At 40.4% G+C, this 521,974-nt stretch overlaps 2 protein-coding genes across 3 annotated transcripts; both read left to right on the plus strand.

Moving 5' to 3' along the window:
* Window positions 1-67,280: 67,280 nt before the first annotated feature.
* synpra (synaptoporin a) lies at window positions 67,281-447,432 on the plus strand. 2 transcript variants are annotated; one of them, XM_043708256.2, is made up of 6 exons: window positions 67,281-67,370; window positions 67,489-67,554; window positions 330,918-331,042; window positions 384,601-384,799; window positions 436,380-436,571; window positions 441,529-447,432. In XM_043708256.2, the coding sequence occupies exons 1-6, from the start codon at window positions 67,353-67,355 to the stop codon at window positions 441,841-441,843; spliced, it is 915 nt and encodes a 304-aa protein (XP_043564191.1). In that variant the 5' UTR covers window positions 67,281-67,352; the 3' UTR covers window positions 441,844-447,432. The 2 variants fall into 2 exon arrangements, with proteins under 2 accessions (XP_043564191.1, XP_087850530.1); XM_087994404.1 differs by lacking the exons at window positions 67,281-67,370; window positions 67,489-67,554 and adding an exon at window positions 287,824-288,002.
* A 44,709-nt stretch (window positions 447,433-492,141) lies between these two features.
* Window positions 492,142-500,933, plus strand: LOC122559205 (sentan-like). Its single transcript, XM_043708585.2, has 3 exons — window positions 492,142-492,792; window positions 495,580-495,719; window positions 500,504-500,933. The coding sequence occupies exons 1-3, from the start codon at window positions 492,777-492,779 to the stop codon at window positions 500,660-500,662; spliced, it is 315 nt and encodes a 104-aa protein (XP_043564520.1). The 5' UTR covers window positions 492,142-492,776; the 3' UTR covers window positions 500,663-500,933.
* The last annotated feature ends 21,041 nt before the right edge of the window (window positions 500,934-521,974 follow it).

Here is a 521,974-nt window from a genome sequence, read left to right on the forward strand (position 1 = left end):
TGTTATGATGTGGAGCACAAAGTTGGCTCATTATCCAATCAAGTCTGCTCTCCCATTCAATGAGATCATGGCTGGTAATCCTCAACTCACTTTCCTATCTTATCCCATAAGCCTTGATTCCCTTACTGATTCAAAATCTGTCCACCTCAATACTGAATGACCCAAACTCAACAATCCTCCGTAGTAAAGAATTACAAAGATGCACAGCCCTCTGAGAGATGAAATTCAACCTGATCTCTATCTTAACTGGGCAATCCCTTACCCTGAGATTATGCTGTCTGGTCTAAGACTTACCCACAAGGGGGAGCAACCTTTCAGGATTGATTGACCCTGTTAAGTACCATAAGGATCTTGTATGTTTCAATAAGGTCACCTGTCATTTTCTTCAACTTCAATGAATACAGATCCAACCTATCTTCAAAAGAAAATCCCTCCATTCCAGAACTCTCTGAAGTGCTTCCCTTGGAATAAGCCAACCAAAACTGTTTACAGTTAGAGGTATGTTCTGACAAGTTTCTTGTGTGCTTTTAGCAAAACGCTCCTATTTTTATATTCCATTCCCTTTGAAATAAAGGCCAACCTTCCATTTGTTGTCCCTATGACCTGCTGGACCTGTATAGTATTTGTGATGTATGCATATGGACTCTAAATCCTTCTGTGCTGCAGACTCTTTGTGGAGTCTTTCTCCATTTAAATAATATTTAAGTTTTTTTTATTCTTCTTGTTGGCAGCGTTTTGATAATGTTACTGGACTAATAATCCCAGTTTGAAGTATTCCAGTCACAAGTCTGGAATAAAGGCTAACCTAATAGTAATCGGAGGAAAGCATATGTCAGGTATAGACAGGAGAGATTGAGTGAATCCTTAGAAGAACTTGTGTTGCAGACGTTTCGTCCCCTGTCTAAGTGACATCTTCAGTGCTTGGGAGCCGCCTGTGAAGTGCTTCTGTGTTGTTTCCTCCGGCATTTATAGTGGTTTGTCTCTGCTGCTTCCGGTTGTCAGTTCCAGCTGTCTGCTGCAGTGTCCGGTATATTGGGTCCAGGTCGATGTGTTTGTTGATAGAATCTGTGGATGAGTGCCATGCCTCTAGGAATTCCTTGGCTGATCTCTGTTTGGCTTGTCCTATAATAGTAGTGTTGTCCCAGTCAAACTCATATTGCCCGCGTGTGCGGCTACTAAGGATAGCTGGTCGTGTCGTTTCGTGGCTAGTTGGTGTTCATGGATACGGATCGTTAGCTGTCTTCCTGTTTGTCCTATGTAGTGTTTTGTGCAGTCCTTGCATGGCATTATGTACACTACGTTGGTTTTGCTCATGCTGAGTATCGGGGTCCTTTGTCCTGGTGAGTTGTTGTCTGAGATTGGCTGTTGGTTTGTGTGCTGTTATGAGTCCTAGTGGTCATAGTAGTCTGGCTGTCAGTTCAGAAATGTTCTTGATGTATGGTAATGTGGCTAGTCTTTTGGGTTGTGGCCTGTCCTCATTCCATTGTCTTTCCCTTAGGCATCTGTTGATGAAATTGCGGGGGTATCTGTTTTTGGTGAATACATTGTACAGGTGTTCTTCTTCCTCTTTTTGCAGTTCTCGTGTACTGCAGTATGTTGTGGCCGTTTTGAACAGTGTCTTGATGCAACTTCTTTTGTGTGTGTTGGGGTGGTTGCTTTTGTAGTTCACAGATTTCCAGCTCAGCGAACAGAACCACAACAACGAGCACCCGAGCGACAAATCTTCTCACAAACTTTGAATCCTTAAAAGAGTATAAATGCAGTAGGAGTATACTTAAGAAGGAAATCAGGGCCATGAGATAGCTTTGGCAAATAGGGTTAAGGATAATCCAAAAGGATTTTATAAATACAGTAAGGACAAAAAGGTAACTAGAGAGAGAAAAGGGCCCTTCAAAGATCAGCAAGTCGGCCTAACTGTGGAGTCTCATGAGATGGGGAGATACTAAATGAGTATTTTGCATCATTGTTTACTTTGGAGAAGGACATGGAAGATATAGAATGTGGGGAAATAGGTGGTGACATCTTGAAATGTGTCCATATTACAGAGGATGAGGTGCTGGACATCTTGAAATGCATAAAAGTGGATAAACCCCCAGGATCTGATTAGATGTACCTTAGAACTCTGTGGCAAGTGAGGGAAGTCATTGCTGGCCCCCTTGCTGAGATATTTGTATCATCGATAGTCACAGGTGAGGTGCAGGAAGACTGGAGGTTGGCTAACATGGTGCTACTATTTAAAAAAGGTAGTAAGGAAAAGCCAGGGAACTGTACACTGGCGAGCCTGACATTGTGGTGGGCAAGTTGTTGGAGGGAATCCTGAGGGACAGGATTTACATCTATTTGGAAAGGCAAGGACTGATTAGGGATAGTCAGCTTTGTGTGTGGGAAATCATGTCTCACAAAATTGAGTTTTTGAAGAAGTAACAAAGAGGATTGATGAGGACAGAGTGGTGGTCATGACCTATAGGGACTTCAGTAGGAGGTTTACAAGAATGATCCTGGGGATGAAGGGCTTGTCATATGAGGTGTGGTTGAGGACTCGAGATGAGGAGGAATTTCTTCAGCCAGAGGGTGGTGAATCTGTGGAACTCATTGCCACAGAAGGCTATGGAAGTGAAGTTGCTGAGTGGATTTAAGACAGAATTAGATGGGTTCTTGATTAAGGTATCCCAAACAGAAATGAGTTTGGTTTCTTATTTGGTGTTTTTTCAAAGGAAACCAAGTACTTGTTCCTGAAGTTTTCCACCAGAACATCTTGTTGTAATTACACCAAGAACATATGGCCGTGGTGCATATGAAACAACAAGTATGTGATATGCTTTGTTGATCAGGGATTAATGGTGACAATAATGCTGAAAAGTCAAGTGAGGATGTGTCAGCACGTCAGAGCCACTAAATATAGCAACATCGAGAATCTCCACATCCACATGAAATTCTGTCAGTCCTTTCATGCAAAATCACTAACAATCTGTCTGTTGTAAATGGAAGTAACTGTATTTTAGTCACTGATTATTTCTCGATGTTTCCAGTTGTCAGACAGGGTAACGGATGTTTTATCCTATCTGCAGCAGACATATTAAGTGTCATATTCAGTCTCTTTGTAGCACCTGAAGCAGTCACTTCTGACAATGTGTTATAGAATATCGGCAGACCCTTCAGGCTCATGTGTGCCAAATGGAGTGTGAACCATGTGACCATCCTCGCCACATTGCCCTGATCAAACGATCTCGCTGAGAGAATGGTTCACACCATTAAGTCATACTTTCTGAAGTGAAGGACTTTGTTACACCTCAGAGCCACACCTCTGGGCTTCCCATCATGTTTAGGAAGTAGGTGAGAATGATCTTGCCAAACCACCACCTATTCAAACTCTGGAAGATGCAGGACACAACTCCTGACAAACAAGGGACAATGAGATGGTGTATGGCTGTTGTGCATGTGCAGAACTACTTCACCTATATGTAGGACAAAATGTCAGTTTCATACAAAGTGGATGTTTTAAATTTTTCTTGAAGTCAGTTGTCACTAATTCTTAACTCGTTCACATCTGGATTGTTCTTAATTAACTCTGCTTGTGCAGAAGGAATCTTCTTGCAAAATTCTTAGCAGAGATTGTGATTATTTTGTGAACCAAGTTGGTTCAGATTAGTTCTTTTCTTTCAAGAGATCAGAAATTTGACAACCATAACAATTAAGAACCTGAGTCCTAACTTCAACAAGGAGCAATTTGGAAATCTATCCGAGAATCTGGGAACACTGACAACTGCTGACTGTTCCTTGTAAAAGATGCTGTTGCATCACACATCGTTGCTGTTCTTCTTGTTGTTCAGTGTTATTTCTCTTTTGAATACTACAACACAACTGAATTTCCATTTCCTACTGACAGTAAACCTTTCGCAGGCACAATTAGAGCACCAAATTCGCCTTGTATATTAAATGAGCACTCTGAGAGCAATGTATTTTACTCCCACCTTCCCAAATTCCTACCTCATCAAATTAGTGGTCATGCCTCTTGACTGCCTGGGCTCCCTGCCTTGAAATACCTTTCCTAAATCTCTCAGCCCACTTTTTTTCCATAAGAACCTACTTAATACCAAATCTTTGGTATTTTCTATCTTAAGTTTTTTGAAAAGTTCATACCCAGGACGCTGGAGTCCTTGGCTAGATCAGCATTTATTACTGTCTCTAGTTGCCCTGGAAAAGGTGGTAGTGAGCTTTAGTTACAATTCATGTGGTATAGGTACAGTATTATTAGGGAGGAGTTCTGAATTTTGACCCAGCAACAGTAAAGTAAGGGCTATATAGTTCTAAGACTAGCAAGGCACTTTGTTGTATCTAACTTATACAAAGTTTGATCACTATGTTTATTTGCCCTTTTATCTAATTCACTCTGGATTACAGCTCTTTGGAACCAACTGGGTTTTTAAAAAATATGTTCCTGTCTCTATAAGAAATACAAGTTCCTGGTCTTAGGTTTTCTGAAAGTTCATAGAAAAGCTTTCGCATGTATACCATTATTTGTTTTGAATTATTTCTATTTTATATTATCATTGTCTGGTATTTAACATACTAAGAGTTACATCTGTGCCAAAGAAACCTGTGACTTTGTAGTTTTACTGGACCCTCTAAAGCTTCAAAGAGAAACCTTCTTTAAGAAAAACACAATTTTTGACAAGTACCAAAAAGATGTAATAATTATATATAACACATGTGTAAGGACTGAAACAGTAACACTTTAGGAGAATGTTATCCCACCCTGCCCACTGAAAATGGGCTTCAATAACTGTGCAAAGACATAGCTATTGGCTTTGCTTTACACACTACCTTCTATTAAATCATACAGTTGCAACAGTCTCTTAACTTCCATGTTCCCACCACAAAATGCTTCAGTTCTCCCAAGCACAATCTGCTAGTTGGTGCTCACATCTTTGTTCTACGCATGAAATGTATAAACAAAGTGATTATTTTAAATTTATTAGTTAATCATGAATATAAACAATTATTCTCCCATACTACTTAAAAATTACATAGAATTTACAGCACAAAGAGGGGTGCATTGACCTACCTGACCTGTTGAAGAACACGCCTGCAGATGTGTTTAAAGTTTATTTCAAGTTGTTCTAATTTTCATTTTTGACAGTATTGACTTGGTTCATGATGAAGTTTAAAGATCTCCCTGTAGGATGCAGCAAAGCTCTTCTGGGTCTTTAAGGTTGATTTAAAACCTCTTTATGCTTTACTGCAGTGATATATTCAAGGGAGATCTTCTGATTTTGAACACCCCGGAGCAAGGTATGTGTGTTCGGTCTAGACCTTCTACAGTGCTGTAAGAGCTTGACCTGTCAGCTCCTCTATTATAGCTTCTCCAGCGCGTATGCTATAAAAATGGAAAATCAATCAGGAAAAATACTGTACATTTCTCTTTCACGTTAGGCAAATTCCCCAAACAGGGAACAATTTGCCATAAGAAAAATAATTAAAACTCAGGAGTAAAGAAAAAAATCACTTTGACTATCTATCAGCATACTGAAACATAAATCCTTCTTTAATATTAGTCTTCTTCAGTCGCTGTTCTAAGCTATCTGTTTTATAGTCAAATGAGTGGTTCTTAGGGCAATAATTACAGAATGTAGGACAAATTATATCATTCTAGCCTAAAAACATCATGTGCATGACTGCACTCTTGCTGGAGAGAGCACATCTATACTCTCTCACCACATCTCTGACCAAATGTAAAGCAGAAGTTAAATGGGGCACAAAAAAGGCAGTTTCTCTCTCCCCCAAATATTCTACCAGCCACTCCTCAGAAAGAAACAACGGTTTCATGCCGTGGTAATACATTAGAGTTTCAGGATTCACATTTTTAGTCAGTCAGATGCCAAAACACTAGATCTGGTTGTAATGTAGGTAATCTGTTTATATGACTGGTCTATCTTGAAATATCAGAGATTCATACCCACAAGCCAAACTATCTTATCTAGAGAAGCAGTGAGTTAACACAGAATGAAATATAAACAGTGGAATAGGGAAGAATAAACTAAACTCCTGTTTATTTATAGATTTATTTTGTTCACCAAAAAACAAATGGCAATCTTCAGGTATTATTGAAGAATATTTTGAGCACATTTTAATGAAAAAGATTTCAAGTGAATTTTACAGAATTGGCTTTATTTAAGTTATGGGGATTTCACAAGATACCACAGTTCAGCTGCTAAGGCTGGGAGAAATACTGGGCTCAAACTATCTCCAGGCCTGCTTGACAAATAGGAGAAGGTTTCAAAGGTGAGGGTTTGAGTGGGAGTGAGGGTTTGGGTGGGGTGGGGGTGGGACTGGGGGTTGGGGGGAGGGCGGAATTGGCTGGTTGTGATGGTGGTTATGTGGTGATTCATCCTAAATAAAGCTAAGCATGATCCTAATCCCTTTGCGGGCAACCTGGACTGTCCAAGAAGGACAATTTATTAACATACTTTAGCCACACTCCCATTGTGCATTTTTGAGCCTGATTTTAAATTTAACAGCTTCTGAACAGGCTCATAGAGCTTGAAAATCCTGGTACCAAATGGTAGTGGAGGCTTGTCAATTGCAGAAGGCAAATGCTTTTAATAACATGGATCAGAAAGAACTGCAGTGCTCCTCACTTGGCCCTCAAGAATACTTTTATAGTCTCTTATGCCAATCACTGCCTTTCTTTAGCCCTTGGGTTAACCTTCCCAAGCTCCAAACTGCAGGTTGCTCCTCACCCAGAATTAAGGCTGTTCTGTCACCACCATAAGCAAATCTCCCTACTAGAGTGAACCATTTTAACTATTCATGGATGTGACCTCTTGCTGATAGTTTCCTGAACTAGCCTGTCACACTGGGCAATTGCCAGGCAGTAAGGAGATGGAACTAATTAGAAAGTGGTCCTGCTATTAAAATTGGCTAAGAAATAACATGCCCAGAATTGACAGGTTCATCAACTGCTTTTGGCTTTCCCTTCCCACCTTCCTGTAACTGTCAAGTCTAAAGAATTCTGTAATCAAGTCAATAAAATCAATTCATGGAATCTGAGTCCACATAAATCTGGGATAATTAAGAGGAGGGCCATTGTTCAATCTCAGCTCCCTCCAATTACCTGCACCATTAATTGTTTGGGTGATCCTACTTATATGAACTCAACAGAGGTTACCTGATGATAATCTGCATTTTGGAGAGGGAGATGGTTCAATTCTGCTTTCAGGTTGCTGGGCCGAATGGTCGCTTGGACTGAGGAAACCTGGAAAAATCTCTCATTCCATCTCTGTTCATAGCCATTAGGAGTTTTGTTAGAGCTATGCTGCCAGGTAATTTATAACTTTAGTGTTGTAACTTGTCAGAAGGTATTTTAAATGCTTTGATTCTTAGTATAACAACTTAATTAATTAAATTGGATAACCCCCAAATCAAGCACAGGGACTATGATACAGTATTACATAGTCTCTTGGCAGCCATAAGCATTGCTGACTTTGCCCAACACTGAAACATAGAAGGAGGTCATTCAATCCATTAACTCTGAGCTGGCTATCTATCAGAGTATTTCAGCTATATCCATTCCCTTGGTCCTTGTAGCCCTGCAGACATATTATCTTAAGGTGCTTATCTGTTCACTTTTGAATTCTATAATTGTATTTGTCTCCACCAAATTCTCAGGTACTGCAATTCAGATCCTAACCACTTGCTGCATTGAACAAGCTTTTCTCAATGCAATTTGTTTGGAAGCCATCTTAAATTGCTGTTCTCTTGTTCTTAACCCTTTGATAAATGGGAACAGTTCAGATTGTACTTGTGGCCAAAGTAGTCAACAGATTACAGTCACAATCTTTTTTGTGAAGCAAAGATGCCACATATATTTGTTTTTACTGATGCTGAGATAAGAAATTTTCTTCTTGAAAATATCTGCTGGATACACTTGCTACTGAAAGCCCTCCCATCACTTTTCTAGCCTATTGTCAAGCTGTATGTGGCTTCTTTTTATTCTCCCAAGTCCCCTCAGAAGCCTCACCAGACTAGCTATGTCTACAAGCAGCTTATTTCAGCATGGGATTTTAAATAATTAAAGAAGCACTTCACTAAGCAGACTATTTTCTGTAAACTATTCACACACAAGACAAGGATGGGAAGCACCAAAAGCACTTACAATTGCATCAGCTGCCAGAACAAATAATTAAGAAACTAGTTCACAGTTTCTTTGGATAGTAGTGGGAGTTCTATCACTGAGAAAGGAGGAGTGCACAGGAGTTTGAGTCCTGCAGATCAGAATACAAAATAAAAATAACATGCCTGAGTCCTGAAATATCCAACTGAATGCTTTCTGTGCAATAGATTTTTTATTGTCGTTAAGAAACACACAATATAGAACTCAACCCATTGGATGAAGGCGCCAAATTAGTTAACAATTATAATTTGCAATTCAAAAATTTAATGTTAACTCCCAAATATAATCCAAAACATGCACACAAATGCGTCCACTTCTGGTAAAGGGGAAAAATGATTTCTCTCTTTGCAGAGTTTTACTTTTAAAAAAAAGTAAATATACTTTCTGGCCAATGATTTCTTGAAGGTGAAAACGATATGGTGCAGAATGTCTGGATAATATTTGGAGTCTGTCAGTCTGGTGTTGTTGCATGTGTTCTTGCACATTTTTTTTGGCACATGCAGTTTGCTCAGGTAGTAAAATATTAAGACGTTCTTTCAGTCACTCTTCCAGAAGAGCAGTAGAGTTTCACACTGAAGTCACCACAAAGTTTGTTTCAGAAACAGGACACTTTGACTGAACCACATTTTCTGCAGCAGATTTTCCTGTGTTGCAGTCATTCTATTTTATACTATATTTCAACATCATGAGAAATTCTTCAGTTTTGTTGCTCATAGTCATTCTCATGGTTATTCACTTTATTGCTCCCCCAATGCTTAAAAGGCAAGTTGGAGTAATGAAGACAATGTTAAAAATAGGTGTTGATCTTAAGGTAAAGAGGTAAAAAAGATACCTTTGATTTCTAAAGGTATCAGGAAAAAAAAAAGAGAATTTTATCATTTATAACTGCCATTCCTAAGATGGCAGAAGTTTTCCTGACACACTCTAAGATTCTTGAACAAATTACACCTCCAACCATTCAACATTGCATGGGAGTCTTAACAAGTATCTGGAGTTGGACTTCGAATTCAGAAGTAGAAAATACTGTAACCAAGCCCAGACTTGCATTGACAACTATTAAAAATGAACATCGTGGCCAATAAGTGTCTTAGAATAGCATGAAGTTGTGAAGAGACTTTAGAAATATTCAGGCTAAATTCTTTATATTACCTTCTGTACATAAGCAGTGCCAAGGATTTGTATTTTATGAGTAAATTTAACATTTCCTCTGCTTCTGCTTGGTCTACAAGTATTTGCCTTGATGAATGAACAAAATTTCTACCCTTTTTTTACCTTATACATGTGGGGAGGCGGTGGCCTACTGATATTATCACCAGACTGTTAATCCAGAGATTCAGGTCATGTTCTGGGGACCTGGGTTTGAAACCTGCCACAGCAGATGGTGGAATTTGAATTCAACAAAAATCTGGAATTAAGAGTCTAATGATGAGCATGAATCCATTGTCGATTGTTAGAAAAAACTATCTGGTTCAGTAATGTCCTTCAGGGAAAGGAAACAGCCATTCTTACATAGTCTGGCCTACGTGTGACTCCAGACCCACAGTAATGTGGTTGACTCTTAACTACCCTCCGGGCAATTCAGGATAGGCAATAAATACTGGCCTAGCCAGTGATGTCCTCATCCCACGAATGAATAAAACAAAACCTTTTTGCCAACTTTTGTTTTAAGCCTTCTGGGATAAGCAATTAATATTTAAGGGGTTTGATTTGACAAAGATCATGAATATTTTATTTGTTATTCATTTGGAATCAGAACTCCATTTTCCCCAATCAAAATAATATTTTTCCCGAAGTCTTCTGCGCACCACACTTCATATTCAAATGTAGCTCCTGGAAATCATTCACCTGACTCAAAGGGCAGTTTTTAGTGTATGTTAATGGCCCAGACATGAATACTGGAGATTTGATTAGTGAGCTTGCAGGAGGGAGCTTTGAGGGGAGCATGGGGCAGAATCCTCTTCACAAGCAGTGCCTTGCATCCTATGAGACATCGAGAGACCCATGCTTTTTCTTGGCAGAAAGTTTTTCTGTATCTTCGACCAACAACAAATGGACAACAGTGTGCTTCTTCCTGACTGTGGACCCTATGATAGGACACTCTGTCCTCACTAACTTGCATGAGAAAGCATGAATTCTGTGAACACACTCTAGATGGGCAAGCAGTTCTGAGGGGCAACCTGGTCCAATCTGAGCTGGGTTCCTATCCATGCATGCAAAGTGTCCCTGCTGTATCTTCTCAATGGCTAGTTTGTGGTATGTCCTGCAATGCAAGTCTGTACTTCCAGAGCATCTTGCTTGTCTATTGGAGAAGTACCATGATGGCTGTGAGGGGTTGGCAAATGTCAAAATCCTTTGGCGCAAAAGCAAGTTAAATCGACTAAGTACCTGTGTTGGTTTCTGTGTTGAGATTGACATCCAGCTTATTTGGTGGATTTGGCAAGATAGGAAGCTAAATATTAACGTGGTGAATTGGGCAATCAACAAAGCATTTCAAACAGTAATTGCCCTTAATTGGTAACTCTTCACTGTCTCGCAAGAAGCTTGCCATATGGCTTTGGTTTGTATTTCTGCCAGGTTGAGAAAGCTATCACTTGTCTTTCTCAGATTTGAATTACTTGAGCTTTGTTTCAAAACCAACAGAACAATAACATTTCCTGTCTGGAGGCTCTGTTAGAAACAGCACTTGTCAGTAATAGAAAACAGGATGGTGATCAGAACAGCAGCGAGATCTACAGAATCTACATTGTAGAATTAATCTACAGCAGCTGGTGAAGTTGTTTTATTCTTGTCTAAAGCTTTATTCCTAAAGCATATTTTTTAGCTAACTGTTAGTTATAAAATGAATATTCATGAAAAGCAATAAAAAATTCTCAAACTCTACTTACTTATTCTTATTAATTATATTTGACCCTCAATAATGCTAATCAATATCATTTTGAGAAGAATACAGATAACCCTGTCACTGGAAAGAGAAGCAGACATCCAGGATATAAAGGGCAACATCTATCAAATACATTGATACCCTCCAGAACCAATACCAGCAAAACGTTTCTGGGGAAATTAATAGATGATTGGATTATCATTGGAGAGGATGGGAGTTATACTTCAAGAGTACTTCATTGCTACATGTTTTGTGGTATCCAGACATTTTCAAGGTACTACAGACAAGTCTTTCTTTTTTCTATATAACTCATCAATTAATTATTCTCTCTACCATCTGCAATTGCAATGTGTAAAAGCTTCCATAATTTCGGTGTGTGTGACGGTGTATGTTTCAGTCCTTGGCAGGTACATGAATGATTGTGTTCACTGCTCATAGCTAAAAAGAACTTGCTTTTTGGGAAACATACAAAATATGTACCTCATGTTCAGTTCCCAACCCTAGGAATAATCAATTATCTCAAGATTCATAACACACAGACTGGCATGCTGTACTACTCCAACATGCAGCACAACAGTATGGGGTGTCATTGATTTGCCACTCCGCAAGATTTGTTAATTTCAAATATGTTGCTATACAAATAATTATCAGTCAATTCCCTTAAGTGAATGAAACTAGATAGTAAATCATTTCCATGCAACTGTCACAGAATTTCCAATAGGCTTCAAGAAACGTTGACAGTGGTCTAGAAAAAAAGATGACCCTATGTACTCACAGGCAGTGTGACTTCATGGTCTGGAAAACATAAATATTAGATGGAAATTTAAGTTATGAAAATTTGGATGCATCATTACCAAAATGATCTAAGCTTAATCAAAATTTGTAGGCAAATGCTAACAAAGTAGCTTGACTTCCACATAAATCTCACATTCACTGAAACCAGCATAAGTGTAAACAAAGATAATAAACAATGTAAAACCAACCAATAGCAAAATCCTGATGTTTAGATGTAATGTAATTGTAATAGAAAGCTTAAATGGAAGGTTGTAGGCCTTGAGTCATTAGTACTATTGTATTTGAGTTAAGCTGACACTTCAGTAAGGAATTGTTGAATGTACTGCCTTTCAAATTACACTGAAATCAAAGTCATGTTTGCCTTTTCATGTTCACATAAAAAGATTCTGGTTGAGCAGTTCAGTTCCTTAGGGCTTGGTTTCTTGGTGTCTTTTGCATTTTGACACCAGAATGACATTTGTACCAACATGGACATTTCTGTATGAGTCACATTGGATGCCATTTTGGTAAGGCCATTAACACTTGTGCAAAGAATGTCTACACATAAATTGATCATTTTTAGCATATTTATTATAGTTCTTTGGATCTATAGATCTAACAATCAGTGTAAATAAATAGAAACCAGTAGATCTAATTTATTTGGATTTCCAAAAGGCATTCAATAAGATGCCACATAAAAGATTACTGCAAATGATAAAATCTTATGTGTTGGGGTGTAGATACGACTCTAATATGGCGGTGCAGTAGGACACTTCAGGGCGAGCTTGTCCGCTCTGTCCATTCCTTTTTTTTCTCTTTGCATTTGTTTTCTTCTTTCAGCATCTTCTTTCATTCTCTCAGCTTGGAGTGGGTGTCTTTTAGCGCTCCATGATGGTGCCTCTCGGCTTGGCATTCAAGGCGGTTGGTGGTGAGAGCAGGGCCTAACACATACCCAGTGAATGGAGGCTGCGAGCAGGTCCTGTGATTGGACATGTTCCAGGAGCAACAGGAGGGAAGCAGAGGTGGCAGCTTCACTGACAGCAGCAGTGGTGATGGCACCATGGCGCACTGCAAGAAGAGGAAGCAATGAGGGAGGTCCCCAGTATCTGCAGTGGCAGCATGAGAACAGCGAGCTGAGATTTTCTGGAGAGTGAGCTAAGAAGAGGAGATTGGGTCCCAGCATTTAAGAAAGACTGTTGAACTCTTACCTTCATTCCTTTATTTTTCTAGTTTATATTAAGAAGGACTTTAATGTTAACTGTTACCTCACTTCTTTATTTTTCTGCATATTCTATGAACATCTGTAATGCTGAACATTTTAACTTTATTTCTCTTCCTTTACTACTTTGTACCTTAGGTTTTGTACCTAGGTTCCTTAGTACCAAGAATGGCATCATGTATGGCTACATTATTCACTTTTCACTGTACTCCCGTACTTTTGTATTTGAGTACGCATGAGAATAAAATCGAAAGTTAAATCTAAATCTATATTAGCATTAGCTGACAGGAAACTAAGAGTTGGGATAAATGGCTCGTTTTCAGATTGGTTATCTAATGAGTGCTACCAGGAGCAGTACTGGGGCCTCAACTATTTATGATGTATATTCATGACTTGGATAAAGGGATTGAGTGTATTGTAGTCACATTTGCTAATGATACAATATAGGTAGGAAGACAAGTTGTGAGGAGGATGTAAAGAACTTGCAAAGAGTTATAGATAGGTTAAGTGAGTGGGAAAAATTTACCAGATGGGTTATAAGGCAAGAAATATGAAGTTGTCCACTTTGGCAGGATGCAAAGAAAACCAGAATATATTTCAATACAGAGATATTCCAAAATGCTCTAATATAGAGGGATCCATGTGTTCTTATACATAGAGTCATAGAGATATGCAACATGGAAACAGACCCTTCACTCCAACTTGTCCATACCAACCAGCTATTCTAACCAAATTTAGTCCCATTTGCCAGCACTTGGCCCATATCCATCTAAACCTTTATTATTTATAAACTCATCCAGATGCCTTTTAAATGCTGTAATTGTACCAGCCTCCAACACTTCTACTGGCAGCTCATTCCATACATGTACCACCCTCTGTGTGAAAATGTTGTCCCTTAGATCTCTTTTATATTTTTCCCCTCTCACCTTAAACTTATGTCCTCTAGTTCTGGACTCCCCCACCCCAGGGAAAATACTTTGTCTATTTACCCTATCCATGCCCCTCATGATTTTATAAACCTCTATAAGCTCACTGCGCAGCCTCCGACGCTCCAGAGAAAACAGCCCCACCTTGTTCAGCTTCTTCCCATAGCTCAAATCCTCCAACCCTCGCAATGCCCTTGTAAATCTTTTCTGATCCTTTCAAGTTTCACAACATCTTTCCTACTGGAAGGAGACCAGAATTGCATGCAATATTCCAAAAGTGGCCTAACCAATGTCCTGTACAGCGCAACATGACCTCCCAGCTTCTACACTATTGCTCTGACCAATAAAAGAAAAGCATACCAAATGCCTTCTTCACTATCCTATCTACCTATGACTCTACTTTCAAGGAACTATGAACTTGCACTCCAAGGTCTCTTTGTTCTGCAACACTCCCCTGTCTGTACTTGACAATGCTTCTTTCTTTTTCTTAACCAAAACCTCAATTTCTCTTGCCATCCAGCATTCCCTACACCTTCTAGTATTTCCTTTCACCCTAACAGAAACATACTGTCTCTGGACTCTCGTTATCTGATTTTTGAAGGCTTCCCATTTTCCAGCCGTCCCTTTACCTGTGAACATCTGCCCCCAGTCAGCTTTTGAAAGGTCTTGCCTAATACCATCAAAATTGACCTTCCTCCAAATTAGAACTTCAACTTTTAGATCTGGTCTATCCTTTTCCATCGCTATTTTAAAACTAATAGAATTATCGTCGCTGGCCCCAAAGTGCTCCCCCACTGACACCACAGTCACCTGCCCTTCCTTATTTTCCATGAATCAAAAGAAGTTAACATACACATACAGCATGCAATTAGAAACACCAATGGAATGTTGACTCTTCTGGCAAGGGAGATGGAGTATTAAATAAGGAGGGATTTACTTGCTTTGCAAGCAGATCAAAGAAGATTTTCTAAGCTCATTCCTAAGATGAAGGAGATGAAGAAGAAATAATGAATGAGTTCTGCTGTCTAATTGGAATTTAGAAGAATGTGAAATGATCTTATTGAAATACATGCAGTTTTGAGGAGGCTTGACAGGTTAGAGGCTGAAGGGATATTTTACTCTTGTGGGAAATCTCAAACCAGGGGACACAGCTTAAGTTATGGGGGCTCCCATTTCACACAGAAATTATGAGGTTTATTTTTCTCCCATTCCTGATGAAAGGGCTTATGCCCGAAACATCGATTCTCCTGCTCCTTGAATGTTGCCTGACCTGCTATGCTTTTCCAGCAACATACTCTCGACTCTGATCTCCAGCATCTGCAGTCCTCACTTTCTCCTTATTTTTCTCTCAGTTATTATTGTTTGAAATCTTTACCATAGAGAGAAGTGAAAACTGTCATCAAAAATATTCAAAGCTGATTTAAATAGATTATGGATCTATAAGAGAGCTAATTGTTATGGGGGATAGGCTTGAAGTAGAGTTAATGTCACAATCAGATCACCCATGATCTTATTGATAGCGGATCAAGTTTGATGGATTGAATGGACCACTCCTGTTCCAGTTTCATATGGCATTATTGACCAAAGCCATCTTCGTCTGCTCCATCAATGACCCTCCCTCCACGATAACGTCAGAACTGGAAAGATTTGGTTGTACAGTATTCAGTAGCATTTTCAACTGCTTAGTCAATTATATCCCTGTTCTGATTTTGGCAAATGCCTGCAGATATTAGAAAAAAGGTATTTGGAAGATTAACTTCATTTCTATACTAAAGTTAGTGCAGAATGGTACCTCTAGTTTTATTCCTTTCTGTAGTTAAAAAATACACTAAGAGTCTTGAAGTTCAGTTGAAGACAATGGTAAGCTTTCTTTATTGTGTGAGAACATTTTGCATTTAAATAAGTGAGCTTTCTGCATTGGTAGTACTGGCTCTTAAGTTGCATATTACAGCGTCCTTTCAGACTCTTGGTGAACAGTTCTTTCAGCTGAGATCTGCTTTCATTTTTGCTGGGGGTTCCCTTTTGTCACTTTCTTATTGATCCTTGACAAAATGATCCTTTGATTGTCAGGATTTTATAAAACAAAGCCAACTACAATAATAAGTTGTACATGAGAATTTCTCTGATAGTATTGAGCCAGCTAAACTTTTGTCTTAACATTTAATGGTCTGGTGTAGCAAGATTCTGATGGTGTGTGTGTTTTATTGCTTTCTGAATTTCTTCTTGTATCTTGGTCTGCCAGAGTAGTCATAAAACAAGGGTTTTGTGGACAGTTTTTGTTCCTTAGAACTCAATCATGGTCAATGAAAGAAATCACTGACCAACCAAACAATGTACCTGTACTTGCCAGGTGCATAACGCAGGTGCACACTGCAGCTTTGGAGTTTTAGCATATATCTTCTGCCGATACTAGGAATATTTGGCATAAAATGAAATGCACAATCCGAGCTGCAAATCTTTTCAAAAACTCTCATCATCCTGATCGTACCTGCTGTCAATATAATTCCAAATTCTAAGTACATTAATTGTATCGTTCTGTCACAACATCCACAATAAATCATAACTTCCACATACAAATCTCCTCAGATGTGGAGGTACAAATGCTTTCCATGCATTACCACCTTGTATGATCCTCTCGATCCCATGATGTGGCTTGATAATGTTGTGCCAAAATAGAATTACATCAATTGCTGTTTTTTTTTTCTCTTTCAACTAATAGCTTTAAGAAAATTATTACACTCAAATAGAAGTTGTATGTTAAATAAAGGTCAACCTACTGGCTTAGATACAAGAACATTGATTTATTATGCAGTTATGCAGATTCAAAATAGACATCAAGGGATTGTAAATGTGGGCAAATGGGTCATCGGCACGTTTTGCATCTAATTTCTTTAGTCTACAGTTGTCTAAACAGCTTAGGCAGCTGCATTTGTTTGCCAAGTATTATCATATATTTTATACCAAAGACTCACTATGGTCTCAAATTCATCCAAAACAATTCAAATGCATAACCTTTTGCAGTTTTCTGGTTTTTACACAGATTTGCACCGTTTGCTTTCAAATTTAATTTAGAATGGGATCATTAGGCGCTCTACGTAGAACAGAACTCTTAAAGGCCAATACAATTGATTTTGATCCAATTTGCTTTTTTGCAACAGATTATTTTATTCCAACATTTTGAATCCTTTTATAACTATTAAAAAATATTTGTGTAATTTGTTACAGCAACAATATTTACATGCTCATAATAATTAATATTATTATTATGTATTATTTGCCCACAAGAAATACAGAAATAAGTGAATCATGTACTGGATTTCAGAGCATGAGAATCAAAGAAGATGGGATTTAGGAAAATGCATTAGTCCAGTCTGCATTTTCACATAAACTCCAGGTCTACAAGACAGCTGATTGTTCCATGATAGTTGACAAGTCAACATGTAGGTAATGAAGGCCAAATTTAGGTGTGCCTCTGATAATTTGTTACTGTTCATTTGTGTACACTCAGTCTCACCCACTGTTGCATTTTTAAAATCATTAACTTTACCTTTGTGAAATGTGTAGCTCTGGTATTATTTATTAACTTTGGTAAAGATGATGTAGAATGCTGTATTCTTCAGGCATTACTGGTCACCTCTCGGCCTGCAAGGAAAGAAAATGAACAGATACTAGTATCCTGGCTCCAAACTACATCTACAAATAGAGCTTGCACTACTGTACACTAAATATACATTACACCATAAGACCATATCATGTAGGCCATTCAGCCCATGAAGTCGATCATGGATAATAAGGATCTCAAACCTATTCTCCTGCCTTCTCCCTGTTACCCCTGCTCCCCTTATTAATCAAGAACCTATCTCTCTCTGTCTTAAATACACTTAAAGATTTAGCCTTCACAGCCTTTTGCATCAATGCATATCACTAACTACCCACCCTCCTTATCTCAATTCTAAAGGGTCATTCCTTCACTCTGAAGCTACCCCTCAAGTCCTAGTTTCTCCTCCTAGTGGAAATATTTTCTCCACATCCACTGTATCCAGGCCTCTCAGCATTCTGTACATTTCAATCAGATCCCCACCTCATCCTCCTAAACTCCACTGAATACAAATCCCAGAGTCTTCAACTACATCTCATGGGGCAAGCCCCACATCCCCAGGATCATTCTTTCAAACTCCCCTGCACCCTTTCAACGATAGCACATACTTTGTTCCATACAAGGCCCAACACTGCTCACAATATTCCAAGTGCATTCTGACCAGAGCCTTATACAGCCGTAGCAGCACATCTCAGCTCTTTTATCCTAGCCTTCTTGAAGTGAATTGCATTTCCCTTCCTATCAACTGAACCCACATAGTAACCTGAAGAGAATCCTGAACTAGAACTCCTAAGTCCATTTGTGCTTCAGATTTCTGAAGGCTTTCTCCATTTAGAAAATAATGTACATTTCAATTTTTCCGATCAAGTACACAACCTCATACTTTCCCACAATGTATTCCATCTGCCACTGTTTTGCCTGCTCTGCTAGTCTGTCCAAGTCCTTCTGTGACCTCCCCACTTCCTCAATACTACCGGTCCTTCCACTTATCTTAGAGTCATCTGCAAACTTAGCAACAATGCCCTCAGTTCCTTTGTTTCTGTAATTGTGTGTATATCTGTGTGGGAGTCACTGAGAAGGGCAACATATGAGTAGAATGATATTATTTAAGCTTATAAAAGACTGCTGGTTCAAATGTACCCACCTTTTCCTAGACCTTGCTTGTTGCCTTCAGGAAAATCAACTGTTTAAATTCTATTTTCTGCTCGAGTTAACATCTATATTGTGTAAAAAATTGTTGTGCAGAGGTTAAGTGCATTAGTCAAGGGTAAATATGGGGTAAGGGAATGGGGTCTGGGTGGGCTGCTCTTCGGAGGGTCGGTGTGAACTTGTTGGGCCAAAGGGCCTGTTTCCATACTGTAGGGAATCTAATATAAACTAATCTAATCTAATCTATTCTTTGCATATTGTAACGAGAAGGAACATATAAAAATATAATTCTTATAGAGATGGATAATTTTTATAAAACGTAATCCCAGCAAAGCCTAACTGACGGACAAAATGTAATCATTGAACTCACTTATTGTAACAAACGAGCTAAACTCAGTTTGCAAGAAAAGTCACATTGAACTTGAAACGTTAACTGTTTCTCTCTTCACAGATATGACCAGACTTGCTGAGTTTTTCCAGCACTTTCTGTTTCTATTTCAGATTTCCAGCATCTGAAATATTTTCTTTAACTAAAATCAATAAAGATCAAATATTGATTAATAAGCAACAGATACATCAAATAAAGAAAAAGCAAACTTTTTTTGCAACTAACACAAATAAAAGTTGCCTTATCATGCTTTTGGCAAATATGCAGTTGTAAAGGGACTTTTTCAAAGACATTTCTCTCTCTCCAGCAAAGTTTCACCTCTTCCTGCTCTGTTAGGTAAAAGCTTTCAGTCTCTTTGTTCTGCAGTATCTAAATTTAAAAGATGATCATTTACAAGGTGCAACTCAATGAAGCTTCCCCCACTGTCAGTTTATGACAATGTTAATCATCCATATTTCCAGGGGTTGCTATATCTGACCCTTTCAAATAACTTAGTTAGCATTTCCTACAGAGAGTTTTATTTCTGCTCCTATCATATTTTACACAACAGAGAGGACTTATTCCTGAAAGAGTTCCAAATTCCTATTCTTTGCTTTTCAACAGCCACTTTGGACTATGACCTGCGATGAGAGGTGCTAAAAATTACAGTTGAATACCTCAGTGGATCTCTATTTGACTTTCTGTCACTTCTTAACTCTCCTCCCCATGGCATCCTGATGTAGTGATATGTTTGTGAGGAAATCCAATTACACCTTTTCACAAATTCTCTTTTACTTTTAATTTAAGTGGACTCAACTGCCTTGCCAAGTCCCTTGTCATAACAAACGAAACCTTTGAGTTTCAGTCGCTGACCATACATTAGGCAGCATGATTGCATTGCCATGATTGGCATGTGATGCCTTTAAAAGGTGTGAGCCTGCCAAGTTTCTTTGCTGGACATGGACCAGAGCATGGAATCTTATAGGGACTTGAGTGAGGTAGGATACGATGAAATTTGTGGCAGAATTACATGAGAAGTCTCACGAGTCCTGTCATGAAGTCAGGAGGAACTTGCAGCATCTTTTATGTATTTGCCAAACGGTGAGGCAAGTTCTTGCTAGGCAGCAGTGAGTTGGTAATTAAGGGGGACTATAGCTTGTTAAATGCCTTATTAGTGGCACAACTTTCCCCATTAATTTTCAGTTACATATCTTAACAACTGCATCAGATAAGCTCGACACTGAGAATACTTGACATGGAAGTCAGAGCAGATCTGGTAACTTCATCTCACTGCTGGTTGTGAAGAGACTTGATTGAGTTCAACACCAAACAGCAGCTAAGGGCCTGCTCCATAGGCACCAGCTGGATGCAGATCTTTTCCATAGAATTTGACATTTGATATTTACCAACCCCTCATGATCATCATGGCATTTCTCTGAACCACCTACAGAAATCTTTGAAAGCACGGACTGCATTGTGGGATGGACCAGTAAGTAACATTGAAAGGCTGCTGTAAGGACATCTTGTGCACTGGGGCAGGCCCTCAGCTCACTGATTAGACAAAGCTGCATCTCAATGCTGTTTGCTAGTACTCTAAGTATTCACTTACATAACACTAATCTGGATGCTCACAGCCTTGCCTTTACTTTCTTTACCATGATGTGTGATGCCTGTTGTCGCTTCAGTCAGAGCAAATGACTATTAGTTTTGCTGTATTGAGGTTCACTTTTGTGCAGATACACAGACAGGTTGCTTCTAACACTTGTCAGCAGGAATCTCTCTGGGGTGTGGGATGGCATCTTACTAGTACAGTAGATTAAAATGTCAACGGAACGCCTACAGCACATACCAGATGCCTTCATGGCAAACACATTTCACTGTTATTCAACTAAGGGGTCATGTTGGAAAATGGGTGGGAGCTTGTCTTCAATCCAGTCAGGACCAGGGATCCTAGTACTGTCAGTAACAAACATAATCCATAAAGTTAGTCATCCACTCAGGTCAGGCACAGTCTGGGGATATGTCTGACTACAGTCCAGGAAGTGGACAATGGTCAGTCTTGTGGGACCATCACAATCAGTGAGGAGAATCAGATATCATCAAACAGGAAGCTGCAAACTTTGGCTTTGCTGGAGCACTGCTAAAGTGTCTGATAGTTTTGTTAGCTTATAAGCATAATTCAGTAACCCAAGCTAATGTTCTGGGGGCATATGTTTGAATCCCACAAGAGCAGATATTTGAATTCAATAAAAATCTGGAATAAAAATTGGCCTAATGGCAACCATGTAACATTTGGTATACTAATGTCCTTAAAGGAAGGAAATTTGCCATCATTTCATAGTTTGCCTTATATGTGACTCCAAACTCATGACAGTGTATGACTCTTAAGTACCTCTGAGGAGTTAGAGATGGGCAATAAATGCTGGACGAGTCATGACACCCTCATCCCATGAACGTATAAACAAAGAAGTATGGTTGAGGTAAGTGAGTAGGTTGGCACCCGGGTGGGGTGACAGGGACAAAGGTGGCTAAGTGGGTTCTGAGTTAGTCTGGTTAGTTGAAGTTGGTGGATCAGGGGCTAGTCAAGTTGGGTGGGATGAAATCATTGAGGAGAAAGTGAGGTCTGCAGATGCTGGAGATCAGAGCTGGAAATGTGTTGCTGGAAAAGCGCAGCAGGTCAGGCAGCATCCAGGGAACAGGAGAATCGACGTTTCGGGCATAAGCCCTTCTTCAGGATGAAATCAGGTGATCATGAAGGGCATCAAGGAAGATTTAGTCAACTGGTAAATTGGGAATGTCATGGGGGTCAAGGAGAGAGTCAAAATGATCATTTGTACAGTTACTGAGGTATTTTAATCCATCTTACATTTCATGGTCACTATCCAAGTAAGTGACTGGAAGTAATTGAGAGTGTTACCTTTGCCAGTTGTCTGTAGTCTCTGACTCTAACTTAGTTGGTGATTTTTTCAAAGCATACCATGCAGCAGGGGAATTTCCAATCAGAACTTCCTGGGTAATTCACATGGAATGGATGCATTGGGACTTCCAAATGATGGGTCCCTATGTGCATCATTTGTCTTCCGTTGAAGGCCAGGAGATCTGGGCCAGTAATGTAGTGGTAAACCAACAAGAACTGTATAGTTTGCCACGCAACACAATTTCTTCAGAAACTGAATGCTTGAGTTACTATTTATAGGGTGGATTAACTCAGTTCTATAAGCTTTTAGTGGTGACATGAGAAAAATGTTCAGAGCAAATTCAAGTTGTAATTGTAGGCCTTTAATAGGGCAGCAATGTTTTCCCTTGGCTACTAATCTGACTGTATCTGAAAGTCAAACAAGTAATGCACCCTGATAAAGAGCCAAGCATATGACTTGTATCCTGTAATGAAAAAGAAAAGGCTGTGGTTGAAATTACAATGATTGATCTACATGCAAACCTTATTGATTTGCAAAAATTCTAGGAGACTTGCCAATGTTTGATGTTGAATGTCTGCGTTGGTGTGAATCACTGTTGCAGAACGTTCCATCACCAAAGGTGAGAATGTTTGTGTTAAACACATTTTAATAATTAAAAGCCTCATAAAATATATGATGAATTGACAGTGATTCAAACACTGAAATCATTTATAGAAAAACTTAGAGAATGGTGTGAAAGACATGACTGGACAATAAGAAGATCACTGTCTTTGGCAATGAGAATAGTACTTCTGCCAATTGTATTGCTTCATGACTAGTTGGAGAGCACCAAACCCAGGGAATGACAGATGATGCTATCAGCCTACATCACAGGGGAAAACTGCAAACAGATGGGGATAATTGTGTAAGGCACCTAACTTGCCTGATATGGGGAAGGAGACGCCATGTTATGAATACCAGTGTGTGAATGTTCACAAAAGCATCAAGGTTATATAATTAACAGTTTGACTGAACGAACGTCAGAGGATTTGGTGGTGCTCTTAATTCTGAGAAAAGACTGCACAATTCATTCAATAAAAAATGGTGTATATGACCATATTGAGGGTGTTGATCTGAAGTGCTTTTGATTTGAGGAATTTATGTTACCTTTGTGATAGTAAATGCCAATATTTGTTTTTATTGTTTTGTCATTAAAAATACAAAAATTACCTGCATGCTCTTGCTACTTTCCCTTGAACTTCAAGATTAATATCAGATCTTCACAGTACAGCTGTAGCCATCTTTAAGCTGGTGTGCCTAGCAGCCATAATGTACAGACAGAAATAGCTCAGTTGTCAGCATTGCTTCTGCTAATTTGCATTCACAGTGTCATCACTTTGGCAGGCACAGGAAGCTGTTCTTATTTGCAATTTTTGTCTTTTGCCTGAAGAGAAATTTACAGTCCAGCTCACTTCTTTGTGCTTCATCAGGCAAATTGCTCGGTTAATCAGCAGAAAAGGGATTGCAGACAAGAACCGAAGAAAGATTGGGCGTAGCTGTTTGAAATACATTAAAATAATGGAACTGAATTAATTATATTGTTGTGCTCAGTATTTAAAAAATAAAGTTATGAAAGCATATTTTGAATGCAACAAAACTCGGAAGAACAAAATCATTCATGTGAATGTTGTAGCCGGTCTGAAAATAGATTCCTCTCAACACAGCTGAAGACACATTATGGAATGATAACGGTGTCCACAGGGACCAGTATTGCTCTCTATATTAGCAGGACATTGGCAAGAAAACACAAGATCAAATTGCACTTTGAATTTGAATAACACATTTAAAAATTATTGTTTACCACACACAGATATTGAGCACTTGAACTTAAGTTCTAATCAAACTTTCATTTGCTGGGTCATTTTAAATATAAAATAGATGTTATTTTGTAGGCTTAGTGCTGAAGATTTATTTTTGTCCAGTGCCTGGAAATGTTGTGCAAGCTTCCATGAATGATGCAGCCCCTTTTGTCAGTGAAAAGCCTGTGGCACCACCTTCTGGAGGAGGTTTTCAAATAAATGCAATTTGACACAAACCTGCGACAAAACAGCAAAGCGAATGGAACATCTTAGATCTGATTTAAACTTAGGACAGTTGTCATGTGGGTGGAAACAGACACTTTTGTGTTTGAACTCCTCAGCAACATCTGAAAAGGTCCTGTCGGTGTCCCACCAGGAATTGCCATCTGCTTGCTGACAGGATTGGGAGGTCAGAAAGCTAAACACTAAGAGACCATTTCTGGGACAGTGGCGGTGTTTGATGGAGACCAAAGATGCCCTTGTAAGATCTCCTGATCCTCCTGGCCCCATAAAGAAAACCATTCAATCAGATTTGGCAGCTCAGCAACACAATCATGAGTGATGGTCACTCTCATAACTGAGTAAGTGGAACCGTGGGATGGTGGCATTACATCCAATTAGTGAATCTCAGTGAGGGATAAGAGGGTGCTAATAAGGGTAGACAGCATCATTGCCATGTCATAGAGTCATAGTCATAGAGTCATAGAGATGTACAGTATAGAAACAGACCCTTTGATCCAACCCGTCCATGCCGACCAGATATCCCAACCCAATCTAGTCCCACTTGCCAGCACCCGGCCCATATCCCTCCAAACCCTTCCTATTCATATACCTATCCAGATGCCTTTTAAATGTTGCAATTGTACCAGCCTCCACCACTTCCTCTGGCAACTTATTCAATACATATACCACCCTCTGTGTGAAAAAGTTGCCCCTTAGGTCTTTTTTATATCTTCCCCCTCTCACCCTATACCTATGCCCTCTAGTTCTGGACTCCCTGACCCCAGGGAAAAGACTTTGTCTATTTATCCTATCCATGCCCCTCATGATTTTGTAAACCTCTATAAGGTCACCTTTCAGCCTCCGACGCTCCAGGGAAAACAGCCCCAGGCTGTTCAGCCTCTCCCTATAGCTCAAATCTTTAATCCTGGCAACATCGTTGCAAATCTTTTCTGAACCCTTTCAAGTTTCAAAACATCTTTCCGATAGGAAGGAGACCAGAATTGGACACAGTATTCCAACAGTGACCTAACCAATGTCCTGTACAGACGCAACATGACCTCCCAACTACCGTACTCAATACTCTGACCAATAAAGGAAAGCATACCAAACGCCTTCTTCACTATCCTATCTACCTGCGACTTCAAGGAGCTATGGACCTGCACTCCAAGATCTCTTTATTCAGCAACACTCCCTAGGACCTTACCATTAAGTGTATAAGTCCTGCTAAGATTTGCTTTCCCAAAATGCAGCACCTCGCATTTATCTGAATTTAACTCCATCTGCCACTTTTCAGCCCACTGGCCCATCTGGTCAAGATCCTGTTGTAATCTGAGGTAACCCTCTTCACTGTCCACTACACCTCCAATTTTGGTGTCATCTGCAAACTTACTAACTGTACCTCTTATGCTCGCATCCAAATCATTTATGTAAATGACAAAAAGTAGAGAACGCAGCACCAATCCTTGTGGCACTCCAGTGGTTACAGGCCTCCAGTCTGAAAAACAACCCTCCACCATCACCCTCTGTCTTCTACCTTTGGGCCAGTTCTGTATCCAAATGGCTAGTTCTCCTTGTATTCCATGAGATCTAACCTTGTTAACAAGTCTCCCATGGGGAACCTTGTCGAACACCTTACTGAAGTCCATATAGATCACATCTACCGCTCTGCCCTCATCAATCCTCTTTGTTACTTCTTCAAAAAACTCAATCAAGTTTGTGAGACATGATTACTCATGCACAAAGCCATGTTGACTATCCGAATCAGTCCTTGCCTTTCCAAATACATGTACATCCTGTCCCTCAGGATTCCCTCCAACAACTTGCCCACCACTGACATCAGGCTCATTGCTCTACAGTTCCCTGGCTTGTCCTTACACCCTTCTTAAACAGTGGCCCAAGTTAGCCAACCTCCAGTCTTCTGGCACCTCACCTGTGACTATCGATGATACAAATATCGCCTCAGGCGACTGACTGTGTGGAGTTTGCACGTTCTCCCCGTGTCTGCGTGGGTTTCCTCCGGGTGCTCCGGTTTCCTCCCACAGTCCAAAGATGTGCAGGGTCAGGTGAATTGGCCATACTAAATTGCCCGTAGTGTTAGATAAGGGGTAAATGTAGGGGTAAGGGTGGGTTTCGCTTCGGCGGGTCGGTGTGGACTTGTTGGGCCGAAGGGCCTGTTTCCACACTGTAATGTAATCTAATCTAATCTAAAATATCTCTGCAAGAGGCCCAGCAATCACTTCCCTAGCTTCCCACAGAGTTCTAGGGTACACCTGATCAGGTCCTGGGGACTTATCCACCTTTACCCATTTCAAGACATCCAGCACTTTCTCCTCTGTAATATGGACATTTTGCAAGATGTCACCATCTATTTCCCTATAGTCTATATCTTCTATATCCTTTTCCACAGTAAATACTGAAGCAAAATACTCGATTAGTATCTCCCCAATTTTCTGTGGCTCCACACAAAGGCTGCCTTGTTGATCTTGGAGGGGCCCTATTCTCTCCCTAGTTGCCCTTTTGTCTTTAATGTAATTGTAAAAACCCTTTGGATTCTCCTTAATTCTATTTGCCAAAGCTATCTCATGTCCCCTTTTTGCCCTCCTGATTTCCCTCTTAAGTATACTCCTACTGTCTTTATACTCTTCTAAGGATTCACTCGATCTATCCTGTCTATACCTTACATATGTTTCCTTCTTTTTCTTAACCAAACCCTCAAATTCTTCAGTCATCCAGCATTCCCTTTACCTACCAGCCTTTCCTTTCATTCTAACAGGAATATACTTTCTCTGGATTCTTGTTATCTCATTTCTGAAGGCTTCCCGTTTTCCAGCCGTCCCTTTACTTGCGAACATCTGACCCCAGTCAGGTTTTGAAAGTTCTTGCCTAATACCGTCAAAATTAGCCTTTCTCCAATTTCCAACTTCAACTTTTATATCTGGTCTATCCTTTTCCATCACTATTTTAAATCTAATAGAATTATGGTCACTGGCCCTAAAGTCCTCCCCCACTGACACCTCAGTCACCTGCCCTGCCTTATTTCCCAAGAGTAGGTCAGGTTTTGCACCTTCTCTAGTAGATACATCCACATACAGAATCAGAAAATTTTCTTGTACACACTTAAGAAATTCCTCTCCATCTAAACCCTTAATACTATGACAGTCCCAGTCTATATTTGGAAAGTTAAAATTCCCAACCATAACCACCCTATTATTATTACAGATAGCTGAGATCTCCTTACAAGTTTGTTTCTCAATTTCTCTCTATTAGGGGGTCTATAATACAACCCCAATCAGGTGATCATCCCTTTCTTATTTCTTAGCTCCATCCAAATGACTTCCCTGGATGTATTTCCAGGAATATCCTCCCTCAGCACAATTATAATGCTATCCCTTATCAAAAACGCCGCACCCCCATCTCTCATGCCTCCCTTTCTATCCTTCCTGTAGCATTTGTATCCTGGAACATTAAGCTGCCAGTCCTGCCCATCCCTGAGCCATGTTTCTGTAATTGCTATGATATCCCAGTCCCATGATCCTAACCATGCCCTGAGTTCATCTGCCTTCCCTGTTAGGCCCCTTGCATTGAAATAAATGCAGTTTAATTTATTAGTCCTACTTTGTCCTTGCCTGCCCTGACTGTTTGACTCACTTCTGTTCTCAACTGTACCAGTCTCAGATTGATCTCTTTCCTCACTATCTCCCTGGCATCCCCCACCACCATTGCTCACTCCCCCCTCCACCCCCACCTTACTAGTTTAAATCTTCCTAAGCAGCTGTAGCAAATCTCCCTGCCAGTATATTAGTCCCCTTCCAATTTAGGTGCAAACTGTCCTTCTAGTACAGGTCACTTCTACCCCAAAAGAAATTCCAATGATCCAAAAATATGAATCCTTCTCCCATACACCGGCTCCTCAGCCATGCATTCATCTGCTCTATCCTCCTAATCCTGCCCTCACTAGCTCGTAGCATTGGGAGTAATCCAGATATTACTACTCTCAAGGACCTCCTTTTTAAATTCCTGCCTAACTCTCTGTAACCTGCCTTCAGAATCTACATCTTTTCCCTTCCTATGTCGCTGGTTTCAATGTGTACCATGATCTCTTGCTGGCCCCTCCCCCCCTTGTGAACATTCTGCACCCTCTCTGAGACATCCTTGCAGCACAAGCCCTTCCATGGATCCATGTACCTGAACTGGAGAGTATCATCCCTCGTAAGTTGCTGTGAGATCACTAGGGTTTACCTGAGGAGTTCCTAACATGACCAAGGGGACCCAACCCCACCACCTCACCCTCACTTACATCCAAGGCCCCAAATGATCCTTCCACATCTGGTAGAGATTTTCCCGCACATCCAAACACTTTATCTACTATGTCCGTTGCTCTAGATTTGGTCTCCTCTACATTGGGGAGACAAGACGCCAACTCACAGAACGTTGTAGAGAACATTTCTGGGACACACGGACCAAACAACCCCAACGCCCTGAGGCTGACCACTTCAACTCCCCCTCCCACTCCGCCAAGAACATCCAAGTCCCGAGCCTCCACCACTGCCAAATCCTAGCCACCTGATGCCTGGAGGAAGAACACCTCATCTTCCACCTCAGGACCCTGCAACCCCATGGTATCAATGTCAATTTCACCAGTTTTCTCATCTCCCCTTCCCCCACCTCATCCTACTGCCCTCTTGAATTGTCCCATCTGCATATCTTCCTTCCCACCTATCCACTCCATCCTCCACTCTCACCTATCACCATCACCCCCACCTGCATCTACCTATTGCCTTCCAAGCTACCTTGCCCAATCCCACACCCTCCTATTTATCTCTCAGCCCCCCTGATACACACACACACATACACACACACACACATCCCCCTGATGAAGGGAACATCGACTCTCCTGCTCCTCGAATGCTTCCTCACCTACCGTGCTATTCCAGCGTCACGCTTTTCGACACATAACAACAACCCACTAATTAGTCACTTAGGTAGCTCATATCCTTTAACAGATATGTTTCGGTAAGAAATATGCCACTTCCAGTTCAATCAATATAGCCTTCCAAACGGGGAATTGGTAGGAGTCTGCCTTTGTCACTAAATAAACATTTCTATAGTTTCTGCAGAATCTGATTGAATCATTAGGTTGAGGCATAACATGACTGGGCAACTCTGACTACTCTTACCGGTTTGAACTTGACAATTTCCAGATGTATTTGATTTCTGTCTTCATTTGGCCCGGTTTCTGTGGACGTAAGCAAAAAGGAGTACCTTCTCCTACAACGACATCATTCATGGATAAAGTTGTAAATCCTGCTTTGTCTCAATAGATACCTTTAATATATTTCAGTAACCTTGTTGGATCTGCTCATTGTTCGACATCTAAATCAAAACATGGTGTGTTGTTTCCCTTATATCTCAGTGTTTGATAACCTGTAGTCAGAGGTTCAATTTGGGAATTGTCTCGGCTTCCTTCTACCTCATTTTCACCCACAATTTATTCAATCCTTCATTGCCCTTACTACCTAACACATCTCTTCTTGCCTATCCACCCATTGTCGTGGCACATTTTTAAAGTGGTGGTGGGGGGTACTGGGTCTGCTTTATTTTAATTTTCTATTCAGCTTCTTCACAGATGTTCTTAACACCTTCTGGAGCAGGTGGGACTTGAAACCAGGCCTGTTGATCCAGGGCTAGGGACAATATCACTATGCCACAAGAGGGTGCAATTATAGTGGTACTGCTTCAACATATGACACCGCTGATTCTTTCTTCAGTGATATTGGTTCTCAATCAAATAAATTGCTTTACTAAAACTTTTGACTATCCTCCATGGATCACTTAACTGTACTTTCAAGCTTAAAAGGTAGTAATATTGTACAGTATCCTCCAGTTCAAATGGCAAGCTTGCCTGTCCATTTTTTCAGTTATTTGTGAAGTGCAAGGTGCTTATGAGCTACTGTACAGGCTCTGTTGAGTTGCTTTTAGATAATAGATACATATTCTGGCATAGAAGATTCATCCCTCTGTTGTAAAGACATTTCTTTGATTAGTTTCAGAAATCCCCTTATCACATGACATCAAGCAATTCAAAAAGATTAACCCAGTTTGATTAATCCTCTGTGGCAAACAAAAAAAAATTCCCAGCCTTTTATCTCATTTGTAAGGATATTCATGGCAGTGTGTCCTGGTCATTGTTTTGAGGGTTTGCTGTTCCTGTTCTGAAGCTCCATGTTTTTGGGGGTGGTTCCTGAAGATTTTAATTTTGTTATACCAACCAACTTATAAAACCCTGATAAAGTTTAGACATAAAATTGGAATCTTGATCCAAATGGATCTCCAACAGCAACCCACATTGAGTAAAGAACTGGGTTAACTTCTTTATCACTACCTCAGCAGTACCTATTTCAAGGGGATGGGAACTGAGTTACTGAGAAGTTATATCCATGATAGTAGGGATATATTTCAGTTCCTCTTTTTTTTAGCAAATATCCCACATAATCTACAAACACTTTACTAATTGGTTCCTCAGAAAATGGAATGGGAATTCGAGATGACATTTTCATTTTAGCTTGTGCCTTTCCCACAATCTAATACATATGGCACATTTAACAAAACTGCATCACTTCCCTATGAAGACCTGGCCAGCAAAAATGTTAACTTGTACATGCTTGAGTCTTTTGGATTCTCACACGTCCTGCATAGAAATTTCATGGGCTATCCATAATATTTCCTTGGGCTGTATCTGCTGATCACTGTCCAATCTTCACCTGCAGGTTTGTGAAGAGTTCTCTATTTCGTCACCAGAATCCCATTTCATGTAAACTAACATGCCAGTACTCTTGGATTCAGCTTCGACTTGAGTTGATTGAGTACTTTGCTTAACTTTAGATCAGCGTTTCTGAACCTAGATCAGCAAAGGCTCCTTGAACATTTTCTTTGGATTATCCAAATGTCCAAAAAAGTTTCAGATAACCAAATATCTGTGCATGACACCAATTTGACCTCTGGTGATAGACTTTGTTTAGACATTGATTGGGTCATTAAAAATTAAAGGAAATGTTCTGAAATATGTACTGAACTTGCTCTGTCTCCTTGACCTTGATTTGGCTTTTCCTGGATTACTAGAGAAATTACTTTTTTCGCTCGAGCCAAATCATCCTTTTGGAGTAGGTCAATTCTGTTTGCAGGCAAACTATGGATAATCAGTCTGCCATCCCAGACATTAGATGACATTGCAATGGTACCCAACAGAAGTACAGGTGTATCTTTCCTGCTAATATTATTTACTGAAATGTTGGCATTCACTGTGCTCTCTGTTGGAAAAGCGTTTGAGTAGCTCCTGTGTTCCTTATAGGAGTACAGGCTTCTCTGCATTAAAAGAGGAATAAACAGTTAATTTTCTCTTGACAAGGATTCCCTGTAACTCTCTGGTATCTTGTTCACCTTCCATGCACTCACAATTATGACTTGGTCTGTTGTACTTACAGTTCGGGCACCTTTCTTTGCATCAACCTTTTATACTCCATTATGTCCCTTGCACTTATTTCACAATTTCTACCTATCTGCATAGAGGTGTCCCACCAATGACTTCACACTTTTGTTCTTCACTACCACCCTCAAACATTTCCTTGCTGGTCTGAGGAGAAGATCCTTGAATATTCCTAACTGGCCATCATCATCCCTGGCTACTTGCCTTCTGGACCTGGAGACCAGCTTATAATCAGCCAGCTCAGTTGGCCGGCAGGTTTTCTTTTATTATTCATTGGATGTGGGCCAGACCAGCATTAATGCCCATCTCTAATTGCCCAGAGGGCAGTTAAGTGTCAACCACATTGCTTTGGGCCTGGAGTTGTACGTAGACCAGACCAAGTAAGGTCAGCAATTTCCTTCCCTAAAGGATATTATTGAACGAGGCACATTTTTCCAAAAACAGACAACAGTTTCATGGCCATCGATATACTCTGAAATCCTGATTTTTATTGCATCAAGTAGCCAGCTTGATTGGCACTACATCCACAAGCATATGTCCCCTCCACCACCATTCCACAATCTGCTGTGGCGGAATGTAAACCCTGGTCTCCTGCATATCAGTTGGATTCATCATCTAGCAATAATCCCATTAGTTCATCAGTCTCTATCTTTTAGTTCTCTATGCATTTTCGTACTACTGGAGGGATTTTGGTTTCCTCCAGAAGAATTATTTCCCTAAGTATATCATATACTCCACTCGCAATGCCTACAATTAATGGTGAAAAATATTTTATTAAATGTCAACTTTTTTATTTCTCGCCTTTGAGGCTGGTATTCCCTTTCTCACTCTCTTTCTCTCGTGCCTGATTCTGGTTCCAAACTCACAAACTCCCTTTCTTTTTCTCTTTCCTCTCTCTAAAATGCTTTTCTTTCAAATTCTAGGCATCTATTTCATCTGCTATTTCTAATTCAAGATGCTTCATCTGCAACTGAATTCTAGTTAATTCAATTGACACACCAGCTGAATTGCCTTATCTCTCTTTCAATATCAAGTGTTGTGTTACTACCTTGATTATGTCTGCTTGCCTCATCCCTGCTCTTCATTCTAACTTCAACTTCTTTTCCAATTTTGATAGTTGTCCTTGGTTACTTTAAAAGGAATAAATATCCCATCTTCTGAAAAGTCTCAGCCAAAGCTATTTTGGTTTAATAATACCTGACATCTTTCTATTTATCTGTTTTCAATTATTATTACCCCGTCATCACTTACACATTGACAGCATTGGGTACCCACTGCAAGTCCACAATTTGATGTTATTATTTAGATGGGAAGAAGAGTACTGTCTTTCTGCAATACTTCATGAGTTATAACATAACTTTAAATGTTTGCCCATTTCCCAGTATGGGCAATTCATTGCTTTCTCGATGTTAAATTCAAAATAAAAAGATCCGTCAATCAGATTTCTTTAATAAAGACAAAAATATTAATTTATAATAAAAAAAACTGATACGATAGGTTCCCCATGGTAGGTTCATTCAGAAGGTCAGGAGGAACGGGATACAGGGGAACTTAGCTCTCTGGATACAGAATTGGCTGGCTAACAGAAGACAGCGAGTGGTAGTAGAAGGAAAATATTCTGCCTGGAAGTCTGTGGTGAGTGGTGTTCCACAGGGCTCTGTCCTTGGGCCTCTACTGTGTGTAATTTTTATTAATGACTTGGATAAGGGGATTGAAGGATGGGTCAGCAAGTTTGCAGACAACACAAAGGTTGGAGGTGTCGTTGACAGTATAGAGGGCTGATGTAGGCTGCAGCGGGACATTGACAGGATGCAGAGATGGGCTGAAAGGTGGCAGATGGAGTTCAACCTGGATAAATGTGAGGTGATGCATTTTGGAAAGTCGAATTTGAAAGCTGAGTACAGGATTAAGGATAGGATTCTTGGCAGTATGGAGGAACAGAGGGATCTTGGTGTGCAGGTACATAGATCCCTTAAAATGGCCACCCAAGCGGACAGGGTTGTTAAGAAAGCATATGATGTTTTGGCTTTCATTAACAGGGGGAGTGAGTTTAAGAGTCGTGAGATCTTGTTGCAGCTCTATAAAACTTTGGTTAGACCGCACTTGGAATACTGCGTCCAGTTCTGGTCGCCCTATTATAGGAAAGATGTGGATGCTTTGGAGAGGGTTCAGAGGAGGTTTACCAGGATGCTGCCTGGACTGGAGGGCTTATCTTATGAAGAGAGGTTGACTGAGCTTGGACTTTTTCCATTGGAGAAAAGGAGGAGGAGAGGGGTCCTAATTGAGGTATACAAGATAATGAACGGCATGGAAAGAGTCGATAGCCAGAGACTATTTCCCAGGGCAGGAATGACCAACACGAGGGATCATAGTTTTAAGCTGGTTGGAGGAAAGTATAGAGGGGATGTCAGAGGCGGGTTCTTTACACAGAGAGTTGTGAGAGCATGGATTGCGTTGCCAGCAGCAGTTGTGGAAGCAAGGTCATTGGGGACATTTAAGAGACTACTGGACATGCATATGGTCACATAAATTTGAGGGTGCATACATGAGGATCAGTGGTTGGCACAACATCGTGGGCTGAAGGGCCTGTTCTGTGCTGTACTGTTCTATGATAGTGATTCAGAACAGATTAACACAGTTTGCAATATGAAAATGTAAATGTTTAAATAACATAAAATACAATAAAAACACATGCCAAATAAAGGGGAAACAATGGATCTCTCCCTGTCATGATTATGTTTGGAAAAAATGCTTTTCGCCAATAATTATTATTTATTAAAGGAAAAAGAAGCTTAAGTTATTGGTTGTTCAGATGGTTATCAATCCGGTCCACTGACGGATCTTTAGCTATGCTCAATTGTTTCTGGGATCTTGGCAAACCAAGCTTGCTCAGGAAACACAGCATTGATAAGACGATAATCATTCAGAGTCCAGAGTGAAACTTGAGGCTAACACTCATCACTCATCTATCAGACATCTTAACTTCTCACCTTACATACTTACCAGATGTTATCATAACTACTCACCCACTTGGCACGCTACATCTTCATCCACTTTCCTGCCATGCTATGTGCTCACTCACCCATCCTACACAATCAACTTTTGTCTATAGCTTCTCAAATTACTTTTGGGACCTTTAAAGCCTAGAATATAACAATTACTACTGTAAAATGGAGACATGGTGTGGCCTCCGACAGTGATTCTGTGTTGTCCAGGTAGATGTACTGAACATGTACATTCTGCTTTTCTGAAGAGACTGAATTGGGGAACAGAATTGCAAAGGTCTGGGACATGTTAAGGGAAAGGAGAGGAATGGCAATCTGATTGTGTTTGCCATTCTGGATAAATTTGGCATACGATGTCTTAAGTAAAATGAAATTAACTGAATACTGAACCCATATAGTGTTTAATTTTGTTTAATAGTTTTCAAACATAAAATTGGACATCTAACTATTCATAGAATACTCAAATAATTTTTTATGTTGGTGCTTATATTGCTAGTTACTGTATGGTGTGGTGGATATGTTCTTTTACAGAGTATTATATGTTCAACAAAGGAGTATTATATGTGGACTTGGGTAAGGATGTAAAATGTGTAAGTCAGCTGAAGTAAGTCAGCAAGAGAATAAATAGAAAATTAATTGGTTGGAAAAAGAGGTATTTCAATGAGCAGACCAGCTTGTGGAAGATATTCAAATAGAGAATCATTAAGATAATGGTTGCATTAAAATAATGTGTCAAAGGTTGAGGTTCCATGGATAATTAAGAGAAATTAGAGTAAAATAGATATTCTAAAAAGAGACATGATAATCATGGGGAAAATCAAATAGAAGAAAACTATGGGAAATATAAAAGATATAGAAGGGAAACAAAAATGGACATTCAGAAAGTGAACAAAGAGTATGAAACAGGTCATCAATGTAAAAGAAAGAACGAAGGCATTTTGCAAGCACATAAGAACTAAACAGATTTCCCAAAGGAAATAGGAACATTTAAAATGTTAAGAAATATTTTGCCTTATTTCTTACAGAAGACAGTAAAATTAAGTCTCTAGGAATTCTGCTGAGGATGTGGAATTTGCATTAACAAATATTTTGTGAGTGCATCTTGCAATAAACAGCTATTAAACTGTTGTAGAACGTAGAACATAGAACAGTACAGCACAGAACAGGCCCTTCAGCCCACGATGTTGTGCCGACCACTGATCCTAATGTATGCACCCTCACATTTCTGTGACCATATGCATGTCCAGTAGTCTCTTAAATGTCCCCAATGACCTTGCTTCCACAACTGCTGCTGGCAAAGCATTCCATGCTCTCACAACTCTCTGTGTAAAGAACCCGCCTCTGATATCCCCTCTATACTTTCCTCCAACCAGCTTAAAACTATGATCCCTCGTGCTAATCATTTCTGCCCTGGGAAATAGTCTCTGGCTATCGACTCTATCTATGCCTCTCATTATCTTGTATACCTCAATTAGGTCCCCTCTCCTCCTCCTTTTCTCCAATGAAAAAAGTCCAAGCTCAGTCAACCTCTCTTCATAAGATAAGCCCTCCAGTCCAGGCAGCATCCTGGTAAACCTCCTCTGAACCCTCTCCAAAGCATCCACATCTTTCCTATAATAGGGTGACCAGAATTGGACGCAGTATTCCAAATGCGGTCTAACCAAAGTTTTATAGAGCTGCAACATGTTATTAAGAAATCTCAGGCAACCAAATACTGAAAAAAAATTTAAACTTTGTTGCACATAGCAACCAAAATAATTCCTCTCAAGAAAGTCACCCTCATAATTCAACTTAGTTATTATCCAATTAAAGATGGAATTTAGCTATGATACCAATCAACAGCATCTGTCTCTGGAGATCCATGTTCGATCCTTGTGCATTGTTGTTCTTTGAAGTACTGCTACTAAAAAATCCTAAGGTTGAATTATTAAAGGAAATTCTGTCTTGTGAAGTTTCTTATGTGACATTATTGATGATGCTTTAGATCCATTCATTCCCAATACTATTCACACTTCTGGAGTCATCAAGTCTGTAGGTCGCCTTCTTAGCTGAAGTAGCTTCCCTGTTCCTTGTTAAATTCAACATTAATTGTCTATTCAAGAGTTCTGAAATTTAATATTAGATTTCAGATGAATAAACAATATTCTAAAACCTCTTGTGATACTGCAAACTTCAAACATTAATAACTGTTTAGGATTTGGAAGAATCAGCAATAACTCTTTCTTGAATAAACCACTTCCTGAGATGGCAGGGACAAGAAGTAACTGTTATCAAGGAATTATAAGAGTTTTGAAATTTAAATGCAAATGAGTCCTGACATCTAGCTTAAATTTTATTAACCCTTTGGATTGGGTTGGGAAATGGGTAGGCTAGCAAAATAGCATGGAAAGGTTTTGGAGGCAGTGTCATTTTGCTACTAGTGGGAAAGGTAGGACCGTACAGCTTTGGTCTCTTTACTTAAGGGAGGATGTAAATGCAATCCAGGTAGTTCAGAAGAGGCTTATGAGACAGATACCTGTAAAGGCTGGGCTTGTTTTCACAGGAGTTTAGAAGGGCAGGGATAATTCAATTTAAGTGTTTAAGATCCTGAATGGTCTTGACATTGTACACTTGGACAGGTGGATATTTAGTTTTGTGATTGAGTTCAGAACCAGAGGATACTGTTTTAAAATTAGGTTTCCTAATGACAAAAATCAGGAGAATTCCTTTCTCTTGAAGGGCTGGTAACTTTGGAACTGTTTGCCTCATCAGGCAGTGGAAGTGAAAGTCACTGAATATTTTTAAGGTGGAGCTAGATAGACTCTTGTCAAGCAGGGATATCAAATGGTATGGGGATAAATGGGAATATGGAATTTATAAAGTAAGGAGATCAGTTATGATATTTTTGAATGGTGGAGCAGGGCTGAAAGGTCTATTTCTGCTCCTAGTAAGTATATTTGTTGGAGAGAAGCCACCAGTTGCTTTGGGCCAGGTTCCAGGAGTAGCTGGGGGGTAAGCCTTCCTTTTGGTGAACTCCATGGACCATCCAAGAGATTTTGGTGGCAATGCTGTGGCTTATTTCCAGCGACACCCTGTCTGGGGGTCCTGCTTGACTGCTCATAGTGAACCAGAAATCCAATGACCTGACTTTGAGGGTGCACAATCATTCAGCAATGCCACCCTGAATACTGGTTCTGCTGACTACTGGCCTTTGATTGGACCAGTAGCCTTTAGGATAGGCAGCTGTCATTAATAAGACAGAGGCCCGGTGGCTGTCACTTAGTGGGTTCCTGCCAAATACAGTGCTGCATCCCACTGCCTGCTGAAGAGTGGTTACCCTTTCTGGCTTTTATCCCTGCCTATAACTGCATATGCCCTATATTTCCCTCTGGTGGAGTTGGAAATTCATCAGCTAATCATTCCAAACATTACTTATTGTCAGATAACGGTCACTAGTTGTCTTTTGCTTCAAATGAATGGAGTTAGGTCAATTAACTGATGTAGCTTTTATATTTTGTGAAATTCAAAGTAATTACCAAACAGACATTTGACATTGTTATCATTGCCTGTTCAGATATTTTTGACTGTTAAATTCTGTTTCTGTGACAGCATTTATGTTTGGCCTCTCAGAATCTTGAGAAACATGGACATGTAATAGGAACAACGTAATAATTTCCTTATCATAGCTGAGCAGCAGAATGGAGCCAAAAGGATAAATCCCCTTTCAAAATCAAGTTAAAACAGGTAAATAGTATAAGTCAAACCATGAGAGGAAATACAATTTAATTCTGTATTGATGGGAAATGAAGGAGCATAACATTTTGTCCAAACTGTGTTATTAAAAATAATTCTAATAAATGTACATTCAAGATTGTTTCTGTTGAGTTGCTGGAGCCACATGACAAAGTTTGGAGTTATCAAAAATGATGAGCGAACTGCTTCTGGTGCCTTCTAGTGCAGCATACATGGAACACCATGCTGTTAAGGATGTGAGCATGGGTATACTGTACATGTGCTAGAAAATTCCACAGTGGAAGCATTGTGGCATCAGACTTTCAGGCCGATTTAACACGCATTCTCCAAAGTTGGGCTGCACAAGTCCTGTTAAGGTCATATCCTAACTACTTTCAGCAGAACATACATTCGTTTGCAGAAGAGAACTCTCAGGAGTTGTTTTTAAAAGGTCAGTCAATCAATTTGAACTTAAATATTTTTGACTTAATTTTGCTTTCTCACAACATATGGAAGTACTGTGGTGTGTTCTTGAAAGGTGTTGATAACTGTTTTTAGATTTTGACGGGTGAGCCAGAGATATGTGGTTCGTTCTGTTAATTTAATGGACATTTCAATGCAGGGAGCCATCAACTGCATACATTTGGATCTGTGGGTTGCACACACAAATAGGGAAAGGGCTTCCAAGGGCGACAACTCCATCAATTTTATGGTACAGTTGGCGTACTATGCCTAAAATATCATGTCAGTGAATATCCCCCTATCCTGAAACACCACAGTACCTTCATCTGAATCATTCACTGGGCTATTAAGTCACCACAATGAATCAGAGGCTGATTGTTTAGAGACAGGGAATAGGCTCTGTACACATGCTTCATAAATCCCCTCTACCACCTGACCACAGAAGAACAATACACTTCATTCAAGAGCCAATCATCTCAGAGCAGATCATGAATTTCCTGAAACAATATTCCACCATTTGAACCACTCAAGGAGAGCATTCCAGCATTCACCAGTGTGTGGACAGTCTCCACAGCCTCGTCATCAGGAAGGCACAGCCCATGCCAGAAGGCATCAGAAGCTACAATGGAAAGAGGGGAAAGAGGAAGAGAAGAGGAAGTGGAAGAGGAAGCACAAACAAATCATCCAGCACCCCCTTCTCTGTGAACTCTCACTGTTTATGAGCAGCTACAGAGAAACTGTTTTCCAAAACTATTCCAATCACGATTACCCAATACTTTCCCACTTTTCAATTCATTTGTCAAATCACTTCACAGTGTTCTCTTGGCCAAGATTCTGAAATAAAAACCTTCCATAACATTTTCATCCAACAACACATGCAATAAGTCTGACAAATTAAACTATTCACCTTATCCTTCTGCTTTGTGCCTGTCTTGCAAACACTTTTGACTGTTCTTATGTCTGCATGAAGGTGACCCAAATGAAAACAGTCTGTGCCTGCAATGTTACCAAGCATAGATCACAGGATATATAAGGAAAGGTACATTCAAAGCATTATTTGTTACGTGAAAACCACGTGGGAATGAGTGATACTTGCTAATTGCAGTGTTACTGTTGAATTGAATATTAGAGTAGTTAATAGGACCAACTTTGAAGCCAGATATTCACAGTGGTACAGGTAGAAGTCCTTCATATGAATTACCCTTTGGAAGACAACTTGGAAATACTCTAAAATCCAATAGCTAATCATGCACTCAACTATTAAATTCACATCCAAAAGAGAGTTGGACAGGAGCTTTTCCAAAATCTCTATTCTGGGTGTGTAAAGTCTTGAACGTTCCACATGGTACTACTGAAGAAGGAATTTAGAAGATAAGTATCATTGGGAAAATGAACCAAGGAAGAATATTTCAGTCAAAGATCAATTCAGATCTATGATGGCTCTTCACACCCTGTCACAGGTAGCTAAGTGATATTTGAAGAGGCAGACGGGTGGGATGCTCAAATTTCTCATGCTCCTTCAACCTGGACCATTAAGAAGGAAAATAAAATATAGGTATCATAGGGAAGAGCATGCTGAACCAAGGAAGAATATCTCAGTTAAAGATCAATTTTCAATTACCTACAGTCATTTCACGTTGCTACTCTCTTCTTTTAAGCAATCCCTCAACACTAAGGATGACATTCTTCCACACTGGCATTGTGGACTCTGAGGTGACCAAACAGTCTAATGCTGGTTCTGCACAACATGCCACAGTTGGCCAAGTGATTTTTGAAGAAGCAGATGGGTGGGGTGCTCAGATTTCCACAGGCTCTTTCAACCTGGACCTATCCCAGATGCTCAAGGTGGTTGGTACTTGATGGATGTTTCTTTTCCAGGTTGGGTTGTCTTGGGCAAAAGGTTCCCATGAGTTAGTGGGGATATTGCATTTTCTCAGGGAGGCTTTGAGGAAGTCCTCCTGGTAACATTGCCATGACGGATTTTAAAATAAGAGTTTGCTTTTGAAGTCAAGTGTCAGTCTTGCATTTGGACTATAGCATTTTCCCTACTACTAATGTCAAGTTAACCAGTCAATAATTCCTTTTTGTCTATCAACCTCCTTTTTAAAATAGTATGGTTACATTAGCTAGCCTCCAAACCTTCAGAACTGTTCCAGAGTCTATAGCATTCTCAAAAATAACTGCCAATGTATGTCTAAGGCTAGTTCCTTGAGTACCCTTGGATGTGGATTATTAGGCCCCAGGGAGTTATTGATCTTTAATCCCATAAATTTCCACAATTCCATTTTCCAACTAATAATAACATTAGGTTATAGTCCAACAGGTTTATTTGGGAGCATTAGCTTTTGGATTACTGCTCCTTCATCAGGTGGTTGTCAGGCGTTATGTGATTTTTAAGTTTGTATGTTGTCTGCAAGCTTATGTTCATACTCTGTTTTCACCTTTTCATCAATCCCTTTGTCTTCTTTTTCTGAAATTTAAACTGCTCCTAATCTTCAGGACATAATGCTTTCTGGCCATTATGTATGCCTATTTTTTGGGTCTAATACTATTGCTGATTTCACTTGTTAGTCATGGTTGAGCAACCTTTTCTGTTTTAGTTTTGTTCCAGACAGGAATAAATTCGTTTCAGTTCCTCCATGCACTCTTTAAATGTTTATCATTGCCTACCCAACTTTTAAGTAACATTTGCCAAGTTAACATAGCCAGCTTTCACCTTATACTTAGATTCAGGACCCTAGTCTCAGAATCAATTAAATTACTCTCCACCTAATGAAGAATTCTCTCATATTATGGTTGCATTTCCCCAAGGGACCTCACACAGCTCGATTGCCAATTATTCTTTTCACATTTCACAATACCAAGACTAGAATGGCCTATCCTCTTTGAGTTGCTTGCTCAAAATAATGATCCAGAAAACCATATGTACACACTCAGGAATTCCTTCTGTATGGTATTAATCCTGATTTGCCCAATCTACATGCAGATTAAAGTCACCCATAATTATAGACGCATCTTTATTGCTTGTGTCTCTAATTTCTTGTTTAATGCCTCCCCTCATGTCATCACTACAATTTTGAGGTCTGTATATAAACTCCACTATCGTTTCTGCCTCTGGCTGTTTCTTGGCTCAACATATACAGCTTCTACTTTACCAGAGATAATATCCTTCCGCTTTGTTGCATAAATATCATCTTTAGTCAACAATAGTGGTGGCTGACCTCACTGGGATATCTGAGACAGAGATGATTGCATCTAACATTACTAAAGGTAGTTTAGGTTGCCTTTTGCCCTTTTACAAATCCCATCACCCTTATCCTGCTTTCTGGCATGAAGTGAAAGCTGAAAGTGATGTTACCATGAATAACTTACTTTCTACCTAACAGCCTCCTTTTCTACAATTATGCTTTCACATAACCCAACCTCCATTTCTTCTTTGTCCTTCCTAAAAATTGAATGTCCCTGCAATGTTCAGTTCCCATCCCCAGTCACCCTGCAGTCACACTTAAACTATGTCATATCCATTCATCCAATTTATTGCAAATGTACCACAAATTAAGACACAAGGTCTTAAGTTTTGTCTTTTTAACAGTCTTAATCCTGTTTGATTCTTGCCCTTGAATTCTCTGTCACTTGCTCATATTTCCCATTCCATCTTTTGTTTATTTACCTTGTTTGCCTCTCTTCTGTTTCCCCTATAGGTTCCCATCCCCTTGCCATTTTAATTTAAACCTTCCCAATCATACTAGTAAATACTCCCCTGGGACGTCAGTTCCAGTCTTGCCCAGATGCATTTTGTTCAGTTTGTGCTGGTCCCACCTCCTCACAACTAATCCCAATGCCCTCTACCTTCAGCCACTTCTCCCGCCAAGTGAGCATCTGACATATCCTACTATTTCTACTCTGACCAGCGTGTGGCACTGGTGGCAACCATGAGATCCATACCTTTGGTATCCTACTTGTTAAACTTGTTTCCTAACTCTCTATATTCTGCTTTTAGGACTTCATCTCCTTTCTTAGCAATGTCGTTTATGCTGATGTGAATCAGAACTACTAGCTGTTCACCCTCACACACTCAAATGTCCTGTTGCTGCACCGAGATATCCTTGACTCTAGCACCCAGGAGGTAACATACTACCTTGGAGTCCGAATTGTGGCCACAGAAATGTCTATCAAATCTTACAATTAACTACTCTATTCTATAGGAGAAAGTGAGGTCTGCAGATGCTGGAGATCAGAGCTGAAAATGTGTTGCTGGAACAAATGTGTTCCCTGGATGCTGGCTGACCTGCTGCGCTACTCTATTCTATAGCCTTCCACCTACTTCCCGGAAGAATCTTCACATTGTGACAGACTAAGAGTAGTTGTACTTTATACCAATTCAAGCCATTCCTTGTCATTGTTCAAATAACTTATTTTGTATACTGATAGGAAATCAGTGCTGCTTCTAAAATAGTTAACTGTTACAGAGACACAACGTGTTTTACCAATATTTTATCAAAGAACAGTTTTGTTAAAGTTCTCAGGTCAGCAAAGTACTTAAGCTTCAAATGATGTTAGCAATTCCAATGCACACCACATTGTATGGGAGTTGGCCGCACTTAGAATTACAACATTAGTTCGAGTCCCTAATCATAAGTCACGAACACTTAGAAAACAATTATTAGGAGCCAAATTGGTAGGGACAAATGACTAGGGCTACATTAGTTAAAGGTTTTTTGTGAAATAATGTTTTGTGGAAGCTACAATGGAGGCAAAGGGAAATTTTAAAAAAGGACCCCTTTCAGGATTAGATATTTCAGTTTCATTTAGGTACAACTAAAAAGGCTTTTCCTCTTCAGATCAAAAGGCTACCCTCCATTTAAAGCAGAGGTACTGACTGAAAGAATAATGGTAAGATACAAAGCAAATTCTGTGGTTGATAGGATATAGATTCAAATGAAGAGAAAGTTTATTGGAATGAGGGGGTTGTTGAAGTTAGTGTATACACATATTGCATACTTTGTTAACATTGCTAATAATGAAAAATATAGAATCTTCACAGATGTACCTTGCAAAGTAATCAAATGAATCATTCCTTGTTCTATACAACTGAAGAAAGACTGCATGCTCAATCTTTGCACAGCATTAGTTCACATAGTGACAACTAAAAGCTGAAATTACTACTTTTACTCCATTATCATGCATGCTGCAATGGAATAGACTCACACAAGAAGACATATATTCACTAGCCATAGGGTAGTACCATAGGATTGGCTGGCTGTGTGCTCTAATAACGTTATACCATGTGAATGCCTTCTATATGGCCCTAGGAAAAGGCAGCTCAACTGTAAAAAATGAATGTGAACATGCAGGAAATTACTACAGCTGGAGCTAACCCAATGTGAAGAAATGGCTTTTGGCCAATGTTCACCTCTTGACTGACATTAGAACCAAATAAATCAAATTATTTGCAAAATATATTTCCTACACTACAATAGTGATTACTTCATTGGCTGTAAGATACATTGGGATGTCCTGAGACCAGTTAGAAATATAAATTCTCTGTTTACAGTATTTCTTGGTGCATTTAACTCAAAGTGATAAGATTTTTCAGGAGTTGTCTCTGCCTAACATGCCTGCTTGTTCTCTCTGTCACCCTTTCTCACTCTCTTATTCAGTAATATGGAGGCAAACATTGCACAATAGAAATAAAGAGCATCCACTTCTTGAATCTTTTCTTCTATAAGAAGTTGCATCCTGGAACTGTAGCGGAATATCTTTTGTCCTCTCCATAAGGGCATTCTAAATGTTACGTGCAGCAAGATAAGGCTAATTAAAGACATAACGTTTCACATAAATAAAGTCACATAACTTATTGACCATAAGCACCATTAAAGAACCAAGTTCTCGTTTGGATATTGAATTTGAGAGAGAGAGAGCACAGAGGAATAACAGACCATAAGTAAGGAAAACCTAAGCGTAAATGCTAGTTAAAAAGATAGAAAAGCACATTGATACATTTCTTCATTACATAAGTAAGAGACCTCACTGGGTCACACTTTACAAGAGAATTAATAAAGACAAAAATCATTCATTTCAGCCCACGATCAACAGGCTAAACAACACAAAAGGCTTAGCAATAGGTTTCACATAATAGCTGATTGATTGGAACCTTTAAATAATTTCCAATATGCATTTGTCATCCAGAACAGTTATGAAATATCGATGCATAGTGTAACAACCATCAAAAGTCAGTTTCATCATAGTAAGTGAAAAGCTTTTAAGTTAGATGATGTATCACTGTTCATAGTTTATTTGTGGTTTCGCATATTATAGTAAGCATAGTAAAAACGACGGTTAGATGTTCTTTTTGGTGTTTCTTCTTCTCCGTATACCTTCCTTGATTATCTGAGGTTTGTACAACCTCAGTTTATGACATGATTTAATGAGACTGAACCCAACTCTACCTTCATTGGAACAGGGCTTGAACCCCATGCTGTGTGGAGTTATTCTGTACTATGCTGTAGTCATTAGTCAATGAGAAAACCAGCCCCTTCAGTCATGCTAAAGGGTTTATTATATATATTTATGTGCCCATTTGTAATCTGACATTCTCTGAACATTACAATTCAGCATGTTAAAAGTACAAAGAGATAAAAAAACTGCAGTTATTTCCAACTGTCCAAATATGGGGAATTACTAACTACAGCACCAATGTCCTCGAATTGGTCTCAGGATATATACACCTGATTTACCAAAATTAAACCGACGACTGCATCGCAGACATCTCTAACTCCGCCTTGTAAACTAGATGTTCAAACACTTTTAGAGTGTACAGTTTACAAGCATAGATTAATTTCTACCAAGTTTAAACCAGTGATCATTGGATCTTTTCAAACACATAAAATTGAGACTCCCAGAATTAACAGAAATCGCAATAAATGAACTAAAAATGTCATTCGCGCCGGGGCAATGTAAAAGGTGTTCAAATAATTGGCAGCAGAATTTTAAATAAATGTACTGAGCTTGTATTCTTTATATAATAAAGAATAAACTGGACACTCAGAATCATATTTATTTGTAAGCATGTGACTTGTTTAGTCTGCAATTAAATAGAGAAAAGTGCTCTATATTAATTTACAAATCTGAAGAAAATTAATCAAAAATGGCATGACAAAAAGTCAACGTACCCACTGATTAATACATATTTCTGTTTATAAATATAAAATGGTCATTAGAAAAACCTTTGTGAATGTGACATGAATTAACATGATATATACAACCTTCAGAAAATTTGTGATCCTACTTGAGTTGCCAGATTCTCTCAGATATTCTTATAATAATTATTATAACTAACAATTCTTAAATTAAGATTTTCAGATATTAGGATATGCATCATATTGATATTGCCAGATCGTGGCCTTAGGAGCTGTGACAAATGGATTAGAATTATTGATGCTGCTGTGAAAGTAGTGCAGTGTGTCTTCATTGCAATGGGGTGAGTAAGCCCTCTAGTGTTTCTTCATATTTATCTCCATTTATATGCATGCTTTCCTAATTCATTTATTGGGTGAAACATGAATAAGAAAGTTTGAAAACTTCATCTACAATTATTTTTTGTAATGCAAGGTTTCATCAACGTATAGTTTTCTAATGTTTTGGATGTAGAAAATGCAGACAAGAAAATAATATAAACAGGATTAAAAATTTTCATACTTCAGAGATTGTATGTGAATTTCCTTTGGACAAGGTATAAAGTCAAACATTTCCAAACAGGAGCCGTCTTTAGGGCTTACTTAAAGCATAGAGTATGGTTAATATATCTTCTATTAAATAAACATGATTACTAATCACTTACAGATTTAATTTACATATGTTTATGTAAATTTACTCTGAATGTAACATTATTAAGATTATGTATTACAAATGAAGCACCATCGATTGTAATTAATTCTTTCAAAACCAGGTTTCACTCCATGTATACTAATATGATGACCTCATGATGAATATTAACAAAGGATGCACTGCAAGATTACTCCTAATTATGTTTTGATCTCAGCTGATGGTAATACTGGACAAGTCAGATGCGCAAGTGAAATGTGGCTTGATGGGTCATACATTTTATTTTTGCAGTTTGGTTACTGTGAGATTAACCTATTCACATGACGCAGCCTATATTATTTTAACAAAAAGCATAAATTTATTGCACAAAAAAACAATCTATATATGACAATTTAAATAAGATCAAACATAAATAATTATTTTTCTATAAATAATCTTTCTTTGCAGTAATTCAATCTCAGTGAAATATCACTTCCATCTTAACACTTCCATTTCTTACTCAAATTACTCATCTCCAGGATTGTTGAAAGAACTTAAGATTTCATTCCTGCTGTGTTAGCCTGAACATGTCTTTCTAATTCTGACAGCCTGCTGATATTTCCAAACTAAGTTCTCACAACCTGAACGCTTCCACAAACTAACAAATTGCCGTTCTGCTTTGATAACTTATCTTCTTCTGAACTCAACTTATTGATGACACCTGACCATCTGTTCCTGTATAATAAAACTCAATGTTGTAAACACATAGCAATTAAAACTCCAGGTAGCTGGTCAAGTCATTTCACATAAGTGAAAGCTGTCAGTGGGTCACTGTTCAACATTACTTTCTGACCTTGGTTTAAAAAAAAACAAGCAGCATCCAAGGAACAGGAGAATTGACGTTTCGGGCATAAGCCCTTCTTCAGGAATGAGGAAAGTGTGTCCAGCAGGGTAAGATAAAAGGTAGGGAGGAGGGACTTGGGGGAGGGGTGTTGGAAATGCGATAGGTGGAAGGAGGTCAAGGTGAAGGTGATAGGCCGGAGTGGGGTGGGGGCGGAGAGGTCAGAAAGAAGATTGCAGGTTAGGAAGGCGGTGCTGAGTTCGAGGGATTTGACTGAGACAAGGTGGGGGGAGGGGAAATGAGGAAACTGGAGAAATCTGAGTTCATCCCTTGTGGTTGGAGGGTTCGTAGGCGGAAGATGAGGCGCTCTTCCTCCAACCGTCGTGTTGCTATGATCTGGCGATGGAGGAGTCCAAGGACCTGCATGTCCTTGGTGGAGTGGGAGGGGGAGTTGAAGTGTTGAGCCACGGGGTGGTTGATTGGTTGGTTCTGGGTGTCCCAGAGGTGTTCTCTGAAACGTTCCGCAAGTAGGCGGCCTGTCTCCCCAATATAGAGGAGGCCACATCGGGTGCAGCGGATGCAATAGATGATGTGTGTGGAGGTGCAGGTGAATTTGTGGCGGATATGGAAGTATCCCTTGGGGCCTTGGAGGGAGGTAAGGAGGGAGGTGTGGGCACAAGTTTTGCATTTCTTGCGGTTGCAGGGGAAGGTGCCGGGAGTGGAGGTTGGGTTGGTGGGGGGGTGTGGACCTGACGAGGGAGTCACGGAGGGAGTGGTCTTTTCGGAACGCTGATAGGGGAGGGGAGGGAAATATATCCCTGGTGGTGGGGTCCGTTTGGAAGTGGCGGAAATGACGGCGGATGATACGCTGTACATGGAGGTTGGTGTAGTGGTAGGTGAGGACCAGTGGGGTTCTGTCCTGGTGGCAGTTGGAGGGGCGGGGCTCAAGTGCGGAGGAGCGGGAAGTGGAAGAGATGCGGTGGAGGGCATCGTCGACCACGTCTGGGGGGAAATTGCGGTCCTTGAAGAAGGAGGCCATCTGGGTCATACAATTTTGGAACTGGTCCTCCTGGGAGCAGATGCGGCGGAGACGAAGGAATTGGGAATATGGGATGGTGTTTTTACAGGGGGCAGGGTGGGAGGAGGTGTAGTCTAGGTAGCTGCGGGAGTCGGTTGGTTTATAGTAAATGTCCATGTTGATTCGTTCGCCCGAGATAGAAATGGAAAGGTCTAGGAAGGGGAGGGAGGAGTCTGAGACGGTCCAGATGAATTTGAGGTCGGGGTGGAAGGTGTTGGTAAAGTGGATGAACTGTTCAACCTCCTCGTGGGAGCACGAGGCAGCGCCGATACAGTCATCGATGTAGCGGAGGAAAAGGTGGGGGGGGTTGGTGCCAGTGTAGCTGCGGAAGATGGACTGTTCCACATATCCTACGAACAGTCCATCTTCAACAGTCCACAAACCACATCATAATTGTAACTGGTAAAATGCTTGCTTATAAATTTTAATAGACAATTTTAATAGAATGACTGTAAAACTTTGTTACAATAACAATCAACAACCACTGACTTGCATAAAGAATGAACTCTTATTTAAGTTTTTCACTGAACTATTAAATACCATATTTCCCTCCATGTTTATGATATCCTTGTGGGATAAATTAAAATCCTTTCATTGTGATCATAAATTAGGATTCAATATCACCAAATAAATAATTGAAGAATGTTCTCAAATCAAATTCCATCATTTGAAAGTTTTCCATTACGATTACGATGTGAAACTAATTTTATTTGTGATTGCAGATAGTATCTTAGGATTTTAAAGACAACCAATGAAAATTAAGTTTATTAAAATTTCTCTAAATATCGACATTACCATAATGTGAATGAAAAATCGTACAGTGATGATCTGGATTCTGAATTACACGTCATTAATTCAAATTAGCCAATTTTGAAAACTGAAGCTGCAACATTGATCTGGCAATCAGCAGCACAGATGCTAGATTACAGGCTCAAAGTTAAATTACAGACCATTATTCTAAGTACAGGAAATACATGCAGGAAATGGAAGAATGAGCAAGTGCTTAAGAATAAATGAAGATGTATCTGTAATACTTTACCTTTTGCTTTTAAACTTGCAACAAATTAGTATAGATCTCACAATATCACTCAGAAGCAAATTAATCATTTGGAATCGTAACACAATGCTGACTTTCAAAACCAAATAATTCACACTTAGTATGCTTAATGAGTCACGCATGAAATCTGCAAACCTTAGCTCATTATATTGCATGGGTGGTTTTTCAGGCACTGCAATTATTTGACAACTACTTTACAAATTTACAGACTGGACCCAATACTTTAATTTCAACTGGGTTTGACTCGGGCAACTGGATGATTCATATAAACAACATGGCTACAAGATCACGGTAGAGATTGTGGATTATAATAATGAATGCTTTACATCATGACACCTCAAATTTCTCCACCATGAACAAGGTTCAAGACATAAATATGATAATCTTAATTAGCAGGCTGGATATGGAGCTACAGCAGCAAGGAAGAAACTCAATACAATTCAAGACTCTTGATTGGAACCTATTCACGAGGGTCAGAATCTATTTCTCTACATTTAGCGCGCAGTGTCATTGGATAAGAGTCTTCAGCCTCTCTTTGTCACACGTCTTTTCTTCATTACTCCCCTCCAATCTTTGGGTCTACATGTGCTTTAAAATTGCTATCTTTAACATCTCCTCATTCTGATCAAAGGTCATTGACGTGAAACATTAATCCTGTTTCTCTTTCCAGAAAAACTGCCTAACATGCTGAACATTAGTGAGTATTTCTGGTTTAATTTATCTCCAATATACGCAATAGTTTGTTTAACGTATAAAAAAAATTGAAGAAGGAATTTTCATTCTATATGCGGCACAATATTCCAAGTACTTCAAGGAACTGATGTCAAAAAAATCCTAGTTAGGTGATGGGTAGGTTTTGAGGAAAGTTTTAAGAAACAGAACAAATTAGAGAGTGATAAACAAAAACAGAAATTGTCAGAAGAACTCAACAGGTCTGACAGCATCTGTAGAGAGATAAACAGAGTTCAAATCTTGCATCCAGAGACCCTTCATCACAAATAAAAATAGCTGGGAAAGGGTGGTAAAAATTTAGAGCATTTCAAACAGTTAAAAGACACAGCTGCGATGATGCAGTAGTGAATGATATGCAAAAGGCCAGACAGTTGTAAAACTGAAGCAGATTAGTGACAGGTGAGGGAAAGAGGGATTTGAAAGCAAAGATAAGAATTTTAACATCAAAGGATCGATTGAGCAAGGGTCAATGTCACACAAAAAAATTTTGACATTCGTGTTCACCAGTGTTCACATGCATTCATTTACAATTATCTGTGTTAAAAGTGATCATTTATTCATCATTTAACATAATTTGTTATCAAATGACAACATTGGTGATCAGCTGACATGAAATGACATCCTACAAAGCTTTTGTGATCATCAATCATCAATTATACAGGCAGGTGGTATTCAATATATATCAAAAGCAATCAAAGTACTTGTTTTGGAAGAAAACTCAAATTCTAGTAATCATGGTAAAACTGATTAATTTTCAGACATCAGATTTTTCTAAGTTCCAGCAGCATGTAGATTGTTTAAAATGGGGTCAGTACACAAACCACTATAATAATTATTGTAGAGAGGGATATAAGGATCTGAATGAACAGTGCATTAAACAAATTTGGGCAGTTTTCCCAAATACAGTTTCAAGTGGTTACTTCTAATATGCATGGAAGTATTCTTGATTTTTTTTATAAATCTCAGTATTGCCAGCCTATTTCATCTCCAGTCTCCACATTCCCTGCACCTTTACTTTATATTGTGTTTTCTTTTACTGATTGTGTTGTCGTAATGACAATGTATTTGAATGCATGTTTATTATTTCATTTTTGTGCAGAAAATTATAATAATTATGTAATTGATTATTTTAATGGCAATTTGGATATGTTGAAATGTATATCTAACCTTAATTAGCTTTTGAGATTGACTCTGTTTTTGTGATTAATAGATTTGCAATATTCCAGACCGCAGATCCAATAATAAGTATATTTAATCATCTCAGTCATGCACTTTATTATTTATTCCATTGTTCTTTACCTTTGCATTCACTAAGCCTTTGCAAACTTTTGTGCGCTGGCCAGTCTGGCCAACTGAGTGCCTGACTGCAAGAAAGGGAGGTTCAGTGGAAACTATGTCAGCCCGAGTTTAAGAGATGGGTCAAGTAGTGGAGCCCATGACTGGTGAGGCCATACTGGTCTGAAATGGCGGTCGGGGGGGGGGGGGGGCGGGTGGATCAGGCTCACTGGCTCATGCATATACATGTATGACAGTCTTGTCAGGGATGACGTGATTCTAAGCAAACGGATGAGTGGTTAGGTGAGAATTCGAAATCAGTGGGGTGGTGGTGGTGAACCACAGACTACTCTGCTGGACTCATCAGCATTCTCTTCTTCCTCCAGCATAGCACAACTTACTTTTCCCCACAGTTTGTCATGCTGGGTGTCAACAGCAGCCAGGGTAGTAGCAACAGAGGGGAGGCAGTGGTGCAAAAGGTTGCAATAGCAGCACTAGTGAAGGCAGAAAGGGAATCAGCCTTGGAGGTGGTTAATGGTGCAGTGGTGGAAGTGGAGGAGGAGATGGCAACAGCAGAACAGGTGGTAAGTGGTAGAGAAGAGATGTAATTAACAATTGAAGCACTTGTGGAGTTGGCAACAGTGGTGGAGATGGAGGCAGCAACAGTGTAGGAGGTGGAGGCAGTGGTGGTGGATGAAGAGGTACTGGGGAAGCAACAACTGCATTGGAAATAATTGAAAGAAGGGTAGAATTAGCAACAGTGGAAGAAGTGACAAGGACACAGCAGGGCCGTGGAAAAAGCAAAAATGCTGGCTTAGCTTTGAGACTCAGGGCAAGCGACAGTATACCCAATGTCTTTCCTGGAACCTCCTGTCTGGCTCTGAATCAGAAAGGTACCAAGCCACGCAGCTCCTGCCCAATAAGTGCTGCAATCAGTGGAAGTCCACTCTGGCTCCAGTCACAAGTCCATGCCCATTCAACTGACATTAAATGCTAATGATTGCTTTTGAAATCTAATGGTAGCTCCCACAATTTCCAGAATCTACAATTGCTTTTGAGTGCTTTGATAATTCCTGAGTTAGGAACCATGTTTTTATGAAACCAATCCTAAATCACACCTTTATATCTCAAAAATACTGATTTTGTGATCAATTTCCCTCAAAACATTGTTAACATTTTCTGTCGGGGTAAGTCAGGGAACATGGGGCAATAGGTGACGAACTGGTGAGAGTAGGAAGACAGTGGTTTGGATGGGGTCAAGCTTATGAATGTGTGGTCAATCAGGAGGGTTTCAATTAGTCAAGAGTCAACAAAGAAATGTCTTCAGCATTAGATGCGCCTAAGAAAGGGCAGACGTAGGAAATATGCAAAAGTAAAAGCAGACATTCGTCCTGATGGAATGGACAGAAATCATCTTGGTGTCAGACATAGTCAGCCTGCAAGAAATCTTATGTAGCGTCAGAAAGTGGCGAGGGGAAGATTGGGGTTGGTGGCAAGGAAACAGAGAATACCCTTAGCAAAGGAAGAATGCATTCTTCCTAGGGGCAATAGAACAATATATCACTGGACTGGATTCTGGAATAAAGGTATGAGGCTGTGCCCACCAATCCCAAACTCCACAAAGTTTAGAAGAATGGGAAGCGTTGATATACTAATCTTAAGTGAATGATAGAGTAAAAGACAAATTATTCTCTGCTCCTTTACAGAACAACAGTTAAAATATTTAACCTTGCAAATGGATTATACTTTTATATAACATATAAAAATTTTCACTCAACATTTCCTGGTTACCATTTCCTGGTAATATTTGAAATATTTCTACAGAGGCTGATATCCTGTCACCAAGACACCCTTTATTACACATAGAGAGTCCTTGACACTGAGCCAGCTCTCAGAGTGAACTGAACCTCTGGCATTCCTGTATATATCTGTTAGTCAGGGTCGCTGATTCTACCCCAGTCAAGGAGCTCACATTCTATGAGGTCCACCTGGCTGACCACATTTCAATCAGTACAATATTTAACAGAACTTGTTTTAAAGACACTCTCATAAATTGAATTATACAAAATATTTAAGGGACTTGACAACATAGATGCTAAGAAATGAATTCCCCTGGCTGAGGAATCTAGAACATGGATCAATATCAGAATAAGAAGTTAGTCATTTCAGGCTAAGGTGGGGAAAAATTCCAATTGTATTGTGAATCTTAGGAACTCTTTACCCCAGATAACTCTGAATGCTTAGTTGTTGAGTGTCTAATAGATTTTTGGGTACATAGAGAATTAAATAATATCGGTACAGAGTTGGAAAGTGAGTTGAGATGGAAAATCAGCAATAATCTTGTTGAACTTGATGGGCCAAATGGCTTATTCCAGCTCATATTTCTTATCTTCTTATGTAATATGATGGACCAAGGTTGTGGTATTCCAGTATATAAATGAAGGAAATTTCTGCTCATCCAATACTGGATATTAAACAATGAGTGTGGCAAATCAGAGGGAATGGAGTTTTGAAAGAGGTGATGTTGAGATAGAGTTGGGTGTCATCAGCAAACATACAAAACCTGATGTGTCTATAGACAATGTCATGCAGGACCATCGTTATGGATGAAAAACTGGAGGGGGATAAAGACACATTCTTGGGGGACTTCAGAATTAAAGGTGTAGGAGAAGCCATTATAACAAATTTTCTTGTGCTCTGTTAGAATCCTAGACCTTTTTGGACTATTCTGGATCAGGTGTATTTTTAAGATGTTCACCCTCAACTTAAGGTTAAGGAAGCCAAATCCTAAAAGTACTGACTGGGTCTGTATCTGGTCGTACTTAACCCAAAGGAAAGGAACAAACCAAGAACATTATCATCCTCTAGATAACTTAGTAAAATACTGTTTCTTGTTCTAATATCTTGAATATTGTGAGCATCTAGTGATTGCTCCTGAGATTGCCCTTCACCAAGGAATATTTAGAGATAGTGTTATGTGTTAGTGATACAGAAGATTATAAGTCACTATAATTTCTAACAATATTGAAGTTTATTAAAAAAAATTCAATGTGTCATTCATAGTTGAAGAGGTTGTCAATTGCAATGTTAACAGTTCTAAGAGGTAAAAGTTTTAATCTTCGTCCTGGTAGGGAATATGATTAATAAATCCAAATATTGTTACAGTAAAACATTTAAGTTAGATATCCATGAATTATTGAAATCCCTGAGTTAATAGAAGATTATAGAGTTAGCCTCAGACTCAGTTAAGGGGAGGTTAATCATCACTCTATTCTAATTACCATGATCTTTACGAAGAAATCTCAAGATAATCCAGAAAATAAAAAGCCCTTGAGAACTTTCATTGTTTTTACTGCTGCTTTATCTTTTTCCAAGAATATCTATTGTATCACAATCTAAGCAAGGGTGTTCTTATTTTAATTTAAATAAGGTCGGTTCTACTTTTAATTTCCAATTATGCTGTAAATTTGCCAGCTGTAAGCCTTATGGTGGTTACATTTTTCACAATACTGCTGACTGTAATTTCAAGATCTGTGATTTGGTCACAATTCACCTCGTTTTGGACTACCAAAAGAAAGCCATCCTATCAACAGTTACCTTTCAGAAATTTGAATATAGAGTATTTTGCCTATGTGCCAATTTTGTTGCCTAGTGAGATTTCTCACCAAATTGTCTCAAACTTGCCCCATTAATTTATACTCTGCCTCTATGGTGGCCCCCTCATCTGATCTTAGCCCAAGTGTACCAATTGTCAAAGCGAGAAGAATTCACCACTCACAGAAAACCCTGGAATAGACCAACATCTCCATAGCCCTTGACATCTTTAAAACTCAGCTAAACACTAAATGAGCATTGAAATTCCAGAGTTGCCCTTCACAGTTGGAAATTGGGGTGGCTTAAAACAGAACTTTCCTACAATTTGTAGCTCATGTCACAGAATCACAGAATTATTACGATGCAGCAGGAGGCAAATCATGTCTGCACTGGTTCGATTCTGCATGGTCAATCTTCTGCCTTTTCTCCATATACCTGCAGCCATTTCTATCCAAATAATCATCCAATGTGTTAATTGAATTTGTTCCACCACATTTCGAGGCTGTACATTTCATACCCTAACAACTTGATGTGTGAAAAGCATTTTTTTTTCTCACATTACATTTGCTTTGTTTTGCCCATAACTTTAAATCTATCCCCTCTTGTTCTTTATTATTTTATGATCAGGCACAGCTTCTTCCTATCTTTAGAAGTAATGCTTTAGAAATAATACACAACACAAAAAGAAAGAGAGGAGTGTAATACTGATCAGACAGAGAGAATTAGATTTGTCACAATTCCTTGTAATTGTTACAAAAAGCTTCAATCCATAATGTATGGACTGCATTGGTTAAAATGTTACCTACATTTTAAATAGAAGGACCAAGTAAAGTTAAGGAATTTGAGATATGTAGCAATGAACATAAAGGTGTGTAACAATAAAAAATATATTTCATTTTGCACTTCATAGACATGAGATGGAATTTTCTCAACCCCCGAATAATGTGGGCTATGGTGGAAAATTTGGGTACATAGAGGGAACTGTCCAGTGATGTCATTCTTGACGCCGAGACCAGAAAGTCCCATTTTCCAACCCAGTGTTGGATGCCGAGATGAGATTCGCAATCTATCCTCCCGTTGACTCTTTGTGCCCTATTGTGAGTTGTGAGACAAAGAGGGGGTTTGAATGAGTTGAAAATGAATGGCAGAGCTTTTATCCTTGATGCAGGTAGGTAAAAGGTGGTAACATGCTTCAAGGTTATGAGGAGGCAGCATAGAGTCTGTGCATGGTCATGGTATGGGGGGATTGGGTGGATGATAATGAAGTGAGGAGTGATGTTGCATGCAATATTAAAAGTGGTAATGCACTAGTCTTAGTGGGAGACGGCTGCAGTTTCTAAGGTAGAGTAAATGTTAGGCAGTGGAGGGAAGATGGTCGCACTTACCCTGTCAGAATAGAGGTCATTGACCTTTTTATTAAATAGCTTGGCTTTTCTCCAAACAGTTTAGACCACATTGATCATGGTGGCAACCTTGGATCAGGCTGCCAGATTATGGCTTCCTCTACTGCCCCTAGGGTAGCAGAAGGCTGTCCTGTGCATCACCCTGCCAACTCAGGCCTACAGTTCTCTGATTGAAAATCCGGCCTTCAATTCCCCTATATCTGCCATATCTAGGGTAAATGTCATGAACCATGCAGGACAACTCTGGACTGAAAACGTCTACTGAGGGTCCAAAAGACTTGTAAATTTGCACATGCATCAGTAACCCTGGCATATTCTGGAAGTGACGAGTACGTCTGCCTATGGTGAATGGGAGAATTGGGAATAGCATCAGGTGAAAGGGCTACATAGGAGTGTTGTTGCTAGTTAAAGAGGCAAGTTGGGATGATAGCATAAGAAAATTTGCTGGAACTCCCAGAGAGAAACATTCCATGCATGATTTCTGTGAAGATTGAGCCCATTGCAACTAGACTTAGCTAGTTTACAATCATATACTTAAATAAAATGAAAATGTGTTTGTGAATATCATGATAGAGAAATGGATAAGGATTAAAAAGGGAGCATCAGCTAAATTCCTAACTGTGAATAATGGGAGGCTGTTGAACTTTTCTTGGATGGATTTATAAATGTTTGTGAAAATATAAACATTTTAGTAATGAACATCACAACAGAATGTGCCATTACTAATAGAGTTTGTGAAATAGATCATGCAATAACAAATGAAATGTTTCATAATATTTTAGCCAACTAACCAATTTGCAATGTAGAAAGAAAGGGTTTACTAAGGCTGACATTTCAGAGAAAATTTTGCTACCTTTACAGGGTTGGGTAGGATCATCAACTATACATTTTATACCTGGGAACATAGTGTTCTACAGAAGAGAAGGACAGAAAGAGTAGTGAAGTCTGGAAAAGATGAAAGACAGTTATAGAAAAACTATAATTTTACAAAACGGCAATCAAACTGTTCGAGTGCATTCCTTGAGGTTAATCACACTAATTATGTATTTACAGAGTCTGAACAAATAATAAAGTACACTTCACATACGCATATGTTCTACCATTATGAAGAGCAGATTGTACTAGATAAAAGGGTGACTGAATATGGACACAATAATACTAAAGAACAGGATAAAAATATTTGTCCTGGAGATCAACTATCAAGATACACATATCATTGAAGAGGCCAGTGAATAGAGTTCTGCCAACATTACATGGGAGAGTAAGGACAGCCACCTGTGAATACAAATGTTGGCTAAATTTGTGAATTGAGGCGTAGAAGGTAAGATGCATTGATCGGCAGAATGAGTTAAGGATCGGGAAGGCCGGAAAATGGAGAATGAGTTCAGAAAGTGGAACTTGAAATGAACATGGACCTAGGAATATATCACAGACTGGCAAAAGATAGGGGGTGAACACTAAAACATATTTTAAAAATGCAGGTTCTGGAAATCTGAAAACAAAATGGAAATTGACAGAGAAACTCCACAGGTCTGGCAGCATCTGTGGAGGGAAAACAGAGTTAACATTTCGAGTCCAATGACCCTTCTTCAGAATAGGGAGCGAGTAGAATTGATAATTTTTAAAATTAACTTGAAGATTTGGCTTTGCTGGCTGAGCCAGTATTTATTGCCCATTCCTAATTGCCCAGAAGGCAATTAAAAGACAACTACAACACTGTCTGGCTGGCATCATATTTGGGCCAGATCAGGTAAAGATGATTGACTTCCTTCCCTAAAGCGTATTCACAACAAGATAGGTCATTATGGCAATTGACAGTTGTTGCATTTAGACTAGTTTTTTTAAAATCAAATTTTACTATCTGTTCTGATGAGTTTCTAATCAAAGGGCCAAATGGCCAACTGCTGCAACTATAATCCATGGATTTAGCCTGGGGTTCTGAATAATTAGTTCAATGATATTATTACTACGCCATCATCTCCCCACATGAGAACAAAGGCCATGGAACAAGCCAGAGATACAAAAGAAGTAAAACTCCTTATGATTGAAATGTGTTAGTGGAAAATAACAATTTAGAAAATTAGTTGATAAAGCTTGCCATGTAAAATGAGTCAGAGAGCCAGGTGTGTAGTTTGATGTGTACACTGAAGTATCAGAAAGCGGGCAACCAACCCTATCATACAAAAGATCATATATTTTTTTGATGGTGTGTGTTAGGTTAAAGCCAGGTTAGTAGTTCAGATTTTTGAAGAGAGACTTAGAAATCAAAATATTAGAGTTGATTCCCCTCCAGCAGGAACAGTGATCCTGGAGATTTTCTTAGCTCTTTTAACAGTATATTTCTGGGAATGTAAATCAATTGATATAAAAGTTACATTTTATAAGTGGAAAAAATTGTAAGATGAATTCTGTTTGAAGCCATCTAAAGATATATAGCAAAATTGTGAAAATTAAATGTGTGTTTATGGGTTGAATGAACCAAAAGAATGTACTATTTCTTAGTTAGCTCCATTCTGTGGATTGAATTTAATTAAAAGTAAATCCAGAGATGTTTTATTGGCATCACAAGAAGAAACTAACAGTCATCACTGTCAAGCACCTTTATGATTTTAGATGAAGAGTTTCTGTAGCATTTGAATAATCTGTGATAGATAACACTAAAAGGAGTTGAAATTGGTCACCATATTTCAGTGGCTTTTAAATATTTTAGGATTAAATTTCAAGCAGAACAAGTTGGGAGTGCCTTTCAATCAATAATCTTATTGAAAACACTTAAATTATATCCCAATAAATAGGCCTGTGACTAGCGGTGTGCCGCAAGGATCAGTGATGTGTCCACTGCTTTTTGTCATTTATGTAAGTGATTTGGATGTGAATATAGGAGGCATGGTTAGCAAATTTTCAGATGGCACCAAAATAGGTGGTGTAGTGGATAGTGAAGAAGATTATCTCAGAGTACAACAGGATCTTGATCAGATGGGACAATGTGTTGAGGAGTGGCAGATGAAGTTTAATTTAGATAAACATGTTGCATTTTGGTAAGGTAAGACAGGATACGACTTATACACTTAATGGTAGAGATGCCGAACAAAGAGACTTAGGGGTTCTTTGAAAGTGGAGTCTTTGCTAGGCAGGGTGGTGTAGAAGGCATTTGACAAGCGTCTCTTCATCGGTCCCACCATTGAGTTGGGACGGCACATTGTGGCTATACAGGACATTGGTGAGGCCACTTTTTATACTGCGTACAATTCTAGTCACCCTTCTATAGGAAGGATTTGTTAAACATGAAAGGGTGCAGAAAAGATTTACAAGCGTGTTGCCAGGACTAGAGGTTTTGAGTTATGGGGAGTGGCTGAATAAGCTGTGGCTTTTTAGCCTGGAGCATCGGAGACTGAACAATGCCCTTATAGAGGTTTAAAAAACCATGAGAGATATGGATAGGGCGAATCACCAAGTCCTTTTTCCTACGGTGATATAGTGCAAAACCAGAGGGCATAGGTTTAAGGTGAGAGAGGTATGGTTTAAAAAGAACCCAAGAGGTAACTTTTTCAAGCAGAGGATGGTGTGTGTATGGAATGAGCTGCCAGAGCAAGTGGTGGAGGTGGGTACAATTACAACATTTAAAAGGCATCTGGATAGGTATATGAATAATAAGGCTTATGGGCCAAATGCTGGTAAATGGGACTAGGTCAGATTGGGATGTCTGGTCGCCACAGACAAGTTGGACCGAAGGAACTGTTTTCATGTTGTATACCTCTTTGACTCTAAATAGTGCCAAGTCCTCACAGAATGAGGATCCTCCATTTCAGGTAGATACAGTCCAATTAAGAAGTTTGATTGGTCAATTGAACTGGTTATGCACTCAGACTAGACCCAACGCCAGTTAAGATCAATTGGGACTGAGTACCAAATTAAAACACATTGTGGTTGAGCAGGCTCTGACAGTAAATAAAACATAAGGAAACTAAATTGAGAGAAGTATGCAGTCAAGTTGCCAGTTTTGGGTGATTCAGAAAAATGAATGTTAGCCATTCTTTGTAATGCTTCACACATCAATCTTCCAAATGACAGGATTTATCATATTCTTGATGGTTGAGAATAATAAATGTTGACCTTTGGCCTGGGAAGTTAAAAGAACCTTAGCAACTAAAACATTGGCACTGGTAGATTTAATAGATAAAGGGTGCACTTAACTAGTATTCTGAAAGAAATCTTATACAAGAGGTAGACTAAGCAAACAAATTGTCCATAAAATGTTATGGATAACCATTCTCTTTTGGATAATGTTCATTTGATACAGGGTGTTACAGCAAGATGGTTGAGGATTGACCTTACTAGTGTGAAAGGAATACTGGAAAGAAAGATTCCAAAAATAAAATGATTGACACAAATGACCAATTGTCAGATTCTTTTCTTATGACAAGCATTTATTTTTATAATTTATTAAATGTCCTCAAAAGAGGGATATCTAATGTTATGGTGAGAACTTAGAATATTGTGTTATAATAATATGGATAACATTTGTTTACTTTCATTGTTTAGTAATTATTTCTATAAAGTGTAAAAATATGCTTCTTTAAATATAGTTAATATAGGATCTGCTAGTGGTTGACTGGAATCTAACGTGAGGCACAAAGAAAAAACTTTGTACAGTGTCATACAGCATGGAAACAGACCTCTCAGTCCAACTCATCCATGCTGACCAGATTTCCCAAACTAAACTAGTCCCAATTGCCTGCATTTGGCCCATATCCCTTTAAGTTGAAACTTTATTGCTGGAACAGCACAGCAGGTCAGGCAGCATCCAGGGAACAGGAGATTCGACGTTTCGGGCACAGGCCCTTCTTCAGGAATGCCATATTTTTACACTTTATAGAAATAATTACTAAACAATGAAACTTTCCTGAAGAAGGGCCTGTGCCCGAAACGTCGAATCTCCTGTTCCCTGGATGCTGCCTGACCTGCTGTGCTGTTCCAGCAATAAAGTTTCAACTTTGATCTCCAGCATCTGCAGACCTTACTTTCTCCTCCATATCCCTTTAAACCTTTCTTATTCATGTAACTATCCAAATATCATTTAAATGTTGAAACTTTACCTGCATCTACCACTTCCTCTGGCAGTTCGTTCCATATACGCACCTCCCACTGTGTGAAAAAGGTTGCCTCTCAGGTCCCTTTTAAATCTTTGTCCTCTCACCTTACAACTATGTCCTCTAGTTTTGAACTTGCCCACCCTCGGGAAAAGACCTTTATTATTCACCGTATCTATGCCTTTCATGATTTTAAGCTTCTCTAACGTCACTCTTCAACCGCCTATGCTCCAGGGAAAAAGGTCCCAGCCTATCCAGCCTCTCCTTATAACTCAAACTCTCTAATTCTGGTAATATCCTCTGAATCTCTTCTATCCTCCTTTCCAATTTCATAAAATCTTTCCAATAATTTGATTTGGGAAGATCATGACAAAAAGTTTGAGTGGGAGCAAAGAGGGGAATCTGTTAATATGGTTAATCACATTTGTTAAGGTTTGTTAATGTTAAGGTCATTTCTCATTTACGAGAAATAAGTAGTGATGCTTCGCTGTCTGAGCACATACAAATCAGGAGCAGATGTGACACTTGGTGTGCGTTGACAGAAGTAAGACTGAGGAAGACAATGAATTCTCACCACAAGGAACAGAAGGTTACCTCAGAGTACAACATGATCTTGATCAGATGGGCCAACGGGCTGAGGAGTGGCAGATGGAGTATAAATTAGATAAATGTGAGCTGCTGCATTTTGGAAAGATAAATCAGAGCAGGACCCATCTACTTAATGATAAGGTTCTGGGGAGCATTGCTGAACAAAGAGACCTTGGAGTGCAGATTCATAGGTACTTAAAAGTGGAGTTGCAGATAAATAGGATAGTGTTTGATATGCTTTCTTTTATTGGACACAGCATTGAGTATAGGGGTTGGGAGATCATGTTGCGGCAGTACATGACATTGATTAGGCCACTTTTGGAAGGTTGCGTGCAATTCTGGTCACCTTCCTACCAGAAGAATGTTGTGAAACTTGAAAGAGTTCAGAAAAGATTAACAAGGATGTTGCCAGGGTTAGAGGATTTGAGCGATAGGCAGAGGCTGAACAGGCTAGGGCTGTTTTCCTGGAGCATCAGAGGCTAAGGCGTGACCTTACAGAGGTTTATAAAATCATGAGGGGCATGAATAGGGTGAGGGTCTTTTTCCTCGGGTTGGGGAGTCCAGACTGAGAGGCCATAGGTTTAGGGTGAGAGGGGAAAGATTTAAGAGGGACCTAAGCGGCAACATTTTCACACATTGGGTGGTGCGTATATGGAATAAGCTGTCAGTGGAATTGGTGGAGGCTGGTACAATGACAACATTTAAAAGGCATCTGGATGGGTTTACAGGGATATGGGCTAAGTGCTGGCAACTGGGCCAAGATTAGGTTAGGATATCTGGTCGGCATGGACGAGTTAGACCAAAGGGTCAGTTTCTGTGCTGTACATTGCTATGACTCCATATATATAATTTTGGTTTCAATTTCAGAAACTGGCATGTATTCTATTAACAAGATTTGCCCCCCAACCTTGCTCCATGATCTCCCTGCTGAGACTTGACCTAAATTTTTTTCTTTTCCAACCTCTCCTATTCCACATGCCCAATAAAGTGAAAGCTATCCTGTGTGAAGGACAGCTTTTGAAGCCAAAGAAATTATGCAAGTGCATAGAGACACTGTGAATCACCTTAAGGCATTTGATTATATTTTCTAGTACATAGTAATTAACTTTGTTCAGTGAGTTTGGGACACAACTATTTAACCTTGTTTTAGCATGACAGGCCTGTCACCAAACAACATCAACTCTTCCTCCTTTGTTTGTTATTTCACTTTGTGCTGTATGAAATTTTTTAATTTTTTCATGTCACATTTGCTTTTAGTAAATGACCTACAACCATTAAAAATACTGATTGGGAGTTTATTAGCAATGCACAAATTATGTGCTAATACAGGATTTAGTGTTTCTCTTCTACGAGGCCTTCAACTTGTTCTCAGTCCCCAGTTACTATCCTACTCCATGGCTTACAAAGCTATGCAATATATAGTAACAATGCTAGAATCTTTTTCTGGGCATCAAATGGATCCAGACACCTCAAGTGCTGCTTTAGCGTGCAAATGTCAATTTCAATTATTCTGATGAAAGCATGCATATTGCCTTATCCACATTAAAATGGAATCCAGAGTTTCCACAGAGATGTCATAAGCTCTGGTTGCATAAGACAACCCCCAAGCTGCTTTCTTGAGACTTATTTTTCATGATTAGTACTCATGAAACCATAGAATTAAAACGAAAGGCAATTTGACAGCTGTTTAGAAAGTGAGCATTTACTTTTAGATTTTGGTGCTGAGGGTTCTAAAAATGACAAAGATTGTAAAATAGAATTTTTGTGAACCATACTTTCCTGCCCATCTATAAATCTGGTTGGTCTGCAATATTGCAGTATTCTTATGTTACTGTTGATTTTCCATGGAGGGAATGAGATGTGATGCTCAAGCGAACAATTCAGCTGTGACCTGCTTCACACATAAGTACGCAGCTGATTGGTTAACATTCATAACATCTCCACTGGTATGCATAAATACTTGGTTCAGACATGATTTTCACAGCCATGTCATGCCTGTCAGGCTCAGTGCAAAGCATACTCTTGTATTGCTTTACTTTATAACTGAACCCAACACAGGTACAATTTCTCGTACAAATGGATGTATGTACACTGGTGTCTCCATTTTCAATGCAGAGATGTAGGCTGATCCACCTGGCATTTCTATTTGTTACCTGTCTTTTAAAAAAAACACAAATGAAGGTGAATTTCAATTGGCACAGCTGGGGTAGAAGAATCAAACAATTGCAACTTGTCTGCCACAAAAACCTTCTAAAATGTAAATAGCAGCAAAAAAACTTCATAATACTCTGGCAATTTTGCAAACTCTTTGTGAAAAAAAACATATTTTTATTCAGAGCATCAGGCCATATAACTGGTTCACTACAATTCTTTAAGGAAGAAAAGCTATTGTCCTTATCTGGTATGATCTCTATGTGAATCTAGTCTTGCAACAACATCATTCACACTTAATTGTTCTCCGAACTTGTTGACAAAATCTCACAACTGTGAACCTCTAGAAATGAACAAATGACAATAGATTCTACTTTGTTGTGAATCAGGCTTGACAAGACCATGCCCAGGTCAGGTGACAACACTAACACAGAAGGACTAGTGTCAAGGTTGGGAGAGTTATCTCACAAACTAACAAAGCAACAATTTTGACATAGTCATATGCACTCAGAACATATCTATTGACCAACCTTCCAAATTCTTCTAACAACCACCCCTGCGCATGATGTCCTATCATACTGGTAACAGAAACTCTGCAGAGGTGGGAGTAGTACATAGTTTTAGGTGTAGGGGACTGGTTTTCCATACATAATCCCATGAAGCTCAGCATGTGAATGCAAAGACAAGGCTGAAGTCTAGACTACTATGTTCAGCCAAAAGTTTTGTTAGGATGAGGTTTCTTGCCAATCTCTTGAGAGTCTACATCACAGACATCAGACTTCAGCAAATTCCATTCACTTCATGTGGCATCAAGAAATGGCTACGTGCGAAGATTACATGCTGGACAATGTCCCAGGATTACAGAATGGCTGCAACACAAAAAAAAACCTTTTGGCCTGTTGAGTCTGTACTGGCTTGCAGGAGATCTTTTTCAGATAACAATCCAATTCCTTCTTCACTGTCTCAATTGAACTGACATTCACTACTTTCTCAGGCAGTGCATTCCAGATCCTAATCACTTTCTGTGTGAAAGCATTTTCCTCATGTTCTCATTGATTCTCTGCTGATTACCCTAAATGAGTGCATTCTTGTTCTAAATTCTTCCAATGGGAACAGTTTTTCCCTATTTACTCTTGCCAAATATCTCATGATTTTGAATCAAATCAAATCCAATCAACGTACTCTGCTCAAGGAAATAACAGCACACAAACCAACAGCCATTCTCAGACAACTCACCAGGACAAAGGACCCGATACCCAGCATGAGCAAAACCGACGTAGTATACAAAAGCCCATGCAAGGACTGCACAAAACACTACATAGGACAAACAGGAAGACAGCTAACGATCTGTACCATGAACACCAACTAGCCACGAAACGACATGACCAGCTATCCTTAGTAGCCGCACACGCGGGCAACATGAGTTTGACTGGGACAACACTACTATTATAGGACAAGCCAAACAGAGAACAGCCAGGGAATCCCTAGAGGCATGACACTCATCCACAGATTCTATCAACAAACACATCGACCTGGACCCAATATACCGGCCACTGCAGCGGACAGCTGGAACTGACAACCGGAAGCGGCAGAGACAAACCACTATAAATGCTGGAGGAAACATCACAGAAGCACTTCACAGGAGGCTCCCAAGCACTGAGGATGTCACCTAGACAGGGGACGAAATGTCTGCAACACAAATTCCCAGCTCGGCGAACAGAACCACAACAAGGAAAATACTCCTAACCTTTCCAGTCTCTGTAATTGAAATTCATCATCCTGAAACCATTATCTTTAATCTTATCTGCACTCTCTCTAAGGCCTTTACATCCTTTTTAAAATGTGTTGGTGCTCAGAATTAAATGCAATACCCCTATTAAGGCTGGAGCAGTGTTCTATAGATGTTTAGTACTATGTTTAGTCTGTATTGTTTTGTACTGCTATAGCCTACTATACTTTTCTAACTGCCCTTCTTAATCTCTTCTTCCGCTTTTCATGAATAATGTGGATAACATTCACCCAAGTACCCTGGACTGAAGGTCTGTATTCAAGTCCCACCTATACCCTATGTATTATAACATATTCGAATAGCTTGATTAAATTTTACTTTACATTTAGGTCCCTCTTTCCAGCACCGACTCTAGAATTGTATCCTTTAGTTTGTATTATCTCTCAGGAGAAAGTGAGGTCTGCAGATGCTGGAGATCAAAGTTGAAACTTTATTGCTGGAACAGCACAGCAGGTCAGGCAGCATCCAGGGAACAGGAGATTCGACGTTAGAAGGGCCTGTGCCCGAAACGTCGAATCTCCTGTTCCCTGGATGCTGCCTGACCTGCTGTGCTGTTCCAGCAATAAAGTTTCAACTTTGTATTATCTCTCTGCAATCTTCCAAATAAAGTAAACCACATCAAACCTTTCGGTGTTAAATTCCACTATCAGTTGTCAGCTCAGTCCACCAACTTGTCTTTGAAGTTCTAACCTATTCTTGTCATGATACTTCCAAGTTTGGTATCTTCTACACATGTTGAACTTGGACCTTGCAAACCCAGGACATCAGGGAGAGCCAGGGGACCTGAAACTGGTCCTTGTGGACATCCATTTTAAAGGTCTTCCAACATGAGATATTTGTAGTGCTGGTGCAATTGAGGAGGCTCTGTTTGACTAACTGGTGAAATGTCATCGCGGCCTGTCGTATTGGATCATCTTCAGCATTCCTCCCTGGCTCCGATTCACGTGCACCTGCCGTCTCCATGGCAACGAAGGCGCCGGCGCGCACTGTCCAATAGAAATAATCCAGGCAAGGACGGTTCTACCAACCTATCGGAGTGAGCCTTTCTCCCGGCTCGGCCGCCTGGACGTAGCTCAGCTTGTCCAATGGGAAAGGCCATTGTATCCAGCTCCGTCAAACTTCGGCAATTTCCGGCAGCAGTCGAGTTTCTGGAGAATCAGACTGGGAGCCGTCAACAAGCAGCTCCTCATCCACACACCAAGCGGTACAGTCACAGGCTGCAGAGATGGACATTCTCAATCAGGTCAGAGATACATTTATTCTTCCGTCTCAAGTTGCATTAGGTGATATAGTATTATAGAAATATTGTTTCAAGGTGTTTTCTTTAAAATAATTTCTTTTTAAATACTTTAATTCTCTAGCTTGTAGCATCTGGAACATTTCGCATCGTCAAGGAGCCGCTGGGGTTTGTGCGCCTCCTCGAATGGGTAAGTTTTACAGAAAATCCATTTGTGACATTTAAGAAAGGACGTGACAGATAGTAAATTAATGATATTGCTTTGCAATGCTTTTTGACTCGTTTGACTTATTTATCGTTGGTTTGCCTATGAAGCGGAATGCAATACTTTTTTTAATATCAAGACAATATACAGATGAAGTAGATGACTATGCATACTGCTGGTCCGAACTCATCTATTTGGTTCCCGACAAAAATGTGATACAAAGGTTTTCTGTAGAGAACGTGATTCCGCCCCTTTGCCTTACCAGTTGTTTATACCACCAGGCAAGGGCTTTTACGTACGAATTGCTGCGCAAACTAGTGCCTTTGAAATGTTATTCCAGACATTTATGCATTAAATAAAGGATAAGATTTTATTATATATTTGGCAGGCAGTAATTGATGGCAAGAAATGTTTGACGTTCGAATTCGATGATGGGAGGATGGCGTTAGATTGGTTGTGTCAACCCTATGGAAAATGTTAAACCTGAAAATTTGCCAATCGATCGATATACTTGAGGTTCCCCATTTTATAACTGATTTGACTTATTTTTTTTACATTGAATACACTGACTGAAGAATCAAATGAGGCTTGAGGGGTTTACTCTGCCTCGATTTTCTTTCCTTCACATTTCTGATATACAAACATTCATATTGAAATGAACTTGGAATCTTAATTTTGCTGCTTCTAAAATCATGCTACCAGAGTGGATTATTTCTTTGTTTTTAAAAGCTGGTATTTTAATTTATGACGGATAAGTTAAAGAATATAATTTGTCGCAAATTAAGTTTCCTGTCCAGATGGTAAATATAATTGGCTTAGAAGAACCCCGGAGGCAATGATATTTGTTTAGAAGACAGTGAGCAATGGTGTGTGTACAGTATGCTTAGAAAACATTGGAGTTCGTTCATAGAATTATAGAATCCCTACAGTGTGGAAGTAGGCCATTCAGCCCATCGAACCAACACGGACTCTCTGGAGAGCATTCCAACCACTCCCACCTCATCTGCATTTCCCATGGCTAATCCACCTAACCTGCACATCTCAGGACACTATGGACAAATTAGTATGGCCAATTCACCTTGCCTGCACATCTTTGGACTGTGGGATGAAACCGGAGCACCCGGAGGAAACCCACACAGACTTGGGGAGAATGTGCAAACTCTGCACAGACAGTTGCCCAAGGCTGCAATCAAACCCAGGTCCCTGGCACTGTGAGGCAGTAGTGCTAATCATGGTGCTACCCATTGATTTGTACTAAAATGTATTAATTTAATATACATATTAAAGAATGATGGCAAACTCAAGATTTTTTTAGAGAAGTATTTTGAATTGAATATCTGGACTTCAACATTTAGTGGAATAATTACCACTTCCAGATATCTGTCCAAATTTTAAAAAATGCTTATTCTAACAAAACTGAATTACTTTACTTTTCTTTAAAGAAGCCTTTACTTTATTCTACTGTATAGAAATGCAATATTTGTTTATTGTTATGTAGCTGTAGCTTCTGATCACGTGGTGATGCACTGTCAGTGCCAATAACTGGAGTAGGATCTGCAATTCAGACATTTGATACCTGAATGTATTGCTTGATCCCTAAATCAAATTTATTTATTACAAGAATTAAAATATAATTTTATAGATTAAGATTGTTTTCTATGATTAACTAGTGCCATTTCAGAATGGGTGGTAAAAGTACATACATGCCCTGTTATGGGGATTTACTTAAACCATCTATGTAGAAAACAATGTTGCTCTTCATCAGAACAGATACACATCAGTCTGTAAAATAACAATTTTCAGAGTATCATTTTCTAAACAAAAAAATAAACAAAATTGACACTGACTGTACTCTTTTAAATTTTTTTATGGGATGTGTGTGTCACTGAGTGATTTTATTTAGAACTTAGGTTCCTTGAACCATAAATGTCAGCAAATTGACTTATTACCATGATTAAGTGTGAAATATTTGTCCATAATCCTGTGAACTAAGTATACTGTACCAGATGATTGAATTCTATATTGTGAGATGACCAGTTTTGCTATTCTGAAGTATTCTGCTAATTTGATATGTTTATACACAAAAGAAATACAATTCTGTGATCAATAAAGACATGAAATATTTCATTACAGATTACATACACACCACAGTATATACTTTTTAATTGTGACAATCAAAAAGCTGCATCACCAGCTGACTAATATGGACAATGAAATTTTATGATTTGATTATTCCAGAAGTTGAATTTGAGGTAACAATAATTATTTAAAGGTACACAAGGTAAATAGGAAGTATGTTCCCTGGTAGGCAAATGAATTATCTTTCCAGAAACTAAAGTTGCATAAGTTTGAACTTCACATCTGTTGGCAGCTCAAAAGCAAAATACTACTGTTGCTAAAAATCTGATAGTGAAACATTAAACATTAGAAATACTCAGCAGGTCAAGCAACATCTGTGGAGGGAGAAAAAAGTTAGGATTTCTGGTCATTGACTGTTCAATAGATAATATTTGTGAATGAAGGTTAATGGCCTGAAATGTTAACTTTGTTGTCTCTATCTGATGAAATCAATTTCCAGCATCCTGTGAGAATTTAACCTCTCAAGGTTTCAAAGTGTTAGTCACTTTCAGTTTTTGGCCAGAAATCGGGGAAGGACTTTTTGAAAATTTTCAAATCGTTCACTCAGGACGATTTGTTGAAGGGGATGGCATTGCTGAAGAGATGTCCAAAGGTTAAGGCAGTCTTAAAAGGACAACCTAAGTAAAATGTAGACTCCATGTTACGGTTAGCTATATTTCCTGTCAGGAAGGCAAATGACCTAAATAGATTCTGTATAGGGGACAAATCTGAAACAAAAAAACAGAAATTGCTGGAAAATGTCAGTAGGTCTAGCAGCATCTGTGGAGGGAAAGTAGAGTTAATGTTTCAGGTCAAGTGACCCTTCTTTAGAACTTCTCTGTTCTGAAGAGGGTCACTGGACCTGAAATGTTATTTCTGCTTTCTCTCCACAAATGCTGCAAAACATCTTGCTGAGAGTTTCCAGCAATTTTTTTTTGTTTCAGATTTCCAGCATCCAGTTCTTTCAATTTTCTGTGTAGGGATTGTTGGAGTCAAGACCCTGGGAAGATGAGAAATTGGAATGGTCACTGACTTTTTTGGGGGGGAAACTTGAGGAGTTTGGAAAAAGCCTACAGATATTAATATTTATTTGCAGCTGAGAATGGGGGTTGAAAAGTTCACAAAACAGTTTTATTTTGGGGAGATGTAACTGATTTATATTAAGTCAAAAATCACACAACACCTGGTTATAGTCCAGCAGGTTTATTTGGAAGCACTAGCTTTCGGAATGCTACTCCTTTATCAGGTAGCAGGACTATAAGACACAGAATTTATCGCAAAAGATTACTGAAATGATATATTGAATAAACTTAGATTGCTGTTAAGTCTTTCATCTTTCAGAATGGTTGCAGGTTCCGATCATTAATCTGTAAATTCCAGAACTTCTTTTAAGTCATTCTTGAGATAACTTAAGGTTTTAAAACAAAAGGTGACATCTCAGTTCAGACAGTGCATTAAAGGTGTGAGGTTAGAGTCTGTCACTATCCCAATCTTGAGTCAGATTGGTTCTATTTCCAAAGTAGTAATTTATAAAATGTTACATAGATTGACTGCCTGCATGGACTGCCTGCAGATTAATTGTTTTTTGAGCAAATAGAATATATCTGCAAATACAATTCTGCAAATGCAAATTCACCCCATAGACTTATGTGTGTGCATGCATGCATGAGAGAGAAATACATTGTGAGTGTCTGCGTGTGAGTGTGAGTGCACATGACAGAGTGTGTGTTTGCATGTGTGCATGCTTGGTACAGTGTGTGATTATGATGGAGTATAAGTCTGTGAGATGGTGGGTGTGAGTGTGAAGGGTATATGCATGTGTATATGAGAGGGAGTGTGTGTATGAGAGAGGGTCTGCATGAGTATGTCTGAGTGTGTGTAAGAGAGAGTGTACTGTGTAGTGGGGTCACCTTGTATTGTGACATGAACCGAAGGTCCTGGTTGAGGCCACCCTCATGGGTACCGAACTTGGCTTTCAGCCTCTGCTCGGCTACTCTGTGTACTTCCATATCCCAAAGTCTGCCTAAGAGGATGGTCACATGAAGATCAAAGGCCGAATGTCCCTGACCACTGAAGTGTTCCCTGACTGGGTCAGCTGTCAGGGACATTTGGCCTTGGACCTTCGGGTGACCATTCTCCAAGGTGAACTTTGGGATACACAACAATACAGAGTGGCTGAACAGAGACTGATAGCCAAGTTCGGTACCCATGAGGATGGCCTCAACCGGGATCTTTGGTTCATGTTGCACTACTTTACATTCTCTCTCTCTCTCTCACACACACACAAGCACAGTTACATATTCACACACTCACGCAGGCCCTCTCTCATACACACAGTCTCTTTCATGCACACACACATACACCTCTGCAGTCACACCCACATGCACACACTCTCATAGGCTTATACTCCGTCACACTCACATACATACTTTAAAAACCATGCACACGTACGAACACACACTTTCTCACATGCACTCACAGCACTCAGGGAAAAAAAAACCCAGCGGCAGTTTAACCTTGCCAAATCCAGCTGTTGGTGAGGAGCTGGAGTTAAACTTGTGAGTCAGTATTGGAGTGTAGTTTCCAAGTCGGGGGAGCATAGATCCAGGATAGTAGGATGATCAACCACAGCAGGAGTGCTCATTGCAGTAGTCTATGATGGAGCAGCTCTTGCAAGGGAAGATCAGCAAAGGTGAGGAATTATGATTCCTTGTGAAGTTTAATGAAATTGGTCAATCTTCTGTAGCACTAATATCTGAGTGGAATTAATTTCTTAGTTGCATATGCTACTTGATATGCACCACGGAGTGTTTGATCTGTGTACACATATGTTAATTCTGAATATAAGAATACATACATTTTAGATTGCATTACTATTCTAGCATTCTAATAGTTATTGTAGTTTGATCAAAACCGTGGAATCAGGTGGCTTTATTCTAGTAGTAAGCCCCCTGAATGTCATACTTTATCTAAGTGAAAGCTAAAAGTTACCAGTCCTTAGCAGATTTTAACTGGTCCAGGATTGTAACAGCCCACTAATGCTGCCTGACCTCCTGAATATTCCCAGTCTTTTTCTGTTTTTATGTCTGGATCTCAAGTTATGTTTGCTTTTGTTGGCTGACTCGGCAATGTTTTCACTCACACTGCTAGCTGTTCTGTCTTACAGGCATGAAAAAAATAAAAATGTCCACACCACTCTGCTTGAATATTTGTGGCTGACAGTTATGCACAAAACAAGATTAGTCCAGACCTTGTTCATTCAGCTAGAGGAGGTTATGACAAAATAAAACAGATAGAGAGAGAAAAAAGATTTAAGGATGAAGCAAATTAAAATGGCCAAAACAGTACCTTTTTCAGATATCATTATCACAGCAACATTTTCAGCAATAACACCTATGAGAAAATCACCCAGTGTTATTCTTTATGAGTGAATATTCAAAGATTAAAATGAGTCATCAGCATGGCAGAACCTCACATTGATTAATAAACTGAACAGCAGTCGATCTGGAGTGAAAGCGATCCATAATAATTGGCAAGGTTTTAGTTCACATGGGAAATGCATATTTAGTTATAGTTAACAAGTTGTGTACTATATTGGATCATATACTTCTTGTACTTGTTACAAATGAACAATTTTCGCATATCTACTCACCTTGCAAACTTGCCACGGTGTCCTTACCTTCAAATGAAATCTTCTAAGTACATTTTGTTGTAAGTAATGAATAATGAATAATATTCCTGAGTTTTGTTGCTTTTCCCCAAGAAAATTATATGGAGATTTGGAGGTGGTTATTCACAATTTTCTTCAACAGTTTTGATTTTAACTTATTGCTATTTAGTTGCTGCTTATATTATTTAATAACGTATAACATCATACAATATTTATGTTAATATTCAAATATTTCAGGAATGAAAGAATCGAACATAAATGGATTAATGGAACTAGACTCTAAAGGAACTGTGGAATAAACAAATGAAAAACAATTATTTATATGGGCTAAGTTCACGAATTGTGGATTAAATATAAAAGATAGGAATATCCCAGCATATACAAATCCATTGCGATTACTTGATTAGGAATTTTTTTGGGTAACTTGTAGTTTTAAACCATAATGGATCGAGCCTCAAAATAACTGCTGTTCATATTAGAAAATGATTGCTTACTATGCACGTAATTCCCTCCCTTCACCAAATGAGCAAAGTAAACTGAGCCTATATTCTCTGAAATTATAAAAATGAGAAATAATTTTATTGAAATATTCTGAAGGGATTGGTACTGAGAGATTGTTTCCGCTGTATGGCAACTTAGAAGATGGGGGTCACAGTCTCAGAATAAATGGTCAATCATTTAGGACTGAGAAGAGGAGACATTTCTTAATTCAAACAATCATTAATCTTTTGGAATTGGATTGTAGATGTTCTTAACTATTTTTTAGAGTGGAACAGAGATACTCTGGTTTCTCCAGGAATCAAGGGATAGAGAGGGTAGTTGTGAAAGTAGAGTTGAAGCTCAAAATCAGTTATGATCTTATGTTAAGACAGAAAATAAGTGATTCATTTTCTCATAGATGGTGTTAGAATGTGGAATTCCCTTATATAGAAAGTAGTGGAGGATATGTCTTTACATTTATGCAAGGTTGAATTAGATTTTTGATGGATAAGAGAGTCAAAGATTATGGGTTTTAGACATGAAACTGGAGCTGAGACTACAACCAAATTAGCCATGATCTTAATAGATGGTGGAGTAGACTCAAACGGGTGAATAGCCTATCCTTACTCCCGAGGCCGTTTCCATGTTCTATGTTTCTGTGAATGTTGGAGCAGGGTTGACAGGCAATATCATCTATTTGGAATTCCTGTGTCCTTGTGAGCAGAGGTATTAATCTATTTAAAATACAAAATGTGGACAGAAAAAGGATCATTTAGATGTAATCATTAATTTATATTATTAACAACAATTTCTGGTTTCATTTGTCATAATGTTTTATTTACTAATGACTTTGAGCTATTCCAACAGTTATGATATGTAAGAACAAATAATTGATTTGTCAAAGAACAAAATGTTTTTTTTAATGACTAGATGTGACTCATGCTTTTTGAGTTGTTCAGTTGGGTCACTGCCTGTGAAAAAGATCACTCTTATAGGAATGGATTCAGGAAGTACCAACAGAAATGCAGCATAACAATAATTTTGGTCAGTGTAAAGATGTACTCAAAATCTATTTAGATTTGCAAGTTAAACATTATTTAAATATCTTGTGACATATCTTGTCAGAGTGTAGAATAAGTGACAGTCTCTGAGCAGCCAAAGAAAAATAGAATTTAAAAATAAATCCCAATCCCAGGACTGGGGAACGTAATAGATTGACCTTGATCAATTTGACCTTTTCCAAAAGTATTAAAATTAAAATGTTCAATCATTACTGCTAGGAATCTTTGCATTGAGGTAACTAATGCATATTAGCAATTTGGGCAGGCTATAGTTTAATGGAGATATATGATTGTGCTTTAGGAGGAAAAGCAAGTAATAGGCATATACATATTGAATGATATGAAGTTGAAACATCGAGTGACCGAGAAGCTAATGTTCATAATTTACTGAAAATCTATGTACCAGGGTTCTAAAGCCACCAAAAAGGTTTAACAGCACTCTGATTTTATATATAGGTCAAATAAATCAAAAGTGAAAATATATTGATGAATTTATGCAAAGCATTAGCACTGCTGTCTCACAGTGCCAGGGACCCTGGTTTGATTTCAGCCTTGGGAACTGTCTGTCTGGAGTTTGCACATTCCCCCCTTGTCTGTGTGGGTTTCCTCTGGGTGCTCTGGTTTCCATCCACAGTCCAAAAATGTGCACATTAGATGGATTGGTAGTGTACAGGGATGTGCAGGTTAGATGGATTAACCATGGTAAATGAGGAGTCATAGTGGGTGGAGAGGGGGTTAGATCTGAATGGTATGCTGTTTGGAAGATTGGTGCCAACATGTTGGGACAAATGGACTCTTTCCACACTGTAGGGTTTCTATGATTGTATGAATCATAGTTTGGATAATATGTGCGGTTTTGGTTGCTTCATTAAAGAAAAGGCACAAAATGATTGTGAGCTTACACCAGAGAATCAATAAGGTGATGCTGAGGATGAGAAGGTATATTATCAGGATAGACCCAAAGCAAGTAAGTGAGGCTCTGACTCACCTCAAAGTATTGTTTGTTGGGGAGTTAGTATTGCCAAGGCAGTTCCTAGTAGATTGCGCAATCTTCAACCAATAGCAGTTTTTTCTAGTTAGAGCCAATTACCCATCTGTTCCAAATCCCTTCTTCCCCTTTCTTTCCAGATGTTGTTGTCACCTCTCCCTTTTTCCAGTTGCTGTTGTTATCTCTTGTGAATACCCAACCAACAGAATTGAGTGTGTGAGTGGTGATTGTTAATGAATCTCAAACAACGATGAAATATTAGTCACACATGAAGTTAGTCTGGTGATTTTGTGTATTAATAAGAGTTTCACGTTCCGTCTTTCCTAATAGAATTTCTAACTCCAATATCACCTCACTACCAGAATTTAGGAAAATAACCTGCATTAGTTTGGGTCTAAAGATATGAAATTTTAATTTAACACATGCCACCAGAGCTCCAGGATGAAGCTTCTTGATGTGAGTAAAAATTATAATGGCATGATACTATACTCATTTCCAGAAATTTCAGAAAAAAGTATTGATTTATAATCTCTGTTGAACTTTAGAGAATTTAAAGCAAGGTTTTGCAATATGCTGGTCATTTTACAAAAAAGTTTTAGCTTATTTTTATATCCAATTGTGGATGCAAATGTTAAAAGTAAACAATGCTGAGTAACACAATAATGAATAACAGGCGATGCAGTGCAGGTTATAAAGTTGATGGTGGAATTCCACAGGAAGTGCACATTGTCATAGTAACTTACTGGTTTCTGGTTTCATTAGGCATTGAAAGCTTTGCTGCTCAGCTGTCAAAGATGCCACCAGGAGAAACTTGAGCTACTGGGACTATTACTTTTGGCAAAGAGAGAAATTAAGTGAAAATTTAGTAGGGGCTTTTAAGATCATCAATTGAATAGGTAGAGACTTGCCTTTGGTTAGAAGTTGTTGGTGAGAGGTCATAAATTTAAAAAAAAACTGTCACTTCACGCAAGGTAAGGAGTTACAAGACATTTCTCTGTGCAAAGTGTTGTTGCGGAATAGAATCCTTCCTCAATGGAAATCATTGAAGCAAAGATCATTGCATTTATTCAGCAAAATGAGATAATATTTAAAACAGAGAAGATGTCAGGCTAAGGAGTTAAATTAGGATAGGTAAAATAATTTGGATGACTGTGAAATTGGCACAAGCGTGATGGATGAAATTGTTTCCTTTTGGACAGTGAACATTTATGGTTTGCGGCAAATGACTGGAGTTGAGAGTGTGGCACCGGAAAAGCACAGCAGGTCAGGCAGCATTCAAGGAGCAGGAGAATCAGTGTTTCGGGCAAAAGCCCTTCATCTGGAATGAGGCTTTCTACATTCCAGTTATTCACCTCATTTCTAATATGTCAACCTAGATCTGTGCTCTCTATTACACACCCAGTGTTACATACCATGTAAAATTATGGACTAATAATGGGTAGCCAGCAGAATGTTTCCAAACAGCATCTTGATCTAGTCCACTGAAGATTGCTGGAGAACCTTAGGAACATTTAAGCAATCATTTCTAAAGATGTTAGTTGATCCACTTTCTGAACATCAAACATTGAACTTCATCTGTTTGCAATGTATAATGGTGGCCAGCCTATCCCCAGAAATGGAAACAGAGATGCTGAGGAAGTGAAGGGAGGAGTCAGAGATGAACTGTCCAGTTTTGCCGTTTCCATCACATCTGTTCAGACAATACCACCTTCCACAAGGGGGCCTCAGAAATGACCACCTTTGTCCTCAACTGAGGATTCCCTACTACTGTTGTTGACAGGGACTTTAGCTATGTTCCTGCACTTTTGCCCTCTGCCTTTCTCTTCTCTCCCACACCAACAATAGGATCCTCTGATTCTCCAAGGACCTTCCAAGTCAAGCTGCGATTTACGTGTACTTCATTGAATGTAGTTTACTGTGTTTGCCGTTCATAATACAATCTCCTGTACACTGGGGAGACGAAACACTGGGGAGGCTGGGTGTTCGCTTTGTGGAATATCCATGCTCTGTCCACAAAAATCACCCCAAGTTTCCAGTTGCTTACCACTTCAACACACCACCATGTTCTGACATCAACATTTCTGTTGCAGGCCTGCTGCAGTGTTCCAGTGAGCCTCAGCACAAGCTTGAACGACACCTCAGCTTTCGTTTGGAGACCCGATAGCCTCTAACACTCAATATCAAGTTTAATAACTTTAGACAAAACTTGCTGGGAAAGCTGAGCGCATCTGGTAGCTAACTCTAGAGAGAACTCAGAGTTAGTTCTGAAGAGGGGTTACCAGACCTGCTGAGTTCCTTCAGCAACTTCAATATTTGTTTCATCTGTTAAGATATTTTTGGCTGTTTGTATAGTGATATCAATGAAACATGTTGATTTGCATCAGTTGTTCATGGGTCCTTTAGCACTGTCATCAGTGTGATCCGATATGTGGATAAAGATTTGCATAGCCTCCTAGACCTTCATTCTATTTCCTCCTGTCAACCGATACATCCTTTTGATTCAGAAAACAATAAATACATTTACAGCATACAACTGAGTAACGTTTAAAGTAAGGTAAATATTATTTACAATTTAGACTAGATTAGATCCCCTACCAGTTGGCCCAACAAGTCCACACCTACCCTCCGAAGAATCACCCATCCAGACCCATTTCCCTACCCTATATTTACCCCTGACTAATGCACCTAACACTATGGGTAATTTAGCATGGCTAATTCACCTGACCTGCACACCTTTGGATTTTGGGAGGAAACCGGAGCACCCGGAAGAAACCCACACAGACACAGGGAGAATGTGCGAACACCACACAGACAGTCGCCGGAGGCAGGAATCAAACCCAGTACCCTGGTGCTGTGAGGCAGCAATGCTAGCCATTGAGCCACCAAATTATGCTTGACTGATGCATAAAAATCTGAGCATGCATCCTGTCAATTGGCTGTGTGGCTGGTTTAGAAAGCAAAGTAACATCAAAACGTATGTGTACAAATCTTGCACTGGCTGAGGTTTCTGTGAAGATCCCACATTCTCAACTTCTTCCCTTGCCTGAGGTGTGGTAACCAGTTGTTATCTCTCTGATGAGAAAGCACCCCTATGGTCCAGGAGGACTATAGTAACTTTACCTTCCAAGTAGACCACACATTTGATATTGAGAAAGATTTGTTTCTAATTAATGTTTGTGTTTAGCTCAGTTAAATCCTTACACACCATAAAAGTAAAATCTACAATACAAGTTGCTGTTAACTTCTTTGTTGCTGTTAAAAGTATTTGTGTATATTTTGGATGTTTATGTATTACTGAGTTCAGATGTAAATAAGTAGCAGTTTCTGGTAACCATTAAACAATGCAACATTTCTACTTACTGAAGGTAATAAAATGACAAATTGTCTTTTCAAAGATTGTCAATGAAAATGTTTGCTTTATCAGTAAAACGTTAATTAAGATGACAACATGACATTACATGTCTTTGCTTAATTGGTTGCAAAGGTCATCATACATCTTTCAGTGTTGAGCAATGGCTTTGTGACATAATTTAGCTCGTTAAAGTCATATAGCAGAATACTTTTAGATATATGATGTAATAACTTTAAGGTTGCTATATGTTGTGAGTCCAGTGGTTTAAAACTGACTTTATATTAATAATAGTATATTTGATCTTATTTAAGCATACAGTACACATGGGGTGGGCGTCAGTTAGCTGGATGGCTAGTTTGTGATGCAGAGTGATGCCAACAGTGTGGGTTCAATTCCTGCACCAGCTGAGACTCTCCTTGAGGTGTGGTGAACCTCAGGTTCAGCACCACCACCACCCATATAGTCAAGTAAGAAGATGGCAACTTATACAAACATCCAAACACTTGGCTGTTTGAACATGCTTCACCAGGTGATCTGATTTTAGCCTCAACTGTACACTCCTGCATACCCCTGATAATTGCACATTATATTATTCAAGCAATGTTTTTACAAAGGGAATTGACAAAAAGATAGATAGGAGACAAGATAATGTGGTTAAGTGAGTAGGTAAATATTAGAACTAGAATCCCTCCAGTTAGAAACAGGCCCTTCAGCCCAACACAGATCCTCCAAAGAGTAACCCACCCAGACCCATTACATTTACCCTGAGTAATACACCTAACCTATACATCCCTGAACACTATGGGCAATTTAGCATTGCCAGTTCATCTAACCTGCATATCTTTGGACCATGGGAGGAAACTGGAGCACCCAGAGGGAACACACACGCACACACAACAGGGAGAATGTGCAGACTCCACACAGGCACTCGCCTGAGGCTGAAATTGAATCCAGGTCCCTAGTAATGTGAGGCAGCAGTGCTAACCACTGAGCCACTATGCCACCCATAGCTAACATGGATATGTAATAAGTGGAATTGAAAACAAAAGTAGAAAAGCTATGCTTCAGTTATACAGACCGCCATTGAGACTATATCTGAAGTACTATGTGTTACATTGGTCACTTTATTTAAGGAAGGATGTAAACTTGTTGGAATCAGTTCTAAGAAGGTTTACTAAATAATACCTGGAATGTAATGTTGTCTTATGAGGAAAGGTTGGACAAGCTAAACTTGCCTCTTCTGGAGTTTTGAAGAGTAAGTGGTGACTTGATTCAAACATATAAGATCCTGAGGTATTTGACAAGGTGAGATATGGAGGAAATGTTTCACCTTACAGAGGTCTAGAGAACTACAGGTCCCTGTTTAAAAGTCAGGTGTCAACCAATTAAAACAGAGATTAGGTGAAATCTTTTCCTTCAGAGAGTCATGAGTCTTTGAAGTTTCTTAGAGTATGCAAATATTTTTATGGCAGAGATAAATTCATGCTAAACAGGTTGGTGAAATTATATAGTTGGAAATGTGGATTTGAGGATATAATCATATCAGCTATGGTCTTATTGAATGAAACTACAGGTTTGAATGGCCCAGTCCTGCTTCTGATTCATATTTTCCTATGTATATTTGTAAATGAACAATTATTGGATAAAAGGTATGGTCTGTTTTACATTTCTTCTGCTTGTATATGTGACTACACCCGTCTAGTACTCTTCCAGGCTCTGAATATAAACTGAACTTTCGACAAAAGTAGAACTGCCTAATTATAGGCAAAGCAAATTCTGTGGTCAGACACAATCCTTGGATCTGACTCGTCTGCTTTCACATTTCAGCACCAACATTTCTGTTTTTTTGGTTTCATGATTTATGATCCAACTTAAGATCATGAAGACAACAAGTGTTCTCATTGTAAATGAACTCTGGTTTTTGACATTCTTTTCACTAGTTCTAACAAATGTGAAGTAAAGTAATTAAACCTATGGACCATTAACTTGGTGGTAACTAGTAAAAGGAAATTGTAGTTGATTGTATTCCAACACACATCAGCAGTTCTCAGAGCATTCCCACATACTAGAGAGATAGGAGATTATGCTTGTAAGCATTGTTTCCTCTTCTCTTTTAGCATAGGTAATTAGATTTGGATATATAATTGTGCAGTATTCCAGGAGTCTGAATGTTTTACATTTTGCAGAATTTCTATTCCAATGATAAACTTAGGGTCATGTAATTCTTCAATGTCTAATTCCTTAAAATACACTAGCACTAACAATGAACATGCTGTGTTTTGAAATTGACTTTTAATCTTTTTTATTTGTGGAGAACTTGGCAAATTCACAAGTATTTGTAGTCACACGTAATTCACATTAAGTTTGGTTGTGGGGAAGTGACAAATTTATTTAAGTGGCTTGATAATTTATGTTTATCATTATAATCCCCATTCAGGTTACTCTGTTTTAGAAGAATTAATAGATTAAATCATGGTGCAAATATGGATCTTGAGACAGCCTTATCTTTCCTCATATTAAGGATTAAATATAATTGACTAAATGTTGTCAAAACAAATTCAGTCATGCAGTAGTTGCAGTCTCTCATCAGCATATTCCATGATTTCCTTTGGTGTCATGCTGAGATTTTAGTTATACTTTGATGGATTCATGACAGCAGACTTGGAATACTTATTTGCCGACAAGACTTTTCTGAACATCTTCCAGAGTTCAATGTCCACTAATTCAGAATTATGCAGACCATTTATGATTGTAAATTTAAATAATTTGCATTTTAAAGATCAAGTCTATCTAGTCTAAATTTCATTTCTTTAAGCTCCAATGGCATTAATGATAACTTTCTTTCACTGCCCAATTGATATTTACATTCACCTTCAACATTGAGATCAATTATGAATTGGTAGCCAGAAGTACAGTCCTGGTTTACAAACTTTTCTAAAAGAAGTCATGGGAATTGTTGTCAGAGGACAGCGTTTGCTTTCTTTTAGTGTTTTTTAACAATGGTTTAGGTTTCCTAATAAAGACCTGCAAAACCCAAACATAAATGGCAGGACTATACCACGAGGTAGGGCTAAAGCAGCCATCCAAAGCATGCACTTTCGGTAGTAGGATCAATTCAACCATTTTCCCAGAAGATGCAAATATTGTTGATCCTTTTCAGAAGATCTGTAGTTTTAGGAATTCAGCACATGTACCAAGAGAGTGTAAGGATGAAGGAGAAGTTAAAAATGGAAAAAAAGAATGTCACTTTGGTAGCCTTTCCCACTTCTCTGTTGTTCTGCATGGAACTTGCAACTCCGATGTCCTCATCAAGCTGTCACAGGAAGCTTCGTCCATGAAACTGGTGGCCTCTTTATTCTGTCAGAGGCTGTACTTCTGTCAGCAAAATACCTCAAGGGCGGACTCTAAATAGACAGTTGAATAATTAAATTGGCTGAACCCCTCTATTGGTCAGGCAGTTGCCTCGCATTTGGTCCTCTCACTAGGGGACATTTCACTAGGGAAGGAATGGCCTAGTTGGCCAGCGCGAGATAGGACCACTGTGTTGGACACTGACTTCCAGGATATGCCCAGGATACGGCGGATATTCCTCAAGTGAAAGGTGTTCAGTCTTCTCTCCTGTCTGGCATATGTAGTCCATGTCTCACTGCCATACAGCAGTGTGCTTATGACGCAGGCATAGTAGACTGACATTTCTGTCTTCACAGTTAGCTTGGGATTTGTCCATACTCGAGTCGTGAGGCGAGCAAGAGTTGAGGCTGCTTTCCCAATCCTCTTTTGATCTCCTGTGTCCAAGGAAAGGTTGTCAGTATGAGCCAAGGGACGTAAACAGATGGATGACATTGAGTTCGTAGTCATCGATAGTGATGACTGGTGGTGCCTCTGTGTCCTATCCTACTTACCACGAGACAATTAATCCCAAGATCAAAGCAATGTTCTGGTGACCTGGGTTGAAATCTTGCCTTGGCAGATGATAGCATTTGAGAGTTTAATGATGATAGCGAAACTGTTGTCGATTGTTAAAAAAATGTAACTGTATCACTAATGTCCTTACCTGGTCTGGCTTACTGTGACTCCCTCTGGACAATTAGAGATGGGCAATAAATGCTGGCCCAGCCACTAATGCTCACATCCTGTGAATGTTTTTAAAAAATGGTAAGTGGGATATGTACAGATCGGCCATGATCTATTTGAATGTCAGAAAAGGGTTAAGGAGCTGAATTATCATTTCTGTTCCTAAGTAGGACCCAAACCCAGCTTGAACAAATCTCCTGATTTTATGTTATTCAACTCACTCTCCTGGTTCACTTGGTTCATCACTTCCAAGATATCTCTACAATCAGGCACAAATGAGGCCCCTTTTGGTCACGGCTGACCATGGGTTGCATCCTCGTTGTTCTGGATTTCTGCTTTCCTGAAGCAACATCGCTCGTGACTGAAGAGACCAGTGCTGGAGTGACAGTCCTGATCTCAGAGGTCACATCTGTATGTGGTTGTTGATCTGCTAGAACTGCTACACTCCTTCCTTCGTACCTGCTTGTCTAGTGCAGCACTCAATTTTCCCTGTTTCGTGGTGTTGGTTCAGAGTGCTTCTCCATCTCATGCAGTGTACTGTAAGACTCTCCTAGCGCCTTCTTGTCCCTCATGCAGACATCCTTGTAGCGCAGCTGGGGGAACCCAGTGGGTTTGTTCCCAGTGGACGCTCCTCCATGCAGTGGACATGGCCCAGCCAGCGCAGTCTTCGCTGCCTCAGCAGAGTATACACGCTGGGAAAGCCAGCGCGAGATAGGACTGCTGTGTTGGACACTTTATCTTCCAGGATATGCCCAGGATATGGCAGGTACTCCTCAAGTGGAATGTGTTCAGTCTTCTCTCCTGTCTGGCGTATGTAGTCCATGTCTCACTGCCATACAGCAGTGTGCTTATTACTCAGGTGTTGTAGACTGACATTTTTGTCTTCACTGTCAGCTTGGGAGTTGTCCATACTCGAGTTGTGAGTCAAGCAAGAGTTGAGACTGCTTTCCTGATCCTCTTGTCGATCTCTGTGATCAAGGAGAGGTTGTCAGCATGAGCCAAGGGACGTAAACTGATGGATGACATTGAGTTCGTAGTCATCGATGGTGATGACCGGTGGTGCCTCTGTGTCCTGTCCTAGGCACAAATGGATAGCAATAGTCATGGCATGTTTCTGGACAAATCACAATGTGGTAAGAAACTGGAGATGTGGAACAGGCTATCTGCTATCTTGCAAAGCAACTACAAGAAAATGCTAAGTCAAATTTAAACTATTTACAGTCGAGACTAAGAACACAAATGCTTTTTGAGCAAGGAAGACTGAATATTAAATGATAATGAGTTGGTGAAAAGCCGTGAAATGTGTTTCAGAATGAGAGATGATCCAAACATAATTTGTCCCATAGTTTAACTCAAGGAAATTGTGAGAATGAGTTTGTGTCAATTTCTTTGAAGCAGGAGAAAATTGTACCCTATTTTGATAGCTGTTGCAAATGGATAAATGTTGAATCTATTCCCAATACTTCAAAATTATGAAGTTTGAGAATCAGGTTGTAATTTATGAGATCGCATAGTGTTGGCATCAGGTAATAGTTCACAATTTACATCAGAAGAGTTTGGAATATATCTGAGTAAGAGTACAATCAAACACACTTTAATACCACCATATCACCCTGCATCTGCTGTGGATAGCAGTGTAAAGATTCATTGGAGATCTTTGCTGAAGCATTTACTGGATGACAAGCTTAGCAGTACTTTCATATTTCTCTTCAACACAAGCTAAATCTTTTCCTGTTCTGTAACAGAGCAACTGCACAGTCTAGAACAGTTCGTTCAATGCACATAATGGTGTTTAAACATTCCCTAAGGACAAGGTCTTGTTTGTTTAAGCCTGACCTCATTTGCAAAGTAAGACAAAATCAAAGCAAAGTGAAGATGAATCATAATACACAAGGCTTGAAACTTAGAAAGTTTAATACTAGTCAGGAATTGTTAGTGAGAAATCACCGAAATAATGACTGAGAGACTAGTTACATTCACTTAACTCATGAAGATTAGAGACGGATTCTAGCAGTGTCATGTTGATTATATCCTGGAGGAGGAAATCTGGCAAAGAGAGATCAGGGGGAGCTTCCTAGAATCCAAATTTTTCATCAAGTGCAAGTTAGAAAGAAAATGAAAGTCAGAAAGAAATGGAATGTTTGCAAGAATTAGAGAATCCAAAGCAAGTCAGGATCTTTAATTAAAATAAATCTATCACTATCCCAGTTTCAATCATTAACTAGAGTTGGAGGTCAAGTCAAAGTTGAGGTTTGACACAGCAGGAGATATTGGGAGAATGGAATGAAACTAAGGAAAATATCCAGATATACCAAGAAAAAATCCAAAGTGGTTAATTGAAAGTATGTGGAAAGACAGAAATAAATTGTTCTTTTCATTATCCATGTCAAATGATATTTTGTTAAACATGTAATGGGATTAAGGAAAGTATTTTTTCTTTACATGTGAGTTATTCAGGCTACATTAGTTGTGAATGTCTCTGTTGTTTTTACTATGATCCCAACGTGCAACACAAGCTATTAAGTTTTCGGGTATTGTTGATATTGATTTAGTCACAATGTGTCTGCAAAATTATATATACCAAGTTACTTTTTAATTTATAGGTTTTTTTAAGGTGAGAGGAAATGCAATGAACAGGTAATGTAGTAGTTTGTCTCTGAAATATGTTCACACCAGGCTGTAGGACCTAAGTTTAATACACAATCAAAGACAACAAAATGAGCAATATGGATATAGGAGACAATTTTAAAAATTCTTAACACCATCAACCAAACGAAGGTTGAGCCTTTTTCAGAACAATATTCAGTATAAGGACTCAATTCCAGAGATTATCCTTCTTTCTCAACTCTTTAAGTTTCTGCATAACTTTTTCATGGACTGTGGAGGCTGTAAGCATGAATCTTTCACAATTCCATGGGCCCAAACCTCCTCAATTCTAACAATTTGAAGACTTCTTCAGAAGCTGTCCTTGCTTGGAAACTCCACAGATTAGGAAACACTTTTGCTAAGGTGACTGGTTCCTCTGAACTGAACTGAAACTGTTGATCCATTGCAAAGCAATCCAAAGCAAAACCAGCAGCCTTGTTCAACTTAATCTGTCTGTCTTGAACTCACCATTATAAATGTCTTAATCTTTTACATAATATGGGTTCTCCCAGGCTCTTGATTGTAGTCACATGCTTTCTTAGGTATGATACATTTAGGTCACTGTGCCAGAATGAATTTCTAACGTTCAAAAAATCCCTCACACAACTGACCAAGATCCCTCTGCTGCTATATTAAAATCCAACTTCCAAAAATGATAATATGTATTACTTTCATTACATTGCTAATGAAACTCTCTAATTTCTTCAGGTTAGAACCTTCCAACCTCCACCTGTTTCAGCTAATCCTGGCATCAGCTGCACTGCATAATACTCAATCGCAGTCTAAGTAACTGGACATAATTTTTGTCTTGGACAACAGTGCTAAATGTGTGATATCAATTCATCCATCTGTTATGCATCTCACCTGATTTTCATTTCTTACAACTTGAATAGAGATGGAAGGGGAGATATAATGAGAAGACTTATCATAATGATAAGAATCTTAAATATGACATTTTGTGGGATTTGAAGGAAATGCAAGTCAGCATGAATAGGGTAATAGGGCCAGCTGCATTTCTGGATAGAATGTGTCCAGCAAGGTTTTCAATGAGTTTAAATATTAAATTGCTTCAGAGCGCAGGCAAAGCTGTTTCACAAAATATTTAAAGTAACTTGTTTGTTTTACCTACAGGTTTGGCTACATTATTTGGATCCAATTGTCTCAGTCAGAATGGAGTTGAATGGATAATTTTTCTTGTTGTGACTGGAATTGAGTTTACACAGAAGTCTGGAATATGAAACTACCCTCCACTCGCTGCATTGTGCTGGAGAAATAATTTCATTTTATTGGAGATTTTGTTGTAATTTCGGTAATGAGTTCTGTTTACTTTGATGGGGTGAGAGAGAAGCTGGCAGGATGGCAATGCTCAATATACACAGGGAGGCAGTAGATAAATCTGCCCGTGAAGGTCCCTAGTCACCAAGAAATATCCATTTGCAGGGGTGTTCAATCAGATAAGTGTCAGTCCCATCAATAGAATGGAAGGAAATAATGAGGTAAAAACAATCACTGCAGATGCTGGAAACCAGAGTCCAGATTAGAATGGTGCTGGAAAAGCACAGCAGTTCAGGCAGCATCCGAGGAGCAGTAAAATCGACATTTCGGACAAAAGTCCTTCATCAGGAATACAGCGATGGAGTTGAAATACTGTTTGTTGAGAGTATGAATTCTTCTGAGAATATAGTACAGAAGGGGTCCTTCGCCGTTCTGAGAGAGTGTGGCCCTCAGCTGAGGCAGGGCTGACTGTAGAGAGGTTAGGTGCCGGCGCATTGCTGCGAGCGTGGAGCGGAGGATCTTGAAGGAGAACCGTTGCTGGTGTTTTTGAATCTGTAGTCTGTACTGTTTGTCCTGTTCGGTTCTGAACTCTGCTGGTTTAAAGGTGGTCCGGAGTCCATGTGGGATGAGTTGGTTACGGAGGCAGGCACTGAGGAAGCAAATGTGGCTGTAGTAGTGAGTTTGTTTCAGGACATGGTTGAAGAGCTTCAGGGCAGAGAAAATCACCTGGGAGTTGCAGTGGGAGAGGGAATCCCTGAGAGTCTTGTAGAGAGAGGAGGAAAACTTCTTCAAGGCAAGGCAGGCTTGCAAGAGGATTCGCAGTAGGGATAAAATCACCTAGGTAAAAACAATGACTGCAGATGCTGGAAACCAGAGTCTAGATTAGAATGGTGGTGGAAAACCACAGCAGTTCAGGCAGTATCCGAGGAGCAGTAAAATCGACGTTTCAGGCAAAAGCCTTTCCTGAAACGTTGATTTTACTGCTGCAAGGAAATAATGAGGTAATGGGGAGGAGAGAGATGAACAGGCAACAAGATAGGTGTGGGAAGAAGGAGGCGACAAGATGGGTGTTAGGGAGAGAGGGGCTTAAAGTTGAGTACAGGAGAAAATAGAATCATATGATGGTTGTCATGTAAAGGAGATTGCGCGATGATGTTATGGTTATAAATGTTAATAACAAAAAGTCATCTCCCAGACTGAAATCTGTTCTTTATTTTTATTTAACAAGATGGTTTTTCCACTGAAACACAAACACAGGCTGCTTCAGATCTGGTTTTAACAGAAAACCAGAGCTTTATTACAATGAGGAGAAGATAAAATAGATTAAATCAGCTATTTACATAGAATACAATTTGAAAGATTTCAAAACATCCAGCAAAAATATGCTATTCCATCTATCCCAATAGCACCCCTTTCTCAGTACTGAAACACCACAGAGAATTCCTTTCTCTATCACTTGAAAGCAAGTCTGATAGCCTCTTCCTTGGATATTCATACAACTAAATTTAGACATTACTCAAAATTTAGAAATTTTGAGTTATCCCTTCAGTGTTCAAACCAAACACAGGTGGATAGAATGGTCAAGAAGGCATACTTTCCTTCATCGGTGAATTATTCTAGTTCTGTTCCTGTGCCTTATATAGAACAGAAATACTAAAGTCACTGTTACCACAATGGCTGCATCATCCAATAAGTCAGTGGGTGGGAGAATGAAAAAAATAACTTGTGAAAACCAAAATGTAGCCCTTGAGAAAACCTCAGGAGTCCTCAAAGACAAAATATGTTGACCCCTGCTGGCTGGTTGGGTGGCTGTTTAGGTTGGCAAGTGAGTTAATGGCTGACTGGGTGAGTGGCTTTGTGGGTGTGTGAGTAGCTTGCTGGATGTGTGAATGATTGGTCGGGTGAGTGAGTGAGTGAGATTTAGCTGAAAAATTATTTACCCTTTCTCACTCCACAAAAACCTACCCAAAAAGCAGGCTGCGAGAGGAGAAAAACACAGGCTAAAGTTCAGCCACTTTCCAATTCTTGCTTTCATGTGAATTCCACTGAGGCCAGGTTGGAATGTATCCCACCAGAGGGAAACCAAGGTTAGTATTAATTAAACCCAACTGTTTAACTTGTCTTTGATTCCCATCACTACCCTGGACTAATATGTAGCTCTACTGCTCTGTTTCTTTAAAAAAATGGGAAAAATCATTTTATTGCTTAGTCATTGGTCAGCATTTTAAATTCCAAATTTATTAAATTCAAAGTTTATCATTAGCTCTGATGGGATTCAAATAAATGTCCCCAGAGTGTCAGCCTGGATTTTATGCTTGCTTGCTATATCACCATAACACCTCGAGTTTGTCACTTGTCACTTTCTAGTGGTTGTTTATGTTAATTACCCTTTTAAATAACCATAAATTATCATTATTACGTAGTGGTAATGTCACTCTGTGGTCATGCATTCTAATCTCACCAAGGCAGATGGTGAAATTTGAATTCAACAAACATCTGGAATTAAAAGCTAATGGTGACCATGGGAGGCATTTTCACAGGCACTGAATGACATGAGGTTCTGTGAATAAAAAGTTGGGAAAATCATATAGTATATTTGACGAGTGGCTTCTTGATGTTGAGAGCAAAACTTCACATTTTCCAATGATTGTCAGACATTGAGATGAAATTCTCACTAGTAAGCAACAAAATGCCTATTTGCATGTATTATTGTGTATCAACATTTGATTTTTATCCAATCTCACCTCGTTGTTATGCAGTTTTCCATTCTCCCAACTACTGGATAGAAACTAGATGATGACAATTCCTGACGTAAAAATTAGGGCAGTTACCTGGTGACTCCAGTTCATTGTTTAGTCCTCTGGACCTCTCTCATGGACACCAATCACCAACATCTCGGAACATACTTCATGAGCAAAGAGGTTGAGCGGGAGAACTATTACAAAAGAAATGTGTACTTTTCAGGGTTCACCAAGGGTAAGAGGCTGAGCCTGACACTCAGTAACCATTGCCTTCTATCATTGTTATGAAAAAATTAAGTGCACAATGGGACTCAAAATGGCTGCCACCACACCTGGTGTGGGTGGATTAAGTGTTTTGATCTCTGATAGAGGGGGCTTCACTTTTGAATGATGTGAGGCCCTTCAAAGGGTAATAGCATTACAAAGTCATCCACACAATGCAGATGAAAGGCAGCTATGAGCTGTGTGTGAAACCAAGGCATTAACCTGAAGAAGGGCTAATGCCCGAAACGTCGATTCTCCTGTTCCCTAGATGCTGCCTGACCTGCTGCGCTTTTCCAGCAACACATTTCCATCATTAACCTGCTATACAAATCTGAGCCCCAAACAGTTTTGATTGCATTATGTACTGTCAGGAATCAATACCACTAATGGCTGGGATATACAAGTAATATCTTTTAGCCTGGAAAGATTCACTCCAGTTCAAAATAGCAAGCATCCTCCAATTGTCCAAAGCCTGCACATGGTGCAGGAGATGTTTACTTCGCTTTAATCCTTATGTAATGCAAAGGATGTCTAGACCCTGTACATACAATCTTGCAATTGCTACTGGCCAGACATTTGCATACGCAGTGTTGATGCAAACATGAGAATGTAATTACAATGAAGTGATATCCATTCAACCTGTGTGCCCTCAGAAGGTCTTTTACCTTCTTCTTCATCCACTGCATCTTGGAGTAATCCCAGGACCTGCAGCAAAAGTGGAGGAAACCTACTGTATAGTGGAACAAGTTGGTCCTGGACTCTTGGTTGGGTAACCACAAGGATTTTTGTGGCCAAGACATGCAGAGTGTACCCTCCTCAAAAACAGGAATTTCAACAAGATAGGATGGATGTGGAAGGCCAACCAACTGTGTAGTATCCAGGGAGACTTCCATGAGGCCCGTGTGTGGTTTCTCCTCTAGTTGGGTGTCTCCTGCCAATGCCCTGTCTCCTTGTGAGGAAGGGCCATGGATCGAGGTCGAGGTTCCTCATCCCCCGTCATCTTGCTGGAGTAGCTGGCGGGTTGGAGTGCAGATCTGTGTGTGTATATCCAGCAGACAGTGAGTGTGCTGGGCCTGGCTATTCTTCACAGCTGCCAACCTGTCCATGGAAGACAAGCAGGAGGCTGGAAGAACACAGCAAGCCAGGCAGGCATCAAGAGATGGAGAAGTGAAGGAGGGTTACATCCAAAACGTTGATTTCTCCACCTCTTGATGCTGCCTGGTTTGTTGTGTTCTTTCAGCCTCCTGTTTGTCTATCTTGGATTCCAGCACCTGCAGTTTTTTTGGCTCTAACCTGTCCATAGAGGCAGTTAAATAATCACATCCAGAGACTACATAATGCAAACACCACCAGTGCAGTCCTGCAATCTTTATGTCATGTCCCACATGCTTCCAACAAGCCTGCCTGTTGCTCTTGTGCATTTCTATGAAGGTCTAAATTTCTAACACCATGGAGTCTGTCCTCCATGGGGCTGAGTAGGTCCTCTGAATGCCAGTGACTTCAGTTGTTTCTTTCTTGACCAGTTGCAGAGATTAGCACTGATGTGCTCACCAGATGGCTCCTATTCTAATCTCATTGACACATCCACCAAAGTTTCAGTATCCATGTAGCACTGTAATGGTTTTTGGAATATGTATGTTCTGGCATCCACGAATGGTCTCAGGTCTCAATGTGGGGAATTTTCTCCTGCAGTGATATAATTGGGGAACTGAATGAGATGAAAGTGAATGTCACCATTGTGAGTGCCGATGCAGGTGGGAGAAACATGATGAGATGCCCCCGTGACTGAATAGGCAGTGCAGAGGTCATGCACAGTTAATGGTCTGGGAGTTTATGGTGGTTAAGAGAGAAAGAGGAGAGATGTTACATGCAATAGTGAGAACGGTAGACCATGAACCTTGGTAGCAGATAGAAGGTGGTGGCACTTACCCTTGGAAAGTGGTGATATTATTGACCTACTTGCTGCATTGTAAGTTATTTATGCATACTATGGGCATCAATTGAACCAGCTGGCAACTTTGGACCATAGTTGTTGGTGTTGTGGTCTCCTTTGCCTGTCCTGGGGCAAGAGGGAAGCAATCCAATACACCAGCTCACCCATCAGGACTTCTGGTTCTCTGTCTGCAAAGCGGGGCACCAATTTTCCCTTGACTGTCATGTCCAGGGCAAATTACATGAACCATGCAGCTCCAGACTGCTAATACTTGACTTGGTGGACAACTGCCTTTTCAAATGGTGCCAGCGCCAAAGATCCCAGTATATTTCAGCAGTGGTGAGTACTTCCACTGAATGTGAGTAGGAGAATATGATGAGTGGGGCCCAGTTGGGGTGTGGTGCATAGGAAATGAGGTGGGTTTGTGAAGATAGTGTGAAAAACTCGCTAGGATTATGTGATTAGTCCAGTTCAAATTCTATCAATGATCAGCCCAGAATGTTGATATTTGGGGATTCAGCTCAGTGAATTAATTGCATGTCAAGGGGTAATGTTTGAACTTCCTCTTGTTGGAGATGGTCATTGCCTAGTACTTTCATCTTGGAAATATTACTTGCCACATAAACCCTGGATGTCATTGAACTCTTGCTACATTTGGACTTGAATGTCTTCAGTATATGAAAATTGGTGAATGGTGTTGAAAATGGTGTCTCTACTTCTGACCTTTATGATGGAGGGAAGGTCATTGATGAAGTAACTGAGGATGGGCCTGGGATATTATCCTGATGAACACTTACAGTCCTGTCCTGTGGCTGAGATTGCTGACCCCTACCAATCACAACCAACTCTTTTGTTCCAGTAAATGATTACAACCAGGACAGCTTCTCCCTGACTCCATTTATTGTCAGATCTCCTTGGTCAAATGCTGCCTTCATGTCAAGGGCAGTGACCCTCATTTCTTGTCTTGAGCTCAGCACTTTTCTTGAAATTTGGACCAAGGCATGATGAGATCAAGTGCTGAATGGCCTTGGCAGACCTAAACTGAGCATCAGTGAACAAGTTATTGTACCCCCAATCCCATTGTGAAGACCAGACATTGTTTCCACAAGTCCATTTGGTCACTCTTACTCATACTATCACAGACAAATACATGTACTATAGATAGGTTCATGAGGACAAGGTTTAACTATGTTTTTTTCCTCTCGTCGGTTTCCTCACCATTCTCACAGACACAATCCAGTAGCTATATCCTTTAGAACTCAGTCAACATAGTCAGTGGTGGTGCTGCTGAACCACTTCTGGTGATGGACCTTGAAGTCCTCTGTCCAAAGTGCATTGCCACCCTCTGTAAGTATTTCATGTAGTTTTCAACATAGACGAGAACTGATTTTTTTTTTTACTGAGGAAGGACTCTAGGTGGTAATCAGTAGGAGATTTTCTTGTTTGACCAGATGCTGGGAAGCTTTTGGGGATTGAATTCTGGAGTCATTATTGTGGACTCCCAGGGCAACTCCATCTTAACTATATAGCACCCGTGCCACTACCTCTGGTGGTCTCTCTGCAGTGGCACAGAAGATACGCAAGGACAGTTTCTGAGACATTTTCTGTAAAGTATGATTCTGTGAGAGTGATTGTGCGTCAGGCTGTTTCTTGATTTGGTAAATTTCTGTGGTGGTAGGTCTACTTCATTCCTTTTATCAGGTTTTATAACAGTTGAGAAGAACTGAATGACTTGCTAAGCCATTTCAGAAGTCATTTAAGAGTCAACCATATTGCTGTGGATCTGGTGTCACATGTAGGCCAGACCAGGTGAGGATGGTAGATTTTCCTTCCCCGAAGGACTGAACCAGATGAGATTAGATGCTGCAAGATTATTTCTATTTGTGGGGCAGTATAGAATCAGAGGGCATAGTTTCAGAAAAAGGGGCCAAGTAATTAAGACAGAGATGAGGAGAAATTTATTCTCTCAGAGAGTAGTGTATCTATGGAATTCTGTACTGCGGAGGGATGTTGAGGCTGTTTTCAGTATATTCAAGGTTGGGTTAAACAGATATTTAATTAGTAAGATTATGAGAAAAAAGCAAACAAAATGGAGTTGAGTAAAGTCAGATCAGCCATGATCTCATTGAATGATATGATTGGCTGAATGGCCTGCTTCTGCTCTTATATCTTATCAGTTTTTAGCTATGCAGACAAAGCCTGATGACCATGTGAATTGCCATCAAGCAAGCAGCCAGAATGCTGAAGATATGCTTTGGCAACCTGGACAGATCTGGGGCCATTTAGTATGCACCAACCGAGATCTCTTGAACGATGATAGTATTCTGTGCAATATTTCATGGTAGCTGCAAACAGAAGAAGGTCCTGAGCACAGAATTTCTTACACAGAGGAGCAACATAGCAAAGTGGAAAAATGTGATGGGGCCTGAACTAGCAGCAGTGTACATTGTCTGCTGTGCAGCCTGGTCTGGCCGAATTCTGGCAGATTTCAATTAATTTCAACCAGTGCATCCATCTGGTGGCCATATGCTGTATCCAATTAGACCTCAACATGCCCAACACAAAGCTGTCTTACAATCAACAAAGCATCACGGTCACAGACACCCATTTTCTCCCTTAATGCTTGTCTTACCATTCGTCACAAGAAAGAAATTTACTTGCCAGGCCTCAGTCAAAAAAGGACAAGCAAATAATTTTTATGTAACTGAAATATTGAACAGAAACTCAACAATCCAACATTGCATAAAACACCCATGGGCACACCAATGCACAATTACAGAATCCTTATTTGTTCTTTTCTCTTCCTGGGTGCAACCTTTGTGACCTCAGCAGAGGTAGAGGCAGTTTCTCGCGTCTCTCGTCCCAGACCACTGAGAATCACTTGACTGGTGTCCTTGGGGCTTTAGGATCTGTGAGAGCCTCTCCAAGGACTGTCCACCTGCTCCTGAGCATATTTAACTCATTTAGTGGCACAAGAGGCACCATGTGAATGCTGACTGAGGGCATGAGACATGGAAAAGCTTTGAGCACACTCCCCAATTTCATTTTCCTTTTTTCTATTTTCCCTGACATGTTCCACACATACTTCCCAGTTGAAATAAACGGAAGAATTATTTGATGCTTATGAAGGGCTCAGGCTAAGTTTTTGTCAATCTTGTTTAAGGTTCCGTTCAGAATGTGCAATTCACTGTAAAACCAATTCACTGCTCCATACAAGTGGACCATTCTTTCCATGAACAAAGGCATAATTGAAAAGTCTTGTCACATTACGGCAGCAAAGCTTGAGAAAGACAGCTTCGATCACTCTCTCTGAACAGTGTGATTAGAAAGACTGCCAGCATCTCACACACGTTGCAGAGCAGCAGCAGAGCTCCAACGTTCCCTGAGGCTCAGCATCTGCTTCCACCTGAGCAGAGCTTTCAGCACCTCACGCTGTCGAAGGGGAGCTCTCTACTGATGTCCCTGTCTCCACCATTTGCCCTTGTTCACATGACGTGTGAAATGTGCAGGAGTAGGCTCAGGAAAACAGGATGAGGAGCAGTCGAAGTCAGGGCACATCAGGATGTACTTGCAACTGATTAGATTGTAAAGCCTTTTCCAGCTTTGCATCCTTGGTATGGTGTCAGACTCCAGTTGGTAATATCCTCCACAATCTCCAACAATGCCTGCTTGTTCCTTTTTCTCCTGTTAGTATGGAAGAGAGTCTCCCTGTGGGCTCTGACATAACACAGTAGCATCTTTATAAACGCAACTGTGAAGTGAGGTGTAGTCTTTTCACATGGGAATTTATTGGTACAGATGTTTCCTTTGTTTAACAATCTGGATAATCCTTCAACAGCTTTGTAGTGGGCTTTTAAATAGTTCAGTTAGAAGAAAGTGAGAATTGCAGATGCTGGAGGTCAGAGTCGAGTGTGTGGCACTGGAACAGCACAATGGGTCTGAGGAATTGGAGAATCAATGTTTCAGGCATAATACCTTCATCAAAAATGAGGCTTGTGGGCCAGGGGGCTGAGAGATAAATAGGAGGGTGTTGGGCCAGGGGGAAGGTAGCTGAAAATGCACTAGGTAGATGAAGGTGGGGAGAAGGTGATAGGTCAGTTAGGAGGATGGAGCGGATGGATGGGAAAGATGATGGACAGATCAAGAGGGTGGTGCCGAGTTGGAAGCATGGGACTGGGATAAGGTGGGGGGAAGGGGAAATGAGGAAACTGCTGAAATTCACATTAATCCAAGGGGTTGCAAGGTCTTAAGGCAGAAGATGAGGCTTAAAATTCTTCCTGCAGGGGTCGGGTGGTTGGGGTTTGGCGGTGGCGGAGGCCCAGGACCTGCATGTCCTTGATGGAGTGGGATGGGGCGTTGAAGTGTTCAGCCATGGGGTGGTGGGGTAGGTTGGTGCCGGTCATCCAGAGATGTTCTCTGAAACGATCTGTAAGTTAGCGTCCTGTCTCCCTGATGTACAGGAGACCACATCGGGTGCAGCGGATACAGTAGATGACATTTGTGGAAGTACAGGTAAATTTCTGCTGGATGTAGAAGGATCCTTTGGGGCCTTGAATGGAGGTGAGGGGGGAGGAAGTGCAAAACCTGTGCCCGTACCTCCCCCCTCACCTCCATCCAAGGCCCCAAAGGATCCTTACATATCCAATAGAAATTCACCTGTACCTCCACCAGTGTCATCTACTGTATCTGTTGCACCCGATGTGGTCTCCTGTACATCAGGGAGACAGGACACCAACATGGATTGTTTCAGAGAACATCTCTGGGTCACCCGCACCAACCAACCCCACCATTCTATGGCTGAACACTTCAATTCCCCCTCCCACTCCACCAAGGACATGCAGGTCCTGGCCTCCTCCATTGCCAAACCCTTACCACCCAATGCTTGGAGGAAGAACGCCTTATCTTCCCCCTTGGGATACTGCAACCCATGGGATTAATGTGGATTTCACCAGTTTCCTCATTTCCCCTCCCCCCACCATATCCCAGTCACGAGCCTCCAATTCAGCACCGCCCTCTTGATCTGTCCACTGTCTTTCCCATCCATCCGCTCCACCCTCCTCTCCAACCCATCAAGTTCTACCTCACCTTCATCTATCTATCGCATTCTCAGCTACCTTGTTGCTGGCCCCACCCCCTCCCATTTATCTCTCAGCACCCGCCGGCCTGCAAACCTCATGCCTGATGAAGGGCTTATGCCTGATATGTTGATTTTCCTGCTACTCGGATGCCGACTGGCCTGCTGTGCTTTTCCAGCACCACAGTCTTGACGCTTATGTAGTTCAGCTGAACTGGACACATCTGAGTTGTCATCATGCTCGCTCATTCCTAGTTATAATGTAATGGAGTCACACAGCACAGATACAGACCCCATGGTCCAACCAGTCCATGTCCACCGTAGTCCCAAACTAAATTAGTCCCACCTGCCTGCCCCTGGCCCATATCCCTCCAAATCTTTTCTATACATGTACTTACCCAAATGTCTTTTAAACATTGTAATTGAACCCACATCCACCACTTCCTCAGGAAGTTCATTCCACAAGCGAACCACCCTCTGTTTAAAAAAAATTGCTCCTCAAGTTTTTAAAACTCTCCTCTCACCGTAAAAATGCACCCCTAGTTTTGAAATACCCCACTATAGGGGTATTTAACTCTATCTATGCCCCTCATTATTTTATAAATCTCTATGAGGTCATTTCTCAACCTCCTGCATTGCAGTGAAAAAAGCCCCAGCCTGTTCAGCTTTTCTTTGTAACTCAAACCTTCCATACCTGGCAACATCCTGGTAAATCTCTTCTGAATCCTCTCCAGCTTAATAATATCCTTCCTATAACTGGGCGACCAGAACTAGACACAGTATCCCAGAAGAGGCCTCACCAGTGTCCTGTACAAGCTCAATATGACTTCCCAACTCCTGTCCTCAAAGGACTGTGCAATGAAGGCAAGCATGCCAGATATCTTTTTATCCACCTTGTCCAGATGTGACGCTAACATCAAAGAATTATGTACCTGAACCCCTAGGTCCCTCTGCTCTACAAGACTACCCAAGGCCCTACCATTAATTGTATAAGCCCTATCCTTGTTTGTTTTACCAAAATTCAATACCTTGCATTTATCCAGATTGAACTCCATCTGCCATTTTTCAGCCCATTGACTGATTTGATCAAGATTCCTTAGTAATCTTCGAAAACCTTCTTCACTGTCTGCTATGGCAGAGAAATCCTGAAGACAGGTGGCAATCCAGCATCATGGGTAAAATGGCACTTACAAACACATTGCAGAAATCTCTAGGATCCTTGTATGCCATTGGACTTGTAAGACTTGTAAAGTCATAAGAAATAGCTTTGCTGTTTCCTATACATTTCCTAGCTAAAGTTCCATACAATGTATCAGCACATCAGATGGAATACTCAACTGTGAAATTTCTGTGAGTTAAAATGATTCTGACCTATTTCTGGTGCAGCTGGTGAGTTTCAAAATCACCTTGCCACCCACTGATTCAAAATCTGTTTGGTGTTAAAGTCACTGTCTATATATTTCAGCATCTTTACCAAATTCCTTATTGTATATGAGAAATAGAGGGTTTTTTAAAATAACATCTGGTGCTGATTCTGCTTAAAAACAATTTTCAACAGATTTATGTCTTAGTTGTTTGTAAATGTCAACCAACAGGTGGGAGAGGTTATGTTTTGCCTGCAAATGAATTTACCCTTGGACAAATCACAATCTTTCTCCATATGGCAGAAAGGAGAATAATTCTGGCAGTTCCATCCTATATTTGAGCAGATAGAGAAGCATACTGCATTTTGACAGAATTGCTTTGAGAGGATGAGCGAGGACACTGTCCAATTGAAAAAGCTTCATTGGGAGCAAAATAGTATGACAAAAACAGTTTCGGAAAAATATTACATCAACACCAACATTATTTTACTGAAATTCAATATTGGCAAAAGGAGACTAGAAGTCTTGCACTTCTCAGTTTTAGGATTTTTTTTAATAAAAGAGATCATGGAGACAGCCAAAACACTGCTGCATCCCCAGAAATCTGCCCTGACTAATCAGAATCTACTGGCCTGGTCTGTCAGGTAATATTGACAATGACTGTTTATGCTGCATTTTCATGCCAAATATGGCCTAACCAATCAGCACCCTTTTTCATTCTGTATAAAATGATACCTGTGCCCCTACCCTCCCCTTCACTGTTTTGATCACACAGCATTGCCCTTTGATGTGAAGGGCAGTGTTTGTCACTGGCCACCCGGGTGTTTTCCTATCTTCCTGGTGGTGGAAATTGAATAAAGATTGGTGCACTTTGTGTCTTCCACTGTGTCTCACACCTGCACAAAAAAAAATAAAAAAAAAATAAAAAAAAAAATAAAATGATACCTGTGCCCCTACCCTCCCCTTCACTGTTTTGATCACACAGCATTGCCCTTTGATGTGAAAGGCAGCGCTTGTCACTGGCCACCCGGGTGTTTTCCTATCTTCCTGGTGGTGGAAATTGAATAAAGATTCATGCATCTTGTGTCTTTCACTGTGTCTCACACCTGCACACACACAACATGGGTGCTGGGAAAAAATAAGCACTATCACGGTTAGGCGGTAGTGTGGGGGTTAAAAAAAGAAAAAAAGAAAATAAACAGGGAATTATCACAAAAAAAAGATAACTGTTTTTACCAAGTCTGTGTTTTTATGTCCTAGTTCTGATGAATGCAAGATGGAAAGTTTCAACTTCTAGTCTCCATGTAGCAACTACTTTACTGGTAGAAAATATACTCCCCAGCATCCCAAGTATTTGTTCTAAACTGTGACTTACCTGGCATGAAAATGAGATGAGTAAGCCATAGCTAAAATAGTCAGATCTCTCATCCAGCTCTTCTCATCCCATGGTAATACTGACATTAACACAATAGGGAATATTATGAACATTCTGGAGATAAAAAGAGTTTCATCAGCTTTTTCTCACTTTATGTCAGATTTCCAGGGTCTGCAGTATTTTGCTTTTACACTAGAAGGAATATTGACATTATATGATAGAATAAAATAAGTGATAACAAACTCGTGCCCATTTTATCTCTCTTCTGATTTTGTTTGCACTGAAATTATCACTTGTTTTTTTTAAAGGTATTATTCTCGCAATGGATATTTTGAAAATTTTAGCAATAGTTCCTAAATTTTGGATGCGTTGGAATTCTAGCTTCTACGAAAATAGCTCAATGTAAAGAACATGTTGATTGCCTTAGTTCATACTTATGCACCATCAGAAATGTATGGCAGTATAGGTATATACAATTTACTCTTGAGGTGGCTGGACTTTTAGCTGGATCACTGAATAAAGGAAATTATGTGTATCACCATTCTGAGTTAATTACCTCTGCATTTCCAAATGAAATTCATAGATTTTATATTGTATGTTCATTAGTTATAATGGACAGCGATGTTAATTGAGATGTAGAATCATAGAATCATGGAATTCCTATCGTGTGGAAGCATACTATTTGGCCCAACAAATCCACACCCACCCCACAGTTCCATGTTTTTCTCCCCATATCAGAGCTTGCATCTGCTAATGCTATTCATTGTCGAGAGTGTGGTGCTGCAAAAGCACAGCAGGTCAGGCAGCATCCGAGGAGCAGGAGAATCGACGTTTCGGGCATAAGTCCTTCATCTCATTCTTGATGAAGGGCTTATGCCCAAAACATCGATTCTCCTGCTCCTTGGATGCGGCCTGACCTGCTGTATTTTTCTAGCACCACACTCTTGACTCTGATCTCCGCCATCTGCAGTACTCACTTTCTCTGAATGCTAATCATTGTTGACTTTCTTATAAATATGCTTCAGTAACAGTTTCATTTTCTGAAACTTTAGATAGTAGTGCTTTAGATGCTTTCAAAATCAGGAATAGACACTTTAAAAGTCTATAATGGTTGGATATTGCAGCAGCCACCTTGGGAAGCTTAGAGTGGAGAGGAGAATGTTTGACTCAGTGATTTGTCTGATGTATAGCTGTGATATGTAATTCATATGTAAAATGTAGTACTTTTAAAGCATTTTTTTAAACTGGAGGTTATGACCTTCATGACATTGGAAGATGAGATCTAGCGAAGGGGTCATCAGTAGTGGACTGAGTCCAGTGATACTTCCTCCTTCGCCATGGAAATGTGTGTTATATCTCTTGTGGCAGTATATGACAGATTAGACACACTCTGCATTCCAGCCTTCAGGACCTGGCAGCCTGGAGACAGGCTGCTAAGTCTCAGGGCTTTCAGAATTTGATAGCTGTCATAAGATCAATCAGCCTGCACATCAGTGTTCACAGAAAACCCATGGAATGGTCATTTCTGAGAAAAGTAGCATATGCAAGGCATCTGACTTTTCCCCTCAGATCAACAGACAAGTGCCACATAGAGACAATGTCAAAGTATCAGCTTTAGACGTGCAGCTACCTCTCAAGTACAAGCTGCCATGAATGAAGGTCACCTCAATTCTATGAACCATTTGAACAACAATGACCAGCCTCCATTTGCAAACTTGTGCACCTTCCATGGTATAACAAAGGAGTAGCTTGACTGTTGACTCTGCATCACTTCTGTTGTGCTTTATTATTGTCATTTATAGAAAAGGTGTGCTACATTTATATGAAGTTTCTACTAAATTACTAAAAATTGTAGAGTCCTGTAGGATAAATGAAATTTAATGTGATTTAATGTTCTAAGGAGGATGATAAAACAGTAACAGCAGAAATTTGTCCAAAGTAGAGTCAGATGCTCCAGCCAGAGATCCTCGACTCTGCCTATTCTTTATCTTCCTCCCTTCTTTTTCTCTTTTCTTGAGGATTTTGTTTTAAACTTAACTTTTTAACTTCCTTGGAGGGGAATGGAGGAGGCAACTCAAGGATCAGAGGCCAACGCTGGAAGCGAGTCTTGGAGGCAAGTCTCGGACCGGAGGCTGTCATGGGAGGTGAGCCCCAGACTGGAGGCCTGTCTGGAAGGCAAATCCCAACCCGGAGGCCAGTGCAGGAGGCAAGACCTGGACCAGAGGCCATTGCAAGGAGACAAAGCCCTGACCTACTGCTGGCGACGCCGCAAATTTTGAAGCCTGGTATGGTCTGGAGACCTGAACTGGGTATGGTATGGACACTATGTCTTGGCACGGACTGGAGAAAAAGGACTGTAAATCAACTAAGCTTTTTCCCTCTTTATTTTCATGCTGGACTTTAATTTATTATTTTTCCAAATGTAGCAAAACTTAAATATCTGTACCTAGGTATCTTGTACCTAAAATGGCTCCATAAGTGGTAACGTTACAAATTTCTCACTGCATTCAGTCGAGTGCTTGTGACAATAAAGCTCATTTAATTCAAAAATATTTAATTTGAAATGTCAAAGGTAGACTTTATTATGTAGATGAGAACACTTAATTGATAAGTCCTGATTGTTCTTGCAGCAGTTCCTGATTAGGTAATGGAATCATGTTGCATTATACTATGACATGCTATCTCAAAAGTTTCCAGGGCCACCTTCCAGCTGTAACTGTTTTCCAGCATTTTTAAATATTAAAGTTGTTCATAATTGCAAACTGTAATTATATAGATATTAGATTAGAAACATACTTTAAAGTCCACCATTATCAACATTGTAAAAGCATTTTTGAGACACGGACCTACTTCTCAATTATTTCTTGAGAGAGAGGCATGTGCCTTATTATTGTGTTCTTGAGCCATACAGAAAGGATCATTGGCCGTGGTGCAAGAAGTAGACCTTATTTTCCCATACCATTGTTTCAAGTGACCATTGCTGAAAATGTGTTGCTGGAAAAGTGCAGCAGGTCAGGCAGCATCCAAGGAGCAGGAGAATCGATGTTTTGGGCATGAGCCCTTCTTCAGGAATGTCCTCACTTTCTCCTTCAAGTGACCATTGTTTGTAAAGGCTTTAAGACTTGGAAAATATTCTGTGTACATTGATCTCTCAGAGCTGTCATTCACTTGGCATGAATGTAGAGACAGAAGATCAATAGAATTCAGGGAATAGTTTCTTATTGGGCAGCAATATACATAGAGCCCGGTATATTTCACGTTATGATGTTTAGGTGTATTTAGTATTTACATGCAATAAACAGAGTTCTAAAGAAGCCTGAGCCAGAAGAATATTTCTGACCTTCCCTCCTCCTCAACCAATCTTAGTTATCGGCATTAAACCACAAGACAAATGAACCATCATTTCACTTTTCAAATAATTTTGAATCTTTCTAATTTGGCAGAAACAGACTCCTTAGTATTAAAGGTTCCAATGGGCAGCAGCTATAGCAATAATGAGAAAATGTCATTGTGAGGTTGATCGGTCTCTGCTTTGGGATTCCTGTTAAAGATTAAGTACATGTCAATTGTGCCTGAGAACTCTGCATTTGAGGAGATATTTCATATTACATTGTACCAATCTGGTATTATGCTATATGGTATTGACAAATGCCACACGATGCTCATAAAGATGTAAGAGCAGTTACAATACATCCCTAAGTCAATGCCCTCTGAACAATATAACATATTGTGTATGAGATAGTTTCGTTGAAGGTGTAAACCAGAGACAAGAAGAAGGATGGAGTAGGAAATATTCTTACCTGGTAGTGACACCCCATCCCCAAACTTATCATTGTCATTCCTTCAGCAGTCCTGCAGGAATACAATGTGGGCCTTTCCTTTAGGTGAAGAGAAGGGGGAGTCTGAGCCTCGGTGATTTCTGGGCAGCTATTTATTGTGGTCCTCTCACAGTGGTCATTTGCTATCTTAGCCTGAAAGCAGAACAAGTTGCAGAATATTGGCTGAATTTATTTTGCACTTCCAATGGTATGTTTATGCCCACAAACTGCGACTGAGTCAAAGAATTAAAGGTTGAGTTTCCAATTAAGAATTTGAGCCTATGGCTGATGCTGAAATGTAGTATGAAATGAGTTCCACATTGTTGCAAGTGCCACCCCTGGGGGAGAAATGAAACAAAGATACTTCCATCTGCAAGTGCAAAAGATTTGATGTCACAATTAAAATAGTAAGGCATTTATCAGGTCTCCTAATCAAATAATATGAACAAAATACCTTATTTTTTTTGTGGGAATTGGTTGTGTTCAAACTGGCTACATTTGATTACAAAGCTATCAAAAGTATTTGATTATCTGTGGAGGGAGAAGCAGCAAATGGGTGAAGGAGTGTGAACTGACTTTTCCAATTATGCAGATGTCTTTGCTGCACTCGGATGATGGCATTGTTTTGCTTTCCTTCGTTCAGATGAAGCTGGCAATCCATTGCTGCAGAAGGACCACTAATGCTTTATCATTGAAAGAGATAGTTTTGTGCCCATAGCTCTATCACTTTAGACCCTACGGTTAAATTGACGCTTTCTGCAGCAAATACGAATGACTTGCCTTCAGATTGCATCTTTACCATATTTGGGTTTAACTACAAATTGTGGCTCATTCACTGGGATTATTTCCAAGCAGGTTCTGCATCAGCTCCAAACTCAGAAACCACAATTAAATGATTATATAAAAGCAAAATATGCAGATGATGGAAATCTGAAAATAAAACACAGAAAATGCTGGAGAAACTTAGCAGGTCTGACAGTGTCTGTGGAGACAGAAACAGAACCAGTGATTTGACTCTGATGAATCCAAAGAGCCAAATCAGACTCAAAATATTAACTCTGTTTTTCTCTTTCCACAGTCACTACAAGACCTGCATCAATAAATGTTAGCAGTTTTTTGAATGAAAGCTCTAAGCTGTAATGGTATACAATGTAGTACTCAAAGTAATACCTAATATCTAAGTAGTTGTTGTATAATTATCATTTAATAGATAGTTACAGTAGGTAATTTTCACACAAATAATTTATGGTTTTGATTGTTTTAAAATAATAAATGATGTCCAAGTAGCTGCAGGAAATTATAGAATGAAAATGTTTCTTGTTTTTAAAAACAACTTATTTTCAAGATGTAATGAAATAAATGTTGACTTCTGTTCTGAGGTTCCAAGGTAAAGTTTTGCCTGAATGACCTCAGCTATTCATTAATTTCCATAGCTTTATGCGTTAGGCATCATTGCCACATTTAAGTCTCTGCTCTGTGGTTTCCTTTAATTCAAATTAATACTTACTTGATGGAGATAGATGACTTTATAAAATGTAGTTCATGAAGCCATTAAACATCTGATTTATCCCAATTTGTGTTTTTAAGATTTTGTTTGTGCACAGTGATAATGTTTCAAAGTGAATGTGTTGAACTTATTTTGTTCATGGATTGTTAATAATCTTGATATTTTTGTGAGAGGTTTGCAAGAGTCAGTCTTGTTTAAGGGACTCTGTAATGACATAATTATTTGCTGCTCTCAAATGGACTAATTTTTCTGGTATTTCTTATAAGTGATCAGTTCCAAAGTCAGAAAAAACGGATGAGAACTACACCCTTTTGTCATTGCCCTCTATCACTGCACTTGAGTTTTAGGGCCTTTCTTTTAGTTGTGCTGAGTGGGAGGAATATGGTGCATTGAGTAGAAAGCAGTGGGCTGCACACTAGGCCTTACTTTATGGAACCTGTTAATTGAGATAACAAAGGTATTTCTGTCCTGCTTTTTCAGCTTCTGACTGCAAAGCTGGCTAGGTGCCATTGCACAGGAACACGTCATAATGATGATGTTGTGACATGTTCTGAATATTAAGGGTATAGCTGGGCAGCCTGAAGATATCAAAGCCTTCATTTAAAACTCTTACCTCTTTTTCCCAAAAATCTCGAGCCCCACTATTTACCAGTTCACAGAACGAGGATGAGTATTATGGAAGGGAAATCTAGAAGAACAGATTACAATGAATGTCCTACAATATTTTAATTTCTTCAGTAGCAGTGGTGGACTCTCCCTCATTATGGGCATTTAAGCGGGCATTGGATAGGCATATGGAGGATAGTGGGCTAGTGTAGGTTAGGTGGGCTTGGATCGGCGCAACATCGAGGGCCGAAGGGCCTGTACTGCGCTGTATTGTTCTATGTTCTATGTTCTCCAGATGTATTGCCTGAGAACCAGGCTGAATGGCAGATCATGGAAGAGGTACCCCCATTCCCCACTGACAGAAGCAGAAACAGACAGGCTTTGAGGTGGAGTTTGTTCAGGGATTAACATTTTTACATTTTAACTCCAGACCCAACACATACTCACCTGCTGTTCGGAGTTAAACATTGCTTCTGGAACTCAATTGGGATCATGTGGCTTCCAGTCTATAGTAGGTTCTTACCACAAATGCTAGACTCCCCCAGTGCAGGTATGAGAAATCTGTAGGCATTTCTTACTTTTCCTCGCTATATCATTGGTGCTAGACTTTCTGAGGGGTACACTCCCAGCATTGGGAATATTAGGATATCCAGGAACCCTCAGATCAAAAATCATAGCACACTTTAGATGCAATACTTTACTGGGTGGGCAGAAGATCATGTTTTTTATGCCTGTGCAACTTTATTGAAGTTGAGATGCAATTGTGAGGTTGGGTATCTCAGAAGCAACCATCCTATCAAATGATGTGTGCTGTGGAAAACATGTCAATGAAGATAACAATGAAGAGGCTGATCAGACTCAGGATGGAGTTGATCACATTTTAATAAATATAGTAGATTTAATAGGGGATTGTGAGAAGGATAGCACCGGGCAAAGGGAACATGTGCTGGATGGTGACATATGGGACGGGCTTCAATAGAAAGAGTGTGAAGGAGAGGAACTAAATGTGATAGCTGAGAGAGCAGAATCATGTGAAAGAGAGGCTCGAGATGTATTTCATGTTTTTTTAATGTATATTGTAGCTAACTGCACTGCCAAGTGATGCTGATTCATCATATGGCAGTCCCTGAATTACTGCTCAAGCAACATATAGTTAATTATGATTGTTACGTGTGCTATGAAAATCTATTAGCAGTTTAAATGAAATACATTTTCTTTTTAAATTCAATGTGATCAGATATCAATGAGTTGGGACAATAGTCCTGTACAATTCAAATCAATACAGCTTGGAAAGATCAGGGTATATATTCAAAAGTTTGCAAAAGAAGATGTCTTGCATGTAAATAAAGTCAACGTTTTGATTGAAGCAACCTTTTCGATGAGCATTAGTGAATTGATATTAAAAGAAGTGAGCAAAGATCTTGAATACTAATTTCAGTGCTGGATTTTAATCTTTAAGAAGTGTAACAAGTTTCAGGAAATTTCATAGTTGTGATTGCCTGCCTCAGGAAACAAATGCCCCAGACAGATATTGATTCTAGAACGATCAACTGCTATCTGAAATTGGGCTCAATAGCCCTGAAATAATTCAAAAGCAGCAACTGTGGTTCCTGGGTGCCAAAATAGGTAATGTAAAAGTTGACCTTGGTGCTTTGTGACTTTGTCCCAGTTGTAATAAAATCAATAAGATTTTTTAGCCCTCATTCCTTATACCTCTCACTTCCCTCCCATTCCCCATCTCTGCTGTGATGATGCTGTTCCTTCTCTTGTCTGGTTTGGTTGGTTGGTTTTTTTCAGTCTGGCTGTTCTAGTTGGTCAATTGTTAGCTGCAAGTCCAAAAGAAACAGCTATATGGAAGAAGGTGTTCCATGCTGAATCTGTCTGCCATCTCTCTCTCCTGTAAGACCCTGTGTTTGATTTTACTTTTTTTCCTACGGGCTGTTTATGGGGATTGTTGCAGGAATTTGGAAAAGCATCATTAAGGATGTAAGATTGCTCACTGAGCTGGAAGTTTCATTTTCAGACATTTTGTCACCATCCTAGGTAACATAATTGAGTCTCCGGTGAAGCTTCACTGGAGACTCTCACTGATGATGTTACCGAATATGGTGACGAAACGTCTGAAATGCACCTTTCAGCTCAGTAAACAAACTTATATTCAGAATCTCAACCTGAGCTACAAATCTTCTCAAAACTTGCTAGGAGCATCATTAAGTTGGGATAGTCTGTTGGGTTTTCAGATAGGTTGTTATTCTGCATTTTGTTCGCTTTTGTTTGTGTTTCATTGGTACTCTGTAAATAAGTGTTGTTTTGCTTAAAAAAAGATAAAAAAAAAACAAGGACACCATAACTTTGTGAAAGGAGCAGCATTGTCATAATGCCATGGTCATGCTTCCACCCAGCTTTATAGTCCCTCATACACTCCAAACCAGGTTATTCCCCTGCACTCATCTTCTCATGGTCCTTCACATCCTTTATTTCAGCTTAGAGTACTTTCATATCCATTTGTCCATGGTTTACAGTGTCGAATGACTAGACAATATAATGACAATAGGACATGTTATAAAATCTTTTAAAAAACTCGGTCATAAACAGATTCTTTTTGTACAGGGTACTGTACAAAATAGATCAGATAGAATAAACCAGAGAGCCAGATCTGTCAATTCAGTGATTCTTTCCCTGGGCCACAAGCATTCTATTGACTGTTTAGACTGTTAGGAAAGAATACATAATGAGACTTGGATGTTTCTGAGTTTCACCAGTATTCATGACTCCAGGCCATAATAACTGGTTCAGAAGACATGACTTGAAGAGTGACTGAACTGTGCATTTTTTAATAAGAGATAAAAAAAAGTCTTCTGATATTATAATAGAGTCATAGAGATGTACAGCATGGAAACAGACGCTTCGGTCCCACTCATCCATGCTGACCAGATATGCTAAATTAATGTGGACACCACGGTGGCACAGTGGTTAGCACTGCTGCCTCACAGCGCCAGAGACCTGGGTTCAATTCCCGCCTCAGGCGACTGCCTGTGTGGAGTTTGTACATTCTCCCTGTGTCTGCGTGGGTTTCCTCCGGGTGCTCCAGTTTCCTTCCACAGTCCAAAAAGGTGTGGGTCATGTGAATTGGCCATGCTAAATTGCCCGTAGTGTAGGGTGAATGGGTTGGGTGGGTTGCGGGTCGGTGTGGACTTGTTGGGCCAAAGGGCCTGTTTCCACACTGTAAGTAATGTAGTCGCATTTGTCCTTACTATTCATATACCCATCCAGATGCCTTTTAAATGTTGTAATTGTACCCACCTTCTCTGGCAGCTCATTCTATACATGCACCACTTCTGCGTGAGAAAGTTACCCCTCAGGTCTCTTTTTAATCTTTTCCCTTTCATCTTAAACCTATGCCCTCTAATTTTGGACTCCCCTACCCTGGGCAAAAACCTTGGCTACTTATCCTATCTATGCCACCCATGATTTTATAGACATTTATAAGGTCACTTCTCAGCCTCCGACACTCCATGCACAAGTAGCTGGATCTTTGTTCAATGTCTGACCTTTCAAATAGCCATCAATTTGGATATCACAGTGCAAAAGCAATGTGTGCAGACCCATGTTCCACCACATCAAGATGACTAATGAATTGCAAAAGATAACAGCAACTGACTGAAAAAACACGTTTGGGCCTGACTCATGGTGCTGAGCATTTAAAATTCCGCTGTGATACGAGCAAAGATTTGATGACTCAAAATGAGTATCAAACAACACTCCAATTTTACAAAGCTACCCAGCAAGTGTTAGAGATTTTCTGTGACTTATGTAGTAAGATAAAACCTATACTCTCGTAAGTGACCATCAGACTTTATTGAACACAACTGTATACAGAGGATGGTAAGAAAGGACATCTTCTTTGGAACCCTTCAGCCCTAAGTTCCAGTTCTGTGTGATTTGAAATCACTCTAAGATAGCTCCTTTTGTATGTGTTCTGTAAATGTACTTAGAGTAACCTCTATCCTTGGAGGAAAAAGCTGCAATTGGGGTACAATTCTTTTCACAATTTATGTACATTTCTGGAGTCCTATATTGTGTTTGTCAGCATTTGAATATCATGGTAAGTATTTACAAGGCATTTTTGATATATGCTGTATGTACTATGTATTTTAAAGACTATGGCTTACACAGTTTTATATGTCCTTGTGAATCAAATGCTTAAAGCTGTTGCATTGTAGATGAAGAAGCTATTTCACTGATTTACAAAATATTCTGTAATTCCAAGTCATATGTCTTCAAAACTAATGACTGAATCAAAATGCAAGAGAGTTAGTTAGTGTACCGTTACATCCCAGGGGAAAAATTCAGCTTTGCACATTCTATTTCAAGTGTTGCCTAGCAAGTGGAAGACTTATCACCAAGGAAACACATTCTTAATCATAATGATTCAATGCACTCACTTGTGCAAAGGTTAAATTGTAAAAACTGAAGTCAGTTGATCCGGTTTGATAATATTAGATGCACATTTCTGTTTCTCAAAAGATTTTTTTTTAAGCAATCTGTTTGTGCATGATATGACAGACTGGACCTCCTTGGCCAGAGGTAGGGACATTATCACTGTGCTGCAAGAGCCCCAAATGATCATTCTTTTTAATCAACTTGTTTGGACATGACAGGTGGGTCTTGAATCCAGACCTTCTGGTTCAGAGGTAGGGTCACTATCACTGCACCACCAGACCCTGAAAATTAATTTTAATTAACTTGTCTTGACATGTTATGACACACCCTCAGGGAAGGTGGGACTTGAACTTAGTCTGTCTGACCTTGAGGTGTTCCAAAGTTTATTAGCAAGTAAACTTAAGGTGTAAATGGATTTTAAATTTCCTATCTCCTGTTGACCATGAATCTCAAAAATTCTCAAACATTCTAGTTTAAATTCTTGCAAAAAAAATTGATGGTGAAAATAGATTTGCTGTTTGCATTTCATTTTAAATGTCTAGTTATGTATTCCAATTTTAATGTGTTCCAAGTGTGATGTTTTGGTGAAAAAAAAATCCTCCTTCTTAAGGTGCTGTCTTCTCTTTTAAATCTGCAGCCATCACCCTTATTTACAAGTAACCAGCAACTTACACCATCCTTGTGAACTATTGGGTCATTTGTCCTTTGGTTTTCAATGTCCTTGAGCATGTTGTGGCCCCCAAAATCTACTTTCCTATTTTCAGAGAATTTCTTCAATCAGGTGTCCACTACAGCCACAAACCTAGATCCCTCCTTTCAAAATCATAAATAACATCTCCATGTTATAATAACAAAGGTAAAATGTCACTCTCCATCCTTCTCAACCTGTCTGCAGCCTGTGACACAATTAAGCATACCAAGATCATCCAATACTTTCCACCACCATTTAGCTGGGCAGCAGTACCTAGGACATAGAACAATACAGCACAGTATAGGCCCTTTGGCTCTCGATGTAGTGTCGGCCTTTTATCCTACGTAAGGTCAGACTAACTTACATATTCTTCATTGTACTATCTTCCATGTACATTTCGCTTAAATGTCCTAATGTATCTGACACTGCTATGACTGCCAGCAGAGCATTCCACCCCCCCCCCCCCCTCCCCCTGTGTAAAGAACCTACCTTTAGGCCCCCTAAACTTTCCTCCAATCACCTTAAAATTATGCTTCCCCTGTGATAGCCATTTCTGCCCTGGAAAAAAGTCTCTGGCCATCCACTTTATTTATGCCTCTCATCTTGTACATTTCTATCAAGTCACCTCTCAACCTTCTTCGCTCCAATGAGAAAAGCCCAAGCTCCCTCAACCTTTCTTGATAAGATATTCCCTCACAGTCCAGACAGCATCTGGTAAATCTGCACCCTCTTGAAAGCTTCCACATTTTTGCTATAATGAGGTGGCCAGAACTGAACACAATATTCTAAGTGTACAATAGACAATAGACAATAGGTGCAGGAGTTGGCCATTCTGCCCTTTGAGCCTACACCACCATTCAATATGATCATGGCTGATCATCCTTAGTCAGTATCCTGTTCCTGCCTTATCTCTATAACCCTTGATTCCACTATCCTTGAGAGCTCTATCCAACTCTTTCTTAAATGAATCCAGTGACTGGGCCTCCACTGCCCTCTGGGGCAGAGCATTCCACACAGCCACCACTCTCTGGGTGAAGAAATTTCTCCTCATCTCTGTCCTAAATGGTCTACCCCATATTTTTAAGCTGTGTCCTCTGGTTCGGCACTTACCCATCAGCGGAAACATGTTTCCTGCCTCCAGAGTGTCCAATCCTTTAATAATCTGATATGTCTCAATCAGATCCTCTCTCAGTCTTCTAAACTCAAGGGTATACAAGCCCAGTCGCTCCAGTCTTTCAGCATAAGGTAGTCCCACCATTCCAGGAATTGACCTCGTGCACCTAAGCTGCACTCCCTCAATAGCCAGAATGTATTTCCTCAAATTTGCACACAATACTCCAGGTGTGGTCTCACCAGGGCCCTGTACAGCTGCAGAAGAACCTCTGGTGTGGTCTAATCAGGACTGTATAGAGCTGCAGCATAACCTCACTGCTCTTAAACTTAACCTCCCTACTAATGAAAGACAACACACCATACGCCTTCTTCATAACCCTATCAGTTTGTTTGGCAACTTTGAGTGATCTATGGACATGGACTCCACAAACCCTCTAATCCTCTACAATGCCAAGAATCCTGCCTTTAACCCTGTATTCTGTATTCAAATTCAACCTTCCAAGTGAATGAGTTCACACTTTTCTAGGTTAAACTCCATCTGCCATTTATCAGCCCAGTTCTGCATCCTGTCAATATCTTGTTGCAACCTACAACAGCTCTCCACACTATCCACAACTCCACCAACCTTTGTGTCATCGGCAAACTTACTAATCCACCCTTCCACTTCCTCATTCAAGGCATTTATGAAAATGACAAACAGCAGAGGCCCCAGAACTGATCCCTATGGAACACCACTGGTCACCGAGCTCCAGGCTGAATACGTTTGATCTACCACCGCCATCTGTCTTCTACGGGCCAGCTAATTCTGTATCCTGACAACAGATTTCCCTGTATCCCATGCCTCCTTACTTTCTGAATGAGCCTACCATGGGGAACATGATCAAACACCTTGCTAAAATCCATGTACACCACATCCACTGCTCTACCTTCATAAATGTGTTTTGTCACATCCTCAAATAATTTAATAAAGTTTGAGAGGCAAGACCTGTCACTCACAAAGCCATGCTAACTATCTGTAATCAAACTGTGGTTTTCTAGGTAATCATAAATCCTGTCTCTCAGAATCCTCTTCAATACTTTGCCCACCACTGACATAAGACTGACTGGTCTGTAATTCCCAGGATTATCTCTCTTCCCTTCCCTGAACAAGGCAATAACATTTGCCACCCTCCAATCATCTGGCACTACTCCTGTGGACAGTGAAGACACCAAAGGAGCAGCAATATCTTCCCTTGCTTCCTATAGAAACCTAAGGTATATCACATCTGGCCCAGGGGATTTATCTATTCTACTTTTCCCAAAACTTTCAGCACATTCTCCTTCCTAATATCAACATGTTCTCGCATATCAGTCTGTTTCCCGCTGTCCTCAGAAACGTCAAGGTCTCAGTTATGATGTGGAGGAGCTGGTGTTGGACTGGGGTGGACAAACTTTAAAAATCACACAACACCAGGCTATAGCTCAACAGGTTTATTTGGAACACGAGCTTCTCCGGGAGACAGACACAGGTTGCAACTGATACGGTATGCTTTGTTGTCTAGTACTTCCCGGGAGCTGAAAGACTACGCCATGTTCTTCGCAACCTGCAACACATTATCAATGAGGATGAGCACCTCACCAAGACCTTCCCCACATCACCATTTCTCGCCTTTAAACAACCGCCAAATCTTAAACAGACGATTGCTCACTGCAAACTGCCCAGCCTTCAGGACAACATCAACCACAACACTGAACAACCACTGCAAGACATGTCAGAATGTTGACAAGATACCACCATTACCTGTGGGGACACCACCCACCATGTACGCGGTAGATGCTCATGTGACTCATGTCTATCTCATACGCTGCAGGCAAGGATGTCCCAAAGCATGGTACATTGGCGACACCAAGTAGATGCTACGACAATGGATGAATGGATACCGCGCAACAATCACCAGACGGGAATGTTCCCAGACGGGGAACACTTCAGCGGTCAGGGACATTTGGCCTCGAATCTTCGGGTGATCATCCTCCCAGGCACACTTCAGGATAGGCAACAAAATAAAGTGGCCGAACAGAGGCTGATAGCCAAGTTTGGTACCGATGGGGATGGCCTCAACTGGGATCTTGGGTTCATGTCACATGACAGGTGACCCCACTACACTATACACTCTCACTCCCTCTCTCTCTCTCTCTCTCTCTCACACACACACACACACACACACACACACACACTCATTCTGGCATACTCACACACACACATGCAGACTCTCATTCATACACATGCTCTCTCATACACACACACACACACACACACACTCACACACTCACATCCAGGCACACACCCTCTCACAGGCTTATACTCCATCTCACACACACATACACACTTTACCAAACTTTCACACACGCAAACACACACTCTCCCATGTGCACTCACACTCGCACATGCACACACTCACTCTCTGTCTCTCATGCATGTGCACACATATATGTCGATGGGGTGAATTTGTATTTGCACAATTATATTTGCAGATACATTCTATTTTGCTCAAAAATGCACAATCTGCAGGCAGTCAATGCAAGCAGTCGATCCATGGAATATTTTGTAAACTCCATTTTGGAAATTGAACCAGTCTGACTCAAGATTAGAACACAGACAGACTCTAACCTCAAACCTTTAAGGTATTGTCTGAACTGAAATGTCACCTTTTGTTATAAAACTTTAAGTTATCTCAAGAATGTGACTTAAAAGGAGTTCCACGATTTGCATATTAATGAACTGAAACCCGCAACCCATTCTAAAAGATGAAAGACTTAACAACAATCCAGGTTTGTTCAATATATCATTTCAGTTGCATGACACTGTAATCTTTTGCTATGAATTCTGTGTCTTATGCTCCTGCTACCTGATAAAGGAGAAGCAATCCGTAAACTAGTGCTTCCAAATAAACTTTTTGGACTATGACCTGGTGTTGTGTGATTTTTAACAAGGTTCCTCTCAGTAGTGTAAAGTTCTTGTACCTTGTTCCATTCGTATCTATTAATTGTCACCAGAGAATCTCTTGCAGTGGATTTTCTTCTGCTCCCACATTTTTACCTCTAGTATCTCCCAAGACTTGACCTCTTTTTTTTCACATCTGTATGCTGTCCCTTGGCAAAGTCATCCAAAATAACGTTAATTTTGACATGCATGTGGATGGCACTTAGCTGTATTCACCACCAACAAACATAGTGCTGGAGAGACACAGCTGGTTTAGCAGCATCTGTAGAGTTTTTCTCCCTCCAGACGATGCCTGTCCTCTTCTGTTTCTCTAGTACTCTCTGGTTTTGTTTCAGATTTCCAGCATCTACAGTTTTTTTATGTCTGTTCTACTCATAACCACTTCACTTGACTCTTTTACAGAAGCTAAATTATCAAGCTACCTATTGGACTAGTAGTACTGGATAAGGAGAATTTACATCATTAAGTATTAGGCAGACTGAGGTCATTTTTTCTGGTTAAAGCTCCAAACTCTCTTTCATAGCTTCAGACCTCAGCCATTTCCCTGGCAACAGTCTGAGACTAAGCCAATCTGTTTCTAACCTTGGTATCACATTTGACCCCAAAATGATCTTCTGACCTCATTCACCTACTCACCTATTGTTGAGATTCTTCTTTTTACCTCCATAACATTGCCTCACTTTGCCCTTGTCTCAGTAAATCAGCTGCTGAAACTCTCATTGATGCCTTTGTTACCTCTAGAATTGACTATTTAAAGGGACTCCGCGCACATCTTCTACATTCTACCCTCCATAAGCTTGCAGTCTTCCAAATTAAAACTGCCCATATCTTAACTCACACCAAATTCCATTCCCCTATCATCCCAGTACTTGCTATCTACATTGGCTGTTGCTGCACATCTCCACCTATCTTTCTTCTTTTAAATGCTCTATAGAAGTTACCTGTATGGCTATGGTTCACATTGCTTTTCTGAAGTGTCTTGAGACATTTGTCACACTAGAGGTGCTTTGTTAATCTAAGTTACTATATTTTTTAAAATATTTTAAAGGCTGACAGCTCTATGGTGCTTCACTACATTTTCTTAAACAAGACTGAAAAAAAGACACTTGCAACTTTTTCTGATAATTCCTGTCATTCCAATCATTTCCATGAGTTTCCACCAGAATTGACCTCATGTCCAACACATCTAGTCAAATGTGGTTAGATGCATTGGAACAAGTTGTAACTGATGGAAGAGTGCTGTCCACCATATTTCTTACAATTTTTGCCAGAGATGACCCATGCATTTCTGACATTAAAGCCTAGTATATGACATGGATCATGGAATTGAAATGTTAAATCCCCAGTATAGTGGGCACTCCCTTGCTTATGGTTTAAGTTTTATGAAAAAAATCCACCATCTCCACCAGTTAAGCTGTTGGCCATACAGATCTGAAGCAGATGCTCAAAGCCAGCTATTGAGATCTTTCATCTTTCTAAGGTTGAGTGACCATCAGAATTGTGTATCTAAATAGTTTGATTTCAGTCAGAGTTAGAGGCAGAAACATAGGTAGCCATTGGACATTTGCCAGTAGATTTAACAGGAGGAAAATTAGTCCATTTCTGTCATATGTTTCACTTTCTGTAGATATATGGAAATATAACATTTTGTGTTTTATGTTCAACATTATTGTTTGTCCAGTATTAGCACGAGGTTAATTAATGAGTAGCTCCATCTGGTGAGAAGCATGGGCCAGCATCAGGGGATTAAAGGCGAGGCTAGGCAATCGTGAGAGAAGGAAGGCTGCAGAGCTCTATTTTTGTTTTGACGCAGAGAGAGAATTTGCAGAGGCACAACAAGGGCAATGCTGCTTGTCCTGCAGTTATGAAAGTGCATGTTTATTGTTTCAAAGCTGCTTCCAATTATCCCTTTAAGGAATGCTGATTGCAGAAAGTCCTCTTTCTGTGTAGGAGATATGAATCATTTAACATGCAGCACACTTAATTGCAGAAAAATGACATTGCTACCAACAATTGCTCTCAAACCCTGATTTACATCAAACGATAACTTCCTCACTGTTTCTGGTAGTAATGCTAGATATCTGACACCTGCTTGGGAATAGCAAAAGGCAAACCTCAGAAAGAAGTCAGTGGTAACTTCTTATTTTATCTTGTCACTCACTGCTGCTGAAGAATTGGGGTCAGTGAGACATGCATGCAAAGTGCCAGAAAGGATGTCCATCCATGCTCACTGCAGCATGATGTTAACTATTCGGTTAACAGAAGCTGTTGGGCAAGAGGTCAGAGGCACAATTACTCATGTGTGTTTTTTTTTAATTTTCAATTTGTTATGATTTAGTTAACTAATGATATGGATGGCATTGATTTCTGATCGGTTACTTGGGAAATCTAGTAATGGAGTTTCATGTTTAAAAATAATATTAATTTGGCAATGAGAAGTGGTCAAGGTCATGTGGCAGACTGTATTACCTAGAAATATATTGCCACATAGGAATGGTTTGCAGTCAACCACAAAGCAGATGACAGTGGCACTGCCAATTGCTTTAGAACTCTTTATATTGCAGGTCACACTAGGAGCAATTGCTTCTTCTATTAAAAGCTATAGGTACATTGAAATGTAGACTTGAACAATAATTAAAGGCAACCATGGGTAAGGGATAGAGGGATTAATGGATACCTATTGGTTTCCACTAGATTGTTGATCGTTATTGATCTGATTGAAGAGGATTGTTCTGGCACCTGTTTTCTATTGTGATACGGCACCAAAGATGTGTAATAGCATCTCTGAACAGGCTGATTAGAAAATAAGTTTTGAAAAGGTACCTTACTTCCAAAAGAGAATTTTTTCTCTTAATAACTGATGATGTCATATTTCTCCACATGCAGTCAGTGCATAATGACCAACTTGTGGCCCAAACTTTCAGACGATTCAAAATTTTCTTAATTTAGTAATCCCATTGAATCTCAAGAAATTAATTGTCCACTCAGTTTACTGTGTGTTCAAAAATAATCTAGCAACCATATTCCCAGAATCATTAAATTGACTTGATTAAATTGATGATATAAGTCATACTCTTCATTATGCGTTGGGAAAATATGTAATTAATTAAGCATAATTTGCTATTGATTGACAATGTGGACTTCTGTCTCTGTAAAGTTGTTAAGTAATTGACATTCCTATTTTAAAAGTTTGGAGATGGCTTTAGCTTGTCTGCCATCATTTCTGCTCGATGATCTCTTGACTTCTGAAGTCTACCAAGCAGCCTTTTGAGTACCTTCAGAATAGATATTGAACACTCTGCCAACATGATGGTGCAAAATATTATATTAACACCATTTTGCTTCTGACTATCATTGACATCAAATTTAAAAGGATTCAACCACCTGAACAGTCATCTTACTCTGGATTTATTTCAGTGCATTCAATTAAAAGCATTCTCCAGATTCTCAGAAAGGGAGATACAATACTGATTCCCTTTCCTGTTTCATGTACAGATCTTTTCCAGCCACTAAACCTCATGGTGAACCAACAGTTTGAAGACAAACTCAGTTATGAATTTAAGTTGCTAACATTTCAGAATGGTTGAAGGATCAAAGTCCTGCTGATTAAAATTAGTATTAATTTTCATTATTACCTTTAAAATCTGAACATACACAGTGACTTTTAAAGAATTATAGCTGATAAGATTAACTTGTAAACAGTTTGTTTTTCTAAGCATGCATTACAAATACATATTGCAACAGTTCATATCTTTCAGATAATATGCTGTAGTGTTTGCTATTCATAAAATAAATAGAAATTTTAATTCAAATATAGGTGGATTTTTACTAGAAGGAGAATCTTGATGGGCAGAGATGAAGAGTTTTTGATTAAACAGATTCAACTCTTCATTGTAAGTCTAGCTGATTTTTAACTCCCAGGCCCCATCTGCATGTTGCCATTCAACTGCTATGCTGAAATGAGAGGAATCAACTGCTAGCTGTTGTGTGGGAGCGGAAGGTTGAATGTCAGGAGGTTGTTGGTTGACATCAACAGAACGTTCAGCAGCAAAAAGGCAAGCCATAGGAGAGAGTTTTGGGAGAGCTTTGAAAGATGTAGGGCTAGGTAAATTTCCTTGTTGAGCCAATAGAACCATGCCTGCTCCTTATGGCCTGATACAAAGAGTATTGAAGCAACTTGGCTTAAATGGCTCTTTTGGCCATATCTTCCTTTTTCTGAATCTTCTTCCTTTTGGTTTATCAGGCAGAGAGGTTTCCTGCTAAAGTCAGAGTGAAAATTGCAGGAAAAGTCCAATGATGTAATTGGACCCCAGTCAATGTGTTTAATGAAGGGCCCCACCAAACTTAGGTGGATATTTTTGCTGCTGGATCTAAGCAGGACATTACCAGATAAGTGACCAGAGGAATTTTAACTGAGGGTGGGATTAAAATCTACTACTACCCAGAAAATCATCTTTGAGGATGAATGCTGGTCATTGATTTGGAGTCAGGTGTCAGACAGAATTGTGTCATCAATGACACAATGCAAAACAATCATTAACAGATTTAAAAGCAAAATAACATTTTCATTTTCAAATTTTGCCAGAGATATTGACTGTTAAAGTGAATTAATATAAAGCAAGTCATTGATTGGGAGGAAGGACAACATGAATCAGGTGACTTCTGACATCACTATTCTCCAACTCCTGTCAATTGACAGAGCAACTGAGCATGTGCAGATGGATCACAGTGAGAATTTATGTGATGAGAATATATACTACTTTCAATATAATGATAAGCAAACTCACTCGTTGATTTGGTGCCAACATTCATTGGAAAGTGAGTCTGTACACAATGATAACTTAATAACCTTCTTGACAGTTCTAAACTGTGTTTTCATTAGCCACATAATCAACATATGTTCTGCAGGAGGTGATGTTGGAGGAGAATGAAGACTCCTCAGAGGACACCATTCACTTTCAGGATGCAGTCTCATAAGACTTATGCACACTGTACATCAGCTCAAAATCTAGGACTGGGACTGATGGGGCAGAATATATAAAGGATACTGAATAATGTTGGCTATGGTGAGATTTATGGCAGAATAGTGCAAGGTGTCTGCTGTGGCCTATCTCAAGATAGGAGCAACTCTCTGCACCTTTTATGAAATTGCCAGGTGTTGACATGAGGTTCTTGCTCGGCTGTGGCAAGTTGCCGATTAAGGGGGGGAGTTTTGCTTATTAACAATCTATTGACTACACATCTTGTTTCATTAATATGCAGCTTCCTATCTTATGAATTGCACAAAACAAACTGGACACTGGACACTGAGAATCCTACCTAGTAACTTCAGCTCTCCACTGATTGCTCAGTAGAAACCATGGTCACAAGTCACACATACTCCTTGTCCATGGACATTGGTATCTGATATTTGCCAACCTTTAAGATGCTTATGGTGCTTTTCTAATCCACTATCAGGCTGCTTGGGAAGCACACACTTGCACCAGCATCTAGCATTGAAATTCTGCTACAAGGAAACTTTGCATGCAGGGACATGCACTCAGCTCAAGGATTGGACTGCTTGCTGGCTCTCTGAGTGCCTCCCTGAATGCTCATAGCATTCATCCCTACCCTTAGCATGCCAATTAGTACAGTCAAATAAGACAACTTGTCTTGATGGTTCAAAGTCCTTAATCAAGGAGGGATCATCTTACCTATGACACCAAGCTACGTAAATCTTACACCTGTTTGATATGCCAGCAGCTTACGCAGTTACCACACTGCCTGTGCAGCAAGTCAAGTTACACTGAAGTTCACAGAGACATCCTTCAATCAGTACAGTAAGTCACTAGCCTCCTATACTAGTCCACAGAATCGGCCACAGTCAGGTGTCTGGTTAGGCTGTTGTTTGTCAGGGATTCCATGCCTTTGCTGTTTGGGAGGGGTTATTTAGTTCTGTGGCTCACCAGCAGGAAGGGAGTAAGGTTGGAGAGCAGTCCAGGATACGTCTCGTCCAGAGCTGTCCAGTTAGGTCTCTCAAGGAGGTTGTCCTTACTCAGTACATTGGGTCTGTCCAGAAAAACTAAGGAGAATGGGATTTAGGGAGGAAAGACAAATGGTGGGGAATGGGTGGTATTGCCACAGGAAGGAAATGCATGGGGATTGGGGCTGCAGACTGGGAGGAGACTGATATTTGTAAAAGAGGTCAACTCTACCTTTAAGAGAGTGCATACAGTAAAGCATGAAAGTAGAAAAATGAAGAATTGAGGCTTTGGCCACAGTCAAGACCACCTTGACTTCAGGTGCATTGTATAACCACACCTGGCATAGTCACTTCATATTACCAGGGTTAGGAGACTGAGGGGACAAAGGTGGGCAGGTGCAGGCTCATCTAGATGGGTTGAGTGGAGATGTATAGAGATGTAGGGTTTATGGGAAGGGCTATCACAAAGGGGATCTGGATGTAAAGTCCATCACTGACAAGTAGAGACAGATGCTGGAAGCCAAGAGCATTCACTGTCACCTTCTGTGTGTGTGCTACTCTCACATCCTCAGGCCTAGCGCCACCTTGTTATGTAAGTTAGGAAAACATTACAAGTGCGTGCCAATTCTATATGCAGTCTCAACCTAAGTCTAAAGCTTAACAACTTCACAGTGTATGAATTTGAATGTATGAGGTATGGTAAGTCAGGTTGATGCTGTAGGCAAATGGGAGTATGATTTTATGGTGGTAATTGAGACCTGGCTGAATAAATGGTAGGAATGTATCCTAAATATTCTTGGATGTGATGTGTTCAGGCAAGTTAGGGAAGAAACTAAAGGAGCATTATTGATAAAGAAATGAACTGCCTTCGGTAAGTTAGAATCACAGATTTGCAAACAAAACTGTAATTGACCAAAAGATGAACTATACAATACTGAAAAGAGAGAGAGAAAATGTCCTGAGGACTCAAGGATAAAAGCTTTTTGGTAAAAAAATAAATGATAGAAGTACTCTTACTGTGCTGGGTATAATCTATGGGTCATCAACTAGATGGAAATAAAGTAAGGTACAATGAGGAGTTTAATTATATTAATACAGAGCAGAATCATAGTTTATTATTTAATATTTAGTGACTTCAAGTGGGATAGTAATATAAAAGGCAGAAGAAGAGTTTCTCGAACGCATCTGGGAGAACTTTCCACATAACTGTGTTTACAGTTCAATGAAGAGATGTTATTGTTAGATCTGATTCTAAATAAGAGTGTGGGACATGTAGATCAAGTGTCAGTAGGAATCACATAGGGACAGTAATCATATCAACTTCAGGTTTATGTTTGAAACAGAAAAGGACAAAGAAAAATCCAGAGTAAAAATAATTAATTGGGGGAGAACCAGTGTCAATTGGGTGTGAAATGAACTGCCTTCAGTAAGTTGGAATCACAGATTTGCAAACAAAACTGTAATTGGACAAAAGGTGAACTATACAGGCACAGTCAAAATACATTTACAAGAGAGAGAATAGGAGATCAAACCAAGCATGGCATTCACAAGATGACCAATGAGATAGAGAGCAAAATGGAGTAGAAAAATGGTGTATTTGACAAATGATAGGTTGAGAAAACAAGGCAGAACTGGGTTGAATATAGAAAGTTCAGAGGATGTAAAAAAAAAGCAGCAAAGAAAGAATATGAGAAGAGACGATTAACCAACTTAAATGGAATATGAAAGTCTTCTATAGCTGAGTGCAATGCAAAAGCCTGATAAAACGTAGAGTAGGGGTAATTATGGACCAAAAACTGGACATATGTAGTGAGGTCAAAGAAATAGTTGAGGTACTGAGTGAGTACTTTGCATTTGTTTTGCTAAGGAAGTAGATGTAAGTCATAGTGAAAGAGTATATGGTTGATTGTGGATATGCTAAAAGTTGATAAAGAAGAGGTATTGAAATGACTAACTGTACTTAGAGTTAATGAATCACCAGGACCAGATCAGGTGCATACATAGGTACTGAGGAAAGTAAGGTTGGAAAATGGTGAGGCACTAGCTACATGCTTTCATCTTTATACATAAGGAACACTAGCCAGAGAGTGTTAATTGCAAGTACCACTTTGCTTGTTCAAAAAACATTTTAAGGGAAACTCAACAATTTCAGGTCAATATGTTGAACCTGTGTGTAGGGAATGCTTTTAGAAATGATAATCTGGCACAAAATTAACAGTTACTGGACAAATTAGGATCAATTAAGGAAATCCAGCACAGATTTGTTAAGAAGAAATTGTGTTTAACTAATTTGCTTGAATATTTAAATGAAGAAGTAGAGAGGGTTGATAAGAATAACATGGTTGATGTTGTACACATGAACTTCCAAAACGTATTTCATAAAAGTGCCACATATAAGACTTTTTGACAAAGTTGAAGCCTCTAGAATGAAAGAGAGGAAACATGGATACAAGGATTGCTGAGAGACAGGAAACTGTGGTGGTTAATAGTCTTTTTAAATGAGAGAAAGTTATATGGTGGTGTTCCCCAGTCATTGATATTAGGCCCACGACTTTTCTTGATACAGGTAGATGACCAGACTTAGGTATGCTAGGCACAATTTCAAAACTTGCAGATGTCAGAAGTCTCAGGAGTATCATGACTAGGTGAGTGATAGCCTTCGAGAGGACAAACGGAGCTAGTTGAATGGATAGAGAAGTAGCAGATGGAAATGTTATTTTTCTCTCTAATTCTATGCAGTGGACACTTGACTCATTTCTTTTCCTGCCCCTCAGAAAGATTCAGGCAGCATCCAGGGAACAGGAGAATCGACGTTTCGGGCATAAGCCCTTCTTCAGGAAGAAGGGCTTATGCCCGAAACGTCGATTCTCCTATTCCCTGGATGCTGCCTGACCTGCTGCGCTTTTCCAGCAACACATTTCCAGCTCTGATCTCCAGCATCTGCAGACCTCACTTTCTCCTCAGAAAGATTCCCCATGGCAGGAGTGAATTGGGGTGCTTTCCTGGCATGGCTTGGATCAGTCATGATCCTGTTGAATGGCGGAGCAGACGTGAAGGGTCGAGTGGCCTTCTGCTGTTCCTACTCATAATGTTCTTATGGCTCCACCTCTGTTTTTCTGGCCTTCTTGCCTCACCTGATTCTTTTCCTATTGTTGCTGCCTCTTGAATGAATAACTCACAATGCTGAAATAAGCACAACCACAAAACAACCATATTCCAAACTTAACTCAATAATTAAAAAAGGAGATAGACAAAAGGCAGGTAACTATAAGCCCAATAACTTCTGTAGTGGGGGAAATGCTTGAATCTATAATCAAGAAAGAAAAAGTCAGACATCTGGATAGAAATTGTCGCATCAGGCAGATGTAGCATGGGTTTATCAAAGACAGGTCATGTTTAACTTATTTACTGGAATTCTTTGAGGACATTACGAGCACAGTGGACAATGGGGAACCGATGGATGTGGCATGTCTGAATTTCCAGAAGATATTCAACAAGATGCCGCACAAAAGACTGCTGAATACAGGGTGTTATATGTAATGTGTTAGCATGGACAGAAGATTGGTTAACTAACAAAGCAAAGAGTGGGGATAAATGGTTGGTTTTCTGGTTGGTGATCAGTTGCTAGTGGTGTGTCTCAGGGATCAGTGTTGGGACTACAATCTTTTACAATTTACATAAATGATTTAGAGTTGGGGACCAAGTATAGCGTGTCAAAGTTCACAGATGACACTATGGTGAGTGGTAGAGCAAAAGTGTGCAGAGCACACTGAAAGTCTGCAGGCGGTATGGATAGGTTAAGTGAGTGGGCAAAGGTGTGGCAGAAGGAATACAATGTTGGTAAATATGAGGTAATCCATTTTGGAAGAAATAACAGCAAAATGGACTATTATTTAAATAGTGAAAAATTGCAGCTCGCTGCTGTGCAGAGGGATCTGGGAGTCCTTGTGCATGAATCACAAAAAGTTGGTTAGCATGTGCAGCAGTTAATTAAGAAGGCAAATGGAGTATTGTTCTTCATTGCTAAAGGGATGGAGTTTAAAAATAAGGAGGTTTTGCTGCAGATGTACAGAATCCCTACAGTGTGCAAATAGGCCATTTGGCCCAAAAGGTCCACACCGTTCTCTGAAGAGCATCCCACCCAGAACCATCCTCCAATCTTTTCCTGTAACCCTACAATTCCCATGACTAATACACATCCCTGAATGCTATGGGCAATTTAAAATGGACAATTCACCTAACTTGTACATTTTGGGCTGTGGGAGGAATCGGAGCACCCCAGTGGAAGCCCATGCAGACACAGGGAGAATGTGCAAACTCACTCCACACAGACAGTTGCTCAAGGGTGCAATCGAACTCGGGTCCCTAATGCAGTAGTGCTAACCAATGAGCCACTGTGCTGTCCCAATAAGATGCTGGTGAGGCCATATTTCATATAGTTTTGATCTCCTTACTTGAGAAAGGCACTGGATAGGGTGCAAAGGAGGTTCACTAGCTGGATTCCAGAGTTGACAGGGTTGGCTTATGAAGAGAGATTGTGAAGAGTGGGACTACACTCACTGGAATTTAGAAGAATGAGGGAGAAACACAGAAAATTAAGAGGGGAATAAATAAGATAGAAGCAGGGAGGTTGTTTCCACTGGTGGGTGAAACTAGAACTAGGGGGCATAGCCTCAGAATAAGAGGGAGCAGATTTAGGATTGAATTGAGGAGGAACCTCTTCACCCAAAGGGTTGTGCAAAATCTGAGGAATTCCCTGCCCAGTTAAGCAGTTTAGGCTACCTCGTTGAATATTTTTAAATCAAAGTTAGATAGATAGATTTTTGAATACAACGGGAATTAAGGGTTATGGTGAGCAGAGTCCATGAGTCATGAATGGCAGAGAAGGCTTGATGGGCCAGATAGCTTATTCCTGCTCCTATTTCATTTGTTCTAATTACTGTTGTGTATTGCTATATCACTGTAGCACCTATTTTATGTTTGTCTTTGTTACAGTGCTCTTCTGTAGTGCTACCTCTGTGGTCCCTGGCACAGTGCTTTGGCAAACAGTAATTTGTTGAAGCTCAGATTGTTGGGAGATCCTGAAAGTCCCCTCGAACAGCCGTGATGGCAGCAGTCTGAGCCAATGTGGCAGGCAACAAGCTGAGATTTCATTAACCCAGTCCGATCTTTCAATGCAATATTTTTGCTAAATTTGCATGCTGTTGAGATTACTTTGATCAGGTGAGGGTTAATCACACCTCATGAACATGCATTGTACACACTGTGCCTATTTACAGAAGCTATGATGTTTTTAACACTCCACGTTTTGTATAACCAATTCAGACTTTTTACAAAATAATTTGCTACAAAGAACATTTTGAATGCTTTGTTGTCTTTCAGCACGAGAAATCTCATATGCCCCGTGTCAATATTCATAAAAATTCTAGAAACTTTCTTAATGCCACTGAAACCAATTCTGTCTTAAGCATATTGATTTGTCAAGTTACCAAAATAGGCGTACATTTGTGAAAGAATTATTTTGTCGTATCAGATATTGGTAATCATGTTAAAATATTGAAATTGAATCTTTTGTATTTGGAATTTTTTTGGAATTATAAAAAAAAAAATTCACCATCACTGTTTTTGGTTAGTCTGAAGATTTATTCTATTTTTTTTTAACATTAAGGATTTTGTCATTTTCTAAATAAGTTCTCAGTTCCATTTTGAATATTTACAGGACTTAATAAGTAGCATTTAAAGGATAGTTGTCAGTGTTTTCACCCAGTTAAATCTCAGTGGGTGGCTTGGCCGAAACATCATTTTAACAATGACTATAGGACAAGGAAAGCCATATTATATGTCACCTGATCAAGTAACCATAGCAACCCCTATGACTGCAATCTCTGACATCAAAATAAATTGAAATGTTTGCCATCTGATGATTGGTGAATTTGATTGTGATGTTGGTTGCTGCTGTGGCTGATGATGAGAAGCATCAATGAATCTATTCAGTTTAAAAATAAAGCACACACTGAAACAAGGAACAAAGCATTGTTAAATTGATGGTATTTTTGTAAAGCTATTCATGACATTTCATGTGCTTAGCTCTCCATTTTCCAAAACCTATTAATAAATACATGGTTTTTAGGAACAAAAGTAATTAAGTTATAATAGCAGTGAGGGGAACATAGTAATTAGGAGATATTAACGATACGTAAAATGCACTTAGTGTATAATAAAATTTATCTTTCCTTTAGTAAACATCATGAACATTCAAAATATATTGTTTGTCCTGATTATGTTAATTTCTTCTAAGTCTGTACTTTCTACCTCTTTTGTTCTGGAGTTTATTTTCCCTGTGTGGTATTCATGACTCTGATCTCTGATTGTATGTTTTCCATGTTTGTTAACTCATCTAACCTTTACCCCAAATTCTCATCTCCATAAAGGAAGATAAAAAGCAGTTTCTCCAAAGCAATGATTGCCATGTCAATTTCTCAACTAATTCACTGTCCATTCCTAAAAATGATATTTATAACATAACCCAGGGCAAAGTGTAAAAACTAACATTTGTAGACTTCACTACATACCTCCTTTCAATTGATCCACTGACCTAGCAAGCAACATGTGCAAGAGAGCAGAAGCGTGCAGAGAGCTCATTGTTACTTCTTTTCACTAAATGTCCTTTGCGATTTCTTTTTGAATTATGAATAAGATCAGAAAGGCAGCAAAGCGCATACAGTGCTGGGGTGTATTGCCAAATCACTTGAGTTCTGATTCCCAGATGCCGTACTGAAATTGTAGAATATCTTGATCAGCATACAACATTGGTATTATGTTTGGTTCTGAACATTGTGTCCTAAGAGAGCCAGCCAGTCCCACAGGAAACGTGAAGGACAGCAACAATCCTTGGCATCAGTTGGTAGAACTCTGAAAAATGATTCAAAGAGCTTGGACTTTTCATCTTGGATGAGCAGGCTGACAGGCTCATTTCTGCAAAGGCCACGTTTGGGAATAAAAATTAGAAAAAATCTTCCTTATACAGAAATTGCCAAAAAGGATAGTTGGGGCAGGATTTAAACTGATTTAACAATTATCTATATTTTGAATTGGGAAGGCAATAGAGACAGAATTATTGGGCCCTGCTAAAGTTGGAAACAGAGGATTAGAGGAATTCAAAATATTGGAACTAGTTGGCCTGCCCATTCCTACTGTTGGCAACATTGTCTGAGAAGAGTTTGGAATGCTGATTGCCTCCAAGAAGTGGGCAGCCAATTGGACTAATTTAAAACCTGCTTAAAGGTGCATCCATTTCTGACATGATAGCTGGTGTAGAGCGTGGCTGGGGAAAGATCAGTTGCAGACATCCAGGACAGGGTATGATGCCAGTTTTCCAGGCACCCATCTGGTTACATTTTCTTGACTTTTTAATTAAAGGCCTGGAAAGATGGCTAAGAAGGCACCACTTGTTGAAAGACTTACCTTTCATTGCAACCATTTGCTCCTGGGGAATTATCAGTCCTTTAATTACCCCTTCAACTTTGAGAGTCCACCTGCCACCTTTAATTGAATAAGGAACCTGTCTACTTGCCATTTAAGGAGATGTCCTGAACAAAATTTCACAAAGATTCTGTTTCCAATCCTCAGGTGTGGACTCAGGATGCAGAAACAGTCCTGGCTCCCCAATGGCGAAGCAAAAATTTAACCCAGGTTCTGTTTTTCTGCGATTAAATAGTCTTCTTCATCTCAAGCTACTTTGTGGGACCAACTATTTTAGACCTCTCATCAAATAGTAACAGTTTTCTCTCAAGTTTATGTACTCTCCTGGGGGTTAGCAGAAATGGCAATATAGTGAGGCATGATGACCCAGTCACCTCCTTAACTGCTTCTAAATTAATTCTCAGGTGGGAATGGTCAAGGACAGGCTTCCTGCCTCGAGTCCAATTGTGTCCATTAAGTAGCCAGTTCAAGGCCTGATCTTGCTGCTGTTGTCTTTTGGATGACAGATGAGCAAATTGCCTATATAATTTGTACATAATTGTTTCTTTTGTCTTCTAAATGTCTACTTCCTGATATCATTAACATATCTTTAATGTCTTTAATGGAGAGATTATGTTCCATTAAAGGAATACAATAGTGTCCTGATTGTGCAAATTATAATTCATAGCTTTTCCAAATACAATAATGATGATGTTTTCCATATCCAATTTCATTTGTGCATTCCTCATCAATGGCCCACTTAATAACAAGAATATTTCACTGAACACTACGCCTGCAGTAATAAAATGATTCTGGCTATTTTGCAAAAGAATGACCACTCTTTTCAAAGATTTTAAAGTTTATTCATCCACAAATCTAAAGCTAGTGGAACTTCTCAAATTACTTAAATTTGTACTGATCCTCCCTTATCAGAGTTTAGGTTGCATTTTAGCCAATCTAGGCTGTATTTCATCCACTGTCTAATATTGCACAATTCAAAGACTCTACCACCAACACATTCGTTACTGGTCTGTCGCTTCTTGTGACTAATACAATGGCCTCACTTTCAGCTGTATTGCCATCTTTGTCAAAATCTTCTGTTTCATGTTTCGTTTCAAATACTTTCTTATGTTGCTTGGGACAGTTCAAAGAGAATTAGCTGTATCAATCGTACCTAAAACATCAATTGACTACACCTCGAATATCTTTGGGGTTTATGTTTTTATTGTTAACCTCAAATTCTCTTCACTTTTCAAAATTATCAATATCACTTATAATGCCCTTATTTCTGTTAACTATGCTCATCTTTCATACGGTTACTGGGGATCCATATCAAGTCAATCCCACCAGTCTATTTTCTGTCATGAGTACTGCTAAAAATGAATGCTTTCCTAAGGTTTTAGTAGTGCTTCCAACATTTGTACTGGCAGTGTATGTTTATTTGTGAATTTAACTCCTGTCAAGGTAGAAGTTTGTGCATATATTCAGTTCTGCTATAATGTCGTAGTTCAGTTCCCATGCAATTCCATGTTATAAGAAAATTGTGTAATAGCAGCACCATTTAAACTAAAGTGGCTGGAATCGCGATTTAACCAATACATGCTTTAAGAGTTCGTGCTGTAGAAACCGTGTTCCCAATTCATCAATCACGTTATAGCAAATTTGTATTAACGAAGCACACATTATAGCAGGATGATCTGTACTTGATACTTTGGCACAGTCCAATGTATTAAATGCCAGTATAGTTGGTGAATTTACAAAGGCAATTATGTAATCTTGAATATAAACTACTGAATTCCATTACGTATTCTGCCAAGGGACTATCCTCAATTTTTCTACACTTGTCGAAATCTGATCTCACTCAAAGTATAAATAAATCATCTTTTTCTTAAACAAAATCAGGAATTTCTGGAAAATCAGAGAAAGCAGAGTTAATGTTTTGGATCCAGTGACCCTTCTTCTGATGCTTTTCATTAAACTTATCTATGACGGTTAATACTCCAGCTGCGTTTAAATCATTAGGCTCCAACTCTTTAAAAAAAACTTCGCTTCTGATCCTGCTTTTGAATGATAATGAAAGTGGTAAGAGTATACCTTATTACTTCTTCCTTCTTTTGTAAAGAAGTAAACCAAAAACACATGGTTATTTCTTTCATATAATGGCCATAAGGCTCACTTTCAGAAAACTGAGGTGAGAAATCATTCTTTGAATCTTTACATTTTGACTCAACCATCCTTTGCTACCAATGTCATACACTAGGAAATAATTGGATTCAAACAGTACCCAAGTTCACACTTTCAGTGAGAGCTTTATTTAGTTAACAACATTCCAGAAAAGTCACAGTTGACTGATTACTAGCTCCCCAAATGGATAGAACCAATTCTCATGTGTTCCCTCATTAGGTCTCAGGAATTTCTGAAGACCATATTGGATGATATCATCCACAATCATTAACTTTTATTTATTTAGATTCCATAATCTGCCATGGTGGGATTCAACCAGAGTATTAGTTGGGTCTTTGAATTACTAACCCAATGACAATACCACTAGGTCTCCATTGAGATAACTTCAACATCTATTTTGTTTTCTAAATAACCTGCTCAAAGATATTCTTACACTTTTGGAGCAGTTTGGACTTGAACCTAGGCTCCTGGGCTTAAAGATAGGGGCATCACTAATTCACCAAAAGAGCTCTGAACATCCACACCTGAATTATTTATACAGATTATAAACAAGGACCTTGCAAGGATCTATTGACTATCAATTGACTATCACACTAGTAACAGCCTGCCATCCCGAGATTGATCTGTTTATTCCTGAAATACCTCCACAGAGGTTGGTATCCTGTCACCAAGTCACCTTTTACTTACACGTGGAGAGTCCTTCAGTCTCGGGGTGAACAGAACCTCTGACGCTCCTGTTCTTTTTTTTCTCTTCTTGCTAAGTAAAATAGATTAGATGTAAATAAAGAAAACAATGTAGGTCTTGACTTTGTGGCAGTGTAACATAGACACTCATGTTCTTATCATGGTTTATTGTTTGGACCAGGTTAACAGGCTCAATCAGGGCCTGTTATATTCTGAGATCCACCTGGCTGATTTCATTACAATCACTACATTCCTCCCCCTCTGAGTCCAAGGACATAGACTGTTTTTTTTTGTAGCTCCTCCTGGGGTGTTTTAGCACCAGGTCAGTTTCCTTCAACTTTGCCTCTGATACGAGTGGTGTATAACACACAGTAGCTCCTCTTGCACCCAGAGAATCTTGAAAGATCTCCATTCTCCTCTTCAGGCAGTGAAGGCATTGAAGTGACGATATCCGCCATGTCCACTTAAGATTCTAAGATATCTTCAACATTTGACAGAGAGGGAGAATCCTTGGGTTCCGCAACAGATGGAAAGGCATGTTTTGCTCTTGCTCGGTTTCTGTGTTTGCAGCTTTCATATTGTCCATGTGCTTGTTTAGGACCGTTGCACCTACCCAAACTTTATTAGAATTTGAATTAGAATTCTTACAGTGTGGAAACAGGCCTTTTGACCCAACAAGTCCACGTTAAACTTCTGAAGAGTAACCCACCCAGACCCATTCCCCTACTACTTAGCACTTACCCCTAACTATGGCACCTAACCTACACATTCCTGAACACTATGGGCAATTTAGCATGGCCAATTCACCTAACCTGCACATGTTTCGATTGTGAGAGAAAGCCGGAGCACCTGGAGTAAACCCACGCAGATATGTGGAGAATGTGCAAACTCCACTAGACAGTTGACCAAGGCAGGAATTGAACCCGGATCCCTGGCGCTGTGAGGCAGCAGTGCTAGCCACTGAGCCACTGTGCCATCCCAGTGTCACTGGACCTGACCTCATATTGACCTCTTACCCATGCAGGACCATTCTCAAAGTTCCTACACTAAACTTCGCCCCTGAAGTAAATTGTGTCTCTCACTTAGTAGAGTCTTGTGTCCAACATTGGCATTCCTGATGCTGTTTCACCCTCCCCCCAGGTCCGGGAAGATCAGATTTAACCTGGTGTGAAGTCTTTTCCCCATTAGCAACTCTGTTAGAGCTATTGCTGTCATTGCATGAGGAGTGGTCCTATAATCAAATAGGAACCGGGGCAGTTTGGTGTCTAGTGAAGCAATGGGCTATTTCTTTAAGCCTGCCTAAAAACTTTCAACTGCTGTTTCTGCCAGACCATTGGATGATGGATGGTATGGAGCTGTCCTTTTGACAAATACCATTTGACTTTAGGAAATGCTCAAATCCCCTGCTGGTAGACGATGACCTGTTATCTGTGAGCAACACCTCCAGGAGTTTGTGTAACGCAGAAGTTGTGTGCAGTTTTTCTTTCACCGTGATCACATTTGATGAATGAACTTCATGCACGTCCAGCTACATTGAGTGGGTGTCCATAATGACCAAGAATATTGAGCCCATGAAGGGACCTGCATAGTTGATGTGTAACTGAGTCCAGGGTTCACCCGGCCATTCTCACGAATGTGGTGGAGCTGCCTGTGGTAATTTTTAATCCTTGTTGGCACTATGGGCGCTGCCCCACCAATGCAGCTATGTCTGCATCCAATCCTGGCCACTAGACATAACTTCTCACCAACATTTTCATTTTGGAAACCCCTGGATGACCCTAATGGGGTTTAGAGTCGAGAGTGTGGTGCTGGAAAAGCACAGCAGGTCAGGCAGCATCCGAGGAGCAGGAAAATCAACGTTTTGGGCATAAGCTCTTCATCAGGAATGAGGCTTGTGGGCTCTGGAGGCTGAGAGATAAATGGGAGGGGGTTGGGGCTGGGGAAAGATAACTGAGATAGATGAAGGTGAGGGAGAAGATGATAGGTCAAACACTAAGATCCTTGTAGAGAGAGGAGGAGAACTTCTTCAAGGTAGGCATCTTTGGAAGAGACTTTGCAGTAGGGTTGAAATCAACTAGGACAAAGTGAGGACTGCAGATGCTGGAGATCAGAGTTGAGAATATGGTGGTGAAAAAGTACAGCAGGACTTGTAGAGAGAGGAGGAGAATGTCTTCGAGGTAGACATCCTTGGAAGAGGCTTTGCAGTAGACTTATAGAGAGAGGAGGAGAACTTCTTCAAGGTAGGTATCTTTGCTCAGGAGAATCACTTTTGTTTCCCATAATAACAGTGATCAGGTCTGTCTGGGTCCAAAAAGGTTTCAATTCTGGTTGTGATGGTCGATTCTCCTGCTCCTCGGATGCTCCCTGACCTGCTGTGCTTTTTCAGCACCACACTCTCAACTCTGACCTCCAGCATCTGCAGTCCTCACTTTCTCCTAATGGAGTTCAGCCAGTATCTGGAAACACTTTGCTTGAGAGAATCACTTTTGCTCCCCATAATAATAATAATGTCTTTTATTGTCATTAGGTCTGTCTGGGTCTAAAAAGGTTTCAGTTCTGGGTGTGACAGTCCTTTGGTTTCCCCCATTACCACCAGCTGTTTCAGTTTTGCCAGGACTGTATCATTCTGTGTCCACTGTCTGATATTGTCAGCCATGACTGGAAATGCGTCCAGAAAATTTAAAACAATTATGGACTCTTCCAGTGGTACCATCGACTTTGAGGATGGAGCATTTCTGGTCAACTGCATCTGCAAGTGAATGGGATAGAAAATGTTTACGCTGACAGAGGGAGGCTGGCATCCACATTTCCAACTTGGACTCCCAGAGGGTTATCCAACTTGTAATTATATGCACTTAGTATTAGAGACCACTGTTGAATTTGGTCTGAAACTATGGATGGCACTGTTTTGTTTTCTTTGTAGCACCAGCAGACGTTTGTGGTCTGTTATTACAAATTTACATCTGTAAAGGTATTGGTGGAACTTCCTGACTCCAAATATCATCACCAAACTTGCCTTCTCTATCTGGGCGTATTTATGCTGTTCATTAGCCAAAGTCCCGGATGCATATCCTATTGGGTGTTCCTCTCCACTGGGCCACCTATGAGCTAATACTACCCCCATGCCGTATGAGGAGGCATCTTGTTTGGGATCATAGTGTGCCAACACCTTAGAGGATGATCACTGTTTCTTCACTTCCCTGAAGTCTATGGCTTGGCTTGGCTACGTGACCATTTCCAAGGCTGACTGTTTTTAAGAGTTGATGCAAAGGTGCCAGGATGGAGGCCAGATTATGTATGAATTTTCTGTAGTAATTCACTAGCCTAAGGAAAGACCTAAACTCCAGTACAGACATGGGAGCCGGGCACCTTTGATCGCCCTCACTTTATCAACCCACAGGTGTAACCCAGTCTTGTTGACTCTGTAGCCCAAGTAGGTCTCTTTGGGTGCGTAAAACACACAAAGAACAAAGGATATTACAGTGCAGGACCAGGCCCTTCAGCCCTCCAATCTTGCACCAATCCATATCCTCTATCCAAATCTGCCGTCTATTTTCTAAGGATCTGTATCCATTTGCTCTCCACCAATTCATGTATCTGTCTGGATACATCTTAAATGATGCTATCATTCCTGCCCCTACCACCTCTGCTGGCTATGTGTTCCAGGCCCCGTACCACACTCTGCGTAAAGAACTTTCCACATATATCTCCCCTAAACATTTGCCCTCTCACTTTGAACTCGTGAGCTCTAGTAATTGAGTCCTCCACTCTGGGAAAAAGTTTCTTGCTATCCACCCTGTCTACAACTCTCATGATTTTGTAGGCCTCAATCAGGTTCCCCCCTCAACCGCCTTCTTTCCAATGAAAATAATCCTAATCTACTCAATCTCTCCTCATAGCTAGCACTCTCCATACCAGGCAACATCCTGGTGAACCCGCTCTGCAACCGCTCCAAAGTATCCATATCCTTTTGGTAATGTGGTGACCAGAACGTACGCAGTATTCCAAATGTGGCTGAACCAATATCTTATACAACTATAACATGACCTGCCAACTCTTGTACTCAATACCCTGTTCGATGAAGGAAAACATGCCATATGCCTTCTTGACCACTCCACTGACCTGCGTTGTCACCTTCAGGGAACAATGGACCTGAACCCCCAGATCTCTCTGTACATCAATTTTCTCCATTTACTGTATAGTTAGTATGGGAATTGAATCTTCCAAAATGCATCTGCCATTTCTCTGCCCAATTCTCCAATCTATCTATATTCTGCTGTATTCTCTGACAGTCTCCTTCATTATCTGCTACTCCACCAATCTTAGTGTCATCAGCAGACTTGCTAATCAGGCAACCTACACCTTCCTCCAAATCATTTATGTATATCACAAACAACAGTGGTCCTAGCACGGATCCCTGTGAGACACCACTGGTCACAGGTCTCCATTTTGAGAAGCTCCCTTCGATTACAACTCCCTGTCTCCTTTTTCCCAACCAGTTCTCTATCCATCTAGCTAGAACAACCCAGACCCCATGCGACTTCAAATTCTTCATCAGCCTACCATGGGCAACCTTATCAAACGCCTTACTGAAGTCCATGTATATGACACCTACAATCCTTCCCTCATCAATCAACTTTGTCACCTCTTCAAAGAATTCTACTAGGTTTGTAAGACCTGACCTTCTCTGCACAAAACCATGCTCCCTATCACTGATAAGCCCATTTTCTTCCAAATGGGTATATATTGTATCCCTTAGTGTGTTCTCCAGTAGCTTCCCTACATTGACGTCAGGCTCACAGGTCTGTAATTATCTGGATTATCCCTGCTACCCTTCGTAAACAAGGGGACAACATTAGCAATTCTCCAGTCCTCCAAGATGCCCATTTTAGAAGATGCTGCAAAGATATCTGTTAAAGCCCCAACTATTTCCTCTCCCGCTTCCCTCAATAACCTGGGATAGATCCCATCCAGTTCTGGGGACTTGTCCACCTTCATGCCTTTCAGAATACCCAACACTTCCTCCCTCCTTATGCCAACTTGACCTAGAACAATCAAAGATCCATCCCTAACCTCAACATCTGCCATTTCTCTTTCCTGGGTGAATACCGATGCAAAGCACTTATTAAGAATCTCACCCATTTTCTCTGACTCCATGCATATCTTTCCTCCTTTGCCCCTGAGTGGACCAACCCTTTCCCTCATTACCCTCTTGCTCCTTATATATGAATAAAAGACTTTGGGTTTTCCTTAACCCTGCTCGCTAAGGATATCTCATGAACTCTTAACCTTCTTAATTCCTCATTTCAGATTGGTCCTACATTCCCGATATTCTTCCCAAGCTTCGTCTGACTTCAGTCACTTAGACCTTACATACGTATCCTTTTTCCTCTTAGCTAATCTCACAATTTCACCTGTCATCCATGGTTCCTTAATCTTGCCATTTCTATCCCTCATCTTCACTGGAACATTATCTCTCCTGAATTCTAATCAACCTTTCTTTAAAAGCCTCCCACATATGAAATGTGGATTTCCCTTCAACAGCTGCTCCCAATCTACATTCCCCAGCTCCTGCTGAATTTTGCTATAGTTGGCCTTCCCCCAATTTAGCTCTCTTCCTTTAGGGCCACTCTCATCTTTGTCCATGAGTATTCTAAACATATGGAATTGTGATCACTATTCCCAAAGTAATTTCCCCATTGAAACTTCAACCACCTGGCTGGGCTCATTTCCTAACACAAGGTCCAGAATGGCCCCTTCGCGAGGTGGACTACTTACAAACTGCTCTAGAAAACCCTCTTGGATCCTCCTTACAAATTCTGCTCCATCCAATCTTCTAACACTAAGTGAATCCCAGTCAATGTTGGGAAAATCAAAATCTCCTATCACCACCACCCTCTTGCTCCTACAACTTTCTATGATCTTTCTACATATTTGTACCTCTATCTCATGTTTGCTGATGGGAGGCCTGTAGTACTGCCCCAACATTGTTACTGTACCCTTCCTATTTCTGAGCTCTGCCTATATTGCCTCACTGCTCGAGTCCTCCATAATACCTTCCTTCAGCACAACTGTGATATCTTCTCTGACCAGTAATGCAAGTCCTCCATCCCTTTTACCTCCCTCTGTATCCCACCTGAAGCATCGATATTCTGGGACATTTAGTTGCCAATCATGCCTTTCCCTCAACCAAGTCGCCTCAGGCGACTGACTGTGTGGAGTTTGCACGTTCTCCCTGTGTCTGCGTGGGTTTCCTCCGGGTGCTCCGGTTTCCTCCCACAGTCCAAAGATGTGCAGGTCAGGTGAATTGGCTATGCTAAATTGCCCGTAGTGTTAGGTAAGGGGTACACGTAGGGGTATGGGTGGGTTGCGCTTCGGCGGGGCGGTGTGGACTTGTTGGGCCGAAGGGCATGTTTCCACACTGTAAGTAATCTAATCTAATCTAAAAAGTCTCAGTAATTGCAATAACACCATACTCCCAGGTACTAATCCAAGCCCTAAATTCATCTGCCTTACCTACTATACTTCTTGCATTAAAACAAATGCACTTCAGACCACCAGTCCCTCTGCGTTCATCCTCCGCTTCCTGCCCACTCTTCCCCTTAGTCACACTGACTTCATTATCTAGTTCCTTACAGGCTTTAGTTACTACTTCCTTCCTGTCCACTAACCTCCTCATTTGGTTCCCACCCCCCCGCCACATTAGTTTAAACCCTCCCCAACAGCGTTCGCAAAAGTGCCCCCAAGGACCTTGATTCGAGTCCTGTCCAAGTGTAGACCATCCAATTTGTAATAGTCCCACTTCCCCCAGAAACCCTCCCTCTTGTACCATCTCTCAAGCCATGCATTCATCCTGAATATTCTATTATTCCTACTCTGACTCACACGTGGCACTGGTAGTAATTCGGAGATTACTATCTCTGGGGTTCAACTTTTTAACTTGTTTCCTAACTCCATAAATTCTGTGTGTAGGACCTCATCCCATTTTATTACCTATATCATTGGTGCCTACATGCACCACGACAACTGGCTGTTCACCCACCCCCCTTGAGAATTTTCTGTAGTCAATCCAAGACATTCCTGACCCGTGCACCTGGGAGGCAACATACCATTCGGAAGTCTCATTTTCACCTACACAAATGCCTATCTACTCCCCTTACAACTGAATCCCCTATTACAACAGCCCTTCTTTTTCCTGTGCTTCTGTACAGCAGAGCTATACACGGTGCCATGAACTTGGCTACTGCTGCCCTCCCCTGGTGAGCTATCGCCCTCCAACAGTATCCAAAACAGTATACCTGCACTGCCTTCCTGCTCTTTCTCTGCCTTTTCATCACCCATTCCTTTTCTCCCTCAGCAATCCTAATCTGCGGTGTGACCAGTTCACTAAATGTGTTATCCATGATGCCTTCAGCATCGCGTATACTCCAAAGTGAGTCCATCTGCAGCTCCAGAGCCATCATGTAGTCTAAAAGAGCTGCAACTGGACACACTTCTTGTTCGTGAAGACGCCAGGGACACCAGCTGAGTCCCTGAACTCCCACCTTCCCCACAGCCCCTGGTCCTTGTTCTCTCTGCCCTCGCTGCAATTAAAATGGAGCAAAGGTTTTTCCCTTTTGAGGTGAACATCCGCTTGGGAGAGACATTGAAGGACTATGTCCAAATTCTCTAGGTGCTCCTTATTAGACTTCCATGTCATCTAGATAAGTTGCAACCTGATGTAGACCTTGTAAAATGTTCTTCATCATCTGCTGAAAAATGGCACAGGCTGACGAGACCCCAAATTGCAGTGTTGTGTATTGGTACAACCCTTATGGGTATTAATTGTAGCATACTTCTGGGAATCCTCATTTAATCGCAATTGTAGTTATGTGTGCCTTAGATTCAGTCGATTATCTCTGATGATCAAAATTAAGCTTAAATAGTGGGATGTAAATGGTAATGTGGAGGTGTATTAATGCTATACTGCCTTCAAGTGTTTTGACAGCTTCAATGTTTCATTTTGATCCTTCTGTTCTACAAGCTTGATCATTAGATATAAGTTGTATGTAAATATACTTAGCAGTGCTTTTCTTTCACCTTTCCTCCTCATTTTAAAAAGCTGTATGGAGTAGTATTTGCATTTAGAAACTAATCAGAACTGTGTCAATTTGTTTTACATTAGAGTTCAAGAATACTGTGGTCATGTTCACTTATGACTGTAGACTGTGCATAATATCTGGAATAGTTTTTGAATTATTTTCATGAGCTATGCTTGAAAATATTTACTATTATAAATATTTTACATGAATGGCAAGGAAGGCTCTTCTGGTGCAGTGGTAGCATCCCTACTTCTGAAGCAGGAGGCCTGGTTCCAGACCCACATGCTCCTGAGGTGTGTCACAACATTTCTGAACAGTTATTTAAAAATATCAATATGAATGGTAAAGGGGGCCTCCTGTGATGAAGTGCTAGTGTCCCTAATTTTGAGCCAGCAGTCCTGGGCTCCTGTCCCACCTGCAGCAAAGGTGTGTTATAGCATCTCTGAATAGGTTAATTAGCAAATATCTATGTAAGGGGCTCTTGTGAGGCAACGGTAGTGTCCATATCTCTGAGTCAGAAGGTTCTGGAGCAAGACTATCCTATCCTAGATGTATGTAGCAAGACTGAATAGGTTGATTAAAATATGTATATGAGGGGCATGTAACTCAGTTGGGTGAGCAGTGGAAGGTTGGCCAAAAGGCCCTGTACTTAACTCTTGAAATTATTTATTCAAGTTTTTTACTGCTTGTAGTTTTTCAATTTTCCACCATGCCTCCGATACCAGGAGAGGACATATTGTACTGCCCTTATCACATTATTACATTATTTTCACCAAAAGCACTGTACAATAGCCATTTGGATACAGAACTGGCTCAAAGGTAGAAGACAGAGTGTGGTGGTGGAGGGTTGTTTTTCACACTGGAGGCCTGTGAGCAGTGGAGTGCCACAAGGATCGGTGCTGGGTCCACTGCTTTTTGTCATTTACATAAATGATTTGGATGCGAGCATAAGAGGTACAGTTAGTAAGTTTGCAGATGACACCAAAGTTGGAGGTGTAGTGGACAGCGAAGAGGGTTACCTCAGATTACAACAGGATCTTGACCAGATGGGCCAATGGGCTGAGAAGTGGCAGATGGATTTTAATTCAGATAAACGCGAGGTGCTGCACTTTGGGAAAGCAAATCTTAGCAGGACGTATACACTTAATGGCAAGGTCCTAGGGAGTGTTGCTGAACAAAGAGACCTTGGAGTGCAGGTTCATAGCTCCTTGAAAGTGAAGTCGCAGGTAGATAGAATAGTGAAGAAGGCAGTTGGTATGCTTTCTTTTATTGGCCAGAGTATTGAGTACAGGAGTTGGGAGGTCATGTTGCGGCTGTACAGGACATTGGTTAGGCCACTGTTGGAATATTGCGTGCAATTCTGATCTCCTTCCTATCAGAAGGATGTTGTGAAACTTGAAAGAATTCAGAAAAGATTTACAAGGATGTTGCCAGTGTTGGAAGATATGAGCTATAGGGAGAGGCTAAACAGGCTGGGGCTGTTTTCCCTGGAGCGTCAGATACTGAGAGGTGACCTTATAGAGGTTTACAAAATTATGATGGGCATGGATAGGGTAAATAGGCAGTCTTTTCCCTGGGGTCAGGGAGTCCAGAACTAGAGGGCAAAGGTTTAGGGTGAGAGGGGAAAGTTTTAAAAGAGACTTACAGGGCAAGGTTTTCACACAGAGGGTGGTACGTGTATGGAATGAGATGCCAGAGGAAGTGGTGGAGGATGGTACAATTGCAACATTTAAGAGGCATTTGGATGGGTTATGAATAGGAAGGGTTTGGAGGGATATGCGTGGGGTGCTGGCAGGTGGGACTAGATTGGGTTGGGATATCTGGACAGCATGGACGAGTTGGACCGAAGGGTCTGTTTCCATGCTATACATCTCTATAACTCAACTGTTAGAGAAAGGAATGAACATTACCATCTCATCTAACTTCTTGTGGTAATTTAGTCAGGCTCTTTGTTGTATTACATAAATCAAAGAGCGATGATTTTAGAAAACTTACATGATAATTCAACATTGTGAGTGCTAAAGGAAGTAGAACTACATGAATCCCTGTTCACTTCATGGAAAAATTCCGGGTTGCAGTTATCTATATTTGCCAGTGGCCCACAAGGAATAAAAGCTATTTCTCTGATAATCTATTAATGATGCATAAGAAAAATGAAAGGGTGAAATTAATGGAGGCCCCTGCATAAATACCAAGCTGACATGTTGGAGAGGATCAAAGAGTTTGAAAGGGTTAATGCTGGAATGCTTTAAGCACCACTCAAATTGATGACGTCATGTAGACTTGGTCAGAAATCAGTTGAAGAAATAAGATCTAATATCTGAGTCTTCCTTAGCCTCTGAAACAATGCCTATCACATCAATGTAATTAGATTGTAAGCAGGGCCTGTAGATTCCGACCACAAAACAGGTTAGTGGTAGCAAATCTATCAGATAGCTCACACAACATAATAAGCGGTGACATGCATTCATCTCATAACAGCACCTGCTTGGAATATTCACTTCACTGAATTTATGGTGCAACTGTGCTGTCTGCTCACAGGAGCCTGCAAATGTAGCACAGACTGCCCTTTCTGTGAAATTGCAAAGTCCCTTCATATGGCCAAGCTGCAACACATAATGAGATATGCACTCTTGGGCTGGGATTTAATGGAGTCTGTTAGAGCAGATTTGGTGCCATAAAGGTCCACCTAATTATGGGGGAAATCCATGCAGACTCTTCCTGCTGATGCGAAAACTGACTTCCATTTATTTGATGTCAGAATTTTGCAGATATGATAAAACTGCTGTTGGCTGAGAAGCCTCATTATTGATCTAATTAAAGACCATTAGTCCTAATCCGATGGCTTTCCAAATTCATACATTGGACATGTGAATTAATTATTTTCCAGTTCTCACATAGATTTTCCATGCTATCTTTTATGTTTCAATTATCCAAGCAGTAATTGAAATGTGAGAAAAGTAATAATGCTGAATTTCAGCTTTATTTCAAAGAAGCATAAAACAGAAGTATATAATAACTCTGAATAACAAAACTACACCTAAAATTAAAGAGCAGCAGATGCTGGAGCGAAAATAAATAGAAATTACTGGAGAAACTCAGCAGTTTTAGCAGCATCTTCAGATTTTTCTTAAGATGGGCCATTATACCTAAAAGTATTAATTCTCATTTCTCTCTACAGATGCTGCCAGACCTCCTGCGTTTCTGCAGCAATTTTTATTCCTGTTTCTGTTTGTTTAATAGAACTTCACAGTTCTTGTCTATGATTTTAGCTAATGCATCCAAACACCCTCGTGTGGTTTTATAAGTGGCCAGAAAGAGTTTTAGAATTCTTTCATTGGGAAGGCTGTTCTACTCACAAGTCCATATGACATCATAATAGTGGGCGGTGCTTATGGCAGTTCTCAATATTAAACCTTTTGGACCCAAATACAATTAACATCTACTTTCTTTGGTCCTTTCAAAATATGACAACAGCAAATCTGAAATCAGCCCAACCCTACCGTGCACCTGTGGTATGGTAAGGTCACTGGAAAGCAGCCACAGATTGAAAGCTATCCAAAGTGGGATAGGAAACATTGTTGTCAAGCATCATATGGAAGTGAAGGTGAAACTTTTGAGGATAGTCCAAGCAATTTAAACAGAAACAATAAAGCTGTGACTTCTCAGTAAATCACATTTTCCCACAGGAGGTGAATGTTTACAGTGAACCGGTGGTGTTGCAGACTGGTCCTCCCTGCATCTCACCCCACCCCAGATCCAGTCTCCATCACAAACATTCCTCTCTCCAAATGCTGCCTCTACTGGGTTTCCTGTTCAGTATCCTAAGGCAGCTACTCCAGCAAAACATGAGAGAGGCGATCAGGCCACATAACGCATTGTGTAGTACCTGGCTAGAACTGGGAATGAATATGGTTCAGATTCATTTTTCTATAAAGTATTCTGTTTATTCAGAACTCAAAAGCAAATCATTACAACAGTGCGTTTATTGGAGGTACATGGTGTACCATCTGCAATCTATAAATCACATAGAGTGTTGGATAACAGGGAGGAGGAATATGTGAAGGTTTATGAGGTTTGAACATACTATTATCTTCAGCTCCTCTGGACATTTTGGCTTTCAGTGGTAGCCCTGATGGAACGATAGAGACCACTATTTCATCCATCAAGATGAGGACATGCAGCCTTTCCCATCCTCAATCATTTAGCTCCTGCTCCCTCAGGTTATGTACCAACTTGTCCTGTCAGAGAAAGGAAGTATTTTTAAAAATTATTTTCTGGGATGTTGGTGGCATTAGGATGGCCAGTCTTTATTTCTCATCCCGAATTGCCCTCAAGAGGCAGTGTGATGAGGCTTTTTCTCACTCTGCAGCAACCACAGTGCTTCTAGGAGGGCAGTTCCGTGATTTTCACTCAGTGACAGTAAGGGAGCTGAGATATAATTCTAAAACAAGGTACTGTGTAGCTTGAAGGAAACATCCAGGTGGTGTTGTTCCATGCACCTATTGTCCTTGTCCTTCTCGGTTGTGGAAATTATAAGTTTAGAAGGTACTGTCAAACAAGGTTTGTTGAGTTGCTACACTGCTGTGGTGCATCTAATATTTTGTGTACACTTGCCGCTGTACAGCGGTGGTGGGAGGAGTGAATATTTAGGGTGGTGAATGGAATGATGTTGATCTTCTTGAACATTTTGGACCCACACTATCCTGACAACTGGATAATATTCTATCACACTCATGCCTTGTGCCTAATATATAGTATATAGTGGATAGGAATTGGGAAGTCAGGAACTAAATTACTTGCTAGTGAACTCCCAATCTGGGATCTGTTCTTATAAACCTTGTCTGGTCTTGTCATATTTCGGGTCAACAGAAATCCCCAGGGAATTAGTGTCATAGTGTGATGCAGTCTGTTTTGGTGATGTATTTCTAATGGTTGAGTAGCTGGCATGACAATGAAGCATGACAGTGATCTGGTTCCATTGTATTTCCATAGTTTGTTGAACCCTTATGAATAGAGGACCCAGGCTGCATCTCTAAGTTGATCAGAGCACTATTGCAAACCTGGAGTATGCTAACTTTCCATTTTCTGCTTAATTTACATATCTTCCTGTTAATACTTCTTTCATAAACAGCTCCAGCACGGGCTTAAGTCAAATTTCACTATCTCTTTAAATAGCACAGGCTAACATTAAGCACTGCAAGTAACCTGTAATTACAACCTGACGTGTTTGAGCACGGGAATAGTGAAGTCCTTCTGCAGTTGTATGGGAACTTGTTTGATGTCCCATAATTATACTGAATGGCTGGATGGGCTGAATCGTCTAATCCTGTTCCTATGTTCCTCAGTAGAGTATGATGAAAGCATTCACATACTTTGACCTCTGCTAAACTGTGCAACCATCTAATGGGATTTTTAATGCTGGCTATGCATATCAATCATACAAATTAGCATGCAGTGCAAAGTTGTCCTGTGACTACTTTGGCAGCACAGTTAAAATCACATCATTATCCTTGCACTCACTATCAGGGACAATGAAGTTTAGTCCCCTGGAGTTTTGACAGTGCAAGACTCCATAACCCTCTATTGACAGGCAACTTCAATTTTGTACTTAAGTCTCAGATGTGGGATTTAAAATGACAATGTTCAGCCTTAGATGCCAGAGCATTACCAATGGGACTTAATAGACCTAGAGAAATGGATTTTAACAGTAAAAATAATTTAAGTTTAAACATACTATTCTACCAGTCTCTGGACTTTTTAATGTTTGATTTACAATATTGTACTTAAAAGCTAACTAGAACATAATTGAGACAAAATCAAATTCAGTAAACAGGTCAAGCAGATCTAAATTGTTCCAGCGTATTCTTTTTTTAATTTTAGATTTCCAGCAGCCACTATTTCAAATTAAATCAAATTTGGCAACAAATACTATTATTCTAATAGTGTATTGAATGTTAAGTTGGTGAGTATCATCAGAGCAAGGACAGCCCTTTAGGATTAGATGATTTCCAAGGAAATTTCACCAGTGATTGAAGATTTAATTTCATTATTGTTTTCTAGACATATGTGTAGCTGGATTGCTCCAATAGCAATTTCAGTTACTATTATCACTTCAAGCTTTCGATTCATTTTGGCAAGTGTTTTTATTATTTTTGAAAAAAATTCAAGTAGTTATTAAAGCTTGAAGCCACATGATTCATTGTTTAACCAAAAGAATTTCACTACACAAAAAGCAAAGACCATGAAATTTAAATACAATGTTATGTTAAAATGCCTATTATTTTAAAATTAATGAAAATACAGTACTGTAATATAAACATAACTACTTATATTCTTCATTCCACTTTCCTTTTCAGCCCATTGAACTAACACTTCGAAGTCAGATACATAACAAAATATAAAAGATTAACTGCTTGACCTGAGTACTGTATCAACAATTGTATAAGGAATGACATTTCTTGGGCCTTCTGCTTAGATGCCTCAAGGTCCTTTCAAATCTTAGCCAAGTGTTCTAAGGTCACAAACCCACATTTAGCATAGTATGTCTGACATGTTTGACAATAGTCACCTTGGATCAGAACTCTCCTGGTTTTAGTCCTTTTATAGTTTTGTGTGTGCAATTCACTCCGAGTCCCCTAAGCTTAGCTGTGTCAAAACATCAACTCATTATTGATAAAGTCCTTATTTTAACAAGAGTTTTAACTATTTTAGCTTATATCCAGCATTTCAACTGATTTCTTCTGTGAGAAACATTTTCTTGCCTCCACCTTAGTTCAAACTCTCAATTTAAGCTGCTTGAACAGGAAAAATACAGACAATCACATATAATTCTGGTTGCCACACTATCATGGCGATGTGAAGGCTTTGGAGCGGGTACAGAATAGGTTTACCAGGATGTTGCCCAGTTTGGAGGATATTACCTAGGAGGAGAAATTAGACAAATTTAGTTTGTTTTCTTTTTAATGGTGGAGGCTGAGGAGTGACTTGATAGAGGTTTACAAAATTTTGACAGGCGTAGTCTGAATTTTTTCCTCAGGGTAGAAATATCAATTACAAGGGGACATAGGTTTAAGGTAAAAGGGGGAAAGTTTAAAGGAGATGTGAGATGAAAACTATCTCCTCTGTGCATTCCATAAGTTGATTGGCAAATATAGCCTGGAGAATGAGTTCATAGTGTATTTGGGATATGTCCTTAGAAAAATTCATTGTGAAAGCAAACATGAGCATTCTAATTTAGATTTGCTAATGTGTAATAAATGTGATAATGAAGGTGTGAAGACAGAGTTGGACAAAGTAGACTAGGAGAATAGTTAGAAAGCAAAATGATAGATAAACAGTGACCAACACTGAGGAATATTTCATGACTCTCATCAAATTCCACTGAGAAAGAAACACGCAAATAGAAGAGTGCACCAAACCAATCTAGCTAAGAAAGTTTAGAAAAGGCATATCATGCTACAAAAGTTAGTGGTAGGCTACAAAATAAAAACTAATAGTAAGGGCCCCCAAAGCATACAATCAGTAAGGGAGCATTGGCCCCTTACAAGTTAAGACTGGGAATTAAAAACAGGAAGCAAAGAAATGTCAGAGGCTTTGAACAAGTAGGTTGTGTTGGTCTTCTCAGCAGAAGACACAAAATAAATCCTGATAACAATGACAGAATAGGGAGTGAAAAACTTAAAAACAATCAGGTATACTTGGGAAAAGAATACTTGGACCATAAATGAAACTAAAGACTGACAGATTTCTTGGATGTGGTGCTTTGCATCATTGGACCTTAAAAGAAATGACTGCAGAGATAGTGGATATCTTTGGTTGTAATTTTTCGATAATTTCCTAGATTGTGGAAAGTTCACAACAACTGAAACTTTGAACATGTAACATCTCTGTTAAAGAATGGAGAAACCACAAACAAAATATCAGCCAGTTAGTAGAACAAGCCTCATTGGGAAAATGCTGGAATACATTATTAAGGGAGGAAGAGCAAGATATTTAGAAGATCATAATGCAATCAAATTGAGTCATTAAAATTTGACTAAAGGGAATTATTTTTGACAATTTTTTTTAGAATTCCTTGTTTATGTAACAAGCAGAATAAATGGAAGGAACCAGTGGTGGCAGTATATTTAGATTTCTAAGCATCATTTGACAAGATGCTATGTAGAAGGGTTACACACAAGAGAAGAGTTCCTGATATTGGGGTCTATATTGCTAGCATGCATGGATGGAGGATTGGCTATAGAGCAGAGCTAGAGAGTTGGGATAAATGGTCAGTTTTGGGTTGGCAAGCTAATGAGTTGAGTACCACAAGGATCAGTAATAATGTCTCAATTATTTAAAAACAGTACAAATAACTTGGTTGAAAGGATTGAATGTATTGCGGCCATATCTCCTGGCAATATAAACATTTCTAGGAAAACAATTGTAGAGAAGGCATAAAGTGTCTACAAAGGGATATAGACAGGCTAAATACATGGGCAATACTTTGGTAGATGGATTATAATGTGAAGTAAAGGGGAGATAAGCAACTTTCATAGGAAGAATAGAAAAGTAGAATTTTATTTAAATGGAAAGAACTGCAAAATGCTGTGGTACAGAGGGATGTGAGAATACAAGAGTTACAACAGCTTAGATTGCAGGTACATCAAGAAATTATGAAGGAGGTGGAATATAAAAGTAGGGAAACCTTGCTGCATCTATACAGAGTATTGGTGAGACTGTGCTTGCAGTACTGCATACAACTTTGGTGTTGTTATTTAAGGAGGGATGTACCTGCATTAGAGGTAGTTCAAGGAGGTTCAGCAGATTTAAGATGTTATTTTGAGAAGTTGAGCAGGTTGGTGCTGTACTCATTGGCATTTAGAACACTGAAGTATGTAAGATTCTGATGAAGCTTGACAGATAGATGGTGAGGGAATGTTTCACTGGTGGGCAATCTCGAATTAGCGAGGTGCAGCTCCAAAGTGAGAAGTCTCCCCTTTTAAACTGAGATGAAGAGGAATTTCTTCTCTCAGGCTTGTTAATGTTTGGAATTCTCCACGACTGCACGTAGTATTGGCTTGGTCATTGAATATTTTCAATGCTGAATTTAAAAAAGGGATTTGAAAGTTAGCAGGAGGGAGGAAAACTGATTTTTTAAATCTTTATTCTGAAATGGAACATGATTGTATCTGCAAAGTCAGCATGTATCACTCACCTCTCATTCCTTTTGAACTGAGTGGCTTTGTGTACTTTTCAGAGGGCAGCTAAGCATCAAGCAGCTTTCTCAGGATCAGGACTCATGTATAGATCAGACCAGGTAAATAATGAATCAGGTGTTACAAAAATTGACTTCATAGTCACCATTGCTGAGACCAGGGTCTGAATCTTACTGGAAATTGGCTAAGTGCCATTTTTTCACGAGATTCATAGAGGATTTCTTTCTGTGAGACTTAGTATGTTTTATTACGCTATTGTCCCAAGCCTGCCTCATTAATTGTGCCAAGGGCACTCCACTTGTTCTAGTCTCTAATTTACTACAGACAGAAGATGTTGCCACTGCTGCGGTATCCTGAGATCCCTGTCCCAGGTGACATCTTTAAAGCCCAGCAGTGCATTCAATCTGGAGTTGCCCTTCGCCATGCATGTAGTGTGATAGCGACCACAAACCAACAGTGCTCAGGGCACACTTGGTTGCAAGTAATCAAGTACCTCACTGATCCTTAGCCACATCCTGTTTTACAACCCTGTCCTGGTTAGTGCTACTGTTGATCTAATGCTTAGTTTAGCTTAAATCTTCTCATTGTTTAATGTGGGACTATCGTAAACTTGAAAGTCTTCGAATGCAGCAAACTATTCACTTTTAGATAGCAAAAGCAAACAAAAATCAAACAGAAGCTTAAAACAGGAATGGGCAGCTTGCCTTTCGAACACCACAAGTTTACAGTCAATGAATGATCACTGCACCCAGCTCTCAACTGCTGGAAGCAGGCGTCAGTTAATTCCTGTCTTGTCACGCCAAATGCTCCTGTGCTATAGTGGTCAGTAGGTGATATCCTCTTTATTCAATGTCCTTATCAGAAGACTGCACCTATTCTGCCAATTCTTCATCTTTAATTACATTCAATTGTGCATTGCATAGCAGGCGTAGATTATGTGGAACGCTGTCTAAACCACAGTGAAGCATCTCTGCATCCTCCTCAAAACTCAGCCTCTCACCCAGTTTTGTTTTATCAAAGAGATGTTACATTTAGTTTCCTCATCTAAATCATTGATGTGTACAGTGAATAGCTGGGGTCCAAGCACTGATCCCTGCAGTACCCTACTAGTGATTGCCTGTGGTTCAAAAACCCATTTATTGCTATTCCTTGTTTCTGATCTTCCAACCAGTTTTGTATCCATGTGAGTACACTACTTTCAATCCCATGTGCTTTAATTTTACAGGCTAATGTCTTATGTGGGACTTTGTCGAAAGCCTTCTGAAAGTTCAAATAGACCACATTCACTGTCTCCCCTCACCAACTCTGTGAGATACACCCTCAAAGAATTACAGTTAATTTGTTAATCATGTTGTCCCTTTTTTGTAGATCCATGCTGACTCTATCCAATCCTGCCTCTGTTTTACAGATGCTCAGCTATTAAATTTTTTTAAATGATTCTAACATCCCACCTCCCCCCCCCCCGGCCCCCCCCCCCCCCCCGGAACATTAAGCTGACTGGTCGATTATTCCCAGTTTTCTTCTTGCTTCCCTTTTTAAATAGAGGGGTTATATCAGTCACCTTCTAATCTGTAGGAGCTGTTCCAGAGTCTATAGAATCTTGGACAATGATCATCTATGCATCCTCTATTTTTAGGGACACTTCTTTAAGTAAACTGTGATATAGATTATCAGGCCATTAGGATATATCTGCCTTGAATCCCATTATTTTCCCCAACAATATTTCCCTACAATACTAGTTACCTTAAGTTCCTCCCTCTCACAAAATGCTCTGTTACCCAACATTTCTGGTATGGTATTTATGTCTTCCTTCATGAACACAGGAACAAAGTATATATTTAGTTGGTTAGTTCTTTGTTTACCAAAATAAATTCCCCTGCTTCTGACTGGAATGGACCTACATTTGTCTTCACCAAATCTTTGCTCTTCACATATCTTTAGCAAACTTTTCTAGTCAGCATATACATTCCCTGCAAGCTTACATTCATATTCTACATTCCCTTTTCTTAATCAATGCCTTTGTTCTACTTTGGTGAATTCTAAACTGCTCACACTCCTTATGTCTGTTGCTTTTTCTAGGCAATTTGTATGCCTCTTCCTTAGATCTAATCCTATCTCTAATTTCCTTTATAAGCTTTGGTTTGGCCAAACTTTCCAGATTTACTTTTGTGCCAGACAGGAATACACAATTGTTGACCTTCACTTAAGTGCTGTTTAGATGTTTGCCATTGTCTTCTCACTGTATCCCTTTAAGTAACATCCCTCAATCTATCATAGCCAATAGCTCACAAATTTAAAAGGGCACAACATACTGGAGAAACCTTATGTTGCATCCCAAATTTCTATGATCTTCCTGTCGTCATTGAGATTGTTGACATATCCAAAGTTGTTCAGGGTTTTGGTGCAGGCAGGAATACAAGTATAAATATCAGTATAGGATTAGAGTAGTTGAAGGCTCATGGTTAAGAAATCCATTTCTTAAAATATTAAAAAATAAATGTAAAATCAAGTTATTGAGAATGCAGATAGAACTCTCAAATCTCACCAATTAGATTTTCACAATTCCAATTATATTATGCAAAAAAGGGGGATTGCAAAATAAAACTCTAATGAATAGCCAAAATAGTTTGCATCCAAACATGAATTTTTTCTAGATTTTAGATTTTCTGAACTTTCAAGATTGCCATGTATATTCCTGAGTTCTGTCATTTAATGATCTAATAGCAAGCCTCATTATTAATGTAAATGATCTTCAGAATTCTCTTCTGCATGTATGGAACTATTGGCTGCCTTTAATTTGCACTTCGAGCAGGATGAATGTTGGGCAGACGTCTGCCAGAATCTCTGAAACATTAGGCATGCATATAAATGCCTTTTTTTTTGCACAATTCTGTATGCATAATTAAGCTCTTTCACATTCTGTGGGCCTGCAGAACTTGATTTTCTATACATTTAAATTAATAGCCACAATCCAGTGGCTGTGTGACAGGATTTCTTGAGCAAGCACAGTCTGAGAGCACAGCTGCACCCAAGGAGTGCTTGATTGGGGAATTAGTTGATTGATAAACTGACATTAAATGTTGGTAGGAAAATTAAAAGTCTTCATTCTGAGTGGGATTGCAATCAAAGGACTTTTCACTCTCCTTTCTCACCAGTAATATTCCTGCTGTCAGGAAATTTTCTTCTAACATGTTTGACAGTTTCATCTCCAGGATCAGTTTATCTTACACAACAATCATTTTCATGAATCTTGATATAAAGAACTAACTCTCTTTAAATAAGTTCATGACTCAAAGTGCAGTACTTAATAATAACTGCTTAATTTGGAGATGTATATAACATAGAATCTCTGAAACACAGTAACTCTGAAATATCAAGGAAGCTGTCAATCCATCTTAAAGAATAATTTTACATCAGCAAATAGCATCTGAATAGTCACTTAATCTGATTACAATAATAGTCCCAAATGATCCAAACTTCTAAACATAAATGAAACAGAAAACTAACATATAAAATATATATGTATCGTCTTCACAGAATGAGAAGTCAAAATGGTAATTGGACAAGTTATACCCTATATATAACATCCAGGTAGACTTACATGGGGAACCCAGAAAACTGTGCAATATGCAATATCTGAGTTTCCCATCAAATCAGATTAAGCCAGTGTGATGGCATTCAGGATGTTGCAATCTTAACTCGAGTACTGAAAAAGACACTCCAAGCAGGCAAGTTGAACCAATTGGAGTCATCTAGGATAGAGAGGGAAATGTTGGAAATGAGCCAAGCCAGACATAATTTGCATTTTTATTTTGTTCTTGCTTCTTGGAATATGATGTATGGTGATGATCTGGAAGGAACTTGCTAGTCATGGAAGATGCAAAAAGGTTAGTTATCAACTTGCAAATCCTTCCAATACATCTATGACAGTGAAGTGAATATCCTGATCTTTCCTGTTTAATGAGCCGCTTCTCAACCTACGGTTTCTGGCTTCAAGCAAGCAATGTGATCCATGAAATACAAGCTATGAAAAAAAAGCATTTGTCTTATCTGGTTCATGCATCCCTAAATGCATGAAGTCTTCTAAGTCAAAGGTGAAACCAATGTAACACTGTCTACATCCCATTATCAATCCGATCCCCTCTCTCATAGTCATCGGGTCAAAATCTTGCAACTCACAAACAGCACAATGGGTGTGCTCTACATATCAAGGTTCACCAAGTTTCAAGAAGGCAGCTCACCATAACCTTCTCCAGGGAAATTTGGGATGGGTAAGGTATCCTGGGTACTCATGACGAAGAGAATATGAGTGAATAGCAATGGAGAATAGGTGTAGTGTTAATAGGTGCTGCACTGTGGGGATATTGATACAGTTCATCTTGTATGGTGTGTTACTGCTGTCTATTGCAATGATGTCTTCTTTCATGCCCTACCAAATACAACATTGAACATAACTATTCAATGGGTGATTCTGATTTCTCCCCTATTGTTTTAAGAGTAAAGTAAGTTAACTACTTTGCATTAAGCATTTACTACTTGTTTTTCAAAAAAACAAGATTAGGTTTAGTTTTTTTATGTAAATATCTCATGTAAAAACTATAATTACATGATTACATAGATCTAAGTTAGTAAGATAAATTGATAGTTGAAAATATATGTAAATTGCTTGATACTTCTACTTGTAAATTCAGTCAGAAAATTGATGGATTATGTGAAATTTATAATTTTGTGCTGTCATATTATTTCCGTATAATTTAAAAATACAAAATCCTATTAATCCTTCAGTGTTTCTCTAAACTTCAAATATTGTTAAAATTGGTAATGAAGTAATTTAAAATTCTAAAAAAATTTGATGAATTCTTATGAAGGTGACCTCCAACTTGTACACATTCCTTATAAAATTTTAATGCCAATGTTGTCCATTCATTAAATATAACAAGTTTCTCAGCATTTATAATGTATGAATTCCTCCTGAGTGAGATAAGTATTCGAACACTGTTCAATACTGACTTGGAAAATATATCATTTCAATCCTGGACTTCAGCCTTGGAGAGTAAGAGCATAAGACAGAATCTTCAAGGTCCCACACTCTGATATTATCTTTCTGTCTAATTCTGAGCAGTCCATCTCACTAGAAACAATAATTTAGTAGCTCAGGCATATAATGAGGACTTGACATCCCAAGGCTTCCTCTCAATCTGCCCTTGAAAACACACATTCATTTTAACAACATTCCATTTGCACTGATGGGAAAAGTTGCACTATTTTTCAACAACTTATATCCCTTTTAATAACATCAATAACCTATCCAAATGAATATATTTTATAACAAGAAACACTTGCATTACTATAGTATATTTAAAGTAGTCAGACATCTCAAGGCACTTCACAGCAGTGTTTGAGATTAGATTTGTACCGTGCAAAGATGTATTAGGTTAGAAGAATTAGTTCTGTGCAGGGCCTTAAAGGAGGTGAGAGAGAGCAGAAGCTCAGGGAAGGAATTATGGAACTTAAGGCGTAGGCAGCTGAAAATACAGAATTAGTTATGAAAGAATTAAAATCAGGAATGCACAAGAGACTAGAATGGTTGAAAGATTGTGATCTTGGAAGATTGTAAAGCTAGAGTGATTTGGAAATAAGACGAGAGTTTTAAAATTGGAGCATTGCTAGAGTGAGGGACAATATAAGTCAGCAAGCATTCAGGTAATGGATGAGTGGGACATAATGTGAGTTTGGATAGGAGCGTCAAATTTTAAGTTAATGTATCAGCTTAAGTTTTTGAAAGGTAATTTTAAAAAAGGCAATGTTCAGAGAATGTATAGTCAAGCATAAAGGTAACAAAGACATGGATGAGAGTTTTAGCAGCAGATGAACTGAGGCAGGGATCAAAATGGGTGATATTATGGAGATGCATGTAGACAGTCTTGATGGCTTGGATGTACAGTTGATCGGTGTACAATTTCAGGGACAAAACGAAAACTGAGTTTACGAATTGTGTGGCTCAACCTTAGGCAGTTGACAGAAGAAGTTTTGGAGTTAGTGGTTAGGGAATGAGGTTTAGTGGCAAATTGAAGACAATGATACCTATGACAGGTGGTAAGAATGGAGAGTTTGAAGGTCTAATATGCTATGATTCCAGCCTGCAATAAATGGGGAATATCAGTGGCAGGAAGGGCATAATCCAGCTATAAAACCAGCTGCCAAATTCAAAATAATAGTTGACACAATCTTCCCACATAAAATGAGAAAAACTGAAAAAAAATTCTGCCCATTCAGTATTGAATGTTGAACAAACAGTGAGGTAGCTCAGAGACAAGGGTCAAAAGAGTTGATAATGAGGTAAAAATTCATAGAATCCTTACAATGTGGAAACAGGCCTGCAAAGAGCAACCCACCCAAACCCACCCCCCATCATATAACCCTTCATTTCCCATGGCTAATTCACCTATCCTACACATCCCTGGACACTGTGGGCAATTTAGCATGGTCTATCATCTAATCTGCACACCTTTGGACTGTGGAAAGAAACCAGAGCACCCAGAAGGAACTCATGCAGACACAGGGAGCATGTGTAAACTTCACACAAACAGTGACCAAAGGCTGGAATCAAACCCAGGTTCCTGGCACTGTCATGCTGCAATGCTAACCACTGAGCCACCCTGTCTCAACTTTGTTGAACTTTATGCACTTTTGGTGTAAAATCATTGGGTGAGCTGAATATCAGTGCAGTATGAGATGCTTAAATTGAAGAAAGGATACATCCATGTGTTGTGACGGGAGTAAAATTGCTATCATGTCAGATACCAGTTGGGAAACCTTTTTTTAAAAGATTGCATTGTGAAAGGTTATTTGCAGAAATATGTGATGAGTATGTTGCTGCTCAATGGGCTGACCTGAAATGTTAATTTTGACGCTAAATGTCTTCAAGGCCGAGATTGATAGATTCTTGTTGTCTCGAGGAATTAAGGGCTACGGGGAGAACGCTGGTAAGTGGAGCTGAAATGCGCATCAGCCATGATTGAATGGCAGAGTGGACTCGATGGGCCGAATGGCCTTACTTCCACTCCTATGTCTTATGGTCTTATGGTCTTATGATTTCTCTCCACAGATGTTGCCAGACCTCCTGAGTTTTTTCAGCAATTTCTGTTTTTGTTTCAAACTTCACTGAGCTAGGGGCATAAGCAGATGATACTGAACCTTTTCTGAGGAATAATCATTCAAAAGTCAGAGGAGAAAATATAGAAAGCAGGAGGGTGTTGAAAATTATGATATTTTACATCTGAAAACAACTAAAATAATTGTTACAGAATACAGGACGAAACCATAGATAAATGGAACTGTGAGACAGGGGCAACTTTTACAAAGAGTAAATTAGCCTGCTGAAGAGAGATGTTCAGAGAATGCACATGGTGATGAATGATATTGTGTGTGGATCTCAAATGTGCATCAAGTAATTATTGAGCTACACTGAATTTCCAAAAATGATTATGAGCTACAAATAAGAAAGTAATATACATTGTATTGATATTAATATCATCTGTATCATGTGCACAGATTCAATTGAAGCTCAATTTAATGGAAAGGATTTCTGAAAATGGCATATATATTTGAGCTTAATAAATCTGGATGCACATTAAGACTTATTATTACAGGTAAATGCAGTTGTAGTTTCTTCTTTCGCCATCTGTATTTCCCAGGCCTGGTGAAACCTGACAATGAGCTGAGACAGATCACTACTGTCTTTCAACTTACCTGCTGAACAGCTTTCCCGCTTAAACAGACCTACTCCATCACAGCTCCCTTGTGATCAGACATACTTTTGCTCTCAATATTTTTTCTGACCTCTGAACTTTCTCCTGCCATTTTTTAGATCTTTGACCTTACCCCTCTCCCAGCATCCATTCAAAATGCTTGAATCCACACTGGCCTCCAACTCCCCACCCATTACTACAAGATAGGCTTGAATAATGGTGGTATTTCAGGTCACTTGCTCTTACCAAAATACTATCCTCTCTGTCACAGTATTGACAGGGTAATGAACAGGGCTTTCTTCTTAAGTGTAGCTCCCTGTTGAAACTGAAAATGATTGTAATCACATTGGAGCCTCTGCTTTGAATTAACATGGTGCTATGAAAGTGGATGCAACCAATACTGACAGCTTACCTGGAGAATTAGGCAAATTGAATTCTGAGATTGCATTGCAGGTTGAAATTTAGAATGTTAAAAATCACACAACACCAGGTTATAGTCCAACAGGTTTAATTGGAAGAACACTAGCTTTCGGAGCGACGCTCCTTCATCACCTGATGGTGTTGTGTGATTTTTAACTTTGTACACCCCAGTCCAACACCGGCATCTCCAAATCCTGAAATTTAGAATAGTATTGAAAAAGACTGAGAATGATAAAACTTTATAGCTGATTAGCTTGAGCTATTGATGACTCCAGGTTGATGATTTGTAGTAGCATGAGTGGCATACAGTAGATTGACTGTTGATGAGCTGACATACTTTTGTTTATTTGCTGTTGCTATACTGAAATAACCTTTTGCCCTTCTGGTGAAGTTTATGAGTACAGAGTAACCTTTATTTAAGCTTATCTGTCTATTGGTAAGGTTTATCATGCACCAGTCTAAGTCACGACTCCGCTGTTTGGGTAGTATCTGTAGACTACTCCATTAAGTCCAGAGATGGCTGTCAGAAAAGAACAAGATTGAAATTTTCAGATTACAACTCTTTGTCCATCCAAATGAGAGTGATAATGAGCATTTGAAGGCTGGTAATGATTATATGTTCTCAGTACTCAGTATTATTTGTATTGTAACCTTTTTAAAATGTTAGCTTTGCAAAATACCACCATTTTATTAGAATTTATCTAAAAATGATTGAACTATCATGATTCATAAATTACTTGCTGATTTAAAAAGAAAATAAGGATTGGACTTGCAGCTTTACTTTGAAAAGATCTTAGCCAATGCAGATTAATTAGTGAAGATATCTGCTTGCACCGTGTCTTTTCTTTAATAATTCATTTCTGTTTTTGATGTCTTTTGCTTAATAGGAAATGTAAAAAAAGAGACATTAAGCATTAAACGATAGAACACATCCTGGTTAATGAGCTATTTGAGATTTCCCTGTGCTGGCTAATTTAACCTGCAAAGGATCTTCTCTAAGGATTCAATTTTAGATAATGATGACTCTCTTCACTTGCTAAGTTTATTGATGTGAGACGAACAGTTAGTGTCCACTGATTCTTCTTCTGCTCTGAATGTAGACCACATCATGATGGAGACTGGGGAAAAAATACAAGTGAGGAACTGTACACCATGAACATTCCCTCTTCGAGATTCATAGAGTCATACAGCATGGAAACAGACCCTTCAGTCCAAACAGTCCATGCTGAACATAATCCCAAACTAAACTAGTCCCACCTGCCTGCCCCTAGCCCATATCTATTCATGTACTTATTCAAACATCTTTTAAACATTAAGATATTGTAAAGTTAGTGTGCTTCCAATTAAACTTGTTGGACTATAACCTGTTGTGTGATTTTTAATTTTGTACACCCCAGTCCAACACTGCCATCTCCAAATCATGACTTTTAAATGTTGTAATTGTACCCACATCCAACACTTCCTCAGGAAGTTGATTCCACATGCAAACTACCTTCTGTGTAAAAAGTTTTCCTCTCATGTATTTTTCAAATCTCTCTGCTCTCACCTTAAAAATGTGCCCCAGTCCTGAAACTCCTCCATTCTCGGGAAAAGACAATTACCATTAACTCTATCTATACCCCTCATTAGTTTGTAAACTTCTATAAGGTTGCCTCTCGATTTCCTATGCTCCAGTGGAAAAAATGATCCCAGTCTATCCAGCCTTTCTTTATAACTCCAACCTTCCCTACGCAGCAACATCCTGATGAACCTCTTCTGAACCCTCTCCAGCTTTATAATATCCTTCCTGCACCTGGCGACTAGAACTGAATACAGTATTCCAGAAGAGGCTTCATTAAAGTCCTGTACAACGTCAACATGGCTTCCCAACTCCGATAGTCAGAAGACTGAGCAATGAAGGCAAGCATGCCAAATGCTTTTTTAACCACCCTGTCTACATGTGATGCAAATTTCAAAGTATTATGTACCTGAACCGCTAGGTCCCTCTGTTCTACAAACCTACCCAGGGCCCTACCATTAATTGTTTAAGCCCTACCCTTGTTTGTTGTACCAAAATGCAATATCTCGCATTTATCCAGCTTGAACTCCATCTGCCATTTTTCAGCCCATTGACCCATTTGATCAAGATCCCTTTGTAATCTTAGAAAGCCTTCTTCACTGTCTATTATGCCACCAACTTTGGTGTCATTCACAAACTTACTAACCATACTTTCTATATTTTCATCAAAATCATTAATACAGATGACAAACAAAAGAGAATCCAGAACCGATCTCTGTGGAACACAGCTGGTGACAACCCTTCAGTGTAAAAAAAATCCTCCACTAATCCTGTCTGTCTCCTGTATCCAATTGGCAAGCTCAACCTGAATCCCATGTGACGTAACTTTACTAATTAGTCTACCATGCAAAACCTCGTTGAAGGCTGTACGAAAATCCAAATAAACAACGTCTACTGCTCTGCCTTCATCAATCTTTTTGGTAACTTCCTCAAAAAATGTAATCAAATTTGCAAGATATGCTTTTGCTTGCACAAAACCATGCTGACTATCCCTAATCAATTTTTGCCTCTCTAAATATCCATAAACCCCATCTTTTATAATCACCTCCAACAATTTATCCACAACTGAAGTCAGACTCAGAGTTCTATAGTTGCTGTTTTCTCCTTACAACCTTTCTTAAACAAAGGTACAACATTAGCCACCCTCCAGTCATTAGGCACCTCACCCATAGTTATAGATGAAGCAAATATTTCTGAAGGGGTCTCACAATTTCTTTCCTTACTTACAATGGGAAGGATATGGCTTCTGTAAGATTGGAAACTGATGTTAGAAGCTATGGCAGAAAGATATCAAGGAGATAATGTCACTAACAGTCTGGGGAATAATGGTTGAAGTATCATAATGGGTGTTTTGCTTGGAGGAGATAGAGGGATATCAAAGAGTTAGTATTTGGCTTCTGTAAGTTGAAGGTTCATTCAAATACCTAGCCACCTTTCTCAGCTTAGTAAGTGCAGAGTAATCTTATTTAAACATATCTATTTGTTTCAAGTCTTAATGACAATGTCAGCGTTAGACTTATGAGATATTGGAGTGCAGTAAATTCAAAGAGGATCACATATAAAGAGTGCAAAAAAGTGAGACCACTACTGTTGCACTGACAATTCAACTGGCAAAACCATTAGTTTATTTCAGATAAGTGCGAGGTGCTGCATTTTGGGAAAACAAATCTTAGCAGGACTTATACACTTAATGGTAAGGTCCTAGGGAGTGTTGCTGAACAAAGAGACCTTGGAATGCAGGTTCATTGAAAGTGGAGTCGCAGGTAGATAGGATAGTGAAGAAGGCGTTTGGTATCCTTTCCTTTATTCGGCCACTATTGGAATATTGCGTGCAATTCTGGTGTTCTTCCTATTGGAAAGATGTTGTGAAACTTGAAAGGGTTCAGAAAAGATTTACAAGGATGTTGCCAGGATTGGAGAATCTGAGCTACAGGGAGAGGCTGAACACACTGGGGCTGTTTTCCCTGGAGCATCAGAGGCTGAGGGGTGACCTTATAGAGGTTTACAAAATTATGAGGGGCATAGATAGGATAAATAGACAAAGTCTTTTCCCTGGGGTCGGGGAGTCCAGAACTAGAGGACATAGGTTTAGGGTGAGAGGGGAAAGATATAAAAGAAACCTAAGGGACAACTTTTTCACGCAGAGGGTGGTACATGTATGGAATGAGCTGCCAGATGATGTGGTTGAGGCTGGTACAATTGCAACATTTAAGAGGCACTTGGATGGGTATATGAATAGGAAGGGTTTCGAGGGATATGGGCCGGATGCTGGCAGGTGGGACTAGATTGGGTTGGGATATCTGGTCAGCATGGACGGGTAGAACCGAAGGGTCTGTTTCCATGCTGTGCATCTCTATGACTCTATGACTCTACCCTTAGATGTCAACATCATTAGATGCATGTCATACCTGGGGGTAGCATGTGAATCTCAAGGTGCACTGAGAGCTGTGAGTTTAGCTTGGGACCACCTGCAGTCCAAAAATGATGGTTCAACTGTAAGTTGCAATTCTGATATAATGTATTCAAGGCAGGGTAGTTGCTGAGGAAAAAGATTTGTACTTGAAAATAACGTTTTGTAGATACCTAATCAAATACAAGAAGAGACACAGAAAGCAATTAAGATGAAAGAAATAGACATCGGGGGGAAAAGCAAATTCTCAAGATGAGCATATTTTGAAGAGCAGTGGTCGTGGATTGAACAATAATGCATAAATGAATTACTGCAGATGCTGGAAATCAGAAATGGTGGAAAATTCATCAGAAAGAGAAGCAAAGTAAACACTCATTGGCACAGGTTGGAAATTGAAGTTAGCATTGCTTTAATATACAATCACTGAAAATAAATTTTGGAAAGTTGGGAGATTGAAACTTTGGTAATGGAATGATGAACTAACTGCATAGATTCTCAGTCTGGATTTAACTAGTTACATATCTATGCCACATGCTGCTGGGATATTTTTAACCAAATGCTCCAAAAGAAAAACAGTGCTGGAAACGATTAAATCCACTTTCTGCCCTCAGCTTTTCTGGTTCTCCAGTCTCCCTCGACCTTGGCAATTTTTCTGTACTATGCCCTACTTCCATTTAGATATTCCATAAAATAAAGGTTGTGTAATAAAATCAACGTGTTAGTAAACCATAAGCTTAGATGTTAGTTTCTTGTAATAAAGTTAGGTTTTAGTAAATAACATTCATGTTGTTTATTTCATAATCTTATTGTTTTTGTAATTTAAATGGTTTGATCGGGCAGGAGGTGAGGAGGTGTCTGCAGCAAAGGCAGGCAGCATCCATGTTGAGGGTTGTTGCTGCCTTGTCAAAAGGAACAGGCAGACTATGAAAACGCTAGGTGCATAAAGATACTGTAAAATGGACATAGCCACCAAGTGGAGGTGTACCATTTGCTCTGACCACGTTGACCTGCAAATTTATTAAAAAAGTACAAATTAAAACAAACATCCTGTAGCCCAAGCTAACCTAACAGCTGTGCTCATGCATATATGTATATCACTTAATACTGCATTACAGTGTACTAAAAAAATTGTTCTGCAGTGCATGGTGCAATCTGAGAAATACCATCAATGTTAGCTCTAACATTTAGATCTGAAAATGTGATTATTTCAGACTTCTAGGATTAGAAGATAAAAGCATTGTTCAGAAAATGGATTTAAAATCCAATTCTATTCTGGACAGACCGTTAACAAGCTCCTCAAGAAACAAAAGGAATGAGTTTCTCATTCCCTCCCTACTTTTAAAATTGCAAACTATCCTCTGGGAATGCAATTTATGATTTGTGCACCCACCCAATTCCTAGCCCACAGGCAATTGAAAATCCAGCTTTCTGAATTTTCCTATCAATTTCCCATATTCTACCTTGAAACAATATTCTGACAGCATTATTGAACAGAAGATTACACAGCATCTGAAAATCATGCCTTGAAATAAATTCACCTTGGTATTTATATTGAAGCTATACCATTATGTTTAATAGTGATAGTTAATCTTTGGTCATGATGTAAAATCTTCATTTGAAAAGCTGCTGTATAATCTTGTCAATAAAGGAACAAAAAGAAGTTACCTTTTATTAACGATGAAACATAAGAAATTAAAATGTACAAATTTCACTTATTTACAGTCGGTGGTTTGAAAGAATATTTGACTTTTAGCTATATGTTTATGACTGCTGAAATGTCAGTTAAATGTCAAAATTGTATTAGTATAAGTGACGGTTCCATGGATATTAATCTCCTCCAATCAGTGCTGCTAATGTAGGCATTCAAACATTCACATGTGGGTACATTACGGGTCAACTCATTTCATTTTGAATAGTGGATACATATTGTTGCAGTGCTTTAAATTAAAAAGTTTTTTTTTGTTTTTTTATGCAATTAAACTGAATCTGGACCTTCTTTAAGTATGGGGCAACACAGCGTAGGTTTGTCACAGAGGAAACCCATTTTCTGGTCTAACTAGAAGCAGCTGTTATGATAAACAACAAATAATGTATTGCATATTACCATGTACTTAGGTCACATTGATACAATAGGAATTTCTACAGAGACTGAGGAGGACTTGGATGTTAGGTCATACTCCTCCAAGAACTGTGAACAAGTTCATCTGTCATCGCCATAGATGGTGGTACTTAAGCAGCTTCTCAGTATTTACCTTTTCAAACTCTTACACACGCATATAACATCACCCTTCCCCACTGCTCCCACTCCCCCAAGCTTTTATCCCATTATTAATATTATACATTTGTGTATAGAATTATATTTACCACCACTCCGTCTCCCACCCTGGTCTCTTAACTTCACAAATTCAGATCCAGAAGTTACACTATTCTCTCAGAATGTCTTGTCTTTGGATTTGGAAGGCTGGTAACCACTGGATGAATGATCATTCACTGTGGTTCTCTTCCTGACAATCTCAGGTCTGTAGGTTGCTTAAACAGGACAACCTTTAACATTTTGGATTTCCTTTGTGGGGACACCTTCTCTATTGAGATACTGAAAAGAAGAAATTGTATATCTTGATTTGTTAGGCATCCCAGTTCCAGTAATTTCCATGGATTTATATGCAGCACTTCAATCTGTGTCAGCAGATTTTTCTTCTCAATCTACTGGTCGATCTGTGCTGAGTTATGCAGATGCTTCAATTTGTTAATAGATTTGGATATTCTCGTTCACCCTCAGAAATTGAATTATTGGTGATATCGATATTTTTCCTTACTCTATTCTGCTTCTTGCTTGGAATGATCCCTGTCACGGCTACTGACGATTCTTCCTGGAAGATACGTCAAGAAGATCTTTGCTCTTCTGAGTCACGTCAGCATCAGAAATCAGATTTTAATCTGTCATAACAGTTTGTTCACCAAGCTATGATGTGTTGCCAATTACGTCAGGTATAGCTTCATCAGTTAGCTCTCATGGGCTTTCCTGCCCATTGGCTAACTCAGTGTTTATGTTTCCTCTCAATCCTTGCTGAATATTGCAATCTGAAGTCTCTTCAGTATTAATAACAGTGGAAAATATTTACATCAAATCCATAAAGTCACGTAGTTCCCATCTCATTGACATTTGTCAAGTAAACATTTTGCTTGTCAACATATATAATCACAGGAGATTCCCATAAGTCTAAGGATGTCCATAAAATCTTATGAATCTTGTCCTTTGACTGATTGTTTTTCAACTGTCTGTTCCTTAAGTAGTTGTTCTGTGACTTTAAATAGCTTAACTTATTTTGCCTTTTGAAGAAAATTACAGTCTTGATTGTAAAGTATGCATAGTTTTTCTACTATTTGCTTTCCTGTGTATTAAAGAGTACTTGTAAGTTGTCTTTTACTTGTGACGTAGCTTTTAATGTTAAGTGCTATACTCTTTGACCAAGTGGTTGCACTGTTGCCAACTATGGCTTTTATCAACCATGATTCACTATCTGATAATTGGCCCCAGGTCTAACTTGAAATTTCTTTGATAACTATTGACTTAAATGCCAGTTTGGCAAAATGTAAGCTCAGGATTACCTATTTCCTGTAGGAAATCTTCAGATTTTTCTTCTATTCTGGCTGTTCTACTTCATTAACTTCTTTGCATGGATAACAATTGGAGTCCTTGCTTTTCTGAGACTCAGTCCTCATTCAGCACCTGAAAGTGACCCTTGTGTGATTGGTAAGACATTCAGTTTGAATAGGTTGGAACTGTCTGTACCTGTGAGATGTCCGTGACCACCAAGAACTTTTAGTGTCTAGTGCCTGTATTACTCAACTAATGCTTTCTCATGGGTATCATTTACGGATTTGTACCTTAAGAATTGAATGGACTCTATTGATTTCCTGTCTCAAGGTTAATCTTCTCCTTTTCTCATTGATCTGTGTTGTTTCTAGATTTCTGCTTTACTTCTGTAAGGTTTTCTCTGAAGTCAGATCTTCTTTGGACTGTAATAAATCTGACAAAGACTCATCTGCAATTCCTACAACAATTTTTTTTTATGAATTCAAATTTTACATCATCAAGACAAGTTTTTGACTAATTTGTAGAGATTACTAATAAAATCTGCTATGAATTCTTCTTGATACTGTACTCTTTTATTAAAGATTACTCTTTCAAGATATTTATTAGACCTGAGGTTGATGTAATTTTTAAAGGTTTTCAGTAGCTCTTCCAACGTGTTTTCCTAATTCTTATGAATCTTCATGGTACAACATCATCAGCATTGCCTCCATTTGTACTGGAGGGTTTTAGGATAAAATGGAGGGATTCCTGTATGCAGTGGTTAAAATAGATTAATCCAGCCTTTTCTTGCAGTTTAATTGAATGAATCCAATTATTCCCATTTCCTTAATGATTTTATTGAATGAATCCCATTGCCTATGCTATTAATACACAATGTTTGCTTTAATCATGGTTTTACTCAATATCTTTCACTACTCGTGTCTTGAACCGATGAATCCCACTTCTCTAACTATTGCTTTTCTAGGTGATTCACACTTTCTGAGGTTAAAAAACGACTATCATTTCTTTCATGTTTCTTTGTTGGATGATTACTGCTTCCTGCCATTTAATTTACCACTTCACACCTCAACACAATTTTAATAAAGTATCTCCTGCCTTTTCTAAGGCCCTAATAAAAATCTGCAGTGTTTCTTTTTCCATTAGACTTTGTCTACTTAGTGCATCCCTTTGTCCTTTTAATTCTGGCTCTGTGACATTCTTGGTTTCGATTGTTTTTCTGGCCATTAATTTCATTGTTGTAGCTGCGCCTCCTGGTGCCAGCCCACTATATTGCGACACTTGTCTTGAGCTGTACTTTGCTGACTTTTTGCTTTCCCAACATATAATAATGTACCATTTATTGAAGTTTTCCCATTCTCACCAATGATTTTAACTTGACTGCTGGAACCTGGGATGTCCATTCACTGTCTAACTGAGCCCTGATTCAGACCTGTTCCTCCAGACAACTGCCATGCAACACAGACTACATCTGTTTAAAAGTAACAAATTCTCCTTCTTCAGGAAGCAAAGTAACTGCTCGGTCTAGTATAGTTGAAAAAAAAATTTACTGATCTAACTAGAAACAGTCTGTTGTAGTTAGCAAGATATTGTTTATTGCATATTAGCAACTGGTTACTGGTAACATTGACATGGTTTGATTTGATTTATTATTGTCACATGTAAAGCACATTAACAATATAACATTTAAAAGAGCTATCATCTAAGTCCATGGAATATTTGTGTTTTTCTAAAATAAAATAACACATTTACTGAACATCCTTAGAGCAATAGTTTTGCTGGTGGTAATAGTGATGCAGATTTGGTTGAAGGATTGGGTCTGATTAATGGTGAACTAAGCTTTTGAATAAACATACTTACAGCTGAGTTTAATATGAAGGTAGGGACTCTTCCCAAATTGTTCTTGCAGTGAAGTAGTTGAGTTGCCAAAGACATGATTCTTTATAAAGGACCCACTTTGAATTTCCTCCTAACATGCTGATGATCTGTTCTGTTTCTTCCCTTCCCCAAATATTCGCTGCTCCCTCTGTAAGACATGAATCGAGACCTAGGAGAAAGTGAGGACTGCAGATGCTGGAGTCGAGAGTGTGGTGCTGGAAAAGCACAGCAGTTCAGGCAGCAACCGAGGAGCAGGAGAATTGACGTTTCGGGCAAAGGCCCTTCATTAGGAGAGAGGCATGTGAGCCAAGGGGGTGGAGAGATAAATGGGAGGGGGTGGGGCTAGGGGAAGGTAGCTGAGAGTGTGATAGGTAGATGAACGTAGGGGTAATGGTGATAGATCGGAGGGGAGAGTGGAGTGGATACATGAGAAGGAAGATGGACAGATAGGACAGGTCATGACGGCGGTGCCGAAATAGAAGGTTGGATCTGAGATAATGCGGGGGGAGGGGAAATGAGGAAACTGGTGAATTCCACATTGATGCCGTGTGGTTGGAGGGTCCCAAGGCGGAAAATGATGCATTCTTCTTCCAGGTGTCGAGTTGTTAGGTTGTGGCAATGGAAGAGGCCCAGGATCTGCGTGTCATTGGCAGAGTGAGAGGGGGAGTTGAAGTATTCAGCCACAGGGCGGTGGAGTTGATTAATGCAGACATCCCGGAGATGTTCTCTGAAGTGTTCTGCAAGTAGGCGTCCTGTCTCCCCAATGAAGAGGAACAGATGCAGTATATGACATGTGTGGAAGTGCAGGTAAAAGATGTGGAAGGCTCCTTTGGGGTCTTGGATGAAGGTGAGGGGGGCAGTGTGGGCGCAGGCTTTGCAATTCCTGTAGTGGCAGGAGAAATTGCCGGAAGTGGGTTGGTGAGGGGGCATGGACCTGACTAGGTAGTCGTGGAGGGAATGATCTTTACGGAAAGTGGATAGGGGTGGGGAGGGAAATATACCTCTAGTGGTGGGGTCTGTTTGAAGGTGACGGAAATGGCGGAGGATGATGCAATGTCTGTTGTTGCCGTTGGAGGGGAGGGGTTTGAGGACAGAGGTGCGGGATGTGGATGAGTTTTGTTGGAGGGCACCATCAACCATGTGGGAGGGGAAATTGTGGTCTTCAAAGAAGGAGGCCACCTAGTGTGTTCTGTGGTGGAACTGGTCCTCCTGGAGCAGATGCGGCGGAAGCGGAGGACCTTCCCATCCACCGATTCTCTCAAGCCTCCTCCGTATAGATTAGATTAGATTCCCTACAGTGTGGAAACAGGCCCTTTGGCCCAACCAGTCCACACCAACCCTCCGAAGAGTAACCCACCCAGACCCATTTCCGTCTGAGTAATGCACCTAACACGATGGGCATTTTAGTATGGCCAATTCACCTGACCTGCACACCTTCGGACTGTGGGAGGAAACCAGAGTACCCAGAGGAAACCCACACTGAGATGGGGAGAATGTGCAAATTCATCACAGACAGTCGCCTGAGGCTGGAATCGAACCTGGGACCGTGATGCTGTGAGACGACAGTGCTAACCACTGAGCCACCGTGCCGCCCGTATAATGTTTAATGACTCTTTAAAACACACATCTTTATTCTTAAAACTGCAAAAGCACCATCTAAAATATTGGGCTTGGTTAATAATGGCACACATTAAGGCGTAAGTGTTACTTGCCACATTTCAGCCCAAACAAGACATTACCTGGGTCTTGTTATATTTAGACATAGACCACTTTAGCATCTAATGAGCTGAACACTGTGCAACCAGCGACCATTCCCACCTCTAATCTTTATGACAGAGTGAAGGTCTGAAGGTGCTTTGGCCTATGACAGTACCCTGAGGAACTCCTGCAGAGCTATCCTGGAACTGAGGTGGTTGACCTCCAACAACCACAACCATTTTATCAAAAATAGAAGTTGCTGGAAAAGCTCAGCAGGTCTGGCAGCATCGTTCAAGTGAAATCACAGTTAACATTTCATGTCTGGTGACCCTTCCTCAGAGCTGCTGGTAGCTCGGAAAATGTTGGTTTATATGCAGATGATATGGTGGGAGGAGGGGGTAAGAAGTAAATGATACGTAAGGATAGAGCCCAAAGAGAGAGAGAGGGCCTGTTGGACAGACAAAGGAGTGGATAATGATCTGGCTGAGAGGATGAATAGCTGTTAATGGAGACTGTTAGTGGCTCACAATAGGTGGTGTATAATGGCAGGCGATGTGATAACAAGGCCTGGTGTATGAGGGTAGGGAACTAGGACATGGGAGAGTTCAAGTCTGTAAAATTACTTAACTTGATATTGAGTCCAGAAGGCTACAGGGTCCCCAAGCAAAAAATGAGATGCTGTTCTTGCTTTGCTGGAACATTGCAGCAAGCCTGAGATGGAGATATTGGCCAGGGAACAGAGAGGTGTGTTTAAATGGCAGGCAATTGGATGCTCGGGGTCCTCTTTGTGGGCAGAATGTAGATTTTCTGTGAAGTGGACACCCAGTCTATGCTTCATTTTCCCAAAATAGAGGAGACCCCATTTGTGAGCAGTGAATACAGTAGACTTGTGTTGTGCATCTCGTGTTGTGTTGCTATGACCAGCAAAGACTTTTCTCCTGATACCCATTGATTCCAGTTTTTCTAGAGCTCCTTGATGCTCCACTTAGTCAAATGTGATCTTGATGACAAGGACTGTCACTCTTACCTCAACTCTGGAATACAGCTTTTTTGTCCACGTTTGGACCAAAGGGGGTCAGGACCTCAGTGGCCCTGGTAGAACCCAAACTGGGTGTCACTAAAGAGGTGCTGTTTGGTAGCACTGTTAACAACTCCTTCCATCATGTTATTGATGATTGAGAGTAGGTGGATAGGGTGGTAATTGGCAGACATAGCTGAGTGATATTCCACAAGCCAGTATTATAAGTGCACTGGAACAGCTTGGCTAGAGATACTGCAAACTCCGGAAAAAGCCTTCAGTACTATTTCTGGAATAGAGTCGTGGCCCACAGCCTTAGCATTATCCACTGACACCAGCTATTTCTTAATTTCACATGAAATTAAGCAAATTGGCTGAAAATTGTCATCTCTGCTGCAGAGGATCTCAGCAGGAAGCTGAGAAGGATTAACCACTCGGCACTTCTGGCTGAGATTGTTGCAATTGCTTCAGTCTTCTCATTTGCACTGAGGTTTTGGGGTTCACCTTGACTTGGGATGGGGATATTTATGGAGCATCTTCCACCTTGCACCTCAAGGTGGCAGCGGTGGAGTAAGTAGCATTTGGGCTCCTGCACACGGGCTTGTCCTCCTCATCTGCATTTTTCTATTTTAGTTATTCCTTCAACACCTTTTTTTTCCTCAGGCTTCCCTTATAAAGAAAACTGTTTGGCAGTAGGCAGCTTTGATGGGCTCTGGAGTGGCTGTGGTGGATTGAGAGGCAGCGTGGCTGTAGAGATGGTCAGTCGGCGTTTGAAGCCAGGAGCGGGACTCTCACATCCGCATGGAGTGGGCCCCTAGTACTAGCATGGCGTGGGCTGATGTTGCCGGCAGTGGGATACTCTTTGCAGCATGGCGTGGGCCGGTGTTCCCTGGAGCGGATACTCTCTGCAGCATGGCGTGGGCCGGTGTTCCCTGGAGCGGGATACTCTCTGCAGCATGGCGTGGGCCGGTGTTCCCTGGAGCGGGATACTCTCTGCAACATGGTATGGGCTGGTGTTCCCTGGAGCGGGATACTCTCTGCAGCATGGTATGGGCTGGTGTTCCCTGGAGTGGGATACTCTCTGCAGCATGGTATGGGCTGGTGTTCCCTGGAGTGGGATACTCTCTGCAGCATGGTATGGGCTGGTGTTCCCTGGAGTGGGATACTCTCTGCAACATGGTGCGGGCTGGTGTTCCCTGGAGTGGGATACTCTCTGCAGCATGGTATGGGCTGGTGTTCCCTGGAGTGGGATACTCTCTGCAGCATGGTATGGGCTGGTGTTCCCTGGAGTGGGATACTCTCTGCAGCATGGTATGGGCTGGTGTTCCCTGGAGTGGGATACTCTCTGCAGCATGGTATGGGCCGGTGTTCCCTGGAGCGGGATACTCTCTGCAGCATGGTATGGGCTGGTGTTCCCTGGAGTGGGATACTCTCTGCAGCATGGTATGGGCTGGTGTTCCCTGGAGTGGGATACTCTCTGCAGCATGGTATGGGCTGGTGTTTCCTGGAGTGGGATACTCTCTGCAGCATGGCGTGGGCCGGTGTTCCCTGGAGTGGGATACATTCTGCAGCATGGTGTGGGCTGGTGTTCCCTGGAGCGGGATACTCTCTGCAGCATGGCGTGGGCTGGTGTTCCCTGGAGCGGGATACTCTCTGCAGCATGGCGTGGGCTGGTGTTCCCTGGAGCTGGATACTCTCTGCAACATGGCGTGGGCCGGTGTTCCCTGGAGCGGGATACTCTCTGCAGCATGGTGTGGGCTGGTGTTTCCTGGAGTGGGATACTCTCTGCAGCATGGTGTGGGCTAGTGTTCCCTGGAGTGGGATACTCTCTGCAGCATGGCGTGGGCTGGTGTTCCCTGGAGCGGGATACTCTCTGCAGCATGGCGTGGGCTGGTGTTCCCTGGAGCTGGATACTCTCTGCAACATGGCGTGGGCCGGTGTTCCCTGGAGCGGGATACTCTCTGCAGCATGGTGTGGGCTGGTGTTTCCTGGAGTGGGATACTCTCTGCAGCATGGTGTGGGCTAGTGTTCCCTGGAGTGGGATACTCTCTGCAGCATGGTGTGGGCTGGTGTTCCCTGGAGCGGGATATTCTCTGCAACATGGCGTGGGCTGGTATTCCCTGGACCAGGATACTCTCTGCAGCATGGTATGGGCTGGTGTTCCCTGGAGTGGGATACATTCTGCAGCATGGTGTGGGCTGGTGTTCCCTGGAGCGGGATATTCTCTGCAACATGGCGTGGGCTGGTGTTCCCTGGAGCGGGATACTCTCTGCAGCATGGCGTGGGCTGGTGTTCCCTGGAGCTGGATACTCTCTGCAACATGGCGTGGGCCGGTGTTCCCTGGAGCGGGATACTCTCTGCAGCATGGTGTGGGCTGGTGTTTCCTGGAGTGGGATACTCTCTGCAGCATGGTGTGGGCTAGTGTTCCCTGGAGTGGGATACTCTCTGCAGCATGGTGTGGGCTGGTGTTCCCTGGAGCGGGATATTCTCTGCAACATGGCGTGGGCTGGTATTCCCTGGACCAGGATACTCTCTGCAGCATGGTATGGGCTGGTGTTCCCTGGAGCGGGATATTCTCTGCAACATGGCGTGGGCTGGTGTTCCCTGGAGCGGGATACTCTCTGCAGCATGGCGTGTGCTGGTGTTCCCTGGAGCGGGATACATTCTGCAGCATGGTATGGGCTGGTGTTCCCTGGAGCTGGATACTCCCTGCAGCATGGTGTGGGCTGGTGTTCCCTGGAGCGGGATACTCCCTGCAGCATGGCGTGGGCTGGTGTTCCCTGGAGTGCGATACTCCTTGCAGCATGGTATGGGCTGGTGTTCCCTGGAGTGGGATTCTGTCTGCAGCATGGTGTGGGCTGGTGTTCCCTGGAGTGGGATACTCTCTGCAGCATGGTGTGGGCTGCTGTTCCCTGGAGCGGGATATTCTCTGCAACATGGCGTGGGCTGGTGTTCCCTGGAGCAGGATACTCTCTGCAGCATGGTATGGGCTGGTGTTCCCTGGAGTGTGGGCTGGTGTTCCCTGGAGCGGGATATTCTCTGCAGCATGGTGTGGGCTAGTGTTCCCTGGAGTGGGATACTCTCTGCAGCATGGCGTGGGCTGGTGTTCCCTGGAGCGGGATACTCTCTGCAGCATGGCGTGGGCTGGTGTTCCCTGGAGCTGGATACTCTCTGCAACATGGCGTGGGCCGGTGTTCCCTGGAGCGGGATACTCTCTGCAGCATGGTGTGGGCTGGTGTTTCCTGGAGTGGGATACTCTCTGCAGCATGGTGTGGGCTAGTGTTCCCTGGAGTGGGATACTCTCTGCAGCATGGTGTGGGCTGGTGTTCCCTGGAGCGGGATATTCTCTGCAACATGGCGTGGGCTGGTATTCCCTGGACCAGGATACTCTCTGCAGCATGGTATGTGCTGGTGTTCCCTGGAGTGGGATACATTCTGCAGCATGGTGTGGGCTGGTGTTCCCTGGAGCGGGATAGTCTCTGCAACATGGCGTGGGCTGGTGTTCCCTGGAGCGGGATACTCTCTGCAGCATGGCGTGTGCTGGTGTTCCCTGGAGCGGGATACATTCTGCAGCATGGTATGGGCTGGTGTTCCCTGGAGCGGGATACTCCCTGCAGCATGGTGTGGGCTGGTGTTCCCTGGAGCGGGATACTCCCTGCAGCATGGCGTGGGCTGGTGTTCCCTGGAGTTCGATACTCGTTGCAGCATGGTATGGGCTGGTGGTCCCTGGAGTGGGATTCTGTCTGCAGCATGGTGTGGGCTGGTGTTCCCTGGAGTGGGATACTCTCTGCAGCATGGTGTGGGCTGGTGTTCCCTGGAGCGGGATATTCTCTGCAACATGGCGTGGGCTGGTGTTCCCTGGAGCAGGATACTCTCTGCAGCATGGTATGGGCTGGTGTTCCCTGGAGTGGGATACATTCTGCAACATGGTGTGGGCTGGTGTTCCCTGGAGTGGGATACTCCCTGCAGCATGGTATGGGCTGGTGTTCCCTGGAGGGGGATACTCCCTGCAGCATGGTATGGGCTGGTGTTCCCTGGAGGGGGATACTCTCTGCAGCATGGTGTGGGCTGGTGTTCCCTGGAGTGGGATACTCCCTGCAGCATGGTATGGGCTGGTGTTCCCTGGAGTGGGATACTCCCTGCAGCATGGTATGGGCTGGTGTTCCCTGGAGGGGGATACTCTCTGCAGCATGGTGTGGGCTGGTGTTCCCTGGAGCGGGATATTCTCTGCAACATGGTGTGGGCTGGTGTTCCCTGGCGCAGGATACTCTCTGCAGCATGGTATGGGCTGGTGTTCCCTGGAGTGGGATACTCTCTGCAGCATGGTGTGGGCTGGTGTTCCCTGGCGCAGGATACTCTCTGCAGCATGGTATGGGCTGGTGTTCCCTGGAGTGGGATTACATTCTGCAGCATGGTGTGGGCTGGTGTTCCCTGGAGCGGGATATTCTCTGCAACGTGGCGTGGGCTGGTGTTCCCTGGAGCGGGATACTCTCTGCAGCATGGTATGGGCTGGTGTTCCCTGGAGCGGGATATTCTCTGCAACATGGCGTGGGCTGGTGTTCCCTGGAGCGGGATACTCTCTGCAACATGGCGTGGGCTGGTGTTCCCTGGAGCGGGATACTCTCTGCAGCATGGCGTGTGCTGGTGTTCCCTGGAGCGGGATACATTCTGCAGCATGGTATGGGCTGGTGTTCCCTGGAGCGGGATACTCCCTGCAGCATGGTGTGGGCTGGTGTTCCCTGGAGCGGGATACTCCCTGCAGCATGGCGTGGGCTGGTGTTCCCTGGAGTGGGATACTCCTTGCAGCATGGTATGGGCTGGTGTTCCCTGGAGTGGGATTCTGTCTGCAGCATGGCGTGGGCTGGTGTTCCCTGGAGTGGAATACTCTCTGCAGCATGGTGTGGGCTGGTGTTGCCCGGAGCAGGACCCTGGCAATGGTATTCTGTAACAGCGGAGAAAGGAATTTTGGCCTCTCCTTTCAAACTGCAGATTTTAGCCTAAACAAAACTACTGTACAACAGAAATAGAGTTCTTGAATGACACAAGTGATTCATGTTTTGAAACATCAATAAGTCTAGTGCTAGCCGTGACGTATATTTCATGATAATCTGTAATTTCTCAGCATGTTATAAAGTATTATAATGTTACTCTTTTCTTTCGCGCATTCTTTTTCAATGTGCAAAAAACTCAGAGAGTACTGGGATCCTTTGGTTTCTCCCTCTCTTATGTTTTTTAGCCAGAAAAACTGTATGCAGTATTTCTTTTAATAAAAACTGCATGTTTTTCAGTTCATGGTTGTTTTTGAATCTTTCTGTAAGTGTTGTGTTTGCTGTCACAGATCCCTGCGAATTAAAATCCGATTCAACATTTGGCACTGCCAGCGAAAACCAGATATCCTGCAGCTGATACTTTGAGGGACTGAGACAAAGCGATCTGGCCGCAACTGAGAGATATGAGACAGGCAGCGCCACAAGGTGATCTTTTTTGAACCTTGGTTCATCTCTCTCCCTTGGCTGGCTGCTGTGACCCCTCGCCCCTTGCAAGTGATGGTTTCCGAATCTAAATTCTAATTTTTTTCAGTCGACTGTAATTGAGCGGAGTGGATCATGGTTGTTTTTGAATCTTTCTCTAAGAGTTGAGTTTGCTCTCACAGATCCCTGCTAATTAAAGTCCGATTCAACACACGTTACTGTGATTCTAGAGTCACACATAGGTTGGACCAGGTGAGGACTGCTGTTTTCTCCCCGTAGGACCTTGTGATTCAGAAAGGGTTTTTCCAACAATGCTTTCATGATAATCATTAGACTTTTTTTAATTCCAGGTTTTTTATTGAATTCAAATTTTATTATCAGCTAACATCTGCTAACTGCTAGTATATAAAAAACCATAAAAGGCTATAGGTTTGGGGACCGAACACAAGACCAGATCAACAAATAAGTGTGGACATGGAGTAGAAAGCAGACAGTTTCACCCACCAACAGCATGTGCCATCACACAGAAATTCATCATCATCTTTTTCCAACAAAAAAAAAGTGTCCTCTCCATGTGCATAATAAAATGAAGCCCATCACATGGAGATGTTTCTGGAAAATACAGAAACAAGCCAAATTATCACAAATGTACAGTTTGGATGTTGCAGTCATGATGAAAGTGCAGCTGTCAGTATTCAATGTCATTACTCTGAAATATATTGACAGTCACTTCTAGAATCTGCACTGTGCTGTTGAAGTGGAAATGTAAAAATGCAGTCAGTGACTTCTTTTTGTTTTGCCTCAGGGTGCTTTGTTGAAATTCTCCCCAGACTGCTCAGTCTAAAGGTTAAAAAAAATTCAAAAATGTTCAGCTTTTTGAAAGAGCTATGGTTGTGTTTTTAACTGTAAATAGTTCAGTCCTCACTGACCCTGGAAACGAGTTTTATTTAATGTATATCAAAAAAGTCTACATTAAAGAAGAATTAAGGTTATTTATGGTTTCTACCTTATTCCCAGGTTTCTGTCACAATTATTTATTTGATCTCTGTAAAATATCATTAAAAGTGAAAGATATCAGTGCATTTTACATCCTTGTTTGCTACTCTGTTAAATACTTGAATGTGATGGGTTGCTAATTCTGCTTGATGTCATCACTGTTGCTGGATGCCTAGATGCTTCCTTGATTTGGTGCCAGATTCCATCTAACCTTGGAAAAGAGGAAATCCACATGACAGAGATCACCAGATCTTTGTGAACATCTTTTGGAGAGGCCCAAGTTGTTAGGTATATGACTACCATCAAAATCCTACATTATGCTGCACAATTGTACTCTGCTTGATCACCATGAGTGTTTGTGTGTAAAAACCATTTTCACAGGATGTACAAATCTTACCCAAGATGGTGTTACCTTGGTTTATCGGAGGATGTGCAGTTTGTGTTAAGATTGTGCCATTGGAGTTTTTGAAGCTCTAATCTGGTGTCTTTCAGGATTTGCTAGTGTCAGAGCACTTGCGCATTTGAAGCAAACCCTCTTTTGTTTGGACTGGAGGTGAGCTGCATGGACGCAGACATTCCTATCATTGTTGTGAGAAGCTGCAACATCTGCACTAATACTGTACATTGGCTTATTTTGTCTATTGGTCTGCATGCCATCGCTTATATTATCACAATTGAGTCTTGAAAGTCCTCAGCTTTAAGTTTCACGTGCTTCAGCCAATTTAGGAACAAAACTGTTCTTAACTCTCGTACGAGACTGTCTGCACTGCTTATATGTAGATTAGTAATTCCTGAAAAACTGATGTAGAGGAGCTGGTGTTGGACTGGGGTGGACAAAGTTAAAAATCACACACCACCAGGTTATAGTCCAACAGGTTTATTTGGAAGCACTAGCTTTTGGAGCACTGCTCCTTCATTAGGTAGTTGATGAAGTTAGTGCTCCAAAAGTTAGTGCTTCCAAATAAACCTGTTGGACTATAACCTGGTGTTGTGTGATTTTTAACTTTGTCCTGAAACATTGATATTTTAATGACTTGACTCACAAGGTCAGCTTCTCAACCAAAGAAAGAAAGGTTTGTTTTCATGTAGCACCTTGGGATGCCATAAAACACTGTAGAGATAATATAATACCCTTATTTATGCATGGTCACTTCTGTAATATCAGAAATATGGCAACCTAGTTCCAGTCAGCAAAGTGCTGGAAAAAGCAATGTGACAAAGACCAGATACAGATGAATTACAGCAGGAGTAGGCCATTTGTCCCCTTGAGCCAATTCTGCCATTCAATAACATCACAACTGATCTACTTCAGTTTACCCTGGTTACTCTTTCAGTCATCACTTGTCAAGCGTCATCTTTCTCTGCCTTAGATATATTCAATGATTTTGCTCCCATCACCATTTGAGGAAAGTTCCTAAACACACTCAATCCCCTGAGAGAAAAAAATTCTCTTTATCCTTATTAATGAAGTAACCCTTATATTTTATATTCAAGTAATAATTCCCTAGTTGTATATTCTCCCATAAGAGGAAATATCCTGTCAACGTACACCCTGTCAACATGCCTGAGGATTTTAAATGTTTTAACTAAGTTGCCTCTAGCTGTTTTAAACTTCAGCGGATATAAATCCATCTGATCTAATATGTTTTAGTGATGTTTGTGAGGGAAGAATATTATCCCAGGTTGTGAATGGTAACTTGCTTCTTCACCTTCTTCAATGATTATGGAATTATTCACATTCACCTGAGAAGCTTTCATTTAAATTCTCAGCCAAAAGCAACCATTTGGAAAGATGGACATTTCCTCCTCATATGTTCTCAGCTCCTTCTGACCACTGATGCCCTGCAATTCATGCAGCATTACTCCCAGTTTCTTGGGGTTACCCAATAACAAAGAATGTCTATCTGGGCGAATCAGCTTGCCACATGGTAGGAGGGGGTGGGGTCGTGTAGGTAATTAACCATCACCTCCTACTGGGTGGGACTGCCAGCCTGGGTTTTTGATTCTAGAGAAAGGCCACCAAGGGCTTGCCAATGCCTGATTGCAGGATGCTTCTGTCACCAGCTGTCCAGCTGTTGGACCCCCCCGACTTCTCGGCAAGGTTCCACCCTCCCATCTCAGGGGCCCTTTCCACTGCTGGCAACTTTATACCTCTGGTCATCGGCATGGCTCTTCTTTGCAGATAGAATTTGACCTGCAGCACAGTATTTAATAATGGGAGTGAATGTTTATGTTTTTAGAAATTAATTATTCATGAGATGTTGGTGTCACTGGCTAGACTTGCATAAATTATCTATCCCTTATTCACCATGTTAAAGTAGGCATGTTAGAGGCAATCACATTGATGTGGGTCTGGTGTCACATGTGCACCATACCAGGTAAAGATGACAGATTTGCATCTCTAGAGCACATTAGTGAACAGGATGGCTTTTAATTAATTCTGGATTTGTTTAAAAATTGAATGGACTTGATTCAATGGACATTAGCATGGTCCAGGTACAATCCAAACATCATCGTTACTCTCTGGCAGAATCATAAGATGAGACCAGGAGCAGAACTAAGAAGGCAGCTTTGACCTTGAAATCTACAGGCTACTGCCGAGCAAGAAGACATTTACCCACTGCTCCTGTCCTCTTGTTACTCAATTTCCAATTTTGTGAAACAATTAAGAATTTAACGTAGGTACATTTTAGTGATTTGGCAAAGTATCTTGATTTTTTTTTGTTATAGTTCGGAATCCGTTGTACAGTGCATGTGCAGTAAGTTTTACTGTCTTAACCGTACCAGGTTGCTCATTCATTTGACCTTTTTTAAGTAACTAAGGTGTTAGCGCCCTCTGGTGACTCAAAAAGATATAACTTCTATTGTTACAACAGAAATCTTAACTTTTACGTGGAAAATTACTTTGTGTCCTAATGCAGTAATTGTACTGAAATAAAGAAAATGAAACTACAAGTTACATCAGTGCATCATTATTAATATTGTACAGAATTGTAAGAATTGAAATAAACTGTGATATTTTCTGTACAGAACTGCATAAGCTCCACAGTAGCCTTTTCCAAAAACAGCCTTCCATTACTATTTCAATGTGGTGAGTTAAGTGAAGGTATACCTTTGGAGAAATTCCTTTCTGTTAAACTTAGGCCACATTATCCTACCTTGTACCCTAACCAATGGAGCTGCTTGCTTCTCTGAAATCCTGCTGGATCCATGGACAGACACCTGAGAAAACACCAACACTGGCCTATGTGCCTTCTCCTTTTATTCAAATAATCAGTTTCTTGCCATTTAGAAGTGGTCCTGATGAGGATATTGAGGTTGTTCACAAACAAGTCCCACATTAACTCTGCTTTCGTTTCAATTTGTAGCTCTTTTCAACAACCTTAGGTCTTTATCTAGTTATTAGTAGCTTTTGAGTAAGTGTTTTGTCACCTACTCCTGGAAAAGGATAATTTAAAAACAATATAGAAAAATGACATTTTCACTTCTCCAATTTTCATGTAATGCCATAAGTTTCCCTCCATGCAAGTGTCATAAGAAAATCTAACCAACTTATCTTTACTGAAACTGAGAGTAACCACTGACCAGAAACTAAACTGGACCAACCAAATACACATAAAGGCAGGTCAGAGGTTTGGAATTCTGAATATTAAATAGTCTCCAGACTCCCCAAAGCCCACCCACCATCTCTAAACTCAGGAATGTGATGGAATATTGCTTGGAAGAGTGTGTTTTATGACACTGAAGGAGCTCAATCCTGTCCAGGAAAGATCAGCCTGTTTGATTGGCACCACATTCACTTCCTTAAGTATTGAATGCCTCCAACACTGGTGCACTGTGCCAGCAGTGTGTACCTACCACAGGATGTACAGGGGTAACTTGCAACAGATCTTCATCAGTACTTCCCAAAATCATTACTACTAACAAGAGGAACACAGGCAGCAGACATATGGGAACACTGCCGTTATAAGTTTCACACCTTATTACTTATGAACCTGACTTAGAAATGTATTGCCATTCCTTCACTGTTCCTGGGTCATCATCCTGGACTTTCTTCTTAATAGCACTGTGGGTGAACCTACAATACATGGACCGTAACAGTTAAGTGGGTGGTTCATTGCCACGTCCTTAAGGGTAATTAAGGATGGATAATAAATGCTGCATTGTCAACAATGTCCACACCCAAACACAATAATAAGCTGCATTCTCTGTGTTACAAATAATATTAGCTGATTGGAAAAAAAAGGAATAGACCATGCAGTATATTGACTTCATGTCAATGGAAAGTTACCTATTCACAACAGACAGTGCTCACCAGATGGTACAAGATAATTAGTTCTATTTCTATAAAAAGATTGCATTTGGGAAGTTTTTGATATTTTAGACAGTGATCCATTTAATATAATTTGAAATATTAAGGACAAAAGGGTAACTAGAGAGAGAGTAGGGCCCCTCAAAGATCAGCAAGGCGGCCTTTGTGTGGGGCTGCAGAAGATGGGAGAGATACTAAATGAATATTTTGCATCAGTATTTACTGTGGAAAAGGACATGGAAGATATAGAATGTAGAGAAATAGATGGTGACATCTTGAAAAATGTCCATATTACCGAGGAGGAAGTGCTGGGTGTCTTGAAACACATAAAAGTGGATAAATCCCCAGGACCTGAACAGGTGTACCCTTGAACTCTGTGGGAAGCTAGAGAAGTGAATGCTGGGCCTCTTGCTGAGATATTTGTATCATCGATCGTCACAGGTGAGGTGCCGGAAGACTGGAGGTTGGCTAACGTGGTGCCACTGTTTTAGAAGGGTGGTAAAGACAAGCCAGGAAACTATAGACCAGTGAGCCTGACCTTGGTGGTAGGCAAGTTGTTGGAGGGAATCCTGAGGGACAGGATGTATATGTATTTGGAAAGGCAAGGACTGATTTGGGATAGTCAACATGGCTTTGTGCGTGGGAAATCATGTTTCACAAACTTGACTGAGTTTTTTGAAGAATTAACAAAAAGGATTGATGAGAGCAGAGCAGTAGATGTGATCTATTTAGACTTCAGTAAGGCGTTCGACAAGGTTCTCCATGGGAGACTGGTGAGCAAGGTCGGATCTCATGGAATACAGGGAGAACTAGCCATTTGGATACAGAACTGGCTCAAAGGTAGAAGACAGAGGGTGATGGAGGAGGGTTGTTATTCAGATGGAGGCCTGTGACCAGTGGAGTGCCACAAGATCGGTGCCTTTCATCATTTATATAAAGGATTTGGATGTGAGCATAAGCGGTATAGTTAGTAAGTTTGCAGATGACTCCAAAATTGGAGGTGTAGTGGATAGTGAAGAAGAGTATCTCAGATTACTACTGGACCTTGATCAGATGGGCCAATGGGCTGAGAAGTGGCAGATGGAGTTTAATTTAGATAAATGTGAGGTGTGGCAATTTGGGAAAGCAAATCTTAGCAGGACTTATACACTTAATGGTAAGGTCCTAGGGAGTGTTGCTGAACAGAGAGACCTTGGAGTGCAGGTTCATACCTTCTTGAAAGTGGAGTCGCTGGTAGATAGGATAGTGAAGAAGGTGTTTGGTATGCTTTCCTTTATTGGTCAAAGTATTGAGTACAGGAGTTGGGAGGTCATTGGTTAGGCCACTGTTGGAATATTGTGTGCAATTCTGGTCTCCTTCCTATCGGAAAGATATTGTGAAACTTGAAATGGTTCAGAAAAGATTTACAAGGATGTTGCTAGAGTTGGAGGATTTGAGCTACAGGGAGAGGCTGAACAGGCTGGGACTGTTTTCCCTGCAGCGCCGGAGGCTGGGGTGATCTTGTCGAGGTTTATAAAGTCATGACGGGCATGGATAGGATAAATAGACAAAGTCTTTTCCCTGGGGTGCGGGAGTCTAGAACTAGAGGGCATAGGTTTAGGGTGAAAGAGGAAAGATATAAAAGAGACCTACTGGGCAAGTTTTTCACACTGACGGTGGTACGTGTATGGAATGAGCTGCCAGAGGAAGGAGTGGAGGCTGGGACAATTGCAACATTTAAAAGGCATTTGGATGGGTATATGAACAGGAAGGGTTTGGAGGGATATGGGCCGGGTGCTGGCAGGTGGGACTCATTGTGTTGGGATATCTGGTCAGCATGGTTGGGTTGGACTGAAGGGTCTGTTTCCATGCTGTACATCTCTATGACTCGATGACTCTATTCCCACTTCTTTTTGAATTACGTTTCATTCTTTTTCCTTAAATCTGCATTTTGTCTGACTGGCACTGTCCATACACAGACAGTGGCATCCACTACTACATTCTACATGATGTCTCAGCATTTAGTGAAATGTAGTTCTTGTGTCCAATACAATGGGTTGCAGACAATATTTAATTATTTATCCTGCCTGTCATCACAGACATACAGCAAGATTAGTGATGTTAACATTGAGTTCCATCAAATCTACACGGCAGAAACAGGCTGTTTGGCCCAATTGGTTCACATCAGCATTTATGTTCCAAAGGAGCCGCCCCGACCCCCACACCCCCCCCGCCCCTTCCCAACTTTATCAGCATATCCTTCTTGTCCTACATGTTCTTATCTAACTTCCCCCTAAATTCATCAATTTGCCTCAGCATTCCTTGTGGTGGCACATTCTATGTTTTATCCTGTATTTGGTTAAGGATGTTTCTCCTGAAAGAATGTTTTGTCTTTATTGTCCCCAGTTTAGCACTCACCAGAAGTGAAATTTTGTCTCTACGTCATTCCTATCAAACCCTTAGCCTTTTAGAAAGAAGAGAGCCGTCTTTCCAAGCAAGTGTTTGTGTATGTTTTTTTACACCACATCTGGCCAAAACTATGTTTGATATAGGTTTGACAAAACAGCTGTCATTTCTAATGGTATGCATCTGAAAATGTAAGTACACTGCTCACAGTAGTCATTAGTATCAGCAATCATCCTGAGCCAGGAACACTCTCTGGTCAGGGTAGTTGTTTTCTCCACCATTTGGTGTCTTGCTTGCTTATGGTCAAAACACTTGGTACTTGAGGTTATCGGAAAGATGCAATGCTTGATCTCTCTTTGCTTGTTGTGAACCCATCCTTCTCCAATTCCACAACAGGTTCCATGCTAGTTTGGACTCCCTCAGCAGCTGGCACTGGCTTGATGGATGTTGCACCTTCCAATAATCTGCTGATGCTTGCATTAATTGGCTAAAGTTGTCTGAGTTCCTCTCTCTGAAGTTAGATGGTAAAGATGCAAACACACCTTGCTCTTACTCTCTAGACGTGGTTTGGATCTCACTCATAAGCTCACCAATGTTAGGCCGAGTATGATAGGAAATCACGGTTACAGTGTTGTCTTTGATTTCAGGCACAGGCATGGCACTAAACATCCCTCCAGTCAGGAATGTGCATTCTTTCCTATGGTCAGCCTTCTAACCGATGGATTCAGCATTTGCATTTACTTTTGCCTGATCTCTACCATATCTGGTATCAAAATAGAGCATGTTCCGCAGTCCATTTGCATCTCTGTTGCTCCAGCTCAGCAGACAGAAAGTGGCTAAATGGGCTGTTGTCAGTAAACACTGAAAACTCTGATATGAATGTCTCTGATCCTCTGGGAAACAGCCCACCTCAAAGCTAGCTGTTCAAATTTCATACTGGGTTAATTCTCCATGTTCCTGTGATTTGGCTTGAAACTACAGCTGGCATGAGTGTTAACCACTTTGTCCTTCCTTGAGCCTGTGACAGTACCACTGCTGGGCGAAGGAAGCTGGCATTGGTTTCCAGTGTGAAAGGGTAACCAAGGATAGGTGATGACACATGTTTCTGCTTGAGTACAAAAGGAGTCCACACATGCGAATGTCCAACTGTCATGTTGATCTGTCAGGTATCTTGCCTTGTGTGTCCTTTCACAAACACTCCTACACCAATCTTTGATTTTCTCAGTAGATTGTGGAGTGGGACAGCCAGTTGTGCATAGCCTTACACAAACCCCCTATTGTAACAAGCTAGACCAAGGTACACCCACAGTTCGCTCCCATCTTAGACTGGGTCCACTCCAGTACTAAACTCCTATTGTCAAGAGTAATGCCTTTTTTTGGTCCAGAAAAGTTGGCACTTCATGGGTTTGACTTTCAAGTTAATCTGCAACAAGCAGCTTCAGATAGTGCCTAGACTTTCCAGGGTCTCCTGGAATGTTGAGCTGAAGATGAATATATCATTGAGAAACACAAACTAGTTGCAAATTAAGGTCACCAAAGGTTTTATCCACCGCATATGTTAAGGTGGAAGGGGCACTGGAGAGCTCAAATGATACTTTCATGTGTTTGTAAAGTCCATTGGTACCTGTTTGGAATGCCTTCTTTTCAATGGTTTATTTAAAAATGACTAGCTGGTGGTAACCATGTGTCAAATCAAGATTGCAGGAATACTTTGCAACTTTAAGAACTTGCAGTGCTTCCTTAATCCAAGCAAAGTATCCTTATGAGTCACTGTGGTAATCAATAAAAATGCTCAGTTTTCTGTCCTCCTTCCTCACGAGGATTATGAGAAGGCATACGGAATTGATGTCTCTTGGATAATACCTTGCTCTAAAAACTTCTTGCAGGTGGTCCCACACTTCCTCCCAGGACTGGGTGGGATCTAGCAGTAAGGAACCTTTGTTGGATTTTCATCTTTTGTTGACACCTTATGGCTTACCAGGTCACATTAGCCAAATCATCAGCATCATCTTTACAGAAAGTTGTCCTGTACTTGGTGAGAATAGAAATGAGCTGCCTCCTCTGGATCTCCTCCAAATTGCAGGAATACTTTACAATTTCCTGAAGAAGGGCTTATGCCCGAAACGTCGATTCTCCTGTTCCCTGGATGCTGCCTGACCTGCTGCGCTTTTCCAGCAACACATTTCCAGCTCTCCTCCAAATTGCCAATGCCCATCTTTGAAAAAAAGGTTCTTTCCTCCAGTAGGTCTATCGTCCATGACAGGTTTAAGGAAACCTAGGGGTGTTCTTGTTTTGAGGTAAACATCTATGTGCTAAAATTGGTGATCTATATGGGTACCCGCCCCTTTTCTCTCACAATGACAAGGGCATCTTTCAGAGTGACACTAAGTGGGAGCTCTACTGCATGCAACACATGATTGCTGCAGCAAGGCCTGAAGTTGACCAGTTGGACACGACTGGAATGAGCCTTCAATAATGGCATGGGCCATTCAAAGTGTAACTCAGTTTCATGCAACTCGAATAGTTCTAGAGTCCCACATTCATGTTGCAGTTGTATAAGACTCTGGTGCGGCCGCATCTGGAGTATTGTGTGCAGTTTTGGTCGCCATACTATATGAAGGATGTGGAGGCACTGGAACGGGTGCAGAGGAGGTTTACCAGGATGTTGCCTGATATGGTAGGAAGATCGTATGAGGAAAGGCTGAGGCACTTGGGGCTGTTTTCATTGGAGAAAAGAAGGTTTAGGGGTGACTTGATAGAGGTGTACAAGATGATTAGGGGTTTAGATAGGGTCGACAGTGAGAATCTTTTTCCACGTGTGGAGTCAGCTATTACAAGGGGGCATAGCTTTAAATTAAGGGGGGGTAGGTATAGGACAGATGTTAGGGGTAGGTTCTTTACTCAGCGAGTCGTGAGTTCGTGGAATGCCCTGCCAGTAGCAGTGGTGGACTCTCCCTCATTATGGGCATTTAAGCGGGCATTGGATAGGCATATGGAGGACAGTGGGCTAGTGTAGGTTAGGTGGGCTTGGATCGGCGCAACATCGAGGGCTGAAGGGCCTGTACTGCGCTGTATTCTTCTATGTTCTATGTTCTATCCATACCACCTTGAGTATGCACAGCAAAGTCAATATTTCTTCAGGTACATCTGCTGACATAATATTGTGCTGCTCATGGTAGTCATACTTTCCAAGGATGCCCAGATACCTCTTAAAATATCTGACCTCAGCACCACTGACATTCTCAACTTCCTCTTTCCCATGGAGTATCAATTCGACATAAACTCCCAGAAACCCCAGGCTACGAAAAGTGCTGATATTATGCAAGAGGCATTGGTGTAGGAGAAGGAGAGGTTTAGAGATGCCGGTGTTGGACTGGGGTGTACAAAGCTAAAAATCACACAACACCAGGTTATAGTCCAACAGGTTTAATTGGAAGCACACTAGCTTTCGGAGCGACGCTCCTTCATCAGGTGATAGGATGAATCACCTGATGAAGGAGTGCCGCTCCAAAAGCTAGTGTGCTTCCAATTAAACCTGTTGGACTATAACCTGATGTTGTGTGATTTTTAACTGAGAAGGAGAGGGCAAGAGATGTGATCTAATGGCTGGGAGCCAAGAAGCTATCCAGACAAACAGCGTGAGGCAATGGCAGCAGAAAATTAGTACTTAATTCCAAAAGTCAAGCTCCAAAGACTTGGAAACAGTCCTGCAACAGATTCTGGCATGACTGATCAAGGTCAATGATTAAATCGAAATATCATACCTCACCAATGCACAAGCAGCCTCGAAGAGTGTTCAGTACCCCTCCCAATTTCTCACCCACCAATCCCATTTCTCATATCTGGCAATCATAGCTTCACCTCACGGCATCTCTTCCCTTTCATGTGAAGGACAAGATAGTGCTTAGCCAGAGATGACTGGTGATAACCAGTTGGGGATAGGCATGGCTGTTTTTCCATCTGCATCTTCCCCACGGAGAAAATTATGCTCACCATCACTGGAGCAGCTGATGCTGAGGCTGTGGCCTCATTAAAGGTTGATGGTACTCACATATCTAACCTCATTTCTCACAACCCACTTTTCTTGATGCTACAATTATCTCTGTTTCACATGTAGCTTGTGTGTGAAACTGTTACACTACCCCTTCGTCATAACCTTAACTTTGTACTTTTCATTCACCTACCCAGTAGCTGGCATTTGTCCAAGTAGCAGTGATCAGACAAAACTGAGTGATAAGGAAAGAAAAGAATCACTCAGTCTCAGCCTCATAGCCACCTTTTCACATACCAACAGTGTACTCCAGACCTAGAGCATGAGTGGCCTGTGGCTTAATTAAAAATGACAGTGGAAATGAAATATATTCCTTAAATCTTGATTACTGGGAATGCCTCTTGTAATTTTGGATATGCTGACACATTTTATGCCCATTAACTAACAGTTGATTAAAAATCCAGTCTTTAATATGCTCTTCAAGTAAGCACTCTCTGTTGGAAGACAGAAATCAGAAAATGCTTCAGTAACATTTTCTTCAACAAAACCACACTGGTGTGTATGTCGTTGCTATTAAAGACTCACGTTGTCAAGTTTTATGGCTCTTATTTAAAAATATCAGTTGAAATTGTAGGTACTGTTTTGTAAAACCTTCCTATTTTTCTACCGGAGTTTTATTAGAGTGGAGTCGAAATCTAATGTGAAAAGAGCAATTGCGCTATTATTCCATCTTTGTTCAGCAGAGGGTGCCTTTGTACTTAGGTTCATTTTGCACAAAGAGTTGTGCACTGGAAAATCCATGATTTTAATGTCAGCTGAGTTTGACTTGGTCGGATGGAAACTGCTTGCTTTCTGTCTCGATGACCATGATTTTGAATTGTTGAAGTCCAACCAATTTGATCATGTGCAATGTTTTTCATATCTGTTTCACTACTATACCACCAGGTGGAGCATTCCATCTTTAGAACTGAGACACACAGACAGCCCCTGCCACCCATGGAAATATATTTCCTGTGTTTAATTCAGGATGTGATACTGCTGTCTTATGTTGCAGTAAATTAGAACATGTTTATTCATACAGCAAACCTGGTTCAAACTGTAGCCATATTTTTTAGTTTAATAAATTTCTGACAGTTAGGTTTACAGGAAACCTGAAATATTTAAGGTGAATACAGTAAATGAAGTACTGAAATTTCTGAACAGATGGCATAGGTTGTATAATAGCTTTTAGGAATTATTTGAAGTCGCAGTGGCCTACAGTTGCCTGGTAACCAACTTCAGGTATAGGTAGGTGTTATATGCAATTGTCTCTTTCAAAACAACTCTGCTTTTATGTGAACATTTTTTAAAGCTTTCTGCTTGCTGTGAGGTGAAGATTATTGTTTGTGCACTCAAGCGCATCATTAGTTCACTTCTAACATCTAACTCTGTGACAAGACAGTTAGAGCCAAAACACATTTTTACAGCAATAGCTAATCCCAAAACTCTAACAGAATTAAGATATTTATATTTTTAATATGATTTAATGCAGCCTGCTGCTGTTGTGGGGATCAGGATGGTCTGGCCTACCTAATCGCGACTAAGACCACAGCCAGTCTCCTGGTAGAAGTAAAACCTCTGTCTGATTAAGTGGGAGCATGGAAAGGGCTGATTCTGAATTCCTGGCTGCCAGCAACAGGATGTCAATTCAGATCATAATCCCTGAACCCACTGCATTATCACAGTGAATCACAATTGAAGGACCCAGCATTGGGAAGGCGGTGGTTTTGGATGGGTGATAGTGCAGTCCTGCTGAAAGCCACTACTCTGCCTTTACTTCTCACTTTCTTCTACCAACATCCTACAACCCTGCAATGCCTATTCTGCTTTCACTCACCTTTTGGTCTGGAGATCCATGCTACCAGTCACACTGGTGTTTGTGGCATGAGGTGTTTCCAGCCTCTGATTGGTTAGCTGATGTCAGCAAACAGGACCACAAATCCTGAAAGATGCTAGATTCTGTCAGGCATCTCTGCCGTTCAGTGACCGGTGAGTGAGACCCCTATCTGCCTGTCAGAATCTTGGCAGTAGGTGCTATGCAAGAAAACTGTTGTTTTTCCTATTTGTTAAATAACTCAGTACAATACAGACTGTACTTAAAATACACAGAGCCATACAACACAGAAACAGACCCTTCAATCCAACTCGTCCACCCGACCAGACATCCCACTCAGACTTACACCCATTTGCCAGCATTTGGCCGATATCTCTCTAAACCCTTCCTATTCATATAGTTACCTTTTAAATGTTGTGATTGCACCCACCTCCACCACTTCCCCTGGTAAGCTCATTTCATACACGCACCACCTTCTGTGTGAAAACATTACCCTCAGGTCTTTTTTAAAATCTTTCCCCTCTAACTTTAAACCTATGCCCTCTAGATTTGGACTCCCCTACCCTGGGAAATAAACCTTGGCTATTATAGACCTCTTTGAGGTCACCCCTCACCTTCTGATGTAGCAGGCAAAAAAGCAGCAGCCTATTCGGCCTCTCCGTATAACTCAAACCCTCCAGTCTCTCAATTCTTCACAAGTAGTCTATGTTCACCTTTGTAATATTGTTTGCTTTCACCCTAATACTGCAACTCTCATCCATATCTGCAACATGTCAAGACTTAGTTTATTCAGTTATTTCCTGGCTACCTCCCATTCCTTATCTCTGTGAATTTACCTTATTCAGAACTGTGTTGAAGTTCCCAATCCAGCTTCACCTATCATTCCTGTTAGTATTGCTTAAATGGATCATTCCCAAAATATATCAAATCATAAATTTCTCCTCCTTGTAATTAAATCCCTTTGGTGTTTGCTCTGCCCGTCCAGCCTCATCTTGGTAATATTCGCTTTTACATCCTTCTCCGATCTCTCCACACCTCCAATTTTAGTGGTTTGCCTTCAACTATCCAATCTCTATATTTTGGAACTCTCACCCTAAACCCCTCTGTTTCTTTGCTTTTCTTTGCTTCTTTAAGAGATTTCTTAAAGGCCACTTTTTGTGCAAGCCTTTGGTCAGTACTCCTAATATTTGATTCTTTGGCAGAATAAACATTTTCTTTCTGATTAATTTTCTGTGAACCATCTTGCAACATCTTGCTATGATAAATGCAGTTCATAATTGCAAATTATTATTGTTCTGATCATATACCATTTAATGTATTTATACTACAAGGATTCCAGTGGGGAATCTTGATGCCTTCAGCACCAGAAAGTAATTGCTTATCTTTTATCTCGTATGATTTTGTCAAGACACACTAGATGTTTTCCTGTATTTAGCTCTACCTGTGGATAATACATATGTGCCTCTTTATATTTTTCCTGTCGGGAATAAATATGTCAAATTTCTTGTTTCACTTGGTTACATCACTTTCACAAAATGCTACTTTTAGACCCCCTCTCACATGCTGTCAGTCATCTGCTTGTGAGAGAAGCAGGCAAAAATGTAAGTTTAATGATCCTTCCAACAGGAATGAAAAAGAATTGTAATACATGTTCAGGTAGAACTGATTGCTGCTTCACCACTTTCCTGTGACATAGATATTCTGCTTTTGGCATAATTTAGATCTGATTGGCAAGTGCTATGTTTCAGATAGCTCTAAATGCAAGTGTGAAGCCATAGTGAAATTCCCCTTTTCAACTTATTAGCATAACGTCAAATGCACTTTTGGATAAATGCTAGAAGCACACTAGTAATGCAAGGGGAAAATTGCATGTAATTGAGATGTAAGGAAATTTCAAGGAATGGGGACAATCAAAGGGATGTCAAAAATTCTGAAAGCAAGAAAGGTTCAAAAGCACCTGAACCCAGTTCCTTTATCAAAGCTGAAATGACAGGTAATATAACCAGACTGGAAAAAACGAACAGAAAGGGAATGCTTGATGAAGATGTATCTGCTGGCAAGTTATAGAATCATAATGTCATACAGCACAAAAACTGACCCTTTGGTCTAATGTGTCCATGCTGTTCAAGTTTTCCAAACTAAACTAGTTCCACTTGCCTGCATTTGGTCCATATCCCTCTAAACCTTTCTTATTCATGTACAGAGGAATATCGATAATTCAGCATTCGATTATCTGAATATTAGATTATCTGTCAAGATCCCAATGCTCAGCTAAACGACGTTATCCAGCATTCGATTATCGGGAATTCGATTAACTGAACAAAATACTCCCTGCCCGTGTCCTTTGGATAATCGAAGTTCCTCTGTACCTATCCGAATGTCTCTTAAATATTGTAACTGTACCTGTATCTACCACTTCCTCTGGCAGTTCATTCCACATGCAAACCACTTTCTGTGTGATAAAAGCTGTCCCTCAAGTCTCTTTTAAATCTTAATAAAAGCCAAAAGATCTGTGGATGCTGTAAATCAGAAACAAAAAGAGAAGTTGCTAGAAAAGCTCAGCAGTCTGGCAGCATCTGTGCAGAGAAATCAATGTTAACATTTCAGGTTCAGTGACCCTTCCTCAGAACTAATGGTAGCTAGGAAAATGTTGGTTTGTATGCAGAAGCTAGGTTGAGGGACTGGGGTAAGGAGTAAAAAATAAGTGGGGATAGAGTCCAAGGAGAGAGAAGAACAGTTGGACAGACAAAGGAGTGAATTACGATCTGGCCGAGAGGATGAATAGCTGTGAAAATGAGACTGTTAGTGGCTAACAATAGGTAGTGCGTAGTGAATGTGGTGCTGGAGAAGGACAGCAGGTCAGGCAGCATCTGAGGAGCAGGAGAATCAATGTTGAAATATCGATTCTCCTACTTCTTGGATGCTGCCTGACCTGCTGTGCTTTTCCAGCACCACACTCTTGACTCTGACCTCCAGCATTTGCAGTCCTCATTTTCTCCCTGTCATGTGTCAAGGCAGACTATATGATAACAAGGCCTGGTATGTGTGTGGTAGGGGGCTAGCACATGGTGGAGTTCAGGCCGTAAAATTATTCAACTTGATATTGAGTCCGGAGGGCTGCAGGGTCCCAAGCAGAAAATGAAGTGTTGTCTTTCCAGCTTGCACTGAGCTTCGCTGGAGCACCGCAGCAAGCCTGAGATGGAGATGTTGGTCAGGGAATGGGATAGTGTGTTAAAGTAACAGGCAACTGGAAGTTCAGCGTCTTTTCTGGAGGCAGAACTTGAATGTTCTGTGAACCAGTCACCCAGTCTAAGCTTTGTTTCTCCAATGTAGAGAGACCACATTGTGAGCAGCGAATGCATTCATTGTGGGAAGTGCAGGTAAAATGCTGCTTTACCTGGAAGGTATGTTTGGATATTGAGGAGGCAGGAGGTAAACGGGCAGGTGTTACACCTTTGGCGGTTGCAGGGGAGGGTGCTATGGGGCTGTGGATGGGTGTTGGGAGTGAAGGAGGAGTGGACCAGGGTGTCCCAGAGGAAATGGTCCCTGCTGAAGGTGAACAAAGGAGGGGAGGCGAATATATGTCTGGTGATGGCATCTCACTGGAGGTGGCAGGAATGGTGGCTAATGATGTTCTGGATGTGGATTCTGATGGGATTGTAGGTAGGGATAAGGGGAACCCTATTGCTGGAGGGAAGAGAGGGGTTGAGGATGGAAGTGCGGAAGATGGGTTGGACCTGGTTGAGGGCCCTGTCAACAATTGCGCTGAGGAATTCTCAGTTGAGGAAGAAAGTGGACATTTTGGGGGGCTCTCTCATCGAAATTGGCTTCAATGGAACATATGCAACAGAGACAGAGGAACTGGGAGAATAGAATAGAGTCTTCACAGGAAGCAGGGTGCCATGATGTATAGTCCAGGTTTCTGTGGGAGTTGGTGGGGTTATGGTGGATATTAGTGGCCAGTCTATCCCCAGAAGTAGAAACAGAGATGTCGAGGAAGGGAAGGAAGGAGTCAGAGGTAGACCAGGTGAGGGCGGGATGGAAATTGGAAACGGAATCGAAGAACATTTCCAATTCCAGATGAGAGAGGAAGCAGCACCGATGATATCATTGTTATATCGAAGAAAGTTGTGGATGGGGGCTGCACTAGGACTGGAACAAGGAATGTTCCGGATACTCCATGAAGAGACAGGCATAACTGGGGGCCATGTGAGAACCCATGGCCACCCCTCTGACCTGAAGAAAATGAAAGGAGTTACAAGAGAAGTTGCTTAGGGTGAGGACGAACTTGACCAATCAGAGGAGAGTTGTGGTGGCTGGGGACAGTTCAGGCCTTTGTTCCAGGAAGAAAGGGAAAGCCTGAGACCATCTTGGTGGGGGATTGATATGTAAAGGGATTGCATGTCTATTGTAAATAGGAGGCGGGTGGACCCTGAAAATGGGAAATTCTGAAACTGGCATAAAGTGTCAGAGGAATCATGGATGTACGTGGGAAGAGACTGGACCAGAGGAGAAAAGACGGAGTTAAGGCAGAAGAACGGAGACCTATGGGGCAAGAGCAGGCTGTAGATTTTCAGGAGGAGGTAGAAGCGAGCTATATGGGGCTGGGGGACTGTCAGCTTGGAGGCAGTTGGGCGTGGGGGGGTGGGGGAGTTGTGGGGATTACCAGATGAGATGATATCAGTGACTATCATTGATAACAATGGCCTGATGTGTCATGGTGTGGTCATGTTCCAGAGAAGATAGGAGGAGGTACCTGAGAGCTGGCACTCATCCGCTGCAATGTAGACATTCCTGACGAAAGGCTAATGCCCGAAACGCCGACTCTCCTGCTCCTTGGATGCTGCCAGACCGGCTGTGCTTTTCCAGCACCACACTTTTCGACTCTGATGTCCAGTTCTCACTTTCTCCTCTGCAATGTAGAGGTCAGTATGCCATACTACAACTGCACCACCCTTATCGGCAGGCATAATAAACAAAGACAGGGTTGGATCTAAGCACACAGAATGCAGTCAGTTTGGAGGGAGGTAGGTTAGATTGGGTGAGGGGGAGCAGAGAAATTGAGGCGACCATTGTCAGGTTACAGTTCTCATTGAACAGATCGACTGCAAGTAAAAGGCCAGAGGGAGAGGTCCAAGTGGATGGAGAGTGTTGGAGCTGGGCAAAGGGGTCTGTGGGACAGGGAGAGGACTCTTGTCCAAAGAAAATGGGAATGGAAGTGAAGGCAGTGGAAGAAAGATTTAACATCATGCCATGCCCGAATTTCATTAAGATAAGGATAAAGCTGAGACCTTTGCTGAGTACAGAACGTTTAGCATCGGATAGCGGAAGATTAGGAGGGATGGTGAATACCCGACAGGAGGTGGAGTTGGGGAAGGGGATGGAATCAAAGGGGATGGAATCAGACGGAAGAGGAGGGGAGGAAGGTTCCAGAAGGCTATGGGTATCTCTGAGTTGTCGCATCTTTCTTCTCTCAAATTAAGAATATACCCTCTAATTTTAAACTCCCCTACTCTATGGAAAAGATTTTTGCTATTTACGTTATCTATATCCCTAATAAACCTCTTTATAAACCTCTGTAAGGTGACCCCTCAAGTTCCTACACTCCAGTGAAAATAGTCCTAGCCTATCCAGGCCCTTCTTATAACCCAAACCCTCCAGTCCAATCAACATCCTTGTAAATCTTTTCTGTACGCTTTCCAATTTAATAATATCCTTCCTATAGTATGGTGACCAGAACTATATACAGTACTCTAAAAGTGACCTCACCGACATCCTGTACAACCTCAAACTGAAGTCCCAACTCCAATATTCAACGATCTGAGTAATAAAGTTCAAGCATACTAAACGCCTTCCTTAGTGCCCTGTATTCCTGTAATGCAACTTTCAAAGAACTATTTACCTGAACCCTTAGGTTTGTCTGTTTGACAAGACTACCCAAGGCCTTACCAATAATTGTATAAGTCCTGCCACTATTCATCTTACCAAAATGCAATCCATCACATTTATTTATTATGTTGCAATTCAAATGCCAGGTTATTGCCAGATGTATTGGTTGCATCAGGCTCAGGAGATATAGTTGATTGCATTATTTTAGAATCATACCTTGCTAGTTCCCTTGCACCTAGAGTGGCTGGAACTCAAGTTATACAAAATATGTCACAGGATGTCACTGTGTCATTTCCCTCCTATTATAATATTCCTGCCCATTTTTCAGTAGTTACACATCTCCAATCAAAGCGAATTGAAAATCTCTGATGCAATATTAAGTAGCAACAAGCACCTTCTCATATTTTCCTTCCCTACCCAGCTGGGCTTTCACCATGATGCTTCACTGAAATTATTGACCAGAGGAAAATATCCTTATGCATTTTTTAAATTCAGTATTTCCTGAATCTTTTCACCTTACAAAATTGTGAAATATTAGTAACAAGGCCTCAGGGAAACATAATGTGACTCCTTCGAGAAATACTCAAGGTGAATCAGTTATTAAAACTTATGTAATAAAAATCTATCACTTTTTTTCTAGTGACTGACTTGCTATTATGTTTTTGTTGAAACTTTGATTAGGTTTTCCATTGAGGGACACCTCAGTGTCTGATCAGCATGAAAGGCAGCTGATTGTATTTTGCCCAGCAATTTATGTTACTACTGACAGTGGATATAATTGATATAAGATAATAATAATGAAAGTATTGAAATCAATTAACTTCGGGGAAAATGGTGACAGTACACTGGATTGAAATACAAGGGTGGTGATAACACACAGACTAAATTCTATTACAAAGGTTTCGAAAATCTTCACTTGTGTAGTAAGGATTGCTGAATTTGTGGTTCCTTTAACAATATGGTTTAGAGAACTAGTGCAGGTTACCATTTTGCTCCTCTGAATATGGTAAAAGATTTTAAAATCACAGTTATATTTTTAAGTTACTTTGTATACAAAAATACATCTTAATTGTTGTAATGTCTGCCTTAATAGTTTGTCACTCCTTAGCTTGCTTGATGTTGTAAGGTTAAGAAAACATTTTGGTGGAAGGCTGCATTTCGTTGGCCATAGCTAGTGATAAATCATATTGTTCACTATTGCTCCCTTTTTTCCTATTGGGATACATAGTGCCATTTAATGTAAATTAAGCATTACTCAGCAAATATTAAAGAAGTGCTGGAGAAATGCTAATTGCCAATTGTGAAGTATAACAAAGCTTTTCAACCATTCTTCAGGAAAGGTTTTTGTCATTATGATCATGCCTGTCAGTTCAGGACACAATTGTCATGAGTACCTTTTCTCAATAAAACGATAGCTTGCTATTGTGTAATAATAAAATATGGGATTTTTATACCAGGTCTGTTTGGATTTGGCAGATAATCAGTCTTCTCAATTGTAATTTTAGCAGGTTGTGTCAATTACGGATTCTTCAGGCTCTTTATCCCCACCTATCTCTTTTCTTTATGTTTTACCAAGTCTTGCCGGCATAAGCAATTAAAAGTTTCATATTATCATAATATTGAATTATAATAATAATAAAACCTATACTGTTATATGGTCATGGATCACATGACTAATCTTGTTTACATTGATGTCAGTACAAAACCGATAGAAATAACAATATGAAATGGCATAAATAACCAGTCATGAAGTAGGCAACACAATTATTATTAAAGTTAATGGGGCAGCATTTCCACTTTGGACACATACAGTAATTTTGCCACAAATTGTGTCCAAAATTGCACTCATTTTGAAGGTTTTTTTTCTCCTGAAGTTTTACTCAAATTCTCCCAAGAATCGACAGAAGAACTTTACAAGGTCATTCTTTAAAATTAAATGGCCCTACCAAATATTTCTGATATATTTAACATGCTAATTTGTTACAGTTTGACTAATACAGTGTAAAATGTATATCATCAAAATGTCAGCATGAGTAATGCTGAGAAAAGGCACATTTTGCCAAAGCTTTTTGTCTTGTACTTATCAGACTATTCACAAGGAATGCTAAGGTAGAGGAAAAGCAACAATGTTATTTGGCACTTCTTCTGAATTGCCCTGATGAATGGAAGATGAAAAGCTTTGAAAAAATCTATATTTTTCTAGGATTTTACAAGTTCTATACTGTCAAGCTACAGGTTATTAAATACAAGCAATTTACAACAGTGGCGATCTGCCATTCCAAATAGTCAACTCTATTTTAAATTATTGGAAACGCCATAGGACTGGGACCTAGAAATTAATTCGAAATCAGAATCCCAACCCCCAAACAAAGGTTCAATTCTATGCATCAGAGTAAGGATTCTCAAATGAGATGGGATATTGTTAGTCCAATTCACAATGCCCAGATCTTCTGTAGACTGTGCTGCACTCGGTTGATTTCTCCAAACACAATGTAAAAGCCCACAGAATATTTATGGGAAACAGTGAGCATAATGGATATTGAGCATCATTGACTGCAGGATCTGGGTCAAAGCTTTCTTCATATTATATCTGAAATGAATACATATATGAAAGTAAACTCTAATAATGCAGAGTACTGAAGTAATTTCACTGTAGTTCTTGGCGAATGTTGATAATCTTATTTACAATGTAATTCTGATACAAATTTTAAATTCATCCCAGCTAAGAGTTATGCAGTAATCCTTTACAGTATCTGAGTAAATCTGAAAAGATGGAGATAAAAGAAACTAAACTGTGAAGAATTAAAAGTGATTAAGTTATGCTTTGAACAGATTGAGAAGGGATGAAATATTTAAAATCCCAAGAGAAAATTGATGTTAATAAACTGACCTATTGAATTCCCGACTGATAGCACTTTCCTTCACAACTTGGACTCCAGCAAACAGACAATCCACTACCAGCTTCTCAAGAACAATGAGGAATAGATAAATGTTGGCCTTATGATGCCCTTACCTCGTGAATGAATATATGGAACTTATCGAGATCAGAGTAGGGGACATCAGCAAATTATATTAAAAGTAAGCATTTAGGTCTTTGGTTGAGTAGAGAGGGAGGCAGTGGGAGGAGCTTAAGAATTGGCAACAGTGTGTTTTAATATTGTAGAGGGATAGCAAGATGACAATCCTGAGTAAGATACGTCACAGTAAACATACTATTTTCCAGAAATCCTGCACTGATTCATCAGACAAAAATAACACAAAATTTACTTGTCCAGACCTTATTTGCTGCTATTTCAATTTTAACTGCACATACAGTTCTGTGCAAAAATGGTAATTGGAGTCAACTCAAACTTACTGCGTAGAAGAGGCCTATCATTGGATCAGGCAAGTATTTCAGTTACCCAACACTAGACTGCATTGAAACCAACAGTGAAATAATCAGCAATTATGAGGTGGTAACTCAACCATTTTGAATCTATCACTGTCACAGTAGCAGCAATTTTATCATGTTAATGTTGAATGTATAATGTTTTCATTCAAGGGATGTATCAATCAAAGGACTAGGCAAATATGTGTTGTTTCTTGCAGTAACCACAGTGACAGAACTTGTTTCCATGCTACTACATTGTTGCACAATTCCATGCTGCAGTGGTGTTATCGTGTCACTTCAATCACAAATGAAGTTTATTCGTAAGGAGGATAGATTTTTCTTATTTCATAAAGGACAGAGACTAAGGCTGTAGCACAACTTTGTCTTCAAATATTTCTAGAGAAAAATATGCACAAAAACATGCACAACCCATTTTGATTAGTTATGCTTAATTTCATCATACCGTGTGTTCTAATCATGGCTACCAATTATACATGAGGTTGCAACTAAGCTCTGGAGTATAAACTTTATTTTTGCTGAACATTAGTTCCTAGCACCATTAGTCTTACTTATTTCTTAAATGGCTTTGAGAGCTGTACAAGCTAAAGTCGGGGCAGTCAGTCTGGATATTTCTATCTGCCTAGTTTATAAATGTACAGAAATTAAAATCATTTGAAAACTGAAAGCCACATTTCCAAGCCACTTTAAAACAAATAACCAGTGCAGAAACAGCCATCTAAAACAGGTAGGAATTTGGTTTTGACATTAATATGTGAGGATGTCTTGCAGATCATGTTTCCCAATCCTCATGTACAGTAAGGTACTGCTGTTGTAATATATCCATGTGTCAAAGGTATGTACAGTTCACAATGGTGTCATTAAAGATATGAACTTGTTATTACAGTATCTGCCTTTCTTGCAAATGCCTCCCCATGTTACGAATTTAGCAATGAGGATGAGATCAAATTACAAAAACATGGGCAACATAAGCCGGTGGGGACTACAGTAGACAGATGAACTGGTTCCTAGTCCACTTACCAGCTTGGATGTGCAGATATCAGTTGAATTATGCTGAACCTCATTGTTTTTGACATTTTTGTCAAAGGGGCTGTTGCAGGGTCCTCATACTCATCTTTTTCCACGACTGACCAGACTGGCTTTGGATGAGTTTGTTATCTCTGTCACGACCAGTAGAAGCCATTAACCTATTGGACTGCAACTTACCAAATACAAAAGAGCTAAATTAGAAACACCATAGCATTTGGGACAACATGGACTTCCAACTTTCCTGTTCCCCCAACCTATACCTACATAACGTGTCCCTGCTAATATCCATGAAGTTGTCGCAATTTTCTCAGGTGGATGAGGAACTATCAGCAGCCAATGCCTCTCCAAGTATAGCTGAGCTGTTAGCCATTGATTGTCAGCTTTCAGCAGACAGGAATTTTCTGCTCTGGGTTTCTTGGTTCTGAGGAAAGGCTAACTGTTGGCCTGTCAGGTGTCATGTGCCAGAAGCTGTGAAAGTCTTCCCCAAAAAGAGCAGGTTTCTTGCCAGCTCTCTCATTGATGGCTAAGATCCTTTTGCCTCTGTGAATTCTGCCTTTTCATGGCTTAGTTGAGAGCATTCTGGCAAAGATTTGGTAGGCTGAACTCTTTATTCATCTATGTATTTTGTACTGTCAGAGTAATGCATTTGTTCAATATGCTTGTTACTACAGACCTCAGAGATAACGTCAAATTATATTTTATAAACATATCTAAACCTCATTTCAAACCTAAATAGAAATTTCTTAATCAGTTTTATTTCATAAATCATTTTTACATTGTTTTGGCATCTCTTATTTTTGTTTTCCGAGTGAATTTACTTTCATTCTTCGGATGAAAATACAAAAATATTCAGAACTGAGCTGAAAGGTCCCTGAACCTTTTGTGAAACTGCTTCTATTAGACTGGTCCACAGAGGGAAAATGTTACAGCTGCAGTTAGCTTACAGGTTTCCACACAGTCTTGTTCCCCTGCTGAACGCTGTTTAATTCTGAAGAGCTGGAATTCACTCAGTTAAGTGCACTATACTGTGGTTCCACAGGGAGCCTTGCACAGAGGAAACAGAGATAGAGCAACAATGCAATAGCATTGGAGTGAGCTGATCGACTCTGTCTTTGATGATGTTCCTCAGTCGGAAAGGAGCTGAAAGTGGAAAATTGTGGTTAGTGGTAATGTTACTAGGCTAGTAACCAGAGGCCTGCTGCTCTGGGGACAATAGGTTCAAATCTCATCATAGTAGCTAGTTGAGTTTACACTTAGTTAATAGATGTGGAAGTGATGGTGAACATGAAATCATTGTCAATTTTCTTAAAAACACACTTGTTTCATTAAGGTTACTGAGGAAGGAAATTTGCCATCCTTACTTGCCCTGAAATGGTTGAGTAAGCTACTTGATTGCATGAAAGCTTCACCAAGTCTAAAACAAAAGAGACTGGAAGGACCACATAGGTATCAGAAGTGATAAAGATCTATTTCTACCAATGGATCCAGTTACGGTAGGGCCTGTTATCACTGTAGTCATGGCGCTACAATCCTTCATAGAGGTAAATTTGTTGGGCTTGCAAGGCAAGCAGCCTTTGTTTCTCCCCAGAAGCAAATGCAGTTTTATGTTTTTGCTGAAAGAGTGAATAATTTCAACTATTTTAATGTTTTCCAGTAGATTATAATCCCACATTGTTCAATGAGTGTTTGGCTATATTGGGAAGCAGAATGGCATACCTTTATACAGATTCTGAACAATGGGAAGGTGTTCAGCTATATTGGGGAGCAGAATGGCATACCTTTATCCAGATTCTGAGATGGGATGATGACAAGAATGGATAATTTGTGTAGCTTGGTTCATAAGTAGCAATCCATCTTCAAATGTGCACTGTGTTTGCAATGAAGTGTCAGCCATGCCACCTATGTGCTCTCAGCAGCTTTTCTCTTTCGTTCCTTTCTCACTATGGGTTCTGTGAAGGGCAGCTCTTGTTTTGCATACTTTAACTGTACATGGCTATACATAAAAATTGGTGCTGGAGATCCTGAGAGATCCTGGCAGTGGTGAGTACGTCTGCCATTGCGGAGCAGAAAATAGCACATGCAAGGCCTCATAGAAGTGCATTGTTGCTGAGGCAAACTGCAGAAAATTGTGTGAGAAAACCCACTAGGAGAGAAGCCCTCAGTGAAACTCAGCAAAATTGACACTTTGGTGATTTTGGGAAAATTCAAACCATGGTGTCACAATGGTACAGCTGAAAATATGAGCATTGTCAGAGCTGTAAGAGAGCCAACTATTTCTCAAAACACAGCAAAGACTATCTGCTGAGAATGTGTGGAACTTCAGGGCTGGAAGACAGCAGTCTGCTGAACCAAACAGCAGTGAAATTTTTTTTAAGAAGTCTGCAGTTTTGAATTTCATATATGAGTCAAAATAGCTTTGCATTTTCCACTCCCTGCTGCTCTGGAAATGAATGGACTAGTTTGGCCAAAGTGCAATTTTCCCACTCTGAATGGCACTCTGCTAAAACTGCTGAGGAGAGAGTGCTACAAGCTGTTTTGTAGCCTAGATCTCACCAAAAAGCAAAAAAGCCAGGAGATAATTTGTAGGTTTTGAAGACAAACTTGGAACCCCTTATCAATGTTCCTCATGAACAGTTTTTAATTCTATATCAGAGCTCAAGGGGAGAGGGAGACTATTGGTCACTGGCAGAGCTACCTGAATGCTGAGAGTTTGGACAAATGGAATATGATCTCATCAGCGATACTATTGCTTTAGGTATAAAGGATCCTGCCAACACTGCTGAAGCTCCAAGTCAGCTTGATCATATTAATCGAAGAACAGGTAACTGCATTATGCTGAGAGACACTCCATGGTGAATGAGAACAGATGAGGAAAAAAGAAGAAATATTTACAGAAAATCCAGCAAAAGATAAATGCCAGAAGACCAGATGCAAATATTGCGGAGAGTAAGGTACAAAAGAAACTTAAAAATGTCTAGCATAGGAAATGCAATGCTCTAACTGTAAGAAGCTCAATCACTTTGCAGGCATTTATCTAGAAAGAAGCGAAACAAATCTAGGCTACTGGAGAGTTATAAGCTGACAATTCTGATGAATCACTTGGTCTAAATGTGATAAATAATTTGTGACTGTTAAAATGATCACTGCAGAAGGAGAACATCAAGTGAATGTGAAGTGTCAGATGCTGGTATTTCACACAACATCATGAGTTCTGCAGACTTGTGTGAAATGGCTCAAGTTAATGACCTAGAAAGATACAAAAGTTGAAAAAGAAGGGAGTGATCAAGAAATTATTAACTTACATAAACTGATTAGCAGCATGTAGAAGTGAAAAATCCTTGAAAACTGAGATTATGCAGATATCCAAAGGATCTCAGTAAAGCTTTGACAGCTTCAATACTGTTCTCCAACTTCAAGATGGTTACACTCAAAAGTAAAGCTGAATGAAATCAATTGTTTCCTAACTATATTCTGGATCTTTCATTCTCCAGAATCAATGCAGACAACACACGACAGTGATTTTCCCAGAGTAGAAACTGTGAATAATCTGCTAGTTTAAGGACATAGAGAAAGAATCAGAATGACTGCTGGAGAGAGCTCACCAGATGAAACTGAAGTTGAACAAGAAATAAGATGTAATTGAAGATTCCTGAAGGTGATGTATACAGGTCATGTACTAACAGTAAAATGACTTCACCTGGATTGTGACATAGTGACAGCCATAGCAGTGATGCAACATCTAATAGATATGAAAACGGTGCTGCATTTGTTGGATTCATGTACTATTTAACAATGTCCCACAAATGAATTTAAAAAATCAGATCAATAAAGAGTGCTTGACTATTGTTTTCCTTGTGTGCATTTTAATCAATCTCTGTTTGAGAGAGATTAAGTGACAATGGAATTGGCCTCAACTCACTTTAAGGCCTTTCTCACACTGCTTCTCTCTGCACTAAAGAATCTGCAACAAATGTAGTGAATTTGCAGTGCTATCACCTGAATGTGACATACAATCAAGGTATTTGGGAAAATTGGTCAGCACTGGTGAGCTGGACTGAAGGGTCTGTTTCTGTGCTGTATGACCCTATGTTGTCAAGAGCAGCAATCACTATGAAGAAAATTGAGGACCGTAAGACTGAGTATGAAATCTTCCCTATTCAAAGAGAAACAACATACTGTGGAATACATCAATGGAGTACATACAAGCATCTTGCTTAAATTGAGGAAACTGTGCAAAAAGCTGCAATTTTCCAATGCTGTAGGAAGTAGTGATGAAAGAATGGTTTGAAATTTTTAATAACACTGCTGCTATTATAAGAAAGCATTGGACATACAGAAATAAAGTGAAGGAGGAACATTGTCCTCAGATAAGCTGATGCCAGATGAACAGCTAACAAAATATGCACACATATTTGGAGACCTGCATGATTTATAGACTATGACTGTTGAAAATAATACTGACTATAATTAACACATATATTAGTAATGAATAATAATTTTCTTTTTAGCTAGGTATTTTAGGTAAATTGCATTACTTTTAATGAAAATGATAATGCATGTGATTTTTATAAAAACCTTTTTGTGTGAAGGGAGATGTTTGGAGAATTTTACTTAGCCTACTGGCTGGCTTCAATAGTCATGTGACACCTACCTCTTCTGTGTGCAATCTATGGCTGCCATTAAGCATATATATCGTTTGAAACAAAAACTTGTGCGGTAGAACACTCCTGAGAAAAATGATAGGAAGGGTAAACAATTAAGTGGATTGGTACCTTCCTGCCACCTAAGAAATAAAGCTCTGGACAGGAAAGCCAATTGACCTTCCCAACCACTAAGGCCCTGGCATTGATAAACCAGTGCAAGCAAGTTTTCAGTTTGGGTAATGGCTCCATAACTTGATCTGCACTAATTTGTGCAAAATTAAGGGACTCCACCTAGGAGCAGAAGGATGGCCACTGAGAGTCAACTGTCATCCTTACATCCAACCCTTCTCACTCCCATCCCATTAACACCCACTCTCAAACAATGCATACATTGAACCTTCCTTGAGGGTCTGGAGATGATGCATCAATCATCACGATGTGGGCTTATAAAAACTCCCACCTCTTATTGGCAGATTCAGGCAAGCATGATACCCTAGTCCAGCTTTATAATTCCAGTAGAAAGCTACCTGATTGCCAATCAGCTATCTGTTGACATTCGATTTGATAGACTGCAGGTTTCTCTCCACTAAATTTTTCCACTTTCAGACACGGTCCAATGTGTGAAAATCCCAGCACCCAATTTCTCAAAGCCTGTCCATTATTTATACGGTACAAGTCAGAAAAGTAATAGAGAAACACCCCTTGCCTGGATGAATGCAGCTTCAACAAGACGCTCAGCACCATCCAGCACTGTGCAGCCACAATTGATTGCCGAGACTCCTTCGATAGCACTTTTCAAATCTGTGACCTCTAACACATAGTATGCAAAGGACAGGAGATGCATGGAAATACCATCTCCTGCAAATTCCCCTTCAAGTCACATACCATTCTGACTTAGTACAATAATACTATTTATTCACTGCTGCTGGGTCAAAATCCTGGAACTCCTTTCCGAGTAGCACTGTGAGTGTACCTCCACCACATAAACTGTAGCAGTTCCAGGAGGTAGCTTACCACCATCTTTTCAAAGATAGTTAAGAGTGAATAATAAATCTTGACCTAACCAGTAGCGTTCATACCCATAAATAAATGGAATGAGATTGGTAAACTTAGCCTGATGTTATAATTTCAAAGAAAGATGAGTAATTAGTATTTTATGAAGTTATTTTTCTTCGCCCTAATTTCCTGCTGGATTACTGGCTCACTCAGGCAATTCTCTGGAATCTCAAACAAGTAAACATTTTTCATAAGTAAACCTCCAGAATGAGTGTTGTCAGAGTATTGCTGGACCTAACACTGTACATATGTGTATTCATGTATTTGTACTTTACAACTTATATTGCTGAATAGAATATCATTGAGAAGCATAAAGTAATTGACTGATTCAGCAATCTCTACCAATAGATGTATGTATTATGATAAATATTTTGCCCTTTCTTTAACAGTTGCTGCAAGAGCTGGCTGTGGAGTCACTCTAGCCTTTTACAATACTTCAATTGATAATGAAAAACTGATGCAGCTTAAATGAGGCTTCCATTAATTAGAACTTCAGTCATAATCTGAAAACAAAAAGCCGAGAAGATAATGAAATGAAAAAGAAAATAATGGGAAATTCAATGAGAAGCTGCCCTTAATTCACAATCATATCTTCTTTCTTATTCCTCTCTGATTTACAATCCTTTTGTTTCCTTTCATTTTTCCTTGCTTCGTAGATATTTTTCTTAATCTGTTTCTTATTGTCCCTTTCTGTGCTCTTTTAATTGCTGACATTTAAAGAGGTGCTTTCCAAATAAAAGTCATCCTTTTGCAGTTAATAATTGAGCAATATTTTGTTATGCTGGCAAAGTCAAACAATTGGGAGCAATAATGTTAAGAAAAGGTCAGTAGTTTGAAAGTTATGAAACTTGGAAGCTCGCCTAAATTTCCATTTACAAATAATCTCTATCACTGAGGGATGAATTTCAGTTCTTTGAGTGAAAACTGAGCAGAACAGGAATTAAAATCCAATTTCTGGCTTTCCACCCACAGTTCTTTGAACAGTGAAGAAATAGTACTTGCCTGTACCCATTGTCATCCTGAGCTCCCATTCTACCTTTCACACACAACAAAACCCTATTAACTCGACCCCATCACAACCTATCTCATTATTTGCCAATTGCCTTTTGGTTCTTATTGCTCCAAACCTAACAGTGTCTGTTTTGGGCATGATGCTAGCAGTTAGGATGATATTAAGACCTAGCTATTGGCTCATGTCTCTGACTGGCTTGTAATATTAAGGAAGTAACTGTTGTAACCTCATTAACTGATGTCCATAAGGCAGACTTGCCAAGTCAGAGATATGCTCATTTTGGCTACAAACAACCAGTGTCTTGCGCCAAAACGTTAATCGGTTTACACACACACACATTTTCTCTCACAGACACTCACAAACCCCCACACCAGACACACATACGCACACACACTTGTACACATACACATATACGTTTGTGGGGTGAATTTATACTTGCAGAGTTACATTGTACTTTGGTCAAAAACTGCATGAATCCATATAAGACTCTGTTAACTCACTTTTTAGATTAGATTCAGTCTAAACATCATGGCACAGACAGGGAACACAGGGGGCTAACACCTTCAACATCTCAACATCTTATCTGCGCTGACACCAATTGTTACAGTTAACCTGAGAATGTAACTTCTAAAAAAACGTTTTGTGATTTGCATATGAAAGAAATGAAACTATCATGGTCATTCTAACAGATGAGAGACTTAATAAACAATCAAGGTATTTTTCAATGTATAATTTCAGTTATTGTAAACTTTTGCTATAAATTCTGTGTCTTACAATTGTGTACTCCACAACCACCTGATGAAGGAGCGGCGCTCCGAAACCTGGCGCTTCCAATTAAACCTGTTGGACTATAATCTGGTGTTGTGTGATTTGGAACTTCGAACACACGGTAATTGGTTTCCTAAGAATAAGCTTCTTTTCTCCCATTAGACATGCTTTCAGTGCAGGATCTCTTGTCTTGCCTTTAATTAGATTATCTTTTAATTGTTCAAAGTCATAGGATTCTGCAGGCTGAGCTAAAGAAATCACATTTTAAGCAATAGGATCTCTTTCACCTCGGCCCCTAATAATGAACGTGTCATAAGTTATGTTCACTTGGAGTTCAAGGCTGTGCTTTCAAGGCTTTCAAAATGTCACCAGTCTTTTTTTGTTGTTGTCAAGGTAATTCATGGTGTAATACACTATGAAATAACCCCTTCCAACAGCGATGAGTGTAGTGACAACTACCTTCTTTGACTTGTAAAACAAATCTGTTGCTATTTCATAATTCTGCCATTGCATATTGGAAAAACTGGCAGTTTAGCTGCATGTCATCTTTCATTTAACCAGCGGGAGACAGAACTGCAGCCAATTTCTCTTTCCTCTGTTTCTTTGTTGCAGCTTACTTTATTACAGTTGCTTATAACGGTTTTCACAGCTCTGAACACTCGTGTGTCAGCAACTGTGCTTTTATTTAATGCGCTCAGCCTAGTTCCACTTCTAACTCCATATGCACAACCAACAGCAATCTGGTTAGAATGACATCTTTATTGAAATATCCCTAAGATGGCTGCTTGCAGTTATGTGCCTCATGACACATGTGCCTGTGGAAGACCAAGAAGGAAATTTGTACATGTTTGAATTTCAAACAAAGCAAAGATTTTGTATCGATTTTTATGCTGCCTTTTGCTGACATAGCATGGTGCAGGGATTGCCAGTTCTTACCACTGCGACCAATGGAAGCTGGTATTTACTGGCAAAAAGTGCTATGTCATGTGCATCACCAACAAGAAGCAAACAGCTTTAAGTTCTGTAGATATACAACCATAGCTGGGGGTTCATCACAAAGGAATCTTTATTGGGCATTCCACATTTATCAGATAACATCAAAAGAAAAGAATTTTTTTGTTTTCTAAGAAGAAACCTTTGATATTGCAATGAAAATATAAATATGAAAGCATATTAAACATTTCTTTGTCCAATCTTGGAGTGTGCATGCTTCATGTGGGATCTTTATAGGGTGAGATGTCTGAGTAAGATTAATTCAATCCAGTGACATGCTACTCGACCATTTGAGAGAAAAAAAATTCAACTTAGCCCTGTTTTAATTGGGCAATCCCAAATTTTTAAATAGTGAACCCTAGTTCTAGATTGTCTAACAAGGGGAAACAAATTCTCTATATTTAACCCACAAGGCTCTTATTAATCATGTCACTTCTTACTCTTCTGAACACCAACAGATACAAATCAAGCCTGTCCAACCTTTATCCATAAGTCAAACTGTCCATTCCAGATATGAATCTGCTAAGTTTTCTTTGAACTGCTTTTAATATATTTGCATCCTTCCTTCAATATGATGACCAATACTACACACAGTACTCCAGATGTAGTCTTACCTGTGCCCTGAAATGTAACTTCCCTTCTTTTGTATTCAATTTCTCTTGCAATAAATGATAAAATTATAATTGCTTTCCGAATTACTTCCTGTAGCTACAGACTGAACTTTTGTGGTTCATGCACAAGGAACTCAGATTGCTTTTCTTCTCAGAGCTCCACAATCTCTTCCATTTGAGTGACATCATTCTTGATTCTTCCTGCCAAAATGGACAGGTTCACATTTTCCCACATTATCCTCCAATTGCCAATCTTTGTCCATTCACTTAACCTATTTATATCCCTTTACAGCCTCTTTACATTCTCTTCACAACACATTTTCTTACTCATCTTTGACTCTTCAGCAAATTTGACAACCACACCTCCTGTCCCTTTGATGAAGTAATTTATATAATTTGAAACTAATCCTCTGCATTGATGCCCGTGACATTCCACTCATAGTTTCTTGCTAATCCAAGATGGAGGACAGGAAAAATTTCTGGCTGTAACAGCTGCACCTTTATTGAGGTATTTTAGGTGCTGGAGGTGATTTTCTCGAATTCCAGGAGCAGCAATTACTGTTTTATATGCTTTTGCATTGTTTTGGAACTTTGGAAAAAAAAGTCAAAACAACAGCAGTTTTAGAAGGGAGAAGAACAGACAAAGGAAGCACATGGTGAGGTCAGTGGAGGAAAGAGAGAGAAAAAAACTGACACAGCAGTGAACCTGCACAGTTACTGCCTTTGCCGTTTGAATTCATGTATCGCTGGACATCGGACTGCATCTGGGAAAATTAAAAAACAATAAAATTCACAACTGATCTTGGAGGAACTGTTAGGGCAAAGTTCACAGCACAGAAGCAGATAAGTGTATTGTTTTTAAGTGGAACCTACAGTAGTGAGTAGATTGGGTTCTTTCTTGATTATATGTTTTTTGAGATATGTCTCTTGATTGAATTTAAAATATAAGCCATAACTATTAATTTAATCTGGGGCAGTGTTTTGTTGAGGAACAAGAAGGTGTTATTTTCTGGGTCTGTAGATTGTGAAGGAGCAAAAATGGCCTTTACTAGAGTGACATGTACTTCTTATCAGATATGGGAGTTTAAAGAGAATTTATGTGTTACTGCAGATTATATCTGCAATAAATGCTGTTGGTTGTGAATCTTATCAGGTCAAATGGATCAGTTGGAGAGACAGTTAGAAGCAATGAGGAATTTGCAACAGCAACAGTATGTGATGGATGGCAGTTATAGGAAAGGGTGAAAGTCTCAGATTCAGTCACATAGATGGGTTAACTCCAGGAAAGGTAAGAGAGGTAGGCAGCTAGTGCAGGAGCCTTCTGTGGCTATACCCATTTCAAACAAGTATGCTGTTTTGGAAAATGTAGGGGGTGATGGATTCTCAGGGGAATGTAGCATGAACAGCCAAGTTTCTGATATTGAGACTGGCTCTAATGCAATGAGGGGTATATCAGGTTCCAAGAGATCAATTGTGTTAGGAGACTCTATAATCTGAGGTACAGACAGATGTTTCTGTGGCCAATAGTGAAAAAGCAGAATGGTGTGTTGTTTCCCTTGTGCCAGGATGAAGGATGTCTCAGACAATGCAGAATGTTCTAAAGGGGGAGAGGGGCCAGCAAGAGGTCATTGTCCACATTGGAACCAATGACATAGGAAGGGAAAAGGTTGAGATGCTGAAGGGAGATTACAGAGAGTTAGGCAGGAATTTAAAAAGGAGGCCCTTGAGAGTAGTAATATCTGGATTTGCAGTGCTAGAAGCTAGTGAGGGCAGGAATAGGAGGATAGAGCAAGTGAATGCATGGCTGAGGAGCTGGTGCATGGGAGAAGGATTCACATTTTTGGACCATTGGAATCTCTTTTGGGGTAGAAGTGACCTGTATAAGAAGGACAGTTTGCATCTAAATTGGAAGGAGACTAATATACTGGCAGGGAGATTTGCTATAGCTGCTCGGGAGGATTTAAACTAGCCAGGTGGGTGGGTGGGGGGCCCCAGGGAGATAGTGAGGAAAGAGATCAATCTGACACTGGTATAGTTGAGAACAGAAGCGAGTGAAACAGTCAGGGCAGGCAGGGACAAGGTAAATTAATAATAAATTAAACTGCATTTATTTCAATGCTAGGGGCCTAACAGGGAAGGCAGATGAACACAGGGCATGGTTAGGAACATGGGACTAGGATATCATAGCAGTTACAGAAACATGGCTCAGGGATGAGCAGGACTGGCAGCTTAATGTTCCAGGATACAAATGCTACAGGAAGGATAGAAAGGGAGGCAAGAGAGGAGGGGGTGTGGCACTTTTGATAAGGGAAAGCATTACAGCTGTGCTGAGGGAGGATATTCCTGGAAATACATCCAGGGAAGTTATTTGGGTGGAACTGAGAAATAAGAAAGGGATGATCACCTTATTATAGACCCCCTAATAGTCAGAGGGAAATTGAGAAACAAACTTGTAAGGAGATCTCAGCTATCTGTAAGAATAATAGGGTGGTTATAGTAGGGGATTTAACTTTCCGAACATAGACTGGGACTGCCATTGTGTTAAGGGTTAAGATGGAGAGGAATTTGTTAAGTGTGTACAAGACAATTTTCTGATTCATTATGTGGAGGTACCTACTAGAGAAGGAGCAAAACTTGACCTATCCTTGGGAAATAAGGCAGGGCAGGTGACTAAGGTGTCAGTGGGGGAGCACTTTGGGGCCAGCGACCATAATTGTATTAAATTTAAAATAGTGATGGAAAAGGATAGACCAGATCTAAAAGTTGAAGGTCTAAGTGGAGAAAGGCCAATTTTGACAGTATTAGGCAAGAACTTGCAAAAGCTGATTGGGGGCAGATGTTCGCAGGTAAAGGGATGGCTGGGAAATGGGAAGCCTTCAGAAATAAGATAACGAGAATCCAGAGAAAGTATATTCCTGTTCAGGTGAAAGGAAATGGACACACTTTCCTCATTCCTGAAGAAGGGCTTATGCCCGAAACGTCAATTCTCCTGTTCCTTCGATGCTGTCTGACCTGCTGCGCTTTTCCAGCAACACATTTTCAGCTCTGATCTCCAGCACCTGCAGCCCTCACTTTCTCTCAGGTGAAAGGAAAGGCTGGTAGGTACAGGGAATGCTGGATGGCTAAAGAAATTGAGGGTTTGGTTAAGAAAAAGAAGGAAGCATATGTCAGGTATAGACAGGAAACATCAAGTCAATCCTCAGAAGAGTATAAAGGCAATAGGAGTATACTTAAGAGGGAAATCAGGAGGGCAAAAAAGGGACATGAGATAGCTTTGTAAATAGAGTTAAGGAGAATGCAAAGGGTTTTTACAAATACATTAAGGACAAAAGGATAACATAGGGAGAGAATAGGGCCCCTCAAAGATCAGCAAGGTGCCCTTTTTGTGGAGCCACAGAAAATGGGGGAGATACTAAATGAGTATTTTGCAACAGTATTTACTGTGGAAAAGGATATGTAAGATATAGAAAGTAGTGAAATAGATGGTGACACCTTGCAAAATGTCCATATTACAGAGGAGGAAGTACTGGATGTCTTGAAATGCATAAAGGTGGATAAATTCCAAGGACCTGATCAGGTGTACCCTAGAACTCTGTGGGAAGCTAGAGAAGTGATTGCTGGGCCTCTTGCTGAGATATTTGTGTCATCAATAGTCGCAGACTGGAGGTTGGCTAATGTGGTACCACTGTTTAAGAAGGGTGGTAAGGACAAGCCAGGGAACTATAGACCCATGAGCCTGATGTCAGTGGTGGGCAAGTTGTTGGAGGGAATCCTGAGGGACAGGATGTACATGTATTTAGAAAGGCAAGGACTGATTAGAGATAGTCAACATGGTTTTGCGAATGGGAAGTCATGTCTTACGGGCGGCATGGTGGCTCAGTGGTTAGCATTGCTGCCTCACAACACCAGGGCCCCAGTTTTGATTCCAGTCTGAGGTGACTGTTTGTGTGGAGTTTGCACATTCTCCCTGTGTCTGTGTGGGTTTCCTTTGGGTGCTTCAGTTTCCTCCCACAATCCAAAGATGTGCAGGTCAGATGAATTGGCCATGCTAAATTGCCCATAGTGTTAGTGTTAGGAGGGAAATGGTTCTAAGAGGGGTACTCTTCGGAGGGTCAGTGTGGACTGGTTGGGCCAAAGGGCCTGTTTCCACACTGTAAGTAATCTAATCTAATCTGATCAAACTTGATTGAGTTTTTTGAAGAAGTAACAAAGAGGATTGATAGGGCAAAGGGGTAGATGTGATCTATATGGACTTCAGTAAGGCGTTCGACAAGGTTCCCCATGGAAGACTGGTTAACAAGGTTAGATCTCACAGAATAAAGGGAGAACTAGCAATTTGGATACAGAACTGGCTCAAAGGTAGAATACAGAGGGTGGTGGTGGAGGGTTGTTTTTCAGACTGGAGGCCTGTGACCAGTGGAGTGCCATAAGGATTGGTGCTGGGTCCTCTACTTTTTTGTCATTTACATAAATGATTTGGATGCAAGCATAAGGGGTACAGTTAGTAAGTTTGCAGATGACACCAAAATTGGAGGTGTAGTGGACAACGAAGAAGGTTACCTCAGATTACAACAGGATCTTGACCAGATGGGCCAATGGGCTGAGAATTGGCAGATGGAGTTTAATTTAGATAAATGCGAGGTGATGCATTTTGGGAAAGCAAATCTTAGCAGGTCTTATACACTTAATGTTAAGGTCCGAGGGAGTGTTGCTGAACAAAGAGAACTTGGAGTGCAGGTTCATAGCTCCTTGAAAGTGGAGTTGCAGGTAGATAGGATAGTGAAGAAGGCATTTGGTATGCATTCCTGTATTGGTCAGAGTATTGAGTACAGGAGTTGGGAGGTCATGTTGTGCCTGTACAGGAGATTAGTTAGGCCACTGTTGGAATATTGCATGCACTTCTGGTCTCCTTCCTATCGGAAAGATGTTGTGAAGCTTGAAAGGGTTCAGAAAAGATTTACAAGGATGTTGCCAGTGTTGGAGGCTTTGAGCTATGGGGAGAGGTTGAACAGGCTGGGGCTGTTTTCCCTGGAGCTTCGGAGGCTAAGGGGTGACCTTATAGAGGTTTATAAAATTATGATGGGCATGGATAGGGTAAATAGACAAAGTCTTTTCCCTGGAGTCGGGGAGTCCAGAAGTAGAGGGCATAGGTTTAGGGTGAGAGGGGAAAGATATAAAAGAAATCTAAGGAGCAACTTTTTCACACAGAGGGTGGTACGTGTATGGAATGAGCTGCCAGAGGAAGAGGTGGAGGCTGGTACAATTGCAACATTTAAAAGGCATTTGGATGGGTATATGAATAGAAAGGGTTTGGAGGGATATGAGCCAGGTGCTGGCAGGTGGGAGTAGATTGGGTTAGGATAGCTGGTCGGCATGGATGGGTTGGACCGAAGGGTCTGCTCCCATGCTATACACCTCTATGATTCTATGTCTCTAATATAAACAACACCTATTTATGCCCGGTTTCTGTTTCATGTTAGCTAGCTAATATTCTTCCATGCCAATATGTTATTCCTAATGCCATGAGCATTCACTTTCTGCAATAACTTGTGGAACTTTCTCAAATGCTTTCTGGAAATCTAACTACAGTACAGCCATTGGTTCCTCATTATCCATAGCATATGTTATCTTCTCAAAGAATTCCAAATGATTAATTAAACACAGTTTCCCTTTCACAAAATCGTGTTACATGATTATCTTGAACTATGTGTTTTTTACTATAACTTAGAGTCAGAGAGATGTGCAGCAGAGAAAAGGCATTTGGATGCGAGCATAAGAGGTACAGTTAGTAAGTTTGCAGATGGCACCAAAATTGGAGGTGTAGTGGACAGCAAAGAGGGTTACCTCAGATTACAACAGGATCTTGACCAGATGGGCCAATGTGCTGATGGAGTTTAATTCAGATAAATGCGAGGTGCTGCATTTTGAGAAAGCAAATCTTAGCAGGACTTATACACTTAATGGTAAGGTCCTAGGGAGTGTTGCTGAACAAAGAGACCTTGGAGTGCAGGTTCGTAGTTCCTTGAATGTGGAATTGCAGGTAGATAGGATAGTGAAGAAGGCGTTTGGTATGCTTTTCTTTATTGGTCAGAGTATCGAATACTGGAGTTAGGAGGACTAATTACATAAGTACAGTAGCTATAAGTGCAGGTCAGAGGCTAGGAATACTGCAGTGAGTAATTCACCTTCTTACTTTCCAAAGCCTGTCCACAATCTCAAGGCACAAGTCAGGCATGTGATGGAATACTCACCATTTGCCTGGATGGGTTCAGCTTCAACAACATTCAAGAAGCTTGACATTGTTCAGCACAAGGTGAAAGTGAGGACTGCAGATGCTGGAGATTACAGTCATTCCTGATGAAGGACTTTTGCCCGTAACATTGATTTACCAGCTCCTTGGATGCTGCCTGACTTGCTGTACTTTGCCAGCATCACTCTAATCTTCACACCATTCAGGATAAAGCAGCCCACTTGATTGGCACAACATTCATAATGACACTCAGTAGCAACAATGTGTACTATCTACAAGGTGCACTGCAGAAAATCACCAAAGATCCTTAGACAGCACCTTCCAGACCCATGATCTCTTCATCTAGTAGGACAAGGACAGCAGATACATGGGAACACCACTACTTTCATGTTCCTCTCCAAGGCACTGACTTTCCTGACTTGGAAATGCTTCTCCATTCCTTCACTGTCGCTGGGTCAAAATCTCGCAAATTCCTCCCTAAGGGCATATGGACTGCAGCGGTTCAAGAAAGCAATTCACCATCACATTCTCAAGGTCAGCAAGAGACAGGCAACGTTCAGATATTTGTTATTCTGACATTCTGGCGTACAAAGATGGATGTCACTGAATACTTCTCGTTGGCCTTGGGGACCTTTGCTTGGAGAAATATTCCTTCATCAAGTATTGACAAACTCATTTAGGAATGTTTCCCATGAGAGTCGATAGACCAGTCTCCAGGTACTACAGTGAACCCACCATAAGGATTTTCTAGAAACAGGAGCACTAAACTAGGAATCTTCTTACCTTCTGTAAGCAATTATTTAAAACAACACCCAAAACAGACACTGCAAGCTGACAGCCAAAGACTGATATGGAAGGTTCCAATCCATATGCAGTCATCACAACCTATGCGAATATATGAAGAAATGCCTTATTATAAAAAAAATTCCACTGTCCTTTCATTGACCATGCTAAAAATATAAAGCCGGGTATTCAAATCTTTCAAAGTCCACAAAAATTATGAGTTTTGATGTCTCATACCAATATGTTAATTTTTTACTAGTATCACAAGAACAGTTTAAACTTCCTTGTGTTGGAGACAATTTTGTTCCTGGAGACTGAGCAATATATCATACGTTTAATGTATGTCACAGAATATTATGGCAGGGACTAAGTATAGGCGATGAAAGGAAGAAAACAATTTAAGGTACAATAATGTATGAAAAATCCTGCTGCTTTGAATAATAATAATACATTACTCAGGTATTAAGCCATTCCAAGTGAATCTCTTAAATTGGTGCACGTTAGACATAATGTGTCTAGTGTTTGGCGATTCCAGCAGGGCATAGGATATTAAAGTTTCTGACAAGCTATCAGTGTGATAATTTAATATCAAGCCATATTCAAAATTGTTTTTCAAATGAGCTATAATTTCCCTGGCTAGTCATTGTCCTCCGAAGTGTAGTATTTTAAACACCCGTTAAACATCTGTCAGACTATTTATAATTGACAGTATGTGATTAAGAAAACATTGGTGATGGTTCCAGTCTTTCTTTTGCTGTGAATAAAGCCATGGCAATGATATATTGGCTGATCATTAACCGATTTGAAAACCATTTCATGTAAGTATTTTCATTTTGTTGACTCTGGCTAAATCTTTAAAATTTTTAGATTGCATTTTGTTCTACTTAAAATACTGCCTATCAAAACGTAAAAGTAACATGCTGTAAGTGGCAATTTGCTCTATTTCAAACAAAAGGCCTTGAGAACCAGTTTTGACACTCATGTTTGCTTGCTACACTTGGCATGAATGCCATCAGTTGTCAGTGTAGACAGATTGACGAATTCTTGATATGATTTTTATAATTTTGGCATCATTCAGTTCAACAATTCATTATATTTTGTGTGCCCAAGAATGTAACAAAGTCAAATCATAATTGTGCTGAGGAAATGTAGTCATACAATACAGAAGCTTAAAGTGCAATTCGCCACAATCAGAATGTAAATGCCAATTGTGACATAGTTCTGATTAATTTGTAGCATCTGCCCTCAAAGTTAAGGCTGATTTTCCTTTTGTGAACTTTTGGCATTTCTCCATTCTTGCAGATAAATGGTTGTCATGGGCATACTTTTCATGTTTCTTCTTTATTACTTTTAACATTGACTTTGAGACAGCCCTGTCATGGATGGAGAGTTTGCATGTTTGCAAATGTTGACGTACTTGACACTTGTGATACCAACAAATTTCTCCCTGTGCTAATTCTAAATATGACATGCCTTGGAGATTGAGGAACAAAGTTTAATACAGGCATATTCACATTGTCTTGTTGCAATTTTGCTTTAAGAGAATATGAAAATAACATACATGTCTCATTGTTGAACCAGGATACAAAATAGCATGTAACCAGGAAGTTGTCTGCTTGTTTTGAATCCTGCGGTTAGATGTGTGTGTTAAGATCTACCATGACTTGTATATATCAATACTAATCTTCAATCAAAATAACTTACAATATAGTTTACCAGTCCTGTATGTGTGATTGGTAAAGTTTCATGAAGAAAACAAGTAACATAACATATATCACTGCTGCATTTGGTTCCTGTTGCCACTGCTGCTGCTGCTCTTTTTCTCTCCACCCTCAAGTATGTGGAAAGAATATTACCCACTATTCAAAATTTCCAGCCTATTCCTGATAAAATTGTTAGAATTATAGAGTAAAATACAAGAAACAAATTTCATTTATATAGTGCCTTTACCAAGAGGCACTATACTGAAGAATATGCAATCAGAAAAGAAAATTTGTCAAACAAGATATCAGGAGACACATCTAAAAGATTGCACACAAAGACCAGTCAGGATGAGTCAATGTTGTTTCAGCATGGAAGACCAGTGCTTAGGCCTAAGCTAGTTAAAAACATGGTGATGGCGAAGTTCAGGATTAATATGATGTCACAGATGGAAGAATGAAGGGTGACGATTGACCAAGATTTCAGATATAGGGAAAAGTGAAGGGTAAAAGGCTAAAAGGCATGGGGATCTGGAGCCAATGCAGGTTAGTGAGCATACATAATATGTGATGGGACTTGGTGCTGTTTAAGGTCGAAAGAGCAGAGTATTGTATGAGGTGAAGTTTAATAATGTTAGACAAAATGACATAAATCAGGAAAACATTGGAATTGTTCACTCTAGTGATGACAAAGGCATGAATGAGTATTTCAGTGTAGATGTGCTAAAGCTGGGGAGGAAGTGCATGGTGCTGCAAAAGTGGTTGGTCGAGGCCATTATGCAGAGAGAGTAAAGTGTCAGAAGCCAGTCTGATAAAAGAGCAAATTTAAATGCAAATTCTATGTTTTTCATGGCAATTATAATTTTTTTGAGAACTACAAGCTTAGCCAGTATTGTGGCTCACAACCAACACGTTTCAGACCTGTCTCATGTGCATGTTGTTCATGTGCAGTATTTGAAAGGGAGGGGTTGACTTTGTAAAAATTAGCGTAACTGTGTCTCTGCTGTTGTTGCATGTGCATCTGTGCTTCTGAGGCTTAATACACTTACTAGCTAAATTCAAATAATTACCCATAACTGAATTGTAAACAACACTGCCTTTTCAAGACAACTTTCTAAATTACAGCTGCCATATTTTCCTGTTCCCATTACTTTTATTGTTATATCTTTTTATTTCTAAGGACTTTTTTGTTGATGGCAACTAGTCCAAAACTCATACTGTATTTCATCTGTCACCATCTGTATCAACGTTTTAGCCATTTCCAATGTTACTTTGGTTTTATAAATTAGTATCTGACCTTTTATTCTTAATTATTATTTATTATCAATATTATTATTCACTGTCCAATTTCTCATTGTCCATGGAAAATGTTACAACACTAGGTCCCCAAACAGTGTTATGACTGGGTTCCAGTTATGCCTTTCTCTTTGTGTGGTATGTGGAATATTTCTTGTTTCAATTCTACTCAGGTGCCTCCTCATAACTCTTTCTGTGGTGCATTAATAACATCATCAATACTGCTTCCCTCTCTCATCTGGAATTGGAAAAATGTATCAATTTCACTTCCAATTTCCAAACTTCTATCACCTTCACCTGGTCCATCTCTGACTCCTCTTTTCCCTTCTTCAACATCCCTGTTTCCATCTCTGGAGACAGGCTGGTACTGATATCCATTACAAACCCACAGTCTCCCACAATTATATAACTTCATACCATGTTTCCTATAAAGATTCCATTTTCCCAGTTTTTCCATCTCCATCACATCTGTTTTGATAATGACACCTTCCACAGAAGCACCTCAGAAATGTCTATCTTTTTCCTCAGCCAAGGATTCTTCACTACTGTGGTAGACAGGACCATGTGTCATCCATCTCCCATGCTTCTGCCTTCACTCCTCCTCTTCCCTTCTCCACAGCAATAGAGTCTCCTTGATCTTCACTTTCCACCTCACCAGCATCATCATCCAAAGGATCATAAGCTGCCATTTCTGTCAACTCCAGTGGGATGCCACAGCCAGACACATTCCCCTCCCCCCTCCCTGACAGCCTTCCATAGGAATTGTTTTCTCCAGAACACCCTGGCCCACTCATCCTCTACTCCCAACACCTCCGCATATCCCGATGGCCTCTTTCTGTGCCTACCCATTTACTTCCTCCCTCCTCACTGTCCAGGGTTCCAGACATATCTTTCAGGTGAAGCAGCAATTTACCTGCACTTTACTCAATCTAGTCCATTGTATTCACTGCTCTCAATGTGGTCTACTCTATGTTGGGGAGACAAAATGCAGACTGGGAGGCCACTTTGCAGAACAGCCATGGTTCTGACAGCAAAAATGACCCCGAGGTTCCAGTTGCATGCTTCTTCACGACACCAATGTGTTGTCTGGTCAACATCTCTGCAGTGCCCCAGGGAGTCTCAACACAAGCTGGAAAAACAGACCCTCATTTACCATTTGGAGACCCTGCAGCCTTTGGTTCTAATATTGAGTTCAATAACTTTAGGGCCTGAACATCATCTCCCATTTCCTTCCCTCACCACATACACAAGCCCTTGTCATCACTTGGGCTGCTTCCACCACAGCCAACCCATTTTCACCCAGTAATGGTCCCCATTAGCAGCTTTTCTTTCTCACCAACTTACCATTATCCATTCCCTTGTCGGCGATTCTCTCTCACTGGGCTCCATCTTCATCTATCGTATACTCCTTCCCCCTTGCCACACCCCATCTTCTGCATAAATACAGACCTTTTCCTAGCTATCATCAGTTCTAAATAAGGGTCACTGCCCTGGAAATGTTAACTCTGCTTTCTCCCCACAGATGCTGCCAGACCTGCTGAGGTTCTTCAGCTATTTCTGCTTCTGTTTCAGGTTTTAAGCATTCACATTTCTATGTGTTTTTATTATTTAGTTTTGCTGTTTCACACTTTTTAATGTTCATTTAAATTCATTACTCATTAACTTATGAATTTACTGTTTTGACATTTTATTTACTCAGCAAGTCGTTCATGTTTTCTTCATACTTTCACTTTTTAACAGCTTTTTATGTAATATGAAGGATTGTGTTGTGTGTAACCATCTGACAAAGCAGTGGTTACAAAGTATATCATACTGAAACCTGAGTTTTTGATGAGCTTTATAAATAGAGGCATAAAATGCAAACGACAGTAGCCTTTCATTATGTTAAACAGTTTGACACCAATATAATGATATTCTGTCATTCTGGGTACCCAAAGGATGCGAAGAGGTGGGTGAAATAGGAGCTTGGTCACAGGAGAAGCATCACAGCCTGTGATTCCTCCCTTGAGCCCTGCTGCATCCATGACTCTTACTGCAAAACACTCATTTTTTAAAACTATCAAAAGAAATCCATGACAATTGCTGCAAACTTCTCCCCAGATCTGTGCTTTCTTATGTATTTTAACAATTTCATATCCAGCTTTATGAGTCATACAGTCATAAAAGTTCACAGCACAGAAAAACACCCTTTGGACTATAGAGTCTGTACTGGTCAAAAACTACTCTAATCCCATTTTCCAGCACTTGGCCCATAGTCTTGCATGCCTTGCCATTGTAAGTACCATATCTAAATACTTAGTAAATATTATGAGGGTTTCTGCCTCTACCACCCTTATAGGCAGTGAGTTCCAGATTCTCAGTTACTATCTGTGAGAAACTTTTTCCTAATAACCCCTCTAAACCTTCTACTCCTTTCCTTAAATCTAAGCCCTCTGGTCATTGATTCCTCCATCAAAAGGAAAGGTTTATTCCCATCTATTCTGTATATTACCCCTCATAATTTTATATATCCCAATCATGCCCCTCTCAGTCCCCTCTGCTCTGAGGAAAATAACCCTAGTCAATTCAATCTCTCTTCATAACTAAAACTTTCTATCCCTGGCAACATCCTGATAAATCTCCTCTTTACTGTCTCCATTGTAATTACATCCCTCCTGTAAAGTGGATTCCAGTAATGCACATGATGAATACTATGTTAACATAGCGAGGTGGTTTCAATGGGGAAGATCCTGGTTATTATATCAGTGCATTTTGCTCTAACAAAATGTTCTGTGATTACCATGTCCAATAAATCAGAGAATTACAGAAGTGTGACAATGCAGAAGGATTCCATTAGGCACATTGTGTCTGACTAACTCTCCAATTGAGTATTATGACTTAGTGTTTTTCTGCCTTTTCCCCATACCCTGGCACATTGTTTCTATTCAAATAATCATCTAACCGTGATTGAATGCCTCAGTTGAACCAATCTCCATAGTACATCGAGGCAGTGTATTCCAGACCCAAACTATTCATTGTATGAAACAGCGTTTTCTCATATCACATTTGCTCTTCTGCAATCACTTCAAATCTACTCCACTCCTCCTTAATCTTTTTTAACATGGGGGAACAGTTTCTCTGTTTCTAATTGATCCAAACCTCTCATAATTTCAAAACTTTCTACCAAATTTTGACCTAGCCTCCTTCTCTCTAACGAGAGCAGTCTCAAACTCTCCAAGTTATCCTTACAACTAAGGTTTCTCATCCCTGGAATTATTCTTGTAAACCTCTTCTGTACTTATATTCTTCTTATGGAAAGGTCCCCAGAACTCTTCATAATACTTCAGGTGTGGTCTAACAAATTTCTTGGATAAGTTCACCATAACCTTCCTCCTCTTGTACTCTATGCCCTTCTTAATAAAGCACAAGTAACTGTATGCTTTATTAACTGCCCTGTCCATCTGTTCTGTCACATCTTCAGTGATTTGTGCACATAAACACCCAGGAACATTGCGCCTGCACTCATTTGAGAATTGTACCTCTTAGTCTTTTCTTGTCTGCTCTTGTTCTCTTACTGAAATGCATTCAGCTCACACTTCTCTGCATTGAACGTCTTCTGACACCTTTTTGCCCACTGCACCATTTTGTACACATCCCTTTGGAGTTCTGCACTTGTCTTCCTCATAGTTGGCAATGTTTCCAAGTTTTGAAATTGTCCCCTGGTCATCAAGATCTAGATCTATAATATATTATCAAGGAAAGCAAAGTTCCCAACACTGACCCTGAGGGAACTTCATGACAAACTGTCCCGGAAAAAAATCAATTTATTACTACTCACCATTTCTTATTTTGCAGGCAATTTTCTATTCCTTTCCTGCCACTGTTGCTTTTATTCCATAACCATATACTTTTAATGCAAGCCTGTCAAGTGGAACTATATCAAATGTCCTTTGAAAGTCCATGTGCACCAGATCAATAGTATTGCTCTGATTGACCTTTCTGTTATCTCTTCAAAACATTCCAGCAAGTTGATTTAACGTGTTCACCCCTTTAGAAATTCATGCTGACTCTTCTTAATCAACCCACGTTTTTCCATATGGCTACTAATTCTATCCCAAATAATTGTTTCTTGAAGCTTTCCATCATTGAAGTTAAATTGACTGGTCTGTAATTGCTGGAGTTACCTTTACAACCTTGCTTGAACAAGCTAATGTCTTGGCAATTCTGCAAGGTTTAGAGACTACCTCATATTTAGTAATGAGTGATAGGCACGGTCACCTTCATGCCCCTGTACCACTTGCTATTGAGCTCACATGCACCATTCCCCTGGCTCACCACCCCAACTGAATTAGAGTACATTGTACCTGAACAGAAAAGCTGTGCAACAACTGAGCTAGAAAGCTAGATCAAGGGTGTAAGTGCAAAGGCTTCAGAGCATGTTTGTTTGTAAATTGAAAAGCAAGTGCATTTCTTTTTATTGCAACTTTATTTCCTCCTCCAGTATTTTTCCCTTTTCTCTTGAAGACATTAATACATGCAAGACGAGAATTTCACAGGCACCAAATGTCCTTTGTTCCCTCAGTTGGGAACAATTATTGATTATAATGCGGAGTGAAGGCATTATAATCAAGCACCTTAAATCTTGAATCTTGAAACATCATTGACACATAGGCTAAGTTTTTCTGCCTATTAAAATGAGTGAAAGGTAGATCTCTGACTGAACAAGTATAATTTCCTGAGATGCAATTCTGTAGCGCAATGCACTGAACTTCAGATTGTGAAATTGTGCTTTTGAATATCTGTGCAATAATAATAATGGAACTTCACAACCAAGGGGCTTCTTGATTTTACTCTATTTTCTGGAGACCTGTATTTCCCAGTTCAGATCACTGGCTAACAATAAGTAGGAATGGGAGCATCCTGTTATCTCTTCTTCACCAGAAATGCTGAAGCCAATGTTTGCACTGTATAGGCCAGTTTTTAATTACTGTGAACTGTGATATGAGTAACATTGGCAAGGCCATTGAGGTCCCTTATTCTCTCAGAAGGCGGTGGTGGCCATTCACCTTGAACTACTCATTGTATTAACAGTTTTATAATTAGGTGGATTGCAAGATCATTTTAAGGTCTGCATGTACAACATAAGACTCCAAAGTACTGGGGGGATATTAATGCTTTAGAAAAAGAGCAGCCCAAATTTACTCAAATATTGCTCGTACGAGGAAGTACAGAAATTGACTTGAAAACCTGAAGCCTTTACATTTGAGGGACACTGATTATTAGATTAGATTCCCTACAGTGTGGAAACAGGCTCTTCGGCCCAACAAGTCCACACCGACCCTCCGAAGAGTAACTCACCCAGTCCCATTTCCCTCTGACTAATGCACCTAACAGCACGGGCAGTTTAGCATGGCCGATTCATCTAACCTGCACATCTTTGGACTGTGGGAGGAAACTGGAGCACCCAGAGGAAACCCACGCAGACACAGGGAGAATTGGCAAACTCCACACACAGTTACCCGAGGCTAGAATCGAACCCGGGTCCCTGGTGCTGTGAGGCTGCAGTGCTAACCACCGAGCCACCGTGCCGCCCAAGTTTATGAACTACAATGATAGATTTGTTCACAACAATGAGAAAATGGGACATAATAGATAGAAAATTAGGCGTTTCTTTTAACCAAAAGGAATAAATAGCTTTGGGTTAGGTGTGAGGATAAAATGTTAAAAATCTGACAAAGGATAACAAGCCAATCACTCCTCATTTTAACAAAAGTCAATGTGGGACAAGCAGCCACTCTTCTTAGGAAGTGGGTTACTCATTACTACGTCCTAAGCAAGTTGCATGCCTTCATTTTACTACTTTTCTACTATTAACCACAATGGAATGGTGAGCCAAATCTCAGAGAAAATGGCAGATAGAGAGTCTGAGAAAGGTTAGATCCATTACATAAATAAACTCTGCTTGTGGGGCAGAGGACCAGCACATTCCTTCCAGGCTGAGAACACTTACCTGTAAACCTTCTGCAGTACCATCAAGGTCAAACCATCATCCCATCACCAGCACCACCTCTTCCCTACATCACCAACAACCCTTGATCTCCACTGTGGTCTCTAATTTTCCCAACCATCCACCTTTGATCTAAAACCTGGCTCTAATCTTCCTACAGCTCTTTATGATCTTTGATCAGTCCACTGTCAGTCCAGTCATCCCAACCATGCTGTACAAGACCATCCTCACCACCAATAAGAAATGATTTTTCCTTTTCTTGGGCTGAGATCTCCCTGCCCAATAAGCAACTAAATCTATCAAACTGTTTGGCCTCTGGATGGACTCTACTTTTACAATATCATAGGCCATGGAGTTAAAACTCTGTACGGAGGCCATAATTTGAACCCCCACTTGGAAACCTCTTTGTGTTGGGTATTGGGGTTATGGTGTTTCCAGCAGTTGAGTGGCCACAAATAAGGAACTTTAGATATAAAAATAAAGATGAGATTTGGAACTGACATCAAGAGAATTGAGAGACTGTAAAATTCACATTAAAGTCAGAAAACAAGGAAGCAACCGTGGGCTCGATTTTCTTAGCTCTGTAACAAACGGAAGGCAAGAGTTACAAGAAAATAAATGGAAGCTGCAAATTGATTTGAAGTGACCTGTTAGTGGTATGGGCTAAGGGGTCATTGCAGTCAGAGGCACTGTGCCCCAGTTACAATGTTGTGAAGGTGAATGGGTCCAAACTTTTCCATGCATTGTCCTTCAGAAAGATTTCTTTTCCACTGGTGTCCTTTCAGCCTCTGTACATTTTATTTCATGAATTCGGCCTAAGCAATTGTTGAGGTTTCCCCATGCTAATTTTCCAACCTTTTCAGTGTCGACCTCCTCAGTGCAGCTGCTGGCATGGCATTGCTGTGGGCTCTTTGGTTGGAGCTGCGGTGTCGTGGGCCTACCCACTGTCCTTAATAAGACATCATTGGCAGGGACAGCCATCTTCTGAAAGGTTGCACCAAAAGATATGTTGACAACATTGGCAGACTTGGGAACTCTGTAACAGGCCCAATGTTGGGGGCCTAACACCCAACAGAAAATCCAGATGAATATCAGCATTTGAGTGTAACTTGGATTAGTAGTTGAAGAAAAGGAAAGCAAAGAGATGGTAATGCGTTAGGTAAATGCAATTAGGACTACTTTCTAACGTTAAGGATAGCACCCACATTGATTGGTTGAGCTGAATGATTTGTTTCTGTGCAGTAACATCTGTGTATTTCTGTTCAAAATGAAATTAGTGTTGTACAGTACTGAAGCTGTAAATAAGCCAAGCAGTCAAAGGGGTCTGTTCTTTTTGCTGATTCCAGATTTATGGATGATTAAGATGTTTAAGAGGAGATAGTAAAGGAAAGAAAAAGAGACATAGAGGATCATAAGGTATACTACATTGTAAAACATCCTCAGAGTATTATGGACCAGGTCCGACCCCTCAAAACATTTTTAAGCAGGTAGCCCAGACCGTAATTTTGCTGTTCGTTTAGGTAATTATATAGTGGATATTACTGGAGTGATGTAGCTAATTTGACAGCCAAGTTTTCAACAAACAGAATTTATTTACAAAATTACGGAATGAAAAACAAAGAACAGAAAATAGAATACCGGATAACTTATCCTATCCAAAAACCCGACAGATTATCCTGATTTAATTATGCTGTTCTGAAAATACTTGCAATAATCCCAATAAACACATCCCTTAGCACAAAGAGTAAAATTGAAACAAACTAGGGCTCACAGGCTTGTAAAAGAGAGAGAGAGAGAGAGTACCGGCTGGACTTGCCCGAGTAGCCATTCTTCACACACACTACTGCTGAGCTGAATCAAAGACTCCAATCTAAACTCCCCGTTGATTATATCGGTTTTCTTTACAACATGAATGCGTTAGGCTGGAGGCATTATCTGTTCGGGGTAAACAAAAAGGGCCCCAATAAACCTTTCAAACCCAGCCTAGTTGGAGCCTGGCCAATTACCCCCTTTCTGGAAAAAAAACTCAAGAGCATAGTAACCTTGTAAAAAGACCAACATTGTGACACCTCCCCCCTTAAAAAAACCCATCCGTATCCAAATATGGCTTCATATTTCAAAACCCAAGATAATAGTGGTTAGTACCCTAAAACACACGTATACATTCACTGACTATAACCATGCAAACATGCACCACTACATTCGGATTCAGTCTACAGTTCTCCCACCACCGATCGCCTTCATCTCTCATTCGAGTCTCGATAATGCATCGGTAATCACATTTTTTTGACCTGCCACATGCACAATTTTCAAATTGAATGGCTGTAACAATAGGCTCCATCTAATCAGTCTGGCATTTTTGTCCTTAACTTTCTCCACAAATTTCAATGGGTTATGATCAGTTTAGGTGCCTGTCTCAGATGTGTTGCTGGTAATATAAACACTGAAATATTGTAGTGCCCTGACCAAGCTCAAACTCTCTTTCTCAGCTGTCAAATATTTCTGCTGATGAACATTCAACCTCCTGGAGAAATACCTGATAGGTCTTTCTATCTTTTTGTCGTCATCCTGCAGGAGCACAGCACCGACACCCACATCACTCACATCGATAGCCACCTTGAAAGGCTTTGCATAATCAGGTGTAGCTAATACCGGGACAGTCCTTAGGCTGTCAAATGCCTTCTGAGATCCACTGTCCACTGAAACTTCTGGCCTTGTTTTAGCATTTCAGTGAGTGGAGCAGCCACACTGCTAAAATTCGGCTCAAACTTTCGATAAAATTCTCTCAATCTCAGGAACCTTACTACTGCTCTTTTTGTTGATAGAATAGAATAGAAAAGTACAGCACTGAACAGGCCCTTTGGCCCACGATGTTGCGCCGAGATTTAATCCTAATGTAAAATATAATAACTTAACCTACGCACCCCTCAACTCACTGCTATCCATGTGCATATCCAGCAGTTGCTTAAATGTCCCCAATGACTCTGCTTCCACCACCACAGCTGGCAACGCATTCCATGCATTCACAACTCTCTGTGTAAAAAACCTAGCTCTGACATCTCCTTTATATCTTCCTCCTAATATCTTCAAACTATGACTCCTCATACCAGTCAATCCTGCCCTGGGGAAAAGTCTCGGGCTATTGACACTATCTAGTCCACTCATTATCCTGTATACCTCGATCAGGTCACCTCTCTTCCTCCTTCTCTCCAGAGAGAAAAGTCCAAGATTATTCAACCTTTCTTCATAAGGCAAGCCCTCCAGTCCAGGCAGCATCCTGGTAAACTTTCTTTGCACCCTCTCCAAAGCCTCTGTATCTTTCCCATAGTAGAGCGACCAGAACTGGACACAGTATTCCAAATGTGGTCTCACCAGGGACTGGACACAGAACTGGACACAGTATTCCAAATGTGGTCTCACCAGGGACAGCAAAACCTCATGGCTCTTAAACTCAATCCCCCTGTTAATGAAAGCCAAAATATCATATGTTTTCTTAACAACCCTATCCACTTGGGTGGCAACTTTGAGGGATCTATGTACTTGCACACCCAGATCCCTCTGTTCCTCCACACTGCCAAGGATCCTGTCTTTAAACCTATATTCAGCATTTGAGTTTGAGCTTCCAAAATGCATCACTTCCCATTTATCCAGGTTGAACTCCATCTGCCATTTCTCAGCCCAGCTCTGTATCCTGTCTATGTCACACTGCAGCCTGCAGCAGCCCTCTATACAATTGACGACACCTCCAACCTTTGTGTCATCTGCAAATTTACTAACTCACCCTCAACCTCCTCATCCAAGTCATTTATAAAAACTACAAAGAGCAGAGGCCCAAGAACAGAGCCCTGCGGGACCCCACTCAACACTATCCTCCAGGCAGAATACTTTCCATCTACAACCACTCTCTGCCTTCTGTCAGCCAACCAATTCTGAATCCAGATAGCCAAATCTCCCTGTATCCCATACTTCCTGACTTTATGAATAAGCCTACCATGGGGAACCCTATCAATGCCTTGCTAAAGACCATGTACATCACATCCACTGCTCGACCATCATTGACCTGTCTTGACACCTCCTCAAAGAACTCAATAAGATTTGTGAGGCATGACCTGCCCCTCACAAAGCCATGCTGACTGCCTTTAATCACACTATGCTTTGCCAAATAGTCATAAATCCTATCCCTCAGAATTCTTTCCAGAATTTTCCTGACCACAGACGTAAGACTGACTGGTCTGTAATTACCAGGGATTTCCCTATTACCCTTCTTGAAAAGAGGAACAATATTCGCCTCCTTCCAATCCTCTGGTATGACTCCTATGGAGAGTGAGGAGGCAAATATCCTTGCCAGCAGCTTAGCAACCTCCTTTCTCACTTCCCAGAACAGCCTAGGAGAAATCTGATCTGGCCCTTATCAATCTTAATGTTTTCCAAAATTTCTAGCACATCAACTTCATCAATCTTCATCTGGTCAAGACTGTATCCCAGCTTCTCTAAGTTTTCATTTATAACAAGTTCCCTTTCCTTAGTGAAAACCAAAGCAAAAAACTCATTTAGGGCTTCCCCTATCTACTCAGACTCCACGCATAAGTTCCCTCCACTATCCCTGATCGGCCCTACCTTCTCCCTGATCATTCTCTTATTCCTCACATATGAGTAAAATGCCTTTGGGTTCTCCCTAATCCTTCTTGCTAAGCCTTTTTCGTGCCCCCTCCTGGCTCTCCTCAGTGCATTTCTGAGCTCCTTTCTAGCAAGCCTGTAATCCTCTAAAGCTGTGCTAGATCCTTGCTTCCTCCACCTTACATAAGCTGCTTTCTTCCTTTTGATGAGAAGCTCCTCTGTTCTCTTCATCCAAGGTTCCTTAATCTTACCCCTTCTTACCTGTCTCAGAGGAACAAATTTGTGTATCACTCACAACAACTGCTCCTTAAATAGTCTCCACATGCTTGCTGTGCCCTTTCTGTGGAACAATTGCTCCCACCCTGTACTTCCCAACTCCTGTCTGATGGTGTCATAATTTCCTTTTCCCCAATTAAATATCTTTCCTCGGTAACTGCTCCTTTCACTCTCCAAGGCTATGCTAAATGTGAGGCAGTTGTGATCACTTTCACGAAAGAATTCTCCCATTGCGAGATCTGACACTTGTCCTGGCTCGTTGCCAAGCACCAAGTCCAAAATGGCCTCTCCCCTCATCAGTCTGTCTACATACTGAGTAAGGAAACCCTCCTGAACACACCTGACAAAAAAGGCTCCATCCAAACCATCTGCACTTAGGAGGTTCCAGTCGATATTGGGAAAGTTGAAATCACCCATAACAACAACTCTGCTACTTTTGCATTTTTCCAGAATCTGCCTGCCTATGAGATCTTCAATCTCTCTACTGCTATTAAGTGGTCTGTAGAAAACTCCCAATGACTTGGCTGTTCCCTTGCTGTTCCTAACTTCCACCCATACTGACTCAGTAGCCAAACCTTCCTCGACAACCTTCGTTTCTGTAGCAGTGATGCACTCTCTGATTAGCAATGCTACACCCCCTCCCCCTTTCCCACCCTTCCTGTTCTTTCTAAATGTTCTAAACCCTCGAACATCAAGCAACCATTCCTGTCCCTGTGAAACTCACGTTTCCGTTATGATGGTGTGGGAAATTCCCCAATTACTGTCGTTTTCGCATCCTGTGGGGCTATTTGTCTGTGTCCAACAACATGGCCCAGGAAGGTGACTTGGGCTTAGGCAAATTCATTTTTGGCCAACTGTATCACCAAGCCTGCCTTCCAAATTCGATCGAACAAGTCCAAAAAATGCTGTAAATGTTCCTTCCATGAGTGACTAAAAATTACCAGGTCACCAATGTATACCGCACAGTTGGATAATCTAGCAATGACCTTATTGGTTAGTCTCTAAAATGTGGCTGGAGCGTTTTTCATACCAAATGGCATGACATTAAAAAGATATAGTCCATGTGGTGTTACAAAAGCTGAAATTGCCTTTGCTCTCTCTGACAAATTTACCTGCCAGTGGCCTCTGAGCAGGTCCAACTTAGAAATGTAAGTTGCTTGTCCCACCTTTTCAACAGTCTTCCAACCGCGAAATTGGATGTACATCAGTCTTTGTAATTGCATTGACTTTGCGATAGTCCACACATAACCATTGGATACCATCTGGCTTTGGCACCATTACTGTAGGTGAGCTCCAGTCACTGTAACTCACTTTGATTAAGTCATGCTGGAGCATGCATTCAATCACCTTCTGAACCTGTGCCAATTTTAGAGGGTTATGCCTGTAAGGATGTTGCTTAATTGGAACAGCATCTCCTATATCTACATGATGCACAATTAGGTGAGTACTTCCCAGATTCCAGCATCTGCAGTAATTTGCTTTTATTTCTGCATATCTCCCCATGTGATAGTAAAAACTCTTTCAGGTCATTTCGATTTTCTTGTGGAAGGTAACTCAATAATTTATCCCAAATTTTGAGAACTTCCTCATTGTCCAATTTAATTTGAAGAATGTCTAATTCAGAATGCTCTGAATTTGGTTCTTCCACCTATGTTGTAATCATTAACACCATCTCCTCTTGCTTTCCTTCCCTTCCCTTGGTGGGCGGCACGGTGGCACAGTGGTTAGCACTGCTGCCTCACAGCGCCGGAGATCCGGGTTCAATTCCCGCCTCAGGCGACTGACTGTGTGGAGTTTGCACGTTCTCCCTGTGTCTGCGTGGGTTTCCTCCGGGTGCTCCGGTTTCCTCCCACAGTCCAAAGATGGGCAGGTCAGGTGAATTGGCCATGCTAAATTGTCCGTAGTATTAGGTAAGGGGTAAATGTAGGGGTATGGGTGGGTTGCGCTTCGGTGGGGCGGTGTGGACTTGTTGGGCCGAAGGGCCTGTTTCCACACTGTAATGTAATCTAATCTAATCAAAATACCTTTTGAGCATATTCACATTACACACTCTGTGGGATTTCTTCCTGTCTGGAGTCCCTATCAAGTAGTTCACCTCACTCAATTTACTTTCGATTTAATAAGGTCCACTAAACCTTGCTTTTAAAGGTTCACTTATTGCTGGAAGTAACAGTAATACTTTATTCCCGATAGCAAAATTGCAAATTTTTGATTTCTTGTCTGCTTCCTGTTTCATTGTACGCTGCGATATTTTTAAATGCTATCTAGCCAACTCCCCAGCTCTATTCAATCGGTCTCTAAGATTTGACACATAGTCCAAATGTGTGGTCTCAGAATTCTGACTTACTAACTTCTCCATAATCAATTTTAATGGTTCTCTTACTTCATGCCCAATAACTAATTCAAATAGACTGAATTTGGTTGATTCATTTGGTGCATCTCTGATCGCAAAAAGCACAAACGGAATTCTCTTATCCCAATCATCTGGATAGTCTTGACTATAAGCCCCTCAACATGTCCTTCATGTCAGATGCCACCTTTCCAGCACTCCCTGCGATTCTAGATGGTATGCTGTAGATTTAAATTGTTATATTCCTCACTGTCCATAACTCCTTGAGTAATTTTGATGTGAAGATTGACCCTTGATCTGACTGTATCTCTATTGGTAGTCCATTTCTAGTAAACATTTGAGTAATTCCTTGACAATCCTTTTCGCTGTAATATTGCGTAGTGGAATATCTAGTTGATACGTCCATTATTGTTAAGAAATACTGATTCCCACTTTTTGTTTGAGGCAGGGGATCTAGGCAATCAATTAAGACTTTTGTAAAAGGTTCCTCAAATGCTGGAATAAGTATTAAATGTGCAGGTAGTATTACCGCCTATGGTTTTCCAGTTACCTGACATGTATGACACGTCTGGCAAAATTCAACTACATTCTTGTACAAGTCCAGGCCAGTCTTTGTATTTTAGCCTGTGTTTTCCTCACTCCTAAATGAGCTTCTAGTGGTAGCTCATGCACCACTCACAACACCTCCTTTCTATACCCCACTCCCACTGGCAAGACAATTTTTTGAAGTTCTGCCCATTTCTCATCTGCATGAATATGTGATGGTCTCCATTTCCTAATTAAGATACAATTGTTTCAGGTAATAACAGTTAGGGATACATTCAGATTCCTTCTCTGTATATGCCTTTGATACAACTGCTTTAAATTTTAATCTTTCTACTGTAACTCAAAGCATTTTGCAGAGCTAAGGATATTTGCATGATTACGTATTTGCTCTTGCTTTGTCTCAACTATCGGATCGAACACAGTGTCTGCTAATGCCACTTCAGCTTTCTTATCTATGTCCTTTGATCTCTTCTGCTTCAACTGGTAACTGTGACCTCATTACTACACAATCAGGGGAGATTCCAGGGTAAAAATCTTGCATTGCTTCAGTTGTTTGAGTCTCCGCTGCCTTTTTAACCATGGTAGGCAGCACGCCTACCAGTAAATCAGTTATATCATTGGCAAGGCCAAATTGTATTCCTGGAGGGTTTTGCCAGAATTTGTCCAGTACCACAAATTCTCCACTCTTTTAGGGACACACTAGAGTGCTTTTTGTCTCACCGCAATTCCCATTACTAGCACCTTTTCTGGCAATAGCCCTTCAGGAATACATAATTCCTCCTCTTTCAGCATCACAGACTAAGAGGATCCTGTGTCCCTTAATATTGTAACCTCTTTACCTGTTATTCTTGGCCTATGTAAATAAGCTTTACCTTTGCAGGGATTTTTTTTTACACAGATCTGGCACTTCTTTTTTTTGTAAATATTTCTATTGAGAAAAAAATGTTGGACTTTTTACAAAATTATAAAATTATGACAAAATAGTATAACAATCTTATAATATAACAACAATAACAGTAAACAAACTATTACTCTACTCCACAAACAGTTTAAAGGAAAAGAAAAATAGAAATAAAAAACCCTACCCATACTACAATTCCAATAAATAAATTAAATTTAAAAAAACTAAATTGAATTGAACCAAGGCAAATTAAACTAAATTAAGTTACAACACTCAGCACAATCCCACCAAAGCTCCCCATCACCAGGAGCATCAGTTGGCATACCCGTATTTATTTGAAATTCTTTCTCCCAGGGGACCTTAGCCTGCCAGACACAGCCCTCACGGCTACACGACGACCCTGACCAATATAGCCGACAAGTCTGCGTCTATATAGTTCAAAAAGGGTAATACATGTGAGGAAGTCCAGGGGATGTGCTCCATAACTAACTTATGCCACCCCGAGAGTCCTGGGGATTTTCCGACATCCAGCTCATCAGAATGTTCTTCCTCACACAATATGAAAGAATATTAAACAGTTTCTTCCCATGCATGACCAAAGAGGGGAGATTTGGCAAATCCAAGCAGAGGGACACCGGTTCTACCTTGACCTCGGTTCCCAAGGCCCCTTCCAAGACACTCACTATAGTACCCCAATACCTACGAAGCTTTTGGCATGACCACAAGCAATGAGTAAGAGTACCAATATCCATTTTAGATTTGGAGCACATTGGAGATGCTCCTGTCTTGAATTTTGCAAGCTGCTCTGGTGCCAGGTAAGCCCTGTGGAGTACCTTAAGTTGCATAGGCTGCGTCCTATTGCAAATTGAAATCTTCCTTACATTCTCCCAAATATCCTCCTATGCCTCTGACGAGATATCAACCCAAATTCCTGAGTCTAAATCCCCCAATGTCCTTCGAGATACTGCATCCTAATAAATGATAGAGGGTGCTGACCGAAGGAGTACCCACGAACTGAAAGATCTTCCTCTCCACCTCAGTCTTGTAGGGGCTAACCATTAATGTTGTCTTCTTATGTATAAAGTTCCTAATCTGAAAATAACGGAAGAGGTCCCTCCCAGATAGTTCATATTTCTGGCTCAACTGCTCAACAGACATCAGGATCTTCCCCTCAAACAAATTTCCCAAACAGGAAGCTCCTCTAGACTCCCAGAGCCAAAAGCCATAATCCCTCGATCCTGGCCAGAATCTTGGCATTCCTACAGTGGGAGTAAAAGAAGAAGTCTTTTGTAAATTGCCCTCACTTTGTTGCATCATTCTCCATGCTTTAACCATATTAAGGACAATCGGGCTTCTGCAATGGTCCATAACAGTCCTCATCTTGTCCGTAAACAACAAATTACTGAGGGGGAATTCTGCCTGGGAAGCCTTGGTGTCCAGCCAAATTGACCTCGCGTCCTGGCAAGCCCAATCAGCTACACAAGAAAATAGGGAACTTTGTTGACATTTCTTAAAATCTAGAAAATCCACACTCCTGCAGAAGCACCAATTTGGCAAGCTTAATAAGAGGCCGCCTGTGATGCCAGATAAAAGAACCAAGCCAACTGTTAAGCCTTCGTAGCGCCTGCCTGGGCAGCATCAAAAGAAGTATTCGCATGGGATATAATAAATGAGGAAGAGGTGCATTCAAAAGAGACGCCTGCTATGAAGACGCCTTGGAAGTCCAAAGTCTTAAAAAAGGTCTCCATCTTTGCCACTCTGTCCTTACAGCTCTCCAACTGGTACAACTCAGTGTAGAATTTCTGTGTTAATCTTTTTGGAGTGGCAAGTGAGAGTACTTGCACACTCTCTGATGGATGTGATAGATTGGGGGGGCACTCTTCTTTCTGGCCAGGTATGTCAGATATCTACCCAGTTTATCACCATACTCGAATAACCTCTGTTTTGCAAAGGAGATTCAGAGCAACCCGGAGGGCTGTAATCCGCTGCAACGTGGTCTGTCAAAGTATGCTGTCTCATCTGCCTTCAGCCGGGCCTCGAGCATATGCTGCTGCTCTCCCCTCTGCTGCTTCCAGGTTGCCGTGTAAGAAATAATCAAACCCCATGCATAGGCCTTGGCAGTCACCCAGAGCACCGATGGATTACTGGCCATACGTGAATTAATGACCCAAAAAGTTTAAATTCCCGCAAAAAATACTCAGTAAACTTGCTAACCTTCAGGAGGAAAGAAATCATGCACCAATGTAGCGAGTCTGTCTCATTACCTCCGGCCTTGACCTCCATATACACTGAATTCAAAAATGTCAATGGGGCAAAAAACATGTCAATCCTAGTGTAGTGGGTTAGAGAAAAAGGTGAAGTCCCTACCCTTAGGGTGAAGACATCTTCACGCATCCACCAACCCCAGCTCCCCACTCAGGTCTACCAGCTGCCTGGATTGCAGGGATATGCCCATGTGACCCCTCGACATTCTGCCTACCTCGGGGTCCATAAGATGGTTAAAGTCTCCCACTATAATTGTATGATGCGCTCCGAGGGTCATCAACCTGGAAAGTGCATCCATTAAATATTTGAAGTGATGTGCTGGGGGTCAATATACATTCAAATCCCGTACTCCTCTCCATTTTTTAAAGCTTTAAGGATCACAAACCACCCATATTCATCCTTATTTTGGTCTAACAGCTGAAATGGGAGAATCTTCTGGGTGAGTATAGCGACTCCTCTGCTTTTAGAATTAAAGGATGAGAAAAACACCCAGCCGAGCCCTCCCTGCTGTAACCTGAAGTTCTCCTTATTGGTTAGATGTGTTTCTTGCAGCAAGGCTACATCAACTCTTCCTTTTCTAAGACTTGCAAGTATCTTATTTCTCTTAATCGGTGAATGATTCCCCTTAATATTCCAGCTGCACCATTTAAACAAACAATTAGCCATAACAGTCCGAGAACAGCCCATGACCCCCTGGGAGGATGAACCCCACTCCTTGCCTACATGGGGCACTCACACAACCCACTAAACCCTCCTTAGCTCTGTCTAGCTGAAGCTGTGCCTCAAACCCAGGCAAAACAAAGTTTAAAAAAAAAGTTACATGCATCTTATAACAAGAAAATTAAAAGTGGGCATTCAGCCCATCCCATCCATACTTTGACCCTAGGCAATTCTTGGTAGATAAACCCTCCCGATTCCATACCAAGAGAGAGAAAAGAAAAGGGAATGATAAAATAAAATCAAAGGATAATGGGAGGGGAGAAAGAAGGGAGAAAAAAGAGAAAAAGAAAAAGGAGACCCCCACATATCAAAAGAATAAAACCAGGCAAACCACAGAGGGAAAAAAAACAAAGTAAACACTATTATCCATAATATTTGAGCCAGCCAGTCTATTTTAAGGCGTCAGGAAGTCCTTTGACTTTTCTGATGACTCAAAATTAAACACGGACCCTCCGTGGCTGAACCGCAATATTGCCGGATATCTTAAAGAGTACTGAATATTCAAGTCCCTCAGCCTCCTCTTTGCCTCATCATAGGCCCTCCTGTTGTGGATCACGGCCGCAGAAAAGGCTTGGAAGAACATAATTCTTGATCCCTTTTATATGAGGGCCTGTGGATCCTTCCCCAGTGCTCTGGAAGCATCCAACACCATCTGCTTATCTATATCGTGCTGGAGTTGCACTAGGACCGGGCGAGGGCGCTGGTGTGATCCGGGCCTGCGCACTGCGATGCGGTGGGCCTGCTCAACCCGCACCCAGTCCGCCCCAAGTTCCAACTTCAAAAACTATAGGAGACATGCTCCAAAAATTTGACTAGCTGACCTTCTTCCTTCCAATCAGGCGGATGATCTTCCAATGGCCTCAATTTTCAAGGTCGTCGACCTGCTCCACTGAAGCCCAAACCTGTCTTTCCAGGGCCTGGACCTGACCCGCTGAGGATTCTGCCACAGTTTCGGAAGCCGCGGTCCGCTGTTCCACCTCCACAATGCGCTGCTTGAGACGCTGGTTCTCCTGGTCATACTTCTGCAGTATGGCCGTGATCAGTTCCAGCCTGGTCGGTCTCCTTCATCGCTGAATCAAATTCTCTAAGAGTTTCATGAACTCCAAGATCAGGCTCTGCTCCACAGGTAAGTCCCCAGGACATTCGTGGAGACCGATGCTGAGGTCATGGGTGTGTCTGTTGCTGCAGGGGAGTGCCATGCTAGGTGTAATCCTCACTGTCCTTTTCCCTTGGTCATCTTCCTTAATCAACAAAACAGGCACACAGCAATTCTGGGGATCTAAAGCTGCCGATTTCTACCACAATAACTAAAAAAGGGAGGGTAAATGCACCAATTTGCCTGGATTATTGTGCAGAGCTCAGCAGGGTAGACCTACTGGATCAATGCCATCTTGGATCTTAGCACTTCCTTCTCAACCAATCTCTGATCAGCTTGTACACTCTGCAGCTTTCTAGCTTCCACTGTGCTTTCTGTTACCATTCCAACAAAACTCCCAGGCTTATCTTGTTTTCCTACATCTGGCTTTTTCCTAGCCCACCAACATTATGATTTCATGTGGCCTACTTTATTGCAATGAAAATACAGGAGCTTTTTACCTTCTTTGTCCTCTTCAATGGTTTCCTTTTTACCCTGTGGTAAGTTATCCTTATGATCTTCTCTGAGATCTATCTTTCCCTTCCTCCTTAAGGATTTCTCTTTGCCCCAATTTCTATCCCTCATGGACTGAAATTGATTCTGGAAGCCAAACCATGTTTTATAGACCAGCTCATAACCATCAACCACTCCAGCTGCTAACCTTGCCTTTTTAACTCTCTGCTCTTCCACTTAAGTTCACACTACTTCCTCACTAATCTTATCTCAGCCTTCACCTCCATCCTTTTAAGCTGACTTTCCCTTCTAAGTGTCATTTCCTGAAGTTCAAACTCTCTTTTTCTCGCTCTTCTGCTTTCATTTGTAACTCAAACTGTTTCATTTCTGCTGCCCTTTCCTTATCTCTTACCTCTAACTCAAGCAGCTTCATTTGCAATTGAATTTTTGCCATCTGTACAGATCCTGATGGTGTTTCCAGCAAATTTAAATGCTGAACTGTTGCTATAATCATCTCATCTTTCCTCAGTTAGAAGGTAGCTCCAAATCCAGCTTGTCTGCTAATTCCAGCAGTTTGGCCTTAACTATCTTTTGTAAAACCCACAAAGTCACTTCATCCACCCCAAGAAAATTCTTGGTGACTGAAAGAGCCATTGCTATCCCAGCAATGTTTAAATCAACTAAATTATACCCAGAATAATTTTAAGCTCCATTGATCTTGGAGGGATGCAGTGTAGGCTCATTACAAAGTAAGGAATTTAATTATAAAAAGGGTGGCACAGCGCCAGAGACCCGGGTTCAATTCCCACCTCAGGCGACTGACTGTTTGCACATCCTCCCCGTGTCTGCGTGGGTTTCCTCCAGGTGCTCTGGTTTCCTCCCGCAGTCCAAAAATGTGCAGGTAAGATGGATTGGCCATGCTAAATTGCCCGTAGTGTTAGGCGAAGGGGTAAATGTAGGGGAATGGGTCTGGGTGGGTAGCGCTTCAGCGGATCGGTGTGGACTTGTTGGGCCAAAGGGCCTGTTTCCACATTGTAAGTAATCTAATCTAATAAAGACCTACCACTCGCTGTCTCCGAGTCCAAACAATTCCAATCCCAAATCCCAATTCAGAACTACAAACAAAACTCATAAAGGGCCCCCAATCTGTTATGGACCAGGCACAACCCCTCAAAACATTTTAAGCAGGTAGCCCAGACTGTCACTTTGTTATTCTTTTAGTAAGTGTATAGTGGATATTCCCAGAGTGAATTAGTTGATTCAACTGCCAAGTTTTAAAGAAAGAGAATTTATTCACAAATTTACGGAATGAAACAAAAAGGACAGAAAATAGAATACCGGATAATTTCTCCCAACCAAAAATCAGGCAGGCTATCCCAACTTAATGATGCTGTTCTGAAAGTACCTGCAACTGTGCCAATAAACACATCCCTTAGTACAAAGAGTGAAAATGAAACAAACCAGGGTTTACAGGTTTGAAAGAGAGAAAGAGAGTACTCAGCTGGACTAGCCCCAGCAGCCTTTCTTCACACACACACTGCTGCTGAACTGAATCAAAAATGCTAATCTAAACAAAGGCTAGCTAGACAGCTAGTTGGCCGCTCTCCTTTGATTAGATTGGTTTTCTTTATGACATGAAAGCCTTAGGCCGGGTGAATTATCTGTTCGGGGTAAACAAAAAGGGCCCCAATAAACCTTTCAAACACAGCCTAGTTGGAGCCTGGCCAATTACCCCCTCTCTGGAAAAAAAACTCAAGTGCATAGTAACCTTGTAAAAGGACCAACATTGTGACAAGAACTTCTATAAAATGGTCGTTCGTTATAGACGGAAACCTGGGTTCATTAAATGTATTGTTTAACTTGCTTGACACTACAATCGTTTGCTACAAACTTTGTGTCTTATGGTCCTGTTTCACAAACACCTGATGAAGGAGTAGCATTCCGAAAGCTAGTGCTTCCAAATAAACCTGTTGGAGTATAACCTGGCGTTGTGTGATTTTTAATGTTGTCCACCCCAGTCCAACACTGGCTTCTCCACATCCTAATTAGAGATGTATTTTTAGTACTTGTTCCATTGTGCTTTTCCAAGTTACAGCAATACATCTCTATTTCACAGAATAGTGAGATTAAATGAACCATTACTTTTCAAAAATGCTCAAGTTAGTTGAAAAAAGTATTTCCTCAATTACTTTAAAAGCATTTCTGCACAAACTTGGAGCATGTTTGGACAGTGATAGTCATACCTACTATTAAGGTCTCAGGTTCTGGAGAGAATCTTGAATGATGCTTTTATTTAACACATTTTTACTGTACTTTACTAAGGTTTAAACTAAAGTTCATGAGGAAGCATCTCCCAAATTAATCTAAATATCAGAAATCTGATCAGTATGATAATTTGCTTTACATTTTTTCTTGTCTGATTGAAAATGTATCCACAACTCATTATTATTACACTGCTCATTAAATGGACTGACATTATTAGCCCAAATTACAAATTAACTAATAATTTAGGTCAATTTGCACAAGCTTTAATTTTCCTTTCTTATGAACAGATCTTTCTTTTCATTTCCTGCATCAATGAAGAATAGCCAGTTACCTAACTTCTAAATAAAACCTCTGATCATCTAGTCCTCCACATAGCCTCCAGAAATTCCTCATCTTTCTCTCTGGAAGATGCCTGCTATATTTCAACAACAATCATCCATACATCTTGTATGCCTGTGGCTGAAACCTAACCACTTCTGGTGTCGAATAAGCATGTGCATGATGGCCACATATTGCACATTTAAGATCCTGCTTTACACCTGTAAATGGGCACAGCACAATTCATTTTCTATGTCATTGTAATTTATTCTAGTCACTAATGTTTTACGTATTATATGGTTTTAAAATACAGATTAGCCATGCTAATTGAATGGCAGAATAGACCAGAGGACTGAATAGTTTATGTTCTGAAATGGATAACAGATTTTACATCTTTCTGTGTCAGTGGGATTTTGCTACACTCCAGTATACCAGTTCAGAATCCAAAGGTTGATCTCTGGCAAACCAGATATTGAGGGCGAACAAGAGACAATGGAGACAGAGAGTGAAGTATTGTCATGTGATATTGGGAAAAGAGAGGATGGTATACATTTCTGTCCTGTTTTTCATTATCTCAAGTTAGCCCAATGTGCTTAAAAGTAGGGTGGCAACCAATTTACAGATTGCAAAATTCCACTAAAAAAAATCAAACAGATAATGACAAGTGGTCTTTTAATGACATTCAGATAAATATTGGCCATGTTATCGATGAAACCTTATCTCCAGTGCTGTCGAATTTTTTACATCAGTCAAAAGTTAGTCAGGACCTTAATGTTTTATTAAGACAGTCCTACCACCAGTACAGGTTGGTATGGTCGAAGTTTGAACTGACTAATATTATCTGCATTTTGATTCACCAAAGTATTTCAAACTCAGAACTAGAAAATTAAATTGCCTGCTCCCTGTCTCCATCCTTTAATTGTTTATTTAATTGCTTATTTTCTACTTGAACAGCAATATTTACCATCTGTTTTTGATTAATAGTTTAAGGTACTACTTAGTAGCATAGAAATAATGTTTGTATAAGTTAACATTAATGTGGTTTGTCATTAAAATATTTTCAATACTCTGATTCCAATAAAGCCCTAATTATTATTGTGTAAATATATTCATCACTGAGGTGGATGCAATGTTGACAGTTACATCAAGTTTCATAGAGAGTGTTTTCTCAAGCTATTGTCACAAACTCGCCTCCTCTATTACTAATGCCAGCTCTATGGTGACCCCATCATCTGATGATAGCCTGATTATCATAGCTGGAATAACCTGTCCCTGCCCAGATATGCTGGTCCCATCTTTAAAAGGCCACTGCAGTCAGGCAAAAAGGTAGAGAGACAAAACACTGGTAACTATAGGCAAGTTGATTTAACATCTGTCATTGGGAAAATGTTCGAATCGGTCATAAAGGATAAAATAGCAATACAGAAATGTATAAGCTAATAAAGCAGAATTGACATGACTTCATAAAGGGTAAGCATGACTGACTAAATGTTTTAGAATTATTTGAGAAGGTAACAAGTAAAATAGATAAAGGGTGACCAGCAGAGATAATATATTTGGATCTCCAAAAGGTATTCCAAAAGGCTGTCATGACTCACTTGGGAATATGTGCTCATACTTGAGTCCCACTATTCCTGGGTTCATCTAGTTGTCTTATATGGCCCTACCCATGTATTATCGTATATTAGAGCATCCCTAAATAAAGTACATCATTAAATACTTCATCTATGACTTGGTTCATAAGTCTTTGGAATGTAGCTGGGATAATTTTGTTTTTTAACCCAAATGACATGATTTGAAAGTAATATGGCAATCAATACAGCCTTCTACTAATGGAATTCAGTGCAAATCTTTTTCTTTTGTGATTGCATTTGCCTTAATCTATACAGAACCTGATTGATTCATTTAGTTTAGAAATCACTGGTGAACTGCAGCTGCTTCAGCTCAATTCAGTCAAGTGATTCTCCACTGTGCATTGAATCTTTGTTTCTACCTGAGTTTTGTTTTAGGCTCAACCACAGAGGATATTGTTCTATTAGTACTAACTCTCCTTTGTCCACATTATACTGGCTAATGTAGTGCATCCAGTTTTAGCTGTATACTTCCTGAATAGTTTTACAAGATCCCCCATTGTCCCTTCTCTAAATACGAGGATACTGTGAATTATTATCCATTGTATTTTTATGTTGGCTAATTAGATTGTAGATGGATTTCTTTGAGAAAAACTTCATTACAATCTGGAGGAAAATGTAAATCATTCTCCAGAAAAAGAGTTTATGTTAGCCCTTAATATAGTTATGGGCCCTGGCTAGATCATTTTTTTAAAAAAGGGTGTTAACTTCCATTTAGACAAAAATCCCTTCATAGCTCTCATCTACCCAATGTACTTGGTTTGCAGCCACAGCAGTGATTGCCTCCAGTCTCTCAGTTGGAGTGAAGCTACTATTTTATTTGCGGCATTTTCCTTTTCAATTTTCTATTCAAACTCATTCTTATGAACCCCAAGAATTTCCTTGGACTTCCAGCATTCTGAACGAATGTGCCCACATTGTTACGATGAGAACAAATTAGGCCTTTGATTTTCAAAACCACCCTCAGTACTTCCCTTTTTCAGGTGAGGAGGAGATCTTGGGACATTTCTAACTATATACTCTTCACTCTGGCTACTTAAATTACTTTTATTTTTCCTACTTTGTTTCCCTTTCAAATTTATAAAGGTGATGGAAGAAAGTTCACTTTTATGGATCAGTTTATAATCATTAGCCATTACTGCTGCCAGACTTGTAGTTGCAATTTACTGGAATTCAACATGAGTTCTTATCACAAAAGGTAGTGAGCTTCTAAAATTTTCTAAGAGAAGGATCTCGATGAGGACTTCATACATAGTTTTAGGTTTTAATGCTCATATCTATCTGTCAAAATTACTTTGCTTAACCTTTTCAAATTCAATAGTTTGTTGAGGCTCTCACTTTGAATTTGGAAAGCTTTGCCTCTCTGCCTTAGGCACTTACTCATATGTACCCAGTAAAGCTCTTTCTTGAACTGCATCATAGTCCCTGGAAAGCTTCTCTGACAGTGAAGCATCAGGGTGTAGGTTTGCTCGCTGAGCTGTAGGTTTGATATCCAGACGTCTCATTACCTGGCTAGGTAACATCATCAGTGGCGACCTCCAAGTGAAGCGAAGCTGTTGTTTCCTGCTTTCTTCAATTTCCTGTGTTCACCAGTCAATTTGCTTTTCACAGACAATGTCTAGTGTTCCTTTGACCAATTAATTTGTCTGGTTATTTTCTCAAAGTACTAAAGAATAATTCCATATTCATTCCTTGAAATTTTTATAGGGCCTGCACAAACTTAAACATTTCCTTTCTGGATTTCAGATTGTGATTAGAATTCTCCCCAATAGAGATGTCCTCAGTTTGTGTGTTTGTTTTTATTGTGTATTAAGCTTATACTCATGTTCGCTCTCTTTCCCTTGCCAAATATAATTCTAGTTTTCCCATGTCTAATCTATTCTTTTCAATTCCATTTCCTTTACCTGTTTCTTAAATCCTCATTCCTTTCTTTTGTCTCAAGCTGCTTAAAATGAAACTCGCTATCATCTGATTCCAATGTTTCACAGCCTGGAGTACCTGCTCTCTCTTGTATTCCCACTAAACCCAAATGCCATGTTAGCCTGTCTATTATGTCTGCTTCCTTGGCTTTTTAGCAGGACATTTCACTCCCAACTGACATAGAAGTTCGGTTAACCTGACTTTATCAGTTTCTTTCAAACTCGTTAGGGACAACTCTGCCACCTACAGATAGCCTTGAGCAGTTTCCAGTGCCATTTCTTATTTGAAGTACAGAACGTGGTGTTTTCTTTAGTCCTGTATCACCAACTAATACAGCACAGGAAATGTTGTTGTTGTCTCTGTTTCAAAATATCCCCAGTAAGAGTCACCAATCTCTTATCGTGACCCATTTGAGAAAGTAAGCTGATACTTGTGCCCTGCTCTTGTCACAAAAGTTAATGATTTCATCAAAGTTCCACAATGTACTTGCCCAACGGACTCAGATTAACAACAAACATTAACTAGATTTCTGTAGCTAAGTACTTTTGTACCTAAGATGGTGCCGTAAGTGGCGACTAGGAAACTTTTCTCAATACTCATTTGAGTACATGTGACAATAAAGTTAATTAGAATTCGATGCAAATTAATCAATTCTAACCACCAGGAAACACAAAGTTTAACTATTAATCTATTATTCTACTAACTGAAATTCTAACTCCCTCTTAAATCCCTGTGCATGTACATACAGATGCAGACAAGCAAACAAAAAATGACTAGAGGAACAATATTGGGGAAACACCATTCAATCACACCAATCCACATGTTGATGAGGTATCCAAGTCTTCCAGATCTCTAAGCTCCTTGTTTCCAGATCATTTCTGTTTACTGTGGAGGCCTGTGACCAGTGGAGTGCCACAAGGATCGGTGCTGGGTCCGCTACTTTTTGTCATTTACGTAAATGATTTGGATACGAGCATAGGAGGTATAGTTAGTAAGTTTGCAGATGACACCAAAATTGGAGGTGTAATGGACAGCAAAGAAGGTTACCTTAGATTACAACAGGATTTTGATCAGATGAGCCAATGGGCCGAGAAGTGGCAGATGGAGTTTAATTCAGATAAATGCGAGGTGCTGAATTTTGGGAAAGCAAATCTTAGTAGGATTTATACACTTAATGGTAAGGTCCTAGGGAGTGTTACTGAACAAAGAGACCTTGGAGTGCAGGTTCATAGCTCCTTGAAAGTGGAGTCGCAGGTAGATAGGATAGTGAAGAAGGCGTCTGGTATGCTTTCCTTTATTGGTCAGAGTATTGAGTACAGGAGTTGTGAGTTCATGTTGCGGCTGTACAGGACATTGGTTAGGCTATTGTTGGAATATTGTGTGCAATTCTGGGTCTCCTTCCTATCGGAAAGATGTTGTGAAACTTGAAAGGGTTCAGAAAAGATTTACAAGAATGTTGCTAGGGTTGAAGGATTTGAGCTACGGGAAGAGGCTGAACAGGCTGGGGCTGTTTTCCCTGCAGCATCGGAGGCTGAGGGGTGACCTTATAGAGATTTACAAAATTATGAGGGGCATGGATAGGGTAAATAGGCAAAGTCTTTTCCCTGGGGTTGAGGATACCAGAAATAGAGGGCGTAGGTTTAGGGTGAGAGGGGAAAGATATAAAAGGGACCTAAGGGGCAACTTTTTCAGGCAGAGGGTGGTATGTGTATGGAATGAGCTGCCAGAGGATGTGGTGGAGGCTGGTACAATTGCAACATTTAAAAGGCATTTGGATGGCTATATGAATAGGAAGGGTTTGGAGGGATATGGGCTGGGTGCTGGCAGGTGGGACTAAATTGGGTTGGGATATCTGGACAGCATGGACAGGTTGGACCGAAGGGTCTGTTTCCATGCTGTACATCTCAATGACTCTACTGAAGACAGAGGATATTAATTGACATAAAATTGTTCAGACTTTGAGTCACTGGCTAGAGGCAACAGTTTACAGCAAGTGGTGGGGGGAGAGTAATTACCTTTCAGTTCTTGGTTACTTCACCGTAATAGTGAAAATGAGAGATGCTGTCTGTACTGTTTTTGTATAGTTCACACATGCTCTGTTTACTTGCCTAGTCCTTGCTTTTAAAGGTAAGAGACAGGAGGTTTAAAGGAGATGTGAAGAATTTTTTTTTCACCAAGAGGGTGGTCGGGATCTGGAACTCACTGCCTGAAAGGATGGTGCAAAATAAACAAACAGCAGGTTGGAAGTACACAGCAAGCCAGGCAGCATCAGGAGGTGAAGAAGTCAATTTTTCAGGTGTAACCCTTCTTAGGCAGAAATCTTCATTCTTTTCAATTCCAGCTCCTTTTTTAAATAGAGACAACAACAATTTCTGTGTGATATTAGCAGTGATAAAAGACTAAAGGAAATGTTCTGACATTTAAGAAATATTTAAATGTGCACTTGCAATGCCAAGACTGACAAGGTTATGGACCAAGTACTGGAAAATGGGGTTTAGAATAGTTAGGAACTTGTTTTTGACCAGTGTGACATGGTCAGCTGATGGGCCTTTTTTCTGTGCTGTTGACCTCTATGACAATGGCTCTAAAGCAGTCCTTACCCCGTTTTGGTCTACTATCCAAAGTAAAAAAAAAGGATACAGTCTTCACAAGGCTATTTAATAAGATAGGAGCCATGTTGTTGGGGTTAGTAAATTAGAATGGATAGAGAAACAGCTAAAAGTTGAGATAAGGGGAACAGGGATCAGTGCTAGTGCCATAATTATTTGCAATTTTTTTTTTTAATAGATATTTTTATTAGAAATTTAACATTTTTACAAGTTTACAAAAATAAACAAAACTCTCAGATATAAACATTGATATACAATTAGCTCAAATATACAATAGCCAAAATTTGACAACAAAAACAAAAAAAAAAACAAAACAAAACAAAACAACAAAAAAAAACCCAAAAAAAAACAACAACAAAAAACAAACAGACAAAACTCAACTATCTACTAATCTAACCTACAACTAACCAGGGTGTATATTTAAGTCTCTTACATGCTCGGGATGTGTTAACATCAGATATGATAAAACCCGTATTCGTGCGGGATTCCTCCCCCGAGGGGCCGCGGACCAGCCAGGTTCGTAGTCTCAATTAAATAAAAGCCCTTGTTAGGATAGCCGAAATATCTGTATTTATGTAATTCAAAAAGGGCTGCCATATTTTATAAAATAATTCGGTCTTTCGGTGCACCATATTTGTAAGGAAGTCAAGGGGAATACATTCCATAATTAGTCTGTGCCAATTTGAAAGTCCAGGGGGGCCCTCCGCCACCCAGTTCATCAAAATATTTTTCCTTGCACAGAAAGAAAGAATAGAAAATAGTCTCTTCCCGTACGTGTCCAGGGAGGGAAAGTTCGAAAAGCCCAAGAGGAGAGATACGGGGTCCACTTTTATTTCCGTTCCTAAAATTTCTGTCAGGGTACTTGCTACTTTAGTCCAATATCCACGGATCTTATGACAGGTCCATAAGCAATGTACAAGAGTGCCCACCTCTATTTTGCATTTAGGACACATTGGAGATGCTCCTGCCTTAAATTTTGCCAATCGAACCGGTGCTATATGGGCCCTATGAAGTATCTTCAGCTGGATAGCCTGGGTTCTGTTACAAATAGTAATTCTTCTAGCATTTTCCCAGATATCATTCCACGTTTCTGTGGAGATTTCTAGTCCCAGATCCTGATCCCATGTTTTAAGCAGATTATCCATATCTCCCGATACTTCATCATGTAGCAAATGATAAATATTACTGACGGAAGATACCCCCACTGGTCGTAGGACACTACATTCTCTATCGGATTTATAAAGACTATCTAATAACGTAGTCTTCTTCTGTATAAAATCTCGAATTTGGAAGTATCGAAAGAGGTCTCCATTGGGTAATCCGAATTTCTGACGCAGCTGTCCGAAAGACATCAGGACCCCATCTTTAAATAAATCCCCAAGACATGAGATACCCCTGGCTCTCCAGAGTTTAAAAGTGGCATCTGTTAACCCCGGTTGGAATCCCCATGCTCCCACTATCGGTGCACAGGGGGATGTTTTATGTGAATTACCCTCATTTTGCCGCATTATATTCCAAGCCTTGATTGTATTCAGTATTATAGGGTTTTTACAGTGATCTGTAATGATTTTCCTCTTGTCTGAGAATAAAAGGTTAATAAGTGGGTATTTTACTTGAGAAGCCTCGATGTCCAACCAGATTGATTGTGGATCAGACAAGACCCAATCAGCTATATAACTTAATAGGGAACTTAATTGATATTTCCTAAAATCTGGGAAGTCCAATCCACCCCTTGCCTGTGGAAGCTGTAGCTTCTTCAGCTTAATGAGGGGTCGCCTATGGTTCCAGATAAAGGAACTCAGCCAGCCGTATAATTTACATAAAGCTGTCCTCGGCAGCATCACCGGAAGCATTCTCATAGGATATAGGAGACGGGGCAGGATATTCATTTTGATTAATGCTATTCTACCCAACCAGGAAATTGGCAGGTCTCCCCATCGCTGGAGGTCCTGCCTTATCCTTTCCAATAAATACACAAAATTAGCCTTATACAACTGACCAAATACTGGAGTAATAAAAATGCCTAAATATACGAAACCCTCCAGGGACCAGCGAAAGGGAAAAAGGGAACCGTCCGCTAAGCGGGGTATCACAGCAAGGCCACCCATTGGCATAGCTTCCGATTTTGAAAAATTAATTTTATAGCCTGAGAATGCACTAAATGTATTAATAACTTGGATTAAGCGAGGTATGGACATCAAAGGGTTACTGAGGAATAGAAGAACATCATCTGCATAAAGGGTAATTTTATGTTTACCTGTACCAATCCTTGGGGCCACTATGTTAGGATCAGCTCGTATAGCTTCTGCTAGTGGTTCAATTATTAGCGTGAATAACAATGGCGAGAGGGGACATCCCTGACGGCAGCCCCTACCCACACTGAAGCTATCCGAGCCTAATCCATTGGTAACCACAACTGCTTTGGGATCACTATACAATGTTGAGATCCATTTGGTAAACACCTGTCCAACACCAAACCTCTCCAATGTGTAAAACAAATATGACCATTCGACCCTATCAAATGCCTTTTCCGCGTCTAATGAAACCACTACTCCTGGTATCTTTCCCTGATGACAAGCTTGAATCATATTCAGAGCCCTTCTAACATTATTGGATGATCTACGGCCCTTAATAAACCCCGTCTGATCCTCCTTTATAATATGTGGCAGTATCCTTTCTAATCTCAGTGCTAACGTTTTAGAGAGGATTTTAAAATCTACATTTAGCAAGGATATTGGTCTGTATGATGTACAATCTTCTGGGTCCTTTCCTTTTTTGAGGATAAGAGAGATATTTGCCTCTTTCAGCGAAGGCGGGAGACAGCCCTGACTATATGCATATTTATACATGTCCATAAGTGGACCAACCAGTATTTCTGTAAATTCTTTATAGAATTCAGCTTGAAAGCCATCTGGGCCCGGCGTCTTACCATTTTGAAGGTGCCTAATTGCATCAACTATTTCTTGGGGTGTAAGAGGAGCATTTAGGACCGATACTTGTTCCGGAGTTAGGTCTGGAAAAGTCAAATTTTTAAAAAATGACTGCATCCTCTTCGCCCTATCTTCACAATCCTGTGATTTATATAACTCAGAATAGAATTTTCTAAAGGTCGCATTAATCTTTTTATGATCATGAGTCAAAATACCCGTACTTTCCTTAATAGACATAATCGTCTGAGGGGCCTTTTTTTTCTTTGTAAGAAATGCTAAGTATCTACCCGGTTTGTCGCCATACTCATATAATCTTTGCTTTGCAAATAATATTTCCCTCTTAGCCGTTTGAGTAAGTGTAGTATTTAGAGCTGTCCTAAGAGCTGTAATCCTTTGCAATTTAATAATAGAGGGTCTATCAGTGTATGCTGTTTCAGCCGCTTTTAAGCGGGCTTCAAGCAAACGCTGTTGTTCTCCTTTTAATTTCTTCTGGGTCGCTGAGTAGGAGATGATCAAGCCTCGCGTGTAAGCTTTGATGGTCTCCCACATCATTGACGGGTTGCTAGCTGTACCTGAATTAATTTCTAAAAAAGTTTTAAATTCTTGAGAGAAGTACTTTACAAATTTACTATCTTTCATTAAGAAGGCGTCCATACGCCAATGCCGAGGGGATGTCCTACTGTTCCTCGCCTTAGTTTCCATATATACAGCAGCGTGGTCAGAAATTGCTATACTACCTATTTTACAGGATGATATGGAATTTAAAAAAATTGAGGGGGCAAAAAACATATCAATTCTGGTATGACATTTATGTGGATTAGAGTAGAAAGAAAAATCTCTACCCTGTGGATGAAGACATCTCCATACATCTACTAATCCTAATTCTTTGTTCAGATCCATCAATTGTCTAGATCTGGGAGATACTCCTGCAGTACTCTTGGGAATCCTGTCTATTTCCGGATCCATAATACAATTAAAGTCTCCCCCTATAATTATATGACGGGCATCAAAAGCCATCAATTTTGAGAAGGCTTCTGTTATAAATTTAAAGGGGTGTGCCGGGGGGCAGTACAAATTTAAAATCCCATATTCCTCTCCATTTATGAGAGCTTTAATCAAGATATATCGTCCAGATTCGTCTTTTATCTGCTTTAGGATTTTGAAAGGGAAATTCTTCCGAACAAGAATAACAACTCCCCTGCTTTTTGAGCTAAAAGAAGAAAAAAAGGCCTGATCAAATCCGCCCTGTCGTAATTTCAAGTGTTCTTTATCTGACAGATGCATCTCCTGTAGGAGAGCTATATCAACTCTTTCCTTCTTAAGATTTGATAATATTTTCTTCCTTTTAAGTGGCGAATTACTCCCTTTGACATTCCAGGTGCACCACTTAACCGATTGATCAACCATAATCCTCTGGGCCAATCCGAGACCCCTCGGGAGGGGGAACCCTATCCAGAACATCCCGAGCATGGAACATGTAAAATTTACAAAAATAAACCCTCTTTAATACACCCACAACAATACAGTAAAAAACTATTTCTAAATAAAAAAAATATAAAACGTATCTAAGTGGAGACTTTCCCCCTTGTTCCCAGGGGGCATCACTTCCTCTCCAAAAATCCCTCATATCCTCTCCCAACCAATGCCCCACCCTTGACCCAGGCACTCCTCAATAAAGTGAGGAAAATTCAAATATAATACAAAGCTAGAGTTAACAGTGAGCACCCCACCCCCACCCCTACCAACACCTGGGTATATTTGGTAATATTAATACCATATATAAACATATAACTATAAAATTACCAGTTCAACAAATAATAATTAAATATGATAATACAAAATAACGAAGGGAAAAACAACCCCGCTCCTAAAGACAGAGGTAAAATCGAATAAGGTAACCACCTCCCCCCACCAACATTAACCAAATCCCCCAACTTATATATACATATATATACATACACATACATATATATATATATATATATATACATACATACACACACATATACATACACCCCTCATATATACATAAAATAATAACAGAAAACAACTCCAAGGGGGGGGGGAGAAAATCAAATCCCTCTCCCCACCCCCCATAATAATATTAAGCAATAAGGTAAGAAAAAAAAAGGGAGGGGATATAAACCAAAACGGGGGGGGAAGGCAGACCAACATCCATTATGTCCTACAGTTTATCTAAGAGAGTCCAAGAATTCCTTAGCCTTTTCTGGTAATCCAAAGTTATATACAGATCCTTCATGGTTAAAGCGTAACATCGCTGGGTAGCGTAAGGAGTACTGTACATTTAAGTCCCTTAAACGCTTCTTCGCCTCGTCGAATGCTTTCCTCTTTCGAACCAGAGCCGGGGAAAAGTCCTGAAATAGCATGATCTTGGATCCTTTGTAGATCATAGCTTGGGGGTCTTTTCCGAGATTTCCAGAGGCTTCTAGGAGTATCTGCCTCTCCCTGTAGCTCTGCAGCCAGAACAGGACCGGGCGTGGGCGCTGGTTCGAGGCAGGCCCGCGTATTGCTACCCGGTAGGCCCATTCCACCCTTACCTGGCCTGATCCAGCTTGCAGATTTAAAAGCTGTGGCAGCCACTGCTCCAGGAATGCTGTAAGCTGGCCTTCCTCTTCCTGCTCGGGAAGGCCCAGCAAACGAATATTTTTTCGACGACCTCGATTATCGAGGTCGTCAATATGATTTTCCAAGGTCCGGACTCGCTGCTCGAGAGTCCGGACCTGATCCACGGCCGATTGAGCGGTTGTCTCCGAGGTCGCGGCCTTTAGCTCCGCCCCTCCGACTCGGCGTTGAATTTCTTCAATTTCACGGTCGTGCTTCTTCAGCGCGGCCGACAACGACTCCCAACGGTTCCTGGATTCGACGATAAAGGCATCGATCTTCGAGTCAAGCTTGGAAAGCATTTCTGTAAGGCTTGCTACTGTAGGTAAGTCCCCTGGGGCGGCTGTGGACGCCTCTGCTGCAGCTGGAGAGTGTGGGGGAGGGGTTGCTGCTTGCTGAGAGCTGCGGGCTCCCTTCCCTTTAGTCATTTTAACTTAGGATAAAGTTGCTTAAATGTAGCTTAAATGTAATATTAAACCACTAATTCAGTTACTAAACTATTATAAATGATTTATAAATGATTTGGTGAGCTTGGTAGGGGGTAGGTGACCCACTGTGCCCAAGTCTTGGGAGGAGCACTATAGACTCAGTCTTACTGGGTCGCCGCCATCTTGGATCCCCCCAATTATTTGCAATTTACACTAATGACTTTGTGTTGCAGACGTTTCGTCCCCTATATAGGTGACATCCTCAGTGCTTGGGAGCCTCCTGTGAAGCGCTTCTGTGTTGTTTCCTCTGGCATTTATAGTGGTTTGTCTCTGCCGCTTCCGGTTGTCCGTTCCAGCTGTCCGCTGCAGTGGCCAGTATATTGGGTCCAGGTCAATGTGTTTGTTGATAGAATCTGTGGATGAGTGTGCCATGCCTCTAGGAATTCCCTGGCTGTTCTCTGTTTGGCTTGTCCTATAATAGTAGTGTTGTCCCAGTCGAACTCATGTTGCTTGTCATCTGTGTGTGTGGCTACTAAGGATAGCTGGTCGTGTCGTTTTGTGGCTAGTTGGTGTTCATGAATCCGGATCGTTAGCTGTCTTCCTGTTTGTCCTATGTAGTGTTTTGTGCAGTCCTTGCATGGGATTTTGTACACTACGTTGGTTTTACTCATGCTGGGTATCGGGTCCTTTGTCCTGGTGAGTTGTTGTCTGAGAGTGGCTGTTGGTTTGTGTGTTGTTATGAGTCCTAGTGGTCGTAGTAGTCTGGCTGTCAGTTCAGAAATGTTCTTGATGTATGGTAACGTGGCTAGTCCTTTGGGTTGTGGCATGTCCTCATTCCATTGTCTTTCCCTTAGGCATCTGTTGATGAAATTGCGGGGGTATCCGTTTTTGGCGAATACATTGTAGAGGTGTTCTTCTTCTTCTTTTTGCAGTTCAGGTGTGCTGCGGTGTGTTGTGGCCCTTTTGAACAGTGTCTTGATGCAACTTCTTTTGTGTGTGTTGGGGTGATTGCTTTCGTAGTTCAGGACTTGGTCTGTGTGTGTGGTTTTCCTGTATACCTTTGTGGTGAATTCTCCAATCGAGAATTGTACCATCACGTCTAGGAATGGGAGTTGATTGTCCTTTTCTTCCTCTCTAGTGACTCTGATTCCTGTGAGTGTGGTGTTGATGATCCGGTGTGTGTTTTCTATTTCTGTGTTTTTAATGATTTCAAAGGTGTAATCCACATATCTGACCCAGAGTTTGGGTCGAATTTGTGGTAAGACTGTTTGTTCTAATCTTTGCATTACTGCTTCTGCTATGAGTTCAGAGATGGATGAGCCCATGGGTGTGCTGTTGATTTGTTCATATATTTGGTTTTGAAGTGTGTTGTGAGGCACAGGTCCAGTAGTTTGAGTATGCAGTCTTTCTTGATAGGTTCACCATCCTGTTGTCTGTTCTGTATGTCCAGCAGGTTGGCTATTATTTCTCTGGCTAGGGTTTTGTCGATAGAGGTGAACAGTGCCGTTACATCGAATGGGACCATAGTTTCTTCCTTGTCTATGTGTATATTTCTGATGATGTCCAAGAATTCCTGTGTTGACTGTATAGAGTGTCTGGATTCGCTGATCAGGTGTTTCAGTTTCTGCTGTCGTTCTTTAGCCAGTTTGTGTGATGGTGTCCCTGGTAGTGATACGATCGGTCTGAGTGGGATGTCTGGTTTGTGCACTTTAGGTAGTCCATAGAATCTGAGGGTGTTGTTGCTTTCAGGTTTCATTCTTTGTTGGTCAAACCTGGTTATCTGTCCGTTTTTTTGCAGGTTCCTCAGTGTGTTGTTTATCCTATTGGTGAGCTGTGGGGTGGGGTCAAACTCCCTCTTTTGGTAGGTGTTGGTATCTGCAAGTAGTTGTTGCGCTTTCTGGATGTACTCTGCTTTGTCCAGGATGACCGTCATTCTGCCTTTATCTGCTGGTAGTATGATTATGTTCTTATAATTTCTTAGTGTTTTTAGTGCTTCCCTCTCCTTGGTGTTGAGGTTGTGTGTTTGTCTTTTCCTTGTTATCAGGGGTACGATACTTTGTCTCACTGTTTTTTGTGTCTCTTCTGTCAGTCCATTGTTCCTGAGTGTGCATTCTAGTGCTGCTAGGAAGTCTGCTGTCTTGGCGACCCTGTGGTTATAGCTGAGTCCCTTGGCCAGTATTATTCCTTCCATGTCTGTGAGCTGTCTGTGGGAGAGGTTTCTAACCCAGGTATGTGTTGTGGTGTCCTCTCTGTTGTGTGTTAGTTTGGCCATTTTTTCTTTTAGTGCCGTTTTTTTGCGGTGTGTGGTCCTGTTCTGTCCTATGGTGACGGCCTGTTATATGGTCCGGGTCCATTCCTGATTGGTGGTTTTTGAAAACAGAGAACAGCCATGAAATTCCTAGAGGCATGGCACTCATCCACAGATTCTATAAAGAAACACATCGACCTGGACCCAATATCCCGGCCACTGCAGCAGACAGCTGAAACGGACAACCGGAAGCGGCAGAGACAAACCACTATAAATGCCAGAGGAAACAACACAGAAGCGCTTCACAGGAGGCTCCCAAGCACTGAAGATGTCACCTAGACAGGGGACGAAACATCTGCAACTCAAATTCCCAGCTTGGCCAACAGAACCACAACAACAAGCACCCGAGCTACAAATCTTCTCACAAACTTTGAACACTAATGATTTGGATGAGGGAAGTGAATGTATTATCACCAAATTTGCGGATGCTGCACAAAAAATTTGGAAGATGATGATGAGGATGACACAAAGTGTTATGACACAGCGGTAAGCCCTTCTGCTAATTAAATCAAACACACAGAGCACTACCCAAATTCCACTATTTAACAAAAAATATTGATTTATTCTTGAACTCTAAAAGTGAACATTAATCCACAACTACTTACAACTCTAAATCTCCTTTCTCTTAAAGATTTGTTATTTACCTCCTACTCTACAACAATACCCCGATCCAATAAAAGACCCTATTAAATTTACAGCAACATAATTTTCAAAACCAAACAGCAGCTGTTGTCTCCGGTGTCGATCTCCCTCTGTTTGTAATTCTCCCTGGGCCGTCTTCAGTCTTCTGCTACAAAGATGTTTCATTTGAAAAAGGTACCTTTGACAGAGCGTGGTGAAGAGCAGTCTTTCAATGGCAGTTGGTGGTCTTTCTGGACAACTGTCCAAAACGCCTGCTTTTTTTAATATACCCAACATCGGATCATCTCATTGGTCCAATTATGTCAAAACAGCAAAATTCAAATTCAATTGGGTTTTGGTATCCTGGGGCATAATTTTAACTGATTGGTTAAATTCGAGCTGCTGTGAACACAACTGAGGTATCCAGGTTACAGCCAAATATTACATCTGTCAATTTTCCAACACACTGTGTGACTGCTAGTCAGTCACATGACAGGGACTTGCCAACTTTCAGCTTTCACTCGCTCTTGAAGGTACAGTACACACTTTCAACTTCATAACAAAATGTACTGCAGACGGATATAGACAGGTTAAGCAAGTGGCAGAAGTTTGGCAGATGGAATATAATGTGAAGTTATGCACTTTGGCAGGAAGAATAAAAGAGCTGAATATTATTTAACTGGAGGAAGACAGCAGAAACCTGCAGCACAGGAGCATTTGGAAGTCATCATACATGAATCACAAAACAGCTAGCATTCAAATCCGACAATAGCGAAGGCCTTTATTTTAATGGGAATGAGCTATGAAAGCTTTACATGGTACTAGTTAGATCATGTAGTATACTGTGAACAGTTTTGGTCCCTTCACCTATGGAAAGAAATATTGGCATTGGAGACAGTCCAGAGAGGGTTCCCTAGGCTGGTATGGAGGGATTTCTTCAGCGAGGAGGTTGAGTAGGTTGGGTCAGTACTCATTGTAGTTTAGAAAAGTGAGAGGAGACGTTATTGAAACATACAAGATTCTTCAGAGGCTAGAAGGGTGTATGCTGAGAGGTTGTTTGCTCTTGTGAGAGGGTCTAGAGTCAGATGGCATAATGTCACAGTTAGTAATTGCCCATCTGAGACAGAGATAAAGAGGACTTTTTTTTCTCAGAATATGTAGAGTTCTTAACCGCAGAGTGCTGTGGAAGCTGTATCCTTAAGAATTTTCAAGGCTGAGATAGACAGATTTTTAAACAATAAGGGAATCAAGGGTTATGAGGGAAAGGCACTAAAGTGGAGTTGAGGGGTATCAGATCAACTATGATCTCTTTGTGTTCAAGAGCAAGCTTGATGAATCAACTAGCTTATTTCTGCTCCTGTCTCTTATAACAGCATATGTGGGATCTGAGCTTCAACAGTTCGGAACAAATCAGTTGTGAGAGACACATAAAAGATGTTAACTGTATTTTCTAAGTCACTGAGATGGTTGTTCTACATTTTGATTGAGCAGTTGTGAGCAGCTGCAAATTATCACAGTAGTCAATGGGATGAAGGATGTGACACTGAGCGCTGAGGATTTCAAAGGTAGTAAATCTATAGAGAAGTGCCTCTAAACAAGTGCAGAAAAAATATTTTAAATGTCCCCAGAGTGTTTCAATAGAACTGTTTGATACTTTGAAGATTTTGAGTATCATGTCAGCATTGACCCAGCAATGAAACCAATGATGTATCCTCCATGTAAAGTGCCAATAGAACTAATAAGAAATCTTGATGATCGCCAAGCAAGGAAACAATGTACAAAACAAAGAAATTGCTGGAAAATCTCAGCAGATCTGGCATCATCTGTGGAGAGACATCAGAGTTAACATTTCAAGACCAGTGACCCTTCTTCAGAACTGATGGTAGCCAACAAAATGTTTTTATACAGAAGATAGGGTTGGGGGAGAGGTTAAGGAGTAAGCAATAGATGGAGATAGAGCCCAAAGAGAGAGAAGAGCAGTTGGACTGACAAAGGAGTGGATAACGGCCAGCCTAGGAGAATGAATGGCTGATAATGGGGACTATTAGTGGCTAACAATAGGTTGTGTGTAATAGCAGACCATGTGGTGACAAAACCTGGTATGTTAGGATTGGGGTAAGGACATGGGAGAAGGTGTCTGAAGCCCTAAAATTATTGAACTCAATATTGAGTTAGAAGGCTGTCGAGTTCCCAAGTGGAAAATGAGGTGCTATTCTTCCAAGGATAAAATGATGCAGAGGTGCTGGTGTTGGACTGCAGGGGACAAAGTCAGAAGTCACATGACACCAGGTTATAGTTCAATGGGTTTATTTGAAATCACAAAAACACGGTGATTGCCCAGTCAAAAAGCCTGCAGGTTAAATAACTGCATTTTAAAATTCACTTGTGGGATGTGGGCATCATTGGCTGGGACAGCATTTATTGTCTGTCACTATTTGCCTTTGAGAAGGTGTTAATGAGCTGCCTTCTTGAACCATTGCAGTTCACATGCTGTCACATGACTGTTAAGGAGGGAGAGATAGTCATTGCCTGGTCTTTGTATAGTGGGAAATTACTTGCCACTTAGAGTTATGGAGATGTACAGCATGGAAACAGACCTTTGGTCCTACTTGTCCATGCTGACCAGATATCCAGATAATCTAATCCCATTTGCCAGCACTTGGCCCATAACCTCTAAACCTTTCCTATTCATATACCCATCCAGATGCCTTTCAAATGTTGTAATTGTACCAGCCTCCACCGCTTCCTCTGGCAGCTCATTCTATACATGCACCACCCTTTGTGTGAAAAAATTGCCTCTCAGGTCCCTTTTATATCTTTCCCCTTTCATCCTAAACCTATGCCCTCTAGTTCTAGGCTCCCCCACCCCTGGGAAATGACCTTGTCTATGTACCCTATCCATGCCCTTCATGATTTTATAAACCTCTATAAGGTCACTCCTCAGCCTCCGACGCTCCAGGGAAAACAACCCCAGCCTGTTTAACTTCTCTGTGCAGCTCAAACCCTCCAGCCCTGGCAACAACCTTGTTTTTCAGTCCATTTACAGTCCTTGTAGAATGGTACAAGCTGCAGGAACCTCAGATAGTGCTGGAGGAATTCAATATCTGAGGAGTGAGAAACACAGAGGAAGGTTTCAAATTCAGGAACAGAAGCCCCTCTTCAGAGGCACTGTGTGCCACAGCATCACATGGTGGTGGGGCCAGGTTTACACTCAGACCATCACCCCATCCCTCCCTGAGTACAGCACAGTGATCCCAACAGCACCCCCAGCATCTGCTCCTGGGGCACAGACATTAGTATAGCGCCTAAGGTGAACTGTGTATGTCATATCTTGCCCACAAGGGGTTTTCTTGAAACAGAGCAAACACTCCCCTCAACCCCACAAACACACCTGCCCATACACCCACACAGACACTTGCCCTCCCCAACACACACACACAAATTCACAGACATTCCCTCCCATCCCACACGCACACACACATACACACTCCCTACCCACACACATCCACACAGACACCACACCCCACTCACGCACATACACCCAATCCCACACAGACACACACAAAAACACTCTTCCCCTTCTTTCCCCCCCAAGGTGTGTTTCTGATTGATGGGGTCCCGTTGCTCCTGGCGATGTTTTTTTGTCAGCATAACCCTGGATATTTTCCAGACCTTGTTGTATTTGGACATGGGCTGCTCTAGTATCTGAGCAATGGTGAATGGTGCAGAACGTTGTGGAATCATCAGTGAACTTCCCCACTTCTGACCTTATGATGGAGAGGAGGTCATTGATGAAGCAGCTGAAGATGGTTGGGCCTTGGACACTCCCCTGAACAGGGGTGTTATAAAACACAATTTGAGGTTGAATGACACAGGATGTCCTGTCATGACAAATGGCCATGGTTCCCTCAGGGCTGATTCTCTCGAGCTGTTTGCACATTGAGTCCAGATGGGCATCCTTTTCATGGAATCCATTATGTCCATCTGCTGCCTTCTGCTCACACCCACCATCTCTAACTGATTGGATATCACGGAGACAACCTATTAAAAGGAGAGGGAGAGGTATATTATACAATACTTGATTAGATGATGCAGAACTGACTTAACTGTTCTTATAATTGAGTATCTTGTATAAAACCATAGTGTTTGTAATAGGAGTCTTGTTTGGTAACTGTAAATGTTCTTCCATGCACCAAATTTGTGTTATACCGAGGCATATTCTGTTTTTAAATATAATCTTCACTATTTAACCATCAAGATGTTAGTTCACAGTATTATTATTCCTCTGTCATAAAGGAAAAGAGCTTTCAGCAGCAGCCCCAAACCAAGGGTCATTGTTTTTGATCTGATGTATGAGTAGGTAACTGAGCACTGTCTCAGATCTGTGGCTGAGTTTGCCTTCTATTCCTGTGGGAGTTGATTCACCTCGTGTTTGGTGAAATCCTAGAAAGTGTCCTAGTTGTGCCAACCTTAGTGATGAGACTTTGAAAAGATGACTTCAAACAGCTTTGCTTATTCTTTTCATTGCTGGAAAAGCGCAGCAGGTCAGGCAGCATCCAAGGAGCAGGAGAATCGACGTTTCGGGCATAAGCCCTTCTTCAGGAATGAGGAGGGTGTGCCAAGCAGGCTAAGATAAAAGGTAGGGAGGAGGGACTTGGGGGAGGGGCGTTGGGAATGCGATAGGTGGAAGGAGGTTAAAGTGAGGGTGATAGGCTGGAGAGGGGGTGGGGGGCAGAGAGTTCGGGAAGAAGATTGCAGGTCAAGAAGGCGGTGCTGAGTCCGAGGGTTGGGACTAAGATAAGGTGGGGGGAGGGGAAATGAGGAAGCTGGAGAAATCTGCGTTCATCCCGTGTGGTTGGAAGGTTCCTAGGTGGAAGATGAGGCGCTCTTCCTCCAGGTGTTGTGTTGCCATGGTCTGGCGATGGAGGAGGCCAAGGACCTGCATGTCCTTGGCGGAGTGGGAGGGGGAGTTAAAGTGTTCAGCCACAGGGCGGTTGGGTTGGTTGGTGCGGGTGTCCCAGAGGTGTTCTCTGAAACGTTCTGCAAGTAGGCGGCCTGTCTCCCCAATGTAGAGGAGGCCACATCGGGTGCAGCGGATGCAGTAAATGATGTGTGTGGAGGTGCAAGTGAATTTGTCACGGATATGGAAGGATCCCTTGGGGCCTTGGAGGGAAGTGAGGGGGGAGGTATGGGCGCAAGATTTGCATTTCTTGCGGTTGCAGGGGAAGGTGCTGGGAGTGGAGGTTGGGTTGGTGGGGAGTGTGGACCTGACGAGGGAGTTGCGGAGTCCAGAAAGACCATTCCCTCCGCGACTCCCTTGTCAGGTCCACACCCCCCACCAACCCAACCTCCACTCCCGGCACCTTCCCCTGCAACCGCAAGAAATGCAGAACTTGCATCCACACCTCCCCCCTCACTTCCCTCCAAGGCCCCAAGGGATCCTTCCATCCATCACAAATTCACTTGCACCTCCACACACATCATTTACTGCATCCGCTGCACCCGATATGGCCTCCTCTACATTGGGGAGACAGGCCGCCTACTTGCGGAATGTTTCAGAGAACACCTCTGGGACACCCGCACCAACCAACCCAACCGCCCTGTGGCTGAACACTTTAACTCCCCCTCCCACTTTGCCAAGGACATGCAGGTCCTTGGCCTCCTCCATCGCCAGACCATGGCAACATGACGCCTGGAGGAAGAGCGCCTCATCTTCCACCTAGGAACCCTCCAACCACATGGGATGAATGCAGATTTCTACAATTTCCTCATTTCCCCTCCCCCCACCTTATCTCAGTCCCAACCCTCGGACTCAGCACCGCCTTCTTGACCTGCAATCTTCTTCCCGACCTCTACGCCGCCCACCCCCTCTCCAGCCTATCACCCTCACCTTAACCTCCTTCCACCTATCGCATTCCCAACGCCCCTCCCCCAAGTCCCTCCTCCCTACCTTTTATCTTAGCCTGCTTGGCACACCCTCCTCATTCCTGAAGAAGGGCTTATGCCCGAAATGTCGATTCTCCTGCTCCTTGGATGCTGCCTGACCTGCTGCGCTTTTCCAGCAACACATTTTTCAGCTCTGATCTCCAGCATCTGCAGTCCTCACTTTCTCCTTATTCTTTTCATTCTCCAGTAAAGCAATACTAGTGCGACAACAAAATGCTGTGGATGCTGGAAATCTGGAATAATAGTATAAATTGTTGGAATTACTCAGGCTATGCAGCAACTACGGGCAGACAAAGAGAGTTTGTCAATGATTTTCTCAATAACAGCCCAATAGCTGGATTATTATGAATTCCAGCTCCATTGGAGTTCAAAATGCATAAATAATCAGCGATATGTGAGAGCTGAGGAAATAATGGATTATCTCTGCCATACCTGACGAATTGCAGATGGTGGATGTGAGCAGGAGTTAGAAGTAGTGAGCCTGGATGGCACGGTGGCTCAGTGGTTAGCACTGCTGCCTCACAGTGCCAGGGACCTAGGTTTGATTCCAGCCTCAGGCGATTGTCTGTGTGGATTTTGTGCATGCTCTTCCTGTCTGCATGGGTTTCTTTCAGGTGCTCCGGTTTACTCCCGCAAAGATGTGCAGATTAGGTGCATTGGTCAGGGGTAAGTATAGGACAATAGGGTAGGGGAATGGGTGTGGGTGGACGACTCTTGAAAGGGTCGGTGTGAACTTGTTGGGCAGAAGGGCTTGTTTCCACACTATAGGGATTCTAGGATTTAAAGAGACCCCATCTAGGTCAGGTGAATTGGCCATGCTAAATTGCCCATAGTGTTGGGTGCATTAGTCAGAGGGAAATGGGTCTGGGTGGGTTACTCTTCGGAGGCTCGGTGTGGAATGGTTTGGCCGAAGGGCCTGTTTCCAAACTGTAGGGAATCTAGTCTAATCTAATCTGGATTCAGTGTGCATAAAATTCAGGGCAGTAACATGGCCATTTGTCACGGTAGGGTGTCATCAAAGTTCACCAACACTTTCCTGCAGTTATGATTGATACAATCCAAGTGGAGGGGAGTATTTTGACTTTGTAGATCAGCAGGAGCAACTCCCAGGTCAGCAAAGAAGGTACAGCAAACATCGTAGCAAATTCAACAGCCTCAGCACAGGGAAGAGGATTGATAGTTCACATGCAGAAAACAGTTCAATGATCTGCTTTCTGAAAATCTTAATATGGAGCAAAATTAAGCTTATGGAGTTGCCACATCTCTCAGCAGGGGGACCTAAATGCAGGCAGTGATTAGGTACAAGATTATTTACAGTGTGGAAACAGGCCCTTCGGCCCAACAAGTCCACACCGACCCGCCGAAGCGCAACCCAACCATACCCCTTTAACCTAACACTACGGGCAATTTAGGATGGCCAATTCACCTGACCCGCACATTTTTTTGGATTGTGGGAGGAAACCGGAGCACCCGGAGGAAACCCGGAGGAATCCAGATTACAACTGTTGTCTCTCTTTGGGTTCTATCTCCACCTATAGTTTACTCCCCCACCCTATCTTCTCATTAAAAAACAATGCTTTCCTAGCTACCATCAGTTCTGAGGAAGGGTCACTGGTCTTGAAACATTAACTCTGATGTCTCTCCACAGATGCTACTAGATTTGCTGAGCTTTTCCAGCAATTTTAGTTTTTGTACCATTGTTCCCTTGCTTGGAGCTCACCAAGATTTCCTAGTAGTTCTGTTGGCACTTTACATGGAGGATGCATCATTGGTTTCATTGTTGGGTCAATGCTGACATGATACTCAAAATCTTCAAAATATCCAATTTCAGTGATGCCTCAGGTGGCTTTAGTACAGGTCGTTGGGGGCAGCATGGTGGCCCAGTGGTTAGCACTGCTGCCTCACAGCACCTGGGAACTGGATTTGATTCCAGCCTCAGATGACTGCCTGTGTGGCGTTTGCACATTCTCCCCATGTCTGCGTGGGTTTCTTCCAGGTACTCCAGTTTCCTCCCACAATCCAAAGATGTGCGGGTTAGGTGAATTGGTTCAGGGATGTGCAAGTTAGATGCATTAGTCAGAGGAAATGTAGATTAATAGGACAGGGAAATGGGTCTGGGTGGGATACTCTTCGGAGGGCCGGTGTGGACTTGTTGGGCCAAATGGCCTGTTTCAACACTGAAGGAGTTCTATAATCTGTGATGATAGCTCAAGATGAGGATCACGGCACGTGTGAGCATGAGCAGGTTATGGAGACAGAGGTTGTTATATGCATTCTTTCTTCAATCACAGAGGACAACTCCAGCCCTGCATACCCAGCCTGAGATATTTGATCTCACAGCCAAAAACAAATTGGGTTCATGTGAAGCCCAAAAGAAGATATGCAGTCATCCATCCCTATCAGCTATTCCCATGGACCTGCTAAATATGCTGATGACCATGCAAGTACAGAAGCAAGATGATATGATGTGGTTGATGCCACTTTCTTCTGAAGCCACCTCCCTTCACCCCTGTGACTGAGACAGATGATAAGCCTAATCCTTCAAGACTGATTCTATTCCAGCAAAAGTACAGCTTTCAAAATATGCAGCTGGCCATCCTTGCAAGTCCTGGATTTCAGAACAGTTCTCTCTCATTTTAGTTCATAGTTTTATAAGCACAAAAATAAGATGACATGGTCTTTACATAATGTTAAGTTTAGGATGATGATAAGAAAGGACAATAGCAATCTGGAATGAGAATAATTAACTAGTGAGAGTCAACTTCAATGGGACAAGAACAGAGCTGGGCCAGGCAGACTGGAACAAATGATTGATGGGAAAAAACTGTAACTGAACAATGGGATCCCTTCAAAGAGAAGATGATTTCACTCCAGTCAATGTATATAAAGGTTGATCAAAATGGAAAAGGAAGGTCAACAAATACACAGTTCCCTGGATGAAGAAAGAGATATAAATTACACTTTTCATAAGCATAATTTTTCTTCTTTAATGTGTCAGGTAGAGAATACAATAGAGAACCAAGAGGACTACCAAAGGTTCGGAGAGGTATTGAACAAGCATATCAGAGAAGCAATGAGAAATTATGAGGAAAGAAAGTTGGCTAACTTAAAGACCCTCTACAAACCGTGAATAGTAAATGCGTATAACAGAAAGAGTAGAGCTGATTAAGGATAAAAAAAAAGTGATTTACATTGTGAGGAATAGGTGTAGCCGAGGTGTTATGTGAATACTCTGCATCTGGCTTTACCAAGGAGAGATCTACTAGCCAAGCCATGGAGACAGAAGAGGAAACGCTGTCACGAGAAGATTTGAAGATTGATGAGGAGGAAGTATCAGATCGACTACCAATACTTATTGACGACAAGACACGGTACCAAATTCAGATATTGAAGGAAAAGAGAGTGGACATTGCAGGATTTCCAGCCAAAATCTTGCTGTCTAGTAGACTCAAGGGGAAATGCCAAAAGCTTGGAAGATTAAAGGCATTATGCCCTTTCTTAGGAAAGTTTGCAAAGTTAAACCTGGTCAGTTTAACTTCAGTGGCTGGAGACCTTCAATAAACAACTATGTGTGGAATTAGTATCATTTAGAAAAATGCAGGTTTTGGGTTGAGTCAATATGAATTTCTAAAGGAGTAATCAAATTTGACTGACTTGTTGGAGTTTTTTAAAGTGGTAACAGAAGGGTTGATGAGGCAAATAATGTTGTGTGTACGTGTACTTTCAAAAGGCATTTGGTAAAATGCCTTGCGACAGGCCTGTGAGAAAGGTTAGAGCTCACGGAATAAAAGGGTTAGTAGCAATTTGGATAAAAAATTGGATGAGCATTAGGAACTAGGGAAGATTGGTCAATGCATGTTTTTGGGTGAAATGAAGTTTGTAGTGGAGTTCCATGAGGGTTGGTATTGGGACCCTTCCTTTTCTGATATATATTAATGATATAGATCATGATATGTTAGGGGTTTAATTTAAGGTTTGTCGATGATATGAAACTTGAAATATTGTAAACTATGAGGTAGACAATATGAAATTCCAAAAGGACATTGAAAAATTGGCCAGATGAAGTTCAGCATAGAGAAGTGTGAGATGATGTATTTTGATAGGAAGAACATAGGATTAAAAAAGTGACATAATCCTTAAGGGACTGCAGGAGAGGAAGGACATGGGTGTACAGATAGACTGATCATTGAAGAGTGGCAGAACAAGTGAGGGAACAATTAATAAAGGTACAGACACGGTGGCCTCTTTCTGTACTGGAAAAGTCTATGATTCTAATGCATATGATATCCTTCGCTTTATTAGTAGGGATACAGGGTACAAAAGCAAACAGGTTAGACAAGACACTTATTAGATCTCAGCTATAGTATTGTGTACAGTTGTCAGTGAAGAGATTTATAAAAATGGTTCCAGAGTTGAGAAACTTTGGTTGTCAGGATAGAACAGAGACGTTGGGATTATTGTTCTTGCAGAGGAAAAGGCTAAGAGAATATCTGATAGAAGTTTTCAAAATCATGAAAGACATGGACAGAATAGTGAGGTGAAACATTTGATAGCAAATGTGATGTGGGACAAACTTTTTTACACAATGTATAGTTCAGATTTGTAACGCACTGCCTAGAAATGTGAGTCACCCAAGTGTTGAAGCGGGCTTTTGATGATTATTTGAATAGAAACAATGTGCAAGTGTACAGGGAAAAGACAAGTGAGTACTGCTAAGTCAGAATTCTTACTGGAGAGCTGGTGCAGACATGATGGCCCAATGGCCTCCTTCTGCACTGTAACAGTTCTGCGAATCTCTGATTTTAATGTGAGTAAAATTGGTGTGTTTGAAAAATTCTACTGATCATGCCATTCATTATGGTGGATTGATATTGTCATAAGATCCTGTTTTTCACAGAATCATAGAATCCCTACAGTGTGGAAGCAGGCCATTTGAACAATCAAGTCCACACTGACCCTGTGAAGAGCATCAGCTCCAGACCCAACCCCCTACACTATTCCTTTAACTTTGCCTTTCCCATGCTAATCCCCCTACCCCGCACAATGGGTTTTGAGTGAAGTCTGAAGGTGTTATGTGGTTGTCTGCCTCTAAAGAAGACTTTGCATCATGAGAGCTAAACTCCATGAGAAGTGGATCTTTTTTGTTGTCTATAGAAGAGCCAATACATATAAACTGGCAACCTAATTTAAATCGAGTGTTCCATTGAAGGGAATAGTCAAAGGAAATGCTCCTATATCGCGGCTGCCTGTGCCTCCCTGCCATCCTGAGTCAGTGTTTCACTCAAGTCCTTACCCCTAGGTTGCTCTGACACAACTCTGGATAGTCTTCTTCAGAATTCGTAGTAGGTTCACTCATCTCTGGTTAGTCAGATTGTGCAGAATGCAGCAGATCACAGCATATGCAGAAAACTTTCAAAGGGAGATTAAACAGTGAGCATTCATTTTGGTCAAGCACCAAAACCGCATTTTAGGAGAGTGATAGGTTGCTCAGTGAAGTGATGGGATGGCAGTAGTGATGTTGCTTTCATGTCTCTGCTGTGGGTTTTCTTTATGGCATCATCAGTCAGCATTTTACCAAGTACCCCTTGGCTACCAGGAGCAATTCGCAGATGCTTAATGGTGGAAGGCACAGCTGCAATACTTTCAACTGTGTTAGAATGAATGTAGCCAAAATTTCTTGCATTCATTAGAAGGAAACCTTACGCGAGGTATTGCATTTTGGTAAACCAAACAGGAGAAAGTGAGGGCTGCAGATACTGGAGATCAGAGCTGAAAATGTGTTGCTGGAAAAGCGCAGCAGGTCAGGCAGCATCCAAGGAGCAGGAGAATCGATGTTTCGGGCATGAGCCCTTCTTCCTGAAGAAGGGCTCATGCCCGAAACGTCGATTCTCCTGCTCCTTGGATGCTGCCTGACCTGCTGCTCTTTTCCAGCAACACATTTTAAACCAAACAGGGTCAGGATTTATACAATTAATTGTTGGGCTTTGGGTAATGTTGTAGAACAAGGAGTTCAGGTACATAATTCTTCAAAATTGTGTCACATGTAGACAGGGTGGTTAAGAAGGCCTTTAGCACGCTTGCCTTATTTGCTCAGATCTTTGAGTATAGGAATTGGAACATCATGTTGAAGTTGTACAGGACATTGGTGAGGCCTTTTCTGGAATACTGTGTCTAGTTGTGGTCACCCAATTGTATAAAGAATGTTATTAAACTGGAGAGGGTTCAAAAAAGATTTACCAGGATGTTGCTGGGAATAGAGGTTTTGAGTTCTCAGGAGAGGTGGGATAGGCTGGGACTTCTTTTCACTGTAACGTAGGAAATTGAAGGGTGACCTTATAGAGGTTTATAAAATCATAAGTGGCATAGATAAGGTGAATAGCATAGCTCTTTTCCCTAGGATGGGGGAGTTTTAAAAAATGGAGCATATTGTTATGGTGAGAGGAGATAGATTCAAAAAGGACATGAGGGGCAACTCTATTACTCAGAGAATGATTCATTTGTGAAATGAACTGCCAGAGGAACTGGTGGATGCAGGTACAGTAACAAAAGACATTTGGATAAATACACGAATAGGAAAGGTTTAAAGGGATATGGGCTAAATGCAGGCAACTGTAACTGGTTTAGATCACGAACATGGTTAGCATGGACTAGTTGGACCAAAGGGTCTGTTTCCATGCTGTATAACTCAATGAATGTATGATGGTCACACACCAGCTGAACACTTTAATGAATAGAGATCCTTCCTGTTGCTGTAGCCTGAGATGATGACAGGGTTTTGATGGTAACATCTGCAGTCAATCAAACCCTTCATCTGAGGGAATATTCTCATTGAGGCAAAACACATGGCACTCTGTGTTGCTGAAGTGATAAAGTCAGATGTCCGCACAGAAGGAGCACTCATCAGCTGGCATAAACAGCTGTATGAGATTCTGTGTAGGTCAGCTGCTGACCCCTGAAATTAGCCAGATGCTGCATTTTCAAGGACACTGTCAGCTTGACAGCCTGTTGCAGGATGTCCTTTCAGCCTTATGGCATCAAATTATTCTCCAGGAATGCACACAATGTAGCTGTCCACCTTGATACGCACAGCCACCACCAGCACTGTTACTCTGGTTGCTGAGGAAGTTAATCCTCAATATACATAATTCCAGAGGTATCAGCTTCTGGCCCATGCCTGCCCCTCAACCAGCGAACACCATGTAATAGCCTTTACTGCAGGGGTTGCTACACCTCCCCACTGCCCCAGCTACCTGGGTAAATGAGTCATTTTATCAAAGATAATATCAGGCACCAAGACCTTAAACTTCTCAAGCATCTGTTTGAAAGAGATGCCACCAACACCCTTTGTTCTATGTTACCAATTCAATCATACAGTTCTGCTTAAAGAATGGCCAATAGAGCATGTGCACAAGCTTTTGTTAATAATTTCTCAATTTATGCATAATCTTAAATCATCATCACTTTACTCAGGATGTTTCCTCTGCACAGCCTGGATAAGGTGCTAACATAGCATGGGGCCTGTGCACTTCTGGTAAAATTGTAATTTCTAATTAAATGACCTCTCAACTGTCTCCTTAAAGACCTTAATTGTTTAATTGTCATTACCAGATTGGTGGTCATCTTCCATGAGAAGCAGCAACACTAATTTGTTGGCTTGTTTCCCCCTCTTGAGCCTTTCTCTGATGCCATGTCAAACTCTAGCCCAAGATTTGAGAACAATGAACTTCCATCAGGCTGGAAAATGTTCACAATGTCAAAGATTACAGAGACAGCAAGTTGCAGAGACAGGCAAGACTTGCAGAGGAAGATAATAAAGGGAAAGCCTGTTTTCACATGGAAACACAGAATAATTTAAATGACCAAGAAGGAACAATAATACAAAACAAAAGCGATCAGTGAAGGGCAAGTAAAGAAATAATAAATAGGATCTAATAAAGTTATGTATATTGGTAGTGGAATCATTAATAATAATTGATGTCTGTTAAAATGGGGACAGTTATTTCAATCTGAAATTGATGAACTGAATGTTGAGTTCCAAAGATTGTAAAATGCTGAATCATTCCTCAAGTTTGCAATGAGCTCCACAGAATAGTGTGAGATGCCAAAGCTAAAGAGGTCAGAATAGCAGTGCGGCAATTAATTAAAATTACTAGTAATAGGAAGTTCAGGGTCACACTTGTGGACTTGATAAAAATGATGTACAAAACAATCAATTAATCTTTGTTTGGTCTCTCCAACCCAGAAAAGATTACACCATGAATTGAGAATTATTTTTTAATTTGTTAGCAGGATGTGGCAGTCCTGGCTAGGCCAGTATTTATTGTGTATCTCTAATTGCCCTTGAGAAGGTATATGGTGGGAAAGAAGGAGGCAATGGATCAAATGATTCACCTCCTACCCTTGTATGTACAGTGCAAAGGGGAGAGGTGCTGGGGACAACTGCAGTGAACCAGGGTTTACAAAGTGAAAGAATTTCAGGATGCTGGAATGGGAGGAGGGGGACAGTTGTGTTTAATCATGGTGTTATGCTGGAGATGATGGACATCACAGAGAATGCTCTAATGATTATGAAGTGGAAGATGTTATTTGAAAAAAAAATACAAGACACAGCAGAAGTACACCAGAAATATAGAATGTGGCTTCTTCCCACAGTCCACAGCTCCAAACATTCCTTCCATGTGAAAGCAATGTTTATTTCTATTCTCTCCGTTTATTATTTGCTGCTCACAAGTTGGTCTCCTCTACAATGGTAAGACCGCATACAGATTGATTGATTACTTTGCTAATGCTTCCATTCAATCTTGACATGTAATCTGAGCTTCCAAATACTTGCCATTTTGATTCTTCACACTGCTCATATTAAAATCTGTCTGCCCTCAGCCTCCTTATCTGTAAGAAAAAGGCTCAACAGAAATTGAGGGAGGTAATTGACCTAAAGCATTAACCCTGATTCCATTTCCATAGATGCTGCCTCACTGGCTGAGTATTTAAAACATTTTTGGTTTTCATTATAGAAGAAAATTAAATACTCAGCTGTAGCAGTGCAGTGCACACAAGTGAATATGGCAATAGAATAACAGGAAGCTGCTTGCCATTGAGACAGTTTAGCTTTTAGAGTGCAATTACATAATGTTTCCTACCATGAAATGGGTTGTCCAGCTGCAGATGCCATAGTTCAGAAAGGAACAACAAGAACAGCTGAATGATAATTAGATGTCAAAACTAATTATCATGATTATGACTTTTTAATGGCCACAGGGAACTGGTATAGATCTTAACAATAAATGTGATGAGATTTCCTCTTTTGGAATGTTGACGAGGAAAGTAACAATCAAAAAGAATAAGATAAAATATGTTTTAATAACATCACAAAGTGACATTTTATTTTAAAAATGTCCACAATATGATTGCAATGTTTTTTCAATCTTGTACCTTAATTTCACTATGCATCCACTTCCAGAAAGCATGATGATAGCAGTGCTCCTCTGTGAAGGTAGCAGAAGGTATGACTGAAAATTGAGACAGGTTATCTCTGGGGTTCTAGCCCTATGGTAGAACACTTGAGTGAACATTGCCACATCCAATCATGAAGCTGAAACACTGGTCATGATTTAGGTACTGGGATTTCAGTGAAAGATGACTAAGGTTCTAGTCTGCATCTGTCAGATCGAGGAAAATGAAAATTGCTTTCATTTTCTGAGCAGTCAGTAATAGTTAACCATTTGTTTGGTCTCTCCCAATGTTCCCATAGCAGCATTTCCTCTTCCAAGTATCTCATCAGATTCTGAAAAAGAAAACAGAGAAAGAAAATTGACCCATTTTGTTTGCAAACAAAAACTGAAACTGCGATTGGAAAACTGTAAGTGACACTGATCCTGGTTGAAATCATATAAAAAAATACAAATCATTCTAAGCCGAGTACCAGCAGCTAACGAGTCCAATGGTACAGTAGAGGCCAGCTGAAGAACACAGACGCCAAATCCAGAAGCTGAGATTAAGTTGCTGTAGCTGTTTCTGTTACTTGAGGATGACATTGATGGATTTATAAAATACAGGCTGCACAAGGAGTTGAGGAGGTTTTGCTGATAAGAGCCAAGTTTTGCCATGTTTGGCACGTGGGTTGGTTGTGGCGCTGCTGGGGCTCAGTCTACATCTGAGGAGAGAAGCTAAAATTCTTGTGACTGATCTAGGTGACCTATAAGCTGTGTGAACTTCTGAGCCAGTTCTTAAGGCTTTTCTTAATAATTTTATTTAAACTGCCATTAACTGTATAATTTATACTTTATAGTCAACTGCAATTTGTCTTTTAATTTATATTTAATTTATGGTGATTTTGTTATAAGATAGCAGTGGTTAGCTAAGATCGCATTTAGTTTTGTTTTAGTTAATTCCTTTATGAAATTCTTATGTTTTTAAACTGTGGAATCTAGTGGATTTTTTTCTTAGTAAATAACTGAGTTTTTGAATTTATTTTATGTTTTTTTTAACAATCTTGTTGCTACCAAGATCATAACAATACCAGTCTAGGATTGCAACAAAACAAACTCTCCTCTCCATCATGGCTACTACCTTTTCTGTGCTTTTCAACAACTGTAATCTAAATTACAATCATGGCCATCTCTGATTATCTCTTAGTATCTATCACCACTCACATCCACTATTCCCTTTGAACACAACTTCTTTCTGTGTCTGATGCTATGGAAGAAAACTTACAGAAATTCAATTGCACTGTACTTTTAACTGTGTAGTTGTAGGCCTTCCATTCACTATAATATTTCTATAGATGTGGATTTGCTCAATCACTTCCTCAGATCCGCATTAGATACATTTCTCCCCGGAGTTAGCAGCTTGGAATGTTGACAGCTGTGATGAAGGGTTATCAACATGAAATATTGGCTGAAATTTTATCATCAAACATGGGTCCTGTCATTGCGAATATATGTGGTTCCAGAGTCTGTGCAAGTGCATGGCAGGACAACAGAAGGGATTTGAGTGGCAGTAGCTAATGAAGAGGCTGTTGCTGGGACTGTCATCTCATCAAGTATAGTGACTAGCCTCTCTGAGTTACTGGACCAATTAGAGAGTTGGTAGCTCAATAGAATCTGCAGCACAGTTACAGATTTCAGGGGAAAGGAAACATCCTCCAAAGGCTAAGGAAAGTATGATTTAAATATGTCTGGTCTGGGCGTGCAGGCCCTAATGATAGGAAGGGCGACCCCCTCCAGCAGCAGCATTAACACTACCGGGGCTCCTCTGTAGCACATTGAACCCTTAGGAAGGAAGACCCTCCATGAAAACCTATCGGGTTATTTTTGTGGTGTTCTTTTTGTGCATGACATCTGACATTATTTATATCTCAGGCACTATGGCATCAGAGTATATTAGTGGTCTTATGAAAGGTGCAGCTAAACTATTGAGAATTTCTGTTTTTGGATTAATCAGTACCATTGTTAATTTGTCTTTTGCTCTTGCTAGAAATTGGGGGAATAAATAATTCTTCAGCATCAATTTCTTAAAATAGGTGAATGAATTTCTGAGTGGAGCTAAGACGAACATTTTGAGCATTGGAATCTAGTGTCACAATGGTAGTGCATTTTGAATTTTCAAACAAAGCATTCTTCAAATGCCAAACTCCCAAAACCATCTTTGAAATAACCTACTTATGAAGTTTTCAATGAAGTATTTTGCATAAATATATCATAAAGTTAAGTGTTTCACAAAAATAAGGTTAGCTTAATGAGAGAAAAGAATCCAAATGCATATCTTTGTCTCCAGAAGCAGTGTGGTGATTGCTGGCAGATTCACAGTTTTCTTAAAGATTGACGATAAAAAAACATTTTTTAACTCTGTTCTGCTGTTGAGTATCCTAAAACTTCAGAATTCTATTTTGTTCTGACTGCCAACTAAATTAATAAATAGTAAATGGCTGAATCAGGCACTAAGTGCCTTTGAATGAGGGATCATTCTCCCAGAATTCCTCTTATTTTCCTATCTGATGAATACCTGTGACAGTAGTACAAGGCCCTCAAGCATCATTATAGAACATAGAACATAGAACAATACAGCACAGAACAGGCCCTTCGGCCCACGATGTTGTGCCGAACTTCTAACCTAGATTAAGTACCCATCCATGTACCTATCCAAATGCCGCTTAAAGGTCGCCAATGATTCCGACTCCACCACTCCCACGGGCAGCGCATTCCATGCCCCCACCACTCTCTGGGTAAAGAACCCACCCCTGACATCTCCCCTATACCCTCCACCATTAATTGCTTACTTAAGTGCCTCAGTTTCAGATGGGATGGGACTGCCAAGCAGAAGCCTGCATGCTCCCGGCTTGATGAGGGCAATGGTGTAAAGGTAGCACACTTTCCAGCCATCATCCTCTTGCCTGATTAAATGCCCCTCACCTCCAAACTTGCTTTGGGGGAGGGTATGAAATCCCTCCCATTCTAAAGTGTTGTGAAAAATTATTGAAGATAGTGCACTTACTAAGTGTGTGTTATTTCTATTAATAAATAAAAATATCTAGACAGTCAAATGATGAAAGAAAAAGATTTCAGATCCAGAGCAAAGCACAAGTTGGGTTAACTTCATGAAGAAAATAATTGTAAGTTGGAGTACACCATAAAGTTTAAAGCTGTTACTTCTCAAATTATTGTTTGAATTCTGAGCTGCATTTTTATCATTTACTTTCTGTTCATAATTATACCAAATTAATTTACATTTAACTTTTTTTTACAAAATGTGTTCTTGAGAAGAGACTACAGCAGTTTTATAATTTAGAATCTTTTGGATTTGGATCTTCATTTCCATGAATGTTAAGACTCTGGGGAGTATGAGGATTTTCTGGATATTACTTAGGTGCAAATTTTTTCGCATCCACAACTCCTTTGTCAAATTTCAGGACAATAAGTGGATTTTTAATTAATGGAGATGCATTATTGCCCCTTTACAGAATAGAGCAAAGGTAGGTGAAACATACCCAAGTATTGAATGATATAAGCATTGGAGAAGAAATTAGGAGAATTATGTGATATCCAGTGAGGGCAAAAAACCCCATCTTCCAACCAAGTGTTGAATGGCAGGATTAGATACTTGCTAATGAGTAATGACAGGGCAAATTGAAAGCTTTAGCATGCAGTATCATCATTGTTATCATGTCACTGTAACTCATTAATATGCTGTTTCCCATTCTCCCACCAGCTGGATAGAAATTAGATGGTGACAATACCCAAAATGATGGCCTGAGTGGTAACCTGGTGATGCCAGCTCTCCGCTTGATCCTCTGGACCACGATGAGTCATCAACATCTTGAGCTTTTCTTTGCAGGAAACAAATGGACTTATCCCGACCCCTATGCTCACCTCCAGGACATCCAGGCCCTCATGGGCAAAGTGGAGTGCCAATTCTTTGTCTGCTCTGTCTTGTCACAAGACATCAATGCTTCTTTCTCCATCATTAGGTATTTCAAATGACAGACATTCACTTCTTTTGAAATATAACTGACAGGCTGTTTGATCTACTTTTAATAAAATGGCATCAATTCCAATGTTGCTGGCGTGAACACTCAGTTTAAATGACTCCCCATAATATGGTGATGTTAAAACTGTTGTCAGCAATGGTTGTCATGTTGTCAAAGGCACACTGGCCTTCTTGTGTCCATTAAAATTTTCTGCTTTTCTTCAACAACAATTTAGTGCCTATCCTTAGTTGCCCAGAGGGCAGATAAGAGTCAACCACATTGCTGGTGGATCTGGAGTCACAAGTATGGTAGATCAGGTAAGAATGGCAGATTTCCTTTCCTGAAGGACAGTAGTGAACCAAATAGGTTTTTACAACAATTGACAGTGGCTAAATGATCACTATTAGGCTAGTTTTTGAATTCCAGATTTTATTTAAGTGAATTCAGATTTCACTATCTGCCATGGTCGGATTCAAACCCCAAATTCCCAGAACATCAGTCCAGGCCTCTACCTCATTAGCCCTGTGATGATACCACTAAGCCACTACCTCCCCTAAGCCAATTTCTCTGGATTAAGTCTGTAAGGATGGTGTTTTATTGATAACACATCCTCTACATTAACATCACGAAAAGCCAAAGACATTTTTTCTATCCTATTCACACAAATTGATTTGAGTTTGTAATAGCCTTTGTCAGTCACAGTTAGATTTCTGAGCGATAAAGTATCACGCTCTCTTGCCTTTTAAGTAACACTTTGTTATCCAATCTGATTATTTGATGATCAAATTTTTAGAATCATAGAAACCCTACAGTACAGTTGGAGGCCATTTGGCCCATGAGTCTGCACTGACCCTTGAAAGAGCATCTCACCCAGGCCTACCCCTTCTTGTAACCTGCATAGGATTTATATCATGGTTAACCCGTCTAATCTGAATGTCAGTGGACATTATGGGGTAATTTAGCATGACTAATCCACCCAACCTGCACATCTTTGGACTGTGGAAGGAAACCAGAACATTCAGCAGAAACCCACGCAGACATGGAGAGAACATACAAAGTCCATACAGACAGTCTTCAAAGGCTGGAATCGAACCAGGATATCTGGCTGTGTGAGGCAGCAGGGGTAACCATTGAGCCACCATGCTGTCCTTTTTGAATTTTCAATTTCTGATTAATTGTCCAATTGTTCTATTTGTATTTGATTCCCAATTTCTTGCACTACCATAAGTACAGTTTTCTTCTGACTATCCTACCTGTCATAAAATCATTCTAAAATAATAACATGACACACTCACTTACTTATCCTCCTGTCTGGAGTACTTGCTACATAATTTTAATACATGAGTTTTTTTTTGATCTGATAAAATCCAATGACTCTTGCTTTTAATGGTTCCCAAACACAGGAACAAAGCTAATACTTCGTCTCTAGCAATAATATTTCAACCGTCAGACATTTTGGCTGCACTATTTTTCATTGTTTGATGGGCACTGTTCAAATGTTTTTAGTCAACTCACATGCTTTGCTTGGTTTATTTTTGAAACTTGAAACAAAGGCTGGAGAGGTGGTTTCCGAGCTTTGGATTATCATTTTTTCTCTAATCAATTTAAGTGGTCCCCTCACCTCATGACCATATGTTTGTTCAAAAAAATGAATCCCTTGGACTCATTTGGAGCATTTCTAATACCAACAGATACTAAAAACAAGATACAGAAACAGCAGTCAATAGCACATTCATGAGTGATCAGATGTAAATGGATTTATTACCAAACTAATCATAATTTTAAAAAATAATTGTCTCATAAAATTTGAATTTTTATCTGATTGTATTTCTTTGAATAATCCATACCTTACAAAAAAAAATCATCTATTTTGCAACCATTCTTTCAGTATTTTTTCCTAAAGGCACAGCTTCAGGAAATGTTGAAATACCCATAATACTTAAAAGATACTGATTTCCATTCATGGCTTTAAATTGGGGTTATACACAATCTAATAAGACTCTGCTAAAATGGTTCTTGTAAAGCTAGGATCAAAATTAAAGGCATATTGATGGTTGAAGTTTCATGACTACCTGATTTAACCTTGTAAGTGTGCCCATTACTTAACATGCATAGGAAGCAGAACTGGATCAATACTTCAATTTGCAATTACTATTTTCCCAGTTAAGCCCATTATATGGGTTTAAGAGCAAGGTGTGCAGGTCTTTGGGCAGAGTCTTTGACAGCCCTTTGAGTTGATTTGATTTGATTTATTACTGTCATATGTACCAAGGTAAAGTGAAAAGTGTTGGCTTATGTGCTTGACAGGCAGATCGTACCATGCATCAGGGTAACAGAACAGAGCGCAGGACACAATGTTAAAGCTATGGAGGAGGTGCAGACAGAGATCAACATTAATATTAAAGAGACCCATTCAAAAGTCTGATAACAGCAGAATGACAGGCATATGTCAGATTTTCATGCCGTTTAACACAGTGAATGCATAAGATGTGCACAAGTCGTCATGGACTCCAACTAAGTATTCCCTGAATATTTGGTGCATATGGTGCTAACCCCACAAATTCAAGCAGAGTGGATACTAATGGGCTGCAGTGAGAGCACACTTAGTATACCTATTGGATTCACAGTCCATAGATTTTTGGGAGCACTACAGTGTCGATAAAGAAATAATGTAATTCAAACAGAAATATTTTGTTCATCTAAGCACTGTAGTTTTCAGTCAAGTATTTGCTTGTGTGGCCGAATCAAATATTCAGTGATATCAACTCATTTTTGGATTCAAGAACTGGCAGTTCTAAATAGACAGGTTGAATCTTTGAGTAAATAAATTTTAATCAAATGGATTTTTCTCTAAAAAAATTCACCTCTTCAGCTCATGCATTTTTAAGAAACCTGAAAATATCAGCAACTCCAACTGTTCAGTCCCTTTAAGTAGCCTTCCCTCTCAGCACTGGTTAATCCAGTCAAGCTGACTGTTAGTCTGATGTACTCTATTTCTGCATGTGTAGTTATTGTACATCCTCCTCACTATCTGCAAAGTCAGGAGCGGTGCATTCCATGTAACTGTACAGTAAGAGTCCTCATGATGGTAGCTATGGTTATCAACTCTGATGTCTATTCCTGAATATCCTAGTGCATGACTTCTCCCCTATGCCCCAACCATTAGTTGGCAACACTTCCATCCTTATGATATATTGTCTTCTTATACCAACTGGAAAGCAACAAGACTCATTACTTAATTGGGTGATGCTTGACTGTCAGCCAAACAGTCTTTATTTCAACATTTGCAGTCTTTACATCTGGCGATAAGACATGTTCAAACAAAATCACAAAAGCAACCAATATTTTTTAAATGTCTTTTTATTCAGAGACTAGAAAGTCCAGGCAAATCCTGGAGGATTGGCAACCCTCATCAAAAACAAATATTTCTGTTGGTCCCTTTAAGCATAACCTTTCTTCCTGCCAAGCTGACTGAACCCCTTTCATAACAGAATGGCAGATTAATGTAGCATGGGGAATCGCTGACAGAACCAACAACGACCGAGAGAATAATACCATCATTCAAAAAGGCTATTTTTTCTCCAACTGGGGTGGCTTACAGCAGCCTCTTTATAAAACCCTGACTAAACTGCTCTTCCTGATTTTCATGTGTTTATAGATACAGTGTCTGTAATTCATCAGTATAATTTACATTAAGTCTGAGCCCAGTATCAAATTTGCCTAAGTTCTACCCATTCAGGCATATTGATCAATCCTCATGCCTAGTTTGTACCAGCAGGTAAACAAAATTCTAGACGATAGTGTTCCAATTGGCTAATTATCCTGCCAAAATCCCTTCTTTGTATTGCTGTTCTATTGAATGATGCTGTTCTTGCATCCTTTTCTAATTTCCATATCTTTAGTAAAGCCCCCATAGCCTGAAAATTTCAGTTCCCCCTAATTATTCTAAATTTCTATGTTTCTGTGATAGCTACTGCATACCTTTCAAAGTGATTCAAACTCACATGCAGACATTCTACTGGTTAACCAGTGCATCTTTGTGTGAAGACCCTCCAGAAAATGAATCTGTGGATTCCACAACAGCTTCTTAACTAATTATAACCTTCTGTTTATCCAGTGGTTGCTGTTATGATGCCACCTGAACTTACTTCACTGCATTGTGCCAAAGCCTTAACCTGGTTCTTGGCTATTCATGCACAAACGTAGATGTATTTGGACCTGTTTGGGGAATTTGGAGTGCATGATATTTGGTGAATTGGTGGAGCTCCTTTCAAACCTCTCTAGTGCTATTTTCCTCATCAGAAAAAATCCTTATATACAGAAATGTTAATATTGGTTCAGTAGCCAACAGCTGAGTACATAATATCATAGCAACAATGGCACATCTGCAGCAGAGAGAAAGATGTGGCTGGCTGAATGTTATGGTGCAGCATTGTTTCAATTGTGTTTGGTTATGGCAGATTTTCTGACATATCAATAGATACTACACTTGTATGTTTCTTATGTGGTTTGAACTGAGATACTAGAACATTTGAATTAGAGTGACATTATGAAATGGTATTTGAATTATTGTCACCTGAATGTTACAGGAAATTAATATACATTGTGTAAAAGACTACCACTCTTCCCAAGTTTTTGTATGTTTCTGGTGCTCACTAAAATGCTTTGTCTTTGTTTCCTATGTCATTCTAACACTTTGAATATATAATGGAATTTTAATGCACCTTAAGTCAACACTTCTTAATTTTGGGCATTAAACTGAATGGCATTTTTTTCACTGTGGTTTGTAAAAATAAGATGTTTTAAAGAACAACATGAATTAAAGAAAACTTTCCCATATCTAAGTACTTTGAAGCGACCAATCAGTGCCACCATTCCTGATAGTGCAATTGGAGTCCATTCTTTGATTCAATGTATATCCATAGAATTTTCTGCAAATGTATAATTATCAACAAATTATAGTGTATCTTTACAGTGAGGTAAGAGACAGATCTCTGAGAAAACATTCTTAATGAATCATGGGCAAGGTGACTGCTAATTGTTCACATTGAGAATTTCAGGATGTAAGCGATAACTAATAGAGGCTAAACAATTATTTGGATCAGTGAATTTTAGTAAGCTTATTAATGAAACTCAGTTGGAAGTATGATGAGAATTAGTTTTAACTTAAATTGTCAGGTGGGAAACCCACAGGATCAAATGAAATACTTGCTGTTATTCCCCATTTTCCAAAGGCAGTAAAATTAGTTCAGTTTAAAATCACTTCTCCGCCCAATCATATCGGTATCCAAAGGATGAGGGTAGGCAAGGGCAAAAGGGTGGTGTATGTGCTTAGAAAAATTACCTTGAGGGCATCTAATGTACTTAACAATAGTAATCAATGGCATTCTGGGTAATGTTTCAACATGGACAACCACTGGCTCCTACAGGCACTTTGGCAGGATACAGTATATGCATGAGTGTACAGCCCATTTCATTCAGCATCTTAAAATGAATTACTTGTAAGCCTGATTCCACCAGTTTTGTAACAGCTGGAGTTATGTAATTAAGTGCCAGAGTGGGTTCTGTCACGCTGACTTCAATTATTATGTTGCAGCTGGGACAATAGTATTTTAGCATTGTGCCATCTCGTTATGTGATTTCATTGGAGGAAGTAACTGTGACCTGGCTATTAGGAATTTCATGCTGTAACTTACGAAAAACTCAATGTGTTAAAGCTTAGTATAATAATCAAATGATGTATTCTACATCTGCAGCTTTAATAGATGGACCTGAATCTCAAATGCAACCATTACAACTATCAATATCTATTATGCAGCTTCTTTGAAGGGGACTCATACTGTTTCTAATTTCTGCTTTTTTGCATGATCTGCTCTGTCTCTCATCTGTCAGCAACTACTTGTTAATGTGTCACTTCGTGTTGTTTCATGCCTTAGTTCTCATCCTTAGCAATGTCTTTCTCTCTAGTTGCCTTGTCGTCAATCTCTTGGCCTCTTTCACTTTGTTCCTGCTTTCTTTTTAATGGTTTTTTTTAAAATTGGAATTGGGTTGCCTGGTGTTGTCTTTGCTAAGCAATGAAGCATGTCATGGAGAAGACTGGAGTGTAGAGGCTAGCACAACGTATGCATTAAGTCAAAGACTTTAGAAAATACAGCACCAATCCCATGAAATGTTATATACGACTCTCTTCATCTCATCCAATCAAGAACTCCTTGATTATTAACTTTTAAGAGAGTACAATCAGCACTATGTTTTGCCTTGGTCTCTAAGCAACCCTTGGGCATCTTGGTTTTGGCGTACATTGATTATTAATGTCTAGCCGTGAATCTCTAATGTCAAGGCTAATTTCAGGGATAAATGAATGGACTGAACACAAGTAGACTGAAGGGTAAAATAGCAATGCAGCAATGGAAGACATTCAGAGAAGAAGTCTCTTAGATTCAAACTAGGTGCATTATTTTGAAGGGAAGAAGTAGAACATGCAAATCTAATGTACCCCTCATGATAAAGAAAATAAATTTTAAAATAAAACTGTAAAGAGATGACTATGACAACTATCAGGAGAAGGATTTAGTTAATAACAAAGAATGTTTTGGAAAATGAAAGAGAATTTGACCAAAGTTTTGCATTAATAACCTCAATCTGAATGGGAGTTAGCCGACTGTGAGCTGCTAAACCCACACGCAAAACTCAAGGATACTGAGGCTTTCATCCTATTGCTGACATTTGTGTTCTGTGCTCAAAGTGTCAGGGTAGATGACTTTTGGAGCAACTAAGCCCTTGCCCCGACCAGTGAGGAAGTCTGCCAGAGCAAGCATCAGTTAGGTACTTAGGTCCTGGCTAGTCGGCTTCTTGGCCAATCAGGAGCCTCACCAATGAAGTCCTGCTCTGCCTGAGAAAAGGGTGTTGATTGGTTGACAAGTGCTACACTTGCTAGGCAATTACAATTACCCTAAGAATTACATTGACAACCAAGTGAAGGTTATCAGTTGAGCTTCCACTTGCGTAGCTCAGGGATCTGTCTTCTGTAGGATTAAGTGAGTATGCAGGTATTGAGCCTTTGTTGAACTAAACAAAAGTATGGGGACAATGACTCACTGACACATTCGCCATGGCAGTTCCTCAACCACCAGAACTTATCAGAATCGGGAACATTACACGTACTGGAAGCTGGTATTGGAAGCTGATTTCATAAGCAACTTTTTAAAAAAGTGAAACATAATTAATAAAGAGAACTTAAATGGTTACAAACAAAGGTGCCCATTATGAAATATGCAAAAGCAGACTAGAATGAAGGCATTCATATTCTCTGATGTGGCACTAAAGACTCTGATGTAGCGGCTAGGAAGAAAGAAAGAGTTCAGGAAGCTCTCCAAGGTAAGCAGTAAGAAAGAAATGAAAGCAGCCATCCATAGACGTGAAGTCACAGACCAATACTTCAAGATCTTCTGTGAGAAGTTCAATTACGCATGCACAGTCCAGTAAATGAATACATCTATCTATTACACCACCAACCTTTCTTGCTGCACAGTGCAACTCAGGCCTGTCATTCATCTTTAAGCAGTCAGACTTCATACCCAATATTCGGAGGCTCCGGCTCACCCTCACACACCCTCACACACCAAACAATGATCTACGCCTCACGTTCACATTTCTGATCTTTTTAGCTCTGACAAGTACATGCCTCAAACACAGTGCAATATTCTCTCTGATATTCTTCTTTACTCTTTCATGAGATGCAGAATTAATTTGTGTGGAAATAAGGAATATCAAGGGAAAGGAGTCATGGGTAGGAGTCGTGTATTAGGCCCCCGAAGAGTTGCCTTACTTAGTTGTGTGGGTATGTTATGATGAGGACGTAAAGAATCTGCTAAGCTATGAAGATAGGTTGAGTGAGTGGGCAAAACTTGGCAGATGGGGCCTAATGCGAGGTTTAGTAGGAAGTTTAGTAGGAAGAATCAAAAGGTAGAATATGTTTAAATAGAGAATCTCCCAAAAATACACCGCACTGACAGATCTTGGATCTGGCATAAAAACAGGTGCAGCAAGTAATTAAAAAGGCAATTGGATTGTGCCCTTTTCTTTTTAAGGGACTTAAGTTTGAAAAGTTGAGGGAAGTTGAGGCTGCACTTGGAGTACTGTGTAAAGTTTTGGTCCCATTTTAAGAAAGGATACACTAGCATTGGAGACATTTCAAAAGAGGTTCACTTGACTGATTTCTAAGATGAAGAGGTTGATTTGTCAAGAATGGTTAAACAGATTACATGTTTTTTCATTCAAATTTAGAAGAATAAGGAGTAATCTTATTGAAATATGCAAGATTCTGAGAGGACTTGATGAGGGAGATGATGAGAAGATGTTTCCATTTGTCGGGAAGTCTTGAACTAGGGGATAGAGTTGAAGATAAAGGGGACACTCATTTAAAACTGAGATGCAGAGGACTTTCTTTTCCCAGTTGCCAATGAATGTCTGGAATTCTTTACTTCAGGGAGTCCTGGAGGCTAGATAGGCTAGGAGCCAGCTCAATCTGAAATATGAGATCTACACTCATTGCCATACAAGTTCAAACTACTGCTATCATGCCACCAATGCTCAAAAGAGTATACAAGCCCTCACAACACTCCAGCAATCTGTGTCTTTGAAGCTCAATGGGATTACTAAGGTGCAAGCCAGGGGAGTAGCAGTGGGCTCTAAGGTGTATCAACAATCTGACTGTTTTAGGAGGTCTCTCTATCAGCTGAATGCATGTTCAGCTAAGAATATTTAAGAGAGGGCATTAACAGGACTTGTGAGGTCCGCAATGCAGGTTGGATGCAAATCAGTATTAGGAGCTGAATGATATCATGTTTCACCTACTGCGTACACTTACCGAGCAGGCATTTCCCATTGGCATTGGCATGCTTATAAGAATGGTGACTTGTTCCAGAAATAGCTGCAAATGGTTCAATCCCCACTTTGGGACACGTTCTGCAAAACTAACCATACTATGAATCTAATTTCTTTCAGCCTTTCAAAGAAAAATCTAATTAATTACACTAAATGAAAGCTATTTCTTACTATCTAATAAGTTAATGTGAGTTGACTTTCTTCCCCGTACAAAGGTGTTTGCTTTTTAGTATGTGCTATGTTATAAATTACGACTAAAGCACCAGAATACATTCTCATAAACACCATTGATCTCGTCTAAATGTTTTTGTTCTGAGATTCATTAAATCATAAGTTTTGAAAACACAGCAAAGAGTTGTATGTTTCATTCATTGATTGCTGCAAATGTGAGAAACATCAATAAGCTTTGTAAAAAATACTTCTTAGCGATTTGCTCTCATTATAAATAATTTGTTAGTTCTAAACAGGTACTCTATGATTAAATGTGCCTTAAAAAGTACACATGGATTTGAAAGGGGCAGGAAACCAGGACCAGCTGGTCCATTAAATTGCTTGCACACAAGAGGGCTAGAGTATCATGAGTAAGCACATGCTCTGTTCATTCCTCTGTCTCCCTCCTCCCACTTTCTGCTTTATCCCTCTCACCCTGCTCCCCCACACCCTGCCGCCATGTCTGCTGGAAGCAACAAAAAAAAGACAGCCAATAAGGTTAATGTAAGACTATAATGTAGAAGAACATCTTCACTCACCAAGTGCTGAATCTTTGGGATTCTCCATCTCAGAGACCTATGGAAGCTCAGTCATTAAGTAAGTTCTAGACAGAGGTTGATTGGTTTCTAATTACTAGTGACATCAAGGGATATTGGTTTAGTAGGAGAATATGGCGCTGACCTAGATGATCAGCCGTGATTTAGAATGGCAGAGCAACTTCAGGGAGCTGAATGGCTTACTTCTGCTTCATTGTTTCCGAAATTTCCTGTTTGCCCCCTTTCAGTTAATTAAAACCAGTCAGGAGGCCGCAATGACCTCATTAACCTGGTTCTCTATCAAGACCATAACTTTCAATGTAATGTAATCTCTAGCCCAGATCCCAATGGTATTCAGTGTGATAAAGAAACTGATTCCTGAAATGTAGGACATTTACTGGCAGGTTTGTAGGCCTGAAGGGCACAATTCTCCTTCCCCCAGCTCATGTGAGGTTTTATTATGGCTCTAACTTAAGCCCATCTCATTTCCTTTAAGCCAGCAAGTTTCCCAAAGTCTGGAAATCCACCACTTGAGGTTAAAAATAGACTGACCATTAAAGTGTGTGCATGCATCCTTATTGTAATCTTCAAATGACCAACACGTTTTCCCTATTGGTCACCCACCCCTCAAATCACATCCAACAAATCTAGAAGAGAATGGATTCAGGTTTTTTCCAATTTAGTTTCTAGCATTTCCAGATCTCCACCCTCCTAAGAGTTGTTCATTTAATTTATGATGTTTATCCACCTTCTTCCAAAAAACATTACTTCATGATATTTAATTTCATGTCTCACAGTATTAGCAATGTGTACTATCTACAAGATGCATTACAGAAATTCACCAAAACTCTCGACACAAATGGTGATAGACGTTTGAAACTCTCGTACACAAGTGGATGTTAGATCAGTTGTTACTTTAAATCTGAGATAGATGAATTTTTATTAAGCAAAGTTAATAAGGGATATGGGCCAAAGGGACATGAAGTTAGGCCACAGACTAGCCATGATCTCATTGAATGATGGAACACATTCAAGGAGCTGAATGGCCTACTTCTATTCCTATGTTCCATATACATAACCTTCCAAACTCACAACCACTACCATCTCAAAGGACAAGGCCAACTGTTACATGGGAAAGCAACTTGTGCAAAAACTTTCCCAAGTCACTCACTGTTCTGACATTAAATATATTTCTTCACTGTCAATGGGTCAAAGGTTGGTGACATTGAGGATAGTGTGGAGGGCTGTTGTAGGTTGCAACAAGACATTGATAGAATGCAGAACTTGGCTGATAAGTGGCAGATGGAGTTCAATCTGGAAAAGTGTGAAGTCATTCAGTTTGGAAGGTCGAGTTTGAATGCAAAATACAGGGTGAAAGGTAGGATTCTTGGTAGTGTGGAGGAACAGAGGGGTCTTGGGGTCCATGTCTATGGATCCCTCAGAATTTCCATCCAAGTTGATAGGGTTGTTAAGAAGGTGTATGGTGTGTTGGCTTTCATTAACATTAACTAAATGTTAATTAGCAGGAAGATTGAGTTTAAGAGCCATGAGATTATGCTGCAACTGTATGGAGTCCTGGTTAGACCACACTTGGAATATTGTGTTCAGTTCGGGTCGGCTCATTATAGGAAAGATGCGGAAGCTTTAGAGAGGGTGTAGAGGAAATAGATTTACCAGGATGCAGGATTGGAGGATATGTCTTATGAAGAAAGATTGAGGGAGCTAGGGATTTTCTCATTGGAGCGAAAAAGGATGAGAGGTGACTTGATAGAGGTATATAAGATGTTGAGAGGCATAGATAGAGTGGATAGCCAGAGACTTTTGCCCATGGCAGAAATGTCTGTCATGAGGGGGCATAATTTAAGGTGATTGGAGGAAGGTTTAGGGGAGATGTCAGAGGTAGGTTCTTCACTCAGCGAGTGGTGGGTGCGTGGAATATACTGCTGGCAGTGGTAGTAGAATCCAATACATTAGGGACAATTAAGCAACTCTTGGATAGGCACATGGAAGTTAGTACAATGATGGGTATGTAGATTAGTCTGATCTTAGTGTATGATAGAAGACCGGCACAACATCGAGGGCTGAAGGGCCTGTACTATGCTGTACTGTTCTATGTTGTATAGTCAATGAAATGTGTTTGAAATTTAGTTATAGTTACAATTTAAAAAACTATTGTTTTTTTGGCATGACTAACTTGTTTTAATGTAAATAGCACCATTCAATACAAGGAACTCCAAACCTAAAGTATAAACATAACTTATGGGAGTATAGACTGATGCCACATAGTAATTTAACAACTATGCGTTAACTTGAGAATGTGCTTTAATTGCCCCCGCACTGTATATACTAACTTACATTTTACAATCATATAATTTCAACTGTACACTGCATACTGTCTGTTGCAGACTAAGAGTAAATAATGTTTGCAAAAAGAAAATTATTGCCAGGAATTTTGAGGCTAAAGGTGAATTAATAATCAAAAAATGAAGGAGTAGGGTATTAAATGTCTTGAAGTTAGACAAGATTATTCTTCAACAACCTCTTGACTCAAGCATGCAACCTTACAATTTAACTAAATGTTAATGACAGAGTTATCAAGAGAGTACCAGTAATAGCATTGCACTTGCTGATTCAGTTCTTTAATTGACAGCTTGGGGACAGCTTCAGAACATAAAACTTAAGCAGGAAGTAATTCACAGAATCACAGAAGTGCTAAAGTGGAGATGGAGGCCATTCAGTCTATGGGTCGTACGCCTGCCCATTAAATGAATATATTACCTATTGTCAATCTTCTGGTTTTTCATTATATTCTTGCACATTACTTTTTATCCAAATAATGCCCTCTTAAATGCCTTGATTAAATTTACTAAATTAATGATTGAAATGACAAATTGTAGACGTCTGTCAATAATGTCTAAAGATACTTTTAATACATATAATATGTTTACAGTCCAAAGTTACAGAGTTGGTTTCTAATTTGTTACTTACAAGGTTACTCATATACAAGCATCTTTAGATCTGTTTTATGTGGATAGTATGTCCCGGTACCCACTGTTGAATAAATTATGCAAATATTAGTTTATTGATTGCCCTTTGGTTGTTTGTATCCTGACAACTATGATGTAAATATTTTTTGTTGTCAGGAAATAAAAACATTGTGCAATTCTTTGCAGCCAGAACAGTCAAAATAGAATCATTGATAATAGAAAATAGTTCATTAATGCATTTATTGTGAAGAAATAGCTAAATATCAAGATTAATTGGAGTATTTGAAGATGTACCAGTGGCCATAATGTGCAGATAGGTCCAATAAATTTATAATCTATTTTCACTCGTGTAGTGCAGTACACCAGCTGAACTTTTGAATAATTAAGCATCATATAGTAAATGTCTAATCAGAAAAAATAATTAGACTGATTAATTAGAGTACATTAAGTGATCAGGCAATGGGCATCTGGGATATTTTGATGGTTAGGATAATAAATAAAGATGAGATACATGTAGAGTAAGAGGGACTGGAGACTATAGTTAGTCAATTGAGACTAATTTGAAATTGGGTGACCTATTGCACTATGTCGAGCCTGCTTTATTAAATTAATGATTTTCTTTCTATTAGTTCCATTGTTGTTACTCATTGTACACTGGTGGCAGTGATAGATAGAACCATCACCAATTTTAAAATGCAGATGTTTTCTATCTGTCCTGAGGTTCAACATTTGGAATTGAATAATTATCATTAGTCAAAAATTTGATTAGCGCTGAAACAAAATAACAGCAGTTGAAAGCAAGTGTACATTCCATCATAATTCGTTAAAAATAGTTAAATTCTGACACTAAAGGCATACTATAATGTACATGTACAAAGAATTTGGTATAGACATACATATCTGGGAGAACTTTAATTATTGCAGTCACCAGTCAATTTTGATATGATCTATTTGTTCTTGTCTCTACTGCAGAGCAATTTTTAATAGCTTCAACCTCTTTGACAAACCTACTGTATTGTGCAGAAGACATTCAGAAATGAACGAGAATATTTTATGCAAATTGAATTATATTTTGGCTATACAGAGTCTTCAAAATAAAATATAACATTTTTTCTGTTGAATAAAGGTTAATTTATGTGCAGTAGCATGTCAAATTTATTTCTGCTTTGATGCCAGAAAACTTCTGCAGGCCAATTGTTATTGCACACTGCACTAGCTAAATTGAATACCTTCCTACGTTTCATCAACTTTATAAGCTGTCGTGAGCTTTGCGGCTCCTGAAAAGTCTGCCCACTTTTTTTACACACTCAGATTCCTCCAGTAAGATTGCAGCATTTCTTCTCTAATGTGACTGATATGCCCTCAAACAAATGCAACTGAGGTACCTGCCTAATTTGGTATATCTTTCTTTGCCTCACACTGATTTATTTTTGCTCCACATTTATTGATAAAGTGAGACTAGAAGATACTGTCCATCGAAAAGAACTTGATACCCTTACTTTTACTATGTGCCAGACCCAATTTGTTTGTGGAGTGAAATTGGATTATAATTTCTGTAAATGTGTATGGTGATATTTGCTCCGGTAAGTAAAATCCAAATCCTTTGACATCTGAAAAAATATTGAAAGCCATGCAGCTTTGATTAAATATTTTGTGATCTATTAGACAAAGAGTGCTTTAGCAATATTTGTATGTTTGTTTAGAATCAAGTAATTGTTACTATAGTAATTATGATACTTTTATTGTTTTATTTCTGTTTTGTAAATTCCTCGACACTTCCTTGGTAACTATTTCTGTTTTACATATTTCAAAAATTCATCATTATTTATTGTTAACTGAGTTTTTAAAAATATGCATGACATATTATTTCATTTAGAATGTTCTTCTGGTGAGTTGCTTGTGGTGACCGTTGCTGCAGAATGTTTTGCTATACGGAAACAACATAGAATCCCTCGAGATTGTGTATCTAGAAACCATAAAGAGAAATACACAAAGGTTATATTTTTCAAATAACTAGTTTGCCAGTAGTTAAACATTTAAGAAGCCTGGACAACATTTTTCTAAATGCATTTTAATTTATCGATGGAACAATTACATAGCTTGCAAATAGATGGCGATAAGTCTCTAGAATTAGGTATACTTGCAGTTACTAGACAGACTAGAGCTTTAAATGCTGAATTTCTTTCAACACAGTATAAACTAAAACCAAATGCAAGCTCAAGGTAAGTATTGTAACCTGTTGCTGTCATGTTTGTGTAATTTTTATTGAAAGCATTTTTTTTTCTTTGGTTTGCATAAAACTATGCAGTTGGGGCCAAGTTTTGTTTTACAGAGAACAGCAGTAAGGAAGAATTTTGAAAAATACAGCAAAAACCCTGAATATATAGAGAACAAAACATCTACTTTTAAACCGTTTTATTTAAACTTGATATTTAAGTATTTCAAGGATGCCTTTAACTGGAAAAAAACTTTCCAAACAACAGAGGTTTCTGTCCTTTAACAGAGGCTTCTTCATGTGTTTTGGTTTACACTTAGCAAGATTTCTTGAGTTAATTTATTGTAAATATTGTATCTTGGATGTATTATCTCAAATACTAAATTAGAATGCCCTACGACAGAATGTGGAATAAAAGTTTGTTTGAATTATTCTTTCTCAACACCTATTTTTCTAACACTACCTGGAAGATTGAATCATTCATTTCAGATAATGTAACCTATGCAGCAAAGACAATTTGGCTGTGCCACAGAAACAGCTTAATCTCCAAGACAGTGATAGAACTAATGCACTTATGAGCATTGGGAGTACTCAAATGAATTTCAAACATTATTTTGCTGTTCATATCTTTGCTCTAGTTTGTGCTTTACATTAGCAGTTTCATTTAATTATAACTAAAAATGATAGCGGAATTAATGTTTTACTATAATTCACTGCAACATCATTGGGACGGAATATTGGCTTTACATCTTAAAGCATAGTTTATACTTCATGTCTGCAGAAACATGCATTAAGTTTCCAGCCTTGATTTTACATAGTGTACTTTAAAGATGATGCTAATCTGTCATCAGTGGTCTGGGGGAGGAAATAATTGGGAAATAGAATGTTTATTGTTGTTTACTATTGTTTAGTGTTGTTTTAATTGAGATAATAATCATATGGAGCTTCAGGTGAGGGAGTATTGCTTGCAGTATCTTCCCTGTCATATCAGTGTTCTGCCTTACCTCCGTTGATGGCATTCGGAAATGTTTATTGTGCTAATGAAGCCCAGACTTCCTGGTGTTTCTCCACTTTCTGCTGTAAACTCTACATTTCTCATTCCAGTCAGCAAAATTGACTTGCTGATACATTTGTGGAAGGGCAATGCTCCTTTTGTTATTAGTAGTGAACATGATGAGTTTTATGTTATTACTGAATAAATGATTATTGCATTAACAAATTACCCTTCTCCATTGTACTGCTCACAGCAAATTTACAAATAACTCAGATAATCTATTTACCTGATAATCACCTTGTTCAGGAAAGAAGCATTTATTTTGGCTAAAATTTTGCCTTGAGTAATGGTGGAAGCTAAGAGCACTCACACTTATTTGAGAGTGAATTGGAATACATTCTCCAGGAATTTGTACTTGCACAGTTAAATGAAGAAATCTAGAATTTGCTGACCTGTTTATTCTGCTCCCTCATGAACTTACTGCTCCAATTCCTTGCCAAGAAACTCAATATTGAAATTCAAATTAGACCATGATCATCTCATGATCTACAGTAATATGCAAGAAAATGGTAGGGCAATTGCACTCAGACCTAAGTGGATTTTTAACAGCATGGTAAATCTTAATTACTGACAAAAAAAAAATCCTCCCTTTTACTAATATTTAATTTTAATGTATGCATTCTCATTCCTTCAGAATTGAATTATTTTTGGAATTTCTTTCAAAAGATCAGTCCACTTTATTTGTATCTTTGTTAATTTCACACTCTATTCCATCCATCAGTCCTTTCTTCTTTTACATTCCTAGTTTCTTAAAGGCAAGAAATGCAGTGGCCAACACTTAACCCAAAATATGGATAAAATCTTGGCCGTTGCCACAACAAAATACTAAATAAGCAACTCTCCTTTTGTGAGTCATTGGTTTTTGCCCAGAGTTCTATATACCTCCCTTAAAACAAGAGGTGGGCAGATGTGAAGTGAGTTGTATTCAGGTTTGAGTTTTTGTATATTTTACCTTTCCTTCCAGCTCAACCACATAGTTTTTAAAGTCAAAATTAACCATATAGTTTCTAGTTTTTTTTCTCTATTCAGTCATGGGACATGGGTGTCGCTGGCTGGGCCATCATTGATTATTCCTCTCTAGTTCCCCTTGAGAAGGTGATGATAAACGGCCTTCTTGAGCTGCAGTAGTCCATTTGTTGCAAGTGCCTCCACAACACTGTTAGGGAGAGAGTTCTAAGGTTTTGACCAACCAGAGAAAGAACAGCGATGTATTTCCAAGTCAGGAAGGTGAGTGACTTGGAGGGGAACTTATAGGCGATGGTTTTCCTATTTCTCTACTGCCATTGTCTTTCTAGATGGAATGGTCATGGGTTTGGAAGATGCTATCTAAGGAACCTTGGTGAATACCTGCAGTACATTTTATAGATAGTAAATAGTGCTACTACTGTGCATCAGTGTAGGATGTGAATGGCACCACATCCACAAACAATCAAGTGGGCTGCTTTGCCTTGGATGATGTCAAGCTTATTGAGTATTGTTGGAGTGCACACATCCAAGCAATTGGAGAACATTCCATCATACTCTTGATACTTGCTTTGGAGATGATGGAAAGTCAGGAGTAAAATTTACTTGCTGCAGGACTCTTTGCCTCAGACCTACTCTTTTAGCCACTGTATTTATATAGCTAATCCAGTTCAGTTTCTGGTCAATGGTATCTCCCCAAATGTTGATGGTGGGAATTCATTAATGATAATACATTGAATGTCAACTGGTGATGACTGGACTCTGTTTTGTTTGAGCTGCTTATTGTCTGACATTCATGGTGTGAATGTCGCTTGCCGCTTGTCAGCCCAAACTTGGATATTGTCAGGTCTTACATAAATTGGACATAGGCTGCTTCAATATCTGAGGAGTTGCGAATGGTGTTGAATATTGTGCAATCATCAGCAAACATGCCAATTTCAGAGCTTATGATGAAGGGAAGGTCATTGATGAAGTGGCTGAAGATGATTGGGCCTAGAACACGAGCCTGAGGAACTCCTGCAGAGATGTCCTGGAGCTGAGATGACTGATCTCCAACAACCACAACTATTTTCCTGTTTTGTGGAGGTGCTGGTCGAGTAGACAAGGCCAGAAATAACATGACGGGGAGAAAGTGAGGTCTGCAGACGCTGGAGATCAAAGCTGAAACTTTATTGCTGGAACAGCACAGCAGGTCAGGCAGCTAGCTGAAACTTTATTGCTGGAACAGCACAGCAGGTCAGGCAGCAGCTGAAACTTTATTGCTGGAACAGCACAGCAGGTCAGGCAGCAGCTGAAACTTTATTGCTGGAACAGCACAGCATAGCTGAAACTTTATTGCTGGAACAGCACAGCTGCCTGACCTGCTGTGCTGTTCCAGCAATAAAGTTTCAGCAGAAATAACATGACACCAGGTTATAGTCTAACACGTTTATTTGAAATCACAAGCTTTCGGAGCTCTGCTCCTTCGTCAAGTGATGTGAAGGCAAGTGCACAAGCACAGACTAATTAAGGTAAAGAATCATAAGTTCATAACTTCAGACGTTCATAGCAAGTTCATATGATCACTCTACATAATCAGTTTGTACAGTTTTTTTTACTTGTTGCTTTGGTTAGACCTTCAGCATGCGGCTGTTATATCCATCATGTTATTCCAGCCATTCGGTTTGTCTCCAAACTATCTTTTTTTAAAATATTTTGTTAATTATCTCTCTGCCTCAATTAATTGGATCATAAGTCATTCCTTCACTTGCTATTCAGCCGTTGACTCTTTACTCACACTATCTGACACTTTCGATTACCTGCAGATTCTTATTATCCAGTCTGTCGTCACTTTAATCACACCATTTGTACTATTTTTTCATCTCTCTGCCTAGAAATTCTGTGCCTGTGTGCTTCCCTTCACTCCACCTAATGAAGGGCCAGCGCTTTGAAAGCTTCTGATTTCAAATAAACTTGTTTGACTAAAACCTGGTGTCATGTGATTTCTGACCACCTTCCTGTGTGCCAGGTGCCACTATCACTTTGTTGGGTAGATGCCAGTGTTGTAGCTGTACTGGTACAGTTTGACTAGGGTTCAGCAAGTTCTTGGGCACAAGTCATCAATATTATTACTGGAATGTTGCCAGGGCCCATAGCTTTTGCAGTATCCTGTGCCTTCATCCATTTTTGATATTAAGTGGAGCTCATTACATTGATTGAAAGCAATGATGCTGGAGACATCTGAAAGTGTCTGAGATGGATCATCCATTTGATACTTCTGGCTGAAGATTGTTGCAACTGCTGTAGTCTTAGCTTTTGGGCTGTCCAATCATTGAGGATGGGGATATTTGTAGTATCTTGGCAAGTAGCACTTCAGAAATTATCCAAATCACCATACTTCATTTGTGGCACTTTATTGGTCCAATTATAATGTAATTTCAAAACCAGTTGGTTGTGATTACCTTTGCAACTCAGTGAATTTGTTTGAGGTCCCCAAAAGCACTTTTCAATTTTAAGTTCATGAACCACTATCTGGAGCAGGTGACCTGATTAATAGGTCCTCTTTCAAGTCTGCAAACAACAAGACTATTTACACTAACTATTTATTCCCACAAGTGGAATCAACTAAATATTCAATTAATTTCTTTTCATTCTTTGAAACTCAGAAGCTAGCAGGCCAGTATCAGAGAATAATAAGGTGTTTATCTCCCATCAAAGGAAATTACTGCAGGTGCTGGCATTGTGAAATAAAACCAGAAAATGCCAGAATACCCCATAGATCATTCTCCTTCTGCAGAGAGAGAGAGAGACATAATTAACATTTTGTTTGATGATTTAACTGTTTCTCTGTCACCACAGATGTTATCTGAACTATTGAATATTTTATTATTTTCTGTTGTTGTTAGAATCATAGAATCCCGAGAGTGGAAAGATACCATGCATCCCATCAAGTCTGCACCCACCCAGAAGACCTTCATTCCCATACCCAGACCCTCTACCCTAACCCATAGCCCCAATATTACAATGGTTAATAAACCTCATCTGCACATCCCTGGACACTATGGTGTAATTTAGCATGGCTAATCCACCTAACCCACGCATCTTTAGTCTGTGGGTGGAAAAAGGAGCACCTGGCAGAAACCCACGCAGACACGAGGAGAATGTGTAAACTCCACACAGATTGTCACCCAAAGCTGAAATCTAAGCAGGATCTCTGGAGCTGTGAGGCAGCAGTGCTAACCCCTGAACCACCGTGATGCCCCAAGTTGTTGAGATATTATGATTGGAAGATTGCCTTCTCTTATTGGACAATGATGTGAACATGAAACGTAATAATGATTTTTGGCTTCTGTTATTAGAAGCATCAAAACAAAATGCAAATTTACATCTCTGGGTTTCAAACTATTGGGTATATTCCCAAACATCTGGGAGATCGCTTTCCAACTCTTTATGTAACTGACTAAAGTTTGTCCAGGAGATGACTCTGATCCTGATCCCATTCAATATTTAACTTTGTAAGACTTTATTTTCCTCTGAGGTAGAAGCAGATGTAGTTCTTGCTTGAGGGAATTCAGTGAATAGGCGAGAAAGGCAAAAGCTGACAGCTTGCTTCTTCCTTGGATTAAAAAAAATCTTCTAATATCTAATCTAGATCTGATCTTATATAACTTAAAATTATGATCCCTGGTCCACCCTGATGAATCGGATCAGTAAGACAGTCTATTCTCTTTGTGATATTTTAAATCTCAGTAAGATATGGTAAACCTATGTCTTCAGTAACAGTTTAGTTAGTGCTAATTTAGTGTAAAATTCATTCGATTCCAAACTATTTTACTCAGTTTTGTAAATGAATATTTCAGTATGCCTCCAAATCAAAATGCGGAACATTTCACTTTGAATTTCTGTTTGGTGTGATGTCGATACATTGTCGATTAGAACATAGCCATTTACTTAAGTCTAAAAGGGCAAAGGAATAGGTTGATGATATCTAATAGCTATGGATTGACAAGGGTTTGCTGCGATCCTAATGGAATTCAAACAGCTCTGATTGAACAACCTACCATCAGAACTTGGTAAACATTCCACAGATTGTCCACCTAAGACCTTCTGTTGTGAACTTATACTTTACCTGAACTGGGAAAATCTCAAGCCTCAGTGATAAAATTGCTATGCCTGCTCCCAGCAATGAGGCAGGCTGTCTAAACAAGTATCAATAGACCAGCTGAATTCAGGTGAAAATACTAGATGTTTCATGACGCTTGATGTGGCTTTGATTTTCCATGTCCTGGTGTTCAAGCAGCATCACAAACAGTTGAACTCACTCTAAAAGGTGTCAATATATTATCAAATCATGAATGTGAACTTGTTCTCACATCAAGCATTCACCAAGGCATTCTAACAGTTGTGTCCTAAGTCTGGATTTTAACTGTTTGTTTCCAGTGTGATGGAAAATGTGCAGGGTAGGTTCTGACTTATCAATCAGCTTGATATACCTCTATGTTGTCCTCAAACATATCATTTGTGAAACATCAAATAGAAGGGAGATAATGCACAATCTTCTCTACTTCTCAACTAAGATAGGGAGAGAGAGGAAAATTATTTGTCCAATCTAAGCTTTCATAAAGAATAACAGCAAAATACTGTAGATGCTAGAAATCTGAAATAAGAGGAGAGAATGCTGGAGAAAGCCAAGAGGTTTGGCAGCATGTTTGGAGAAAATGTGAGTTAATGCTTCAAGTCTGATGTGACTCTTCTTTGTGTTCTTCACAACGGACTGAGGCCCAGTTGCTAGACTACAAGGACACAAATGCCCAAAACCTGGTAAGACCAAGCACCTGCCTGACTATCACAAGCCCCTTTGACTTGAGTTGCTTAGTCCCCTTGACTGAGTGTGGAGGCAACTCCTGCCTAAGTGTAGTCCTCCTTAACCCCACTAAAGACTGGTCCCCTTTCACTTTCAGACATAAGCATTTGGCTGAAGCAATTGTGTGTATTGCTGGCACATTTTACAGTAAGTGTAATATTGATGCAGCACTGTGTCATACAGCAACCTATCTACTTCCTTGACCGTTCAGTGCTCAGAATTCTGACAAATTGCCTGCCTCCCCCTCTATGAAAAAAGCAATGCAAGCCACAGAGACTGTCGGCCTTTACCTTAGCAGTGAGGATCTTGTGCACTAAAACAAAATGCAAGCCACATTGGTTGGCAGCCTCCAAGTAAATGCTAAGAAATAAAACTAGGAGCCATGAGGTGCATTCTGCGTGGATATGTGAGTTTTATATGTCTATCTATGTGCAAAGTGACCTGGAAGAAGCATGCAGTTCATAAGTATCCCAAAGCATCTGGATGAAATCCGAAAAGGCTGAAGTGGTGTTTTGAGTTGTTCCAAAATCATCCCTAATGATATGCTTTAGCCATGCTGACTTACATGGATGAAAGGATGGTGTCCATGGAGCATGCAGGGAAATGGTATAGAAAAGCAAGTGGTGAGATGCTGCTGCCAGGTAACTGCTCTGACTTGCATATCAGGAATTGGCACCTTCTTTACGTCTGCATAAAAATGAGACAGCATCAGGTAATAATGAGATGCAAATACCATGGAAATAAGGTATTCACCATTCATTAATGAGATTCAGAACCTGCATCAATAACACATTATGGAGGATCAAGCAGAGTGAGGTTTAGACTTCGGCTCCTCAATGGTAGAAAGTCATGCCCTCGAGAGCTCCCAGTTAATCAGATTGGGCCATGGCTCTGACAATTTGAGCAGCACCAAAAATCAGTTACGGGCACTGCTGAGACTGTCAGAAAGCCTGAGGAAGAAATGTAATAGATCCTGGGTTAAGGTAAATCCTGAGCTTTTAGGATGTAAGGGGATCAGGGAGTCCAGAAGTAAAGGTATGATGAGGGTGGGCTGGCTTGGAAGGCCAGTTGAGGAGGAGCAAGGAGGTGGTAAGATCTTGGGAGTATGCTCTCAATGCATCCAAGGCACCCACTAAAAGATGCACCCCAGGCTGAAAAACCAGGCTTTTCAATATCACTCGCATGCCATAGACAATGTATCATTGTTATCAAGCTCAATTGTTAACAAGCTCAAAATGGCCAGTGGGCTGCAATCTTGCCACTTGGTTTGAGAGTGGATGGGAAGGTGGTTGGCTGGTTACCCTCGTTGCATATTACATGTTCACATCCACTGAAAATATGCCAGCTAAGGAACTGTTAAATCCAATTCAAAAACTTTCATTTTCCTCCAACTTCAGAATGTGTAATTTTCATAGCTGAGTACACAGAAGTTGCTAATATGGTTTATCTGGCAGAAGTTTGCTGTAGAAATTGGATTCAAACTTTTCTATTATTATGCTGCAAGCCACATCTAACATTGCTTTAACATTGCAAGACTTTGCAATTCTGTTTAAATGAAGTCCACAGGCACTCAATATGTCGGTTTTCATAACTACTATTTTGACTACCAGTATGAAAGTGAACATAAAAAGATTCAACAATTCTGCAACTCTTGATATCAGTGTCTACAGATGGCTGCCTACACATATCTCCTATAATTACATCAAAGGGGTGATTTACCATATGCCTACTTTTGGCTTTTAATAGATTGAAATTTGTGAGGAGAGTGCATTCGAAAATTTATGCCTTAGGTTTATCAATTACAGTTTCAGGTGAACTGCAGAATATGTTCTTCAGGATTTCTGATAATTGTATTACAATTGGAATACCTGTTGAGTCCTGTTGCACAAATGTTGCACTTTAGCATTGTGCAAGCTATTTAATAATCAGATAGTCACTGTTTGTCATCATGGTGAGATATATTTATATATATTTATCGTGATTGCCACATCGAAATTGAAAATTGATTTAATTTGAAAAAAGTGAAAAGACATTATTCGACTGTATGAAAGTGACAGAGAAGTGGATATTGTAGATACAAACAGATTTATTTGAAATTAGAGCATAATGTAAAATGTAAGTGTTCTAAAGTAAAATTTAAGGTTAAATATGTTGCCTAGCTGTGAGAAGTCATGATATGTGGTAGTCAGTGCACTGGTTAGAGTCACACCTGGCACAAAGGCAGATGGTTGTGGTTGTGGAGGGTCAGTCATCTCAGCTCCAGGACATCTTTGCAGGAGTCACTCAGGATAGTGTCTTCGGCCCAAACATCTTCAGCTGCTTCATCAATGACCTTCCACTGTCATAAGGTCAGAAGTGGGGATGCTCACCGATGATTGCACAGTGTTCAGCACCATTCGCGACTCCTTAGATATTGAAGCCATCCATGTTCAAATGCAACAATATCCAGGCTTGGTCCAACAAGTGGCAAGTAACGTTCGCGCCACACAAATGTCAGACAATGACCATCACCAATAAGAGACTCTCTAACCGCCTCTTGACATTCAACGGTATTACCATTATTGAATCCCCCACTGTCAACATCCTTGGAGTTACTATTGACCAGAAACTCAACTGGACTCACCATATAAATGCAGTACCTACAGGAGTACATCAGAGACTAGGGATACAGTGGTGAGTAACTCACCTCCTGACACCCCAAAGTCTGTTCACCATCTATAAGGCACAAGTGAGGAGTGTGATGGAATGCTCCCCACTTGCCTGGATGGGTGCAGCTCCAACAACACTCAAGAAGCTTAACACCATCCAAGACAAAGCAAACCGCTTGAGTGGCACCACATCTATAAACATTCAATCCCTCCATCATCAGTGCTCAGTAGCAGCAGTGTGTACTATCTACAAGATGCATTGCGGAAATTCACCAAAGATCCTTAGACAGCACCTTCCAAATGCACAACGACTTCCATCTAGAAGGACAAGGGCAGCAGCTAGTTAGGAACACCAGCAAGTTCCCCTCCAAGCCACTCACAGCTATGACTTGGAAATATACCACCGTTCCTTCATAGTCGGTGGGTCAAAAACCTGAAATTCCCTTCCTACCAGCATTGTGGGTCAATCCACAGCAAGTGAACGGCAGCAATTCAAGAAGGCAGCTCACCACCACCTTCTCAAGGGCAAACAGGAATGGGCTATCAATGCTGGCCATCCAGCGATGCCCAAGTCCCACAAATGAACTTTTTAAAAGTTAGCAAATGGTTCATGTTGTGCAAAGGTCTCAAACAATTAATACTTAAGTGTATTTTAAGCAGCACCTATTATGATGATGTCATATGATCCTGAAGGGGAGCAGCTTAAGAACTTGGAGGAGTAGGTTGTCATCTAGATCTTCCTTAAGTCTCTTTAGTTATGTCTGTTATATTAATGAAACTGGAACTGGTTGTTAGAACATAGAACATAGAACAATGTTGTGCCGAGGTTTAATCCTAATGTAAAATATAATAACTTAACCTACGGACCTTTCAACTCACTGCTATCCATATCATGTCCAGCAGTCACTTAAATGTCCCTAATGACTCTGCTTCCACCACCACTGTTGGCAATGCATTCCATGCATTCACAACTCTCTGCGTAAAGAACCTTCCTCTGACGTCTCCTCTATACCTTTCTCCTAATATCTTAAAACTATGACCCCCTCGTATCAGTCAATCCTGCCCTGGGGAAAAGTCTCAGGCTATTGATTCTATTTATTCCTCTCATTATCTTGTATACCTCGATCAGGTCTCCTTTATTCTTCCTTCTCTCCAGAGAGAAAAGTCTGAGCTTATGCAACCTTTCTTCATAAGGCAAGCCCTTCAGCCAGACAGCATCCTGGTAAACCTTCTTTACACCCTCTCCGAAGCCTCTGTATCTTTCCTTTAGTAGGGCGACTGGAGCTAGACACAATATTCCAAGTGTGGTCTCACCAGGGACTTGTAGAGCTGTAACAAAACCTCGCGGCTCTTAAACTCAATCCCCCTGTTAATGAAAGCCAAAACACCACATGCTTTCTTAATAACCCTATCCACTTGGGTGGCAACTTTGAGGGATCTATGTACTTGCACACCCAGATCCCTCTGTTCCTCCACACTGCCAAGAATCCTGTCTTTAATCCTATATTCAGCATTCGGGTTCGACCTTCCAAAATGCATCACTTTGCATTTATCCAGGTTGAACTCCATCTGCCATTTCTCAGCTCAGCTCTGCATCCTGTCTATGTCACACTGCAGCCTGCAGTAGCCCTCTATACTATCGACGACGCCTCCAACCTTTGTGTCATCTGCAAATTTACTAACCCACCCCTCAACCTCCTCATTCAAATCATTTATAAAAACTACAAAGAGCAGAGGCCCAAGAACAGAGCCCTGCGGGACCCCACTCAACACTATCCTCCAGGCAGAATACTTTCCGTCTACAACCACTCTCTGCCTTCTGTCAGCCAGCCAATTCTGAATCCAGATAGCCAAATCTCCCTGTATCTCATACTTCCTGACTTTATGAATGAGCCTACCATGGGGAACCTTATCAAATGCCTTGCTGAAGTCCATATAAACCACATCCACTGCTCGATTTTCGTCGACCTGTCTTGACACCTCCTCAAAGAATTGTTATCAAGAAATAAACCACATCCAGTTTATGACAAAAGCTTTTTCGCATCAGACCATCTAATGATATACCAAACAAATCTATAAATCCCCATCAGGAAAGAAGATGATGGCAGCAAATCAACTGGATAGTTCATACAGCATGATGAACAATGGTGAAGGTTCATTTTATAACTGTTGAAGAGAAAGGTACCTTTTAAAAAAAAATCCCTGAATGAATACATGGCTGACAGTAGCATTGAAGGTGTAAAAATAGAATGGTGGTAGGTTAACCAATGAGGAACAAGATATTGACAGAAATGTTGAGCCTTTTGAAACGTCATGTCAGCGAAAACAACTGGCAAGTAATGTTCAATGTGTGGACAAATATAAATATTCTAGAATTATGTTCACTTTACCATTGTATGACCAGCTAGTCTATTAAAGAAAATCCTCAGGAATAGGTTTATTAGATTTAAATATTTCTCTTGTTGCAATCTTTATTTGTTTTCTAATATTGTATGCATGTGTACCCTGGCATCTTGCATTGTTGGAATAGAGTTAGATTTGTTCATAGCAATTTCAGCAGCTACTTTTTGAATAGCCAAGCCCAGGGCTTTTGCCCGAAACGTCGATTTCGAAGCTCCTTGGATGCTGCCTGAACTGCTGTGCTCTTCCAGCACCACTAATCCAGCACTAAATACTATTAAAATATAATCAGTGGTAATGTAGCCATTACTGTTGTAGTCCAGCAGTTCTTAAATAATAATGCTCATAAAAACCAAAATGGAAAGGTATCCAGTAATTAGGCTATTCATCCTGCATACAGAGGAACCTCAATTATCCGACATTTGATTATCTGAATTTTGGATTATCTGACAGTATCTCAAGGTTCTGATGCTTGGCTAAACTATGTTATCTGGCATTTGATTATCCGGCATTCGATTAACCGAACAAAATACTCCCAGCCTGTGAGCTTCGGATAATCGAGGTTCCTCTGTATTCTAAAAACTGACTTAAGCTCCATTTGGAGCATTTAAACTGGCATCAGATGTTGAGTTAGTGAGGGTAAAATCAACCAAACTTTCAGATATCCACCAAGTTATCTTGCTGGCAAATGCATAATAGTAAATGTTAATTGATGAAGGGGTGGGGTTGAGCTCTGAGAACATTCATGAAGCAGAATGTAGTAATTGGAACCAGGTGACTCTTATTGACTATGAGATCCTTTATTGGAGATTGTTAACCTGGGCCGATCAGGGAGTCCTTGGCTGACAAATATAAACAGGGAATTCAGAATCTTCTCACTGACTTGGATTTGGCTGTCCCCAACCAGTGTAATGTGTACATGTAAATAAAGGGTGACTTGGTGGTGGGATACTGTCTCTGTGCAGTTTTTTCCAAAGAGATATAGCTATCTCACTGTCAAGTAATGCGGTGGTTGAGCATGTGGAACTGTAACCAATAATTGTTGGATTCTGCGTAGAACATAGAAATCTGGAAAAACATGTTGTTTTATACTGTCACAACCATCCAACTGGCTTCCAGAATGCCACAACTCTGTAGAGCTCAAAAAGGCATAGATTTAAAATAATTGCTAAAAGGCCAGAGGAAAATTGTTTTTATTTTTGTGCAGTGAGTTACAATTTCAACTGGAAGAATGGCATTAACTGATTCAGTTGTAATTTTCAAAAGGGAATTACATTAGCCCTTTAATTTTAATGGAAAACAAAATGAGAGCAAGGGGTTTAGAGCAGGGAGTCTTGACTAATTAGACAGCTCTTTTAAAGTGCAGGAATATGCATGATGGACCAAATGGCATCTTTTTCACGTTATTTTTTGTCAACTTGTTTGAGCATGTTATGCCACACCTCCATGACAAGTTGGTCTTACGCTAAAACTATGATCTAAGCAACAGGGACACTACCATTGCAGTCCAGAACCACTACAGATATTCTTTTTACGTTGGCTGATTCTGTGGATTCAATATTCACTTCTCCAAATACTGGCGGCTTAGTGTGTTGGAGAGTAGGTGTGGAGTTAAATAGTAGGAGCACATCTCCAACACAGTGTCCTTGTTTATTCACAGTAGTGAATGGTGGGGTGTCCATTTAGCATAGTTAAATTGTGCACCACAGTGCAGTTGGGAGTTTAATTTTAATATGACTCTTGTTGCATGAGTTTGTTGAGGGTCTTAGGAAACCCTTCAATGAAAGTAAAACAGGTGCTACCAGCCTCAAGGTTTGAGGGTTCTTTTTAGCACTGCCTGAAAGCCAAGAAGAGTGGGAATGCTTCCACCTAGAAATCATCAGCCTCCCACCTACCGTTTCTCCAGATTGCCAATTCCTTTTCTCCTTTCAATTAGATTCTCCATTCGCAATGCTGACCATGGCCTCTGTCCTTCTTCCTAATCATGGGCTGTGCTGATGGCCTGAACTGTTCCCAAGGATCACCAACTCTGATGTCTTGGAAGTAGTGATCAGTTTCATCTGTCAGCTTAGCTGTCCATTCAGCTAGCTGGGTGAGAAACTGAACCTAAAGGTACTAATGACATTACTGCCATTTTTATCCTTTCCCATATCACCCTCCCCACCTGCCCATAAATATTGAACTTATGATTCCATTGCTATAAAACTCTGACATCCATGGCAAAAATGTAAAGATTTGTGTTGGTTGGTTGTCTTAATCAATTCAGTGTTTAAATCTCTTGAATTATATTAAAATGTATTTTGAAATGCATTTTAATTTTTCGAGTATCTGCATGTCAATATTTTCTATGTATAGAATCCTTCTGGTTTCTGCCTATTTTGTTTCAGAAGTGCAAATTTGTATATACAGGTATGAAATGGGGGGGCGGGTGTGGTAATTTTGTTCAACTCTCTAGAAGATTGTATAGATCATTACTTGGTATTAAATGAAAATAACTAGATGCTTGAAGCTAAGTATTCGGAACAAGAGTAGCCCAAAAACTTGTCATGCTCAAAATATTTCTTTGCAATCTGTCTTGGCCCAGTAATTTGTTTATTATGCCTCCAAAGGTGAAATTGATGTAGCAGCTATAAATCAAAGATTTAATGCAATAGTTCTGAGGGAAAACATTCGTATTGTTTTATTCATTCACGAGATGTGGGCATTGCAGGTGCTAATAGGCAGAGAGTTCCAGGATATTGACCCAGTAACACTGAAGAAACAGCGGTATCGTTCCAAGCCAGGATGGTGTATGGTTAGGAACATAACTTGCATTTGCTGCCCTTATATTCCTGGGAGGTAGAGGCTTTGGTTTTGAAGATGCCATCGAAGGAGTCTTTGTAAGTTGCTTCAGTGCATCTTGACATATCCTGCTGCCACTGTACGTTAGTGGATGAAGGAGTGAATGTGCTACCAATAAAGCCAGCAGCTTTATTTCGAATGGTGTCAAGTTTCCTCTGTGTTGTTGAATCTGCTGTCTTCCAGGCAAGTGGTGAGTCACACCGATGACCTAGAAAACACAGAAAGATCGAAATTATGAGCTGGAGTGGGCTATTCAGCTCTTTGAACCTGCTGTGCCACTCAATATAATCCTGCTGACCATCCTACTCAGTACCCTGTTCCCACTGTTTCCCCACATTCTTTATCTATTTAGCTGCAAGAACTATATCAAAGCAGGTCAGGGGCTATAAATTCTGAGCTAAATAACTTAACACCTCATGTCCCAAAGTCTGTTTGCCATTGTCAAAGTATAAGTCAGAAATGCGATCGACAATTCTCCATATTCTGCGGTATATGGCTCTAACATACTGAAGAACCACAATCTAGGACAAAACAACCCACATGATCAATCGACCATTCACCACCTCAAATATTCACACCCTCTAACATCGGTATACAGTAGCAGCAGTAGCAGATCAATGATATGCACTGCTGCAACTCACCAAGGCTCCTTCAACATGTCCTCTGCTGCTAAGTTGCACAAGAGCAGCAGGTGAATGGGAACACCATGAGTTGTAAATTTTTGTTTTTGGGAGCTGGACAGTAGATCTACTCCAGACTCTCTTGCAGGTTTTTGCCTCCAGCACTGAATTCCTTCCCACACAGAGTGCCATCAACTGCAGCCATGTAGCCACCCAAGTACCCAGTGACTGACCACCAGGATCCACAAACAGGAAGGACTTCCATTACTCCAATGCTCAGCTGGACCATCTCCATAACAGTAGCTTTCACCACTTAGCCAATTTCTTTCTTGGCAATTGTATTGACCTTCTTATGTGATTTGGTCATTGCAAACTACACAGATAGATTAGAGAACAAGGATTACCTTTTCAAGAAAAACCAAAAAGGACTGTGGATGCTGTAAATCCAAAACAAAACCAGAAATTGCTGGAAAAGCTCAGCAGGTCTTGCAGCATTTGTGCAGCGAAATCAGAGTTAACATTTCAGGTTCGGTGACCCTTCCTCAGAACTGGTTTTGGCATTGTGGAGCGGTGCAGCCCTGAGCCTGTGTGATTCAATGCTGCTGGAGAGAGAGATTGAGAGTGTTCATATGATGACTCATGGCACTAGGTGTGGTTCACAGGATGCAGCGAGAGCAGCTATCCATGGCACGTTGAACAATGTAGAACGTTGACGAAATGTGAGTTGGAATCCACTGGGATGAGACTGAGCCAGAGGCAGTCACTGAGGAATGTGATGTTGCTGTGGAAATGAATTTTAGCAAATGCCTGGTCAAACACCAGGAGCACCCATGAAATTAGTGTTAGTGGACAAGATAAAAGATTGGAATGGGAATCCCGTCAGCGAGAGGAGCAGAGCTTCTTCATGGTGGGCATGCCTAGAAGAGAAGTGGCAGTGAGTTAAATACTGAATAAAAACTGAAAGAGCTGTGGATGCTGTAAATCAGAAACAAACACAGAAATTGCTGGAAAACCTCAGCAGGTCTGGCAGGATCTGTGAAGACAAATTAGAGTTAACGTTTCCGGTCTGGTGACTCTTCCTTTCCAGTTCTGAGGAGCTGTACAACCTCCAGGGGGCACACCAGCAGGGGAGCCTGAAGCTCCATGCTGTTCCTGAATATGGTGAACACTGAAAGGTTTGTCATCAGGCTCCGGCATTGCCCTCACTTTGCCAGAGCAAAGAAGATAATTAAACGCTCTTTCGCACAGGACCCAGGCTCTGCACCACACTTCATGTATTCACGGACTTAGCAAAGTCATAGAGTCATACAGTTATACAGCACAGAAACAGACTCTTCAGTTCAACCCCTCCATGAAACCAGATAGCCTTAACTGATCAAGTCCCATTTACCAGAATTTGGTCCATATCCCTCTAAACCTTCCAATTCACTTATGAATCCAGATGCCTTTTAAATGATGTAATTATACTAGCCTCCATCACTTCCTCTGGTGACTCATTCCATACATGCAGCACTGTCTGTGTGAAAAAAGTTGCCCCTCAGGTCCCTTTTAAATCTTTCTCCTTTCACCTGAAATCAATGTCCTCTAATTCTGGACTCCCCCACCCCAGGGAAAAGACCTTGGCTATTCACCCGATCCATGCATCTCATGATTTTATGAACCTCCATAAGGTCACCTGTCAGCCTCTGACACTTCAGGGAATAAAGCCTCAGCCCATTCAGCCTGTCCCTGTAGCTCAGATCCTCCAATCCTGGCAACATCCTTGTAAATATTTTCTGCATCCTTTCAAATTTAACAACATCTTTCCTATAGCAGAGAGACCAGAATTGAACACGGTGTTCTAGAGGTGGTCTCGCCAGTGTCCTGTACAGCCACAACATGGTTTGTGACAGTGGCCTTCTCCTGTCACTCTCTGGGAGGAGGTCCTCACTGCCTCTTGGAACAGCTCCAGGTCAGTGTTCTTAAGGCTGGGGCAGCCTTTCCAGGTTCTTAGCCCTCTGCGTTGCTGTTCATGATGGCTTTCCTGGAGGAAGTCATGCATATTTGTTCATTCCCAGCCTCGCAATGATTAACTAACTGCACGGTTTTCCTTTCAACCAATTAACAGGTCATGCCAATGAAAACAAATTTCCATAATTGCTATCCCCCTCCATGTCCCACCATCTGAATATGTTCCCAACATTAATTTCCCAAAATTTACTGGAAGTAAAATTAGGCTGAGAGAATTTAATAAATGTGTACTATGTATGTAATTAAATTGTGCTGATGAAAGCAGACTATTAATGATTGGAGTTATTTTTAGAATTTCATTAATATGTATAATATCAATCACAAGTGTGTGCTAATGGGAAATCATAGCAGGTAGCTTAGCAGATGAAAAAAGACATGGTGGAGCTGAAGTGCCCACTTTCACTAATTTTAACAATCGAGTAGGTATGAGAAAACCCTGCTGTAGTATAGATGGTAACAGCTAATAGATAATTCACCTCTGGCTGTAGTGTAATGCTGCTTGGCTCTGAAATCCTATTGGCCATTCACAAGATGCCCTCTGGTAAGCGTGCTTAATCTCTGCCTTTCACCTCAGTTTCTGAGAAGATGTTGTAGCGGTGAATGAGACCAATGCCTGAATCCCCAAAGATTTTGAAATTACACTAACTCTTTGATAGTTTTAAAGTTTGTACTCCAACTTTTCGGGGAGGAGGGGGAGGTGAGAGGCACTGGGCCCTTCTTCTCCACATTGACCTGCTATATCCAACTTTTCTCATATATGTGCTGAGTGGAGGAAGGGGCCATAGATGTGGCCCCAGATCATCATGGACTTTGTTCTGGAGGACTCTGCTTCAACCTCCATAAACATTAGCATCATTGCTGGGGTTTCATGCTTTAGATTATCCAGAGCAAAATTCCTTTCCAGAAATTCTCCTGGGTGTTATGGCACCAAAGGCAGAGTATTTGCGAAAAGCAAAGGTAGGTGGCCTAAATGATCATAAACACTATGCCTTCTACATACCTGTTGCCTACCCAATTAATTCCATGAAAGGGCCACATCCCACCATCACTTGGATGTAACCAGCAATGGAAGAGACTGACACAAACATCAGTTTTCACTGCATGGGTGATGGTGAGTATATGGGAAGGAAACCTCCTTAATTCGATCACAGGTCTTCCCCTACCCCAGTACTCTCCTTTTCTGGATTGCATATCCTGCCCACCCACTTACTCCTTCACCTCACTAGGCCCTGCCAGTTTGACCACAGGGAAGCTCACTAACTTACATCCATGCCTGACCCCAGTGTGGCATGCCTTCCTGTAGGCCTCACTGCAGTGTAGGCCGTGGGCTGCTCTTCAATGTAAAATCCAGCCTATTGTTTAGTTAGTATTACCAAGAGCCTTCCCAGCTGAAGAAGTGTACCGAAGCCCAGGAATCCACAACGCTGATGGAGAAGAGGATCCATGCTGAAACCATTTCCACTTTTCCAGCAATACATGTCATATTCTGTATTTCAGAAGTCCTTTAAGCCACCTTGGCAGCTACTGAGACAAGGTAAGAGTGATGAGCTACATGAGGGTGTGCAGATGTCAATGGGTGAAAGAGTAGCGTGCTGGGTGGCTGGGTCTTAACAAATCATATGTTAGTGACAGAGATGACAGTTGGGTGAGGGGTCCAGGTGCAAGATGAGATGGGCATTAGGATGCCAAGTTTGTAATAGATACCAGTGTCAGGTGAGTAAGGAGATACTTTAGGTGGGTGATGGTTTAAAGTAGGCTGGATGTTTTGTTCAGGGGACAAGTTGGGGATGGAGAGGGTTGGAGTCAGAGCAAAATTCCAGCCCATGATGGATTGGTTTGAGGGATTCCATGTCAGAGGTAGGGGCTATTACCTGATTTACATGCCTTTATGCCAGCTGATCCTGCACTCACATTCCACCTACTATCCTAACCATCTACCACCTTACCTAATTACCACCCCTCTAGTCTTTGTCCTATCCATTTACCAACTTACTTTACCCCCTTACACACCTACACAGCCATCCGTTTACTCACCCAAACATGCATACACAGATCCACAAACACAGTGTTATGAAGGTGTAGTTCTCTCTCAGCCAGGACATTTAAACGGTTTCCAAAGTGTGGCAAATGTTGCTGCAAAAGTGGGTTGGGCTTCTGAGTGATCCTGTCCATTGTTATCTCTGATGTTTCCTGGGCTGATGGAATTCTGCAGGATCCTCTATCATAGGTTTGCACAAAAATATCATTAGAAGGTAAGTGGATAGTTTCGCTTGATCAGAATGGGACATGGGGGTTCCAGCCTTGATCAGAAGATTTAGGTCAATCAGAAAGGCTATTGGAATGCTGGTATTTATATTCATAGGACTAGAAAACAAGGAGATTGGAGTTATTCTACAGTTAGAAAGCCCTGAATAGAAAATTACCTAAAATATTAAACAGCTCTGGCATCACAACTTAGAAAGGATATTTTGGTCTTGAATGGAGTGCAACATACATGTATGAGGATAATACCTGGGTTAAGCCAAGTAGCAAAAGTAAATCAGTTCTGTCCTCACTCCTTCTCTTCCCTCCTACAACAACAATTGGACCTCACTTTCCACCCCCCCCCCCCCCAGCCTCTGCATCCAAAGGATCATTACCACCATTTCTGTCATCTTCAGCAGGATGCCACCATTGGACACATATTCCCCTGCCCTCTCTTGTCAGCATTCTGCAGGGACCATTCCCTCTGGGACATCCAGGTCCACTCCTCCTCCACTCCCAAAACCTCCCCACACCTGCTTGGCACCTTCTCATGCAATTGTAGAAGCTGTAATCCCTGCCCATTTATGTTCTCCCTCCTCACTTTCCAGGGCCTCAGACATACCTTCCAGGTGAAGCAACAATTTACCTGCACTTCACTCAAATTCACTGTATGCTATTCGCTGCTCCCACTGTGGTCTCCTATATACGAGAGAGATGAAACACTGACTGAGTGGCTGCTTTGTATGTCTATGTTCTGTGCATAATAATGATCCTGAGCCTCCAGTGTTACACACACAAGCACACATATATACTCTCTCTCTCTCTCTCTCTCTCTCTATGTTGTTCCCTCAAAGGCAGAAGGGTAAGGAATGAAGCTAATCATGTATGCAAGGCTTTGTCAGGCTGGGATGCCAGGACATGGGGTTATGGTCTAAAAGTCAAGGCAGGCCTTTAAGGAGTGACTTTATTTCGCAAAAAGGATGGCATAAATTTGGAACTCCAATCCATAACAGCAATTATTAATTTTAAAACATAAATTAATATAATTTTCTAGTTCATGATATTATGGAATATAGAGTAAAGATATGTGGCAGGAGTTAAATCACCAATCAGCTTTGACTATATTGAACATGTTTGAGGGGCTAAATAGCCAATTTATTTTCTTTGTTCCTTTATTATGAACAGTAAACAAAGTATGATGTTGACTAATGAGTGGCTTAGAAAGGGATGCTTGTTTATGACCAGGAGTGCATTGTTTTTGCATTACGTTCCTCCTCTTCTTGTTTCTTATAATCATCTGAAGAGATTCTGTACTCTATTTCTTGTTATTCCTATAAGTCCAAACCAGTAGGTATGTAATGTTGTGGATAGTGTAGCATATCATTACCATTTTAGTGAACCTGGTTAGTCTTTATTAATCGATTTCCCCCAAATCTGTAGACACCTTAAATGCATCTTCAGCAAATTTGCTTCATGTGACACCTGGCTGTGATATGGCTGTCATTGTAAGACTCCTGGCTTGAAAGTGTTGGGTTCTTCACAGGTATTGTAATAAGATTACATCAGCAGTCACTTTGAAGTCGTTAGACTGCTTCAATTCTTGTTTAATTTTGATCTATTTGAATGCCTTTCATGCTTAACATTAAGATTCTCCAAGGCATTCACCAGCTCTACAGTTTGATCCTCAAATTCTTGACTGAAAAATGTCCTCAAATGTTTCTGCGGCTTGTCAATGAAGCTCATTACATACTCCAGCTGCCATTAGTGCAGACTAATAATTTTTGAACATTGAAAATTAAATTTTGACTTGAGTATATTATATCTCTGGGTAGCTTTTCATCATCTGCTTGCATTTGTTGAACAACTGCTTGGAAGGTTGTTTATGGAGGTTTAAAGCTTTTGTCTGAACTATCAAGTTCACATTACTGTTCCATGTGCACAATTGTAAAGATGAGTCAATAGCTTCTGCCATTCTAGGTATGACATCATCAATTCTACCTGAAGCTTCAATGTCCATGAATCTGTGCTGGGGCTCTGAGACCTCTTTCATATGTGATTCCAATTCCATAATCCAAGACATCTCAGATTTTATATGCAGTTAATTGGCTCAAGAAATATTTGAACCTTCAATTATGTTCATTTGAGATTGAGCGAGTTTAAGATATTTTTCAGCTGATAGCCCTTTATGTCATTTGTGCCAGTGTCATGTCATTTGTGCCAGTTTTTTGCACTTAGCCTGCAATACTGGCAGGTCCTTTACCTTTAGCTGTGTTGCCTGCACATTAGCCCAGGTCTAGTTCATGTTCCAGGTATGCGATGCAGCTGACAACAAAACCAAGGTGCTGGTTTCCTTTTGTTTCTCAGTAGTTCGCTGGTCTTCAACACAGGCAAGAATCTCTTTGTCCTGATTGTGTTTGCAGTTGTTGCATTTCATTGCTAGGTTCTGTGAAATATGTCAGCAAACTTACCTTCTCCAGCTAGGGAGTAAATCTGCTCAAATGAGGCAGCAGGGCCTTCACAAACTGAGTGCTGAATCAAAAATACACGAAGATGCAGGACCTCTGGCTCCATTAATGAACATAAGTCTTCTCTGTCTCCTTACCTGAGACTAAGGTCCAAAATGACTAGCCAACTTTACCTTTCTCACCTTTTCCTCTCTTTTGATCAAAACGAAGGATCTGCATTCGCTTTCTTATAATCCTATGACTGGAGTTTCTGGAGGAGGGTGAATCCTGATGCACTAAGTCAATGTCAGTGCAAACATTTGCTGCTAACTGAAGAATATTGATTGCCATTCAATAAAAAAGCAGAATAATACACAAGATTTCAGTGATCTCTATTCCATTGTAGCAAAGTGTAGCACGCATCTGTTCTTTTATTGATTTTAATCCTTCTGTGTTTAAGTGTTGAATGGAGGATGATCTGAGAATGTTCTGTCTCAACCTTGCTATAGTATCAGAAGCAGTACCTACATCTACATCTATCTATTTTAGAATGTTCTTCTTGCCCCTACTGATAATATTTACATCCCAAAAATCATCCTGGAGGTCAGTGAAATCATGGGACTTCTGTGAGGATGTTATATCCCTGAAGAAGAATTCATTTTGCTCCTCAGTGTCCGCTGATGTCTGAATTTAAAGACTACTTTGACTGTTCTTTTTCTATGTTGCCAGCGCAGCTCCAATTTAGGCTCTTTCTTGGCACTCATGATCCTCTGTCATGATTTGGAGATGCTGGTGTTGGACTGGGCTGTACAAAGTTAAAAATCAGCAGTTCAGGCAGCATCCGAAGAGCAGGAAAATCGGCAGAAAAGGGTGGGGAGGGAAATATATCCCTGGTGGTGGGGTCCGTTTGGAGGTGGCAGAAATGTCGGCGGATGATTTGGTTTATGCGAAGGTTCTTTCCGCCTTCCGCAAAGACCGTTTCCTCCGTGACTACCTGGTCAGGTCCACGCCCCCCAACAACCCACCCTCCCGTGTTGGCACTTTCCCCTGCCACCGCAGGAATTGCAAAACCTGCGCCCACACCTCCTCTCTCACCTCCATCCAAGGCCCTAAAGGAGCCTTCCACATACATCAAAGTATTACCTGCACATCCACCAATATCATTTGTTGCTCCCGATGCGGTCTCCTCTACACTGGGGAGACTGGACGCTTCCTCGCGGAGCGCTTTTGGGAACATCTCTGAGACACCTGCACCAATCAACCACACCACCCTGTGGCCCAACATTTCAACTCCCCCTCCCCCTCTGCCAAGGACATGCAGGTCCTGGGCCTCCTTCACCGCCGCTCCCTCACCACCCGATGTCTGGAGGAAGAACGCCTCATCTTCTGCCTCAGAACACTTCAACCCCAGAGCATCAATGTGGACTTCACCAGTTTCCTCATTTCCCTTTCCCCCACCTCACCCCAGTTCCCCTCACCTGTCCTACTAGCCTATCTTCTTTTCCACCTATCCACTCCATCCTCCTCTCTGACCTATCACCTTCATCCCCACCCCCACTCACCTATCGTACTCTATGCTACTTTCTCCCCATCTCCACCCTCCTCTCATTTATCTCTCCACCCTTCAGGCATTCTGCATGTATTCCTGATGAAGGACTTTTCCTGTTCCTCGGATGCTGCCTGAACTGCTGTGCTTTTCCAGTACCACTCTACTCCAGAATCTGGTTTCCAGCATCTGCAGTCATTGTTTTTACCAAAGTTAAAAATCACACAACACCAGTTTATAGTCCAACAGGTTTAATTGGAGGCACTAGCTTTCGGAGTGCTGCTCCTTTGTCAGGTGGTTGTGGAGTACGCAATTGTAAGACACAGAATTTATAGCAAAAGTTTACAGTGTGATGTAACTGAAATTATACATTGATCCTCTGTTGTATTGACTAGGCCTGGTTTGCTCCGGTGTGGTCTCTTAATGATGTCAACAAAACCTGTTTAATTCACATAATTTCTGCTGGAGAACTTTCTGAGTGCTCTTTTCTTCCCCAATACTGTAAAGGTCTCTGACTCGCTTAGAATTTTTTTTAATCACCATGCTTTAAAAATTTTCTTGCCTGCAATGCTCCCTCTGCAGGTGTTCTCCTGCACCTTTATTACTTTTCCACGGGCTTTCCCTGTCTACAGCCTGGTGCGTAGATGGGCATTGAAGCCATCATTCACTGCTTCCTGTTGCTGATGGGATTCTTTTGAAGGTATTTCCCCTCTTCTGGGGTCAGATCACTGGAAGGCATTGACCTTCATCCATAGCACTGAATTGTTGCTGAGCCTCATTTCTGGTACTCTGTGCCTCTACCTCTGGTGGATCTGATCACCATTGCTACCATGTAGTAAGGTCACTTCTATTCTCAGGTGTATGAAAATAGTCTTGGCTTTATTAAAAATAACAACATTCAAGTGTAAGGGATGCTAAGAGGGTCCATCTTTTGTATGTCTACAGATTTCAGTTCCAGTTTCATGTCATGTTACAACTACATAACTCCAGGAAGACTTGGAAATCCATGTAGCCACAGTAACATGCATTCTAATTCAGAAATTAAGATCCTGATATTGATACTCTGCCTCCATTTCAAGGAGTTACTTTAATGCTGTCTAATGAGCTTGCAGCATGGATAGATACCTGGGACTTCGGTGTTGTGGCCATTTTGGAGACATGGATAGAGCAGGGTGAGGAATGGATGTTGCAGGGTCCAGGGTTTAGATCTTTCATTAAGAACAGGCAAGGTGGTAAAAGAGGGGGAGGTGTAGCCTTGTTAGACAGGGATAGTATAACGGTGGCTGAAAGAACTTTTGATGAGGACTCATCTACTGAGGTAGTATGGGCTGAGGTTAGAAACAGGAGAGGAGAGGTCACAATGCTTGGAGTTTTTTATAGGCCTCCGCAGAGTTCCAGGGAGGTGGAGAAGAGGATTGTCAAAACGATTTTGGGTGGGAGTGAAAGGAACAGGGTAGTCATTATGGGGGCTTTAACTTCCCCAACATTGACTGGAAATGCTATAACTCTAGTACGTCGGATGGATCAGTTTTTGTCGAATGTGTACAGGAGGGTTTCCTGACACAGTATGTCGAAGGGCCAACAAGAGGAGAGGCCACACTGGATCTGGTGCTTGGTAATGAACCAGGCCGGGTGTTTGATTTAGTTGTAGGTGAGCACTGTGGAAAGAGTGGCCATAATTCAGTTACGTTTAGTTTAATGATGGAAAGGGATAGGTACATGCCACAGGTCAAAGGTTATCAATGGGGCAAGGTCAATTATAATGCGATTAGGCAAGAATTAGGATGCATAGAATGGGGTAGCAAAATGCAGGGGATGGGTACAATGGAAATGTGGAGCTGGTTTAAAGAACAGATATTGCATGTCCTTGATAGGTATGTCCCTGTCAGGCAGGGAGGAAGTGATAAGGTAACGGAACCGTGGTTTACTACAGAAATTGTATCTCTTGTTAAGCGGAAGAAAAAGGCTTATATGTTAATGAGACAAGATGGTTCCAATGAGGCGATGGAGAGTTACAGACTAGCTAGGAAGGATTTAAAGAGAGAGTTAAGAAGAGCAAAGAGAGGACATGAGCAGTCTTTAGCAGACAGAATGAAGGAGAACTCTAAAACTTCCAATAGGTATGTGAGGAATAAAAGGATGATTAGGGTAGGAATAGGCCAGTCAGAGACAGAATTGGGAAGTTGAGTGTGGACTTTGTGGAGATTGGAGAGGTGCTAAACAAACATTTCTCATCGGTGTTCACTCAGGAAAAGGAGAATATTGTAGAGGAGAAGAATGAGATTTGAGATATTAGACGAGAAATGATCGAGGTTAGTTACAAAAAGGTATTATCAATTGTAGAAGGAGTGAAAGTAAACACTTCCCCTGGGCCGGGTGGGATTTATCTGAGGATTCTCTGGGAAGCTAGGGAGGAGCTAGTGGAGCCTTTGGCTTTGATATATGAGTTGTCATTGTCTACAGGTTTAGCAACAGAGGACTGGAGGATTGCAAATGTGGTGCCCTTATTCAAGAAGGGGTTTAGAGATGACCCAGGTAATTATAGAGCAGTGAGCCTTACTTCTATTGTCGGAAAGGTTTTGGAAAGGATTATAAGAGATAGGATTTATAATCATCTAGCAAGCAACAATTTGATTTCAGATAGTCAATATGGTTTCGTCAAAGGCAGATCCTGCCTCACAAACCTCATTGGGTTTTTGAGAAAGTGACCAAGCATGTAGAAGAGGGTAGGGCAGTTGACGTGGTATACATGGAATTCAGTAAAGCCTTTGATAAGGTTTCACACGGTAGGCTGTTGGAGAAAATGCAGAGGCATGGATATGAGGGTGATTTAGCAGTTTGGATTAGAAACTGGCTTTCTAAAAGAAGGCAACAAGTGGTGGTTGATGGAAAATATTCAGCCTGGAGTCCGGTTATTAGTGGTGTGCCACAAGGATCTGTTTTGGGACCAATGCTGTTTGTCATTTTTATAAGACGTAGGCGCAGGCATACATGGATGGGTTAGTAAATTTGCAGATGACACTAAAGTCGGTGGAGTAGTGGCCAAGATGGAAGAATGTTACAGGTTGCGGGGGACTTAGATATACTGCAGAATTGGGCTGAGAGGTGGCAAATTGAGTTCAATGCAGCTAAATGTGAGGTGATTCACTTTGGGTAGAATAACAGGAAGGCAGAGTACTGGGTCAATGGAAAGATTCTTCATAGTGTGGATGTGCAGAGGGATCTTGGAGTTCATGTATATAGGTCCTTGAAAGTTGCCACCCAGGTTGATAGTGCTGTTAAGAAGGAATATGGTGTGTTCGGTTTCATTGGTAGAGGGATTGAGTTCTGGAACCATAATGTCATGTTGCAACTATACAAAACACTAGTGTGGCCATACTTGGAATATTGTGTACAGTTCTTGTTGTCCCATTACAGAAAGAATGTGGAAGCATTGGAAAAAGTGCAGAGGAGATTTACCAGGATGTTTCCTGGTCTGGAGGGAAGCTCTTAAGAGGAAAGGCTGAGAGACTTGGGTCTGTTCTCATTAGAAAGAAGACGGCTAAGAGGGGATTTGATAGAGACATACAAGATGATCAGAGGATTAGATAGGGTAGACAGTGAAAGTCTTTTTCCTAGGATGATGACGTCAGTGTGTACAAGGGAGCATAGCTACAAATTGAGGGGTGATAGATTTAAGACAGATGTCAGAGGCAGGCTCTTTACACAGAGAGTGATAAGGATGTAGAATGCCCTACCTGCCAATGTAGTTAATTCAGCCACATTAGGGAGATTTAAACAATCCTTGGATAAGCACATGGATGATGATGGGATAGTGTAGGGGGATGACCTTAGAATATTCACAGGTCGGCGCAACATCAAGGGCCAAAGGGCCTGTTCTGCGCTATATTGTTCTATGTTCTATGTTCTACGTTCTAATGTGCTGCGGGCAAATGTACAGTTTGTCAGAATGACTGATTTCTGTGATTTTAACCCCTCATTCACACCAAAGTCCATGTGCTCCTGAGAATTCACATTCATCCCTGCATGTCTGTGAATACCCTGCAGGTTTATTAACCTAAAATAAAAATATTTTCTCTATAAACACCCTTATTCTATTACCTGTTAATACAACACACAATGAATACTTTCATTGAAATACACAAACTCAATAACTAGCTTGATTAGAAGAGAGCACTCAGTAGAGTGCATACTTCCATCATACTGTGTTAACTCAACATTACTATAATTAAACAGGTTTAAATTGAGGACTTTCTCTTCTATCAGGATGTTGCTCTGGAACTACACAACTAAAAGAAGAAATCTCTGTCTCAATGGGGAGGCTTCCAGTCAATCTACATCCACCAATCTGCTCTGAAAATATTTCTCACGTGTTGACACCTGCAAACATCATTGCAGCCACAGAGACATTCGGCAACATGCTAAAAGTATCAACAGCAATCTGAATTAAACAACCTACAATATTCTAAACAATTGTAGTCAATTTGCCTAATCATCCAATCCTTTAAAAAATTCCACTATCTGATCTGCCGCTTTTCCAAAAACCCATCAGTTCTTCGTTGAGCCACGACCTGTGCATTAGGTTTTGTTCAACCTGACCATTGATTTTTGTGATATATTGTTTGTAGACAAATGGGCTGGCTGGGTGAAAATATTACCCCTACCCACCTTCAGAAGAACTGTTGAATTGTGACCTTATCTTGGCATGCATGGGAATAATTGCTGAAGAGTTATGGTGCAGAAGGAGGCCATTTGGTCCATCATGTCTGCACCAGCTCTCCGAATGAGCATTGTAACTTAGTGCCATGCTCCAGCCTTTTCCCATACCTTTGCATTGTTTCTATTCAAATAATAACCCAGTGTTCTATTCAATGCTGAACTTCAATCTGCCTCCACCACACACCCAGGCAGTGCATTTTAATAAATGCGTTTAAGAAGGATCACTGAATTCATTCTGCATATTTTATTTGACATAACTGTACTTTGAAGACACAGGAATTGTTTAATGTAATCACCTTTCTTCTTAATTAACCATACAAAGGAATACATGTGTTTTATACAGGTGGCAAAGAATAAAAATTTCAAGTAAAATAATTCAATTACTTATTTCACACAATACTGAGATTTAACACTTTTCCATTAATTTGTCTTTCTTGATTATTAAATCGTGAAAGTAATGACTGTTTAACATCTCTTCATATTAGAAATGGTTTGTAACAGAATTATCAATTAAATCTGAGAACACAATCGGGGTTAGTTTTGACTTATGTGACAGTGTAGTGAGTCACAGCAAATCAGAAGCCTGTTTGAAGTAATTGAAAATAAAAATCAGAATAGCTGATTCGTTAGTATCCATTTTCCATATTGCACAATCTCAAATGATCAGCTATGCTTGACATACTGGGCCTAACTTAAACTCAATCAAACTCGTGTCTGATAATGTATAATACTTTTAAGTGGAATTCAAATTGGGCATACTATGACAAATTACATCATATAGAATACTTCCGTCATAACTTGCCACTCTTTGCCCCTTTTTATCTTATTTAAATAAATGACTTAGATATGAGAATTCATTGCAGTATTTTTAATTTTGCTGATGGCACAAAACTAAGTTGGAATGCAAGTTGTCAAGAAGATGCATGAAGGTTTCCAACAGAATTGGACAACTTATATGAATAGGCAGGAACACGACAGATTATATTAATAAGTACGACATTTTAGACAAAAAGACAGATATTTCTGAATGGTGAGAGGTTGGGGAATTAGGTACCCAAAGAAGCCTGAGTGTACTTATTCTCTCACTAAAAGCTAGAATGCAAGTACAACTATCAATAACAAAATAAACTAGTATGTTTGTTTTCATCACAAGGGGATTTGAGTTTAGCAAAAATGTCCTGTTGCAACTGATGAGAGCTTTGGTGAGTCTGTATGTGTAGTTCTATGAACAGTTTTGGTCTCCTTATCTAAAGAATGGAATAGCTGCCAAAGAAGGAGAGCATCAGAGGTTCACCACACTAATCCTGGGATGGAGGATCAATTATGAGGAGAGATTGAGGAAACTGGACCTATACTCTATAGTTATGAATAATGTGAGATGATGTGATTAAGACTTACAAAGTTCTTGCATGGAAAGTTGGGGATAATGAAGATAGGACATTTCTCTGGTTGTTGACTCTAGAATCTGTGGACATAGTCTCAGAATAAGGGGTAGTCCAGATGAGAAGAAATTTCTTCATACTGATTGGTGAATCTTTGAAATTCCCTACATCAGACAGCTGTAGAAGCTCAATTATTGAGCATGTTCGAGACGTTAATAGTTATCCAGACATTGATCATATCAAGTGATACAGAAATAGTGCAACAAAGTGGCATTGAGGTAGGATATTTGTCATGATCTAATTAATTATGGCGGAGCAAGCTCAATGAGCTGAAGGCCCATTCCTGTTCCCGTCTTCCAACTAAGTTCACATGGTATTGTTTTATCACGTTTTGATTTCTCCTGTTGTTAGCTTTCCTCTTCTCTTACCCCAGAATACAGTGTTACTTTCAACGTCTACTTACTGTCACAACAATTCCCCTATCTCCACTAATTTCTCCACTAATCTCCACCTCTTTCTCTAATCTTCATTCACAAATTTATTCTGCCTTTGTCTCAGTCCATTGCTATGTGAGACCCGCAAATAAATTATTTCACCTTTTACATCCCGTAGCTGAGAAATCCTTGTTTTTTCTTTCTCCGCAGAATCAATTAATTATTAATTTATTAGGGTTGTCATTGATTGATGAGAAAATAATAATACATTTTCCAATATTGTCATAGCACTATAGGAACTAGAACACTGGGGTTCAATAAAACATTAATTTTCTAATTTAGTTTGATAAAGTGTAATGGGTTTTTTTCCTGTATAAATTAATTCTTTTTAACCTGAATCATTTTTATGGTATCATTTCCTGTACATTATTCAGAAGAGCTGTACTACAGGTAGAAAGAAAAATCATAATTGATAGCAATCAGAAATTAAAACATAAAATGGAGGAGACCAATTCGCATCTGAAAGTTTAAAAAAAACTAGATCTATACCAGTGAATAGCCTTGCAAATTACGCTAATCTATATTTCTTTTTCACCTGCTGATCAACTTACACACTTTCTGTTTACTTTTTAATTTTCTACTTCAATCAGACTCTATTCAACATAGCTTTATGTTGTAGTAGCAATATTGTCATTAATTGAGCTGTCATTTCTCCTGAGGAATCATCGCCTCCCATGCACTACAACTCATGAAAATAACACACATAGCTGACTGCTAATTCTGTTCTATTCCCTATTGCAACATTAAAGTTTGTATGAAAGTTAGTAAACTATTTTATATGTTTCTTAAATGTTTCATTTACTATACCAGTGCCATTTAATGTTGTTATAAATATTTAAACTTTTTGAGGCTAGTAGATCTATTTAACAATACATATTGGATCATTAATTCACTGATGCTGCATGATACTTGGAACAATTTTGTTTACGAAACTGCTGACGTCAACAAGACTGAGATTTTGCAAATCATTTCTTTGCCTCCTCAAAGTTATTTTTTCACTTACTGAATCCCCTTATTTGGAGTTCCAACCAACAAGTCGTCCAAGAATTCCAGTGTGTGGCTCTGAAATCACGAAATGCTAATTGTTGAATGAAAGAAAAGGGGAATGCAAAAGAGAGGCCAGAATCAGTGCAATAAGAGAATTGATAAAAGGAGTGGAGGATGGAACTGTTGCAGCACAGGACATGATAACAGAGATAAAATTATTGATGGGCTTAAGAGTTCCAATTAGTGATCTCTTCTACCCTATCTACCAAAGACATACATTGTCAATATATTGGTTGAGGTGACTCTCAGTCATCCAGCATGGTCACCCAAAAGCAGTGGCACCTCTGAATGTGTTAGCATTTGGGTTCTGTATTTATTGATGATTCTCTTGTGAAATTAAAATGAAGATGAACTATATGCATTAATTTTTTAAATCATTCATTAATCCATGGCACCAGCAATCTGGAAGGAAGCCGCTCAGTGATATTTCTTTTTTTAATAAATATTTTTCTTGAAAAAAAGATTTTAAGTTTTTAACAAAAGTACAAAACCAATACAAAATAGTATGACAACTTTGTAATATAATAGCAATAATAGAAAACAAACTGCTACTCTACTCACAGAAACACAAAAAAACCCAAAAAATGACCCTGTAAAAACTACAGTTCAATAAATAACCAAGGAGAAAGAAGAAAAATAAATAAACAGACAAAATAAAATTAAACCAAGTTATAAAAAGGTAACTTAAATGATATTCAATTAAATTACTGCCCTCAGTGCAATCTCATCACAGCTCCCCATCACTGGGAGCAATTGTAAGTAGACCTGTGTATGTTCGGGATTCTTCCTCCCAGGGGCCCCCAAACCGACAGACACAGTCCTCACAGCTAAACAAAGGCCCTGAATAATATAGACGATATATCTACATTAATATAATTGAAAAAGGACCACCATGTTCTGTAAAAGAATTCCGTTTTCTGGTGCACCATATTTGTAAGGAAGTCCGGGGAATGTGTTCCATGACTATCCTACGCCAACTCGAGAGTCCTGGGGGATTCTCCAACACCCAGCTCATTAGAATGTTCTTCCTTGCGCAAAAAAAGAAAGAATATTAAACAATTTCTTCCCATGCACATCTAGGGAGGGAAGATTTGGAAGACCCAAAAGTGGGGGATACCAGATCCAAGCTAACCTCAGTTCCCAAAACTTTTACTATGCCATTCCAATACCTGCGGATCTTGGGGCATGACCACAAGTAGTGAGTAAGAGTACCAACCTCCATTTTACACTGGGGGTACATTGGGGACACTCCTGTCTTGAATTTCGCAAGTTGTTCTGGTGCCAGGTGCACCCTATGGAGTACCTTCAATTGAATAGCCTGGGTCCTATTATAAATCGAGATCTTCCTAATATTTTCCCAGATATCCTCCCATACCTCTGAGGAGATTTTCACCCCTAATTCTTCAGTCCAGGTTTTATATAGCCATTCAATGTCCTTCAAAACATTACTACCTAACAAGTGATAAAGAATTCTAACTAAGAGGACGCCTGTAGACCGAAGCACTCTCCTCTCCATGTCTAATTTGTAGGGATTAACCATCAATGTAGTCTTTTTTTGTACAAAGTCTCTAACCTGGAAGTAATGAAAGAGATCCTTCCTAGGTAGCTTGAACTTCTGGATCAGCTGACATCATGACTTCCCTGTCAAATACATCTCCCAAATAGCAGATTCCTCTGGACTCACAGAGCTTAAAGTCAGAGTCCATCGAACCTGGCTGGAATCCCAATATTCCCACAATGGGAGTCAAAAGGCAAGTTTTTTTGTCAATTGTCCTTGCCCTGCTGCATCATTCTCCATGCTTTAACAGTGTTTAGGTCAAGCGGGTTTTACAGTAATCCATAACAGTTCTCATCTTGTCCATTAGCAACAAATTAATGACGGGTCATTTTGTCTGGGAGGCCTCAATGTCGAGCCAAATTGATCACAGATCGTAACAAGCCCATTCAGCTACATAAGATAACAAGGAACTCAATTGGTACTTCCAAAAGTGCGGAAAATCTAGATGCCCCCACCCCCCCCTTTTCTCTTGCGGAAGCTGCAATTTATCCAGCTTAATAAGAGGCTGCCTATGATGCCAAATAAAAGATCCAAGCCATCTGTAAAGCCTGTGCAGAGTTTGCCTTGGCAGCATCAAAGGGAGCATTCTCATGGGATATAATAAGTGAGGAAGAATATTCATCTTAACCAAAGCTATCCTGCCCAACCAAGATATCGGAAGATCTTCCCAACATCGAAGGTCCTGCTTGATTTACTCTAGCAGCTGCTCATAATTGCCTTTATATAATTGGTCAAAAACCAGGGTAATAAAAATGCCTAAATACAGAAAACCTCCCTGTGGCCACCGGAAGGGGAAGTGAGTTCTATCCCCAAAGTCGGATATACTAGTAAGACCCCCCCACAGGCATGGCCTCTGATTTCATGAAATTAATTTTATACCCTGTAAGCAAACCAAATAGATTAATCACTTGTATTAAGTGGGGCACTCAGTGATATTTCAAGGGATTATCAGTTCTGTTCATATAAGTCTCTAATCAGCTATTTTGTGGTTGCATTGACTACCCCAATCGAGTTTCAAATGTCCCTTTAAACTGACCCTTTAAAGCTATAAGACAACTTCTGAGCTCTGTCAACAACAGGTAGCCTACCAACAGTGTGCTATTTAGTTTGCTATTGGAGGTTGTGAATCCTGAAGAGGAGGAGCAGCAAGTCAGATTGTAGACTTACAACTACTGTGAGAAGAGGAGAGGATAGGAGGCATTACATTATGTGAATCTACAGAAACAGAGTATCCTATCTATATTTTACTGAGGAGCAATATGCTTGGTACCTCACTTCACCAGGAAGGCCATGACAGAACTATATCACAATTTCTTGATTTCTATATGCAAAAATGCATTTTACTGATACGTTATCCATAAGTTCAATACAAAATAATTAAAGTCAAGTATTATAGAAAACACAATTGAAAGAGGTCACTTGCCACAAGTTAACAGCTCCTTGGTTTGTTATGGCCTAAGACAGTAGCCTTTCCCCACTTCACCTTGGTGGGACTGAATTGGGTTGGGATATCTGGTCGGCATGAACAAGTTGGACCTAAAGTTCTGTTTCCGTGCTGTATGACTCTAAAGGTGTGATTAATCATGTCACTGAACTTCTTCTAGCATTGTAACAATGCTTCTCTCAATGACCTGTTCAAATATCTCTGCTCACTGGTTTCAGTCAACTTACCATGAGATCATTTGGTTGCCTTTAGTAGCATCACCTCTTTCTTCCTGATCAACTCCTCCACCAAATCCTCCAGTGCAGCATCTCAGAATCAGGACTGTTTTTACTGGAGCGTCGGAGGTTGAGGGGTTACCTTATAGAGGTTTATGAAATCATGAGGGGCATGAATAGAATAAAGTTAAAAATCACACAATACCAGGTTATGGTCCAACAGGTTTAACTGGAAGCACTAGCTTTTGGAGTGCTGCACCTTCATCATGTGGTTGTGGAGTAGCTCTGAAAACTAATGCTTCCAATTAAACCTGTTGGACTAATACCTGGTGTTGTGTGATTTGTAACTGTGTACATCCCAGTCCAACACCGGCATCTCCAAATCATGGATAGGATAAATAGACAAGGTCCTTTCCCTGGGGTGGAGGAGTCCAGAACTAGGGAGCATAGATTTCGGGTGAGACAGGAATGATATAAAAGGCACCTAAGGGGCAACATTTTCACACAGTGTAGTGGGTGTATGGAATGAGCTATCAGAGGAAGTGGTGGAGGCTGGTATGACTACAGCATTTAAAAGACATCTGGATGGATATATGAATAGGAAGGATCTATGAATATGAACAGGAACTTGACTGATTTTTATGCTTTATGTCATTGTCATAAGTATTACGTAAAAACAAATCACCCTTCTCCTTTAAGAGCTGCAGAGTGCTTTTGAACGGTGTCACTGGTAACCCAATTGTCCAACCCCCATTTGATGAACTTTTAATAGGTAGTGATTATGGCACCATGTCAGTGTGAATCAAATAAGGAACACACATCAGTTTGGTTGTCTCTGTCTCTATTCAGGAATTCATTTCCAGTGCTAATTGTGGCAAGTTTTTAACTTCTTGGGTCAATATTTCTGAGTTTTTAAAGCAAAGGCTAACAGTTTCCCATAGGGAGTGAAGGAAGATAACCATTTTCATGGGTACTTGAAGATAGGAATAGAAATTACTGATAGATGCAGTAATATAATTATCTGTGCCACTAAATGTGAGTGGCACAGGAAGCTCTGGTTTTGTGACATTCAGATTTTTAGTTAGGCCACTGGAGAAGTATTCCATCTGATCACCCATTTCAAGCGAAACCAAACCAGCAATCAAACCTGTTCTGTCCACAGCATTAGGCTTCTATCACAGAACTGACATCGAAAACAATTACAGAGAAGATTCTGATTTAGTCAGTCACCTCCTCTGCCCCTTCATGGATCAACACCCTATTTCGTTTATGTGTCTGTTAGTGCCTTGGTAAAATCCTTTTTATTAAAGGTGACAACTGGTATTGTTTTTCTTGGAAGAGATAAAGCTTGGGCAATGGGTAAATAAAGATATAATGGAAATATTTTAAAATGTCATGAGACAACTATTGCATAAGCAATGAAAAGCAACTAATTAATATGAGTAACGTAAGAAATACAAATCAATTTTTACGATAAAAATGTCATATAAAAGAACAATGAGGTTAGAATTAGGATTGATCAATCATTGGTAAGATAATTAGAACATTTTAATTTCATGACAGAGGCCATTCTGAGGATGGCTTTCCAATCATAATTCGATTGATGGCTACAAGTTGTCATCCATTCATAGTTAATGGACAAAAAATATAGCCCAGTGTATCTGTACATGAGCTTTTTGATAGCATGAGAAAGTATATGCTTAAGGCATATTATGTTGTCAAAGATGACAGATATAATCACTTTGTAAAACATTTACCATAGGCATTTCTGATTTTTTTTCTTTTTGCATGCTCTTAGAATAATCATTCTTTGAAAACTACTGCTCAGGGCTTTCTTTGGCATTTCTATTTGGAAGTAAAATCATTAGGTTGGTCTTTAGTTCATTATAACATCAGAATAATGTCTACTATGTTGACTGTATCTGGAATGTGAGCAAAGCCTAATGCTTTCTCATCATGTCATATCCAAGAAGAAAGGGATGCAGTTGTTAGTCTTCAGACAGACCCTCAGTGACCTCTCAAACTTAAAGGGTCTAAAACAATGTGTTTTTCTCTCAGTATTTTTGGAAAAAAAAGAGAAATGAAATTCAGTGTGTAGAGTTCACTTTGATTGCAATCACCTTTTCTGACTCAAATTGCTCCCAGTATTGCATCCATTTGAAATGTGTTTTTTCCCTGTGTTTGCGTTCAGACTTATTTGAAGATTAATAATCCATAATCTGCAATGCACTAAAATTTATTAAGGCTTTAAAGTGTTTGCTTTTTAAAAAGCTTTAAAAATAGCTCTGTATGTATTTGAGAATGATCATTTGGTACAGTTTGATTTATTAGTGGCAGTGGTCATATGATTGAATATCACTTTCAGTTAAGGAAGAGATAAGTGTATCTAAGATTAATATTTTAAACTTAAAGGTAGTTATGAGGGTGAGGACAGAGATAGTAAAAGTGAAATGAGAAATAATAGTTACAGAAAATAGAAGCAGGAGTAGGCCATTTGACCCTTGTGAGCCTGCTCCACCATACAACACGATCCAGCTCAATACCCTGTTCTTGCTTACTCTCCATACCCCTTCATTCTTGAGACTTAAGAACTGTATCTAATTCCTTCTTAAAAACATTGGATTTTTTTGGGCTCAACTACTTTCTGTGGCAGAGAATTCCACATGCTCACCATTCTCTGGGTGAGGAAATTACTTCTCATCCAATTCTTGTATTCTTAAAATTGGATTATGGCTTAGGGCAATAAGGAATTGCAAATATTTAAGGAAATGTTTCAGAATACTTAACAGAAGTATATTCCCATGAGAAAGAAAGAATCCAATAAAAGGACCCACCATTTGCAGCTGATTAAAGAAGTTCAAAATGCATCAAATTGAAAATAAAAGTCGACTGGTAAGTCCGAAAGTTGGATCGAATGTAAAGAACAGCAAGGAATGACTAAAATATTAATAAGGAGGGAAAAATCTGGTCAGAAATATGAAGCAGATAATGAGTTTCTTGAGATAAAATAATATGAGAATAATTTTTCTGCAGGCATTTAAAAATGAAAGGAAAATATAAAGCAAGAATTGGTCCTGTGTGCATGTCTATAGAATTAACATTGGAAAATAAGGAAATGGCAGATGAATTGAATGGATAATTTGCATCTATCTTCACTGCAGAGGATATAAATAGTATATTTATACTCACCAAGGAAAGGGTACTGAGAAAGTTATTGTAATTAAAACCTGACAAGTCCCCAGGTCCTGATGGACTTCAATCAAGTTCTTAAAAGAAGGAGCAGCTGAAATAGTAGATGCATGCGTTTTAATTTTAATTCTGTAAATTCTGGAAAGGTCCTACCAGACCAGAAACAGGTGAATGCAACTCTCCTATTCAAGAAAGAAGTATAAACAGATTAAATAATTGGCAAACATTTGGCGATGGAACTATTCCACCTTGGTAGGAAGAATAGGTAAACAGTAAATTATATAAATGGAGAGAAAGGCAACTGGGTGTTCTGGCACAAAAATGCTCATCTTCCAAGTGATACTTTGCCCCCACAAAAATTTAAGAAAATAGCAGAAACTCCAAATGATGCTTAATTCACTATTGGTATGGACTTTTTGGTGGGTAGGATATCCTTCCAGCAAGATGCCTTTAAAATTAACAAAAGCATTATTAGAATTTGAATTGATCTGAATAGGATTTGCACATAAAAGTATAAGAACATAAAAAAATTAGAGCAGGAGTAGGCCATCTGGCTCGTTGAATCCACTACACTATTCAATAAGGTCGTGGCTGATCTTTTTGTGGACTCAATTCCACTTACCCACCTGCTCATATAACTTTTAATTCCTTGACTGTTTAAAAATCCATTCATTTTTGCCTTAAAATCATTCAACAAGGTAGCCTCAACTGCTTCAACGGGCAGGGAATTCCATAGATTCACAACCCTTTGGGTGAAGAAGTTTTTCCTCACCTCGGTCCTAAATCTGCTCCCCCTTATTTCCAGACAATGCCCTCTAGTTTTAGTTTCATCCATCAATGGAAACAACCTCCCTGCTTCTATCTTATTTTGTTCTTCCATAAGATTCCCCCTCGTTCTTCTAAATTCCAATGAGTATAGTCCCAATCTACTTAATCATATGATCTTTTGTATCTGTTGTATTGATTTTGGTCACATTTTGCTGAAATAGACATTGCAATTGAATGGAAATGCCAGTTATTTACTCCAAGTGGAATACTGTTTTCAGTTTTGGGTACCACACTACAGGAAGACCTTGCAAGGGTTGTAACACAAATTCACCACAACGTACAGGAGTATAGAGGGTTAATTTGTACTTTCACCAAGTACAGAATAAGAGGAAATAATATAGTTTAGGTGTTTAATTTAATCACAAGACTGATTGTTTGAGATTGAGGGGAACTATTTTCTCTGGTGATGTATTCTGGAATAAATGAATGTCACTTTGAAATTAGAACTGTTGAAGAAGTAATTAGTGAAAGTATAATGTGAATTTGGAATTGCTCACTCTAAAAACTGTTGGCGCTCGATGAATTGAACATTTCAAAATGTGGATCAATAGATTTTGGTTTGGAAAGTGCTTTAAGAGTTGTTGAACCAAGGCAGATAAGTTGAGTTAAGGTCCAGATCAGTCATGGTCTAATTAACTGTCAAACTTGAGAGGCTGATTACTTGATCCCTACTCCTGTAATCCTGTCGATTAGTGACATAGGTTCCTGTGGAAGTTTCTTATGTGGTATGTTTGGGGAATGGGCAGTCCAGTGTCACAAAAGGACCCTGTATCAAGAATTTGTTATTTACAGTTAGCTATTTTAATCAGCCTTTAACATTTCCAGTGTTCATCCTGAGCAGCATTGGAGCAGTGTGATCACATATATCATTTCCTCTAATATACGAACAACCATGTTAGCTCTTGAGCAGCAATTTAACACCTATCAAATGGACACAACAATGATTGATTTTTAGATCAAGGTGTAAATGCTTTCTAACAATCATTATATTTCTTTCTGGGCGAGCAGATATCCCAGACAAATCCCATAAATATCTTTGAACTGCTTAATGTCTGTGAAACCTACAGACATTAATTGTAATTGTAATTGTAACAAATTAACAGAATTGGTTTAGTGGTAAGAGACAGAAGGTGGTGTTAGAAGGCTGTTTGACTAGAGGTCAGTGGCATACTACAAGAATCAGTACTGAATCCCTTATTGTTTACATACATATAAATAATATTGATGACAATGTAGAGGTGATAATGAGTGTGTTTGTGGTTGATGCACATTGACCAGATGGTTGAGAGTGAGGAGGAAGGTTTTAAGACACAAAATGTGTTGATCAGATCAATGGCAAATGGAATGTCAAGAGCTGATGCACTTTGGAAGAAGGAAAAGACAAGGGAGTGCTCAATGAATGATAGGACACTCTAAAGCTCAGAAGAACAGAGGGATATTTGTCCAGAGACCCCAGAAGGACAGGCTAACAGGTAGTTTAAGGAGCCATATGGGGCACTTGCCTTCATCATTTATGACATAGACATAGAACAGGGAGGTTACGTTGAAGCTGTACAAAATTTTAGTTAGGCCGTGCTGAAGTATTGTGTGGCAGTTCTGGTCACCACAATTTAGAAAGGATGTGATTGCACTGGAAGGGTACAGAAGAGATTCAGCAGGATGTTACCTGAGTTGGAACTTTTTCACTAGGCTGGTAGGTTCAGTTGCTTTCTTTAGAGCAGAGACGGTTGAGGGAGGACCTGATAGAGGCGTATAAGATTTATGAGTATCATGGACAGGGTAGATAAGAAGCAGCTATTCCCCTTAATTGAAGGGTCAATACAGGGGGGTATAATTTTAAGTTGAGGGGAAGGAGAATCAGAGGGGATTTGAGGACAAATGTTTTCACCCAGAGTGTGGTGGGAATCTGGAATGCACTGTCCTGGAGGGTAGTTGAGGTAGAAAATCTTACAACCTTTAAAAGGTGTGCGGATGAGCATAACATTCAAGGGTAGGGGCCAAGTACCTTGGGAAATGGAATTTGTGTGGATGGGCTGGCACAGAATCGATAGGCCAAAGGCCTATGACTTTATGACACCTACCAAATACAGAGATGTTGTTCTCAAAGTTAAACTATTTGGAATGCAAAGCAGGTAGCAAAAGCAACTAAAACCCACAAGAATGGCTTACTGAACTTGAATTCATTAAAAACATTGTCATGTGCCTTGGGGGGAAATGTTTCTTTCATTTAGGATATTGAAGTTCTGACTTGCTAAGTATTTCAATGCTTTTCACCTGCTGCTTTCCATGTAAGTGAGAACAACATGAGGTAATTATATCACTCATTATATTTGCCAGACACTCCATTCACTCTACAATTTGAGACTTTTCATGTTTTCAGAGTAGTTTAAAATATTGCTGTGGTTCTGTTCGCCGAGCTGGAAGTTTTTGTTGCAAACGTTTCGTCCCCTGGCTAGGCGACATCATCAGTGCTTGGGAGTCTCCTGTGAAGCACTTCTGTGGTGTTTCCACCGGCATTTATAGTGGCCTGTCCCTGCCGCTTTCGGTTGTCAGTTTCAGCTGTCCGCTGTAGTGGCCAGTATATTGGGCCAGTTTAAAATATTGCATAAATCAAGCATTGTATTCTATGGTTCTTGATTCTTGTAATTATAATTCTTCCAAAATGAATTTGACTCCTTGAACTATGGTCTGACAGTGTGGAGTTATCCTGCCTTTTCAATCTGCCTTTTCATATTAGGCATCCCATCTGGGTTCCAGCACTCCGTTTTAGGATTAAAAGATGTTGTTAATTTTTTTAATGTACAGTACACACATAAAAATTCTGATTGTGGGAAATGGTAGTCTGTTGCAATAAATACCTTTATGTGATGAGCCCAAGACGAGAGAGTTTGAATAAAATCTACACTGTAGTTAATCTATTCTTTACTTATTATTTTATCATATCCATTCAGTCTGCCATATGCAATGTTTCTCAAATAGTGTCTACATTTTAAAATTTCAGACAGTAATCAGGTGACATAGTTTTCAGTTTATATTTTCCCGAGCAGTGCGCACAGTCGGTAGCCTTCTGTCTTGTGAAACAACTTGCCTTGATGGTCAACACCATATGCAAAATATTAAAATCAATTGCTTAGTCAATGGAACATGACATGGCAAATTATTTCTAAAACAAATTACTTAAATAGGTATGGAAGGAAGAAAGTGAAACTACAAATTAGATTGGTCATTTTGTCCTTCATTTAATTTTTTAGCATTATCATTTTCTGACTATACTGTTGAATCAAAATGTGTTTTGAATTACTACTTACTTGTCTCTATTTGTTTGTTTCCAGTTTTGAATTCATTTTGATGTGCTCCACATTAGCCCCTGAGATTTAATGTGTGCGCTTTGTGATTCACATTCGAATTTTGATAGAGGATGAACAAAAACATTTTCACAGACTGAACCTTTGGTTTATGTATATTGTAACTGTAAATGTTTCATTCTGGGAAAGAAACTATGTTTTTAAAATGATTTGATAACTGAATTTACATTATTTTGAGCAAGATGTATGCAGTTTGGGTACTTGTCTTCAGCCCCCAAGCCTCGCAATTCATGAATGACCGATCATGAATGAACCGATCAATCTGTTCTGATTACAGACAAATATTTTCTAAATGAGCCATGTTACAAATGTATTATTTTACAAATTAAATTCTCTATTTGACCTTGTCATAGAAAGTGATGTGCTAGACATTTAAGTTTTCAAATACAAAGTTATGTCAGAAAGGTTAAATATTTTTTCTCCTTACAGATTTTTGCAATCTTTGCATTTGCAACATGTGGTGGCTACTCTGGAGCACTGAAAGTCAGTGTGGACTGTGTGAACAAGTCAGAAAGTAACCTGAACATTGAGATAGGATTTTCGTATCCTTTCAGGTATGTTTTTAAGCTCATGCTGTGTTATTATACCATAAATCAACATAGAAACACTTAAACCATTCATCTATGAGCTTACCACCACCTTCTCAAGAGCAACTAAGGATGGACAATAAGTATTGGCCTAGCCAGCAATGTCCACATCCCATTAATGTTTCTTTTAAAGACTTTGAGATATCTGTACGAGGTTCTACAATATGAATTCATTATGCTTCAGAATTTTTATGGATTATTTTCTTAATAATCTTCAAAAGTGAATTGATAAATTATTTAACCTTGACATTGTATTTAGATGAGAGTACTTTTGATGACATTTAAAATTGACAGTTCTCCTTCATAAAGCAACATGGTTTGGTGGTAGTTGTAAAATAGGAAGCAATCTTTATATGCAAATGAAAATCTAGAATGAAATAAAAATTGGTACATCATCTTTAAATCATGTTATGTATTGAGGGTGAGATAACTTTGTATTAGTTAAATGCATTATTTTCTGCATCATTTTCTTTGTTATGATGGACGAGGTCTGCACAAGGTTTACACCCATCAGAAGTTACACAACTTTCAAAGGTATCACATTTCTGAACTATCACTTCTGTAAGGTATAATAGTTCAAATAGCCACTTGTTTATTGAATTGTCAATATGAGATATAATTGGTTGCCTAAATATGAATGTATTAAAATTGACAAAAAGTGACAGTCAGAAAGAAGTTTTCCAGTGTTCAATCAATTGCACACTTATGTTCTAAAGTTACTTTTTCACTAACCATCATTTGTCATAAATTGAAGAAAGTTATTCTAATTCTGAATCATAGAATCGTGCAGTGTAGATAGGGGCCATTTGGCCCATCGAGTCTGCAACAACTCTCCAAAGAGCATCCCACCCGGATCCTATCCCTGTAACTCTACATTTACCATAGCTAACCCTACACTGCACAAACCTAGACACTGCAGTACAATTTAGCATGGTCAATCCACCAAGCTTGCACATCTTTGGATTCTGGGAAGAAACCAGAGTACCCAGTAGAAACTCACACAGACACGGGCCGTAAGCCCCAGCAAAATCTCTCACCAAATCTTTACAAATGTGCCTGATTAAGCATCATACCGTGCCTATGGTGTCCATCTCACCTGCTTCTTTCATCATTCTCCCACTTGGGATACTGGGATGTAACAGTATCCCTCTTTGAAACCTGGACATGAAGTTTCCCACCAGGACCAGCCGTGTAGGCCATGGCACTCAACCATGCCAACCTGGGGTAAGTTACCATTTGGCCAGTGTAATCTCAGCTGTCTGGAGGAATGCACAGAATTGTAGAAAGAACGTCAATGACCTTCTCCACTCCACCAGTCTAAGAGCCACCATCTTCTCTCCAATACTTCACATTCACAAATTGCACCCATCACCCACCAATGCTCATGCTGTACCACTTTCATTATTGCCTGCAACATCATCCCTACTCATTTTCACTTACCACTGAAACCACTAACCCTGCATGCCTACTAACTTGCTCAGGACACCTCCCCACCTGCATCATAAATAACAGCTGTGCCACCCCCACTTTCATCTCCTTAATTACCTGCCTCTCTCTCAGTTCAGAAGTAAAACAGCCCACATGAGGGGTGAGGTTTATAAAGGGTGAATAGCCAAGGTTTTTTTTTAACCAGTTTAGAGGAGTCCAAAACTAGAGGGCATAGGTTTAAGGTGAGGGTGGAAAGGTTTAAAAAGGACCTGAGGGGCAACTTCCTCAGAGGATGGTGCCTGTACGGAATGAGCTGCCAGAGGAGGTGGTGGAGGCAGTTGCAGTTACAGTTAAAAGGCATCTGGTTGGGTATATGAATTTGGCAAATGGGACTAGATGAGTTTCGGATATTTAGTCGGTATGGACGAATTGGACTAAAGGGTCTGTTTCCATGTTGTATAACGTTTTGACAGTATAACTCTAATAGGACAAAAACAAGTCAAGATAGTGGTGGGCTGCTTGACATAAGGCTCTCAACCCTTTAAGCAGAAAGTATCTTGACCTGATAGCCCCATGGAGTGACTGACTATTTTCAAGCTACTGGACTGGTATTGGAGGCTTCGCTTGGCTTAATAAGCCAGGATCCCTGACCAGACTATCTCTCTTGACTTGATTGAGGTTGGTGACAACCATGACAAGCTTCCTGGTTTTGTGTCTGCACTAAATAATAAGCTGCTATTGTCTGGTATTTTCACCTCTGGCTGAGGGACAAGGTGCAAAAAAGCACAGCCAGGCAAGACAGTGTGGTGTGAGTGTCCAGATAGGCTGAAAGTGAGTGAGCACTAAGAGATGAAGCAAACAAACCTAAGATGCAACTTGGTCCAGTCCATGAGCTTTGTGTGTGTTCCTGATGATCATTTCAAACATCCCAATTTACACAATTATGCATTAAATATTGTTCTAAATGTGAATGAATTTTGCAGCCAGATGTTTATCAGAATGCCCTGGAATTTAATTCTGGCCAATAACCATGGTACCAGGTTTGTTCCATAAAAAAATATGTATTTACTTTTCATAAGTTGCATTGCTTGTTGTCTTTTCTTCAAGTTTCTGAAATACAATAAGGTTAATTACAAACAAAAACCTTAGCTAAATCTAAAGGAAGCCTGGAAGCGTCTACATGCATTATCTGTAACACTCACTCAAATTAAGAGCAATGTTGCTATAATGTTATTACAACAGCCTCTTAGAACCACAAAGGAAAGAAAAAATCTTCAAGTTTTCAGTGACAGACAACATAATTTTCTGCATATTTTAAGTGTCAAATCCTATTACACCCCCATTCTAGAGGGATACTCCTTAGGATTTCCATTCATATTAAATCAAACAATGAATTTTGAACAACTAAAACATGATTTTTGTCATGGTTTATTCTTGGGCCAATTTACTCCACTTTTTAAAGGGATGCTTCACACAATTAAACACCAACAACTTTAAAATATAAACGACAGACTACAGAGCATTAATGAATATCTATTGGCACCAACTGGTAGGCATAGGATAGTTTCACATGCACAGCCAAGACTTGCACATAAGCATTTTTCCCTCTCATTTGTTTTTAATAATTCTAAATTACTGTGGTGCTTTAAACTTTCTGCTAATTATTTTAACTCCCAACTTCATTTATTGTTTTAATTTTACTCATAGCTAAGTGGGAGTGAAAATAACAAATTGTTTTTCTCTGTGGCCACACACAGTAGCTGGAGTGTCGTCTACTGAAAGGGGAGCTTGCTTTTTGTCATCTTAAAAGCTACGGCCTGTCCAGTTTCCTGTTAAATTCCAACATCCTAAGCTCACACACAGAGCGGTCTGCTTGCCTATGTGATTCTCTCATTGCCCAAGCTACTGCAATTGTTCTTTTCCTGAGTCAGTCTTTCTACCACTGACTTTTACACAGAATTACTTCCTTTCTCCTCTTTCACTTTTGTCCATTTTTCTCATTTCTTATGCTTATCTGGAACCCCTGACAGTTCACAGCCTTCCTTAATTATTTTATTCAGGAACTTTAATTTAAATTTTCAAGAATTAATTGAGTGACCCCCAGCCTAAGTTTCTGTCTGCCACGTCTGATGTTACATTTATAGCCTGATGATCTGTCTTCAGGAGATGGCCTGTCCCATGTTTACCTCACCAGGTAAGGACAGGATTCCCTCCCATTTTACCGTCAGCTGTTTGTCAACACACTTCATTTTCCCTAAGCACAGTTACACCTTTTATACCCATGTGGTATCAAGCTGTCTCAAATCACTGTAAAGAAAATAAGAGAAAGTGTTAGAGAAGGTCTGTCAGCATCTGTAGAGAGAGAAACTGACTGGCTGAGTTTCTCCAGCATTTTGTATTTTTGCTTTTGATTTCCAGCCTTCATATTTCTTTGATTTTGATTTGATTTATTTTACTGCACAAACAGTCTTGTCCTCTGATTCAGCTATTCAAATTGCCCCATTAGTTGCCATTTCAAATGCTGACCCAAAATCTAATGGATAGTGAAACAAACCTGCTCATCCTTCCTCTGATGTTAGTATATTGAGACAATGATATTACAAAAATCCTGCTCACAATGTCAAATTATTTGTTGTTTAAATATAGCCACTTTGTGTCTTAGATTCAACAATTTATTCAGAGATTTATTCAAGTATATGCTCAGGACAGGTATCACCTGTTTGCTCAGGTTAGATTCTTTCAGGCCTCAGCTGCACCCATCTACCATGAGTCGTGAGTTCATGGAATGCCCTGCCAGTAGCAGTGGTGGACTCTCCCTCTTTATGGGCATTTAAACGGGCATTGGATAGGCATATGGAGGATAGTGGGCTAGTGTAGGTTAGGTGGGCTTGGATCGGCACAACATCGAGGACCAAAGGGCCTGGACTGAGCTGTATTCTTCTATGTTCTATATTCGATGTTCAACTCTATTACAATTTACATTCTTAACTAGGATCTCTAGGAATAGAATATATTTTCAGCTACATTGCTCATCATGCTAAAAAAAGTGTCCATAACTACATATTCTAAACTAATTGGTGTGCTTTTAGATTTCCACTGTAATCAACTAACTCACTTCAAGACATTCTACAGTAAACTTTGATCATGACCTTCAAAGTTTTGATGCCAACTTCCTGATGCTCCTTCAGGTTGTGAATGATAACTAAAAGGTGGAAATCATTTTCTGCCCCAATTGTTAATTATTTCTTTGAATATTTAGCATATAAAATTTGAACACTGATCTCATTGTATTCCTTGGAAATCGATATCTTTGCATCTTTCTTGAAACTTTGGATTAACCTTTCCACTACCATTTTTGCTGTAGCTTTGGTAGAGGCACTGCCTCAGGGAATGTCATTGAAGAATAGATCGTTGCAAAAAGAGACTGATCCCAACTTTTGGTTTTCGTTAGGGCCGTACACAATGTATAAGACTCTGCTAAACAGTTCTTTGAAATCTCTTGCTGGATATTGAAGGCGCAGGCTTATTGATGGTTGCGGTTTCCTCACTCTTGAATGTGTACATTGTGTCTGGAATATTTAAACACATTTTTATGTAATCCTAGCCAATAGAAATGCTTTAGCGTTTTAGCCTGCATTTTCCAAGTAACATTTGACCTGCCATTGAAATTTCAAGAGCCACTCATAGAACTATGTCACGATACCCAGATAGAACTAATAGTCCAGTGATGTGCAGGGAACATAGATTGGCCATGCTGAATTTCTCGTAGTGTCCAGGGATGAGCAGGTTAGTTGGATTACTCATGGGAAATGCAGGGTGGTAGGGTAGGAGAGGTTGGTTTGGGTGGGATGCTGTTAGGAGGGTTGGTGTGGACTCGATGGACCGAATGGCTGCTTCCACACTGTAGAGATTCTGTGATTCTATGATTCTTGAATTTCTGACATTTCTTCATCAGCTGGCCTTTGTTGTGATCTTTGTTTGCTTATTATTGTCTTTTGAAATAATAATACTCAGCTAATGATTCTGATTCAATTTCTGAGTAGGCAATTTGGCACCGTTCTCTTAATACAAGATCCATCTGTTAAAGGTGATCAACTAAACACTTTCTAAAACTCTTTCTAATTCTGCATCCTTTGTATTTAATCTTTTGAAAGCAGCAGGTAACTGAATTTCAGTCACATCCTTTTCTCATAGATAAAACAAAGAACTGCAGATACTGGAGATCAGGAACAAACAAAAACAGAAATTGTTAGAAAAACTCAGCAGGTTAGGCAGTGTCTGTGAAGAGAAAACAGGGTTAATGTTTCAAGTGCAGCGACTCTTCTTCAGAATTCTTGTCATCAAGATAAATGCTATGTTTTCCTATGTAATCCTGGAGTCTGAAATCTTGAGCTATAGCATAACAGAAACATGAGCACAGACAGCAAGGGGAAACGTGTAGACAATGTAAGGTGGATTGGGCTCATAAAATAAACTTATTCCTAGACATCTTCAAAGAGCACTTTATGTAGCAATGAATCAGCCAGAAGCAGTGTCTGAGGCAGCCACTATGATTCACCAGGAGAGTGCCCATTGAACAGTCCTGCCTACACAGCAGGATGGATGGCTGTGATAATCATGGTAGTCCTTAATGTCTATCCTATTAAATCCTTCCAGCTTGACCATGTGGCATTACTAACGTCTCATAGTTCTCTGTGCATTACTACACTGAGAAACAGTAAAAGGGCATTTTGTAGTCACGACTCAAACCAGTGAGGAGAGTAGGACTTTTGATACTTTTGGCCAAGGATGGGATGTGGGGAAGAAGTTTTGAAATTGGGTGTGCTGTTGAGAGAATTACATTAGCAATGTAGCAGAGAAACAGCAAGGGACTGGTACTGGCTGGATTGCTCTGCATGGACACAATAGCTTAATAAGTTTCATTGGGGCCACAATTACTCTAATTTATTGCCATGTTATGCACAATTAATTTTAAATATTTGATTTTATCTTCTTAAATAAAGACAGCAATAAATTAAGTACTTATATCAGTGTTGTGAAGACTAATATTTCACTTGAAACATTAACTCTGTTTCTCTCTCCAAAGATGCTACCAGATCTGATGAGCTTTTTCAGTATTTTCTGTTTTTTTCTAAATTTCTAGATTTTCAGTATTTTGCTGTCAACTAAATCACTGTATCCAGTAACTATAAAATGCCAACAAGCTGAATGCTGCAAATATACAACATGTGAGGGAATATTGTGGTGAAGTCCCAACTGCCATATAGATGTGTCATTTAAGGTGGATTCTTTATTTTTAATAAGGAAATTCTAACTAACGTTACATAAGGTAACCAGATTCCTAAGCAATTTTGAAACCATCACGCTGATTTTGACAAGTTTAAATCATTAAATTTTTTTCAGTTTAATTTAGTCTGCTTTTAAGACCCATGCGGTATTGAAAAATGCATCATATAAAATGTGTTAAATAAGATCATAAGACATTATACATAGGAGTGGAAGTAAGGCCATTCGGCCATCGAGTCCACTCCACCATTCAATCATGGCTGATGGGCATTTCAACTCCACTTACCTGCATTCTCCCCGTAGCCCATAATTCCTTGTGACATCAAGAATTTATCAATCTCTGCCTTGAAGACACTTAGTGTCCCAGCCTCCACTGCACTCTGCGGCAATGAATTCCACAGGCCCACCACTCTCTGGCTGAAGAAATGTCTCCGCATTTCTGTTCTGAATTTACCCCCTCTAATTCTAAGGCTGTGTCCACGGGTCCTAATCTCCTCGCCTAACGGAAACAATTTCCTAGCGTCCACCCTCTCCAAGCCATCTTGTAAGTTTCTATTAGATCTCCCCTTAATCTTCTAAACTCCAATGAATACAATCCCAGGATCCTCAGCCGTTCCTCATATGTTAGACCTACCATTCCAGGGATCATCCGTGTGAATCTCCGCTGGACACGCTCCAGTGCCAGTATGTCCTTCCTGAGGTGTGGGGACCAAAACTGGACACAGTACTCCAAACGGGGCCTAACCAGAGCTTTATAAAGTCTCAGTAGCACAACGGTGCTTTTATATTCCAACCCTCTTGAGATAAATGACAACATTACATTTGCTTTCTTAATCACGGACTCAAACTGCATGTTTACCTTTAGAGAATCCTCAACTAGCACTCCCAGATCCCTTTGTACTTTGGCTTTACAAATTTTCTCACCGTTTAGAAAGTAGTCCATGCTTGTATTCTTTTTTCTAAAGTGCAAGACCTCGCATTTACTCACATTGAATTCCATCAGCCATTTCCTGGACCACTCTTCCAAACTGTCGAGATCCTTCTGCAGCCTCCCCACTTCCTCAGTACTACCTGCCTGTCCACCTAACTTTGTATCATCGGCAAACTTCGCTAGAATGCCCCCAGTCCCTTCGTCCAGATCATTAATATATAATGTGAACAGCTGCGGCCCCAACACTGAACCCTGCGGGACACTGCTTGTCACCGGCTGCCATTCCGAAAAAGAACCTTTTATCCCAACTCTCTGACTTCTGTCAGACAGCCAATCCTCAATCCATACCAGTAACTCACCTCGAACACCATGGGCCCTCACCTTGCTCAGCAGCCTCTCGTGTGGCATCTTATCAAAGGCCTTTTGGAAGTCTAAGTAGACCACATCCACTGGGTTTCCCTGGTCTAACCTACTTGTCACCTCTTCAAAGAATTCCAACAGGTTTGTCAGGCACGACCTCCCCTTACTAAATCCATGTTGACTTGTTCTAATCTAAATGTATGTAGGTCCTGTAAATCTTACCACCCCAGTTGTAAAACCTGTTTTTATAAAAAAGGATTTGTCATAATTTTTTCATTTAAATCACATATCGTGAGCATACATATATATTTACTAGATCTTAATTATAATTTTATGTTGGCCTCAATTATTGCAGATGGAAATGATTGTCACAATTGTAACTATGGCAACTGCTGTTGTCATTACTCAAAAAAATCATAAGAATAGACATTAAGGTATCTCTGTGAATGGATTTGTAGTCCCAGAGCTTCAGGTATGGGCAGCTGACCATGTGGTGAAGAAAATTGGAGATGCACAAGATACCAGAATTGGTGGAGTGCAGAGCTCTTGGACAGCTGGAGGAGATTATTGAGGGAGCAGAATTTAAAATTCAAGACTTTGCTGAACTAGGGCCATTTAGTCCAATGAACAAAGGGTAAAGAGAGAACGGGAAGTTCAGATGAGCTTAGGTTTACAGAGGGTGGAAGATGAGAGACTGGCCGGAGAACATTGGAATAATTAAGTCAAGAGGTAACCCAGACATAGATGAAGGTTTCAGTACACCCATGTGCCACATTTTTTCATTAACTTTGACTGATCACAGATCCTTGTACAGGGCTTGGTTGATCTAGTCTGTAATGAAGCTCATGAGTCAAATGACTGACTCCTGACTCTCAATGGAAGTTTCCAGAAGGAGACAAGATATCCTGCTATGACTGCATGTTTATTGGGAGTTCTGTAATCTTTTAAGATGTTTCAGTCATTATAAATAAACTGTTTGATATTAGAACTATCCCTGCATTACTCTGGGATAAATAATATATTAGGAACTCAATTTAAACACATGGTATTTTCAATTACAGATCTCCTATTTCATTTTGACATTGATCATCCAGATCTAATCACTGATTATTTCCATATGTGTTTATGTTTGTGTGCGAATGTAAACATAACATGCTCTTATTCATTAAATATTCCCTTTTTCAGTAAACAATAGAGACTATGCTTTCCCAGAAAAAATAAAAGACGAGTGGTTGTCTGGTTTTCTACACTTGCCTGTGATGTGAGTGGGGTTCAAAGAATTGCCTGCAGGTGTTGGTTGAGTGGCAGTCATTACATTTTCCAATAAAGAGCATTATTCATTGTTTGTGCTTGAGAGAAAATATGCATGCTTATTTATTTGTTAGCTCATATGGTTTTAAAACTACAGTTTAAAAAAATACTTTTTTTGGTTAACTTAACTACTATACTAGCTATTAGACACATGGGACTGTTACACTGTATTGGGTCAGAGCCTTCATCTGCTACTGCTAGCTGGCAGTAATTTTGTAGCCCAAAATAAATAATTCAAAGAAATATTATTCATTTTGTTGCTGTTTCTGAGATTTTCATAGCCAAAAAACATGACAATTAACTATAGTAAAAATAGAAATAACAATAGTTAATTATCAGTTAACAGTTCACACTGCTTGACAATTTCCTGTGTGCGATTAACATCCAACACATCACAATTTAATTGCATCTGTGGTTTCACCCATGAACTCATTCTCCTACTTCATTGGAAATTATGCACTATTCAGAATATTAGAGGACTCTCTGTAATGTTGCATTTGGAAAGTTGAAAACTGTCTCTTTCTTTTCAGTATCTGCTGTCCTTCAATTACCATTTCCTTCTCTTTCCCTTTTAGCTTCTCTATTCTCTTTTTCCCTGTCCTATTCTGTTTATCTCTGTTGTTATGATTCCAGATGTTGGTCATACTAGACAAATCAGATCCCAGAATGAAACCTGGCTTGACAGATATTCTTTTGACATACAGTTTAATTTTTGCAGTTTGTTAATTTGGTGGATAATCACTGAAACATATTCACATGAGGCTGCAGATGTTCTGCAGAACATAGGTTTATTATTCAAAATACAAAATAAATAAGCTTTATAGAGGATAAGCAAAACAAAAAGCTTCAACCTGTTTCCCAACACTATTTCTTACAGAGACTCAATCCCACAGAAATATCACTTCTGTTTCAGGTTTTAATTTTTTTCTTAACTTAACATTTTATGGTTTCTTTAAATTGTAAAGATTTTTTATGATGCTGTATTTGCTAACATGAGCCTCTTACATTTCTGATGGCCTAAACTTTGTCTGTTCAAACATATTGAAGATTTCTACCCAAAATTTCCTAGCTTGCAGCTTCACAGACTAGAAACCACTTCTGCTGAGGTGACTGGTTCCCCTATATAACATAGAATATAGAACATTAAAGTGCAGTACAGGCCCTTCAGCCCTCAATGTTACGCCGACCTGTGAAAATAATCTGATGCCCATCTAACCTACACTGTTCTATTATTATCCATATGTATATCCAGTGCCCATTTAAATGCCCTTAACATAGGCAAGTCTACTACTGTTGCAGGCAAGCCGTTCCATGCCCCTACTACTCTCTGAGTAAAGAAACTATCCCTGATATCTGTCCTAAGTCTACAACCCCTCAATTTAAAGCTATGTCCCCTCGTGTTATCCTTCACCATCCGAAGAAAAAAAGGCTCTCACTATCGAACCACTCTATCAAACACTCTGATTATCTTATACGTCTCGATTAAGTCACCTTTCAACTTTCTTCTCTCCAATGAAAACAGCCTCAGTTCCCTCAGCCTTTCCTCGTAAGACCTTCCTTCCATACCAGGCAACATCCTAGTAATTCTTCTCTGAGCCCTTTCCAAAGCTACCATCCTATACTGCAGTGACCAGAACTGCACAGAGTACTCCAGGTGCGGCCTCACCAGTGTCTTGTATAGCTGAAGCATGACCTTGTGGCTCTGAAACTTAATCCCGCTACCAATAACCACCAACACACCATATGCCTTCTTAACAACCCTATCAACCTAGGTGGCAACTTGCAGGGATTTATGCACCAGGACACCAAGATCTCTCTGTTCATCAACACTGCCAAGAATTTTACCGTTAGCTCAGTACTCTGCATTCCTGTTACTTCTTCCGAAGTGAACTATCTCATACCTTTCCATATTAAGCTCCATTTGCCACTTCTCAGCCCAGTTCTGCATCTATAACCCACAACATTCTTTGGCACTATCCACAACTCTGCCTACTGTAGTGTCATTCACAAATTTACTCACCCCATTCCCCCAACCCCATCCGCTCCCACCCCACTCCCCCTGCCTGTCCCCAACTCCATCCGCTCCCACCTCACCCCCCTGCCTGCCCCCAACCCCATCCGCTCCCACCTCACCCCCCTGCCTGCCCCCAACCCCATCCAGCACCACCCCCCACCTGCCCCCAAACCCTGTCCACTCCCAACCTGTCCCCCACCCACCCCCAACCCCATTCGCTTCCACTCCACCACCCACCCACAACTCCATCTGCTCCCACCCCACCCCCTAACCATGTCCAACACCGTGCTCCCATCTGCCCCCATTCCCGCGGCCCTAACCTTGCAGCCCCGACCCCGCACCCCCGTCCATCCCCACTCAACCCACCACCCCGCCCCCATCCAACCCGCTCCCTCGGGGCAGCCGGACACACACACACCTTTTTGACAGGTTTCACCTCTGCCCTTTACAGGACAATGTTGGAGAGATTATCTGGGGAAGTGGGGATTTAGGGCACACCTCTTTGTAGAACTCCAGGGAAAGTGTGGGGAGAGAGAGAGGGCGGGAGATTAGTCATTTAGAGACGGTGCCTGGACTGTCCAGGATTGTTCTCGGCAGCATTTCAGTAAGCCGAGTTCATTTTTAATCATTGTACCTGTAAACAAAAGACGCAACCAGGGTTGAAACAGCGCTTTGATGTAATGTTTCTATCGGGACCTTGAGATCCCCTTCGGATAATCCAATTTTCAGATAATCTATGTTCTCTGTACATTTTAAATGTGCTTTCCAACCACTGCATACATTTAATCTTAACAAATTAATCCTATCACCTTAACCCTTCGTCCACTTCATTTTTTGCTCTTTAACATGGACAGTTGGTTCTGATATAACGTGATAGTTCAGTTCTCGTGTGATCTTGTGTTATAAGAAAATTTAAACTAATAGTACTGGAATTGCGTTATAGCCAATACAAGTAAGGTAAGTTTGCATTCTGCATATAATGGTCTAAACTCTTCAATCTCATTAAAGACAATTTGCATTGAAGAAAAATGTGTTATAGCAGAACCTACTGTACTGTTACTTATTGTTACACTAAGGGCAGGTGGATAAAGGCTGGAAAACACATTAACTTCAAAATGTTTTCTTTTTACTAGTGGCCCTTTATCCATTCCTTTAAACAAGATTTGAATGTTTTCTAAATACAACTTTTTAAAAATACTAATCAAATTTAAATATGAACGGGTATGACATCAGGCTGGATTTTCCTGCCTGTATCCAATATGGACAGAGATAGAGTTACATGCGGGCTGAGAGTGTGGTGCCGGAAAAGCTAACTGGTCAGACAGCATCCGAGGAGCAGGAGAATCGACGTTTCGAGCATAAGCTCTACATCAGCAATGAGATCTCACATCGATTCTCCTGCTCGGATGCTGCCTGACCGGCTGTTCTTTTCCAGCACCACCCTCTTGACTCTGATCTCCAGCATCTGCAGACCTCACTTTCTCCCATAGAGTTACATGCACCTGCTGACACAACCTTGACCCACCTTTCTTTTTGGATCTCATTAAAATTGCAAGGCTGCAATCTAATGGAATTATTGTAAACAGGAGAGATTCTATCACCATGAAACAAGAAAATCCAACTGTCCACTAGCATGGTATCTTGTGTAGTTCTTGAAGAGGACACTTTGAAATCTCAAAGAATAGGTCAAAGGAAAGAAGCACATTATTTGGGGCTTATTTAGAGAGAGAGCAAGGTATACTTGACTTTTGCCCTCTATCCAGCAAATGGTTAGACGTATACCTCTTTTACTATCTAATGTAAATATTATGATATTATAAGTAGATTATAATTTGCTTCATATTTATGCATTGTTTTAAATTTTACATGGAATGACCATATTTTCTGACACTTGGATGAGAACTTATCAATCCTGTAGCTAAATGATTTTCCATGTATCTGGATCCAGCATTCCTGCTTCAGCATGCCCCTGACTACGTCAATCCTCCACCCCCATTCCATATGAGGATTCTGATCTCCAATGTTCCTACAGCAGCCTACTTCCATCAATTCCCAAGGTCACTGATGCTGGCAACTTCTAATTTCTCTCCACAGCTCTCAGTTTCCCATTCCCAACAACCCCACCTCCATGCATTTCATTCTCCTCACCCGAGTCCCAATGGGTTATAAAATTAAATCATTCCTTCTAACCATTCTGTTCTGTTGTGCTTTTCTTCCTCTTTATCTCTCTCAGTTTGACTCTGTCACTTCCTATGCCCCTTGATTGTTTGTAATAGGAATCACTGCTTTCCTATTTTTAGTAAGTAGAATGCCTACATTTTCCAACTGAAAAAAGGAGAAGTGTGATATTTTGAACTCTTTAATTAAACCTTTTTTTTTGCAAAAATGAACTATAATTATCAAGTGAAAGGGCACCCTTTCTCTTCTGATAATTACAGCAAAGTACTGCAAATGGGTTCCAGTTGTTGTCTACATTGGTACCAGTGACCTTGATAGGACGAGAAAGGAGGATCTGCTGAAAGAATTTGAATGGTTAGGAGCTAATTTAAATATAGAATTTCCAAGGCAGTAATCTCTATATTACTATCTGAACTTAGGTAAACTGGCATAAGAGTAAATAAAATCAAGGAGGTAAATGTGTGACTCAAATATTAGTGTGGATGGAAAAGGTTTCAGTTCATGAGCACTGTTACCAGTACAGGTGTAAAAGGAGCTATTCTGGTGGGATGGGCTGCGCTTGAACTGTGATGGGTCCAGATCACCTAGCAAACCAAGTAACAAGAACTTCAAAGAGGACTTGAAACCAATTCGTGGCAGGGAGGTTTTGGGCGAGCTGAAAGTTAGGTTTACAAAGCGAGAGGCTATGGCAGAATTACACAGTAAGTATTTGGCTAACAATACCCAGAGTAGGACAGGAAGGGACGGAGTGTACAAAGATAGAAAAACAGCAGTAAATAGAGGCAAAGGAGGAAAAATGGTTTTAAAAAAAGCAAAACTATTAGCTCTTTATCTGTATGCACATAGTATTTGGAATATAATAAATGAATTAAAGGTGCATAAAAAGGTTAATCAGTGTGATTATATAGGCATTACAGAGAATGGTCACATGGAAATCAAAGCTGAAAATTAAACGTTCAAGGATATTTCACATTTTGAAAGGGCAGGCAGAAAAGAAAGGTCAGTAGTGTAGCATTGTTAGTTCAGACATTTTGCAAGATGTCACCATCTATTTCCCTACAGTCTATATCTTCCATACCCTTTTCTACAGTAAATACTGATGCAAAATACTCATTTAGTATCTCCCCATTTTCTGCAGCTCCACACAAAGGCCACCTTGCTGATCTTTGAGGGGCCCTATTCTCTTCCTAGTTATCCTTTTGTCCTTAATGTATTTGTAAAAACCCTTTGGATTCTCCTTAACCCTATTTGTCAAAACTATCTCATATCCCCTTTTTGGCCTCCTGATTTCCCTTTTAAGTATACTCCTACTGCCTTTATACTCTTCTAAGGATTCACTCGATCTATCCTGTCTATACCTGACATATGCTTCCCTTTTTTTCTGAACCAAGTCCTCAATTTCTTGAGTCATCCAGCATTCCCTATGCCTACCAACCTTTCCTTTCATCCTGACAGGAATATACTTTCTCTGGATTCTCGTTATCTCATTTCTGAAGGATTCCCATTTTCCAGCCGCCCTTTTATCTGTGAACATCTGCCCCCAATCAGCTTTCGAAAGTTTTTGCCTAATACCGTCAAAATTGGCCTTTCTCCAATTTAGAAATTCAACTTTTAGATCTGGTCTATCCTTTTCCATCATTATTTTAAATCTAACAGAATTATGGTCGCTGGCCCCAAAGTGCTCCCCCACTGACACCTCAGCCACCTGCCCTGCCTTATTTCCCAAGAGTAGGTCAAGTTTTGCACCCTCTCTGGTAGGTACATCCACATACTAAATCAGAAAATTGTCTTGTACACACTTAACAAATTCCTCTCCATCTAAACCCTTAACACTATGGCAGTCCCAATCCCTATTATTCTTAAAGATAGCTGAGATCTCCTTACAAGTTTGTTTCTCAATTTCCCTCTGACTATTAGGGGGTCTATAATATAATCCCAATCAGGTGATCATCCCTTTCTTATTTCTCAGTTCCACCCAAATAACTTCCCTGGATGTATTTCCAGGAATATCCTCCCTCAGCGCATAAGAAATAAAAAAACGAATAAGATACAGATAGCAGTAGTGCACAAGCACACTAACAGTAGGGAGGTGATAGGACAAAGACTAAACCATGAAATGATGGCATGTAAAAAGGCAACATATGGATGACTTTGATCTTCATGTAAATTTGGGAAATCCAGTTGACAGAGATAGCCATGAGGAAGAACTCAGAGCATATGCAGAACAATATTTTGTTGACTCGCCAGTGATCAGTCTATTTTGAACCTGGGTGATGTGTCATGAGGCAGATTTAATAAATTATCTCAGAGTAAAATATCTCCATAATAACACTGACTGTGACATGGAAGAATTGAGCATTCAATGTGAGAGTGAAAATTTGGATCAGAAACAACTGTGCTAACCATAAATAAAGGTAATTACAAAGCAATGCAGGTAGAGCTAGCAGAAGTGAAGTAGGAATGGGGGTTAGCAGCAAAGACAGTTGAGGAACAATGATTGTCCATGGCTAATCAGAATAGTTAAGGATAGCATCAAATTCAAATAAAAACATATAAATGCCAATTATTGGTATGCAAGATGATTGGGAAAGTTTTAAAAATTAACAAACGATCACCAAAACAAACAGAAAGTAAATGTTGAGGGTAAACTTGCAATAATATCAGGACAGACAGCACTTTTTTTTTAAGAAAGACACTAAAAGGGAGAAAGAGGCCAAAGTGAGCTTTGGTCTCTTCGAGAATGAAGCTGTGTGAATAATAATGGGGAACCAGGAAATGGTAGAGGAGTTAAATAAATACTTTATATTAACGTCACAATAGAAAAGACTATTTGCATTCCAAAAATACCAAATAATAAAAGTCCATTGTTAGGAACCAAACCAAACCACATTGAAATATATTAAGAAGATAGCCTTGAACCTGACATTTTCTTATTTTAAAGGCAAGTGCCAAGTGTTTGCTTTCCAGATGCAATTCAATTGGTCAAATTACAAGAATTGAAGCAAAGCATTGGAATAAATTAATTCTATTCGAAAACTTAACAGAATAATAGATTATTTAACTACTAACATGTAACTGTTCTAATGTAGTAACATCCTGTTGTGGTTCTGTTCGCCGAGCTGAAAATTTTTGTTGCAAACGTTTCGCCCCTTGTCTAGGTGACATCCTCAGTGCTTGGGAGCCTCCTGTGAAGCGCTTCTGTGGTGTTTCCTCCGGCATTTATAGTGGCCTGTCCCTGCCGCTTCCGGTTGTCAGTTTCAGCTGTCCGCTGTAGTGGCCGGTATATTGGGTCCAGGTCGATGTGTTTGTTGATGGAGTTTGTGGATGAGTGCCATGCTTCTAGGAATTCCCTGGCTGTTCTTTGTTTGGCTTGCCCTATAATAGTAGTGTTGTCCCAGTCGAATTCATGTTGCTTGTCGTCTGCGTGTGTGGCTACTAAGGATAGCTGGTCGTGGCGTTTCGTGGCTAGTTGATGTTCATGGATGCGGATCGTTAGCTGTCTTCCTGTTTGTCCTATATAGTGTTTTGTGCAGTCCTTGCATGGGATTTTGTACACTACATTCGTTTTGCTCATGCTGGGTATCGGGTCCTTCGTTCTGGTGAGTTGTTGTCTGAGGGTGGCTGGTGGTTTGTGTGCTGTTATAAGTCCTAGTGGTCACAGTAGTCTGGCTGTCAGTTCTGAAATGCTCCTGATGTATGGTAGTGTGGCTAGTCCTTTGGGTTGCGGCCTGTCCTCGTTCCGTTGTCTTTCTCTTAGGCATCTGTTGATGAAATTGCGAGGATATCCGTTTTTGGCGAATACCTTGTACAGGTGTTCCTCTTCCTCTTTTAGCAGTTCTGGTGTGCTGCAGTGTGTTGCGGCCCTTTTGAATAGTGTCTTGATGCAACTTTGTTTGTGTGTGTTGGGATGGTTGCTTTCATAGTTCAGGACTTGGTCTCTGTGTGTGGCTTTCCTGTATACCTTTGTGGTGAATTCTCCGTTCGGTGTTCTCTGTACCATCACGTCTAGGAATGGGAGTTGGTTATCCTTTTCTTCTTCTCTCGTGAATCGGATTCCTGTTAGTGTGGCGTTGATGATCCGGTGTGTTTTCTCTATTTCTGTGTTTTTAATGATTACAAAGGTGTCATCAACATATCTGACCCAGAGTTTGGGTTGAATTTGTGGTAAGACTGTTTGTTCTAACCTTTGCATTACTGCTTCTGCTATGAGTCCAGAGATGGGTGAGCCCATGGGTGTTCCGTTGATTTGTTCGTATATCTGGTTGTTGAATGTGAAGTGTGTTGTGAGGCACAAGTCCAGTAGTTTAAGTATGCCGTCTTTGTTGATAGGTTCCACGTCCTGTTTTCTGTTCTGTATGTCCAGCAGGTTGGCTATTGTTTCTCTGACTAAGGTTTTGTCAATAGAGGTGAACAGTGCCGTTACGTCGAATCAGACCATAGTTTCTTCCTTGTCTATGTGCATATTTCTGATGATGTCCAAGAATTCCTGTGTTGATTGTATAGATTGTCTGGATCCGCTGATCAGGTGTTTCAGTTTCTGCTGTAGTTCTTTAGCCAGTTTGTGTGATGTAACATCCCATAAACACACCCTTTGCAAAGGCAAAGTCAGTAAAACAGACTGTCTCACATGCAATTCTAGCAGCAGGCGGAGAACCCCCAGCTTTTAGCTGTAACAGAGAGAGAAGAAACAGTTTCCACCTCCAAATTCAAGACTCCAGTACCAACTCCTACTGAAAAGCTAAAACTAAATGCCCTGGTTCTGTGGGAGCTTGACCCTACCCATTCAGGCTGCTTCTATTGTTCCGAATTTAGAAAAAGAAACCTAAGGCCTCACAAGCTGTTCATGGTTTTGAAGCAGACTGCTCAGTACCTCTGCCTCAACCCTTCTTCATTAAAAAAACAGGACCACATGCACCTCTTAAAGCTATAGTATTGTCCCACTATGGTGTTGAGGATAGTATGTTAGCTTGGATAGATCATTGGCTAACTAATAGAAGACAAACAGTTGGCATAAGGGTGTTATTTTCAGGTTGGCAACCTGTAAATACTGGAGTGTCATAGGCATCACTGCTCGGGTCTCAATTGTCTGTGGAATATATGAATGACTTCGATGAGGGAAATGAACATACTGTAGCTATGTTTGTGGATAACATGAAAATAGGTTGGGAGAAAATGAGAACTGCAGTCTGGCAATCAGAGATCTTGACGAAGAGCTTATGCTCAAAACGTTGAGTCTCCTGCCCCTTGAATGCTGCTTGACTGGCTGTCCTTTTCCAGCACACCACTTTTTGACTATGAAAATAAGGTGGAAGAGTAAGTAATGAGAATAATACAAAGAGTCTGAAGAGAAATTTAGACAGGTTAAGTGAGTAAACAGAAACTTGGCAGATGGAATATAATGTTGGAAAATAGAATAGAAGCATAGAGTTTTACGTGCAGAATATGAATTGTGCACTTTGGCAGGAAAAATAGAAGAGCTAAATGGAGAAAGACTACAGACTTTGAGAGTTCCCACACGTAAATCACATAAAGCTAGCATACAATTTTTGCAGGTAATAGGGCAAACAAATGGAATGATGGCCTTAATTTTATAAAAAATATATAAAAGACATCTTGCTAAAAATATACAAGGCACTAGTTATATCACAGCTGGAATATTGTACTGTGGGCAGTTTTAGTCCCTTTCTCTAAGAAGATATACTGGCATTGGAAGAAGTCCAGAGAAGTTTTGCTAAGTTGATTCAGGATTTGGAGGGATTTTCTAATGAGGAGGGGCTGTTCTCAATGGAAATTAAAAGAAGGAGGGGTGACCTTATTGAAACATATAAGATTCCTATGAACCTTGACAAGGTAGGTGTTGTGAGGTTGTTTGTCTTGTGGGACAGTCTAGTACCAGAGTGCATATTCTCAGAGTAAGGGATTACATAGTTAGGACAGAGATAAAGAGGAATTTCTCCTCTCAAAGTGAAGGGACTTTGTGGAATTCTTTACCGTAGAGGGTAATGGAGGTTGATTTTTTTAAGTATACTTGAAGCTGAGACAGACAGATGTTTGATCTTTAAAGGCATCAAGGATTATGGGAAAAGGCAGAAAAGTGGAGTTGAGGATTTTCAGATCAGCCATGATCTCATTGAAGGGTAGAGCAGACTCAATTGACCTACTTATGCTCCTACCTCTTATGGTCTGAACAAGGATGCAGGAGACAAGCTGAAACATCCAGTGATGAGGGCTAACCAAAATTAGTGCAAGTAGTATAACAGTGACAAAGAAAGTAGTGACAATAAGGAGTGACAAATGCCCAAACCAGCTATTTTTCAACCATGGTTTTAAAGAAAATAGTGTGCTGATCCCAACTGATAGCAAGGAAACAATTCACTGGGGGAGGAGGCTCTATCCCTACCATCAGTTCTAGCAGAGCTCACTGCATCTAAAGGTAAAGCTTTACAATAATCTCCAGTCAGATGTGTTGAGTGGATGATCTCTTTCAGTTTCTTGCAGAAGCCCACAATATCTTATATACCAGTCTTCAATAAAGTCAGTTCATTTAATGTGATACTAAGAAATAGCTGAAGGCACTGGTTACAGCAAAGGCCGTGGACCTGAAAACATTCTAGCAACAGTACTGACTACTTGTGCTCCAGAACAGCCAAACTGTTCCATTACACAACAAGACTGGCAGGACCTGATCAGATACACTGTAGAACTCTGTGGGAAGCTAGTGAAGATATTGCTGGGCCCCTTGCTGATATAGTTTTATCATTGATAGCCACAGACTGGAGGTTGGCTAACGTGTTGTCATTATTTAAGAATGGTGGTTAGGAAAAGTTAGGGAACTATACACCAGTGAGCCTGACATCAGTGGTAGGCAAGTTGTTGGAGGAGATCCTGAGGGACAGAATTTACATCTATTTGGAAAGACAAGGACTGATTAAGGATAGACAACATGGCTTTGGGTGTGGGAAATCATGTCTCGTGAACTTGAATGAGTCTTTTGAAGAAGTGACAAAGAGGATTTATGAGGGCAGAGTGGTGGACATGATATATTTGAACTTCAGTAAGGCTTTCGACAAGGTTTTGCATGGTAGACTGATTAACAAGGTTAGATCACGTGGACTACAGGTTGTTTTTCAGACTGGAGGCCTGTGACTAGCGGTGTGCCGCAAGGATTGGTGTTGGGGCTACTGCTTTTTGTTATGTATATAAATGATTTGGATGTGAACATAGGAGGTACGGTTAATACATTTGTATACGACACCAAAATTGGTGGAATATTGTACAGCAAAGAAGGTGACCCCAGAGTACAATGGGATCTTGATCAGATGGGCCAATGGGCCGAGGAGTGGCAGATGGAGTTTAATTTAGATAAATGTGAGATGCTGCATTTTGGAAAAGCAAACCGGGGGTGGGGCGGGGGTGGAAGGGTGGAACGTATACACTTAATAGTAAGGTTCTGGAGAGTGTTGCTGAACAAGAGACCTTGGAGTGCAGGTTTATTGTTCCTTGAAAGTGGAGTCACACATAGACAGGACAGTGACAAAGGTGTTAGGCATACTTTCTTTTATTGTTCAGAGCATTGAGTATAGGAGTAGGGAGGTCATATTGCAGCTGTACAGGATATTGGTTAGGCCACTTTTGGAATATTGCATTCAATTCTGGTCTTCCTGCTATAGCAAAGATGTTGTGAACCTTGAAAGGGTTTAGAAAAGACTTACAAGGATGTTACCAGGGGTAGAGTGTTTGAGCTATAGGGAGATGCTGAATAGGCTGGGGCTATTTTCTCTGGAGCATCAGAGGCTGATGGGTGACCGTATAGAGGTTTATAAAATCATGAGGGGCATGGGTAGACCAGGTCTTTTTCCCAGGATAGGGGAATTCACAACTAGAGGGCAGAAGTTTAAGGTGAGACTGGAAAGATTTAAAAGGGACCTAAGGGGCAACTTTTTCATACAGAGGGTAGTGCATATATGGAATGACCTGCCAAAGGAAATGGTGGAGGCTGGTACAATTACAACATTTAAAAAGCATTTGGATGGGTACATGAATAGAAAGGTTTTAGAATGCTAGCAAATTATGGCAAATAGTACTAGACTAATTTAAGATATCTGGTTGGCATGGACAAGTTGGACTGAAGGGTCTGTTTCCATGCTGTACAGCTCTATGATTTTACCTACCTGACAATGTGTAAAATTGTTTAGATATGACCTATACAAAAAAAGCAGGACAATTCCAACTTGGTCACCTCATCAATAAACTCTCGATGATCAGTAAACTGATGCAAGGGATTGTAAGCCATGTTATCAGGTAGTGTTTGTCCAGCAATAATCTGCTCACTGACACTTTTTTGGGTTGTGCCAGGGCACTCATCTTCTGACCTCCTTACAGCCTTGCTTCAAACATGGATAAAAGAGCTGAAATCTGGAAGTGAGATGAGAGTTTGCAACAAGGCTGCATTTGATTGACTGTGGCATCAAGGAGTCCTTGAAAAATTAGAGTCCATAGGAATCAGGGGGAAAGCTCTTTGCAAGTTGGAGTTAGGTAACGGATTTTGGTTGTGGTTATTGAAGGCCAGTCATCTCAGCTCCAGGCCATCACTCCAGGTGTTTCTCAGGGTTCTGTACTAGGCCTAACTGCCTTGAGCTGATTCAACAATAAGATTATATCCAGGTTTAGGTTGGCAAGTAGTAACATTCGTGCCTCAGAAGTGCAAGAAAATGTAAGTCTCCACAAGAGAGTATCTAACCATTACCCTTTGACATAAAATGACATTCTCATTGCTAAATCCCCCAATATCAACACGCTGCGATTTACCATTGGCCAGAAGTTGATATGGGCTATCCATATAAACACTGTGGCCACAAGAACAGGTCAGAGGTGAGGAATCCTGCAGTGAGTAACTCACTGCAAAGTCTATCCAAGAACTGTCCACCATCTGCAAAGAACAAGTCAGTAATGTGATGAAATCTCCCCAACCACCTGGATGAGTGCAGCTCCAACAACACGCAAAATACTTGACACCATCCAGGATAAAACAGCTCACTTGATTGGCACCACATCATCAATCATCCACATTCACCATTGAGGCATAGTACAAGATGTACTGCAGATATTCACTGAAGCTTCTTAGAAGCATCTTGTAAATCCACAATCACCAGCATCTTGACAGTGGCAGCAAATACACGTGAACACCACATTTTCTCCAACCTGTCTACTTGGACAGATTTCTTTCCGGCTCTGATGCCTGGTGACTGCAAAAACTAAACTGTCTTTCTACTGGTATGGGTCTCTTTCTTTTCTCTGAAGGAGACCTTTTTATGGCCCATATCCATCTATCTCTTGTCTCTGGGTTGCAAATTTTAAATTCGTAATAGTTCAACAATTAACCAATCAAGTGCCTTGCTTGGACATTTAGCTTAAACCACATGTTTTCTTGTAAAGGCTATTTTATCCAATGCCAAAAATAATTTTCTGACTATTAAAAAGAAATCACCTTCACAGAACTGAAAATCAAAAAGATTTGGATCTAAACAACAAAAATATATAATAAACCTTCAAAACTTTGCAGGTGTCCTAACTTTTATCATACAACCATCAATCAAATCAAAATTGTTCCTTAAGTTTGAAAAATCCTATATGCCACATCAGAGATTTAAGGTAAAAGTGGAAAACCAGAGAATTATAAACCAGTCAGCTTAACATATGTTGTTGAGCAATTAATAAAGTCTATTATTAAGGATAGAGTGACTGAACCTTGAAAATTGACAGCTGATCAGGGACAGCCAGTGAGGATTTCTAAAAGAAAGGTCTTGCCAGATGGTTCTGCTTTATTTTTGTGGCGAAGTCATTGAAATTATCATCTAGAGAATATCAATGGATGTTACTTGGTTAGAAGGTATTTGATGAAATCCCCATTAAAAAAAGATTGTTAGCCAAAGGTGAAACAAACTATTAACCTGCTTAGGAAATTTCCTGATTGGTAGGAGATAGAAAATGGGGATAATAGATTCTAAATGGCCAGATGTGGGCCACAAAGATCTGCCCTGGGAACTCAATTATTCACCCTATTTAATAATAACTTCATAGATGTACCTGTATTATAAAGTACATATCCAAGGCGTATTTTGTCTTTGGAGGCATTGTCAGTAATGTAAATCGAACTATAAAATTACCAAGAGATACTACATTGACAAATAAAGTCAATAGGCAGAACAGTAACAAATGAAAAGCGAGACCAACGGAGGCCGAAAGAGACTTGTGGGCCCAGGTACACAGTTTATTAAATTATCCTGAACAGGTACAGAAATAGATTAATGGACTACTAGCCTTTATATCGATAGGAATAAGATATAACGTGGTAGAAGCTATATTGTCGGAGGCAGTAAAGTGAAATTGAGGTACAGTCAAATTAGACATTACGTTGTTGCAAGGCAGAGTAGATTCAATGGGGCTAAATGACTGTTCCTGCTTCTAATTATTTTGCTTTTATGTTTTATACAAAATCTTAGTTAATCAAATCTGGAATACTTTAAGAAGTGCAGGGCATCACACTTTTTAAAAAAAAGATGTTTCTCCCTTGGTGGGAATGATTGATTGGTTGATCAACTGATTGTTGTCACATGTACTGAGATACAGTGAAAAGTGTTGTTTAATGTGCTGTACAGGCAGATCATACCATACAAAGTGCATCATGGTAGCAGAACAGAGTGCAGAATACAGTGTTACAACTACAGAGAAAGTGCAGAGAGAGAAATCAGAATTAATACTTGATAGGTCTGTTCATAAAATCTGATTCTTGAATCTGTTCATACATGTATTCAAATTTATATATCTTCTGTCCAATGGAAGAGGGAGGAAGAGAGTATAACAGGGGTAGGGGGATCTTTGATTATGTTGGTTGCTTTCCCGAAGCATCAGGAAGTATAGATGGAGTTAGTGGATGGAAGGCTGCTTTACATGATGGACTGGGCTGTGTTCATGACTTTTTAAAATTCCCTGTGTTCTTGCGCAGAATAGTTGCCATACCACGCTGTGTTGCATCCAGGCTGAATGCTTTCCATGGTGCATCTATAATAATTCATAAGAGTCCTTGAGGACACATTTAATTTCCTTAACCTCCTGATGAATTAGGGACATTGTTGTGCTTTCATGACCGTCGTGTCGACATGAATGGAGCAGGACAGATTGTTGGTTATTGTCATTTCCAGAAACTTGACATTCTCGACCATTTCCACCTCAGCACCATTAATGCAGATGGGGGCATGCCCTCCACTCCATTTCCTGAAGTCAGTGACCGCTCCTTCATTTTGCTGATGTTGATGGAAAGATTGTTGTCTTTACACCATGCTGCTTAGTATTCAATGTCTTTCTGATATTTTGTCTCATTATTGTTTGAGATCTGACCTACAATGATGGTGCCAACAGCAAACTTGCAAATGGAGTTGGGACAGAATTTGGCCACACAGTCATGAGTGTACATCGAGAATAGTAAGGGGCTGAGTACGTAGCCTTGCAGAGCACTGGTGTTGTGCAGGGTAAATATACATTCTTCCAAGCAAGGAGGCCAATACCATGTCTGGGTGTTGAACTATTTGACCATATGTAGATGTATTACAGATCCCCCCAAGTTTTAATGGCAAAAAGACAGTGAAATTTAGACAGTTAGCCATGGTAATAGCGCCCTTCCCCAAGAAAACCCAGACTTGACATCATAAGCCACATTATCACATACTTAAAGTTACATGTGAGAAAGTGACATATCTGAAGCATTATATTTCACTGTTAAGTAAGAAAAATGATGCAGGAATGGCTAACTCAGGTGATAATATTAAGTGTGTGTCTACATAGCTTTGCATATCTGACAAGACTGGGGGCTAATTGCCGTAAACATGTAATGGTCATAATTTGTGATTTTGCCTGAGGCCATAATTTGTGATTTTGTTTCCAAAAGAATGACCTTTCAATCAAATCCAATTCAATGGCAGATGGGTTGCATTAGAAAATCAGTGGATGCAAGATTAATGTAATTGCCTTTGGCAAAGCCGCACATGTAAAGAATGATACTCTGCTCCCAAAGAGAAAAACAGCAAATTACTCCTCCTACTTTGCATGCAGTGGCAGTCATTTTATCTCCTTATTGCGCAGTAGAATTTGGTGCAAAAATGCCAAGATTTCAACTTAAAGTCAAGATGTAGAGTTATAGAGTTATAAACTCTGCCTGAGACCAACAATGATCACTTGCTCCCAAACCATCCTTCATTTCCCTTTTGTTTCACTTTCTTTATATCCCCAATGACATTTATATTCTCCCAATTATTGTTCAACCCCTTTCCATTATGGTTAATGTTCCTCATTCACCCTGAACCCATGGCTTTGTGAATTGCCATATTCTCATATTGAGAGTAGGGTGATTGTGACTTCTGAAAAGTCCTTGCCTACAGTTTCACATTATTCCTATACTCTATGAAATTCTACCCTCCATCCTTTATTGTCATCATTCCCTCAGTTAATGCACTCCAAGTCCAGACTTGAGCTTCCCATTTTCTCCAGGATTGCACAGACTGCCACTTGCCTGTTAATACCCAATCCCCTTGGACTGATCATGACCCATCTTCTACAAACACTTAGATGGAGAGCCACAACTGAACACAGCCCAGTCCAACAGCACCTGAACTGACCTACTTATAATCACTGGACTGATTGTACTTGACCTGCAGAACTGACTGTCCCCCAAAACTCTGGATTTCAAGTTAGTGAGCACCAGATTCTGGTCAGACCAATCTCCTGGCTGACCATGGCCACCTGTCTGAACTGAGATCAGACAAGCCCCTTGACTGACTCTGGGTGCACCTCATGACTGGCCTTCTGAGGAAGGGTCACCAGACCTGAAACATTAACTCTGATTTCTCACCACAGATGCTGCCAGACCTGCTGAGCTTTTTCAGCAATTTGAGTTTTTATTACAGTCTACTGTTATGAAGTTGAAGGTGTGTACTATACCTTTGAGAGAGTGAAGGCTGTTTTGCACTGAGGGCTTGTAAGCATCTGTCATGTGACTGACTAGCACTCTTAGAGTGTACTGAAGAATTGAAAATATGTAAACTAGATGCCTCAGTTGTTTTGATCACTATTTGAATCTAACCAAACAGTTTTAATTATGCCCGGGATACTAAACTCCAATCAAGTTTGAATTTAATGTTTTTGACAACATCAAACCAATGAGGGTATAAAGAAGCAGGCATTTTGAGAGTTAGCCAGAGAGAGCGACCAACTGCCATCATCAGAGTAACTGCCAGCAAAACACTCTCTATCAAAGGTACCTTTTTCAGATGAAACATCATTGCAGCAAAAATCCAAAGATGACCCAGGGAGATCTACAGCCAGAGGAAGGAGGATACCAGAGATGACATCCGCTGTCTGGTTTTGAAATTAAGTTGATGTAATTTTAATACGAGTGGTTGTTGGAATAATATATTGTTATAGAGTTGGAGGTAAAAGGACCGATCCCTTTGGCTTTCAGACATGGACATTTGTTTGCTAAGTAAGCTGCTGTAGGTGTGACATTGATGTAGCCTGCTGTTGTACATGGTAAAAAAAATTCAGGGTCATTTCTGTGGAAATAACTAGCAGAAAATTGATATATCAATTGTATTTTTACATGAAATTATACGCTACGTCTGGAGATTAAAATAGTGTTAAGAGAGAAATGAATAAGCATTTTTAATTTTACAATTCTTAATTTATTGCAAATGGCAACATTGATCAGAATTTTATGATTGGCTGGTACTTTATAGTTTATCAAATTAAGAGCAATGCAATTTTAAGCTCTGTTGCTATGATGGGAGTAGCAAGTAATAACCAGCTATTGCTTATTCTTTTCTGTTTTAGCACTATTTTGATCTGTAGACATAGCGTATAATTTTACATAAAAATAGGGGCAGAAAAGAGTATCCTCAAACTAATTCAGCTTTTAACAACCTGTTTGTACAATACACCAGTGATGGAGCTGTTCATCAATTTGATCAATGAGGCTACATGGTTTCCAGGCGTATTGTGAGCAAACCACTCAGGTGAAGTGTTTTATGAACCTTACATTCAAACTAATCTATTTTCCCACTTTGCACGTATTTCAAATGAATCATATCCCAAAATGTTATTTTTCTGGAAGAAATATAGGTTCCATTTGAATTAATCAATACTAGCAGCTTCTATCATTCCCTTAGGGAGTCAGTACAATAAATTGACCACTCACTTACTGCTTCCGTAAATTAGGCCTTGCCCTTTGGTTCTATTATTCTGCACAAAGTGAAACAGCTTGTTATAATGTATTGCTGTCTGAACAAGATCTCACACAAATGAATCATCAACGTAAACCTTCAAATACCAATAAAAAAAATTGCAGCCAAAGCAACTGTTTTAGAATTAATTTCCCCAGGCTCATTTCCCAGTTTTGGTTTGGCCTGTGTGATTTCAAATCACATTAATAATTTCCAAGATTCAGATTAAGTGGCAGAGCTGCACAGGAGGATAGACTGCAGAGAAATTTTGGATAAAATTAAAAGAAAATAAGAATCACAGATTATTAGATACTTTCCTAACATTCCCTTCTGAATTTTTATCACCATTTATCTGTTAATTGTTTAGAATTAGCAGGCACCACTGAACAAGATGCCAAAAATGAATAAGTAATAAAAAATAAAAATTAATTGTTTTGTAAAATATAGCAAGGGACAGAAAAATGATTCTGAAATGGGAAAGATATCATGTTTGCATCTCTTCGCTAAATTATAAAATCTTATCTAAATCCCTTCTAAGAAATCAGAAGATTAAATATTTCTACTATTTCTGTGATTTTGTTTATTTCAACAATACAAAAAAGCTGTCTGATGCCAATGTACATGATTAATTCTTTCTTCAGTTTGGATGCTACCATTAATCTAGGAAGCTCACTGAAGAAACCTACTAGCTGCCTTTTGATTGTTCATGGACCAGAGTTTAGATAGTTGCTTGCTTCCGGACCAGTTGTTCACTGGAAGGTTGTCAATTTCCTGCAACTCTCCTGATGAATTGAGGGTGAGATATGTGTGCAGGCTCAAAAATGAAGTTGGTTGATTGCAAAAAATGTACACATTTTAATTTATTTATTGTGTGCGTTGTAAAGTAACATATCTTTCCTCTGCTTCTGACAGATATTCCACCTATGCCATGCAGCCTTATCAGTGTATCATGTAACTTCTACTCCTTTGATGGTTGGAATGGTTTAATAGGACAGTAACAGTTGTTTCTGTATCAAACACAAAATCAATATGACATCCAGTAACATAGACAAGTTCAATTTCTGTGGTTCATACAGATTAGCTAGTTTGCTTGAGGGTACCTTGGAGTTACTTCTACAATGGAAGTATCTCATAAATTGGTGGGTGTTACACTGGGTAGATTTCCTTACATCACGTTACAATCAACCTCCGGATCCCTATATTCACAGCATAGTAAACTTAATTTAATCAATGACCCTTAGAATTAGCCCAGTTGTTCCTAACCAGACTTGCTAAATAACCACTACCAGCCTTTGAAAATCACTGATACTAGGTTTGTAGCTTAAACAAAAGAATTAACATTTTTTTAACAATACAGTAGCTTTCGCAGAGCAAAGTTAACAACAATGCAATATAACTAATGCCCATGATTAAATCCAAGCCCTGCTCGCACAAGGACATTCAGACAAACAGACATAGTGAAGGGATAATTCAAAATAGGTGGTAAAGTGGACAGTGAAGAAGGTTATCTAGGATTACAAAGAGATCTTGATCAACTTAGTCAATGGTCTGAGTAGTGGCAGATGAAGTTTAATTTGGATAAATGCAATGATTGTATTTTGGTGAAACAAACATGGTTGATTTATACAACTAATGGTAGTGCTGTAGAACAGAGAGACTTAGGGGTTCAGGTACGTTATTCTTTGAACTTTGCGTCACCGGTAGAGGTTGGTTAAGAAGGCGTTTAGCATGTTTGCCTTCATTGCTCAGACCTTTGAGTTAATGAGTTGAGATGTCATGTTGAGGTTGTACACAATGTTGGTGAGGCCTCTTCTGGAAGACTGTGCGCAGTTTTGGTTGTCCTGCTGTAGAAAGTATACTACTAAACTGGGGAGTGCTCAGAAAAGATTTACCAAGATGTTGCTGGGAATGGAGAGTTTGAGTAATAAAAATAGGCTGGATAGGCTGGGATTTCTTTCACTGGACCTTAGGAGGTTGAGAATTATAGAATCATGAGGAGCATAGATAAGTGAATAACAAAGGTCTTTTCCCGAGGGTGGGGGAGTTCGAAAGCAGGGGGCATATTTTTAAGGTGAGAGCCGAAAGATTTAAGAAGGATATGAGGGGTAACTTTTTTTACACAGAGAGAGGTTAGTGTGTGGAATGAACTGCCAGAGCAAGTGGTGGATACAGATGTAGTCACCATGTTTAATCGACATTTGGATTGAAATAGGAAAGGTATGGAGGGTAGTGGTACAAACACAGGTAGGAGGGACTAGTTTAGTTTGGGAGCGTGGTCAGCATGGACTAGTTGGACTGAAGGGTCTGTTTCAGTGGTGTATGACTCTGACTCTAAAAGAAAAATAAATGTAAAAAGAGATGTAACTGGTCAGTTCAGCACAATTCATAATGTACAGGCACATGGGATTGTATCTTACTTTGTTTCTGGAGAAACTGGTCAAGGCAAACAGCTTCCAATAGGCTCCAAGGAACATTAAGTTAATTCTTATAGCTAAGATTCTATTCTTGGAATGGCACTAATATATTGATAATGGGAGGCTAGTCATGGAGCAATCGAACCTCCATCCTGTAGCTTTGTTAGCCACAATCCTTTTATCAAAAACAAACAGTTAAAATCAGTTCAAACTCTGGTTTCTCTTTCTGTTTCTTTTCCAGTATTTTCTCTGTTAGACTGATTGGCACCTTAACTTCCTGTAAGACCCCAGTTAGTATCTAAACATCTGCCATCTGAGCAGAATGCATCTCCAGAACTGAAATATCTATGGAGGACTTTGAACAAAAATCCACCTGCAATTAACTTCCAGGCCTGGCCTCATAAGCAAATATCAGCTTGTTCTCTTTTTTTTTAAGAAACAAGTTGCTGCTCACAGTTTAAAGATCATCTTCAGCCCTCAACTCACAGTTCACAGCTCCAAACCAAAAATGATAAAAGTACAAATAATAAAGATCTCAACAGTGTGACCACCGTAATCTCTGTTCTGAAACTGTATTTTCCTATTACACATTTTCTGGAAGCAATGTACAGTTTTGCAAATGTACCATTCCTAAGTGATGACTGGACATTGTCTATGCCTGTAATCTCTTGTTCTGCAGTACTGTTGGTGTTTTTTTGCATCAGGAATTTGGCTTGTTCTTTCTGTAGACTTGTCGTATGCCTTTTTAGGGTATCCATAAAGACTAAGATATTGGAATGGAATTTAAATGCCTCTTATTGTTAATGTATAATAAGTTTCATCAACATAAATTCTTCCCATCCCTTGAAGCATACTACTATTCAGATTGCTTCTGCAAACCAATATATTTTTTTTAGAAAATAGCTTCTATAAGTGTCCAGGGCCCCATCATTCTATTCCTTTTCATTTCCACTTAATCTTTCCCTTTTTTATCACTTTTTTACATCTGCAGCTACTCATATTGTAATAATCAATGCATAGGCAGGACAAAGATGGAGCATTGTCAGTATGAGAAGCCGGGGGAGAAATTAAGACACTGAACCAATGGAGAGGCTGTGTAGTGACAGGGAGACACATCCACATTTGGTTGTCTTCTTGCTTTGCTGTTAACCATTGCTACTGAAAATGAGAAGGAAAAAGCCAAAACCATTACAAATCTCTGCATCCAAACAGTCATATCACATTGACTTACTAAACACACTGTTAGAAATATAGAAACATGAGCAAAATAAGAGCAGGAGTAGCATATTTGACCCTTCAAGCCTGCAACATCATTCAATATATTCTTAGCTGATCATCCAATTTTGTACCCTGTTCTTGCTTTCTCCTTTGTTTACGCTGATAGTGATAGAAAGGCAAAATGTTGCAGATGCTGGAAATCTAAAACAGCATCTGTGGAGAGAAAGCATTGTGAGACTGAGAACAACTGGAAACATTAACTCTGTTTCTGTCCACAGATGATGCCAGACCTGCTGCGTTTCTCCAGCAGTCTCTGTTTCTGCTTACGTATACCACTAAGTCATGAATTTGAAAAAGTGTTATTAATTGCTTCTTTATGTATAACTAATCTAAACAAATAGCTTTATTTTAAAGTTGGTTTGGCATTCTCTTGAAAGCACTTTTAATAATTTTGGCTAAGAGAACCAAAGTACATAAATCAGTTCAAATCTGACTGATAAAGACTGAATACTATTTTGATTTACACAGGCATCACAAAATTGGCATTGCATTAAGAAAGTAACATGCAGTAGTGCCCAAAGCAGACTATTCCACAAATATGACTGTCTTATTATGAGACATGCTACCTTTGGAACAATGTGTGTAACTATCTGCCTACAATCTAGCTGGAATGGCCACTGGTACATTCACAGTGTTTATCTTTATTTATCTAGCAGGAGACAAAAGCCTTTGTTTAATGTGTTGCTGTTTTACTTCAAAATAAATTATGATAGACATTGCATGAAAATAAATACTTAAATTTTTAATACAAGAAAGTGTTACAGTTACAAAATAGAAAATAATCCAAGATGATGGCAAAAAGTGCTCGCAGCAACATATTTATTTTTTGCTGCTTGCAATATGTGGGGTGATACATGAAAACCAATTGAACTGCAAAGTGGGAGGTATCTGAACTAATATGTAAGAATAAATTTTGTAAGTGAAGAGTCCTGAAATTGATTTTTTATCTACATTTGCATGGAGGAGTGGATTACTCTGTAATGTAGGAATTATTCTGATTTCCATCCCACTGATTACATCAGGCCGAAAGTTGGGCAGCCACAGTTGCTGAGTGATCTGTTCTGCCAAGTTACTGTCTTGATGAGAAAAATTTTTTAAAAACCTATTCTTTCTTCTTTGGCTTTGCTTGACAGAGATGTATGTTACAGAGAGTTGCTTCAATTCTCTTGTTCAGCACACTGAGCCCTGGGAATCTCATCTTGTCAAGTGTAAAGTTTAAGGTAGCAAGTTATAATAATAGTAGCATTCTTGTTAGTATGACCTTTGTAGACATGTGTGTATCAGAAGTTTGAAATCCTAGTTTAATAATCATCACTCATTCATTCATTGGCTGTCCAACACAGACAAGGCTGACTCTCTTCCATGCTTAGGATGAGTCCGTAGGAATCTGTACAGACCAAGGCTTCTGCAGGCAGAAGGTAGTCATGGGACGGGGTGGGTGAGGCTTTGATGTGGCAGAGCATTGTTTTCCCGGTTTCCACCTGGCTTTCATTTTTTTCCCGATGGCAAGTCTCGAGGCTTTTGACACCTTCCTGGATGTTCCTCTTCCACTTCGGATGGTCTTGAGCCAGTGATTCCGAGGTGGCTGTGGGAATGTCACACTTTGCCAGTGAGGCCTTGATATCCCTGAAGTGTTTCCTCTGAACACCTAGGGCTCACTGCTGTTTCGAAGCTGGGAGTCTCGCGTCAGTCAGACAACATGCCCAGCCCATCATGGCCAATCAAGGGTAGTCAGTGCCTCATTGGTAGAAATGTTGAGCTTATTGAGGACACTGGTGTTGGTGCAACTTCCTTCCCAGCAGATTAGCAGGATCTTATGCAGGCAGCATTGGTGATACTGCTCCAGTTTCTGCTGTGAACAGTACACTTCTCAGAGCCATATAGGAGGGTGGGAAGTGCCTTAGCTCCGTAAATCATAGCCTTGGTGTCAGAGTCAAGGTTTTGTTCTTGAACATCCTTTTCCTCAGGTGCCCAAAGGCAGCACTAGCACACTAGAGGTGATGTTGGATCTCTTCATCTGCTTTGGCTGACAGGACATTTCTGAGATATTGGAAGTTGTCAATGCTCTCTAAGGCCTCCATGTGGACTTTGATGATTGGGGATTTAATCCAGAATGCTAGGTTAGGGTGGTAGAGCACCTGTTGTCTTGTGGATGTTCAGGGTGAAACTCAAGGTCTCATATGCTGCTGTAAAAGTGCTCTCGATAGTCTGGAGTACATCCTTGGAAACTGCACATACGCAAGAATCACCTGCAAACTGCAGCTCGATGACACTGGTTGGGGTGGTTTTGGGTTTGACTTGAAGGCAGTGGAGGTGGAATAATTTCCCACAGATTCTGTAAGTTAGCTCCACTCCAGTGGGAAGCTTGTTGGCGGTGAGGTGAAGCATTGCAGTGAGATAGATCAAGAACAGGTGGCTCAGTGGTTAGCACTGCTACATGGGCCAATTCACCTGACCTGCACACCTTTTTGGGCGGCACAGTGGATCAGTGGTTAGCACTGCTGCCTCACAGCACCAGGCATCTGGTTCAATTCCCGCCTCAGGTGACTGTTTGTGTGGAGTTTGCACATTCTCCCCGTGTCTGCGTGGTTTTCCTCCGGGTGCTGCAGTTTCCTCCCACAGTCCAAAGATGTGCAGGTCGGGTGAATTGGCCATGCTAAATTCCCCATAGTGATAGGTGCATTAGTCAGATGGAAATGGATCTGGATGGGTTACTCTTCGGAGGATCAGTGTGGACTTGTTGGGCTGAAGGGCCCGTTTCCACACTGTAGGCAATCTAATCTAATCAAACAGTTTTGGACGATAACACAGCACTGCTTGACACCGATCCGAATGGGGAATGGCTCGGTGACTGAGCCATTTGTTATTACCACAACTTCCATGACGTCATGGAGCAGGCAAAAGTTGGCTGACAAATGTCATGGTGCAACCAAAGCAGAGAAAGATGCTGTATAATGCTTCCCAATTGACTGTGTCAAAGGGCTTTGTGAGGTCATGGAAGGCTATTACAGAGGTAGGTTCATTTCTCTACATTTCACCTGCAGTCGTCACGTGATGAAGATCATGACCATTGCGTCCCTCTGTGACCGAAAGCCACACTGCGACTCGAGGAGGAATTCCTCAGTCACAGAGAGGAGACTGTTGAGGAGGATCTTGGCGATGACTTTTCCAACGGTTGGCAGCAGGGAGAGTCCCCTGTAGTTACCACATTTGGAATTATTACCTTTTTTGAAAATACTCAGATGCTGTGGCATCTCAGAGCTCGCCTCCTTCCAGATAGGGCAGACAAGGGCATATAGCTGCAGCAGGAGCTCTTTGCCTCTGCACTTCAATACCTCAGTGGGGATACTGTCTATTGGCTGCAGCAGCCTCGGAGATCGTGAGGACTGCAGATGCTGGAGATCAGAGTTGAGAGTGTGGTGCTGGGAAAGCACAGCAGGTCAGGCAACATCCAAGGAGCAGGAGAATTGACATTACTGTCATAAGCTGTTCATCAAGAATGCAGCCCTGTAGCAGTCTTGTTGAATTAAGCTTTCTTTACTTTATGCAAGACTGGCATGTTATAGAGTCATAGAGATGTACAGCATGGAAACAGACCCTTCGGTCCAACCCGTCCATGCCGACCAGATATCTCAACCCAATCTAGTCCCACGTGCCAGCACCCAGCCCATATCCCACCACACCCTTCCTATTCATATACCCATCCAAATGCCTTTTAAATGTTGCAATTGTATCAGCCTCCACCACATCCTCTGGCAGCTCATTCCATACACGTATCACCCTCTGCATGAAAAAGTTGCCCCTTAGGTTTCTTTTATATCTTTCCCCTCTCACTCTAAACCTATGCCGTCTAGTTCTGGACTCCCCCACTCCAGGGAAAAGAATTTGTCTATTTATCCTATCCATGCATCTCATAATTTTGTAAACCTCTATAAGGTCACCTCTCAGCCTCCGACGCTCCAAGGAAAAGAGCCCCAGCCTGTTCAGCCTCTCCCTATAGCTCAAATCCTTTAACCCTGGCAACATACTTGTAAATCTTTTCTGAACCCTTTCAAGTTTCACAACATCTTTCCGATAGGAAGGAGACCTGTTAGGGTGAAAGAAAAGGCTGGTAGATATAGGGAATGCTGAATAACTAAAGAAATTGAGGGTTTGGTTAAGAAAAAGAAGGAAGCATATGTAAGGTATAAACAGGATAGATCGAATGAATCCTTAGAAGAGTATAAAGGCAGTGGGAGTATACTTAAGAGGGAAATCAGGAGGGCCAAAAGGGGACATGAGATAGCTTTGGCAAATAGAATTAAGGAGACTCCAAAGAGTTTTTATAAATACATTAAGGACAAAAGGGTAACTAGGGAGAGAATAGGGCCCCTCAAAGATCAGCCTTTGTGTGGAGCCGCAGAAAATGGGGGAAATACTAAATGAGTATTTTGCAATCACTATTTACTGTGGAAAAGGATATGGAAGATATGGAATGTAGGAAGTAGATGGTGACACCTTGCAAAATGTCCAAATTACAGAGGAGGAAGTGCTGGATGTCTTGAAACATATAAAGGTGGATAAATCCCAGGACCTGATCAGATGTACCCTAGAACTCTGTGGGAAGCTAGTGAATTGATTGCTGGGCCTCTTGTTTAAATAATTGTATCATTGATAGTCACAGGTGAGGTGCCGGAAGACTGGAGGTTGGCTAACGTGGTGCCACTGTTTAAGAAGGGTGGTAAGGACAAACCAGGGAACTATAGACCAGTGAACCTGACGACGGTCGTGGGCAAGTTATTGGAGGGAATCCGAGGGACAGGATGTACATGTATTTGGAAAGGCAAGGACTGATTAGGGATAATCAACATGGCTTTGTGCATGGGAAATCATGTTTCACAAACTTGATTGAGTTTTTTGAAGAAGTAACAAAGAGGATTGATGAAGGCAGAGCGGTAGATGTGATCTATATGGACTTCAGTAAGGCGTTCGACAAGGTTCCCCATGGGATACTGATTAGCAAGGTTAGATCTCACAGAATACAGGGAGAATTAACCATTTGGATACAGAACTGGCTCAAAGGTTGGTGGAGGAGGGTTCTTTTTTCAGACTGGAGGCCTGTGACCAGTGGAGTGCCACAAGGATCAGTGCTGGGTCCTCTACTTTTTGTCATTTACATAAATGATTTGGATGCGAGCATATGAGGTACAGTTAGTAAGTTTGCAAATGACACCAAAATTGGAGGTGTAGTGGACAGCGAAGAAGGGTACCTCAGATTACAACAGGATGTGACCAGATGGGCCAATGGGCTGAGAAATGGCAGATGGAGTTTAATTCGGATAAATGCGAGGTGCTGCATTTTGGGAAAGCAAATCTTAGCAGGACTTATACACTAAATGGTAATGTCCTAGGGAGTGTTGCTGAACAAAGAGACCTTGGAGTGCAGGCTCATAGCTCCTTTAAAGTGGAGTCGCAGATAGATAGGATAGTGAAGAAGGTGTTTGGTATGCTTTCTTTTATTGGTCAGTGTATTGAGTACAGGAGTTGGGAGGTCATGTTGCGGCTGTACAGGACATTGGTTAGGCCACTGTTGGAATATTGCGTGTGTGTTGCTGAGCTCATGGCATGTAGCATGCTGTGGTTATGTTCAAGGATGCTTGGATCGATAACAGATCCCTAGTTGAAGAGATATCTGAAGTGCTTCCCCCATTGTTACTTGATAGCTGCTTTATCTTTGGTAAGAGTCACTTTGTCCTTGGCCAGCTGTAGGGTGGGACCTTGGTGTTTGGTTTGTAAGTGGTCTTGAAGCACAGAAGAAATTCTGCATATCATGATTGCCGGCCATTTATTGGGCCCCCAGGACTTTCTCCACCTAGTACCTGTTCTTTATGTGGTGGGTTTGTGGTTGGACCTCAGCCTTCAGTCGTCTGTAGGCCTGTCTTTCTCTTCTGAATATGGTTGTTATTTACACTCAGAAATGCCATGCGCTTCCGGCTTAACAGTTCTTATGTCTCCTGGTCATTCTCATCAAACCAGTCTTGGTGTTTCCTAGTTGAGTGACTGACAGAGTTTTTGCAAGCATTGATGATGGCAATCTTGAGGGTGGACTAGAGGCTGTTGGGATCCTGCAACTTGTCGCCGGTGTCACCAGGTTTGAAGAGAGGGACTGGTTGTATAAGGCTTTTCTTTCTGGGTCTTGGAGTGCAGCAATGTTGAACTTGTTGCAGCACTGCTATCATTGTCTCTGCTGAGGTGGGGCTATGTTATGCTGATCCTGGCTTGGATCAGATTATGGTCTGTCCAGCAGTCATTGGCTCCTGTCATGCACGGGTGATCTTACCATCTTTTGGATCCCTTGGACTGAAAGTAACGTAGTCAAGGTTAATGATAGTATCGGCTTGTGCACTTCAAACTTTTACAAGCCAGTTCTTGCAATCATTTGTAACAACTATCTAAATATGCAGAAAAACCAAAGTAAAAGTAAAAAAAGTCAACTGAAATAAAGTCACAAACTTGATAGTTAGTTACTCTAAAAAAATTAAAGAGATGGCTGTAGTGAAAAAAACCTATGATAACTCAGATAACTTCCATTTCCAAGTAACATTTCCCACAGCATTTTTTAAAATCACTCTTGCCTCAAGAGTTCATAAGATATAAGCAAAAAACAAGACCTTAAGGCGACATCTTGTTTATCAACAGGCATAGATAGAATGTACAAGAGTTATGAAGTGATGTCGCATGATTCTTTTTCAAATTTTTGAGAGAAGGGAAGACAAGGAACAGCTTTTCAAGGTGAAGAATGTAGTTGCAAGAGATTTATATACAAAATAGAAGCAAAATAAATGTCTATACCATTTGCTTATTTTGCTATTTGAATTCATTCACCATTTGATAAGTCTCACAAGCAACAGAATAATGCCTCAACATTGCCATTTTAAGAACTTGTCATTCTTCTTCTAATTAACAATCTATCGAATATTTTTTTTTAACAATTGCATTATATTTTTCAAATCCCAGGTTGGGAGCTGTGTATCCAATGTCATTTCTGATATTGAAAGTGGGTAAACACTGAAGAAGATATTAACCTGCCCTCCTAACCAGCAGGATCAGGATCTAGGTCTTTAACAGTCATCCTATTGCAACATTTACAATGGTATGGCAACTGAGACATCAGCTGGAGCAAGCAGGAAGTCTGATACAGATCGAGATCCATTCATTCAAAGAGAACCCGATTATGTTTTACCTTGGAGCAGAACAAGGAAACCATGATGGTTTTCCCACCAAGTGAAGATGGGTCAAAAGGACAGAGGAACCTGACACATTAATTGGAAATCTTTCTCCTCTGAATACTTCGGACCTGTCCAGGAATTGTGCCAGTTCCAAATATATTAGCGAAGACTTAAAATGCTCTATGTTGAAGCATCTTCTCTTGCATTTCTATTATAACACTGCTCCTCCAGCATTACATTGTATTTGCTTTGGCCAACAAGACACAATGTCACAGATCATTGGACATCAAATTCAACTGAGAGCACAAAGGCCTAAAGGGTTTTTGTTCAGCTTGTATTAAGTATAGAACAGTCAATTTGTTGAACACAAAATGATCATATGAAATTGTATGAACACATTCCCTGTGACTTTTTGACCATGGAAATAACTAATGGATTAAAAATCATCAGAGCAATTTGTAAGAAGGCAAGAATTGGGTATTCAAAAAGTTGGTTCTTATAAACCTACTTTATTTTGTATCTGAACCACACAGCTATCAATCACTCTGTCACTGTACACACAAATTGGAAAATCATTCGATACACATCACCATCACTGATACCTAATGAGCACAAAATTCTCATGCACAATATTTTTGACAACAGAGAAAAAAAATGAATAAAACATTACCTCTAAACTACACACAGTAGTTTAAGCAGTCTGAATGTTCATTGATTTATAAATATTAATATAAAATCAGAAACTTTCCGGAGAAAAGGCTTAGTCTGATATGCTCAAGATAACCAACATATCTTCCTTCAAGTTTCTATCTTTGTTAACTTAATGAATTTGGCTATAATTAGTGTAAGTAAACCCAAAAGCAGGAAGGAGACACTTGCATTTGCAAAGAATTATTTGTATCTGAGATTGTATAATCTTCAGACATTTTAACACACTTCAAACGAATCTTTACACATTTAATTTTTCATGAGACCTTATTACAAAAGCCCTGTGAAATGTAAGTTATCATAATAGTAAGGGTACAAAGAAATGGAGTGGCATTAAAAGAATGTAGAAGACGATCCATTACAGAAATCATGCCACTCTAACAGAAGATTTTCAATTGACAGCTGTCTGGTCTTTGTACTATAATCCAGTCTGTGTCTGCCACTTCCTTCCTGTCAAAATATTCTAATCTGTAGTCCTCTTCCTAAAGATCCCAAATTGTTAACCAATGTAAATAATTTCCACACTAAAAGAAAGGGAAAAATTGTGCAGATGCTGGAAATCCAACCAAAAACATAAGTATTCTGAAGCCACATTGGACTTGAAACATTAACTCTGTATCTCTGTGCACATGTTCTGCCAGATCTGATGAGTTTCTGCATGACTTTTTGTTTTTATATAAATAATTTCCAGATCTTTCTTAAATTTCAGTTACTGGCAGAACAATTTTAGTACCACGATATTTATATTTCTCTTACCGTGTTATTTTAACTTGGTGCCAATGTATGAAGTTAGACATCTTTTTCCTAATCTAGTTCTTGCCCTGAGCTCTGCATGAGTATCAGAAATATGTGAGATGACTAACTACTGTGTATGAGCCTCTTGTGACTGAGACCTCATCTCACTGCCACAAGGCTTTGAAATCTGTCTGCTATGTACTGAACCTTTGCTAGGTATGAGCCCCAGGCCTGTCTTCTCTCTACCAGATGTACTAACACTGAGGTGATGGGCATGTCAGAGGGACATTGTGTCATAGTCATAGGGTCATTCAACATGGAAACAGACCCTTTGGTCCAACTAGTCTACACTGACCATGTTTCCAAACTAAACTAGTCCCACTTAACTGTGTTTGGCCCATATCCCTCCAAATGTTTCCTATTCATGTACTTTTCAAATGTCTTTTAAATGTTGTAATTGCACCTGCATCCACCACTTCCTCTGATAGTTCATTCCACACACGAACCACTATGTAAAAACATTTCCCCTCATGCCATTTTTAAACCTTTCTCCTCTCACCTTAAAAATATGCCCCCTGGGTTTGAACTCCCCAACCCTAGGGAAAAGATCCATGCTATTCACCCTTTATGATTTTATAAATGTCTATAAGGTCACCCCTCAACTCCTACGCTCCATTGAGAAAGATCCCAGCCTATCCAGCTTATTTTTATAACTCAAACCCTCCATTCCCAGCAACATTCTGGTAAATCTTTTCTGAATCCTGTCCAATTTAGTAATATCCTTTTGATAGCAGGGTGACTAGAACTGCACACAGTACTCCAGAAGAGGCCTCACCAATGTCCTATACAATCTCAACATGACGTCCCGACTCCTATTCTGAAAGGTCTGAGCAATGAGGGCAATCGTGTAAACACCTTCTTAATCACCCTGTCTACCTGTGATTCAAATTTCAAAGAATAATGTACCTAAACCCTCGATCTCTCTGTTCTACAGCACTACTCAGGACCCTACCATTAATTGTATAAGTCCCATCCTTGTTTGTTTCACCAAAATGTAATACCTTGCACTTATCCAGATTAACTCCATCTGCTACATCTCAGCCCATTGATCCAATTGATCAAGATCTCTCTGTAATCTTAGATAATCTTCTTCACTGAATAGTTAGGGTGGCATGGTGGCTCAGTGGTTAGCACTGCTGCATCACAGCACCAGGTGCACAGGTTCGATTCCAGTCTCAGGTGACTGTCTGTGTGGAGTTTGCACATTCTCCCCATGTCTGCGTGGGTTTCCTCCAGGTGCTCTGGTTTCCTCCCACAGTCCAAGGATGTGCAGGTCAGGTGAATTGGCCATGCTAAATTGTCCATAGTGTTAGGTACATTAGTCAGAGGGAAATGGGTCTGGGTGGGTTACTCTTTGGAGGGTCGGTGTGGACTGGTTGGGCCGAAGGCCTGTTTCCACACTGTAGGTAATCTAATATACCACCAATTTCGGTGTCATCTACAAACTTACTAACCATGCCTCCTATATTCTCATCCAAATTCTTTATATAAATGATAAACAAAAATTGACCCAGTGCTGATCCCTGTGGAACACCACTGGTCATAGGCCTCCAGACAGAAAAACAATCTCCACCACCACCCTCTGTCTCCTATCTTCAAGCCAATTTTGTAACCAATTGGCAGGCTCACCCTGAATCATGCAGATGCTATCTTAAGAGACTCTATCATCCATATGTGGGAAAGCAAACGTAATGATACTAACTTAGATTGAATTTGCTTTGATATCAGATATGAAGCAGAATGACTGCGTAGCCATCCTTATGGTTCTGACTACAACCAGGTTTCTACAGTCAGGACTGTCTAAACCTTTTTGGCAAGTACTCATGCCATTTCCAGCTCCACTGAGGCTCCTGCTTGGGTCCGGAGGAGGAGAATGGGGAGAAGGAGGAATACATATTTATGTAACACTTTACTGCAGTATTATGGGGCTTTTGGAGATAGATCAACAATTCAAAATGTTCAGCAATATGCACCTAGTTTTTGTTAAATCCGTAAGGGGAAAAGTATATCACATGATGTATGTCTTACGTAAATAATAATATGCTTGTACATCTAACAATTTCAAACCTTACATCCAAATTCTATGCTCCCTCCTTACAGTTCTCAATCCTTCTCTCATGACTTGAAAGATCTGTGGCTTCTACTTCCAATTGAATCCAGACTGTAACTCAATTGTTCCTTTCATAAACTCTTGCGAAAGCCTTTCAAAGACACATCCATAATTACCATTGCATATTTTTACAATTTCAGTATAGCCTCTGCTGCAAATGATTTTAGCGTTTCCTTTAAACCATCCATCAGTCACATTTTAAAATATCCCGTTATTCCTGTTTAACATTTCCTATTTTTATTTTAAGAATTACACAAAATGCAATTAAGACTGCGATTTCCAAACAGCTCCAACTTAAAGCAATTGACAGTTTGTAGCCATTTTCAGATAATTTATTGAGTTTGTTGAGAAACAGCAGTTGAGATCTAATACATTAGTTAATTAGATAAAGAATTGGATCACTGATACTAGAGGATAATCAGGATTTTGGCATGGAATATGTTGGTCTCACTAAGATAATGAGGACAGCATCTTGCTTGAACTGAGGGAACTCTTCCTTGGGTCTTCCTTCTCCTCTCTGGTCTATCTTTCATCTGAGAAACCAGCACTCTGAGGACCATCTGATGCCCATTCCAAGATGAGGACTCCCCGATAAGAAATCCCCTTTGCTCATCCCACCTCTGCCTTATAGGGGCAGGTAGCTTACACTGTGTCATTCATTTATCTGAACCCTTTCAGTCAATGGCCATGGGACAACTGTCATGACATCAGATGACTGTTGGTCCCTTTCCCACCTTATTTAGAGATTAGTTTTAATTCATTCTAAGAACAAAACCTTCTTAATTTCAAAATTAACACACATTTGGCACCAAATTGTTGACACTAGTTCAATGTAGACTGTGACTTCCATGTTTCTCGTAATTCTTCCCTTTTGTTTTCCTATGCTAGAATTTTGGAAAGTTAATTACTGCTGTAATAGCCATTAAATGGTATGTCATGCTATGCAGTCAATACTCAGAAAATTCCAGTTTTAAGGGACCCCAGTTTCCAAATTATTGATTGTGAATTGTTTCATGCTGTGGTTTTGTGCGGGACATAGTTCATGGCATATTTTCCAAGTTAGTGAAGTGTAATGAGATTATTGTGTTTAATTGTTATGCTCCATTTTGTCCTCTCCAGAGCAAAGAAATGATTCCAGTGTAAAATTGGATCACATCTTGCAGTAATTAGCTTAACTGCTCAAAAGATTAGCAATTATATCAAAGCCATTGCATAATCTGTCACGATGGTTTTACATTCATGCTGAAGTAGTCGGAGAAGCACTGATTGATATCAGTTTTTAATTGTTATTATTTTGTTTATTTAGCTTTTTAAAAATGTAACAAACAAAACAACTATCTTTTATTCTCCCTCTCTTAAGCACTATTGTTCTTTAGCTTTGTCTACTCAATTTGTCCGTGAATTAATAATTCTCATTTTAATTGCTAGTTACATTCTGTGGTGTCCATTTTAACTCAGCCCTGATTTTCATTGTCACAGAAGGCTGAAGAAAATTGGTGAAAATCCCTGAAAATCAGAAGCCCCATCACCAAACGAGTCATTTCTGTTACTTTCTCAGGGATAGGTTAGGGGAAGACTCATGTTTTATGCATGCGTGGTTCATGGAGATAAGTAGTCATTAAAACGGGAAACGACTTCCATTTAGACCATAAGACCATAAGACATAGGAGCGGAAGTAAGGCCATTCAGCCCATCGAGTCCACTCCGCTTCCATGTTTCTCCGCTTCCATGGATTTAAATGCCATTTTGTTATCCCTACTCTCTTGAATCCACATATGCAGTTGATCAGGTCTGAGCAAGCCATTTTGTGGATTTGGAGAGGTGAGATTTCCCATATGGCTATAGTTCTAGGGCATCTTGGTGGGGATTCAGGTGTTCCTTGGAGGTGTGGGAGAGGGGGAAGTGAGGGCAGGTGTCCTTCGAGGGGTCTCACATGGGATAGGGGTCTCACATACATTTGGGATGGAGATCTCCAATATCCATTGGGCTTGTAAACATTAGACAAGAATGTGTCTAAAATGTGCACAAACTATTAAAACTGCCAAAGAGTTGTCAAAGTCAAGCAACTGGTGAAGCTTTCAAAATAATTGGAATACAAGTATTTGTTTTCACAAGAAATTAGATTAAGACATTTCAGTACAATATTTATTTAATTAATGAGAATGTATTTTAATATAGTAACATCATCAATGTTAGCTTTATGTCCATGGTGAGTCTCAATCTATTGGCATGAAGAGGAAGAGCAAGGGTGGTTGGGAAGGCCATGGGTTGGTATAAGTTGGCACCAAATTGATATGTGCCTATAAAGGGCCAGGACAAAGAGTACAGGGCCATAGGCTGTCATGGAGGCATGAGGGACTTGAGGTGGTCAGAGTAGAGGGTGGCATGGATGGGAGGATTGGAGGGTCAATTTTGGTTTTGGTCTTCTTTAAACTTTAACTGTGGTATAATGCTGGTACACAGGGGCAGACTTGCACCCTGCCTGCATGGCAGGTCTTATACCACGGTAAGCTTGCCTGCCTCCCAAGAAACCTACCACTTTGGAATGAAAATCATACCTTCAGGGCATTTTATCCTGAGTTAGCTTTGCAATGCTGGGTAATGTCTCAGCTCTGCAAGCCCAAATCAAGAACAATAATCAGGGCCTCTGTGAGTAGTTTCAAGTGAGTTAAAGTGTCACCCAGTATGTCTTAGTAAGGATTCTTCTATCTGCATGGTTATGGAGGCTCTTGTTGTGCAACTTGTTCAGATAGGCCCCAGATCCCTTTAAAGGGTGCCGCACTGCTTAACCATAACTTCCAGTGCAATAGACTGTCATTCACAGAGACCACAAAATATTACCCAATATGTTCTATGACTTCTAGTTCTCCTCATAGATCTTTCAAAGCTGCTTGCAATGTTCCACTTGCAACTCAGTACCGAGAACACAGAACTTTCTGTCACTTGAAGTAGCTGAGGTGAATAGCACACATACATTAAGGAGTAGCTCATTTAAAACATAATGAAAATCCAGATAAGTATATTACTGAGAACAGCAACAGAATATATTGATAGAATGAGTTGAAGTAGGAGAAAGTATGTGCAGAGTATAAACAATGATATAGATCACTGAGCTATATGGCCTATTCCTATGTTGTAAATCCTATGCAAATCCATATACCTAATAATGTAGAGGGTAGCATTAGAATTATAGGGTTGCATAAACAGTAAAATATCACCTATAATTGTCAGCAGTGTGGCCAGCTGAGTATAATGCCATGCAGTTTCTGTAATATTAAAGTCATGAACTGGATGCAATTACATTGTTGAATCTGACTGAAGTCTCCATTTTCTGACAATTTCCTCCAATTGTTAATGGCGCCAATAGCTGATTGAAGCCTTGATTTTGCTTTAAGATAGTAAGGAGAGAGTAAATAACATGCTTACTGAATATATTTAAAGTGATTCCTTTCTAACTAATTCTTATGATCTTGACAAATAGTTAGGGCTCAAAATATGTGGCTAATTATGCTAAATATGGATAGTGTAAGGGGTGCAAATTATATTAAACTTTATCCTACGGTGCCTGAAAATAGTGAAAGATACTGATATTGACTGTGTCCAAAATTACATTTTACCTCAGTAAGTAAAAATACAGGAATCAGGACATCATTTTTCAATGATAATAGTAATTTTCAGCTTTACTACCATCTAGTGAAACTGTGGCTAGACAATAGTATAAGTTGGTAGAATCATATAAGGGTTGGATGACATGGACTAGGGTGACAATTATGGAAGGATGAGACAGAAAGCCCAGGGAGGCCATTATCAACATTGAGAACAATTTAGTTAAAATATGCAGTAGGTCCTGAACATTGATGAAAGATTCTCACTGGGCAGTGATACACTGCGTATTAAGGGGAATTATTGCATGTAAACTGCAAATGTTGCCTCTTTAATCTACAGCCTTCTACTCTACCATCTGTTGCAGCCAAACCAGACATTGGCAATTCTTGACAACAAAATCAGAGCAGATAAATGGCCTGAGGAGACTCTTGAGCAGAATCTCTGTGAAATGTCCTATGGCTGGCTGATTCCTGGTACCTCCCTGTCTCCGTGTGTAAGCTCAAGGTCACCTGCCTGCCCCACCCCCCTCCCATTGCCTTGCTTTTGGTCCTGAGGACCTGTGGCTCAGCCAGTAGTGTCTAGGTCCAATCAACTACCCAGCAGATCCTAAGAATGCTGGACCTGGTTCTCCATTGCATTCAGCATCCTGTCCATGGAGACGGTGAGACAATTATACGCTTGAAGCAGCTGAGTCCCCATAGTGTAGCTGCACTCTATTGCCTCTTTCTTGGCTGCATGCTGCTACTTTGCTTCCTTGTACATTTGAACAGAATCCATGATTCCAGACTGCATGGAGTCCTCTCCTGCTTGGGTTAAGCAGGGTGCTGGTCTCCAGCAGTTCTCCGATTGCCAAAGGGCCATTTCTTCCTTGGCCGACTGTGGAGCATCACAATGAAGTGTTCGCCAACCTGTGGTCCCAAACATACTGGAAGTGATGTTCCCACTGATGTGTCAGCATCTGAGTTGGTGGGAGGGGCAGGAGACAGGCTGGTCATGCTTCTTCTGAGACATTCGTCCCGCCTTCCCCAGATGTCGATGTATTTCCTTCTAGTCCAGTGACCCCATTTCACTGCTGAGACCATGGCCATCTTGTTTGCGCTGGCAAGACACAAAAGAGAGAGAAGATATTGTAATCAAGGGTTATCAGTTGTGTCCAATGAATGATTTTGACAGTGGTGCTGACGTTAGAGGTTCAGTGGAAGAATGTGCGTAACTTATTCAGTTGGTGGGATGTGGATGTTTCAGCACCCCTGTAGGAGTAGACCTCGTCGTTTTCTGAGAAAGCTAGTATCATCTGCTCATAAGGGATAGGCAGCTTTGTACCAAATACCCAAGCACCAGTTCAGGCCCTTTCCACCCATTCCGAACTGTGTTCTCCTGTAATGAGAGTAAGCGAAGGATTGAATAAGATGGAAGTCTGTGCCACAGTTCTTAGTGGTGGTACAGGTGGGTGAAAGATGGTGAGAAGTGCAGGGAGTATGTGTAGGGATGGGAGGGTAGTTAAGAGTGACCGTATATTCTGATTATTGAGGTGTGGATATGGTAAATGTCGATTTGGCAGGCATGTGCTGGTTTTTCAAGCTACATGGGGAAATGTGCTGTAGTGGTGCTTGCTCCAGCCTGCTCCATGCCTATCAGATGCTTTCCGAATGGTACTGGATAGTCCAGTGGGATCTATAGGAAAGATGCACAAAGGCTGCAAGGCAATATCACCACAAAACCTGCAGTGCAAGCATTTTGATATCCATCATTGAAATGCATGAACAAACTTTGCTGCAGCCTTCCCACAATTACAAACTGGCTCAAATATTTTTGGATGCCCTTGATCTTACAGGATATTTTTGTCATGAGCAGAATGTGCATTTAATATTTTTAAACATAAAACAAAATACGAATGGATTACAAATTTCAGCAAAACTTCAGATCATTTGAATTCAATACTATAGAAGTTGGTCAGGCTCTACATAAATGATGAGGTTGAAGATGATCCTCGGTTTGTCAGTTGAAACAACAGTCAGGATAAGTCAGTAATAAAGTCATGGGGTTTAATATCCCTAGAACAACATGAAATCTAAACATAGAAGAACAGAATATTAATTGAATATTTTTTCTTTCTCATTCTTGAGATGTTACAAGTGTCATAGTTCTCAATGTATATTTAAAAATGCAGTAGTTATTATTAAATAAGGTTGTAAAAATAGCATTCCCATTCTTGCTATGTTAATCACTCTCAGAGGAACATAGAAATATAGGACACTGGAACAGTAGCATCTTGGCCTCCTCCAGAGGTCTTCAACTTCACAATGCCAATGTTAAGCCAATTTGATTCAGTCCACACGATATCAAGGAACAACTGCAGGAACTGCATACTGCAAAGGCTGTGGGTCTTGACAGCATTCTGGCAATAGTATTGAAGATATGTTCTGCAGAATTTGCTGCACTCCTAGCCAAACTCTTCTATTCAGCTACAACACTGATATCTACCTGACAATGTGAAAATTTGCCCAGGAAAGTCTTGTACTCAAAAACTAGGATAAATCCAACCTAGCCAATTGCCACCTCATCAATCTGCTCTTGATCATCAGTAAAATAATGAAGATGCCGTCAATAGTCCTATGAAGCAACACTTGCTCAGCAGTGACCTGCTCACTGACGCTTAGTTTTGGATTCTGCCAGGGGCAATGAACTCCTGATCCTATTACAGCTTTGGTCTAAACATGGATAAAAAGGCTGGATTCCAGGTGTAACTGCAATTACAATCAAGGCTGCATTTGACCAAGTATGGCATCAAGGGGCCCTTAGCAAAACTGGAGACAATGAGCATCAGAGGGCAAATACTTTGCTAGTGGGAGCCATACCTGGCTGAAAGGAAGATACTGTGATTGTTGGAGTTCAGTCATCTCGGCTCCTGGACATCTCTGCAGGAATACTTCAGGGTAGTGTCCTACGCCAACTGTCTTCAGTTGTTTCATCAGTGACCATCCCTCGACAATAAGGCGAGAAATGTGGGATGCTCACTAATGTTCAGCACATTCATGACTTCTCAGATACTGAACCAGTCCATATCCAAGTGTAGAAAGACCTGGACAATATCTAAGCTTGGCTGACCAGTGGTAAGTAACATTCACACCACATAAATGCCAGATAATGATTATCTCCAAAAAGAGTGAATCAAATCAATGCCCCTTGACAATCATTGGCATTAGCATCACTGAATGCCTAACTACTAACATCCTATTAACAACCTTTGAGCAGAAGCTTAACTGGACTCGCCATATAATTACTGTGGTACAGGAGCAGGTCAGCAGTGAATAACATAAATCCTGACTCACCAGAACAAGTCCACCATCTACAAAGCACAAGTCAGGAATGATGGAATATTCCTCACTTTTCTGTGTGATTGCAGGTCCACCCAACATTCAAGGAACCTAACATCATCCAGGTCAAAGCAGATATTGTGGTTGTGATTGTTTGATTTGGCACCACATCCACTTGATTGTTTGTGGATGTGCTGCCATTCACACCCTCCACCACAGACTTTCAGTAGCAGCAGTGTGTACTGTCTGCAAGATGCTCTGCAGAAACTCACTGAAACTCATCTTCCCAACCCACTTTTGAGAAGGACAGGGCAGCACGAACATGACGACTTGCAAGTATCCCTCCAAGTTACTCGCCATCCTGATCTGGAAATATGTCACCATTCCTTCAACGTTGCTGAATCAAAATCCTGGAACTCCCTCCCTAATGGCATTATTGGTCCACTTACAACAAATTGACTGCTGCAGTTCACCATCACCTTCTTAATGACAACTAAGATTGAGCAATAAATGCTGGCCAAGCCAACGATGCCCACTAACTATGCATGAATAAATTTTAAAATGTAATTTGGCTCTTCAAGCTTGCTTCCCCATTCAACAAGATCGTGGCTTATCAGGTTGTGGTCTCAACATCACTATCCCCATAACCACTGACTCCCCTGTCTATCAAAAACTTCTGCATGGTAGACTGGTTTAGCAAGTTTAGATAACATGGAATCCAGGAGAGGTAACCAGTTGGATACAAAATTGACTTGAAGGGAGGAGACAGAGGGTGGTGGTGGAGGATTACTTTATGGAATGGAGGCCTGTGACCAGCGGTATGCCACAAGGATCAGTGCTGCAATCGTTTGGCATGCTTGCCTTCACTGGTCAGTGCATTGAATATAGGAGTTCGGAGATCTTGTTGCATCTGTATAGGACATTGGTGAGGCTACTTTTAGAATAGTGTGTTCAATTTTTGCCTCCCTGCTATAGCAAAGATGTTGTTAAACGTGAAAAAGTTCAGAAAAGATTTACAAGCCTGTTGTCAGGATTGGAGGGTTTGAGGCATAGGGAAAGGCTGGATACACTGGGGCTATTTTCCCCGGAGCATCAAAGGCTGAAGAGTGATAATTTGAGGTTCACAAAATCATGAGGGGCATGGATAAAGTGAGTAGCCAAGGTCTTTTTCACAGGGTAGGGGAGTCCAAAACTGAAGGGCACGGGTTTAAGGTGAGACGGGAAAGATTTAAAAAGGACCTGAGGGTCAACTTTTTCGCACACACATTGATGCATGTATGGAATGAGTTGCCATGAGAAGAAGTAGTGGAGGCTGGTACAATTGCAACATTTAAAAGACACCTGGATGGGTATATGAATTGTAAGGATTTTGAGGGACATGGGCCAAATGCTGGCAAATGGGACTAGGTCGGATTAGGGTGTCTAGTCAGTATGGACAAGTTGGACTGAGGAGAGAAGCGAGGACTGTAGATGCTAGAGATCAGAGTCGAAAAGTGTGGTGCTGGAAAAGCACAGCAGGTCAGGCAGCATCCAAGGAGCAAGACAGTCAACATTTCGGGCATAAGCTCTTTATCAGGACTGTACGTGCTGTATAACTCCATGACAATGACTTTAAGTCTATATGATTATTCCTTAAATAAGCGCAGTGACCCAGACATACCTTCTTTCTAGGGAAGAAAATTCCACAGCTCTCTGAGAGAAAAGAATCTCTCCTCCATCTTATGAGACAAGTTCTTATACTTAAGCAGTGCATCCCTAGTTCCAGTATTCACCACAAGAAGAAGCATCCTCTTGAAATCTATTCGAGCAAATCCTATTAAGCTCTTATATATTAGACCATATAACCACATTTCTCAATAAAATCATTCTTTCCTCTAAATTGCAATGAGTATAGGTCAAACCCACTCATTCTTTCCTCAATTAAATTAGCACTTTATTTGCAGAAATAAGTCAAGGGAACCTTCTCTGAATTTCTCTGAAAACAATTGTCATTTCTTTTAAAGTAGGAATCCCAGGACAGTGCTCCAGATGTAGTTTCACCAAGTCTCTATATACCTGCAGTGAAAGTTTCAATACTCCATTCTCCTTGCAATAAAGGCCAACATTCTATTTTATTTCTTAATGATTTGATGTCCTTGCATTCTAACAGTTTTTGTGGTTCCTAAGCCAGGACATCCAGATCTCTCCATGCCACCATGTTCAGCAATCTCTCTCCATTTAAATTCAGTTCTGTTCTTCCTGCCCAAGTGGACATGTTCACATTTTCCCACATTATTCTTCATCTACCTTTTTGCAAAATCACTGTTGCTTCAATTATGTCTCAAAATTCTAGTTGTTACAGATGTCAGCAGAACTCTTCAGAAATCATTCTGAAAATGGGGGTTGACATATATGCTGATTATAAAATGGAACCACACATTTAGGTGGTTATGATTTTAAAATATGGGACAATGATATAACACCAGTAATGCATATTCATTTAATGTGGCACATTTTTGAATAAATAAAATGTACAAAACTATACTTAGTCACAATGAAGGTATTTTAAAATCAGTCAGTTAACAAAAAGTTAATCGGATTCATTCTGAATTACTTTAACTATGGCATCATCAACAGATTGCTATGTGATGATGGACATTGGAAACTGGTCATTTTAGCATTTAGTAATCTCCACGTGACCTTGATTGTTTGCTGCAAAACTAGATATTTTCAATTCATAAACCAGCTACACCACCTAGCTCTTGTTTTGAAATCTTTGCTGGACTCTATTCGATTTGGCCCATTTAAATGCACGTGTGTGCACATTCTATTTCTTATGAAGATGAAACCATTTTGATAACTTTCAATGATCCATTCTAACACATGCTTCTCAAGATCAGGCCAGCGACTGGTCTCTCTTCTAATGGTTCATTTGGTCTTGGGCATCTTCACCAGATTGGATTCCTTCTTCTACCATTGGTTTACCAGATTGCTCTACTCCATGTGGGCATGCCTCAAGCTTCCATGCACCTTTGCAACACAGCTCTTAGCACCTGCTCAATCTCTTGAACCCAGTTATGAGGGAAGTAAAAATATACATTTGTGAATTGAATATTGAGGTTGTCAACTAATACCCATATCGCATTACACGGCTGAAAAGGGGAGATAGATCTATACATCAAGTAAATGGAAAAAGATTATTTTTGGGGACAGAAAAATTGAGTCATCTTGTATACCAGGTTGACTTATACACTATGATCTGCTGTAATTGTCAAGTCATTTGACTTCATCCCTGCGTCAGGTTATACATTCAACCTGGAAATGTTCAGTCACTCCTCAAACCTGAACTTCCTAATCCTAAAATTGTTTATAACAATTATACTAAAGCAGCAATAAAATTTCACGAAGTATACCATATATGAAATTTAATTTCAAAAATAACAATGACTGTTCAATGAAAGACAGAATTTCATACCAGGCAGTTTGCAGGAACCAACCGTCCTAGATAGGGGTTAATTGAGTAATACCTTGTACATTTTGTGAGTTCACACACGAGAACTTCCCTCTGTAATACAGGATCTTTAAATAGGCAGTACTCTTCTGAGCCAAGAGAAATCAAAACCATTTATCATTTACAGGGTAGTTTCGGAATTGGTCTCAAAACTTTACAATACCAGGCTCCACGCAAACCCTAACCTTATCCTCCCATAAGAGACAACAGTAAGAGTTATTTGGCATATTGTTCATTCTCCTAAATTTAGAGTCAATCTTAAAAGTATAATTTGATAGACAAACATAATCAAAATTTGAATACTTTTCGAACAAAGGTGCCTGAGAAAAGACAATGATATACTGACAACATTATTCTCAGGCAGAACAGACACATTTGGGATATCCCCAGTTAAACATGTGTGTTGATCAGACTACTCTAAATGCCTGAAATTAATTTTACACATTTTAAAATGTAAACGTCCTTAGTTCACTTTGCTGGAGAAAGGACCACTTTTTTCCGGAGAAGCTGCTTCAGTTTCAGTCGCATAAGAGTTTTGTTTGCTGCAATTTATCAAGACTCCTCTTAAAAATACATTACTATAATTTTTTTCTGTAAAATACACCTGTTGGCTATAAAACCCTTCCCCACGCCTATCTCACTTTCTGGGTAGAGAAGAGCAAAGTATTCTAATTAATATAATGCCCTGATTACTTGTACCTATTGCAGGAAAAAAATGTATCCAGAATACATTGAGGTAATTTAAACATATCTTCAGGAAATGATTGAAAACGGCAATGATAATGCATCTAATGCTGGCACTTTGTTCTGTGTACTTCTAGGTTACACCAAGTGTATTTTGATGCACCCACATGTGAAGGAAAAAAGCAGGAGAGGCTGTTTCTGATAGGCGACTACTCATCATCTGCAGAGTTCTTCGTCACCATTGCAGTCTTTGCATTCCTGTACTCACTGGCAGCTACAGTAGTTTATATCTTCTTTCAAAACAAATATCGTGAAAACAACCGGGGCCCTCTGATTGTAAGTAGCACATAGATCTTTGATGTCATAAACAGTCTTTTTTTAGCATTGTGTTAAGTTGATCTATTCCTTCTATTTCAATATTTTAGAAATCACAGATTGTGTAGTAATCCAAATAATTAAGGGGAACTAGTCGTCCATAAATTGTAGTTTCTACAGATGAGGGTGAAGTCCATAGCCCTTTCGGAATATGTTTGAAATATTTGAAATGTGATATAATCTCATTACATACAAGATATGAAAATATTAATATAGCTTTATGTATTTATGTTATCTATTTCGTACAGTGAATCATTTTGTAATGTTTGAGATTATTTTCATTTTTGTACAACCTTATTTGCACTGAAAAGCTTGACAGTGGGAGGTGGAACGTATGCCTAGATTTTCATGGAGTGGTATTTTAAATGTGGGTTGGTGAACTTATTCAAGGATTCCCACCTCCATTCCAAATGCCCCATATGACCGTTGGATCAGGATCAGGAATAAATTTCATTATATGCTGAGAGCCTAGTCTCATAAAAGAATTGTTTTTGTATAGTTCTGTTTTTTGATAGCTGGAGAAAACTGTTGACTTTGTTTTATGACCATCTTTATGTTATAACAATATGTGATTCTTATTTAATAACTTTTCACAATGTCTCAATGTTTATTTGCGCAAGGTTAATAGGTATAAAATGTTTGTTATTGAAACTCTAATGGTCCACCTGATTGACACTCTGATAAGAGTTGTAGGAAGAGCAGTTTTCCTTCTCAAAAGATTTATGAATGGGTAATTTTTTTTTTCTAAGCTGCTCCATATACACTATTGTTACTATATGGCTCATTATTTCTGTAATATCTACTGGATACACTATTTAAAAAATCCCAAAGCCCTTCCAAAAACATCTTCTGAGCTCACAGCCTCCACCACCTTGAAGATCAAGGGCAACAAGACACATGTCACCACCTGCAAGTTTCCCTCAAGTCACGCACCAACCTGACTTAGAACAACATTGCCTTGTCTTCACTGATGCTGATGGAAAACCCCCAAGCTCCCTCCTGAAGAAGAGTTCCACCTGAAAGGTTGACTTCTACATCTCCTGACGCTGCCTGGTTTGTTGTGTCCTCCTGCTTGTCTGCTATGGATGTACCTACAGCAGCTCAAGAAGGTGCCTCACCACCACCTTTTCAAGACAGTAACAAAGATATGAATTTGAAGTAGAAGCAGGCCATTCGGCATCTTGAACCTGCCCTGCCATTGAGAAAGATCATGACTCAACCAGTTCCCCCACATTTCCGCTGCTATGACCCCAGATGATGGAACTGCTGGACTAGTCAGATCCCACAATTAAATCTTTAAACTTAGTTCAGCGCAGCCATCTTAATCTGAAAGATAAGCACACAGGGCTGCAGATTTTGTTCAAAAATAAACTAGAAGTTTATGACGCAAAAGAAAATAAAATAAAATAAAAGCAAATTAAGCTGTCTTAGAGTCATAGAGATGTACAGCATGGAAACAGACCCTTTGGTCCAACCCGTCCATGTCGACGAGATATCTCAACCCAATCTAGTCCCACCTGTCAGCACCCGGCCCATATTCCTCCAAACCCTTCCTATTCATATACCCATCCAAATGCCTCTTAAATGTTGCAATTGTACCAGCCTCCACCACTTCCTCTGGCAGCTCATTCCATACACGTACCATCCTCTGTGTGAAAAAGTTACCCCTTAGGTCTCTTTTATATCTTTCCCCTCTCACTCTAAACCTATGCCCTCTACCTCTGGACTCCCCAACCCCAGGGAAAAGACTTTGTCTATTTCCCCTCTGTAATCAAAACAGTTTGAAATATTAAACCAAATGGCAAAAGAAAAACCCATCTATTTCCCAACACCATTATTTCGCAGCTTATCAAAATTCAGAGCAATTCCCCTTCCTTGTCCAATATGCAGGGTTGATTTAATGGTTTCTTCTCAATTCCTATCCTGTGAACTATGGGGCCTTTCTTCCTTGACTACTGTCTCAACTGACATCTTAGACTTTTTCAGCTGTCAACCAATGCAACTTTCTAACCAACTTAATCCTCATACAGAAGCTTCACAAAATATACTTTTTAACTTTGGTAACTTATTTCCTTAAATGTTTTGAACAATCACCTTTCTAGGAGAAAGTACACTTGCAACTGACCCCAATCAGGTCTCATTAAAACTGAACTCAAGAGCTTTTAAATTAAAAAAAATTAAATTGCTCATTCTAGACTCTGCTAAAGCTAGTGGTTTAATGGTTATTCTCTTATGTCTTAAGCTTTCATAATTTAAATGAAAAGCCCTCTAGAAATAATAGAGGTCCGTGCAGTCTGTTGCTCAATGACATATATTGATCTTAAAGTCATGATTCCAGAAAGACTGACCTAATTAATTTTTAAAACTGCTCACAAAAATAAGCCAACATGCATATGCCACTACTTTGCAATACAGCTTTAAACTTAATATAAGTAAATGACATACGTTCTATCTCACTGCCTATCCTCCAAATTCCTTTATGCCCTTGCTTATAAAGATAGGCAATAAATGCTTGCAAACAATGAATAAGAAAACAAGTAGAAGGTTAATGTATTGTGGCTGTGTATGTGTTGACAGAGGCTGAGAGCAGCATTGCATGAAATTCCTGCCTGTCATCCCTGCACTCCTCTGCAGACATATGCTTATTATTTACATTGCTGCTATTTGTTTGAAGATTCCATGGTCGCAGCAGAGTGCCTTTGAAAACCGAGAAGTGACAAATTGATTTAAAAATAGCATAGATGTAAAAATGTTTTAACATGAAAAATGATTAGGGATCGTCAGCATGGCTTTGTGCATGGGAAATCATGTCTCATGAACTTGATTGAGTTTTTTGAAGAAGTAACAAAGACGATGATGAGGGCGCAGTGGTGGAAGTGATCCATATGAACTTCAGTAAGGCATTCGACAAGGTTCCTCAAGGCAGACTGGTTAGTAAGGTTAGATCTCACGGAATACAGGGAGAACTAGCCGTTTGGATACAGAACTGGCTCAAAGGTAGAAGACAGAGGGTGGTGGTGGAGGATTGCTTTTCAGACTGGAGGCCTGTGACCAGTGGAGTGCCACAAGGATCACTGTTCGGTCCTCTACTTTTTGGGCATTTATATAAATGATTTGGGTGTGAACAAAGGAGGTACAGTTAGTAAGTTTGCAGATGACACCAAAATTGGAGGTGTAGTGGACAGCGAAGAGGGTTACCCCTGATTACAATGAGATTTTGCTCAGATGGCCAATGGGCTGTGGAGTGGCAGTTAGAGTTTAATTTAGATAAATGCGAGATGCTGCATATTTTGGGAAAAGCAGGGCTTATACACTTCATGGTAAGATCCCAGGGAGTGTTGCTGAACAAAGAGACCTTGGAATGCAGATTCTTAGTTCCTTGACAGTAGAGTCGCAGATAGATAGGATAGTAAAAAAGGCATTTGGTATGCTTTCCTTTATTGGTCAGAGCACTGAGTGTAAGAGTTGGGACGTCTTGTTGCAGCTGTACAGGATATTGGTTAGGCCACTTTTAGAATACTGCATGCAATTCTGGTCTCCTTCCTATCGGAAGGATGTTGTGGAACTTGAAAGGGTTCAGAAAAGATTTACAAGGATGTTGCCAGGTTTGGGGGATTTGAGCTGTAGGGGGAGGCTGAATAGGTTGGGGCTGTTTTCCCTGGAGTATCAGAAGCTGAGGGGTGATAAAAATAAATGAATTCAGTTACATTAAATCAGTGGCCTTCATCATAGGTCTGTATTCAAAGCTGTTTGTCAGTTGTACATTGATGTTCAACTACAGTATTTTCAGTTCAGGAGGCTTGGAACTATGAACTCCACAGAAAATAAAGTATAATAACAGTATCATGCATCTTTAAAGCATTTTAGTAAGTTATATCTAAAATACTCTGGACAAACTTGGTCACAAGACATGAGAAAAGCATTTCCACTCTAGAGAAGTGCAAAAAGCTTAGATGAGTGATTCGATAGTACAGGTTAGTAAGTGCATTTTGATGGATGCACTGCCTTTGTCATCCACAGCTGTTTTCCTTCCTCGTTAGAAAACTTGGATAGAACCTGTCTTTGAGAATCTGACCAGCAAATAAAGCTGGTGAGTCATCCATTCTAACAATGAAGACACAGCTAATATTTTAAGACTGAGCTTCATTTGAATCTCGTCTTAAAAAATTTGTGAACATCACATGGGCACTCTAAGGTGAATGATTTTATGCAATAGAACAGTGGACTTTTGGGATCTCTGTGAATGCAATGGAGCAGAGAGGCCATCCTGAGGGGAGCCAGCAAAATCCCATTGTACTTTTATGGAATATTAATCAATATTACTAGCTATCAGATTGTTTTCCACTGAAGAGCCAGCTGATACTGGATAGAACATGCATGGCTTATGGTCCAGCCAAAGTACTCTCCTACTATTGAAGTCAGGGTTATGAGTCTGGAATAGGACCTTAATTTGCCTTTTAGATTTGATTCCCTACAATGTGGAAACAGGTCCTTCGGCCCAACCAGTCCACACTGATCCTCCGAAGAGTAACCCACCCAGACCCATTTCCCTTGGAGGAAACCCACACAGACACAGGGAGAATGTGCAGAACTCCACACAGACAGTTACCTGAGGCTGGAATCAAACCTGGGACCCTGGTGCTGTGAGCCTGCAGTGCAGACCACTGAGCCACCGCGCCACCCCTCTTTAAATTGACTAACCTAGTATTTTCTACAGCTGAACAGGGAGGTAACTTTAATATGGCCACAGTTGGCCACAGTGATGATGGGAATGGGAACATAATTTTCTAGGTACACTATTACCCCTTTTTGCCAAGCATAGGACTTCAACATCCTCAGCACTTTATGATGGTACATTCAAAGTTAACATCAGACCCTGCATAGAGTGGTGCACAGTGCTCTTTGAAACAATGTCACCTAAATTGTGCAGAATTAACATATAATTTGATTATATGACAGACATTAAAAATAATTACACAGAACAAACCTACATTTTCTGTCAGCAGTAACTCTGAGTGGTATTCTCTCTCCCATCTGATGCCTTCAACTACAGTAAGTGTTGTAATTATGTAAAAGATAATATTGCAGAATATAAAAGAGTGCTGCACTCATTTCAATCACCTGTCATCTCCTGTCCTGTAATTATTAGCATTTTTGCAAAATGTTTCTTAATTAGTGAATGCGTAGTTCTTTTTGCATTCGCCTGCTGAGTTAATATGTTTGGTAGCCCTAATAAATCTTATCGAGCACATTAAGAAAGTATGTCAGCATTACTCAGCATTAACTGGCCATTAAAACATCTGTAGAATAATACAGCACAGGAACAAGCCTGCACCAAAATATTTTGCCCTCGCATACTAAAACTGTCTTACCTTGCAGGATCCATATCCCTCTATTTCTTTCCTATTCTTGTACTCGTCCAGGTGTTTCTTGAATGCTGCTATTGTGTCTGCTTCCACCACCTCCTCTGGCAGCACGTTCCAGGCACTCACCACCCTTTGTGTGAAAACCTGCCATTTTCATTTCTTTTTAAATTCACACCTTGAACCTGTTTCCCCTAGTAATTGACCCCTCTACCCTGGGAAAAAGCCTCATAATTTCCATTCTATCCATGCCATTCACAATCTTATAAACTTGTATCAGGTCACCCCTCAAACTCCTGCTTTCCAGTGCAAGAAAACCTAATCTATCCAACCTTACTTCATAGCTAAATTCCCCCATAACAGGCAACATCCTGGTAAACCTTTTCTGTACCCTCTCCAAAGGTGACCAGAACTGTATGCAATATTTTAAGGGGTAAAAACAAGGACTGCAGATGCTGGAAACCAGAGTTTAGATTAGAGTGGTGCTGGAAAAGCACAGCAGGTCAGGCAGCATCCGAGGAGCAGGAAAATCAAAACGTCAATTTTCCTGCTCCTCAGATGCTGTCTGACCTGCTGTGCTTTTCCAGCACCACTCTAATCTAGACTCTGCTATATTTTAAATTAGGCCTAACTAAAGTTCTATAAAGCTGCAGCATAACTTGTCAATCCTTATACTCAATGCCCCGTCCAATGAAGGCAAGAACACTGTGGGCCTTTTTTACTACCTTATCTACCAGCACAGCTCCCTTCAGTGATATGTGGACCTGCATACCCAGATTCCTCTGCATATTAATAATCCTCAGAGTTGTGCTATTCACTGTATATTTTCCACCCATACTTGACCTTCTAAATTGCATCTTCTCACATTTGTCCGGATTAAACTCCAGCTGCTATTTTGCTCCCCATGCCTCCAACTGATCGATATTCTGCTGGAACCTCTGACAATCCTCCTCACTATACATAACTCCACCAATCTTTATATCATCCACAAATGCACTAATTAGGCCATTTACATTTTCCTCCAAATCATTTATATGGACCATGAACAGCAGAGCTTCCAGCACTGATCCCTGTGGAACACCACTAGTCACAACCGTCCTCCCACAGCTACCCTCTGTCTCCTATGACTAAGCCAGTTTTGATCCAACTTGCCAGCCCATCCCTGATACCATGTGACGTCACCTTTTGTACTGGTCTCTGTGAGGGACCTTGTCAAAGGCTTTACTGAAGTCTCTATACAATATCCTTTTTCCTCATCAATCATCATCACCTCTTCAAAAAACTCAATCAAGTTAGTCAGGCACAACCTCCCCTGCACAAAACCATGATGCCTGTCACATATAACTCCATTTGCTTCTAAATTTAGATTAGATTCTCTACAGTGTGGAAACAGGCCCTTCAGCCCAACCAGTCCACACCGACCCTCTGAAAAGTAATTCATCTAGACCCATTTTCCTCTGACTAATGCACCTAGCACTATGGGCAATTTAGCATGTCTAATTCACCTGACCTGCACATCTTTGGACTGTGGGAGGAAACCAGAGCACCCGGAGGAAACCCACGCAGACACAGGGAGAATGTGCAAACTCTACACAGACAGTCAAGCAAGGCAGGAATCGAACCTGGCACCCTGGTGCTGTGAGGCAGCAGTGCTAACCACTGAGCCACCGTGCCGCCTATGCAAAAAGATATTGTCCCTGAGAATCTTTTCTAATATTTTCCCTACCACATAATTTCCTGGATTATCCCTGCTACCCTTCTTAAACAATGAGACAACATTGGCTATTCTCAGTCCTCTAGGACCTCACCTGTGGCCGAAGAGGATACAAGGATGTCTGTCAATCCTCCAGTAATTTGTCCCCTTGCCTCCTTCAATATTCTGGGATAGATTCCATCAGGACCTGGGGACTTAGCTATCTCAATAGCAACTTGGCTTAGACATTTAACACTCCCTTCCTTGAGATCATCCTCCACCAATTCCTTCTCTTTGGTGAATACCATCATAAAGTATTTCTTTAGAACCTCACCTACCTCTTCTGGCTCCACACATAGATTCCCTCCTTTGTCCTTGTGTGGGTCAACCCCCCCTGGCTACCTCTTGCTTTTTATGTATGTATAAAAAACTTAAGGATTGTTCTTAATTCTGTTTGCTAATGACTTTTAGCTCTTCTAATTCCTTGTTGAAGTTCTTTCCTGCTTTCTTTTTCTTTTCCTGTGAGAATATTCATAATATACCAACAACAAAAAAAGTGTCTGATATTACCATATTTTTAATTGCTCATGGGATTGAAAATTAATGGACATTAATTTGAAATCAAAACTTCCATAACATTATGGAACAATTTTGAAATGAAGGAAAAAAGACATTCAGACCATTCAGCTAATATCGTCTGTCACTTAATTATGTTATGACTGATCAGTGGCTCAACTTTGCCAGTCATTTATCTATATACATAGAACATAGAACATTACAGCTCAGTACAGGCCCTTTGGCCCTTGATGTTGCACCGACCTGTGGAACCAATCTGAAGGCCATCTATTCCACACTATTCCATTTTCATCCATATGTTGATCCAATGACCATTTAAATGCCCTTAAAGTTGGTGAGTCTACTACTGTTGCAAGCAGTGGGTTCTATGCCCCATACTCTCCGAGTATAGTTATTTAAAATTATAGCCTCACGCTAGCCATTACTATCAGATGAAAAAGGCTCTCACTATCCACCCTGTCTAACCCTCTGATTGTCTTGTATGTCTCAATTAAGTCACCTTCTTCCCTCTAATGAAAATAGCCTCAAGTTCCTCAGCCTTTCATCATAAGGCCTTCCCTCCGTATCAGGCAAAATCCTAGTAAATCTCCTCTGAACCCTTTCCAAAGCTTCCACATCCTTCCTATAAAGACCAGAACTGTATGCAATTCTCCAAGTACATCTGCAGCATGACCTCATGGTTCCAAATCTCAATCACTCTACCAATAAAAGCTAACACACTGTATGCTTTCTCAATGAACTTATCAACCTGGGTGGCATCTTTCAAGAATCTATGTACATGGACACCAAAACCTTAGGTAAATCTTTCTTGATCCCAATCTTGAAAATGTCCATTACCCTAACATTTGCAGATTTTTGGAGGAAGAATTTTAGATTTTTCTTGCCCTTTCTGTGACAAAATGCTCCCTGACTGTACTGCTGAATGACCTAGCTGTAATTTTAACATTGTTCTGGATTCGCTGTCAGAGGAAATGGTTTCTTTGAAACTGCTCTATTGAGCTTTTTATAATTAGAAACATCTAAATTAGCTCACCCTTCAACTTTCTAAACCCAAGTGAAAAATCTCACCTTAACAGGTCACGCCTGCTTCTAATACTCATCACTTAACTGTACCACACAAGGCAGTCTTTTAGGCATTCAGACTCAAGTCAAGACTTAAAATCACAGTCAGAACACAATCTGTTTAAATAAGCTGATAAAGACTTAATAAAGAAGGACCATGCCAGACCCATGCTGGTGCTATACACACCTTCTCTAAACACATTAACATTGAAGATTGCTTGATCCAGGAGCAAAGTCAATCACCTGTTTATTTTTTTATGCTGGCTTTGGCCAATTAAATAGTGTTAAGGTGGATTCCTTGTTTTTTGATTATTTGGAGGACATACTCTCCAAACCCAAGTGATAGCCTCCTCATTTTTTTAAGCCCAAGGTGATTGGTCTGCCACTTAGTCTTCAGAGGGGACAATCCTCAGTAATGTGTAGTATTGTTTTTGTGTGTCTCCACAAGTGCAGCAGGGGTTTGCGCTGAGACTTTAGCAGTGGAGGTTAGCGGCACAGTGGCCATAGCCTCTCCTGAACTTGTTTAGTAAACGATTTGCTCGTGACTTCAGATATTTCCCATTCCTTGATTTAAAGTACGACCGCTGGTATATCTAGCAAAAGTAGGTTGCTACATATCAGGTGCCCAGATGGAAGGTGAACATAGGTGTGTTCAACAGTCCAACATGGAGTGGGAGATGAATTGCAACATGATGGTTTCAAACTCTGGCCATCCACGTAGATTTTATTTTTCTGGCACTGGCATTTTGGATATACTGTACACTGGATATGATTTCAGAGAAACTCACAATACGGTTCCCTGTGCTGCAGATGTCTGTTAACTTTGTAAAATCTGCTTGAAGGATCTGGTCGACAGTGCAGAAATAACTCCTCAGAGGCTGATATCCCCTCAGCAAGTGACTCTTTATTTCCGCATGGAGAGAACTTGACACTGATCTAGCTCCCTCAGAACCAGCTCTCAGAGTGAATAGAGCCTCCAGTTTATATCTGTCAGCCAGGGCTCCCTGATTGAGGCTGTTAATCAGTCCAATCAGGGAATTCATATTCTATGAAGTCAACTTAGAACATAGAACATAGAAAAGTACAGCACAGAGCAGGTTCTTAGGCCCACAATGTTGTGCCCAGATTTAATCCTAATGTAAAATATAGTAACTTAACCCACGCACCCCTCAACTCAATGCTATCCATGTGCCATCACTGCTGATCTATTACTATTACTGTAGAGAGAGCTTATTATGAACATAGCTGATCTTGTAAGATGTAGTTATTGGCAAGAATGTTTTAAAATCAAAAATGTTTTAAATGAGAGGATATGCCAACTTTTCTTCAAGTATTGTCACAGGCGTTGGTTTAATTTTTATCCATCTTTATCTCTTTTGTCTAAAACCCAACTCAGTGGTTTCAGCCCAAGAAAAAAGTAAAACCATTTCAAGATAGAACAAGGCTCTAAAAAACATAACATTGACTACAATATCCCCCTTGACCTCTTTATAAAGAACTAAATCAAATTAGATAGGGACTATTTGCCTTTGACCAAATAAGGGCAGAAGATGCTGGAGAATCTCAGCAGATCTGGCAGCATCTGTGGAGAGAGAAACTGGATTAATATTTCAAGTCCAATATGACTGTTTTCCAACATTTTTCTGTTTTTATTTCAGATTTCCAGCACCCACGATATTTTGATTTTATTTACTTTTAACAGATCTTATAAACTTTCATTTATTTCCATTATCATTGTTCAGTGCATTATGACATTGCTAACAAAAGTTTAAAAGTTTGAAGATAATCTATTAAAAACAGCTACTACAAATCATGCATTCTTTGGCTTCTGAGCTCCAGATAGTTCCTGGACCTCAAGCAAGTACTAATTAAATATAGTCATCCACAGCCACTAAAGAAACTTGCACATCCCTTTGTTAAGAATGGACTAACACCAAAAGAAGCAATTGATTCCTCTTTCAGTTTCACTGTGGATAAGAGACTTTGAAGGTTAATGTGTGTTAGATTAATGTGAAATGGATCCTATCGATCTTTCATTACTTTATGCTGATCCTTCACCGAACCAGACAAGATGAATTTCACTGTCACATGGGATACAGAATGTGTACTCAGCTGATCACCCTTCTTTAGTAAAAGGTCTCTGAACCTGGGTAAGTTATATTGCCAAGAAGCCATGTTCTTGTTTAGTTTAAAAATAACAACAGAAGCTGCCTGAAGGCAGAATTTCATTAGAGACTATGTGAAGATCAGTGGCAGAGCTGAATCTAAGAGGAAAAGTAACAAACAGCAATGTTTTGAAAACTGGCCAAAGATACCAACCAACCTGTTGTAACTTCAAGTGCACCTGCAGATGAACCTCCTGTAAATTCAACTATAAGAAGCCTCACTACTTACTGAAAAACTTCTGCTTGCAAGACCATTTTACTTCATTTTCAGAAATAATAGGCCTCCTATGAAAAAGTGATTTATTCAATCATAAATTGTAATCGTGTTTATTTTCTTCATTCATATCTAACATTTGTGAGTATTAGTGAGTGCATTGAGTGAGTAAGTCTTTGGGGAAATTGTGAGGTAATGAATAATCTTGTTTCATCTTAAACTTACAAAAAAACTTGCTACTTTAGTTATTAAAATTGCAACAAACACTCAGATGTTAAGAAAATATATACATCCTGCAGATAAAACACTTTGATCATGGGTAGTGTGAAAACACATAAATCTCTCTGTGATACAATACTGTTCCACATCATTTAATTTTGTTGCACACTATTGCCTTTGCCAGTCTTATAGTTATAGGTTTTATCATCTCCCTTTTTAAACAGAGATGTACATTTTTCAAAGCTGCAGTCATAGAGTCATACAGCATGGAAACAGACCCTTCAGTCCAACTGGTCCACACCAACCATGTTCCCAAAGTAAATTAGTCCCACTAGCCTGCATTTGGCACATATCCTTCCAAATCTTTTCTATTGATGTACTTATCCAAATGTCTTTTAAATGTTGTAACTGTATGTGCATCCACCACTTCATCTGGTAGTTCATTCCACACATGAACCATTTTCTGTGTAAAAGAGTTGCCCCTCATGTCCTTTTTAAAACTTCCCCTTCTCACCTTAAAAATATTCCTTAAAAAGACCCTTTGCTATTCACCTTATCTATGCTCCTCATTATTTTATAAATCTTTATAAGGTCACCCCTCAACCGCCTATGCTAGAGTAAAAAAAGGTCCCAGCATAAACAGCTTATTTTTATAAGTCAACATGCTAGTAAATCTTTTCTGAAATTCTCCAGTTTAATATATCTTTCCTATGGAAGGGCAACCAGAAATGTACACATTACTCCAGAAGTGGCTTCAACATGCTGTCCTAACTCCTATACTCAAAGGTCTGAGCAATGAAGGCAGGCATGCTAAATGCCTTCTTAACCACCTAACCTACCTGTGATGTAAATTTCAAAGAATTATGTACCTGGACCCCTGGGTCCATCTGTTCTACAACACTATCCATTCCTCTGGCATCACCCCCATGTCCAAAGTATCTACGGTTATGGAACTCCCACTAGTATAATGTCTGCAGCATGGACAAATCAGGAAAGAAAAAGAAAACACTGTATATTTCTTTAATAAAATAAAAATAATGTACCGGACAAGATTAACCTCTACTCCCTGATTTTAGTAACGGTGGAGCATAAGCGTCGGTCTTTACTGTAAGCCTAAGCTCTGGAATTCTCTTTCTACATCGCTCTGCCTCTTCACTTGATTTCTACTTTTTAGATGTACCTAAAAGCTTTTCTCTACAACCATACGTTTGGTCATCTAACCCAATATCTTCCTATGTGGCTTGGTTTCATAGCTTGTTTTATAATACTCCTGTTAAGCACCTTAGGATTTATAGAGTTTTCCCGCCAACAATGTACTTTACCTGATACAGCAATGCTCATGTTATCCCATGTAACATAAGAAACTAGGACATGGATCATGTGGTATTGAAACCAGTCAACAGATGTTTATTACAGTGCACAAATGTATACAAATATTATGTTCACAGGGACATCAGTGTCTGTGCTCAAATTAAGCTACTAGGCTACAAAAAGCAGCATATTTCAATTAGTGTGTCGTACTTCAATTGGTCCCCCATAAGATGGCATAGGAGATTTTAGTCACACAGGTCTCAGTGTTGATATCATGAACATGGCAGACAGATATACTGTATCTCTTAAATATATGCTAATATACTGATTATCAGACATAACACAGTCGGGACGTTTTGTTACATTAAAGGCATTATATAAAAGTCGATTGTTTGTGTTGACTCAGATGCTCTAAAAGTTTTGTATTCATAATAAGTCTCACAATCTGAAAATGTGCATAATTGCCATGTGAACTGTCAAAATAAAACTTGTGGTAACTTACAGATTTAAAACATGGTCTGCATTTTGCAAATAAACTTATTTTATGCACATGCTTTCTACTTCAATTAAACATTGCTGTTACTTTAATTTCCTTTATTTCAGTCTTTGCCATTTTTGAATGCATTTGGCAATGCTCCTGAGACAGTAATATCCACAGAGAGCATACCTTTAATCTAGTTTAAACATAAATATTGAAGATTGCTAATTAGTGGTGGCCATTGAAGCTAACACATCAGATGAGTTAAGGGAATCTTAATGTACAAGAGAATAAAATGCTTCGGCATAATCTGCAACCTCCAACCCTCAAAGAACTGAGCTGTAGAATGGAGTAGCTTATCATGCTTTTAATAAGCTACAGTTTAATGCAGTATCTTAGGAACATGGCACATCTAAAGGCTATTGCACTGACACAAACTCAAACATAGACATAGAAACATACATCATCATCAAGTATCCAATCTGGTGTAAATTTGGTCAGATTGTGATAGCAAAAACTAAAGCAGCTTTTAACTATTTCTAGTCAATTTGTTTTGGTGTTGTGAATGGGGAATTAAGACCAAGCACAGTATTCAGGTCAAGAGGTGTTAGATGATTGGAGATAATCAGTGTCAGGCAGGGGAAGGGGGAATGGCAGGTGGCAAGTAAAAGAGCAAGGGAAAAAGGAGAGGAACAAAGAGGTTGAGAAAGAGAAAAGAGATAAGAGAATTCAGGAAGGAGACAAGAAGAAAGGAAAGGAGAAAAGGTTTGAAGTGGAGAATGGAAAATGGAGAGAAAGTGGGAAGCAAGAAACAGAAAGAAGAGGCATTCTTAAGGTATATTTAACAGAAGGAATAAAATAAACTGGAAAATGATACAGATGAAATAGAAGATGGAACAAGCAGAAGTGAATGGAATGGAAAAAAACAACACAGGTCAATAGTCCCAGTAAAGGGAGGTTCAAGAGTTTGAAATCTTGAATTGAAAAGGGGCAAGGAATTACTGTCCTTGCGGAGTATGACTTGGACTGGTGGTTATCATATTTGTTCATGGTGGTTTTCTGACATTGTCACTATTAGATTATGGAGTTGATCCAGCTCAATTGCAGCTTCAATCTGCATTCAGCTTTAAACAGCCGAACTTGTCAAGGGGAATTTCAGTTTTCAAATATGACAGTGAGCATAAAAATATATAGTTAATAAGGAAACTGTAAAATAAGAATCTTTTCTGTTGAATGGAAAATGACTGACTAGAGACATTCTATTTTGCAGTGGAATGCTGTATAAACCTTATATAGAGGAATCAGATGTGGTACAATCCCCACAAGGAAACCAGAAACCAAAATGACTAAATTTCCTGAATGAAAAATTTAGCAACAAGGTTCTACTTTTTAGTCATTACTTTGTCATGAATCAGAACCTACACAAATTAAACATAAATTAGCAGGCATATTATGGTATACATGAATTATAAATTACAGACAGAAAAGCACTTAAAAGAAAGAGCATCTCATAAGAATAGAAGCATTCAAATCACTTCATGCACAAGTGTGTCACTATATTCAATCTCACAGTCTTTCCAACTTAGCCTCTGGAATGTAGGATCTCAATGGATTTGGTCCTTGAGTCACCCACAAAATGTATTCCATCTGAATCTCTAGGAGTCAGTTATCACCTAAATAACACACTATTTAGGTAAGATTGTGATAGTCTTAATGGTACAGACTTCCAAGAGACTCCTTTATATGACTCCTTTTATTAATAAATCTCATTAAATGGTTTAGTCAGCTGTGGCAAAAATGAAGCAAAGCCTAGAATTGTCTGATTCATAATCCCTGATCTAACACTGTCTTCAGCTTTTTGTCCCTTGTAGATATACATATCCTTTTCCTGCTGCAGTCCTCCTTTGTATCAACAGCAGTACCTTTTTTTGGCTGTCTTCTCTGCGTCTGGCCAAATGCCATTTATTAGCTTCTTTGCTTTTAGTACTTTTTCCATGTCATAGTTTGTCAGATCACATAGGTCTTTTTTTTAAATATTCAATAAAATTACAATTGTGTATTTTACAATTGTTGCAGATTTGTAAATGTTCTTTTCAAACATTTTTCAGAACAATTACAGATTCTAAAGACATTTTAAAACAATAGCAAATTATTTTTTAACTGTAAAAGTAGACATACACTCACCAGCCTTTCCGGATCATAGACTACCCTCTTATTAGAGAGAGACAACTGGTGGTTGCTTCACCTGAGGGTCACCACATTTCAGGAAAGGGGAGAGGTTGAGAAGGAGAATACTTCATGGTAACCTCAGTTGGTGCAGGAATTGAACACGCTGCTGGTATCACTCAGTATTACAAGCCAACTGTCCAGCCAACTGAGCTAACCAAACCCTTCTTACTGTACTGCTCTGGAGTAAAGATCATCATGGACTTGGAAAAGCTGTACCTTTTTATTTTATCTGTACTTTTGAATGTGGACTGAAATGGGAAAATGATTCATTTAAAATCTATGGCTTATGGTAGGATTCCTGCACATTTTAAAAGCAAGTTATCTGACAGCCATTGTAAGTGTTGTTGATTCAAGCAGCAGGGAATGCCTAGTTACAGACATGCAGAAGCTGAAGGCTGTGAATGAATGGAGATTAAGCTGCGTGTTGCTAGCTAGATGGTCTATGAAATGGTAACCAGTTATCAGTGATCAAGGCCTCCTGTCTGCCAATAACTGTGCAATTGGCTCCCAGGTAGTTTGGGGTGTGAATGCTTGAGGGAGAAGTCATTGGACCTCTGGAAGCAAAAGAAGTATATTTCTGCTCTGTAATAAAAATTTTCTCAAGCATGAAGATAGCCAGTTTATTTCCCCACTTCAGTTGTTGTAATCTGTAACATTTAATTACAAAGTCAGAGATCTTTATAAGTGTGAACAAATCACCGTGTGCCTCCTGCAAACAAGTGACAGTATCTGGAGAAGGAAGATCAAGAAACAGTCCTTTTGACGATCAAAACACTACCTCAGCAAATGCTGAGAACAGGGACTACTGAACAGTCCTCCCACTCTCTCCCTCTGCCCATACCAATGTTTTTTGAATCTGGCTGTTTTTAGCTATATGTGTGTGGAGGGGGGAAGATTATATTTTTAAGTTAGAGTTAGAGTTTTAACCATTTGAATTAGATATCTGAAATAACTCCACAGAGGTCATTATCCTATCACCAAGTCACCATTTATTTACATGTGCTTGCACTTGACACCTGGTCCGATTTCCTAAGAGACAACTCTCCGAGTGAGCAGAAGATCTTACACTCCTGTTTATATCTGTCAGCCAGGTTCCCTGATTGAACCAAATTAACAGCCTCAATCGGGGAACTCATATTCTATAAATCCACCTGGCTGATCTTGTTATAATCACTCCAATGTCAATGATTCAAAATTGTTTACCTGTAACTAGAATCCATTTATTTGTCCTAAATACTGATTCTGTTAAGTACAGAAACCTGGTCCATGTGCTCTGTCAACCTAGATCTAAAATACAGGAAAATTAGGGAGCTTTTGCAATTTTTAATTAAGGTTTTTAACTTTTATGATAACTCTGGGAATAGGACGGTTTGATTTCCAGTGCGCTAATCCAGTGAGGTGTAACAGAAAGCATTTTATATTTATTTTTGTGAAGGTGCCAGCTAGTTTATTGTATCTTGGTGGGCATATTACTCATGTCTGTCACTGAGGTGTTCAAATTATCATCAAAATATTAACTACTGAGAAATCATATATGAACTTTTATTGTGTCAAGTTGGAGTTGCAACTTCAACAGAGAAAATGAGAAACATAAGGATGACAGAAGAAGACAGTCAACAGTTAAAGAGAGCAAATGAAAAATGACCAATAAACAATAATAGTAAGAAAATTGCTGAGCCAAATAAGTAGGGAACAAAATAAAAAAAATGAAAAGCAAACAAAATGAAAATAATTGCATACAGAAAGTACAGGGATTATAAAGCAATTATAAGAAGAAAATTACTTTTTTTTAATGAGGAACATGATGGACGAGCAACTAGTGATTAATATGTTTGGACTTGCATGAATGTGAGTCTGGTAGTGCACCTTACGTTTGGGAAAAGTCTCAAATTCATCTATCCCATGAGCTGTCAGCAAATATTTTACCAGCAAATTGCAAATGAAAATCAGGCATCTGTAACACCTGACATAAGAGATGGCTTTAAGAAGAGTAACTGTGATGGTGGCAGGGAAATGTTCGTTTAGATTTGGAAGAGAATGGTTGGCTTGAGAGAAAGTGATGCTGTGTGAAGTAGACACGAGATGTAATTGTAGAAGTGCATATTGGCATTTCAGATAGGGTTCAGATCTTTGTGCATTTTTCCAGGAGGTTTGACTCTGGAGGTGGCACCCATTTATATAACTTTGGAGGAGGTTTGCTCACTGGTGCAACTTGATCCTGTGCCACCAAAGTTACATAGCAGAAGTGACTCTTACTGCTGCACAGAAAATAACTACACTTGTCCAATTTCTTGTACAGGGTTATTCCCAAGAACCACAAGGAACAACTTGGTTGTCAAGACAGTATTCTGTGCAAGTATTATCAACCCAGTCACAAGAAGCCATGATTCCAGCTCAGCTCACTTTACAAACTTGCTTGCTTAGTTGTCTGAAACACCCACTATATTTTCATAATTACTGTATTCTACAAGTTATTAGGCCTATTAATTCCACCCATGTATCTTTCCATTCACTGTGCGTGCAGCTTCCGTGTTATGACAGGCATAGCTCTCTTGCACATGAATTCATGACAAAAAAACAGAGCTGTCATGATGCATTTACATTTTATCCATCTAGTGACACAGGTTTAGTTATAAAGGGGAGGCAAAGGCACAACAATGAATGTCTGATGATGGATATCCATTACAATTACATTCTTGTTCAGAACACCAGTGCTGTATAGGAACACTATGATAATTCTTGCAGAACAATAAGGTTTGGAATTGAGAGAGAGCCATTGAAATGCTTAAAGGAAGTCTTCATTGTCAGGTCTGGAATAGCCCAGCATCAAGCATTCATTGTGGTCTCATGAGTTGTGATGGTGTTTTGTGTGCTTCATGACATTATAATGGGGAAGCATAGGTGGCAGATGTCCTAGAGGATGTCAGAGAGCCTAATAAATACTTTGCTTCTGCTTTAGACCTGGCCATGAAGGAAATTAAATGTGTGCAGTGGCAATGACTGCCTGTTATTTCCTGTTCTTATTCAAAGCATTCGCATGATCTATGTACGTGGACTCCAAGTATCTTTAGCTGTTCATTGCTTCTAGCTTTTCACCATTTAGAAAGTACCCTGTTCTATCCTTTTCAGGTTCAAAGTCCCTCATATTTCCCAACATTGAATATTTGCCACAGTTTTGTCCACTAAATTAATCTATCGTTATCTCTTTGTAATTTTGAGTAAGTCTGTTGACACTGCGGAAACCCTCTCAGTATGCATGTGCAAAGCGTAAGTGTGGTATTCCTGTTAGTACTGCCACATCATCCCATTTGCTCACATTTATCTTGCTTACTTTTGGTGCCATCATATTTTTTAATGGCAGAGCATTTCACATGTGCATGAGCAGAGCTTGTGCATGCATGATGTGAAACTTCTGGGAGGGTCAGGAAATAAAAATGTAATTCTATGCTTCTAACTACACTGTTTAGCAATCTGTCTAACTTCGTAAGAGAAAAAGTGAATGGGTGGTTTATTCCATTGTCTAGGATTTACTAACTACATTAAATTGATGGCATGCTGCCTCACAGTGCCAGAGACCTGCGTTCAATTCCACCCTCCGGCAACTGTGGGGTTTGTACATTCTCCCCGTGTCTGTATGGGTTCCTTCCAGGTGCTTTGGTTTCCTCCCACAATCCAAAGATGTGCAGTTAGTTGGATTGGTCATACTAAATTGTCCATAGTTTGTGGGGATGTGCAGGCTGGGTTAGCCAAGGGACATGCAAGGTTACAACGATGAGGTGGGCTAAATGGGATGCTCTTCAGAGGGTCGGTGTGGACTCAATAGGCCAAATGGCCTGCTCCATAAACATTGCACAGGCATTCATCACTTTCCTTACCTGTTCAAAAAGTTATTTTTCATCCAGTATGAATTACAGGTAGATCGGATAATGAAGATGGTGTTTGGTATGCTTGACTTTATTGGTCAGAACATTGGGTAGAGGAGTTGGGAGGTCATTTCGTGGCTGTACAGGACATTGGTTAGACCACTTTTGGAATACTGTGTGCAATTCTGGTGTCCCCCTTATAAGAAGGATGTTGTGAAACTTGAAAAGGTTCAGAAAGAATTTACAAGGATGTTGCCAGGATTGGAGGGTTTGAGCTATAGAAAGTGACTGAATATGCTGGGGCTATTTTCCCTCGAGTGCTGGAAGCTGAGGGGTGACATCATAGAGGTTTATAAAATCATGAGGGGCATGGATAGGGTAAATGAGCAAGGTCTTTTTCCTGGAGTGGGAGAGTTAAAAACTAGAGGACATCGGTTTAAGGTGAAAGGGGAAAGATTTAAAAGGGACCCGAGGGGCAACTTTTTCATGTAGATGGTGGTGCATGTGTGGAATGAGCTGCCAGAGGAAGTGGTGGAGGCTGGTCCAATTAGAACATATAAAAGGCGTCTGGATGGGTATATGAATAGGAAGGGTTCAGAGGGATATGGGCCAAATGTTGGCAAATGAGACAAAATTTAAGTAGGATATTTGGTCGGCAAGGATGAGTTGGACCAAAGGGTCTATTTCCATGTTGAATATCTCAATGACTCTACTCCTTATAAATCCATAGTGGCTACCTCTTATCAGCTGAGACCAAGGCCACGAGTCAACCTATAGACTTCACAAAAGACTTTATGCTGACTTATCTATATTTCACTTGTTTCCCGCTCACTATTTTCTTAAGTAAAGGATTGTAAGCATACATTTTTCCAATCTACATTTCTCAAATCAAGAGAACTTTGCGAGATTGTAGTTACAATATCTGCGATATTATTATTAAATCCGTTTAAAATTCTGTGATGGAAACCATCCAGACCTGGATCTTTTAAGATTAAATTTGTTTCCTGAGGAGTAGAGCTCATGGATCAGCTCTGGTATCATTCATGTTTGTATAATACAGTGTACAATAGCAACAGAAGAAAGACAAAACCTGCATAAAGGCAATAAAGGATGGGCAATAAATTCTAACAATTATTTTAAAAATAAAATGTGACATTTTATGACTAATTTTGACAAAAATATAAGACTCAAAGTGATTTTGTATGACATATGTATTAGCACACAATGATAAAGTGAGTACAATAAGCAGATAGCCTTCAGTCTTCTATCCTCTGTAAACTCACACCAAGTTTCATTCACCTATCATCTGTCTATCACTGACTTATATTAGGTTCCAGTTCAGCAAGAATCCAAATTTTAACTTCTAATTTTTGCATTCAAATTCCTCCACATCCTTGTCCCTCTTCTTTAACCTCTACCTTACAATAATCTGGAAAGCCTCTATTACTCCATTTCTGGCCTTCTGGAGTCATGGGCAGGAGTCAAGTTTGGTGCTTAAATAGCCCAGTTTCATTTTAAAATAACATTGCCAAAGTAACATAGTTCTGGCATTGACTGGATGTGGCAGGATGCAGAGCTTAGATCTGATCAGTCACTTCTGGAGTCGCTTAGCTCTGTCTATCACTTGCTGCTTATGCCAACTAGCATGCAAAAGTAGTCCTGTTTTGGTACCTTCACCAGGTCAACAAGTCATTTTTAGCAATGCTTGGTGGTGTTCCTGGCATCCCTTCCTGCAATCTCCATCCAACCAGGGTTGAATTTCTAGCTTGACAATAATGGTTGAGTGGGGGAATATGCCGATCAAAGGTCGCCAATTCTGCTGCTGTTGATAGTCCACAGCATATCATGGATACCCAGTCTTGAGATGCCAGATCTGTTTGAGGTCTGTCTCATTTAGTATGGTGATAGTGCCACATAACGAGATGGAGGTGGGACTTTGTCTCCACAAGGACTGTATGGTGGTCAATGCTGTTATGGACAGATACTTCTGCAGCCGGCAGATTGGTACAGATAAGGTCAAGCAGGTCAGGCAGCATCAAAGGAACAGGAGAATCGACGTTTCGGGCATAAGCCCTTCTTCATTCCTGAAGAAGGGCTTATGCCCGAAACGTCGATTCTCCTGTTCCTTTGATGCTGCCTGACCTGCTGCGCTTTTCCAGCAACACATTTTTAAGCTCTGATCTCCAGCATCTGCAGTCCTCACTTTCTCCACAGATAAGGTTAAGTATGCTTTTCCCTCTTGTTGCTTCTCTCATCACCTGCTGCAGACCCAGTCTAGCAGCTATGTCCTTCAGAACGCGATCAGCTCGAGCAGTAGTCCTGCTGCTGAGCCACTGTTGGTGGTGGACATCGCAATCCCCCACCCAGAGTACACTTTGCGCCCTACCATTCTCAGTGCTTCCTCCAACATGGAAGAGTGTTGTTTCATCAGCTTAGAGAAGGCAGTATATGGGAATCAGCAGGAGGTTTCCTTGCCAAAGTTTAACCTGAAACCATAAGACTTCATGGGATCAAAAGTCAATGTTGACAACTCCCAGGGCAACTCCTCCTGACTATATACAACTGTGCCACTACCTCTACTAGATCTGTCCTACTGGTAGGACAAGACATATTCAGGGATAGTGATGGTGGTGTCTGGGACAATGTCTGCAAATTATGATTCTGTGAGTATGACTATTTCAGGCTATTGCTTGACTAGTCTGTGAAACAGCTCTCCCAATTTTGGCACTAGCCCCCAGATGTTATTGAGGAGGACTTTGTAGGGTCAGTAGGGCTGTTTTTGCTGTTGTCTTTTCCGGTGCCTAGGTCTATAGCAAGTGGTCCATCCAGTTTCATTTCTTTGAGACTTCGTAGTGGTTAATATAACTGAGTGGCTTGCTACCTCATTTCAGAGACAAAAAATACTGCTGATACTGGAATCCAAAATAAACAGGCAGGAGACTGGAAGAACACAGCAAGCCAGGTAGCATCAGGAGGTGCAGAAGTGAACATTTCAGGTGAAGCCCTTCTTTAGTCCTGAAGTTCAGAGTGCTATGGGTCTATATGTAGGCCAGAACAGGTGCATAGATTTCCTTTCCTGAAGGGCATTAGTGAGCTAGATGGATTTTTCCAACTATCAATGGTTTCATGGAGAAATAACTGCACAGAGGCCAGTGCCTCCTCACCAAGTTGCTCTTTTTTTTGTGCACAGTACACTGGCTGTGGCCAGCCAGCTTGGAGTCAGTCCCCTGAATGGAGGAGATTCTAAATCCCCTGTTAATTCTTTTTTTCTCCACAGAGGCCGATATCCCGTCACTAACCCAGCCTTTATTTTTACATGGAGAGTCCTTGACAGTGATCCAGCTCACTCCGAGCCAGCTCTCAGAGCAAACAGGATTCCCTGACACACCTGTTTATTTATTTATTTATTTATTTATTTATTTGCGGTAGTGCTTTTTTTTCCCCAGCACCCATGTTGTGTGTGTGCAGGTGTGAGACACAGTGAAAGACACAAGGTGCACGAATTCTTTATTCAGTTTCCACCACCAGGAAGAAAGGAAACACCTGAGTGGCCAGGGACAAGCAGTGAAATCCCCTGCTAATTTTTTTTTCTTTTTTTTTTCTCAATGGGATGCTCTTCAGAAGGTTGGTGTAGATTCAATGACCCAAATGGCCTGTTTCCACACTGTAGGGATTCTGAAATAACTCCTCAGAGGCCGATATCCTATCACCAAATCACCCTTTGTTTAAATGTGCATAGTACTTGACACTGGTCTGGCTTCCTCAGAGTCAGCTCTCAGAATGAACAGAACCTCTGACACCTCTGTTTATTTTTTGTTTTTCTTTTAAATTTTTAATTTTTTTTCCCCACACTACCACCTAACTGTGGTAGTGCTTATATTTTCCCCCAGCACCCATGGTGTGTGTGTGCAGGTGTGAGACACAGTGAAAGACACAAAGTGCGCGAATCTTTATTCAATTTCCACCACCAGGAAGATAGGAAAACACCCGGGTGGCCAGTGACAAACACTGCCCTTGAAATCCCCTGTTAATTTTTTTTTTCCTTTTTTTTCTTTTTTCTAGTAACCCCCTACACAATACCGCCTATCCGCGGTAGTGCTTATTTTATTCCCAGCACCCATGGTGTGTGTGTGTGTGTGTGCAGTTGTGAGACACAGTGAAAGACACAAAGTGCACGAATCTTTATTCAATTCCACCACCAGGAAGATAGGAAAACACTCAGGTGGCCAGTGACAAACACTGCCCTTGAAATCCCCTGTTAATTTTTTTTTTATAGAATTGACACTCCAGTTTATTTTTTTTTAATTTTTTTTATCTTTTATTTTATATTAACACCCACACTACCACCTAAGTGCGGTAGTGCTTTTTTTTTACCAGCACCCATGGTGTGTGTGTGTGTGTGTGCAGGTGTGAGACACAGTGAAAGACACAAAGTGCACGAATCTTTATTCAATTCCACCACCAAGAAGATAGGAAAACACCCGGGTGGCCAGTGACAAACACTGCCCTTGTAATCCCCTGTTAATATTGTTCAGCCAGGGCTCCTAATTGGATTAGGTGAATAATCCCAATCAAGGATCTCGTAGTTAACAAGATCCACCTGGTTTGAATCACTACATCCCTTCACCCAAAAAATCTGGGAGGGACTGGTCTTTCTCTTGTAACCTTTCCTGTGACATTTTCATCCCAGGTCTGGTTTCTCTGGTTCAGACTTTCATTGGGGGGTGCATACTGTCGTCCTCTCTTATGTCTGAGCGTCTCTGGAGAATTTCCTCCTCTTCTGCCAGTAGCGGTTTTGAGGCTGCATCCATTTCAGACTTTGAGGTTTCCTTGACACTAGACAGAGGGGGAGCACCTACGTTTTCTGACAGACCTTCTGGCTGTTCTGAGGGGTCAGGTATGTTTTGCTCCTGTCCTGTTTGTGAGCTAACAGCTTTCAGTAATCCACGTATTTGTTCAGGACTGGATCACCTACTTGAACTTTGTAATTGACAGGACCTGACCTCATGTCAACCTCACCTCATACCCATACATTTCCATGGTTCCGGCACCAAGCTCCATCCCCTGAATTAAATTGTTTCTCTCGCTTAAGGGAGGCATTGGCATTCCTGCTGCCATTTCACACCTCCCCCCAGGTCTGGAAATATCAAGTTAAACCTGGTGCGGAGTCTTCTCCCCATCAACTACTCTGCTGGAACTATCATATAATGGAACAGGAACCAGGACAGTTTGGTATCAAGTGACGCTGTAGGCTGTTTCTTTAAGCCTGCCTTCAATGTTTGGACTACTCTTTCTGAGAAACCATTGGACAATGGATGATATGGAGCTATCCTTATGTGCCAAATGCCAATCGACTTGAGGAGATACTCAAACTCCTTGCTGGTAAATGGCATACCATTGTCCGTGACCAGTATTTCTAGGAGTCCGTGTATGGCAAATGATGCTCGCAGCTTCTCATTTGTGATCCCTGAGTTTTCTAAAATGAATGTTATGTGCATCCAACCACTTTGAATCTTCAATGACCAGGAATATTGAGCCCAAGAAAGGACCGGCACCGTCAACACGTAACCAAGTCCAGGGTTTACCCAAGCATTCCCACGAATGTGGAGGTGCCTTTGGTGGGAATTATTGTCCTTGTTGGCACTCTGGGCCAACTGCCCCAACAATGCAGTTATGTCAGCATCTAACCCTGGCCACCAGACATAGCTTCTTGCTAGCATCTTCATCTTGGAAACCCCTGGATGATCATGGTGGAGTTCATCCAGGGTCTTGCGGCAATCTTTACTTGGGACAATCACCCTTGCTCCCCACAGTAATATGCTGTCCTCTATGATAATCTGGTCTCACTGGGTCCAGGAAGGTTTCAATCTGGGTTGCAATGGCCCTTTTGTTTCCCTCATTACCCTCAGCTGTTTCAGTTTCACTAGGACAGGATCTTTTTGTGTCTACTGTTGGATATTTCCCACGGTGACTGGAACGGTGTCCAGAAAACTTTAAAGCAGAATGGACTCTTCCAGGGAAGGCACCACCAGTGGAGTATTTGCCAGTGGGAGGTAGCTCAAGGCATCCACATTAGCCACTTGGCTTCCTGGACAGTGTTCTACCTTGTACTTGTACACGCTGAGAATAAGGGCCCAACGCTGAATTCCACGGAAGCTATGGGCGGCACTGCCTTCTCTTCCTTCAGTAGCCCTAGGCTTGTGATCTGTTACTATGACAAAATCACATCTGTAAAGCTACTGTTGGAATTTCCTCACACCAAAGATGACCGCTAAATCTTCCTTAGTCAAAGTCCGGGAAGCATATGCTATAGGGCATTCCTCTTCATTAGGCCACCGGTGAGCCAACACTACCCTGATACCATACGGAGAGGCTTCACATGCCAGCACTACCTCTTGGCTTGTTCAAATTGGACAATACCTTTGATGTCAATAGCTGCTTTCTCACTTTCCTAAAAGCTACTTCTCAGCTATGTGACCATTTCCAAGGCTGACCCTTTTACAATAGCAGCTATAAGGGTGCCAAGATGGAGGTCAAGTTATGAATGAATTTTCTGCAATAATTCACTAACCCAAAGAAAGACCGAAGCTCTGATACAGACATGGGAGCTGGGGCTCTTTTCATTGCTCTCACTTTCTCTTTCAATGGGTGTAACCTGGTTTTGATTTCTCCGTCACCCAAATAGATCCCTTAGGGCACCTGGAACACACATATTTCCTTTCTAAGGAGTAAGCACTATGTCCAAGTTCCCCAAGTGCTCTTTATTGGTCTCCCTGTTATTAATATGTCATCCAGATAAATGAAAACCTGGGGTAGCCATTGTAAAATGTTCTCCCTGGAGCACTGGAAAAGGATGCAGGCTGATGATACCCCAAATGGCAGTCTTGTATATTGGTATAAACCCTTATGGCTGTTCATTGTGGGATACTTCTGGGACTCTTCATCCAGTCACAATTGCAGGAAGGCATGGCTCATATCCAGCTTTGTCAAGGAGCAACCCCCCCCACAACTTTGCGTGCAAGTTCTCTTTGCCAGTGATCAGGTACATCTTCAGCGATGAGAAGCACCCTACTGCTTGCTTAAAATTCTCACCAAGGCGAACTGAACCATCAGGCTTCACAATCAGTATGACCGGTGCTGCCCAACCTGCACTGCACTGATTTGATGATTCCTTCCCTCGCCAGCCTCCTAATTTCTGCCTCCATTTTTGCCCGCAAGGCAAATGGTACTGAGTGGGTCTTGCAGAATCGCAGAATTGATTCCTGGTCAATATTTTTAAGTGACATTGGCTCCTTTGATTGTCCCAAGCCCTTCCTAAAAACGTCCCAAGTATTTCTCTAGGACTTCACTGAGAAAGCCATTTTCTAACTGAAAAACGTTCATCCAATCACGGTGAATTTTTCTCAACTAATTCTACACCATTAGGCTTGGGCCTGAGCCTCTTACTACCATCAATGGTAACTGCACCAATTGCTTCTCATAGGAGACTAGAACCAAAGTCGTACTCTTATTTTGCAATGGTTCCCCAGTGTATGTTCACAGTCTGGCTGAGGTCTTGTACAAACTTAAAAGTTGGAGTCCCGAGTGAATCTTGCTAAAGACAGATTCTGCAACCATAGATACAGCTGCACTGGTATCGACCTCCATGGGAACTGTGTGACCATTCAACCAATTTGGGTGTCGCTAAGCAATTTAATTGTAGCAACCTATATGTAGGAGGACTTTCCAGAGTGTGCATTGTCCTGGGTACCGGCCTAGGGTTTTCTTATTGAAGTCAGGCCATGCAGGACTCCTTTGCTGTCTCAAGTCCGCATACAGGCAGCAACTGCAATGGCTTGCCAGCTCAGATCCTGAAGAACTACTTAGCCACTTAGCTGAGGCTCGGCTTTGTTGTCGAGTTCTGCTGTGGGCTGGCTTAGGATCCCTCTGTTTGGGATATGCCCTGCATGAGGCTATGTGACTACCTATACTCAAGTGGTGTGTTCCCCAAGCTCAGTTAGTCAGATGAGCATGTCCAGTTCCATTAGGATGCTCTGCAGTTCCCATGCTCCACTTGCCACACTTTCTAATGACATAGCCAGCTGCAGTGCCTGTTTAACATCCATTTGGCTTCAGTTAGTAGGTACTTCTGTATGGTTGCGTCATTAATCACACATACCAAACAGTCTCTCAGCATCTCATTCAAGATTAACCCAAAATAAACATGCCTCTGCCAGTTATCTTGACCTCATCAAAAGTCCCAATACGGATTCCCCCAATTCTCTAATAGCTGAATAAAACTGATAGTATCTCAGAATTACAGGAGATTTGGGGTCATAATATTCCTGAACCAACTCTGTCAACTCCTGGAAGGTTTTTGTGTCTGGTGCCTCTGTGAAAGTTCAGCCCCTTATAATTGAAAATGCTGTGGGTTTGCAAGCAGTTGGAAGGATTACTTGTTGCCCCAGTGTCATTTGCCTGGAAAAAAATCACACTTTTTCCATACACTGGGCCCAGTCTTCGACAGCAGGGTCAAACAAGTCAATCTTCCCAAATAAAGGCATGGTGTCAGAAATGCTTACCCACAACTCCAAGATGACTGTTGCGAGTGAATGTTCTTCAGTCCTGTACTATTTTCTCCCATCACCACTGAAACAACTGCACAGAGGCCTGTGTCATGTTACCAGGTCATCCTTTATTTACTTATGCACAGTCCACTGGATGTGGCCAGCCAGTTTAGAGTCAGCCCCCTGAACTAGGGGATTCTAAACCCTCTGTTAATATGGTCAGCCAGGGCTTCCTGATTGGCCCAAGTTAACAATTCCAAGCAAGGATCTCATAGTCAACAAGATCCATCTGGTTCCAACCACTACACGTGGTCATCAGTAGATTCATAATTCTAGATATTTATCATTGCATTAAAATTTCACTATCTGCCAAGGCAGGATTCAAACTCAGCCCCCCAGAACATTAGCTGAGTTTCTGGATTAATGGTATAGCATTATACCACTTGGCCATCGCCTCTCCACCTCAAAGTTAATCTCTTTTAAAGAAACGTTACTGGTCCTTACTGAGATATTAATGTAAATTGGCAGTTTTATCATGGATTGTAATAGGACCAAGACCGCTCAATGTTCCCACCAATAGTGAGGCGAGAGAAATGAGAAATAAACAAGTGTTTGGAATTGAAGGCCGGTAAAGTTCACCGAGGGTTACAGAGCTGGAGGAGCGTACAAAATTAGAATGTTATTTAAGGTGAGACAAAGTTTTTACATCTTTAAAAAGTAGTCAACAGCTTCTGCCTCATATCATAATTTCTAGTTTTAAAAAACCTACCTTTCGATTTGCATTGCTTATAGTTAGTGTATACTGATTATCTGGTCAGTTGGAGTGAGAGAAATTTTATCAGTCATAAATAGAGGTTACAGAGCAAAATTTAGTATCCAATTATAATGATAAATGTATTAATTCAATTCCTCAATGAAAAGCAATTTAATAACAAACTAATTTGGAAGAATACCTCTGATAACAGATTTTATTAAAGGTTTACCATTAGAATAGGTACGTATATATGAATATTAAAATAGAATGTTAAGTCTTTATTATTTTTTAATGCTTTAAAAATGTGGCTTAATAACATCATCTTTCAGCCTTATTTGCACTATATGCACCTAACTTTTCTTAAAAGTACTTCTGACAAGCAAAACTCCCCTTTCAGAGCACTAGATAAATGTAGTGCAGATTGGATGGATGCAACTGCAAAGCTAATCAGAAACATTATGGATGACTGGCCCAATTTTTTCTTAGTTAGCTTATTTCTAAAATTGCTTGTGGCATTCCATGCATTTATGTAAGGACCTAAACCACTGAGAGGATAGGAAAATTAATAGCCATTTAATTATAATGTTCCAAAATGTGGCCACTTAAATATCAAGGGGAGGGTACAAGTCCCACCTACTACAGATGTTTGTCATGACATCTTTGAACAAATTAATTGACAATATCTGCAAGTTCCTTCGAGGAGAACTGCAAAGAGTCTGCCGAGGGATGTGAGGAGGGGATTTGGCAGGAAGTTGGGTGATGGGGTATAATGTGGGGAAATATGACATTGTGCAGTTTAGTACCAGGGTCCTGTGGGATAGTGGCAGTGTCTCTACCTCTGAGTTAGAGGTCTGGGTTTAACTCCCATCTGCTGCCCCAAGTTAGTGTTTCATTGTATTTCTGAACTATACTAACAGGAAACAAAATTCTTTGGATATTTGGAAAAGGTCCAATACCATTCCAATCAATTGGAATTCTTCATGAAGGTGCAAGGGGAAAAAGCCATAAAAGAATCAGATGAAGGGGCATTCTGTAGAAAGCATGAAATAAAGTTTGCAGTCCAATAGCCATCCTTCACTGGTTGAAAGTTTGGGCATTTTAGCTGTAACTTTACAGATTCCTGCAGCTTTTCCTCCTCCGACTATAACCTTCTCTGGAACCTCCGATTTTCACACTACCGTTGATGGCATAAGTTGCAATTATTTCCGCCCAGCTCTTGGAAGTTCTATACAAATCTGTATATCTCTCTACATTTCTCAGAAGCCAACAATGGTAAAGCTATTACCTACAAATCTGAAGGTCATGAATTCAGGATATTTGATATGGTACTGAGGGAGTGCAACATTGCCAGTATGAAATGCTGTTTCTAACTGGAGGCTGTGCCTGCCTACTCACGTAAAAGGAATCAGGAAGGCCAAGCTAAAATTATAAATATATCAAGAGCTATGTTGGGGATTGATTTATTTTTTCTCATTCAGAAGTCTAAGGCTAAATTTTCCAATTTTTCGGCAAAGTGTTTACTCAAGTCAGTTTCATGGCACCCATGTCTGCCATGCCCAATGACAACTCCTCTCATGCCATCTTCCAAAATTCACTTCATTAATTATACAACTAGCCCTTATGCATTTATGTTTGGAATGACACGAAAGCAAAGACATAATTGCTCACCAGTGTCAGGACTTTGCCCGACATTTCATTAATGCAATATTTAAAACCAAGCTGTTGACCATTTCAAAGGCTGCAAGCCAGGAGCTGCCCTTCACACTTTGTTCATGTATCATAATCCCCAAGGAAATAGACCAGAAATTCAAGTTAGCTTTTTGGTTTGTGAACAGGGACTTGGAAATGCTGGTGGACTCAGTGGTAGATAGGAGGCCAGTGCTGACATGCTACTGGACAGAGTCAGCCTGGACTGAAGTAATGTCCCAGGTCAGTTCAGTGACCTGGGTGAAATGTATTGCAGAGCAGTGTAATGAGAAGATTAATGGTTTTCTGCATTTCACAAGGGTTAAGTACACCATTTCCTCGCTGCTAACTTACACTCACAGGGCCACCACACACTCTAATTCTGCCAATGCGTACAACTCTCAATAAGGATCATAGATTACATCACAAAGATTAGATTAGATTAGATTAGATTACTTTACAGTGTGGAAACAGGCCCTTCGGCCCAACAAGTCCACACCGACCCGCCGAAGCGCAACCCACCCATACCCCTACATTTACCCCTTACCTAACACTACGGACAATTTAACATGGCCAATTCACCTGACCTGCACATCTTTGGACTGTGGGAGGAAACCGGAGCACCCGGAGGAAACCCACGCAGACACGGGGAGAATGTGCAAACTCCACACAGTCAGTCGCCTGAGGCGGGAATTGAACCCGGGTCTCTGGCGCTGCGAGGCAGCAGTGCTAACCACTGTGCCACCGTGCCGCCCACAATTTCCATTATTACCTGTATCATGTCCACTCAAAGGATTATGCTCAACTCATCCTCCCAAAGCACTAAACCTTCTGGTGGGGTGGCATACAAGGGCTGCTCCCAACAATTGCTCCTCAACAATTAATTAAAAAGCTGACTGGAGAAGAGCACGATCAATTATGAGGGGATGAGGAGACCTCCATGGCCAATGAACTCAGTGAGCTTCATGTTGCTGTACTGTCTTATTCTTCCATTACCACCAACACAGACTGATTCTTAACCTGCACAAGCTATTATCCCTCATGAACAACAAATTCTCTCTGTTTTCTTATGTGGATATTTGTGGCCCAATGTGTTGTATTTTAATGTGAGCAACACTGAAATTTGAAGTTTAATCTGGACCAGTGTGAAATGATGCATTTTGGGAGGTCAGTTGCAAGAGGCAAGTATACAGTAAATGGCAGGACCTTTAGTACCCTTAAGAGCATTGATATACAGAAGGATCTTGGAATGCAAGTCCATAGCTCCCTAAAAATGGCAGCACAGGGTGGTGAAACATGCATACGGCATGCTTGCCTTCATCTGTTGGGGCATTAAGTATAAAAGTTGGCAAGTCATAAAACCTTATGGAGGCTATATTTGAAGTATGGTGTGCACTTCTGGTTCTCACACCATAGGAAATATGTAGAGGCTTTGAAAAAGATGCAAAAGATTTTTATCAAGATGTTGCTGGGGTTGAAGTATATTAATGATAAGAAGAAGTTGGACAAACTTGGATTGTTAGTGTTAGAGCATCAGAGGCTGAGAGGTGACCTGATAAGAGTATATAAAATTATGAGAGATGCGGATTAGGTGGATAGTCTGAGTTTTTACCCAGATTGGAAATGTAAAATACTAGCAAGCATAGGTTTAAGGTGAGAGAGGGCAAGTTTAAAGGAAATGTGTGACGGAAATTTTTAAAAATGAGTGATAAGTGCCTGGAACGCACTGCCAGAGGAGGTGGTAGATGCAGATACTATAGTATGTTTAAGTGGCATTTAGACGGACCCATGAACATGCAGGCAATAGAGGAATATGGATCTTGTGCAGATTGGTGGGATAAGCTTATAATAGAATCAAAGTTGGCACAGACATGGTGGGCCAAAGGGTCTGTTCCTGTGCTATACTGTTCGATGGTCTGTTTCTAAAAGCAATGTGTGGAGATCCTGCTCGAGCCTCACCTGCACACACTTCCACATACGTTATGTATACGGGTACAGAATTAGTGATGATTCCACACATCTCTGGAGGCAAACGTTCACTCTATCACCTTTTCCAGGGACTGTATTGCTATTCAAGGCTGGGAGCTATACTCTGGGCAGTTCATATGTCCACTGTCCCCATAGTGCAGTAGTAGCCAAGAGAAGTTGCAAAATGCACTGTGTCTCTCAGCTTGTGTATTGTCCTAAATGATGTTCAAACATTTCAGGGCAACATAGCAAGAATACAAACTCTGAAAGTTGAACATTAACCAATGTTGGAAGGGTCAAAAGGCAGTGCTTCAGGATTCCTCTCAACCATCTGCCCACCATAATTGCAAGCATTCTAAAAATGTGATATCATATGCTGACTGAAGTCTTAAAAACTAACTAATTTTAACATCATGTGATATTAGTCTCCTGTCTCACTGACTGTTGCTTTTTACTTAATTGTTGGTTGAACCTGTAATGCATAGATGCTTAAAAGTGGGATCAGCTGAATATACCATGCATACAACCATATTGATAAGGAAACATTAATTCAGCAACAGAAGGCTCATGGACTACAAAACATAACCAGGTCTACATACACTTTAAACAGAAACTGCTTTCCATAAAGTTAATAGAAAATTATGCAATTAAATGAAGTCCAAACCCAGCTCATTCTTCCTGGAAGTGGGTTCCAATTAGGTTCTCACCAGCTCCTCTTAATTGATGATGCATTGATTCATAACGCTGTCTTGGATAGCTCTCCTGGTCAATATCCTTATCTCATCTTGAATCTCAGAAGATCAGAAGTCACGACTCCAGGTTATAGTTCAACAAGTTTATTTGAAATTCCAAGCTTTCGGAACGTTTTCAGATGATGAAGAAGCAGCGCGATAAAAGCTTGTGATTTCAAATAAACCTTTTGAACTATAACCTGGAGTTGTGTGGCTTCTGACCTTGTCCACCTCAGTCTAACACTGACACCTCAGGAGATTAGTCAATACTCCATTTTCTCTGCTTCTAAGATCAGCTCCAGCTGTGAAGGGCACAGCTTGCTGTGGTGATTCTCTGGGCTACACTGGAGAGAAACCATACATGTAAGTCTCATCCTAAAGAGGCCTATAGTCTGTTCCATTCTGACACTGGTGGAAAAGCATGAGCAGCATTGTATTTTCAGTCTGCATTATACCCTTAGCTTGTAATGAGGAGACTTAAGCAGCTCAGGCACAGGGATTGGTGGCTTCCCCAGGTGCAGACTACTTTGAAGTGAAACTGTGTTATTTTACAGCACTCTATCAGCAACCTGCAGAGTTTCTCAATAGAAAGGGTTTTGTAACGGTGTCATGTTTTCAGAGGACAGTCCTCAGCTCTGAGCGACCATCCCTCTATGGCCCAAGGACCTTGGAAGCAAGCAGGAACCTGTGAGTTCTCTAGTACATACACATCATGGCAGCCATAAGGATATTTGTGGAGACCAACAAAATCTGCCATTGATGGTCACATATAATCTGATGGAGTGGAAGCCTTTTCTGTTGATGAATTCAGCAGAACAGTGCCCATGGAGCATGCAGGGACTTGGCAAGATGGACAGAATTGGATAGAGGCCTGGTGAACCAAGCAGCAAGATGCTGCCACCAGGTTAGCGCTCAGAAGTTCATGTTGGGAATTGGCACCATCTAGTTTTTCAGGGAAAAGAAGAAATTGTAATCTGCATAGAAATCAGGTGATTTTAGATTATAATGGAATACAAAAAGTAGTTAGCACTTATTTGTGAGATTCTGATCTTGATGTCTAAACTTTCAGTGGAAAATTGAAAACTAATTTCTTGACAGCAAGAATTTTCTTTCTTTTTTTTGCCATTTCTTTTTTTTTCATTTCTTCTGCCAATCTTTCCTACATTTATCACCATTGCCATGCCAGTCAAGGGAGGGGAACATTCCAACCCCAATTTCAGGATCAAATGTACACAGTGCAAGCATAGCAGATTAAAAAGTCAGGGTAAATCAAGAAGGTGGGGAGATGTTAAAATTGGGTTCCAAAAGCACACGGAGCATTTAATCACATGATGTCACCTTGAGACTGATTAGCAAGGTTAGATATCATGGAATACAGGGAGAACTAGCCATTTGGATACAGAACTGGCTCAAAGGTAGAAGATAGAGGGTGGTGGTGGAGGGTTGTTTTTCAGACTGGAGGCCTGTGACCAGTGGAGTGCCACAAGGATCAGTGCTGGGCCATCTACTTTTTGTCATTTATATAAATGATCTGGATGCGAGCATAAGAGGTATAGTTGGTAAGTTTGCAGATAACACCAAAATCGGAAGTTAGTGGACAGTGAAGAAGGTTACCTTAGATTACAACAGGATCTTGGTCAGGTGAGCCAATGGGCTGAGAAGTGGCAGATGGAATTTAATTCAGATAAATGCGAGGTGCTGCATTTTGGGAAAGCAAATCTTAGCAGGACTTATACACTTAATGTTAAGGTCTTGGGGAGTGTTGCTGAACAAAGAGACCAAAGAGGGAGTGCAGGTTCATAGCTCCTTGAAAGTGGAGTTGCAGGTAGATAGGATAGTGAAGAGGGCGTTTGGTATGCTTTCCTTAATTGGTCAGAATATTGAGTACAGGAGTTGGGAGGTCATGTTGCGGCTGTACAGGACATTGGTTAGGCCACTGTTGGAATATTGCATGCAATTCTGGTCTCCTTCCTATCAGCAGAAAATTGTGAAGTTTGGCAGGGTTCAGAAAAGATTTACAAGGATGTTGCTGGGGTTGAGGATTTGAGCAATAAGGAGAGGTTGAATAGGCTGGGGCTATTTTCCCTGGAGCGTCAGAGGCTGAGGGGTGACCTTATAGAGCTTTATAAAATTATGAGAGGCATGGATAGGATTAATAGATAAAGTCTCTTCCCTGGGTTGGGGGAGTCCAGAACTAGAGGGCATAGGTTCAGGGTGAGAGGGGAAAGATATAAAAGCAGCCTAAGGGGTAACTTTTTCACGCAGAGGATGGTGCATGTATGGAATGAGCTGCCAGAGGAAGTGATCAAGGCTGGTACAATTACAACATTTAAAAGGCATTTGGATGGGTATATGAATAGGAAAGGTTTGGAGGGATATGGGCCGGATTCTGGCAGGTGGGACGAGATTGGGTTGGGATATCTGGTCAGCATGGACGAGTTGGATGAAAGGGTCTGTTTCCGTGCTGTACATCTCTATGACTCTACGACTCTACTCAAACGTACATAGATTCTCAAGGAACAGTCAGCGCTGCAGGACTCAACATACAGCATTATTCCCCTATGGAGAATTGACTTGGTTTATGCAGTACCACTTGAAAATGTGATATGTAAACAACTTTCTTCCACTGACTCCCCAATGTTACCAGTAAGCATATACTGGTAGAAAGGAAAATCCTTGCCTTGCAAGAAATCACTTTGCAAGAGATCTGCATGAAAAATGGTTTGGATCCATTAATCTCCAGATTATAAATCTATCCAATTCTACTGTGCCACTCTGCTTCATAAACAATTATACACACAAGCCAGCAACACAGGCTGAGACTAAGCAGCTAATCAAATCCCAAAACAAGACCAGTTGTGGGGTCAAAGGCTATCAGATGAATATTTACGAGATCGGTGCTTTGTTCCCATTGATGGATGGCAATACCTCATTGACAGTAATTACCATACATCTGCATTTTCTACAAGCTATTAAACCCAGTTGTAATGGATGAGTACACAATAACTGAAGTGCTAATTATCGAAGGCTAGGCTGACTGGCAGAATCTAGGCTGATTTTTGTTGCTGGGATGTTTCAGCAGTTCAGTATGCGAAGCATGCAATCTAATTTGTAACTTGTATCTGTTGCAAAATCTTTTGCAAATGTATATATGTAGTTATGTTTTCAACAGCTGTGAATCAGCTTTAAACTATGCACTGCCGTGATTAATCATTAATTTTGACATAATTTATAATGAATCTGGAAAATCTGAGTATTTGGTATTATTCAAAAATTACCAATTGGTTAGTTGTAATTATGTTACATTACATGAATTCTAATCAATTAAATCTGATTACTTTAGATGAAATGCTCAATCGAATGGGTTTCTGCTAGATCTAGATAAATTCAATTATGCTATTTTTAAAATATTTTAATAAGTAAATTCGCACAAGATGAGCAATTTGAGCCACTTTTTTTTGTCTATAACATATGATTTTGAGACCTTAATTTATGTCATGGCATTTATGTGGTTACATATAAGCTTTACTAACAGAAACTAGAAATGTTTTCTTCATTTGCCAATATAGCCAGTTTGATATTTTATCGCTTTTAAGTTTGAAATGAAATGATTCATAAACAGATTTCTTTAATTAAACAAAAATATTGATTTATTGTGAAAATAAAACTGACACCATACAGACATGTGAGAAACAAAGCTTCAATAATTTCAGTCCGAGACAAGATCTGAATCAGAAGTGTCATTTATTTCACACTTGCAAGTGGGTGTGATGTCCTGTGCCTATAAGGCAGAGGACATACACACTGAATTCAACAAATACTCGATATTTATATAATTTGGTCCTACATATTTTTTCTTATTTCATTGTTTCCCCCCCTGTTTACATCCTCCACTTCCCTAAGACTGGCCCCATTACTCCTGTTTATCTCTTGCCTTATCTGGCCTTGTCTGTGACAAAATGCTTATATCTGGCCTCACAAGGCTGTTTGACCTCATCCCATCCTTTGCTTACCATTATCTACTCCCTCCATCTGTGCTGCCTCTTACAGCATCTTATCACTAAGCCCTTTTAATTGGGGTTTGTTCCTGTGTTTCTGTAAAAGTGGGAAATAGATGTTTATACCTACTGTTTGTACAGGCATATCTAGCTTAACTTCATCCCCCCACAACATCTTATCTATTTGCCCATAATATCTACCATTGTTTTGCTGTCACGTTTCATTCTGGCATACAATTTTAGCTAATACAAAAACAATTATATATTTCCTCCACATCGTTTCCATTCTTGTTGACTCAGCTCTTGGCTAAAACAATTACACACTGGTGTGAGTTCATTTACTTTGTAAAATGGAATTGCAGAAGTAACATTAATTTACCTATATCCCACAGACATAAAGCCAATCAGCATACTGTTTAAAACATGAAGGCTTAAATGTCAACCCTTCCAAATACCTCAAAACACACACACAAACACACACCAATTCACATCAGGAAAGGGGGAAATGGATTTCTCTCTGCAGAGATTCACTTTAGGGAAAAATAAAAACAAAAAAATCTCTTTTGTCTAGTGATGGTTATTATTGAAGGCAAAAGGATAAGGTGTGAAATGTACCAGTGACTGTCAGGCTGGCATTCAGGGGTTGTGTAGATGAATGTTTCCAAACCTGGGCAGCAGTTTTTGGGATCAGAAACAACTGAGGACTCTTCTGTAAGCTGTTCAAGAGATCAGGTTTCACACTGGATTCACAGCAAGAACTTTTTCAGGCAAAGAAATGCTAAGATGGCAAGTTGTTTCCCTTCAGCAGACTGATCACAAACTACTCCAAACAATATTTAAAGTAACCTACAACCTGACAGTTATAAATCCAGGCAAGTGATCTCCAATAAACAATTATCACAAGATATCTGACTACTCATTTAAACATTTTTATTGTTGTTGAACTCTCAAAAAAAAATCCAGGTGTCCACAATCCTTCAACCTCAAGTCCACAAAAAATATTAAATATAAAGTCTTCAAGACATGAACAATGGTGATGTTCCAACTCTTTGGCACATCTGTACCGATTATCTCCTAATTTTGTAGAGGAATTATATGTAGAGTGTGGGATCCATGCAGGATTATAACTAGCAAAAGGGAATTTACTTTGCAGAAAAGGAAAATTTTACTGAAGAACTGGAAGGAAACCCTAATAAAGGGTAAAAATAATTTGGAAGATTATTATAAACCTGTAGCTACTATAAATCAATAATCATCTCCTCTATGTTCACTCATACATTTAGCTTCTAAAAGATGAAATCTACAATTGACAACCTAAGCCAAGATCTATTGAAGCCTTTATTCCACCATTTCTCGAATCAAGAAAATTCAAATAAGGTCTCTAATGAGAGAACCAGCCAGTAGATTTTACCAGCTTTTTGGAGATGCACTGGGAATAAGAAAAATATCATTGGTAAAATACCAGTATCACAAAATATTATCAACAAAGGAAACTGGTGATGGGAAGTCAATTAAACTAACAACATTGTAAAAGGAATAAGAACAAGAGGACATAGATTTAAAATGATATGCAAAAGAAGTAAATGGAAAAAAAAATCACTCAGTGAGTTGTTAGGGTATGAAATGCATGTCCCGGAAATGTGATGGAAGCAGTTTCAATTGAAGCATTCAAGAGGGCATTGGATAATTATCTGGGTCAAAAGTAATATGCAAGGGTGTGGGAAAAAGCAAGAGATTGGCACTAAGTAATGATCCTAGACAGGCACGGCAGGCCAGAGAGGGACAAAAAACTGCAGATGCTGGAATCCAAAGTAGACAAACAGGTGGCCACAAGAACACAGCAAGCCAGCCTAAAGAAGGGCTACACCCAAAACATTGGCTTCTGCACCTCCTGATGCTGCCTGGCTTGCTGTGTTCTTCCAGCTTCTTGCTTGTCTCCTATGATAGGCCAAATGACCTCCTTCTGCGCTGTAACCCTTCTGAGGTTCTGTGATTTTTTGAAGGGGATAGTTCCTGGTCAGTTCTGATCCTCACTATCATTTTACTGGCCTTGGGATGGGCCCTTGCTCCGTCATGAGAGCATTATACCGTCATGAGAGCATTATCTTTGAACCCATCAAGTCCTTTAAAATAAAAAAAATCTTACCTTTCCTAAGTGATCTTCTATAATCCATTTGAGAACTGGCAGCTCAACCACTCACTGTCCTGTACAATAGAGATTAACATGACTGGCACATGCTTAAGCCTCTTTGTATATTAAAATTGTAATTGGGATCTGATAACGGGCAGAAATTGGGCAGCCAATAGTTGAATTTAAATATTCATCCACCCATCGCTTGTGCAAGCCTGACATCTGTCCATCCCTGATCACCATATCTTCTGCTCACACAGGAAGTGGTGAAGAGGTAAAATCTATCTTCCCCTGTATGTTCTGAAGGATATTAGTGTTGAATTTTATTTTTTGTATTGTGCTGTAAAATTGTTCTACCTTCAATCAGTCTCTGCAGCGCAACTTAGCAAAACAGGATGGGGGTGAAGCCTACATCCTCCCACTTCCTTGTTTATTTCTGTGAAATTTCTACAAGCTTTTCTTTGGCTGAGGGGTGTTGAAACTGCAGTGTAGGGGAGCTGAAGTAATGTCAGTAAATACAGTCATTAGTCAGGATGCTTCAGCGGTTTTATTGTTCATATAGTGCATGTTGATTGAGCTCCCTCCAAGATGAACTAACTGTGCATCAGTAATGCCGATGATGTCAGTACTTATTGTTAAAGCAAACATTCAACAGATTAACAGAAATGAAAACAAATATAAAAGAGTATTAAGACTGAAGAGCTGTTATGTATTGTTCAAGGTAAATATGTGACTCAAACAGTTTTAAAATGCTAGAAAGTTGGTTTATTCATTCAGTCCAAAGGATTTTTACAAATTCATTAAGGACAAAAGGGTAACTAGGGAGAGAATAGGGCCCCTCAAAGAACAGCAAGGTGGCATTTGTGTGGAGCTGCAGAAAATGGGGGAGATACTAAATGAGTATTTTGCATCAGTATTTACTGTGGAAAAGGACATGGAAGATATAGAATGTACGGAAATAGATGGTGACACCTTGAAAAATGTCTATATTACAGAGGAGGAAGTGCTGGATGTCTTGAAATGCATAAAAATGGATAAATCCCCAGAACCTGATCAGGTGTACCCTAAAACGTTTTGGGAAGCTAGGGAAGTAATTGCTGGGCCTCTTGCTGAGGTATTTGTATCATCGATAGTCACAGGGGAGGTGCCGGAAGACTGGAGGTTAGCTAACGTGGTGCCACTGTTTAAGAAGGGTGGTAAGGAACAAGCCAGGGAACTATAGACCAGTGAGCCTGACGTCGGTGGTGGGCAAGTTGTTGGGGAGAGTCCTGAGGGACAGGATGTACATGTATTTGGAAAGGCATGGACTGATTAGGGATAGTCAACATGGCTTTGTGCGTGGGAAATCATGTCTCACAAACTTGATTGAGTTTTTTGAAGAAGTAACAAAGAGGATTGATGAGGGCAGAGTGGGAGATGTGATCTATATGGACTTCAGTAAGGTGTTCGACAAGGTTCCCCATGGGAAACTGGTTAGCAAGGTTAGATCTCACAGAATACAGGGAGAACTAGCCATTTGGATACAGAACTGGCTCAAAGGTGAAAGCAGAGACTGGAGGCCTGTGACCAGTGGAGTGCCACAAGGATCGGTGCTGGGTCCTCTACTTTTCATCATTTATATAAATGATATGGGTGTGAGCTTAAGAGGTATGGTTGTGAAGTTTGCAGGTGACACCAAAGTTGGAGGTGTAGTGGACAGCGAAGAGGTTACCTCAGATTACAACAGGTTGATGATCAGATGGACCAATGGGCTGAGAAGTGGCAGCTGGAGTCTAATTTAGATAAATGTGAGGTGCTGCACTTTGGGAAAGCAAATCTTAGCAGGACTTATACACTTAATGTTAAGGTCCTAGGGAGTGTTGCTGAACAAAGAGACCTTGGAATCCATGTTCATAGCTCCTTGAAAGTGGAGTCACCGGTAGGTAGGATAATGGTGTTTGGTAGACTTTCCTTAATTGGTCAGAATATTGAGTACAGCAGTTGGGAGGTCGCGTTGCGGCTGCGCAGGACATTGGTTAGGCCACCGTTGGAATATTACGTACAATTCTGGTCTCCTTCCTATCGGAAAGGTGTTGTGAAACTTGAAAATTTTCAGAAAAGATTTACAAGGATGTTGCCAGTGTTTGAGGACTTGAGCAATAAGGAAAGGTTGAACAGGCTGGGGCTGGTTTCCCTGGACCGTCGGAGGCTGAGGGGTGACCTTATAGAGGTTTACCAAATTATGAGGGGCACGGATAGGATAAATAGTCTTTTCGCTGGAGTCGGGGAGTCCAGAACTAGAGGGCATAGGTTTAGGGTGAGCGGGGAAAGATATATAAGGGACCTAGGGGCAACTTTTTCACGCAGAGGGTGGTATGTATACGGAATGAGCTGCCAGAGGAAGTGATGGAGGCTGGTACAATTGCAACATTTAAAAGGCATCTGGATGGGTATATGAATAGGAAGGGTTTGGAGGGATAGGAGCCAGGTGCTGGCAGGTGGGACTAGATTGGGTTGGGATATCTGGTCAGCGTGGACGGGTTGGACTGAAGGGTCTGTTTCCGTGCTGTACATCTCTATGACTCTAAGATTTTGTAGCTTTCAGTCTGTGAGCTAAAATGTGAGTTTTTCTTCTAGAAAGTCAAAAGGAACAAAGGGAGAAGCCTAATCCTCAAATTGTCAACTACAAACAGGAACAATGAAGAGCAATCATGCTACATGTTTGGAATGAATGAAGCAAATTTCAGAATGTTCTGATTCTGAATTACTAGCATCATTTTGAAAACCCAAACTCTGTTTTACTGGACCTGAAATGTTAACTCTGCTGTGTCTCCACAGATGCTGCCAGACCTGCTGAGTTTCTCCAGCTATTTCTGCTTTTGTTTCTGCTTCACTTTGGTGTTCATATTGGCTCTAACTCTACATGCATTCTTCAGTTGCCAGAATAGGCTTCTACGTACAGCAAGTATTTGACAAATAGGACATCTACACATCAGCAGAAGTCCCACTGTCTTAAGCAGTTGTTGTCACCTCACTCCTCTACTGCAGTGAGACCTTAGTATGCATTCGTAACAGCAGTAGCGGAATTCCACAAGCAACGTTTCCAATGTGTTCTCTGGATTCAATGCAAGGAACATCAAACAAATGCTAATGATCCTTTTGTAGTCAGTTCTACAAGTATTCAGGCAAAAGTCCTACAAAACTGACTATGATGTTTCTGAAAACCCTCTAGCTAACCTGACCCTTTTTTTTAAACTCAGCCAATATTTCCAGGAAGTCAAAGGAAATACTACAAAGGTCCTCTGTAGCTTTCCATGAAACACAACAGCTTGGCATTAATGACTGAGTTGAGATTGCCACAAATTGTTCGGAACAGCAACAACTTTTCCTTTAAACTGCATCATGCTTTGACTCCAAGCACCTTAATGAGAGGAAAAGTGGCAGCCGAGAAGGAAAGAAGAGAAAGTCAGTCCTGCACTCAGGGTCCCAGTAGCTCATGGAATGTCTTGCCCCACGTGGCCAGAGATCTGTGGACTGAGAATCAGCCTCTTTAGCCACATGCAAACCCAAAGCAAACACACCACAACCCTGAGCAGATGGCATCTTCTGAACAAGGGACAGTGTTATTGCATTGTCAACCTACACGATCCTTCTGCCACACAACTGTGCTGTGAATGAAACCTTAAGTAAAAGCGGTGTTCATTTAACAGAATTGCCACAGTATTGTTACAGAATAACAAAGCCAAATTTAGACCAAGAATTGGAAAGGTATTGCTAGCATTTGGCAGTACAGTGGCTTAGTGTGGTTAGCACTGTTGCCTCACAGTGCCACGGACCCAGGTATGATCCCAGCCTTGGGCGACTGCCTGTGTGGAGTTTGCACATTCTCCCCATGTCTGTGTGTGTCCCTTCTGGGTGCTCCCACAGTTCGAAGATGTGCAGATTAGATGGATTGGCCATGCTAAATTGCCAATAGTGTCTCAGGGGATGTGCAGGCTAGGTTGGTTAGCCACGGGAAATGCATGGTTACAGGGATAGGATAGTGGTGTGTGTCTGGATGGGATGTTTTTCAGAGGGTTGGTGTGGACTTGATCGGCTTCCATACTGTCGGCATTCTATGATTCTATAATAATCAGGGAGTGCAAGTATAAGATCTATAGGATTGATGGTCGCATAACTTTGGGACCAAGTGACCATGGGCCCAAACTGGTCACTAAATTAATCAGCAACTATCAGCTACAGGGAAAAAAAAGTGAAGACCAAGTCAAAGTGGTCACAAAGGTTTTATTTTTTTTAATGTATATTTCTTCCACTGTTCTGTACCTCTTATTTCTTGATTGTCTCTCTTTCTCTCGCTCCCCACTTTTAAATCACCTTTTTCCTCTCCTCTTCCCCCTTTGCTACCCTTCTCCCCTGTTTTCCATTTTGCCTCTGCTTCACCCATCCCCCCCATCCCCCACATATTTTGTCACATAGCACTGGCTTCAGCCTTGATCATTCACAGCTCCTAATCTCCCTATAATCTCTCTATGCACTGTCATTATCACCTCTTTATTGCTACCTTTGCTTCTGAAGCCATGACTCACCTTCTCTCAGCCTCGTATAAATACCTCCCTATTTCTCCCTTTTTTTAGCTTTGACATAGGGTCATATTAGACTCGAAATGTCAGCTCTTTTCTCTCCTTACAGATGCTGCCAGACTTGCTGAGATTTTCCAGCATTTTCTCTTTTTTGGTTTCAGGGGGAACCACTTACAGACAGACCAAGGGTTGTGTGTTGGAGAAGTATCAATCAGATTATCTGGCACCTTGATTTCCCGCCAGTGCCTGAAAACATGCACTTTACACTTCCTGGTATGACAACAGTGAAGGGTGTGAATACAACCCCTTTGAATCCAGTTCATGTTCCACAGAATATTCAGAAAGGTCCAGGGTGAGGTGTGATTTTTTTTAAAGATTTTTTTTTAGATTACATTACAGTGTGGAAACAGGCCCTTCGGCCCAACAAGCCCACACCGACCCGCCGAAGCGCAACCCACCCATACCCCTATATTTACCCATTACCTAACACTACGGGCAATTTAACATGGTCAATTCACCTGACCTGCACATCTTTGGATTGTGGGAAGAAACCAGAGCACCCGGAGGAAACCCACGCAGACACGGGGAGAATGTGCAAACTCCACACAGTCAGTCACCTGAGGCGGGAATTGAACCCGGGTCTCAGGCGCTGTGAGGCAGTAGTGCTAACCACTGTGCCACCGTGCCGCCCTAAGAACAAACACCTTGAAGCCACCCCCTCAGTGAAAGACTCACTGCAAACACTCATGGCAGAAGACTGTGCAGTGATTCAGAGATCCAGCCTGACCTGCAAGACTTATCTTTGTGGAAGAGAGTCAGCCCTACGTCAGAGAGATCTCTCACGATTGCTCGCTTACTTTCTTAGCACTCACTCACTTAGACCTAACAGTAAACTCTCACCATCCATGCCTTGCTGTACCTTTTAGTGCAGTCACACAACCAGGCAGTTTGCCTTGCGGTCACATACCTGACCACATGGAGCAGGACATTCCATGAGGTATTGGGACTCAGAGTGCAGGACTGACTTTCTCTTCTTTCCTCCTACAAAGGTGCCTACCTTTGAAGAAGATTAGCAGGAGTGTTAGTACAGGAAGGAGAGAATGAGAATGGAGATACAGGCCATTCAGCCCAAAAAGTTCACACCTACTCTCTGAAGAGCATCCCATCCAGACTTACCCCTAACCCTGCATTTCCCATGGCTAATCCACCTAACGTACTCATCCCTGAACACGATGGGCAATTCAGCATGGCTAATCCACCTACATTCTTATGAAGTGAATAAACTTTTGAGGATTGTAGATCTGGAGGAAATTACAGATATCGGACATGATCATAGAAGGATTTGAAAATAAAAATGAGACCTTTAAAACCAACATGGGAGGAATCTTAAGGGGGTCTGAATGCTAAGAGATGGAAATGTGTTGCTGGAAAAGCGCAGCAGGTCAGGCAGCATCTAGGGAACAGGAGAATCGACGTTTCGGGCATTAGCCCTTCTTCAAACGTCGATTCTCCTGTTCCCTAGATGCTGCCTGACCTGCTGCGCTTTTCCAGCAACACATTTCCATCTCTGATCTCCAGCATCTGCAGACCTCACTTTCTCCTGAATGCTAAGAGCCAGAGCAAGATTTGTGACAGAATCAGATGGGAAGTCTAGCAACACATATATTGATGCCGGGAGCATCTTTCTGCATCTTCTATGCATTTAATAAAAATGGCAAAGTGAAGTTTTCAATAGACAGTGGCAAGTTGCCAATCAACTCATTAGAATTCAGCTTCCAATCAAACCAAATTCACTTAACAAGCTAGACCTTGAGAGGTCAGAGTGGGAACCTGGCAAATTCAGCTTGTCACTGGTCACAAGGAGCTTTCATGTTGCTCAGCATCAAGCAGCATTTTAGGACATGATCCATGGACCCCAGCTACCCATACGCCAATTTAGCATGGCCAATCCATCTAATCTGCACATCTTCGGACTGTGGGAGCACCCAGAAGGGACACACACAGACATGGGGAGAATGTGCAAACTCCACACAGGCAGTCGCCCAAGGCTGGGATCATACCTGGGTCCGTGGCACTGTGAGGCAACAGTGCTAACCACACTAAGCCACTGTACTGCCCAATGCTAGCAATACCTTTCCAATTGACAGACATAGTATCTGACATCTGGCGACCCCTCACAATCAGCATCGCTCTAACAAAGTACAGACCTACATCGCAGGGTGCACCAGCAACTTTCACTGAAAGGCTGCTGCAAGGACACTGCAGAGACAGGCACCCAGCTCACAGATTGACCATGCTGCATCTCACGATTGCTCACTTACTTTCTTAGCGCTCGCTCACTTAGACCTACCAGCAAACTCTCACCATCCATGTCTTGCTGTGCCTTTTAGTGCAGTCACACACCCAGGCAGCTTGCCTTGCTGGTCAGCAACCCTCAGTCAAAGGACCATACATCTTACTGTGTGGCAGTCTGCTACATCAATGTCACATCTGCTCCATGAGGGCCAGGAGTTTATGTGGCAAACACACTGTGTGCGCTGTATACAAGCAGCCGGGTTTTAGGGAAGTAGTCCTCACCAAAGTCGCAGAAGGCCCCCTTCAGTCAGGTGGTTGTGTTATTGTAAATCAAGGGCAGCCTCCAATACCAATCCAAGGGATTGGCCACAGTCAGGCCCCAGTAGTCCAGGAGGTGAGGACAAATATGATCGTGGAAATGCACAGCCACCCAGGGGCCTGGGCACCTCATGTCCAAGGTTGTCTGAATAGGTCTCTCAAGGGGTGGGCCACAGTCAGTCTGTTGGGGCAATCCATAGATTCTAGAGGAAGGAGGGTTGAGAGAGGGACAAGAAAGGCAGCTGCTCTGGGAAGGAGAGTCAGGAAACTGTTTTTCAGGATTGGGGGCTGCGGATTGGGAGAAATTGGGAGACAGTTGTGAAGGGGGCAACTGCATTTGTAAGCCGCAGCCAAAGAGCACCTTCCATCATGTTGGACATCAAAATATATGCAATGTAAAAGAAAATGGCTGTGACCAGTTCAGAGTGGGTGGAGGTGGAGCCTGCAGGACTCATCGGGGAGATCATTAAAAGGGAACAACATTATACATAAACCTATGCATTGTAAGGGACGCAGACACCGCTGGGTCATCCGTAATCGATCCCTGTTTGTGTTGCACCTCCCTGCTCCAGACATCAATGAACAATACAACTTCCATCACCAAGCCTGGACACAGAGGTTACAGAAAGAATAGGGATGTCATAGGACAAGGGGCAATGGTGTTAGCAGAACCCTATTGCCTCATAAGCATCTTGTTAATATTTCAGCAAACCAGGAAGACATTAAAATAGTCATGTAGAAAGGAAACATTGGCTTAACAATAAATGAGCTGAGGCATATGTGAAGACAGCAGTTCAGGCAGCATCCGAGGAGCAGTAAAATCTGCGTTTCTATGAAGGGCTTTTGCCCGAAATGTCGATTTTACTGCTCCTCGGATGCTACCTGAACTGCTGTGCTTTTCCAACACCACTAATTCAGAATCTGGTTTCCAGCATCTGCAGTCATTGATTTTACCCATATGTGAAGACAGACATTGTTAGGGAGTGAAATATTGACTTGGTGATGGAGGAGCTATAGGGTCTTATAGTCAAACATAACAACAACATTGTTATGACTGACTGAATCTCTGAGAATTGCCAGGGAAAGGAATTGAGTTGTAACCGGGGAATGGAATTTGTGGCAGGGACAAATATTTAGCACTCCCAGTATTTAGCTGAAGGAAATTTATACTGGATATTATTTAAGCAGCATGACAATCAGAGATAGTGGAATGGTTGAGAGAAGTAGCAATGAAATGGAGCTGAGTACCATCAGTACAGATGTTTTAGTTGACATTGTGTGCTCAAATGGTGCTACTTAGGTGCAGTGGGTATGTGTAATAGGTAAGCGTGAAATGTAAGGAGATCACAGATAGATCCATGATGGGCTCCAGATTTTATTTATTTTTAATTTTTTTAAATTTTTTTTCTTTTTTTTTCCGCGGAAGAGGGGCAGGCAGTCGGCCCTAACGACCCCCTCCACGGCCCACTGCCTGGCCCTGTTGATGGCCAGTTTGGCCAGACCCAGGAGCAGACCATGGGCTCCAGATTTTTTTTTTCACCTAAGTGCGGTAGTGCTGACACTTCTTTTTTTTTGTTGAATTCCCTGTGTTTTTTTTCTTTACCCCCACGCTACCACCTAAGTGCGGTAGTGCTTATTTTTTCCCCAGCACCCATGGTGTGTGTGTATACGTGTGAGACACAGTGAAAGACACAAAGTGCACGAACCTTTATTCAAATTCCACCACCAGGAAGATAGGAAAACACCCGGGTGGCCAGTGACAAACACTGCCCTTCACATCAAAGGGCAATGCTGTGTGATCAAAACAGTGAAGGGGAGGGTAGGGACTAAATCAAAATAGAGTTGGAGGGAGAAATGATGCACTCCACTCCCTGCGGCGCCCACCTCTCCCTGAACGACTCCAGGGTGTTGGTGGACACCGCGTGCTCCCTCTCCAAGGACACCCGGGCTCTATCGTAACCGCAGAAGAGGGGCAGGCAGTCGGCCCTAACGACCCCTCCACGGCCCGCTGCCTCGACCTGTTAATGGCCAGTTCGGCCAGGCCCAGGAGCAGACCCACGAGGAGGTCTTCAGACCTGCCCTCCCTCCTCCGTACCGGGTGCCCAAAGATCAGGAGCGTGGGACTGAAGTGCAGCCAAAAGCAGAGGAGGAGGTTTTTAAGAAAATCAAAAAGGGAGTGCAAATGCCCACACCCAATATATACATGGTCCATGGACTCCACAGCGCCACAGAACAAGCAGTTGGGCTGGGAGTCCGTGAACCACCACAATCTGCGGTTGCAGGGGACCACTGCGTGCAGCACCCTCCACCCCAGATTCCCCGAGAGAAAGGGGGAGGACTCCCGCGTAGAGAGCCCTCCACTGGGGAGGGCTCCAGATTTTTTTTTCTTTTTTTTTCTTTTTTTTTCTTTTTTTTCTATTTAACTGATCCCCTGTTTATTTTTTTATTTTTTTTAGGAAGATAGGAAAAACACCCGGGTGGCCAGTGACAAGCACTGCCCTTTCTGGACTGTGTTTATTTTTATTTTATTTTTTTTTATTTTAACCCCCACACTACCACCTAAGTGCGGTAGTGCTTATTTTATCCCCAGAACCCATGGTGTGTGTGTGCAGGTGTGAGACACAGTGAAAGACACAAAGTGCACCAATCTTTATTCAATTTCCACCACCAGGAAGATAGGAAAACACCCGGGTGGCCAGTGACAAGCACTGCCCTTCACATCAAGGGACAGTGCTGTGTGATCAAAACAGTGAAGGGGAGGGTAGGGACTAAATCAAAATAGAATTGGAGGGAGAAATGATGCACTCCACTCCCTGCGGCGCCCACCTCTCCCTGAACAACTCCAGGGTGTTGGTGGACACCGCGTGCTCCTTCTCCAAGGACACTCGGGCTCTAACATAACCGCGGAAGAGGGGCAGGCAGTCGGCCCTAACGACCCCTCCACGGCCCGCTGCCTGGACCTGTTGATGGCCAGTTTGGCCAGGCCCAGGAGCAGACCCACGAGGAGGTCCTCAGACCTGCCCTCCTTCCTCCGTACCGGGTGCCCAAAGATCAGGAGCGTGGGACTGAAGTGCAGCCAAAAACAGAGGAGAAGGTTTTTAAGGAAATCAAAAAGGGAGTGCAAATGCCCACACCCAATATATACATGGTCCATGGACTCCACAGCGCCACAGAACAAGCAGTTGGGCTGGGAGTCCGTGAACCACAACAATCTGCGGTTGCAGGGGACCACTGCGTGCAGCACCCTCCACCCCAGATTCCCTGAGAAAAAGGGGGAGGACTCCCGCGTAGAGAGCCCTCCACTGGGGAGGGCTCCAGATTTTATGGTGCAAAAGCAGGAAGATTAATGACTGTCAGTAATTCGTTACTTATGAGTGGATTAACATGACTGAACTAGTTCCACCAGTAGGACAATGGATGAGGAGGTGTGATCATTTATGTAAAAGGCTATAACGAGGTTTAAGAGAATTAAATGGGCTAGTTTAGTTTTGTCACAGTCATGAAGGATGCGATTTGTGACTTTGGTAAAGACTATTTCAGTATTATTGAATCTAATTGGAGGGGTTTAATTGTCGAGTTAAAGGAAAGTTGGGCATGATATCAGGAGCATAGACACATTAAAGGATTTTGAGCAGGAAGGAAAGTTGAAGGTGGAGGTGGAAGTTTGGAAGGACAGGGCCATCTGATGTACTTCCAGCATTCATTAATTTTGCTAATACTTTACAGCCTGAAGAATTATCTCAATGGCTTTGACTGAAGCAACATACTGTGTTTTCAAGCTTCTGTCAGATTACTAATGACTATTATTGAGCTGTGGGTGTACTGTCATCCTACAGTTCTGAAGTTTAATTATTCACATAGATAAAGCCTGAATTTCTGCTTTTGGCAGTTTACACTTATGGTTTCTACTGCTGTTCTGCCAGAGATACAGTGAAACTGCAAGGAACTCTTTTGAATTTTGAGATCATAAGTGATTCTCTTCCAAAGTTAACTGCAATTCCAGCAAAGATTTGTGTAGAAACAGATGGGGGTATTTTAACCCTCAATAGATGTGTTGATTGAATTCAAAGTGTGGTGCTGGAAAAACACAGCCGGTCAGGCAGCATCCGAGGAGCAGGAGAATCGATGTTTCGGGCACAATCACTTTTTTTGATGTTGATTGGAGTCAGGTTAAATGTTGAAATTTTAAAATCTCAAATTTAATTCCAGTCTGCTTACTTAGAAGTGTAGCAGAAACCAGACATGCAGTTAAGGGAGCCCATTCGCTTCCAAGTAGAATTTGTCAACTTAATGGTATATACTTTTATCCTGGTTTCCTACATTATGTCATGTTTCCCTGGTTAAGTTTTCCATGCCTGGGAAAATCCAGCAACTACAGGGAGGTAATGATAGCTTAGGGGAAAAAGCTAAGTGCCTTTGCAGCACTGCATGGGCGCCAATGAATAGGAGCAGCAGTCATTCCCCAGTGGCCCATCACCCATACTGACTACCTTTCAATGATTGGACCACTCACTCTCCAGATTCAGGGATAGTACACCCTCACCCCAAGTTCACACCAACACTGGGAGCTTTCTTTCTGATGGTTGTGAACTGCATTAGAGTGCTGCTGCTCAACAGCAATCCAAGCTTGTGAATCAGACAAGGATGCAATTTCAAACAAAAAGCATTTGCTTTCAAAGAATGCAGGGAAAGTTGGAACCCAGGTTTTTCCAACCAAGGCTGTTACCTCCCTCCCTCCCCTTCCCCTTCCCCCTCTGCCGCAATTGCAACACCCATCCCCATCAATACCAGAAGCCATATTTTTCTTTTATTTTTAAATTCAGTACCATTCCAATATATGAGCCAGAAGATTTTTGATTTCGGGAAATAGAACACAATTACATTAGATTGTCTGGTAAATGCCATCAGTATAAAATAGAACTGATATATATTTTAGGTTACAGTATTTTAAAATGTTGTTTTAGCCAGATTTCCATTCATTATTTAACAATTCCTACCAGCTATATAACCAGAGACATATAGCTGGTTATATGTCTCTCTCCTCCAACCCCCTTCAAATTTTACATTTTTAGGTTCCCATTTTTTGCTTCCATCATCCAGTTTATAGTCAAATTTGTAACTTCCACAGTAACCATAGCAACTGAAAGGAAGAGTAGACAGTAGAGAATCAGGTTGCTGTAGATTAGAGTCAATCTTCCTCCACTCTTAGCTACTTGGGGATGAATATATAAAGCTTCAATGCTCTATGTTTATACATTCATAAATATCATTACAATTGTATAAGTGGGTTTCTTTCATGAGATTTTATGCATGCAGTGATGGTGTGCTTTTAAAACAAGACTAATGTCATTTTTAAGTAATTGTTTCAAAAATATTTTCCAGGATTTCATTGTGACTGTGGTCTTCTCATTCATGTGGCTCGTGGGATCATCAGCCTGGGCGAAAGGACTCTCTGATGTCAAAGTTGCTACAGATCCTGATGAAGTGCTTTTACTCATGTCAGCATGCAAACAGCAGGGCAATAAATGCTCACCTGTCAGAGACCCTGCTATGTCAGGATTAAACACATCCGTTGTAAGTTGAAAACCAATATTGATAGATGTTTGAACAGCAGACTGGTTTGATGATGTGTTAACATCCCAGAGGTAAGATGTGGGTTAGCGCCTGTAGCCCCTCAAGGTAACTTCCCAAATTCAGCTCCTCAGGAGCAGGAAAGATGGAAGAAGAAGTAGCTCGGTCTTCATTTTGCGTGACCCTTTGTGTGTCAAAGTCCTGGAATCAAAACTCAAGACATTGCATGCATCAGTGGGCCAAAGGAAAAAGAAAGGAATAACAATAAATTGGGAAGTAATGATAGAGTGTTTTAAAGAGAATAAACATAAAAGGAGGGATGTTGATACAAAACATTATATAATAGTTGAGCATTGTCTTGTATTAGTAAAATGACTCGCTGATTCTTTAGGTTGTGATCCCAGGGTGTATGCCAGAATTGCACCTGATTATGTCCTCCAGCAATAACTCTGTATCAGAGAACTCTATCATTTTCATGGGATCTCTGGGATGCCTTAGCATGGATCAAGTGGGCATACATAATTTTGGGTAAATCTCTTGAACTTGAGCATTCCGTGATCATGGAACTTTGGTTTCTACCTGTCCTGGGAAGCTGGATCTTGAGATGTAGCCAAACCTCCAATCCTCATTAGGATCCCCCTGCCTGTAAATAGTAGAGCTGAAATTGTTTTGCTGTTTTGTTTAGGATCTAGCATCTCCACCAATTGGGCCATGTTGAGACCTCATCTAGGGTATTTTCCATCACAGGGGCTCACAGGAATTTAGGAACATGGTGGCAAAGTTTCACCAGCAAGTTCGGTGTGCAGTCTGGCAGTAGGGCCTTTTATCCCTCAACCTTCCACTCACTCCTCTCCTCCATCCATGCCAACTCATGCCATCCATCTTCATGATGTCTCATACCCTCCATGCCAAAGTATGACCCTTTATTCACCCTATAACTCCTCACACCCACAATACTAACCTATACCCCATGGCCCATTATATCCCAATGCCAAATTCATTCAACTCACAGCAACGTATGAACCAACATTCATCCATATCAGCCTTTACAGCCCCTGTATCAGCTTAGTACCAATTCAAGCCAACCCAGGACTAACCCTACCCATCATGCTTTGACCTTATATCTTCCAAACTAACTGACCAGTTATATCTTATATAACTTGGAAGACCTTATATCTTCCAAACTAACCAGTATCCACTGGCTGACCTCAGAAACTATGTTAAGTGGAAATAATACAACATTCCAAACATCTATTATAGAATTCACTAAATTAAAAAAACGCTGTCAATCATGAAGGCCCATTTAAAACCTCAAAGTACTTCAGTTACTTAATCACTCATAAATCAAACATTCCTTCAAGTGATTAATACAAATAACAACATACATTTATTTTTATAACACTGTGTGAAGACAATCATCCGTTTATAACCACTTGGAACTGTCAATCAAACTGTGTCCTTACAGGTCCCTACTATGATAATGATAGATTGTGGAAGGAGTGAATTAGATAATTTCTGTGATTGTAACTCTAAGGCTTATGATATCAAACATCTCTGAAATAGTAAGCAAGTTGTCTTTCAATTTACAACTACAGCAAGCTGATTCTTTTTAAAATTTATAGGACAGAGGATTAAATGGCTTGAAAGCTTGACAGTTCCAAAGAGCTTATCCACTTTTCCCATGCAATAATTTTACAGTTAACAATTCCAGAGGGGTACTGGAACCTTTCCAAAAGAGTATATGTGTTCTGTAAAGATTTCTAAGAAGTTCAGACATTTTCACAAATGTCTAAAGCCCACAAATCATGTTTCAGAAATTTGCATGATGAAGATTAATCCTTTGTTAGCAGATACACTTAAAATGTGCTGCTGCCTCTGTGAACGATAAATGTATAAAATACCCCCTGTTTCCATTCAGCCCTCATTAAAAAGATGGTTGTCTGTTTTGGGTGAAGGATATCTAGAATTGGAGCTCTGATGTCATTTTGGCGGAGATACTGAGCCCTTCCAAACTGGCAATACTTTTGGTCATTAACTCCTAGCTTTACTTATTCCTAACTTCACACCTAGGAAGAAATGAATGTAAGTTTTGCTAGTTCTCCACTGGAGTTACCCTTTACTCTTTCTCTCCTGCTCTAATGGCAAAACTAAACAAAACAGCAAACAACTTGGATTCTCAACGTACAAATCATAATCTCTTGTGTATCAAAAAATTATGAGAATATCAATTATCAATAATTTCACAGAAACACTGTGAAATGCACAACATAATGGGTATTCTCAGTACTGTACTCATTTTTGGAGAAAGTGAGGACTGCAGATGCTGGAGATCAGAGTTGAGAGTGTGGTGCTGGAAAAGCACAGCAGGTCAGGCAGCATCCAAGAAGCAGGAGATTCGACATTTCAGGCAGAAACCCTTCATCAGGAAAGAGGCTTGTGGGCCGGGGGGCTGAGAGATAAATGGGAAGAGGATGGGCCTGGGGAGAAGGTAGCTGGAAATGCAATAGGTAGATGAAGATGGGGGAGAAGGTGATAGGTCAGAGAGGAGGGTGGAACAGATAGATGGGAAAGGTGATGGACAGGTCAAGAAGACGGTGCCGAGTTCAAGGTTTGGGACTAGGATAGATTGGTGCGGGCGGGAGGGGAAATGAGGAATTTCTTGAAATCCACATTAATCCCATGTGGTTACAGTGTCCCAAGGCAGAAGATGAGGTGTTCTTCCTCCAGGCATTGAGTGGTTAGGGTTTGGTGATGGAGGAGGCCCAAGACCTGCGTATCCTTGACCGAGTGGGAAGGGGAGTTGAAGTGGTCAGCCACGGGGCGGTGGGGTTGGTTGGTGTGGGGCTCCCAGGGATGTTCTCTGAAATGATTCATCAGTTGGCGTCCTGTTTGCCCGAAGTAGAGGAGAGCACATCGGGTGCAACGGATACACTAGATGACGTTGGTGGAGGTACAGGTAATTTTCTGTTGGATGTGGAAGGATCCTTTGGGGACTTGGTCGGATGTTGAAGGATCCTTTGAGGCTTTGTGTCGGACGTGGAAGCCAATGCACCTGATGTGGTCTCCTGTATATTGGGCAGATAGGACGCCGACTTGCAGATCGTTTCAGAGAACATCTCTGGGACACCCGCACCAACCAACCCCACCGCCCCGTAACTGTACACTTCAATTCTCCTTCCATACGTACAGGTCCTGGGCCGCCTCCATTGCCAAACCCATATTTTCTTTTTTAAATCTACACAAAATAAATATTGTCCCAGATATTAGCAATGGATTATCATGAGTATTCTAGTTATGAGAAAGCAAGACTTAGGCCTATGGAATTCATGAATAGTACCACAAATATTTATTTTGCAGTACAGAATTTGACCATTGCTGAAAAACACACATTTTGCCAATCTTTTTCATCTAGCACTCACTCGCTCATCAGTTAACTGTTAATTATCATCTAACTGGTAAATTCTCCATGGCAACACCTCCACCAATCAGAATCCACTTGTCAGCCAGTCAGCACTCTCCTTTCAAGCAGTGTAAAATGCTGTTGCCATTAACATTTTTATTTGTGCAAATGTACAAAACAAAAAGCTTAGGTAAAATGTGTCTTTCTCAGCAATACTCAAATTATGATTTTTTTTTCACTGAAATAGGGATCAACAGGGCTACAATGTTAACCTAACCTTGGTCCTTTTAAATGTGTGTTCCAATAATTCCCATATCTTGTATAGTTACACACCAGAAATTAATTTTAAGATTAAATAACTTTAAGTCTAAATAACAAGACGGCTAGAATTTGGTGTAGGGATGTGGTGGGACAACCTTTTCATGCAGAGGGTGGTATGTGTATGGAATGAGCTGCCAGAGGATGTGGTGGAGGCTGGTACAATTGCAACATTTAAGAGGCACTTGGATGGGTATTTAATAGGAAGGGTTTGGAGGGATATGGGCCGGGTGCTGGCAGGTGGGACTAGATTGGGTTGGGATATCTCGTCGGCATGGACGGATTGGACCGAAGGGTCTGTTTCCATGCTGTACATCTCTATGACTCTATGACTGAAAATGAATTTAGTTCCTAATGATAATTATTGCTGAGAGCTAAAATTGTATTTGACATTTCTATTTGTTAAGTAGTATGATAAATTGTTTTAAAGGTCACATAACACCTACAGTATGTTCATATCAGGAATAATTTTCTAAAGGCATTACTGTTTTCCTGCTGACCTGCATTTTTTTAGCTGTCTTACAAGGTCTGATTTTGTTGACGGCATAATAATAGCAATTACTCATGGTGAAGCTGTTCAGATTTGCCTGAAATCATGAATGTACGCAATGAATATTCTTTTCCAAATAATTATTTGTACTTTTTACACTTTTCCTCCTTGAAACAATATTTTAGAATTGCAGTTCTAGTGATTTGAAGCTAAAAAAATTAAAATAGATTACATAGCAAGTATACATGTATAGACACTCACATTTATGAATGTCCATTAGTTCAATCACTCACAATAAATTCTTTTTCTGCTGATTTTTTTAAAGTCCTTATGTTTTATCTCATGCAGAAAAGAAATTCTTGTTTTTGAATTAACTGATAATGACAAATACTAAGTGTTGTTAAAGTACCAAATCCACCATCATAAACTTTACAGTAAAGACATTTTGGCAGTATTACTTAATGGAGCAGCATGAACCAAAACTTGTTACTCAAGAGCAACTTAAACAACTTGCTTAAAGTTTTACCAGTTACAAGTTCTAGTGCCAATCTTGTTGTGTATGACTTATGCAGGGGCAGTTGATTTCCCACTAAGTATTACTTATTCACATGAAATAGTCAATTCTAGATCACCTTAACAGCTTTATTTTGACTTGTCCAGTTCAATATCCATCAGAACCATAATAGTTGTTAACTTAAGATTACAAAAGTGACATGCATAAAATAAAATTGCATATTTTCTCACCTCCTTAGGTCTTTGGATTTCTTAACTTTATTCTGTGGGCTGGGAATATCTGGTTTGTGTTCAAGGAGACTGGATGGCATACTTCAGGTCAACGACACCCTCAAAGCACCATGGAAAAACAGCCGGCTCAAACTGGCTTCAACCAACCCTATAATCAGCGGGCAGGTGATCAAGAAAGCTATGGTCAAACAGCTGGATACAACCAACAAGGATATGGACAGCAACCAGGTTATGGGCAACAAGCTTCATATGGTCAGATTGGAGGCTACAGTCAGGGTGGTTACGGCCAGAATGCTCCAACTTCTTTTACTAATCAAATGTAACGTGTTCTAGATCTGATATCTGTGCATCCTTTGTCTGAAATCTCCATAGCACCAAGCTTTCAGTTAGAGTAAATTCATAAGGGTATTGAGTATTTCTGTGATATTGATAATGAGAAATATCAGTAGAAAGTTGCAGTGATTTTAATCACTTGTTAATAATAATTTTCAGGTGTTCAAATATTAGCATGGTGATGTAAGTATTGCTGGTTACTGTAAGCAAATATCACTTTATAAAATACCTCCATGGCTAGTGTCTTTTTTATGTTGTATTGAAATAGTAAAACCTGTAAAACTGTTAAAATGCACAAAACATATTTTGCTTGTGTAATGTTTGTTCTGGCTATATGTGGTAGATTCTGTCTGATTGAGCAAATAGTATTAGAATTGAATTAATCTTTTTGGCTTTCTGGGGAGGAATTAATAAGTGGCCCTTGTGTGACTACTAAATATTGCATTGTGTGTACTTAAAAATGGCTTGTGCATGATGTTGTTACAGCTTATACACTGTGTCCGACTCTGGTGTGATGTTACTCAGTGCACTAAGATCTCACCCTTATAGTTAGTAAAGCAAAAATGTTTTTATGCTGTAGTTACAGGTATTACAGTCAAATGGAATTTATATTTCTATGTTTGTTAAGAAGAAGCATTTTGTTCAAAAAACCCTTGTTTGTTAAATGTAAAAGTTATTTTGTTTACATTATATATATTATTTGTTAGTACAGATGCAAATGTGATTTATTTTCAGCATGCTAGTGTGTTTTGTAATATATCTTTGAATTCCCTACAGCAGTGAAAAACTGCATTAGATCACCCTAAAATATTGAAAAGATCTTTACTTTGGAAAATGTTTAACTTTTTATGAACATATGTACAACCAGCTTCTGCAACTTGCCACAGCTATATCTCTTTGGTACAGTAGTTTATGTACCTGCCTGCAGTGTGGTCTTACTGTGTTGTCACACAAATGAAATAGTCATTGTAGAAAAATTGAATCTGTATCTGTCTATAACAGTCAATATATTATGCTCAATATCTTGACGTAAGATGTAGTTATCAAAGCACAAAGCAACTATGATTCCTTTCTGTCTTTTTGAAGTACTGTGGTATTGTGGTGATGATTGAGAAGTGTGTGAATGTATTGAAAATAATCATTAGCATCTGTGATCAAAATCATTGGCCAACCAATGTAATCCAACTCATAAATGTAAAATTACCTGCAAGTTTTAAAAATCCACACACAACAGTCGCAATGTCAGCTTAGCAACATTCAAACTGTCTTCTTAGAATATACAATGAGCCATATCTAGCTGTCAAAATAATGGTAATGCTATTGGCACTTAGTGTTATTGACGCACAAGTGGTACAGCAAATTCAAGCACAGAGCAAATGTATAATTAATATCCAAAATACAGAAGTTGTTTTAAGATGCACTGCTCTGCCATTATCCTCACAAAAACAGCATTGCAATGTCTGGCTCACTATTGAAGTAAATAATGTGACCTTCTTGTATTTGTGTATTGCTACAACTTAAACAGAAGGAGGTTTTACAGCACAGTGGGCTAGAAACTCTGGGCTTGAGACCTATGCTTCTAGACCTTAATTCCCACACTCCCTGGTCTGTCGGGTTTGTTCTGATATCAATAACAAGGTAATTCAAACAATGGAATATATCCAATGTTCTCTATTAAAGCAAAGTATACTACAAAAAAAATGCAAAAATTTTACCCGTACAATGTTTCCAGTCACAAGTGAACTGTTTTACAAAGGCCTATTTGAACATTTGACCAGGACAGTCATCAGCCTACTCCATCTGAACTTTGAGCTGTTCAATCAGATGAACTCCTCAGCTGGCCAATTGTGCTGCGAGGCAAACTATTTTAATATTTCCATACAAAAAAGTGTTCAAACTCTTTATGCTATCCAGTCTTGAGCACAAAACATCATCTACTATGGCCAGTTAAATTAGTTAATTCATTAAGATTTGCTTATGTCTTTTTGGAAAAGAACTTATCTCTTGCTTTTAATGAACTCTGATCTCAACTTTAGCTTAATTTTGCTTTTCTCTGCTTTTATGTCATCAAATCAACCAAATGCTATTTACATAGCATAATTCTATATGACAATCACAAATTCATTTGATAAATAGTCCACATTATCATATCTTATTCACAGTGTCTGGTTTGAACAAAACATCAGTTTTCCAGAGTTACTGTGACAGTTCAGTCCATTACTGCTGAGTTACAGTCCTCCAAACTAAACACACATATTCCTTCAGCAACACAAAACAGACACTTTAAAACCAGTGACCTTTCTAATCATTAGGTTATCACCAGGCTTTACATGTGTTCCAATTCATTCAACTTTATTTAAATTCATCCTGGTAACCCAGCAAATTTTGAGTTAATATTTGCATATTCCTTTCTTTAAAATCTTGTAGAACTTTTCTTTGGGGTCTCAATGGTTTAACAAAATATATGCATCCTCATTTCCTTTTGATGATCATTACTTCAGGACATCAGAAATTTCATCCTGCTAGTTTCCCCACCTTAAAGCACACCACAAACTCCACAAAAGAACTACTCACACTAGTACTAGGACTATAGATTACCATGAGCACATGGAACACAATGCCAATTCAGGAGTGGGTCTCTACATTCAACCTCCAATCCCAAAGTTTGTCCCACCAATTGGTCTCCTTAATCTCTTTTACCTCCCTCTGTGCTTACTCACTTCATTGCTGCAGGATATAATACACTTTCCATGCCCGTCTCAGTACTTGCCTTTCCTTGGTTAGGTAATGGATGTATATGATATGAAAATTGATTCACATACCAGTTGAGATTCTCCTTAAGTTGTCATGGCTGCAAAGCATCTTCTCTTTTGAATTATGGATATCCAGTAATTTCAACTGACCCACACAAGAAGAGTGAAATGGACTGAAAGTTTTGGATGGGCATTGTCTCCATGCAGAAATAATACCTTTGTGGTTATTACACAATTCTCTCCTCATATATGCTACTTGTATATATGTGTATTCATTGAGGTTGCCTGCATAGTACAATTAACAGAACATTAAAACGACACAAAGCTTCCTCCCTATCATATATGGGTTGGGTACATGTATTAGTCATTTACCCATTCTACCCTCCATCATGGTGGACCCTGAAAGCATCTTCCCTTACTGTGCAATAGAGGAGTGAATATTGTTTACATTGTATGATGTCCCTCTTGTCAGAATCCATATACTTTGTATACCTGTTTTGATTTCTCTTTCCCTGTAATTATGGGAATGTCTAACACCATTCCTGCCTATAGTCCACATTTAAGTGTACAATCATCTTCGACAGTAAGTATACACACAATAAACACAGGTTGGCAATTAGTCAAATTAATTGATCCAGAAGTTAAATTCTTGAGCGGCTCATTCCTCCCCCTGATGTATCTGCCATAAATTTTCCTGAATAGGAATCAAAGGGAATCTGCAATCTTTTCAACTGGATCTTTTGGCCTGACCTCAAGATCCCCTTTAACCGGTCCTGACCCTTTAGCCCAGATCAGCCAAGTCTATAGAGTTAACCACTTCTACTCCCATATTAAAGAAGTAATTAGGTAACATTTTATCAGGTTATTTCTTTCTCTTGATTTGACCCCAATGTAGACAGAGTCAAGAGTGTGGTGCTGGAAAAGCACTGCAGATCAGGCAGCATCCGAGGAGCAGGGACACCTGTTCTCAGGGCCAGATCCCTTTTGGAGCCACGTGGTCATGACCCTTGTGCCTGAGTCTCTTGACCTAACGACTCATTCCAGAAGTTCCAAGAAGAGCAATGAATTTAGAGCACAATTAGGTCATTGGGTCTCCGAGACGTTTAAAACAATTATCCAGTCTTGAGCGAATGATCATTTTGACCACTGGCAAATATCACAAAAGTGTCATCTACCATAGCCAGTTTGATCAATTAATTCATTAAGGTTTGCTTGTCTCTCCTTGGGAAGAAACTTACCTCTTGCTTTTTAAGAATAGCTGACCTCAAAAGCTTGATTTTGCTTTTCACTACTTTTATGTCACCGAATCAACCGAATGCTATTTACACAGCACAATTCTATGACAATCACAAATTCATTTGATAAATAGTCCACATTATTGTATCTCTTCTTGGTGCCAGGTTTAAACAAAACGTCAGTTTTCCAGAGTTACTGTGACAGTTCAGTGCATGACTGCTGAGTTACAGTACCCCAATTACATACAGTACATAATTCCTTCAGCAAATCACAGAAACACTTTACAACCAGTGGCCATCTAAACATTAGGTCATCACAAGGCTTTACATGTGTTCTCCTTATTTCATTCAACTTCATTAAATTTCATTTTGGTATTGCATCAAATTTTGGGTTAATATCTACAGAAACCTATGGCCAAGGAAAATGTTTTCAAATGTGTCCACATGTGTTGGGTATTAACCAACACATCCTTCCAATACACAGTAATGGCAAGCAATAAGATTGGAAGAGATTTATGGTCAGCCTCTACCATCATTGTCCATAGCTGCAGACCACAACAGATATGTAAAAATGCATGTTGCCATTGCAACTTGGACTCCCTGAGTGAACTGTAATTGAACAGCACCAGCACAAACCAAACCCACCACAGCAAGTTGTCTTGATCTTTCAGCCCAAGTTCCCTTTAAATTGTGTAATAAGTTTTAATTGTTGCCAGTCATTCTCTCTCTTCACTGAAACTTATTACAAATGTGGAGTTTTGTTCCTTCAGGCTGTAATTGCTGGGGATGTTAAAATATTGACTTTTTCTTTGACTGATTTTGTTTTATTCTTAATACAATTTTCTTTTCCCCCTCTTCATTTTTTGTATCTGATTTAACATTGAATGCATTCAGTCTAAATTATATTTCCTTCTCACTCCTTAATTGTTAATTTATTTATCCAATCTGATGAGAAAGGAGAAACCCAGTTACTTGCATTGTTCAGTAAAGTCCTTTCCCTCCTGCGCCATAATCAAGTTATATTTGCAGCAATTTGTCACCCAAAACCATTGAAATCTAACATATAAGGGGAGGTCTAACCAGTGGTAGATGCCTTATGCCCTGCTACAAATTATGGCCAATGATTTTTGTTTGTTCTTTATTAGACCATACTACTTTAATAGTAATTTCTAGCAGCACATGAAGCCTTCTTCTGAAGCAGGCCAGACTGCCCAAACCGAAGTTGCCTAAAATAAATCAAAATTTTATCTATCATTCAGTTTTTAACCAAACATGATTATTCAATAATCTGACAAGCATTTGGCAGAGACAAGATTTTTTTGAGTGAAGTAATTTACAGATTAATACAGAAATTTGAACTTAATTTTTTTTGTATTGATCCCATCAAAAATTCTGCATATATTTTATAAAAATGTATTTGCTGAATTATATACTCGTCTGAATGCCGTCCAAAGTTTTAATATTGGTGTAAAGCAAAAGTATCATGGTTTGATGTTCATTGTATCTGCATATGGTTATTTTGATTGTTATAAGTACGGTACATTGTTATTTCCACTTTGAGTAATCCGATTAAAGTACAGTACTGCATTCACGTTATGGTGGTGCGTTCATTAATTAGTATTATTTGCTATTGAAAATAGATTTAAAAACATTTGCTCAAAATATGTAAATATGTAACTGACGCACTCTTCCATTTTTGTAAAAATAGTCCAGCAAGTGCAAAAGATTATTGGAAACATAAGCAATCTCCAGAACTTGCTGATTGTTTTGTACAACACAAGCTTATTTCACACAAATATCACTCTTTGTCTCTCCATCATTTTTATGAATTTGTTGTTTTTGAACATTATACTAATTAACTATTAAACACATCACAAGAATTTAAGTCCTGCACTTTTAGGATAGGTGGCACTTCATAAATGTGATAACTGATAATATCTGCCAATCAGCTTTTTTGGTCCAGAAAGTGGGAAAAAAGAAATTGGTGAGTCTACTTCTTTTCAGAAAATGAATTATTGGTGGAGATTCTAAAATCCAAGTTTTACATTTTTCTTAGTTTTCCTTTGTATCTGCCCCCTCTGTATCTCTCTTATTCCAAGCTTTCTTCCCCTTTATTTATTTCTCTTTCTGTACCTCGCTTAAATCATCCCTTTTAATTCACTCTCTTTCTATTCCTTACTGTTCAAAGCTTAAAGCTCATTGATTAAGGACTGTTGGTAGAACCTTTCACTAACGTCTAGTTGCCCCATTATCCTTGCCATACTGTTAGCAGCTTGCAGTTCAGGCATGTTTCGGGGCAAAACATTTTTGGATTGATTGTGGCATAAAAAGGTACAGCCAATGGCATACAATGTGAGATGCCCCTTTCTAGCAAATTTCAGCCTGTAACTTCCAATAGACCTTTACATCACTAAAAACATAAAAGCAAAGCTATGTACTTTTGTTTTATCTTGCTATACTGATACAATGTCCAAAATCTGGCATCCTCGGATCTGAAACTGTGCTCAATTTTCACAAACTTTGCATATCTAAAGTGACATTTCTTTCAAACTAACCTGATTAATTATCACATATCAGGTCACTCACAAAGAATTTGATATATTAGATTTGCATCTGGTTCTCATGTAATATAGAACTCTCATTAGCAGTTTGCGTTCAGAATTTTTACATTTTGAGGGTATATTGCCAAACCGAATCAGATAAAGGGAGCAAGCATTGATAAGCTCCTTGTGCTTTGCGCTAGAATCTGTTCAGAATAGGAATCAACCAGCACTTGACCAGGGACACCATTTTGACAATGTCCAGTTATTCAAACTGATTTATTGTTGTCTTTGTAGACAGTGATGCTTAAACATATCCTCTGATCCTGAAGCTGTTTGAAACCTAGAATTGTTTTTTTCTGACCTATCAAATGGGTTTGGTAGCTTGAATTTCTCAGGTAGAAAGATCATTGGCAGCAGATTTTCTTGTGATTGTTGAAGGGAATTTGAAGTTATTGATTATTTTCTTGATTTGACAATGTTTGTTAAGATGTCATCTTTTCAATTGGTCCATCAAAGTTTTACCTGCACATCCACTAATATCATTTATTGTATCCGTTGCTCCCGATGCGGTCTCCTCTACATTGGGGAGACTGGGCGCCTCCTAGCAGAGCGCTTTAGGGAACATCTCCGAGACACCCGCACCAATCAACCAAATCGCCCCGTGGCTCAACATTTCAACTCCCCCTCCCACTCTGCCGAGGATATGGAGGTGCTGGGCCTCCTCCACCGCCGCTCCCTCACCACCAGACGCATGGAAGAAGAACGCCTCATCTTCCGCCTCGGAACACTTCAACCCCAGGGCATCAATGTGGATTTCAACAGTTTCCTCATTTCCCCTTCCCCCACCTCATCCTAGTTTCTAACCTCCAGCAACACGATCCCCTGACTTGTCCGGACTTGTCCAACCTGCCCAGCTCCTTTTCCACCTATCCACTCCACCCTCTCCTCCCTGACCTATCACCTTCATCTCCTTCCCCACTGACCTATTGTACTGTATGCTACTCTATCCCCACCCCCACCCTCCTCTAGCTTATCTCTCCACGCTTCAGGCTCTCTGCCTTTATTCCTGATGAAGGGCTTTTGCCCGAAACGTCGATTTTGCCTGTCCTCGGATGCTGCCTGAATTGCTGTGCTCTTCCAGCACCACTGATCCAGAAATTGATTCTTTGTTGACAAGATTTTTCTTTTCATATAAAAACTGAAAGCTGTTGACAGAAACATGTAGATTCTACTGTTCAACATTTTCTTTTCACTGCAACATTTGATTTCCCTTCACTAATATGGCATTTTCTTAGAGATGAATGAAGCTATTCATTTTCTAAAATAACAGGAGCCTTTCAAAGGATCCATAGGCAGAAACTTTCTCAAAATGGCTTCAATCAATACGGTTCATTTATTTTTTAATCATTCTAAAGATAGCCCCCATGGCATCATTCATGCTGGGGTTTTTTCTGTATCACAGGTGTTCTCATGCTGAATTAATACCTTGTGATCAGATTTGTACTCCTTTACCATGCCATTTTTTAATAAGTAAAATCAATAAATGTCATGATCACTAAAGAAAATTTGTGTTGCTCATACAAACCTTCGAAATAATGAAGATTCAATTAACTTAACTATCAGGGCTCAGAAATTTCAAATTCTAAGAAACAATTCTTATTCCTTATTTTTCCAATTGATGTACCATAAGACTGTTTCTAAAGAATTTTATTAATTTGTGCATTGACAAATTTGCCAGTTAACAAATTATCTAAAATTGCTAAGTGACTATCATAGGTCTTAACTCTATTTGTCAGTCTAGTGATTCCTCAAACAAACTGTATAGGCTTTGGGTGTCCAATAACTGGCCTCATTTTTCCAGGTGCTCAATCTGGATTTATCTGCTTCGATGCTAGTAGCCTTCTGCTGCTTTTACTGCTCTTTCAATTCCTTTGAAAGTTTGCTTCCCTTATTACTACTTGTCAAAATCTTGTATGATGAACAGTTGTTTCTCTGCAGGAGTTTTCTGCTCACAGCAGCTGACTGTTCTGGCTGTTAACTGGTCTTAAAGCTGGATCAACCGTGTTGCCCTTCTTTCTTGATGTTCACTATTAGTCCAATTTTCTAGACAGTAGGTCCCACCGCTGTCACATAATGCCCACATCTGAGAGATTGGGTAACATAACCCTCAGTCTAACACATTAAGGTCACAGTGATTTCTTCATACATTCAGTGCCATGGTGCTACCCACTTGCTCCCAGCTGAACTGGAGACAGGTTACTGACTCTTAATCCTCTGGTTGTATGAGATTATGAAGCCTCCAATGTTTTGAGGAAATCCTGCTGTAGAGCCCTCGCACCCAGAGGAGTTATCTTCACTGGCTGAAGTGTGGATGAGGTGCTGCTACCATCAGGAGTGTCCAGAGAGGAACCACAGATGCACAGTGTTTCTCATCTGCTGTCGAGAAGTATGCTCATACCTTCCTGCTTACCTGAAAGGAACAAGTATCCAGTGGAAATCTATGTGCCTAACTGTCCTGTCACCTTAGCATTACACTTAAACTCAATATCAGTGCAATGGCTTGCAGGTCTACACAGCCAGCATTTCTTTACTCCTCTGCTGGACCTGGTTCTCTGTAAGAATTGCCCTGACTGAGCACTAAAGCAACCCAGACACTATTTGACACTTCAAACCAAGTATTATTGCTTTAAAATAGATTTTTTTTTTTAAATTGAATCATGGTGAAATCAGAGAAAATGATTTTTATCCACATAATATCAGCATTTAAAACAAAAATAATCATCCCACATTTCCCATAGCATTGTATTATGCATCAGGTCATAAACAATCTAGAGGATGAAATATTATATATAAGTATATATGCACACACATATACATATATATGAATTTGCATCAGAAACTATTAGGAATACTGTTTATTTGAAATCACGTTACAACCTCTGATTGCTATTTCAATCAGCAGCTTAATGAAGGTTGAAATTATCAGTTAGAATGAAATATTAGTAAATCAGCTCAAGTCAAAATATAAAAAAAGAATCTTGGTATTATCAATCCTAGATTTCAATTATTTTATGGGACTGTCATGCTGGCAGTCAAGTCGAGACTCCATATACAAACAGAACCTTTAATCCTGGGATTTGATTAAATATTATTTGTGTAAGCAATAAATGTGTAGGTACCAACCATTGAAGGAATGCAGCTCACCACGTTTTGAATGACAGAAGCACAAGACAAATAGTTTGCTTGCATTCAATTTCTGAGCTTCATATTCAGGGTTACAAACTGATGTCATGACTTTTATATCTGCATTGCAGAGGAATAACAAACAAACATTTCACAGCACAGTCTATAAAACTTAAGTCCTACAATGTGCCAGTCTATTGTGTTAATTATTGTTACACGATTTCCCACAGCTACTGTTGTTAAAATGCCATTTAGAACAGAATTAAATTGTTTCTATACTTGTGTATCATACATTATTCAAACATTAAACAATCAAATTTTGTAGTACAGTATCATAGAATACAAGCATTGAATAATTACAGTGCAGAATGTGGCCACACCCTTATTTTTTATCCAGCCACCTTGCACGGCATTTCTCTCCAGATAATTATCAATTTCCCTTTTGGAAATGTGATGAGTCTGCCTTGAGTACAGTGTCAAGCAGTGCAAGATCCTAACCGCTTGCCACGTGAAAATATTTTCCTTGCCGACTTTCATTCTTTAAATTATCACTTTTAAACTGATGTTCTTGACCCTTCCTCCAATAGATTTTCCTCACCTAATCTGTCCAGAACTTTCATTATTTTGCTGTCCTCTATCAAATTTGCTTTTAACCTTCTTTCCTCAGCCCCAGCTTTTTCAATCTCTGCATGTAATGAAGCTTCTCATTCCTGGGACCATTCTTGTAAACATTTCTGCACCCTTGCCAATGCCTTCATGTCCTTCCTGAAATGCCATGCCCAGAATTGAACACAGTATTCCAGTATTTAATAAAGTTTTAGCATTATCTGTTTGGCCTTATGCTGTGTGCCCCTTTTAAAAGTACAGTATGCCATTTGCTCTAAGTACCATCTTCCCAGTCTGTTTTGCCACCTTCAATGGTTTATGCGGATATAGACACAGATCACTTTGCTCCTGTATTGCTCTTTAGAATTACCTCCTTTATTTTGTTTTGCCTCTCTAAAATGTATCATCCTTAGCATTAAATTTTGATACCCTCATTTCCATACACCATTCCATCAACTTTTCTGTTGAAGTCTATCTTCAGAGCTCACAATACTTCCACGTGTCACCTGCAAATTTGAAATTGTGCTCTGGACATGCAAGTCTCGGTCATCAATATAGATCAAGAAAAACAGTGGTCCTAATACCAAGCCTTGGGCAATACCACTACATAGCTTTCCCCATTCTAGAAAACAACAATGATTACTACCTGTTCTTTCCTGTCATTCTATAAACCTTATATCCATACTGCTAAGCTCCCTTTTATTCCATGGGCTTCAACATTGCTGACAAGTCTGTTGTTATGTGGCACTTTCAAAGATCTTTTCAAAGTCTATGTACTTCACATAAACCACATTATCATCATTAGGGTCTCTGCAACCTCATCACAATCAGCTTAGCTAAACATAATTTGTCTTAAATAATCCTATGTTGTCTTTCCTCAATTATTTCACATTTTCTCAAATGACTGCTAGTTTGTTTCTTATCACTGAGGTTAAGCTGACTGGCCTGTAGTCTCTGGGCTTATTCTTGCATTCTTTTTTGAAACATTGTGTAACATGTGATTCTGCAGTCCTCTGGCACACCTGTTTCGCAGGTTGATTGAATGTTTCTGGCCAGTTCTTTAAAAATTGTGACCCTTACTTCCCTCAGTTTCCCTCAAGGCTGTCCACTGTCTCAAGGCCCTAGTCAGAACTGTGGTGGAGTAGCCTCAATGTGTGCAGTTCTAACAGCACGCAAGGAACTTGGCCTCATTCAGGACAAGGCAACCTACTGGACTGGTACCTCATCCACCACCTTCAACAATCACACTCTCCACCATTGATAGACTGTGGCAAAAGTGTGTACAATCCATGCAGTGCACTGCAACACTAGGGTTTCAAACACACAATCTCTACTGCCTAGAAAGACAAGAACAGTGGATGAATGGGATCATCAGTACCTGCAAGTTCCCCTCCAAGCTTCGCACCATCCTGATGTGGAACCATATCGCCATTCTTTCATTATCACTGGCTGGAACTGCCTCCCTAACAATACTATAAGTATATCTCCAGCCCAAGGACCTTCAACAGTTTAAGCACGCTTCTCACCACCACTCAAGGCTAATTAGGGTAGTATCTTCCTTCTTATCTCCATGTATAAATCTCTTTTATGGTCCTTAATAGGCTGCCCTGCTCCTTTCACCACTCTTTTGTTATTTTTATATCTGCAGAATACTTTTGTATTCCCTTTTATGTTGGCTACCGGTGTCTTCTTATACCCTCTTTGTGCTTCTTTTATTTTCTCTTCACTTTCAATCTGAACTTGTTATATTCAGCCAGGTTCTGACTTTTCTTAGAAATGTTACATATGCCATATTCACCCTTTTCCTGCTTCATTTTACTCTCCATCTATTCTGTCACCTACAAAATTTGGTTTGTTTGTTCTCCCTTTCCTACTCATGAGAACGTACCATAACTGTACCCTATGGCCTCCTGTTTTAAGTATATATTTTATAGGGTGTTCTTTGTTTCTTTCAACATCTTATGATACTGTTACATAATCCCCTACATACTTCCTAATGACACTTGATCCATTTATCACGTCACATTCCCAGACTCCAATCCATCCTGACCACCTTTTTTTTGGATTGGAAATATACAGAATTAGAAAAACTTCATGAACACATTTCTGAAATTCTTCTGAAATCCCTCGTGCTTTATACTACATGTGGTTCTTCTATAATGTGATGATTGTGTTCTTGTCCAACCCTGCACTTAGAAAAATTGCTCTTTAGAAACAGCGCTAAAAGTGTTGATGATGTAATCATCTTACAGCCAACGCACGCTTTAAAGGCTTGCACTTTAGAAACAGTGTCCCCAATTCATCAATTGCGTTACAGTGAATTTGCGGTAACAAAACTCATATTAATATAGAACGACCTGTACTACTACAAACTATAATATCTGCTACATATAGTTACTCTATAGCTTTTGCATGTCACTGTAAGTTCCTTGGAAACATGTTCATCTATATCTTTTCCATTGCTTAGCCTTTGATATATATTCAGTAGAATAATGATGTTTCTATTCTTTCTTAACTTTGACCAAATAGATTCTGACTTTGACCCTCTGGGACATTTACTCTCTCCAGCATTGTAATAGAACATAGAACATAGAACATTACAGCGCAGTACAGGCCCTTCAGCCCTCGATGTTGCGTCGCCCTGTCATACTAATCTGAATATTCCCAATTCCTTCGACTCCGCCGCATCTGCTTCCAGGAGGACCAGTTCCAATACCGAACAACCCAGATGGCCTCCTTCTTCAAAGACCGCAATTTCCCCTCAGACATGGTTGACGATGCTCTCCACCGCATCTCCTCCACTTCCCGGTCCTCTGCCCTTGAATCCCACCCCTCCAATCGCCACCAGGACAGAACCCCACTGGTCCTCACCTACCACCCCACCAACCCCCAGATACATCGTATCATCCTTCGTCATTTCCGCCACCTCCAAACAGACCCCACCACCAAGGATATATTTCCCTCCCCTCCCCTATCAGCGTTCCGGAAAGACCACTCCCTCCGCGACTCCCTCGTCAGGTCCACACCCCCCACCAACCCAACCTCCACTCTCGGCACCTTCCCCTGCAACCGCAAGAAATGCAAAAAGTTTGGGAGAAGATTTGTAGCTTGGGTGCTCGTTGTTGTGGTTCTGTTCGCCGAGTTGGGAATTTGTGTTGCAGGCGTTTTGTCCCCTGTCTAGGTGATATCCTCAGTGCTTGGGAGCATTCTGTGAAGCGCTTCTGTGATGTTTCCTCAGGCATTTATAGTGATTTGTATCTGCCGCTTCCGGTTGTCAGTTCCAGCTGTCCGCTGCAGTGGCCAGTATATTGGGTTCAGATCGATGTGCTTATTGATTGAATCTGTGGATGAGTGCCGTGCCTCTAGGAATTCCCTGGCTGTTCTCTGTTTGGCTTGTCCTATAATAGTAGTGTTGTCCCAGTTGAACTCATGTTGCTTGTCATCTGAGTGTGTGGCTACTAAGGATAGCTGGTCATGTCATTTTGTACCATGTCATACCAGCTATCCTTAGAAATCTTTTACATTAGAAATCACCTCACAAATTTTAGTATTGAACTCCCACCCCCCAAATCCGATGTTATAACAAATTTAAGAATTCTGTTTTTGGTACCAAGTCTAGATCATGACTCTAAATTGTAAAGAACTGCGATCTCAGTATTAATCTTCTGGGGTCCTGCTTTCACCTTCTACCATTCTGAATAGCTATCCTTTGTCCGCATATTATGTTTCCTTTCCTTCAACCAACTAGCTATTCATTCTGTTAATTATCTCCAGATTTTTCATGCCTTGATCTTAATCATATTGTGCTTTACTGAAAGCCTTTTGAAATCTCAATATATGGTAAATTCCATATTACCTTTTCTACTCTATTTCATCTTTTCAAAAAGTTCAATGTAATTTATCACAATGTTCCACTTGGAAAACTATATTGGTTTCACAATGTTTATCTGTTTTCTCACAACTTTTTAAACAATCATTAAATACTTGTAATAGAGCATCTGATATCGCTTATTATCACTTTTATGAATTCAGTGCATCTGGATAAGAGTTCATCCTCCTTAAGATTGATTAATTTATTTAATACTTCCCTGTTTTCAATATTAATATGATTCTATCAAATGATATCATGTCCTCCTGATCTACATCTCTGTAAATGATGAAGCAAAACAGTAATTCAATACTTCTGGTATTTCACTATCACTATCCTCAACTTTGTTTTGTCTGTCTGAATTCTGATCCCAACACATTTTTATTTGTGGATGTATAATATTTTACTTTGTTTTACATGCCTCAATAATTTACTTTTATTTCACCTTTGCCTTCCTGATAGCTTTTTTTCTCTTGCTTCTCCCCTGGTCTCATTATATGTACATTTATCATACACTCTTCATAAACAAACAAACATGCATTCCTTATCTCTATATTTTCCGTTATGTATTTATTCATTTCACAGTGCGTCATTAATGTTTTGTTTGTTCTTGTTCTTATTTACTAATGGAATATATGTCTACTGGGCTCTATTGCATACCATTTTCCAATGCTGCTCTACATTATTGTTGTCAATATAGTTATCTAATTTGTTGTCCAAAATAGCTCAGCCCTCAAATCAGATTTTATTTAATGTCTGATTCTTGATTTTGTTATGCTTATATCATTCCAAATTATGGTTAATAATATGTAAATAATACCACTATTGTCCAAGAGTTCTGCTACTTTTATTAATCTAGTTTATTCCCAATTACTAGATATCCTGCTGAATCCTCCCTTGCTGGGCTTCTTACATAATGAATTAGAAAGAATCCTGGGCTTATTGCAGGAGGAAACATTCCCACTTATCTACCTCGCTGGCCAATTCATTTCAAAGTAGCTGAAATTCCGCTGGTTATTGTCCTATTGACTGTTACTCATTTCCCTAATTCCTTTGCATCTTACTTTCCACCTTGTAGCCAATGTTGGAAGGTTGTTCTGTCACCTATATCCATGAGTGATCTTTTTATTGAACTTTATCTCTATGAATGTGAGTTGTATTTCTGTCCCACTGATAATAACAATAGTAAATTGTTCACAGGATGTGAGCATCATTGGCTAGACTACATTTATTGCCTACTCTTAATTGCCTTGAGAAGATGGAAATGAAATGCATTATTGAACACTGCACTCCATGTGGTAAAGGTACACCCATAATTCCAACTATAATATATTCAACCACTCCAACTTCCCTTTCTCTCTATCATTTGTAATTATGTTATATCCTTCAACATTTAAGTCTTAGTCCTGAATATTCCATAGTCATGACTCAGTAGCTTTCAAGGTGTCTGGATTTCCACAAAATAATATTTTCATTAGTTCTATTGTTTTACTGTTAACACTGCACCACATTGCTGTACAGACAGAGTTGTTGAATGGTGATCGATCTTGGCAGTCTCCCAAGATCCACACTTTCACAGATGTCAGTCTTCAATACAATTCAGCTGATATCAAAACAGCTCTCAGTACAAGCCCTGACAATATCTCAGCTATAATAATGAAACCTTGTGCTCCAGTACTGGCCATGCCCTTAGCTAAGTTGTTCCAGTACAAGTCAAAGTAGGTGTTTAGCTTACAGTGTAGAAAATTGCTGAGGCATGAATTATCCAGAAATAGCAGGACAAATTGAACATAGTCATCTACTATCCAGAGTCTACTCTCAATCATCCTGGAAGTGGTGAATGGAATCATCAACAGAACTTTTAAGCAGCACTTATACAACAAAAGCCTGATCACTGATGTTCATTTTGAATATTGTCAGGACCACTCAGCTGCAAACCTAATTATATCCTTGGTCCAAACATGAATGAAAGAGCTGAACCTAGAGAGAGTGGGTGCTATTGACATTAAGACAATGTATGACTGAACATGGCATCAAAGAGTCCTGGCAAACTTGAAATCAATGGAAATCTGGGGATTAGGGAAATTGTAATTCTTCACTGACTGTTACAATTCTGACACGAGGAGTGTACCAGTAGCCCCATTATTTCATAACAGTACCAAAATTGAAAATGGTTTTTCAATTACCAATTCAATTATGGTGCTACTGTCACCTCGAACAAAAGATACTTTCCTAAACTCAACACTAGCTGTTTGCAAGAACAAGCTTACTTTTAAATATGTGGCAAAACAGGTTATTAACTATGTGGACACAAACTATGTGGAGGCTGGTATAACTGCAACATTTAAAAGGCATTTGGATGGGTATATGAATAGGAAGGGTTTGGAGGGATATGGGCCGGGTGCTGGCAGGTGGGACTAGATTGGGTTGGGATATCTGGTCGGTGTGGACAGGTTAGACCAAAAGGTCTGTTTCCGTGCTGTACATCTCTATGACTCTATATCACCTTAATCCCAAACACACATTCATACACAAACAATGCAAATAAAAAGCTCTGCAAAGATATTATGTGTTTTAAAAATAGGCTGAAAGGTACAGTACAGGTGTTCAATCCTTTATCCGAAATGCTTGGGATCAGCTGATCTTCGGAATTCAGAATTTTTCGAATTTCAGAATAAGTGACAGTTTGATGGTGAAATGTTAAAAAAATCTTACCAAAGAAACAAACGCACTGAGTAAAACTGGCTTTGAGATAGAATTGAGGCCTGCCAGTGCGGGGCCACGTTGCATCTAAGTAACACGCCTCGAGTAGGTGTCGATTTAAGTTCAGTGTTTGCATGCTAAACAACTTTGTTAATGAGAAAGAAACTTCACAAAAAAAACCTTCGGATTTTGGAGCTATTCAGATTTCAGGATTTCAGATAAAGAGTTATCTACCTGTATCTGTGTTGGTCGCAGATAGAAATTAAGAAGATATCGGGGTGACTTCCCACAGTTCCCTTGATTTCCTGTTGATGAGGTCTGCTTATTGACAGTAATAGAAATGATAGAAGTTCTTCAGACCAGATCTCAAATTCAACTATGGCCATGGCAGATAAATCTGGAACTAACGATGACCATGAAACTTGGCAATTGTTGGAAAACACCCATCTGGTTCAATACTGTTCTTTAGAGAAGGAAATCTGTCAACCTTATCTGGTCTGACCTACAGCAACGTGGTTGACTCGTAACTACCCTCTGGGTAATTAGGGATGGACAAGAAATGATGACCCTGCCAGCGATACTCAGAGCCCATGAATAAATAAAAAAATGTTCTGAGAAATTATTTTTATTTCACACAATGTTTTAAAATAACTAAAATTTGAGTGAGTGTGGTCATTCTCTTTATATGTCTTCCTCAACTGCAGGAATCACTGGCAGTGTACCATTATCCTTGACCGGCCTAAGGGCATTTAAGAGTTATCCACAGAGGATGGGATAGGAGTCACATATAGACCTGGCCAAAAAGAGATGGAAAGATACGACTGAATGACATGAAATTTTCCTATAATTCTACAGATTTAATTGCCATTTTCTAGTGCTAAGTCAAAATCATCAAATTTCTTGAATTCAGTTTTACAATTTGAGATTTAAATTCACAATCTTGGGGTGCAGTACAATAAACATTATCATACCTTTTCCAGCCCAGAAATAGAGTTTGGAACTGGTCTGTTTCTGTGACTATGAATAGGTTATTTGTTTTGTAAATAAAGACGCAGTTCCTTTGTCCTAGTGGCTAACTAAATTAAGTCGAAAATAATTAGGTGATTGCAGCAACCTAATTGGAATGTTAACATACTTAAACCAATTCATTCTGGGATAGTCAAATTCAATTTCACTGACGATTAAACAATTAAAAGCAAAGTGTTTGCAGGATGACAGCAATTTTTTTCATTCCTTGGAAATTGACATTGCTGGTAATGCCAACATTGCCCTGAGAAAGTGGTCATTCTTCTTGTCCATGTGATAAACATTCTCCCCCAATCCTGTTAGATAGGGAGTTTCATAATTTTGACCCCGTGACAATGAAAGAATGACAATCTGTGTCAAAATCAGGATGGAGTCTGAAGTGACTTGAAGTGGATCTTGGAGGTGATTGGGTCCCTGTGCACCTTACTGTTCTTTTAGTTTGTAGAGGTCATGGATTGGGGAAGTACTGCTACAAAGGTCTTGGAGAGTAATTGCAGAGAATCCTGCAGATATTCCACTCTGCAGCTGTGGAGCACTGGTGATGGAATGAATGAATGTTTAGACTAGTGCATCAGATGCAAATCAAATAGGTTACATTGTCTACTGAGTGTTTTTGCAGTTGTACCTGAACAAGCAAATGAAGAGGGTTTTCCTAAACTCTTCAGTTTTGCTTGTGGATGGTGGAAAGACCTTGTGGAACTAAAATAAGGATCACTTGTAGTATTCCAAGTATTTGACCGCTACCAGTAGCTATTTTTATAGCAGATCCACTTGACGTTCCAGTCATTGGCAACTCCCAGGATTTATTTATGAACTACCATTAAATGTAAAGGAGAGATGGCTAGACTCTCTTTTGGTGGAGGTAAATCATTGTTGCATTGTGTGGGGGTTGTCTGAATTTTACTTTGTACATATCAGCCTGAGACCCAATGCTTATGGAAAAATTGTCATTTGAGGAGTTACAAATAGAATTAAATGCACTGAACTTATCAGTAAACATCTTCACATTAGTCCTGTAGTGAAGGAAAAATTAGTGGCAAAGCAGCTGAAGGTGGTTAGGCTTAGAATTTGCTCTGAAAAATGTCTGCATTGATATGCTGGGGATATCAGAGATTATTGGCCTCCGTTAGCATCTTCATTTGTACTGGACATGGCTTCAATGAGTGGAGAATGTCCCAAACTAAAACACATTGACTTGAGTTGCAATAAGCATCTTTTGTACCACAATAGATTGAATGTTTCCTTAATGTTAAGAACAGTTGACTCTCAGCTCACCTCTGGAATCTCTCATCTTTATGCTTGGACCTACACTGTCGTGAGGCCTGCAATGAGAGGTCATGGAAGAATGCAAGGAGAACATCAGTCAGCAGTTCAGAAGAAGGTCACTGGACTCAAAATATTAACTCTGCTTTCTCCCCACATATCCTGGCTTTTTCCAGCAATTTCTATTTTTGTTTCAGATTTCCAGTATCCACTATTCTTTGTTTTATTACATCAGGGAGCAGGTTATTGGTGTATTGGTGTTGATGCCCCTTTCTCATACATTGCTGATGATTGGGATTAGTCTGATCACATGGTAATTAGTTTGGTTGAATTTGTCCTGATTTTTGTAGACAGGACATACCTGGGCCATTTTATACATTGTTACGTAGATTCCAGTGTTGTAGCTATGCTTGGTTAGAAGTTTTGATAATTCCAGAGCATGGCTTATTGACACTTTGACTGGCAAGTTGATGGGTCTACAGTCTTTGCTTCATTGATTGCATTCAGTCATTCCTTGATGCCAGATGGAATTTATTCAATTAGTGTAAGATCAGAATCAATGATGGTGGTGCAGATCAAGAATTTTAGAAACATCTGGGAAAATAATTTTTGAAATTTCTCCTCAATATCTGAGTTCTGGTATGCTTGCAAGTTACCATGGATTCTAAACATATTGTAACTTGAAACGTATTCACAAAAATAAATTGTATCTTGTTCTCAATTCTTACCAGAGATGCTGTTGCATTGTTTTGGAACTTTGGAATAAAAAAGTCAAAACAACAGCAGTTTTAAACGGGAGAAGTACAGACAAAGGAAGACAATGGTGAGGACAGTGCAGGAGAGAGAGAGAGAGAGCGCGAGAACCTGTACAATTACTGCCTTTGATGTTTGAAGTCGTGTATCACTGGACATCGGAGTGCATCTGGGAAAATTAACAAACAGTGAAATTCATAACTGATCTTGGAGGAACTGTTGGGTGAAGTTCACAGCACAGGGTCAGATAAGTTAATCATTTTTAAAGTGTGGCCTACAGAGAATCTTCAGTAGTGAGTAGAGTAGGTTCTTTCTTGATTATATGTTTTTGGAGATATGTCTCTTGATTAAACTTAAAATATAAGCCATAACTATTAATTTAACCTGGGGCAGTGTTTGTAGAGGAATGAGACGGTGTTATTTTCTGGGTCTGTAGACTGTGAAGGAGCAAAAATGGCCTTTAATAGAGTGATATGTACTTCTTGTCAGGTGTGGGAGTTTAAAGAGAGTTTAAGGGTTACTGCGGATTATATCTGCCATAAATGCTGCTGGCTGCGAATCTTATCAGATCGAATGGATCGGTTGGAGAGACGGTTAGAAGCAATGAGGAATTTGCAACAGCAACAGTATGTGATGAATGGCAGGTATAGGAAGGGGGCGGGGGAAGTCTCAGATGCAGTCACATAGATGGGTTAATTCCAGGAAGGGTTAGAGCGGTAGGCAGCTAGTGCAGGAGTCTTTTGTGGATATACCCATTTCAATCAGGTATGCTGTTTTGGAAAATGTAGGGGGTAATGGATTCTCAGGGGAACATAGTACGAACAGCCAAGTTTCTGGTATTGAGACTGGCTCTAATGCAACGAGGGGTACATCGGGTTCCAAGAGATCAATTGTGTTAGGGGATTCTGTAGTCCGAGGTACAGATAGATGTTTCTGTGGCCAGCAGTGAAAAAACAGAATGGTGTGTTGTTTCCCTGGTGCCAGGATCAAGGATGTCTCAGAGAGGGTGCAGAATGTTCTCAAGGGGGAAAGGGGCCAGCAAGAGGTCATTGTCCATATTGGAACCAACAACATTGGAAGGGAAAAGAGTGAGATTCTGAAGGGAGATTACAGAGAGTTAGTCAGAAATTTAAAAAGGAGGTCCTCGAGAGTAGTAATATCTGGATTACTCCCTGTTCTACAAGCTAGTGAGGGCAGGAATAGGAAGATAGAGCAGATGAATGCATGGCTCAGGAGCTGGTGCATGGGAGAAGGATTCACATATTTGGATCATTGGAATCTCTTTTGAGGTAGAAGTGACCTGTACAAGAAGGCCGGATTGCACCTAAATTAGAAGGTGACTAATATACTGGCAGGGAGATTTGCTAGAGCTGCTTGGGAGGATTTAAACTAGTAAGGTGGGGGGATTGGGAGCCAGGGAGATAGTGAGGAAAGAGATCAATCTGAGACTGGTACAGTTGAGAACAGAAGCAAATTAAACAGTCAGGGCAAGCAAGGACAAGGTAGGACTAATAAACTAAACTGCATTTATTTCAATGCAAGGGGCCTAACAGGGAAGGCAGATGAACTCAAGACATGGTTCGGAATATGGGACTGGGATATCATAGCAATTACAGAAACATGGCTCAGGGATGGGCAGGACTGGCAGCTTAATGTTCCAGGATACAAATGCTACAGAAAGGATAAAAAAGGAGGCAAGAGAGGAGGGGGGGTGGCGTTTTAGATAAGGGATAGCATTACAGCTGTGCTGAGGGAGGATATTCCCGCAAATACATCCAGGGAAGTTATTTGGGTGGAACTGAGAAATAAGAAAGGGATGATAACCTTATTGGGATTGTATTATAGATCCCCTAATATGGGGATCTATAGAGGGAAATTGAGAAACAAACTTGTAAGGAGATCTCAGCTATCTGTAAGAATAATAGGGTGGTTATGGTAGGGGATTTTAACTTTCCAAACATCGACTGGGACTGCCATAGTGTTAAGGGTCTAGATAGAGAGGAATTTGTTAAGTGTGTGCAAGACAATTTTCTGATTCAGTATGTAATTGCACCTGCAAGAGAAGGTGCAAACCTTGACCTACACTTGGGAAATAAGGCAGGGCAGGTGACTGAGGTGTCAGTGGGGGAGCACTTGGGGCCGGCGACCATAATTCTATTAGATTTAAAATCGTGATGGAAATGGATAGACCAGATTGAAAAGTTGAAGTTCTAAATTGGAGAAATGCCAATTTTGATGGTATTAGGAAAGAACTTTCAAAAGCGGATTGGGGGCAGATGTTAACAGGTAAGGGGATGGCTGGAAAATGGGAATCCTTCAGAAATGAAATAACGAGAATCCAGAGAAAGTATATTCCTGTCAGGGTGAGAGGAAAGGCTGGTAGATATAAGGAATGCTGGATGACTAAAGAAATTGAGGGTTTGGTTAAGAAAAAGATTAGATTAGATTAGATTACATTACATCACATTACAGTGTGGAAACAGGCTCTTCGGCCCAACAAGTCCACACCGACCCGTCGAAGCGTAACCCACCCACACCCCTACATTTACCCCTTACCTAACACTACGGGCAATTTAGTATGGCCAATTCACCTGACCTGCACAGCTTTGGACTGTGGGAGGAAACTGGAGTACCTGGAGGAAACCCACGCAGACACGGGGAGAACGTGCAAACTCCACACAGTCAGTCGCCTGAGGCGGGAATTGAACCTGGGTCTCTGGCGCTGTGAGGCAGCAGTGCTAACCACTGTGCCACCGCCCACAAAAGAAGGAAGCATATGTAAGGTATAGCTGAAAAATGTGTTGCTGGAAAAGCGCAGCAGGTCAGGCAGCATCCAAGGAGCAGGAGAATCGACGTTTCGGGCATAAGCCCTTCTTCAGGATTCCTGCTGCGCTTTTCCAGTGACATATGTTTCAGCTCTGATCTCCAGCATCTGCACTCCTCACTTTCTCCATATGTAAGGTATAGACAGGATAGATTGAGTGAATCCTTAGAAGAGTATAAAGGCAGTAGGAGTATACTTAAGAAGGAAATCAGGAGGGCAAAAAGGGGACATGAGATAGCTTTGGCAAATAGAATTAAGGAGAATCCAAAGAGTTTTCACAAATACATTAAGGACAAAAGGGAGAGAATAGGGCCCCTCAAAGATCAGCAAGGTGGCCTTTGTGTGGAGCCGCAGAAAATGGGGAAGATACTAAACGAGTATTTTGCATCAGTATTTACTGTGGAAAAGGGTATGGAAGATATAGATTGTAGGGAAATAGATGGTGACATCTTGCAAAATAGGTAAAAACATCTTGCAAAATGTCCGTATTACAGATAGTCACAGGCGAGGTGCCGGAAGACTGGAGGTTGGCTAACGTGGTGCCACTGTTTAAGAAGGGTGGAAAGGACAAGCCAGGGAACTATAGACCAGTGAGCCTGACATCGGTGGTGAGCAAGTTGTTGGAGGGAATCGTGAGGGACAGGATGTACATGTATTTGGAAAGGCAAGGACTGATTTGGGATAGTCAACATAGCTTTGTACATAGGAAATCATGTCTAACAAACTTGATTGAGTTTTTTTGAGGAGGTAACAAAGAGGATTGATGAAGGCAGAGCAGTAGATGTGATCTATATGGACTTCAGTAAGGCGTTCGACAAGGTTCCCCATGGGAGACTGATTAGCAAGGTTAGATCTCACGGAATACAGGGAGAAGTAGCCATTTGGATACAGAACTGGCTCAAAGGTAGAAGACAGAGGGTGGTGGTGGAGGGCAGTTTTTCAGACTGAAGGCCTGTGACCAGTGGAGTGACACAAGGATTAGTGCTGGGTCCTTTTCTTTTTGTCATTTATATAAATGATTTGGATGCGAGCATAAGAGGTACAGTTAGTAAGTTTGCAGATGACATCAAAATTGGAGTGGACAATGAAGAGGGTTACCTCAGATTACAACAGGATCTTGACCAGATGGGCCAATGGGCTGAGGAGTGGCTGATGGAGTTTAATTCAAATAAATGTGAGATGCTGCATTTTGGGAGAGCAAATCTAAGCAGGACTTATACACTTAATGGTAAGGTCCTTGGAATGTTGCTGATCAAAGAGACCTTGGAATGCAGGTTCACAGCTCCTTGAAAGTGGAGTTGCAGGTAGATAGGATAGTGAAGAAGGCGTTTGGTATGCTTTCCTTTATTGGTCAGAGTATTGAGTACAGGAGTTGGGAGGTCATGTTGGGGCTGTACAGGACATTGGTTAGGCCACTGTTGGAATATTGTGTGCAATTCTGATCTCCTTCCTATCAGAAAGATGTTAGAACATAGAACATAGAACAGTGCAGCACAGAACAGGCCCTTCAGCCCACGATGTTGTGCTGACCACTGATTCTCAAGAATGCACCCTCAAATTTCTGTGACCATATGCATGTCCAGTAGTCTCTTAAATGTTCCCAATGACCTTGCTTCCACAACTGCAGCTGCCAAAGCATTTCATGCTCTCACAACTCTCTGTGTAAAGAACCCGCCTCTGACATCCCCTCTATACTTTCCTCCAACCAGCTTAAAACTATGACCCCTCGTGTTAGTCATTTCTGCCCTGGGAAATAGTCTCTGGCTATCAACTCTATCTATGCCTCTCATTATCTTGTATACCTCAATTAGGTTCCTCTCCTCCTTTTCTCCAATGAAAAAATCCGAGCTCAGTCAACCTCTCTTCATAAGACAAGCCCTCCAGTCCAGGCAGCATCCTGGTAAACCTCCTCTGAACCCTCTCCAAAGCATCCACATCTTTCCTATAATAGGGCGACCAGAACTGGACGCAGTATTCCAAGTGCGGTCTAACCAAAGTTTTATACAGTTGCAACAAGATCTCACGACTCTTAAACTCAATCCCCCTGTTAATGAAAGCCAAAACACCATATGCTTTCTTAACAACCCTGTCCGCTTGGGTGGCCATTTTAAGGGACCTATGTACCTGCACACCAAGATCCCTCTGTTCCTCCACACTGCCAAGAATCCTATTCTTTATCCTGTACTCAGCTTTCAAATTCGACCTTCCAAAATGCATCACCTCGCATTTATCCAGGTTGAACTCCATCTGCCACCTCTCAGCCCATCTCTGCATCCTGTCAATGTCCCACTGCAGCCTATAACCGCCCCCTACCTTGTTAACGACACTTCCAGCCTTTGTGTCATCTGTAAACTTGCTGACCCATCCTTCAATCCCCTCATCCAAGTCATTAATAAAAATTACGAACAGTAGAGGCCCAAGGACAGAGCCCTGTGGAACAACACTCACCACAGACTTCCAGGCAGAATATTTTCCTTCTACTACCACTCGCTGTCTTCTGTTGGCCAGCCAATTCTGTATCCAGACAGCTAAGTTCCCCTGTATCCCATTCCTCCTGACCTTCTGAATGGGCCTACCATGGGGAACCTTATCAAATGCCTTGCTGAAGTCCACATACACCACATCCACAGCTCGACCCTCATCAACGTTTCTAGTCACATCCTCAAAGAACTCAATAAGGTTTGTGAGGCATGACCTGCTCCTCACAAAGCCGTGTTGACTGCATTTAATCAAGCCATGCTTTTCCAGATGGTCATAAATCCTATCCCTCAGAATCCTTTCTAACACCTTGCAGACGACAGTCGTGAGACTTACTGGTCTGTAATTGCTGGGGATTTCCCTATTTCTTTTCTTGAAGAGAGGAATTACATTTGCCTCTCTCCAGTCCTCAGGTATGACTCCAGTGGAGAGCTAGGATGCAAAGATCTTCGCAAGTGGCGAAGCAATTGCATTTCTCGTTTCCCAAAGCAGCCGAGGACAAATCTGGTCTGGGCCTGGCGACTTGTCAATCTTTATATTTGACAAAATTTTCAGCACATCAGCTTCCTCTATCTCTATCCATTCCAGCATGCACACCTGCTCTTCAAAGGTGTCATTCACTACAAAGTTTGTTTCTTTCGTAAAGACAGAAGCAAAAACTCATTTAGGGCTTCCCCTACCTCCTCAGACTCCACACACAAATTCCCTATGCTATCCCTGATCGCCCCTATTCTTTCTTTGACCATTGTCTTATTCCTCACATAAGTGTAAAATGTCTTTGTGTTCTCTCTAATCCGTTCTGCCAAGCCTTTCTCATGCCCCCTCCTGGCTCTCCTTAGACTATTTTTGAGTTCCTTCCTTGCCTGCCTGTAATCCTCGAGAGCTGAGCTTGACCCTAGCTTCCTCCACCTTATGTAAGCTAGCTTTTTCCTTTTGACGAGAAGCTCCACCCCTCTCGTCATCCAAGGTTCCTTTATCTTACCACTTCTTGTCTGTCTCAGAGAGACATATTTATTCATCACTTGCAACAACTGTTCTCCACATGTCTATAGTGCCTTTACCATGGAACAATTGCTCCCAATCCATGCTTCCTAACTCATGTCTAATCGCATCATAGTTTCCTCTTCCCCAATTAAATATCCTCCCATTTTCTTCCTATTTACCTAATCCTCCCCTTCTCCATAGCTATGTAGAATGTGAGGCAGTTGTGGTCATAGCTCCAAAATGCTTTCCCACCACAAGATCTGATACCTGCCCCGGCTTGTTTCCGAGCACCAAGTTTAGAATGGCCTCTCCCCTCATCGGCCTGTCAACGTACTGAGTTAGGAAACCCTCCTGAACACACCTTACAAAAACAGCTCCATTCAAATCTTCTGCTCGAAGGAGGTTCCAATCAATATTGGGAAAGTTAAAGTCACCCATTCGAACAACTCTACTATAGCCACACGTTTCCAAAATCTGCCGACCTATGCTTTCTTCCATCTCCCTGCTGCTGTTGGGGGGCCTGTAGTAAACCCCTAACGAGGTGACTGCTCCCTTGCTGTTCCTAATTTCCACCCATACTGACTCGGTGGGCAGATCTTCCTTGACAATGGAAGCTTCTGAAGCTGTGATGCCCTCTCTGATTAGTAGTGCTACACCCCCTCCTCTTTTCCCCCCTCCCTATTCTTTTTAAATGCTCTAAACCCTGGAACATCCAGCAACCATTCCTGCCCCTGAGAAACCCATGTCTCTGTTATGGCCACAACATCATAGCACCAGGTACTGATCCATGCTCTAAGTTCATCACTTTTATTTCTGATACTCCTTGCGTTAAAGCAAACACACTTTAACTGACCCCTTGGTTCCTTCCCAGGAAAATCTTTTTCACTAGCTGGTCTACCTCTTGCTATTGCCTCATCTGTATCAACTTTCATCTCTGGTATACAGCTCAGGTTCCCACCCCCCTGCCATACTAGTTTAAACCCTTACGAACTACTCGAGCAAACCTTCCACCCAGGACATTGGTCCCCTTCCAGTTCAGATGCAACCCGTCCTTCTTGTACAGGTCCCACATTCCCCAGAAGGCATCCCAATTATCTACATATCTGAAGCCCTCCCTCCTACACCAGCTGCGCAACCACGTGTTAAGCTGCGCCCGCTCCCTGTTCCTCACTATCTCGTGGCACCGGTAGTAAACTAGAGAACACTACTCTGTTCATCCTGCTTTGCAGCTTCCATCCTAACTCCCTGAAATCACTTTTTATATCCTCGATCCTTTTCCTGGCTATATCATTAGTGCCAATATGTAACACGATTTCTGGCTGTTCGCCCTCCCCTTTCAGAACCTTATACACCCGATCGGAGACGTCCCGGAAACTTGTTGTGAAACTTGAAGGGGTTCAGAAAAGATTTACAAGGATGTTGCCAGGGTTGGTGGATTTGAGCTATAGGGAGAGGCTTAACAGGCTGGGGCTGTTTTCCCTGGAGGCTGAGGGGTGACCTTATAGAGGTTTACAAAATTATGAGGGGCATGGATAGGATAAATAGGCAAGGTCTTTCTCCTGGGGTGGGGGAGTCCAGAACAAGTGGACATAGGTTTCGGGTGAGAGGAAAGAGACCTACAAGGCAATGTTTTCGCACAGAGGGTGGTACGTATATGGAATGAGCTGCCAGAGGAAGTGGTGGAGGCTGGTACAATTGCAACATTTAAAAGGCATTTGGATGGGAATATGAATAGGAAGGGTTGGGTGGGATATGGGCTGGGTGCTGGCAGGTGGGATTAGATTGGGTTAGGGTATCTGATCATCATGGACGGGCTGGACCGAAGGGTCTGTGTCCATGCTGTACATCTCTAACACTCTATGACTCTATATGAACTGCATAGAACACTCAATTGCAACATCATATAGAATTCTATGTCATGAAGATCTACAAATTGTTTTTACTTCAAGAGTCATCTCATTTACTAAATGATATCAGAAATATGAAAGAGAATTTCTCTTCTTGTGGAATGATTCTGTCTTTATCTTTATAGTATTGTATTTTTCATCTCTTAATGTTGTCTAACAAAATAGAATGCAAAATAAAACTATTTGTTGATAAGCCTTTCTATTAATTTAAGTTGAATGTTTGCATCCTTCAGTACACCATCCCCCAGGTCCTAGAGAGGAATCAGCTTTCAACTCATGCAGATATCAACATCAAAAGCTTTATATCGGGTTGTCTGTTGTAAACTGGATTGCTTTGAACAGGAAATTGAAAATTAGAATTCTATATCTCCAGAAGCTAGAAGTATTAACAAAGTAACAAAGTTGCCCCACGTCTATACCAAAACTCCAAGGCACACCAATCTGCATGGTATCTGTAAAATATTCTGGTATGTTTTGAATAGTAATGCATGAGTTCTATATAAAGGTTACCATCATTTTTTTTAATCATTATCCAGTTGTTCAGTTTGTTCAATAATGTTCAGTAATCCAATTATTTTAGGTTGACTTTAGAGTTTTCAATGTCTGATCAATTCTAGAATCATGCTGATATTTCTATTTTATTAACTTCTTTCACCACTGTATCTAAACTTCTGTCCAGGCTATACTTTAAAATATTAAAATTACACACTTGCTGATTGTCTCCTGTCTAGAGTAATCACTCCATCATTCACAAAACTGAGACTCTTTCAGATTTAATAAGGTCCAGTGAACCTCATTTTAATGGTTTCCCCAAGACAGGGAAGAGTAATAAAACCTTGTTGCCAGTGACAAAATTCTATGTTTTTATCAGCATTAGTTTTCATGGATTTTGAGCATGTTTGAAATTCTTTTTGGTCATGTCACACACGTAATTTTTCCAAAAGGTTTCACATTATAGGTCAGAAGGGCAGTATGGTGGCTCAGTGGTTAGCACTGCTGCCTCACAATGCCAGGGACTTGGGCTCGATTCCAGCCTTGGAATACAGTCTGTATGGAGTTTGCTTGTTCTCCCCATATTTGCAAGGGTTTCTGCTGGGTGCTCTGGTTTCTTCCTACAGTCCAAAATGTGCAGGTTAAGTTGCTTGGCTGTGGTAAGTTGCCCACAGAGGCCAAGGAAGTGCAGACTGGGTTAAGTAGCCATTTGAAATGGAAGGTTTCAGGGAGAGGGTTGGGTGGGATGCTCTTCAGAGGGTTGGTGAGACTTGATGGGTCGAATGGCCTGCTTTGACTCCAGAGGGATTCTACGTACTTTCTGATGTTTGATTTATAAATGTTTCTTTAAATAATTATTTCATGCCCATTTCAGTTCAAATTGTTTGAACCTAATGACAATCAGTGACAAGAGACCACTTGATCACAAGTCATTCATATCAATAAGCCCTCATCATGGACTTTAAAGTTTGATGTCAACTTTTCAATGCTCCTTGAAATTGTGGATAATATGTTGAAGACATAAATAGTTTTATTACAAAACTATTCATTATTTCTTCGAACATTTGTGACATACAATTTGAACCTTGTTAAAAATCACACAACACCAGGTTATAGTCCAACAGGTTTAATTGGAAGCACACTAACTTTCGGAGCGACGCTCCTTCATCAGGTGATTGTGGAGGGCTCGATCGTAACACAGAATTTATAGCAAACATTTGCTATAAATTCTGTGTTACGATTGAGCCCTCCACAATCACCTGATGAAGGAGCGTCGCTCTGAAAGCTAGTGTGCTTCCAATTAAACCTGTTGGACTATAACCTGGTGTTGAGTGATTTTTAACTTTGTACACCCCAGTCCGACACCAGCATCTCCAAATTTGAACCTTGATCTGATTATATTTCAATAGATAATCCATAACTTCTCGACTACTATTTTTAGCTTAATTTTCAATATCTGAACAATTCTAGAATCATGCTGATTCTTGAATTTTCAGCAAAAGCACTGCCTCAGGAAATTTATCAAATCGTTTATAATTGTTAAAACATTCTGATTTCCACCTCTAGTTTTGACATCAGCTGTCAAGATCCAACCTAATGATTCTTCAACAGTTGGCATTGAAATTAAAAGTAAAGTTTAATTAATGGTTGGAGTTCCTCACTACCTGACATGTAAGGCAGGTCTAATGAAACTTATGAAGTGGAGGTGCTGGTTTTGGACTGGGTTGGGCAAGGTCAAATATCAAATACCACACCAGATTATAGTCCAACCTGATGAAGGAGCAGCACTCTGAAATCTAGGATTTTCAAATAAACCCGTGGAACTATAATCTTGGAATTATTGACTGAGTGAAATTTAAGCACATATTTATGTATCCTGGCTAATAAAAGTGATTTTGTATGTTAGTTTGTATTTTCCTGCATTGGAGACCTGCCATTGGAATTTTATGAGCTAATCGTAAAATTTTATTACAATATTCAGATTGAGCTACCCTCAAACAACTACTGCCCATTCCTCACTGGCTGTTATTTGTGGAAATCACCATTTCCTTAATAACATTCTCTAAATAAGGCATTGGTACTCATTCAGTTCCTAAATAGATTGTTTGAAGCTGCTCTCTTAACTCAGAATTCATCCGTTACATTTCTATGAAAGAAGATGAGTTTAAGATATGTCTGCCTCATTCCCTTTACCTTCCTTTTTTTTGCTTAAGATTTCAAATATAATGTCAGATAACTCAATTCTATATTATTTTCCCTTTATATGCATTCTTCCTACTTCTGTCTGATTTTGTAAGCCTGAGATATAGTCATAGTCTTCCGTTTGTCCTAATACCATCACTAAGGCTAATACTTTTCAGCTAACCAGATCATCCTTCAAGGTAAAATTTATGCCTTCTCATAGAGTCATAGAGATGTACAGCATGGAAACAGACCCTTTGGTCCAACCCGTCCATGGCGACCAGATATCCCAACTCAAACTGGTCCCACCTGCCAGCACCTGGCCCCAACCCTTCCTATTTATATACCCATCCAAAAGCCTTTTAAATGTTGCAATTGTACCAGCCTCCACCACTTCCTCTGGCAGTTCATTCCATACACGTACCACCCTCTGTGTGAAAACATTGCCCCTTAGGTCCCTTATATATCTTTCCCCTGTCACCTTAAACCTATGCCCTCTCGTTCTGGACTCCTCGACCCAAGGGAAAAGACTTTGCCTATTTATCCTATCCATGCCTCTCATAATTTTGTAAACATCTGTAAGGTCACCCCTCAGCCTCCAGGGAAAACAGCCCCAGCCTATTCAACCTCATCCTCCAACCTTGGCAACATCCTTGTAAGTCTTTTCTGAACCCTTTCAAGTTTCACAACATCTTTCCGATAGGAAAGAGACCAGAACTGCACGCAATATTCCAACAGTGACCTAACCAATGACCTGTACAGACGCAACATGACCTCCCAACTCCTGTACTCAATACTCTAACCAATAAAAGAAAGCATACCAAACGCCTTCTTCACTATCCTATCTACCAGCGACTCCACATTCAAGGAGCTATGAACTTACACTTCAAAGTCTCTTTGCTCAGCAACACTCCTTAGGACCTTACCATTAATTGTATACATCCTGCTAAGATTTGCTTTCCCAAAATGCAGCATCTCGCATTTATCTGAATTAAACTCCATCTGCCACTCCTCAGCCCATTGGTCCATCTGGTCAAGATCCTGTTGTAATCTGAGGTAACCTTCTTCGCTGACCACTACACCTCCAATTTTGGTGTCATCTGCAAACTTTCCAACTGTACCTCTTATGCTTGCATCCAAATCATTTATGTAAATGACAAAAAGTAGAGGACCCAGCACCGATCCTTGTGGCACTCCACTGGTCACAGGCCTCCAGTCTGAAAAACGACCCTCCACCACCATCCTCTGTCTTCTACCTTCGAGCCAGTTCTGTATCCAAATAGCTAGTTCTCTCTGTATTCCGTGAGATCTAACCTTGCTAACCAGTCTCCCATGGGGAACCTTGTCGACCGCCTTACTGAAGTAAGATAGATCACATCTACCACTCTGCCCTCATCAATCCTCTTTGTTACTTCTTCAAGCCTTCTATGCAGAATTGTTTCATTGCTCCAACTTCACTTACAAAGTCACTCATTAATCCAATTCTCTACCATAGGACCAGTTTTAGCCTCTGTGTATCCCCCTGGTATATAAATTGTACCATCAATTAGGATTTATATACATCACGTGGATGAAGGGATCAAATGCATTGTAGCTACATTTGCTGATATCGCAAAGGTAGGTAGGAAAGTCAACATTAGGAGCCTACGAAAGTGTATTGATCAGTGAAGTGAATGGGCAAAGATCTGGCAAATGGAGCACAAGAGAGAAAAGAGTGAAATTGTCCATTTTGATAGAAAGAATAACAAAAAAGCATATTATCTAAACGTTTTTTAAAAAATTCATCTGTGGGACTTGGGTGTCGCTGGGTGGCCAGCATTGATGGTACATCCCTGTTTGCCCTTGAGAAGGTGGTGGTGAGCTGCTTTCTTGAATCGCTACTGTCCACTTGCTGTGGGCTGTCCCACAATGCCAGTAGGGAGGGAATTGCAGGATTTTGACCCAAGGACTGTGAAGGCGGTATATTTTCAAGTCAGAGCTGTGAGTGGCTTGGAGGGGAACTTGCAGGTGGTGGTGTTCCCAAGTACCTGCTGCCTTTGTCCTTCTAAATGGAAGTGGTAGTGGGTTTGGAAGGTGCTGTCTAAGGATCATTGATGAATTTCCACAATGCATCTTGTAGATAGTACACACTGCTGCTACTGAGCACTGATGGTGGCGGGATTGAATGTTTGTAGATTTGGTGCCAATCAAGCAGGTTGCTTTGTCCTGGATAATGTCAAGCTTCTTCAGTGTTGTTGGAGCTGCACCCATCCAGGCAATGGGGGGGGGTATTCCATTATACTCTTGACGTGTGCCTTGTATTTGTTGGATAGACTTTGGGGTATCAGGAGGTGAGTTATTTACAGCAGCATCCTTAGGCTCTTATAGCCACTATGTTTATGTGGTGAGTCCAGTTGAGTTTCTGGTCAATGGTAATTCCAAGGATGTTGACAGTGGGGGATTCAGTGATGGTAATACCGTTGAATGTCAAGGGATGGTGGTTAGAGTGTCTCTTATTGGTGATGGTCATTGTCTGGCATTTGTGTGGCACGCTTGTTACTTGCCACTTGCCTGGACATTGTCCAGATCTTATTGCATTTCAGCACGGACTACTTCAGTATCTGAGGAGTCGCAAATGGTGCTGAACGCTGTGCAATCATCAGTGAACATCCACATTTCTGACCTTCTGACAGAAGAGATGATGAGAGATTGCAGTGCTCTGAGATACAGTGGTGTTACAATGCATGAATCGCAAGACACTAGTGTGCAGGTACAACAAGTAATCATGAAAACCAGTAGGATTTTATGATTTATTTACAGGGAATTAAATGCAGACGTACTGAGGTTATACCTCAGTTATAAAGGGCAATGGTGAGAGTACACCTAGTGAACTGTGTACAGTATCGGTCATGATAATTTCGGAAGGATACTAAAGCATTAGGAGCAGTTCACAGAGGTTTACAGGACTAATGCCTGGAATGAACGTATTGCCTTATAAGGATAGTCTGTACAGGCCAGGCCTGTATCTTCTGGAGTTTAGAAGAGTCAGAGGTGATTTAATTGAAATATATAAGATCCTGAGGGCACTTGTCTGGGTGAATGTTAAAAATATGTTTCTAGAGATTACAGTTTAAAAATAAGAGAGCGCACATTTAAAACAAAGGTGAGAAAAGCTTTTTTTTCTCTCTCAGAGTGCAGTGAGTCTTTAGAATTCCTTTTCCCAAAAGGCAATGGATGCAGAACCCTTAAATATGTTTATAGCAGAGGTAGATAGAATCATCCACTGATTATCAAGTGGATGAAAGGTTATCAGGGATATATTCAGGAATGTAAAGTTGAGGTTAAAAGCAGATCAGTCATGATCTTATTGAATGGCTGAGCAGGCTTAAAAGGCCTAGATGGCCTACTCGGGCTCATTGTTCACATGTTCATAGAATTAGTGACAAACTTACTCCAGTGTCTCTCAATGTATTTATTGGTTTACCTGATTAGAAGAATGAGGGAGCGTTGTCCCTTTGAAAAGAAGTATTTAGAACAGCCAATGGGCTGATTCTCTTTCGGTATAATCGCGGAACGAATTATTTGATTGTCTGAGGCCATCTCCACCTTCCCATTAGGATCTGAGAGAAAATACTTCACATGCTGCAGTTTAAATACACATTTCCATTTTCAGTATGCCCTTTTCAAGGAATTCCTTAGTTTTTCCTGTGACTGCAATATGTCTTCCATTTAATTTCCAGAAATAAGCTCAAGCATGTCCAGTCTTAACAGAATGGATGCATTATCACATCTAGTATAAAACTTTGTTCTTATTGGTTTGGTATCTTTCTGTTTGTTTTCTATAAGTAATACATTTCTCATCCCCAGACTATCTATTTCTCCAGTTTCAGTATTGATTCCCATATGACAATTATCCCATGCTCTCCATGTGAGATGTCATCGATCATAGAACTGTGCTTCGCCGGACTTCGGTAATGACTCTCAACTAAATAATTCTTAACGATTATTGGAATACTATTTTGGAATACTTTTATAGTTATGGTTTCCCACATTTTATCAACATTTTTCTCTGATTTCAGTGATCAAAATCATTGGTCCATGACATTAATTTTTTCTAGCATATGCTACAACAACTAACTAAATTTCTGCTTCTAAACTGCAAGAGCTGAAAATGTGTTGCTGGAAAAGTGCAGGTTAGGCAGCATCCAAGGAACAGGAGAATCGGCTTATGCCCAAAACGTCGATTCTCCTGTTCCTTGGATGCTGCCTGACCTGCTGCGCTTTTCCAGCAACACATTTTCAGCTCTGATCTCCAGCATCTGCAGCCCTCACTTTCTCTCTAAACTGCAAGAGGCAGGTAAAGTACCAAAAGCACTTCTAACTGTAGAAAGTATTTCCAGTGGTGAATTCAAGTGAGCACTGGATGTTTGTGCATTGACCTGGTACAGGTAGACCTGGTAACTGTGTCTTAGTGAAGAAGAAAGCAGGAGGTCATGCAAACAAGCCAGGAAGGAGAGTGGCAGCTTGAAACTTTGCTATGCTTCTGCTCCAGTCTGCCTGTTGTACAGACTCCCTGCTGCAGAATGCCAATGGTGATTCACAGGTACTAGACAAGCGTCATGGAAGGAGAGAGGATCTGTTGGTTAATGAGTACAGGAGGGGTTTGGGAAGTGTGTGTTTGTGTGTGTGTGGTGGTGGTGAGGGGATTGATTACAATGTGTGTGAGAGAAGGGCATAACTGGAGTTTTCTATCACTAGCCTATATGGATAGCTTAGCAAAAATCCTGCAAGTGTACATAAAATAATAACATTTTCAATAATAGTATTAAAAGCTTAGAATATCATATTTTTATGACACCTGTGTTATTATTTATCAATAATGTATTAACTTTAATGATTATGGAACACATTTTATTTTGCTACTTTATTGTTCTTTTGTTTTTGCTGGCACCAGGATCACATTAATTTTTAAGTGTGTTAAAATGGATTCATATTAGAAAATAGTTTTGGAAGAACTGCTTCAAACAGGCAAGTAACAAGTTTGGGCCCCCTGGTGGTACATTACTTCAAGTGCCATTAATGCTGGCTTCCTGCAGTCATTCTGCAAATGAGGTGGCAGCCGAGAGATGTCAAACAGCTGACATTACATCTAATGGACATGGACATGGGTGAACACGCTTCACTCATCAGCGCACTGATTTTTTCAGGCTAGCCAATTTTACTGTCAGTTTTCAATTTGTCTGAGGTAAATAGACATTAATTGACTTTAATTAGTTATGTGTAAGTGCAATTGTCAGATACTGTTTTTTTCTCCATCGGTCCTTTGTGCAAGAAACTGCTTATCCACCCAATTACTTTGTGACATCATCAGATTGGGTGTACTCAATACAGTTCAACATTAACTCCCTCAGAACCATTACCTTACACAATATTTCTGCCAAGCTATTCCCCTTTGTTCACAATTATATATTCAAGTATTTAAACAACTTTTACAAGTATCACTACTCCATCTCCCAATAACTCTCTGATGTCATGAATGTAGGTGATGTGGAAGTTTCACAATTCTGCCAGAATATATTTCATTTTAACTTTGAAGATTGGTAGGTGTTCAGCTTGAGGACTGTTGAACTTGAATTCTGAACTTTTTGTGCAGATCATTTATCTGCTGAGGATCTTTTATCTCTTGGTGTCCTTTGCAGAGGATGTCATTCCTGATAAATCCAATAGTTGGTCTATTACCTTATCTGAAGGATGCTTACTTTGCAGGTGAAGTAGCTTAGATAGTGGTTGCATAACATCATCTGAAGGACTGATAATTTGTCCTAGGAATGAATCGGATATCTTTTCCACTTGAAGTAAATCGTCTAATATACATACGTTTTCTAATAGTGGTAGACCAATTGCTTTGACCTCTGTGCAAGAGTAACCATTTGGTTTTTTTGCTTCTCTGTAACTGTGTTCCATGTCTGCACACTTTCTGGAAGTCTTCAGATGTAGCATTCTTTTGTTATGACAAGGCATTTCCTTGGCTGTAATGTTTTGTTATTCCACAGCACTGGCAATAAATCTTAGCACATGCTATTAAGTTTACTTTCTGTGTTTGTTTTTTACTTGCCTTGAAGTATCTATGTCTGAAAGTGGATAGGTTTCATTGTTCATCTGAGATAGGGCTGCTCTTCTCCTGTCGGGATTTGTCTATGTGTCTTTCTGGTTTCTGTTTCGTGTAACATGGGTAACTTAGGGACAGTGAGCAGATGAGAAACAAGAACAAGAGGTCAGGAGAGAAGTGGGACATGGCAAGTAGGAAGAGGGAAGGGGCAAAGGAAAAGTGGTGGAGTTTATAAAGAGATTGAACATGCACAGTCATTATACAGTTCTTGGCACAAGCACAGTAACCATGCTAAAATGAAAATAGGGGACACACTATTTGAATAATTCCAATTGCTTGCAAACTATACAAACTTTAACCATACTTGAAAGCAGTGCTGCTAGCATTTTCAGTTAAACTTGCTGAGATGCAAAAATAACTTAGCGAATTACCATCTAATACAATAACATGATAAAGAATTAGTACAAACTAGATAGTTACTCTGAACAGCTTATTAGCCAGTTTTATGAACAACTAAACAAATAGCTAATAATAGACAATGAAGCCCCTAGAAGTTAGTTTGAAGGCCGATGTTTCACATTTTGATGGAATTGTTTGATTAGTCAAAGAAATGCGATGTAAATATCTGGTTAATCAAGGGTAGGAGCTATGCATAAAGGTGAGAGAAACTCATGAAAGGTGGACAATGTAAGAGTGTGTTTTTATTTTATGGTCTAAACAAAGAGTAGAGAGTGGTGCTGGAAAAGCACAGTAGGTCAGGTAGTATCCGAGGAGTAGGAGAATCGATGTTTCGGACATAAGCACTTCATCAGAAATGAGCCTTTATTCTTGAAACAAAAAACTTGACACAGACTGGACATTTCATATTAAACATGTTTATGAATTAAGTTTATCAATATAACACCCAGATTCATCTCTGAGAAAAGACTATGGAAACAGGACATTTTGGAAGGAAACCAAAGCAGTGGGCAAACAAGTGAAAATTCTCAGTAAAGATCCATCTTAACAGAACTAGCTTGAAGGTAGAAGATAGAGGGGGGTGGTGGAGGGTTGTTTTTCAGACTAGAGGCCTGTGACCAGTGGAGTGCCACAAGGATCGGTGCTGGGTCCACTACTTTTCATCATTTATGTAAATGATTTGGATGTGAGCATAAGAGGTATAGTTTATAAGTTTACAGATGACACCAAAATTGGAGGTGTAGGGGACAGTGAAGAAGGTTACCTCAGAGCACAATGATCAGATGGGCCAATGGGCTGAGAAGCGGCAGATGGAGTTTAATTTAAATAAATGTGAGGTGCTGATTTTTTGGGAAAGCAAATCTTAGCAGGACATATACACTTAATGGTAGGGTCCTAGGGAGTGTTGCTGATCAAAGAGACCTTGGAGTGCAGGTTCATAGCTCCTTGAAAGTGGAGTCGCTGGTAGATAGGATAGTGAAGAAGGTGTTTGGTATGTTTTCCTTTATTGGTCAGAGTATTGAGTACAGGAGTTGGGAGGTCATGTTGCGGCTGTAGAGGACATTAGTGAGGCCACTGTTGGAATATTGCGTGCAATTCTGGTCTCCTTCTTATCGGAAAGATATTGTGAAACTTGGAAGGGTTCAGAAAAGATTTACAAAGATGTTGCCAGGCTTGGAGGTATAGGGAGAGGTTGAATAGGCTGGGATTGTTTTCCTTGGAGCGTCGGAGGCTGAGGGGTGACCTTATAGAGGTTTATGAAATCATAAGGGGCATGGATAGGATAAATAGCCTTCCCTTGAGAGGGGGAGTCCAGAACTAGAGGGCATAGATTTAGGGTGAGAGGGGAAAGATATAAAAGAGACCTAAGGGGCAACTTGTTCATACAGAAGGTGGTACGTGTATTGAATGAGCTGCCAGAGGAAGTAGTGGAGGCTAGTATGATTGCAACATTTAAAAGGCATTTGGATGGGTATATGAATAGGAAGGGTTTGGAGGGATATGAGCCATGTGCTGGCAGGTGGGACTAGTTTGAGTTGGGCTATCTGGTCAGCATGTATGAGTTGGACCAAAAGGTCTGTTTCCGTGCTGTACATCCCTATGACTCTCTGACTCTATAACGCTCTTGGGTAGAAAAAAATATGAAGATGTCAAACACTGAGAAGAAAAAGCATAAAGTTTGTGCATGCCAAATGTCCTGCCCATTCTGGATTAACAATCATTATTTATCACAGTTGTATGTTTGTGGCATTGTAACTATTGTGTGAAATATTTATGAATCAACTTGTTCAGACACATTATGGCTGATGTCCAAGACTAGTAGGAGTTCTATCTGGACATCCTGTCCCAAAAGTGCCACTATTCTACAGGAGCCTAACCAGAGTGTGTCATAAAAATCTATTTTTAATCAATCTGTTCAGTTATGTTGTGATACATCACCAGGACAGTTGGGAATTGAGCACAGACCTTCCAACCTAGAGATATGAACACTGCCACCACACCGGAAGATTCTGACTTGTGTGCTATAAATTATTCTTTAATCAACCTGTTTTGGCATATTACAACACACCCCCTTGGCAGGTGGGACTCAAAACTCTGAACGCAAAATACCCATCATATTGATTGCACGCTCATCCTGATTGATCAGACAATTAATAACAATTGTGTTTAAAGTATTAACAAATATCCCAATCAACCTGTTGAAAGATGTAATGACACACTGCTAAAGCCTGGAGCAGATGGGATATGAACTTGGGCCTCAAGATGCTTCCTTTAGGAGAGACTATTGGTTGAATTACTCACTGAAATATTTTGCAGTCTCTTCAATGAGAAAGATGTTATAATAACGGCAATCAACTGTTTATCAAGACGATAGGCACCCAATCATAACAACTACCTTCAACTCTTTTCCTAAGATGGCAGGATACTTTAAACTGGCCTTTCACCTTGTCTTCATAGGTTCTTCGGTGTCTGTAGTGAACAGCAAAAGTCACACCTTCAGCACATAACATTAACTCTAGCTACAATATAATTTCTCACTATATTTTATGATAAATTGAATTATACCTATAATATTAAATAGAATGGAATTTCCATATTTGTTGATTCGACTGAGTGAATTACAACCCCTGATATAGCAAATGATTTGTTCCCAAATGTTGTCAGTCAACACTATCCATAGTATTACACAATAGCAACTTCACTGAGATTCATCAAGATCTGTCATCTACCGAACAAACATTTCTTTTAGAAAGAGCCAGAGAATAATTGATTGGAGTTGTGTGCAAATGACTGTTGAAACATGAGCTGCCATGGACTAGGTTTTAAATGTAGAGTGTCGTTGAGAAGTTTGTGATACAGTAGAAGCAGTGGTTTGCAGTCTGTGGAGGGGGACAGCTTCAACAGCAGTCAGGATGGCCAAATGGTATGAATTCAGATTTCTGTCAATTAATTGCATTATGGTCTACTGGCTTACAGAGCTAAAAGTGTTTAAAACTGAAGTAAACGAAATCAGAACTTGTATTAAACTCAATAAGTATTTGTCTGTATTCACAATTAGCAATGCTTACAGTTCAAAATACATTGTATAAACCTATATATATTCCAGCGTACAACTATGTCAATATGTATTATATTAATGGCAGACTCCGAATGGTGAAAATGAAACAGATTTTCTTGTTAGAGGCAATGTACATTTCATTATTCAAAAGTCTTTGGCTTTTGTTCCGAGATGCAGAGTGAATGTATAAATGTTTTTTTCAAACACAAGAACATCAGATGCATTTGATAGAATTAAACAAATTGACATGATTTCTATTGTTGGCCTGTGGCAGAACAACCATGCTGTCAACAGATTAGATCAGCCCTCTTTAATTCTGACAAATAATTGTAGACATTTACACAACCAAGTGGAGAAGAGGGTTCCATGAACATCCCAGTCTGTGTTGGGCAGCCTAACTTTTCAGTGCACAAGACAAGACTGGGGCATTTGGAACCACAGGAACAGGAATAGGCCAGTCAGGCCCTCAAGCCTGTTCCGTGATTCAATGAAATCATGGCAGATCTGTGGCCTAAATCTGCTTTTGGCCTGTATCCCTTGATACCTTTGTTTAACAAAAAATATTTCTCTCAGATTTTAAATTCACAACTAATCCAGCATTCATTGCTATTTGTGGAAGAGAGTTCAAAGTCTTAGTACTTTCTAACATCTCTCCTGAATGGCCTGGCCTTAATTCTCACACTATGCTCTCTAGTTCTCGAGTTCCCAACCAGATGGATATACTTTATCTTTATCAAACCTGTATTTTCCTGTTAATATAGAGTCATAGAGTCATAGAGTCATAGAGGTGTACAGCATGGAAACAGACCCTTCGGTCCAACCCGTCCATGCCAATCAGATATCTCAACCCAAGCTACTCCCACCTGCCAGCACCCAGCCTATATCCCTACAAATCCTTCCTATTCATATGCCCATCCAAATGCCTCTTAAATATTGCAATTGTACCAGCCTCCATCACTTCTTCTGGCAGCTCATTCCATACACGTACCACTCTCAGCGTGAAAACGTTGCCCCTTAGGTTCCTTTTATATCTTTCCCCTCTCACCCTCAACCTATTCTCCCTAGTTCTGGACTCCCCCACCTCAGGGAAAAGATTTTGTCTATTTACCCTATCCATGCCCCTCATAATTTTGTAAATCTCTATACGGTCATCCCTCAGCTTCCGATACTCTAGGGAAAACAGCTCCAGCCTGTTCAGCCTCTCCCCATAGCTCAAGTCTTCCAACCCTGGCAACATCCTTGTAAGTCTTTTCTGAACCCTTCCAAGTTTCACAACATCTTTCCGATAGGAAGGAGACCAGAATTGCACACAATATTCCAACAGTGGCCTAACCAATGTCCCATACGGCTGCAACATGATCTCCCAACTCCTGTACTCAATACTCTGACCAATAAAGGAAAGCATACCAAACGCCTTCTTCACTATCCTACCTACCTGCGACTCCACTTTCAAGGAGTTATGAACTTGCACTCCAAGGTCTCTTTGCTCAGCAACACTCCCGAGTGTTGAATAATGTGTATACGTCCTGCTAAGATTTGCTCTCCCAAAATGCAGCACCTTGCATTTATCTGAATTAAACTCCACTTGCCATTTCTCTGCCCATTGGCCCATCTGATCAAGATCCTGTTGTAATCTAAGGTAACCCTCTTTGCTGTCCACTACACCTCCAATTTTGGTATCATCTGCAAACTTACTAACTGTACCTCTTATGCTCACATCCAAATCATTTATATAAATGATAAAAAGTAGGGGACCCAGCACCGATCCTTGTGGCACTCCACTGCTCACAGACCTCTAGTCTGAAAAACTGCCCTCCACCACCACCCTCTGTCTTCTACCTTTGAGCCAGTTCTGTATCCAAATGGTGAATTCTCCCTGTATTCCGTGAGATCTAACCTTGCTAATCAATCTCCCATGGGGAACCTTGCCAAATGCCTTACTGAAGTCCATATAGATCACATCTACTGCTCTGCCCTCATCAATCCTCTTTGTTACTCCCTCAGCAAACTCAATCAAATTTGTGAGACATGATTTCCCACATACAAAGCCATGTTCACTATCCCTAATCAGTCATTGCCTTTCCAAATACATGTACATCCAGTCCCTCAGGATTCCCCCCAACAACTTTTCCACCACCGACGTCAGGCTCACTGGTCTATAGTTCCCTGGCTTGTCTTTACCGCCCTTCTTAAATAGTGGCACCACGTTAGCCAACCTCCAGTCTTCCGGCACCTCACCTGTGACTATTGATGATACAAATATCTCAGCAGCGAGGCCCAGCAATCACTTCTCAAGCTTCCCACAGATCTTGAAGACTTTGATTAGATCACCCATTAACCTTCCAAGTTCCAGAGAAATCAGGCCTAATTTATATAATTTCACGTCATATCCTGACCCATGGAGTCCAAGTATCACTTTTGTAAACTCATAGGTAGGCAGATTCTGGAAAAATACAGAAGTAACAGGGTTGTTGTTATGGATAATTTCAACTTTCCCATTCTCAACTGAAGCCTCCTTAGTGCAGATGGTTTGGATGGAGCCGTTTTTGTCAGGTGTGTCCAGGAGGGTTTCCTCATTCGGCATGTAGACAGGCCGATGAGGGGAGAGGCCATTTTGGATTTGGTGCTCGGCAATGAGCAGGTGTCAGATCTTGTGGTGGGAGAGCACTTTGTTGACAGTGATCACAACTGTCTCACATTTAGCATAGCCTTGTAAAGTGAAAGGAGCAGTTATCGAAGGAAGATATTTAATTGGGGAAAAGGAAATTATGACGCTATCAGACAGGAGTTTGGAAGTACAGACTGGAAGCAATTGTTCCACAGAAAGGGCACAGCAGGCATGTGGAGACTATTTAAGGAGCAGTTGTTGTGAGTGATGCACAAGTTTGTTCCTCTGAGATGGGTAAGAAGGGGTAAGATTAAGGAACCTTGGATGACGAGAACAGAGGAGCTTCTTGTCAAAAGGAAGAAGGCAGCTTATGTAAGGTGGAGGAAGCAAGGATCTAGCACAGCTTTACAGGATTACAGGCTTGCTAGAAAGGAGCTCAGAAATGGACTGAAGAGAGCCAGGAGGGGGCACGAGAAAGGCTTGGCAAGAAGGATTAGGGAGAACCCAAAGGCATTTTACTCATACGTGAGGAATACGAGGGCTGATCAGGAATAGCAGAGGGAACTTGTGCGTGGAGTCTGAGCAGATAGGAGAAACCCTAAATGAGTTTTTTGCTTTGGTTTTCACCAAGGAAAGGGAACTTGTTGTGAATGAAAATTTTGAGGAGCTGGGATATAGTCTTGATCAGATCAAGATTGATGAAGTTGATGTGCTGGAAGTTTTGGAAAACGTTAAAATAGATAAGTCCCCAGGGCCAAACCAGATTTATCCAAGGCTGATCCGGGACGCGAGAAAGGAGGTTGCAAGCCGCTGGCAAGGATATTTGCCTCCTCACTGTCCATGGGAGTCGTAGCAGAGGATTGGAAGGAGGTGAATGTTGTTTCTCTTTTCAAGAAGGGGAATAGGGAAATCCCTGGCAATTACATACCAGTCAGTCTTATGTCTGTGGTCAGCAAAGTTTTGGAAAGGATTCTGAGGGATAGGATTTATGACTATTTGGCAAAACATAGAGTGATTAAAGGCAGTCAGCATGGCTTTGTGAGGGGCAAGCCATGCCTCACAAATCTTATTGAGTTCTTTGAGGAGGTGTCAAGACAGGTCAACGCCAGTCGAGCAGTGGATGTGGTGTATATGGACTTCAGCAAGGCATTTGATAAGGTTCCCCACGGTAGGCTCATTCATAAAGTCAGGAATTTTGGGATACAGGGATATTTGGCTATCTGGATTCAGAATTGGTTGGCTGACAGAAGGCAGGGAGTGGTTGCAGATGAAAAGTATTCTGCCTGGAGGTCAGTGTTGAGTGGGGTCCCGCAGGGCTCTGTTCTTGGGCCTCTGCTCTTTGTAGTTTTTATAAATGACTTGGATGAGGAGGTTGAGGGATGGGTTAGTAAATTTGCAGATGACACAAAGGTTAGAGGTGTCGTTGATCGTATCAAGGGTTATTGCAGGCTGCAGTGCGACATAGACAGGATGCAGAGCTGGGATGAGAAATGGCAGATGGAGTTCAACCTGGATAAATGCGAAGTGATGCATTTTGGAAAGTCGAACTCGAATGCTGAATATAGGATTAAATACAGGATTCTTGGCAGTATGGAGGAACAGAGGGATCTGGGTGTGCAAGTACATGGATCCCTCATAGTTGCCACCCAAGTGGATAGGGTTGTTAAGAAAGCATATGTTATTTTAGCTTTCATTAACAGGGGGATCGAGTTTAAGAGCTGCGAGGTTTTGCTACAGCTCTACAAATCCCTGGTGAGACCACATTTGGAATATTGTGTCCAGTTCTGGTCGCCCTACTATAGGAAAGATACAGAGGCTTTGGAGAGGGTGCAAAGAAGGTATACCAGGATGCTGCCTGGACTGGAGGGCTTGCCTTATGAAGAAAGGTTGAATAAGCTCGGACTTTTCTCTCTGGAGAGAAGGAGGAAGAGAGGAGACCTGATCGAAGTATACAGGATAATGAGTGGAATAGATAGTGTCAATAGCCCGAGACTTTTCCCCAGGGCAGGATTGACTGATATGCGGAGTCATAGTTTGAAGATATTAGGAGGAAGGTATAAAGGAGATGTCAGAGCTAGGTGCTTTTATGCAGAGTGTTGTGAATGCATGGAATGCGTTGCCAGCTGTGGTGGTGGAAGCAGAGTCATTGGGGACATTTAAGCAACTGCTGGATATGCACATGGATAGCAGTGAGTTATGGGGTGTGTATGTTAAGTTATTATATTTTACATTAGAATTAAACCTCGGCGCAACATCGTAGGCCATAGGGCCTGTTCAGTGCTGTACCTTTCTCTGTTCTTTTTTCTCTTTTCTAATGATGAACTTCCTCCAAAGCCAATAAATGCTGTCCAGATATGCTCAAAGTCCACCTTGTCCCGAGGTCCCCAGTATCATAGGTGCTAGCCTTCTCATTATTCACACTACATAATAAAGAAATGACTAAAAGTACTGGGTACTGTAAAACTATGCGGTCTGACAACACCCCATCTGACAACACCCCATCATCCCAAATACATTGAAGCCTTGTATTTTAGAACTAGCCTCATCCTTATACAAATGTCCCCAGTGCACCTAAAATATTGCCATCTGCCCAACAATGTGAAAAGTTGCCCAGGTGTCTTTCTTGTTCACATAAATCAGAGCAAATTAATTCGAGCCAATAAACATCCCATCAGTCTACTCTTGATCATGAGTGAAGAGATGGACTGTTTTATCATAGTGCCTACAGTCAGCGCTTACTCACCAATAGCCCACTCACTGATGCTTTGTTGCATTCTATGAGGACCACTCAAGGCCCTTAATACCAAGGCAGCATTTTATTGAATATTGCATCAAAGGGCTCTAGCAAAACTGGAGTCAATAGAAATCAGGGAAAACTCTCCACTGGTTGAAGTTCTCCCTAGAAAAAAGAAAGATGGTGGTGTTTTTTGGTGGCAATTGATCACTTCCAGGACACCTCTGTAGGAGTACTTCAGGGGAATGCTGTATGTCCAATCATTTTCAGCTGCTTCATCAATGACCTTATCTCAGTCATAACGTCAGAAATAAGAAGGTTTGCTGATGATTCCACAATGTTTATTTCAATTCATGACTCTTTACATACTAAAGCTTTCCATGTCGATGTGCAACAAGCCTTAGGCAGTATTGCAGCTTGGGCTGAGTAGTGGCAAGGAACTAGCTCCACGAGTATCAGGCAATGGCCATCTTCAGCTGTAGAGAATCTGACCGTCTCCCCATGTTATTCACTGCTATTATAACTGCTGAATTCACCATATCGCCATCCCGGGGTCACAACTGACCAGAAACGTGACTGACAATCTATATAAATATTGATCACAACAGCAGGCCAGAGGCTGAGAGTGTTATGGTGTGTAACTCTCATATTGTTAAATGCATCATCTTCTAATCACTCATCTAGCAACAACCTTTATCAATCATGATCCACACTAGAAATTCATTGCATCATCTTATGCCAATTCACTTAACACTGCTGCAGCCTGAAAGTGCACACACATCCAGCTGTTTAGCCATGGGAGCTCCATCAGTCAAACACACTCACTGACACCGTTCACTATCTTTTACAGGACAAATTGCTGCACAATTAGAGGGAGCTGGAGCTAACTAAATAGCTTGTTCTGTTCCTTGGCCTGCATGCGGAAAATAGTGCTTGTCTTCTTTAAAGTGGCCATTATTAAGGCTACCGTCAAGATTAGAGTGGTGCTGGAAAAGCACAGCAGGTCAGGTAGCATCCGAGAAGCAGGAAAATCGACGTTTCGGGCAAAATCTCTTCATCAGGAAAGGTTTTTGCCTGAAACGTCCATTTTCCTGCCCCTCAGATGCTGCCAGCCTTGCTGTGCTTTTCCAACACCACTCTAATCTTGACTCTGATCTCCAGCAATTGCAGTCCTCACTTTCGCCCATTATTAAGGCTTTAGCCCGCAATATGGCCCAAACAATAAAACAAAGACAGAATCCTCCATTGCACAGCCAGGAAGGACTATCAAATTTGCCATTTCTCTTTCTCTTCCTCCATCCTCTCCCTGATTTCCGGCCATAGCGATAACCCCAGATAATCCCACTCTGACACTGGAGCTGCAAACCATCGTTGTGACTCTTTGTACTTCAGCCTTGCCCCACCTTTGGTGCATCACACTTGATCCTCATCAGCCCTGCCACCCTGGGCCTGCACTCCATCCTCAACCTACTATCTATCATCCTCACTCCTCTCTCGACCACCTTTCTGCTGTGTTTGCTACCTTCGACTCTCCCAACCTCACTCTTGATCTTCCCCCAATCACCTCTAGCATTTTTCAGCAGTTCATTAACATTGTCATCCCACTCCCTTCTTCTGTTCCCCAAGACTCTTCTTGGGATCACAATCATCGAATTCCTCCTGACCTCCCTAAACAGCAGTCTCCTTAGCACTGGTCCATAAAGATACCCCATTCAAGAGGAGCTGTTCCTACCTACTTCAAAATCACTAGGAAGATGGCCTCACCAGCTATATGCCACCTTTAATCCAATCGCGAATTTGAAGGTGTTTTTCAATTCCTGCCCACTTAACCTGCCACCCATTTGCCTTAATGTGTATTCATGGCATGCCAATGCATTAAAATTAGATTTGTAATCCTCTGGTAGTGTATTTGTAGTATCCCTACCTGTGGACTGGGAGACCTGGGTTCACGTCCCAATTGCTGAAGAGGTGTGAATTACCATCTCTCAACAGGCTGATTAGAAAAAGGTTAAAAATTAAAAATAGGTTTCTCCTGATTGCCATCAGGAACCATAATCTATCTTTAGTCTGCTGCTAATTTGTTTCCTTCCTCACTTGAATCCTCTCATGGGGAAATTGACATTATGCCTCTTGCTCAAATAAATGGCCCTGTTGCCTAATTTTCCACTCCTGGGAGGAGCATTAGATTCCACCCATTATTTTACATCACTAAATACATGGTTTATCCATGTATTTACTGTGACAACACAGCTTACATGTGTATGTGGGTTTTCCCCCAGAGTCATCAAACATGCCATCTGTGAGTAGCTCTAGATGCCCAGTAACCAGCTTTTATCACTTGGCTCAAACACAGATGGCACAGCAAGCCAGTTCACAATGTAGCCATCTTGACTGCTGTCAGGATACCAGTAATTGACCCAAATAATTCATAGTCCACACCAGCTGGGTTCTGAAGGACTGGTATTCCTTAAAACCCATCTCAGAGTTCATATGCAACACTCTCAAAGCAATATAAATGGGCTCCTGCACTCATGGGAATGCCTGCAATTCTCACAAAACTGCACTAGTAGTGCCTGATATGTTCTGGGAATGAAATATATTCAACACTGTGAATAGAAAGTTTCACTGACATCCTTCATATAATGGTGGATAGCAAATTGCAAGAAGTTGCAAATATCTTCAGCCTTGAATGAGGGGGCACATCAAAATCCATGATACCTTTACATCCACTGCCAATGCAGCCCTCGCCCTACTCTGAGGTTATAGTGATGGCTGCAGCAGCTGGCAGGATTCATTGAGTACACCCTTAGTTAAGGTTAAAAATCACATAACACCAGGTTATATTCTAACAAGTTTATTTGGACGCACTAGCTTTTGGAGCACTGCTTCTTCATCAGGTGGTTGTGGAAGTTAATATCATGCTCACAGAATTTATAGCCAAAGGTGTCCAGTGTCATGGAGATGTGATACAGTAGAAAATATTCAAAATTTCATCTTTTATAATGGGATATGCTGATCTCTGTTCTTTGATATGTAAATCCCAGAACTTCTTTTAAATTACATTCTCAGGATAGCTTAGCTTTTTAAACAATAGGTATGAAGTCTGTCTGTGTCCCATTGCTATGTCAGACTGACAAACCCTCTGGATTGTTATACAGAGTTTTACATGGACTCATGCAGTTTTTGAACAAAATAAAATATAATGTAGTTCTGCAAAAACAAATTCACCCCATAAATTTATATGTGTGTGCATGGAGGAGCGACAGATTGAGTGTGCATGTGAGTGTGTAAATGTGGGTGTGATTGCACGTGATAGTGTCTGTGTATATATATGATTGTGTGTGTGTAAGCTTGGTTAAGTGTGAGTGTAATGGGGTATGTGTGAGAGGGTGCATGTGTTGGTGTGAGTGCGAGGGGTGTATGTGTGTGCATATGAGAGAGACCTAGTATATGAGGGAGGGTCTGCGTGGGGGCGTGTGTGTGTCTGTGTGTGCGCACGCGCGTGCAGTGGGGTCACCTGTAGTGTGACATGAACCCAAGGTCCCGGATGAGGCCATTCCCATGGGTACCAAACTTTGCTATCAACTTCTGCTCAATGACTCTGCGTTGTTGCTTGTCCCGAAGTCCATCATGGAGGATGGTCACCTGAAGGTTCGAGGTCTTAGTGAAGACACATTTTGACTTGCTGAGGTTCAAGTAGGAGAATTGCTAACTGAACAACTTGGGAAGATATGATACACACAGACAGTTCTCTCCCCATCATCATCCTCCCTCTTCCAGCAGCCTATTGTGCTCTGTGCCTTTTGCTAAGTTTTCCAGTCATGTTCTATTCCAAGAGGAATGTTTAAACTGTTATTGCAAAACACCTTTAGCATCAACCAAATGACTCCAGCTTTAGCAACTCTAAGAAACATTACAAAATGCCAAGCTATTGTACAATCATAGCATAATATTCGTTAGACGTCAGTCAGCAATTAATCTGAAGAAGTTGCTGATCCCTTGGTGGGTGATGTTGGCAGAACGTCCCCACATGTTGATGAATATATGTATGTTTAAGAGAGACTGTTAACTCAAGTGTTCATTGAATTCCTACAGCGTGGAAGCAGGCCATTCGGCCCATCGAGTCACACTGACCCTCCAAAGAGTATTTCAGCCAGACCCATCCCCATCCCTGTAACTCTGCATTTCCCATGACTAATTGACCTAGACTGCACAGTCCTGGGCACTATGGGCAATTTAGCATGGCCAATCCACCTAACCTGCACATCTTTGGACTGTGAGAGGAAGTTTGAGCAATCCTACACAGATACAGGAAGAATATGCAAACTCCACATAGACAGTCACCCAAGGCGTTATTGAACACAGGTCGCTAGCACTGTGAGGCAGCAATGCTAACCACTTAGCGACTGTGCCACTACTTTGAAATGTTGAACTTCAAAGTATTAATGCTGGTGTCAAATCAACATTAGAAGCCGACTGGTGACGTGATCTGCCGACACTGCATACTGCCAGTAGATAATCACTGAGGTAATGGTAAAGACACCATATTCCCAGAGGACCACAGGGCTGCTCTTGCATTAGAGAGAGACAACTGCTGGTGAATTTAACCTGAGGGTCAGCACACCTCAGGCAAAGAGACATTCATAGTAACCTCAGCCAGTAAAGGAACAGAACCTGCACTGCTGGTGTCACTCTGCATTGCAAACTAATATACATATGCTAATTCCCTTCAATATAGCATCTGCCACTGCTCACACTAGAATGTACACCATTTGGACCTCTAAGGCCTCTGTACAACAAACAACAGCTGCTGCGCATTTGAATTTTGTGTATTTGAATTCCAATTCTGTGCACAAGCAAACAGATGTTATCCTCAGATGTGTGCTAGTAAATAAGGAACAGAAAATCTGGACCAGTCTTCAACTGCGAATAGAAGAGCTCAAAAGCCACATTACTTTGCAAAAGGAAAACAAGCCAGGGCTTGTCTTGTAGTTTTACATGCTTTGTTTCGAGTTGCAATCGATTAATGCTTTGGGTTTTATCATAGCCCAACATCCAGACACTTAAATTGATTATTTGGTTGAATTGTACTTTCAGCACAAGAGTTGCAAGTGGCTAGTTACTAAATCTCAAACTTCTTTTTTGTTTATAGTTCCAGAACATCGGTTAAGAAGCAAATGTCTCCTGTCAAAGGTAAGCATGTGGTTTTATACTCTGTTCATTTTATGGAAATTGGCTTTGTTCTAACCACCATAGTATTCATATTCACTTTATGTTTAACCTACTCAACAAATAATATTCTAAATCCATATCATCCATGATTAAACAGCACTAGTTGCACTAGGGCCATAAAAAGGTCGTAGATTACAATTAAAGCCATTTTATCTGTTTTCTTTGCCTTTTAGTAACTTTAATTGTTTACCTAATTAATCTATGTTCATAAAATAGAGAATATATTCTGAAATCCAACGTATCAAACTAAAAGTTATCCTTGATTGTGTTACATAAATTAATGTCTTGAGGATACTACAACGCATTCTTTTTAATTCAGAGAATGCCAGTGAAGAAATATCCTGTGATTATTCAATTGTAGAACTAAACATGGCAAATTTCAGCAACTGTACCTTCCAGCAACAAGAATATAAAACAGAAAGGGACAAGTCTACACAGTCTTTGTAGAAAAATCGCATGCGAACTAAAATAGAGGAAATATTTCTAAAAATGTACAGCCTTGAGGCATGGTTCTGATATTTTGCAACAAACAAAAACAATAATGGACAGCCTGCTGTTGGGGAATGTGTTCGTGCCTTTTTCGAGTCTATTCAATTAGGTTATAGTTTAATATGAGTCATGTAATAGCAAGGAAGTGCCCCAGTTTTGATTCAATGTGAAGAAAGCCTTTGCCATCTCTCATCTTCTCCAGTTCTGATGAAAGGTGATCACTTTGAAATATGAACTCTGCTTTTCACTACAGCTGCTGCCTGACATGTTGAGTGTTTCCACTTTTTAAATTACACATTTCCAGCAACCACGACATCTCCCTATTGTTGAAGAAATAAATAGTCACAGTAAATAGAAAGCATTTCTTAAATGTTATTGAATTTTTAAATCAATGGAGATGGAAATTCTTTGATAAGTTATACATTCTTCCTGCCGAATGTTATTCAGTCAGTGAAAAGTAAGAAGTTTTGATGATGTACACAGCACTGCAAAGCTTCCTTAAAAATGCTGTTTCTTTTTATTTTTAAAGAGTTAAGAATTTACATTGTTAACATTAAGAGTAGGTGGTATGGAGCATTGTCTCAAATCATAGTGCTTGAAAGCACTGCACAACAATAGTCATTGCACTCCTGCTTCTCTGACACTACAAAAACATAAGAAAGAAAGCATTTTGTAGTCTTTTGAATGGTCACCAACAGTTGCTTTCAACTTGTTGTTTGAAATGCATGAGATCAGTTCAACTATGTGGAGTTCTATTCAAATTTAGCATTGGGGTTCTCCAAACCCCATTCTCATAGTCAAGTATCCTTATGATTGCATGGAATGAATGGACTCTGCAGCTATTTAAGGTTCCATCTAAGTGAATAAGGCTCCCATCCCTTATCTCCCTGGTCTGATATTAAACTTAAGATTCCTGATGTTCAGATTCAAAGCCGACAGCTGTGTGTTCAATTTCTTTCCCAAGAAAGCTAACAGCAGATCCAAGAATGCAGCATAGCTGGGAAGATCTATTAACTTGATTGGAATTGCCACAGAACCTAGTGAAGGTAGTGATACAGTCACAACATATACCGAGAAACTGGAAAGATGCTAAATATATCCTGTAGGGCACTGTGTGGTAAAAATGACAGCACCTAAGATGGACAGTGACCCCATAGCATCAATCCAAAAACAAGTACTAATTTGAGTAAAGCTAAGAGTTGTAAAATACATTGGGCTGAAATTCACTTGTTTCTTGCAACAGAGTGATAAGGTCTTGAATACAGCCAGGGCTTGGAACAATCACTAAGAGCCACATAATACAATGTGTGTAACATTACACACATTGTAAGGGTGTATAAAAATCATTGTACAAGAATCCGTTTGAAAACATTTGACAAATTATTCACTATCCAAACCTTTAATACTATGGTACTCCCAGTCTATGTTTGGAAAATTAAAATCCCCTACCATTACAATTTAATTATTCTTACACATACCTGAATCTCTCTACATATTTTTCATCAATTTCCATCTGATTATTGGGGATTAATACAAATCCATCGAGGTGATCATTTCTTTGTTATTTCTAATTTCAAACCATTCACTTTCACTGAACAATTTATTGGAAATATTTTCTCTAGATGCAGCAGTAATATTTTCCTTACTCAAAAATTTCACTCACCTATGATCTTGCCTTCCATTCTATCCTTCCTATAGCATCTAAAACCTGGAACATTGGGCTGCCAGTCCTGTTGATCCCTTCGCCAAGTTTCTGTAATAGCTATTACGTCCCAATCTTTTAGTAGGATAAACTATTGGCTTCTTTCTATCTGGTTTACTCCTTTTATTATTTCCAGCACATTTATATCATTACAAGAATCATATTTACTTTCCTGCTTTTGTTTCCCATGGACTACCAACTATGAGAAGTTTACTAGAACTATTAGAAAACAAAGTTAAAAATCACACAACACCAGGTTATAGTCCAACAGGTTTAATTGGAAGCTTTCGGAGTTAGTGTGCTTCCAATTAAACCTGTTGGACTATAACCTGGTGTTGTGTGATTTTTAACTTTGTACACCCCAGTCCAACACCGGCATCTCCGAATCATTATTAGAAAACAGTTACACTTACCAAAATAGGTGATAACTTCTCAAAGTTATATAATTAAGGATTATTGCGTCATTCTCAGTAGAAACATGTTCAGTAACTTACTACAAATAATGATTTATTGAAAGACATAAACATACTAATTAGTGTCCTTTTAATTATTTGCAGTGCTCAGGAATTGCACAGAGTTGGAGAAATCTGTTGCAACAATAGTGGTAATATTTAATAATCATGCAGGTCCCGATGGAAAACTCAGTAAAGCTCAGGCAAAAGATTTACTTTTGGCCCAGTTTCAGAGTTTCATTAAGGTAAGAATTTATATGAAGATGGTTCCACTCATTATATTAGACACAAAAAAGATCTATGATCATTGGATTATCTAATTCAATAACAGCTGAAAGAGTTTACTCATAGATATGAAGATCCAGCTCAACACAGTATTCTGTTAAAATAATCATGACTTGATATTCAGATGGCATATTCAAGGAAGGAGTGAAGCTGGACAATTTGAAGAAAAACGCTCTTCTCAATTTATTCAGTTACTTTTCTGTGTAGCCCTGAGTGTAACTATGAGATTTAACTGTATGTCCACACAGGATTTACCAGAGATTAATACTTATGTTATGAGCCTGCTGTAGCATTTGGAAGCGCCATGAACAAGGTGTATATTGTCAGTGGTTCTGCCCCTCTTGGAAAACGATCCCCTTTTTTTTTGGCATCTGTGTGCAAAAATGTTCATGTTGAAAGATGTCTGGAACAGGGAGATATGCATGACACAGCGAGACAATACATTAGGATAGCCGAGTATTAGGGACCCTACAGGTCTGTATCCTGTATCTTGCATGAGTCTGTTTGTAATGCCCTTGCCCTCTAAAGGGCCTCACATCAGTTGGTCTTGTAACCCCTAACATTACAGGTCGAGATACTTACCACGCCCTCTTTAGGTGTACTCATGATCTCTTTCTGTAGCCCCCATTCCCATGGATAGGTTCCTAAGGCTTATTTCAACTGCAGCGGCCTCCCTGAATTTCCCCCATCCTTGTTTCCTCAAGTTCTCTGGCAGACTGACCATGATCCCCACCCCTCTTGAGCTATCTAACTGGATGGAAATGCCCTGAAATCTGACTGACGGCATATAGCCCAAAACACATTAACTCTACTCCTGGACTAGCCAGTTTGGAGCCACAAGACTTACCGTGACCTACTGCTTGGACTGCGGGGGCACCCACTCACTGACTGAGAACACTGTGGCTAAACCTGTGGTCTGGTATCAGAGGCTGCCCATGACTTACTGTCCCAAAACCTTTAACTGATTGGTGCCTCCATAGATCTGGGCAGAGGATTGTTTCCCTAAGTCTGAGACATGGCTGCCTTCCCAGTTCACATGCAGTGTATTGCTGCGTAAGCTCCTGGCGCAAGGTGCAGATGTGAGGTTGATGTAGCACATTGGCACACAGCAAAGTGATGTCTCACTGACTGGGACTACTGAGCAGTGAGGCCAGCTGCCTGGGTGTCTGGCTATGCTAATAGGCAGTGCAAGGCAAGGCACAGATACGGTGACATTCCAGGTTACCACAAAGTGAGTCACCACTAAGGGAAGTGGCGAGCTGGCCTGAGATGCAGTCTGGTCCAATCCATGAGCTGAATGTCTGTCTCAGTGCACAAAGTGTCCCTGCAGCAGCTGTTCAATGCAAGTTACAGTACACCTGGGATAAGCACCTCACTTCCAAAGCATGTTTTAAGTGGATCACAGAAGTTCCCTGAGGACCCGGAAGGGTTTGAAATTATTGTATGCAGGTATCCATGGACAAGGGGATGTGCAGTTGGTGCCTTTGGGTCATTTGAGGCTGTTTTTGGCAGCAGCAAGTTAAAGTCACCAGGTACCTGCTCAGACTGCCATGTCCAAATTCTCAGTCTCTAGTGTGATCACAGTGGGTTTTAGGATAGGAAGATGCCTAATAATGAAATGAAATGTGCAGTCAATAAGGTCAAAACAAGAAATAGGGCAACATGGTGGCTCAGTGGCTAGCACTGCTGCCTCACAGTGCCAAGGACATGAGATTGGTTCCAACTTCAGTTGACTGTATAGAGTTTGCACATTGTCCCTGCTACTGTGTGGTGCCCTGGTTTCCTCTCACAGTCCAAAGATGTGCAGGTTAGGTGGACTGGCTGTGGTAAATTGCCCATAGATTTCAGGGATGCGCAGGCTAGGTGGATTAGCAATGGGGAATCCAGGGTTACAGGGATGAGTAGTTCTGAGTGGGATACTCTTTAGAGGGTCAGTATAGGCTTGCTAGGCTGGATGGCCTGCTTTCACACTGCAGGGATTCTAAATAATCTTCCTCAATAGGCACCTCATCACTCCCTTATGAGAATCTCACTATTACATTTGGAACTTAGTTAAAAGATGCCACAGTTTACTCTTGGCATTGAGATAAGCCTCATTGGACTTTTCATGCAATGCTGCCATAATTTTCCCTCTCGCCTGTGTCATTCAGGCTATAAGGTTCTGCCTATCATGTTGTTTTATATGTATAAGATCACTAAATAACTCAAAAGTATTATAGTCACAAAGTGAATGGTTCCTGAATGGAATAACAAATAAATCATACAAACATTAAGAGCTTCCCTTTTAATATGTAAAAACTGTAACTGAAGATTATATTCTATCAGTAATTCTACTGTCATATTTCATACATCGACATTTTCTGTAAGATACATGTACTTATATCTGAGGTCTTTGCATATATCTGATTTGAATCTCTATTAAAATAAAATGGATCTTAAACTATTTTGACATCTAGAATATTAAAGCTTCATGTTTAAAAACTGAATATATTTGTTTTAGAAGCTGCAAGTTAGAATGAGTTACTCCGATACTGAGGTTCACTTCATCTATGTAGTTTTATCCTCAGTTTCGGACATAGTCTCAGCTTGCAATGAGCTCAAGTCTCAGTGTCTTCTAAAATGCTGAATGTCATTCTAATTATTGTTAGGTGTCACTTCGAAACAAAGTGCAACAATTAGTGTAGTTCTAGTCTACAATTATGTTGGGAACAACTATTGCCCACATTCGCAATTTATTCAAAAGCTCTTCAAAGCAATTAAAGGATTCAAAATCAAGAATGAATCCAATTATAATTTTTTCAAGCATTTTGTTAAAACCTCAGGGGAAATCAGATTATTATCCATATCACTGGTGGTACAGTTAATTGCATTTATTTTGCAGCCACATAATTGAAAACAATTCAAACAAGAAATAATTGATTGGTCTCTTTAAAATTCAAAAAAATCATGGTCATGATGTAATTCTTCCAAACATTAAAGTTAATATTGTGAAGTTTTGTTTTCAATAATCCAAAATGCCTGCCTCCATTCTTCTTTAGAACATCAAGCAAAATAATGATATTTGCTGGCTCCTGCAATCCCAGCTTCAACACCCAATTCAATACAAACTTACAATGCAACCACAATTTTTCAAATGCACAAAAGCCAGGAATCTGTATGTAAGAAAAATATTTCCGACCTTGAAGAACAAGAATAAATTTGAAAGGTTTTCTTCTTACAGATGTGTCCAATAACAATATTAAACAATATTAAACATAATTAAGTTGTGTAGAAATACCAAAAAGTAATTAAAGCTTAAATTAAACTGTACAATTATGTTTCACGAACTTGTCTTCAGATCGCTATGTTCCAAAGCTGAATGAAATAGGCTGGCATATTCATGAGCATAGACTTTTATCAAAGTAAATGCAGAGTAGTCGACGGGACAATTCAGTGCTTTAATGCATAGAACAGAGACTTTCAGCACAGGATATTACTTGCTTAGTGAGGAAGTAGTGTGATTGTTCATCCAGCATCTAATATTCTGACACTATTGCATATTGTTTTTGTACAACACTACTACAAAATTGTACACTGTAACTATGAAATGGCCCTGACAATCACAAGTTGAAATGCCTTTACATGGATTACATAACATTTTCACTGAGGCCCTTAAGATGTTGTGAAACTTGAAAGGGTTCAGAAAAGATTTACAAGGATGTTGCCAGGGTTGGAGGATCTGAGCTACAGGGAGAGGCTGAACAGGTAGGGGCTGTTTTCACTGGAGCGTCGGAGGCTGAGGGGTGACCTTATAGAGATTTACAAAATTATGAGGGGCATGGATAGGATAAATAGACAAAGTCTTTTTCCTGGGGTCGGGGAGTCCAGACTAGAGGGCATAGGTTTAGGGTGAGAGGGGAAAGATATAAAAGAGACCTAAGGGGCAACTTTTTCACGCAGAAGGTGGTACGTGTATGGAATGCTGGTCCAATTGCAACATTTAAGAGGCATTTGGATGGGTATATGAACAGGAAGGGTTTGGAGGGATATGGGCCAGGTGCTGGCGGGTGGGGCTCGATTGGGTTGAGATATCTGGTCGGCATGGACAGGTTGGACCAGAGGGTCTGTTACCATGCTGTACATCTCTATGATTCTAAGTAAATGAAAAGTAATACAATTCTTATGGTATGTTATAAATTGCATCGAAAAAAGGTTTTTAAAAGTGTGATGACAACAGCTGGGCAACAAATTCAAATAAAGCGAAGTTATTTTTAATTATAACTCTTACTTTCCTCAAAAGTGTTTACCAATTCTGTGCTAACATGTATTTTGTTGCTACTTTGTGGAGAAATCTTCAGCAGTATTTTTAGATTTCCAGCATCTGCAATATTTTGCAATTGACATTGTTCTATTTCTGTTCAACCTTAAAATCTAAGTAAGGGGTTAGCCATTGACCACTTCCAATGTTCTGCATAATACAGATGACATCACAGCCCATTCTGCTAACATTTGCCATGCCAAGAGACGGACATTCATAATTTGATCTGAATCTGATAGTAGGATACCGTTTGGAGGTGAAATGGTAACCAAATGAAAGAAGGAAAAGTCTTCTTGATTACTAGACCAAGAGTGATATTTGTAGGAACAGCAACTGCATATCCTTCTGAAATGCAAAATGCAACATTCTGTGAAATGAAGCATTTAAAAAGTCGCATTGCAAAAAAGTCCACATATTTATAAATTATCTGATTCTATTCTTTTCCAGGGACAAGAGCTGAAGCCAAAATACAAAGAAATTATTTCTGACCTTGATGAAGATAAGGACAAAAAAATAGACTTTGAAGATTTTATGATAATATTGACAAGCCTGACAATAATGTCAAATATTATGCATGAGCTACAATGTCTGACAATGAAAAAATAATAACACATTAGTTTAAACAATTCACTTGTAATTCACGATGATATTTTATTACACATGTACAAAATGGATGTTTGGTAGCTGTGTAATGCAGAACCATCCTCAGAATTATAAAGTTTGATGATGATGATAAATGTAACATAAATGTAAGATTATTTAATATGTTGTCGGCTGCTGATTTTTAAAAATTAAAATATACAATTGGATATGTCAAAATATGCATCGTTGGGAGAATTCACAAGATTACCAACTTAAGGGGAAACCAGCAATTATATTGGAGAAGGGGACAATGGTGATTTGTTTGTACAGTGATTGATAGAGGCTTTGACCTGGAAAATGTACCAGTTAATGATGACTTAACTACAAAGCTTTGTTCAAATTTAAAACCAAGCAATTTAGATTGTTTGGTCAAGGCATTGCCCTGGGAAATAAACTAACAAATGGTCATCTCCTATTTTGTTGCATTGAAACAGAGTTTCTTTTCCAAAAGTATTTTTTTTTCATAAATTATGCGTAAGTACGATAAGTCCAAAAACAGTTCAGTGTAGACTTTGCAAATAATAGTGGAATTTTGACATTCCTCATTAGAGCATTTTCTAAACTATTTACATTCCCATTAAGATAACAAAGGTATCTTAAAACTTGACAGACCCTTGTCATTCTTTACCAGGAAGACTTTCAACTGTGTTCTGCCCCACTTGGCAACAGCTGCCCCACCCTTTAAAAATCCATCAGCCTGTAGTCCTGGACCTTGGAATGTGCTACTCTGCAACACTCAGTGGAGAGCAACTCCTTGTTCTGGAAGACCAACAAGTTTTGGGCAGACCAAAGTGCATCTTTCACAGATTTGATGGTCCTCCAGGGACAGTTGATGTTTGACCCAGTGTGCATCTTGGGGAACATCTGTAGAGCACAGAATCCTGTGTCACGGGACTGCTCAGGGTGAATCTCAACAAAAACCATGCATTGCACTCCAGACCTTCTTTGCAAAGGCATATTCCTGTCAGAGATGTGTGACAGCTTCTTCACCAGTGCAGCCACTTCGAGGACAGTGTGTGATGGCACATGGAGACCAGATGTGCATGAAGGATCTGACAGGCAGTGCCCTCCTCCTAACCAGCCAAGCTGCTTTGGTGCCCATTGGAAAGTTCTGGTAATGAGGCATTCTGCCAAATGACTTTGATAGTCTGCTCAGGGAGCCACCTGACAGGATCCACCCTTTCTTTTTCCACAGGGTCTCGAGATGCTACGTGCTGACCACTTCCTCATGGAATTGTGGTCAAAGGTGTTTTGCTTTACAAATATTACTTTCCCACTAGGGACAGATGATACGGAGTGATCCAATTACTTGGAGTGTATTGCAGTAACAAGGCCAGACCCATCCTTCATAACACTGGAGACAGATAGAACCTCAGGACGTAACGGCACTAGGTGTTTGCATACTGGGGGTCTACACACAGAGCTTGATGCAGCCATACACAAAGGTGGCCAACTGAATGAGGGTGGCATTGAGTATGTCCAGAGTATTGTACATGGTGTCTCTGTAGACATGGAACATCTTTGACATCCAGATGATGTGGAAGCTGGCTCGGTTGCCTATAATAGTGCAGGGAATAGGCCAGACCTGTGCTACGTACAGCACTGAGAGAACCTCACATCCAATGACCAATGTTTTTACCTGCAATGCCCAGTTTCTGCCTCACATCGGTGACATGCTTTTCAAAAGGTTGTCACATGCCCCAGCTCCTCCAAACCATATTCCCAGGACATCCAGGTAATCTGCCCCGACAGAGAAGGGAATAAAGGATTGGTTGGCCAAGTTCCTAAGAACATAGTCTCAATTTTGCCTTGATTTACCTTAGCACCTGAGGCCAGTTCAAACAGGTTGCAGATGCTCATAAGTCTGCACACCCACAGCAGATCCAAGCAGAAAATGGTGATGTCATCCAGGGAGGCGCTGACCTGCAGGCCTCTGCTGTCTGGAATGTTCAGCCTTTTCGAGCTGACACCCTTCCTGTTGGACTCAGCAAAGGGTTCTATACAATACACAAACAAGGTAGCAGAGAATTGGCAGCTTTGCCTGACTCCACATCTGATCGGGATGCTTTCCCACCTATTGAACATAGAACATAGAACGTTACAGCAAGTACAGGCCCTTCGGCCTTCGATGTTGCATCGACTTGTGAAATTAATCTGATGTCCATCTAATCTATACCATTTCATTATTATCCATATGTGTGTCCAATGCCCCTTTAAAGGTCCTTAATGTCAGTGAGTCTACTACTGCTGCAGGCAGGCCGTTCCACGCCCCTACTACTCTGAGTAAAGAAGCTATCCCTAATATCTGTCCTAAATCTATCACCCCTCAATTTAAAACTATGCCCCCTCATGTTAGCCTTCATCATCCAAGGAAAAAGGCTTTCACTGTCCACCCTATTTAATCCTCTGATTATCTTATATGTCTCAATTAAGTCAGCTCTCAACCTTCTTCTCTCCAATGAAAACAGCCTGAGTTCCCTCAGATTTTCCTTGTAAGACCTTCCTTTCATACCAGGCAACATCCTAGTATATCTCCTCTGAATCCTTTCCAAAGCTTCCACAATTTTCCTATAATGCAGTGACCAGAACTGTAAGCAATACTCCAGGTGTGGCCTTACCAGTGTCTTATACAGCTGAAGCATGATCTCGTGGCTTTGAAACTCAGTTCCTCGACCAATAAATGCCAACACACCATATGCCTTCTTAACAACCCTATCAACTTGTGTGGTAACTTTCAGGGATTTATGCACCTGGACACTGAGACCTCTCTGTTCTTCAACACTGCCAAGAATTTTACCATTAGCCTAGTACTCTACATTCCTGTTATTTCTTCCAAAGTGAACTACTTCACACGTTTCTGCATTAAACTCTATTTGCCACTTCTCAGCCCAGCTCTGCATCTTACCTATGTCCCTCTGTAGCCCACAACATCCTCCAGCACTATCTACAATTCTGACTACCTTAGTGTCGTCCATAAATTTACTAACCCAGCCTTCTACGCCCACATCCAGATCATTTACAAAAATGACAAACAGCAGTGGCCCCAAAATAGATCATTGCAGCACACCACTGGTAACTGAGCTCCAGGATGAACATTTCCCATCAACCACCACCCTCTGTCATGTTTCAGCTAACCAATTTCTGATCCAAACCGCTAAATCACCTTCAATCCTGAAACTCTGCATTTTGTGTAATAGCCTACTGTGTGGAACCTTATCAATGTCTTATTGACGTCCACATACACCACATCAACTGCTTTACCTACATCCACCTATTCCCAGAGAATCCGAGGATAAATCCTATCCACCCCGGGGTCTTATCTATTTTTAATCTTCATTGACGGAGACAACTCACAATGTTGGTGTAGAGCAGTCGGACCCCCTGCCCAAAACCCACGTTAGTGAACATATCCCTCATGTCAGTGTGCGATATCCTGATAAAGGCCTTCTCCTGGTCCCGGCTGATGAGGCATGTGTCCACCTTTCAGTCCTGTATGTAGGCTGTCATATCCACCTGGAGTGTGTGCCTCTTCGAGATTGTCCTGCCTGGTTTGGTCAGGATGAATCACTGATCCCAGAGCATACCTGACGCTGGTGGTGATGACCTTAGACAGGATTTTGTAAGGCTGGCTACCAATTTCTAATTTCTTCTGTCTCCCCCTTTCTACTTGTAGATGAGGGTGATGATACATTGCCTTGGATTCACATATGCTACCTCCCAGAAGCAAAATGTCAGAAACCTCCAGCAGATCCTGGCCAATAAATTCCCAAAGAGTTGGCTACAACTTGGCCAGTAAGTCATTGTTTCTGGGAGTTTTATTCTTTTCTAAGGATTCAAGGGCTTTAGTCAGCTCGTGCAGAGATAATGACTGGTCCGTCCTCTCCTGTGCGCTGTTGTCTAAGACCTCCATGATTGAGGGACAACTGGGAAGCTGCACTGTCTGTGGGCTTGGGTCATACGGACTGGTGTAAAGAAATTTGCTGATCCTCAGTATGTCAGACTGAGATGATGTTACCAAACTATCTTCTTCCTTCAGGCTGCCCAGCACAGTGCACCTTCTGCAAAAAGAAACGTAAGCACGTCTCATCCTGCTCCATGGTCTGGATCCTGGACCAGAAGATTATCTTGGAGGCCTCTAAGGCAAGGAACGAGGTTTGCTGGCTCTTCATCTCCTGGAGATCCTCTGTGACATCAACCCCCATCATCTGCAATAGGTTCTGGAGGCATTTCTTGAGTTTGGAAAGTTTTGCCCCTCTCTCTTTCACCTTCTGAACACCTTTGAGGATGAAGAACATCTTGATGTTCCCGTTGAAACATTTCCCCCCAGTCTGCTCAAAACTCAAAGAGGGGTTTCATGCTTCTCCAACCTATGTAATCCCATTTGAGTTCCTCAATCTGCTCTGGGATCAAGAGTTTCACATTCAGCTTCCATGTTCCCTTGTCTTCCTGCTGTAGATGACAGTCAGCCAGTAGGGGGCAGTGGTCAGAGAATAACACCAGCTGACATCAGTGCATCTGACCGAGAACATGTGAGACACCAGCAGAAAATCAAAGTTTGTGAGAAGATTTGTAGCTCGGGTGCTCGTTGCTGTGGTTCTGTTCGCCGAGCTGGAAGTTTTTGTTGCAAACGTTTCGTCCCCTGTCTAGGTGACATCCTCAGTGCTTGGGAGCCTCCTGTGAAGCGCTTCTGTGGTGTTTCCTCCGGCATTTATAATGGCCTGTCCCTGCCGCTTCTGGTTGTCAGTTTCAGCATTCCGCTGTAGTGGCCGGTATATTGGGTCCAGGTCGATGTGTTTGTTGATGGAGTTTGTGGATGAGTGCCATGCTTCTAGGAATTCCCTGGCTGTTCTTTGTTTGGCTTGCCCTATAATGGTAGTGTTGTCCCAATCGAATTCATGTTGCTTGTCGTCTGCGTGTGTGGCTACTAGGGATAGCTGGTCGTGTCGTTTCGTGGCTAGTTGATGTTCGTGGATGCGGATCATTAGCTGTCTTCCTGTTTGTCCTATAAACACACACAGACGACAAGCAACATGAATTCGATTGGGACAACACTACCATTATAGGGCAAGCCAAACAAAGAACAGCCAGGGAATTCCTAGAAGCATGGCATTCATCCACAAACTCCATCAACAAACACATCGATCTGGACCCAATATACCAGAATCGCTTCACAGGAGGTTCCCAAGCACTGAGGATGTCACCTAGACAGGGGACGAAACGTTTGCAACAAAAACTTCCAGCTCGGCGAACAGAACCACAGCACCAACAGAAAATCTCTCCCTGACTGGACAGATCCGTAAGGCTGCGACCTGGTGTATCGACACCGCACCCCGTCTGCAGGGATGCTGAAGACATTGTGCAGATTGGCATCTTTAAACATTTCTTACATGAATCTACACACGGCAATCACTTTGCTGTCAGCTCTTCCTGATCATCCCTCTGCATCGATGATGCAGTTGAAGTCTCCGGCCAGAATGACCAGCCTGGATGTCACCAACAGCACTGGAAGTGACTGCAGGATAACCAGCCACTCACTCTTCATTACCAGGGCATACATGTTAATTAAGTCTCAGGGGAAAATTTCTGTCCTTTATGTCTATTACGAGGAGGTACCCGCCCACTACTTCCTTCACCTCAGAGACAGCTGTAGACGTCTGTACGATTTTAAGAAGTCAAATATGACACAGTTTTTCATCTTTTCATCGTGATACCTGTCTAATCCCCAAAATTCACTGGGGATCTGGAGTGGGCATGTCGCAGTCAGCCCAACTTGATCACCTGACAATGAGGTCATAAATGTGGTAACATGGGCTTGCTGCTGGATCACATGGTAGGGGCATGGTCCTGACTGTGAGAAGCTGGCATCACTTCATGGCCAACTGAGAGCTGGCACTATATTGGAAGGGCGGTCAGCCTTGAATTAGAGTTGAAACTTATCTTGCAGGCTACTTAAGAAAGCTTGGCAGGTAGCCATCATCTGTGTTTCTGTTGCTCGATCACAGAAAGACTTCCCAAAAATCTCGGTAGAAGTTTCTTCTGCCAGGTTATTCTGTGGCATTAACAGATTCAATGAGATCAGAGATTTATCAGTCCAGCTGTGTATCCCCTCCAGAACTTAAAGCAATGGTCCCTTCACACTGTGAAATTTTGGAACTGGTTTTGAATTTTTTTGTGTGATGCTAGGCCCCTCCGTGTCAGCTCAGCACAAAGAAAATGCCTCGAGGATATGTGACTCCACATCCTCCACATGCAAAGGAGTTGTCTGCTTTCACTGGGTAGATTACTGTTGGGATGAAAAGCATGTGAGTTTCAGTAAAACTGGGGAGTCAGAAATCACATTGAATTCTATTTAAATTGTGCGCAAGTGGACAATTATGTTAAAAAATAAGCATTCCTCCTCAAATGGTGTTTGCTACTTTGTTACATTACTACTAGTAAATTAATTGCTTACAGTTTTGCATGGCTGAGATATTGATAAATAACCTCCTGCACATATTGCTCGCTTGATTCGCAAGATTCACAAAATCCAGACATTTTCTTTTACTCTACTTGATATTAGTGAGAATCAATGAAGTGATTGTTTTACCAAAAAGCGTAACTGCGAAAGAAAGCTATCATTTAACTGGTAGTGATGTGATTTGTGATTTTATATGTGCTAGCCCATGGAACAAATACCACAGATAATCGGATACTATTGAGTGTGATATCTTGAAGGTTGTTTCCAACACTAGCTACTTACAAAGTTTGATATTACGTACTTACCCATGAAACTTTACATACACAACCAAATGACTATATGATATTGGATGTGAGTGAAAGCCAGATTGAATGTCACACATTGTGGTGTCACGCAATGTCTCAAAGGTACAAGCCTGTGTGGTTCAGAATCTATGCCATAAGATACACTGAACATAACAGAAGTGAAGGTTACTCATAGAAATAAAATGCCATGAATAAAAGTTACATAAAAACCAACTTCTGTGGAGCTGTCCTTGATAAAGCATGATATCAATTAATGAATAAACAATTTAGTGCAGACTGCATAGAGAGATAGTTGTCTAGAGAGGGAGCTATGGTTTACTAAAGAGGTTGAAGTTTTTTTCAAGAGGAAAAAGAAGGCTTATATGAGAATGAGGTGTGAAGACTCAGTTAGGGGCCTTGAGAGTTATAAGTTTGCCAGTAAAGATCTAAAGAAAGGGTTGAGGAGCTAGGAAAGGACATGAGAATTTGTTGGCGGATAGGATCAAGAAAAGCCCTAAGGCCTTCTATTGGTAAATCAGGAATAAAAGAATGACAAGACTAAGATTAGGCCAATCAAAGGTAGTAGCGGAAAGTTGTGAGTCATATCTGAGGACATAGAGGAAGCACTTAATGAATACTTTTCGTCAGTATTCACATTGGAAAAGGCAATATTAGTGAGAATACAGACATACAGGCTACAAGATTAGATGGGATTGCAGTTGACAAAAGGGAGATTTTAGCAATTTCGGAAGATCTGAAAATAGATGAGACCCCTGGGTCAGATGGGATTTATCCTCAGATTTTCTGGGAAGCCAGAGAGGAGATCTTTGGCTTTTGTTGACAGCAGTAGTGCTAGCAGACTGGAGGATAGCAAACGTTGTTCCCTTGCTTAAGAAGGGGAGTCGGAACAACCCTGGTAATTATAGGCCAGTGAGCCTTACTTCAGTTGTGGTAAGGTGTTAGAAAAGAGATAGGATTTATAATCATCTGGAATGGAATAATTTGATTAGAGATAGTCAATATGGTTTTGTGAAGGGTAGGTCATGCCTTACTAACCTTATTGAATTCTTTGAGAAGGTGACAAAATAGGTGAATGAAGGTAAAGCAGTTGATGTGGTGTATGTGGACGTCAATAAGACATTGATAAGGTTCCACACAGTAGGCTATTACACAAAATGCAGAGTTTCAGGATTGAAGGTGATTTAGCGGTTTGGATCAGAAGTTGCTTAGCTGAAACAAGACAGAGGGTGGTGGTTGATGGGAAATGTTCATCCTGGAGCTCAGTTACCAGTGATGTGCTGCAATGATCTGTTTTAGGGTCACTACTGTTTGTCATTTTTATAAATGATCTGGATGTGGACATAGAAGGATGGGTTAGTAAATTTGCAGATGACACTAAGGTAGGCAGAGTTGTAGATAGTGCCGTAGGATGTTGTGGGTTACAGAGGGGCATAGATAAGATGCAAAGCTGGGCTGAGAAGTGGCAAATAGAGTTTAATGCGGAAAGGTGTGAGGTAATTAACTTTGGAAGAAGTTACACAAACGCAGAGTACTGGGCTAATGGTAAAATTCTTGGCAGTTTAGATGAACAGAGAGATCTCAGTGTCCTGGTGCATAAATCCCTGAAAGTTGCCACCCTGGTTGATCGGGTTGTTAAGAAGGCATATGGTGTGTTGGTGTTTATTGATCGGGGTTTGAGTTTCAGAACCACGTGATCATGCTTCAGCTGTATAAGACACTGGTAGGGCCGCACCTGGAGTATTGCATACAGTTCTGGTCACCTTATTATAGGAAGGATGTGGAAGCTTTGGAAAGTGTTCAGAGGAGATTTACTAGGATGTTGAATGGTCTTATGAGGAAAGGCTGAGGGAACTGAGGCTGTTTTCATTGGAGAGAGGACAGTTAAGAGGTGACTTAATCAAGGCCTATAAGATAATCAGAAGGTTAGATAGGGTGGACAATGAGAGCCTTTTTTCTTGGATGGTGAAGGCTAACACGAGGGGGCATAGTTTTAAATTGAGGGGTGATAGAGTTATGACAGATATCAGGGGTAGTTTCTTTACTCAGAGAATAGTAGGGGACGTGGAATGGCCTGCCTGCAACAGTAGTAGACTTGTCGGCATTAAGGGCATTTAAATGGACATTGGACACACATATGGATAATAATGGAACAGTGTGGCATCAGATTAATTTCAAAGGTCGGCACAATATCTAGGGCTGAAGGGCCTGTACTGCGCTGTAACATTCTATGTTCTATTTGCATTTTAACATCACTATTGCAGAACATTATTTCAGGATATGAAAATGAATAAAAGAAAGAATCAAGAGTAGATTTCACTTGCTATAATAATATGAAACACATCATATCAACTCAGATACCTGTTTGACCCTCCTCCAAAATTACTTTGTGTTGATTAATTGTGATGATTGTCAATACAGGAAAATGGAACTGTTTACAATGTCAGCAGAAACATGACTAGAGCACCAACAGCATGAGTATAGTTCCATTCATCTGGACTAACAACAAGTGACAACTCTAAACTCAGAATGGTATAACATGCACTACCAGTATTTTTCTTTAACATTTTCTCTCTCAGACAGCTTTATGGCCACTTGTCGTAAAGTTCCAATTTATTCCTAATGTTTGATGATCTTTGCTTTGCTGCAGATGGAGAACATGCAAATTCAAGTTGATCCCATCCAAAATGGGTTTATAAGACCATAAGACCGTAAAATATAGGATCAGAATTAGGCTCCTCGGCCCATCAAGTCTACTCTGCCATTTGATCATGGCTGATCTGTTTCTCAACCCGATTCTCCTGCTTTCTCTCATAACCCTTGATTACTTTACTAATTAAGAACCTATCTTTCTTTATCTTAAACACACTCAATGACATGCCCTGCATAGCCTTATGTGGTAATGAGTTCCACAAATTGACCATCTTCTGGATAAAGAAATTCCTTCTCCTCTCAGTTCTAAAGGATCATCCCTGTACTCTAATGCTGTATCCTCCTAGTCTCTCCTACTATTGGAAATATCTTCTCATGTCCATTCTATCCAGGTGTCTCAGTATGCTATAAGTTTCTATCAGATTTCCCCTTACCTTCTAAACTCCATTAAGTATAAACCCAGAATCCTCAACCTTTCCTCATGTGACATATCCTTTGTCCCCAAGGTCACCTTGTAAACCTCTTCTGGACTCCCTCAAACACCAGCACATCTTTCCTTAGTTACGCGGCCTAAAACTGCTCACATTATTCCAAATGTGGTCTGACCAGAGCCTTATTCAACCTCAGCAGTATATCTCTGCTCTTGCATTCTAGCCCTCTTGAAATGAATGCTAACATTGCATTATTTGCCTACTTGCCTAGCACATCCAAAAGTTTCTGCAACATCCCCACTTCTTCAACATTACATGCCCCTGTGTCATCTGCATTCTTAACAACAATGTCCTCAGTTCCTTCATCCAGAACATTGATATATAACTTGAATAGTTGTGGTGTTAATACTGAGACCTGTGGAATTCGGCTAGTCATCGTGCTGCCATCCTGAAAAAGATCCCTTTCTCCCTAATCTCTATCTTCTGCTAGTCAGCCAATCTGCTATCCATACCAGTACCTTACCACTACCACCAGGGACGCTTATCTTATTTAGCAGCTTCCTGTGAGGCACATTTTCTGGGAATCAAAGAAGAACATGTCCATTGGCTCTCCTTTGTCTCCATCACAAGATCAAACATCATGACGGGCTGATGGTTGCACAATGTTTAGCACCAGTCTCCATTCCTTCACTACTGAAGTGGTTTGTGTTTATCTACACACCAAGAAATTCAGTAAGCCTACTTACAATCATCTTCTTCAGGGAAATTAGGAATTGGCAGTCAACATTGGCCCAGCAGCAATGTCCACATCCCATGAAAGTATATTTATAAAAACTCTAACACTTGGAATTACAATAGGTTAATATGTGTTAACAGATAAATACCTTACAGAACACAGTAAATAGCAAATCGAGGTCAAGACAGATCCAGACTCTTATGGATTTCTCAGTAATTCACCCAAGATGTTTGTGGCACTTTGCATCAAACTTTATTAAAATGTTTCTTCCTTCAAAAAGGATATCAAATCTTCACTTTTGACGATCTAGCCTCCTGATTTTCCAAAAAACAACACCTATTCATCCAGGAGGTATCTCTGCAATTTTTATATTGCCTGCAAGTAGTTGTAAGACCAACAAGACTCAAACTTAGAATGGAAGGTGAAAGTGAGGACTGCAGATGCTGGAGATGAGAGTCGAGAGTATGGTGCTGGAAAAGCACAGCAGATCAGGCAGCATCCGAGGAACAGGAAAATCAACATTTTGGGCAAAAGCCTTCATCAGGAATAAGACTGGGAGCCTCAGGGGTAGAGAGAAAAATGAGAGGGGGGTAGGGATAGAGGACCTGGATTACACATCCTCCCACCCTGCCTCCTGCAAAAATGCAATTTCTTATTCCCAATTCCTCCACCTCCACCACATCTGCTCCCAGGAGGACCAGTTCCAACACAGAACACACCAGATGGCCTCCTTCTTTAAAGACCGCAATTTCCCCTGCCAAGTGGTTGATGATGCCCTCCAGAACATCTCATCTACTTCCTGCACCTCCACCCTCGAACCCCACCCCTCACCTTCCAGCCCACCAACCTCCGTTTACATTGCATCATCCGCCGACATTTCCAACACCTACAAATGGGCCCCACCACCAGAGATATATTTCCCTCCCCACCCCTATCCTCTTTCCATAAAGACCGTTCCCTCTGCGACTATCTTGTCAGGTCCACGCCCCTCAACAGCCCACCCTCCCATCCCGGTACCTTCCCCTGCCACTGCAGGAATTGCAAAACCTGCACCCACACTTCCCCTGTCACCTCCGTCCAAGGCCCTAAAGGTGCCTTGCACATTCATCAAGGTTTCAGCTGCACTTCTACATGTCATTTGGTGTATCCGTTGCTCCCTCTTGATTCACAAGCCTTGGAACAAGCAATTCATTTAGCAACTGCACTGCCCCTAGGTTTCTTCAAACTCCAGGCTCCCAACTTGCAACAAACAACTGCTGCTTATTGGCTTCCTTGAGATTGATCCTAGGCAGGGTTAGATGTAACTGGCATAGGAACTCTTTATGTTCAGCGGATTTTCCCACAAAATCGTTTTTAAAAAAATCTTGTGGATTTTTAAAAAAACATTTCTATCAAATATCAGCCTAACACATTGACTTAGCAGTTTTTAAGAAAAGAATTATCTAATAACATCAATATTGTTACATTTGAGAGGAAATACTTGCACAGAATCAGTTCTGCATTAAATATTATACCATATCTAGGTTTTGGGCCCATACACTACCTTTTTTCTTGATGTAGCCCTACTCCCTGACAGTCATATGACTAAGTCTTAATTAAAATGGCCTGCTAAATACATTTTTGGTCTTGATGCTAGAAACCCAGAACCCAGACCATTACTGCAAATTTCAGCTATGAGTTAGATTTACCAGTGAATGACACATGACATTGTTTCTTTTTAAACTGTCACTTTTTCAAAAGTTCAAACCTTTATATTATTCTCATAATGCATGCTTTGGTTGAAGTATTTTATAATTAGCTGTCAAACTGTAGAAACCCAATTCTCATTTATCCTTCGAGACTTCTGCAAGATGATGATCAAAAGTTCTGTTCAAGAGCTGAAGTAGTCAAAAAGAAAATGGTAAGCACTATCAAAATCCAATCTTTCTAACTTTATAAAAGTTTAAATTTGAATAATGCATTCATGAAAAGTCAATCCTGTCACTACTAATTCAAATTTGTTTTATTATCAGATGATACTTTTCTAAAATACTTGGCTGAATCCAATTTCAGTCGAAAAGTGGAAGAAAGAACTTGGTAACTTGACTAACTATTCTGGTTGCACTTAGTGCTTATATTACCTCTTCCTGTTCTTAAATAACTAATACCATACAACTATGCTTTAAGCCTACAGCTCCACATGAAGTGTGGAATGTAAAACAATATGACAAGCTATCCAGTGATGTAATACCAGGTAGTTAGTCTTGCAAAAACAAATTACAAGATTATAAATAATCTTTCCAAAATATTTAGGTTATTATATGTTATGTGCTTACTTCATTGCTGCACAAGATGCAAAGCAAGCCCACATAGTTTCTTTTTAATCTTTCATAAGATACAGCTGTCACTGTCTGGGTCAGCATTTATTGCCAATCCATAGTTGCCCAGAAGGCAGTTAGAGTCAACTGCGTTGCTGGGGGTCTGGAATCATATGCAGGCCAGGTAAGGATGACAGATTTGTTTCCTAAAAGAATGTTAGTGAACCAGAGTGACAATTGACGACTGTTATTTGGTTGTCATTAGATTAGATTTATTTTCCAGAATTTTTATTGAATTCAAACTTCACCCTCTATTGTGGTGAGATTCAAATCCCCATTCTCAGTGCATTAGCCTCTGATCTAGATTATTAATCTTATGACCTCTATGTTACCACCTCCGCCGTTGTTAGCCCTTTAATCTCCCCTTCATATTAAGAAACAAGGATTTGACGTTGTTTAATCGTCTGTCATGTTTTTGTTTCACTTAGTTACAATTGAACTGGCAGTTTACCACATCTTTTGAGTCTTCTATAAATATTCTCCCAAAGAGAAGTGCATCTTCACATTGAAATTTAATTAGCTTACAATTCTGTCAAAAGGCAAGGCTTTGTCTTACTTTGGTTCAAGTATACAGCAGGAAACTACACCAATGGTTTCTAGAGTTCCCATAATTATCAACAGAAAACAAATAATACGTATGCTCTTTTCTAAAAAGTTATTCTGCTTCTTGATGATAAATGCCACTGAAACACTAAATGGCTTTCGATATTATCTTTTACCTTTGTTCTCAACATTTGCTTAATTAAAATGATCAGAAAGATACAACTACTACTCACTGGTTGCTAAGATTCTTGAGTAAATAAAGTAGCATCACTAATCACAACTTACAGTTATTTTTCTTCATAAAAAATAATGTCACTGAATTCTTTAGAAGTGAACATTGATCAGGAAGAAAAGCAAATTCAGAAACACATGTTACAATTCAAGTTTTTTTCCAACGTGGTTATTTTATTTTGCATATTTGAAAAAAAACAGATGGGAGCTATCAGGAACCAAAACCTCCATTGTTTCACTTTCACTGCCTGTGAAAGCATGAACAAGATTGTGAAAATTCCATGGTGTTATACATTTGGTCGTTAGACACCAAACAGAGCGTCTCTGTATCATATGAAAAAAGTGAAAATATTCTGCAGAACATAAGTATGAATACAAGAATAAACTAAAGCCAAATTCATTTAAAAGTAGCACGCTACATTATTGTACAGTAGCAGTAGTACCTGTAGTAAGATACAACAACTGATATTTTCAGTTATGTTCTCAGCAACTTACCATTTTTTAAATGAATAGGGAATAAAATCACAGGCTGGTCAAGCCATAAATAGAAAACCCTGATCAACAGCATGTTATTGAAAGGACAACTTTACGCTAATCAAAATGTCATCAATACAACCATGATTCGTGATTGGGTTTTGGATGAAAGAGCTTTATTCTTCTCGACCTTCACAATATAAAATTATCTGTTTATGATGTGTTTTTACAATTCATACAGATCAAACCAAACTGAAGCTGAATGAACAAATATATTATTGTAATAGAAGCAAACTGCTGCAGGTGCTGGAAATCTGAAGTAAAATAGAGAGTGCTGGAGAGACTCAGCAGGTCTGGCAGCATCCATGGAGAGATAAAACAGAGGTAACATCTCAAAATCACTATGACACCTCTTCAGGATCCCCCCAATGATATATTACAATGCTACATGTGATACTGGTAGTACCTGCCTCTTTTATTGCCTTATCCACAGAAGTTGGGACTTTATCATCCTGGGACAGAAAGGTGAATGGAGCTATTCCAAGGATGGAGCTGTTGGACTGGACTTTCTATCTAAAGATATCTACCAAAGTAGCCACTTTGGGAAATGAGAGCTAAGATGATGAAAAGGGACAGGTAGACCATCAAATAATATTTTTGAGAGATGGAAATAAATTATCTTGACTAAGTCAAACTGAAGTCATATTGAACAGAACGTCCATGATATGTTTACAAGATTCAATCTGAACAATCAGCGAAGATTAATGAAGTCAACCAAACAGATCAAAATGAAGGTTTATTTCATTAAATCAGAGGAAGTCATGCTGATTGAAATTCATGTTAAACAATTAGTTAATACAATGACTTAACTTGCCAGTCACAATGACAAAAATTTGGAATTGATAATATCTACTGACTCGTGTTTGTGAATTATCCCAACATAAATAAATAATCAAAGGACAAAAGAAGGAGAGGAAAGAGGACTTCAGTAGATGAGGGTAGGGCAGTTGATGTGTTATACATGGACATCAGTAAAGCCTTTGATAAAGTTCCACATGGTAGGCTGTTGGAGAAAATGCAAAGGCATGGAATTGAGGGTGATTTAGCAGTTTGGATTAGAAACTGGCTTTCTGGAAGAAGGCAGCAAGTGGTGGTTGATGGAAAATATTCAGTCTGGAGACCAGTTACTAGCGGTGTGCCACAAGGATCTGTTTTTATAAATGACATAGATGCAGGCATAGATGGATGGGTTAGTAAATTTGCAGGCCACACTAAAGTCGCTGGAGTAGTGGACAATTTGGAAGAATGTTACAGGTTGCAGGGGGACTTAGATAAACTGCAGAATTGGGCTGAGAGGTGGTAAATGGAGTTCAATGCAGCTAAATGATTCACTTTGGGAAGAATAACAGGAAGGCAGATACTGGGTCAATGGAAAAATTTTTAGTAGTGTGAATATACAGAGGGATTTTGGAGTCCATGTACATAGATCTCTGAAAGTTGCCACCCAGGTGGATAGTGCTGGGAAGAAGGCATATGGTGTGTTAGGTTTCATTGGTAGAGGGTTTGAGTTCCGGAGCCGCAATATCATGTTGCAACTATACAAAACGCTAGTGCAGCTGCACTTGGAATATGATGTAAAGTTCTTGTCGTCCCATTACAGGAAGGATGGAAAAGGTGCAGAGGAGATTTACCAGGATGTTGCCTTGTCCGGAGGGAAGGTCTTATGAGGAAAGGCTGAGAGACTTGGGTCTGTTCTCATTGGAAAGAAGAAGGCCAAGGGGGGATTTGATAGAGACATACAAGATGATCAGAGGATTAGATAGGGTAGACAGTGAAATACTTTTTCCAAGGATGATGACGTTAGCTTGTACAAGAGGGCATAGCTACAAATTGAGGGATAATAGATTTAAGACAGATGTCAGAGGAAAGTTCTTTACACAGAGAGTGATAAGGGCATGGAATGCCCTACATGCTAATATAGTCAACTCAGCCACATTAGGAAGAATTAAACAATCCTTAGATAAGCACATGGATGATTTTTGGATAGTGTAGGGGGATGAGCTGATAATAGTTCACAGGTCGTTGCAACATCGAGGGCCGAAGAGTCTGTTCTGTGCTGTATTGTTCTATGTTCTATGTTCTAAATGCAATAATTACAATTACAAAAAATGTACTAAGGAAACTAATGGGGCTAAAGACTGATAATTCCCTGGAACTGATGGGATGCAGCCTAGAATATAAAGAAAGTAGTTATGGAGATAATGGATGCACTGGCAGTAATCTTCCAAAATTCTTCAGATTCTGGAAAAACCCCAAAGACTGGAAAACTGCCAATGTGTATGCCTTAAGTTACAAAGGAAAAGAGACAAAAGCCAGGTAACTGTAGGCTGGTTAGTTGAATATCGGTTATTGGGAAAATGTTAGAGTCTACTAAAGCAGACCATTTAAAAATACATAAAATGATTAAGCAAAGCCAGCATGGCTTCATGAAGAGGAAACCATACTTGACAAATGTACTTGAATTCTTTGAGATGGTAACTTTAGTGATTGTAATGAGGTCAGCCAGCTGGACCTTATAGAATTGACTTCCCTGTCTGGGGCTGTTAACCTAATCAGGGAGCACTGGCTGACAGATATAAATAGGAGTGTCAGAGGTTCTGTTCAGTCTGAGAGCTGTCTCTGAGGAAGATGGATCAGTGTCAAAGTTTTTCCACCTGTAAATAAAAGGTGACTTGGTGATGAGATACCAACCTATGTGGAGTTATTTCAGTAACCAGCAGGACAGATAAAGGGGAAGTATTGGATGTGATATATTTGGATTTTTCAGAAGGTGTTTGATAAGATTCCACACATTAGGCTACTTACGATAAGGTGTTGGAGGTATTATATTATCATGGAGAGAAGATTGGCCAACACTAGTTCAAAGACAGAGAGTTGGATTAAGAGGAGTATTTTCAGGATGACAACCTGTAACTAGTGGAATGCGACAGGGATCAGTGCTCGGGTCACAATTATTTACAATTAATATGAATGACCTTGATGAGAGAGTGTACGTTGGCCAAATTTGAGAAGAATAAAAAATAGGTGCAAAAGCATATAGTGAGGATGATGAAAAGAATCTGATGAGTGATATAGGCAGGTTAATCAGGAAAAAAGCCTGGCACATTTTAGAGGTAACCTTGTAGGCCAACAGAATATATGTTTAGAAGATGAATTGATTGAGTTCGCAATTCAAATTGAAAATAGTGGAATATGGTGAGATGAACATACCTATGGAATATGGTGATAGAAAACTAGTACTGAGGTACCAGAAAAATAGAGAGCTGCAGTTGCGAGGACAGCCATACAGAACGTCATTGGTGACATTAACCGTGACAGTCTCGATGCTGAGTTTGCTGGATTGAAAGTATTGAACTATAGCATGTGTGGATTGAGCACATTCCAAGTTGGAAAGTGGATGAAGTATGTGGTGTTTACAAAAGAAAAAGGTTGAGTTTTTAAAGAACTAGAGATTATAAAAGGATTGAAACAATATCTGAATAAATATTGATAGCCTTTCTATTGAAGTTGTCAAGGAGAAAATTAGATGAGACATAAAATAGGCAGCTCATCTCTAGCCCAGCAGCAGCAGTTCCAGTTAACCTTTAGTTTTCATTACCTTAACAACAATCTTTGCATTCATCACGTAGAAAAGCCAAATTCTTGTGTGCAATGTGACTGAGTGTTTTAGCAGCCAGCATGTCTCAGTGGGGTGAAAACAATGCACTGCTACTCTGTCAATGTCAGTTAGTCATTTCTTTGACAGTAAATTCTTTGCAATGGCCAACTTTACATTTCTTTCTCCCTTCTTACCTTCCATTCTAACTGACACTATTATAGAACAAATACTTAAATCATCTGAACCATAGCAACTACTGAACAACAGAACTAAATAAATTACCATATGTCAGTACTACCTAAATCTACTCCATTTCCATTGGAGTACAATGATAAGTTAAACAGAAAAAAGCTGCTTGTTGTTGCTTGGGCAGATTTATCCCTAATAACTGCTTCTAGTGATATTTGAAACATTCCGTGACAGTACATTCTATCTCTGCTTAATTCATTAGGGAAATAGTAATTATTTCTAAATTAAGATTACAACCAAAACAACAGGGTCAATTTTAACTCTTTCCACATGGCAGGAAATGGGTGGCAGAAGTCAATGTTAAAGAAAATTATTTCATGCCCAGAAAAGATAGTTGAAAAGGAGCATAATATGACAAACAGGGCCTGTATAGTATTGTGTTATTATTTGAAATAGTACTTATCCAAATGACAAATTAATGACAAAAGTAAGTAATACAACTGAATACGCCAGGAATGTATGAAGGTCAATAAATGCACTGCAGCCCATCCTTTTCAAATGTTTAACTTAAGGCTCTCAATAGTTTCCTGAATAACCCAAATACAAAAAACCTGAGAATACTGGAAACCTGAAGTAAAATCAGGAAATATTACATCTAGTGGAGAGAGAAAGATATTCAAAGTTCAGCTCCAAATTGGAACAGTGTCAGTGTCTGGACGTAAAGAAGTCAAAGTAAGAGGCAGAGAATTAAAATGATAGACTTGAGAATCTTTATCATTTGACATTTTACAATGTTACGGAATTGATTTTGAGTCCATATGTTTCAGGTCACAACTCCATCTTTCTAGACAGTAACTTTTGGTGATTGTTATAATTCAGAATGCTAGGGAGTGAAGGGCAGAACTAGAGTCTAGACTTCACTCACTAGAAACATTAATGCAGAGAGACAAATTTACTGTTAGAATATTTGCCACATAGGTGGAGAGCAGGAGCCTGTCATTTCTTTGGGTCAGGAAATTCATCTCCACTGGGATTCTAACAGAAGTTCATATATTTTTGGGTGGGTAAGCCTTAACTGATATGGAGCCAATTAAGGCCAGCTGGGTAAGAAAGGTGGCAGCTCAGATGAAGTGTGAGACTGATTCAGATTCCACACAATCCTGGTTGAGCAAGGCAATTGTCCAATGCCAGGGAGTCGAGATGATTGGAGTCCACGTTCCACTGCATGGACACAGACTTGTTGTGGAGAGGATGCTCTGTATCAGTGAGCCCCTGTTAGATCACTAAGACTCAATGCTGTCACAGCAGCAGGCAGCATGCTCCACAAAATGTCACTTACATCCCCCCTCACCTTACAGATGCCACTTGCTTTTCCTGAAGTCACATTTCCAGGTCTGGTCTCTGGGACTCCCCATACTACCCAATCTCCTCCTTATCCTCTCTCTGTCTCTTTCTCTCTCTCTCTCTCCACACTCACTCTCTACAGCACTCCCATACCCCACCGCTATTCTAACTGGCCAGGTATCCTCACCGCTCATGAACTTAATGTCTCCTCCCAGTAGCTGTAGACACCTTTCCAGAATAAGAATGAATAAGAACATAAGACATAAGAACATAAGAACATTAAACTCCACAGCAAGCCACTGGACAAAATGGATCAATTTTTATATTTTGGAAGCTCCAATATCTTTGTTCTCCCTCATGTCAACATCTACCATTGTGGTCAGTCAGTTCCATTGAGCAAGTCACAGTGTCCTCATGACACAAGACTTCCAAAACAAGCTCTCTACTCCATTACAGCAAGTAGTTACCAAGGACAAATAAATTGCTTGAATGACATCCTGAAAGCCTCCCTGAAAGAATGCAATATCCCCACATACCCACAGGAATCTCTTACTAAAGCCCAGCTAAATTGGACAAGAAGCATCCTCCACAAGGTTGCCAACTGTCTCTAGCAGAGATAGCCTTAGGCACAGATTAATCGCAAACAGTAGAAGGAGCATTCAAAAACTCACACTTGTCACCTCCCCCTTCAAAAACCACATGCTACCTGTGGCATGTTGTATAATACTGTGTTAATTTGCACAGACCTGGTGGTAGGCTGTACAGATGCTCCATTAGGCTGTACATATCTTGTGGTATACTGTACAGACCCTGGGGTATGCTGTACAAATCCTGTGATATACTGTATAGACCCTGTTGCACACTGTGCAGACCCTGTGGTATGCTGCACAGGCCCTATGGTATACTGTACAGACCCTGTGGTATATTGTACAGACCCTATGGTAGGCTGTTCGGATCCTGTGCAGGGGGCAGCACAGTTGTTAGCACTGCTGCCTCACAGTGCCAGGGACTCGCAGTCGATTCCAGCCTCGGGCGACTGTCTGTGTGGAGTTTGCACATTCTCCCCGTGTCTACCTGGGGTTCCTCTGGGTCCAAAGATGTGCAGGTTAGATGAACTGGCCAAGCCAAGTGTTGAGATTAGATTTGATTCCCTACAATATGGAAACAGGCCCTTCGGCCCCACAAATCCACACCGACCCTCCGAAGAGTAACCCACCTAGACCCATGAAAGCTGTCACCCTGAGAGCCAGAGGGTGGGTAGGCCATCTTGTGAAGCTGAAGGTTGGTAGGCTGTCCTGAAAGCTGGTGGGAGGGTAAGCCACCTGGAGGAAACCCACGCACACACAGGGAGAATGTGCCAACTCCACACAGACAGTCACCAAATTGGGAATCGATCCTGGGTCCCTGGCGCTATGAGACAGCAATGTTAACCACTGAGCCACCGTGCTGTCCCCGTATCTTCATGGGTTTCTTCCAGGTAACAAAATGTGCAGGAATGTTAGATGTTCAAGGATGTGTGGGTTAGGTGCATTAGTCAGGATAAATGTAGAATGAAAGGGGAATGGGTCTGGGTGGGTTACTCTCCGGAGGGTGGGTGTAGACTGGTTGGGCCAAAGGGCTTGTTTCCACATTGTAGGGATTCTACAATTCTATAATCCTGTGGTGAAATGCACAGATCCTGTAGTATACTGTACAGTTCCTGTGATATACTGGACAGATCCTGTGGTATACTGTGCAGATCCTGTGGTATACTGTCCAGATTCTGTGGTATACTGTGCAGATCCTGTGGTATACTGTGCAGATCCTGTGTTATGCTGTAAAGACCCTGTGGTATACTGTACAGGCCCAGCGGTATGCTGTACAGATGCTGTGGTATGCTGTACAGGCTCTGTGGTATATGTA

This window comes from Chiloscyllium plagiosum, unplaced genomic scaffold (assembly GCF_037043375.1).
Source record: "Chiloscyllium plagiosum isolate Xiang-an unplaced genomic scaffold, Cpla_swu_hap1 HiC_scaffold_14, whole genome shotgun sequence".
NCBI classification, from domain to species: Eukaryota; Metazoa; Chordata; class Chondrichthyes; order Orectolobiformes; family Hemiscylliidae; genus Chiloscyllium; species Chiloscyllium plagiosum.

Excerpts from the sequence above, each read along its gene's own strand:
- synpra (XM_043708256.2), top strand. Across the intron at positions 67,555-330,917 it reads TTGTGCGCCTCCTCGAATGG|ATTTTTGCAATCTTTGCATT; the intron begins GTAAGTTTTACA and ends TTCTCCTTACAG. Across the intron at positions 384,800-436,379 it reads ACAACCGGGGCCCTCTGATT|GATTTCATTGTGACTGTGGT; the intron begins GTAAGTAGCACA and ends AATATTTTCCAG.
- LOC122559205 (XM_043708585.2), top strand. Across the intron at positions 495,720-500,503 it reads AGTTTCAGAGTTTCATTAAG|GGACAAGAGCTGAAGCCAAA; the intron begins GTAAGAATTTAT and ends ATTCTTTTCCAG.